The 576,716-nt window shown below is 44.4% G+C and overlaps 7 protein-coding genes, 7 long non-coding RNA genes, 2 other non-coding genes and 1 pseudogene across 64 annotated transcripts; 11 read left to right on the top strand and 6 right to left on the bottom strand.

Moving 5' to 3' along the window:
- Nucleotides 1-16,285: 16,285 nt before the first annotated feature.
- LOC145533109 (uncharacterized) lies at nucleotides 16,286-27,818 on the bottom strand. Of its 2 annotated transcripts, XR_014073852.1 has the most exons (3): nucleotides 27,529-27,818; nucleotides 27,002-27,255; nucleotides 16,286-22,436 (listed from the first exon to the last, which is right to left on the bottom strand). It is a non-coding gene; the product is annotated as an uncharacterized LOC145533109 (long non-coding RNA). The 2 variants fall into 2 exon arrangements; XR_014073854.1 differs by lacking the exon at nucleotides 16,286-22,436 and having other exon boundaries at nucleotides 26,947-27,255.
- A 132-nt stretch (nucleotides 27,819-27,950) lies between these two features.
- On the top strand, nucleotides 27,951-51,333 carry LOC145533076 (histone-lysine N-methyltransferase PRDM9-like). Its single transcript, XM_081559617.1, is given in 15 exon segments — nucleotides 27,951-28,757; nucleotides 35,302-35,400; nucleotides 35,801-35,917; nucleotides 36,225-36,332; nucleotides 40,455-40,504; nucleotides 42,291-42,447; nucleotides 44,537-44,633; nucleotides 44,851-45,124; nucleotides 45,646-45,713; nucleotides 46,839-47,032; nucleotides 48,673-48,998; nucleotides 49,001-49,681; nucleotides 49,932-50,221; nucleotides 50,387-50,705; nucleotides 50,768-51,333. Coding segments are annotated over 15 exon segments (2,916 nt in total). The 5' UTR covers nucleotides 27,951-28,708; the 3' UTR covers nucleotides 50,855-51,333.
- A 29,478-nt stretch (nucleotides 51,334-80,811) lies between these two features.
- On the bottom strand, nucleotides 80,812-94,754 carry LOC145533108 (uncharacterized). Its single transcript, XR_014073851.1, has 2 exons — nucleotides 94,455-94,754; nucleotides 80,812-85,044 (listed from the first exon to the last, which is right to left on the bottom strand). It is a non-coding gene; the product is annotated as an uncharacterized LOC145533108 (long non-coding RNA).
- Nucleotides 94,685-107,725, top strand: ZNF596 (zinc finger protein 596). 16 transcript variants are annotated; one of them, XM_081559645.1, is made up of 9 exons: nucleotides 94,906-95,130; nucleotides 99,112-99,316; nucleotides 99,730-99,860; nucleotides 100,988-101,070; nucleotides 101,587-101,744; nucleotides 102,956-103,082; nucleotides 103,983-104,078; nucleotides 104,851-104,942; nucleotides 105,422-107,725. In XM_081559645.1, exons 5-9 carry the CDS (start codon nucleotides 101,673-101,675, stop codon nucleotides 106,667-106,669), a joined length of 1,635 nt encoding a protein of 544 aa, XP_081415771.1. In that variant the 5' UTR covers nucleotides 94,906-95,130; nucleotides 99,112-99,316; nucleotides 99,730-99,860; nucleotides 100,988-101,070; nucleotides 101,587-101,672; the 3' UTR covers nucleotides 106,670-107,725. The 16 variants fall into 16 exon arrangements, with proteins under 16 accessions (XP_081415801.1, XP_081415890.1, XP_081415793.1 ...); XM_081559627.1 differs by having other exon boundaries at nucleotides 105,419-107,725; XM_081559634.1 differs by lacking the exon at nucleotides 94,906-95,130 and adding an exon at nucleotides 97,343-97,839 and having other exon boundaries at nucleotides 105,419-107,725.
- Nucleotides 107,726-150,432: 42,707 nt separating this feature from the next.
- On the top strand, nucleotides 150,433-151,387 carry LOC145539657 (nuclear receptor subfamily 2 group C member 2 pseudogene; annotated as a pseudogene).
- Nucleotides 151,388-153,005: 1,618 nt separating this feature from the next.
- On the bottom strand, nucleotides 153,006-160,277 carry LOC145533075 (uncharacterized). Its single transcript, XR_014073797.1, has 2 exons — nucleotides 160,150-160,277; nucleotides 153,006-155,293 (listed from the first exon to the last, which is right to left on the bottom strand). It is a non-coding gene; the product is annotated as an uncharacterized LOC145533075 (long non-coding RNA).
- Nucleotides 160,278-160,315: 38 nt separating this feature from the next.
- Nucleotides 160,316-165,835, top strand: LOC145533074 (uncharacterized). Its single transcript, XR_014073796.1, has 2 exons — nucleotides 160,316-160,372; nucleotides 162,065-165,835. It is a non-coding gene; the product is annotated as an uncharacterized LOC145533074 (long non-coding RNA).
- Nucleotides 165,836-170,777: 4,942 nt separating this feature from the next.
- SGO1 (shugoshin 1) lies at nucleotides 170,778-211,085 on the top strand. Of its 10 annotated transcripts, none has more exons than XM_081559552.1 (8): nucleotides 170,778-170,926; nucleotides 172,352-172,504; nucleotides 172,586-172,779; nucleotides 176,907-177,001; nucleotides 178,628-178,683; nucleotides 179,190-179,996; nucleotides 210,068-210,148; nucleotides 210,734-211,085. In XM_081559552.1, exons 2-7 carry the CDS (start codon nucleotides 172,366-172,368, stop codon nucleotides 210,142-210,144), a joined length of 1,368 nt encoding a protein of 455 aa, XP_081415678.1. In that variant the 5' UTR covers nucleotides 170,778-170,926; nucleotides 172,352-172,365; the 3' UTR covers nucleotides 210,145-210,148; nucleotides 210,734-211,085. The 10 variants fall into 10 exon arrangements, with proteins under 10 accessions (XP_081415678.1, XP_081415688.1, XP_081415697.1 ...); XM_081559562.1 differs by having other exon boundaries at nucleotides 210,612-211,085; XM_081559571.1 differs by having other exon boundaries at nucleotides 170,778-171,182; nucleotides 210,612-211,085.
- TRNAS-GCU (transfer RNA serine (anticodon GCU)) lies at nucleotides 203,244-203,316 on the top strand. Its single transcript has one exon. It is a non-coding gene; the product is annotated as a tRNA-Ser (tRNA).
- KAT2B (lysine acetyltransferase 2B) lies at nucleotides 206,628-303,302 on the bottom strand. 9 transcript variants are annotated; one of them, XM_081559437.1, is made up of 18 exons: nucleotides 302,680-303,302; nucleotides 277,283-277,409; nucleotides 260,281-260,426; nucleotides 256,166-256,258; nucleotides 254,714-254,895; nucleotides 247,041-247,232; nucleotides 242,442-242,548; nucleotides 238,272-238,391; nucleotides 235,829-235,965; nucleotides 233,405-233,613; nucleotides 231,932-232,058; nucleotides 223,863-223,973; nucleotides 220,866-221,015; nucleotides 215,287-215,401; nucleotides 213,736-213,772; nucleotides 213,432-213,495; nucleotides 213,250-213,334; nucleotides 206,628-208,676 (listed from the first exon to the last, which is right to left on the bottom strand). In XM_081559437.1, exons 3-18 carry the CDS (start codon nucleotides 260,383-260,385, stop codon nucleotides 208,483-208,485), a joined length of 2,028 nt encoding a protein of 675 aa, XP_081415563.1. In that variant the 5' UTR covers nucleotides 260,386-260,426; nucleotides 277,283-277,409; nucleotides 302,680-303,302; the 3' UTR covers nucleotides 206,628-208,482. The 9 variants fall into 9 exon arrangements, with proteins under 9 accessions (XP_081415563.1, XP_081415541.1, XP_081415585.1 ...); XM_081559415.1 differs by having other exon boundaries at nucleotides 213,736-213,814; nucleotides 220,872-221,015; XM_081559459.1 differs by having other exon boundaries at nucleotides 220,872-221,015.
- Nucleotides 303,303-323,958: 20,656 nt separating this feature from the next.
- Nucleotides 323,959-342,524, top strand: PP2D1 (protein phosphatase 2C like domain containing 1). The gene is made up of 3 exons (XM_081559357.1): nucleotides 323,959-324,131; nucleotides 326,461-327,530; nucleotides 341,316-342,524. The coding sequence occupies exons 1-3, from the start codon at nucleotides 324,109-324,111 to the stop codon at nucleotides 342,200-342,202; spliced, it is 1,980 nt and encodes a 659-aa protein (XP_081415483.1). The 5' UTR covers nucleotides 323,959-324,108; the 3' UTR covers nucleotides 342,203-342,524.
- RAB5A (RAB5A, member RAS oncogene family) lies at nucleotides 342,293-378,206 on the bottom strand. 3 transcript variants are annotated; one of them, XM_081559370.1, is made up of 6 exons: nucleotides 378,080-378,206; nucleotides 374,613-374,868; nucleotides 351,300-351,451; nucleotides 350,879-351,001; nucleotides 348,838-348,931; nucleotides 342,293-343,672 (listed from the first exon to the last, which is right to left on the bottom strand). In XM_081559370.1, the coding sequence occupies exons 2-6, from the start codon at nucleotides 374,773-374,775 to the stop codon at nucleotides 343,557-343,559; spliced, it is 648 nt and encodes a 215-aa protein (XP_081415496.1). In that variant the 5' UTR covers nucleotides 374,776-374,868; nucleotides 378,080-378,206; the 3' UTR covers nucleotides 342,293-343,556. The 3 variants fall into 3 exon arrangements, with proteins under 3 accessions (XP_081415496.1, XP_081415514.1, XP_081415506.1); XM_081559388.1 differs by having other exon boundaries at nucleotides 351,300-351,409; XM_081559380.1 differs by lacking the exon at nucleotides 378,080-378,206 and adding an exon at nucleotides 374,968-375,190.
- Nucleotides 378,207-378,654: 448 nt separating this feature from the next.
- LOC145533035 (uncharacterized) lies at nucleotides 378,655-380,303 on the top strand. Its single transcript, XR_014073774.1, has 2 exons — nucleotides 378,655-378,890; nucleotides 379,111-380,303. It is a non-coding gene; the product is annotated as an uncharacterized LOC145533035 (long non-coding RNA).
- A 686-nt stretch (nucleotides 380,304-380,989) lies between these two features.
- On the top strand, nucleotides 380,990-381,096 carry LOC145540094 (U6 spliceosomal RNA). The gene has a single exon (XR_014078212.1). It is a non-coding gene; the product is annotated as a U6 spliceosomal RNA (small nuclear RNA).
- A 5,309-nt stretch (nucleotides 381,097-386,405) lies between these two features.
- On the top strand, nucleotides 386,406-445,811 carry EFHB (EF-hand domain family member B). Of its 14 annotated transcripts, none has more exons than XR_014073749.1 (14): nucleotides 386,406-387,352; nucleotides 405,652-405,714; nucleotides 406,635-406,778; nucleotides 407,664-407,844; nucleotides 410,066-410,176; nucleotides 414,377-414,506; nucleotides 422,268-422,351; nucleotides 422,941-423,008; nucleotides 427,338-427,492; nucleotides 430,331-430,438; nucleotides 435,506-435,713; nucleotides 438,133-438,341; nucleotides 440,151-440,332; nucleotides 445,478-445,811. XR_014073749.1 is itself a non-coding variant. In XM_081559234.1 (14 exons), the coding sequence occupies exons 1-14, from the start codon at nucleotides 386,438-386,440 to the stop codon at nucleotides 445,649-445,651; spliced, it is 2,736 nt and encodes a 911-aa protein (XP_081415360.1). In that variant the 5' UTR covers nucleotides 386,406-386,437; the 3' UTR covers nucleotides 445,652-445,811. The 14 variants fall into 14 exon arrangements, 11 of the variants coding, with proteins under 11 accessions (XP_081415360.1, XP_081415351.1, XP_081415456.1 ...); XR_014073747.1 differs by having other exon boundaries at nucleotides 407,664-407,847; XM_081559234.1 differs by having other exon boundaries at nucleotides 438,129-438,341.
- A 15,853-nt stretch (nucleotides 445,812-461,664) lies between these two features.
- Nucleotides 461,665-493,702, bottom strand: LOC145533012 (uncharacterized). Its single transcript, XR_014073760.1, has 4 exons — nucleotides 493,387-493,702; nucleotides 492,956-493,050; nucleotides 490,651-490,911; nucleotides 461,665-463,738 (listed from the first exon to the last, which is right to left on the bottom strand). It is a non-coding gene; the product is annotated as an uncharacterized LOC145533012 (long non-coding RNA).
- LOC145533014 (uncharacterized) lies at nucleotides 484,798-530,866 on the top strand. The gene is made up of 11 exons (XR_014073766.1): nucleotides 484,798-488,616; nucleotides 489,757-489,797; nucleotides 492,754-492,806; nucleotides 493,005-493,231; nucleotides 512,449-512,585; nucleotides 513,060-513,148; nucleotides 513,748-513,856; nucleotides 514,614-514,899; nucleotides 527,291-527,481; nucleotides 528,236-528,442; nucleotides 528,801-530,866. It is a non-coding gene; the product is annotated as an uncharacterized LOC145533014 (long non-coding RNA).
- Nucleotides 530,867-576,716: the final 45,850 nt, after the last annotated feature.

Genomic DNA, 576,716 nt, shown 5'->3' with positions numbered 1-576,716 from the left:
TAACCCTAACCCTAACCCTAACCCTAACCCTAACCCTAACCCTAACCCTAACCCTAACCCTAACCCTAACCCTAACCCTAACCCTAACCCTAACCCTAACCCTAACCCTAACCCTAACCCTAACCCTAACCCTAACCCTAACCCTAACCCTAACCCTAACCCTAACCCTAACCCTAACCCTAACCCTAACCCTAACCCTAACCCTAACCCTAACCCTAACCCTAACCCTAACCCTAACCCTAACCCTAACCCTAACCCTAACCCTAACCCTAACCCTAACCCTAACCCTAACCCTAACCCTAACCCTAACCCTAACCCTAACCCTAACCCTAACCCTAACCCTAACCCTAACCCTAACCCTAACCCTAACCCTAACCCTAACCCTAACCCTAACCCTAACCCTAACCCTAACCCTAACCCTAACCCTAACCCTAACCCTAACCCTAACCCTAACCCTAACCCTAACCCTAACCCTAACCCTAACCCTAACCCTAACCCTAACCCTAACCCTAACCCTAACCCTAACCCTAACCCTAACCCTAACCCTAACCCTAACCCTAACCCTAACCCTAACCCTAACCCTAACCCTAACCCTAACCCTAACCCTAACCCTAACCCTAACCCTAACCCTAACCCTAACCCTAACCCTAACCCTAACCCTAACCCTAACCCTAACCCTAACCCTAACCCTAACCCTAACCCTAACCCTAACCCTAACCCTAACCCTAACCCTAACCCTAACCCTAACCCTAACCCTAACCCTAACCCTAACCCTAACCCTAACCCTAACCCTAACCCTAACCCTAACCCTAACCCTAACCCTAACCCTAACCCTAACCCTAACCCTAACCCTAACCCTAACCCTAACCCTAACCCTAACCCTAACCCTAACCCTAACCCTAACCCTAACCCTAACCCTAACCCTAACCCTAACCCTAACCCTAACCCTAACCCTAACCCTAACCCTAACCCTAACCCTAACCCTAACCCTAACCCTAACCCTAACCCTAACCCTAACCCTAACCCTAACCCTAACCCTAACCCTAACCCTAACCCTAACCCTAACCCTAACCCTAACCCTAACCCTAACCCTAACCCTAACCCTAACCCTAACCCTAACCCTAACCCTAACCCTAACCCTAACCCTAACCCTAACCCTAACCCTAACCCTAACCCTAACCCTAACCCTAACCCTAACCCTAACCCTAACCCTAACCCTAACCCTAACCCTAACCCTAACCCTAACCCTAACCCTAACCCTAACCCTAACCCTAACCCTAACCCTAACCCTAACCCTAACCCTAACCCTAACCCTAACCCTAACCCTAACCCTAACCCTAACCCTAACCCTAACCCTAACCCTAACCCTAACCCTAACCCTAACCCTAACCCTAACCCTAACCCTAACCCTAACCCTAACCCTAACCCTAACCCTAACCCTAACCCTAACCCTAACCCTAACCCTAACCCTAACCCTAACCCTAACCCTAACCCTAACCCTAACCCTAACCCTAACCCTAACCCTAACCCTAACCCTAACCCTAACCCTAACCCTAACCCTAACCCTAACCCTAACCCTAACCCTAACCCTAACCCTAACCCTAACCCTAACCCTAACCCTAACCCTAACCCTAACCCTAACCCTAACCCTAACCCTAACCCTAACCCTAACCCTAACCCTAACCCTAACCCTAACCCTAACCCTAACCCTAACCCTAACCCTAACCCTAACCCTAACCCTAACCCTAACCCTAACCCTAACCCTAACCCTAACCCTAACCCTAACCCTAACCCTAACCCTAACCCTAACCCTAACCCTAACCCTAACCCTAACCCTAACCCTAACCCTAACCCTAACCCTAACCCTAACCCTAACCCTAACCCTAACCCTAACCCTAACCCTAACCCTAACCCTAACCCTAACCCTAACCCTAACCCTAACCCTAACCCTAACCCTAACCCTAACCCTAACCCTAACCCTAACCCTAACCCTAACCCTAACCCTAACCCTAACCCTAACCCTAACCCTAACCCTAACCCTACCCCTACCCCTACCCCTACCCCTACCCCTACCCCTACCCCTACCCCTACCCCTACCCCTACCCCTACCCCTACCCCTACCCCTACCCCTACCCCTACCCCTACCCCTACCCCTACCCCTACCCCTACCCCTACCCCTACCCCTACCCCTACCCCTACCCCTACCCCTACCCCTACCCCTACCCCTACCCCTACCCCTACCCCTACCCCTACCCCTACCCCTACCCCTACCCCTACCCCTACCCCTACCCCTACCCCTACCCCTACCCCTACCCCTACCCCTACCCCTAACCCTAACCCTAACCCTAACCCTAACCCTAACCCTAACCCTAACCCTAACCCTAACCCTAACCCTAACCCTAACCCTAACCCTAACCCTAACCCTAACCCTAACCCTAACCCTAACCCTAACCCTAACCCTAACCCTAACCCTAACCCTAACCCTAACCCTAACCCTAACCCTAACCCTAACCCTAACCCTAACCCTAACCCTAACCCTAACCCTAACCCTAACCCTAACCCTAACCCTAACCCTAACCCTAACCCTAACCCTAACCCTAACCCTAACCCTAACCCTAACCCTAACCCTAACCCTAACCCTAACCCTAACCCTAACCCTAACCCTAACCCTAACCCTAACCCTAACCCTAACCCTAACCCTAACCCTAACCCTAACCCTAACCCTAACCCTAACCCTAACCCTAACCCTAACCCTAACCCTAACCCTAACCCTAACCCTAACCCTAACCCTAACCCTAACCCTAACCCTAACCCTAACCCTAACCCTAACCCTAACCCTAACCCTAACCCTAACCCTAACCCTAACCCTAACCCTAACCCTAACCCTAACCCTAACCCTAACCCTAACCCTAACCCTAACCCTAACCCTAACCCTAACCCTAACCCTAACCCTAACCCTAACCCTAACCCTAACCCTAACCCTAACCCTAACCCTAACCCTAACCCTAACCCTAACCCTAACCCTAACCCTAACCCTAACCCTAACCCTAACCCTAACCCTAACCCTAACCCTAACCCTAACCCTAACCCTAACCCTAACCCTAACCCTAACCCTAACCCTAACCCTAACCCTAACCCTAACCCTAACCCTAACCCTAACCCTAACCCTAACCCTAACCCTAACCCTAACCCTAACCCTAACCCTAACCCTAACCCTAACCCTAACCCTAACCCTAACCCTAACCCTAACCCTAACCCTAACCCTAACCCTAACCCTAACCCTAACCCTAACCCTAACCCTAACCCTAACCCTAACCCTAACCCTAACCCTAACCCTAACCCTAACCCTAACCCTAACCCTAACCCTAACCCTAACCCTAACCCTAACCCTAACCCTAACCCTAACCCTAACCCTAACCCTAACCCTAACCCTAACCCTAACCCTAACCCTAACCCTAACCCTAACCCTAACCCTAACCCTAACCCTAACCCTAACCCTAACCCTAACCCTAACCCTAACCCTAACCCTAACCCTAACCCTAACCCTAACCCTAACCCTAACCCTAACCCTAACCCTAACCCTAACCCTAACCCTAACCCTAACCCTAACCCTAACCCTAACCCTAACCCTAACCCTAACCCTAACCCTAACCCTAACCCTAACCCTAACCCTAACCCTAACCCTAACCCTAACCCTAACCCTAACCCTAACCCTAACCCTAACCCTAACCCTAACCCTAACCCTAACCCTAACCCTAACCCTAACCCTAACCCTAACCCTAACCCTAACCCTAACCCTAACCCTAACCCTAACCCTAACCCTAACCCTAACCCTAACCCTAACCCTAACCCTAACCCTAACCCTAACCCTAACCCTAACCCTAACCCTAACCCTAACCCTAACCCTAACCCTAACCCTAACCCTAACCCTAACCCTAACCCTAACCCTAACCCTAACCCTAACCCTAACCCTAACCCTAACCCTAACCCTAACCCTAACCCTAACCCTAACCCTAACCCTAACCCTAACCCTAACCCTAACCCTAACCCTAACCCTAACCCTAACCCTAACCCTAACCCTAACCCTAACCCTAACCCTAACCCTAACCCTAACCCTAACCCTAACCCTAACCCTAACCCTAACCCTAACCCTAACCCTAACCCTAACCCTAACCCTAACCCTAACCCTAACCCTAACCCTAACCCTAACCCTAACCCTAACCCTAACCCTAACCCTAACCCTAACCCTAACCCTAACCCTAACCCTAACCCTAACCCTAACCCTAACCCTAACCCTAACCCTAACCCTAACCCTAACCCTAACCCTAACCCTAACCCTAACCCTAACCCTAACCCTAACCCTAACCCTAACCCTAACCCTAACCCTAACCCTAACCCTAACCCTAACCCTAACCCTAACCCTAACCCTAACCCTAACCCTAACCCTAACCCTAACCCTAACCCTAACCCTAACCCTAACCCTAACCCTAACCCTAACCCTAACCCTAACCCTAACCCTAACCCTAACCCTAACCCTAACCCTAACCCTAACCCTAACCCTAACCCTAACCCTAACCCTAACCCTAACCCTAACCCTAACCCTAACCCTAACCCTAACCCTAACCCTAACCCTAACCCTAACCCTAACCCTAACCCTAACCCTAACCCTAACCCTAACCCTAACCCTAACCCTAACCCTAACCCTAACCCTAACCCTAACCCTAACCCTAACCCTAACCCTAACCCTAACCCTAACCCTAACCCTAACCCTAACCCTAACCCTAACCCTAACCCTAACCCTAACCCTAACCCTAACCCTAACCCTAACCCTAACCCTAACCCTAACCCTAACCCTAACCCTAACCCTAACCCTAACCCTAACCCTAACCCTAACCCTAACCCTAACCCTAACCCTAACCCTAACCCTAACCCTAACCCTAACCCTAACCCTAACCCTAACCCTAACCCTAACCCTAACCCTAACCCTAACCCTAACCCTAACCCTAACCCTAACCCTAACCCTAACCCTAACCCTAACCCTAACCCTAACCCTAACCCTAACCCTAACCCTAACCCTAACCCTAACCCTAACCCTAACCCTAACCCTAACCCTAACCCTAACCCTAACCCTAACCCTAACCCTAACCCTAACCCTAACCCTAACCCTAACCCTAACCCTAACCCTAACCCTAACCCTAACCCTAACCCTAACCCTAACCCTAACCCTAACCCTAACCCTAACCCTAACCCTAACCCTAACCCTAACCCTAACCCTAACCCTAACCCTAACCCTAACCCTAACCCTAACCCTAACCCTAACCCTAACCCTAACCCTAACCCTAACCCTAACCCTAACCCTAACCCTAACCCTAACCCTAACCCTAACCCTAACCCTAACCCTAACCCTAACCCTAACCCTAACCCTAACCCTAACCCTAACCCTAACCCTAACCCTAACCCTAACCCTAACCCTAACCCTAACCCTAACCCTAACCCTAACCCTAACCCTAACCCTAACCCTAACCCTAACCCTAACCCTAACCCTAACCCTAACCCTAACCCTAACCCTAACCCTAACCCTAACCCTAACCCTAACCCTAACCCTAACCCTAACCCTAACCCTAACCCTAACCCTAACCCTAACCCTAACCCTAACCCTAACCCTAACCCTAACCCTAACCCTAACCCTAACCCTAACCCTAACCCTAACCCTAACCCTAACCCTAACCCTAACCCTAACCCTAACCCTAACCCTAACCCTAACCCTAACCCTAACCCTAACCCTAACCCTAACCCTAACCCTAACCCTAACCCTAACCCTAACCCTAACCCTAACCCTAACCCTAACCCTAACCCTAACCCTAACCCTAACCCTAACCCTAACCCTAACCCTAACCCTAACCCTAACCCTAACCCTAACCCTAACCCTAACCCTAACCCTAACCCTAACCCTAACCCTAACCCTAACCCTAACCCTAACCCTAACCCTAACCCTAACCCTAACCCTAACCCTAACCCTAACCCTAACCCTAACCCTAACCCTAACCCTAACCCTAACCCTAACCCTAACCCTAACCCTAACCCTAACCCTAACCCTAACCCTAACCCTAACCCTAACCCTAACCCTAACCCTAACCCTAACCCTAACCCTAACCCTAACCCTAACCCTAACCCTAACCCTAACCCTAACCCTAACCCTAACCCTAACCCTAACCCTAACCCTAACCCTAACCCTAACCCTAACCCTAACCCTAACCCTAACCCTAACCCTAACCCTAACCCTAACCCTAACCCTAACCCTAACCCTAACCCTAACCCTAACCCTAACCCTAACCCTAACCCTAACCCTAACCCTAACCCTAACCCTAACCCTAACCCTAACCCTAACCCTAACCCTAACCCTAACCCTAACCCTAACCCTAACCCTAACCCTAACCCTAACCCTAACCCTAACCCTAACCCTAACCCTAACCCTAACCCTAACCCTAACCCTAACCCTAACCCTAACCCTAACCCTAACCCTAACCCTAACCCTAACCCTAACCCTAACCCTAACCCTAACCCTAACCCTAACCCTAACCCTAACCCTAACCCTAACCCTAACCCTAACCCTAACCCTAACCCTAACCCTAACCCTAACCCTAACCCTAACCCTAACCCTAACCCTAACCCTAACCCTAACCCTAACCCTAACCCTAACCCTAACCCTAACCCTAACCCTAACCCTAACCCTAACCCTAACCCTAACCCTAACCCTAACCCTAACCCTAACCCTAACCCTAACCCTAACCCTAACCCTAACCCTAACCCTAACCCTAACCCTAACCCTAACCCTAACCCTAACCCTAACCCTAACCCTAACCCTAACCCTAACCCTAACCCTAACCCTAACCCTAACCCTAACCCTAACCCTAACCCTAACCCTAACCCTAACCCTAACCCTAACCCTAACCCTAACCCTAACCCTAACCCTAACCCTAACCCTAACCCTAACCCTAACCCTAACCCTAACCCTAACCCTAACCCTACCCCTACCCCTACCCCTACCCCTACCCCTACCCCTACCCCTACCCCTACCCCTACCCCTACCCCTACCCCTACCCCTACCCCTACCCCTACCCCTACCCCTACCCCTACCCCTACCCCTACCCCTACCCCTACCCCTACCCCTACCCCTACCCCTACCCCTACCCCTACCCCTACCCCTAACCCTAACCCTAACCCTAACCCTAACCCTAACCCTAACCCTAACCCTAACCCTAACCCTAACCCTAACCCTAACCCTAACCCTAACCCTAACCCTAACCCTAACCCTAACCCTAACCCTAACCCTAACCCTAACCCTAACCCTAACCCTAACCCTAACCCTAACCCTAACCCTAACCCTAACCCTAACCCTAACCCTAACCCTAACCCTAACCCTAACCCTAACCCTAACCCTAACCCTAACCCTAACCCTAACCCTAACCCTAACCCTAACCCTAACCCTAACCCTAACCCTAACCCTAACCCTAACCCTAACCCTAACCCTAACCCTAACCCTAACCCTAACCCTAACCCTAACCCTAACCCTAACCCTAACCCTAACCCTAACCCTAACCCTAACCCTAACCCTAACCCTAACCCTAACCCTAACCCTAACCCTAACCCTAACCCTAACCCTAACCCTAACCCTAACCCTAACCCTAACCCTAACCCTAACCCTAACCCTAACCCTAACCCTAACCCTAACCCTAACCCTAACCCTAACCCTAACCCTAACCCTAACCCTAACCCTAACCCTAACCCTAACCCTAACCCTAACCCTAACCCTAACCCTAACCCTAACCCTAACCCTAACCCTAACCCTAACCCTAACCCTAACCCTAACCCTAACCCTAACCCTAACCCTAACCCTAACCCTAACCCTAACCCTAACCCTAACCCTAACCCTAACCCTAACCCTAACCCTAACCCTAACCCTAACCCTAACCCTAACCCTAACCCTAACCCTAACCCTAACCCTAACCCTAACCCTAACCCTAACCCTAACCCTAACCCTAACCCTAACCCTAACCCTAACCCTAACCCTAACCCTAACCCTAACCCTAACCCTAACCCTAACCCTAACCCTAACCCTAACCCTAACCCTAACCCTAACCCTAACCCTAACCCTAACCCTAACCCTAACCCTAACCCTAACCCTAACCCTAACCCTAACCCTAACCCTAACCCTAACCCTAACCCTAACCCTAACCCTAACCCTAACCCTAACCCTAACCCTAACCCTAACCCTAACCCTAACCCTAACCCTAACCCTAACCCTAACCCTAACCCTAACCCTAACCCTAACCCTAACCCTAACCCTAACCCTAACCCTAACCCTAACCCTAACCCTAACCCTAACCCTAACCCTAACCCTAACCCTAACCCTAACCCTAACCCTAACCCTAACCCTAACCCTAACCCTAACCCTAACCCTAACCCTAACCCTAACCCTAACCCTAACCCTAACCCTAACCCTAACCCTAACCCTAACCCTAACCCTAACCCTAACCCTAACCCTAACCCTAACCCTAACCCTAACCCTAACCCTAACCCTAACCCTAACCCTAACCCTAACCCTAACCCTAACCCTAACCCTAACCCTAACCCTAACCCTAACCCTAACCCTAACCCTAACCCTAACCCTAACCCTAACCCTAACCCTAACCCTAACCCTAACCCTAACCCTAACCCTAACCCTAACCCTAACCCTAACCCTAACCCTAACCCTAACCCTAACCCTAACCCTAACCCTAACCCTAACCCTAACCCTAACCCTAACCCTAACCCTAACCCTAACCCTAACCCTAACCCTAACCCTAACCCTAACCCTAACCCTAACCCTAACCCTAACCCTAACCCTAACCCTAACCCTAACCCTAACCCTAACCCTAACCCTAACCCTAACCCTAACCCTAACCCTAACCCTAACCCTAACCCTAACCCTAACCCTAACCCTAACCCTAACCCTAACCCTAACCCTAACCCTAACCCTAACCCTAACCCTAACCCTAACCCTAACCCTAACCCTAACCCTAACCCTAACCCTAACCCTAACCCTAACCCTAACCCTAACCCTAACCCTAACCCTAACCCTAACCCTAACCCTAACCCTAACCCTAACCCTAACCCTAACCCTAACCCTAACCCTAACCCTAACCCTAACCCTAACCCTAACCCTAACCCTAACCCTAACCCTAACCCTAACCCTAACCCTAACCCTAACCCTAACCCTAACCCTAACCCTAACCCTAACCCTAACCCTAACCCTAACCCTAACCCTAACCCTAACCCTAACCCTAACCCTAACCCTAACCCTAACCCTAACCCTAACCCTAACCCTAACCCTAACCCTAACCCTAACCCTAACCCTAACCCTAACCCTAACCCTAACCCTAACCCTAACCCTAACCCTAACCCTAACCCTAACCCTAACCCTAACCCTAACCCTAACCCTAACCCTAACCCTAACCCTAACCCTAACCCTAACCCTAACCCTAACCCTAACCCTAACCCTAACCCTAACCCTAACCCTAACCCTAACCCTAACCCTAACCCTAACCCTAACCCTAACCCTAACCCTAACCCTAACCCTAACCCTAACCCTAACCCTAACCCTAACCCTAACCCTAACCCTAACCCTAACCCTAACCCTAACCCTAACCCTAACCCTAACCCTAACCCTAACCCTAACCCTAACCCTAACCCTAACCCTAACCCTAACCCTAACCCTAACCCTAACCCTAACCCTAACCCTAACCCTAACCCTAACCCTAACCCTAACCCTAACCCTAACCCTAACCCTAACCCTAACCCTAACCCTAACCCTAACCCTAACCCTAACCCTAACCCTAACCCTAACCCTAACCCTAACCCTAACCCTAACCCTAACCCTAACCCTAACCCTAACCCTAACCCTAACCCTAACCCTAACCCTAACCCTAACCCTAACCCTAACCCTAACCCTAACCCTAACCCTAACCCTAACCCTAACCCTAACCCTAACCCTAACCCTAACCCTAACCCTAACCCTAACCCTAACCCTAACCCTAACCCTAACCCTAACCCTAACCCTAACCCTAACCCTAACCCTAACCCTAACCCTAACCCTAACCCTAACCCTAACCCTAACCCTAACCCTAACCCTAACCCTAACCCTAACCCTAACCCTAACCCTAACCCTAACCCTAACCCTAACCCTAACCCTAACCCTAACCCTAACCCTAACCCTAACCCTAACCCTAACCCTAACCCTAACCCTAACCCTAACCCTAACCCTAACCCTAACCCTAACCCTAACCCTAACCCTAACCCTAACCCTAACCCTAACCCTAACCCTAACCCTAACCCTAACCCTAACCCTAACCCTAACCCTAACCCTAACCCTAACCCTAACCCTAACCCTAACCCTAACCCTAACCCTAACCCTAACCCTAACCCTAACCCTAACCCTAACCCTAACCCTAACCCTAACCCTAACCCTAACCCTAACCCTAACCCTAACCCTAACCCTAACCCTAACCCTAACCCTAACCCTAACCCTAACCCTAACCCTAACCCTAACCCTAACCCTAACCCTAACCCTAACCCTAACCCTAACCCTAACCCTAACCCTAACCCTAACCCTAACCCTAACCCTAACCCTAACCCTAACCCTAACCCTAACCCTAACCCTAACCCTAACCCTAACCCTAACCCTAACCCTAACCCTAACCCTAACCCTAACCCTAACCCTAACCCTAACCCTAACCCTAACCCTAACCCTAACCCTAACCCTAACCCTAACCCTAACCCTAACCCTAACCCTAACCCTAACCCTAACCCTAACCCTAACCCTAACCCTAACCCTAACCCTAACCCTAACCCTAACCCTAACCCTAACCCTAACCCTAACCCTAACCCTAACCCTAACCCTAACCCTAACCCTAACCCTAACCCTAACCCTAACCCTAACCCTAACCCTAACCCTAACCCTAACCCTAACCCTAACCCTAACCCTAACCCTAACCCTAACCCTAACCCTAACCCTAACCCTAACCCTAACCCTAACCCTAACCCTAACCCTAACCCTAACCCTAACCCTAACCCTAACCCTAACCCTAACCCTAACCCTAACCCTAACCCTAACCCTAACCCTAACCCTAACCCTAACCCTAACCCTAACCCTAACCCTAACCCTAACCCTAACCCTAACCCTAACCCTAACCCTAACCCTAACCCTAACCCTAACCCTAACCCTAACCCTAACCCTAACCCTAACCCTAACCCTAACCCTAACCCTAACCCTAACCCTAACCCTAACCCCTAACCCTAACCCTAACCCTAACCCTAACCCTAACCCTAACCCTAACCCTAACCCTAACCCTAACCCTAACCCTAACCCTAACCCTAACCCTAACCCTAACCCTAACCCTAACCCTAACCCTAACCCTAACCCTAACCCTAACCCTAACCCTAACCCTAACCCTAACCCTAACCCTAACCCTAACCCTAACCCTAACCCTAACCCTAACCCTAACCCTAACCCTAACCCTAACCCTAACCCTAACCCTAACCCTAACCCTAACCCTAACCCTAACCCTAACCCTAACCCTAACCCTAACCCTAACCCTAACCCTAACCCTAACCCTAACCCTAACCCTAACCCTAACCCTAACCCTAAGCCCTAACCCTAACCCTAACCCTAACCCTAACCCTAACCCTAACCCTAACCCTAACCCTAACCCTAACCCTAACCCTAACCCTAACCCTAACCCTAACCCTAACCCTAACCCTAACCCTAACCCTAACCCTAACCCTAACCCTAACCCTAACCCTAACCCTAACCCTAACCCTAACCCTAACCCTAACCCTAACCCTAACCCTAACCCTAACCCTAACCCTAACCCTAACCCTAACCCTAACCCTAACCCTAACCCTAACCCTAACCCTAACCCTAACCCTAACCCTAACCCTAACCCTAACCCTAACCCTAACCCTAACCCTAACCCTAACCCTAACCCTAACCCTAACCCTAACCCTAACCCTAACCCTAACCCTAACCCTAACCCTAACCCTAACCCTAACCCTAACCCTAACCCTAACCCTAACCCTAACCCTAACCCTAACCCTAACCCTAACCCTAACCCTAACCCTAACCCTAACCCTAACCCTAACCCTAACCCTAACCCTAACCCTAACCCTAACCCTAACCCTAACCCTAACCCTAACCCTAACCCTAACCCTAACCCTAACCCTAACCCTAACCCTAACCCTAACCCTAACCCTAACCCTAACCCTAACCCTAACCCTAACCCTAACCCTAACCCTAACCCTAACCCTAACCCTAACCCTAACCCTAACCCTAACCCTAACCCTAACCCTAACCCTAACCCTAACCCTAACCCTAACCCTAACCCTAACCCTAACCCTAACCCTAACCCTAACCCTAACCCTAACCCTAACCCTAACCCTAACCCTAACCCTAACCCTAACCCTAACCCTAACCCTAACCCTAACCCTAACCCTAACCCTAACCCTAACCCTAACCCTAACCCTAACCCTAACCCTAACCCTAACCCTAACCCTAACCCTAACCCTAACCCTAACCCTAACCCTAACCCTAACCCTAACCCTAACCCTAACCCTAACCCTAACCCTAACCCTAACCCTAACCCTAACCCTAACCCTAACCCTAACCCTAACCCTAACCCTAACCCTAACCCTAACCCTAACCCTAACCCTAACCCTAACCCTAACCCTAACCCTAACCCTAACCCTAACCCTAACCCTAACCCTAACCCTAACCCTAACCCTAACCCTAACCCTAACCCTAACCCTAACCCTAACCCTAACCCTAACCCTAACCCTAACCCTAACCCTAACCCTAACCCTAACCCTAAACCCTAACCCTAACCCTAACCCTAACCCTAACCCTAACCCTAACCCTAACCCTAACCCTAACCCTAACCCTAACCCTAACCCTAACCCTAACCCTAACCCTAACCCTAACCCTAACCCTAACCCTAACCCTAACCCTAACCCTAACCCTAACCCTAACCCTAACCCTAACCCTAACCCTAACCCTAACCCTAACCCTAACCCTAACCCTAACCCTAACCCTAACCCTAACCCTAACCCTAACCCTAACCCTAACCCTAACCCTAACCCTAACCCTAACCCTAACCCTAACCCTAACCCTAACCCTAACCCTAACCCTAACCCTAAAACCCTAACCCTAAAACCCTAACCCTAACCCTAACCCTAACCCTAACCCTAACCCTAACCCTAACCCTAACCCTAACCCTAACCCTAACCCTAACCCTAAGCCTAACCCTAACCCTAAGCCTAAGCCTAAGCCTAAGCCTAAGCCTAAGCCTAAGCCTAAGCCTAAGCCTAAGCCTAAGCCTAAGCCTAAGCCTAAGCCTAAACCAAAACTTAAGCCTAACCCCAAACCCTAAATCCTAACCCCTAACCCCCAAAACCCAACCCTAACCCTAAAGCCTAACCCTAAACCTAACCCTAAACCCTAAAGCCTTAGGCCTAAAGCCTTAAGCCTAAACCCTAAGCCTAAGCCTAAACCAAAGCCTAACTGTAACCCCAAACCCTAAATCCTAACCCCTAAAACCCAACCCTAACCATAACCCTAAACCCTAACCCTAAAGCTTAAAGCCTAAACCTAACCCTAAACCCTAAAGCCTTAAGCCTAAACCAAAGCCTAACCCTAACCCTAAATCCTAACCCATAAAACTCAACCCTAACCCTAAACCTAAAGCCTAAGCCTAACCCTACACCCTAAAGCCTTCAGCCTAAAGCCTAAACCCTAAGCCTAAGCCTAAACCATAAGCCTAGCCCTAAGCCTAAACCAAAGCCTTACCCTAACCCCAAACCCTAAATCCTAACCCCTAACCCCTAAAACCCAACCCTAACCCTAACCCTAAAGCCTTAAGCCTAAATCCTAAGCCTAAGCCTAAACCATAAGCCTAACCCTAAGCCTAAACCAAAGCCTAACTCTAACCCCAAACTCTAAATCCTAACCCCTAACCCCTAAAACCCAACTCTAAACCTAAAGCCTAAAACCTAACCTTTAACCTAACCCTAAACCCTAAAGCCTTAGGCCCAAAGCCTTAAGCCTAAAGTCTAAACCCTAAGCCTAAGCCTAAACCCTAAGTCTAAACAGGAAGCATAACCCTAAGCCTAAACCAAAGCCTAACCCTAACCCCAAACCCTAAATCCAAACCCCTAACCCGTAAAACTCAACCCTAACCCTAACCCTAAAGCCTAAGCCTAAACCTAACCCTAAAGCCTTAGGCCTAAAGCCAAAGCCTAAACCATAAGCCTAACCCTAAGCCTAAACCAAAGCCTAACCCTAACCTCAAACCCTAAATCCAAACCCCTAACCCTAAAGCCTAAGCCTAAACCTAACCCTAAACCCTAAAGCCTTAAGCCTAAACCCTAAGCCTAAGCCTAAACCATAAGCCTAACCCTAAGCCTAAACCAAAGCCTAACCCTAACCCCAAACCCTAACTCCTAACCCCTAAAACCCAACCGTAACCCTAAACCCTAAACCTAAAGCCTAAACCTTAACCTAACCCTAAAGCCTTAGGCCTAACACCTTAAGCCTAAACCCTAAGCCTAAGCTTAAACCATAAGCCTAACCCTAAGCCTAAACCAAAGCCTAGATCCTAACCCCTAAAACCCAACCCTAACCCTAACCGTAAACCCTAAACCTAAAGCCTAAGCCTAAACCTAACCCTAAACCCTAAAGCCTTAGGCCTAAAGCCTTAAGCCTAAAGCCTAAACCCTAAGCCTAAGCCTAACACTAAGCCTAAACCAAAGCCTAAACCTAACCCCAAACCCTAAATCCTAACCCCTAAAGCCTAAGCCTAAACCTAACCCTAAACCCTAAAGCCTAAACCCTAAGCCTAAGACTAAGCCTAAACCAAAGCCTAACCCTAACCCATAACCCCTAACCCTCACCCCTAACCCCTAAACCCAACCCTAACCCTAACCCCTAACCCTAAAGTGAAAGTGAAAGTGAAGTCACTCAGTCGTGTCCAACTCTTAGCGACCCCATGGACTACAGCCTACCAGGCTTCTCCGTCGATGGGATTTTCCAGGCAAGAGTACTGGAGTGGGGTGCCAATGCCTTCTCCTAAAGCCTAAGCCTAAACCTAACCCTAAACCCTAAAGCCTTAGGCCTAAAGCCTTAAGACTAAAGCCTAAACCCTAAGCCTAAAACAAAGCCTAACCCTAACCCCAAACCCTAAATCCTAACCTAACACCTAAAACCCAACCCTAACCCTAAACCCTAAAGCCTAAACCAAAACCTAACCCTAACCCATAACCCCTAACCCTCACCCCTAACCCCAATCGTAACCCTACCTCCTAACCCTAAAGCCTCAAGCCTAGGCCTAAGCCTAAGCCTAACCCTAAAGCCTTAAGCCTAAACCCTAACCATAACCCTAAGCCTAAACCAAAGCCTAACCCCTAAACCCAACCCCTAACCCCAATCCTAAGCCTTAACCCTAAAGTCTAAATCCGTAAGCCTAAAGTGTAAACCCTAAGCCTAACCCTAACCCCTAAACCCTAACCCTAAACCCCAATCCTAACCCTAAACCCTAAACCCTAACCCTAAACCCTAACCCTAAGGCTAACCCTAAACCCTAACCCTAACCCTATACCCTAACCCCTAACCCCAAACCCTAACCCTAACCCTACCCCTGAAGGGACTCATCTGGAAGGGCCGTTTGTGAGATGCTGTAGGGGGAAAGGGGGAAAGGAGTGAGACTCAGGCCCTGTCTTCTTTGCTGAGGCACATCCCACTCATTCATTGCCCAGCCTAGGAAGCCATCTGGCCCTAAGGCTCCGCTTGCCCCCAGAATCCAAAGGTGGGCATGGGAAAGTGCTGCCACCTTGTGGCCATTGTCTGTAACAACAACATGACCACAGGCACCTCAGCTCAATCCACAAGGCCTGGGCTTCCCTTCCAGCCAGCTGCCCCCAGGGAATGGCAGCTGATGTTTAGGAAGCCACCTGCCAAAGAGAAATCGCCCTCACACCCTTAAGGGAGAAGAAAGAAAGAAAAAAAGGAAGCACAGACGCACTCAACCTCCCCCACCAAACAAGGCGCTCAGCATCCCTGATTACCGCAGGAATGCCAATCGAAAGGACAATGGGAAGTCACATTGCAACACTCACAAATGCCAACATGGCAAGGCTATAGGCAATCAACGTGGCAGAGAGTCTGGAGGAAGAAGAACCGCCCTGGACTGTGGGTGGGAGCGCCCATTGACAGCAGCCGCTAGAAGGGAGACAGCAGACTCTGAATGCCTGAAAGAAACACTCTCAAGTCAGGCCTTATGTCATTCCCGCACCTTGGCCTGTATCCTGAGAGCTCCATCGATCAAAAGGCACATGCACCCCAACAGACCGCCAGCACTGCTTCCTTCAGGAGCCTAGATGTGCAACCTGCAAAATCCCCAACGTGAGACTGAAGCTTAAAGAAAATGTTGTACACAGTTCCTGTAGACGGTTTCTCACTCACAGAAAAAAATGATACGGAAAGTAGGGAACTCCAAACCTGGGAGACACGGATGGATGGCCCGTGAAGGATCAGTGGCCAAGAGTAGTCAGTCAGGCTGAGGAAGAACTGGGTGTATCAGGTCTAGTCTAGGCCAAGTGAGGACAGACATGGAAGGCAACAAATTGACATCCCAGAAAGAGATGCTGAGAATTCAAAGACAAAAAAAGGGTTTCGGAAAGAAAGAAAGAGCACGGTCTGGAACAAATTAGCAGGTAGGTACCCAAAGCGAAAGCAGATCTGTACCTGTAATGAATCACCCACGTGGACTGTACCCTTTCCTCCTCCCTTCCATCCAGACATACAACTCTGTAGCTCTAAGAGATGATCCGTATCAGTTATCTGTTATCTTCCTGCTTTCCAGTGGCAAAAAAAAAGGGTACATGAGGTACAAAAGGCATGAAGACCTGATGCTCACCACTCTGCTCGACCTCCTAAGGCAGATAGTCCCCCCAACACCATAGAGAAAACCCATAGATGGCTTCATACCTGAATCAGGCGACTGTGCAGTGACAATCGTCACAACAGGTCAATTGGACTATGCTGCGGGTAGTATTGGCAAGATGTTAAAGAAAAGGGAAGGAAAGCAGTGTCTACTGTATGACATTCGACCTCCGAAACTTGGGACACTACCGCATCCCTGGAGGCCAAGCAGGCTTGAGTCCCACTGCTGAACTGGGGTGGGGTCAAAACAGTTCGGCAGTGAACAATTTTTAAAGGTTTAGTGTGTGCTGTGTCAGGCTGAGACAAGATTACATCGTGGGATCGAGGCCGCTAGGAATTTCAAGGCAAAATTAAGCCAGTCTTCACCTCTTCTGTTCCTGAGGAACTTAGCTCAAGCCTCCTTCCTGACAATGCTGCCTCCTGGCATATAGGCACCCTCAGTAGTATACTGTGGACCCTGAAAAGATTAGTCTGGATTGTGTGTTTGTATGATGCTTTATGGGGAAATAGTAGTGAGACTCAAGGCCTTTTCTGTTTGTTCAGGTAGAATCCATATAGATAGTTCAGGTAGAATGCAAAACAGAGAAAACTAATTAAACTTATCACAACAACCACAGCCTTGTCTAATTCAAAAAACTATGAGCCATGCCATGGTAGGGCGACCCGAGACAGAAGCGTCATGGTGGAGAGTTCTGACAAAATGTAGTCCACTGGAGAAGGGAATGGCAAACCACTTCAATATTCTTGCCTTGAGAATCCCATGAACAGTATGAAAAGGCAAAAATATATGACACTGAAAGATAAACTCCCCAGGTCAGTAGGTGCCCAACATGCTGCTGGAGAAGAGGAGAGAAATAGCTCCAGGAAGAATGAAGAGATGGAGCCAAAGTGAAAACAATGCCCAGTTGTGGATGTGACTGGTGATGGAAGTAAAGTCCCATGCTATAAAGAGCAATACTGCATAAGAACCTGGAATGTTAGGTCCATGAATCAAGGTAAATTAGAAGTGGTCAAACAGGGGATGGCAAGAGTGAACATCAACATTTTAGGAATCAGTGAACTAAAATGGACTGGAATGGGCGAATTTAACTCAGATGACCATTATATCTACTACTGTGGGCAAGAATCCCTTAGAAGAAATGGAGTAGCCCTCACAGTCAACAGAAGAGTTGGAAATGCTGGACTTGGGTGTAGTCTCAAAAATGACAGAATGATTTCTGTTCATTTCCAAGACAAACCATTCAATATCACGGTTCCAAGTCTAGGCCCCAAACAGCAATGCTGAAGAAGGTGAAATTGAATTATTCTATGAAGACCTACAAGATGTTCTAGAACTCACACCCCAAAAAAATGTGCTTTTCATCATAGGGGACTGGAATGCAAAAGTAGGAAGTCAAGAGATACCTGGAGGAACAGGCAAAATTGGCCTGGGAATACAAAATTAAGCAGGGCAAAGACTAACAGAGTTTTGCCAAGAGAACGCACTGGTCATAGCAAACACCCTTTTCCAACAACACAAGAGAAGACTCTACACACGGACATCACCAGATGGTCAATACCGAAATCAGACTGATTATAGTCTTTGCAGCCAAAGATGGAGAAGCTCTATACAGTCAGCAAAAAACAAGACCAGGAGCTGACTGTGGCTCCGATCATGAACTCCTTATTGCCAAATTCAGACTTAAATGGAATAAAGTAGGGAAAACCTTTAGACCATTCAGGTATGACCTAAATCAAATCCCTTACGATTCTACAGTGGAAGTGAGAAATAGATTCAAGGGGTTAGATCTGATAGACAGAGTGTCTGAAGAACTATGGATGGAGGTTCGTGACATTGTACAGGAGACAGCGATCAAGACCTTCCCCAAGAAAAAGAAATGCAGAAAAGCAAAATGGTTGTCTAAGGAGGCCTTACAAATAGCTGTGAAAAGAGAAGTGAAAAGAAAAGGAGAAAAGGAAAAATATTCCCATTTGAATGCAGAGTTCCAAAGAAGAGAAAGCAGAGATAAGAAAGCCTTCCTCAGGGATCAGTGCAAAGAAATAGAAGAAAACAATAGAATGGGAAAGACTAGAGATCTCTTCAAGAATATTAGAGATACCAAGGGAACATGTCAGGCAAAATGGGCACAATGAAGGACAGAAATGGTATGGACTTCACAGAAGCAGAAGATATTAAGAAGAGGTGGCAAGAATACACAGAACTATACAAAAAAAGATCTTCATGACCCAGATAACCACGATGGTGTGATCACTCGCCTAGAGACAGACATCCTGGAATGTGAAGTCAAGTGGGCCTTAGGAAGCATTGCTACAAAAAGCTAGTGGAGGTGATAGAATTCCAGTTGAGCTATGTCAAATCCTAAAAGATGATGCTTTGAAAGTGCTGCGCTCAATATGCCAGCAAATTTGGAAAACTCAGCAGTGGCCACAAGACTGGAAAAAGTCAGTTTTCATTCCATTCCCAAATAAGGGCAATGCCAAAGAATGTTCAAACTACCACACAATTGCACTCATCTTGCATGCTAGCAAAATAATACTCAAAATTCTCCAAGCTAGGCTTCAACAGTACATCAACCATCAACTTCCAGATGTTCAAGCTCGATTTAGAGAGGCAGAGGGACCAGAAATGAAATTGCCAACATCCATTGGATCATAGAAAAAGCAAGAGAATTCCAGAAAAAACATCTCCTTTATTGATTACACCAAAGCCTTTGACTGTGCGGATCACAACAAAATGTGGAAAATTCTTCAAGAGATGGGAATCCCAGACCACCTGAACTGCCTCCTGAGAAATCTCTATGCAGGTCAAGAAGCAACAGTTAGAACTAGACATGGAACAATGGACTGGCTCCAAATGGGGAAAGGAGTACATCAAGGCTGTACATTATCACCCTGCTTATTTAACTATATGCAGAGTACATCGTGTGAAATGCTGGGCTGCATGAAGCTCAATCTGGAATCAAGATTGCCAGGAGAAATATCAACAACCTCAAGATACACAGATGACACCACCCTTTTGGCAGACAGTGAAGAGGATCTAAAGAGCCTCCTGAAGAAAGTGAAAGAGGAGAGTGAAAAAGCTGTCTTAAAACTCAACATTCAAAAAACAAATATCATGGCATCTGGTCCCATCACTTCATGGCAAATAGATGGGGAAATAATGGAAAAATAACAGAATTTATTTTTCGGAGCTCCAAAATCACTGCAGATGGTGACTGCAGCCATGAAATTATAAGATGCTTGATCCTGGAAAGAAAAGTTATGACCAACCTAGTCAGCATATTAAAAAGCAGAGACAATATTTTGCCGACAAAGGTCCGTCTAGTCAAAGCTATGGTTTTTCCAGCAGTCGTGTATGGATGTGAGAGTTGGACCATAAAGAAAGCTGAATGCCAAAGAATTGATGTCAGGCTTCACAGCCTGACAAAGATCAAACTATGATTATCAAAAGAAAGTTAGAAAGAAGGGATAATTAAGAGTTTAGGATTAACTATACACACTAATATCTAACAAATTAATAATCAAATAGGACCTAGTGAATAGAACAGGGAACTCTGTTGAACAGACTGTAATAATCTATATGAGGAAAAAAATGGAAAAAGAATAGATAAGCTTCTATGTAAAATCAAATTAAGTTCCTGTACCACTAAAACTAACAAGACAATGGAAATCAACTTGACACCAAAAGAAAATAAGAATTAAATTACCTGAAATCCGTCTAGGGAACCCCAGACAGAGGCGACCCTATGGATTAGATATGTGATATGCTATAACATTAATATGACACCACCAAAGGTTTTCACTCAGCAGAACACAGAGCAGCAACCCATTCAAAGGTGCCTGACCTCATATGAATGTCCCAAGATGAAGAGAAGAAAAAGGACCACAGGTTAATCAGGGCAACACCCTCAGTTCAGATGTTGGGAATCTCCGAGGGGCAAGAGCAGACACAGGGTCTCCAAGAACGGGATCCGGACCCTCGTGGATGGGGTGAGACCCACACAATCGCCGGACCCTGCATCTGGGGTCGCATGATTCTTGGTTAGGACACCAGGTCTCTGCTGGCTGGACCCCTAAGGCGGAAACGAATGGGTTCCTGGAACCTCCTGGGATGGTAGAAAGAAGCGTAGGGTCTCCTCTCCCCACACTTGTCCCAGGGAAGTCCTCCTCTGCCGCCCTTTGGTTCTGTCTGATACTGTTTTTACAGCTGTCATGATAATGTTGAACACACTACCTTGGTTCCAGCAGGCTCGGTCCTTCGTTTTCCCACTGAGATGTTGAGAAAACACACCAGGCGCGGGGCTAGGAGACGAGGGGCAGGTCTGGTCTCTGCTGAGCAGGGACGGCCGACCGGAAGGTGATCACCATAGCAACCTCACCTGCTGCCCGTTGGTTTTCGGCCTCATCCCAGTACCCTGGAATCAATTTACCAGGTGAACCTGCCTTCCTACTCAAACTGAATGTGCTGGAAAATGGGACTAATCACCAGCTAGCCCACCTGAGGTGTCTCCGTGAGCCCCAGGGCAGGTGAACCTGGCAGGAGGAAAGACTAAGAGCCCTACTGCAGCCCTGACCCCTGGGAGGGCCACAGAACCCCACTCAGAAGAGGGCTCGTTACCCAGAGGAGCCCACCTCAGCTCCAGCCCCCAGGCCTCTGAGCACTGACATTCAGACACAGGCACGGAGTTTTCCAGGACAGAGGACAGGCCCAGTCTGCACCCAGGTCTCCACGTCCTAGTGCACGCAGAACATGGTCGGTGTCAATATTCTCACACTGTTTCAATAGGCAAGACATGGAATCATTGTAGAAAGCACACAGTCTTGTCTAAACATAATAAGTGCAGACAGGACTTGGAAAGTCAAGGTGTTCGTCATTCAGACATGTCTGACTGTTTGTGACCACATGGACGGTAGCCCTCCAGCCTCCTCTGTCCATGGGATTCTCCAGGCAAGAATACTGGAGTCGGTTGCCATTCCCTTCTCCAGGGGATCTTCCCGTTCCAGAGATCAATCCCAGGTCTCCTGCACTGCATGCAGATTCTTTACCATCTCAGCCACCAGGGAAGCCCCTAGACAAGACTTAGGGAGGTCTAAATCTACCATGTAGACAGAACGTGGTCAGGTTTAAACTAGCATAAGGTTGCTCTCCCTGGAGGCACAGGTCACACAGATGCAGGGTCTCTCATCATTGGACAGGGGCCTCACCCTCATGTGGGAACTAGCAAGTAAGTTTCTTAAAGAAAAAATCATCACTGGGCTCCACATGTCACCCACACCAGGAAACTGAAAGAATCTTTGTCATTAAACACTTCAACAGGCAAAACCAAATCGTTACCAGTGTCTTTGCGCAAATGGTGGTCAGGATCCAGGGGAGATCCAGGGATTTCTTAGAGTTGAGCCCAGGGTCCTGTACAGACAGACAGAAAGTACCCTGATTCCATCACCCAAGGCTTCCAGCAGGAGGCAGCCACACTGGAAGCCTTCTAGAAAAGGGTATTCTTTATCAGCATAAAAATTGTTGAAATTGAAAGCATATTAGTTATTATTTGTCAACCTAAAATATTCTTAAAAGCCTGGCCCCTAGATCTTTGCAGTTCCCACTGGTTCCTTTGTGTTTGGATTGTCAGGGTAGAAACAATCCATCCTTTCAAATTAGTTTCTTCTAATTCTGTTTATTTGCTATTATATGAAGGAAAGGTCACACTTGAAAAAATACATAAGAAAATTCCTGCAAAAAAAAATTGAGTCAAGGAGCCCACAAGCTGCCTGAACTCTGCCTTCTGACAGTTTCAGTTTCAAAGACTGAGGGCAGAAGAAGAGGAGACGACAGAGGACAAGATGGTTAGATGGCATCACCGACCTAATGGACATGAGTTTGAGCAAACTCTGGGAGATGGTGAAGGACAGGGAAGCCCAGGGTACTGAAATCTATGGGGTTGCAAAGAGTTGGACACGACTGAGTGAACAGCAACAACCTTCAATTTTCTGCCTGGAGAAATCTGATAAAATAGGCATCCTGATTTTTTCACTTCTCTGTTCAAACTCTGCTAAAATGAAATTGATCTTCATATCAACATGTAAGAATTTCCGAGTTTTGAGATGTCACACCAAGGTAAGAGGTGCTGGTGAAAATAGAACGCTACTGGTAGGCAAAACATTCTTAAAGCTTTGTTTCAAATTGGATTTAAATACAATACTACATGGTTACATCAAGTATGAACCAAGAGTCTAAATATAGCAGGCAATATGTAAAAGCAAATTTGATATCCCATATGTGAGAGTAAAAGCTACTGGTTTTTGAAGTAGTCATGTATGGATGTGAGAGTAGGACCACAAAGAAGGCAGAGCACCGAAGAACTGATGCTTTCGAACTGTGGTGCTGGAGAAGACTCTTGAGAGTCCCTTGGACTGCAAGTAGATCCAACCAGTCAACCCTAAAGAAAATCAGTCCTGAATATTCATAGGAAGGACTGATGCTGAAACCAAAGCTCCCATCCTTTGGCCACCTGATGTGAAGAGCCGACCCTCTGGAAAAGACCCTGATGCTGGGAAAGATTGAAGGCAAATGGAGAAGGGGACGACAGAGGAAGAGATGGTTGGATGGCATCACCAACTCAATGGACAGCAGTTTGAGCAATCTCCAGGAGATGGCGAAGGACAGGGATTCCTGGCGTGCTGCAGTCCATGGGGTGACAAAGAGTCAGACACAACTTAGCAACTGAACAGCAACAACCACGTGAGAGTAAATGTTTCTTGTCAGACCTGCAGCTGGTATGCACAAATTGGTTTAGAGCACTCTCCAACACAGATTATCTCCAAGTCTGATTAAGTGTGTCACAAGGGCATGAATCAAAAGGTGATGTATTCATTCCAGGATGGAATAGAATGTTACTTTGAACAGTCTGCAAAACTTACAGAGTCTGTAATCCACTCAAGATTTCAAATAATAAAACATTTACCTGAAATTTAAAGCCTCTTGGAAAGTTGTGTTCTACCTATGAAAACATTTCATAGATTTCTTTTTATAATCATGTTTCACAGTGATAACACTTTAACTCCTCAGTTGCTGGTGTTATTACCAAGATAAACTTGTCGTCATGGGTGTGGGAGATAAAGTTGATCCATTGTGATTGTTCTCTGGTCAAATAACTCTCGCAATTTCTAATTATGTTCTACATCCACAATATTTCTTTTTATATCCATCAAAGTCTACTTCTCAGATCTTCATGTACACCAAATAATAGATACCTGGTGAGTTCAGATTATATTAAACACTCTTTCCATAGCTTTTCTCATATCAATTGAATCAGAACAAGGTGAAGCAGGGAGAAGAGTTGAAATTTTCCATGATTTCTAAGGCCTCTAAAAAAACATTAGACAGAAATCCTAGCCTTTACTGGTCTATACGAAATAATCACAATGTGTCTTTTTCATGAAATTGCAACAACTGACTAACTAGAGTTGCAACAAGTTAGAGTTATGCTTGGAATGATTTGAGTTCAAACAGTTTGGATGTAGGCATGTGAGGATATATATAGGATGACACCTACTTAAGGAGGTATCAACAAGTATGAATCCATAAATTGGTAAGGTATGCTCTGTAAACAAAATGACACATTGAACTTGGTTTCACTATCTGACCTTTCCAGAATTTGCCATCATCTACTGACTCCTCTGCGGACTTGGTTTATTGCCACCAGATTAAAACTAGTTACAGGAATCATGGTTAGCTTTGTTCTCTTTGTTTGAAATTGTTTATGTTTCTCTCTCCTAGGATGCTCTTATAAATGCCACTATCTGTATCACTTATTTTGTCTATAAGGTTGTCTCTTGCATTTTCCACTGTGTAACCATCTTTCATGTATACAGATATTTATATGTCTATGTACATAAATATCTATGTCTATATGTATCTACAATAGATATTTATATCTGTATGTACATAGATATTTATGTCTATATGTACATAGATATTTATATGTCTATGTATATAGATATTTATGTTTTTATGTATCTAGGTATTTATATATCTATGCATATAGACATTTATATATCTATGTACCTAGACATTTATACCACTATCAATCTAGACATTTATGTATCTATGTACCTAGACATTTATAATTATGTACACTTATGTATACACAAATAGATGTTTTACCAGTGTAACAGGGTCTGGCAAAAAGGGAGCACTTCTACAAAAAGAGTCAGACATGACTTGGCAACTGAACAACAACAAAATAGAAAATGCATTCGGTTCACTTGCCATCAACAACACATAGTATATCAGTGTTACTACAATATAAAATAAAGGTTCATTTAAAAAAAGAATGCTCAGCGGGACTTCCCTGCAGTTCAGTGGTTAAGACTCTGTGCTTCCAATGCAGAGGGCGAGGGTTGGATCCTTGGGCAGGGAACTAAAGATCCCACAAGCCGCATGGCATAGCTAATAAATAAATAAAACTATTAAAATAAATAAATAAGAATGTTCAGGAAGAACACACGAGCTTTTGGGTGTTTCTTCAGGTACATTCCATATTAAATTACAGTCCTGAGTTAAAACTCGAAAGCTTTCATTTCCAAGGTAATCACAACTGGGCATGAAAGAACCCTGCCGCCTTGTGGCCATTCCCTGCAATAGCAACCTTAAGAGTTTTGCTTGAGTACCTTTTTGTTGTTCAGTCCCCAAGTCGTGACCCACATTCTGTGACCCCATGGGCCGCAGCACGAAAGGCCTCCCTGTCCCTCACGATCTCCCGGAGTTTGCTCAAACTCATGTCCATTGAGTCGGTGATGCCATCCAACCATCTCGTCCTCTGTCACTCCCTTCTCCTCTTCCCTTTACCACACCTCACCCCACAGTGGAGCTGGGGCTGACCCCACACCTCACCCCACAGTGGGGATGACCCCACACCTCACCCCATGGGGGATCTGGGGCTTACCCCACATCACCAATGGTGGAGCTGGGGCTGATCCCACTACTAACCTCACAATGGAGCTTGGGCTGACCCCGCACCTGACCCCACGGTGGAGCTGGGGCTGACACCACACCTCACCCAATAGTTGAGCTGGTACTGATCCGACACCTGACCCCATGGGGCGGCTGGTTCTAACCCCACACCTCACCACACGGAGGAGCTGGGGTTGACACCACACGTCTCACCATGGATGAGCTGAGGCTCACCTGACACCTCACCTGTCGGTGGAGCTGGGCCCAACCCCACACCCACCTCAAGCCCAGTGGATCTAGGGCTGATTCAACACACCACCCCACGGTGGACCTGGGGCTGACTCCATACCTCACCCTCTGTGTTGAGCTGACCCCACACCTCCACTAAGTTCCACCTAGAGATGATCTTATACATCCTTCAGGTAGAAAAATGGATGAACTTCACAATTAGTCTCAGAGAGCCTGAGTCTGAGCCTACATCTCACCTCAAGTGTAACAGTGCTTGTTCCCACACTTGAGTTCCTTGGCAGCTAGAAGTCATCCTACAACCCATCAGTGTTGGGTGGAGCTGAAGAAGATCCCAGGGTGGATCTAGGGTGGATCACACACATTACCTCGGTTTACACTGGAGTTTTTACCTATCGCCTCAGGTTAACATGCAGTTCATCTCCCATCTCACCTTGTGCAGAACTGCAACTGATCCCACCCCAGTCACCGCAGGACGTCTGTCTCAGCAGCTGACAGGAAATCCAAATGGGTTCATCCCTTTTCATTGTTGTTCAGTCACTAAGTCACGTCTGACTTTCTGCGACCCCATGGACTGCAGCACACCAGGCTTCCCTGTCCTTCACTATCTCTCGGAGTTTGCTAAAACTCATGTCCATTCAGACGGTGATGCCATCCAACCATCTCTTCCTCTATCCCTTATCATTTGCTGGTTTAAGTGACAAATGAGGGAAGACTGACATTTTGTTACCGTGCCTGCCTCCCGAGACAGGCCTGGAGGTACCTGAGCAACACACCTTTTATTTAAGGTTAGTCTGAAGGCACAGCATGGGGGACGAGGGGCGAGGGCCGGGGGGCCAGTGCTGGCGTGCAGGCTCCGCCTCTGCTCCCCACGCCTCCGACTCCGCTTCTGTTCAGCCAGCACGAGGCCCGCGCGCTATGTGAAGAAAAACAGCTGCTCCTCCTTGTCCTTGTCCATCAGCTCGTGCTTGGACTGCTCCTTGGTCTTCAGGGCAGGTGGCTGGGACCGGCACACTAGCCTCCTGCTCCGCTGCGGGGAGAGGACGCCGTGAGCCTGAACCCTGGCCTCAAGGTGGGTACTGAACCCTAACCCTAATCCCAAACCCTAACCCTAAGCCCTAAACCCTAGCCCCTAACCCTAACCCCAATCCCTAACTCTAAACCCTAACTCTAATCCTAACTCTCTAACCGTAACCCTAACCCTCTAACACTAACCCTAACCCTAACCCTCTCTAGGACCTTGACGACACTTCTCACTGTTCCGTGACGCCTTTCCTCTCTAGGACCTGACGACGCTTCTCACCTCTCCGTGACGTCTTTCCTCTCTAGGACCTGACACCACCTCTCACGGCTCCCTGAGGTCGTCCTCTCTAGGACCTGACGCCGCCTCTCACGGCTCCCTGACGTCTTTCCTCTCTAGGACTGAAGCCGCCTGTTAATGCTCCCTGACGCCTTTCCTCTCTAGGACTGACGCCGCCTCTCAATGCTCCCTGACGTCTTTCCTCTCTAGGACCTGACGCCGCCTCTCACGGCTCCCTGACGTCTTTCCTCTCTAGGACCTGACGCTGCCTCTCACGGCTCCCTGACGTCTTTCCTCTCTAGGACTGAAGCCGCCTGTTAATGCTCCCTGACGCCGTTCCTCTCTAGGACTGACGCCGCCTCTCAATGCTCCCTGACGCCTTTCCTCTCTAGGACTGACGCCTCCTCTCAATGCTCCCTGACGTCTTTTCTCTCTAGGACCTGACGCTGCCTGTGACCGGCCCTGACTTCTTTCCTCTCTCTATGCCGTGAGACAGCCCGCCTCATGTCCTCTTCACAGACCCCCGTGCACTGACTCTCGTCCACTTACGACTCCCCACCCCAGGTCTGCTTGACTGCTCCCCTCAGGGTCCTCTCCGCGGACCGCCCCCCCCGGTTCTCTCCGTGGGCGCCCCCCCAGGTCCTCTCATCGGCCGGAATCGGGTCCCCAGCTCCTCTCGACGGCCCGCCTCTGGTCCCCTGTCGTCGCCTGCCAATGGTCCTCTCATTGGTCCACTGCTGGTCCTCACTACTCCCTGACATCGGTCTTCACTATGGCACGTCTCTGGACCTCACTACGACCTGACTCTGGTCCTCGCTATGCCCTTACTCTGGACCTAACTACACTTTGATTCTGGTTCTATGTCCTGACACTTTCCGTTCAATTCCTGACACTGCTTCTCACTTTGCGGGGACTCTGGTCACTACATCCTGACTTGGTTTACTCTACATCCAGACTTGGGCACCACTGCAGCCCTGACTCTTTGCCTCACTTGGACGTGACTCCAGTCCTCACTCAACCCTGTCTCTAGTCCTCACTTGGGCCTAACTCTGAAAGAACTGTTAAAATATGCCATACGATAAACAGAGTGAAGTTATTTCGAACACAGATACAGATCACTTCAAAACAAAGGAATTCAGAAGCACCTTCCAGATGAGATTTCCTGGAATGAACAACCACCAAAATGGGAACCAAGATTATCCTAAGTCTACAGAACCACAGAGCGCATGCTGGTGAGTTATCACACACACTATCTGAGTTCTTGAAACACCTCAAGTGCTACTTTCCTGGTTTCCCAGATTAATTCCTTGGAGTAGGACATTTGAAACAGTCCAGACAGGATGAAGAGAGGATAGTCCTCAAGGCAGAGTTGGCCTTGGCAGCAGCTAAGGCAGACCCTCTTTGCTGTCTGCTCCTGCCCTGGAGTTCCAATTGCCAGATGGGGTATGACTCAGTCTCGGCCTTTCCAGGCAAGAATGCCAGGTGATCTGCCCTCTAATGGAATTCTCCAACCTTCCACTCTCTTGAAAGAGGCTGGCATGGAGAGAATCTTTGAGCATCTGATCAAGTCAGAGGACCCACAAGGGCCATCCCCAAGTCAGCCCAACAATGACCACTAAATCTGATCACAAAACGCCACCTCCGTACACCTGTGCTAAACTGAATCTCAGAGATAGAGTTTCAGGTGAAGTAGAAAAGCATAGCTATGCTGCTTTGCTAGCAAAAAGGGACACAGAAAACTCATGCCCTCAAAAACTGCCCCAAGGCAGAAGGATATGCTTATGAGTTTTATAGCTATGGGCTTCCCTGGTAGCTCAGCTGGTAAATAATCTGCGTGTAATGCAGGAGAGCCTGGTTCAATTCTTGGGGTGGGAAGACTCCCTGGAGAAGGGATAGGCTACCCACTTTAGTATTCTTGGGCTTCCCTGGTGGCTCAGCTGGTACAGAATCCACCTGCAATGCGGGAGACCTGGGTTTGATCTCTGGGTTGGGAAGATGCCCTGAAGAAGGGAATGGCTACCCACTCCTGTATTCTGGTCTGGAGAATTCCATGGACTGTATAGTCCATGGGATCACAAAGAGTCGGACTGAGTGACTTTCACTTTATAGCAATGGTTAAAGGGCAGAATTGTTGTAAGGAATAGGGTGTGTACAGGGCCTGAACTCCCTTCATCTGACCTCAAGTGGTCTCTTGGTGAGCTTCTGTGGAATGAAGAATGCTACAATTTTCCATTTTGCTGGAGAGGATGTTTACTTGGGTAAAAAGTTTAGAGATATTTTTGTGTGTATCCCTTTTGACAGAAACAGGACCCTGATCCAAGACAAAATACTCTTTCTTGAGTGCTCTTTCCTTCTCTCTGCATCCCCTCCCTTCCCTGATTAGCACCTCTTCCAGTCTGCCCTTTCGAGCTCAGGGTAGGTCATGGAGCCGGTAGTCTATTCCCAACAAAGAAACAGGGGACATGGGAAAGGCTTCTGGGCCCAGGAGCCCCACAGGGTCCTGCTCGATTTCACTCCCAGGCCCTGACCCTACACAAACTGTGGCCCTCAGCTGTCCATGATGGCCTGAGCTTTCGCAAACTGTCCTCTTAACTCTCCCTAACTAAAGCTCTGATGCTGGTTGTAACGAACACCCTGACAATATCCCTGGGACAAATGATCTAAAGTGTCTTTTACTAAGGTCTTCAAGTTTTCTCTGAGGCCCTGACACGCTCCCTAATTAAGCCCTTAACACTGTATTTAAGTGACGGCCTGATGCACTCCCTCTCTCAGGCACTGAAGATGCACCCCTGATGCTCTCCCTCACTTCAAGGCACTAAGGCCTTGAAGAAGTCTCTACCTGAGGGGCTGGTACTGTCTGTAACCAATTTTCTGACTCTTTCCCTAACTAACATCCTCATTTTGCCTCTAAATAACACCCTGAGACTCATCCTAATGCCCTGATGGTGTCCCTAACAGCCCTCTATATCCCTACTTTTGCCATGATCCTGTCCATAATTAAGGCCCTGAATATGTACTGAAGTAGGTCTCTGATGCTATCCCTAACTAACACCCTGACACTGGTCACAACTGTGAACCTGATGCTAACCCTGTTAAGGTCCTGAGATGCTGCTAAGTAACAGCCTGAACTTCTTTAAGGCCCTCAAGTTATGTCTAACTGAAGCCTTGAAACTGTCTTTAACTAAGCCCCAGACACTGTCCCTAGCTAAGGCCTGAACTATACTTTATGAAGGCCCTAAGCCTGTCCCTAACTCTGACACTGCCCCTAGTTGAGGCCATGATACTGCCTCTTATAGCCTAAGCTGTCACAAAATAACACCCCGATCCTATTACTAAGGCCCTGACTATGTCCCTAAGAAAGTCACTGAAGTGAATCTAACTAACAGCCGGAATTATCTTTTACTCAGGCCATGAAGTTATCTCTGAAGTCCTAACAAGGTCCCTAATTAAGGCCCTGTTGCTGGCCCTAACTAATGTCCTGCTGCTGAATCTGAGTCCCTGTTGCTCTTCCTGTTACCCTTTGCCCTACCAACAGAGTTTTGCCAAGAGAACACACTGGTCATAGCAAACACCCTCTTCCAACAACACAAGAGAAGACTCTACATAGGGACATTACCAGACGGTCAATACTGAAATCAGATTGATTATATCCTTTGCAGCCAAAGATGGAGAAGCTCTATACAGTCAGCAAAAACAAGACTGGGAGCTCAGATCATAAACTGAGCCATAAGACTGTGGCTCAGATCATAAACTCCTTGTTGCCAAATTCAGACTTAAATTTAAGAAAGTAGGGAAAACCACTAGACCATCCAGGTCAGTAGTGACCACGGGACTAGAAAATGCCAAAGAATGTTCAAGTTCAATTCAGTTCATTTCAGTCGCTCAGTCGTGTCCGACTCCTTGTGGTAGTTTGAGCATTCTTTGGCATTGCCTTTCTTTGGAATCGGAATGAAAACTGACCTTTTCCAGTCCTGTGGCCACTGCTGAGTTTTCCAGATTTGCTGGCATATCTAGTGCAGCACTTTCACAGCATCATCTTTTAGGATTTGAAATAGCTCAACTGGAATTCCATCACAATTGCACTCATCTCACATGCTAGCAAAGTAATGCTCAAAATTCTCTAAGCCAGGCTTCAACAGTACGTGAACCATGAATGTCCAGATGTTCAAGCTGAATTTGGAAAAGGTAGAGGAACCAGAGATCAAGTTGCCAACATCTGTTGGATCATCAAAAAAGCAAGAGAGTTCCAGCAAAATATCTACTTCTGCTTTATTAACTATGCCAAAGCCTTTGACTGTGTGGATCACAACAAACTGGAAAATTCTTAAACAGATGGGGATACCAGACCACCTGAGAAATTTCCTGAGAAATCTGTATGCAGGTCAAGAATCAACAGTTAGAACAGGACATGGAACAACAGACTGGTTCCAAGTGAGGAAAGGAGTATGTCAAGGCTGTATATCATCACCTAGCTTATTTAAATTCTATGCAGAGTACATCATGCAAAATGCCAGACTGGATGAAGCACAAGCTGGAATCAAGATTGCCAGGAGAAATAACAATAACCTCAGATACACAACGACACCAGCCTTATGACAGAAAGCAAAAAAAGAACTAAAGAGCCTCTTGATGAATGTGAAAGAGAAGAGTGAAAAAGTTGGCTTAAAACTCAACATTCAGAAAACTAAGATCATGGCATTTGGTACCATCGCTTCATGGCAAATAAATGGGGAAACAATGGAAACAGTGAGAGACTTTATTTTCTTGGGCTCCAAAATCACTGCACATGGTGACTGCAGCCATGAAATTCAAAGACGCTTGCTGCTTGGAAGAAAAGCTATGAACAAACTAGACAGCATATTAAAAAGCAGAGACATTACTTTGCTGACCACGGTTCATCTAGTCAAAGCGATGGTTTTTCCAGTAGTCATGTACGGATGTGAGAGTTGGACTATAAAGAAAACTGACCGCTGAAAAATTGATGCTTTTGAACAGCAGTGTTGGAGAAGACTCTTGAGAGTCCCTTGGACTGCAAGGAGATCCAACCAGTCCATCCTAAAGGAAATCAGACCTGAACAGTCATTGGAAGGACAGATGCTGAAGCTGAAGCTCCAATACTTTGGCCACCTGTTGCAAAGAACTGACTCATTTGAAAAGACCCTGATGCTGGGAAAGATTGAAGGCAGGAGGAGAAGAGGATGACAGAGGAGAGATGGTTGGATGGCATCACCGATTCAATGGACATGAGTTGAGCACTCTCTGGGAGTTAGTGATGAACAGAGAAGCCTGGTGTAGTGCAGCCCATGGGATCACAAAGAGTCAGACACGAGTGAGCGACTGAACTGAACTGATAAGAGGAAAGAATATGAAGAAGAATAGATATCTGTATCTATACCAGACCAGGTGGAATGTAAGGGATGCTGGTGGTGACTAGTTCTAACTCTCAAGACTTCAATCAACTGAAGCTTGGAGTCGGCCACAGACCAAGACCCTTAGTGAACATGCCTGTAAAGTTAACATGTTAGTCACTTACTCATGTCTGACTCTTTGCAACCCCATGGACCACCAGGCTCCTCTGTCCATGGGATTCTCCAGGCAAGAATACTGGAGTGGACCGCCATGCCCTGCTCTGGGAATCTTCCCCACTTAGGGATTGAACCCGGGTCTTCTGCTATGGGCAGATTGTTTACCGTCTGAGCCACCATGAAAGCCTGAACATACCTGTGCCCATAGATTAAAGCTTCCCCAAGTTTGTGGTTTAGAGAGATACTGCTCTGGAAAGCTCCATGGTGTTCTCCATAGTTCTGCAAGTAATACACTTTTCCTTCCCATGAGCTTTGGCTGGGTTGTATCTTCTGGCTCAACAGCCACCAAGAGGTAAATTCACTTTCCTGGTAACATTTCTCCACCCAGGCTAACAACCACCACTTGATACATATTCTACAGTCAGTTGTCTTGCTTCCAATACATGGAAATCACGTTATTTTTCTGCGAGCAAAGCTAGCTAAGGGCCAGAAACAGCGTCCCTATTTTATCTTGTGAAGCCAGTAAGTATCAAGCAAACTCAGCTCTGTGGATCCTTTGTCCTCCAGTTCAATGCCTCCTTTTACAGAAAACACTTTCAAGGCTTTGAGGTTTTATTTATACCTCATTTCTGAAAGCTTTTAATACCTACATTAAATATACAGATGACTCATCAGTGCCACTTCTACTTTGAGGTTTAAAATCCTCCAAGTTTTTTCTAACATACTTATTCCATGCCTTGCATTTAAATCTTTGACCATATGTTGTTTATCTTGTGTCTCATCAGAATTTAGTTAATTACACCCTTTTCCACTGAATAATGCAGTACTCATCACATAGAGTTCTTGCCAAAACTGGATTTGACAAGGTAGGGCACAGGTGGGCCTAGGAGAAAGTCCAGGAGCACGACTACAGTCTGGGGGAGCCGAGATTCCAGTTGAGGGCACTGGAAGGAAACATCGAGCCTGAGGACAACCCGCCCACTTGAGGATCCAGGCCTAAGAGGCCTTGCCTGAAAACAAGCAAAGAAAACGGCCAAGATGCTCCTGCAAGCTGGAGGCTTCGTGACAGACACGCCCCCAGAGCAGCCAATCCCCGAGCGATTGGGCGGGGCCTCCATCGCGCTCCGCACCTTCATGGTGCCTATTGGCCAGACTGCCTCGGTCGCAACTGCGATTGATGGCTCATGCCTGACAGGGTACAGGCTGGCTGCTCGCCCTTCACTTCTTCTCAGCGCGGGAGGACTGGACGTCGCCGAGCTACTAGCGCGCCCCAGGCCAGGTTGGGCAGCACCGCAGGACAGCGGGGAGACTGACGGGAACACGCCCTGCACAACCCTCATAAACCCTTAGCCTAACGGCTTCAAATTCCAGGGTGAGAGGCCCCAAATCCCATCAGCTTTGAGGAATCTGAGTCCTAATCTGAAGGAAGCTTGCGTCTCGTCAGCTTCAGGGACTACATGTCCCTTCACCCGCAGAAACACCGAATCCCCTAGTGCTGCGACCCTCAAATACCTAGAGTAACCCCAGTTCCCCTCAGCCTGAGGCACCCTAAAAATATCACCCGCAGAGAGACCAAATTTCCTTAACCTCGGAAACCCTGAATACCTCAGCCTGGGAGCTCTTAAAACTCTTCGTCGTCAAGACCCCAACTGTCCTGCCTGTCGGAGACCTGAAGCGCCTTAATAAGAAACCCCCGATTTCCTCAGCCTCAAAGATCCCAAGTTCTCTCACCTTGCACATTCTACATCAGCCAAAAGATCCCCAGTTCCCTCTGTCTGAAGACCCCAGTTCCTTCAGCCCGTGTGACCCAGATCTCCTCAGGCCAAGTGACCTGTCGCTTAGACGTAGAACTCACGTTATGCCCAGATTTTTCTGAGTCCCCAGGCGGAGAGCCTTAAAACCCTTCTTGGAGAAATATTCCCTCTCCTGCACTGGAACAGAGCCCTGATTTCAGCCTGAACCCAGTCCAGCAGTTAGGGGCTTCCAGGTCTCCTCAGGACTCCCTCCGTCACCCACAGACACGTCCCTCCCAGTGCCTTTCCTGGGAGGGGCTGAACTGTAGCGGAACCAAAGAAACCAAATCTAGTTCACATCAGGCTGGTCTGTCATAGCTGGTCAGGGTCCGTCCATCCCACCAATACCCTCACCCCGACTTTCCCCTCACCTTCCTGCCCTGGACACTCCACTCAAGGAAGACAGACCAGGCTCTGGACAGTGATCTGGGCTATCTCAGCACCTTCTTCTTCCACAGGCACCTTGAGCACTCCAATGGCCATGAGGCCGAACAGGTCTCCAGAGGAGAGCACTGAGGGAGATGCCGGGAGAACAGAGTGGAAGCCCACAGTGAGAGGTGGAGGCGGCAAAGCTGGGCTCTAAGCCAGCTCTATAGGAAGGACACGGCGCTGGTCCCTGAAGGACCACAGACTGCTTGCCTGGGCAGCTGAGTGAACTTCTCTGTGAGCGTACACAGGATGGGAATGGCTGGTCCTGTATGAGATGGTGGGGTGGAGTGGGACAAAACAGGACACTAGTATCGTCAACTGCTTTGTGTCCAGGGAGAGTTAGGAAAATGCTCAGTGTTTGTTCAGTTAAGCAAGACACAGTCTGGAAGGAAAGTGTTCATCCCTGTCTCACAGAGACCATCCAGTAGCTTCAGGCTACTCCCTGCACAAAAGGTGGAGGAGAAGGCCCAGCTCTAAGGTCTGACTTATTAATCACTGATGAAATCTATTATTTTCCTTAGGACAAAGATGCTTTCAAAGACATCTCTGTATACTTCTCCAAGGAAGAATGGGAAGAGATGAGAGAATGGGAAAAAATCCAATATAGGAATGTGAAAAAGAACTATGAAGTGCTGATTGCTATAGGTAACAGGAAGTCTTGGGTGCCTGTGAGCCTGGGAAACATGAACCAGGTCTTCACCCTCAGTGTTCACTTGGCCCTCTCTTAGATGGCTTCATTTGCTCACAGTTGCCTTTTGTGTGGAGACTAACCTGAAGGAAATTTTTATTGTTTTGTACCAAAGGGAAGTTGACCCTGCAGTGCAGAGCTCACTTCTTGCCTTGTTCTAGATTCTCCCAGCCCATCCTACTGATTTCCCTGACTTTGTGACACTTTCCATTGCTTCTGTGCTTTGTTCCTCCTTCTTAGAACAAATATTTCGCTTCTTTCTAGGTTTCAGAGCCACTCGACCAGCTTTCATGCATCACCGCAGGCAGGTCATCAAACCCCAGGTAGATGACACTGAGGATTCTGATGAAGAATGGACACCAAGGCAGCAAGGTGAGGGGCCAGGAGGATTTAGCGGTGTCTTCCTGAAACCAGCCTGGGCTGAGGTCTCAACTATATCTCAGCCATTAGCAAAGAAAACATAATTTTCAGCATTCCGAAGTGGTTGTGGCTGAATATTGACATAAGCCTGAATGAAGATGAATGTATAGATTTTCCAGTGTAATTCTCAAAAGTTTAATGTTTAAAATCTATCATTCTTTTTAAAAAGAATTATTTTTGCTAAACATTCTTAATGAAAGGCAGTTAAAGAAACCTAGAAATAAATTCACCAAAGAGATTTAATACTAATCTCATAATTGGTTATTGGATTAAATCTCTTAAGAAAGGAAATGATTAACATATTATGTCAAGATACATTATTTATGTATGTATATAAAACAACAACACATGATCTTCTTACCCTAAGGTGAAACTAATTCTTTGTTTTAATTCTGAGAAAGGGTTTGAGAGAACTGTTTCTTCTCCCTGATCTTTCCCACATTTCACTGACCAGAGACAGCATCAGGGAAATAAAATGAAGCGCACTCATTATAAAATAGAAGCGAGCAGCTCGCTTCCTCTTCTGCTGCTCAGACAGTTTAGAAGAGTTAATCTTGCTAGACTGGAGAAAACAATTTGGATAGTTCTATAATTCTCCATCTTTGAATTTCTGTTCTCCCAGATTTTTAAAAATTATTTATTTAGTTTTGGCTGCACTGGATCTTCATGGCTGTGCACAGGCTTTCTGTGGTTGCGGTGAGTGGCTTCTCGTTGCAGAGCACATGCAGGCTCAGTAGTTTGTGACACTGTGCCCTCTGCATCGGCAGGCAGATTCTCATCCACTGTGCCACCAGGGAAGTCCCTCTGTTCCCTTAGTTTATTAAAACTAATGAAAGGGACATGAAAACCAAACATTTGGTTGTCTGCAAAGGTTTTGACATGAAGAGAGATTCTTCATAGGGACTACATACACCACAGTTCACCATACCTCTGCACATCTTTATTTACCTTCTTAACAATTTCTGAGTGTATGGTACACTCTTGCTAACTATGTACACATTAGTGTTAGTGGCCATAGTGTTCATCGCTCTGTCATGTCCAACTCTTTGCTTACCCATGGACTGTAGCCTGCCAGGCTCCTCTGTCCATGGGATTCTCCAGGCAAGAATACTGGAGTGGGTTGCCATTTCCTGCTCTGGGTGATCTTCCCAACTCAGGGATCGAACCTGCGTCCGTTGCATCTCCTGCATTGCAGGCGGATTCTTTACCGCTGAGCCGCTGGGGATATATATACACATTATCGTACAACAAATCTGTAGAACTTTTCCATCTTGCGTGACTAAAGCCCTAACCCACTGAGGAACAATTCTCCAATCCTTCCTCCTCATACCCATTGGCAACCATGATTATATTTTCTGTTTCCATGGATTTGATTAATTTAGATACCTCATAGAAGTGGAATCAGGCAATATTTGTCTTTTTGGGATTGGTTCATTTCACTTAGCATATCATCAAGGCCCATCCTTGATGTAGCATATGACAGAATTCTTTTTTAAGGCTTAAAAACATTCCATTGTGTCCATGTGTATATAACAGATATAAGATATATCTTATATATAATCTTTGTTTATCCACCAATGAACATTTAGATTGCTTCCACATCTCGCCAACTGGGAATAATGCTGCAATGACCATAGTTGTGCACACTGTTTATTCAAGATCTTGCTTTCAATTTTTTATGGGAATATACTCTTGAGTTCGATTGCTAGATCATATAGCAGTTCTAATTTTCTGAGGAAACTCCATGCTGTTTTCTATGAAGGTTGCAACATTTTACATTTCCAACAATAGTGTATAAGGGTTTCAATTTCTCCATATCCTTACCAAACTTGCTATTGTCTTCTTATTCATATTGCCCATCACAGAAGGTTTCAATTTGTATTTCCCTATTGATTAGTAATATTGAGCATCTTTTCATATGTTTCTTGGCCATTTGTGTATCTTCTTTGGAGAAATGTCTATTGAATTCCTTCTCCCACTGTGTTAGTCAGCTCAGACTGCCATAATAAAACAGACTGCATGCCTTAAACAAAAGAAATTTGTTTTCTTACAATGCTGGAGCATGGAAGTTTGATATCAGGGTTCCATCGTGGTCAATCAGGTTCTCTTCCTGACTTATAGGTAGGCTTCATATTGGTGTATGCTCATTAACCCCTTATCAGATACATATTTTACAAATATTTTCTACCATCCTGTAGGTGGCCTTTTCACTCTGTTCACTGTGTCCTTTGCTGCACATAGTTTTTAAGATTAATGTAATCTCCTTTGTCTATTTTTACTTTGTTAACAATACTTGTGCACTTGGTACCATATCTAAGAAATCATCGCTGATTCAGTGTCATGAAGCTTCATCCTTGTTTTCCTCTAAGAGTCTTATCAAGTCTCGCATTTAGGTCTTTAATCCATTCTGAGTTGATTTTTCTTCATGATGTAAGATCTTCGTTATTTTGCATATGGATATTTTGTTCTCCCAGCACCATTCGTTATAGGGATTAAACTTTTCCTGTTGTCTTGACACCCTTGATGAAGATCATTAGACCATGTATCCAAGAGTGTATTTCTGTTTATTTCTGGCTGTCTATTCTGTTCCATTGATTGACGTGTCTGTCTTTATGCCAACGGGCTTCCTCAGTGGCTCAGCAGGTGAAGAATCTGCCTTCAATGCAGGAGACACAGGAGATGCAGGTTCAAGCCATGGGTTAAGAAGAGCCCCTGGAGAACGAAATGGCAACCCTGTCCAGTATTCTTGCCTGAGAAATCCCCTGGACAGAGGAGCCTGGTGGACTACAGTCCAAAAGGTCACAAAGAGTCAACACGACTGAGCGACTAAGCACACACTTTATGCCAAAACTACACTCTTTTGGTTCCTGTACTTTTGTAATATGTTCTGAAATCAGAGGCCTCCAGCTTTGCTGTTCTTTCTAAGATTGTTTTGCCTATTCGGGGTCCTCTGAGATTTCGCTATTAACTGTAGGATGGATTTTCTATATCAGAAAAAAATTCCATTGGGATTTTAATAGGAATTGCACTGAATCTTTAAATTGCTTTTGGTAGTATGAACAGCTTAATAATATTAAGTCTCCAAATCCATAAACATGAGACGCCTTTCTATTTACTTGTGTCAGATTCCTTTCAGCAATACTTTGTAGTTTTCAATGTATAAGTCTTAAGTTTACTCCCAATTATTTCATTCTTTTTGATGCTATTATTATTGGGACTTCTCTGGTGGTCCAGAGGCTAAGACGCCACACTCCCAATGCAGAGAATTTGGGTTCAGTCCCTGGTCAGGGAACTAGATCCCACATGCCGCAACAAAGACCTGGCACAAATAAATAAAAATAAATATTTTTTAAAATTTAAATTTAGATCTTGAATATAGTTTAAAAAAAAATAAATAGGATTGTTTTCTTATTTTCCTTTTTGGGATGGTCATTGTTCATGCATGGAAAGATATTTGAATGTTGATTTTGTACCGTGCAACTTTCTGTGCAGGTTTTTTTTGTGTGTGGAATTTTAAAGATTTTTCTGTACATAAAATCATGTCCTCAGTGAACGGACATAATTTTACTTCTTTCTTTCCAAATGGAAGCCTTTTGTTTTCTTTTCTAACCTAATGCCCTGGCTAGGACTTCTAACATTATGGTGAATAGAAATGTTGAGAATGGGCCTCCTTGCCTTTTTTTCTGGATCTTAGAGAAGTTTTCAGCTTTTCACTTATGACTATGATGTTAGAGTTAGACTTTTCATATATGACCTTTATTACATTGCAGTCACTTCCTTCTATTTCTACTTTGTTGAGTACTTTTGTCATGAAAGGCCAGTAAATTTATTAGATACTTTATGGACATCAGATGAGGCACAGATAAAGTTTCATATTTTTTTTTAATTTTAAGAAAATTATGTAATGCTCCCAGTGGAAGCATAGGAATTGATGACACAGAAATCATTTTCCATTCCTCGTTTGGTAATCCTTGTCCTTGTCACTCTCTGGCTCAAAATTATGTGTCCTTAATTAGAATGCCCAGACTTTGGAAACATTTACCAACCAAAACACTGATTCTCATCATTTTTTAGGTAAACCTTCTAGGATGGCCTTCAGAGTGGGGCACAGTAAACACCAGAAGGTGAGTATTTCCCAAATCCTGTTGCCAAAATATCCTCCTCATGAACTCAGTCACAGGTGAGAATAGGAGAGAACACAGAGATCCTGGAGGCTGCTGCCTTCCTGTCCTGAGTCTTTAGCACCGTGTCTGATATCATCATCATCTTTGCAGTTAGTAAGAACAGCAACAACAGTAGACTGTTCTATTGTTACATTATTTTCCCAATATTTCAGACTTTAAGCATTTTATGTGAATAAACTTACTTAAACCTTAAAACAATCCTACAGTACCTATAAGTAGGTATATAGCTACTACCATTATAGATCACAAAACTGAGGTAAAAAAATGATTGATTATATGCCTGAGATCACAGTATCACTGGTAGTGCAATCTAATCCAAAGCACTTTTTCTAAACTCCTTACAAAATGATTAAAACTTCCACAGTTTTATGAAGTTTATTCATACATCTTTATATCATTCATCTGAGAGATGTTTTCAACCTCACTTCTTTTGTGCTGTGCTAGGGAGGGATATGCTAAGAATTCTGACTAAGGGAAGCTTAAGGACATGCTGGGCAGTTTGTAGAGTGGACAGTCCAGGATGAAGAAGCTTAAGGACATGCTGAGCAGTGTGTAGAGTGGACAGTCCGGGATGATGAAGGATCCCTACCTCAGAGCCTCCCACTCCAATAAGAGGAAGCAACTCGCAACCCTGACAAGCCTCAGGTTTATGACTGAAAAGCAACAAATAAGAAAATAACTGAAGGACTTCACATAGGTTACCCGCTTTTGAGTAGAAACTCATCATCTGGGCATCATTTCAAATGCTCATTCTTGCAGGAGGAAGTAACAAGTCCTTCCCCTGAGCTCTGATTAGGCAACTCTCATGTTTGGAATCATTTGTTTAACCTGCCCTGTGTTGTGAGCTTTGAGAGCCTAGCCCATACCCGTTAATTCTCAGAAGTCCAGGCCCAGCTCAAAGCCCCCGAGGGCCCCCTGAATGTTTTGTGAAGGAGTGACTCCACATTTAAACATTCATCTAGGAGTAAGAAGGTCAAAGAATGCTAAAGATAGTATATGTGAGCTAGACTTCAAATATAGAGGCAGTTGAAGGGATAAATTGATGGCAGGGATGTACACTCACATTCATACTGTATTAAATAGCTCACACAATTTGTTGAAATGTTATTAAATTTCATGTCCACTGTAACATTAAGAATTAGCATGTATACCAATTTATGGATCAGGAAACTGAGGAGAACCAGCTAGTCATACAGCCTTGTTCAAGCAGAATTGATGAGGCCAGCTACTTTAATTCCAAACATTGTCTCTAGGACACGGCAACCTGCAACTTTCAGCTCATTTTCTTTATTCTAAATGTGTTTCTGCCGATCATCTTTTCTCTTCTCAATCTCACTGCTTTGTCACCTTATTTTCCAGATGTGTTTTGTCCCCTCTGTAATTTTCCATACTTCCTCGTCCATCAAAGGTCCACTAATTAATAGAACCCCACCCCTGGATTTCTCTATGAGCCCTTACCCTGTTCTTTCCCTGACCTCCAGCTAGTCTCCCTGCCTTGCTCTCACTTTTATGCAGAAAGTTGAAGGGAAAGAACCTTAAGATATGAATTCCAGTTTTGATTCACTACTCACTTAGGTCCTTATTTTACACTCCAGTGTTCAGACCCCCCCTCCACCAGGTATTTCCAAGAACTGTCAAAGTATTAACTAAAGTCATGCATGTGACAACACTTCATAAAGTCCTAAAGAACTAAAGAAATGCATGTTGTCTTTTACTCACCTGGAAGGGAATGTCCAGGGCACCATTAATTACGGAATCTAGTTTGAAAGAACTGCCAGGAGCAGCAAAATTGCTGAAGACAAGTGGCTCCAAGCAGGCTCAGAAACCGGTGCCCCCTCCCAGAAAAGCAAGGACCCCTGCACAGCACCCCAGACAAAAAGTCAGTAAGAGAAAATTTGGGGAGTTCCTCTAATTCTCTAATCCCTGTAGAAAAGCTAATAAGTATGGCCTGGGTGTGTGGCGTGGACTTTGGGTAGGCTTGGGTTTAATCTGGACTGATCTGAGACATGAAGTTAGCAATGGGGCCTTGGGAAAATCTTTCACATTTTCTGAGGTCCTGATTGCTCCTCTGTAAATTGAAGATAAGTATACATAACTCATACAGTGTTTGAAAGCCTTACATTAAATGCAAAAGTGCTGACACCTATATGGAATTCTGAGGGAGAAGGTGAGGGTGGGACGTTCTGGGAGAATAGCATTGAAACATGTATATTATCATATGTGAAACAGAACACCATTCCATGTTCGATGCATGAGACAAGGGCTCAGGGCCGGGGCAATGGGATGATCCAGAGGGATGGGATGGGGAGGGAGGTGGGTGGGGGGTCCAGGAGGGGGAACACATGTAAACCCATGGCTGATTCATGTCAATGTATGGCAAAAACTATTGCAATGTTGTGAAGTGATTGGCCCCCAACTAAAATAAATAAATTTATAAAAAAAAAAAAAAGTGCTGACACCTTTTGGAACTAAAAGTAGTTCAGGAAATCCAGCTGTGATGATAGGGACCATGCTTTGTTAGTGTTTATGCCCAGACCTCTGCTCAATGCCTTAGGTGTCATGTGCCCTTAACATACATTTTCTGAGTAGATGTGTCAGTGAACTATCTCCTAAGTAAGAAGTTTGTGAAGTTAAACCTACTAACAGGAAGTGCAGGAAGCTTACAATGAACTGGGCATCTGTGGTCAGTGTGGAGCCTCAGTCTCCTGAACCAGTAGTTAAAGGGAGAGGAAACAAAGTATAGAGAAGGGACTTCCTGGTGGTTAAGTGGTTCAGACTCCACGCTTCCACTGCAGGAGGTGGGGGTTCCATTCCTGGTCAGGGAACTAAGATCCCAGAAGCCATGCAGCATGGCCAAGAAATAAATAATGTAACATTAAAACATAAAATTACAAAAGTAAAAGTTTGAAAAATACATGTAAACAAGTTTTAACAAAGTGTATAGATGGACAGGTAGGAGATCTCACACTTTCTGATAAAACAGGGACTAACTCTCCAGAGTACGTCAAAGCTGTATATTGCCACCCTGCTTATTTAACTTATATGCAGAGTACATCATGAGAAACGCTGGGCTGGAAGAAACACAAGCTGGAATCAAGATTGCCGGGAGAAATATCAATAACCTCCGATATGCAGATGACACCACTCTTATGGCAGAAAGTGAAGAAGAACTAAAGAGCCTCTTGATGAAAGTGAAAGAGGAGAGTGAAAAAGTTGGCTTAAAGCTCAACGTTCAGAAAACTAAGATCGTGGCATCTGGTCCCATCACTTCATGGGAAATAGATGGGGAATCAGTGGAAACAGTGTCAGACTTTATTTTTGGGGGTTCCAAAATCACTGCTGATGGTGATTTCAGCCATGAAATTAAAAGACGCTTACTCCTTGGAAGGAAGGTTATGACCAACCTAGACAGCATATTAAAAAGCAGAGACATTACTTTGCCAACAAAGCTCCGTGTAGTCAAGGCTATGGTTTTTCCAGTGGTCATGTATGGATGTGAGAGTTGGACACTGAAGAAAGCTGAGCTCCGAAGAATTGATGCTTTTGAACTGTGGTGCTGGAGAAGACTCTTGAGAGTCCCTTGGACTGCAAGGAGATCCAACCAGTCCATCCTAAAGGAGATCAGTCCTGGGTGTTCATTGGAAGGACTGATGTTGAAGCTGAAACTCCAATACTTCGGCCACCTCATGCGAAGAGTTGACTCATTGGAAAAGACCCTAATGCTGGGAAGGATTGAGGGCAGGAGGAGAAGGGGACAACAGAGGATGAGATGGTTGGATGGCATCACTGACTCGATGGACATGGGTTTGGGTAAACTCCAGGAGTTGGTGATGGACAGGGAGGCCTGGCGTGCTGCGATTCATGGGGTCACAAAGAGTCGGACATGACTGAGCGACTGAAATGAATTGAACTGAACTGAACTGAACTCTCCAGACCCCACCAGCCTTACTTAGCTTCTGTTCTCCATCTTAGAACTCAGAAGAAAGGAGACTGGAGTGAAGAGGTACAATCTACAAGAAAGAAAGGGCCATGTGTACCAAGAGGTCAGAGAGCCCCAGGATGATGACTAACCTCTGTGAGTGACCCTGCTGGCCCACTCACGGAGAAGGGGCTATGAGGCCTTGGTCTAATAACCTCATTTCACCATTTGGTCCCCCAGTCATCCCCTTCCTCTATGACTTGGGCTATAGGATCGAGGCCAAATGCCGTGAGTGCCCCAGTTCTTTCTGAAGGTCTTTACGACCAGCAACATCACTATACCTCCCCTCATCCCTGTTGCTCTCATCTCCAAATTGTGAGTGTCAGAACTTCTTCATCGACAGCTGTGCTGCCCACGGGCCCCCAACCTTTCTAAAGGACTGTGCGGTGGAAAAGGGACATGCCAACCGCTCAGCCCTCACTCTGCTCCCTGGGTTAAGTATCAGACTGTCGGGCACCCCTGAGGCTGGTCTTGGAGTGTGGAACGAGGTGTCCGATCTGCCGCTGGGCCTGCACTTTGGCCCCTACGAGGGCCAGATGACAGACGATGAAAAGGCCGCCAACAGTGGATACTCCTGGCTGGTGAGAAATACCCCTGTTTCCCTGTCCTCGTTTGTGTGTGGTAGGGCAGTACTTCATGTCTACATGGGAGGATGCAGATGGTGATGACACAGTCAGCAATGACACAGTCAGCCCTTGTACTGTGTGCACTGGCCATGAACACGAGACTTCCATCTAAAGGTCAGAGGAGAGATGGGACCACAGTGTACAGACACTCAGGACTTCCATCTAAAGGGCAGAGGAGAGGTGGGAGACAGTGTACAGGCACACAGGACTTCTATCTAAAGGTCAGAGGAGAGTTGGGAGACAGTGTACAGACGCACAGAGGTGACTCCTCCCTTGTGGAGCCCTTGCTTTCAATGAACCAAGAGACTCAGACTTGGAATGATGAGTAACAAGTTTACCGTGTGATCTGACTGGCAGTTGAATCCATGCAGGCTGAAGAGCACCAATGACTGCAGAGGGAAATAGTTCTTCTATTACTTCCTATCAAAAAAAATAAAAGAGAGAGGAAAGCTTGTAACTCTTTTTCTGACACTCAGATCACCAAAGGGAGAAACTGCTATGAGTATGTGGATGGAAAGGACACGTCTTTGGCCAACTGGATGAGGTGAGTGCAGTGAGTCTGCAGTTTGTAGAGGTTGATCCTCCATCAAGCCCACACCCCTTTCCTTCTTAACCCCTCTCCCTCAATAGCTTTCACATCTTCTTTCCTCTTTTCCTCCATATCATGCTCTTTCATTTCAAAAGACATTAGAAAGAAGGAAATAACAATATAGCATGTGCCCTCAAAATACAAGTCTATATGCTTGCACAAAACTGGGGGATTTGAGAACAATTTGAGGAGTCTAGATTCCCCAGGGACACTTTAACTCACTTAACTGACACTTACCAAGCACTTTATGTTTCAGTTTAGACAGTGAACTTCATTACTGAAGCAGATCACACAACCCATGTCCTTTTGGAGAACATACTGCAGACAGACATTAGCCAATTGATTTTAGGAACAGTAACCTTAATTTTTCTGTCTTTGAGTAACTGCACAGTGCCAGGATAACCTAACACAGGAGACCTTGAGTCCATGTGGTCAACAACCTCCCCAGGCTCGGTTCCAGTGAGAAGTGAGCCCTGAGGCCTGGGAAGGAATGGGGGGCAGGAAGGCCGTGAGCATGGCCATTCTCTGAGGGCCTCTCCTTTCATCAGGGCAGGCAGAAAGTGAATAAACTATTACTGTTCTGGGTCTCAAGCTATGTCAAAGCACTCTCCAAGTTTCCGTGGGAGGGAGTGGGCAAGTGAATAAGACCCTGGATACACATGGGGAGATTGAAGAAAAGCCTCGGGAGAGAAGGCAGGCTGAGGTGAGTGCTGAGGGCTGCGTGCTAGCCGAGGAGCACCAAGTCCTGTGGAATGAAAGAGAACTCAATTCAGAGTTTGGAGGAGCTGGAGGTCACCAGCCTCAGGGACAGTCCAGGTGGAGATGAGTCTGGAACTGGGCTCTGGAAAATGGCTAATTAGGTAAGGAGAGAAAAGCATTCCAGCCAGGAAGAGGACTGGAAACAGAATCTGGAAATAGGAATTCACACGGCCTGGTCGAAAGTGTGAACAAAAGGTCTCCATGAGGGGCGGTGGGAGCCACAGCGGCCTCAGAGCCTGAAGGCAAGGAGCTGGGCATGGTCCAACCGTGGAGGACACTCATCACCTGAGTTTTGTTTCCCTTTCCCGGCCTCGACCCCAGGTATGTGAGCTGTGCCCGGGACAACAAGGAGCAGAACCTGGTGGCCTTCCAGTATCACAGGCAGATCTTCTACCGAACCTGCCAGGTGGTCAGTCCGGGCTGTGAGCTGCTGGTCTGGTACGGGGACGAGTATGGCGAGGACCTCGGCATCAAGCGGGACAGCAAGGGGAAGAGTGAGCTCGCGGCCGGAAGAGGTGAGCGCCACCCCTCTTCCAGCGCCCCAGCCCATCCTGGGGAGCCTCCCTGGCCCAATCCCGAAGCAGAGTACAATCCAGTCTAAAGTCAGTCAAGTCGTCATTAAAATGCCTCAGAATTTGATTCATTTCATATGACTGGTAGGAAAGATTTTTATTTAAAAATGTTAGTTCTAATTTTCAAAATTTCACGCAAAAACTTTGTAACATCACCTTCTGCTGAAAGGCTCAGAGACAAACAAGTTTCCCAGCACCTACCCGCTCCCTCACCTTTCCCTCTTTCTTCCTCATTTCCTCCCATTTCTAAGCGACAGGTGTACAGTGATTTGCATTCAGTCACTGTTTCAGTTTGTTGTCATGTGAGCTCATACTCTGTGCCAGACAGGGCTCCACCCACCGAAACAGACAGAACCACTGCCCTGGGGCAGCACAGGCTTCATACCAGACAGAGGCTGGTGCTCTGAGGAAAACAGTGCAGGAAAAGTGCCTCGGATCAGCGTGAGCAGAGGGTGGGGTCTCTGCAGAGATAACACCCCTGGAAAAGGATTCCAGGCAGGGGAGCAGCCAGTGCCGCAGCCCCAAGGCCATGCCAGTGGTCACAGGAGGAAGCACAGAGGGAGAGGAAGGAGGCTGGACGGGACAAGGAAGCCTCAGGGCCCGTGTCCACGTGCAGGCCTCAGGGGTCTTCCTGGGTGACACAGAACAACCGTGAGGCTTTCAGCTGCAAGCTGCATGTTCTCTGTTCTGTGACGATGCTTTGGTTCATTTTTGGGAAGAGACAGCAGCGAGGAGTCCCCTCAGAGGTCAGTTCATTGCCAGACACGAGAGGAGAGTGGGCTGGCTGAAGATGCATGGGAGTAAGGGTATGACGAGTCTGGCTGGAGATATATTTTTAAACTAGACTTCCTAGTGCGTGTTAAATGGACTCAGACTGAATGAAATAAATGAGGTATGAATACTGGTGAGGCTTGAGAAAGGACATGCCTTTATTTTCTAATTTATGGAAAACTGAGAGAGGATCGATTTGTGAACCAGTTCGGGCAGCAGGAGCCAGAGACTTGTAGTCAGTGGGACCTGGGCTGCTCGGTCTCATCCAGTCTGAAACCCACTTCCTGCAGAGATCAGCACAAAGGCTGCTCTTTGAACAAAGAGCTATAAATTCAGCTTTACTCACACCTGCTCTAACTACCCCCTGTGCTCCCTCCCATATGCAGAGAGCTCCAGGCCAGGCACCCCTAACTTAATAGACCCTTTCCCCTCACAGGGAGCCGCTCAGGAAGATTCCATCTAAGTCATCAAGTCTTATCTCTCAGTAGGGTAAAATACCTGTGGCCACCGTGACATGACTTTTCAGATACATACACGCAGGGAAAGGTCCCTGCAGATCCACCTCTTATCAGGAGAGACACTGCCTCTGATGCTGCTGGAGGGTACCTAGTCTGGGTGATATGTAGAAAAGGCCCTTGACACAGGCTTCCTGGATTTCTGTAGATGTAGCGAATAAGAATGGAATGGAAAAGTGGACTGTAAACACACACTTCATGGGAGACAAATCATGCGCTGTCAACACTTAGATGATTAGTGGGAAGGCCTTACCATGGCAAACCAGCTACCTGACCAAAAGCTTCCTCTTTCACCAGAACCGAAGCCCAAGATCCACCCATGTGCCTCCTGCTCTCTGGCCTTCTCCAGTCATAAATTCCTCAGTGAACATGTCCAACGCAGTCACCCCTCTCAGACCCTCCTGAAACCATCTGCAAGAGACCACCTCCAAGCAGAGGATCACTGCCCCGGCAATCAAAATCAGCAGGAGAGATATTCCGATCCACACAGCCCGAGTGACAAACCGGAGGGTCACGAGGCCAAGGAAAGGCCCCAACCTTTGCTGAAAAGCATAAGGCTGAAGAGGATTTCAAGGGCCTCTTCCTACTCACCCAGAGGACAAATGGGGGGGGGGGTTCTGGGGTGCATGAGAGAAAGACAGAAGAACCCAGAACTAGCCAGAAACTGAATCCAGAGGACACAGGCAAATTAATCATGGAGGCAAGGATCTCAGGGATTATAAAAGCCAAGTACGAAGAGTGTCGGCAAGTCTCCAAGGATAGGTGAAGTCTCATCACACATGAGAGGACACACACAGGGGAGAAGCCCTATGTTTGCTGAGAGTGTGGGCAAAGCTTCAGTGTGAAGTCGAATCTCATCTCACACCAGAGGACACACACAGGGGAGAAACCCAATGTTTGCGGGGACTGTGGGCGAAGCTTCAGTGTGAAGTCCAATCTCATCATGCACCAGAGGACGCACACAGGGGAGAAGCCCTATGTTTGCGGGGACTGTGGACGAAGCTTCAGTGTGAAGTCGAATCTCATCCGACACCAGAAGACACACACAGGGGAGGAGCCCTATGTTTGCGGGGAGTGTGGGCAAAGCTTCAGTGTCAAGTCCCATCTCATCATGCACCAGAGGACACACACAGGGGAGACGCCCTATGTTTGCTGGGAGTGTGGGCGAAGCTTCACAGTGAAGTCGAATCTCATCATGCACCAGAGGACACACACAGGGGAGAAGCCCTATGTTTGCGGGGACTGTGGGCGAAACTTCAGTGTGAAGTCCCATCTCATCATGCACCAGAGGACACACACGGGAGAAGCCCTATATTTGCGGGGACTGTGGGCGAAGCTTCAGTGTGAAGTCCAATCTCATCATGCAGCAGAGGACACACACAGGCCAGAAGCCCTGTGTTTGCGGGGACTGTGGGTGAAGCTTCAGTCGGAAGTCCAATCTCATCCGACACCAGAAGGCACACACACGGGAGGAGCCCTATGTTTGCGGGGAGTGTGGGCAAAGCTTCAGTGTGAAGTCCCATCTCATCATGCACCAGAGGACACACACAGGGGAGAAGCCCTATGATTGCGGGGACTGTGGGCGAAGCTTTAGTGTGAAGTCCCGTCTCATCATGCACCAGAGGACACACACAGGGGAGAAGCCCTATGTTTGCGGGGACTGTGGGCGAAGCTTTAGTGTGAAGTCCAATCTCGTCAGGCACCAGAGGATGCACACAGGGGAGAAGCCCTGTGTTTGCAGGGACTGCGGGCGAAGCTTCAGTGTGAAGTCCCATCTCATCATGCACCAGAGGACACACACAGGGAAGAAGCCCTATATTTGCGGGGACTGTGGCGAAACTTCAGTGTGAAGTGGGATCTCATCATGCACCAGAGGACACACACGGGAAAAGCCCTATGTTTGCGGGGACTGTAGACGTAGCTCCAGTGTGAAGTCCAATCTCATCATGCACCAGAGGAGACACACAGGCCAGAAGCCCTGTGTTTGCGGGGACTGTGGGTGAAGCTTCAGTCGGAAGTACGATCTCATCCGACACCAGAAGGCACACACAGGGGAGGAGCCCTATGTTTGCGGGGAGTGTGGGCAAAGCTTCAGTGTGAAGTCCCGTCTCATCATGCACCAGAGGACACACACAGGGGAGGAGCCCTATGTTTGCGGGGAGTGTGGGCAAAGCTTCAGTGTGAAGTTCCATCTCATCATGCACCAGAGGACACACACAGGGGAGGAGCCCTATGTTTGCGGGGAGTGTGGGCAAAGCTTCAGTGTGAAGTCCCATCTCATCATGCACCAGAGGACACACACAGGGGAGACGCCCTATGTTTGCGGGAGTGTGGGCGAAGCTTCAGTCAGTAGTCCTGTCTCATCATGCACCAGAGGACACACACAGTCGAGAGGCCCTATGTTTTCGTGGAATGTGGGCAAAGCTTCAGTCAGAAGTCCCATCTCAACAGACACCAGAGGACACACACAGGGGAGTAGCCCTATGTGTGCAGGGAGTGTGAGTGAGTTATGACCAACAAACCACATCTTAGCCACAGGAGGATTACTGCAGCCACCCCATTCCGCAGCTCTAAGGGAGCCTCAGAGGAGGTCTCTGACCCGTTACTGTCCCCAAGATTATGAGGAGAGACTTCCCAGGTGGTCTAGTGGCCAAGACTCCAATGCAGAGATCCATGTTCAATTCCTGATTGGGGAACTAGCTCCCACATGCTGCAACTAAGACACAGCGCGCCTGAATAAATAAATACATAAATAAATATTTTAAAGAAAGGGAGTGATAAGCACAGAATTAGTTGATTAAATAGACCTTTATGACACTTTCACTTTATGACACTTTAATGACAGGAGAGGAGGTAGATAAACAGCAGAGGGTTTCTTAAGTGTTCTGGAGATGTTCATGCCAATTGCCTTCGTGGTTTTTTGTACTCCTCTTCTAATAAATTTTGTCTCCAAACAAATCTGAAGCCCAGACTACGTACTTATCCCCCGCTTATTGCTGAGAGCAGTGAGGTCCAGCGGTAGCTGAACCCCTGGGAAGGCATAATTCTGGAGCCAACTCAGACACTGGACAGTCAGTTCCTGGGTCCAGGGAGAGGAATCTAGGGTTTGAGACAGACTCACCAGGGAAGAGAATTCCCTGGCCTCCTGGGAATTGTGGCCTCTCCTCCTTATAGACCTCGACCCCACTTTGGCCTCTCCTCGTTGCCCTCTGGTTTCCTCTGACTTCTGTGGCCTCAAAGGTGAAGGCCTCGTGCACATGTGTGTGTGCCTTGCTCATCCTGGGCCATCTGGTTTTGCTGCTCCCTCAGGGTCATCACAGCATCTGGACTCCAGATTCAACCACAGGGATCCAGTTCTCTACCCTGCCCTCAGCAGCTGTGTGACCTGGGGCAAGATGCTCAACCTCTCTGTGTCTCTATTCTCATCTGTGATACAGGGTGGGAGCACCAACATTTTGGTCTTTGCATAAGCACAGGCAGAATCTGGCAGAGGCTGGCTGAGAATGCAAGCCCCACCTTTGCTGTTCTTTGTGTTTTTTTCTTTAATCTCTTTTTATTTTTTAATTGAAGGATAACTGCTTTACAGAATTTTGTTTTTTGTGTATCCTTCAGCCCCCACACTTCCAGGTTCAGAGCCAGACAAGGAAGGGGCCGTTTAGGCACTCGGCTGCCCTGATGAGTTGGTGTGAGGTCAGGGATGCTAAGGGAGGGCGACCTCCCTTCCCACCACTGCTGTTCCTGCTGAGCGGGACAGCCCCAGAGCCCCTCCACAGACAGGCAGTGCCGACAGTCATCCACCCTGCCGAGAATAGAGCCTGGAGCCGCGTGTGCAGGAAGTCCCTGTCCGGCCCTCACCCCACCCCCACACGGAGGGTCCTCAAAGCCCACACAGCGGCTTCTCTAAGCACGGGCCTCGTACCTGTGTCCACGTGCTCTGGTCAACGCTGTCGCGACCTTGAAAATCTTAACTATGGAATAGTTCATCCTTACACATCCTTTTTGAGTGAAGTCTGATGGACCCCGGGGTGTGCTGTGAGCAGAGCAGATACGCACAGCACAGGTCCCAGGGGTGACCAGGCTGCACGAGGGGACAAGGTGGACACAAAGTCCCCCCGGTGAGTGAAGGTGGTGACCGCATCAGGAAGCCACGCTTGCTTAGACCCAGAACTGAGCTCCAACACAGAGTGGAGGCAATGGCGTTCTAAAGAGTCGACCACACCCTCCCTCTGTGAATGACCTCTGCCCTGGCCTGATCCTTCCGGGATGTGTTTAGGAGGCTGAAGTCCACCCGGTCACCAGAAGACACCAAGGGGAGAGTGGGCCACGGGACGGGGGGCGGAGGGTGCAAACCCCAGGACTGGGGGCAACGGCCCTCAGTTCCCTCCCTGTGCCAGCCTTCTGAAGCGTCTCTACATGAACCGTGTCAGTAATAACCAACGACTAGTATTTTCTCGTTTCTTTCATGCTTTCTTAAAGGAAAACGTTTGTCTGTGGCTTGGTTTCCCTACAGGAAGGGAAGCCGTATAGAGTCCCCATCGTCTGTGGCTTTAGACAGAGGCCACAAGAGGGAGAGTTAGGGGTGGTGCAGGCAGAGGGGCTTCAACTGAAATACAGTGGGGACCCAGAAACTTGCAGGGGCTTCTCACCTGCACCTCCCACCGGAGCTGGGCCTGGAATCCCCTGGAGGCCTGAGCAATCAAATCTTCTCCCTCCCCTCTGCTCCCCTCTCTTCCACTCAAAAAGCTGGCTCCTGGGCCAGCCCACAACACCCCCAAATCCTCCATCACCCACAGCCCCGCACAGGCCCTCCCTCACAGAAGTGGGATGACCTGCATGGTGGCAGGGACGGTGTGTGACCCCAGAGCTTGGGGTCTCAACTCAACTTGAGCAAGGGGGCTGGTGCTTTACCCAGCCTCCCAGCCCAGGGAGCTGCCAGCAGCCACAAGCCACGATCCGAAGCGTGGGTGGGGTGGGGTGGGGTGGGGTGGGGATGTGAGCTGTCTGAGGTCCCATCCTGTCCCCACGACAGCGGCCAGGCCTCACCTGACACCGTGACTGCCCTGCACGGGCACACAGGACAGCAGCAGTCACGGGGACGGACAGCCAGCTGCCTCCTCCGCACGCTCCACCCTGACTGCAGCAGCCCCACAGCTGTACCAGCCCCGCCTGCGCATGGCTCTGCTTGGCTGCTGGGGCTCTGGACCCTGGGTGAGTCAGTGAGGGCAGAGCTCCAGAGGCCAAGCCTGTCTTCAGCCGCCAGACCTGCCCTGGTCTCCAGACTCATGAGCCCAGCCAGTATCTGAAGCCAAGATGCCTTTGGGAGAATGACACCACAGACGCTGACCTCAGAGCTCAGAGTCCTGAAAACTTATTAAACAGGTTGTTTCTATTCTTTTTAAAGGGGGATGTTGGCAGGAAGTGGGGAGGGGAATGACTTCCTTGGTGGTGCAGTGGTTAAGAATCCACCTGCCAATGCAGGAGACACGGGTTCAATCCTTGATCTGGGAAGACCCCACGTGCAGTGGAGCAACTAAGCCCGGGCACAGCTACTGCGGCCCAAATGCCTGGAGCCCGTGCTTCCCAACCAGAGCAGCCACCACAGTGAGAAGTTCAGCACAGAAATGAGAGAGCAGCCCCCACTCCCTACAAGCAGAGAGAAGCCTGCACAGCAGCGAAGACCCAACACAGCCAAAAGTAAATAAATAATCTTTTTTAATAGATTTAAGGGACTAGATCTAACAGACAGAGTGCCTGATGAACTATGGACAGAGGTTCGTGACACTGTACAGGAGACAGGAATCAAGGCCATCCCCAAGAAAAAGAAATGCAAAAAAGCAAAATGGCTGTCTGAGGAGGCCTTACAAATAGCTGGGAAAAGAAGAGAAGCGAAAAGCAAAAGAGAAAAGGAAAGATATTCCCATCTGAATGTAGAGTTCCAAAGAATAGCAAGGAGAGATAAGAAAGACTTCCTCAGAGATCAATGCAAAGAAATAGAGGAAAACAACAGAATGGGAAAGACTACAGATCTCTTCAACAAAATTAGAGATACCAAGGGAAGATTTCATGCAAAGATGGGCTTGATAAAGGACAGAAATGGTATGGACCTAACAGAAGCAGAAGATATTAAGAAGAGGTGGCAAGAATATACAGAAGAACTGTACAAGGGCTCAGGGCCGGGGCAATGGGATGACCCAGAGGGATGGGATGGGGAGGAAGGTGGGTGGGGGGTCCAGGAAGGGGAACACATGTAAACCCATGGCTGATTCATGTCAATGTATGGCAAAAACTATTACAATATTGTAAAGTAATTAGCCGCCAACTAAAATAAATAAATTTATTTAAAAAAAAAAGAATATACAGAAGAACTGTACAGAAAAGATCCTCACGACCCAGATAATCACGATGGTGTGATCACTTACCTAGGGCCAGACATCCTGGAATGTGAAGTCTAGTGGGCCTTAGGAAGCATCACTACAAACAAAGCTAGTGGAGGTGATGGAAATCCAGTTGAGCAATTTCAAATCCTCAAAGATGATACTGTGAAAGTGCTGCACTCGATATGCCAGCAAATCTGGAAAACTCAGCAGTGGTCACAGGACTGGAAAAGGTCAGTTTTCATTCCAATCCCAAAGAAAGGCAATGCCAAAGAATGCTCAAACTACCGCACAATTGCACTCATCTCACACACTAGTAAAGTAATGCTTAAAATTCTCCAAGTCAGGCTTCAGCAATATGTGAACCGTGAACTTGCAGATATTCAAGCTGATTTTAGAAAAGGCAGAGGAACCAGAGATCAAATGGCCAACATCCACGGGATCATCGAAAAAGCAAGAGAGTTCCAGAAAAATATCTATTTCTGCTTTATTGACTATGCCAAAGCCTTTGACTGTGTGGATCACAATAAACTGTGGGAAATTCTGAAAGAGATGGGAATACCAGACCATTTGACCTGTCTCTTGAGAAACCTGTATGCAGGTCAGGAAGCAACAGTTAGAACTGGACATGGAGCAACAGACTGGTTCCAAATAGGAAAAGGAGTACGCCAAGGCTGTATATTGTCACCCTGCTTATTTAACTTATGTGCAGAGTACATCATGAGAAACGCTGGGCTGGATGAAGCACAAGCTGGAATCAAGATTGCTGAGAGAAATATCAATAACCTCAGATATGCAGATGACACCACCCTTATGGCAGAAAGTGAAGAAGAACTAAAGAGACTCTTGATGAAAGTGAAAGAGGAGAGTGAAAAAGTTGGCTTAAAGCTCAACGTTCAGAAAACTAAGATCATGGCATCTGGTCCCATCATTTCATGGGAAATAGATGGAGAAACAGTGGAAACAGTGTCAGACGTTATTTTTGTGCGCTCCAAAATCACTGCAGATGGTGATTGCAGCCATGAAATTAAAAGACGCTTACTCCTTGGAAGGAAAGTTATGGCCAACATAGACAGCATATTTAAAAGCAGAGACATTACTTTGCCAACAAAGCTCCGTGTAGTCAAGGCTATGGTTTTTCCAATGGTCATGTATGGATGCGCGAGTTGGACGGTGAAGAAAGCTGAGCGCCACAGAATTGATGCTTTTGAACTGTGGTGTTGGAGAAGACTCTTGAGAGTCCCTTGGACTGCAAGGAGATCCAACCAGTCCATCCTAAAGGAGATCAGTCCTGGGTGTTGATTGGAAGGACTGATGTTGAAGCTGAAACTCCAATACTTTGGCCACCTCATGCGAAGGGTTGACTCATTGGAAAAGACTAACGCTGGGAAGGATTGGGGGCAGGAGGAGAAGGGGATGACAGAGGATGAGATGGTTGGATGGCATCACCGACTCGATGGACATGGGTTTGGGTAAACTCCGGGAGTTGGTGATGGACAGGGAGGCCTGGCGTGCTGCAATTCATGGGGTCGCAAAGAGTCGGACACGACTGAGTGACTGAACTGAACTGAACTGAACTGTAGCATTCCCTGCTGGTCCAGAGGCTAAGACTCTGAGCTCGCAACACAGAGGGGCTGCGTTCAATCCCCGGTCAGGGCGCTAGATCCCACATGCTGCAACTAAAGACCCTGCAGCAAAAAAAAAACAAAGATCTTATTTTGCAAATTCTCATCGTTGATTGGAAAAAATTTCTCATAATTCGCAGCTGTTTAAAAAAAATTAGAAAATATAGAAACTAAAACCCACCCATAAATGTGTAGGGAACACCAGTGACTGCAGCATCGGACACCACACACGGGAATGCACGTGCGTGTTTTTCTTCTACAAAAGCTTTCAGCCTCCAGCCCCCTTCCCATCGGCCTCTGCTCTGCTCACCAAGAAGCCTGCGCTTTGGCCTCGTGACAGGGGGGTTTCTGTTGAACTCAGAGAGGCAGGGGAGCGGGGCTGTGAAGTTGGGGGCACCGTCTGGCCTGCAGTGGGGAGAGAAGCGTGAGTGCACCCCCTCTGGATCCAGTAACTCCAGGGGCCTCAGGGGAGCCGCCCAGGAAGAAGCCTCTCAAACACGTTCCCTGCGGTTTCTACAGTTACAGCATGTCCCACGTCTTGGGGTTCGGTTGTGGGTTAAATCCTCTCTTGCTGGACATGAAATGTGTTTCCACAGAGAACTTGCCTGGACCTCAGCCTCAGTTTGGTTCTCTTGTTGGACGTAAAAAATGTTTCCACAGAGAAAATGCCCAGATCTTGGCCTCAGGTGGTCCTCTTGTTGGACATGGAAAGTGTTTCCACAGAGAAACTGTCTGGATCTCGGCCTCGGTTGGTACAGATGTAACAGGCAGTACATTCAGGGCTCAGGGAAGTTAGTTCTCAAGCTTCCTTTAGGGCTACAGCGCCTCCTCACCCCCACCCCTTCCACGGTCATGGAGCCTTCTCTTCCAGAGGAAGGTGTTTGGCAACATCAGCCACAAAGACACATACTGAAGAGGAGAAAGGCCACGGCAGGTGGGGCCAGGTTTTCCTCGGGGAGCAGAGGGGCCTTGGACACTCCATGCTGGGCCCCTGCCCCTCCTTCTTGCTGGGCATGCAGCTTTCATCTCCTGGGTGCCTGCCAGAGAGGGGCTCCCAAGACACCAAGCTGGGGTTGGCGATGGGCGAGCTGAATGCCAGGGAACCCGAGACCCTGCCGCAGGTCAGTGCACTGTGGCCAACGGCCGGCCTCACTGAACGGTCAGGCCCTGTGCATCCAGGACACCCTCTCTGGACCCCAGGTGGAGGCGCTGCTGCCCCCGGTGCCCACTTGGGTCTCAGGAGGAGGAAGAGAGACCAGGTTGTCCTTCCCACCTCCTGCCCAGAGAATGACAAAGGCCAGCTCCCAAAAGTCGGAGCAGGGTGGGCAGAGTGAGTCTTGGGTCTCACACGGTCCCTGTGAAGAGGGCTTTACGCTGACTGGATCCCTCTTGACTGGTTCTCCTTCTGTGTTGTCTTCACATCAAATCTCACAAGGATGAGGCAGTCCCGGTGCCCAGACATCACTCGCCCAGGTGCCGACAGCCCTCCTTATTTATTACGGGAAGGGAGACAGGGTGGCTGGTGTGACGCTGCCCTGGACCAGAGAAGAGAGCCCCTAGGCTGTGTCTCTTCCGCCTTCTGAGACCCAGGTGGGCACTGGGGGCAGAGCACCTCCACCTGGGTCTGGAGAGGGTGTCCTGAATGGACGGGCCTCACTGCCCAGTGTGGCTTCAGGGCGGACGGGCGAGAGGGGCACTAACTCCCTTTTAAATATTTCAGACACCACTGAGCTCCTTTTGGTTTTTAGTTTCAGATCTTTTTGAGATGGTCCATTTTCAGAGTCTTTATTGAATTTGTTACAATATTGCTTCCATTTTATGTTTTGATTTTTTGACTGCAAGGCATGTGGGATTGTTACCAAGTCCAAGCTCACTCTGCTTGCTTCACAACAGGCCAATAAATCAGAGGCGAGGTGATGAGACAAGGAATATGACTTTACTTGGGAAGCCGGCAGACTGAGAAGATAGCAGACTAATATCTCGAAGAAACCATCTTGTCAGGGTCTGGATGCCAGCGTCTTTTATAGAACACAGAGCTGGGAGGAGAGGAAATAAAGTGAAAAAGCCATTAATCTGGCGAATGTCTCCTGGATTGGCCAGCCTCGGGAGACGTGTTACTTTCTCTCTGCTGTAGCCATCCAGAGGTGGTCAGGTCCTGAACAAAGGCAGAGGGGCAGGGTTTCCTGAGGCAGGCCATTATGTATGGACAGAATCCCTGTAGTAAACAAACCAACAGGAAGCAAAGGTTAAAGTAAAACATTCAACATGGAGTCAGACTTTGTTCTTCCCTCTAACAATCCCCCACTCTCAGTGTCCACTCCACACTCTTATGGAAAAGGGGTGATGACTGTGCTAATGGCTCCACGAGCTGCATCTTTTGGGGAGTGTCCACTGCTGGTGCCAGTGTTCTGAATATTGAGATTTGTCTTTTGTTTTTCTTTGGAAAGTCTCTACTTCATATGTGTAGACATAAAAATATTTATAATCTAGGTGTTGAGAGTTATGTTTTATTCAGTAAGAATCTTTTAGGATTTCAAAACCAGGAGGCAGCATCTAAAGTTAAGGAATTTAGCACTTTTCTGTGTGGGGGAGGATGCACCAGCCATCTCACTGTAATCATCCCCTTTGATACATGCCTCACCACCTGGGACCAGTATCCTGTCTTCTCCTTCAAGCTTTCCTCAGGGATCACCGTGGGGAGTGGCTGCAGCCTGATGGCTCCTAGAGGGAATGTATTCTCCTTCAAGCGTTTCCTTGGGGATCACCGTGGGGAGTGGCTGCAGCCTGATGGCTCCTAGAGGGAATGTATTCTCCTTCAAGCGTTTCCTCGGGGATCACCGTGGGGAGTGGCTGCACTTTGATGGCTGCTGGAAAGCAAGCATACTTTTCCTTCCTGAGTTTCCTCAGGGTTCACCATGAGAAGTGGCTTCAGTTTGATGGCTTCTAGAGAGTAGGAGGGGGAACCTGGGTCCCCATTGAGATCATCTCAGCAGAGACAGCAAGCACGTCCTGTGACTCCAGACAATCTTCCAATGTTCAGGGTTCAGCCTGCAGGATCCATAGCCATCAGCTCGGCCACCATGCTCTGCACTTAGTTGCTATGTAGCCCTGAAACCTGTACTGCAGGAGGCCCTCTAAATGTGGCGTCCTGTCCAGCAAACTCTCAGTCACATCCTCCAAGCCCAACCCAGGCCCAGCTTCGCTGAGAGGGTCTCACTGGGGACCCAGGTTCCCCCTCCTGCTCTCCCACATTCCATACCTGAATGGGGAGAAGGCAGGGGCTGGGGGCACAGTGCCTACAGGCAGGTAGGGCAGAAGTTCTCCCATTACCCCTTATGGTCCATCCCTGGGAGCACAGTCTAATGTCACTTTAGTAGCAGAGGACATGTGTCCCCAGATCTGGCCCACTCTCTAGGGGGTGTGAGCTGTGAGCACTAACACAGGAAACCCCAGTGACCTGCTTAGGCTAATTAAGACTAGTTTCTGAGATGTCAGCTGAAGTCTGAAAGTAGCTTCTCATTGGGATTAGCCTTCTCCAGACCTAGCTTAGGGGCAGCAAGAGTGCAGTAAGTGGCCCCCAGCTGGGGCAGCCACACAGTGCCTCTCGACAGCCCCATGGAGACTGTGCACCAGAGTGACCACAAGCCCACATTCACCCAGCAGATGGCTTCTGAGAGGTCTGTGACAGACCAAAGCAACCATGAGCCTGTACTCACACAGCAGACAACCTCTGAGAGGTCTGTGACAGACCAGAGTGACCACGAGCCTGCATTCACCCAGCAGATGGCCTCTGAGAGGTCTGTGACAGGCCAGAGTGACTATAAGCCTGCATTCACCCAGCAGATGGCCTCTGAAAGGTCTGTGACAGACCAGAGTGACCACGAGTGTGCTATTAACCCAGTGGACAGCCTCTGAGAGGTCGGTGACAGGCCAGAGTGACCACAAGCGTGCACTCACACAGCAGTGAATTCTTGCCTGGAGAATCCCATGGACAGAAGAGCCTGGTGGGCTACAGCCCATGGGGTCGCAGAGTCAGACACAACTGAGCGCCGGAGCACATACACATGAAGCAGAAACAGACTCAGGGCAGAGAGAACAGGCTGCTGCTCTCCGAGGAGGAGGGGGTGTTGGAGAGGGAGGGGGAGGCTGGGGTCAGCAGATATAGCTTTTATAAGTAGAGTGGATCAACAAGGCCCTGCTGTACAGCAGAGAACAATATTCAGTATCCAATGATAAACTATTAAAGAATATTTTTTTAAAAAGAATGTATATATGTGTATAAGTGTATCCCTGAGCTGTGCAGCAGAAATTAACACATTGTAAACCAACTGTACTTCAAAAAAAAAAAAAATACTGATTAAAAAAAAAAAAAAAAGAACAGACCCTAGCCAATTACAACAGATACTCAACCCAGGAGCACCGAGTGCCGAGCAGTCAGAACACGGACCAACCAGTCAGAAGAGGAGCCGACAGGGGACGGGGCCCCACAGCGGCCCACAGGCTGGCTGCGACCCCTGGGTGCCGTAAGCCACGAGCGTCGCTGGAGGAAATGAGAACTCTACCCACACGACTCCTCCTCAAGCTCAAGATGAAGTGGCTCTGCTTCCCCTGACCTCTTAACTGAAGGGGCCCCGGGACGCCCTGGCTTGGTGCTGAGACCAGGAATGTACTGGTCAGATCCCAATGCAGGGGAGGTCTGTGAGGGCAGCCCTGGAGCGTGGTGGGCCAGGATGAGCGCAGCAGCTCAGCCTGTTCCTCGAAGGTGGGACAAAACAGAGCCCAGGAGGCCGGAAAGCGTTCTAATGGAGGGCAGGCCTCCACATTCGGTGCCTCCGCTCTCTGGCTGCGGCCCAGCTCTGACCCCCCTGTGCCGGTCTGCAGCGTGTTCTGCACACATCCTGACGGCTCTGCTGCTGAGCCCAAAGTGAAGGCTTGTGATGGCAGCCATGCCCACAGGCACCAACAGCACCGACCATCTAGCTCCTGGCCCAACTGCGAGGTCCAGCTGAGACCAGCGGACACGTTGTGAGCTGTGCTCTAGGGTGGCCCCCGTGTCACCAGTAAATGGCAGTGTCACGATGCAGGCCAGCAGGACTTAGCCTGGCGGATTGCTAGAATCAGCGGAGACACACTGACCCATGAACACTTCCGGCCCTGGGTCAGGCAGAGACCCGAACAGGCAGACAACTGCAGAGAGCAGAGTCCACGGCACAGACCAGGTGCCGCCTCCCCGGGCTGGGAAGGGGCGCTGTCTCGGGGGGCGCCCTCGGGATCCCCCAGCTTAAGCATAAAGAGGCTTCAGGCACAAGTGGTGGGAACAAACTCTGAGCTGCTTTTTAAGTCATGCAGGACAGGACACACAGGTGAGTGAAGGCCAGAGGGAATTTACCGTAAAAAACAGTGTCTGGGGAACAGACGGGCTTCGGTGGAGCTGAGCCCAAGGGACTGAGAGTTCGGGCTTAGAAACCCTGTATGCCTCTCTCCCGTCTCTGCCTCCTAATCTACTTAACCCCCACTCTGCAGCCTGACGCCGCCTGTCCTGTGCATCTCCACACTCAGACCGTCCATTCAGTGACAGATATTTGCTTAGCACCTGCCTCTGGCCAGGTCGTGTTCCAGGCATGGGACAGGTGTGAGGAGACAGACAATAACCCCAGTCCTTGGGGAGCAGAAACTCTACCAGAGGCCAGATGCACCCCTCCTGTGGCCGAGCCCCGGCCTCGCCCTCCTCAGCCACCGGCCGGCCCTGCTGGAGCTCCGGCCCCGGACGCAGTTCCGTCTGAGCATCCCCACTCCTCCAAGAAGGCGCCTCCCTGGACTTGCCGCCAGTCAGCCCCTGCCACCCCCTGCCCTGTGTCCTTCTCAGCACGTACCACCCTCTGAAAAGGCCTCCCCGCTACCTGCATCACCTCAGTGTACCTGCCATGTCACATCCTCGGTGAAGGAAGGGCTCAACTGCCCTCACGCCCTTTCTGCTGAGTTCCCACCACAGATTCCCATCACAGCAGCCTAGACGGACTCTCCAAACGGGAGGAGTGGGAGCTCAGCGGGGCCCGAGAGGGTGGGCCCACTGGGCCGCTCAGTGGTAAGGATAGGCAGGGACCCCCCAGCACTGGCTCGGACCAGCTTCCTTCTCCCTGGGACCACGAGGGGGCGAGGCTCTCGTCGCTGCTCAGGGTCGGGGCTGCCCAGAAGGACTGTCAGTTCCACTGTCCTGAGCGCCCTGTGTGCTGCTACACGTTTCACCTGTGTGATCTCAACTCCCCCAGGCAGAAAGCTTTGGGCTACACGCTTGGAAGAATCAACAGGAGTAGTTTAAGGTCACTCAGTGTAACACAATCCAGAGACAAAAGGCCCCACCACCTGCCAGGAGGCCCAGGGACAACACCCAGAAGGGAGCTGCTTGTCTCCTGTTCAGCATCTCATGTCTTCCTTGGCATGAGTCGTGCCCTCCTGGTGCCCAGGGTCTGCTGTGCCTCCAGCATCACATCACACAGTCAGAAGGGAGTGGGAGGAGGAGGGCAGGCCCACCAGCAGAGCTGCACTTTGCTCCCAGGAGCCTGAAGGTGCTGTGTGCCAGCTACCATTCAGGGGTCACATGGTGAGCATGGCAAGGCTGGTCCTGGCCCTATTAGGCTGGACCCCCTGCCTGCTCTTAGTCAGCCCACTGCCCTCTCAGGTTCCAGGTGAAGCCCGCAGGATGGGCAGGAGCCCTGGTGAGGCCACAGAAGCACCTGTGGTGATGCCCTGCCCTGCCCTGCGCTCTCCCAGGACTAGGTTCCGCTTGGGGTTGGGAAGCCGTCAGGGCTCTAGACAGAGGGGGTGACAGGCAGCCACCAAAAAAGGTTTGATTCTTGTTTTTGGTAGCTTGCTTCTGAGATTTGAGACTGTAATACTGGAGTGGGTTGCCATGTCCTCCTCCAGGGGATCTTCCCAACCAAAGCATTGAACCCAGGTCTCCTGCATTGCAGGTGGAGTCTTTACTACCTGAGCCACCAGAGAAGCCCAAGAATACTGGAGTGGGTAGCTTATCTCTTCTCCAGGGGATCTTCCCGACCCAGGGATCGAACCAGGGTCTCCTGCATTGCAGGCGGACTCTTTACCAGCTGAGTGACCAGAGAAGCCCGGAAGGGAAGGCTGCAGAGTGAAAATGATCAGTTGACACTGCTCGCCCCAGACGTGGTCCTGACATCACTCCTCTGTGTCCCACACCAGAAGGTGTTCCAGCACACATCCCCTCTGTGCCTCAGCTTCGGCCCCTGGGACACGGGGACTCTGACAGCCACCCCTTGAGCCTGTGCTGGTGATGAGGTTAGCAAACCCTTGTAATGGATTGAAAGCTGCTGCAGATTCAAACCACAAAGCTATACTGCCGCTCCCCCTGGTTACCAACTGGAACTCACCGCTCACCTCACACACACAGGCTCCCTCTCTGCACTCAGCTGCACAGCTGCCAGTGTGTGGGAGTGCAATTTATCTAACTGTCCCTCGTGGCGGCAGTATGCTTGTTTATGGTCCTGTCCCCATGTTGCTGTTCAGTTGCTCAGTTGTGTCCGACTCTTTGGAACCCCATAAACCGCAGCACGTCAGGCCTCCCTGTCCATCACCAACTCCTGGAGCTTACTCAAACTCATGTCCATTGAGTCGGTGAGGCCCTCCAGCCATCTCAACCTCTGTCGTCCCCTTCTCTCCCTGCCTTCAATCTTTCCCAGGATCAGGGTCTTTTCAAATGAGTCAGCTCTTCGCGTCAGGTGGTCAAAGTATTGGAGTTTGAGCTTCAGCATCAGTCCTTCCAATGAACATTCAGGATTGAATTCCTTTAGGATGGACTGGTTGGATCTCTTTGCAGTCCAAGGGACTCTCAAGAGTCTTCTCCAACACCACAGTTCAAAAGCATCAATTTTTTGGCCCTCAGCTTTCTTTAGAGTCCAACTCTCACATCCATACATGACCACTGGAAAAACCATAGCTTTGACTAGATGGACCTTTGTTGGCAAAGTAATGCCTCTGCTTTTTAACATGCCGTCTAGGTTGGTCGTAACTTTTCTTCCAAGGAGTAAGTGTCTTTTTATTTCATGGCTGCAGTCACCATCTGCAGTGATTTTGGAGCTCCCCAAAATAAAGTCTGCCATTGTTTCCACTGTTTATCAGAATATAATCAATCTGATTTCGGCATTGACCATCTGGTGATGTCCATGTGTAGAGTCTTCTCTTGTGTTGTTGGAAGAGGGTGTTTGCTATGACCAGTGCATTCTCTTGGCAGAACTCTATTAGACTTTACCCTGCTTCATTCTGTACTCCAAGGCCAAATTTGCCTGTTACTCCAGGTGTTTCTTGACTTCCTACTTTTTCATTCCAATCCCCTATAATGAAAAGGACATCTTTTGGGGGTGTTAATTCTAGAAGGTCTTGTAAGTCTTCATAGAACAGTTCAACTTCAGCTTTCTTTAGCATTCCTGGTCGGGGCATAGACTTGGATTACCATGATATTGATTGGTTTGCCTTGGAAATGAACAGACATCATTCTGTCGTTTTTGAGATTGCATCCAAGTACTGCATATCGGACTCTTTTGTTGACCATGATGGCTACTCCATTTCTTCTAAGGGATCCTTGCCCACAGTAGTAGATATAATGGTCATTTGAGTTAAATTCACCCATTTCAGTCCATTTTAGTTCGCTGATTCCTAAAATGTTGACGTTCACTCTTGCCATCTCCTGTTTGACCACTTCCAATTTGCCTTGATTCACGGACCTAACATTCCAGGTTCCTATGCAACATTGCTCTTTACAGCATAGGACCTTGCTTCCATCACCAGTCACATTCACAGCTGGGTGTTGTTTTTGCTTTGGCTCCATGTCTTCATTCTTTCTGGAGTTATTTCTCCAGTGATCTCCAGTAGCACATTGGGCACCTACCAATCTGGGGAATTCATCTTCCAGTGTCCTATCTCTTTGCCTTTTCATACTGTTCATGGGGTTCTCAAGGCAGGGATACTGAAGTGGTTTGCCATTCCCTTCTCCAAGGAATCAACTCTACTACAGTATAAAATATAAATCAAATCACACAAAAAAAGAAAGCGATCTGCCTGAAGAAATGTTTCAGTCTCGTGGCCACTTCTCATGACAGCAACTTTAAAATGATGCTGATGGGCTCTTACTATTCACATGTCTGTTGTCATGAAACCTCCTGGGATAAAACATCAGAAAAAATTCAAGCCAGAGTTAACTTTCAAGAAGCCAATTTGAAGAGGTAAATGGTACTCACAGTGTGTAAAATACAAAACACATGAAAAGATTTTCCACATCACTTTATAAAAGAAATGCAAATCAAAACTACAGTGAGTTATCACCTCATACCAGTCAGAATGGCATCATCAAAAAAATCTACTAACAATAAATACTGCAGAGGTCGTGGGTTAACCGGAACCCTCCCACACTACTGGTGGGGATGTAAATGGTGTAGCCACTATTGATAAGTATATGGAGGTTCTTTAAAAACTAAACAGAGAATTACCATATGATCTGGCAATCATACCCCCTCCCGTTAGTTCTGGAGAAATCGTAACTTGAAATGTCACGTGCAACCCTATTTTCAGGGCAGCCCTATTTGCAACAGACAAGACGCAGAATCATCAAAATGTCCATCGATTGAAAAATGAAGACTAAGTGGTACAACTTCGGAATAGAAAACCACTCACAGCCGCTAAAGGGAGCCTCCCACACTGACGCTGAGGATGCAGACTGGGGAGAGCCGCTCCGGAAGACAATGTGGAGGTTCCTTAGACTATGGATATGAGAATGAAATTATGATCCTTCCTAACACCACATGCAAAAATAAACCCTGAATACATTAAAGATCAAAATGGAAGGGCAGATACTGTGAAATTCTTGAGGAAAATATAGGCAGAACATGCTTTAACATAAATTGCAGCAAGTTCTTTTTTGACCCACCTCTTAGAATCATAAAAAATAAACAAATGGAACCTAACAAACTTTAAAAGTATTTTCACAGCAAATGAAACTATAAATGAAAGAAAATGACAACTCTCAGAATAGGAAAAAATTTTTTGCAAATGAAGATATCCATAGGGGATTTGTCTGCAAAACGTACAAACAGCTCATACAGCTCAATAAACAAACAACCCAATTTAAAAAATGGGCCAAAGGTGTAAATGGATATTTCTCCAAAGAAACCATACAGGTGGCCATAAAGCACATAAAAAAATGCTCAGCATCTCTAATTCTTTGTTGTTGGTTCCTTAGTCATTAAGTCTTTTCCTACTGAAAGGATTAGGTGGGCCTCCATAGGGGGGTCAGGGTCCCCAAGAGGAAATAAACTGCAAATGGCAGGCTTTTTTTTTTTTTTCTCTTTACAAGATTAAAGGAGGCTCCTTTAATCCTGTGTTGCCATGACAACATTTGGTTTGGCCTGAAACTAACTTTGAGCTGCTAATGGCTCAGCAAAACCATACATCTGACTCAAGGAAATGCTTTTCTTAAGCTACATTAATGACACTATGTATTTCCTTGGGAATCTATCTTTCTTCAAATTGGTTCTTCCTGAAACCAACTTTTTCTCAAACCTTGAGAAAAAGGTTGAGCTGCTAATGGCTCAACAAGCCAATATGTTTGTCTTACTCATGGAAATGTTTTTCTTAAGCGATGTTAATGATACTATGTATTTGCTTGGGGATCTGCCTTTCTTTAAGACTCATGTAAATTGCTTTGTGCTGATGCTATATCAAAATGCTTATTAGGAGAGGAGCCTTGTGCAACCCTCAGCCTTGAGGTGTTTCTTTTATCTATGATTAGCAGCTTGCTAACAAGTATGAAATGCCTTGCTAAAAAATTAGCAAGGAGGCACTCTTTCTGTCCCCTTCTGATGTCTATGTCAGAAACTTTCTCTATCCCTTTTACACTTTAATAAAATTTTGCTACACAAAAGCTCTGAGTGATCAAGCCTCGTCTCTAGCCCCAAATCAAAATCCTCTCCTCAGGAGGTCACAAATACCAGATCCGTTCACAGCTCACTGCCCAAAGCTTTCACTACTCTTTACCACCTCATGGACTGTAGCCCGCCAGGCTCCTCTCTCCATGGGATTTTCCAGGCAAGAATACTGGAGTGGGTTGCCATTTCCTTCCGGAATCTTCCTGACCCAGGTTGGAACCAGCATCTCCTGCATTGGCAGGTGTGTTCTTTACCACTGAGCCACCTGGGAAGTGGAAAAGAAAGTGTCTTAGAGAAAGGTAAACCAAAAGGTGAACGAGGTGTCACCTCACACCAGTCAGAATGGCCATCTCAAAACATTTAAAACAATAAATGCCACAGGGGGTGTTGAAAGCAGTGAGCCCTCCCACTGTGGTGGGAACGTAAACTGGTGCATTTGCTATGGAGAGCGGTGGGGGGTTCTTTTAAAAACTAAACACAGAAGCGTCAAGTGACTCAGCAACCCTACACCTGGGCACAGATAGGGAGGCGACCAGAAGTTTAAAAGACAACTGCTCCCCAGGGATCATGACAGCACCAACTGACAGGGACAGAAAGGACAAAATAGTTGATTAAATAGTTAATCCCACTAAAGGATTATAAGTAAAAAAAATATGGGAAACTCCTTTAAGTTAATGATTACTCAAGAAACCAGGCTTCCTTAGCAACAAAACCTGGCAATAGAAGCATGGGAGATGCCCCTAAACAATAAAATAATGGTGGCATGAGACCCACATCCTGCCCAGTGAGCTCAATAAATTAATGACCCCAAAAGAGGCGCTGTGCACTCACACCAAAAAAATCACTTATGGGGAGGTGAATTTTCAAAATGAAAAACCTTCCTTATACTGAGACCTGAAAATATTTTTCCATCTCATCCTCTGTCGTCCCCTTCTCCTCCCACCTTCAATCCTTCCCAGCATCAGTGCCTTTTCCAATGAGTCAGCTCTTCGCATCACATGGCCAAAGTACTGGAGTTTCAGCTTCAGCATCAGTCCTTCCAATGAATATTCAGGACTGATTTCCTTTAGGGTGGACTTGTTGGATCTCTTTGCAGTCCAAGGGACTCTCAAGAGTCTTCTCCAACACCACAGTTCAAAAGCATCAATTCTTCAGTGCTCAGCCTTCTTGACCATATACGGAGGGACAAGTAAACTTCCTGCCCTATTTGGGGAAGGAACTGAGATGGAAATGTGACATCTACTCAAGAAAGACAAAGAAGGTCTTCCCCTGCCCACTTTTCCTTTGATTATAAACTGTAGCCTAGTTAAGTTCTCAGGGGGCAGTATTTCTCACCTGCCTGCTTGTAAACCTCGCAAATGTCCTAGTTTAATAAATCACTTCCTATCTACCACTTTGCTCTTGCTGAATTATTCTCCATGCTAATATAAAGGACTATGGTACCAGAGCTCTTCGGAGCTCCCCTGAAATGACACCAGTCAGTTTCGTGGGTACAATAGCTAAGACATGGTAGCAACCTAAGTCCAGAAGCACAGATGAATGGATAAAGAGGAAGGGGTACATATACACAAGGCAGTATCACTCAGTCATAAAGAAGAATGAAATAATGCCATGTCCAACCACAAGGGAGAAAGTAAGGATGATCATATTAAGTGAAGGGAGACAAGGCAGGACGAGTATCATATGATATCACTTCTCGTTAAATCTAAAAATTGATACAGATGAACTTCTTTACAAAAGAGAAACGGCCTCACAGACTGGAAAAGAAACTTAGGGTTATCAAAAGAAAGGTAGGGAGCAGGGAGTACTTAGCTGCTCCGGATTAACATGTGCGCCTTAAAACCAGTGCCGAAGGGCTCTCGATGTTCACAGGGTCTGTGGGGCTCTAAATGCTACCAGCCCTGAAGAAACGCCCTGGGGTGAAATCCCCGGACGAGGTTTCAGAACAGGACTGACTTTCAAGAAGCCAGAGTCAAGAGGTGAATTGTACTCACACTGAATAAAATATAACCACATGGAAAGATATTCAACATCACTAAGTATTTTTTATAAGGCTTCCGTGGTGGCTCAGATGGTAAAGTGTCTGCTGCAATGCAGGAGATCCACGTTCGATCCTTGGGTCAGGAAGATTCCATGGAGAAAGAAATGGCACCTCATGCCAATATTCTTGCCTGGGAAATTCCATGGATGGAGGAGCCTGGTAGGCTACAGTCCATGGGGTTGCAAAGAGTTGGACACGACTGAGTGACTTCACCAATTATTTTAAAACGCTGATAAAAATTACAGTGAAGTATCCCTTCCACTGATCAGAACGCCCATTGCCAACAAAAATCTACAAAGAATAAGTACTGGACAGTGTGTGGAAGAAAGGGAATCCTCCTCACCGCGGTGGGGATGCAATTTGGCGCAGCCACCATGGAGAACAGTATAAAGGTTTTTTTTAAAATCTAAGCATAGAGCTACCCTATGATCAGACAATGTCAATCCTAGGATTAGATATGAAGAACATTAAAATTTGAAACAACTTGCCCACTCTGATTTTCATGGCAGCACTGTTTACAATAGCCAAGACAGAGAATCCACCAAAATGTCCATCAGCAGAAAAATGTAGACTATAAGGTATAAATATACCAAGGGATACTCTTCAGCTGGAAAAAAAAACTAATGCCATTTGCAGTAACGTGGACTGACAGATTATCAGAGAAAGTGAAGACCGAGAGAGAAAGACAAATGCCGTACGCGACCACTCACAGGTGAATCTGCGTATTCACACCAATGAACTATTTTTTTTAAGAGACTAACAGACTTAGAAAACAAAGGTATGAATATTAAAAAGGAAACTTAGTGGGGAGGGATATATTACAAGGTTTGGATTAACATATACAAACTAACATATGTCAAATATATTATCAAAAAGGAAGGATCTACTGAATAGCATAGGGAACACTACTGAATACACTCTAACACACTCTAGTAATCTATTCAGGATAAGAATCTGAAAAAGAAGATACACGTTTATGAACAACTGAATCAATGTCTTGTACATCTAAAACAAACACAACACTAGACATCAATTCTACTTTAATATAAAATAAAAATTATATTTAAAGATAAAAAAGGTGTCATGATAAATGCTGCCACCTTGCGGCTCTATCCGCTAAAGGAAAACGTAAAACCTGTGCTTATAGGCGATTTATATTTACAAGGCCTCCAGGGCAGTCAAGAAAAAGCACCTGCTTTCAAGACATGCCCTGGGGTATGTTATCAAAAAAGAATTCAAAACAGAGCAGACGTTCAAGAAGCAAATCTCAAGAGCTAAGTTTTACTCACTCTGTTTAAAAAAAAAACATGAAAATATGTCAACATTGCTAAATATTAGAGAAATACAAATCAAACTACAATGAAGTATTTCCTCACACCGTTAACTATGGCCATTGTCCAAAAGTCAACAAACAATAAATCCAGGAGAGGGCGTGGTGAAAAGGGAACTCTCCTACACTGTTGGTGGGAGTGTAAATTGGTAACAGCCTCTATGGAGGACAGTGTGGAGGCTCCTAAAACAATGAAAGTGAGAATGGGACTAGACCGCTCCCTAACATCACACACGAAAATAAAGCCCAAATCACATAAACACCTAAACGTAAGGATGGATACTATGAAATTCTTGAGGAAAATATAGGAAGGACATGCTGTGACATAAATCATAGAAAGATCTTTAGGATCCACCTCTTAGAATACTGACAAATAAAATAAAAATAAACAAATGGGATCTTATTCAACTTAAAGGCATCGGCACAGCAGAGGAAATCATAAATACAACAAAAAGAGAAACCCCAGAATGCAACTAATATTTGTGAACAGAGACACCCCTGAGGAATTCATTTCTGAAACATACAAACAGCCCATACACCTCATTACAAACAAACAACCCAATCAAATAGGGGCAAAAGATTTAAATGAAAGTTTCCCCAAAGAAGACATAGAGATGCCCTTGAAGGACGTGAAAAGATGCTCACCAGCTTAACTATATTTTTGTTGTTGTTAACAATAAATTTATTCATTTATGTATTTATTTTTAATTAAATTTAAAAATAATAATAAAAGACAGCTGCACCCCAATGTTCAGGGCAATACTATGTACAATAGCCAAGGCATGGAAGCAATCTAAGTGGACAAGGACAGATGAATGGGTAAACAAGATGGGGTACATACACACAGAGAAATATTACTCAGCCATAAAAAGGACAACATCACGTCATGCCCAGCAACAAGAAAGGAAGTATAGATGATCATACTAACTGAAGTTAAGTGAGACAAGGAAAGACAAATATCATAGGATATCACTTAGAGGTGGATTCTAAAAAGGATACAAGCAAACTTCTTTAGCAAACAGAAATGGCCTTGCAGACATAGGAAAAGCACCTTATGGTTACCAAAAGGGAAAGATGGTAGGCCGTGAGAAATGAGCAGGTGAATATGAACATATACGCACTACTAGGATGAGGACCCCTGCTCAATGCTGTATAATAAATTATATGGGAAGATAACCTGAAAAAGAACACACATACTGATGCAATGAACATGAACTTGGGCAAACTTTGGGAGATGGTGAGGGACAGGGAGGCCTGGCCTGCACGGTCACTGGGGTTGCGAAGAGTTGGACACAACTGGGTGACTGAGCAACAACATACGTTTATGCATAAGTGAATCACATTGCTGTACACTTCAAAAAAGAAAAACAAACAAACATGCCATACAACATTGTAAGTCACCTCTGTGCTGTGCTGTGCTGTGCTGTGCTGTGCTGTGCTTAGATGCTCAGTCGTGTCCAACTGTTTGTGACCCATGGACTGTAGGCCTCCAGGCTCCTCTGTCCATGGGGGTTCTCCAGGCAAGAATACTGTAGTGGGTTGCCATGCCCTCTTCCAGGGGATGTTTCCAACCCAGGGATAGAACCCATATCTCCTGCATGCAGGCAGATTCTTTACCAGCTGAGCTACCAGGGAAATCCAAGTCATCTCTACACCAATATAAAATAAAAATGAAAAAAAAGAAAATGCTGACTCCTATTTCCCTCAGGCCATTGTGACCTGGAGCCTGGGCAGGCCTGGGTCCCACAGATGGACTGTCTTGGCCTGATGGAGCTGGGGAGGGTGCACCAGCCAACAAAACCTCCTTTGGGACCTGAAATGCCCATTCCCCTCTGCATGGACCCACAACCTCCAGAGGCAAGTGGGCCCTTCTAAAGCAAGTGCAAGCCTACTGCACCCAAAGGACAGTGGAGCCTCTAGGCTGAAAGAGATTTGAAAAGTCCCCTGGTCTCTATGTCCTCGGGGCTGGGGTTCCCACCTTCAGCCTCCTCCTTAGGGTCACCACACCTACAGATGACAGCACCCTCTGCAGAGTGCTGTTGCAAGACCTGGGATGTGTCCAGCGGATGGGGTAAGGAAGGAAGAAGGGACGGGACACAGACCCTGGGTGTTTCTTCTAGCACATTCCACTCTAGCTGACAATCCAGGAACAGGACTTTCCCTAAGGTTCTGGTTGCTCCTCTACACATGGACATCACCAGATGGTCAATACTGAAATCAGACTGATTATAATTTTTGCAGCCAAAAATGGAGAGGCTCTATACAGTCAGCAAAAACATGACAGGAAGCTGATTGTGGCGCAGATCACGAACTCCTTATTGCAAAACTGAACTAAAAATGAAGAAAGTATGGAAAACCCCAAGAGAAACTCGAGCCCTTTCCTCTTTGCTCAGGTACATTCCACTCTATTTCTCAGCCCAAGAAGCCAACTTGCCCTAAGGCTCTGGTTGACCCCAGGAACCAAAGGTGGGCATGAAAAAGTGCTGCTGCCTGCTGGACGTTTCCTGTAACTGCAACGGGACCACCACAGCTTACTGAAGTGAAGTGAAATGAAGGTGCTCAGTCTTGTCCGATTCTTTGTGACCCTGTGGACTGTAGCCTACCAGGTTCCTCCATCCATGGGATTTTCCAAGCAAGATACTGGAGTGGGTTGCCATTTCCTTCTCCAGGGTATCTTCCCTACCCAGGGATCGAACCCAGGTCTCCTGCATTGTAGGCTGACGCTTTACCGTCTGAGCTACTATTCACAAGTGGCTTCTCCCGTGGCTCAGCTGGTAAAGAATCTGGCTGCAATGCAGGAGACCTGGGTTCCATCCTTGAGTTGGGAAGATCGCCTGGAGAAGGGATAGGCTACCCACTCCAGTATTCTGGCCTGGAGAACTCCATGGATTGTATAGTCCATAGGGTCACAAAGAGTCGGACACGACTGAGAGACTTTCACTTTCACAAGTCCTGGGTATCTGTTAATGACAGCTGCCCTCGGGAAATGTCCTGGGGCAGGGATTGCAAAATAAATTACAAACACAACTATCTAAAAGCCATTTGCCACTTGTGTATTTTCCTCACACTCTTTTTTTTTTTTTTTTAATTTTTTTTTATAAATTTATTTATTTTAGTTGGGGGCCAATCACTTCACAACATTGCAATAGTTTTTGCCATACATTGACATGAATCAGCCATCCTCACACTCTTAAAAAGAAAAAAAAACAAACAAACTGAAACCACTGCTGCAGGACAAGATGCACAGTATTCCTAATTCCTGCAGAAATGCTGATTCAAACGACATGGAGAAATCAAATCCCACCAGTGAGAATGGCCGTCCTCACAAGTTCACAAACAACAAACTCAGCAGAGAGCCTGAGGAAAGGGAACACCTCTGCACTGTCGGTGGGAATATTCACTGGCAACAGCCTCTGTGCAGTCTCCGTATGCCAGAAAAAATCTGTCCAGAGAGCTAAAGGAAAAATCTAACATGCCCACACCTGTGACTATATCCCAAGAAACCATCACTCAGAACGACACAGGCACCCCAACATGCACTGCCCCATCCCTCACAACAGACTAGACGGAACCAGCAAAATCTCCACTGGCCTATGGGACCGTCAACAAGATGTAACGAACACATACAATGGATATGTATTCAGCCAAAAAAAAAAAAAAAACAATGAAATTACAAAATTATGTCACGGGTAACCACAAGGATGGACCTTGAAGGATCATACTTAAAGGGAAATCAGCCAGTCAGCAGAAGACAAGAGCATATGATATCCTTTATAGATAAATTTTAAAAAGAGAAAATAAAATAAATAAAAAATAAAAAAGAGATGCAAAGGAAATACTTTACACCACAATGAAAGACTGAGAATTCAAACACAAACAAAGGGCTCACATAATAAAAGTAGCACTAACAACGAATTTGGAAGCTGGGGCTAACATATGCATAGAAATCTGTATCTGTAATAGATAATCCAGAAGGATTATCCTCTTCCTTCCATATATGAAAACATGAATATTTATCCATACATGTATATTCAGATATGAAATAGAGAGAAAATTCTATTTAATATGTGAAATGCACACCTCTATATGCATAGAAAATGTGTCTTCATATATGAAATATGCACCCATATTTTCATAAATGAAACAGAAAAATCCTAATTTCATATATGAAATATGTATCAATATTTTCATATAGGTGCTGCTGCTGCTAAGTCACCTTAGTCGTGTCCAACTCTGTGCGACCCCATAGACGGCAGCCCACCAGGCTCCTTCATCCCTGGGATTCTCCAGGCAAGAACATTGGAGTGGGTTGCCATTTCCTTCTCCAGTGCATGAAAGTGAAAAGTGAAAGTGAAGTCACTCAGTCCTGTCTGACTCTTCGCAACCCCATGGGCTGTAGCCTACCAGGCTCCTCCGTCCATGGGGTTTCCCAGGCAAGAGTACTGGAGTGGGGTGCCATTGCCTTCTCCGTTTCATATAGGAGATACTGAATATTCTATTTCCATATTTGAAATAGGCACCCATATTTTCATATATGAAATATAGAAAATTCCATTTTCACATATGAAATATGTACCTGTATTTTCATATGTCAAATATAGAAAATTCTATTATTTTTCATATATGAATATGCTATATTTTCCTTTACGAAATGCAGGAATTTCTATTTTCTTATATGAATATACTTACCCATATTTTGATATACACAACATAAAAAGATTAAAATAATGTCATTTTCTGCAACATAAACTTAGAGATTACATTAGTAAGTGAGGTCAGAAAGACAGAGACAAATACAATGATTTCACTTATACTGGAATCTAAAATATGACACCAGTGAATTTATCTATGCAACAGAAAGACTCACAGATTAAGAAACCTAATGGTTACCAATGGGGAGTGGGAGGTGGAGGGGCAAGACAGGGGTAGGGGATTAAGAGACAAAAAACACTATGTATAAAATAAATAAGCTACAAGGACATAGTATACAGTAGAGGGAAATATAGCCATTATTCCTGGAGAAGGGAATGTCAATCCACTCCAGTATTCCTGCCTGGAGAATTTCATGGACAAAGGAGCCTGGTGGGCTTCAGTCCACAGGGTTGCAAAGTGTTGTACAAAACTGAGCAATTAGCACTTTCACTTTGTAATACCTTTAAATGGAGTATAGTCCATAAAAATGTTGAATTACTATGTTGTACAGACTGGTTCCAAATAGGAAAAGGAGTACATCAAGGCTGTATACTGTCACCCTGCTTATTTAACTTATATGCAGAGTACATCATGAGAAACACTGGGCTGGAAGAAACACAAGCTGGAATCAAGATTGCCGGGAGAAATATCAATAACCTCAGATATGCGGATGACACCACCCTTATGGCAGAAAGTGAAGAAGAACTAAAGAGCCTCTTGATGAAGGTGAAGGAGGAGAGTGAAAAAGTTGGCTTAAAGCTCAACGTTCAGAAAACTAAGATCATGGCATCTGGTCCCATCACTCCATGGGAAATAGATGGGGAAACAGTGGAAACAGTGTCAGACTTTACTTTTTTGGGCTCCAGAATCACTGCTGATGGTGACTGCAGCCATGAAATTAAAAGACGCTTACTCCTTGGAAGGAAGGTTATGGCCAACCTAGATAGCATGTTTAAAAGCAGAGACATTACTTTGCCAACAAAAGTCCGTCTAGTCAAGGCTATGGTTTTTCCAGTGGTCATGTATGGATGTGAGAGTTGGACGGTGAAGAAAGCTGAGCGCCGCAGAATTGATGCTTTTGAACTGTGGTGTTGGAGAAGACTCTTGAGAGTCCCTTGGACTGCAAGGAGATCCAATCAATCCATCCTAAAAGAGATCAATCCTGGGTGTTCATTGGAAGGTTTGATGTTGAAGCTGAAGCTCCGATACTTTGGCCACCTCATGTGAAGGGTTGACTCATTGGAAAAGACCCTAATGCTGGGTAGGATTGGGAGCGGGAGGAGAAGGGGACGACAGAGGATGAGATGGTTGGATGGCATCACCGACTCGATGAACATGGGTTTGGGTGGACTCCGGGAGTTGGTGATGGACAGAGAGTCCTGGCGTGCTGCAATTCATGGGGTCGCAGAGAGTCGGACACGACTGAGCGACTGAACTGAACTGAACATGCAAATCAAATATAGTAATGTACTTCAACCATATTTCATCTTAAAAACAAAAATAGCTGATGGCTAACTATGAAACCGTTTACCACAGATTGGGACTTGAACCCATGTGCTGGGACTCAAACCCAGCCAAAACCCTGCTTGAGACTTGAACCCACACGGCTGGGACTCAAGAACCAGCAAAAACTCACAGTACCTGGTTTCAGGGCCTAATAAAGCTCAGGTTCTTCATGTTTCATCCCAGAAAGAATTCAGCGAGAGACAAAGTGATAGCTAAGAAATGGATTTATTCAGATTCAGAGAGAAGCACACTCCACAGAGTTGGGGCCATTGCAGAGGGCGAGGGGAGCCTGGAAATGTGGGGTGGTTAGTTTTTATAGGCTGTGTAATTTCATATGCCAATGAGTGGGAGGATTATTCCAAGTATTTTTGGGAAAGTGAAAGTCGCTCAGTTATGTCCAACTCTTTGAAACCCCATGGACTATACAGTCCATGGAATTTTCCAGGCCAGAATACTAGAGTGGGTAGCCTTTCCCTTCTCCAGGGGAATCTTCCCAACCCAGGGATTGAACCCACATCTCCTGCATTGCAGGTGGATTCTTTACGAGCTGAGCCACACAAGGGAAGCACATTTTGGGGAAGGGGCAGAGATTTCCAGGATGTGGGCCACAGCCCCCTCCTTGGTCTTTTGGCAGGGCCTGGGAACTGTCATGGCGCCTCTGGGTGTGTCATCACACTTGCTGACTGAAGATCAAGGTCTAGGCTTGTCTGCCATCTTAGTCCCATTTGATCCTAATCGGTTTATGCTGTGTCCTTGGGCCATGTCATCCTTTCAAAAGTTGTGCCCTGCCCCTTTCCCTCCTGTTACAGCTACAAACACGAGAAATAATCAACAGAAAAATAATTACCAAAATAAACACATGAAATTTTTAAAAAAGATTCCATCAAGAAACAAATTTAGATAAGATTTTTAAAAACTACATAAAGTAGATTTAATTTTGCTTCACAAAAAACTAATAGTCAAGTTTATTAGTCTAACTACAGGATAAATTTGGTTTTTTAAAAGTTATGTTGCTTAAGTGTAAATAGATCTATTATGTGCAAAAAAAATAATAGTTATGTTGCTTTTGTCTGTGTTCTCTGACAAAACACTTTATTTACTGTTATTTTTGATGCTTACATTTTTATTTCAGTTCACAACACCCTAATACAGAAGTCACTTAGCAATCTCCTTGTTTCACATTAAGACTTGTTTATGTATTAAGATGTATTATCTTAACTCTTTACAAGTGTTACCCAAATGGCACGATTTTCATCATGGTCCCTGGACTGATGTGTGAAAATCTACTAAATCAGAAGCTCTGGAACTGCAGTCTGACAACTATAGTTAATAAATCATCCAGCTCTATACAGCCAGCAAAAACAAGATCAGGAGCTGGCTGTGGCTCAGATTGAAAGGTTTCTGCTATGAGCCATGAACGATGCTGGGATTCTTGGCCTCTGGAGGAGAGGAATTCAATCTGGGGCCAGTGGTGGGGCTTGATCGCTCAGAGCTTTTGTGTAACAAAGTTTTATTAAAGTATAAAGAGATAGAGAAAGCTGACACAGACATCAGAAGGGGGCAGAAAGACTGCCCCCTTGCTAGTTGTTAGCAAGAAGTTATATACCTATAAGCAAGCTGCTAATCAGAGAAAAGAAATGCCAAAAACCGAGACGGTGGCACCAGGTCCGTCACCCACAACATGTACTTTGGGAAAGCATTGGCACAAGGTGAGTCATCCTGGGCCATAAAGCAATTAACATGAATCTTGAAGAAAGGCAGATTTACAAACAAATACACGGTTTCATTAATAGAGCTGCGAGAACACTTTCATGAAGAAAACATACCGGTTTGCTGAGCCATTATCAGTTCTGAGTCTTAGGTGGAACCAACCTGAAGAAAGGCAGATGCTAAGGTAAATACACAGTTCATTAACGTAGCTTAAGAAAAACATTTAATAAGAAAAACGCATTGGTTAGCTCAAGGTTCAGGTGGAACCAGGTGTCATCATGGCAACACAGAATTTTAAAGGAACCCTTGTTTTAACTGTGTACAGGGAAGGACAAAACAGTCTGACGCTTGTAGTTTGTTTCCTCCTGCTGCTTAAGAGAAAGAAAAAAATGTCTGACACTTGCAGGCTATTTCCTCCTCTTGGGGACCCCTAGCCTTCCTGCCTGTTACCCCCTCATTCCCAAATTTTCTTTTAGGAGAATTATGTTGCCTAGGGAAAGGGTCATCGTTCTAATTCCATAACTGCTTTTGAGCTGATAAGCGGTGTCGTCCCTAAATTGGTGAGGCAACATAGACTCTTAACCCTCATATTGAGGATCTCTGATCAGGGGCCCCAAGTAGTAGTTGGAGGAAGTTGCCGCAGTTGCAGGAGTTTGAGCAACCATTTGCAGCTTAAAAGCCTTCATGCGGCTAGAAACAAAGCCAGCTACACAGTTACAGATGTAGGGAGCAAACAGCAAAAACAGAACAATCAGCAAAGTTGAAAGTCACGTTATGTCCATAGTTAAGGTACAAAGTGTTGCAACAGTCCATATTAGGATTGTTAGATGTCATCAGATTAAGAAGAATCATGACATATGATTGTTGTCGAAGGTATTTGTAGACTTGGAGAAAGTCCTTTCCCTGAAGTGGAGATGCCTACCAGAGGAAGCCTTCCACTGATGAAAAGGGGAGTGCTCCGCAGACTTAGCCATTAGACTGATTATGGAATGTGGAGTAGGAGTGAGCCCAGGACACGAAGGGATTATCTTGAGGGTCAAATAGCAGACTCAGGATTTTTGGAGCCAGCAGAAGCAGGCTCACATGGTTTATCAGGCCCATCTGGAAAGTAAAAAGTAAAAGCATAAAAACATAAAATGACATCACTAGTTCTGGTCAGGGTGTCACCTCTTAACTCGAGTGTGGTGCATCCACGAATCAGTTCCTGCCACTTTGACAGCTGTGGGAGAAGAAAGAATAACCTGGGAAGAGCCTTCCCAGAGAGGCTTGAGAGATTGCTCCCCAGATCCCAACATCTTTATTAGGAACTCGGTTCCTGGTTCAAACAGTGGCTTGTTTGACTCAGAGGCTGTGTTAGAAGTCACCTCCTGAAGTTTCTTTAATGCCTGTTGAAAAGCTGAGAGCTGAATTACATAATTAGTTAATTTCAAGGCTTCAGGGTCTATAACAACGTCTGCGCGTAAGAAGGGTCTTCTATAAATACATTCAAGGAGGGACAATCCATTCTTTTAGGGGGCAGTTCAAGCCCTCATTAAAGCTATGGGTAGAACTTTAAGCCAATTGTCCTGCATCTCTTGAGTTAATTTACGCAGATGTCTCTTAATAATGTCATTAGCTTTTTCAACCTTTTCTGAGGATTGGGGTATCCACGAACAGTGTAAATAGTATTCTATTCCTAGAGCTTTTGCCACCTCCCTGAGTTACAGCAGATTTAAAGGTGGAGCCATTGTAGCTCTGAAGGCTCCGCGGCAGCCCAAACCTGGGGATAATTTCATGAATTAAAATTTTTAAAACATCCTTAGCCTGTTCCCTATGGCAGGGAAAAGCCTCAATCCATCCAGTAAAGGTATCCACCCAAACTTGTAAGCAAGAATATCCATTTGCTTTTGGCATGTGAGTAAAATCAATTTCCCAGTCCTCTCCAGATATTTTTCACTTCATTGTAACCCAGATTTTGCTAGTTTTTCAGTCTTTGGGCTATTTTTCTGACAAACCTTACATCTTTTGATAATGTTCATTGAAGTTTTCATCACATTTTTACCTTTAAACAAATGAGAAGCCATCTGGTAAGTGCTCTCAACATCTAAATGAAAACGCTGGTGTAAATCCTTAAGAATTTTTCATCGAGCATTTTCAGGAATTATTAACCGTCCATCTTCAGACTGTAACCATCCTTTATCAATAATCTTTGCTCCTCTTTTCTCATATCTTTTGAATTCTTCCTCAGTATATTGGGGTTTTTCCTGTTCAACAGGACCTGTTCAGATCAAAGGCGTCTGCAGTGAAGGGGTTTCATAAAGTGCCACCTTTCTGGCTTGACAGTCAGCCAGCTGATTACCCTCAGCTACTTTACTCCCGTCCCTGCTGTGTCCTTTGCAATGCATGACAGCTACTTCTTTAGGACAACATACAGCAGTTAAAAGTCTCTCGATCTCTTTGAAATGCTTCATAGGTTCTCCTGTTGCCATTTTAAATTGTCTTTATTTCCATATTGCAGCATGAGCATGTAAAGTCAAATAAGCACAATTAGAATCAGTGTAGATATTTACTCGCTGCCCTTTGCTTAACTCTAGAGCTCGGGTCAGAGCCACAAGCTCCGCTAACTGAGCACTGGTTCCCCGGGGGAGAGATTTTGCTTCTAAAACCTGTTCAGCAGTCACCATGGCACAACCTGTTTTACGCTTCCCATCCTGAACAAACGAACTGCCATCTGTAAATATTGCCATGTCAGGATTGTCTAATGGGGTATCCATCAGATGTTTACGAGCTGCATAGTTTAAAATTAGAAATTGGGAACAATCGTGATCAGATGTTTCATTTTCCTTCTCAGGAAGGAAAGCGGCAGGATTTAAGTTTCCGCAAACTTTAAGTTTAGTTATTGGTCCTTCTAACAACAATGACTGATATTTAAGAAGCTGACTGTCTGTCATCCAAACATTAACTTTAGAGTTTAAGATTCCACTCACATCATGAGAAGTGAATACAGAAAGATTTTGCCCATTAATAAGTATAAGAGCTTCAGGCGCTAACACAGCAATTTCAGAAATTACTCTTGGACAGTGTGGCCACTCATGTGCCACTACATCTAATTCTCTGCTCAGGTACCCTATAGGCTGCTGGTGAGGCCCTTGGGGTTGGTTCAAAACTCCCAAGGCCATACCTTTTATTTCAGTGACAAATTAAATTCTGACCCTGTGAGCAAGCTCAAAGCAGAGCTTGCAGGAGAGCAGTTTGAAGAGCCTTGAAAGCCTTTTGAGTATCTGAACACCAAACCAGCTTGTCAGTTTGGCCTTGTTGAGCTTCAGTTATAAGTTTATATAAAGGCCAAGCAAGTTCCCCATAACCTGGAATCCAAATGCAGCAGTAGCCTGTGATGCCCCCAAATCCTCTCAATTGTCTCCGTCATAGGTAGGGGATGATTTAGCACAGGTTTAATTTTCTCAGGGCCTATGGCCCTAGTCCCTTCTCATATGATTAGGCCCAGATATTTAACAGATTGTTGACAAAGATGAGCCTTTTCCCTTGATGCCTTACAACCACAGCCAGCCAAAAAGTTTAAGAAGTCTTCTGAGGCTTATGAGAAAGCTTCCTCTGTCTCAGCACAGAGCAGAATATTATTTACATATTGTAGCACCACTGTCTCAGAGCTATTAAAGTTTTGTAGATCCCGTGACAAACTTTGCCCAAATAGGTAGGGGTTGTCACAAAATCCCTGGGGCAAAGCTGGCTGGGTGGGGTCTTCAAAGGCAAATAAAAATTGGCTTTCCTCCTCCAACAGTATAGAATAGAAGGCATCTTTTAAATTAATTAGGCTTCCCTCATAGCTCAGTTGGCAAAGAATTCACCTGCAATGCAGGAGAGACATGGGTTCGATCCCTGGGTTGGGAAGATCCGCTGGAGAAGGGAAAGGCTACCCATTCCAGTATTCTGGCCTGGAGAATTCCATGGACTGTATATAGTCCATGGGGTTGCAAAGAATCGGACACGACTGAGTGACTTTCACTTTCACTTCTTTTAAATCAATTACTGAAAAATATTTGGCTCATTCAGGAATTTCAGACAATAGAGCATAAGGATTAGGCACCACTGGGTGTAAATGAACTACATACAGCCTCATTTATTATTCATAAATCTTGAACTAGTCTTCATTTATCATTTGACTTCTTTACAACCAAAATAGGAGTGTTGCCTAGACTGTTACAGGGAATTAATAGCCCCTGCTCCTTTAAACTCTCGATGATGGGTTTTAACCCTTCCTTAACCTCGAGTTTCAGTGGATACTGCTTTTGATGTGGAAATAAGTGCAGGTCTTTGAGCTTGACAACTGCAGGAATAGTATTTTTCGCTCAACCCACAGTTTTTCCATTAGGCCACACCCTAGGATTTATATTTTGTTAAATTAATGGAGGAGAAAGGAAGGGCTCCATATCATGAAAACAGAGGCATGGACCTTTCTCAGTACATCCCTCCCCAAAAGGGGTGAGGGAGACTCTGGCACAATCAGAAACTTGTGTGAAAACAGCACAGAGTCCCAGCTGCAGCTTAGAGGACAACTGAAATAACAACGTTTGGGTTGTCCAGACAGTCCCATCATGGAAGGGGATTGGAGAGAAAGTGGGCCAGGGGCTTTAGTAAGCAAAGATTAAGTTGCCCCAGTGTCCAAAAGGAAATCGATGGATTGGCTCCCCACAGTTATTAATACCCGAGGTTCCTCAGGTGTAATTAGGACAGGAGCTTGTGTGGGGACCCCCGAGCATCTTCAGTCCTGATTGTCTTGAGAATCCGACCCCTGGGACCTACGCCTCTGGGGGCAGTCTCTCCTCCAGTGTGGTCCCAGTAGGCTGGACATGGAGCCAGGGGCAGCCTAGAGGCCTGAGGGCAATCCCACTTGAGGTGCCCCTCCTTTCCACAGTAATGGCAAGCCCATCCTTTTTCACCCAGGTCCCTCTGGGCATTTTTCTCAGGCTGTTTAAGAACAGTTCTGACAGCCATAACAAGGGCTTCTGCCTGTTCCTTGGTCTTCCTCTTCCTTTCTTTCTTCTCACATTCCCTGCCATAATAGACTGTCTGAGCCAGTTGCAACAGATTATCTAAACACTGATTTGGTCCATACACCTGTTTTAGTAGCTTACGGTGGATATCTGGAGCCAACTGAATAAGAAATTGATCTTTTAAGATCACTCCTCCCTCTTCACTTTCAGGACCAATCCCAGTTTATCTGTGAGGGGCTTCCCTCTGTCTATCTAGGAATTTACCAGGAGCTTCCTTCTCCTTCTGTTCTATGTTTGCCAATTTGGCATAGTTTAAAGTCTTAGCACGCACTCGCCTGAGTCCTTCAAGAACACATCTGACAAAATGACTCTGATCCCATCTTCCTTTAGCCATGTTCCCAGTCTGGTTCTATAGTTGGAACCGTCTGATTCCCAGTGGGGAGCGGCTATCTCATCCTCCCTCTTCTCTAGTGATTCATCACCAAGCCATTCATCTCCACAGGCAACAGCTTTACCCAAAACTCGAGTTTTTGATTCAGGGGTTAGCGTCTGTCCCAGGATATACATCACACCCTTCCAAGTAAGGTCATAAAGCAGAGTAACACCCTTAAAGGCTCTAATATATTTTTCTGGGTCCTCCAAATAGTCTCTCAGATTCTCCTTTATTCTTTGTATTTCTTGATAAGAAAAGGGCTTATTAACTCTCATAAATTGATTATTTCTCCCAGTGGGTGGTTCATGAAGAGGCCACAGCTTGTGCGGTTGTTCCTCAGCCTCTCTGGCTGCCCTTCGCATATGATCCCAGGGAGAGATTGGAGAAGTCTATTTTTCTTTATCTCTTTGTCTCCTGTCCTCCATCTCATCCTGTATTTCACCCTTAGTTTCAGTTATCTAAGTGTCTCTTACTTCGATTGTCTGAGTTTCTATTGAAACCAGAGTAGTCTGAGGTCATATTGAGACAGGGGTCGTTTGGACCTCTACTTGGGCAGTTTGAATCTCAATTTGGATTTTTATTGAGACCAAGGCAACTTGAATTTTGGTTTGAATTTCTACCGAGACCAAAGTAACCCTTTCTGGAGGGGTTCCCTGACTTTGAGTTTGTTTAGTTTGGAGCCCCGGGTATGGGGGTAAAGTAGAAGGACAGGAGGCAGCTTAAGATTTCATACCCAAATCTATGCCCTTAGAAATCTATGTCATGTCTAGCAGAGAAAAAAAAAGGCAATATGCTACTTCTACCCATTTCCCTTGTTTCCTACAGAACCTGTCTAATTGTAAAACAGTACTATAATTAAGTGACTCTCCAACCAGCCACTGTTTGCTGTCGTCCAAGGGATACCACGGCCATGCAGCATCACACAGGAAGAGTAGATGTGTCTGCTTTAAGCTCTGGGGATCAGATCTATCCCAGTTTTCCAGTTCAAAGGAGTGAGGCTGGAATTGTTAGCTCCCATCTGTAAGAGAGAAAAGCAGCAACCAGTGCCGTTTTTCTACCGAGGCACCCTTCCCTGTTCTAGATGGGAGTGGATACATCTAGCTTCTACCTAAGCTGCCTTCCCTGGCAGGAGTCAACCTGTCTCTTACCAACACAGGTATCCCACTACCGTCCCTCCCCATTCTACCATCGGGGTGGGGTGGAGATGCCTCAGGGGTAGACCTAATGGCATCCCAGACTAATGTCCAGTTCCTCAGCATTAAAAACCTTTGCCTGCCTCTAATGCTACCTGAAGTGCCATCAGAATAATCTTCCAGAATGCCTCCCAAGCTAAGACCACTAGGGGAAACATTTGTCTCCTGGGTGCCTGTGCACAACCCTGAGTATATTCCTGACCACAATAAGACCAGTAAATCATAAAGGGACAAACATAAAACCAAGATGGTCCTTCCAAGCATCACCACACCAGTATAAGTGATAGCAAAAGAGATGATGCAGGGCTGGCCAGTGAGGAAAAAGTGATTTTTGTCCTTGAGTTATTAGGGCCAGTTCTTCCAGTTCATTCCCACAGATTCCACAGAAAGAATATCTAAGGAGTTGGGATAAAAGCCACTGGAGAGCCTACTCTTGTCCATTAAGACCTAGCATTACCAAAGGAAGAAACCAGCTGTACTTCCTATCTGAGTAACATTTAACCTGAGAGATGCTCTTGAAACTAGAGCTCTACCTAGCTTCTGAATATGCTCCTGTTGTAACTTTTGACTCCTAGCAAGGCTAGGCACTTCCTGACTACCAATCCAAGTTTGGGACCTAAGTAACAGTACACAGTAACAGCACAGAACACAAGTCTCTTGAAAGTCTATGATCTTGAAAGTCAGATTAGGTGAGTAGTTCTCATTCACAGGAAGTTATGAAATGGTCAAAGAGATAGGAGAGTTTTGACCAAGAAAGGAGAGTTCAGATTGCACGCTTGGTCCATCTCTGGCCACTCCCCCAAAGGAGACACTGGGTGCCTCTTGACATTAGCAGGTCAGTATAATTCCCCGACAGGGTTTCTTCCATAAGCTATATGAGGTCACCACGGAACTGCGATGAGGACAGAGCTCTTGTTTCACACGTGTGCATCTCTTTCAGGCAGTCACAAACACAAGCGCACAGCAGAGTTAGTAAAGTACAGCAGGACACAAGTTTGCCAGGAGAGCAGAGAACTAGAGCGCCAAGTGTCCCTCCCTTGCCCTGAAGCCCCCTGGACAAGTTCCCAAGATGAAAGGTTGCTGCTACCAGCCGTGAACAACGCCCGGATTCTAGGTCATAAATGAAATTTATTCAAGCAAGCCAGAGCTGATGGACACTCCCCTCCAGAACCCAGAACTGGAGCAGTTTCATCCAGGATGGACAATGCAAGGCAGGCTATGCAACAACGACAACAGATGAGACTGTTACACAAGGGTGGTCAGCACAACAGGCTGAGCTGTGGGCACTCATCCAGGTGCTAAGGGACACCGAAGGAAAGCGAATCAACATCTACACTGACTCAAGGCACACCTTTGCTACTTTACATGGTCATGGAGCCATTCATAAAGAAAGGGGACCACTGACAGCAGGGGGGAAGAAGATCAAAAACAAAGAAGAAATCCTTCAGCTGTTAGAGGCAGTCTGGAAGCCTTCCAAAATGGCAGTCATACGTTGCGAAGGCCATCAAAGAGAAACTGATCCAGTCAGCAGAGGGAATCAGTTTGCCAACCAGGCAGTGAAGGAGATTGCAACCCAACTGAGTCCCACAGTGGGCCCTGAGCCAATCTCTAAGGTCCTCTTGGCATCAGAATTGCCTCCATCCCTGAGATGTACCAAGGAAGATCAATGGGCTTTAGATGAGGGCTTTTAATTCCTCTTGGCATCAGAATTGCCTCCACCCCTGAGTTGTACCAAGGAAGAAGTTCAATGGGCTTTAGATGAGGGAGGAACAAAAGGAAAACAGGGCTGGTGGAAGCTTCCAGACCAAAGACTCTTTGTCTCCAGCAACATAGCAGTCCAGCTGGTGAAACAGCACCATGAGACAACTCACTTAGCAAAAACTGCACTGGAAAGTTTACTGAGCCATTACTATTTCATTCCTAAGCTTCCCAACCCTGTGTGACCAGATCAGTGCTAGATGTGTGACTTGTGCACAAAACAATGCCAGCCAAAGACCAAGACCCAGCCCAGGGGTGCAGACAGCTGGGACACTGCCCTCTCAAGATTTAGAAGTGGACTTTATTGAAGTCAAGCCCTACAGGGGCTATAAGTATTTCCTTGTGGTGGTCTGCACCTACTCGGGAGGGGCTGAGGCCTACCCCACATGCACTGAACAGGCACGAGAGGTGGCCAAGGCCCTGCTAAGGGACATGGTGCCAAGATATGGGCTGCCTGTCTCCATAGGGTCTGACAAGGGCCAGACTTTGTATCAGAGATAATGCAGACTTTGTCCAAGACACTGGGAGTCAAATGGAAGCTCCACACTGCTCACAGGACACAAAGCTCTGGGCAAGCTGAGCACAGGAATAGGACCCTCAAGACCGCGTTAGCTAAGCTCTGTCAGGAGACCCGGTTACCTTGGGTCGACATGCTACTCCTAGCCTTGCTCCAAGTCTGATGCACCCAGAGGCATTCTCCCTTTGAGAGCTTATACGGGAGACCAAGCTTGACCAACAACTAGCTGACCTGGAGATGTCCCGATACTTGTAGGCCCTGGGAGAAGTATAACCCAAGAAACCTTAAAAAGGACTCTCATTCCTTTGGGCAGTTGGGTTCATCCCTATCAGCCAGGAGATGCAGTATGGGTTAAAGACTGGAAAAAGGAACCACTTCAGCCAGTTTGGACAGGCCCCCATACGGTCATCCTTGCAACCCCTACTGCTGTTAAAGTTACAGGTGTCACCCCCTGTATCCACAACACCAGAATCAAGACAGCAGCGGCTCCCCTCAACAAGGACATCTGGAAAGCAGTTTGAGACCCTGAGAACCCACTCAAGGTCCAGATCCAAAAGTGACAGCCCTCACCCACAAAGGACACCGAGCCCTGCTCTAGTCACTCTGGGAGCTGACTAGTCAACGCACAGCAGAAGCTTCAGGATTCTTCAGCCCTGTCCAGCCACATCCTGGCAGCTGGTTGGTCAACACATGGCGGAAGCTTGAGAATTCAGTTATTGGGATATAAATGGGCTTCCGTTGTCATCCCTGGCCCCTTTCCCTGATCAGCATTACTACCATGCTCTTTGCTATAGGATTATCTTCAGCTGCACCCCAGGACTGAAATTTGGGTCAAAGCTGCTATTAGCTGTCTGCTATCTCATCATAGTGGGGAGTATCATCCTTATTAGGTACCTCTTGTAATCACTCCCCAGTCAGACACCCCCCTTTCTTCAACTAGGGACATCAGAGAGTAAGGGTTATGATGACACCCTGCTGAATGGGGACTGGTTACTCCACTGGCCTTGATGCTCTCTGTGGTTCAGATACAAGAGTATCTTGACTACAATCTACCTAAAGGTAGTGGGATTGTTAAGCAGAATCAAATGTTTTGGGTAATAGTGGTTTATACCCTGCTGAGCTGCAGTGTATTAGAAAGGTAAACAGACCCCACATGTGTTTCATGCATTCACAAGACGAGATCAGATCAGACGGTCACTAGGACCTTGCTTTACCACACTCACTTCTCTTGCCAAAGAGAGGTCAAGGAAACTTGTGTACATAACAAAACAACCTATTCTATTTGTCAAGAATGATGCCAGTACATCAGGTTTGACCCCCAGTTCCCCTCCCAGTGAAGATTGGTTAGAGGTTCGCCACTTAGAAGGCAGGCTCCTGATTCAACAGACACAAATCACAAATTTAGAGAGCCCCATGTGGGTGCACTTTGATGAGCGTGCTGCCCACAGAAACCCCAGTAACCCCAGTATTCTGAATTGTGGAGGCTTGTCATGGGAACAGGAATACACGTTCAATGACAAATACACATGTAACCCAGTATCCCATAACATCGGGTGTTATGAAGGCCCCTTTCTTCACAGATTGACCTGGGCCTGTGTCAGATGAGCAACCTGGGAAAATATAGAGGTGACCTGGGAGAATATGGACAAAGCAACACTCCTCCAAAAGGGAACTGTTGATCCCAAATGTAAGCTGGGGACGTGTAACCCAGTCAATTTCACTGTCTTCAACCCTAGGGACTCAAGATGGGAAAAGGGTTACCAGATCAGCATCTATATTAACGAGAGAGGTCTTGACCCAGGAACCGTATTGATATTCCAGAGCATTTCTGTTCCTCTCTGGGTTTCTGCACACAGACTCTTCCATTCCTTTTATGAAGAGATTGAAAGTGGTCCTCCTCCTATTCCAGCCAAAACTAAAAATCTGTTTTAGCCCTGGCAGACACCATAGTCCAGATATTAATGGTTACTTCTTGCTATGTGTGGGGAGAAACTAACATGGGAGACCAATGGCCCTGGGAAGCTAAAGAATTAGATCACTAGAGACCCTTCAACAACTCAGGGGAATTCAAGAAGACCAGGGTTGGAATTTGGCATTTAAAGACTTCCTTAATGGACAAAAACTGTCTGGCATGGTGGGGCCCATTATTCAATGTTCCAGTAGGAAAACTCACTTGTCTTGGCCAAAAGTATTATAATACTCATACTTCTGTTTGGTGGGGAAGCTCAAACTATACAGAGCCTAATCCTCACCCTCTAGCAAGCTTCCTCCATTTAAAGACCCGATGGGATGACACTTGTCCACTGAAGACCACTGGCCTGCTCCAGAAGGATTATATTGGATTTGTGGGACTAACGCATATTCAATTTTGCCAGCCAACTGGTCAGGGGCATGTGTATTGGGGACTATCTCTCCCTCCTTTTCCCTACTCTCCCTAGCCTAAGGTGAATCATTGGGAATCCTAGTTTATAAAGACAAAGGCCCCACCAAAAAACACAGGTCTCTACAGATTGGAGACTGGAAAGATGACGAGTGGTCTCCTGAATGCATAATCCAATACTGCAGGCCAGCCACATAGGCAGCAGATGGGTCCTGGGCTACCAAACCCCAAATTGCATGCTTTTTAGAATTATCCAGCTCCAGGCAGTGTTTGAAATCATTACTAATAAAATGGCCAAGGGTCTTAATTTATTGCCAGAACAACAAATCAGGATGCGTAATGCTATTTATCAAAATTGCCTGGCCCTGGATTACTTACTGGCTGCAGAGAGGGGCGTCTGTGGAAAGTTCAATCTTAGCAACTGTTGCCTACAGATAGATGATAATGGCTATAGATGATAAAGGTTATAAAAGAAATGACCAGAAAGATGACTAACATAGCTCATGTCCCAGTCCAGACTTGGAAGGGATGGAATCCTGGAGAGCTATTGGGGGGATGGTTTTCTTATCTAGGAGAATTCAAAACTGTAGTGGAAATAGTCCTACTCCTCCTTGGGACTTGCCTCCTCTTACCTTGCCTCTTGCGATTATTCGTGAGGACAATTTCCAGCCTAGCTGAGGCCATCGCAGACAGAAGGGCCACCACACACCTTCTAGCCCTGAAAGGTTATCAGCCCCTGAGCCAAGAAGATCAAGAGGTTGATGCCATGTAAGATTTGAGGAACATCAAGAGGGGGGATTGAAGAGGAAAATTTAAAACTTAAACCCAGCTAGAAATAACTTCATGCTAGGTCTGCCTCTGTAACTCAGCTTGCTCCTTGCAAAATCACATAAGTTACATAGTTGGGGGTGGGGGGGCAGGAAATGGAAACTTACAACAATGCTAGGAGCTGAAACTTAGCTCACTCACCCTTGTCAATTACCCAGCCCCTGTAATCCTGCTCAACCATGTTTGTATAAAGGTCAGGCATCCCCCTTGCTGTGTCCTAATGGCTGATCCCCCATGTGCAAAACCCTAGCTTAAACTAGCCTATTAATAGTCAGCACTGCCCACTAAAGTCTGGTGTCATGCACTGCCTATAAAAACTTTGTAACCCCATTGTTCGGGCTCAGAGCTGGAAGTGTGAACTCCTGTGGACCCACCAGTAATAAACCTGAGTTCTCCAACTCTCTGAGTGTGGTGCTTGGTTTCTCGATGGTCCAAATTCTGCAACACTTGCAGCCGGCACCAGAGAAATGAATTCCAAACACAGTCAACTTACAGAAAGCCAACTGCCATAGGTAAATGGTCCTCACATGCTTCAAAGAAAAAAAAGAATAAACATACCCAAACCTCCACCACAATATGCTCAAAATCTCTAATTACTGCACAAATGCCAATCAAAAGGACAATGGGAAATCAAATCGCAACACTCACACTTGCTAACATCATCAGTCTAAGGCAATAAGTGTGGGAGAAAATCTGGAGGGAAAAGATTCCCTCTAGGCTGTCAGTGGGAACACACATTGGAAGGACAGTCTCCAAATGCCTGAAAACAATTGTCAAATCGGGCTAAGCCTAGGATCTGACATTCCCGCACATGGGCCTATATCCTGAGAACACCATCAATCAAAAGGCACAGGCACCCCCAACAAACCTCCAGTACTTTTCCTTCTAGGACCCAAGACACACAGCTTGCAAAGACCCCAACGAGAGAGTAAAGCTTAAACAAGATGTGGCACATATATCCGGCAGACTATTTCTCACTCATAAAAACAGACACTGAAGTTAGGGAACTATAACACTGGCAGACACTGGGATGTACCTTGAAGGATGATTGGTACAGTGAAGTCAGTCAGGCAGAGGAAAATCCTGATATATGAGGTCTCTTCGATTCCTGGGTCAGGAAGATCTGCTGGAGAAGGGATAAGCTACCTGCTCCAGTATTCTTGGACTTCCTTTGTGGCTCGGCTGGTAAAGAATCTGCCTGTAATGCGGGAAACCTGGGTTCTATTCCTGGGTTGGGAAGATTCCTGGAGAAGGGAAAGGCTACCCACTCCAGTATTCTGGTCTGGAGAATTCCATCGACTGTATAGTCCATGGGGTTGCAAAGAATTGGACATGACTGAGCGACTTTCACTTTTTTTTTCACTAGGTCAATGAGAACAGATGTAAAAAACAAATTCACATCCCAGAGATTCTGAGAATCCAAAGTCAAACCATTTCAGAATAAATAAATAAGGTGAAAGGCCTGGAAAAATTAAAAATTAAGGAGGCCTTACAAATAGCTGTGAAAAGAAGAGAAGCAAAAGGCAAAGGAGAAAAGGAAAGATATACCCATTTGAATGCAGAGTTCCAAAGAATAGCAAGGAGAGATAAGAAAGCCTTCCTCAGTGATCAATGCAAAGAAATAGAGGAAAACAATAGAATGGGATAGATTATAGGTCTCTTCAGGAAAATTAGAGATACCAAGGGAACATTTTATGCAAAGATGGGCTCAATAAAGGACAGAAATGGTAGGGACCTAACAGAAGCAGAAGATTTGAAGACGAGGTGGCAAGAATACACAGAAGAACTGTACAAAAAAGATCTTCACGACTCAGATAATCATGATGGGATGATCATTCACCTAAAGCCAGACATCCTGGATGCGAAGTCAAGTGGGCCTTAGAAAGCATCAATATGAACAAAGCTAGTGGAGGTGATGGAATTCCAGTTGAGCTATTTCAAATCCTCAAAGGTGATGCTGTGAAAGTGCTGCACTCAATATGCCAGCAAATTTGGAAAACTCAGCAGTGGCCACAGGACTGGAAAAGGTCAATTTTCATTCTAATCTCAAAGAAAGGCAATGCCAAAGAATGCTCAAACTACCGCACAATTGCACTCATCTCACATGCTAGTAAAGTAATGCTTAAAATTCTCCAAGCCAGGCTTCAGCAATACATGAACTGTGAACTTCCAGATGTTCAAGCTGGTTTTAGAAAAGGCAGCGGAACCAGAGATCAAATTGCCAACATCCGCTGGATCATCGAAAAAGCAAGAGAGTTCCAGAAAAACATCTATTTCTGCTTTATTGACTATGCCAAAGCCTTTGACTGTGTGGATCACAATAAACTGTGGAAAATTCTGAAAGAGATGGGAATACCAGACCACCTGACCTGCCTCTTGAGAAATCTGTATGCAGGTCAGGAAGCAACAGTTAGAACTGGACATGGAACAACAGACTGGTTCCAAATAGGAAAAGGAGTACGTCAAGGCTGTATATTGTCACCCTGCTTATTTAACTTATATGCAGAGTACATCATGAGAAACACTGGGCTGGGGGAAGCACAAGCTGGAATCAAGATTGCTGGGAGAAATACCAATAACCTCAGATATGCAGAATGACACCACCCTTATGGCAGAAAGTGAAGAAGAACTAAAGAGCCTCTTGATGAAAGTGAAAGAGGAGAGTGAAGAAGTTGGCTTAAAGCTCAACATTCAGAAAACAAAGATCATGGCATCCGGTCCCATCCCTTCATGGCAAATAGATGGAAAAACAGTGGAAACAGTGGCTGACTTTATTTTTTTGGGCTCCAAAATCACTGCAGATGGTGATTGCAGCCATGAAATTAAAAGACGCTTACTCCTTGGAAGGAAAGTTATGACCAACCTAGACAGCATATTAAAAAGCAGAGACATTATTTTGCCAACAAAGGTCTGTCTAGTCAAGGCTATGGTTTTTCCAGTGGTCATGTATGGATGTGAGAGTTGGACTATAAAGAAAGCTGAGCACAGAAGAATTGATGCTTTTGAACTGTGGTGTTGGAGAAGACTCCTGAGAGCCCCTTGGACTGCAAGGAGATCTAACCAGTCCATCCTAAAGGAGATCAGTCCTTGGTGTTCATTGGAAGGACTGATGAAGCTGAAACTCCAATACTTTGGCCACCTGATGTGAACAGCTGACTCACTGGAAAAGACTTTGATGCTGGGAAGGACTGAGGGCAGGAGAAGGGGATGACAGAGGATGAGATGGTTGGATGGCATCACCAACTCAACGGACATGGGTTTGGGTAGACTCCGGGAGTTGGTGATGGACAGGGAGGCCTGGCATGCTGCGGTTCATGGGGTTGCAAAGAGTCCGACATGACTGAGCCACTGGACTGAACTGAACTGAATGTGAAAATACAATATATTTAGAAATTAATGACTTGAATTAGGAGATGGTCCACACTATCATGAACATGACATGAAGTCCCCGGTGGGGAGCTCAGGGCTCGTGCTGCCTCCCTGGTGAATGGGGACAGAAAGGGAAACCCTGTTTCTTTTCGTTTCCATCGCCAGCGCAGACCATTTCCAGCGCAGGGCGGGCAGGAACCACCGGGCCCAGTTGGGTCCAGCCAGGTCCCCGCTGGAGGCCGAGTCCTGACAGGAGTCTCCAGGAGAGAGAGGTAATTTCAACTTAACCCGTTTTCCACACGGTAACAGGGAAACATCCCAGCATTCACTAGGAAAGGCCTCACAACCTTCAGCTCCGACCTGGAGTTGCTTGAAACACTTACCCTGAAGCCAGGAGGAAGGCTGAGACGGAGGTGTGTCAGCCCGCACAAGCCAAGCGGGAACAGGCGGAGGGCGGGGCGGGAGGGCTCCGGCCGCGCCCACAATGTCTACCGCCCCGGACACGCCCCACACCGCTCCAGCCGCCCTCCGCGCTCAGGACACGCATCCTGGGCGAGGCCTTCCGAGGCTCCGCCCCAGGCCGGCCCCACCGCCCCCTGACGTAAGTGCCCGCGGACCCGGAAGCGGATGTCGGGAGCGCAGGGCCCCTCGGGTGAGTGTGGTCCTGGGCACTTCTCATGCTCCTCGGCTCCGCCCCACCCCTTCCTTCACACCAGGGCGCGAGTCCCTGCCGACGTCACAGACCCGCTCTTTCGCCGCTGGCCCGGGGCGCCCTGAGACTAGCGATGCCAGGAGCTCCGCTGCCGGGTTCGAGTCGCATCCGTTTCCGGATCCGAGGCCATCCCGGTCCGGCCTTCCGGCTTACGGTCTCTTCACGGGGTCCCGCTCCGACCCGCGCCGTGTCAGGTCCCCACTCGCAACGTGCGCTCTCAGCCTCTGCGCCCCTCGGGGCCGCCCGGGACTCCGCGCCCTCCCGCGGCCCCGGGAATCCGCAGACCCTCGCCTTCTCCAGAAGCGGCCCGGCCCCGCCGCTCGCTCCCCTCCGCAGTCACCGCCTCAGTAAGGCCCCTGAGCCCCGTGGGGGAGGGCATCGTCCCAGTCCAGTGACGCTCCGTGACCTTCTGTCCCAAGTCCTATCCTCTGCCGGCAGCGGTACCGCTCCCTCACGGGACAGTGTCCTCCTGGGCAGAGCATCTTTGCTCCATTCCATGGGTGTCGAGTGGGGCGGGGAGGCCGAGACCGAACCAGGAGACAGGAGTAAAGAGAGGGAGGACTTGAAAAGTAAACTAGAGAAGGGAGGGAGGTGGATGCAGTGGAACTGGAGAGACAAAGTACCTGTAAAAAAGGAAAGTGACTGGATAAGAAGCATTGTGTGTGAAGTGTGAAAGTCACTCAGTCGTGTCCGACTCTTTGCGACCCCACGGACTGTACGGTCCATGGGATTCTCCAGGCCAGAATACTGGAGTAGGTAACCTTTCCCTTCTCAAGGGGATCTGCCCAACCCAGGGATCGAATCCAGGTCTCCCGCATTGCAAGCGGATTCTTTACCAGCTAAGCCACCAGGGAAGCCGTAAGAGGCATTATGGTACATGAAAACAGACAAAAAGGAGATCAATACGGAGATGGCCAAGGACAGAATGGAGGAGGGGACTTTCAACAGCAGTAGCAGTTGGGGAAAGTAGAAGGATAGATTCGAAATTCATTCGGTTCAGTTCAATTCAGCTCAGTCGTCTCCGACTCTTTGCGACCCCATGGACTGCAGCACGCCAGGCCTCCCTGTCCGTCACCAACTCCCGGAGTTTACTCAGACTCATGTCCATTGAGTCGGTGATGCCATCCAACCATCTCATGCGCTAAAATTTTCCAAATTACTTTAAGTGTATTGTGTCAGATTCAGATCATGAGACCTCGGTCCTTTTCTTGTCATTATTGCATACTAAAAGTATTCTCTGGTGCTTAGTAAATAATTTGTACATTATTTCGGTGTGCAGTTGGTAGGGATATTAATGATTTTTGTCTTAAAAGTCAATACCAGGTAGTTTAAACAAGTGGTCCAGTGTTCGACAGCATTCTTTCTTCTGTATGTGAGTTTTTAATTTATTGGTCTGTGAGCTACAGTTTTCAACTAAGTATATGCTCTTTTCAAATTTCCTTAATTTTTTTGTTTGTTTGTTTTGCAAATATTGAACGGTATGCTGGATGACTCTAGAACTTTGTTCTCACAGATCTCATTTGTTCATGATGAGTACATTACTCAGAGCTATTTCCATACCTGAACTTTTGTGTTTCCCAATGCCGTTATTTAAAAGTGTTCTTAATGCTATACTTTTTATAATATTCATAGAATTGTATATTTTGATATCGATTGTGGAAAATAAAAATTAAATGGTTTTAATCAAGATGATTACATCCATGAAAGACAACTTGCCCTTGCTCAGGAAAGTGAACTGAGATGTGGAGTCTTCAGGGGCAGGGCTGAGGGTCCCGGGCCACCCTGTGCCTGTGAGGCAGGGACGGGCCCCTCTCCTGTCCGTGTGCCTTCCCGTGTGCCCCAGGGCACGTTCTCGCACAGTCACAAGGCAACTGGTAGGGAAAGATGAAGATGTTTAAAGTTAAGCACAGAACAGAGGTGTTTCTCCAAGAGGAGGTGGCACTTGGTTCAGGAGAGGGAACTTGGAGGAGAAAGGGTGATATACTTTGGATGTTAGAGAGAGAGAAAGAGCCTGGGAAGCTCAGCAACAGGAGAGAAGGCGACCTCTGCCCATCCTTACTGGTGATGCTGTGCTCAGCAGGTGCTGGAAGACACTGTGAGGATTGACTTGAAAGGGAGGGTTGCACCAACTTGCCTTCCCATATCTGCTGTGTGATGTGTGGGCTTTACAGCATAGAGGGGCAGAGAAACTTAGCTGTGGATGCCCATGTAGGAGTTCATTGGCCCTGTTCCCTAATAGTTCAGCAGACACAGAGGACCATTGTTTCCAAATGTTGAATTTCTCCCCTACATGTGTGGTTGTGGCCAGAAAAGGGAGAAGTTATTTGAAGACATGAATGGCACATTCCCAACACTGAGGAGTGACTTCTGGCCTGAGCAAGACACTCAGAGGAGGAAAAAGATAAGGAGTCAGGAGTAAATCTTTATCTGGGAAAGCTCATATTATCTGTTGATTGATCTGCTCTCTGTTTCCTGTAATGCTGTTCTTAGGACATGCTAAAATCTGACTGTCACATGTCCTGCCTAAGACGTTTCCTCACTCATCTATGGCCTCTCCCATCTCCAGACCAATTCTATCTCACTGTTAGCCAGTGACATGGGACTTGGGACATGGTTCCATTTGGGGGGTCATCATGAGCAATGCTGTGTGCCCAGACATTGACTAGAGACAGGAACTGGACACGATGCAGTCAGTAAGATTGCCAGTGGGGACTACATAGGCACAAGAGGTGGATGTAGACCAAGATGAAAGAAAATTGTAGAGAGGGGAAAAGTATTCTACCTGGTTGTACAATGCAGCTGAAGCTTAACAACATAAATCTTTGTATTTGGCCTGTAATTAGAGACTTAGCCATGACAAATTAAGGTGGCATTTCATCCACATCATCTAGTATATTTTATTCTGTAATTGTTTAAAAACAGAATCAACCCAAAATGTCTAATAGTAAGAGGATTTTAACATTGTTCACAGCACACCTGTCCCAGGGAGATGTTGGTGTTCATGAATTTGTAAAGAATTGACTTGTCTGCAGATACTGAGTGTTCCTCCTCTTTGGGTAAACTTGATTTACAATGTTGTTTTAGATGTACAGCTAATTGGTTCAGTTATACATACATATACGTATATATGTTCTTTTTCAGATTCTGCATATGACTTTTAAATTTGAGTTGCACCAAATTTCTGCAATCACAGATTTTTTTTGTCACCATGTCCACTAGTCTAAGAATTTGGTTTGGCAGACTTTGTTCTTGTCACATTTATGTCCTCAAAAAGTTTTAAAATTTCTTTGCATGGGTTTGCAAATTTATTTGAAATTAGAGTCATAATATTTTGCTGTTATACATAGAGACTGGCTTTCGTGTGTTTCCTTAGTTTTTAAACTATTGTTACTAAATAGGAAACTGATTTCAGTACATTAAGGTTGGATTTGTCCACTTTAAAAAGTATTATTAGGTATGATAGTTAAAATGGATTCTTATATGTTGTTTTTTTTTTTCTTGAGTTTGATATCATAGCTTCCAAAAATCATTACAATTTCAGCTCTTTGATACCATTTTTGAATTTCATCTTTTTTCCTCTCTTTTCTGGGTTCTGACCTACACTGATTTCTAGGATACTTCCTACTTCTATTTTGGCACAGCCAAAAAAAACAAAGTCCTATTTAGAGACAGAAAGTAGAATGGTGGTTTCCAGGCATTGGGAGGGGAGGGGAATGGGGAGTGGTTGTTTAGTGGGTGCAGAGTTTCAGTTTTACAAGATGAAGAGTGTTGAAGATGGTTGCACAACACTATGAATGGATTTGACACCACTGAACTATACACTTAAAAATGGCTAAAATGATAAAGGTTATGTGTATGTTTTATTTTACAATTAAAAAATGATTCTGTGTACAATAAAAATCAGTCCTGAAACTAATCATTTATTCTGGAAATCCTTTAAATTTTGTGGATTGCAGAGTTTTTCAATTATTAGGATAACAACTAGATCTGATTTGAAGAGACGTACACTGGATGAGCTTTTTCTTGCTTGGTAGTGAAAATGAAAGATATTTTCTTTTGATAGATATTTACTCAGCATAAATATTTACACTTATGTAGAGTCACCACTCTTCTGTCCACAGTCTGTGAATATTGTTGTTAGATTACAGATCCTCTTACAAATTAAAGAGGAGGAAGGATTCATTTGGCTGCAGATTCTCAGTGTTGCCCAGAACAACCAAAATCATAAAACACTGAAGTCTGAGAAAAGGCATGAAGTTTGCTTTTGAGACTTTTAGAGGAAGCAGGAACTAAAGAATATAATTTGTTGTCCTTAATTTCATCTACAGGGTCTGGCTAATTTCCTGATTTTATCTTGATTGGGACCCACGTTAGTCAGATACTGTCCTTTGGGTTAAAACACTGATGAGATTATCAACAGCATCAAAATGATGCATTTTCTGGAAAGAGAAAGATGCTCTGAACTCTGGAATGTTGTGGCAGTGTCCTCAGTGGATATTTGTCTTCACTAGGTTTTCCGTCTGTTTGGTTCTGGTGAGTATTGGAGACCATGTTCACCAAGAGTGAAGTATTCATTTTGGTGGGAATTCAATGAAGGGATCTCTGAGGAACTGACACTCAAACAGATTGAAGAAAATAAGTATGGGGTAGCAAGTTGTGTTTATGGATTTGAGTGAAAATGAAGGATGCTAGTGAACAGTGTAGAAGTAATAGCAATGCTAAACTGTATTTGTGATGTTCTGAGAAAGCATCTAAAATGTCAACCCTTGGATGTCTGGTGGAGACGTTGAAAAGATTAGAGACTAAGTAAAGAGTAGTATTTGGGGAGAGTGGGAAATGATGTCCTGAGATATATTTCATTTCTAGTATATGTTAGTTTTGGGGGAAAAAAAAGAGGCAAGGTCAGAAATGGAATTCAAACATGAGTTTTGTCACTTTCAATTTAGAAAAAGTAATGGAAGAAATCGAAGCAACTGTGTAAATATGTGGGCATACATGGGCAATGCACATAGAGAAAGATGAAGAAGGTAGGATGGAGTCTTGAGATCTTCCAACAGTATCATTTGAGAAGTCCTTGGTAAGTGATACGGAGTTAGAGTGACAAGATTACTTTGAAGACTGTAGACTAAGATGTTAGAGAAAGTTAGGGGAAGTATTTTCCCCAAAAGAGCTTGGCTTCCCATGTGGCGCAGTGGTAAAGAACCCGCCTGCCAAGGCAGAAGACAGAAAAGATTTGGGTTAAATCCCTGGGTCAGGAAGCTCCCATGGAAAAGGAAGTGGTAACCCACTCCAATATTGCCTGGAGAATCCCATGGACAGAGGAGCCTGGCAGGCTTCAGTCCATGGAGTCACAAAGAGGTGGACATGACTGAACACACACACACATTGCAAGTAGGTGCCATTGATTCCTCCAAATGAAATAAGTACCTGAAATAATTAACCCTATCATAAAATATATTCTTATTTCTCTTAGTTCACAACTAAGTGCAGAAGAAATCTAAAAGTGAGTGTTGCAGTAGTGATATTGCTGGAAATTCTTGGAAGAGACAGAGTGATTCAGGATGAGTGTATGAGGGGCTGAGAAAAGTAGGGATGTTTCAAGGTACTAGAGGGCTGGAATGGAGCTGGAGAAACTGCTAGTACACAAAGTAAGAATAGTTAAACCTGAGAAGTTCATGGTTGGTGGAGACACACGTGGCATGAGTCATTGATCCCTGTGATTTGGAATTAGGAGGGAACTGGACACTTCTGAACATCCTGAGTGAGTTAGCATGCCAAACTCAGTGGTTGGCCACAGTCTACTCTAAACTGAAGGTGTTTACACCTTCTTTGGGCTTCCCTGATAACTCAGTTGGTAAAGAATCTTGGTAAAGAATCCGCCTGTAATGCAGGAGACTCCAGTTTGATTCCTGGGTCAGGTAGATCTGCTGGAGAAGGGCTAGGCTACCCACTCCAGTATTCTGGCCTGGAGAATTCCATGGAGTCGCAAAGAGTCGGACACGACTGAGCAGCTTTCACTTTTGTGCCTTCTTACTTTTGATCCTGGTAGAGGAGAGCTCTACCCGTATTTCTCGGGGGGCACACTGCATGTTTGTTTTGGTTGTCCTGGGAGCTACTTCCAGGTGAAGGGTTGGGGCTTCATGACAAGTGAATATGGAGATTGTAGACACCTGAGAGTCTCATGACTTTTTTCTTCTTCCTCAGCTCTGCTTCCTATTGCATGGACTGTGTATAAGTGAAAACCCAGAAGACAGTTGGCAGCTGAACTAGTTACAATGGAATCTCGGGTGGGTAGGAAATTACTCTTTCTACTGAAATTGGCAGTAGAAATTGCTTTCTAATCTCTATTGCCAGTGCTGGTGGTGGGGTATATGCTCAGTTGTGTCCGGCTCTTTGGAACCCCATAGACTGTAGCCCACCAGGCTCTTCCATCCATGGGATTTCCCAGGCTAGAATTCTGGAGTGGGTTGCCATTTCCTTCTCCAGAGGATCCTCCTGACCCAGGGGTCCAACCCAAGTCTCCTGCATTAGCAAACAGATTCTTCACCACTGAGCCTTCTGGGAAGCCCTCTTGCCAGTGTATGGACATAATTCTTCTCCAGGCACACATGTTCTAAGTGCACTTGAGAGGTTGTTCAAGGATCTGAGCTTCAGTTAAGTTCCTCAGAATTCTGGAATGGTCATGTTGGGTTAAGGACTCATCAAATGGTCATTCCTTCCCAACATTATAGTAAGATATTCCAGTCTTTATTAATGCCATGTATTCAAGAAGAGATAAGAGAGGTTTTCTTTTCTTCATGCAGCCCATGGCCCACTTGGCAAAAAAAAAAAAAAGTCATTAACCATTTTATTAACTGTGATGGGCTTAGGATTGAGGTGAATACAGGTGATGGAGATGAGTAAGGAGGAAAACATTGCAACGCACCCACTGGAGAGGCAGATGTTTCCACAGATGACATTGGTGAGTCCAGTGTTACAGGTGCTGAGAGAGTGCTGACTAGTGCTGAGAGAAAACAAATGATTATGCAGGAGAAGGCAATGAGGAGTCATTCACTTACATTTTTTCAAATTTAAACTTCTTAAAATTTTGATAAAATATATTTGTGCTTTTCAAAATTCTTCTAAAAAAGAAAACTAAATTTTCAGTATTACCAATGTCCCAAGTCATAAACTTTTCCTTCTTTGTAATTTCTCCTTTTTCACATTGCATAACTGGAAACAGTGTATAGGGAGTAGTGTTTTCTTAATTTGAGCTGTGATTCAGAAGAAAGAATGTAGGAGGTAGAGTATGACTTTAAGCCCTGAGGAAGTTTTCCATGAATGAAAGAGGCCAGAGCAATCAGGTAGCTTCAGATGTGCCTGAGGAGAGAGACAAGACAAACAAAAGGGACAATAATAACTGATACTTGGAGGTCCTGGGATAATTGAGAAAGGGAGGCCTCAGATATAGGAAGGGTCAGGATAAGACTGTCCTTCTGTGCAGAAGTCTCAGACCTGTGGTGTGAGCTGCTGACTCAGTTACCCTTTATAGCAAACGCCTCAGCTTTTTAAGATGACAGGTTGTACCTGCTGATCCCAAGACCTGTATGAATGCTAGTCAGTTAGGCAGAATTCTGGATGTTGCCCTAAAAGTTATATTTAAGAAATGGCTGCTAGATAGTTAGCACTTCACATATTAAGTCATTAGATCTTTCAGAACTCATGAAAGATTATTAAAAACCATTTCACTGATGAAGAAACTGAGGCCATATAGAGGAATAATCTAACCACAGTCGTGTTTTAAAAGGTGCATATCATGGATACATCATCCCTTGTGATGAGTCTTAGATTTACGTGAAATTGAATTGAAGACAGTTCAGTTTTCAAGTGGAAATTTTATAATCATGATTTGGACATTGTAATTACAAATCTGTTGGGAAATCTCCACAGTTTGTTACACCACACCTTGTATTGTCTTTTTATAATGAAGTTTTCTGTATTTAGAGTGTGTGTGTCTTCGTAGGTTTATCTGAAAGTCAGAGGTTCATGTCAACAATGAGAATGATTTGATTGGACCTAAAATACAGTTTGAGATTCTGTGCACTCAGCTGCCACTTCCTTAGTGCCTTATACCTGTACTGTCCTCCCCTGGCAGAGATGGTCGTGTCTAAAACAATGTCTGTGATGTTTTAGGAGTCAGTGACCTACGAAGATGTAGCTGTGAACTTCACCCAGGAAGAGTGGGCCCTCCTGGACACCTCCCAGAGAAAGCTGTTCAGAGATGTGATGCTGGAGAACATCAGTCACCTGGTCTCAGTTGGTTAGTCTGTTCCTCTTTAATGATGTGTGTATGTATTCATTCCACAAGGATGGAGGAAAACTTGCCCATTTCTGACTCCAGATTCTGTTTTGACTCTTTATCATAACTCTCACAACTACCTTATCAAAATTTTCTTTAGTTCTTATATTTTTGGGGGCTTCCCTGGTGGCTCCCCTGATAAAGAATCCACCTGCAATGCAGGAGACCTGGGTTTGATCCCTGAGTTGGGAAGATCCCCTGGAGAGGGGAAAGGCTACCCACTCCAGTATTCTGGCCTGGAGAATTGCATGGACTGTATAGTCCATGGGGTCGCAAAGAGTCAGACATGACTGAGTGACTTTCAGTCATTTCACTGCTTATATTTAGTTTGTCAATCCCACTACAGTGTAATCTCCTTACACAATTTTGAGTCTTTGTTGCTACTCAGTCTCTGATGCTCAAGCAGTGGTGGGAGCTCACTATTTTTGTATAGGTAAATAAATGTATTGATTTCTTAAAATTTATTTTACAGGCAGGACTGCAGTTTGATCAGATCACAGTGTTAACAGATATATTGTTTTCCACATAGAACTTAGGTTTTTCTGGTGGAAGTTGTATGTATTGGATTCTTTTGGGATATAGTATTAAAGCACTGTGAAATGAAAATATTGAGATTCCATAGTCTGTCTTTGAACTTGGACATGGGTATTAGCAGCAATAGGTCCTTAATGTCTTTGGGAACAAGTTGAAGAGTTATCATTTTGCTAGTCAAAGACTGTATGTGTTGTTTTCAACATACTCTTCTCTGTGCTGACCTTTAGAGGTTATTGTATTCTTCCTCATTAGTCTGCTCTGTACTGATGATCATGCACTATTAGGAGCATGGAACTCAAAATCCACATATCTTTCTCCTATAAACAGGCAATCTGCTTTACAAATCAGATGTGATTTCCCATTTGGAGCAAGGAGAGCAACTTTCAAGAGAAGGGTTAGGCTTCCTGCAAGGTCAGAGTCCAGGTGAGCTCCAAGAACCTGTACTTTAATAGGAGGAGGAGCCTGGTCAGTGAGTGAATAGGCTCTAAGAAATCAAGTGAAAGTTGCTAAGTCATGTCTGACTCTTTGTGGCCCCATGGACTGTAGCCTGCCAAGCTCCTTTGTCCATGGAATTCACCAGGCAAGAATACTGGAGTGGGTAGCTGATCCCTTCTCCAGGGAATCTTCCCAACCCAGGGATCGAACCCAGGTCTCCCACATTGCAAGTGGATTCTTTACCATCTGAGCCACCAGGGAAGCCCAAGAAAACTAGTGGGTAGCCTATGCCTTCTCCAGGGGATCTTTCTGACCCAGGGATAGAACTGGGGTCTCCTGCATTGTAGGCTGTTTTTAAAATTTAGACAGTGTCATGGGGAACCATTTTTCAGATGTTGTCATACCTTGATGGTATCAATTTTCTATATACAAGGCTTTCTGCCATTGTCCTTGGCTTTAAACAAGGTGAAATTTGTGTATCCACTGGAATTAATAAACGTTCACAAAGCGTCCCTTTTCCTGTTCTATGAATAGGATCTTCTCTTTTCTTCCCCAACTTGCCATATTCATTTTATCTTCCTCATAATTCAGTCCTGAGAATGACAGTTGTAATATGTGTTTCTTCTCTCTTTAGAGTATTGCTTAATTTGACATTCTTTCCCATCTGTGTGTCAATATTTGAAACCGACACAAATGACCATTGAGTCACTTCAACATTTTACTTCCACTGATACCACTATAGTAATTTATTTTTTTCTAGTCATTTCAGATAGAGAAGATGATCTGAAAAAACAGGAAATGTTATCTGTGCAGCATATCTGCAAGAAGGACACACCTTTAATTAGTGCAATGGTGAGCTTCACGAGTATAAACATGTTCCTCCAGACGAAGACCTGGGACTGGAATAAGTTGGGAATTTGGCATACATACCTGATTTAATTAAAGTTGGGATCATGGACTTCCACAGGAGAAAATTTTAGTTAGTTTGGTTTTAAGGAAGAAAAGACTAACCCATAGTCAAAACTATAAACAGACAGTTAATAGTTTTATAAACAGACAGTTATATAATTGTGGATTATATTCCTAAACACTGAAACATAATGATGTCTTTAAAATTAAATAGGTATCTCTGCAGTTGGGATATTACAAAAGGTAAATCTATGCTTGCAAGAGAGTAATACCTCATGTTTATGTAAATATTAAAAATATAGAAGCAATTTTAACTGGAGTCCATCACTGAATGATTACCCTAGAATTTATATGTAGAGAAAGGAAGGAATGAATAAATTGGACAAACTTGTAACAATCTCTCATTTTATTTCAAAAAGCAGAGGTCTCACACTCAAGAGGATCCTTTGGAATGCAACAATTTCAGAGAAAAATTTACTGAAATCTTACCATTGACTCAGTATGTAATACCTCAAGTGGGAAAGAAACCCTTTATTAGCCAAGATGTTGGAAAAGCCATCAGTTACTTGCCATCCTTTAATATACAGAAGCAGATTTGTTCTAGAAGTAAATCATATGAATGTCATCAACGAAGGAATGCCTTTATTCAAAGTTCTGCCCATAGACAACACAATAATACTCAGACTGGAGAGAAAACATTTGAATGTCATGTATGTAGGAAAGCCTTCGGTAAAAGTTCTAACCTTAGACGGCATGAGATGATTCACACTGGAGTGAAACCACATGGATGTCATCTTTGTGGAAAATCCTTCACTCATTGTTCTGACCTTAGAAAACATGAAAGGATTCACACTGGAGAGAAATTATATGGATGTCATCTATGTGGCAAAGCCTTCAGTAAAAGTTATAATCTTAGGCGACATGAGGTGATTCACACCAGAGAGAAACCAAATGAATGTCATCTGTGTGGGAAAGCCTTTGCTCATTGTTCTGACCTTAGAAAACATGAGAGAACTCACTTTGGGGAGAAGCCATATGGATGTCACCTGTGTGGGAAGACTTTCAGTAAAACTTCTTACCTTAGACAGCATGAGAGAACTCACAATGGAGAGAAGCCATATGGGTGTCACCGATGCGGGAAGGCCTTCACTCATTGTTCTCACCTTAGAAAGCACGAGAGAACTCACACTGGAGAGAAGCCATATGAATGCCATCTGTGTGGGAAAGCCTTCACTGAGTCTTCTGTCCTTAGACGACATGAGAGAACTCACACTGGAGAGAAGCCATATGCATGTCACCTGTGTTGGAAAGCCTTCACTGATTCTTCTGTCCTTAAGCGACATGAAAGAACTCACACTGGAGAGAAACCATATGAATGTCACCTATGTGGGAAAGCCTTCAATCACTCTTCTGTCCTTAGACGACATGAAAGAACTCACACAGGTGAGAAACCATATGAATGCAATATATGTGGTAAAGCCTTCAATAGGAGTTATAACTTTAGATTGCATAAGAGAATTCACACTGGAGAGAAACCATATAAATGTTACCTATGTGGAAAAGCCTTCAGTAAATATTTTAACCTCAGACAACATGAGAGAACTCATGCTGTAAAGGTAATAAATGTGCAAGATTCACCACCCATACCTTCAAAGTATAAACACTCTTGAGAACTCACACAATGAAGAAATACCGTGTTCATTTTCAATGTATAAGAGCCTTTATTCATCCTTATTAATTAACTTAATTCACAGTAGACGGAATCCATATGTATGTCACCTGTGTAACAAAACCGTTAGCAGTGGACTCATGGGAGAACAAACTGTAAATGGAATGAATGTGGAGAAATCTTCATCCTCAGCTATAACTGTTAAATTAAGCAGATAAATCACATGTCAGAGAAATTCCAATAATGTATCTGTAATTAGTGTAGAAATACCTTCGGTTATAAGTTATCCTTTAAATAAGTAAACCACAGAGGAGAGAAATTCTAGACCTGTAATCACTGTGCATTTGTTTAACTTAGCACCACTCTTGTCACGCATGAGAAGATTCAGTATCCAGTAACTGCTAGTGGAAACAAACTAGGACATGAAGAAGATGGAAGGCATTTGGAGTATCCCCGTCTGGAATGCCTGACGTGCATACACTCATTTATGTCATGACAAAAGTGCTGCCCCTCCTAGTTGCATAAAACACCCAGAAAGCAGGAAAGCAGAAGCAGCCATGGTCCCTTGATCTTGTCCATATTGCCCTGCCAACAGCCATGAATCCACAAATCCCCAACTAGGAGTGAGACCCAGGAGTCCCAGCCCCTGCCATATGCAAATACAGAAGGCTCAGAGAGGGGACGGTGGAGCTTCCTTCTGCCAGGGTAACAAGAAGGCCTGGGCCTTGGTACCCATTTGAACATGACTAGTACCCATGTTTCACAGGTGGCAAAACTGAGAACACAGATGTTTGTAATTGATTTATCCTATGTTTTTCTGGGATATACATATGCACTCAAAGGGATGGAAAACATACTCCACATAAATGGAAATCATAAGAGCAGAGATAGCCATGTTTATATCAGACAGGGACTAATTCAAAACTGAATTCATCAAGAGGATATGTAACATTTGTAAATATGTCATACAATATAACACCCAGACTAAAGTGCAGAAAATACCTTATAGTGATCAAATAGAGGAAGCATTCCAAAATAAAAGGAGAAAAGATGAAAAGATTTGTGTTTTATTTTATTGCATAAAAAATATAACTAAAATGAATCAGAGTGCACATGTTCATGTATGTGTGTGTGTGTACAGTAAAACTACAGAATAAAATAATATATGAAGTTACATGAAAAATTGGTCAAGTAGGAAAGTTACATGTACATGTCATAAAATGCATTAATAAATTTTATTCAGTCATCAGTGACATGGGGAGAGGAAAACCATATTCATCTTTGTTGGGGGTCCTTTAAATGAACCAGAGCTTGGGGGTACAGAGTTGACCGATAAGAAAGTGAAAGAAGGAAGAAAAGAGGCTGAGCCGCCTGAAGGGGACAGTGAGAGAGAGAAATGAAGAAAGACACGGGGATCAGTGCTCTGGTGGAACAAAGGCATTTATTCAACATATTGTGGGCATATATATACTCTCTTACAAGATAGCCCTTTTTAGCAGTTCACTTCAGTCACTCAGTTGTGTCCGACTCTTTGCGACTCCATGAATCGCAGCACGCCAGGCCTCCCTGTCCATCACCAACTCCCGGAGTTTACCCAAACCCATGTCCATCAAGTCAGTGATGCCATCCAACCATCTCATCCTCTGTCGTCCCCTTCTCCTCCTGCCCCCAATCCTACCCAGCATTAGGGTCTTTTCCAATGAGTCAACTCTTCGCATGAGGTGGCCGAAGTATTGGAGTTTCAGCTTCAACATCAGTCCTTCCAATCAACACCCAGGACTGATCTCCTTTAGGATGGGTTGATTGGATCTCCTTGCAGTCCAAGGGACTCTCAAGAGTCTTCTCCAACACCACAGTTTAAAAGCATCAATTCTGCGGCACTCAGCTTTCTTCACTGTCCAACTCTCACATTCATACATGACCACTGGAAAAACCATAGCCTTGACTAGACGGACTTTTGTTGGCAAAGTAATGTCTCTGCTTTTAAATATGCTATCTAGGTTGGCCATAACCTTCCTTCCAAGGAGTAAGCGTCTTTTAATTTCGTGGCTGCAATCACCATCTGCAGTGATTTTGGAGCCCCAAAAAATAAAGTCTGACACAGTTTCCACTGTTTCCGCATCTATTTCCCATGAAGTGATGGGACCAGATGCCACGATCTTAGTTTTCTGAACGTTGAGCTTTAAACCAACTTTTTCACTCTCCTCTTTCACTTTCATCAAGAGGCTCTTTAGTTCTTCTTCACCTTCTGCCATAAGGGTGGTGTCATCTGCATATCTGAGGTTATTGATATTTCTCCCGGCAATCTTGATTCCAGCTTGTGTTTCTTCCAGCCCAGCGTTTCTCATGATGTACTCTGCATATAAGTTAAATAAGCAGGGTGACAATATACAGCCTTGACGTACTCCTTTTCCTATTTGGAACCAGTCTGTTTTTAGCAGAGACAGGGATAAAAAATCTTACAAGTTATCCAGAAAGCCAGAGGCTAGAATCATTCTCAAGAGAGAGGGTTGTAAAAGTTACTTTACATATCAGAAGGGAAGAGAGTTGTAAATGGCTGCTGTTCACCGTGTGGAAAAGCTATTTTCCATACGAATGATACACATGAATTTCTATTACCCCCAAAAGCTGGCTTGCCAGCCCTCTGGCACCTGTATTCAGGTGCTGTTAAGGAACATAGAATTCATGCAAGACTGAAAACAGCATACAGGAAGCCTCCTGTTAAATGTATCCTGACACATCTTTTCACATGCATAAAAAGTAATGTAGTGTAAAGTCCTGTCTAAAGCTGAGTGAAAAGCCCACCTCCTGGTTGTGGGTGAGAATAACTTCAGGCAGGGGGTAGCTTACCGATTCAATGGGCGTGAACTTGGGCCAACTCCAGGAGATGGTGAGGGACAGGGAAACCTGGCATGCTGCAGTCCATGAGGTCCCAAAGAGTCTTGACACAACTTGGCAACTCACAACAAAGCTTGCCAAACTCTATCAAAACACGAATACATCCTAGTTTGAATCAGCAAATGAACTTCAACTTGCCCAAAGCAGAGGAAAACTTGGACATCTGCAGATAAATCATTGTGCTCAGAAATGGCCACTAAGAATTCCTTACAAATCCAGGAACATCAAGGCCTCCTTTGGATGGATGTAGTGTGAGCTATTTAAGATATTTAGGTTGATTGACTTTTTAAAAAGCAACTAAGAAATGAAACCCACCCCATCATGTGTATAAAATGCAGTCTTAATTTTCACTGTTACCAGTTTCTGAATCCTGCACTTAATAATAAGCAAGTTCTCTGTGCAGTTTCTTTAATACATTATCCATAAAGAATTGATGGTGCATCCATATGAGACCCTGCTGTGCGGTCTCATTTAAACTACAATGCATGTTCCCCTAAACCTGTTCGTGTCTGAATCTGAAGTCCTGCCCAGGATTACCCCCCACGTGGAGCCAGTTCACAAGTCACAGAAAGGTAAGAGTGTATCTTGAGATGGAAGAGGGCTCAGGGAAGGCCATGAGTGACAGAGCAGATGTGGTAGGCAAGATACAGGAGAGAGATCAGCAGGCCTTGGGGAATAAAAGGACACTTTAGGAAGAGAACACACCAACCAACAGAATATGCTTCCTAAAAAGCACTCCTGACTCCTGCTCTTCTCATCTGAGCTCTTTAAGGCAAGATAGTCTTAACTAGTCACTCTTGGGAATTGAAAATATATCTTTCAGCATACCTCCTTCCTGTGACACAACCATATACATAAGGACAAATTCACCATGTGGGTGTGACGGTCATCTGCTGTCCAGTAAAATACTGGGAACTCAACGTCTTACAAGCATGGAACCCATAGATTGGTTTTTCTGTCCTTCAGAGTTCTCCCTTGCTGATGAAATGCACATGTTGCTTGGCAGCAGTGAGTATGAGGGAGGGACTGACCTACCCGTGAAGTAGAGACACAAGATGCTTCTAGTCCCTGATGAACAGCATATCCAAGAAAGGAAGGGCAAATTTTTCATTTGCCCTAATTCTCCCCCCATCTCCCCCTACTCCTGCTTCCTTAATGCTCTACAGTGTTCTGTTCATTCTCCAAGCCCAGTTCACACAGCCACGCGGCCCCTCCAAATAGGAAAGGTAGTTTTGTTCTATGCTTAGTTTTAAAAGTCTTGGTCCAGATGACACCCACACTGAGCACACGCCTTGAAGCAGCTGAGGCATATTCTAGATAAAAGCAGTTCATCCAGAGGCAGCACCCTTTAATAACTAAACGGTGTCTCCCTTTGCAGGCACACTGTAAGTGAGAGTGCTCGTTCCTAAGTGAGTAGGGGGATAAGGGAGAACCCAGACCCCGAGTCAGAACCCAGATCCACACCCTGGGCATCGCTCTCGCAGTATGAAACTTTGCTAGTTTGGACTCTTCCTCTGAGGTCACATTGGCAGGACAGAGAAACGTTGGTACTTCATGGGAGGTTGTCATGGGGAATTATGTTGCTGTGCCACCAGGCAGTTGTTTCATAAATAAAGACCTTCCCTTCTGGACAGGCCAAGCTCTGCCTTCTCATCTGCCGTGGTGATGTCACCGAGCCTCCGCTGTGAGCGAGCTGCTGCCGCGGACGTTCTGCCTCCTCTCACTCTGACTGTCCTGGCCCCATTCTCCCTGGGCACGCCAACCTCCCAGCTCCTCGTTAGCTGTCTCCCTGACTTTTTGGGCTCCTGTTGTTGCCACATAATTAAACTATGATTTCCTTTTCCACTTCCATCTGTTCAAGTTTGCTCCCCTACATCTCTGACCTGTGCGTCAGAGCGAGCTTGGCCTGGGAAACAGGGCTATGGGCTCGGCGGTCTGACCCAGGCCCCAGGCCTGTGAGGGGTTTCTGGTCAGCCTTTTGTGCTCCGGTAGTGTGCTCTGTCTCTCCTCTCATCACAGCAGAGATGGGCACCTAGGAGTGTCCCAGCTCCACACGTTCTGAGGCTCTGGGTGGGAGAGAAAGGGCCTCAGCCTTCAACCCCTGCCGGGGTTGCCTCAGACCCCAAAGGGCCCTACAGCCAGAGGAGGCCGCTTATTGAAGCCTGAATGGGACGCGGTGGAGAAGGGGCTGGGTGTGCCCCTGTGGTTGGCGGGGTGCAGGGGGTGTTCCTGACGCTTAAAGAGCAGGCAGCCTGGTCCTGTTTACATTGTGTGTTTCCTGGGGATGGGACACGACCAGGCTGCAAGCCCCTCCCAGCCCCCCTCGAGTCTGGCTGCGTGGGGTCAGTACAAGTCTCTCTGGCCAGTTTTCTGAGGGGCAGAGAAGACCGACAACGACAGTGGTGTGGGGGTGCTTGAACTCTAAGCAGTCCCCAACCCCCAAACTCTGGAGGATTAAAGGCAGGTAGAAGAATTTCTAGAAGGATTGGCGGGAGTGGGGAGGACTGGGTCTAGGGAGTGGAGGAGGAGGGAGATGGGGGGAGGAGCTTGAGGGCCGCAGGGAGGATGGGAACTTGATGGGCCCTGTTTGTAATCGATCACCTGAATGGACACAGGCCACGAGGTCAACAAGAGGACTTGGCCCCTTGGTCCTCCAGCCGGTGGCCTCAGCAGTCACCAAAGTCAGGGCAGCAGCCCTGGTGCAGACACACCTCCCCTGGGGAGGAGGCTCCCCCCAGGTCCCCCCCCCAACCCAGCACTGCTCTAACCAGGCAGTGATGTGCTCCAGGTAACACTTCCCCAGACAGGCTTCGCTATGCTGGCCCGAACCATAACCAGAGGAATAACTTAGTTCTCTTTGAAAATGTTGTACTTTAGGCTTACATAATAATGTAATTTGTAGTTTAATGGCAATATATTTAGATTTTAAATACACCAAAGGTTAAAAACTACAACTTTTCCACCACTGCATATCCAGCACCCACCCCAATGCATGGCACTGCCTCATTCATGGTCAGTAACATCAGAAAAAAAAAATCGCTTTGTTGGTTCTACTTTCCTCTTTATCATCCATCCATTTCCTCCCTAATATTGTCTGTCATATGTTTCCCAAAATTCAATAATACCCTGTTGAATTAATTCACAATGAATTGCACTCATCTCACACACTAGCAAAGTAACGCTCAAAATTCTCCAAGCGAGGCTTCAACAGTATGTGAACCAAGAACTTCCAGATTTAGCTGGATTTAGAATTGAAGCTGGATTTAGAAAAAGCAGAGGAACCAGAGGTCAAATTGCCAACATCTGTTGGATCATCGAAAAAGCAAGAGAGATCCAGAAAAAATCTGCTTTATTGACTACACCAAAGCCTTTGACTGTGTGGATCACAACAAACTGTGGAAAATTCTTCAAGAGATGGGAATACCAGACCACCTGAGCTGCCTCCTGAGAAATCTGTAGGCAGGTCAGGAAGCAACAGTTAGAACTGGACATGAAACAATGGACTGGTTCCAAATTGGGAAAGGAGTACGTCAAGGCTGTATATTGCCACCCTGTTTATTTAACTTATATGCAGAGTACATCATGAGAAACGCTGGGCTGGATGAAGCACAAGCTGGAATCAAGATTGCCAGGAGAAATACCAATAACCTCAGATATGCAGATGACACCACCCTTATGGCAGAAAGTGAAGAACTAAAGAGCCTCTTGAAAAAAGTGAAAGAGGAGAGTGAAAAAGCTGACTTAAAACTCACCATTCAAAAAACGAAGATCATGGCATCCAGACCCATCACTTCATGGCAAATAGATGGGGAAACAATGGAAACAGTGAGAGACTATTTTCTTGGGCTCCAAAATCACTGCAGATGGTGACTACAACCATGAAATTAAAAGACGCTTGCTCCTTGGAAGAACACGACTGAGCGACTTCACTTTCACTTTTCACTTTCATGCATCGGAGAAGGAAATGACAACCCACTCCAGTGTTCTTGCCTGGAGAATCCCAGGGACGGTGGAGCCTGGTGGGCTGCCGTCTATGGGGTCGCACAGAGTCAGACATGACTGATGCAACTTAGCAGCAGCTCCTTGGAAGAAAAGTTATGACCAACTTAGACAGCATATTAAAAAGCAGAGACATTACTCTACCAACAAAGGTCCATATAGTCAAAGCTATGGTTTTTCCAGTAGTCATGTATGGATGTGAGAGTTGGACTATAAAGAAAGCTGAGTGCCGAAGAACTGATGCTTTTGAACTGTGATGTTGGAAAAGACTCTTGAGAGTCCCTTGGACTGCAAGGAGATCCAACCAGTCAATCCCAAAGCAAACAGTCCTGATGTTCATTGGAAGGACTGACGTTGAAGCTGAAACTCCAATATTTTGGCCACCTGATGTGAAGAACTGACTCATTGGAAAAGACTCTGATGCTGGGAAAGATTGAAGGCAGGAGGAGAAGGGGACAACAAAGGATGAGATGGTTGGATGCCATCACTGACTCAATGGACAGGAGTTTGAGCAAGATCAGGGAGTGTGGTGATGGACAGAGAGGCCTGGCGTGCTGCAGTCCATGGGGTCACAAAGAGTCAGACATGACTGAGCGACTGAACTGAACTGAACTGAAATAATTCACTCCATTCCAAAGGGAAAATCTCATTCACAAAACCAAATTCAGTTATATCATTAATGCATTCAGTGGTTTCCACATGCCTTTGACGGAGAACCTTCATGACTCTGGGACCCGGAATCCAGTCCTGCTCCCTGCTGGGGCCAGCACTCCCACCCCCCACCCCCAGCTTTGCCCTCAGCTCCCAGGCACAGCGGTTCTGTTCACCTCCGCCGTTTTACACAAGTTCTGACACCATGGGGGGAAAAAACTGTAAAACTGTAAAACTTTAGTTCTATTTCCAACTACTGAAATAAAATTTTACTAATTTTACTACTATGTGTTTATTATATTTTCCCAGCTCTACGAATGTTTTCCTTCAGAATCATGTCTAGAGGGTATTTTTGTTTCCTTAAATTGTCTCTTTTAAACTAGCCTTTAAACCCCAAAGTAATTGAAAATCTGTCCTTCCTATATTTCAGGCTAATTCTCCCTAAACAGCATGGTCCTTGTTCAGAGTCTTCTGGCTTATATATTAATTTCTGGAAAAAAAAAATCATTTGCCTCTCGAATGCTACAGCTTAAGTTAGGCTATAAAGACACAGGAACATAAAAGCAAACCGTGTTTGTTGAACACAGATGACATAAAATGGTTGCTATGAAGACAACACACCCTACAGAGTTTTATAAAATGATCTGCTTGGAATCAAATATCTGTGCCTAAAATGAAAAGATCTAGCTTGACTTTTCTTCAAAGGTAATTTATGATTTTATTATTTAAGCTGTGTCCTATGATTTCCAAATTTTTTAGTATTATTGGAAAATAAAAGAGTTGAAAAATGACATTGCAGGAAGATCAGTTATACAACTAGATAATCTATTCCAGGATTCTGCAGCATTTTGAAGCTTGGAGAATATTCTGGTCCTTAGGACAGCAGCTAAATGTGACCTGAAGAGTCCCATGCTGGATGGTTTTCTCTGGCTTGAGAGTACAACACGGGGTCCTCCAGAGCCCTGAATACTGTATCTTTTTTCAGTGCCAGCATTTCGCCTTTCGCCATCTTGTCTTGAGAGGATGCTGGTAGCTTAGGTGTTGTCTTGGGAATGAGGAGTAGGATGGTTCCTCTGCTAGGAACTAGTAACAGTCTCTAGTTTCATCCAGGATGACGACACAAACTCACAAAGCAGTGAGGCCACTGGCCACTCACAAAACAGAGATGGCCAGTCCATCTGGCAGACTGAAGGAGCAGAATTCCAGGAAATGCCAGTTGTCTGTAATTGTATCATTGCCATGTTCCGTGCCAGGGGGAAATACTTTGTTAAAGAGGTGGGGTCGATTAGATTTGTTCTGACTGGTATCCAGATGGGTTACTCAGGTGGCTGCCTTGGATTACCTGCGTGATGAGATTATGTGACCCAAGGGGTTCCACACCTGATGAGGTTGTATCAATGATGGGGTTATTAACTGCACATAAGGAGAGCTCACCGTCCGAAAGGAGCTTAGTTTCCAGAGAGACACTCCGTGGTGACTGCGACCCCAGCAGAGAGCTGGCTTTGTCGTCTTCTCTATAGATTTGGATCCTGGTAAGCATTCAAGACTCCCTGGTAGCTCAGCTGGTAAAGAATCTGCCTGCAATGCGGGAAACTTGGTTTGATCCCTGGGTGGGGAAGATCCTCTGGAAGGGGGCATGACAACCCACTCCAGCATTCTTTCCTGCAGAACCCCAAGGACAGAGGAGCCTGTGGGCTAAAGTTCATGGGGTTGCAGAGTAGGAAGACTGAGCCACTAAAACAACAGAATGGACCTGATAGCTCATCGGTCTAGCTAGAGCCCGACGACAGTACTTCCACTGTCAGTTCAGAGACATCGGTGGGAGAAACTGAACTAACTGGAGTCCTTCTTCTTCTTCTCTAGACCTGGGAGCCAGGAGGCGTCGTGCGGAGCCGGCTGTCAGCAGCGGGCAGGGACCTCACCCCCGGGCCTGAAAGATGGGGAACTGCATCACCTCCAGCACTTGGGACGACCGCCTGGTCCCTGGGTCTCAGGCCCCCTTCCGCGAGCGGAGACGCGGCGACGGCCCGGGGACAGGGGGACCACGGGGCCCGGAGCGGCGCTGGGCGGGGGCGGCCCCGCCGGGGGCGGCCCCGCCGCCGCGGGCGCCGCTGACCCGTCGGAGGATGCTCCTCATTCAGAGACCGCCTCGAGACATGTACGGAAGGGATGGATGCGAAGCGAAGACCCCCGAGTGCGCGGTCTGTCTGATGGACTTGGTGCGCGGGGACCCCATCCGGTCTCTGCCCTGCAAACACGTCTACCACCTGGACTGCATCGACGAGTGGCTGACCCGGTCCTTCACCTGCCCCCTCTGCCGGGGGCCCGCAGATGCCGCGAAGCCTTCCTTCGAGGATGCACTCGAGCCCGGATCTCTGGTGTGATTGCAAGGGACCCATCATTTTTACTGATTTCCATGTTTTGTACTGTGCCCAGACACCCAGGGATTAGGAATTAAAGTCATGCACAAAGGTTTATTCAAGTTCCTGGAATGTTGCAAATGTCCATGAACAGTTTCTAATGTTTTAGAAAGATAGGGAGAAATAGCAGGTAAACTTTGACCAGGTGTTGAGAGGCATAATGATGTCCTAGCGTTCTTCTCTTGCTAGGAACTGTGTACCCTGTTTTCGCAGCTCTAGGTGTTGTATTGCACCTATTGAACATCAGGGAAAGACAGTGGTTACTCTTCCTAAATTAAATCAGATTCTTCTCCCCCATCCAACTTTAAAGTTGCTAGCATTTAGGCCACAGTTTTATGAAGAGTTACAGTTTATACAACTGAACTAAAATGAAATCAAAGTATGTATGAGTAAATACATGAAGAATGTTATTCTCAAATGAGCCGTCTAAATGGTCTTATCTTTTTGTTCTCCATCATTTTGAGACACTTAACCATTTACTCTTGTAAATCCAATTCAGGTGAACAAAGTGTTCCAGGGAAGAACAGTCCTGAGTAGGTTTATTATCTGTGTAATCAGGGTGTGTCCAGGCAATTCAGCTGTGTTTAGGTTTCCCTGTATAAAATGATGATAGTTTTCCATTAAACTGGAAGTCAGCCAGCTTCACTCTGTTTCCATTTTACAAGCCTTATCAATTTACATTTTCCTACCAAAGCAAATACTTAAATTTTGAACTTTCATCATTTTCTACTTTTTATTTGTCTTTAACTTTATCTCTTATGGTTGCGAAGAGCTGACTCATTGGAGAAGACCCTGATGCTGGGAAAGAATGAGGGCAGGAGGAGGGGGGGGGCAACAGAGGATGAGATGGTTGGGTGGCATCACTGACTCAATGGACATGAGTGTGAGCAAGCTCCAGGAGTTGGTTATGGACAGGAAGGCCTGGCGTGCTGCAGTCCATGGGGTCGCAGAGAGTCAGACATGACTTAGTGACTAAACAACTCATGGTTGTAGCATCACAACTCACATCCATGTTACATTTTTATGCAGGGGATTTTTTCTTTTCTTTGTGGCTGAGCTGGGTCTTTGTTGCTGCTGAAGGGCTCTCTCTAGTTGTGGCAAGTGCGGCTTACTCTCTTGTTTTGGTGCACAAGCTTCCTAATGTTCTCTTGTTGCAGCTGGCTCATGGCCTTGGTTGCCCCGAGGTATGTGGGATCTTAGTTCCCGGATCAGGGATCAAACCAATGTTTCCTGCATTGGCAGGCAGGTTCTTAACCACTAGATAACCAGGGAAATCTCTGATGCAGTGGATTTTAAGAGGTAAATTTGCAGGTGGGTGCTGTTGATCCCACTTAAGTCACTGAATGTTGAATAAGTCATTGAAATAATTATATGTCATAGATTCTGGTGACATTTGGTTGCTAACGGAATCTATAAAAAAAACAAGCTAAAAGAGATGAGGGAGTGATACCGCTGGAGGCCCCAATGCAGGAGGGAGTCAAGACTATTCAGAATGACCCCTGCAGAGGTTTGCCTTGGATTTGCAATGATGATTTGGAACCATGGAGCAAACTGATAGCTGTGAGCTAGTGAGTATATACACCTCCATATTTTCCTCATTTTTATCTCACATGAAGGTGTTCCTACATCATTCATTGGCAGTAATAGTCATATTAAACAGTTTGCCTTGGAAACAAACAGAGATCATTCTGTTGTTTTTGAGATTGCACCCAAATACTGCATTTCAGACTCTTGTTGATTGAGGGTTACTCCATTTCTTCTAAAGGAGTCTTGCCCACAGTAGTAGATACAATGGTCATCTGAGTTAAATTCACCCATTCCAGTCCATTTTAGTTCGCTGATTCCTCAAATGTTGATGTTCACTCTTGCCATCTCCTGTTCGACCACTTCCAATTTGCCTTAATTCATTCCATGTTCCTGTGCAATATTGTTCTTTACAGCATCGGATTTTACTTCCATCACCAGACACATCCACAGCTGTTAGTTTTCCTCACTAGGGTCTGACTCCTCTAGTCCTCACCAGGCCCTGACACTGGTCCTCACTACAGCCTGACTATTGTCTTTCTATGACCTGACACTGCTCCTCACTATGGCCTAACACTTGTCTTCTCTGCATCCTGACACTCATCTTCTCTAGATGCTGACTCTTGTCCTCTCTGTGCCTTGAGTCCTCTCCTCACTGGGCCCTGGCTCTGGTCCTCACTGGGGCCTGACCCTCGTCCTCACTGGGGCCTGACCGTTGTCATCACCATGGACTGACTCTGGTCCTCACTATGGATCATTCTTTGCTCACTAAGGATCACTCTGGTCCTCCCTAAGGATCACTCTGTGTTCACTATGGATCACTCTGTCCTCACTATGGATCACTCTGGTCCTCACTAAGGATCACTCTGTCCTCACTGTGGATCACTCTGTCTTCCCTATGGCCTCACTCTTGTCCTGTCTACTACCTGACACTGCTTCTCGATATGCTCTGACAGGCTTCTCATTATTCACTGCCTCTAGTCATCCTGGGCCCTGAGTCTGGTCTGCACTGAGCTCTCACACTGGCTCTCTCTCCTGCAACAGTGCTCCTCTCCTGCTGACTCATCCTCACTGCGCCTGACTCTGCCTTAGTGGGCCCCGAGTCTGGTCCTCACTGGGTCCTGGCTCTCGTCCTCACTAGGGCCTGACTCTCATCCTCACTAGGGCCTGACTCTGTCCTCACCAGGGCCTGACTCTGTCCTCACTAGGGCCTGCCTCTCATCCTCACCAGGGCCTGACTCTGTCCTCACCAGGGCCTGACTCTGTCCTCACTAGGGCCTGACTCTCATCCTCACGAGGGCCTGACTCTCATCCTCACGAGGGCCTGACTCTGTCCTCACTAGGCCCTGACTCTGGTCCTCACGTGGACCTGACTCTGGTCCTCATGGGCCCTGATGCCGGTCCTCACCGTGGCCCTGACGCTGGTCCTCACTAGGGCCTGACTCTGTCCTCACTCGGCCCTGACTCTGGTCCTCACCGTGGACCTGACTCTGGTCCTCACCGTGGACCTGAGGCTGATCCTCACTGTGGCCCTGAGGCCGGTCCTCACCATGGCCCTGACTCTGGTCCTCATGGGCCCTGAGGCCGGTCCTCACTGTGCCCTGATGCAGGTGCTCACTCTGGCCCTGACACTGGTCCTCACTGTGGCCCTGACGCCGGTCCTCACCGTGGCCCTGACACCGGTCCTCATGGGCCCTGACACCGGTCCTCACCGTGGCCCTGACGCTGGTCCTCACTATGCCCTGATGCAGGTGCTCACTATGGCCCTGACGCTGGTCCTGGTCGGGCCCTGATTCTGGTCCTCACTGGTCCCTCATTCTGGTCCTTGCTATGCCCTGATTCTGGTCCTCACTGTGCCTTGATTCTGGCCCTCATTATGCCCTGACACTGCTTCTAACTGTTCCCTGATGCCTTTCCTTTATGTTCGGACACTGCCGCTCACTACATCAAGATGCTTTTCCTTCTCTATGCCCTGACAATGCCTCTCATTCAGCCCTTACGCCTTACCTCTCTCTATGCTCAGACACTTCCTCTCACTATTCACTAACGCTTTAACTCTCTTTAGCCCCCAGCATCCAGCTTTTTGAATCCAGCATTCAAAAAACTAAGATCATGGCATCCAGTTCCATCACTTCATGGAAAATAGATGGGCTCCAAACGCACTGCAGATGGTGACTGCAGCCATGAAATTAAAAGACCTTTGCTCCTTTGTCAGTTGTTTCATTTGCTATTATTTTCTCCCATTCTGAGGTTGTCTTTTCACCTTGCTTATAGTTTCCTTTGCTGTGCAAAAGCTTTTAAATTTAATTAGGTCCTGCTTGTTTATTTTTATTTTCATTACTCTAGGAGGTGGGTCAGAGAGTAAAGCATTTGCCTGCAATGCAGGAGACCTGGGTTCAAGCCCTGGGTCAAGAAGATCCCCTGGAGAAGGGAATGGCAACCCACTCCAGTATTCTGGCCTGGAGAATCCCATGGACGGAGGAGCCTGGTAGGCTACAGTCCATGGGGTCGCAAAGAGTCGGACATGACTGAGCAACTTCACTTTTCATCTTTTTTTACAGGAGGTGGGTCATAGAGGATCTTGTTGTGATTTATGTCATAGAGTGTTCTGCCTATGTTTTCCTCTAAGAGTTTTATAGTTTCTGATCTTACACTTAGGTCTTTAATCCATTTTGATTATGTGTATGGTGTTACCAAGTGTTCTAATTTCATGTAGCTGTCTAGTTTTCCCATTACCACTTATTGAAGAGACCATCTTTTCCCCATTGTATATACTTGCCTTCTTTGTCAAGAATAAGGTGCCCACAAGTATGTGGGTTAATCTCTGGGCTTTTGAGCTTGTCCCATTGGTCTATATTTCTGTTTCTGTGCCAGTACCATACTGTATTGATGACTGTGGCTTTGTAGTATATTCTGAAGTCAGGAGAGTTGATTCCTCCAGTTCCATTCTTCTTTCTCAAGATTGCTTTGGCTATTTGGGGTCTTTTGCGTTTCCATACGAATTGCGAAAATTTTTGTTCTAGTTCTGTGAAAAATGTCTTTGATAATTTGATACGGATTGTCTTGAATCTGTAGATTGCATTTGGTAGTATACTCATTTTCACAATATTGATTCTTCCAACCCAGGAACATGGAATATCTCTCCATCTGTTTATGTTTTCTTTGATTTCTTTTATCAGTGTCTTATAGTTTCTGAACACAGCTTTTTTATCTCCTCATTTTTTAAAGATATAATGTGAATTGTAATATACATGTGATATGAGGGCATCCCTGGAGGCTCAGTGGTAAGAATCTGTTTGCAAAGCCAGGAGACGTGGGTTTGAACCCAGGACAGGAAGACCCCCTAAAGAAAGAAATGACCACCCACTCCACTATTCTTGCCTGGGAAATTCCATGGACAGAGGAACCTGGTGGGCTACATTCCATGGGGTCGCAAGAGTCACACATCGCTTAGTGAGAAAACCACCACCACATGCTGTGGGTTTTTCCCCCTGTCATACACCAAATATGGGGCTTCCCAAGTGGCGCTAGTGGTAAAGAACCCACCTGCCAACACAGGAAACATAAGAGATCCAGGTTCGATCCCTGGGTTGGGAAGATCCCCTGCAGGAGGGCATGGATACCCACTCCAGCATTCTTGCCTAGAGAATCCCACGGACAGAGGAGCCTGGTGGGCTACAGTCTGTGGGGTTGTAAAGAGTCGGACATGACTGAAGCGACTTGGCCAGCTAGTCATACAGCAAGTAGATTCACTTATGCATTGACATTTATGTTCTTTTTGGGGTTATTTTCCTGTATAAGTTATACACAGTGTTGGGTGGGGTGCCCTGTGCCGCACAGTGGGTCCTTGTGGATTGTTTTATAAACAGTGTATGTGTGTTAATTTCTCCCTGCCCCCAGTTTCTTTTCTTGGTAACCATAAATTTTTTTTTTCTAAATCTGTGAGGCTGTTTCTCTTTGGAAAACAGCTTCATCTGTATCCATTTTCAGATTCTTCCTAGAAGTGATACCATATGATACTTAGTCTTTCCTTGTCTTTCTTCTTCACTTAGCATGATCATCTCTGCTTTGCTCTCTGCGGCTGCCAATGGCATTATTGCATCCTTCTTGATGGCTGAGTGATATTGCCCTGTGCATACGCACCCCGTATTCTTTACCGTCCATCTGTCTGTCTACACGTAGGCTGCTTTCACGTCTTGGCCGCTGTATCTAGTGTGGCTGTGACTGTAGGGGTGCAAGGGTCTTTTAAAAGCTTGGTCTTCAGATCTACACGCAGGCATGAGATTGCAGGCTCCCATGGTTCTTGTGGGTTTGGGCTGTGGTGATGGGGAAGACTCTTGAGAGTCCCTTGAACTGCAAGGAGATCCAACCAATCAATCTTAAAGGAAATCAACTCTGAATATTCATCAGAAGGACTGAAGCTGAAGCTGAAACTCCAATACTTTGACCACCTGATGCGAAGAGCTGACTCATTTGAAGAGACCCTGATGCTGGGAAAGATTGAGGGCAGGAGGAGAAGGGGACGACAGAGGATGAGATGGTTGGATGGCATCACAGACTCGATGGACATGAGTTTGTGCAAACTCTGGGAGATGAGGAAGACCAGCAAAGCCTGGTGTGCTGCAGTCCATGGGGTGGCAGAGAGTTGGACACTGAGTGACTAAAGAACATGGTACTTGTATGTTTAGTTCTTTAAGGAACCTTCATGCAATTCCCAACGACAAAGTAGGTGAGCCCTCTTCTCTGCAACCTGCTCCAGCATTTGTCATTGGAGATTTTCTGAATGGCCATACTGACTGGTGTGAGGCAATATTTCATTGCATTTTTTATTTGTCTTTCTCTAATAATTAGTGATGCTGAGGATCGTTTCATATGTTTAATGGCCTTTTTTGGTTGTTGTATATGCTCACTCATGTCCAACTCTTTGCGACCCCATGGACTTTAGCCTACCAGTTTCCTCTGTCCTTGGAATTTTCCAGGCAAGAATACTGGAGTGGCTTGCCCTTCCCTACTCCAGGAGATCTTCCCAACTCAGGGATTGAACCTGTGTCCCTTGCATCTCCTGCATTGGCAGGCAGATTCTTTACCAACTGAGCCACCTAGGAATTAACCTTAATGGCCATGTGTATGCCTTATTTAGAAAAATGTCCATCTAGGTCTTCGGTTCATTATTTTAATTGAGTCGTTTGTGTTGCTTTTATGATTTTGATAGTCAGTTGTTCGAGCTCTTTGTATGTTTTGGAGATGAAATCTTGATCCCCAAATGAAGATCCTTGTACTGAAGAGGAAAACTTAAAACTTATAGCTCGGGATAGCCTCATGCTCATTCTGCTTCGGTGAGATGCGCTTGTTGTGCCGAGAAAGGAACAAGCTGACACAGCGATCAATTAGAACCATAAATTGTTCTGAGGTGTATGGAATGTTCTGTTTCTGCTTCTATGGGTTTCTGTTTAGAAATTCCCTGCATGTAAGCCGTAGCAACTCCCGAGCTCCGTGACTGCCCGTAGCCCATAGTAACCAGGTAAACGACTGATCCGTGTGGAGAGTAACTGTGTGCGCTGACCCTGTGAAAGTGAAGCTCACCCTGAGCTCGGGCCCCAGAACTTCGGAGCCTTAGCTCATCTGGGACGGCCGCTCACTGACCCAAGTTCGCCAGCGCTCCGAGTGCGGTGCCTGGTTTCTGACGGTTTGACTTCTGCAACAGTATCTTCATTGGCAAATAATTTTTCCCATTCTGGGGGTTGCCTTTTTCTTTTGTTTAGGGTTTCCTTTGCTGTACAAATGTTGTTAAGGTTAATTAGGTCTAATTTCTTTTCTTTTTTTATCATTACTGTAAATGGTGGATGAAAAACAGCTTGCTACGATTTATGTCAAAGCATGGTCTGCCTCAGAATTCTATAGTACCTGTTCTCTAGTTCACATGTTTAAACTGGAGTTTATTTTTGAGTATGGTATTAGAGATTATTCTAATTTCATAGTCATTTTCATCATTTAAGAAAGCTCCACCCTGTCCTTATCAGGGAAATTACATAAACAGTCCTGTCTAGGCTTCAGAGACAAAGCAGGGCAGGCCTCTGACCTGGCTTCCAACCTGCCTGGATGCTGCCCTGACCGTGTGCCCTGAACGCCTGCTCTGAGTGCCAGGCTTGCAGCGCCACAGATCAGTTCAGCTCCGCTCAGTCACTCAGTCGTGTCTTTGAACTCTCACCCAGAGAGCGGACCTACTACTGCCTGAGATCTTTTCCCAGCTGGGACTCCAGATATGCTGTGATGTGGGACTTCCCTGCACTGTTTGAGTCTGGACGTTGGTCAAAATCCAATTTGGTGATGTATCCTCTGCTGTTTTTATTTCTCTTTTCTTTTAATGATAGTATATTGAAAGTCAGCTAGATAATTCTCTAATAAATATTGGTATTATTTATTTGTATAGAACAAGTGGCTTATTTTTTAACAAATCCTTTGAACCTGAAACAAAAGTGAAAACTTTCAGCAGAACAATAGCCCTTCACCTCCCCGCCCACTACCACGGGGAGGTTGTTTGTATTTTTGATGGAGCCGCATGAGCTATTTGTGTGTACTGCAGACCGATTCATTGTGCGTATCTCTGTCTGCCAATATTTTTCCTATTCTGAGGGTTGTCTTTGTCTTTCCTTTAGGGTTTCCTTTGCTGTGAAAATGCTGTTGAGATTAACTAGGTCCTGTTTTCTCATTTCTGGTTTACTTTCCATTATTCTAAGAAGTGCTTGTAAAAAGTACTTGATGCAATTGATGGCAAAGTGAGTCCTTCTGAAATATTCCTCCATAATTTCCTAGGCTCTGTGCTTACACTTGGAACCTTATATTACTTGAAGTTTCTTTTGGTGTATGGTGTTAGCAAGTCTCAAACCTCATCCTGTTTTCCATGGTGGAGGAACCTCCACACTGTCGTCCGTGGTGGCTCTTAGCAAGCTCCCTCCTCAGCCTCAGTGGAGGTTGGTTCCCTTTTGTCCACACCCTCTCCACAATTCTCTGTCTGTGCAGTTTTTGACAATGGCCATTCTGACTGGTGTGAGGTGAGACCTTGTGGTACTTTGGATTTCCATTTCTCGAACACTTAGTGAGGTTGACAGCTTTTCATGGGACTTGTTTAGAACGGTGTGATTGAAACTTACCTGTTGAAACTGGCCTCTTGAAGGTCTGCCCACGTTGACTTCCTTTCCGCTGACCAGCCCTAGTGAGGGGAGGTGTTTCTTACTGGCTGCCCGCGGGCCTTGCGGATGTGGAGTGCCCATCTGCACACCTTTGCAAGCGGTTTTAGGCCAGGAAACCAGCAGGCGACCGCACGTCTTCAGGCCTCATGCTGATTTTTTTTTCTGCTGTGATTTCATTGTTATTGTGTATTGGAGTAGAGTTCATTTGTGTTGTCCTGTTTGTTTCCGGTGTACAAGAGCTTGATTCGGTTCCACTTAGACGTTCATCTGTTCTCTTTTGGGTTCTTTTCTCCTGTGAGGTGTTCTCTAGGCTTTCCTGTGGTATTCAGTAGGTCCTTTTGGCTTCTCCATTTGATATCTATTAAAGTGAAGAGGTTCATTCCAACCTCTTAATTGCTTCCTCTGCCTCAACATTTTCTTTTTGAGAATCGTAAGTTGGTTTCGTAAGTTTGTGAGACTGTTTCTCTTGTGTAAATGAGTTCGTTTGTATGAATTTTTAGATTCCACCAGTAAGGGTTATCTTATGTTATTTTTCTGACTCACTTCCCTTAGTATCCTAGTCTCTGGGTCCATCCATGCTGTGGCCACTGGCATCACTTTGTGCTGCTTTATGACTTAGCAGGATTCGGGCGGAGAGGTGTACCTCTGAGACTTCTGTTTCTGTTTTTAGACAACTGGTTTGATTCCGACATCTTGGCTCATGTAAATCATGCTGCCCTGAAAACAAAATAGGAGTGTGCCTATCATCTCAAATTCGGACTTTCTCTGGATGTCAGCACAAGAGTGGGAGAGTAGGATAGCCCGGTCAGAAGTGTCGACTAAAATTTATCTTCACAACCTGGAAGGAGAGATTATTTTATTTGGTGGGAATGTTTAGGACTCCGAGCCCAGGAGATAGCATCTCAGTAGCTCTGAGAAAACTGCTGCAAGGAGGCAGGAGGGGAAGTCAGGCTACATGCAAATTTGCAACAAAAGCAGCAGGCACTCTGAATATCAAAGATCAGGTATCAAATCAAGGAATTTGGCGTGTTCTGTGTATGGGAAGATGCAAGCCTCTGGGCTCACCGAATTCATATGCATCTCAGCTATCTGGGGTGAGTCCTGTTTCCTTGCTCACCTTGCTTCTTGCATTCCCCAGCTCCTCAGCAATCACCCTGAGGGGTGGCAGCAGCTGCAGGATCACAGTCTGGGGAGCCCTCACTCACATTTGGAGGCCGGAAATCGCGGATGGCTGTGATATTTCTTCTTTATGAATATGGCCAGAGGTATTTTCATTTCACAGGAGGTTCTCCTATGCTTAGTTTTTTTTGTTTTTTTTTTAAAGAAATTGCTTTGCTGCTTCCCCTGGTAGCTCAGACAGTAAAGTGTCTGCCTACAATGCAGGAGACCCGGGTTCGATCCCTGGGTCGGTAAGATCCCCTGGAGAAGGAAATGGCAACCCACTCCAGTATTTTTGCCTGGAAAATCCCATGGACTGAGGATCCTGGTAGGCTACAGTCCATGGGGTCGCAAAGAGTCGGACACGACTGAGCGACTTCACTCACTTCACTTCACTTCACTTTGCTGCTTTGCATATTCCCTGTACCCAATTACATCCCAGCGAAGAGGGAAGGATTCCCTTTTCTCTAAGCTCCCTATGGGACTTAGTTTCAATAGATCTTTTTGATACTGGTGTTTCTGAGCAGTATGAGGTGATTCCTCATGGTGGGTTTGATTGGCCTTGTTTTAGGAGGTAGTCATGTGGGGTATGTTTCCAAATGCTTTTCGACTTTAGACAGTGTGAGTGCAATGTACCTCTTGAAATTGGGCCTTGCTTTGAATTCTTTTTTGATGATTTTCCCAGGGACATTACTTGAAGGGCAGGTGCGATTTACAGCGTCTCAGGCCTTTCGAATAAAATTAGGCTTCCCTGGTGGCTCAGTCAGTAAAGAATCCTCCTGGTATGCAGGAGACCTAGGTTCTATCCCTGGGTCGGGAAGATCCCCTGGAGAAGGAAATGGCCACCCACTCCAGTATTCTCGCCTGGAAAATCCCATGGACAGAGGATCCTGGCTGGCTACAGTCCATGGGGTCACAAAGAGTCTGACAGGACCGAGCCACCAAACCACCACAGCCCTTTTGAATAGTAAGACTCCTTGAGAACTGGTTTTAAAGTTGTTCTACTGGATGTAGCCACAAGGTGGCAGCAGTTCTTAATGCTCAACTCCGGTTCCTGGGGCAAGCAGAGCCTCAGGGAGAATCCTGTGCATGGATTGTCAGTTACAGTGGAATACTTTGGTCACCTGATGTGAAGAGCTCACTCATTGGAAAAGACCCTGATGCTGGGAAAGATTGAAGGCTGGAGGAGAAGGGGATGACAGAGGATGAGATGGATGGATGGCATCACTGACTGGATGGACATGAGTTTGAGTAAACTCCGGGAGTTGGTGATGGACAGGGAGGCCTGGTGTGCTGCGGTCCATGGGGTCTCAAAGAGTCAGACATGACTGAGCGACTGAACTGAACTGGACTGAACTGGGCTGAACTGGACTGAACTGGGCCAGGAGAAGCACCAAACGCCCAAAGGTTTGTGTTTCATTACTTCTTCCCCCTTACCCTTGATCCACAGAACACATCCTAAGTCCTCTTCCCTGAGCTGGCAATATCGCCTGGAGGAGAAAATGGCAACCCACTCCAGTATGCTTGCCTGGGAAACCCCACTGACAGGGCAGCCTGTCCATGGGGTCACAAAGAGTCAAACATGAGCACGCATGTACTATGGGGAACGCAAACCTGCTTCGGTAACACGTATAACTCAGAGAATTGAAAGTCGCAATATCTGTGAATTCCTAATACCCAGCCTACTGTGTGTTAAATGCAGAGAAAATGCCCCTATTTCTCACTCAGCTCGGGGGAGCTCACTGAAAAGTTTTACTGCCCACAGCAAGGGGCAGTTCAGATGCCCACATCGGTGTGTAAATAAATAAAGTTCAGATGAATCAGGTAAATGTTACAGTGTAGAGGTATTAAGTTTTATTATTTACTTTGTGGTTCCAGTAACTATTTGCTCCAGGAAAAACATAAACAATTCTGAATAATGAAAATTGGGTTTCTGATTAGATAACTTCTGAAACTCGCGGTTTCTCTGATGGCTTCCTGTGGCTTCTGAAGGGAGTAAATTGTGAGCAAAAAACAGCTTTGACTCACATTCTAGTAAACAGGCAAAGCTAATGAAAAGTATTAAAAAGAAAAAAAAACAGACCATTGCAGGTCCTGGAGATTGGCCAGCCCTTCTCCCATCCCCAGCATCATGTTAAAGGGCACAATTCAAAGGCGAGGTTAAGGGTTCCATCTCCTGTCTGTCTCCTTGGAGGCAGGAAATCAATCTCTCCTGTGAAAGGCACACTCTGGGAGCTGAGGCCTGATGGTGGAGGGCTGCGGGCCCAAACATCAAGGTGATTAAGTCAATGCAATGATTTTCAGCACTTGAGTTGGGTATTTCGAGTATGTCATCTATCTCCTGGGTGGTATAATGTTGATTGTTCTCTATTTGATCATGGTCAACTTCAACAGGTCTACCCGAATGCGGAGCATCCTCCAGCGAGAAATCTCCAGCATAAAACTTCACAAACCACTTTGGACACATTGAAACAGTGTGGGCTCCGGGGATGCCTGGAGCCCAAAAAACTGGAAGAGGCAGGAAGGACCTTCCCCTGGAGCCTCTGGAGGGAGCGCGACGCTGGGACACCCTGACCTCAGATGTCTGGGCTCCAGGACTGAGAGAGGACAGGCTTCTGTTGTTCAGAGCGTCTGTGTGGTCGTTTGTCACCGCTGCCCAGGAAGCTCCTGAAGCTGGTGGGCACCTCCCTGCCCTGATCTAAAGCCTCCCTCCCATTAGGGGCAGCCCCCTGCATCTATCCCTCTGCACCAACGGTGAGGTTTAGGCTGAGCACCGGCTCTCCTGCTCAGCACTGGCATTTTGGAGGGTGAGGGCAGACACCACCACGTGACCAGCCAGATGCCAAGTCTCTAGTGCGCTCCACCGGGGGACGGGTAAGGGATCTGCCCTTGGTTGCTGGGGGAAGACACCCTAGACGCCCTCGAGAGAGGAGGGGCAGGAAGGTGGTGAGTGACCGGCTCAGGGCCCCGCCCATCCTGGCAGCCCCACTGCGCCCTGAGACGCGTCTGGGCAGTGAGCACCCAGCCTGTGCTGAGCCCAGGAGCCTCTCAGCAGGTCCCCAGGTGGCCCTGAGACCCCGCCCCTTCGTCCGGGTCTAGTAGGGGGTCACCCCTTCCTGTCACTCCAGGAGCGGTTCTGGAGCCGATCTGTCAGTGGTTCTGGGGTTTGCAGGTGGAGCCCCTGTTCCTGTGCCCCTCTCCTGACACGAGCATCCAGAGCGAGCTGTCTGCCCTGCTGCCCACCCACCCCGTATTCTCAGGAGAGGATCAGGGGTTCTCTAGCAGCACCTGAAACCTCCTTTAGTAGGGGCGCCCTGGTTCACAACTCCCCAACCCCGACCTTCAGTAGGAGTTAACAGAAGTCGTTAAAGTCACAGGGTCCAGAGAGACGAGGGGAGGCTGGGAACAAAACCGGACGGAGCCAACTAGTGAAAGGGGAATCCGGGTTCAGGCTGCGCAGTCAATGGATGGTCTTCCACAGACACGTAGAGACACATGGGGCAGAGCTTCACTTCAGAGAACAGAAGCAGCACGGGGCTCCCAGCAAAGACACTGGGAGGGGAAAGAGTCCCCTAAGATGGCGGTGATCAGAACGACTTATACCTTTACCAATATTGACCTGCCTATTCATTTTCGGTTGGCTTAGGGTCCTGATGTACCTAATCCCTGGCCAATCAGTTTAAGAATCATCCTGCCAGGCTGTCAATTTTATGGCCCTTGTTTGGATCTCTCAGTTCTTGAAGTTTCTTACAACATTGAGTCTCCATCCCCTGATCTTTTTTTGTGACCTCAGACCATTATCTCAGGACCAGACGTTTGTTCTAAACTTAATGGACCACCTGGTGTTTCTCTCCTTGATCAGCTTCTGACTGTCCTGTCATGGGTTTGGGTGTCTGATGGCCTTCACCTCAAGGGGGCACGGAGGCATTCTCTGTGAATGTCAAGAAACCGGAACAGCCAGCATGGCTATAGATTCCCAGAGCGAAACGCTTCTGTGAAACGTAAGTAGAGATTGGAATTAGATTTTTAGAAGAAGAAACTGAGGCTTTTTTTTCCTTTTGACCCTATACCAACCCTGACCCCTATATTTGACCCTGACTACCTAATACTTTTCTACCTCACTAGGACCAAGATGGCAGTGAATCTGCCCTCCAGCAGACCCCAAGTTTCAGTGTGTGTTGGTTTTTACTATATTATTGATGTAGGAGATAGATGCACTCCAGATCAGACATTTATAACTGGTCTCCTGTTTGCATTTCACGGGACATGAAGAAGTGGGCTTCAGGCTGGATACTTCCAACTGTTAGCATTTCTGAGAGAAGAGACAGGTGGGCTCCAGTCTAGGTATTTACAGTCGGGCTCCTGTTTGCCCTCTGAAACGGAAGTCACAACAGAGGGTAAATAGCCAGTGTTTGTCTCTTGTAAACACCTTGTGGTAATAGTCACGGCAAGGACGAAGAGAGGGCAGAAGCCTGTGTGAGGAAAGGATTAAGGGATCTCTGCTCCCAGACGTTTGGGACAAGGGAGACACTACACATGCGCAGAAAGGCTTCTTGTGGGTCAGAACTCAAGAGAGAATGCCAGGCCATGAGTCTTGCTCCTCCCGGAAGCCTTCACTTCGAGATCCATCCTGCCTGCAGGGTGAGTGTGCACCCAGGGGAGGGTCCCAGGGTCGGTCAGGTGTGGGACAAGAAACCAGATAACTGGCCTGAATGAAGACAAACACCCGGAAGAACTGCCCTGTGTAAATGACTTAAGTGCCTCTTTGCTGCGCTCCCCCTCGCTGGGGGTGGTGCCCACACCCTTCTCTGCCTTGCTTCTCTCCTATCACACCATTTCTCCATGGGCTCTCCCACATGTTGTTATGCTGTGTCTCTAATAATAAACTTCATACCTGCATTTACAGTTTCTGCCTCCATGGTAAATAAATTTTTCACTGGGGGCAAAAATCCAGGGAAAAATAGCTTCTAGCCTCTAGCCCTTGTTGGTCTGGTGACTAGGATTCCTGGTTCTCACCTAGGATTCCCAGGTTCAATTCCTGGGCAGGAAATTAAGATCTCACTTCACACCACCATTCACTGTTAACGTGATTGTTACATTAAAAGTGACACACCTGCCTGTGGCCATGACCCAACATGAAGAACCAAAAAGTAAAAAGGAGGTTCAGTGGAGTTCAGTCGCTCAGTCACGTCCAACTCTTTGGAACCCCGTGGACTGCAGCACACCAGCCTTCCCTGTCCATCACCAACTCCCAGAGTTTACTCAAACTCATGTCCATAGAGTCAGTGATGCCATCCAAACATCTCATCCTCTGTCGTCCCCTTCTCCTGCCACCTTCAGTCTTTCCCAGCATCAGGGTCTTTTCCAGTGAGGCAGTTCTTCGCATCAAGTGGCCAAAGTATTGGAGTTTCAGTTTCAGCATTAGTCCTTCCAATGAATATTCAGGACTGACTTCCTTTAGGATGGACTGGTTGGATCTCCTTGCAGTCCAAGGGACTCTCAAGAGTCTTCTCCAACACCACAGTTCAAAAGCATCAATTCTTCAGCACTTAGCTTTCTTTATAGGCCAACTCTCACATCCATACATGACCACTGGAAAAACCATCGCTTTGACTAGATGGACCTTTGTTGGCAAAGTAATGTCTTTGCTTTTTAATATGCTGTCTAGGTTGGTCATAGCTTTTCTTCCAAGGAGCAAGAGTCTTTTAATTTCATGGCTGCAGTCACCATCTGCAGTGATTTTGGAGTCCAAAAAAATAAAGTCTGTCACTGCTTCCACTGTTTCCCCATCTATTTGCCATGAAGTGATGGGACCAGATGCCATGATCTTAGTTTTCTGAATGTTGAGCTTTAAGCCAACTTTTTCACTCTCCTCTTTCACTTTCATCAAGAGGCTCTTTAGTTCCTCTTCACTTTCTGCCATAAGGGTGGTGTCATCTGGATGTCTGAGGTTACTGATATTTCTCCCAGCAATCTTGATTCCAGCTTGTGCTTCTTCCAGCCCAGCGTTTCTCATGATGTACTCTGCATATAAGTTAGATAAGCAGGGTGACGATATACAGCCTGGACGTACTCCTTTTCCTATTTGGAACCAGTCTGTTGTTCCGTGTCTGGTTCTCACTGTTGCTTCTTGACCTGAAGACAGATCAAGGAGGTGGCACCCCACTAACTCAGAGAAACCCTGCCCTTCCCCTCAACGGACCTTCCTCCCCAGCATTAGCCTCACTCCTCCTCCCTTTGTCTTTACTTTTAAAATCAAACCACTCTCTCCTGGTGGGTGAGAAGTTGAGCTGTGAACTTTGTTCCCACTTCTCTATTCTTTGGCCTCTGAATAAAGCCTGTGCTGTGTCGGCCTCAGCTTTGGTTTCATAATCACGTACTTGAACCTGAGTGGAAAAAGGGAGCCTTCCTTGCTGAGGTAGAGAGCCTTGGCCAGGCTAGGGCCCAAGCAGGGTCCACAGGACCGACTGGTGACAGTCTGTAGGGGGACGGTGGACTCTGCCTGGGGGCGGGCACACCTACAGCCGCAGCACTGGCCGTGGTCAGCGCGGGCCCCGGGCCTGGACTGTGCTCTCATCCCCACACCCCGACACCACCTGCCAGCCTGACGCGGTGATGCGGGCTGCCGGGCGTGCGGTCAGGAGGGGCCCAAAGCAGCACCCGGAGCCAGATCAGACGGGCCTTTTCACGGCAGTGGGTGCACTGGGTGTTAGGACTTTGCTTGTAGGAAAAAAAACTGAGCCGCCAGAAGCTCATGTGCGCTGTGCGCTTGAAACCCACGTGCAAGGCAAGAGCTCCCACCGGACCCTGGCTCGTAAGTGTCTGCACAGGTGACGGCCACAGTAGTGCTTCCTCACCAAGTCCTCCAGGCCTTCCTGGTGGGCCCAGTGGGACCCACACCCCACGGGGTCCCCGACCTGGAGCCTGAAGGGCCAATGCTGGCAGGGCCTGGGGATGGGAGCGGTCACTGCACCCACACTGCTCCGCGCCTCCTCCCCAGGGGCCAGGAGAGGCAAGGCCAGGGGCACGGGCCAAACCCGGCGCACTTCTCCATGGGAACCCCAGGCCCTGCCCTGCTTACACAGGCCCACCATCTGCCCCTGCTGGTGCCCGAGTCCCGAAGATGTGCATTCCTGGTGTGGATGTCCGTGTCCCCAGGCTGCCCCATGTCCCATTCCCACCCCCGCTCCTCCCTAACGACGGCCTGGACCATGCTTGTTCTGGTCTGTCCTGCCTGCCTCCTGAGGCCCAGACACAGGACTTGGCGGGGTGCTGGGCCAGGTGTGGGGTGCGCCAGCCACGGCCCTCTGGAGCCTGTTCCCTCCGAGACTCAGAAAACCAGAGGACCCACCAACCAGGCCCCTCCCCGGCCCTGCTGCAAGTCTGCTCACATTGGCTCCCTGGACCTTGGACTGAGACCTGTGGAAAACAGGGGCCGTGAGCCCCATCCTGATGGTGTTCCGTAGACTTTCCTCGAGACCCCTTTCTGTCCTGTTCTGAGCAAATGACTCATCAGTGCACACTACCATCACCCCACCAGCAGACTAGGGGGCCAAGGGTCCGAGAAGCCAAGTGACCCCCCCAGAGGGACAGCCTGGGCCATGGAGGGGGTCCATGCCTGCCACCCACCCGAGTGACGGCCTGCCCTTAGCAGGCCCCACACCAGCCCCTCCACAGAGCCTCCTCTCCGGGGATTCACTCACCTTTCACCAGGGATCGTCCCACATCTCATCTCTGAGATTGCCTGTAAGGCTTGTCACCCAGAAGCAGGGTCAGTCTTGCTGGGTCCTGCGCCGAGGTCCCATGTGGGAGGCCTCACACCAAGTCCACAGAAGTGGAGCCCAGAACCAATTCGCCCCTGAAGCTGACTGAGCCCCTCTCACAGCATAGGACTGCCGGTAAATGAACTCCGCAGTCACTCTGCAGCGTCCTTGGGGGTGAACTGGTGACAGGCATGGTTCCCCCATTTTTCATAAAGAGGAAGTGAAGCCCCGAAAGTGTCAGGGGCAGACTTCCAGAAAGCTTTCCAAAAAATAAGAAGCAACCCTTCCAAAGCCATACTCCTCTCTTGAGGTGAAAATTCCTGTATCAAGAGCAAGTATTTCTTGTGAGACTTGCTGAAAATTCTTTTGAGATTTGTTGATGAAACATTATTCAGGTCTCATGAGGGGGAAAAGTTACAATTTATAACTGTGACATTTTGCAAATGCTTCAACCTCTGCATAGCTAATTATGTCTCCTAGGACCTTTCCTAGATTTCTCTTGACTCTTTGAATTAGTGATGAATTACTTAGACTATTTCTTCTCATTACATAGAACATTAAATCTTACTTCTAGTGGGTCCCCCACACACACTTCTTTTTCTAATTATCTGGACTACTCAGAAAGAATACTGATAATCTACTCTCATTTCACACAAACGTATTATACACTTTTTATGCATACATGTCAGACTTGCCAAGTTCATCCTCCAACTCTAGACACGATGACCCTACAGGCTATTTTCTGTTCAAGTTACCCTGAGAGAGATGTGTGCGCTCAGTTGTTCGGTCGTGTCTGACTCTCTGCAACCCCATGGACTGTAGCCCACCAGGCTAGTCTGACCATGGAATTTTCCAGACAAGAATACTGGAGTGAGGGGCCATTTCCTACTCCAGGGGATCTTCCCAACCCAGGGATTGAAGCCACAGCTCTTGAGGCTCCTGCACTGGCAGGCAGATTGCCACTAGCGTCGCCTGGGAAGCCCTCACTATGAGCGCACATGCATCTTATTTGTGATTTCTGTTTACCGGCTCCCTGGGCTTTGTCTCTATTCTTTCCTCCTTACGTGTATCTCTCAAAACAGGACTTCTCAGAAATTCAGGGCAGGCTGAAAGATGTAATACAGTTTCCAAAACAATGATGACAACACAACACAGAAAAGATAAAGAGAAAAATGGACATGACAGTGACAATAGACACCTCTTCAGTTACTTCATCTGTAAGAAAGTCTTGCTACACTTTCATCTGGCCTCTCAGTTGAAGTCCATTCAGCATGCAAGGCTTCTAGAAACTTCTCCTCAATGTAGTAACCTGGCTTGAGGAAAACGTAACCTGTTGCTCATTATGCTCTCAATACAATAAAATTAGCCAGAGTGTTTGCAGGACTTCCCTGGTGGTAGCGGATAAGATCCACCTACCAACGCGGGGGACGTGGGTTCAGTCCCTGCTCTGGGAAGATTCCACAGGCCGTGCAGCAACTGGCCCGAGGGCCACAACTACTGAAGCCCACACGCCTACAGCCTACGCTCTGCGACGAGAAAAGCCACTGCAGCAGAAGCCAGGGCACGGCCACCAAGAGTAGCCTCTGCTCGCTGCACCTAGACAACACCCCCGAGCAGCAAGGAGGACCCGGTGCAGCCAAAGAAGAACACTTTTTTTTTAAAACTCAGCCTTGCAGAGAAATTCCCATCATGCACCACTGCCATGACACTTCTGCTCGAGGCTAAAGGACAAAATCCCCTCAGGAAGGTGGAGCCGGCATGAAAATCAGCAGATAAGGCCCCTCAAATCCCTGCCTTCCCAATGAACATCAGCTCCTTCATTTCTGCTGTGTGCATAACCCACTTGCTAAAGAAACAGCCCAGCTACTCACCTGAGCCTCCAGCTCTCCCCTTGAGAGCATCAGTTCAGTTCAGTCGCTCAGTCGTGTCCGACTCTTTGAGACCCCATGAACCGCAGCACACCAGGCCTCTCTGCCCATCACCAACTCCCGGAGTCTACCCAAACCCATGTCCATCGAGTCGGTGATGCCATCCAGCCATCTCATCCTCTGTCGTCCCCTTCTCCTCCCGCCCCCAATCCTACCCAGCATTAGGGTCTTTTCCAATGAGTCAGAGCATACTATCCCTTAAATAAATAAATCCTCATTTTGCTTTCTTGACCTCCTTGACCCGGAATACTTTCTGCATTGAGACGGGAACCTTCCGTTGGGAACGTCTTTGGTGGATCCAGCCAGGAGAATTCGGTGAGCCTGACCTCCCTTGTGTAAGACAGGAGCTCACCACCTGACTCCCAACTTCTTGAGGGGATGTTACAGCAGGATATGAGCAGAGAAGGGGACAAGGTCACATGGCAGGAAGCCACACATCTAAAAACAGTGGGGGTCCTTGGGCAGAGAAAGAAAAGCAGGAACCTCCAGACTGACAGAAAACCACACATTTGGGGCTTAAGTGTCCTAGAGGCAGACAAAGAAAAGTGGAGAAAGGCAGGAATCTCCAATGCCTGAATGTAACTTTTTGCTCAGTCTGCCCTCATTACCATAAAATCAGCCTTGCAGATAAGAAGTTCCCATCATGCACCACTGCTATGACACTTCCGATCAAGGCTAAATAAGGACAGAAATCTCTCTTGCCCTCAGAAGGTGGAGCGAGCTGACAAGAAAACGAGGGAAGACAATCCCCAAACCCTTCCCTCCCCAATGAATATTTCACACATTCATTTCTAACCCCCACATAACCAGCTTGCTAAAGAAACTCAGCCAGCTACTCACTCGAGCCTTCCCCCTCTCCCCTTGAGAGCACCCTATAGCTATCATCAGTAAGAAGACTGAGAGGCGTTTGGGGCCCCACGGCGAGCTTTTGAAGCTTTCAACCATGTCACCATGATAATGAACAAGAAAGAGTAATGAAAAACAATGCAAATACCGAAGAACAATATGAAAGGCTAGCCATTTCCCCAATCTGAGTTATAGTTTCTTATGTCTCTGCTGGCATTTGCAGTGTGTGAACCAAGCTGAAAAATAGATGAAAAAGCCATAGGTTGTCACACAATCACAACAGCCAGCAGCAGAACAATGGAGAAGGGAGAAGAAGCCCCACCAAGGAACAAAGGGAGGGACCAGAAGCAAAAGGAGTTCCTTCCACTAATCAAAGGACTCTTTGCTTCCTTCTTCCCCGTGACACACAACTTCCCCCGAAATCTGAAAATGATACCTAAGAATAAAGTGTGCGTTTCAGTCTGCAGTCATTTGCCCCGTCACCAGAGGGCCCGTCACCTGTGGGAGCAGGGGCAGAGGCGGGAGAAGGGGAGCTGCTGGTTTCGGGCAGAGGCACAGCGGCTGACGCGGACGCCTCCACGGCGAGCGGCAGCCACTCTGAGGGTGGTGACCCCAGCCAGAGCTAGAGAGGACTTCTCCCCAGCGACCGGGGAGAAAGAGTTAAGTCACATATGGCTTCTGCCTGCAAGAATGTCATTTCAGGACACAACTTGAATTTTTATTCCCTCAGCTTCTCCACCACCATTTTTTCATAAGATATTACTAGTATATATATACATATATATATACACACACTTATACACACACACACACACACGTAGGTATCAGAGGATGCAATGATTAGATAGCATCACCAACTCAATGGACATGAATCTGAGCAAACTCCAGGAGATAGTGAAGGATAGAAAAGCCTGGTGTGCTGCAGTCCCTGGAGTCTCAAAGAGTCAGACACAACTTAGCGACTGAACAACAACAACATAGGCATAAGGTGAGTGATAGTTAATATAAAATTAATAATGTATTAGTTTTCTTACTGTTTTATAACTTCACTTTCAAAGAACTACATTACCATACAGTATGCCTCTCTCTCGTACTGGAGAAACTGTATTATCAGCCTATCATTACAGGTAAGTGGTTTTGGTTCTTTTTTTTCAAATGTAACAATGTTTCAATACTATATTATGAATATGACTGTAGAACTATGTGCCATAAAAATTTTATAATGACTCTTTCCTTAGTGTGCAGGTGAGGCTACCATGAAACAACTGATTACACTAGGCTACCATAAAAAGATATGCAGATGATACCACCCTTATGGCAGAAAGTGAAGAACTAAAACCTCTTGATGAAAGTGAAAGAGGAGAGTGAAAAAGCTGGCTTAAAGCTCAACATTCAAGAAACTAAGATCATGGCATCCAGTCCCATCACCTCATGGCAAATAGATGGGGAAACAATGGAAACAGTGCCTGACTTTATTTTCCAGGCTCCAAAATCACTGCAGATGGTGAATGCAGCCATGAAATTAAAAGACGCTTGCTCCTTGGAAGAAAAGCTATGACCAACCTAGACAGCATATTAAAAACCAGAGACATTACTTTGCTGACAAAGGTCTATCTAGTCAAAGCAATGGTTTTTCCAGTAGTCATGTATGGATGTGAGAGTTGGACCATAAAGAAAGCTGAGCACCAAAGAACTGATGCTTTTGAACTGTGGCATTGAAGAAGACTCTTAAAAAGTCCCTTGGATAGCAAGGAGATCAAACCAGTCCATCCTAAAGGAAATCAGTCCTGACTATTCATTGGAAGGACTGATGCTGAAGCTGAAACTCCAATAATTTGGCCACTCGATGCGAAGAACAGATTCACTGGAAAATACCCTGATGGTGGGAAGGATTGAAGGCAGGAGGAGAGGGGGATGACAAAGGATGAGATGGTTGGATGGCATCACCAGCTCGATGGACATGAGTGTGAGCAAGCTCCAGGAGTTGGTGATGGACAGGGAGGCCTGGCATGCTGCAGTCCATGGGGTCACAAATAGTCAGACATGACTGAGTGACTGAACTGAACTGATGATTTTCTTACTAACATTTTCTTTTCTCTAACTTACCTTATTGTAAGAATACAGGATATAATAAGTACAACATACAAAATATGTGTTTATCAACTGTTTATGTTATTGGTCAAGCTTCTGGTGAACAGTAGGCTACTAGTAAAATTTGTAAGGAGTCAAAGGTTACACTTAGATTCTCCACATGAGGAGCGTGGGTAGGCACCCCTAACCCTGCATTATCCAAAGGGTCAACTATGTATCACACAGCACTGTCAACCATAGTCATCATCAGAGGACACCCTAGTGCTTATTTGTCTTGTAACTGGAAGTTTGTACCTTTTGACCACCTTCCTCCAATTGTGCTTCTTTGTGTACTGGTTTTACAATTAGGAAAATAAACTTATCATGGAAATAATTTTAATAAGATCATAGAAGAAACCCAAGCTATCCTCACCCCTCATTCTCTGCCATGTTACCAGGGAGGGCGATACCTACAGAATTCAGATTCCTCCTCTAGCTATGAGAACACACCTTGCAAGCCACAGTCTCCTTCACCACAGCAAAGAAGATAAAAGAGAATCAATAGCCTCTTGCAGCCTGTGGTCAGAGCTCACCACATCAGGTACTACTGCTGTTAGAGCCAGAATCCTCAGGAGTTTGACCTCACAGACCTAGATCCTTGCTGTGTACACCTATGAGTCCCACCTGGCTGACATCCGCCTTAGCCACTCAATTCAACAAACACTGAGCAACTACTATCAGCAATGCTACCCCTCCCACTGTGGGTCCAAAATCAAGAAGACTGGCGGCTGAGCCAAAAATCACAGCAAGGGCCTCCCTCAAAGCCCAGCCTGCGTATGTAGTGGGAAGGATGAAGAAGGTTCCAGGACAGGGGTACCTGAGGGCAATCAAGGATGGGTGGGAATGAGCCAGCAGGATGGGGATGGCGGTGTGTGTGCAGGAGTGATGGAGAAGACGGTTTCTGCAGAGACAGACACGGTGCTGCTCAGACATGAATATGAACATAAATCCCTGGAAGATCTGGTTAAAATCCGGGATCTGATTCAAGAGGGCGAGGTGGCTGCTGAGATCTGCCTCTCCAACAAGGTCTCAGGTAATGCCAATGCTGCTGCTGGAAGGACCACATTTGCTGGATGAGAACTGCACTTAAAGCAGCCAGGGGCTTCAGCAGTCTGTTTCCAAATTTTGCTGCACATTGGAATTACATGGAGATTTAAAAAGTACTGAAGCCTGAAGGGACCAAACAACCTACAGAATGGGAAAAAAGTGTTTGCAAACTCTATTGTTCATATGGTATGTATCAGATATATATCTGATAAGGAGTTGATATCTAAAATATATAAAGAAGACATACAGCTCAATAATAAAAAAGCAAATAACCCAATTAAAAATGGGCAAAGGACCTAAATAAACAATTTTCCAAAGAATGTATATAAAAGGCCAATAGGTACATAAAAAGATGTTCAACATCACTAGGCATTTGGGAGATGCAAATTAAAACCACAGCGAGATATCACCTCACTTCTGTTAGAATAGCCATCATCAATAAGAGAAGAAATAACAAATGCTAGCATAGATGTGGAGAAAATGGAACCCCTGTGCAATGTTGGTGGGAGTGCAAATTGGTACAGCAACTATGGAAAACAGTATGGAGGAACCCACAAGTTTCCTCAAAAATTAAAGTAGAACTACAACAGATCTTGCAATTTTATTTCTGGGAATATATCCAAAGAAAATGAAACCACTAACTCAAAAACTTATCTGTACCCCCATAGTCATAGCAGCAGTATTTAAAATAGGCAAAGCGTGCAAGGAAGCTTTGTGTCCATTAGCAGGTGAACGGATAAGGAAGTTGTGCATGTATGTATGTATATACACATATTTATATACAAAGATGCATATGAAATGAAGTTTTATTCAGCCTTTAAAAGTAAGGAAATCCTACCATTTGTGACAACATGGATGAAACTTGAAGGCATTATATTAAGGGAAATAAGTCAGACAGAGAAAGACAAACACTGTATAATCTCACATGCAGACTCTGAAAAAACAAAACAAACCAAAAAAACTCACAGAAAAAAGATCAGACGTGGTTACCTGAGGCAGAGGGTAAAACAAGAGGGAATTGGAAGAAGGTGGCGAAAAGGGACAAATTACAAATTTCTAGGGACTTCCTGGTGGTCCAGTAGTTAAGAACCTGCCTGCCAATGCAGGGCACGAGTTCGATCCCTGGTCCAGGAAGACCCCACGTGCCGTGGGGCAGCTAAGCCCGTCCTCTGCACTCCAGAACCTGGGGGCCCCAGCCGCCAGCCCATGTGCCACCACCGCTGAAGCCGGGGCACAGGAGCCTGTGCTCTGCAGCCAGAGAAGCCCCGCGGGAAGAGAAGGCACTCCCCTCGCTTGCCGCAACTAGAGGAAGCCCATGCACAGCAACAAAGACCCAGGAGCAGCCATATTAAATAAATAAATATACCCGTGTCTAGGAGAAGGCAACGGCACCCCACTCCAGTCCTCTTGCCTGGAAAATCCCATGGATGGAGGAGCCTGGTAGGCTGCAGTCCATGGGGTCGCTAGGAGTCGGACACGACTGAGCGACTTCACTTTCACTTTTCACTTTCACGCATTGGAGAAGGAAATGGCAACCCACTCCAGTGTTCTTGCCTGGAGAATCCCAGTGACAGGGGAGCCTGATGGGCTCCCGTCTATGGGGTCGCACAGAGTCGGACACGACTGAAGCGACTTAGCAGCAGCAGCAGCTATATGCTAAACAAGTACTGGAATGTGACGTACAACATGATGACCACGGCAAATATTGCTCTATGATAGGAAAGTTGTGAAGAGAGTACATCCTAAGTGTTCTCACCAAGGAGAAAATTACTTTCCTCCTTTCTCTTCTTTCTTTTTATACTGTATCTATGTGAGATGATAGACGTTAACTGAATGTACTGCAATAAATATTTTAAAATATATGTAAATCAAACCATCATCCTCTATGCCTTAAACTCATACAGCGATGTGTGTCTATTATTTCTCAATAAAACTGGGGAAAAAATGTTTAAGGTACTGATGCCTGGCTCCACCCCCAAACAGGCTGATATAACAGGATGCAACCCACGCACCCAGGCATTGAGATTTTTAAAATCTCCCCCAGGTAGTTCCAGATGCAACAATATTCAAGAGTCCTTGGCATTCAAAAGGCCAAAGGGGAGCCCTATGCCTGTGGGGAGCTGGAGGGAAATGTCATGGGAGAAGTCAGCAGAGGCCAACCACAGGCCAAATTTCCATACTCAGAAGTCTGGATGTATATACAGAAAAGAGAGATTATGACCAACCTAGATAGCATATTTAAAAGCAGAGACATTACTTTGCCAACAAAAGTCCGTCTAAGTCAAGGCTATGGTTTTTCCAGTGGTCATGTATGGATGTGAGAGTTGGACGATGAAGAAAGCTGAGCGCCGAAGAATTGATGCTTTTGAACTGTGGTGTTGGAGAAGACTCTTGAGAGTCCCTTGGACTGCAAGGAGATCCAACCAGTCCATCCTAGAGGATATCAGTCCTGGGTGTTCATTGGAAGGACTGATGTTGAAGATGAAACTCCAATACTTTGGGCACCTCATGCGAAGAGTTGACTCATTGGAAAAGACCCTAATGCTGGGAAGGATTGGGGGCAGGAGGAGAAGGGGACGACAGAGGATGAGATGGTTGGATGGCATCACTAACTCAATGGACATGGGTTTGGCTAGACTCCGAGAGTTGGTGATGGACAGGGAGGCCTGGCGTGCTGTGATTCATGGGGTCGCAAAGAGTTGGACACGACTGAGCGACTGAACTGAACTGATAGGTAAATGGATAGATAGATGGATGGATGGATGGACAGATAGATGGGTCAGGCTGCCTGTAAAGGTCTAATTTCTTGAATAGCTAGTAGATATCTCAAAATTATGATGTAAAAATCCAAACTCCTGATTTATGCCCCCCCAAAACGTTCTTTTCCTGCTTTAGTCTTTCCCTTCTCAGTGAGTCTCAGCACTACCCTTCTGAAAGCTCTAGGAGTCATCCTTGAATCTCACTGATCTAGGCATCCGCATTTAATTTTTACTCCTCTAACCTGAAGCTCTTGAGTGGATTACTTCAGCTCACTGAGGACACTGACTCAAAGGGTGTTAAGTCTTTCCTCACATGCTTTGTAATTTCGTACTGTGAGCTCTCCAGCACTCTCAGAACCCTTGGAGGGCACTCCTGCTGAGAAGTTTACATTTACTTTGCCAAAAGTCCAGGATTTTCACAGGAGGCTTGGATCTCTTTTATGTTAGTTTATTGAGTTGGAGTTTCCTAGAACCATACTGACAGAAAGATTTCAATCCCAACTCTGGGTGAAGATAGTGATACAGTTATGGATTTTCAGGAAAAATTTTTTTCTATCTAAAATCTAAATAAAGACATACAAATGTCCTTCAGACACTATTCTGCACCAGTGGGTAAGTTTTCTAGTGTGAATCTTCAAAGGCCCCAGCTTTCTATGGGAGTCTCAAATGCAGCCTTTAAACTCGTAAGAGTCCCAAGGCATTACCCCCTATTCTTGTGTAGGTCCTGAGGTCTAACCCTCTATGCAACTGAGACAAGGATTCCATGCAGCCCTCTCCTGATTCCACGCCCCAGGCTGTCAAAGCGCCTTCCAGTGTGGTTTGGGCTCTGGTTTTCAGTTCATACTTCATTTTTAGTCCACTGGAGATGTTTTTACGTGCTTTCTGCCTCAGTTACACATTTTAAAATGATACTTTTTTATATTTTCACTAATATATGAGAGCATTTTATAACGGGAAGCTTTTTGGGTAATCTAGTTTACCATATTGCCAGAAACAGACATAGCAAATGGTAGCATGATGCCATAAAGATTAATAGGATAGGTTAAAACGAAGCATCTCAGACCTGAAGAAAAACCCTTACAGTTTTTCAGGGATTTCTACAATCATGCAACACTACACATGGACTTCTACAGTGTCATGAAATGTGGTAATATATATATTTAGAAGCTTCTTTTGAGGTTTCTCATTTTAAAGCAAAGGTATTTTGCTATTTGCAAAAGCACAGCCACATCCATTGAAGAAACACTTGTTCTGTCACAGTTAAATTGGCTGAAATAACACCAAAAAAAAGCATATGGTGAAACCTAAAATGTGTATCTTTGTTAGTCAAATATTGTTGCATGATATGTGGAAAGCATTATAGAAGAGTAAAGAAACAAGTGTTGGAACAAATTATATAGTGTTGAAAGTTTGCTATATATTTGGATGAAGCACTGATGTTTCTAACACATTTCAGCTTATGGTATTTTCTGGATTCTGTTTCCAATAACAAAATACATGAAGAACTATTTTTTATGAACCACAAAAAAAAAAAAGGACCAAATAATATTTTCCCTCAGCTAAAGATAACATCTTTTAGAAAACCTATAATTTATAGAAAAGTTCAGAAAACTACTTCAACTGAATTTTAGCAATTTCCAAGCAAAGGTACAGATAAAGTATTGATACCCTACATGGAATGTATTCCCTCTGTCATTCACAGGCAAGCTATTGGTAGCAAAGACGATGAAGCCATAAGACAGCAATGGATGTTCTAGATGATGTTAGATTTAGAAAAACAAGACATTTTAAAACATAGGGGACTCTTTGCACTCTTTTTTAGAGGGTAACTTTCTTAAATCAGGTTCCCTGGGAAGCAGATTCTGAGAAGAGTCACATGTAGAAATGCTACTGGAGAGCACTCTTAAGGTCAACTGCAGGGAAGTGACAGAGGCAGGAGGAGGATCTGAATTGAGACGCAGTTCCCACAAGGTCATTAAACAATGCCCTGCACAGCTCTGGGCCTGTGACGGCCGTTCAGTGCAGTCTCAGCAAGTCAGCCCACCTTTAATCCAGCACCAACCAGTTGTTGACAGAGAGCTGCCCTGGGAGGGGATGCACCTCGGGTGAGGTGCCCTTCTTCCACGGAGCGCTGTACCTAGAATGGCCTGCCAGCCACCAGCATGGCGTAAAGGACTGGGAGAAGCGTGCCAGCGTCCACTGTGGAAAAGTGCCCGAAAGAACAGACTGACTGAAAGATGAAGTCTTCACTTTTCTCTTACAAAGAAATTAAGTGATCCAAAATGTGTTGACTTTGGCTATAGTGACAATTAGTGGACGGTTCAGTTCAGTCGCTCAGTCGTGTCCAACTCTCTGTGACCCCATGAATCGCAGCACGCCAGGCCTCCCTGTCCTTCACCAACTCCCGGAGCTTGCTCAAACTCATGTCCATCGCATTGGTGATGCCATCCGACCATCTCATCCTCTGTCGTCCCCTTCTCCTCCTGCCAGAGTTCAGCTCCAGCAGCCAGGGAATCGCCCTGAAGGGATGAGCGGTGTCAGCGGAGAATGATGCAGCCTCTGACTCAAAGTGCAGGACTGCATGTTTATTTCAAGCATCAGGTTTTCTTTTATACTTTTACAAAAGCATTAGGTCAGAGGTTTGACATCTTCAGTTCCCGCTCACCCAGATTTACTGTCTTCATAAATCATTGTTGCCCTTCAGAGTTCCCTCTTAAGTGTCCTTGTGATTACATTGTAACTCATGTTTGTCTCTGGGCTGCATACCACATTCCTCAGTTTATTTCTTATCTTTCTAAGTCCTGCTAGCCCCTAGTATCCTAAGCTCATTATCTCCTAAAAAGGCTTCTAGCTATTAGTATCTCTAAAATTCCTAGTCTCTATAAGCTATAGTAAAATATGCCAACACTACAACATTTCTTAAACTTTTAGCTTCTAACTATTCTTAATTATTCCTAACCCCTAAACTCAGCAAACTTCTTTTGCCATAAACATTTCCTTCACAAGCAGGTCTCAGATAACAATCTTTCCCATGGCCTCAAGCTGCGGCCTATATGCTCATCCTGGAATATTCTTTGTAAAGATCCTTGAACAAATGTCAATAGTTAACTTTATGGATTATTTCCTGGGCATAACTGCAGAAGACTTTGTGCTTTCTCATGTTCCTTGCAAGAACAATAACCACCTTAACATTCTTTCCAGCCAACTCAACCGAAGGAAGGAAAGGACAAGTCAGAATCACAGACCTAACTCCTTCATCCCGGGACCGTGCCTGCGGGATGAGGAGAGGGGGTTGGGGCCTCCATTTTTTCAGTAATGCCTAACACGGCCCCCGACATCCTCCTACCTTCAGTCTTTCCCAGCATCAGGTTCTTTTCCAATGAGTCAGTTCTTTGCATCAGGTGGCCAAAGTATTGGAGTTTCAGTTTCAGCATCAGTCCTTCCAATGAATATTCAGGACTGATTTCCTTTAGGGTGGACTGGTTGGATCTCCTTGCAGTCCAAGGGACTCTCGAGAGTCTTCTCCAACACCACAGTTCAAAAGCATCAATTCTGCGGTGCTCAGCTTTCTTCACCATCCAACTCTCACATCCATACATGACCACTGGAAAAACCATAGCCTTGACTAGACGGACCTTTGTTGGCAAAGTAATGTCTCTGCTTTTTAATATGCTATCTAGGTTGGTCATAGCTTTTCTTCCAAGGAGCAAGCGACTTTTAATTTCATGGCTACAGTCACCATCTGCAGTGATTTTGGAGCCCAAGAAAATAAAGTTTGTCACTGTTTCCATTGTTTCCCCATCTATTTGCCGTGAAGTGATGGGACCAGATGCCATGATCTTCGTTTTTTGAATGTTGAGTTTTAAGCCAGCTTTTTCACTCTCCTCTTTCATCAACAGGCTTTAGTTCCTCTTTGCTTTCTGCCATAAGGGTGGTGTCATCTGCATATCTGAGGTTATTGATATTTCTCCTGGCAATCTTGATTCCAACTTGAGCTTCATCCAGCCTGGCATTTTGCATGACGTACTCTGCATATAAGTTAAATAAGCAGGGTGACAAATAAGCAGGCCATTGATGTGCTCCTTTCCCGATTTGGAACCAGTCCATTGTTCCATGTCCAGTTCTAACTGTTGCTTCTTGACCTGCATACAGATTTCTCAGGAGGCAGGTAAGGTGGTCTGGTATTCCCACCTCTTGAAGAATGTTCCACAGTTTGTTGTGATCTACACAGTCAAAGGCTTTAGCATAGTCAATAAAGCAGAAGTAGATATTTTCCTGTAATTCTCTTGCTTTTTCTATGATCCAGTGGATGTTGGCAATTTGATCTCTGATTCCTCTGCCTTTCCTAAATCCAGCTTGAACATCTGTAAGTTCTCGGTTCACATACTATTGAAGCCTAGCTTGGAGAATTTTGAGCATTACTTTGCTAGTGTGTGAGATGAGTGCAATTGTGCGGTAGTTTGAGCATTCTTTGACATTGCCTTTCTTTGGGATTGGAATGAAAACTGACCTTTTCCAGTCCTGTGGCCACTGCTGAGTTTTCCAAATTTGCTGGCATATTGAGTGCAGCACTTTCACAGCATCATCTTTCAGGATTTGAAATCACGCAACTGGAATTCCATTACCTCCACTAGCTTTGTTGGTAGAGATGCTTCCTAAGGCCCACTTGACTTTGCACTCCAGGATGTCTGACTTTAAACAATGATAATTTTGAAAGCACAGTGAAAGATGTACTTTTTCCGCTTGGGTTAGCACATTGTTGGAAGAACTTTTTCAGCCATGACAGCCAAAAAAATCAAGTATCTAAATAAATTGAAAACATACGCTTTTGAATTTCTACATCACCAAATGCTAAACCAAGTTTTTTCATTATAGTAAAGCATCTTATCACATAATGATGCAAGACAAATCGTGTGCTTACCCAGAGCCAGAATAATTCAGCTCAAAGCTCCTGGGCTCCCACAGTAATTTCCCAGTTGAAATGCTCCAGCTTCTTTCTAGGCTCTAGCTCCTAGACTGTGGCTGGTTATCCTCCTTACCTCTTAGTAAAGCAGCCTCTAAGTCTTTATCTCCATGTATCACCATCAGTTAAAAAAGGGTCTTTCCTGGTGGTCCAGTGGTTAAGACTCCGTGCTCCCAATGCAAGGGATGTGGATCTGATCCCTGGTCAGGGAACTAAGATCCTGCGTGATGTGGGTGTGGCCAAAAATACAGAAATGAATGAATAAATAAATTGTATGGAAAAATGTTTAAGCATGTAGCTCCTTTTATTTGTTTATAAATCATACACATGTGTTATACTACTGACAAATTACCTATTCTATAACATATACAAAAATAGACATTTAAACAGATAAGACAATTGTTGCTCATAATACATAAATTATGAAGAAACATAAGGCAATACCAAATGAAGAGAGACTCTACAATGCGGCATTTACTCTTCAAAACATCACAGTCATGAAAGACAAAGATTTAGGGGCTGCTCCAAGCTAGAGTGACAACTAAATGCTGCATGGTCCAGAGTTAGATCTTAAACTCATAATGGAAAGTCTGGAGAAAATAGGCAAATTTTGAGCAGAATCTATGGATTAGATGGTCAAGTTAGATGAATGTCAATTTCTTAATTTTGATTTTTGCCTTGTAAATACACTCTGAATATGAAAGGTTACAGGGCATCATGTATGCAACTTATTTTCAAGTAAGTTCAGGAAAAAATAAAATCCACGGTGAATGTATGTTTGTGTGTGTGTGTATGTGTGTGTGGAGAGAGAAAAAAAGAATGCAAATATGGACATTGTTAAGAAATGGAAAATCTGACTGAAGGATATATAGAACCCAATGGATCTTTGCACTACTTTTGCAACTTTTCTGTAAATCTGAAATTCTTTCAAAAAAAGAAAGGTTAACAGCATAAACTAAACAGAACAAAAATTCCTTTGAAAAGATGACACAAAAAATGGAAACTAGTTTAAAGCATTCCAATTATTATTGGTACAAAACAATGTATTGATTTTATTAACATACTAATAACCTTTTCAACATTAGAATATTAAAAGTTATAGATATTTGTCCTCTCCTCTTTATGAAACTATTCCAGAGGAAAATCTTCAGTGAACTTTTTATTCATAAAAAGTTAAGCTTTCAGATTGTATTATAAAACCAACCCCTCTTTTAAAACATTAGATTTAGTCACTTAAGGTAACTTTTATGGGGTAATATTTAACATTTGAGAATTAATGAATCATAACCAATTTATCAAATATATTTAATATCTTATTTCCAACTGCTTGCAAGGTTTACATTAGTTTAAGATAATGTTTATATTTTCTCATGAAATAAAATAGAAATGATTTCCTCTAAGACACTTAAAGTCTTAAAGACACTTTAAGAAAACTTAAAGTTTTCCACATTCCTGGTTCTCTCTTCCCTGTTACTATCAAAACAGACTGACATCCTCAGAGTAGTCAAGATTTGTAATATTATGTAGGAGAAAGTGGTCATAGTTTTAACTGCAAAAAGTTACTCTTCCTGAGACTTCCCCTCTATGCCCTCCTCTTTCAGATCCCCAAAGAGTAAAATGACACAGCTGAGTCAATGTCACAGAATGATCCTCCACTGTCTCCATACTTCAGCACTTCTGACCAATCCTGACTTCCTGACTGACTGATGAAGAGGAGAGCCTACCATCCCCAAAATTTAGAGGGGTCAGGGGACTGTGTGTTGATTTCAGAAAAGCATATGAGAAATACCTAACTGCTTTAATTATATAAACAGACCACAAAATGCATATCAACAAAGATTATGCTTTGAGTGTATGTATATGCCAGCCTATCAAGCTACAGCAAGGGCTTGTGTAATTTTGAAATAAGGTTCTTTTTAATGAAATTAACTTACTTAACAAATAAAATTAACCAGGCTGTGGGTGGCCTTTCTCTAGTTACGGCGCAGCAAGCGGGGGCCACTCTTGGTGTGGCGCCCGGGCTTCAGGAGGCGGAGCCAGGGCTTCAGAGGGGCAGAGTGCAAGGGCTCAACAGCCGTGGCTCACGGGCTTAGTTGTTCTGTGGCACGTGGGATCTTTCCAGACCAGGGATTGAACCCATGTCCCCTGCACTGGCAGGCAGGTTCCTAACTGTGGGCCACCAGGGAAACCCCCGAAATAAGGTTCTAGAATACCACTGTGGCATGTCTCCCCACAGCAACAGCCCTCCGACACTGACAGCCATTTAATGAAATACCTGTCAACAGTCAAAGTGCCCCTAAACTCTGCCACAGATCTCCTGTGTACAAGACCTTGCTGAGTACTCTGCTCTACGCATAGAATCTGATGACTAACAAGGCCATGTGCAAGAAATCACACTTTGCCCACAAACAGGGGATGAACCACAAGCATCACCCATGAACGCCGCTCTGTAGATGTTCGAGATCAAAGTTCCCAGACTCACAAACTAATGGTGACCGAAAGGGGAGGGATAAATCAAGAGTTTGGGACTGGTGAACAGAAGCCCTTTGAGGTGCAAAGGGAGAAACCAAGCAACTGTGCTGCTGCAACTGAGAAAACCCTTTATCCAGAAGGATCTGAGAAATCGTCTGATAGCCACTCCCACACTCGTGGCAGATATTGGGAAACAAGACAAACAGGTCTTGATCCAGGATGCTTGTGAACTGGGTGCAACTCTTCATACACGAGGATGGTACCCTTCTCCTAACCGTGGATTCCAAGGCTGAAACAAGCCAGATCTGAGGACACTGGCAAATGAAGTAACCTCCTTTGTCAACTGAAGTGAATCCCTTATCAGTGGTGATGCTTCAGAAATACCCCAGGAGCATCAATCAGCAAGTGAGATTACTCAGGCATGTGATACTTTAGCTAAAACACTGAAAACCTCAAGACAGCTCCTCGCCTCCAAGACTGGCAGGTGAGACAGATGCCAGCAGAGGAGGGAACGTCTATGTCATCATTAGAGACCAGTCCACACTCATCACTGGGGCCCAAGCCCTCCTTCTTTTAAGCATTCACATCATGTGACCAGCCCAATCCCAGAGTACCTCAACGTGCATCACCTCTCAAGTCTACTTCTGCCTGTTCTTTCTCTCCACGCACTAAGCCAGGTTAATCTTAGCTCTTCAGGCACTTGGGCAGGATTACCGAAGCAGCCTGGTGCAAGCCTGTTCAAATGAGCTCTTCAACCTTGGCCTGGCCCAGAACGTAAGCCTCCCACTACACTGTGGCCATAGTCAATCAGCTGTAGAACAATACCCAGGATGATAAACCTTCTGGCAAGTGGATAAAGTCAGTCATGGAGCACGCCTGGAAGTTTCAGGAGCTGTAACAGAAGAGCAAAGCTGAGGACAGACAGCTATGAGTATGCATATCTTAAAGCTATAGCTCTCCTTAGTCCCTAGCATCTAGGTTTTTGAATCCAGCATTCAAAAAACTAAGATCATGGCATCCGGTCCCATCAATTCATGGCAAATAGATGGGGAAACAATGTAAACAGTGACAGACTTTATTTTTGGGCTCCAAAATCACTGCAGATGGTGACTGTAGCCATGAAATTAAAAGTCGCTTGCTCCTTGGAAGAAAAGCTTTGACCAAACTAGACAGCATATTAAAAAGCATAGACATCACTTTACCAACAAAGGTCTGTCTCGTCAAAGCTATGGTTTTCCCAGTAGTCATGTATGGATGTGAGAGTCAGACTATAATGAAAGCTGAGCACCGCAGAATTGATGCTTTTGAACTGTGGTGTTGGAGAAGACTCTTGAGAGTCCCTTGGACTGCAAGGAGATCCAACCAGTCCATCCTAAAGGAAATCAGTCCTGAATATTCATTGAAAGAACTGATGCTGAAGCTGAAACTCCATACTTTAGCCACCTGATGCAAAGAACAGACTCTTTGGAAAATACTCTGATGGTGGGAAAGATTGAAGGCAGGAGAAGGGGACGTCAGAGGATGAGATGGTTGGATGGCATCACTGACCCAATGGACATGAGTTTGAGAAGCTCCGGGAGATGGTGATGGACAGGGAGGCCTGGTGTGCTGCAGTCCATGGGGTCTCAAAGAGTCAGATATGACTAAGCGACTGAATTGAACTAATCCAGATTTGCCCATCACAAGCCAGATTTTAAAATTTGAAGACAGGCGTAGACGGAGTTGCAGGATTATGTTCAGAAAACCTACTTGGAAGACACCTACTGACTGGCCCAGATCCTCAACCACCTGTGGGCACTCAGGCTGATGAGCGCTAACATAACCAAAGAACGCTTTTTACTGGTCACATGGGCAATGCTTCCAGAGAGAGTATAATCCCCTACATCCTTAAGCAGATGGCCGAGCATAATGGCTGGATCACTGATGCCAACCTACAGAGCACACCACACACCTGCTGAGAAGGGGAAGCACAGGGATCCTCCCGGGGCTGCTCAGATAGAGAAAATGAAGTAGTGGTATTTTTGTGCATGCAAATATTTCCAGTATGTTAGTCATTTTCCACCTGGTTTTTTTCTTACCTGTTATGATTCATACATTAGCAGCTAAAAGATTAATAGGGTTCTTTCCTGCTGTAGGAAATGTTCTAAAGCCTTCTGATGAAGCAGAGATTTTTGGAACAATCTTCTAACTCAGTTTGTATTTAGAAATTGTCGAAGCACAAAAACAAACCCTTATCATGTCAGAGGCTAGTATTAAAGAAAACTTTCAAGATAAGGCTCTTGAAAAACAAAGAAGCCTTATTTGTTGTTATTGCTGTTTAGTCGCTAAGTTGTGTCCGACTCTTTTGGGACCCTGTGGACTGTAGCCCACCAGGCTCCTCTGTCCGTGGGATTCCAGGCAAGAATACTGGAGTGGGTTGCCATTTCCTTCTCCAGGGAATCTTCCTGACCCAGAGATAGAACCCATGTCTTCGTTACCACTGAAGCACCAGTGAAGCCCAAAGAATCCTTATATTCCATGGTAAATTCCAATTCATTTTTTAAACACCTTAAGATAGACATTTGCAAATAATTTGCCATTAACATTTCATTGAATGCTCAACTTGTCACCTAAGAAGTTTTATGAATAGTGTTTTCAAGAACACAGTAAAGTAAGTAGATAAGGATGACAGAATTCCAGCCAATATTCTCCTGACCTCTTCCAAAGAAGAATAAAGCCAAAGGATTATAAGCCCTTTTGCCTCATACTTATTATAATAATTTGTGTTAATATTGTTTGTGATGGTGATGGTTTTCTCATATTTAAAAAAGCAGTTATTGCCTATTAAGAACAGCTGTTCTTTAGCAAAAATATTGTTTAGACAAGATTTGATTTTAACATTTCAAGTCGTTAGATAACCTATGCTTTTTACTATATGTTAATTAGACTATATTCAAACATGTAGATAAGTTTTTTAAAGTACTCCCCCTAAAATTATTCCTATTTACCAAATTCTCACTTACCCTTGCCATTATGATTAAGTATTTAGTGGAAATAAAAATCAATACTACAAGTTGAAATAAGGAAAGTATGTAAAATACACTAAAACTCTTGCATGCTTTGGTTCAGTCGCTCAGTCATGTCTGAATCTTTGCGACCCCATGGACTGCAACACGCCAGGCCTCCCTGTCCATCACCAACTCCTGGAGCTTGCTCAAACTCATGTCCATCGACTCAGTGATGCCATCCAAACATCTCATCCTCTGTTGTCCCCTTCTCTTCATGCCTTCAGTCTTTTCCACCATCAGGGTATTTTCCAGTGAATCTGTTCTTCGCATCAGGTGGCCAAAGTATTGGAACTTCAGCATCAGTCCTTCCAATGAATATTCAGGACTGACTTCCTTTAGGATGGACTGGTTGGATCTCCTTGCAGTCCAAGGGACTCTCAAGAGTCTTCTCCAATACCACAGTTCAAAAGCATCAATTCTTCGGTGCTCAGCTTTCATTATAGTCTGACTCTCACATCCATACATGACTACTGGGAAAACCATAGCTTTGATGAGACGGACCTTTGTTGGTAAAGTGATGTCTATGCTTTTTAATATGCTGTCTAGTTTGGTCAAAGCTTTTCTTCCAAGGAGCAAGCGACTTTTAATTTCATGGCTGCACTCACCATCTGCAGTGCGTTTGGAGCCCAAGTAAATAAAGTCTGTCACTGTTTCCCCATCTATTTGCTATGAAGTGATGGGACTGGATGCCATGATTCTTGGTTTTTGAATGTTGAGTTTTAAGCCAGCTTTTTCACTTTCCTCTTTCACTTTCATCAAGAGGCTTTAGTTTTTCACTTTCTGCCATAAGGGTGGTGTCATCTGCATATTTGAGGTTATTGATATTTCTCCTGGCAATCTTTATTCTAGCTTATGCTTCATCCAGCCTGGCATTTCACATGATGTACTCTGCATTATCAGTTAAATAAGCAAGGTGACAATATACAGCCTTGATGTACTCCTTTCCCGATTTGGAACCAGTCTGTTGTTCCATGTCTGGTTCTAACTGTTGCTTCTTGACCTGCATACAGGTTTCTTAGGAGGCAGGTAAGGTGGTCTGGCATTCCTACCTCTTGAAGAATGTTCCAAAGTTTGTTGTGATCTACACAGTCAAAGGCTTTGGTATAATCAATAAAGCAGAAGTCGATGTTTTTCTGGAATTCTCTTGCTTTTTAATGATCTAGCGGATGTTGGCAATTTGATCTCTAGTTCTTCTGCCTTTTCTCAATCCAGCTTGAACATCTGGAAGTTCATGGTTCTCATACTGTTGAATCCTAGCTTGGAGAATTTTGAGCATTACTTCACTAGTGTGTGAGATGAGTGCAATTGTATGGTAGTTTGAACATTCTTTGGCATTGCTCTTCTTTGTGATTGGAATGAAAACTGACCTTTTCCAGTCCTGTGGCCACTGCTGAGTTTTCCAAATTTGTTGGCGTATTTAACGCAGCACTTTCACAGCATCATCTTTGAGGATTTGAAATAGCTCAACTGGAATTCCATCACCTCCACTAGCTTTGTTGGTGGAGATGCTTCCTAAGGCCCACTTGACTTCACATTCCAGGATGTCTGGCTCTAGGTGAGTGATCATACCATCGTAGCTATCTGGGTCATTTAAGATCTTTATTGTATAGTTCTTCTGATGTATTCTTGCCACCTTGCATGCTTACTACTTATCTTTATCTATTTTGTTGTGTTGGGTCTTAGTTGTGGCACACAAGATCTTTGTTGCATCACGTGGAATCTTTCGTTGTGGCACAGATTCCCTAGTTGTGGCACACAGGCTCAGTAGTTGCAGCCCAGGCTCCAGAGTGCACAGGTTTAGTTGCCCTGCACCTGTGGGATCATAGTTTCCTAATACACAGAAACAGCAAATTTATTAGTGTTTGCCTATGACCATGGGCGGGGTGGCTGGAAAATAGGGAATGACTTTTAGTAGTTATCAGGGTTTATTTTCAGAATGACAAAAATGTTCTAAAATTGATTATAAGAATCACTGCATATACTTGCGAATATCTTAAAAAACACTGATTTGTATACATTTTAAATGGGCGAATTGCAAGGAATGTGAATTATAACTTGATAAAGTTGTTATTTTTTAAGGGAAAAAAAGGTAAATCATGAGGACCCTTCATGTTGTGCTTTTATGATCATACCCGCCTTCTTCCCACCCCTCCCAATCTTCTTTTCTATTTAGTGGCAATGGCTACTTTGCCTTCTATTTCAAAATCCTGCTATTTAAAAAATGTTACATAAGTTAAGGTCATACACAAGGTAACCTTTTGGGATTAACTTTTTTCACCCGACATAATTTCTTGGAGATTCATCCAAGTTGTTACATGTATCAGTAGTACATGCAGTACATGTACTACTACATATAGTAGTCTGTTTATACCAATCCCAAACTCCCAATTTATCCCTCACTCTCAATTTATCCCTCGCTCTTCCCTCCTAATAACCATAAATTTGTTTCCTATATCTGTAACTCTTTCTATTTTGTAAATAAATTCATTTGTACCAATTTTTGTTTCAATTTGCATTTCCTTGATGGATAGTCTTGTTAAACACCCTTTTCTGTGCTTTTTTGCCATCTGTTTATCCTTGTCAGTGAAATGTCTGTATATGTTTTTGCTCATTCTAATCAGACTGCGTTTTACCGTTGAGTTTGTGATGCTCTTTCATTGTTTAAAATACTAGTCCTTCTACTGTACAGCACAGGAACTCTACTCAATATTCTGTAATAACCTATATGGGAAAAGAATGTGAAAAAGAGGGGATATATCTATAACTGATTCACTTTGTTGTACACCTGAAACTAACACAGCATTGTTAATCAACAAGCCAATGAAAATTTTAAAAATTAAAAAATAAAACACTAGTCCTTTGTTGGATAGGTGTTGTATTAGCGCCAGGGCTGCTGGAGCAAATCACCACCAACGGTGTGTCTTAAAACAATGGAAATACTGCCTGGCAGCTCTAGATACATGAAGCTCAAAGGGAAGCTGTCAGCAGGGTTGCTCTCCCTCTGGAAGAAAGGCTGTCTTCTGCCTCCTCCAGCTTCTGGTGGCTGCGGGCGTCCCGCGCTCGTGGCCCCTGCCCTCTCTCTGCTCTGTCCTCCCCTGGTCTTCTCCTCTGGGTGTTTCCCTGGCGGCTGCGTCACTCCAGTCTCTGCCTCCGTCTTCACGCCGGCGTCTCTTCTCTGTACGTATTTGTCAAAGTTCCCTCAGCTTTTTTCTTACAAGGAAAATTGGGTGCATTTAGGGCCCACCTGGATGACCTAAATAATCTCCTTATCTCAAAAGCCTTAGTTTAATTACATCGACAAAGACCCTTTTCCCAAATAAAATAACATTTACAAGTTCCAGGCATCAGGATTTGTTATTTTTAAGTAGCCATTATTCAATCAATCATGAGTGGTTTGTAAACATATTTCTCCCAGTCAGTAGCTTTTTTAAATCTTTTTAACAGAGATTTTAAATCTTTTTAACAGAGACCCATCTATTTTGGCACCAACTGAAGAGTCCTATATGCAAACACAGTCATTACAGGAGGAAATGTAGGCTGGAACAGAAGTGGAAGAAAATTTATTTGTGGCCTCTTTAATGTGTGAAGCCCTTGACAGCAAGTGGGCAAAATAGCACAGATAAAGCTATATTTTAAAAGGCAAAAAACCCTATTAACTTTGTCTTTTGTGACTTTGGGAAGTGATGACAGCCATCTTGCTCTGGCTTTAAAATAGCAAAGGAGTTAAAATCAAACTGAATCTTGAGGAACAAACTAACAGTACTTCTAGATGGATTATGAACTGGAGAAAATCTATAGTTATAAAAAATGTTAATGCAATAATCAATGAAATTTGCATACAGGTTGTAGATTAGGTAACAGTATTGTATCAGTGTAAAATTTTCTGATTTTGATCATTGTGCTGAAGCATGTAAGAGGTCATTTTTTCCCTAGAAAATACATAAGGTTTTTTAAAGTTTTATTGAAGTACAGCTGATTTACAATGTTGTGTTAATTTCTGCTCTACTTGGTGGCTCAGATGGTAAAGAATCTGCCTGCAATGTGGGAGACCTGTGTTCGATCCCTCGGTTGGGAAGATCCCGTGGAGAAGAGAATGGCAACCCACTCCACTATTCTTGTCTGGAGAACACCATGGACAGAGGAGTCAGGTGGGCTACAGTTCATGGAGTTGCAAAGAGTTGAACACGACTGAGCGACTTTCACTTTCACTTTTTATAGTTGATTTACAATGTTGTGTTAATTTCTGCTGTATAGCAAAGTGACTCAGCTATACATTATATATATACACATCCTTTTTCATATCCTTTTCTATTAAGGTTTACCACAGGATACTGAACATAGTGTCCTGTGCTATGCAGTAGGACCTTGTTGTTTATTCACTCTATATAAAATAGTTGAAAGTGAAAGTGAAGTTGCTCTTCACTTTCCCAACCCAGGGATTGATTCCGGGTCTCCTGCATTGTAGGCAGACGCTTTACCGTCTGAGCCACCAGGGAAGTCATAAAATACTTGAGGGCTTCTCAGATGGTGCTAGTGGTAAAGAACCTTCTTGCCAATGCAGGAGACATGAGTTTGTTACCTGGGTTTGGAAGATCCCCTGGATGAGGGCATTGCAACCCACTCCAGTACTCTTGCCTGGAGAATCCCATGGCCAGAGGAGCCTGGTAGCTACAGTCCATAGGGCTGCAAAGAGTCTGACACGACTGAGTGACTTAGCACAGCATACATATAATAGTTTGCATCTGCTAACCCCAAACTCCCAATCCAACCCTCCCCCACCACCCCTTCCCCTTTGAAACCACAAGTCTGTTCTCTTCCTCTGTGAGCCTGTTTCTGCTTTGTAAATAAATTCCTTTGCATCGTATCTTGGTGGTTTGACCTGAAGCAACCTTGCCCTGGAGTCTGCAGGCTCTATGGTAGGGCTAATGGCATCCTCCAGTAGGGTTCCCCCCAGTGAGCAACTCCCAGGACTGCAGCTGCCAGTATCTCCATCCGTGTGGTGAACCACTGCCAACCCACGCCTCTTCAGGAGACTCTCCAACACTAGGAGGTATGTTGGGTTCAGTCTCCTGTGGGGTTACTACTCCTTCCCCCCCGGGTCCTAGTGAGCCCAGGATTTTGTGTGTGCCCTCCAAGAGTGGAGTCTCATTTCCCCCAGTCCTGTAATCCAACCCCACTGGCCTTCAACATCAGATTTCCTGGGGGCTCCTAGTCCCTTTGCTGTATCCCCAGGCTAGAAAACCTGACGTGGGTCTCAGAACCTTCACAACAGTGGAAGAACTTCTTTGGTATTATTGTTCTTTATTTTGTAGATCACCCACTTGCCGGGTGTGGGATTTGACCTTATTATGATTGTGCCCCTCCTGCCATCTGGTTGCAGCTTCTCCTTTGCCTCTGGATGAGAGGCATCCCAGCATCCTCCTGTCCATGGTTGTTCAACAGCTAGTTGTGATTTGGGTGCTCTCTCAGGAAGAGATGAGCACACGCTCTTCTACTCCGGCATCTTGAACCAATCAGCTCTAGGGCACTTTTATAGTATTTTAGATTCCACATAGAAGGGATATCCTATGGTATTTGCCTTTCTCTGCCTGACTTAGTAGGATCATCTCTAGGTTCATCCATGTTGCTGCAAATTTTCATTCTTTTTATGACTGAGTAATATTCCATTGTATATATGTACCACATCTTGTTTATTCAATCCTCTGTTGATGGACACTTAGGTAGCTTCCATGTCTTGGCTATTATAAATAGTGTTTCTATGAACATTGAGGTACATGAGGTATCTTTTCTAATTATAGTTTTGTCTGAGTATATGCCCAGGAGTGGGATTTAAGTGGTAGGAGAACCATGCCTCTAATCTACTTTTAAATGGAGTAAATCTGTTTCCAGGTGGAGGCAGGAAGGTAGATCACTCTCCAAAAAGGGTTTAAAACCCAAGCGGTCAAGAGGGTGAGTAGCCGAAGCCACTAAGTGCCCTAGAATCGGTGGCTTATCTCAGTGGTTCTAAGATTTGACTGAATCACTTGGAAGCTTTTAAAAATCCCTAGTGTCTTAGCATCACTGCATCTCTCTACTCACCTAATCAAGATATCCGGGGATGGCCCTAGAAGGTAATATCCCCAGGTGATCCCAACGCAGTGTTTGCCGATGAATGTCTTAGAGTTTTGCTCCTCAAAGTGTGCTCCGTAGATCAGCGACAAATAAGCAACATCTGGGAACTTGTTAAAACTACAGAATCTGGGACCTAACCTCAAATATACTGAGCCAGAAGCTGCATTTCAACAAGACCCACTGGTGGTATATGTGCACTTGCTTCCCTGGTGGCTCAGCGGTCAAAGAATTCGCCTGCAATTCAAGACGCCTGCAGAATTCCATCCCTGGGTGGGGAAGATCCCCTGAAAGAAATGGCAACCCACTCCAGGATTCTTGCCTGGGCAACGTCATGGACGGAGGAGCCTGGCAGGCTTCACTCCATGGGGTCACAAGGAGATGGACTCAACTTAGCCACTAAACAACAACAAAGAATCTGATGAATATCAGAACTACTCAGAGAACTAACAAACACGAGGAAGAAGGTGAGTCATGGAGACACAGTAAGGTCCGTGCCTGTTTTTGCCATGTTCCCCAGTGAAAGAGTTTCAGTATCCAACAGTCTCAATCAATCTCTTAGGTTAGACAGAACTTACCTTCCCTCTGGGCACAGGTCCATTCTTCCAATCTGACAGGGTCTGCTAACCACCGTCAAAAGGCACACACGCGCAGCTACGGCTATAGGGCTGGCTGGGCGGCTGCGTCCTTCCCTGGGGCCGACTTCCGCTCTTTATACCCCTCTCTCGCGGTCACGTGACTATCACAGATCGGAACCGGAAGGGCCCGCAAAGGTTGCCGGGAGACGACTTTGCTGTTTCGGTGAGATGAAAAGATGAACAAATCTCCCAAACCCAGGGGTCAGTCCAAAGGCAGGTCTCTTGGCGTCATAACCTCAGCGTCCTCATCTACCTTCACACTCTTCCTAGGATTCCGAGAAACGGACTTGTCGGGAGGGTTGGGGTGTGAGAACCTCGAGGAAGAGCCAGAGACTGGGGGAGGGTGCATAAGAAGTGCTTACAGGAGATGGAGCCAATTTCAGGGCCTCTTCAGTTCAATTCAGTTGCTCAGTCGTGTCCGACTCTTTGCGACCCCATGAATCGCAGCACTCCAGGCCCCCCATTACTGTGAAAAGTGAAAGTGTTGGTCGCTCAGTCTGTCCCACTCTGCAGCCCGCCAGGCTTCTCTGTCCGTGGAATTCTCTGGGCAAGAATACTGGAGTGGACCATTCCCTTCTCAGGGGGATCTTCCCAACCCAGGGATCAAACTCAGGCTCAAATCCAAGTTTCTGGAACATTAGTGTGCTCAAACCCAAGTTTCTAGAACATTAGTGTTCTCAAACTTGGGAGGTGGTAAACAGATTACACCTGTGAAAGGACAAGGTATGAGCACGAGGTGTTAACACCTAGGGCCCTGAGAGTCAACTTTAGAATTTAAAAGAAGGCTCTAATACACCTTGGCAAAGAACCGAATTCCTAAATCTCTGGAAGGAAGAAAAAAATGGTTTTTACAGGCAACAGTTGTTACATAACTCAAATGACATTGTAAGAAAAACTTGAGAGTTCAAAATGAGAATTGCTGTTAAACATTGAGCCCTCGAATCGATTTCGTAGATTTGGGGCCACACTTACTTGCCTACTTCTGAGTTCCTTAGGTGAAGGTTGTGGACCAGGTACTACCTAAGAACCCTTCCAATTCACAGTTCCAGTTCTGTGACCCTTTATGGCTGGAATTCGATTTAGTATGCCCCAAGATACTACTGGGCCTCCCCAATGGCTCAGCGGTAAAGAATCCGCCTGCAGTGCAGGTAACATGGATTCTATCGATGGATCTAGAAGATCCCCTGGAAAAGGAAATGACAACCGACTGCAGTATGTTTGCCTGGAAAACCCCGTGGACAGAGAGTCTGGTGGGCTACAGTCCATAGGGTTGCAAATAGTCGGGCACGACTGAGCAAGTAAGCATGTGAGCACCTTAAAAGGAATAATATACTATTTAATGTCCTGCCACTGAGGCAATTTGATAGGATAATCTACAAGTGTCCTGAGTCAACCATATTTTATTTTTATTTTATAACTTTATACTAAATCATGACCAAAGTCTGAAATTATTAAGAAACACTGCATTTCTCTTTAAATTTTTAAAGAGAAACAATATTTAAAACACAAAACTGCTGGAAAATAATGTCAGCATTTTTTCCTGTTATTTCACATTGCACATGAGGCCAGTATACTTTACGGTGTAGCTAACCATGCTCATATAATAACACTCCCATACATGATCTAAAAAATAGTGTGGGGTTTCACAAGTGCGTGGGTATATCTTGCCTATTCTAAATACCATATTCTGGTTGTCATACCTGCTTTGCTGTTTGCCTCTTTCTCATTGTCAGCCCCTCCCTTATTCTGACACATGGTACCAACTTAGTCAAAACTGACCTTTTCTTGGGGTGGGAACAGAGGGATAAATTAGCAGTTTGGGATTAACATATTCTCTCTCTCTCTCTCTCTTCAGTTGCTTGGTCATGTCCAACTCTTGGCAACCCCATGAACCGCAGCACGCCAGGCCTCCTTGTCCATCACCAACTCCCGGAGTCCACTCAAAACCATGTCCATTGAGTCGGTGATGCCATCCAACCATTGCATCCTCTATTGTCCCCATCTTCTCCTGCCCTCAATCTTTCCCAACATCAGGGTCTTTTCAAATGAGTCGGCTCTTCACATCACGTGGCCAAAGTATTGGAGCTTCAGCTTCAACATCAGTCCTTCCAATGAATACCCAGGACTGATCTCCTTTTGGATGGACTGGTTGGATCTCCTTTCAGTCCAAGGGACTCTCAAGAGTCTTCTCTAACACCATAGTTTAAAAGCATCAGTTCTTCAGCGCTCAGCTTTCTTTATAGTCCAACTCTCACATCCATACATGACCACTGGAAAAACCATAGCCTTGACTAGACAGACCTTCGTTGGCAAAGTAATGTCTCTGCTTTTTAATATGCTGTCTAGGTTGGTCATAACTTTCCTTCCAAGGAGTAACCGTCTTTTAATTTCATGGCTGCAATCACCATCTGCAGTGATTTTGGAGCCCCCAAAAATAGTCAGCCACTGTTTCCACTGTTTCCCCATCTATCTGCCATGAAGGGATGGGACCGGATGCCATGATCTTAGTTTTCTGAATGTTGAGCTTTAAGCCAACTTCTTCACTCTCCTCTTTCACCTTCATCAACAGGCTCTTTAGTTCTTCTTCATTTTCTGCCATAAGGGTGGTGTCATCTGCATATCTGAAGTTATTGATATTTCTCCCGGCAATCTTGATTCCAGCCTGTGCTTCCTCCAGCCCAGGGTTTCTCATGATGTACTCTGCATATAAGTTAAATAAGCAGGGTGACAATATACAGCCTTGACGTACTCCTTTTCCTATTTGGAACCAGTCTGTTGTTCCATGTCCAGTTCTAACTGTTGCTTCCTGACCCGCATACAAGTTTTTCAAGAGGGAGGTCAGGTGGTCTGGTATTCCAATCTCTTTCAGAATTTTCCACAGTTTATTGTGATCCACACAGTCGAAGGCTTTGGCATAGTCAATAAAACAGAAATAGATCTTTTTCTGGAACTCTCTTGCTTTTTCAATGATCCAACAGATGTTGGCAATTTGATCTCTGGTTCCTCTGCCTTTTCTAAAACCAGCTTGAACATCTGGAAGTTCACGGTTTACATAGTGCTGAAGCCTGGCTTGGAGAATTTTAAGCGTTACTTTACTAGCATGTGAAATGAGTGCAATTGTGTGGTAGTTTGAGCATTCTTTGGCATTGCCTTTCTTTGGGATTGGAATGAAAACTGACCTTTTCCAGTCCTGTGGCCACTGCTGAGTCTTACAAATTTGCTGGCATATTGAGTGCAGCACTTTCACAGCATCACCTTTGAGGATTTGAAATAGCTCGACTGGAATTCCATCACCTCCACTAGCTTTGTTCATAGTGATGCTTCCTAAGGCCCACTTGACTTTACATTCCAGGATGTTTGGCTTTAGGTGAGTGATCATACCATCGTGATTATCTGGGTCATGAAGATATTTTTTGTATAGTTCTTCTGTGTATTCTTGCCACCTCTTCTTCATATCTTCTGCTTCTGTTAGGTCCCTTTGTTAGGTCTGTTTCTGTCCTTTATTGAGCCCATCTTTGCATAAAGTGTTCCCTTGGTATCTCTAATTTTCTTGAAGAGATCTCTAGTCTTTCCATTCTATTGTTTTCCTCTATTTCTTTGCATTGATCACTGAGGAAGGCTTTCTTATCTCTCCTTGCTGTTCTTTGGAACTCTGCATTCAAATGGGTATATCTTTCCTTTTCTCCTTTGCTTTTTGCTTCCCTTCTTTTCACAGATATTTATAAGGCCTCCTCAGACAGCCATTTTGCTTTTTTGCATTTCTTTTTCTTGGGGAAGGTCTTGATTCCTGTCTCCTGTACAATGTCATGAACCTCCATCCATAGTTCATCGGGCATTCTGTCTATCAGATCTAGTCCCTTAAATCTATTTCTCACTTCCACTGTATAGTCATAAGGGATTTGATTTAGGTCATACCTGAATGGTCTAGTGGTTTTCTCCACTTTCTTCAATTTCAGTCTGAATTTGGCAATAAGGAGTTCATGATCTGAGCCACAGTCAGCTCCCAGTCTTGTTTTTGCTGACTCTATAGAGCTTCTCCATCTTTGACTGCAAAGAATAGAATCAATCTGATTTCAGTGTTGACCATCTGGTGATGTCCATTGTAGAGTCTTCTCTTGGGTTGTCGGAAGAGGGTGTTTGCTATGACTAGTGCGTTCTCTTGGCAGAACTCGATTAACCTTTGCCCTGCTTCATTCTGTTCTCCAAGGCCAAATTTGCCTGTTACTCCAGGTGTTTCTTGACTTCCTACTTTTGCGTTCCAGTCCCCTATAATGAAAAGGACATCTTTTTTGGGTGTTAGTTCTAGAAGATCTTATAGGTCTTCATAGAACTGTTCAACTTCAGCTTCTTCAGCGTTACTGGTAGGGGCATAGACTTGGATTCCCATTATATTGAATGGTTTCCCTTGGAAACGAACAGAGATCATTCTGTCATTTTTGAGATTGCATCCAAGTACTGCATTTCAGACTCTTTTTTTGACTATGATGGCTACTCCATTTCTTCTAAGGGATTCCTGCCCACAGTAGTAGATATAATGGTCATCTGACTTAAATTCACCCATTCCAGTCTATCTTAGTTCACTGATTCCTAGAATCTCAATGTTCACTCTTGTCATCTCCTGTTTGACCACTTCCAATTTGCCTTGATTCATGGACCTAACATTCCAGGTTCCTATGCAATATCGCTGTTTACAGCATCGAACCTTGCTGTACACTCACAACTATACATATCATATAACCAACAGGACCTACTGTATAGCACAGGGAACTATACTCAATACTTAGTGATAAGCTACAATGGAAAAGAATTTTAAAAAGTATATATGTATAACTGAATCACTTTGCTGGACAGCTGACATGAACACATTGTCAATCAACTATACTTACTTCAATTTAAAAAAAAGAAAAAACTGACCTTTTCTCAGTCCACAGTTCTATAGTCTTTCAGCGGTTTGTAGGGCAAAAAAGATCGTATTTATTGGATGAAAGGTTTCCCAAAAGAAATTATAAAGTAGCAACATTAATTGAAATTAAAATTTCTAAGGATAAGCCAAAATGTAAATACTGTATAATATTTTGTGTAACAGAAACAAAAGTTGAATAACCATGCTTCTCATCAAAAATGGATAGAATTGAATGTATGTGATTCAGAAAGTTAAAAAAGTGAAAAGAAAAACTAATCAATAGTAAGTTGTGCACTTACTATTAGTTTTACTTTACAAAAATTGGAGTGAGCGGGTATTGGAAAAGGAGAGGAACTGAAACTTCAGAGTTTCAGAGTTTCAGGACTTTTCATGTAATTTCAAAATAATCTCTGACATTGTTTTCTCTCTCTCTCCCTTGTGCTGGAATAACTGCCATATGACTCTAACTGGTAGTTAAATTAGGGAGATGAAGGGGTTAATAAGGTGAGGCAGCAACATGTGGGAGAAAAAATACAAGAAATCACTTCAAGAAGCTGTGAGACTTTCAATAAAGCACTTAATTTCCCAGATCTACAATTTGAAGGAGATTGAACTAAACAAACCAGTTTTATTTCAACTTTAATGTTTTTATTATTCTTTTAATGGTTATTACATCAACACTTAACACAAAATCAAACTTTGAAATAAAATAGCATAATGTTAGTGACTTGTGTTTACAACATAAAGCCCTAATGACAATGACAGCCTATGACAGTCCTAACAAATGGGTAATGACATTATTTCCCCTAAGTAAAATAATAACTCTGAATCCTTCTCAACACAAAATTCAGATAGTCATCGCTTCATTCATTCGTTCGTTCATTTATTAATTCATTTGTTCATTCATTTATTCATCCAACAAATATTTATTCTCTGCCTCTTCTGAGTTCCACTGTAAAACAAGCTATAGTCAGCCCCTGTCCTCAGAGAGTGTACACATTTTAGAAAAGACAGACATTGATACAAGTAATTACAGCAAGATGAAATGCGGTATGAGAGATGAAACCCTTTTTGCTGTACCTGGTTTAAAATTTAGACTCTTAAGACAGAAGTTTAAGAAAACAGGTTACAGAATTTACATAGTTTCCCAAATAAGGAAACTCACTCACATTAGGTATTTCTGTGACAGGGAGATTATAAATGCTCTTTATAGCTGAGCATATTGTTATCTCAACAATGGAAAAGTTCAATAGGGCTTCCCTGGTGGCTCAGATAGTAAAGAATCCGTCTGCAATGAAGGAGACCTGGGTTCGATCCTTGGGTTGGGAAGATCCCCTGGAGCAGGGCATGGCAACCCACACCACTGTTCTTGCCTGGAGAATCTCATGGACAGAGAAGCCTAGCAGGCTACAGTCCACAGGGTCACAAAGAGTCTGACACAACTGAGCTACTAAGCCCAGCACAGCCGCTGCCGCTGCTGAGTCACTTCAGTCGTGTCCAACTCTGTGTGACCCCGTAGACGGCAGCCCACCAGGCTCCTCGTCCCTGGGATTCTCCAGGCAAGAATACTGGAGTGGGTTGCCATTTCCTTCTCCAATGCATTAAAGTGAAAAGTGAAAGTGAAGTCGTTTAGTCGTGTCCGACTCTTCGCGACCCCATGGACTGCAGCCTACCAGGCTCCTCCATCCATGGGATTTTCCAGGCAAGAGTACTGGAGTGGGGTGCCATTGCCTTCTCCGCCCAGCACAGCACCAAGGTTCAATCATTAAGAGAGAAGGAGTATCAGGTGGGCAAGAGCAGTCTCTGCCTTTTAACAGTTTCCTCATGTTTACTAGCTTCCTCAACTGCTGCTGCTGCTGCTGCTGCTAAGTCGCGTCAGTCGTGTCCGACTCTGTGCGACCCCATAGACGGCAGCCCACCAGGCTCCCCCGTCCCTGGGATTCTCCAGGCAAGAGTACTGGAGTGGGTTGCCATTTCCTTCTCCAGGGCATGAAAGTGAAAAGTGAAAGTGGAGTCGCTCAGTCGTGTCCGACTCAGTGACCCCATGGACTGCAGCCTACTAGGCTCCTCCATCCATGGGATTTTCCAGGCAAGAGTACTGGAGTGGGGTGCCATTGCCTTCTCCAGCTTCCTCAACTAGTAACACTCATTTTCTAATTCTCACTTGGCAATATTCATTTCCATATAATCTTATAAATTGTCCACAGCCCCATGTATACCTTTTCCTCTTTGTTTATAGACTACTATCAGTGTACTATAAATTATTTCACTTGAGTGTGTTAGTCCAGTCAAACTGCCATAATGAAACAGTACATTCTTGGGGGGCTTATAAACAACAGAAGTTTATTTTTCATAGTTCCGGAGGCTGGGAAGCCCAGGATCATGGCAGAGTCTATGTTTAGTGAGAGCTTCCGGGTTCACAGCCGGGCTTATTGCTGTGTCCTCACATGGTGGCGAGGGCCAGGGAGCTCTGTGGGGTCTCTCTTGTGAGCACGTTAATCCTACTCATACGGGCTCTGTCTTCTCCCAGAGACCCCCATTTCCCAATACCATCACATTAAGCATTAGGATTTCAACTATGAATTGGGGAGAACACAAACATTCAAACCATAGCAATAAGTAATTCCTGAGATTTGCAGGAATAATGTACTTTACAAAAGAGATAAGGGGAATAACCACTTTCTATTATGATTAATTACTGCAGAACTTAAATTGTTTTGTGTATGTTCCTACTATGGATTTTTTTAAAGTATCATAATTGGAGAGGGTGTGGAGAAAAGGGAACCTTCTTACACTGTTGGGGGGAATGTAAATTGCTGCAGTCACTATGGAGAGCAGTATAGAGTTTCCTCAAAAAACTAAAAATAGAGTTGCCATATGATCCAGCAATCCCACTCCTGGGCATATATTCAGATAAAATTCTAATCTGAAAAGACACATGTGCCCGTATGTTCATAGCAGTACTATTTACAATAGTACTTCCACGCCAAGACATGGAAACAACCTAAATACCCATCAAGAGATGAACGGATAAAGAAAATGAGGTACATGTATAAAATGGAATATTCCTCAGTCATCAAAAAGAATGAAATAATGCCATTTGCAACAACATGGATGGACCTAGAGGTTATAAAACTAAGTGAAGTAAGTCAGAGAAAAAAACAAATATCATGATATCTTATACATGGAATCGTAAAATATGATACAAATCAACCTATCTACAAAACAAAAACAAACTCACAGATACTGAGAAGAGACTTGTGGTTGCCAAGGGGGCAGGATGGATTGGGAGTTTGGGATTAGCAGATACAAACTATTATATATAGAATGGATAAACAAGGTCCTACTATACAGCATAGGAAACTAGATTCAATATATCTTGTGACAAACCATAATGGAGAAGAATATGAAGAAGAATATATGTATATGTATAACTAAGTTACTTTGCTGAACAGGACAAATTAATACATTTGAAATCAACTATACGTCAATCAATTTTCTTAATTAGCATTTCATAGATATGTTAAAAACCTAAAAGAAAGTATATCAGCATTAGTGAAAAGAATCAGGAAGCTCTAGATAAGTCTAGCCAATCATAATTCCATTAAACATATTTTAAGAAGGTGAAATTTGAATACATGACAAATTAAAGGGGTAGAAAAAGATATTCCATGCAAATGAAAGCCACATGAAGGTGAGGCTAGCTATACTTACATCAGACAAAATATACTTTAAGCAAAAATTGCAAAAATAGACAAAGAGGACTTTTTCATACTATATACAAAAATAAATGGAAACTGGATTAAAGACTTAAAATGTTAAGATCTGAAACTCCGAGAAGGAAACATAGGAGGTGCACTCTTTGACATCAGTCTTAGTAAGATTTTTTTAAATGTATCTCCTTCAGGCAAGAAAAAGAAAAGCAAAAATAACAGCAAAGGAAACTAAATGAAAATGTACCCTACTGAATGGGAGGACTGGTGCTGAAGCTCCAATCCTTTGGCCACCGGATGTGAAGAGACGACTCACTGGAAAAGACCCTGATGCTGGGAAAGATTGAGGGCAGGAGGAAAAGGGGACGACAGAGGATGAGATGGCTGGATGGCATCACCGACTCAATGGACGTGAGTTTGAGCAAACTCCAGGAGACAGTGAAGGACAGGGAGGCCTGGAGTGCTGCAGCCCATGAGGTAGCAAAGAGTTGGACACGACTTAGCGACTGAACAACAACTGAATGGAAGAAGATATTTGCAAAGGATGTATCTGATTAGGAGTGAATACCCAAAACATACAAAGAACCCAGACAACTCACTACTCAAAAAATAGTAATCCAATTAAAAAATGGGCAGAAGAACGAATAGACATTTTCCTAAAGAAGACATACAGATGTCCAACAGACATATGACAAGATGATCAACACTACTAATCATCAGGGAAATAATAGATTAAATAGATTTGTACTGTACAATGCTAGTTTTAAATGCAAATATAAGATCATTTAACTTGCTTTTGCAGAGTCACCAAAATCACACAATTCATATTTCACAGCTCTTACATGCGTATGCATTTCATTCTTACCAGAAGAGTAGAAATGCCAGACAAGCCTGACCAAACTGTTTATATTTCTTTATATGTGCGCATTTTACCAACACTTTCTTACCTTCAGCTTACTAATGAATAGAGATGGACTGAAAGAAAATTATGAGTTGCCCTACCTCTTTCATTTTCCTTCTGTGACATCATTTTTAGAGTGGGTAGAAAACACTGTTAGAAAACACAAACGCTCCTCGGTCACTCATATCCTGTAGAGCACCATTGCCCTTCTATGTCCATACTCTATAGAGCACCATTGCCCTTCTATGTCCAAAGCAAGCTCTGTCCCAAAGGAGCCAGAAAGGCCTCTCAGCGCTGTCAGTACCCCCTGGGGCCCCAGGTTCACAGGGACTGATATAGAACCTGCACACAGAAGTATTCTCAAAAGAAAATGCAGACAGCATTACTTGATATGAATATTTCATTAAGAAACAAACTGGGAATTCAGTTCAGTCGCTCAGTCGTCTCCAACTCTGCGACCCCAAGAACCGCAGCACGCCAGGCCTCCCTGTCCATCACGAACTGCCAGAGTCCACTCAAACCCATGTCCGTTGAGTCGGTGATGCCATCCACCCATCTCATCCTCTGTCGTCCCCTTCTCCGCCTGCAATGCGGGAGCCCTGGGTCCGATCCTGGGTCGGGAAGACCCCCGGAGAAAGGAATGACCTACCCACTCCAGTACTCTGGCCTGGAGAACCCCACCCCTTTAACGGCCTCCAGGCAGTGGGCCGACTGCTTGGGCGGCAAACCATCAAGAAGACTCTTCTCGCCAGAGGGAGCCCTTGCGCACGACCTCGAAGATGGGCAGCAGGCCCAGTAAACCGGAAGCTTTTCACTCCCTAAAGTCCCCGCCCCTGAAGGTGTCATGGTGGCCCCGCCCCTAAATCCCACAGCGGGAGGCCGAAAAGCGCCAGATCACCGACTCCGCCCCGCGGGAAACGGCCGCGGCCGCGCGAAGGCGCAGTCCCGGCGAGATCGCGTCAGGCGACACCGCCCGGGGGGGCGGGGCTCCGCCTACGCCGGGGGGTGTGTGTGTGTGAGAGATCGCGGGGTCACGTGACCTCTAGCCAATGGGCGCGCGCGGCGGAGAGTTTGAACGCGGACGGCGGCGCGAGCCGGAATCTGAGGCTGGGGTCCCGTAGGTCTCGGCGCGCGTGGCCGGGCCTTCCCGCGGAGCCTGGTGTGAGCAGAGCGACAGCTGCGGCGGAAGCCGTGGCCCAGGTACCGTTCCGGGCGCCCAGCGAGAGGCGAGTCTGCGGGCCTCACGCCCGCCCGCCCCGGCTCGCCTTCTCGGGGGAAGGGGCCGCGGCTTTCCGGGCCCAGGGGCGTCGTGCCGCGCCCCCCGCCGCGGGGTCTCCCGGTCCTTCTAGTTCGGCGGACAGAAGCTCGGGCCTGGAGCCGGCCCGCCCGACGCCCCTCTCCGACTTCCTCCTCTGTTCGGTGGGGACTGACCCTCCGGCCTCGCGGAGACCGGGAGGTGAAGCGTTCGCGGGGCTTAAAGCTCGGGCTCGAGCGGAAGGGCTCGCAGGCCGGCAGCCTGAGCAGGTGGCGTCCTGCGCTTTGGCTGCTCCTCTCCTCTGGAGAAGCCGCACCGGCCGGTCCTGGCCGCCCAGCGGCAGGGGCGACGCGGGAGTGAGGGAGGAGCGCTCGCGCCCTGGTTCTTTGGAACCCAGCTCCCTCACCCGAGGGGTCCCTGCGTGCGTCCCTGTCGTCCCGAGCTCTCCGTCACTGCCGGCCGCCACGCCCCCTCCTAAGACCGTCGGCCCAGGCGGGGAGGAACCTTCTGACGGGGCTCATTTCCTTTTTAATTTTAAGTTGATTTAAATGTACGAACGAAAGTTTTTAAGATAGACTGTGTTTTTAAAATAACTAAGTCAGCTTGCTTAGTTACCTAATTAGTCTGGCTCGCAAACAACTCCAGGTTTGAACTAAAGAAACTTGTGGTGGTAGGGTGTTTTATACATCCCACTTAATGTTAGCGCTTTAAAAACAGTAGTTGTCCTCGCTGTCCTGGAAACACCCCAGTATATATTGTACCTGTATTGGCAGAAAGAAAATATTTAAATGAAATCTACAGTATCTGTGTTTAAGAGCCCAGAGGAAAATAAAGAAGGCCTGGAGAAAATACTCAAGAAAATGTAAGGTTCAGGAAAACATTTGACAAACTCAGAGGAGAGGAAGATTGCTTTGTAGTGAAAACTTATGTATATATATTGTCGTAGGAAACTAGAATTTTTTTTGTAATTTTAAGATCTGCAAAGTACAATGTAGGGCAAAAGGTGTTCATGCAAAGTAGTCTGTATTTAGTAGCAAAATACTGGTGCCATCATAGTGCCTAGTGTATAGTAAGCCCCCAGTATTTGTTAAATAATTAATAAGTGGCATATTACAGAGTCTTTGGGTTGGAAATCTTACTGATTAAACCTTTGCTATGAAGTACCTGAGGAGGATAAAATTATGCCACAAATATTAATGTAATTTAAAAGCTGCAAAATGTAGGTTACTACCAGATTAGCTATCTACTTTGGGCTGCTTCTGCAGTTACAAAGCCTCTAATCATTTTTTATGGACAACCTATGTTTTCAATTTTGTTTTATATTTGATACCACCCCTTCAAAAATTAAATGATTTTTATTATTTTTAAAGTCCTAGGGAAGAAGATGGCCAAGGAAAGATGCCTCAAAAAGTCTTTTCAAGATAGTCTTGAAGACATAAAGAAACAAATAAAAGAGAAAAGGAGTAAAAATTTAACAGAGATTAAACGAAAGTCTTTGATCATTGCGCCATGCCAAACAATCAGTAAGACATTTTCATGTTTCCTGTACATCACTTTTTAAGGTTAGATTTAATTACTGATAAAAAAAATTTATTTTCTTTTAGCCAACACTTCCAAAGTGCTGAACTATGAAGACAACAACAGAATGTTAGCCTTAGCTTTGGAAAATGAAAAGTCGAAATTGAAAGAAGCCCAGGATGTCATCTTAAAGCTGAGGAGAGAATGTTACTTCCTCAGCTATCAACTATACACACTGAAAAATAAACTTACATCACAACAGACAGAAGAACCTGCTCAGGTATTTTCACCTGGAAGGCTGGATTTCTTAGGAAGAGAATGTTAATGCTGTAAATTAGCAATTTAGATCAATTGTGTTTTTTAAATTAATTATACTGATAGCTCTGTTATTAGTGAATTGGTCGGAACATCTTATCTCAGTGCTCTAGCCCCGTAGTTGTGTGTGTCCAGTTAAGAATGCTTCAGGCATACTGGTGATACTCCTATAACTTGCTTCTGAAAGAGTGTAGCAAGACAAGGTATAAAAGAAATAGTTTAGCCTCTTGCATGGCCAGACCCTTTGGTCAGCAAAGTGAGTCAAAGGGAGGGCAAAAAAGCTGAAGGTCTGGAAGTGGTAGTGGAAGTAGAGTAGTCCAGAAGTTTTAATCAGTGCTGTTAATCTTAGCTTTTCTATGTAGTTTTGCTACACCAGTGGGGTTATGTAAGGACTGACTTAATTGGGGAGATGAGAAGTACTTAAGTGCTTTATGGAGAATCATTTTTACCTACTAGTTGGCTAAATTCAGAGAAGGCAATGGCAACCCACTCCAGTACTCTTGCCTGGAAAATCTCATGGACGGAGGAGGCTGGTAGGCTACAGCCCATGGGGTCACGAAGAGTCGGACACGACTGAGCGACTTCACTTTTCACTTTCATGCATTGGAGAAGGAAATGGCAACCCACTCCAGTGTTCTTGCCTGGAGAATCCCAGGGACAGGGGAGCCTGGTGGGCTGCCGTCTATGGGGTCTCACAGAGTTAGACACGACTGAAGCGACTTAGCAGCAGCAGCAGTTGGCTAAATTAGGACAGTTCAGTTCAGTCACTCACTTGTGTCCGACTCTGTGACCCCATGGACTGCAGCATAGCAGGCCTTCCTGTCCATCACCAACTCCCGGAGTTTACTCAAACTCATGTCCATTGAGTCAGTGATGCCATCCACCCATCTCATCCTCTGTCATCCGCTTCTCCCACCTTCAATCTTTCCCAGCATCAGGGTCTTTTCAAATGAGTCAGCTCTTTGCATCAGGTGGCCAGATTATGGGAGTTTCAGCTTCAGCATCAGTCCCTCCAATGAATATTTAGGACTGATTTCCTTCAGGACAACTATGCGTTAACTGCCAAACAAGAAATATCCTGAACCTTTTGCTGTCAGCTTTTTAATCTGATTCTCTTTGTGTCCAGGGGTATATAGAAAGGCCGGCCAAAACAACACATGGAGAAAGTTTGGTTTAGGATCTTCTCTGGGTCTCCTCACAGGTTAATCCCTAGAAGAGTAGTAATGAGCTAGTCTCTCCTCTCATTTTCCCAAAGGCCACTGCCCGGGAAACTCCATGGGGCAGAGAAAGAAGTCAGGTGGTAACACTTAGGTGTCCATCTGTTTGCCATACCAGTGAAGACAGCTGTGTTGGCACCTAGGGCAGCAGCAGAAGCCAGAGCATAGTGCTTAGGGTAGGGGGATGGACTCGAGAAAGGAATTAAGTCCTCTCTCCATCTAGAGGAGGAGTCAGTGAAAGAGTTCTTGCTTCCCTGCAACTAAGGTGATTCCATATCTCTTCTGTGTATAATACATAGAATGTATGTGTGTATACGCACACATGCAATATATGCATTGTAGTGTGATAGAGAATTACCTATAAAGATTAGATATTTTTTTCTTTTTAACCTTCGTGTAAGGGTTAGATTATTTTTTAAAAAAACTTTTTTCCCTCAAAATGTAATCTTTCCTGATTTTTTTTCTTATTTGGTCAACTAGTGAGGAAAAACATTTCTCCAAAGACATTTGAATCTTCCTCTTCCCTTTTCAGATTTTTGCTGAAATCACAGAATAGTGTCAAGTGAATATTCAATAAGATAATCACAAAAACTGATGAAAAAATTCTTTTATTATAGACCTTTTGACATTTATCAGTGATTTTTTTTAGTATTAAAAGCGTCAGTTGCTAGATGAAAGTATTCTTAGCCTTGAAAACATCGGAGTTTTCTGCCACACATTTTTGTGTCACTTGCTCTCAACCATCATTGTGTACTTGTGCGTCCTTGTTTATCAAGTCAATTTTAGTGATAAAGAAGCTTAAAATGCTTTAATAAGAATGTTTTTATTTCTTGCCTGCCAATAATTATCTTGCCTTTTAAGGATTAATCAGAAAGTACTAATAGAGTTTCTTAAGTTTTATTATGGTTCTTGTAAAATTTTATATCCCTCTGTAGTTAAATATCCTCCTTTATTTACCTTCAGTAATACTAGCTTTAGAACATTAGCTGTATTGATAATCAAAACTTTTATTAACAGGATTAAATTTCCAGTTTTATTTCTGATGAACAGTTTCAACCTATTCATTATCATGTCTGTATATTATTTGTCCATCACATTTCATAAAACAACTGCACTGAATTGGAATGACTTTTAAGGAATCAGACTGGGCCTCTTATTTCCCTAACACACATCTATTTATACACATCTCCCTGTATCTACACTATCTTCTCCTTTTCCTTCTGGTGCCATTGGCTGAAGTATCTCTGCTCCTATCCAAGGCCAGTTCCTCCCCTTGTGGTCCGATTCTCTTCTTTTCTTCTCCTCTAGGACTTTGCTTCTGAAAGTTTGCACTCTCATCCAGCATTTATCTCCCTCTACCCAGTTGTTCCAGTTATGTACAAATGTGGTTTAGTATCTCTCTCACCTTAAGAGGAAAAGAAAATAAATGGAACCTCTCTTGATCTCATTCTGCTGTCTCCTCATTTCTTTGCTTCCATTCACAGCAGAACTTTTCCAAAGAGAACCGAGCACTTACTGTCTTCCCTTCCTCAGCTTCCATTCACATTTGAACTCTGTGTCAGACTTTCATCCCCACCATTCTATTGTCACTGTACGTCTGGGTCACCAAAACCTCTGTGTTACCAAAGTCAGTAGTTTTGGTCACTTTTCTTTCTTGTTGCCTTGAAGTACTACTATGGTACAGGGATGACTTTGCTGGAAGTACTTTGATCTCAGCTTTCTTACCATCATAATCTCCTTGTTTACCTTTCTGACTATTCCATGTACGTCTCTTTTGCTGGCTTCTTCTTTACTCCTAAACATCAGTTGTCCTAGACCCATCATATCCCTTCCCAAAGCTTTAAATATTGTCTGCCTGCTGGTGACTTCCAAGTTTGTAGCTCAAGATCTACACACACACACACACACACACACACACACAGTTATTACTTGATATATTCACTTAAATACTTATAAAGGATCTCAAACAAACTTTGTACAAAGTATAATCTCTACTTTTTCCCCCTCTCAAAGATACTGTGGACTTCTGCCTCCCTCTGTAAGTCTTGCTCAGCTCAATAAGGCAGCCTAGCTGCTTGCTCAAGTCAGAACCACAAGCAGCTTCCCTCTCGCTCATTGTCCCTACCTCCACCCCTATTCAATGTGAACACACTTGGTTACCCCAAAACCTTCTAGGCTTCACCTTCACAGCTGTAGGGTTCAGTCCAAGTGGACATGTCTTGCTTGATTGACATGATGACTTCCTAGCGCCTGTGCTTTTGGCTCTTTTCAGTCCATGTTTCACATAGTGGTCTGTTTGATCTTTTTAAAACTTAGATCATTTTACTTCCCGGCTTAATATTTAAATGACTTCTCATCACACTTAGACTAAATGCCAAACTCATGGCCCTCAAGGCCCTACATCATCTGGCCTCTGTGTGCCCACCTCCTCCTGGTCTTTCCTGTGACTCTGTTCCAGTCCCAGTGGCCTTCTTGCCTAAACACAGCAAGGGTTTTCCTACATCATGACTTTTGTATTTTCTGTTCCCAGTGCTTCTCCTTCAAGTGGCTGGCTCTTTGCATTTCTTCAGATTTCAGATGAAAGTCATCCCATCTAAAAGAGCCCTCCAGACATCAGCTACTCTGCCATTTCACCCTGAGTATTTCCTCCCCTGCATTTATGACTATTAGCTTTTTTACATTTTCTTTCCCTATGCAAGACTGTAAGCTTTAAGAGGGTAGTACGTATTTTGTTTTCTAGTTATGGATTCAGTTCCTAGAACAGTCCCTGGCACCATAGCAGACTGTCAGTAAGTAGCGGTTGTTGAATAAATGAATGCTTTGTTATGAATGTTTTGGTTGTACCAGTGTTTTCTTTGTTTTAATACATCAACAGAACCTAGAAGTATGTCCCTCTGGAATGGACTCCAGAAGTGGAATGGACTCTAATAGTGACAACAACTCCAGAGATTTATTTGTGAAGCATTTACCGTTAGTATCAAATTCATTATCATTAAGACTAATAAATATTTAACTGTGATCCATTTGTGAAAGGAAATTAGCATCATACTGACTCATGTATTTGAAGTCTGATACTCTCTCAAGAATGTATTTAAGAAAATTTGATATGTTGAAATTCTGTCCTGTATAGCCACACCAAAGCTTTCTTCTATTTAGTTACTTTTTGATGTCTAGGGATAAGAAGCTTTTCTTGAAACTCCATTTGTATTTTTCTTGTATCATGTTTTTATTCTAAGGATTGGATATTCCAATGTTGGTTATTTTGCCAGTAACACAAATAGTCTGGTTTAGAAAAGAAATCTAATAAACTACCATATTTGACAAATTGTCACACTGACTCGCTTATCCAGTTCATTCTGAAATACCATCAGACCTCATATACCCCTTCTCTTGAATTAAGGGTACTTTATCTGTTTGCTTATGAATTACTGAAATAAAATTAGATTAGTCAAATGCACAGATCTTAATTACAGAGTGCAGTGAGTTGGACTAATATATACACCTGTGAACGGAAACCTGGGTTAAAGTGCAGAACACTGCCGTTGCTCTGGCCAGGATTTCTCAGCTGAGCACTGCTGGCAGTTTGGATCATTCTTTGTTGTGGGCATGGTCCTAAGCACTGTGGGGCGTTTAGCAGCATCCTCAGCCTCTACCCACTAAATGCCAATAGCAACCCCCTTCTAATAGTTGTAAGAACCAAAGGTGTGTCTAGACATTGCCAGATATTCTGGGGACCCAGGGGAGAGTGGGCAGGCTAACTGTCCCCAGGCGACAGCTCTTGTCATAAACCATTCCTTCACGTCCCTTTTGAGTTTGTGCCCCTCTCCTTGCGGAAGTAATCACTAATATGATTTCTGTCCCCATATTAATTTTAATCATGAATAGTTTTTAAACTGTTGAATATTAAGATCTGATGCAATATTTATGTGATGGCCAAAAAGTAAGATGAGGTAATTGAGTTTTTATGAGATTTCTAAAATTGTTATTGATTGATTGCTATTACTCTGTTTCCAAAACTTGTACTTAAGTTTTGATGTCTAGAGGGGTAAATTCTCTATAGAAAAAAAAATAAAATAAAGTTAGAATGAAACGGCCATATTAAAGCATAAAACTGGAAATTTTTTATTCCATGAACCAAAGGGACAAAATTTTTTAAAGAATGTGAACAGTGTTAATTCAGAGGAGTCAGTAGGTAAATGCCACAAAAGTATGTTGTACCAAAAAAATCACAGCTTGGCTAATGATACAGCAGGCTCTGGAAGAGGAATCTATCTGAATTTCTTTTAATGTAGTTTATACATCAATCTGATTGGCTGTTTCTCCAGTTAAATAAAATGATGAGTTAGGGAAAGTGTTCAGGAGGAACTGTTCAATTTGATGTGTTCCTCCCAGGCGGAGTTGAACATCAGTCATAACAAATCTGCTTCCATGTCATCATCATAAGTGTTTTTTGGTTTCCCTTGATACAGAACAGATATACTGATTTAGAATGGAATTATGAAATGGTACTAAAAGAAAAAAACTTTGTAGAAAATCTGAAATGCTTTTATTGCATAATTGTTAAAAGTTTTTTATTTTTTATTGGTACTTTCTAAGGCAAGTTCTTGAGGATGCTGACTGTCCAGGACAAGAAGAATCATTCCAAGTAGAAGGTAATTCAAATGAAAATCTAAAAATACTGTTAAGGCACGATGAAATCTTTGAGAATAAGTAGCAATTAAATTTCTCTAATTTTTGTTTTTTTACCTTTTAAAATCTGCTCATCTGGTATTCTGCTCAAAGCAAATGTCTGTTTATTTTACACAGAATAACAGAGTTTTAAAATCCATCCATTTTTATTTTTCCAAATCTGTAGTCAGAAACCTTGGTTACAACTGTGGCTGCAGTTCACTGAGCCTACTGTGTGTTACACTCTGTTAGGCACTTAACATACATTATCTTACTTAAGCCTTGTAACAACCTTGGAATATACAGGTACAGACAGTCAGAAGGAAGTAAATAGTAAGCTCCCCAGATTTTTATTTATTTAGAGTAAATGGAAAACTACAGAAAGAATTTTCATTAGTTCCATTTTTAACTTTGAATTCTAAAAGTCTTAATTTAAATTTCCATAAAGTGAACCTGCTTTTCTCATTTATTTTATTTTTTTAATTCTCAGAGCCAATACCTACTCTTTCTCAAGACAGACTGGGATTTGATTTGGATTCAAGTGAAGATAAGTCAACCGATATTGTCTTACCTAGAACTATATCTCTCCGTCGTGGTTTAAAGAAATACATTAACAGTCCATGTCAGATTAGTGCTGTGGATGATTTTGGAATCAGTCATCTGTCAGAGGACTCTCTGGAACTAGAAAGGATTAGATCCGTAGACCCACCAATAAGCACACGGATACCTGACAATACAGAACAAAGTGTTTGTCAGTACAACAGGAGTCAAGTCTACTTATCACCAAGGCTAATTCACCCAGGACGATCTACTAAGACAAAGAAAGACATTTATGACTATAAGTCACAACAGACTAAAAGTAACCACAGAGGAGCCAAAGAAAGAAAAGGAAAAGAGAAAGCTAACAAACGGGGAAAATCACAATCTGTATCAGAGTATAAAGGGGGCAAAAGTGAAAATAAAACTGTTTCCAAAAAAAAGTTGAATGGAGTTGTCACCTCCTGTGATGCTTACAATTTTAATTTGGAAGAAGGTGTTCACCTTACTCCTTTCCGGCAAAAAGTGTGCAATGATGCTAAAAGAGAAGAAACCAACAATGAATCTGAAGTGAGCGTCTGTGAATCAAGCTGTTCAGGAGATGATTCTGATGACCTCTATGTTCCCACATGCAAGTCCAGTCCAGGTCGCGGCAGTGAATCCACCGGGAGTTCTGTCCCCAGGCCTCGACCTAAGCGAGCACTGAGACATAGGAACGAGAAGGAGACAGAGGGCTCTGAGACAATGGAAACGCCTCCTGGTAAGGGATGTTCTTGTTTGCCTGCATTCTCAATGTTTATGATAAATGATCTCTCCTGGTACTTAAATACTAGCATTTACCATATGCTTCTCTGGAGGAGGTTATAGACTTACCATCTGTCTCTTTGGGGAAAATTAAATAGTGGGGGACTGGAGGTGGAAATCACAGTGTGTTGCTTTGACATACTTTAAGCTAGTTTAAATCCTCTTTAAGAACAAACAGTACTTGTCATGGAGAGAGTGTTTTTACTTTCAGTAAATGAAACCTTCCAAAGCGAGGAAAAAACTTGTGGAGTTAAGTTAAATTAAAATGCCTATTATGCACTCCCCCAAAACATCCCCCTGAAAATGAAATCAAACTTAAATCCAGCGACCTGTAATTTTAATGACTTTGCTTTATCGTCAACTTGACAGGATCCAGAATTTAAAATAATTTTCTATTTAGTGAAGGTGGCCTAATAAGACCAAGAAAACCTTTTCCTTGATTCCTTAGTAGCATTTTATAAGACGTGTAAAACATCTAAAAACTTTGGCTTAGAAAATCTTGCTTTTATTGGTTAGATGAGAAAGTAGCCCAAATATTGACAGTACAGCCTGCTGCTGCCCACAGAGATCCTCATCTGGGAATTGTATTAATAGTTAGTGTGCGAACATAAACAGGCAAGTTTTATCATTCTCAAAATGCTGTTGTGCTGGCTCATGTGATCCCCATAACAGCAATGTATGGTTGTTATGATGGTGTTAGTCAATTATATCTGACTCTTTGTGACTCTGTGGACTGTAGCCCACCAGACTCCTCTGTCCAAGGGATTCTCCAGGCAAGAATACTGGAGTGGGTTGCCATTCTCTTCTCCAAGGGATCTTCCCTATGGAGGGATTGAACCCGAGTCTCCTGCATTGCAGGCGGATTCTTTACCAGCTCAGCCACCAGGGAAGCCCAGTTAGGTTGTTCAGTTCAGTTCAGTCACTCAGTCGTGTCCGACTCTTTGTGACCCCATGGACTGCACCACACCAGGCCTACCTGTCCATCACCAACTCCTGGAGTTTACACGAACTCATGTCCATTGAGTCGGTGATGCCATCCAATCATCTCATCCTATGTCCTACCCTTCTCCTCCCGCCATCAATCTTTCCCAGCATCAGGGTCTTTTCAAATGAGTCAGCCCTTCGCATCAGGTGGCCAAAGGATTGGAGTTGCAGCTTCAGCATCAGTCCTTCCAATGAACACTCAGGACTGATCTCCTTTAGGATGGACTGGTTGGATCTCCTTGCAGTCCAAGGGACTCTCAAGAGTCTCCTCTAGGACTACATTTCGAAAGCATCAATTCTTCGGCACTTAGCTTTCTTTATAGTCCAACTCTCACATCCATACATGACTACTGGAAAAAAACATAGCCTTGACTATCCGGACCTTTGTTGGCAAAGAATGTCTCTGCTTTTTAATATGCTGTCTAGGTTGGTCATAACTTTCCTTCCAAGGAGTAAGCGACTTTTAATTTCATGGCTGCAGTCACCATCTGCAGTGATTTTGGAGCCCAAAAGAGTAAAGTCAGCCACTGTTTCCATTGTTTCCCCATTGGTAGCATGCAAATATCTCTTTTAAGAAGTATGCTGTAATGATTTTAGAGTAAAAAGTTTTTAAAGGAAAAAAACACTACTGTTACTCAGAGTTTGGTCCCCAGACCTTCAGCATCACCTGGAAACTTCTTAGAAAAGCAGAATCTCATGCCACACCCCACATCCTTGAATCATAATCTCTTATCTTTTTAACAAATTTCCTGGAAGATTGGTATATGGGTAAAAGTTTTAGAACCTTTGTTCCAGAATATAGCAACTGATCTGATGTTGTTTAACCATAGTTTCCAAACCAAAAGTTGGAATAATTAGTACAATTTGTTTATGTAGGGACAAGAAAGTCAGAATATCTGAAACCCAGGTAGCCCTGAACAATGGTTATTAAACATAAAATCATTTTACAGTTAAAGTTTAGTTTTTCCTGGGAAAGGGTTTGCTTTTTAAAGCAATTTTAAGAGATTATTTTTCTTGTAGTGTTCTTACTCTGTGCTGGGTGCCTGTCTCCCAATATAGACGTAGCTCCAGGTAGAATAACTTGGATGTTTCTGGTAGAAAAAACTTTGGGTAGCTTTTTAATCTACCAGCTTTATTAGCACACGTGCATGCTCAGTCGTGTTCGACTCTGTGACCCCATGGACTGTAGCCTGCCAGTCTCCCCTGTCCTTGGGATTCTCCAGGCAGGAATACTGGAGTGGGTTGCCATTTCCTCCTCCAGGGGATACCCAGGGATCGAACCCACATCTCCTACCTTGGCAGGTGGATTCTTTACTACTGGGAAGCTTTACTAGAGAGAACCCCGTTTCTCCTGGTTTTCACAGAGACTATGACTTAGAATTCTCTTTTATTTAATATTTAGTCGGCCAAAACGTTCACTTGGGTTTTTCCGTTCACACTGTGTGGAGAATCGAGTGCGCTTAAGCGGCTTTCTGAGACTGAGCAGTCACTGGATGACAGCCTTTGGAGTTGACAGGGATGGAGACCTGGATAACCCTAAAGAACAAGGTGTGACTAGGTGAAGTTGTGTAGTTGGAACTAATTCATTGTGCCCCAGCTATCATGGAAGAATTTTCATTTTTTTCTTTAAATTTTTAAGAATTTTAAGTTTTAGTAAGCTATTGTTTCAGTCAGTTCTTCACAGCCACAATAATTATTTCAGTGTTACACTGAGAGGAAAAGATGAGCAAGTTTTTAAAAACCTATATTATAAAATTCTGGATTTTGTATACTTAAAATTTTTTGATTGAAAGATACTTGCTTTACAGTATTGTACTGGTTTCTGCCACACATCAGCATGCATCACGCACAGGTGTACCCGTGTCCCTCCTCTTGAACCACGGTCGTATCTCTCGCCCCATCCCACCCCCTAGGCTGTTCAGAGCGCTGGGTCGAGCCCCCTGTGTTGCACAGCAGGTCCCCACTGGCTGTCTGTCTGCGTGTGGTGATGCATGTTTCCATGCTGCGCTCTCACCTCCTCCCACTCCATCCACAAGTCTGTCCTCTAGGTCTGTGTCTCCATCGCTGCCCCACAGATAGGTTCAGCAGTACCACCTTTCTAGATTCCGTACACATGTGTTAATATACAATATTTGTCTTTCTTCCTTCACTCTGTACAGTAGGCTCTAAGTTCAACCACTTCATTAGAACTGACTCAAATGTGTCCTTTTTTAAGGCTTAATAACTTTCAATGGTATATATGTACCACAATTTCTATATCCATTCATCCGTTGATGAACATCTAGGCTACTTCCATGTCCCAGCTATTGTAAAAAGTGCTGCAGTGAACATTGGAGTACATGCATCTCTTTCCCAATTATGGTTTTCTCAGGGTATAGCCCAGTAGTGGGATTGCCGAATCATATGGTAGTTCTGTTCCTAGTTTTTTAAGCAAACTCCATACTGTTCTTTGTATGTGGCTGTATCAATTTACATTCCCAACAGTGCAAGAGTGTTCGCTTTTCTCCACATGCGTCTTTTCATGTGTTTGTTGGCCATCTGTTTACGTCGTCTTTAGAGAAAAGTCTGTTTAGGTCTTCTGTTTGTTTTTCTGGTATTGAGCTGTGTGAGCTGCTTGTATATTTTGCAGATTAACCCTTTGTCAGTTGTTTTGTTTGCAATTATTTTTTCTCATTCTGAGGGTTGTCTTTTAATCTTGTTTATCATTTCCATTGCTATGCCCTTTGGAGGGCTTCCCTGGTAGCTCAGCTGGTAAAGATTCCACCTGCAATGCAGGTGACCCTGGTTCGATTCTTGGGTTGGGAAGATCTGCTGGGGAAGGGGTAGGTTACCCACTCCAGTATTCTGGCCTGGAGAACTCCATGGGGTCACAAAGAGTCGGACACAACTGAGTGACTCACTTTGCTGTGCAAAAGCTTTTAAGTTTTATTAAGTCCCATTTGTTTACTTTTGTTTTTATTTCCATTATTCTAGGAGGTGGGTCAAAGAGGATCTTGCTGTGATGTATGTCAATGAGTGTACAGCCTATATTTTCCTCTAAGAGCTGTATAGTTTCTGGCCTTATATTTAAATCTTTAATTTATTTTGAGTTTATTTTTTGTGTATGGTATTAGAAGGGCTTCCCTGGTGGCTCAGACAAAAGAATCTGCCTGCAAGGCGAGAGACCCGGATTTGATCCCTGTGTCAGGGAGATCCCCTGAAGGAAATGGCAAGCCACTCCAGTATTCTTGCCTGGAGAATTGGACAGATGGTATTAGAAAGTGTTCTAGTTTCATTCTTTTACACGTAGCTGTCCAGTTTTCCCAGCACCACTTATTGAAAAGAGGCTATCTTTTCTCTATTGTGTATTCTTGCCTCCGTTGTCAAAAAAAGATACCCATAGGTGCGTAGGTTTGTCTGTGGGCTTTCTATCTTGTTCCATTGATATATATTTCTTTTTTTGTGCCAGTACCATATTGGCTTGATGACTAGTTTTGTAGTATAGTCTGAAGTCAGGAAGGTTGATTCTTCCAGCTCCATTCTTCTTTCTCAAGATCACTTTGGCTATTTGGTGACTTTTGTGTTTCCATAAAAATTGTGAGATTTTCTGTTCTCATTCTGTGAAAAATACCATTGGTAGTTTGATTAGGGATTGCATTGAATCTGTAGATTACTTTGGGTAGTATAGTCATTTTTCACAATATTGTTCTTCTAATCCAAGAACGTGGTATATCTCTCCATCTGTTTGTGTCATCTTTGATTTCATCAGTGTTTTATAGTTTTTTGCATACATGTCTTTTGTCTCCTTCAGTTCAGTTCAGTCGCTCAGTCGTGTCCGACTCTTTGTGACCCCATGAATTGCAGCACGCCAGGCCTCCCTGTCCATCACCAACTCCCAGAGTCCACCCAAACCCATGTCCATCGAGTCGGTGATGCCATCCAACCATCTCATCCTCTGTCGTCCCCTTCTCCTCCCGCCCCCAATCCTACCCAGCATTAGGGTCTTTTCCAATGAGTCAACCCTTCGCATGAGTATTGGAGTTTCAGCTTCAACATCAGACCTTCCAATGAACACCCAGGATTGATCTCTTTTAGGATGGATTGATTGGATCTCCTTGCAGTCCAAGGGACTCTCAAGAGTCTTCTCCAACACCACAGTTCAAAAGCATCAATTCTTCGGCGCTCAGCTTTCTTCACCGTCCAACTCTCACATCCATACATGACCACTGGAAAAACCATAACCTTGACTAGATGGACTTTTGTTAGCAAAGTAATGTCTCTGCTTTTAAATATGCTATCTAGGTTGGCCATAACCTTCCTTCCAAGGAGTAAGCGTCTTTTAATTTCATGGCTGCAGTCACCATTAGCAGTGATTCTGGAGCCCCAAAAAATAAAGTCTGACACTGTTTCCCTATCTATTCCCCATGAAGTGATGGGACCAGATGCCATGATCTTAGTTTTCTGAACGTTGAGCTTTAAGCCAACTTTTTCACTCTCCTCTTTCACCTTTATCAAGAGGCTCTTTAGTTCTTCTTCACTTTCTGCCATAAGGGTGGTATCATCCGCGTATCTGAGGTTATTGATATTTCTCCCGGCAATCTTAATTCCAGCTTGTGTTTCTTCCAGCCCAGCGTTTCTCATGATGTACTCTGCATATAAGTTAAATAAGCAGGGTGACAATATACAGCCTTGACATACTCCTTTTCCTATTTGGAACCAGTCTGTTGTTCCATGTCCAGTTCTACCTGTTGCTTCCTGACCTGCATACAGGTTTCTCAAGAGACAGGTCAGATGGTCTGGTATTCCCATCTCTTTCAGAATTTTCCATAGTTTATTGTGATCCACACAGTCAAAGGCTTTGGCATAGTCAATAAAGCAGAAATAGATGTTTTTCTGGAACTCTCTTGCTTTGTCTCCTCAGGTAGGTTTATTCCTCGGTATTCTTGTTGCAGTGGTGAATGGAATTGTTTCCTTAATTTCTCTTTCTGATTTTTCATTGTTAGTGTGTATGAATGCAAGGGATTTCTGTGCTAGTTTTTTATCCTGCAACTTTCTGTATTCATTGATTAGCTGTAGTAATTTTCTGGTGGAATCTTTAGGGTTTTCTATGTATAGTATCATCTCACTGCAAATAGTTTTCCTTCTTTTCTGATTTGGATTTATTTCTTTTTCCTCTGTGATTACTATGGCCAGGACTTCCAAAAGTATGTTGAATAATCATGGTAAGAATGAGCAGCCTGTCTCATTCCTGATATTAGAGGAGACAATAATGTTTGCTGTATATGGCCTTTATTATGTTGAGGTATGTTCCTTCTAAGCCTACTTTCTAGAGAGCTTTTTTATCATAAATGGGTTGCCATTCCCTCCTCCAGGGGCTCTTCCCACCCAGGGATTGAACCTGCGTCTCCTGCATTACAGGAGCCACCGGGGAAGCCCTGATCCTTTAATGCATTGTTGGATTCTGTTTGCTAGAATTTTGTTGAGGATTTTTGCATCTATGTTCATCAGTGATATTGGCCTGTTATTTTTTTTTATGGTATCTTTGTCTGATTTTGGTGTCAGGGTAAGGATGACCTTGTAGAATGAGTTTGGGAGTTTTCCTTCCTCTGCAGATTTTGGATACATTTAAGATGTGTAATTGCATAGTTTTAGTCCCCGTGTGTTTGTCTTTTTTGGAACTGTATTCAATAAAACTTGTTTTTGTAGGTACACTACCTGAAACTCACCAGTCACCTCATTTTAGCCTGAAGGATATCACGAATGTCCCTTTGTATCCTGTGGTGAAAACCAGAAAGCTTTCTCTTTCTCCAAAAAAGAATGTAGAAAGCTCGCCAGTGTCTTTACGTAAACGTAGGTGCACAGCTGCCGTTGTGAACTATAAGGAACCCACGCTTGCTTCGTAAGTATTTGGCTTGTGGGAACTCACTTTTAATGAATGACACACCTGGGAGAGTGAGGTCATAGAACATCATTAAAGGGTGAGCCTTATGTGAAATACACAATTTTGATGAAAAACTGAGGTGAGAATACTAACGATGGCATGCTCTACCATAAACTTACACTGAAGAGTGAGTTAGTATTGGGATGCTTATAATCATGTTTAAGAGTTCTCTTTACTCTTACAGGAAACTGAGAAGAGGGGACCCTTTTACAGATTTGTGTTTCTTGAATTCGCCTATTTTCAAGCAGAAAAAAGATACCAGACACTGTTCTAAAAAAAAAATAAGTGTGAAGCAAGTACAATGAAGCCTGTGTTAGATGCTATTGAAATTCATCCTACACCCGCTTCTGTGGAACCAAGAGGGAATCAGTAAAGTAGTATTCAAATGGTTGAACTATTGCCGTAGAATACTTTCTTGACAAGACTGTAGTTCATGAACATGTCTTCAAAACTGTACTTCAAAAGTGATGTGTATTCTTAAACCTTTGATACATTTGGCTTATTTTTCTTCTAGCTATAAATAATTGGACTGAAGCACTGTCATAGTTTACATTTTTTACACTGCCTAAAACTTATTTTTAACTGATGTATCTTATACCAACATTGGGAAATTAATCATGTTTCTTCAAATTAAGATGTTTTCATTATAAGGCATCTTTATTTTTCCCTTAAGTGGGTAATACTATGATTGAATGAATTTTTGAAGACAGACTGAAGATCTTTTGAAACTCTTTGTACAATGTTTGAATAAAATGAATCCTTGTCATTCACAGTAGAGTATACGCTAAGCTGTTTGTGGGTTCCTTATACCATCGTTGTATTTGATTTTTTCAGACAAAATGTGTATGAGATTGTGATTAGAGGACTGATGGTTGCTTAGGCTCAGGGACTGGGTCAGTGACTAGCTCTGAACCCACAGCGGCAGACGCCAGTTGTACTTTGATCACTTTGAGATATGTTAGCAAAATCACAAATTATTGTGTCACGGCCTCTCAGAATACTTCCTTGTTTAGTCAAAAATGCCAAATGTTAAATATGTGAAAACCAAGGACTTTTTTTGTACATTTGATCCAGTCCCTAAGTCCACGGCCGAGGGACACTGCAGAAGTGAGGGGCGCTCAAACCTGAAGCCACGCATTCACTCAAGTTAGGTCCTCAGGTGATGTGAAGCCAGTTTGCGACCCAGCCAACCTGGGACCCCGAAGTGGAGAGTAGACGGCGGCCCGAGCTGGAGTGGGTCTGGCCTGGTTTAAACTGCTCCAGCCTGACGGGGGAGGACCAGCGGGTTTGGGGTCTCTGCCTCTGCCTTTACATCCTGGTGTGACTTCGTTTCCTCAAGGTTCCTAATTAAAGAATAGAATCTACCTTTCTAAGAAAAAAGTAAATTCAATGAGAGTTCAGTTCTGAGAGTTTGAAGCCTATACTTTTATATACTTCTGTAAATTTTGATTCGGGTTTAGAGAGCAATAAAGTCTGTGTAAGTGCGTGTGTATTTTCCCGGTCCTTAAGTCTAGACGTGTCCTCCCCCTCTGGTCGTCTGTCTCCAGCCGCCGCCACCCACACCCTCCCTGGACGTTCCCCCCCCAGACCGTGGCTTTCCCCGTGGTCGTCGCCTCTGTCGCAATACCGTCCTCGCGCGCTCTTCTCTTTCCTCTCCTCATTGGAGCCTCCCTGTCCCAGTCAGCAGTTTTTGGGTTACCAGGTGCCTCTTCTAACCCTGCCCTCACGTTCTCTTTACTGCATCTCCACACCTGCCTGCGTCCTGTGCCAGTCATACCCAAAATCCTTTCCGTCACCCAGACTTTCCTGCCCCCGATGGACTCGCGGGTTCATACGCCCTGCTCTCCCATCACAGTCTTATTTTTCCAGTTTGTTTCTTCAGCTAATGCCCTTCCACTGCTATTTGAATTCATTCAGACTCTAGGATGGCTGTCTTAATTAGGGTTCAATACAATTTTTAAAGCTTAACTTCTCAGTCACAGCTGCTGCACTGCCAGTGCTTAAGAGCCACAGGTGACCAGTGGTTACCACACTGGGGACAGCGCAGATACAGTCCATTCCTGTCCCTCCAGAAAGTCCTGTTGGACTAATGGCTGCTCCAGGCTAGCAATGTGAACCCCGCAGGTAGAAGTATAACTTGTTTCTGTCTTAGTAATAAAAAATGCATTCTGTGAAAAAGAATCTGTTTTATAAAGTATAGTTTTCTTTAAATCAAAAATTACTGGTGTTAACAATCTGCTTCTGCATGGTCTGCAAAGTAAAGATGCTTTTTTGTGTTTAAATCAAAAACTAGCTATTGATTTATTTTGTCTCTTAAGCTTGCAAAGTCTGAAATATTTACTCTCAAGACCTTTAACCCAAAAGCTTCCCAACTCTTGCTCTATGCCATTGACTGCTTTTACTGTTTATTACTTATGGATCTTTCTCTTCTGACATTTTTTGATCTACCTTTATCCTCACCTTCCCTTCATCTCCAAAATAGATTATTCTGAATTTGGTGGTTGTATACTTTTTTTAAAATTTACTTTTGGCTGTGCTGGGTATCCATGGCCGCACGCGGACTTTCTCTGTACTTTCTCAGCTCTTTGGTACGGGGCTCGGCCTGTTCATTGCAGTGGCTCCTCTTCCTGCCGAGCACAGGCTCGATGTGTGGACCTCAGTAGGTGCGGCGCACGGGCTCCGTGTTTGTTGGTGGCGCACGGGCTCTAGGGCCCGCTGGCTCAGCAGTCGTGCACACCCTTAGTTGTTGTGCAGCATGTAGCATCTTCCTGGACTGGGGATTGAACCTCCAACCCCCTCATTGGCAGGAGGGTTCTTATCCACTGGACCGCCAGGGAAACCCTATATTTCTATAGTTTCTGTATTTTACTATTTCTTTATTGTTGTAGTGTTTCAGTTCAGTTCAGTCGCTCCGTCGTGTCCGACTCTTTGCGACCCCATGGACCGCAGCACGCCAGGTCTCCCTGTCCATCCAACTCCCAGAGTCCACCCAAACCCATGTCCATCGAGTCAGTGATGCCATCCAGCCATCTCATCCTCTGTCCTCCCCTTCTCCTCCTGCCCTCAATGTTTCCCAACAATCCATAAACTATTAAGATTGCTTTGTATTTTAACATTTTACATGAGTGTTATGTTGTATACATCTTTTTACAACTACTTTTTACTCAACATTGTTTTTAGATTTGTCCATGTTGGCAGATGTAGCTTATTTTCCTTGGTGTACAAAATTTTCATTATATAAACCACTTACTCTTCTTTTTAGAAACAGTTGGATTCCACTTTGTCATTATTATAAATTAGTGCTGCACGGAATATTCTGTGTTCTTGTATGTATAAATAAGTTTCCAGGGAGTTAGTACCTAGAAGTAGGGTTGCTGTCTAAGTGGTTATACCATTCTCCTGATAAAACGAGTATACCATTTTCCAAAAAACAATTTTTTAAAATTTAAATATGTATTTACTTTTTGTAGTATACTTGATTTACAATCTTGTGTTAGTTTCTGGTACATATACAGCAAAGTCATTCACTTATATATAACCTATAATGGAGATTCTTCTTAAAGGTTATTGTAAAATACTGAGTAGATTTCCCTGTGCTATACAGCAGGTCTTTCTTGTTTATCTATATATAGTGTGTATCTGTTAATCTGAAACTCTTAATCCTCCATCCCCTTTCCTTTGGGTAACCGTAAGTTAGTTTTCTTTGAGCCTATTTCTGCTTTGTAAATAAGTTCATTTGTATTATTTTTAAATATTTATATTTATCTATTTATTTGGCTGTTCCAGGTCTCAGCTGCAGTATGCAGGACCTCCTCCTAACAAACTTTTTAGTTGCAGCACATGGGATCCAGTTCCTTGACCAGAGATCAAACCCAGGCCGCCTGCCTTGGGAGCATGGAGTCTTAGCCACTGGATCACAAGGGAAGTCCCTGTATCACTTTTTAGATTCCACATACAAGTGATGTCATATGATGTTTGTATTTCTCTGTCTGACTTCCCTGAGTATGATCATCTCTAGGTCCATCCATGTTGCTACAAATGGCATTATTTTGTTCTTTTTTATGGCTGAGTAAAAACTATAAGATGCTATTTTTGAAGTACAAGTTGTTTTCTTAGGTTTATTCCTAGGTATGTTATTTTTTATATAATTATAAATTAGATTGTTCCCTTAATTTCTCTTTCTGATAATTTGTTGTTAGTTTATAGAAATAGAACAGATTTCTATATGTTAATTTTTGTATCCTGCAACTTTACCAAATCCATTGATGAGCTATAGTAGTTTTCTCGTGGCATGATAGGATTTCTTTGTATAATATCATGTCATCTGCAAGCAGTGACAGTGTTACTTCTTTTTGCAGTTGGATCCTTTTTCTTTTTTCCTCTGGTTGCTTCACCTCGGGCTTCCAAAACTGTTCAATACAAGTGGCAAGAGGACTTCCCTGATGGTCCAGTGGTTAAGACTGTTTCCAGTGTAGGGGGCAAACCCTGGTCAGTGAAGTTCCACATGCCAGGTGGTGCAGCTAAAAAAAAGTGGCAGGAGTGGGCATCCTTGTCTCTGATCTTAGAGAGAATGCTTTCAGCTCTTCACTGTTTGAGTCTGTAATTGTCTGTGACTGTCATATTTGGCCTCTGTTATGTTGAGGTAGGTTCCCTCCATGCCCACTTTCTGGAGAGAGTTTATCATAAATGGGTGTTGGATTTTATCAAATGCTTTTTCTGCGTTTTTTGTTTGTGAGTGAAACAGCAGCTGATCATGTTCTGGGGATTCTTTTGTGTGTAATTCATTGTTTTTCCCTTGCTGCTTTTAGGACTTTATTTTTAACTCTTATCGTTTTGATTACCATTTGTTTTGGTGTGTCCCCTTTGGTTCGTCCTGTATCAGACTCAGCACTCCTGGATTTCGTTGACTGTTGCCTTTTCCAGATTAGGGAAGTTTGCATTTTTCGGTTACTATCTTTTCAAATATTTTCTTGACCTTTTGATAAATTTTTGACGTACTCCTTTCCCAATTTGGAGCCCGTTTGTTGTTCCATGTCTGGTTCTAACTGTGCTTCCTGACCTGCATACAGGTTTCACAGGAGGCAGGTAAGCTGGCCTGGTATTCCCATCTCTTGAAGAATTTTCCACAGTTTGTTGTGATCTACACAGTCAAAGGCTTTGACGTAATAAATAAAGCAGATATAGATGTTTTCTGGAATTCTTGCTTTTTCGATGATGCAACGGATGTTGACAATTTGATCTCCTGTAGGTCCTCCAAGAATAGTCTGTTTCCCCTAGCCTTGTGGAGCTCTTGCAATCAAGTCCTGCTGCTCTTCAAAACCAAATGCTCTGGGGGCTCGTCTTCCTAGTGCCAGACCCCCAGACTGGGAACCTGACATGGGGCTCAGAGCTCTCAGTCCTGTGGGAGAGCTTCTGTGATAGGATTATTCTCTAGTCTGTGGGTCACCCACCCAGGGCGTGTTAGATTTGAGTATATCACGAGACAGGCATGCCTTGTTGTGGTTCCTTCTTTATGTCTTTAGCTGTCAGAGCTGCTATCTTGAGGTCCCAGTCTTTTTCTTGGATGGTTCTGCAGACACTTGTGATCTTGGCCTGCTTGTGGCAGGTGAGCTCATGGCCTTTCTCCCCCACCATCTTGGCTACTGTCCCTAATAGCGATTTGTAAGTTCCAGGTTGCCCAACACGTGATCATTTGGTATTACTGAACATTTAAATTAGCCAAGCCAGTGAGTGTGACACAATTTCTTTTTAATAAATTATGAGATTTTCTCTCACTGAGTTCATTACTTGTGACAACTCAAGTGTCAGTGGTCATTCTCATCCCTTCTGTGTGTTGCTTATGCAACTAAAAGTTGCCTACTATTCTACTGGAATGTCTTTTCCTTGATAAATAGTATGGGCTCTTTAATATTCTAGGTTCTGTTCCTTGTCTTTATTTACAAGGGTTATAACTGTCTTTCCTCAGTTTTTAATGTTTTTTTTTAACTTAATAAAGAGATTTTTAGGTTTTAATTTCTTCTTCAGTTTTGCTACTTTGTGTAACACAAAGTATTTGTTCATTTCATCTAAGTTAGCAAATACCTGGGAATGATGTTTATAATAATCTCCTTATCCTTTTAACTTCTTGCATGAAAGAGCTCTAATTTTGTCCTCTTTCATTCCTGATATTGGTAATAATTCTGTAATTTTTCGTTTAAGCACTGCATTAGCTACATCTTTGAAATGTTATAGTTTCACTTTCATTTAGTTCAAGATATACTCTAATTTTGTTTGTGTTTATTTTTGATTTTTTCCTTTGTGCTTCATTTTGTGTATCTTCTATTGCTGCATCTTTAAGATTACTTGTATTTTCTGCTATGTCAAATCTTCTATTGATCCCATCCAGTGAATAGGAAATGATTGATACTGTATTTTTTTCACCTTTAGAAACTCCATATGGGTCTTGTTTATATATATTCTATTTTATTCCTCAGTATATTCATGGCTTCTTTATATCCTTAAGCATATTTATGTTTATAAAAGCCATGTTAACATCCTTTTCTGCTAATTATCTCATTTCTGGATCAGTTTTATTTATTTACTTATTGATTTAGTTTTCTCTTTTAGTTATGTACCACAGTTTCCAGCTTCATATATCTTAATTTTTTTATTGGACATTGTACATTGGGAATTTAACATCCGTATAAGCTATATGTTATTATACGTCTTCAAACAGAGTTTTGAACTTTGTTGGGCAATTAAATTTCTTGGAAATCAGCTTGATCCTTCATGAGCTTGGTTTTAGGCTTTGGGGGCAGGTTTAGGATACCTTTTCCTCTAGGCTCCTTTAGCCCCAGTAGTAAATTGTGAAGCATCTAAGGTCTCCACTGCACGTCGCATGTATCTGTTAGTGGTCAGGTCTGTCCCCTCTGGCTGCTGAGTGCACGGATGGCTCCCAGACCCGTGTAAACTCCTACAGTGATTTGGCTCACAGGATTGTTCTTTGCCCTACAGACGTTCTTTCCCTGACTTCATGAAGTTTCATCCCATCCACGTGCAGATTAGTATTCAACCAAGATTCAGGGACCCTTGAGCAGAATTGTGGAACCTTTCCCCTGCATGGCTTCTTCCTCTCCAACACTTTGTTCGCAAGTTCTTGCTTCCTTGAAACTTCAGTCTCTATCTCCTTAACCCAGTGATCATACGGGACTCTGGACTCCCTCTCCTTTACTAGGGAAACTCTCTGGGGAAGAAATATGGGATGAAAATAGGGCTCACTCTCCTTACTTTCCTTCTGTCTAGGGTCATAAACCTGTAATATCTATTGCCGACTTTATAATCGTGGTTATTAAGTCCAGTTTTCTCATTTACAGTGGGTAAAGAAGTCCTGCAGTCAATATGCATTCATAGGGACAAGTGAAGCTTAATTCATCATGCTTGGGATTCAACTGATTATAAACATTCATGCCTTTTATTGTAAGAAAAATTCTTAGTTCGTTAAAAATTACCTTTTCCTCATTCTCCCCTTACTTCTGATAATTATTGTGCTTTAATATTCAGCATCAACTGTGCCAGCAGCATCAGGCATGGTTCTTGGTATTTGGCATTCACCGAATACGTCAGTGAGCAAATACTCGGCTCTGATGCAGTTCACGTTGTTGGGTCTGTCCTGTCCCTCTTTCCTGTTGCCCTCTCTTTAGCTGGGCTCTTTCTGTAATATTTCGCCGGCCCTGTATTCTGGTTCACTCTTCCGGGCTGGACCATAGTCTATGCAGCCAGCCCCTTGTCTCCTTCTCCTTCCACAACCATGAACGTGTGTTTTCTTCCAGGGAATTGGTGTTTTCTCACATTAGGTAGCTGAACCTGATATTTGATCATCTGACTTTTGAATATGATTGGGTCGTGCATGTTTCCCAACTTTTTGTGAGCTCATCTTTCAGTGGAATTATTTTTTTGTTTTGAGGAAAATTTTTGGACTTAGGTTGTCAAAATTTTGGTTGTCTACAGTGTACATCCCTACAGACTGATTTTATGTTTTATCAGAAGCCCTGCAGGTATCATCTAAGAACCAGTTTTTATTTTGTTACACTGGGGGATTTGGTTCACAATTCCTAGATCAGGTAGGAAAAGTAAACTTGAAGCCCAAGCCTGGGTGAAGTCCTCAGGCTTCAGAGTCTTAGGAAACTTGTCTGCCATGCTTTCACTAATCTGTACAGACCTTTATAGATCCTGGCTTTATGTGTCAGGGGATGGGAGGGGGTCATAGCTTGTTTTGATCAATTTCACAGATATATTAAAACCTAAGCCCCTTAATTATGGAGGTATCACCTTTCCCAGAGTGACCAAGAACTACTACCAGTGTTGGTGACTGTTTTAAATTTCCTTTTATGTCACTTCAAGGTTGCCTATTCTTCCTTGTAAATCCAGATATATCCTTAAATATAGTGCATTTTTATCCAGCATTTTCATGTATTTTTAGGGGCAGGAGTTTTTTTTTTTTATTGAAGTATAGTTGATTTCTCCCAGAAGAAAGAAGCAGTGAACCCACAAGAAACTGACCCAGAGTAGCCTGTGAGTGTCCAGGAGTCTCTGGCAGAGGCGTGGGTCGGCAGTGGCCTGCTGCAGGGTCAGGAGCACAAGACCTTTTGAAGAAAGTCACCATTATCTTCCTTACCTCCACCATAATTTGGTCTCAGGGAAGGAACAGAGCCCCACCCATCAACAGAAAATTGGATTAAAGATTTACTAAGCTTGGCCCCGCCCACCACAAGACCTAGCTTTCCCCAGTCTGTCCCATCAGAAAGCTTCCATCAGCTTCTCACCCTTCGCTATCAGAGGGCCGACAGAATGAAAACCACAATCACAGAAAACTAATCAAAACGATCACAAGGACCACAGCCTTGTCCAACTCAGTGAAACTATGAGCCATGCCATGTAGGGACACCCAAGGTGGACGGGTCATGGTGGAGAGTTCTGACAGAATGTGGTCCACTGGAGGAGGGAGTGGCAAAACAGTATTCTTACCTTGAGAACCCCATTAAAAGTGTGAAAAGGCAAAAAGATATGACACTGAAAGATGAACTCCCCAGGTCAGTAGGTGCCCAATATGCTACTGGAGAGGAGTGGAGAAACAACTCCAGAGAGAATGAAGGGACAGAGTCAAAGCAAAAACAACGCCCAGGTGTGGATGTGACTGGTGATAGAAGTAAAATCCGATGCTGTAAAGAACAATACTGCATAGGAACCTGGAATGTTAGGTTCACGAATCAAGGTAAATGGGAAGAGGGCAAACCAGAGATGGCAAGAGTGAACATTGACATTTAAGGAATCAGTGAGCTAAAATGGACTGGAATGGGAGAATTTAATTCAGATGACTGTTATATCTACAACTGTGGACAAGAATCCCTTAGAAGAGATGGAGTAGTTCTCATAGACAACAAAAGAGTCCGAAATGCAGTACCTGGATGCAATCTCAAAAACGACTGAATGATCTCTGTTTGTTTCCAAGGCAAAGCATTCAATACCATGGTAATTCAAGTCTATGCCCCAACCAGTAATGCTGAAGAAGCAGAAGTTAAATGGTTCTATGAAGACCTACAAGACCTTCTAGAACTAACACCCAAAAAAGATGTCCTTTTCCTCACAGGGGACTGGAACAAGCAAGTTTGGCCTGGAGACAGAATGAAGCAGGGCAGAGGCTAACAGAGCTCTGCCAAGAGAACGCACCGGTCACAGCAAACACCTTCTTCCAACGACACAAGAGAAGACTCTACACATGGACATTACCAGATGGCCAACACCAAAATCATTGATTATATTCTTTGCAGCCAAAGATGGAGAAGCTCTTATATAGTCAGCAAAAACAAGACCAGGAGCTGACTATGGCTCAGATCACAAACTCTTTATTGCAAAATTGAGACTTAAATTGAAGAAAGTAGGGAAAACCACTAGACCACTCAGGTATGACTTAAATCCCTTATGATTATACAGGGGAAGTGAGAAATAGATTCAAGGGATTACATCTGATAGAGTGCCTGAAGAACTATGGAGGCAGTGATCAAGACCATCCCCAAGAAAAATAAATGCAAAAAGGTAAAATGGTTGTCTGAGGAGGCCTTACAAATAGCTGAGAAAAGAAGAGAAGTGAAAGGCAAAGGAGAAAAGGAAAGATATACTCATTTGAATGCAGAGTTCCAAAGAATAGCAAGGAGAGATAAGAAAGCCTTCTTCAGTGATCAATGCAAAGAAATAGAGGAAAACAATAGAATGGGAAGACTAGCGATCTCTTCAAGAAAAGTAGAGATACCAAGGGAACATTTCATTAAAGATGGGCACAATAAAGGACAGAAATGGTATGGACCTAACAGAAGCAGAAGATACTAAGAAGAGGTGGCAAGAATACACAGAAGAACTATACAAAAAAGATCTTCATGACCCAGATAACCACGATGGTGTGATCACTCACCTAGAGCCAGACATCCTGGAATGTGAAGTCAAGTGGGCCTTAGAAAGCATCACTACGCACAAAGCTAGTGGAGGTGATGGAATTCCAGTTGAGCTATTTCAAATCCCAAAAGATAATGCTGTGAAAGTGCTGCACTCAATATACTAGCAAATTTGTAAGACTCAGCATTGGCCACAGGACTGGAAAAGGTCAGTTTTCATTCCAATCCCAAAGAAAAGCAATGCCAAAGAAGTTCAAACTACCGCACAATTGCACTCATCTCACACATTAGCAAAGTAATGTTCAAAATTCTCCAAGCCAGGCTTAAACAGTACGTAAACCAAGAACTTCCAGATGTTCAAGCTGGATTTAGAAAAGGCAGAGGAACCAAAGATCAAATTCCCAACATCCGCTGGATCATCAAAAGAGCAAGAGAGTTCCAGAAAAACATCTGTTTTATTGACTACATCAAAGCCTTTGACTGTGAATCCCAACAAACTGTGGAAAATTCTTCAAGAGATGGGAATACCAGACCACCTGACCTGCCTCCTGAGAAAGCTGTATGCAGGTCAAGAAATAACAGTTAGAACTGGACATGAAACAACAAGACTGGTTCCAAATTGGGAAAGGAGTACATCAAGGCTGTGTATTGTCACCTTGCTTATTTAACTTATATGCAGAGTACATCATGCGAAATTCTGGGCTGGATGAAGCACAAGCTGGAATCAAGATTGCTGGGAGAAATATCAATAATCTCAGATATGCAGATGACACCACCCTTATGGCAGAAAGTGAAGAACTAAAGAGCCTCTTGATGAAAGTAATAGAGGAGAGTGAAAAAGTTGGCTTAAAGCTCAACATTTAGGAAACTAAGATCATGGCATCCAGTCCCATCACTTCATGGCAAATAGATGGGGAAACAGTGACAGACTTTATTTTCTTGGGCTCCAAAATCACTTCAGGTGGTGACTGCAGCCATGAAATTATTGCTCCTTGGAAGAAAAGCTATGATCAACCTAGAGAGCATATTAAAAAGCAGAGACATTATTTGCCAAAAAAGGTCAGTCTAGTCAAAGCTGTTTTTTCCAGTAGTCATGTATGGATGTGAGAGTTGGACAATAAAGAAAGCTGAGCACCGAAGAATTGATGCTTTTGAAACGTGGTGTTGGAGAAGACTCTTGAGAGTCCCTTGGACTGCAAGGAGACCCAACCAGTCCATCCTAAAGGAGATCAACGCTGAATATTCACTGGAAGAGCTGATGCTGAAGCTGAAACTCCAATACTCTGGCCACCTGTAGGGAAGAACTGCCTCATTGGAGAAGACCCTGATGGTGGGAAAGATTGAAGGCAGGAGCAGAAGGGGACGACAGAAGATGAGATGGTTGGATGGCATCACCAACTCGATGGGCATGTGTTTGAGCAAGCTCCGGGAGTTGGTGATGAACAGGGAAGCCTGGTGTGCTGCAGTCCATGGGGTCACAGAGTCGGATAGGACTGAGAGACTGAACTGATCAGAGGAGACTGCTCCAAAAAGATATTGCTATGATTTATGTCAATGATTATTCTATATTTTGCTCTAGGAGTTTTATAGTATCCAGTCTTACATTTAGGTCTTTAATCCATTTTATTTTTCTGTATGGTGTTAGAGAATGTTCTAGTTTTTTTTTTTTTTGACAAGTAGAGATCCAATTTTCACAGCACTACTTATCAAAGATATTGTCTTTTCTCCAATGTGTATTCTTACCTACCCTGTTGTAGATTAGTTGAGCACAGAGTAATGGGTTTATTTCTGGCTTTCTATCCTGTTCCATGTATCCGTATTTCTGTTTTTGTGCCAGTACCCTACTGTTTTGATTTCTGTTTTTGTTGCTTAGTCACTAAGTCATGTGTGACTCTTTTGCAACCCCATGGACTGTTGCCTACCAGGCCCCTCTGTCCATGGGTTTCTCCAGGCAAGAATACTGGAGTGGGATGCCATTTCCTACTCCAGGGGGTCTTCCTGACCCATTGATCAAACCCACGTGTACTGTGTCTCCTGCACTGGCAGAGAGATTCCTTACCACTGCACCACCTTGGGGCTTCTGTGTGTGTGTGTGTGTGTGTGTGTGTGTGTGTGTGTGTGTGTATGATTTTCAGATTCGTTCTCATTATAGATTATCACAAGTTATTGAACATTGTCCTGTGTTACACACTAGGTCCGTGTTTATTTTATACGGATCAGTGTGTGTCTGCTAATCCCAAACTCCTAATTTATCTCTCCTCATCCTTTCCCCTTTAGTAACCATGTGTGTTTTCTATGCGTGCTTCTGTTTTGTAAATAAGTTCACTTTTTTTTTAGATTCCACATAGAAGCAATATCATATACTTGTCTTTTTCTATCAACTTGTGTGTTGAAGCCCCACTTTGAGCCACCTCTGCAAGCTGCATCTCTCACTGCGGCCCTTTGTAGTGACTTGTTCAATGTCTGGTCTCTGTGAAGTGTACTTCCAGCTTTGGTCATCTGGTACCCACACAGTTTCAGCAGTTCTTGTGAGCCTATTAGTAAAGCCCAGGCTCCTTAGAGAGGTGGCTGATGACCCGTCCAGAACACATTATCAGCCTCCACCCCAACCTCACAATCTTACCTCTGAATTCACAGATGTTATACCCTGTCACGTGGCTTACATTTCGTCTCTAGTAATAGATTTTAGTCTCAAAAGCTGGCAACTCACCTTTGTATCCTTGTCACTTTATGCATAAAAAATGTTTAATGTGGAATATAGTAAGAATTCATAGTATAAAAGGAATTGGAACTACAGTTAATATGTAGATACTTAGTATTTAGAGACTTCATGCAACGCACAAGGACTGTCACTCTTTAGCTGTAGACATGGCTGGTGCTGCACTGAGTTTAATAATCCTGACTCTGGATCAAGAATCCCAGCGTGTGACTTCTTTAGCAAAACTGCTTCTCTGAATCTCAGTGTTTTTATTAAACTGTTGCCAGGATTCAGTGACTTAATATGCTTAAGTAAAATGCTAAGAAGAGTGCCTGACACCTAGTCAGTGCTTGATAAGTGGTTCCCAGGAAAGAAAATTACTTGTATGAATCCAAGGGCAACTAAGGCCACAAGCTGCAACCACTGAGCCTGTGCACTCTGGACGCCACGTGCCATAACTTGAGAGAAGCCAGCGGGCTGCAACAAAGACCCAAACAGCCAAACATAAAAATTTTAAAAATTAAAAGACCACAAAGAACTCCTAAAATCTGTGTATAATACTGCACTGTTAATTATACTTCAATTTTTTTTATGTTAGAAAGATACTGGGGTGGACAATCAAGATGGCAGGGCAGACGTATGTAGAGCTCACTGCTGCTGCTACTGCTGCTAAGTCGCTTCAGTCGTGTCCGACTCTGTGCGACCCCATAGATGTCAGCCCACCAGGCTCTGCCGTCCCTAGGATTCTTCAGGCAAGAATACTGGAATGGGTTCCCATTTCCTTCTCCAGTGCATGAAAGGGAAAAGTGAAAGTGAAGTCGCTCAGTCGTGTCCAACTCTTAGCGACCCCATGGACTGTAGCCCACCAGTCTCCTCCGTCCATGGGATTTTCCAGGCAAGAGTACTGGAGTGGGGTGCCATTGCCTTCTCCATGTAGAGCTCACATCCTTCCACAAATACAGCAAAAACACATCTGCATGTGGGACAATGCTCATAGGAAGCCCAGTGAGCCCCAGCAGAAGACTTCATACTTCTGAAAGGGCGAGAAGTCTCCATGTACCTGGGTAGGGCAAGAGAAAACACCAGAGCGAGAAAAGTCTGGAAAGGCCCCTCATTGGCTGGGAAGTCGGCCAGGGCGGAGGGGCACTTCCGTGCCTCTGGGGAGAGAGCCGCTCTCGCTCTGTCTCCGGCACATGGACAGAGGCCCGCACCCCCGGGGCAGCCCCGCACCTCCAGCCGGAGTCGTGCGTCTGCCCGGGGTGGGTGCTGGGGGCTGGAGCTCGGGCTTTGGAGGAGCGGGGGTGGCTGTGCGGACAGCCGGCTGGGCTCCAGAAGCTGCTTTCTTCCCGGTCGCTCTCAGCAGCAGGCACCCCTTCCACGGGCTGCAGGCGTGCCTGCCAGGCACGGCCTCCGGGGCTCCGGGGCAGGCACCGGCCGCCGCGTCCACAGGCCAGCACCTACCGGGGGAGAAGAGCAGGCGTCCACGCTCAGCGGCCCTCACACCAGAAACCTTAACCCTACAAGGGGCACTCCCACAGCAACAGCCCTTGAAGGCACAGGAGGTGATTTTTTCTCCCAAACTCATAGAGCAAGGGAGAAGGCAATGGCACCCACTCCAGTACTGTTGCCTGGAAAATCCCATGGCCGGAGGAGCCTGGTGGGCTGCAGTCCATGGGGTCGCTAAGAGTCGGACACGACTGAGCGACTTCACTTTCGCAGAGCAAGAGAAATACAAGTAAAATTAAGGGGCAAAGGAACCATCCCCAGTTACAAGACCAAGAAAACCCCTGGAAGAACAGTGAAAAAGACTTCTTCAGTCTAGATATACAGTTCAAAAAGGAGATAATAAAAATACCGAAGAGGTTAAGCAAAGCTATTGACAGAAATGCAGATTATTATGAGAACGAACTAGAAAGAGGAGCCAAGAAAACTTAGAAAACACATTCACTAAGATGAAAAGCTGGGCCACCGGCACCGAAGAGCAGGATGGGAACGCGGAGACACGCCAGGGCCCCGGAAAACGGAATAATGGAGGTCACCCAGCCAGAACAGCAGACAGAAAAGGAAAGAAAATAAAAGAGACTTACGGGATTATGCGCCAACCTACACATGATAGAAATTCTAGAAGAGAGGCGATCAAAAATGTATTGGGAGGAATTATGCATATATGCCCAGGTGACAAAGACAACCTATGGAACAGGAGAAAATATTTGCAAACATTTGTGACCTCCAAAGGTTTAGTTTCCAAAATATGCAAACAGCTCATACAACTCAACAACAGCAAAACAACCCAATCAAAAAGTGCCTGAAGACCTAAACAGACATTTCTCCATAGAAGACAGGAGGCCAACAGGCACATGAAAAGCCATCCAACATCCCTAATTATTAGAGAAATGCAAATCAAAACAACGAGGCACCACCTCACAATGGTCAAAATGGCTTTCATCCAAGTCTACAAATGACAAATGCAGGAGAGGGTGTGGAGAAAAGGGAGCCTCCTGCACTGTGGGTGGGAATGCAAATTGGTGCGGGCACTGTAGAAAACAGCAGGGAGGGTCCTCAGAAAACTAAAACCAGAGCTGCCTCCTGCAAGCCTACTGCTGGACACATATCCAGACAAAACTGTTGGTTCAAAAAGATAATGCACGCCAATGTTCACTGCAGCATTATTTACGATAGCCAAGACAAAGAAGCAACAATGAACCTCCACTGATGGATGAGTGGATAAAGATGTAGTGTGTGTGTATGTATGTATGTGTCTGTGGTGGTGGTGGTGTTCAGTCGCTAAGTCGTGTCTGACTCTTTGGCCACCCCATGGACTGAAGCCCGCCAGGTTCCCCTGTCCATGGGATTCCCCAGGCAAGATGCTGGAGTGGGTTGCCATTTCCTTCTTCCATGTGTTTGTGTGTGTATATATATAGATGGAATATTACTCAGCCATAAAAAGAATGAAATAATGCCATTTGTAGCAACATGGATAGAACTAGAAAAGTAAAGCAGAGAAAGACAAATACCATATATCATTTATATGAGGGTATGACACAAATGCGCCTTCCCATGAAGCAGGAAGAATCACAGGCACAGGACAGACTTGTGCTTGCCGAGGGGGAGAGGAGGGGTGGCGGGAGAGGGAGGTGAGCAGAGGCCAACTCTTCCATGCAGAATGGACATGGGACGTCCCTGGTGGTTCAGCGGCTAAGACTCCGCACTGCTAATGCAGTGGGCCCAGGTTCAATCCCTGGCCAGGGAGCTAGACACCACATGTGGCAACCAAGAGTCTGCATGTCACAACTAAAGAGCCCTCAGGCTGCAAGAGAGACTGAAGACCCCACATGCCAAGATGAAGACCCAGCACAGCCAAATAAATAAATATTTTTTAAAAAAGAAAGAACAGATAAACAAGGTCCTACTTTATAGCAAAGGGAACAATATTAGATATCCTGTGATAACCATAATGGAAAAATGGAAAAGAATATAAAGAATGTGTGTGTGTGTGAATATATATATATATAACTAAATCACTTTGCTATACAGCAAAGAAATTAACACAACATTGTACATCAACTATACTTCAACTGAAAATGTATATAGGCTTCCCTGGTGGCTCAGATGGTAAAGAATCCACCTGCAATGTGGGAGACCTGGGTTAGATCCCTGAGTTGGGAAGATCCCCTGGAGGAGGACATGGCAACCCACTGCATATTCTTGCCTGGAGAATCCCACAGACAGAGGAGCCTGGGGGGCTACAGTCCACGGGGTTGCAAAGAGTGGAACACGACTGAGCGACTAAGCAGGGCCTGTATTTAACAGCCACACAAGTACTTTTGGGTGCGTTGAGGAGCAGCAGTGCTGAGGCAATGACTGAACAGCACCCTGAAGGGCAAAGATGAGAATCGGAGCTTGATCAGACTCTGCAGGAACCACGAGGGTTCTACTCAACTCTTTAAAAAGGCAGATTCTCTGTTCTTAGATATTTTAAAGTGTGAATCAGATATCCATCTTTTACCGTCAAAACTGTGAGGTTAACAGAGTGAAGCACAGAGGTCAGTGAATTTTAGGGAGCGTGCAAGAGCCAAGGGGGCAGGGATGCAGACAGTTTGTGAACATGTGCGTTACTTTGAGAAGGTCCTTTAGTCCACCATTCTCCAGGGGATTTCTTAAAACAAAAACTTCAAACTTAGACAAACAAAAACTGGTAACCTTCAGTTCAGCTCAGAAAATTACACACACACACAAATAACATGTGTTGTTTCTCATTTTTAAGCTAACTGCCAAGGTGGTGCCAGACTTCCCAGTAACAAGAGGGCGGAGGAAGGTTAGCTTGTGTTTTCCTGGCTTTTCTCTGCTTTGTTGAAATTATATTGCTTTTCTAATAAACCCAAAGAAAATCTCTAGCTTTGACATTGTTAGCTTCCTTATTCTATTTAAAAAAAAAAAAAAACCACAAAGATGCTACCACGAAGAAACCAAGGCATGAATATACATGAATTACATTTGAAAACTTATGATATTTATGGGGGTTCTCTCACCCCCAAAGTCTTCTGTGTGCTTTGTTGAAACCCCTCCTCTAAAGGCCCCTGAAAGCCGCCTTCCACTCTCTTTTTCTGTTTCTCTTTTTTTTAGCTTCATCTCTTTCCCGAACTGGAACATTACTGACCCTATTTTCCCCTGTCAGCCTCCATCTAATACACTAACCGCACTGATGCACCCAAAGGAGAAGCATCAGTCTCTCATCACTGGAGACTCAGATAAAGGCACTGCTTGCCTTCCCTGCCACCCTCCTCCCCGCCCAAACCACCACCTCTGCAAACACATTCCTCTTCTCCTGCCAGGGATAAATGCAGTCAACAAATCTAAACATATATTTCATGATGATAAAAAAAGTTACCTTAATTTGATGCTTTTGAACTGGGGTGTTGGAGAAGACTCTTGGGAGTCCCTTGGACTGAAAGGAGATCCAACCAGTCCACCCTAAAGGAGATCAGTCCTGGGTGTTCATTGGAAGGACTGATGTTGAAGCTGCAACTCCAGTACTTTGGCCACGTGATGTGAAGAGCTGACTCATTGGAAAAGACCCTGATGCTGGGAAAGATTGAGGGCAGGAGGAGAAGGGGACGACAGAGGATGAGATGGTTGGAGGGCATCACCGACTCGATGGACATGGGTTTGGGTGGACTTCGGGAGTTGGTGATGGACAGGGAGGCCTGGCGTGCTGCGGTTCATGGGGTTGCAAAGAGTCGGACACGACTGAGCAACTGGACTGAGTTGCAAACGTGCAGCCATCGTGCCTTTTGAGATTCCAGAGTGGCTTTGGTCTTCTCTTCGGGTTTTCTACTTTGTTAAGAAAGCTAAGTGCCAAAGCAGAGCAGCTCAGAAGACTACAGAACAGGCCGAGGGCTGCGGCCAGTAGCCCTTCCTCGCGCCGCTTTAGCGTCTCTTACATAAAAACAGGAGGGTCGGTCTGAAGAATGCCAGCTTAGAGGGGTGACACGTTATTAAGCTGACCATGATACCTCAGTCTGATCCTGTTTCTACTTCTTAGGTTCCATAATTATAAATTTTACTTCCAGGTAACATGAAAACCACAATGCTTTCTTCTATTGAATACAACCTGAGTTGAACCATCAAAACAACATCTTTACGGAAACTGTTGGCCATGGATGTACTGGCTGGGGTGGGAGGGCGAGTTGCGTTCCATGTGCTCACTGCCCCCGAGGAGGACACCATCAGCCCCCGGCTCCCCTTGCGCCCCACAGCGTCCCCCCGGGGAGCAGCTCACCTCAGATTCGCTTACAAGAGGACCTGGCCTGGGCTGGCTCGCTCCTTCCTCTCCTGTGCGTCCCCAAGAGCAGGCCCGCTGTGGAGGGCATCACTGCCCTGGGCCAAGCACGGAGCTTAGGGGGAAAGGTCCTGCTCTGGGGGGGGAGGTGGGCGGCGGGACACGACGGGGTGCAGAGCCGCTGGCCACTGGTGAGTCAGATACGTGAGTCACCATCTCCGAGACGCATTCTAGTATTAATAGAGATATTCTGGCCATTGTGCGCCTCATTCCTTCGACTGCTGAGCTGGTTCAGAAGTCAGAAAGGAAGAAAGATGCTCTTTGGTGGGTGCTCACAGCCCAGTAGGATAGTTTTTTCAGCACCGTGAGTAACATTAGAGACATACATATGGAAGATGTCTGAAAATCAGTTTGTTTGTTTTGGGGTCTCCTTATTCATCTATCTCACAGATGCAAAGCAGGAAAAACTAGGGCATGGGGTGGCTGCTTCTAAAACCACGAACACTTCTTTAGCTGGATATTTATCTTTTTTGATAAATGACAACGGGCAAGATGCCATGGATCAGTCAAGAGAAACAGTTAAGTGTCTCTCCTCTTGAAAATCTCTCAGTGATGGGCTGTGAATTTTTATGAAACTTCCCACAAATGCAACAATTCTGCACACTTCTCTCAAAATACTTACGTCCTAAGAACTAAGGATGTAGTCAGTCATCAACCAGATCATATATTTGCCCCATTAAACACAAATCTATCAGAAGAAGAAAACACACCAGCAGACTGACAGCTTTTTAAAATATAATTTAAAACTATTTTGTACCAGTACAATATATTAATTTTACAAATGTAAAATTTTATCCGCTGTTAAAGCATTTGCAAAAACCACACATCCTACTTCAGCTTTATTGCACAATATCTATAAGAAAATATTAATTTTTAAATTAGAAAACATAAAAATGCTTTCAATATAGAAGAGACAATCTGATTTTAAAGACAATACTCTATAAGAATGTCTACCCAGAAAATAACAAACGTTTCACAGGATACCAAGCTGGCCAGGTGCTTCAGCAGATCCAGGACAAAGCACTGTTTAAAACCAGTCCAAGATACTTAACCCAAACTGTATCATTCTTCTTCATTAGAAATCTAGACACCACTCAGGGTGGTTTCTTTAAAAGTTGAGGCATTTCTCAGTTGTGAGCATTCTGAGTGTATCTTACACATTAAAAACCATCCTTCCAACTCCACAGCCATCTGCAGGGTTTTCTCCTTCACACAGATTCTCTGGCAACTGTGTCTAATGTCTATCAAATGATCATTTCAATTAGTTTATGCTGACAGAAAACATTGAGTTAGAGACACTTTTAAAACCTAGTCCTTTACAAAAATCAGTTTATAAATTTGTATCATAAAAATTAGTGTCGAGACCATCAAGATGGCCACCGTTTGTTTTATGAGTTGGTTCTCCCAGAGCTGGGGTGGCAGACGTCCCACTTTTCAGTGTAGTGTTAATCAGGAAATACACCCCAGCACGAAGCCGGAATCCCAAGACAGGTTAACAAGGTTGTATGATGGATTTTAGTGGGATATTATTACCCTATACCAAAGCAGGTGTTAAAATACTGATAGAAGATCTTGGTGGTAACTGAATTCCTCTCCAAAAATGAATATAATCTGGAGATGCTAAAGGACAAGTGTTCATAAATACGTTATCAGTTGGGCTGAGTGTACTGTAGAAAAGGGGGAAAATCTTCATATGTTAAAAAAAGCGAAGGATTCACTGAATTTGCTCCATAATATAGATTATACATCTTTTTAAATTAAAGCATGTTGATTCAATCTCAAGTGTTTTCAAATGGATGCCTTTGTGGCCCAAGAAATTGCCTTTTGGAACTTATGGCCTGCATAAGCAAAGTCAAATATAGTATTACAGACTCGTGTAGAGAAAATAATTATTAAAATAGTGGTTATGCACTCACAAGTTTGTTGTAGGTAGACAGAATTATCAAAAACCCAGACACTTATATAAAAAAGTCTGCATTATTTAGAATTTCTTCTTTAGAAATCAAAGCAGTTGCTTTTCTGGAACTGCATTTTTCAGAACTGCTCAAAGCACCTCATCTAGATGAGTGTTTTTTAAAAATATATATAAAAAGTCTACCATGAGACTTCAAACATCACGTTTCACCTTTTACAGGCTTTTTATCATGTATCCCTTCCTTTAAAGTCCTTCAGAATAAAATAAAAATAAACTCTCACATTCCATTAGAAAAAAATGGAAACATTCACGGTCTGAAAATTTTCTGCATTCCCCCAGATCTTGGTACTATGTGCAATTTCCTCATATACAAGTTGTGAGGAAACCCCTGATCATCTAGTACTGAATATTCAGCTAGTGGACATGCCATAGAAAATTGACATTAATAGTAGTAAATAGATTAAAATCTATTCCATAAAATAAAATTGTTCTATGACTTCAATTTAAATACATATCTGAAAAGCTAAGAGGAGGTTTTTTGTTTTTCAAAAGTGCTAATTGTTACAAGTATCTTCAATACATTATGTCCAATTCTTTGTAAAACTAAACCATGCTTTAGGCACACTGTTTGATGAGTTTCTAAGAAGCACAGGAAAAAAATATCACTTGTCAATTAATCCAGCTTCCTTAATTTTACTGAAGAAGAATTTCTCCAGGATATTGGCACATTTGTAGTATTCACTCTCAGGGGGGTTGTACTCTTTGCAATTGGTAAAGACTCGTTGTAAGTCTGCCATGAACAATTTCTTAGACACGTAGTACCTATTCTTGAGGCGTTCGCTCATGGTTTTCAGATCTACACAGGAAAAAAAAATATTAGCAAGTTTTGACTCCTTTCAAACACTCGCTGACAAAAGTGAGTCTGGGAAAGAAATGTGTCATCAGCCTGCCCACACTTTCACCACCTCGATGGTTTGTTTAAGAGAAATTCATATGATCGAGGAAACCAGTTCTTGAGCTTGTGCTCTTCCTTTTGTGAGGGTTTCCTGTGCAGAATCAGTGTTTCAACATTGCAGGGGCCACTAATGGTCATCTGGCGCAATCCCCTATTCAGCGCGAGGGAGCTCAGTGGATCAGCAGCGATAAGAATGATAAGCAAGTATTGTCAGCTATTCACTCAGAAGTATACAGAAGAGGCTCTACGGACATGGAGTACAGCGGGTGGAACATTTGTATCAAATTATTTCATTAAACAATCGGGATGAGTTTGTTTCTCTAAACTCCCAGTTGTTTTTTGGTGTTGTAGAGACAGAACTAAAAGTAGGGAAACAGATCATAAATACATCTGCAAGCACACCAGTGACCCTGCAGGTAAAATGTTTCCAGTGAATTTAGTTTCATGCTCCATGGAAGAAATAAGAATGACAAACTTTAATTAATAAAATATTTTCTAAAGCAAGTAAACCTTGCAAGATAATTGTAAAAAGAATATTTCTCCAATGTATCTACTTGCTTTAAATAATATTACTTTACAAATGAAAACAGTGCTTCATCTAAACTTGTAAGAATATAATGGGGCTTCTTTAATTCTCACTCTCAGAACCAATTTAAAGAATTCCATGCAGATTAGAAGATGCTAACTTTTGTCTGTTTATAGGTCCCTAGTTGTCTCTAAGTCTGGTTCTATCATTAAAAATTATATCAACTGTTAAACTGGATTAGCAGATATACACTACTGGATATAAAACAGATAAACAATAAGGCCCTTCTGTGTAGCACAGGGAATTATATTCAATATCTTGTAATAAACCATAATGGAAAAGAATATGAGAAAAATTACATAAAGTAAGCATGAAAAAGAAAAAAAATATATATATATATATATAAATTAAGCATGAGTCAAAACCACTCAAGAAATGCTTCTGATTACCAACGACCCAAATTCCCACTCTATTATCAAATTTTCCAGAGGGAAAGACACTTACAATCAAATACACTGGGATTATCATTTAATAAGATAAATAAATTTATGTGCAACATCCCAAATGGGCAGAAACTGATTTGCATCAAGGTCCTTCCTAAACCTCCCACAAAACTCAAGAGGAGACATGGGAAATAGCTGCTTTCCCGTTTCCTTTGATTAAAGCCTATCTTTTTTCTTTTTTTGATCGAAGCCTAGCTTGGTTAGAAATAAGTCACACATGTGTGAGTTCAACTTCCACTTTCTTTCTTTTCTAACTGAAACAGTTCGGAGGAAGACAAAAACTGAAAAGTGTGTGAAGGCTCCACAGACGCCCCAAGAACCGTCTCCCAGGTGTGAGTGAGCAGGTGAGGATGCTGCTAAGTCGCTTCAGTCGTGTCCAGCTCTGTGCGACCCCATAGACGGCAGCCCGCCAGGCTCCGCCGTCCCTGGGACTCTCCAGGCAAGAACACTGGAGTGGGCTGCCATTTCCTTCTCCAGTGCATGAAAGGGAAAAGTGAAAGTGCAGTCGCACAGTCGTGTCCGACTCTTGGAGACGCCATGGGCTGCAGCCCACCAGGCCCCTCCGTCCATGGGACTCTCCAGGCAAGAGTACTGTGGTCGCATTTCATAAAGAGCCGCCGCCTTCCTGGGTGAGACTGGCTGCCTAACCTTCCCTCCAGCTAAATGCCCGCTGCTGGCAGCTGAGAACGGGTTACAATGTTTAGAAGGAAGACGGGGGCGAGCAAAAACGGGTGGGGTGGGGGTGGGGGGGGTGACACTTGACAAAGCAGCTTAGCCTAAAGCTTTTCAAACTATTCTTTGGAACAGAGGCGGAAAGGACAGCTGGGGACGGCAGGAGGAGAGTCAGGAAAGTGTCTGGATCTTTCTCAAGAGTGACAATCAATGCTGCATGCTTCCTTCTCCATTTCCTTTCTCCTCTAAACTCACAGATGGCATCTTCCTTCCTCTGACCTTCTCAGAATTTTTCAGTTGACCAAATGGCCTAGGTCACAGAAGAAGGTGATCGAACACCAGTGGAAACAATCATGGAGACACCATTGAATTATTCTAATTTCATCCCTCCCCCCAAAGTTGGGGATTCCGGGTAAAGAGGAATTCTGCCTAGCTCCCCTCACGTGGGAAACATGGGTCAGACTCCTCAGATGCTGCTCTGAACGTTGTTCCTTAAAGAAACAGATGGAGTTTCACTCATACGGGAGAAAAGAGGTTTTGGGGGCATGGGGGGAAGAGAAGAAGTTTGTCAAAAAAGTGTTTCTCTTTAATAAAATAACACAAAAAGCATGAACTTGTACTAATCCTATATAATAGGTTGGTCAGGCACCTTATCCACAGAAGATTGGAAAACCATGACCAATCGTTTACAAAAAAGAAAGGCTAAAAAGCAAATTTAAAATGGGAACTCTTCAGGTTAATAAATAAAAGGCAATAAAGGCAACGAAGGGAAAAGTCACATTACTGGCTTTTCAGTCCAGTCTTCAAAGACATGACCATCTTAGAAGCAGGATCGCACATCTCACCCAGGGCCTAAAGGAATCCCAAGAAAAAAACCGCTGCGCCACCAGAGCGCCCTTCGCTGCTCCCATCCGCTCTGCTCACACCCCTCTCCGCGCACTGCCGCCACTCGGGGCATCAGCCCTCCCCACACGAGCATCCAGCCGTGCGCACAGCGGAGTCCAGATGTGTGCACAGTGGTGTCCAGATGTGTGCACAGTGGAGCCCAGCCGTGCACACAGTGGAGCCCAGCTGCTGAGGTTCCCACCGTGTCCTGACTGCACCAAGAAAACAGCTTCCAAAGAACAGGCCACCAGACAAAGAACAGGCCACCAGACCAAGGGTCCTGGGCCTGCCGGCACAGGGCCCCCGAGCCCACAAGGACAGAGCTGAGGACGGTCTCCCCCGGAGCATGAACCTCCCTGGCGGATTCACAGGAGGGCCCGAGGCAGCCCCGGTGACAAGGCTGCAAAGGCCAGTGAGGTTTGGAAATGGGCTTCAAGGGTTCCAGCATATCTTTCACATCATGCGTGTATGCTAAGTCACTTCAGTCGTGTCCCACTCTTTGTCACCCCGTGGACTGTAGCCCTACAGGCTCCTCTGTCCACGGGATTCTCAGGGCAAACACCGGAGCGGGTTGCCAGGCCCTCCTCCAGGGGATCTTCCTGACCCGGGCGGGATCCAACCTCTCTTACGCCTCCTGCACTGGCAGGCGGGTTCTCTCCCACCAGTGCCACCTGGGAACCCTTTCCACATCATGGGAATTACTAAGGCCCAGGTCAGCCTTCCATCTCGAATTCTCCACCCTCTCCACCCTCACTCGGACTTTCACACGGAAACCAGGCTGAGGGAAAAGGAAAGAGAACGGCAAGCACGTGTGTTCACTGGAAGGGCTGGGGAGCACTGGCGCCGTCACTCCACTGTGGGAACACTCCCGTGAGAACGAAGGCTCCAGAGACACCCACCAACGCTGCTCCAGGCGAGCCGAGGGATCCCTCTCCCCCCCTTTCACCAGGAGACTGCAGGCAGAAAAGGGACAGAAGATACAGGCTCTCCCCCAAAAAGCTGGCCCCACAACTGACTGGGGAAAAAAAAGAAATCCAGCTAGTGGTCTTCAATCTGCACCATGCCACATTAGTCTAATTTGGGGATTCTCAACTGACTCCATTAATCATTCATTTCAGGCTGGTGCGGACTCGGCAGCAAATTCCACAGCCCTACATTTCTAAAGGCATGTTTTGTGTGTTCTGGATGTGGGACAAGGCTTAAACAGGAGTATAATTAGGGAACCTCCCAGTCTCAATCGAGAGCCTGGGAGACCCAAAGCAGCGGTAACGATCACTTCTCTGTCTACAAGGACAGCGGGCAAGCGGCTTCACCTAACTCCATCTGTTTACCTTCGAAATCTCTCAGGCTCTCAAAGCTACCAAGGGGACGAGCTGATGTTTTTGCACTTGCAGCCCAACAGGTTATAAGCAAGGCTGTGTTGAAACAGCACTTTCATCTCTGGTGCCGGCTGAGCTCATGCTGACGGAGCGGCCTTGACAGGGCAGTGGAGAGTTGGCGCCTATCGACACGGCCACCCCGGCGCCCTCTCCCTGCTCTGACCCCCTGCCCGCCCCGGCGCCCTCTCCCTGCTCTGACCCCCTGCCCGCCCCGGTGCCCTCTCCCTGCTCTGACCCCCTGCCCGCCCCGGCGCCCTGTCTCTGCTCTGACCCCCTGCCCGCCCCGGTGCCCTCTCCCTGCTCTGACCCCCTGCCCGCCCCGGCGCCCTGTCTCTGCTCTGACCCCCTGCCCGCCCCGGTGCCCTCTCCCTGCTCTGACCCCCTGCCCTCCACTGCCCGGCACACATGCCCAACCCTATGACAGAGAAGTACACCCTCGGCAACCGTCTGTCCCCCACACCGCCGTCCAGAGCTTTAAGTCTGTACTTAGAAAATGTTAATGGCATTACCCATGGGGAACCTTATAACTTCATAATATCCCGGAGCTTCTGTTCTCTTCACGGGTTCCATGAAGGGCCAAGCGCTTTGATGGCTCTTGGGTAAAGAAAAAAGTAAGGTATCTAATATGGAAATTCCATGTGGGAAATCATTTCAAAATATTTGCATGAAGTGAAGGAAAGCCGACACCCACCTTCACCTGCTGCAGGATGCTCCTGAGCGTGCTGTACAGCTGGTCGGGGTCTCTGGCCTCTTTACTTGAAAAGAAAGGCACAGAGAAGGGACAAGGATTAGCATCCTGCCCCCTCGCCAGGAGACGACCATCCAGCTCCTCTGTGCAGAAGCCTAAGACTGGAACTGCTTCAGCATGTTTTACGAAAAGTGAAACCTAACAAGTGTTGTGGCGGTGACTACCATCAATTTGTCTGTTTTCTCTAAGTTGCTGGGAGGGGAAATAAAAGCCCTTCCCTCGATACCCTCTGACCCATCACACCTACCTTTTCTCTCTCCCACTCGGCTTCCAGCCCGTCTCCCCTATACACACCAACGAGATGAGACACAGAATGAGAACTGCTTCTGGTCAAGAGAGTCACATAGTGAATACTTAGCAAAAACGCAAACCTTACATCCACGGCCCAAGAAAAGACTATTTCGGAAAAGAGACTGAGATTAATTGCGATTAATTCTTTACTCTCTTACACACTTGAATACATAAACCATTCCCAAGATTGGCACTGCTCCACCTGCTAGCATTTTTTAAAGCAGGAACTCCAACCTTTCAGAGGAAAGCATAATAAACAAGCATGTCTGGTCCTGTGGGCACATGTATTTTTAAAACTCTAAGTCACATTTTCTGCTAATCACCATGTGAAAGTCTTAAGCTGTTATTTTAGGTTGGAACAAACTCTGTCCTGCGCCCTATTTTATTTGGCACAGAACCTGCTTGTAATGCAAGATGGTCTCGGGCAGCAGAAAGAAGACAGAGACTGGAGTCCAACAGACCTGGATTTCATCTCTTATTCTCCTTAAAAGCTAACCTACCCTCCATAAGTCAGTCACCTTCGCCTCTGTTTATCAATGTATAAGACAGACTCCAGAACTGAGCTGATTCCTTTTGAGATTAGTTGATGTACGTATAAAAAATTAAAAAAACAAACAAACAGAAGAATGCTTGGCACACGTACACACTCAGTGTAGGGTAGCGGTTTCGCCTTTAGTAAGGATAATGTACAGAAGTAAACTTCTAGGGCTGGCAAGGAAACGAAGGTCTCCTGTACGGTATACTTCATAACGAAGACGTCTATCTTGCCCAAATAATGTCTTATTTCCTTCTGGAGAATTTTAGTTTGCTTTATTAAATCTTTACTAGAAGCCCTGGATTTGAACTGAATGAAAGTGCCAATATTTATAGCTTTTGATCTACAAAAACAGCTATTTTATATGTTTTAACCCAATATAATTCACTTCTAATATACTCACAGAGAAGAACCCTTGGAATACCACTCTAAAACAGGGAACCTGAAACCAACCTTACGCTTTCCGGTCACCTGGTTTAGAAGTCGGGGGTGCTGAGCTCAGCCGCGCACAGCTCTGCACGGGCTGCGCCCGGGACAACGCGGAGAAGGGCGTGGACGGGAAGCCGCCTGGAGGAGGCAGGGCGGGCTGCTCTGCCCACGGTCACTGGCCACGTACTGCTCACGGTTACAGGGCTGAGCCAGCCTGGGACTCAACCTCCCAGCCCTGTGAGCAGAATTTCCTGCCTTTAAGGTCACCTGTGGGAGTGTCCTACACTGTGCCACAAATAACAGGCTCTCAAAGTGATGCACATTAACAGCCAAAGCAGGAGATGGACCCGGCTCTCTGTGACCTTTCTGGCCCGGGAAGCAGAGGGGACGCAAAGGAAAGCGCTGCCCTCTCCTAAGCCTGCAGTATCACAACCAGAGGCGGCAGGCGTGCAGCCTCCCGAACCACTGCGCTCTGGCGGAGCTGCTTCCGGGGTGTCTCAGGGCATGACCAGAAGCTTCTGCCTTTAGAAGATCAATACATACGAATTCCAGGAATGCTTTCTATCGGGATCTGCCGAACTCCATCTTTAAAACAGGAAAGTCCAGGGTAGACTTTCCGAATCTGGGCTTGTTTTCTTTCTATCAGCTTTTTAATGATCTGCAAAGCACAAGAAGAAACTAAGTTTAGGGACCGAAGTTTGTGGCTCCAGCTTAAGTCAGTCAATATAAGAAGTTATGTTCCCCACAAAATTAAATCTTTAGGAAACAAAAGGGTGAATGATATTAACGGTAAGACATGAAAACATTCTACAAGACCATGCACATTTAGTGTCACTGACAGAGCCATCTTTGAATGCTTGTCCCCTGCCATTGAAAAAACAGCCAAGATTAAGAGCCTACACTGCCCCAAGAGCCCACTGCCCTCTTTAGCATAAGTGTCACTTATCTTGCCCCTCCCCTGGGAGCCTCAGCCACAGTGACGAGAAACCGCCCTGCAGTCAGGCACCGTCAGCATCTCTCGACGTCTCAGGACCAGGCGCTGTCCCCTTGCACCTGAGAGGCAGGCGGACTCACCAAGTCCCCAGAGCCCAGGAGGATGGACTTCCTAGTGCTCACGTTTTTCAAGGTGTGAGCCCCAACCTATGCATCCAAAAAGCAGCTCTGAAGACTGAAGGCAACGCAATCAGGACAGGGGCCACGAGAATTATTCAGGGAATTTTGAGAGGAGTCTGTTTGTCTGATAAAATAATTCTCTTCTCCAGTAGATCTTCCCAACCCACGAATCACAGCCAGGTCTCCTGCACTGCAGCTGGATTCTGTACCGTCTGAGATCCCCGGGAAGCCCAATGGTCTGATGTAACTACTTCCAGGGCAGTCTTCCCTTTAAAGAAGGAAAGGGACTAGTGTTCCAGTGGTTAGGACTCCACGCTCCCAATGCAGGGGCACAGGTTCGATCCCTGGTCAGAGAACTGAGACCCCACCTGCCATGTGGAAGCCCCCCCACCCAAAGGAGGGATTTCTGGAAACACGTGTACAATGGAGCATTATCAGCCATAAAAAAGGATGAAATCACGCCATTCGCAGCAGCAAGGATGGACCTAAAGATCATCATACTGACTGAAGTGAGCCAGACAGAGAAAGGTGAGCACCATGCGATATCACTTATATGTGGAATCTAAAAAAGTTGACACAAATGAACTATTTACAAAGCAGAAACAGACTCGCAGATAGAAAACAAACTTATGATTACCAACAGAGAGGAGGGAGAGGAATAAACTGGGAGTGTGGGATTAACAGATGCACACTGCTATATAAAAAACAGACAGTAACCAAGGACCTACTGCATAGCACAGGGAACTCTGCTCAATATTTCATACTAACCTACATGGGAAAAAATCTAAAAAAAAAAAATTATATATATATATATATATAAAACTCAATCACTTTGCTGTACACCTGAAACTAACACCAACATTCTCAATCAACTATATTTCAATTAAAATTTTTTTCAAAGAATAGCTATGGCAGTTTCTTCAATGAAGGCTTTCAGAAACCCTAATTTCAAATACAGCTTTAAAGGTTTTTTCCTCTTCACCAAGGATGCTCTCAGATGTGACACCCATCCCCCTCACGCAGCTCCTGGGGGTGACCGGTAACGGGGGTGGGGGCTTCCCAACCTCTCTGACCCGGAGGATCACTTTAGAGAAAGGAGACTTTTCAATCCCATTCTAGCCTCCTATCTTCGCCTCCCTAGAAACTTTCTTCAGTTCATTACCATGTCTTCATCTCCCTCTCCTCAAATCCATCTTTCATTCCACTTTTGTTATTTTTCGTCTTCCCAAACAGAAAATCAGGGGGATATCACCCATTTTTAATATTTCACCGAGTATCAGGATGTCTTCCTACAAAATGCCCATTGCTTTTCTTCACTCTTGGCTCCTCCAAGCCGCAGGTCACAGTCTCACGTGCGAACCGAGATTAAAGCCGACCCTCCTCCAGCCCCCCACACAGCCCCGCTCCATCCTGCCGGCCACGGCCGGCCACCCTTTCTCAGAGGCTCTCATCACGCACACGCTCGGGCTCCAGGCGCTCCGGTACTGGGAACCTCCTCTTGCTGGACAGTGTCTGCTTGTGCTAACGGCCTTCCGGGTCCCCCGTCCTACACACGGGCCCCTGACCCCTCCAGTGACGCAGGTGATGCCGGGCCCTCTGCACCCTGGGTCCACACTCAGCCCTGCGCTCAGCTCCCCCAGCCGTGGTCCTGGTCCCTCTCTGCAGCCCGCTCACGGCAACCACGCGGACTCTGCTCCTGCATCCTTCAGGGAGGAAGGCCATCCATCTGCCTGTCTGCTCCTGACCACTGTCCGTCCTTCCCTCCTCAGTTCAGTTCAGTTCAGTTGTTCAGTCGTCTCCGACTCTTTGCGCCCCATGAACCGCAGCATATCAGGTCTTCCTGTCCATCACCAACTCCAGGAGCTTGTTCAAACTCATGTCCATTGAGTCGGTGATGCCATCCAACCGTCTCATCCTCTGTTGTCCCCTTCTCCTCCTGCCCTCAATCTTTCCCAGCATCAGAGTCTTTTCAAATGAGTCAGCTCTTCACATCAGATGGCCAAAGTATTGGAGTTTCAGCTTCAGCATCAGTCCTTCCAATGAATATTTAGGACTGATCTCCTTTAGGATGGACTGGTTGGATCTCCTTGCAGTCCAAGGGACTCTCAAGAGTCTTCTCCAACACCACAGTTCAAAAGCATCAATTCTTCAGCACTCAACTTTCTTTATAGTCCAACTCTCACATCCATACATGACCACTGGAAAAACCATAACCTTGACTAGACGGACCTTTGTTGGCAAAGTAATGTCTCTGCTTTTTAATATGCTGTCTAGGTTGGTTATGACTTTCCTTCCAAGGAGTAAGCATCTTTTAATTTCATGGCTGCAGTCACCATCAGCAGTGATTTTCGAGCTCAGAAAAATAAAGTCTGACACTGTTTCCACCGTTTCCCCATCTATTTCCCATGAAGTGATGGGACTGGATACCATGATCTTAGTTTTCTGAACGTTGAGCTTTAAGCCAACTTTTTCACTCTCCTCTTTCACCTTCATCAAGAGGCTCTTTAGTTCTTCTTCGCTTTCTGCCATAAGGGTGGTGTCATCTGCACGTCTGAGGTTATTGATGTTTCTCCCGGCAATCTTGATTCCAGCTTGTGCTTCATCCAGCCCAGCGTTTCTCATGATGTACTCTGCATATAAGTTAAATAAGCAGGGTGACAATATACAGCCTTGATGTACTCCTTTCCCTATTTGGAACCAGTCTGTTGTTCCATGTCCAGTTCTAACTGTTGCTTCCTGACCTGCAGACAGGTTTCTCAAGAGACAGGTCAGGGCCTTCCAAAGCTGGACTGAAGAGACTTGTGACGTCACCTGAATCCTGCAGCAGTCACCAGGTGAATCCAAGAAGCTTACTGAGCTGACTTCCCAGCTCTTTTAAAAGAAGGAGGTGAACAGCTGCATTCAGAGATGCTGAAAGCCAAGGTGGGGGACCCAAGGGACGGAGGGGAAGGGGCGGCACCGTCTCCTCCAACGCTGGGCTCCGCTGGATCTGAAGCAGCCCGGACAGAGGGTCCCCTGCTCATCGGTCAGGACTCGGAGTCTGCGGACACCGTGACGTCCTGCTCTGGCCTCCACAGCGGAGACGAGGGGAGAGGGGATGCGGGGCCGCAGGAGAGGGCCTGAGGGGCCGGGGACGCGGGGCACGGGGAGCGGGGTGCTGGGAGCGCCATCTCATGCTGGAACCTCTGCCTAAGAAACAACTGAGGCTGTTCCTATTTTCTAGTGTAATAAAAAGCCTTTGGCTCACTTCCGTGGGAAGTGTACAGAGAAGTCTGAGCTACTTTAACTAAAAGGGAGGAAGTCACCGAGCACCCGTTCTTAAGACACGCCCTGAGAAGGCGGCTTCATCTCTGCGCTGTCAGAGACGTCGACAAGTAACTAAGAACTGGGATCAAGGCATATGAGCAGAAACCAGAAAACAAAGACAGGCTTGAGGCAGATGTCTTTTTTGTTACTCACTAGAGAAAAGCACCTTTGAATGAGGGATGGAGTATAAAGTGGGACCAGGGCCCCCAGGTGGCTCAGTGGGTGAAGGGTCCGCCCACAGTGCGGGAGACACAGGAGAGGCGAGTTAGATCCCCGGCTCGGGAAGATCCCCTGAAGGAGGGCCTGGCGACCCACTCCAGGGTTCTTGCCTGGAGAACCCCACGAACGGAGGAGCCTGGGGGCTACAGTACATATGGTCACAGAGACCCAGACTCGACGGAAGCAAACCAACAGGACAGGTACAAAGCGGGATTGATGTGCGGTGCAATTTCCGTTTTTGAGCTCCAAGAACTAGGGGACCAAGAGGGTGGTCCTGGGTTTACTATGTAAAGTTCATCCATTTAATAAATGGCCTGTGTTGCACTCGCCTAATTATGCCTTGTATGTTTCTTTTTCCTTAGGGAAATGTAAAACTTGTTATGTGATGGAATCCATCAACCTTCCCTTTACACCTTCTCTTTTAGTTCCTACACATAAAAGCTGCTGCTGCTAAGTCGCGTCAGTCGTGTCCGACTCTGTGCGACCCCATAGACGGCAGCCTACCAGGCTCCCCCGTCCCTGGGACTCTCCAGGCAAGAATACTGGAGTGGGTTGCCATTTCCTTCTCCAGGGCATGAAAGTGAAAAGTGAAAGTGGAGTCGCTCAGTCGTGTCCAACTCAGTGACCCCATGGACTGCAGCCCGCCAGGCTCCTCCGTCCATGGGACTTTCCAGGCAAGAGTACTGGAGTGGGGTGCCATTGCCTTCTCCATAAGACCTGACCCCAATATCAGAGGACAAATCACCTGGGACTTTCCTGGGGGCCCCGCGGTTAAGACTCCGCACATCCACTGCAGGGGGTGTGGGTTCAACCCCTGGTCAGGGAGCTAAGACTCTGCAGGCTGTGTGGTGTGGCCAAAAAAAAGTTCTCTGCAGATCACACATCACTTAATATCTGGAAGCATGCACTTTCAGAACTTGCAATGGAAAAGAGAGGTGAATACTCACCAAGATAAACACGGAAGATGATGAGTAACTGAAGTTCAAATGAGTGGATCAAACCAGTGCTTGAGAAGTTCAAAGAGGAATGGAACACAGGCAGAAGTGGGTGTGTGTGTGTATGTGAGTGTGTGTGCGAGTGTGTGTGTGTGCACACCTGTACTGGGAGAGGAAGAGGATGAAGGGTGACGACACCACATAAAAGGGTTAGAGCATCGGTAACAGCCTTGGAGAGCAGTTCAGAAAAGGAAATAAAGAGATGAGTCTGGCAGGAAGGCATGGGGCCGGCATTTAAGAGGCCTTGAAGGTAAAACCACTGTATTGTACAAGTTCTGCATTTTATACACCAATTTAATACGTATTGACCTCCCCCTTCAAAGTGGTGATTTAGACAGGTGATAAAGGATACCTTCAAAGAAGAAATCCAGACAAACCAGAGCAAACTGAGGCCCTGCTGTCCAGCAGACGCTCGCACACAGAGCCCAGGGGTGCGCACTTCACCCCAAAGGAACCTGTCTGTGCAGAAGGAACCCGAGTCGGCCACACGCTTACCTCCTTCTGCTTCTTAATGATGACAGAGAACTCCGTGTATGGGATCCGTGGATTTAGCTCACATCCCATTAAAGTGGCGCCTTCATAATCCTTGATGTAGCCAACATATTTGGTTTTAGGGATTTTAATTTCTTTGGAGAAACCCTGCAAAGCCAATAACTTCATTTATACAGGCACTGAGCATCAAACACCCTGTCTGAGTGCGAACTACGTGAGAGGCCAGGCTTGGAGCCGGCAGAGGTCCGTGCTCCTTTCCAACTACCCTGGGGGATCAGCATGAAACGCTTCAAACAAGTTCATCCAAAATCAAACTGTGCAGACAGGAAGCAAGCTAACATAAAATAATAATAATAATCCTGGTTAAACACAGTATTAAAAACTCATTAACAGAAATGGCTAAGTAAAAATAAGACTTTATTTTGCATTAAGCTGCATGATTTCTCCCAAAGTAGAGGGGGGGGCCTCTAGGATGTTCCAGAAATCAATAACTGACATCGATCCCAATTTTGAAAGCAAAATTTCTCCAAAAATATAACAAGAAGAACCCTGATGTTGAAGAAATGACACACTTAATAGGCAAAAAACTTCCAGGCCATCACAAGTGTGGTCGTTTCAGTGACATTAATGCTTTGCAATATATTCATTTACATACTTTAAGCTGCAATAACATAGTTATACAGGGAATATAGTTATATTATTTATAACAATTTTCCTTAAGACGTCTGTTTCAAATTTTTGCAGAAAATTATTTGGGACTTCAGTTTCTTGCCTCTTTCAGTAAAAACTTATTTTCCAAGCAATTACTGCCATGAGCCTCAGAGAGGACCACAGACGCAGACAAGTCAATGAAAACAGAATGGAGAGAGTGACATGGAAGCATACACACCACCACGTGTAAAATAATAACCAGTGGGAGTTTTCTGTGTGACTCAGGGAACTGGAACTGGGGTGGGGAGGGGTGGGCGGTGGGAGGGAGACCACGTGAACTTGCGCTGATCCACGGGATGTGTGGCGGAGGCCAACACAGGAATGGGAAGCAACCTTCCTTCAAGTAAACATAAATCAGTGGGGGGGGCGGGGGAGCATGGCTGAGGGCTTCCCTGGTGGCTCAGCTCTACAGAATCTGCCCGCCGATGCAGAAACACAGGTTTGCGCCCTGGTCCAGGAAGGTCCCACTGCGCCTGCGCCCCGTGCCCAGCGCGGACCCCCCCGGAGCCGGGGCCGCGGGAAGGGCGCCTGCTCGCGGCTGCTGAGAGGCAGCACAGCCAGAGGCAAAGTAATGAAAAATTCCTAATCTTTCCTAAAAAAAAAAAAAATCCTGGCTGAGTTATTATCTCTGCAATGTAGTTACAGCCTAGGAAAGCTGACACTCAAGTCCCAGTAATATAATGCCACTGAGTTCTCTCTAACGAGTTTTACTATAAAAGTTACAAATGCATCCCAAAGAATGAAAAGAAAATAAAAAGGTTAATTATCTGACATTGGAGGGAAAGCTTTCTAGTCATATGTATAAGGACTTATTTTTTCAAAGAGGTTAATAGATTTTGTGTAACAAAATCTCTAAAATTCTGTGCATTGAAAAAAAGGCCATAAGTAATGTTGAAACAGTCAAACGGGAGAAAAATCATAAAATAAAAGGTTACTACTCTCATATCCTTATAAATAAGAGTTCTCATAAATCAATAGAAAAATAAATATTTTAATAGAAAAAGAGGCAAAATACAATGAAGTGGCAATTCAACAAAAGAAGAAATACAAAGGTTCAATGAGCAAGGAAAAACAGGTCAAATCTCACAATAATCAAATAAATGCAAACATGGGCAATTTGTTACCTAGGAAAGGTGTAAAAAAATTTCTTTTTCAATCAACTCCTTTCCTGAGCCCCTTTACATACTGCTGACAAGAGGAGAAATTGTTACAGTATTTGTTACACTGCATAACAAAATGTTAGCTATGTCTGGAAGCCCACACTCACACATGGACACTTATTTACAAAAAATACATCAATGTTCCCTAAATGTGGGATTGTTTGAGAAATTAGTTTCTGTTCCTATAACAACAATTCAGAGAACCATCAAAAATCATAATTAAAAAATCAGACTATATTAAGTAAAAAAGGTAATTAATTAAACAGCATATAGTATGAGCCAATTTTGTGTTTATATACACACAAACACACAGAGAAAAAACATCAGAAGGGTATCTGTCAAAACATGAACAGTAAATTTCTCTGGGTGGTGGAATCACATGCAATTTTTCTGTGTTTTTGGAGATTTATTTCATTTTCCAGTTATTATATTTCTATAAAAACTACACATTACTTTTGTCATCAAAAAAGTAGACGGACAATGTTTAGGAATCTAGAATTATAAAGCACTATTAAAAAAATATGTAGCGGGGACCACTACATATGTAGTGGTTCAGACAACACTCTTCCACTGCAGGGACTTTACACCTGGTCAGGGAAGGAGGGCCCCACATACCGAGCCACAAGGGCAAAGAAGCAGAAGAATCCTCAGCTCTCTGAGATGAAACTTCTGGTAGAAAGAACTAAGATGCAGCCAAGTGCTCAGCCGCCTATGTGCTGACGGAACAGGACTGTCTGGAGCCCTCTGCAAACATCAGAACTTCCTCTCTGCCGTCAGAAATGCACTCTGCCTTCCAGAGATTAAGTCTATTTCTCTCACTCAAGGCGAACTCCAGTCCCTCCTCAGCCTGGGGAGACCACGTTTTAGAAGGTCAGGATGCAACAGGACACTTCTCTCACAGACGGCGTTCCTTCATTCACTCATTTATTTAGTACTGACAGTGTGCTGGTCACACCTTCTAATCCAGACTGAAGCTTACCTCTGGCTTAAGGCTTGCTAAACAAATGCATGTCCTTACAAGGAGAAGACACTGCTGGGGGGGGGACTTATTTGCATGAGAGCTACTTGAGTGCATACCAAGAAAAGGAAGGACAGAACAGGTTTGCACAGCCAAAAAACCCACCTGCTTCTTGAAATATCCAATTGCATATTCATCTGCATAGGTGAGGAAGTTCAGGATGTCATGTTTTATGTGGTATTCCTTCAAGTGGTTCATCAGGTGTGTTCCATAGCCCTATGGGCAAATCAGTATGCAGACAAATATATTAGGTTCTGGACAAAACAAAGTCCCACATTTTCACTGAGAAATACTGGCAAATTTAGGCGTATGTATTACCAATACAACACCAACACCCTTCTTGAGTTTCTGAACTTTGAGCTACAAAGCCAAAAAATTCAAAATCTTTGAATCAAGATACAATCATCATTTGAAAACACAAGTTTCTGGCTCTTAGAAAAGAATATACCAAAGCTACAAGCTGCTCATTCACACCTAGAGGTTACAGGCTGAATATTAATATTAAGAGATGTCTGGAGTAAATACTGATCATGAATTTCTGCTTATGCTTAGAGTATTTGAGAACCTGAGATCAAAAGGGCAATGTAAATGAGAAGGGCTGACCTTTTCTAGAATATTAACTACTCCAAGTGTTCCCTATACACAACAAATCAGCAATCATTCCAAAGAACTGTATCATCACACACAAAGGATTTTCAACTTGATCTTTTCAGACCTTTCCAAGCCAAGTCTGAGGAGCCCTGAAGCTCTGAGTGAGCCAGAAGACATTAGGAAGTAACTAACAACAGCGACAGAGGATGAGATGGTTGGATGGCATCACCAATTCCATGGACATGAATTTGAGCAAACTCTGGGGGATCGTGAGGGTCAGGGAAGCCTGGCGTGCTGCCAGGCTATGGGGTCATGAAGAGTTGGCAAAAATAGTGAACAATGTTGAATAAATTAATGATTGAAATATGAAAATAAAAGTAAACACCAAGTATTTTAGTGATGGATAAAGCTTAAAGAAAATGTATAGATTTAAAGGGATGGTTTGAGAATTTCATAAAAAGATGAAAGTAAACCCAGACACAAATACCTTTACGTCAACATTTCAGAATTTGATGACACATTTTCTAAAGAACTCAAAGAGGCTCACAGGTATGAAGTCATGGAACTACAGCACCACAGGGGAGAAGGGTCCCTGGAAGTCATTTGGTCTAATTCTTCCCCATGTGAAGTTAGGAGTCTTCTGCCATCTACCTCAGGGAGGTCAGCTGCTAGAGATCCTCCAGTTTAGGGTGCTCACTGAGTCCTTAGACCAGTTTGTTTTCAGCCACTGTTTTGGTTGAGAAGTTCTTTCTAATTTTCACCTGCAATCTGATCCCTTGTTCTTTCTACCTATTGACCTTAGTTCTGCTCCTAGAGTAACAGTGACTCTTCCTTGCTCTTCATAACTCCCCAAGCCCTTGAAAATCACCCATGTCCATCCCTACCTCCCAGGTCCCAGGTCCAGCCTCATCGAGGCTTCAGCCCTTCCTCGTATGCATGACTGGAAGACCCCATCTCAAGTTAATCATATCCTTCAAGGCTTGCTCCTATATAACAATATACTTCTAAAGCACGGATCCCAAGACCAAGCATAATATCCAGGGGATGATCTGTCCAGTACATAGGAAAAGAGTACAACTGTCTCCCTATTCTGGAAATTATTCTTCTATTGGTATTAACCACAGACATGTTAGCTTTTCCCAAACATATCACAATACTGACACACCGCAAGTGTGAATATAACTCAGATTAAGGGATGAAGGAAACCTCTCTTAAGGAGAAAATAGTAAAATGGGGAAAATAAACATATAAAACTCATAATTACAGTATACAACTAGCTGTTCAATATGGCAGCCACTAGCCACGTGTAGCTTTTGAGCAATGGAAATGTGATAAGTCCAAACTGAGGTGTACAAGTGTAAAATACACACCACGAAAAAATCCCTCTTACTAACAAAGTTTATTACCTATTGAAATGACAGTATTTTGGACACATTCAGTTAAATAGAAAATATCTGCAAAACAAACGGAGACACGGACACAGAGAACGGGTGTACGGACGCCAAGCGGGGAAAGGGCGACAGGACGGGTGGGAGCCTGCGGGTGGGGTTTGTTTTCTACGGAACCGTCTTTGTACATGACCCTCAACATCAAATACTATTTTTAAAGAAAAGTGTGTGTGGGGGGGAAACTGGAGAAAAGGGAAGGATTTGCTACTGTATGTGCAGAGGAATAGTAATGTCTAGGGATCAGTAAGAAACGAGTCTTCTGATGAAACCCAGGTGAGGCTAAGGGAAGAGAGATAGGCTTTTGCTGTATATGCCATGTTGTAAGGAGCTAATACAACTATTAGAATCCCACGGGCTCCTCTGTCCAGGGGATTCTCCATGCAGGAATGCTGGAGTGGGTTTTCATGCCCTTCTCCAGGGGGTCTTCCTGATCCAGGGATCAAACTTGGGCCTCCTGCGCCTCCTGTGTTGCAGGCAGATTCTTTACCTCTGAACCTCCAGGGGGTTCCTCTTTGTTGTATTTCCAGCATGTAAATCAATTCCAGGTTCCTGGTATATACTCAATAACTATCAGATGATAGTTTTCCCCTAGGAACTTCTAGAACCAATATTCTGCATTTTTTCATCTTAATATATCACTGACATTGTTAATAATGGATTTATCAGAGGATGAGATGGTTGGATGGCATTACCAACTCAATGGACATGAGTTTGAGTCAACTCCAGCAGTTGGTGATGCACAGGGAGGCCTGGCATGCTGCAGTCCATGGGGTGGCAAAGAGTCGGACACGACTGAGTGACTGAACTGAACTGAATAGAACTATACATTTTCTCCCCTTCATCCACAATCCAAGGATTTTACTCAAAAAGAACAATAATGGTTCTGTTGTTAGTAGCGTCTCAAAATCTGCACGAGGTAAGTCTTTATCGCTGGCCACTGATCTATCACCTCTCCAAAGAATTTGCCGATTCCAGCTGCTTGTGAGTAGGGGCCGTGTCTTTCATCTTGAATCCTGTGGGTCTAGTATGTGACCAGCAGCAGTAGAAGCTCATATATCAGCTTGTTTAAAGAAGCAGTGACAGAGTTAAGCTATTACATGCAAAAACGCTTCGATCCTTCACCCCAGCACTCTTTATTTTCAACTGTCATGGGCTTTCCTGATAGCTCAGCTGGTAAAGAATCTGCCTGCAATGCAGGAGACCCCAGTTCGATTCCTGGGTCGGGAAGATCAGCTGGAGAAGGGATAGGCTACCCACTCCAGTATTCTTGGTTTTCCCTGGTGGCTCAGCTGGTAAAGAATCCTCCTGCAATGTGGGAGACCCGGGTTCAATCCCTGTGCTGGGAAGATCCCCTGGAGAAGGGAAAGGCTACTCACTCCAGGATTCTGGCCTGGAGAATTCCACTGACTGTATAGTCCATGGGGCACAGAGCCGGACATGACTGAGCAACGTTCACTTCACTTCACTTCAACTGTCACCAAAAGGATTCCTTTCCAAATCTACCTGGTAACTTCAGTGTTTATTTAAATACTTATTATGGTTAAATAAGTATTAGCCCCATAACTTTAAAGTTGCATATAATGTCAAAATCAAACAGTAAGTAAATTCTCAAACGTTATCTTGTATGTGTTCTGAGCAAGATAAATTCACAGAAAAATCTTATTTGAAGCATTACAGGAATTTACATATAAGCTTAAGCCTCCAAAATGAGTGGATGCAAATTTTAAAGTACCATTTAGCCCAGATTTTTAATACCTTAAATCAAAATTGTAAACCTCCACTTGTGATCTTGCTGTTTTCACAAATAAATGCTAGCAGCATTGGCTTCCACCAGATTCATCCATTCTATTCAGTTTTTTTTGGAGAAAGCAATGGCACCCCACTCCAGTACTCTTGCCTGGACAATCCCATGGACGGAGGAGCCTGGTAGGCTGCAATCCATGGGGTTGCTAAGAGTCGGACACGACTGAGCGACTTCACTTTCACTTTTCACTTTCATGCATTGGAGAAGGAAATGGCAACCCACTCCAGTATTCTTGCCTGGAGAATCCCAGGGACGGGGGAGCCTGGTGGGCTGCCGTCTATGGGGTCGCACAGAGTCGGACACGACTGAAGCGACTTAGCAGCAGCAGCATTCAGTTTTTAAAGATTAATCTTCATTTGCTAAAACTACTTTCAAGTCACTTACAAAAAATGGCTTTTCTTTTCGTTTTTCCTGCTCAGTTTGTGATATTTGGCCACCTTCCTTCAAGTCTTTAGAAAATTACATGGTTTGGGGAAAAAAAAACATACACTGCCCTTCTGGGAAGTAATAAGACAAAGCATCCAATTCATATTAAACAACTTTAGTTTCCCTCTGGAATCCTAAAAGTGTCCAAGGCAACCTTAACCAACCTTTCTGAACAAGTTGCTTGGTGTAGCTTTCTGTGCAAACAAATATTATGCAATCTTCTTCTGAAATTATAAACCAAGGGCATATTTTCAAGTTCCTCTCCCTACGAAAAGCCCAACCAAATTTTCTTTTTAAGCAAGTTCCTAAATTCTGGACCCTTGGAATTGTTTCTCACCTTGGCTATGGGGAACTGAAACTGTGATAAGCGCAGCGGCCGCACCGTCTGAAGGCACAGCGTCAAAGTGCCCCAACACGGGGCCGAGACCAGTTTCATGCACACGTGTGTCCTCACCTTCCCCAGTCAGGAGGAACGTCACACCGCTGCAGTTTGTTTGCCCTTGGATGCTTCACGTTGTGAGTCACCGTCAAAAGCCCCATTTGTGCTGAGAGGCGACCACAGCTGCTGCCACCGACTCGGTGACTGTGACAGAGCAGAGGTGCTAATGGACCAGAAGCGCCCTCAGCACCGGCCGCAGCCCCCGGGCCGAGCACGGTTCCTCCCCGAGACCGTCCGTTTTTGGTTTTTGTATCTGGCATTGCTTCATGGTCACTGAAGAAGGCAACAGTGTCCTTAGGCCCCGCTGTCCAAACCCAGAGAGCCCTAGTCCAGAGCGAGACAGGTGGATTTCACAGACTCAGTACAAATCAAAGATGTCAACGGTCTCCATAATTCTTGGACACTGAGTGCTTGCTGCAATGACAGCACTCTGGATATACTGAGTAAAATAAAGGATATATTTTTAGAATTATCTTTGCGTATTTTCAATGTAGCTAACAAAAATTTAAACTCACATACGTGGCTGACGTGGGCACATCATGTTACAGGTCATTGGACAGCGCTGCCTTAGACTTTCCAATCATTTATCTCAGTAGCTACTGAATCCTGAGCTACTTATCTTTCCACCAATTGCCATATTTTTGTATGACTTTAGGACTCCCCAAATACCCAATGAACAACACTCTGAAGACACGTTTCTGGTTCCGCTTTCATAGACGCAACTGAGTAGGACACAGCATCATCTAGAGCCTCCTGCCAATTAGGGGTCTGGTCCGTTCCAGGCAGACGGCAAAGCCACCCACACTGTCCACGCCAGTCTGGGTCCTGGGGGAAGGGGCCCGAGCCAGGGACAAGTGGGAAGGCGGGTCAGAAGCACACACATTCACGGATCAGAATCATACACACTTACAGATCAGTCTCTCGCACACTCACAGATCAGAATCACACACACTCACACAAATTAGAATCACACACACTCACAGACCAGTCTTACACACTCACACAAATAAGAATCACATACACTCACACAAATGAGAATCACACACACTCACAGATCAGTCTCTCACACACTCACAGATGAGAATCACACACACTCACAGATCAGTCTCTCACACACACTCACAGATCAGAATCACACACACTCACAGATCAGAATCACACACACTCACAGATCAGTCTCCCACACACTCACGGATTAGAATCACACACACTCACAGATCAGTCTCTCACACTCACACAAATTAGAATCACATACACTCACACAAATGAGAATCACACACACTCACAGATCAGTCTCTCACACACACTCACAGATCAGTCTCTCACACACACTCACAGATCAGAATCACACACACTCACAGATCAGTCTCTCTCACACTCACAGATCAGAATCACACACACTCACAGACCAGTCTCACACACACAAATGAGAATCACACACACTCACAGATCAGTCTCTCACACACTCACAGATCAGAATCACACACACACTCACAGATCAGAATCACACACACACTCACAGATCAGTCTCCCACACACTTACACAAATGAGAATCACACACACTCACAGATCAGAATCACACACACTCACAGATCAGTCTCCCATACACACTCACAGATCAGTCTCCCACACACTCACGGATTAGAATCACACACACTCACAGATCAGTCTCTCACTCACACTCACAGATCAGTCTCTCACACACTCACACAAATTAGAATCACACACACTCACAGATCAGTCTCCCACACACACTCACAGATCAGTCTCTCACACACTCACACAAATTAGAATCACACACACTCACAGACCAGTCTTACACACTCACACAAATAAGAATCACATACACTCACACAAATGAGAATCACACACACTCACAGATCAGTCTCCCACACACACTCACAGATCAGTCTCCCACACACACTCACAGATCAGTCTCTCACACACACTCACAGATCAGTCTCTCACACACACTCACAGATCAGTCTCTCACACACTCACAGATCAGAATCACACACACTCACAGACCAGTCTCACACACTCACACAAATGAGAATCACACACACTCACAGATCAGTCTCTCACACACACTCACAGATCAGAATCACACACACACACTCACAGATCAAAATCACACACACTCACAGATCAGTCTCTCACACACACTCACAGATCAGAATCACACACACTCACACAGATCAGTCTCTCACACTCACACAAATGAGAATCACACACACTCACAGACCAGTCTCACACACTCACAGATCAGTCTCTCACACACTCAGATCAGAATCACACACACACTCACAGATCAGTCTCTCACACTCACACAAATGAGAATCACACACACTCACAGATCAGTCTCACACACTCACACAAATGAGAATCACACACACTCACAGACCAGTCTCACACACTCACACAAATGAGAATCACACACACTCACAGATCAGTCTCTCACACACTCACAGATCAGTCTCACACACACACTCACAGATCAGAATCACACACACACTCACAGATCAGTCTCCCACACACTTACACAAATGAGAATCATACACACTCACAGATCAGAATCACACACACTCACAGATCAGAATCACACACACACTCACACAAATTAGAATCACACATACACTCACAGATCAGTCTCTCACACACACTCACAGATCAGAATCACACACACTCACAGATCAGGCTCTCACACTCACACAGATCAGTCTCCCACACTCACACAGATCCGTCTCTCACACTCACACAGATCAGTCTCTCACACTCACACAGATCAGTCTCCCACACTCACACAGATCCGTCTCTCACACTCACACAGATCAGTCTCTCACACTCACACAGATCAGTCTCCCACACTCACACAGATCTGTCTCTCACACCCACACAGATCAGTCACTCACACTCACACTCCCCAAAAGACCCACGTTCCAATCATTGCATGAATATTCCTGAAACTCAGTCATACGTTTACTCAAATTTTTCATGAATGCCCTGACAGGATTTCTTTAGTCCTTGTCCCCCCCACTTCAGACACAAGGTCATAAGGCATCTTTCTGAGCCGCCTCAGTCCTCTCCCTAACCCACATGGCACCACACCCTTTCCGCTGGTGCCGCGTGCCCAGGCATGTGAAGACACTCCTACACATGGAAATCTCAACACCACCGAGAGTGTTTTCAAACACCTCTTCACTTGCCATAAACTAAACCTGAGTTGCACCTGGACCCTGCCCCGAAGTCCACCAAAGCCCGGTAGAGCCTGACCGTGGGTATACGGAAGCGTGTGCCCTCCACACACACACACACACACACACACACACACACACTCTCTCGCAGTGAGAGGATGCTCCTCAGAGAGTCCGGGACTCTCTGGACGTGGAGACCCTGCCAAGCTCTGCGGCTTTTGTGAAAAGCACCACATCCTGCATTTCTTCTGAGACCCTGGGTGAGCCTTACCTTGACTTGTTCGTTAGAGGTTACGGCACAGAAAACAATCTCTGTGAATCCCTGGGACGGGAACATTCGGAAGCAGATACCGCCAATCACACGGCCGTCTTTAATCAAAGCAAGTGTTTTGTGTTTCCTGAAAGAATAAGGTTGCGTCACCGTTTCGCCTCCTGTTTGGGATGTTCCTCATTAACCAGTCAGGAAAACTGGAAGGGAGGGGGTTCTTTCTTGATTTTTCTGTGGAAACTGCCTCTTTCTGGCCACCATCTCACTAGAACATTCTCTAAGTGGATGTCTTAGAGCGAGCTTGCCTCCCGAGACGTCCCTGGAGTGTCTGTCCACAAGGACCCAGCGCCAGCCGCCTGAGGGGGGTTGGAGCCCAGAGACGAAGAACAGAGGCCGCAGACAGGCGCCGACAGGGTCACGTCCAACGCCCACGCACCCAGGATGGGAGCCCGGGGGGAGCAAACGCCAGGGGCGGGGGCACACATTTCTGCAGAGGTTACTCTCACTCAGAAATACCACAGAAGCTGCACGGGAAGGAAAACACAATCCACCTGCGCCGTTTGCCGAAACCTGCCTTCCCGAACCCTATCAGGCCTTCTGCCTAAAACGCCACTCTCAGTGGTCACGGGCATGGGTCACAGCCCACAGGCTACTGGGCTCCACATGGGAAAATGCATTCAATTAAGGAAGCCTGCTTGCCTGTCTTTTCCTTTTTTTTGTTTAATGCAATGGGTGATCAAAGTTAACCTAACACCACAATAATCTTGCCAGGGCTTACAGACTCAGGCAAGAATGGAACCTACTTAAGATGCCAAAATCAGAGTATTTGACCATGAGAAAACTGGGACAGCCTCTTAATGTTTCCGTATTCCTTCACTGATGCAATGAATGAGGCACAGGATGGTCACCGGCAGCTTAAAATATAAAGCCTCCTTAACACACAATTGATCAGCTGCTGGAAAACTAATCTGAACGCCTTTGGCCACGGCCGTGGTTGTGACGTCACTGTCCGCACAGCTGAAGGGAAGCAGCAGGACGTGGCGTGGCTGTGACCGCCTCTCACTACCCGAGCGGCTCCTCGTTCACTTAGAAAGGAAAGTGAGGCCCCTGGTGGGCCAGTGGCTAAGACTTAGCCTTTCAATGCAGAGGGGGGATCAAAGCCCCATTTGATTCCTGACCAGGGAGCAGAGATCACACGTGCCTCAGGGTCAAAAAACCAAAACACAGACAGAAGCAATATTGCAACAAACTCAAAAGAGACTTTAAAAATGGTCCACATCAAAAAAAAAGTCTTCAAGGCTGGTTCATGTTGATGTTTGGCAGAAACCGACACAATTCTGTAAAGCAATTATCCTTCCATTAAAAATGAATAATTTTTAAGTAAAAAAAAAATCTTAAAAAAAAGAATGCATTTTTAAAAAAAGAATCAGGAAAGCAGAAAGCAGAGGGGCAGAGGGAGAGCGGGGCACGACTCACGGGTCGAAGACGAGCCGGGTGATGTACTCCTTGGGCATGCGCGGCAGCTGGTGTGAGAACACGTTCTGCAGCCCCACCAGCCACATGAGCACCTTCTTGTTGGGCTTCTGGCTCAGGGAGTTGCCCACCACGTGGAACTCGATCACACCCCTCCGCTCCTCCAGCCTGGCCGCCTCGTCCCTGGCCGAGTGCGCCGACAGAAAGTTGGTCTGGGAGCAGGAGACAGGAGGTTACACGGAGCCCTTCCCTAAGACGGGAGGGACGCATCACGGCAGCACCTCTCCTCCGTGTGCTAATAAGATACGTATTGGTGGGTTTTGGGGGTCCCAGCCAATAACACACAGGCCATGAAAACAAAACAGACAGCTAGGTAGAGGGTTCTGCCAGACCAGAGCCTCCCACATGTCCACGGAGACTTGGTACAGACCAGGAGTCACCAGACGTCCTCTGAAGGGCCAAACAGCTCATATTTGGATCTGCAAGTCATGAGGCTTCTGCGGCAGCCTGCCGACACTGCGGCGGGGTGAACGCGGCGGAGACCACGCAGACATGTGTGGGCAGGGCAGAGTGCCCAGAGGACTTTATTTAACGGGGGAGGCAGACTGTGTCTGTCCTGTGCACTACAGCCTGCCAGTCCTTGGTTTTGGGAATCCCATCTGGCTGAGCACCCTTGGGATCCCAGACCCCAAATTCTCCCTGCAGGCCCACGAGTGGCAGTCAAGTCTACACTACCAGGACCTCTTTCTCGGAGGATGAGAGTCTTCTTTGCAAAGGAGTCGTGTTGACCACTCTCCACCACAGCTGGCAGCACAACCTCCTACCAGCACCCTGCGCCCCATCCTATTCAACCCACTCAGTGGGGTGCAGGTCAGTGTTCAACAAACAACCCCCAAGGCAGAAGGGCTAGCTGGTGGCACATGCCTGCTTCACTGGTCTATGGTGGACGCCGGAGGCCCAGCTGCCACTGTGGTCAGTTTCAAGCTTCCAACACATTTAACGACCATCTCACAAAATTCCTGAAAATTTAACAGTTGCCTGGGCACACCAGTACAAGTCAACTTCAGGACACTACTAAATCCATGCAACAAATCCTGAACCGTGTGACTACATCCACACCTCACAGCTGAAACAAACTGAGCAAAGCTATTCTGTGAAGCCACTAAACCCTGACAGACATGTGCACAAAAGGTCCTACAGTCCCAGGTTCCAAGGACTGGACACCCAGAAGGAAATGGAAAGAACAATTTTACACGGAGATCACTCTCTTAACAGCATTCCAATTCTGTGAATTATCCTCAACTGCACAAAATAAATCTCTAAGCAAACATGACAAATGCAACATGGATACCTTCAGCCAGTACAGCCACTCTAAAAAAATGTTTACAGACGTTTTGAAAAATCATCTCCTTTCTGCACTTCCTGGAAGCTGTCAGAAACGTCTTAAACTGCTTTGCCCCTGGATATGACACAGAGAGATGACAGCAGTCCTTTTGCCCCTAAGGCTTTACTTGAATCTAATCATGAGTAAACAGATGCATCCAAATACAGGGACTCTGCAACAATGGTGCTGCCACAGAAGGCCAAGAGAGGGCTGGGAAACTGTTCTAGAATGAACTAAATAGACTAAAGAGGTGAAGAGATCAGAATTAAATGCAATGTGTGACCCCAGACTGATCCTCCAACAACAGGAACAGACACTATAAACAGCAGAATTAGGGTACATGGGGAATCTGGGTACGGGCTGCACATTAGGCCAAGAGTCATATAATTCTAAGCAAACTTTTCAACAAAGGGCCAGGTGACAAATATCTTAGGCTTTGTGGCCTTACTTCAATAAAACTTTATTTATAAAACCAGCAAGTGGGCTGGATTTGGTGCCCAGGCTGTAGACTGCCTACCCACACATTAGATAATATTGCAATCCAGCTAAATTTTCTGGTAGTGATCACTACACTGTGGGAATGCAAATGAATAGTCTCAGTCTTCAGAGACACATGCAAAAAACAGTTAGGGGTGAAATGTTACAACATCTGTATCTAATTCTGAAATGGTTCCACATGGACACAGGAGAGGGAGACAGAGGGATAGTGAACGTGGCATGCAAACCATTTGTGAGTCTAAATAAAGAGCCTCTGGATCTTTATCACGGAATTTTTACAACATTTATGAGGGTTTAAATTTTTCAAGATAAAAAGTTGAAGCAGGAGGAATGCCTTCAACGGTGGGGATTACATTTCCCCGCGACGCGGCCGTCATCAGCGGAATTAACCTCTCATCAGCTTGCCCGCCTCTCCACCCTGACCACCAGACAACCTGCAAACAGGGGACAGCTCTCTCTCAGCAACACCTCCCCATTCCCAACAGCGGAGCGGCCGGAGAGCAGACGAGGTCCACCCGCGGGCTGCTCACGTTCCCCCTGCTGACCTCTGGCCCAAGCATCGCGGTGGGGTCTGTGATGGTGGACATGACCTCGTGGATTAATTCCAGTGGAATATCACCCATCACCCGGGGCTTCTTGGTCTCCTCCAAAATATGAGAGTCGTTCATTTTCCTCTTTTCTCCTTGATGATCAAAACAAAAGGGCAAATGATGGGTTATTTTAAACACAAAGCTGATTTTCTAACAACACTGTCAGGTGTGGACATCAACCCTCCGTGTACGAGGGAGAAGGGGTGCAGCAGCAGGTGGGAAAGAGGAGGTCACAGTAACTGCCCACCTTTCTTTTTTTTCTATTCTATTTATTTATTGGCTGGGCAGCACGTGGGATTCCCTTGAGCAGGAACTGAATCTGTACCCCCTGCATTGGAACACAGAGTCTTACCGCTGGACCACCAGGGAATCCCCCGAGTGCCCGCCATTCTGAACAGCATTTTCTCTCCACACTAAGTGTTTTACTTTGACATACGAGTTATTAAGGCACTGCTTCTTCATTTGCATATTGAGGGGTGAGTGTAATTATCACTGGTTACTAATCTCCAAGTTGGAGATAAATTGTCCCTTTGTGGTCAGAAGAATATGGTCCTTATGATACCAAAGGTCAAAATTTCTTGAAACTTGAGTTATGACCTAACCCTTGACCAATCATTTGTAAATGAAGCATCCTCTTGGAAAGAGTGTGTGTTTCCCGATTTTCAGGGCTGTCTACGTGTTGATCGCATTAGTGGGGCTTCTGTCCTTACTGATAGTTTTATGTGTTTGATCTATGAATTAATCAGAGATGTTTCTTCAAGCATTCAACTTCTGCTTGATTTGATGATTTCTCCTTGTAGTTCTGTTAAATCTTTCTTTCATATATGTTTGCATGGATGCATGTATATATACATCTGTGAATGTATGTTATATATGTGTCTGTATGTCTACATATACTGGAAATATACTCATGAACTATTTCACTTTGCTGGTGAATTTAATTTTTGTCATTACAAAATGACGCTCATGAGCTCTCACAATCCTTTTTTGCCTTAAAATGATGCCTCAAATGTGAGCAGGGCCCCTGGCCTTGGAAGTAGGTGCCCATTCCCAGGACGTCGCAGTACGCTACAAGCTGGAAAAGGCCAGGCGAAACCAAGCCCTCTTGCCCACTCTCCTCCTCAGATTACACAGCCGCTTTGTGTCCTACAATCATGTTTGGTTTTTCTTTTTTTTTCCCTTCTGTCATAATGTATTTATTTTTACAATTAAATTTTTAAATGCTCAGATCTAATTTATTCCTCAGGTATGAATTCCAGTAAGCAGGCTCCAAACAGCATTCGCACCATCTTGAGCTAAACGGCAGCAGAGCGATGTCAAGCGTCTTGTCATACAAGATGCTTTTCCAAATATGAGGCTACTTACTAAACAGCTCGTGTTTTTATAACTTTTTAGTTGTTATTATTGGAGGTGAGTGAGAATATTTTCGTTCATTTGACCAACTCTTCAAATCCCACAATTCCACAAGAATAATGGTGTGAACTATTCATTTTGGAGCTGAGGTTTATACCCAATATGCCCCACACTTGATAGCTTGCTGATAGTGTTGCAATAAGAAAGCATCCTGGGCTATACTCGAGTTCAACGGCAGAGCTTCTAGAATGAGCAGTAACGCCTCCCTCGGAAGCTGTCCCAGTGCTACGTGCTTAGTCCCTCACAGAAATCCTGTTCTCTCCCCATTTCGCAACACTTCTCAGTGTCAGACTTTACTCGGGCCAAGATGTGTGTGATGTCATGGCTGTGGACACAAATGCAGTCTTCAGAACATTCTATAACTGTGAAACGCCTCTAGCGTTAAGAGATTTTTTTGCCCACATGGCAGATTACATTCATCACAAAATTCTTTCCCCTCCTATATCCAGCTTCTGCCAAATGATTCTGCGGCTCTTCCTGTAAAAGGCGTCAAGGCCATCTCCCCACCCCTTGACTCTGAGTCTGACCACGCGATTCGCTTCCGATGACAAAATAAGGCAGGCATCGTGGTGTGCCAGTTACGAGCTTAAGCTCCAAGAAACTGCATTTCTTCCTGCTCTCTGGTGCTTCTGCCACCATCATAAGGACATATTCTGCCCAAGGAAAGGAAAAGAAATCCAATGGTCCTCCAAGGAGGGCGAGAATTATGCGAGCATAGCCTGAAGGAGACGAGCCGTATCAGCCACCTCCTAGGCAGCACACCGAGTGAGTGCGCTATGATAATAAAGGATCCCAGTTGAAGACTCTGCATTTCGAGTTGGCTCGTTACACAGCAATAACCAACCAATACAGCTCAGGGGGAGTCCCAGCCATCAAGGTCCTTGACACGCACAGCACGCAGTTGCTTTAAAGCTCCCTTGGCACTCCCCAGACAACGGAGCCTCTCAGGGGAATCGCAGGGCTCGCCGATGCCCTCCCAGCTTACCTGGGTTCGCCTCAGGCCCAGATGCGCCTCGACAGGACGGGCTCCCTCCATTCTGCTGCTCAAGGGAAGCGGGGTTCGAACTGTAGGAAACCGTCCCGGCCACAGGAGGTGGACTGATAACTGCCCCCAGGAGAAGGAAGAGAAGGTATTAACTGACTTCTTTCTTGGGTAGTAAGGAACCAAGTGCACGCGAGACCACTCCATTCCTGTCCAGCACCCCAAAGAAGTCATCTTTAAGACAGAAGCTACGGGGCCAATGTGAGCTTGATAATAAAGACAAGGGTAGTTACAACCCACTGGATAAAATAGAGACATCTGAGTCCAAAGTGATAAAATAAGAAACGAAGAAATAAATAATGGGGAGAAGGTAAAACTCTCGGTACGGGAGAATGCCAACAAATAAGGAAGCAAGGATGGAAGTTGGGGGAGGGGGGAGGAGCAGCCAGGACATGACGACCGATTCAGGGAAGAAGCATCTGCACAGACCAAGCTTGTGACTGTAACTTTGATAAAGATAGAATAGTCTCAAAGTATCTCCCCACAAAAGGACCACTTTTTAAAAATTACCAAAGTGGAAATGTTAACACTGCAGTAGAGAAATCTCAAAAACCCCGCCTTAGTCCAGTGACAGACTTCACACCAGCAGGAAGGGGAGAGGCCAGTGCTGCCTGCCTCCTGCTGCGACACTAAACGGCTGAGATAAGAGGCAGGACGGGACCCAGGAGACAGATTAGGGAGTGACTCTGCATCAAGGTTAAAAGTCCTTACTGGGGCAGCTCTGCTGGGTTAGACAGGAAAACACTCTTGCTCTCAGGAGATCCCCACTGAAGTCAGCAAAAGGGCATGACCTTTGTAACCTTCAGATCATTTAGAAGACAGAGAGGTACATACACACTCGTCGATATATATGGAGAGAGACAGAGAGAGAAGCAGGGGAAATGACGCAACACGGCCAGTGCTAACAACTGGCGAGTCCGGGACGGAAAATACACGGCACAGGACTGCTCAGTCCTGATCTTGTAACTTCTAAGTCCAAGGGTGTCTCCAAACAAAACCATTTGGGTTTGCCTTTAAAAAAAAAAAAGAAAAAGCCAAGGTAGGAAGTAGGACGTTGTTTGCTTGGGTGCGGCTGATGGCAGCACGGACGGCAGTGACACCACGCACAGCCCTCGTCTGGCAGCGCAGACAGAGGCCCCAGAGCACACTCATCTCGGTGTCAGGTCGACCGCAGGGGACGCCCCCGCAGCCAAGAGTGGTGAAAGAAGCAAAACGAGCTACGGAGACAGGCACACAGCAGCTAACTGAACAGCACCCGGTATGTAAAGAATCGGAACACTGTGTGTTAGCCTCAGGTACAGAGCGAGGTGGACCTGTCAGACATTTACATATATCCACTCTTTTTTAGATTCTTTTCTCATACAGGCCATCACAACAAGTGTTACAAATAAACATAGCCATATACAGGGGAGAACCCCTCAGATGCACACACACAAACGAATCAGAAGAGGCTGAAGCGCCAGGCTGCAGGCCTTTCCCTCCAGCAAACAGGCCTCCGGAATTTCAAAGGACGCCGGGGCGCCTCCACACAAAGAGGAAGCTCTGGCGGCTCACAAGACATCTGAGGACCTCGCCAAAGTTCAGAGCCGTCATTGTGACCGTCATTTCTCACAGGCGCATGGATGCGCAGACGTGCCAATTAAGGGGAAGATTATCCTTCTCTTTCCCCCCAGAGAACACACTGCAATTACAGCGGAACAGGAGACAGCCAGCTTCCAACTGCGGCAGGGAACACACGAGTACGATCCAGCTGACACGCTCCGGGCGACAGCGGAGCCACTGGGGTGAACTTGACGTCCCAGGGGCCCAGAGACAGCCGCTGTGCGGGGCCGGCCAGGAGGCATCCTGAGCAGGAGGGTCAGGGAAGTCTCACCCAGAGAGGGACCCCCTCCATCCCTCCAGACCTGCTGTGGAGCCCCAGGCAGGTCTTTCCCTGGAACGGGCCTGCCTGCGTGTCTGCGAGGCACACCGGGGCCGCGCAGGGCAGTGCAGCGGGAATCAGACGCGATGGGAAACCCAGTCCCATCACTTGGGAGGCTCTGCTTTTGGGCAACTGGCTGCTCCTCTCTGAGCTCCCATCTCTCATCCACATACGGGGGGGTTAATCACACCAACTTCTCCTGGTTCTGGCTAAAGCTTACAGACCCGAAGCAAACCTCACCAGCCAGCGCTCACTGGGAATATGGCTGTTCTCATGGCTAACTGGGTCTCTGACCAGGTAGGTGTCACGCTCACGAGCAGAGAGACGACCCAGCAGAGAAAAGGAGGCTGGGGTAGCGTGGTGAGCAGTGAGGACAGCAGGCCTCAGGCTGATGCCCATCGACCCTCCAGGAGCTTTTCACGTCCTGAAGGCCACGCCCTCGGTCAATTACGTCACAGCCTCTTGGCAGGAGCCTCAGAATCAGTAGGTTTTTAATTTTTACTTTTTTTAATATTTATGCATTTGGATTGTGGGGTCTTTAGCTGCAGCCTGCAAACTCTTCGTGGTGGCACGTGTGATCTAGTTCGCTGGCCGGAGAGGGAACCCGGGTCCCTGACGGGGAGTGAGGACCCTGAAGCACTGGACCACGGGGAAGCCCCAGACATCGGTGGTATTTTAAGTCCCGTGGGTGACGCCACTGAGCAGCCAAGTTAAAGAACCGGCGATGGGATATTATCAAGGTTCCATGAATGTTTGGAAGAAAGGAGACCCAGCTCTTGCTGGATGGCATGGGGAGAATTAGAAAAGGGTTTATGGGAGAGATGTCGTCCGCAAGTCAGGTAAGTTAAAGACAGAGACACGGCGAACAGTGCGCGCCCAGGCGCGCGGGGAGCTCGCCGGGCACGGCCAACACTCAGGTCTGGAGTCCTGTCCACGCACAGAAAGGCCCCGGAGGGCTGCAGACTGTGAACCAGAAAGACGTGAAATTATATTTTATGGCCTGAGGTGAAAACACAGAACACAAAAGGTGTCTTTGACATGGTTTTGGGAACAAGAATCCAAATAAAGAAGGTTTGATACAAACCAAAATACATCATTCCCTAAGTATTCTGCCGGGTAGGATTTAATTATATGCACATCCAAACTCAGGCTCCAGATGAAGTAACGTGCTAATCACCTTCTCCAGTGCAGTATGCTCAGTGACAGAGGCCACGGTCAGACATTACATGCCGTGGGATCCCACTCGTGTGGCGTTCTAGAAGAGCACAACTGCAGGAACAAAGGACGAACCAGAGGGAGGCTGCCAGGCCGCGCTTCGCGCCGAGCACGCGGCCGGGAACTTCCTGCGCCGATGGCCGCGGGGTGCCACCGCGCTGGGGTGCCACCGCGCTGGGCGTTCGCCGGCGTCCCCAGAACCGCACACTAAGGAGGACTAAGGGGGACTTTCGCTGGATATAAAAAGCAAGCCGGGGGGCGGTGTCGAGAACGGCGAGGACAAACGACCTTTGCTGCGGGCGGCACTCGCGAGCCCCCGTGACACACTGAACTGCATCTACTGAAAAGTCGACACCAAGATTCTGCGTCCTGCCTCTCCCCGCGGCCACACGGAAATGCCTGCTCTGGGACCTCCTGACCGCCTTCTCCAAGGCTTCTGAGCATCCAAGGCAGGAATTCAGAGCCTGTCTCCAGTCAGTGTGACTCCAAGTCACACGTCCTCACCAAAGGCCCACTGAGGCCCTGAGCCCACGGGGGACTTCACGCCCTGAGACTCAGCCACACTGTTAGCCCCGAGAGCAGCCTGATGCTCAAAACAGACATCCAGACTCACAAGCCAGACGAGACGAGACTGCAGGGCAGGCCTGGCCGTGACTGACACTGTGTCTTTAAAACAGTCGACGTCTGCCTGCAGACTTGCGCGCTGGGTGTTTAAACCTCCGCACAGCTGAGCAGGGCAGGCTGAGCAAACTCGGAGCAGGCCAGCAGCTGCTGCTGTCTTAGCTGTTTGCCGTGCACCTGCTCTCCTTGCGAACAGAGACGTCGATGCCAGATTTGCCAAAGTGTTTACTTTTCTTTGCTGACTCTAGTCTTCAATTTCTTGATGAAAAATGCAAATAAATGCACAGGGAACTGCAACAAACACTTCCTGGTTATGTTCTGATTAATGCAAAAAAAAAAAAATTCTTCTTTTTTACCTGTTTGGATTCCAAGCTGGCTGGTTCTGGAAGAAGCTGACAGAAAATCCTGATCCCAGATGGGAGAGTTTTGACTATAAACTTCTTCTTCTAACATGGACAGAAACCTAGGCACATGAATAAAGGCAAGTGTGAGATCACAAGTCATGCATTACTAGGGGGACAAGTGCCAGGCACCAGCAATCACACCAACACCAGCATCTCATCCCCAATTCAGAAATATGAAATACTCAGTCAGTTAGGACCCGGGCGATGATTTAATTGGGCAGCCTTGGTATATTCAAACAGAAATGCATTTCTACAGATGTATTCTCTTTGGGCTCCATGTAGATATTAACAGATACAACCCAGGCCACACAGAGAATTACATCAGTGGAAATGCGCTTCACCAAGTCCCCCTGGGAGAATCCTGGAACAAGAGTCCATCTCTCTTCAGCGCTGTCACTGTCATTTCCATCACAAAAGCTGCTCATATTTATTGAGTCCTTGCCATGTGCCTATACTGTTCTGAGAACGTTTTATTGAATCTTCTCATCAACACAATGAGTTACAGATTTTATTTTTATTTATCACACACATATACACATAGCTCTTACTATAGGATGGACACTGTTCTAAGCAGTCAATGTATATTAACTCACACAATCTTCCAAAGAACCCCATGAGATAGGATCCATTGCTGTACTCATTTCACAGATGAAAAAAACTTAGGGCACAGACAGGCTCATCCACTGGTTCAAAGGCCCACAGCCAGTAAATCGCAGGGCCAAGATTAATCACCAGGTTATATCTCCTGTCACGTTATAAAACGAGCAGGTCCCATAGAAATCGCCTGCGTACCCTGGTTGGAGTACAGACACCCAAGCCCCACCCAGGCTTCCTGAACTGGAGTCTTTGAGAATGGTCTGGGCAACTGAATGTTGACAAGTACCTTGGACAGTCCTTATGCTCCCCCCAAATGCAAAGACTAGGGTTAAAATACCAACGCAAATCTATACTTCTGGTATTGGAAAGTCTTCCTGCAAACCTGTTTTCAAGGCACATTCATTCTCATGCAGGAACACAGAATAACGGGTAAGAGCATGGGGTCTAAGCCAGCTCCCAAGCTCACCACTCATTACGTCCGTGCCTCGGGACAAATTCTTAGCTTTCCTCTTCCTCGGTTCCCCTTCTATAAAACGGAAACATCAACAGTAACTTCTGCACGAGGTGGTGGCAAGGAATACACTGTCACACTTCGACTGGTGCTGACCACTGAGAAAGGGCCCCTTCACTCACTCGGCAACGCTGGATGCCCAGCACACGCCAGGTGCCGCCAGGCCCTGGAGGACAGAGTGAGCACAACCTTGCCTTGCCTTCAAGAAGTTTATATCGCAATGATGTAAAAAGTTAGCGATTAAACATCTCTGAAATGTTGAAATCCAAACACCCTTTTAAAAGTATTTTCCCTAATCCATTCGACAACGTCTGACCTGAACATATGCAAGATTATTTACAGTCTTTATAAATATAAGTGGATTTGCTTCGGGGGACCTACTCCCACCCCTAAAGCTATGATATATATTCTGTGTGTTCTGTTACCTTTATAAAGGGGTCAAGTTACCTTAAAACTTGAATTGTGAAACATACCAAGTTTGGATCACTGATTAAGGACTTACATTAAAATTAACATCATCATCATCACAATTAGGGAAAGTACCACTAAATCTCCTCATTAATCAAGCCCTATAAGACTGCAGAAGGGCAGGGAGAGGTTGGGTTTCGACAGTGAAGACAGGTGGGAAAGATCCTGAGGGTCTTCTGACTTGCCACTCACACCCAAAGATTTAAGAATAACGAGCCACTGCGTGAACGTCGACCCGCGCTCAGCCGTGGGGTGCGCGGTTTCCAGAAGCAGCACGAGCCACTTCTGCCAAAGCTGCTCACCATTAACTCACGCTTCCCAACCCTTCAGTACGTTTCTCATCTAACACAGAAAGACTGACAGCAACAGGAGGCAAAATCCTTCCTGAGGCCACAGTCTGCCCCCCGCTGACAAGAGGGGCGGCTCCCGATGCGCTTCCTCCTTTGGCAAAGCAGACCCTGCCCTCACCTCGCCAGCCCTCAGGATTTCCCAACCGCCTTTCATCACAGAAGTAAATTTCCTTTCCTTTCCCAGGCTCCTTCTTTATAAGCAATTACATAATAGGAACTTTTCATGAAGCCCTACAGAGACTTACCAAAGAAGAATGCCATTAATAATTTAGGAAAATAGTTATGTGTGTGTTTTATATATATAATATTATTTCAACACAATAAAAAGACAGTCTCAGCTAATGTCATGGGAAAGTGCTTATTATATATACAGAGGATACAAAACTGTACGTAGAATAAAAGAACACAACACCTGGAGAAAAAAATAGAACTATCTAAAAGCACAAAAAGGGTATCACAACGGTAGGACTATAGTGGTCCTTGGCTGCTTTGTTCTCTCTGAACCAAATCTTCACCAAACGTCCATTTATTACTTTTAGAATGAAATGCAGATACTAAAGTTTTAAAAAACACCTGTGTAACTAGGTGGATGTGGGGACGGCACACACGACAGCCAAGCAGAAGAAAGGGCTGGAGGCCCTGCAGACACAGAGGTGGGGACTGTGCTTCTCCCGCAGGGGCCTGGGTGCAATGCCTGGCGGGGGAACCCGGATCCCGCAGCCCGAGCAGCACAGCCAGAGAAAGAAGGGAGACAGGGCCGCTCAGGAAGGGCAGGAGAGTAAGGCTGCAAGCCCTCCAGGCACCCCAACCACCACGGGGACCCCACGGGCGCGAGAGGCATCTGCAGCCCTGACTTGGGGCCACGCCCCGGGTCCAAACGGCACCTCTGGCTTCAGTACACGAGATTCTGCTACCAAGTCTGCAGGTATAAATCCCTAACAGCCTCCAATGTTGTTATATTCAATGGAAAGGGACTGAAAAGGAGGAGTGGGTGGTAACGTTACCCTACCATTAGTAACAGAGAAGGAAAGAAAGCGGCATTGATTTTCTCAGCTGAACAGCGTAAGCATGCCAGAACTATGGGCTGAAGGAACAAAACACTGCAATTAGCAAATATCTGCACGAAGGAAAATGAGTTTGCTATGGGAAAAAACTGCTCCTATGCAAGATAATTAAAATCTCTCTTTAAGCACCATAAAAGGTGTGATGAGGGAGGGGTCCTCTGTCCCTTGGCTTAGAGGAAGGACAACTATAACCTGAACACATGAAACATGGCTTATGTGGCAGATGTAACAGAGAAACAAGAAAACTCCTTTAATCTCTAAGGAAAGGAGCTTAGACCAGTTAAAAGGCAGCCACGGAAATACACGAGCATCCCAGAGTTCCTAACCTGTTTAGGGACAACACCCGAGCTGCTGTTTCAGTCCTTCTGGACCTTCCTTCCTGCAGGACATCAAGGGTTCAGGCCCTGCCTCATCCTGGGTGCTGGCTCTGCTCAGGAAATGCTGCTATCAGGTCACTAGGACTCATGTACAGCTAAAGCTCGTGAGAATTATCCTCTACCTAACACTGGAGATTCATGCTAAACTGCAAAAAGAAATTGTTCTGTCCGTTTCCATCAGAAAATCATTTTTGCTGTTGTTTTGGACCTAACTTATCTTTAAAAATTAAAATGATCATCTTTCCTGAGACATAAATTGGGTAACCCAGAAATAGTAGCGATCATAAAAATCTAGTTTTTCAGATAAAACAGGGTTTCATCCATCTTTGTTCAAGGATCATAACAGCACCTCTCCTAAACTGCTCTCCACCTCACAGTTGTCCGTGGCAGAACTCTCTCAGACCTAGAAAGCCTGTTCAAATGCCAGCTTCCACCCCTGCCAACCAGCGCAGCTCCAGGCAGAGTGAGCAGAAGAAACCAGCTCTGCCCTGTCTCACGTCACAGCGCTGACACGTCATCACCTGCACCCTCAGCCGCCAGCCGCTTAGGTTAAAATCTGCGTTCTTCACACTGAAAACCCATTCCCAAGCCCAGTGGTGTACACTGTACCTTCCTACCCCCGACCTATTTCCTACATTTGGAAAATATTTAAGTGAGTCTTTACACGCTGGAGGTCTAGCAGGTTCAAGTAGCAAGGGGCCAAGGGCATGCATGTGCCCAGGAAGCTGAGTACAGAGGCGTGAAGATCCTTCTGCCAGAGACCTGTCTATCCCAGGCCAGTTCCCTCTCTCGGAGTTCAGTTCCAGCTGAGACAGGGATGACCCGCCAGCCTCAGAAAGGGCTGGAGAGCTGGGTGCCAGAAACAGCCCTGGGCTCTCCTGCCCCGCTTCTTGGAGACCACTTCTGCAGGGTCTCCCCACTGCCCTGAGCAGCCTGGCAGCTGAAAACCCCACACACAGCCCCAGCCTGTGTTCTGAGACTCGGGTGGGATAAGACAGGCCAAGGGAGCAGTCGACCCAAAGTCAAGCTCATCTCAGACCGGCCAGAAACGCCCACGAGCCTCCCAGGGGGCTGTGAGGATGGGCTCCTGCCCCGCCCTCCCCCAGTTGCCCCTGAGGCTTTGGTGTGCATCTGTCCATCTCAAGCGTGGCACCGAGCAAAGACCCACAGGAGCACTCCCTTACTTTGGGAAGTGGGTGAGGACCAGAGTCCGCTTCTCGAGCGGCAGTTTGTCCTTCTCCTGCCTCGCCTGCTCCAGCAGCTGCCGCCGCATCACAGTGAACACAGAGCGTAGCAGCGTCCTCCCGAACACCTGGGCCGTCTCGTACCGCGGCAGGCTGTCGCAGAACTGGGGCACGTTGCAGTAACACAGCCACCTGCACGAGGAGACCACAGCATCAGCGCCCCGCGAGCCCCGCCACGAGCAACCCAGGACGCCCCTCGACACCGGCCCCCCGCAGACCAGGCCTGCAGGCTCGCCGGGGAAGCGCCATCAGCGGGTCAGAGCACTCTGCCCGGCTCTACTGGACTCATTGCAGGCCGCAGCATCTTTAAACAGGAGGACGGATTCAGGGGAAACCAAAGAAGTCCCTTTTGGAGAAGCAGAACCCCCCATTTAACCCTCTGAATAAAACTTAAGGCGTCTTTAAAATGCCTACACAGCACTCACACCCCCCACAGCTTTGGTGGGAAGATAAAGATCTCCACGACTGCTCAAAGCTCAGTCAAAATGCAGGAAGTAATAAGCTTCCACCATCTGTCGCCTAGGTATGTGTTCGGTGACTCAAAGTCAAAACGGCTTCTCAGTGTCGCGTGGGCTTGGAGGGGTGCCAGCCCGGAGGCAAACCAGGCCTTTCCGATGCCGGAGCCCAGTGCGGGGCACACGGGCTGATGCAGGGCAGATTCGGAAGGCCGCTGCAGCAGAGGAGCTGGAACGCGAACCTTCATCCGCCACAGACCTGCCTGCCGGAGGCGCAAGGCCTGAAATTCCCGGCAGTGGGCGCAGGGGGCCCAGCAGGCAGCGGAGACCAGGGAGGGACCCGGCTTCAGTGCCAAAGTCCTGCTCCTCAGAGGCAGACCCAGCTCCCCCTCCTCAGGGGAGGACCCCTCTCCCCAGATGGAACCCTCTGCCCCACTGGGGACCCCTCTCCCCAGAGAGAACCCTCTGCCCGCCGGGGACCCCTTTCCCCAGATGGGACCCTCTGCCTCGCTGGGCGCCTTTCTGCGTCCTTTCAGGGGGAGGCCGAGTTCCCACGCGCCCCGACAGCAGGAAGAGCCCCGATGACTCTCAGTCCTCAATAAAGAGTGGAGTAATGTCCACTTACTCAGGCTCTGTGACTTATTCTCTATGTTACTCTGTAATTATTTCATAGTTCCCCTGTGTATGGAGTGGGCCGTTTCATCTTTGGGGAAGAAAACCTTTGTTAGCGTTAGTTCATCTACCTAGATTCAAAATTACCCTGAAAACCCTGCTACTATTTCTGTTCCTCTCAACTTTTCTGTCCTAATAATTCACACCCACATGTCATTCTACCACACAATACTCAGATGGGCATCTTAAGTGCTGTCCTGTATCCTTTCGAGTTGGAAACAGTGACCTTGGTAGCAGAAAAAACTAAAGGATGCATTTATTTTGTAATTTATAAGGCACGTCATATAGAAATTCATCACCTTCACAGCTAGTCTTTGCTGGAAGTTAGTCTGTGGCCACTTAATGATGTTAAAATATTTGGAGTTGAAGGCAGGCCAAATGTACTCACAAACCAGAACCATCAGATCAATTTCATGAGACTTAGGCGATCATAAGCCTATAAATCTCAATAAAAGTTATGTCCAATGTGGTACAATGGGAGATACAGGGATTTTAGGATTTAGAAGTACTGTCCAAAAAGGCTTCTGTGATGACAAGATTGTTGTACATCTCTGCTGACAACAGTCAACATAGCTGTGTACAACACTCTGTACAGCTGTGTACAACACTGTGTACAACAATCAGTATAGCAGTGTAGCCACCAGCCACGTGTAACTACTGAGCACTTGTACGAATGAAAAAACTTATTTTTCTTTTTTCTTTTAATTGAACTGTAGCTGGCTCATAATGCTGTGCTAGTTTCAGGGTAGGTGGCAAAGTGACTCGGTTTTGCGTAGAGATTCTTTTTCAGATTCTTTTCCTTCATAGGTTATTATTACAAAATACTGAATATAGTTCCCTGTGCTACAGTCAGTCCTGTTGTTTTGCTGTTTTATACGTAGCAGTTGCGTCTGCGAACCCCAAAGTCCTGATTCATCACTCTCACCCCCTTTCTCTTTGGTAATCGTAAGTTTGTTTTCTTGAAGAGACTGATACCGGGAAAGATTTAAGGCAGGAGGAGAAGGGAACAACAGAGAACAAGGTGCTGGATGGCACCAGTGACTCCATGGACGTGAGTCTGAGCAAACGCCGGGAGATGGTGAAGGGCAGGGGAACCTGGCATGCTGCGGTGCATGGGGTCACAGAGAGTCAGACATGACAGAGCGACTGAACAACAATAAATGTTAATCCATTTAAAATTTGCTTTCAACCAACAAGGGCCTACTGTATAGCACAGGGAACTACCCTATGGTAAAATCATAATGCAAAAGGCTCTGGAAAAGAACAGGGTTACATTCTTTAAATACATATGCATGTGCAGTTGCTTCAGTCGTGTCCGACTCTTTGTGACACCATGGACTGTAGCCCACCAGGCTCCTCTGTCCACGGGATTCCCCAGACAAGAATACTAGAGTGGGTTGCCACTTCCTTCTCCAGGGGATCTTCTTGACCCGGGGATTGAACCCGCATCTCTTACATTTCGTGCATTGGCAGGCAGGTTCTTTACCACACACACACGTGTATGTCTGAATCATTCTCCTGTATGCCTGAAACTAACACCATTGTAAATCAACTATACTGAAATTTTAGGATAAATAGAGGAAAAAATATTAAAAAATTTACTTTCAAATGGAAACCCTGAGAAATACTTTTTCATTAAACACAACTTTACTGTTTTGGTAGAACTCCATTTAGCTTTAACCACTTAAAATGTAACAAATGAATTAAAATATGCTGTAATCGTAAAAACCCCACCCTAGATTGGGAAGATTTAGTACAAAGAAAAGTAAAATACATCATTAATAATTGCTCATATTGATTCCATGTGAACTGATAACATTTTTATACACTGGGTCAAATAACACACTATTAATATTAATGTCTCATTTTATCTTTTTAAATGTAGTTACTAGAAAATGTCAAATTACAGATGTGGCTCACATTTGTGAATCATGTTATATTCTATTTGGCAGTGGTGATTTTGAGTCTGAAGAGCATTCCTATCTATAGAGGTATTTCTGCTACAACAATGACAGTGATAAATATTATAAAATCATAAAATGTTATCCGAAGTGCTTATCTTAACAGGTCATTCACTCTCCACAGGGCAGACAAAGGCAATGTAGATTAATACTATCTAGTCAAAATTTTCAAATGAAAGGTTCCGTTTATTTCCTCTGAAAATCACTTTATAGTACTTAAGTTTATACTTTTTTAGTTTTGTTCTGTCTTTGCTTCCAAAACTAATCTTATAAATTTCTAAGAGTCAACATGTTTTGGGTGTTTTGGGTGTTGGAGTCACTGGCACGGTCCGGGCGTGCGGTGAGACAGAGGGAAACAGGAATGGGTGTGCGTCTTGCTGCCCAGATGTTCCTCTAAAGACTAACCTGGAAAACAAGGCTGCACCTAACCCTCTGGGGTTCCAGGTCTTCTCAAAAGAAGCGAAAGGACGGCTCAGCCACTCGTGCGCCTAACAGAGACGGCACGGTGTGCAATTCACTGTTCAAACGGCTCTCTCAGATTTTTCATAGCACTGTGATTACTGGTAATGACGTTGCTTTCTTTAAAACGTGAGTAGAGCTGGAGGACTTGAGTGAAGAAGGCCATGTCACCTACTTACCCGCTGGACAGAAAGTCCTAAGGCTTTCAGGAATTAAATGACCCCTCCCAGTTTCCCCGCACAAAAGGCTAGTTACTTTTAGAGTCCGGACTAAAAGCTGGGTTCCATCCCACTGTTCTTCCCACAATTCGTGATAAATACCATCCCAGAATGACACACCTAATTATGAATGTTCAGGAAGCCTGGTACTGGTCTATACCTCATAGTGCAACAGTTACAGAAAACTTTCACCAGAATCAATTTAGTTATATCTAATTTGCTTGCATTCTTACAAAACATCTCCCCAAGATAAACGTAACTTCTAATTTTGAGATGTTCTGCACAGCTCAGAATCTAAGGGTAATAATTTGCCACGTTCCTTTAGCATGGGCTTCCCTGGGGGTTCAGATGGTAGAGAAGTGAAGTGAGGTCGCTCAGTCGTGTCCGACTTTTTGCGACCCCATGGACTGTAGCATACCAGGTTCCTCTGTCCATGGGATTTTCCAGGCAAGTGTACTGGAGTGGGTTGCCATTTCCTTCTCCAGAGGATCTTCCCGACTCAGGGATCGAACCTGGGTCTCCCACATTGCAGGCAGACGCTTTACCATCTGAGCCACCAGGGAAGCCTCTGCCTGCAATGCAGAAGACCCGGATTTGATCCCTGGGTCAGGAAGATCCCCAGGAGAAGAAAATGGCAACCCACTTCAATATTCTTGCCTGGGAAATCCCAGGGACAGAGAAGCCTGGTGGGCTACAGTCCATGGGATCACAAAGAATCAGACAGAACTGAGCGATTTACACTTTCACTTTAGCATATTCTGTTGGTCGGATGTATTTTAAGAAGTCATATTCCTGTGACACTTCTCCAGCTATTTTCTCATGGAATTTATATTGGCACACCATCAGAAAATTCAGGAAATTTCAAAATATTTGTCCAGGTCTGTCTCTAAAATCACAGTGACTTCTGGGGGACATATAAAGGCATATTTAATTTATACTTCTATAAATTATTAAGGTTAAGTATATGTTAATATTAATATATCAGATTTTTCAACATATAAAATATTTATATTTTGCCTTACTTCAGAACAGAGAGGTAAGTAACATAAGCAGTTCTACTGTTCTGCAAGCATTTACTCTTTCATGGGATAAGTCCTCACGTGATAAGGAGCACAATCATTTTCTGAGTCTATCCTGTTCCGTGAGGATCCTGTTTCTCCCACCTCCATGCAGATGTGATTCCAGAATCTTCCTGAAGGACTAGACCGCGTGGACATGCTGAGCCAGCAGTCCAGGGCCCCGGGCTCCCACCATCCCCACGGGCCTTGGTGCCCACAGGGTAACAGGACCCGGCGTGAGAAGCGGTATTAGGAAGAAGGGCGGTGTGTGGTTTTCTCGGTTCTCGAGCAGTCAGGACTGTGAGGTCTGACTCAAGCGAGTCGAGCATCTCGCAGCGGTTCACAGGTTGCCCTCTACGCTTCTCCTCTTCAGGGGCAGGCCATCCCCCTTCACTTCCCTATTATCGCCCAGGGAGGCTGCCGGGCTCCGCCCGCCTGGGAGTCAGCAGGTCACCGCCTCCAGCAGGGGCCACTCCCCTCCTCCAGGGACTGCACTCGCCCTGGGGAGCCTGGGCCTGGACCCTGCTGGGCTCTGGGCCAGCACCGCCCTTCCTTCAGCAACCAAAGACCCCTGCGCTCTCCTCCGCCGGCACGCACTCCAGTCGCAGGATGCAGTGACTGAGGCTTGGAGGAAAAGCACCTCCCCGGGGGTGGGGCGGGGGATGGGGCCGTGATTCAAGTGATTCAAGCCCATCACTCGTGCCACAACTGAGCGTCATTTCTACAACTCCCCGAGGGTTTGCAAGTGCTGCCCATTTCTTGGTAATTCCCACGTGCTTGCTACAAAGTATTTTTACCGTTTTCTAAAATATAGCATTAGCTGCTGTGCCGCTTCAGGATGAAGTCTCCTCCTTGATTAAACAATCTTTCCTCTCTTAGAGTGGCGAATATTTCAGAGCTTTGGCTTTGACAAATATTCAGTTTTGTCAACTGTTCACAGACGGAGTTAAAAGATACGGGCCTTCCCAGAGGTTAGGTCCCTGCACCCCCACTGCTGTGCGGCTCAGGTCTGATTCCTGGTCAGGAAATTAAGATCCCACACGCCTTATTGTGCAGACAACAAATAAAGTAAAACTTGTTAAATTATATACATATATATATATAATTCTGTATATATATATATATAGAGAGAGAGAGTTCTACTATTTCAACTCATTATAAACAAGAGTTACAATAATATAGGAACTACTATTAATATAACACTCTGAAATGAAGATGTGAAAATAAAGGTATCACTTTAAAAGTGGATTATGAAGCAACCTGTAAATCCTACTTACACTTATTAAGATAAACTATTTCATAATCCAAATTGTATATATCGTAAAAGGCTGGATGAGAGGGGAAAACTTGGATGTTACTCACAAAATCAGGTCAGTGATTAGAGAGGAAAGTTGAGCTTTAACTCCACCCATTTATACCTATCATCTGTGGTTACATCTGGGTTCAAGTGGTCTTTACAGGTTGTCAAAAAACATTGCTTATTTTAACTCAAGGGGGAAAAAAGGCTAAAAACAAAAAACCCTGAAGCAAGCTTGATATGCCTATAAAATATAAATGGGAAAAGTTATAAAAAAGGTGAATAAAATGGATGATACAAGTCACTCTCTTCCTTAAAGATGAGTATATCACACTATTTTGTATGGTCCACATTTATGACCCTTAAGTCATAAACTCAATTCTATTATTCTGCAAATCATAGGTACTAAAAATAAATTCCCATTTTAGAAAAAATACACATAATCCAAGAATATGTGCAGCGTTTGATGTCCACCAAGAGAGAAAAGATTAGGTAAATCACAGTGCCTCAACAGACAATAATGTAACCAGTAAAACGTTTAAATGGGGCAGGGGAGGGGTGGACAAAGAAGATGCAAATTCTCTATTTTCTTTCATTCTAACAAATGTAAAATATGTATTTAAAGAGACAAAGGCCGTAAGACCATGTATATAACACTATTATATTTACACCACGGTGCTGAGACTATGGTGGTCTTTCCTTCTTTGGACAAGACTCTTGCGAGTCCCTTGGACTGCAAGGAGATCCAACCAGTCCATCCTAAAGGAAATCAATCCTGAATATTCACTGGATGGACTGATGCTGAAGCTGAAACTTCAATATACTTTGGCCACTTAATGTGAAGAACTGACTCACTGGAAAAGACCATGATGCTGGGAAAGACTGAAGGCGGGAGGAGAAGGGTCCGACAGAGGATGAGATGGTTGGATGGCATCACTGACTCGATGGACATGAGTGAATAAACTCCAGGAGTGGGATGGGCAGGGAGGCCTGGTGTGCTGCAGTTCACAGGGTGGAAAAGAGTCCGATACGACTAAGTGACTGAACTGAACTGAACTGATATTCCTGGGCACTGCTTGTTTTTAATGAGTAAGGTCTCTACATAACAATTACAGAGTCCTTGTACAGTTATCTAGATCAGCAGCGCTCAATAGAAATACAATGCAAGCCACATTCGTAATTTTCAATTTCACAGTAGTCACGTTAAAAAAGTGCATAGCAACAGGTGAAATTACCTTTAATATATCATTTAATTCAATATATCCAAAATGCTACCATTTCAACATGTAATCAGTATAAAAAATGATTAATGAAATACTTCACGTTCTTTTTTTGCACAATCCTGGAAACCTCAATTCAGGCCAGCCACACTTGCAGGGCTCAGTGGCCACGTGCGCCGGGCAACTATTGTCCTAAGCAGTTCAGCTGTAAATGATGCGGATCCTTCACACTCAGCATATTAAGGCCGCAGGGGAGGAGCCAGCCCCGCTCACCTGGTGTAGTTCTCCTTATACCCAGAGATGTCATCGTTGGGACAGCGCAGTCTTCGCTGAGATGGTGCCTCCAGATGCCAATAGTTGATGCGGTTCAGGAACATTTTGGCCAGCTCAACGATCGTTTGCCTTTCTTTGGGTGGCAGGTGACTGAATTTGTACTGTACAAAGTTATTCACACCCTTAAAAGGAGGGAAGGCAGTTTATTCATGCAGCTCTGCTATCCTGAACACCCACACAGTCAGCACCAGTGGTGGTCATTAGCAAAAGAACAGACAGTTCTCTATTCACAAAAACCTTTTTTTTTTCTCTATTAGAAAACCAGAATGCCCAGAAGGAATCATGCCTCAGCCCACAGCCTATGAAAAGTGACAAGACACAGGAGCTGGGAGCTGCAATCCTCTGCCTGCTGCAATCATGAGGCGAACACGAAGAGAAAATCAGAACAGTGGACTGAAAAGGTCAAAACCCCCTAAAAACAATAAAATACGGCTATTTTGCAGAATAACTCTTGCTGTACAATCAAAACAGGAACTCACATATAATGAGATTCTTGGATAAATGTTTTTACATTCACAAAATTTTAATCAAAAGTCTGCTAGCAAGGCCTTGCAATGAACTAAACCATGAGAATTTAAAAAATTCTTACTCAAATTTTATGAGCTTTTGAAAAAAATCTGTGGATTAATTTAATCTGTCTTCAGAACACTCTCATCTAATTTAACTTCAAATAAAGTAACAATGAAACCTTACTTTGTAGAGTTTGAAGACAACATTTCTTCTACTAAAAACTGACTGATAAAATACACTTATTTGTATCTCATATCTTCTGTAACTACTCTCATCAGGAAATTCAGTCCACAGTGTCTGACATTTACTTAAGAAAATAATGAGAGGCTAAAAAATTGATACTGATGACAGATCCTGACAACACCTAGCAGGAAAGGTCTGTACATATCGACAGATGCCCCGAGGACAGATGCCCCAAGTGGATCTCGGCTTCTTTGCAGGAATCACAATGTGGCAGGAAGCCAATTTCTGGATACAAAATCTCATTTCTTTTCTGTGCTTTTTGCTTGACTTACAATGTTTTTCACACTGCTCCTGAATTCCCTCACCTCAATAGACTTTTCAACAGTGCCAAACACGGGGACAAAGACTTAATTTTAAAACATCAACACCAAAAAAAAGCCCATTTCATGTGTTCTGACGAACTACATGTTATACTTAATTTTTTTTCCTTTCCCAAACACACAGTGAATTCTGAGCATTCAGCAACCTAAGAGACAAAAGCTAAATCATTTACTATATGGAGTATTCACTTCCAATCCAAAGGGCTTGAGACAATTCCTTCAGACTTGAACGTCTCTAAACCAGCTGTGAAAATGAAGATGAGAGGGTTTGTTCAGCCTTAAAGCAATTTAAAAAAAGGGGTTTCTTTTATTTCTTTACCTGTTCAATACTAGGTTTTTCAAAGGGGGGCTTCTTCTCCAAAGAGCCTTCAACCACAGGTTTTCCTCTTTGTAAAATAGACTTCCTCAAGAGCTGTAAGAAATCATTTTAAAAAATCAGTCTCTCTGTCTCACACACAGACACACAGACACACACATACACGTGTCTAGGGGCAAAAAGGCCAAATGGAGCTGGGCCAGGTCATACCATGCTGTCTCCTAAATACAAAAGGAAAAAAACAAACAAAAAATTCAAGTTGGCAGCAGAAACATTCCAAATCAGTTGCAAAGGCAGTTAAGTGCTGTCTAAGCTCAGAGATGAGAGCTCAGAAATCTGGTACTGAGGGAAGACGTCACAGCACAGAAAGGGTGTACTGAGTGTGGAAGGGGGGACAGGTGTGGGACACAACCAGACGGAAAGGCGTCTGAGGGGGATGAGGGGTGACGCCAGCCTAGAGGAGCTCAAGGGTCCGGCGCCTGTGAGGCTGCCCCGGTAGGCGGTCAGAGGACCCCTGAGACCTTGGTGCTATTTTCTCCCTAAGGCATTTAATCAACCAAGATGTGAATAAAAAGTAATACATAAGAGTACCAAATTTAGTATTCATTTTAAAATCTTCCTTTGAGACATGTAAGCTGAGGCTTTTCTCTAAAACACTCCGTGTCATACACAGAGAGCCTTTGGAAGGGACGTCGCCATATTCCATTTATCTTAGTTACGTTGCTGTTGTCTCCAAGTCACGTCTGACTCTGCAACCCCACGGACGGCAGCACACCAGGCTTGACCGTCCTCTGCGATCTCCCCGAGTTTGCTCAAATTCATATCCACTGAGTCAGTGATGCCATCCAGTTACGTGCCAGGAAATCCTCACATCAACAAACGGGAGACCACCGGGGAGCCAACAGCTCCCCGTCCTGAGCCCACAGAACGCCGCTCTGAATCCCCGCCCCTGGAATTCAAGCTCCTCAAAGAGCAAACACCAGACGGAGAAAAGAACGCAGAACCAGTCATTAAGACTCAACTTGAAAATGCATTTGATACTGAACTTCTTTACCTTCAACCTTTGCTTGAACCTTCCATAACCCTTCACACAGGCCAGTTATGACATATGACCATGCAATCCTTCATTTATTCACTCACCCGTGTATTTATTTATTACACATTTACTTACATCTTTCCCTCATTTCTCCATTGATTGCTTTTTCAACAGAAACAAAACATGGCAAACTTTCTCCCAGGAGTGAGTGGGAACAGATGACGCCTCCCGAGGTGGGAGATCACCCTGTGTCCCCCCGGGGCTGAGTCTGACCAAGACCTCAGTTCTTCTAGAGATGCCGTATCATTTACTCACACTGAGCATTTGCTGATCCTTTTGGGGTATCATACCCATCTTTACAAAAATAAAGGTGCCATAATGATAAGTTGTTATATGTTTCTAAGGAAATGCAAAGACTGATCATCACATTTAGATACAAATAATTCGGGCTGCCTACTTTTTTTGCCCAGTTAAAATCATTTGGAAACTTGATCCATCGGGGGTTTCAATTTGGAAGCAGATGGATGAATAGGGGAGATGCTGACTCTTAGCTTCCTCATCTAAAACAGGATGGAGCTGGGATAAACAGGCAAATATTCAACATAAAAATGTTCACAGCAGCAGCGGCATTTGCCCCCTTACCATTGCCAAGCACTCTCTGTAGATCTCTATCTGTACTATCTCACGAATCCTCCTCACAGCCTTTTGAGGTAAGTGCCATCATATCATGGTCTACACTGTTTAATTTGTTTTTAAGACCGAAAGTGTTTTGTCCTGGGGTACAGCTGATTAACAATGTTGTGGCAGTTTCGGGTGAACAGCAAAGGGACTCAGCTACACACGTATCAGGATCTACACTTTACAGATAAGGAAACGGTGCTGCACGACCTGGCCGAGGTCAAGTCACTAAGGGATGAAGCCAAGCTGGAAGCAGCCAGCTGTTCTGGCACCACGCAGACAGGCTCTAGGGTGAAATCAGCTTCAGGAAGCAGCTTTTCACCAAGTTCATTTTCAACATCTAGGGCAAAAGTTTCCAAAATGCACTAAAATGTGTAATTGCATTTTAATTTAATTTTAGAGACATAGGAGACACAGGAACTGCTTTTCCAAAGCTAAGAAGAAATGGATGATTTATAACACACTTGCCCAAAGAATGACTTTGGGGGAGGGGAGGGGAGATTGCTGAATATTTTGGATTTTGTTCTCAGGAGCAAATATATGTGCACTGTTAAAGATGAAAGAGGTAAGAAAGGTAGAGCCATGTTTTCTGGCCTCTTAGGTGGTTCTAAACAGAACTCAATGGAGGTCAGCAGCATGGCAGCCTCCTCGTCCAGCAGGGCGCGGTGGAACCACCCGCCAGGGAGCTGAGTTCCAAGACAAATGGCAGCTGCAGCCGTGCGGACGCTGGTTTTCTGACCTTCTTCCCAGGACGCTCCAAACAGCACAAAGCTGGTGGGGTTCAGTCCAGATGACTCAGGCCCACGGTCATGTCAACAAGTTGTCACCTGGACGAGCCCGGCGCCTGCTAACAGCTGTGCTCTCTCTCACCCTCTCCACCCATTACTTACCTTTGTAGTGTTAAAATCCCCACAAGAGTCCAATGTTTACAAATATAATCCTCTCTGCCACTCTTGCCCCTATCGACCCCCAATATCCCCAGTACTACGTTCAAAGACAAAAGTTAACGTGAGAAGAAAAGGGACAATTATGTATCAGATAAATTCAGGCACCTCCTTCCCCAACCCAGAGCGACAGAAACTGGGTCCGAAACCTGCCTTGAGATCCCTGGCAGCCAGAGCAAAAGAGGAAACTCCTTGTCACAGAAAATGAACCCCAGACTCTTGAGGAGATGCAAATGCCTCATTGGCTGTCAGCTCCGGGAGAAGGGTTTGGGGTTTTGTTTTTAAGATCCTTATAAGGGCTACACAACACAGCATAGTCTACAGAGCCCAAAATAGTCGGTTGGGTTTTTTTAAATTATTCCTTCTTTCAGCCACCTTAGTGAAACTACTTTTTTGGTGACCAGAATTTCTTCTATCCGGTCCCCCTCACTCCAACCATTTCCCTCCCCCTGTCAGTGCAAACCAACCCACATCTCTGGAAAGGAAGGGCCAGGACCATCTGGAGCTGAGGTCGCAGCCGGAGGTAAGGGGGGTGTGGCGGGGCTGGTGTCACGCCCACCGTGGGGTCTTGATGCTGTGTGACCACGCCCCCCCATGCTGGGCTGGGCTGGGGGCTTCATGCCCATCGGGGGTCTTGATGCTGTGTGACCACACAGTCCTCCATGCTGGGCTGGGGGCTTCACGCCCACCATGGGGTCTCGATGCTGTGTGACCACACGTCCCCCACGCTGGGCTAGGCTGGGCTGGGGGTTTCATGCCCATTGGGGGTCTTGATGCTCTGTGACCACACGCCCCCCCCATGCTGGGCTGGGCTGCTTCACACCCACCGTGGGGTCTCGAGGCCATGTGACCACACCCCACCCAGACGGCGCCTCTGCAGCCCTTTTCAGGGGCAGCCCCTGGGGGCCCCGCTCACATCTCTGATCAGCCATCACCTCATCTCCCTGCGTTGGGAAGTTAGTACCATGTCTTCCCTGGCACCACATCCCCTCCCGCCAGCAGCCTCCCACGCGGACTGCACTCACTCTGCCTGTCCAGTGTTGCACGCTCACCACCGCCGGCCTGCGCACCGCTGACCTGCTGACGGTCTCCGCCTCTCCCACTGAAACCTAAACTCCATGAAGGCAAGGACCCAGCCTTCACGCCCACCTGAGCACCGCACAGCACACTAAGTGCTTGTCAGATGGACAGACAGTTGGACACACACGTAAGTGGATAAATGGACGGATGGAGGGATGCACAGAGGGGCGATGGGAAGAATCTATAAGCATAAAGATACTCGACTCTGCCCACACGTAGGAGGTGCTCACGGAAAGGGATGTGTCCTAAGCACGGTGCCCACGGCAGAGTCCTCCTGGAGAAACGTGCCTCCGCAAACCCAGGGCCAGCCGCCCCACGACCTGGCTGCACTCGGACAGGGAGAGAGAGAAGCGAAGCCTTTCCAAGTGTGGAAGTCTCACCTTGAACAGGTAGAAATAAACTTGCTTGGTGTCGGCATCTTCTTCCCTGTGGACACAGGTAAAGAGATACTCCACATCCAACACAATCCCCAGCAGTCTGTTCATCTCCTCCTCTGACACGTTCTCCAGGTGGGACACGTGAGCAGCTGCAGACAGAAAGGAACACTGTGGGAGTCAGCACAGCTCACCCCCTTCCTTACAGGCAGGCTTCTCCGCCTGTGGGGTCTAGCCCCCCCCACCAGGGTCAAACCCACGCCCCCTGCACTGGAAGCATGGAGTCTAAGCCACGGGACTGCCAGGTAAGTCCCAGTTTGGAACATTCTCTCCCAGGAGCCTTCCAGAATACCAATACATCAGATTGCATTGTAAATAGAGGAAGTTTCTGAACTCCTACAAGACTGAAGTCTGCTCACAAAACTGACTTACCTTAAATTCTGCTATGTCCCTATAGAAGCCAGTTCCCATCAGGCCCAGAGGGTCCTGTGGCCCTGGAGCCTGGATCCAGGATCTGAGGACTGTGTGTTCAGAAGGATCCAGAAACCAGACTCCCTAAGGGTTCAGATCTAAGTCCTGCGATCAGTTCTGGTGGCCACGAACATCACATCTCAGGAAAGACAGAAAAGGATTATCAGTAAAAACTGAATGAAGCCCTTTTCCTCAGCCCTGAGAAACCCTACAGCGAAAGCTTAGGCCCTCGTGTTCAAGAGTCAGCATCCTCCACGGTCACGCCCCACACCGCCTTCCCTACCGCTATTCTGTGCTCTCGCTGTTGTTACGTGACCTATCCATTAGCCCCCCCACCTTCCATGTCCCTGTCCTCTCTTCTGCCCAAATCTGGTCCACTGTTCAAGGTGAACACAGTTTATCCTCAAAACATCTCACGAGGCAGGTCCGAGTAACTCCGTTCTACGGCTGAAAAACTGAGACTCAGAGACTGAACGCTGTTCCCTCCAGTGTCAGCCCACGAGGCGGAGACAGGGTCTGAAGGCCAAGGTCTGACTCCAATTCTGAAGCACGCACACATGTGCTTTTTGGATGATTAGCTGATTCGCTTCAAGTCCTTCTCACTCCTAAGGGTCTCTGGAGGTAAGCCATCCGAGCACTCACCAGGAGCACCTCCAGGAGGCGACCCGGCTCTCAGTCTGTGTCTCCGGGAACCGTCACTACATTCGCTGACAGGCAGAGGCCCTGCAACAGCGATCCTTTCAGGTGGCGCTCTTGGTGTGCTGGCTGAAAATCCTGGGACCTAGAAGTGCTTGAGATGACTTCTAAAGAAAGTCTAAACTATGGAGAGCAGAGGCAGGCCTGTCCTCGCCTTTTCCAAGGGCATGCTAAGTAGCTTCAGTGGCGTTCGACCCTCTGCGACCCTATGGACTGTAGCCCACCAGGCTCCTCTGTCCATGGGATTCTCCCGCAAGAATATGGAGTGGGTTGCCCTGCCCTCCTCCAGGGGATCTTCCTGACCCAGGGATCGAACCTGTACCCCAGGTCTCCTGCACTGACAGGAAGGTTCTTCACCACTATCTCCACCTGGGAGGCTTTTTCAAGGGAGATGGAACGAAAGACTCTGGAGGAACAATCCAGATGTCCAGCAAGGCTCAGGCTACTCCCGAAACCGCGGTGCTGCTGTCATTAAACCAAAAGCTCAATCAGAAACCTGAGACCCCACCCGGATCCCATCCTTCTCCCCAGAGGGGACTCTGCAACGGCCAGGCGCTCTGTTTCCTCCTCACTGTATCTGCTCTGCCGCCTCCACGCTCCTCAAGAGCAACCTTCAGACGGAGCGAAGGAGTCGGCGTACAAAGACCGCGGCTCCCTCGCCCTTGGCGAGAACAGCTCCGAGGAAGCGACCCGGGCTCCTCGCGCGTCTCCCCGCGGGCGCCCGCCGCCAGGCAGAACCGGCTGAAACCGGCTGACGGCTGACAGAGGCCTGACGGGCGCCGCCCCTCCTGGTGTCAGCCTCCCCGCCTCCCTCCATCCCCAGTCAACCAGGACCTGCGCTCGAATTCCCGTCTCAGACTCTGCTTCTGTCGGAGCCCAAGCTAAGACAGCATTTTCAGAGAGTCACGAGGATTACATGCCAAGAAGGTGGGCCTTCCGCGTGTCCACAGGGAGCCAGATTCAAGGCGCTCGAGTTAGAGGGGCAGAGGCCACCCCGTCTCACTCTTGTCTAGGGCAGAAAATTAAAGGAAAGGCAGGGGAGGGCCCAAGTCATAGGCCACGGTGGCAAGCACGGGTGTGCACACGCCTACACGGGCTCCAGCGTGGATCCTGGAGAACGACCCTAACAGGGAGAGGGGAGGGAGGAAGTCTGGAGGCTCTGGCCTGGTACTGTGGACACGTCTCAACTTGACACCACCAAGGGTGTGCCACTACACAAGGGGCTTCCCAGGGGGTGCTAGTAGGAAAGAACCCGCCTGGCACTGCAGGAGACGTAAGAGAAGTGGGTTCAATCCCTGGGTCTGGAAGATCCCCTGGAGGAGGGCACGGCAACCCACTCCAGTATCCTTGCCTGGAGAATCCCATGGACAGAGGAGCCTGGTGGGCTACAGTCCATGGGGTCGCAAACAGTTGGACACGACTGAAGCAGCTTAGCAGATGTACACACAAACATTAATATTCAAATCTATTACTTTCTACTCGTCTACACAATCTGTAGCTCCGTCACTTTCCAAAAGACGCTCTTCTAGGTAGAACATTAGCCGGGTCATCTTTTTTTCTTAGGAACACAAAATTTCCCTTGAGGTCAAGTCTGAAGCCTTTGGGAGACAGGCCTTACTCTGGAGAGAACTAGGTCAAAACTTTTACCTCAATTATTTACAGAAACAAGTTTATTGAAGACTATTTTTACCTTGTAATGTTTTACTCTCTTTTCAGTGATAAACTATCAAAGCAGTCATTCTACAATATAATATAAATGCCTTGAGATTCTCCAAAATATAAACAGTCTAATGAAGGCACTAATATGTAGTTGCTCTAACTCATGGAAGTACTGAATGTACACCGTGATTCAGTTTTGAAACCAGTGGTTCACTTTCTTTAAGCCATAAACGCTTTGCCCAGATGAGTTCTAAATTAGAATTCTGAAAGAGTCGCCCGGTGGAAACAGGGTGGAAGCTGCAGTTTTCAGGGTGGGGTGGGGCTGGGGCCCAGCACCCCCCATGTTGGGGCTCCATGGGTTGAAAACCGCTGTTTGGAACCATCTCCTGCACATCATGAAGGGCAGGCTGGATGGAAATTTAAATGCTTAAGACAGGAGACCTGAGGAGGTCTATCTGCCTCTGACTCTGCCCAGAAGGGAATCCATCATCTCTCCTTCAAGCTATGTGTGTGACCCAGGGTGCAGAGGACCAGAGCTGGTGATGCAGGAACACAGACACGAAACAGCAGGTTCCCAGAGGGAGGAAGGAGAGGCTCTGCTGGACAAGGAGGGGGCAACTCTTACAGCCAAAGACAGTAGGGATCTTCCTCGGACAAGAAGGGTGGGCCAGGGGTGGGGAGCTACACGGAGGCAGAAAGATGATGGTGCACGACAAGGGTTAAACTTCTAGAATGAAAAATGGGTGAGGGTGGGGGGGAGATCAGATGAAAACAGGGGCAGTAGACCACCCACCGGAGAAGAAAAAAGCCGCTCTGGACAAGCTGCCAAGAAAGAGAAGCTTCCCCAAGGTGAGAAAGCTAACGGCTGGACCACAGGGCATCAGTACTTAGTAGCCTGGAGGGTTAATTTTGACTCAAGGCTAAGACTTGAACCCTTGTCTTTGCCGTTTTTGTTATTATAATCAAACGTAATGGCCTGCCTCAGAGAAGGCTGCCTCCTCTGCCCAACTCTGAAGCTAAAGAGCTCTGGTTTAGCTCACAGGGAGATCACATGAACCTGCCACCTGTGAATGACCATAAAGAAACTAACGCATCCTCCTGCCTGAGGCTTGGAAGAATTAAACTGTTTTTTTACTTTCTTTCCTTACCCCTGCCCCATCTCGGATCCATAAAAGATGGTTATTTTGAGACATTAGTCTGCTCTCCTCTGGTCAGCCAGCTTTCCTAATAAAAGGATTCCTTGCCTCAAGGCCTCATCTCTGGGATTCACTGACTGACTGGGTAGCAAGCAGAGCGAGCTCGGACTTGGTAACATCCTCAGACTCTCCAGCTTCGGGTGCCTCTCACCAGCGCTCCTTTGCAGTCGCCGAGCACCCTACACTCAGCTCTCTCTCACCGAATCCACATCAGCAGCTAAACCCCACGCCAGCCCAGTCATCCCCACACTCCTCATCGCCTCCCCACCCCAACAACCAGGCACCACCGTCCCCACACACTCGGCCTCGGAATTACAGTCCCCGAGGCCATCCTCAGAACGGCGGCCCCTCCAGCCAAGGAGCCGGCACTCGCTGCCTCACTGCCCTTCCCTGGCACAGTGCCCACACCACTCTTCCCCACGCCCAGTTCTGATCACAGGGACCGCGAGCCTTCAGTACAGAACAGCCCCCAGACCGCTCTGTCGCCACGGGAGGGAGGAGACCGTCCCCATCAGACCCACCTCTACCGAGTCCAGGGACGGCTCCTGATCTTGGGGGCTGATGAGCAGAATTAGGGGCTTCCCAGGGGGCACGAGTGGTGAAGAACTCACCTACCAGTGCAGGAGACGTTAGAGATGTAGCATGATCCCCGGGTCAGTAAGACCCCCTGGAGGAGGGCATGGCACTCCAGTGTTCTTGCCTGGACAATCCCATGGACAGAGGAGCCTGGCGGGCGACAGTCCACGGGGTCGCAAAGAGTCGGACACGCCTGAAGCGACTGAGCACGCAAGCATGCACAAGCAGAATTAAACAGATTCACCGAGGAGCCCAAAGGCAACCCCACGTCATGCAAAATCTAGATACACTTCACTCTAACTGAAAAGCTAAACTACTTACTGAACTCATATTTAACCAAAGACTCACTGTTGAAGAAAAAAAAAACTCAATCTTTTCCAAAGAAAGCTTTTGACTCAAATAAGTTCACTTCGATGAACCAAAAGTATATTTTCTTGAAGAGACACGCCTATACTACTACGCACAAATCTACAGCAGTTAATTCAGCCACAGAACTCATCACACACAGTCAACACTATTTCAAGCTTTGATATCCGTTCCCTAACTTATCCTCCCAGTAAAGTCTGCACCAGTCCACCACATCAGCGCTGAGACAGACCCTCTCCCCCATGCTGGCCAACAGTGGAGAATCTGCTCGTTATCAATCTTCTGAAAATTAATCGAAGTCCGCCACTGTTTTGATCCACATTCACTGGAATGCCCCTAGAACTCTTTTCCATATCACTGGCCACTTGTATTTGTTCTTTTGTGTACTACCTATTCAGGTCCTCTGCCTGCTTTGTTAGGAGGTGGGTCTTTTTCTTATTGCTTGAAAGAGCTTTCTGTCTGTCCTCCTGGCTTTCACTGGATTTTTGTTTGTTGGCTTGTGGTTTGATTATGTAGGAATTTTACATTTTTAAGAAAGTTGAATCTACGTCTGGCATTTCTTCAAGGTCTTGCTTGCAGAGGTCTTTCCCATAGAATCAAAAGATGACAAAAATGTATTTTCTCCCAGCTTTTAACAGGTTTAGTCTTAAAATTGAAAACATTCCTCCACCAAAATATCAGTATCATAAAAGACAAAAAGAGGGAGGGTGGTGGGGAGGAGGGGCTGGTCCACATCAGAGCAGACGGAAGAGGCTGTGACACCGTGATTTATAACAGGAAACACACATTCGGTCTTTGTCCCCTTTCTTAGCAAAGGGCTCCTAAACTCCTAGAATTGCATAAGTGGTGGCAACAATAAAGGTGAAAGCAGTGTCTGCTGTTATTATCAAGACCCTTCCAGCCACACCTGTGAATGGGCTTCTGCAAAGCCCCAAGGACGGGGACTGCAGGCAGGGGAAGCACACAGTGAGGAGAGGGTTGGAACCCCCGCCTCAGGAGGCGAGAGGGTCTGGAGGCTGAGCTAATCACCGCCGGCCAATGATCTGCCCACTGTGCCCAAGTAAGAGGCCTCCTCAAACCCTGAACGGAGAGGCTCCGGGAAGGGAAGCTGGGAGGCAGCTCACTGGGAGACGGCGGAGACGCTCCAAGACCCCCACACCCTGCTCCAGGGATCTCCTCCACCAGCTGTTCCTGACTTGTATCCTTTTATAAAAAACCGGGAATCTAGTAACTGCTTTCCTGAGTTCTGTGAGCCACTCTGCAAAATCATCAAAGTCCAGGAGTAGGAATCTCCAGTTTATAGCTAGCCAGTGAGAACGATGGGTGATGATCTGAACTTGGGATCGGCATCTGCAGGGGGTGCAGACCGAGCCCTGACCTTGTGGCTACTTCTGATGCTAAGTCGCTTCAGCTGTGTCCGACTCTGTGCAACCCCATAGACGGCAGCCCACCAGGCTCCCCCGTCCCTGAGATTCTCCAGGCAAGAATACTGGAGTGGGTTGCCATTTTTTTCTCCAATGCATGAAAGTGAAAAGTAAAAGTGAAGTCGCTCAGTCATGTCTGACTCCTAGCAACCCCATGGACCGCAGCCTACCAGGCTCCTCCATCCATGGGATTTTCCAGGCAAGAGTACTGGAGTGGGTTGCCGTGGGGTCTGCACTAATCACAGGCAGATAGCACTAGAATTAAGTCACCGGACACCCAGGCGGGGTCTGCTGGAGAGCTGAGAGTAGAAAAGCCCACGCGTCTGCTGTCAGAAGCTTCTGGAAGTGCTGAGGAGAGGAGATTCACTGTCTGACTTTCACGTGACGACTAAATACGTATGTGATCCTAGCCTAGGTGCTTAATGGAGAGGAAAAAACGCTCTAAAAGACATTTTTGGGTCAACTCTAAAATTGGAACACAAGCAAGCACTAGATTAAGTATTACATTAATGCTAATATTTACTGAAGTTGGCAACTAAACTGAGGTTATGTAAAAGAATATTCGGGAATCCCCTGGCAGTCCCGGGGTTAGGGCTCTACTTTCACTGCCCAGAGCCTGGGTTCACGGCTGGGCAACGAAGATCCTGCAAGCAGTGCAGCACAGCCAAAAGAAGTAACAAAAAAAATGTTTATAAAAAAGAATATCCTGATTTTTAGAAGATATATACTGAAGTATTTTAAAAGGAAAAAGCCATGATGTAAATGCATCTTATTCTCACATGATCCAGGAAAAAGTATAATACATACAAATACACACGCACACACAGACTCATATGTGTTACACGTGAGTGTGGGCATGTGCACACACATTGAGAGCACAGGACAAAGCAAACAGGGCAAAGTGTTACCGACAGGTAGGTCTGGGCAAAAGATAGGTGGGCTGTTCCTTGTTACTATTCTCACAACTTTTCTGTAAGTTTGAAACCATTTCCAAATAAAAACTAAAAAAAAAAAAAACCTTTCTTCCACCTGGAATTTGATAATCAAATGTAAAGGACCCTGCCTTCATTTCAAATCATCATCCAAGATCCTGGTACAAAGCATCCACGTAATCACCCAAGAATGGCCCACCCCCGACCTGTGGAAGGCCCACTTCCAGCAGTGGTTTCGCTGCAGCGCCCACCGCGCACAGGGCAGGAGGCGCATCAAGGACGGCAGGCTCGACCACAGTGCGTCTCCCGGCGGCGCAGCCCGTCACCGTGCGGTAGGTTAGACCGCAGACGCCAGGGGGCCAGAGCCACCTGCCAGGAACCCCAGCACCGCGCCTCGCTGGGAAGGGATGCGCCCGGTGGGCGACCGCCAACCCTGGCCCCCAGGCAGCGCCTCCTCCTCTCCGGGGCGGCCCAGTCCTCACGCCCTGCCGGGGGGCGCGGCCAGAGCTCACTCCTCTGGACCGGACAGAAAGCACGGCATCTGGGGGATGCGCAAGCTGCTCAAATACGTATTTGTTTCGTGGGAATTTTAGGTCAAGGCTAGAAGAGATCAAAAGAAATCCTTCAATGACAGCTTCCGACCATGCGCAAAAGGCTTGTAGTTTAAAAGTAGTTTCCTATAACGGAAAAGAATCTGCAATACTATAGAGATGGATGGATGGATGGGTAGGTAGGTAGACGGATAACGGAATCACTTTGCTATACACGTAAAACTAACACAACGTGGTAAACCTTCATGGTAAAATACTTCAGAAAAAAAAAAATTAAAAAAAAATAAAAGTGGTTTCATCTTCAGTAATCTCACATCTGGAATGGAGGAAAAGGGTCGTTTAAGAGTAAGAATCCTCTAGAGAGCTCAGTCCAAAGGAATAGGTGAGCCACGTCTGTGTGTGTCTGTGCGTGTCTGTGGGTGTGTGTGTCTGTGTCTGTGTGTGTCAGGCACTCAGTCATCTGCGACTCCATGGACTGTAGCCTGCCAGGCTCCTCTGTCCGTGGGATTCTCCAGGGAAGAATACTGGAGTGGGTTGCCATGCCCTTCTCCAGGGGATCTTCCCCACCCAGGGATTGAACCCGTCTCCTGCATTGCAGGTGGATTCTTTACCATCTGAGCCACCTGGGAAGCCCGAGAACCACATATATACATTTAAATATTCTAGCAACCACTTTAATATGTTTTAACAATAGGTGTTCAAGAAATATTTTAATTAAAAAAAAATCTGGCCACACCACACGGCTTGCAGGATCTTTGCTCCCCGACCAGGGGTTGAACTTGTGCCCCCTGCAGTGGAATCACGCGGTCTGACCTCTGGACCACCGGGGAAGCCCCTAGGAACCACTTCATACAGGTAAAAAGAAATAGGTGAAATTAATTTTAATACATTGTATCTAACCTAATGGATACCAAATTATTTCAATGCGTACTAAATATTAAAATATTTTACATTCTTTTCTCATATTAAGTCTTCAAGATTGGTTTGCATTTTCCACGGGCAGCACGTTTCAACTGGAACTGCCACATTTCAAGTGTGGTCGTCAGTCACACGTGGCTGGCAGCTACCACGCTGCACAGAACAGGTACCGATCATGAACCATGAAAACCCCTCTGTGAATAAACACCACCAGCCATCTTTTTAGTGACCCTGAATACAATGGATATTTTAGCAATGAAGAAACAAATCCAGTGATGCTCAAGGAACTAAACATACCAGGAACTCAAGACAAACTCCCTTTCATGTCAGTCCAGCCCAGAAAAGCAACAAGGGTTAGAGAAGCACAGTTACAGCAGGGGAACGCTGCTGCGGTGCAGCGACGGGGAGGTCTGGATTCTCTGCACCGAGGGCTGGGTCAGCCAGGACGTGCAGGCGGGCCAGGCTCCCCGCAGGGAAGGACGGTAGGGCAAGGCTGGCGCTGTGCGCCCCCACATGCAAGGCAGACAGAGACGCCCGACCCACCTCACACATTCAGCCCAGGGGGCTCTGTCCTAAGAGGAAGAGGCGCCCAGAGGGCTGAAGCAGGAGAACGTGCCCAGATTAGACGGCAAGGACACGACTGAGTGCGCAGACGCGTGCCTGTGTGGGAAGCCAGGTGTGTAAGAACCGAGACTCAGCTCCCGGTGCTGCTGCAGGTGTGAGCACAGGACCGGCAGGCTAGTGCGAGGGGCGCTCAGAGCAATCCCAGGAATTCAGCACCCCAGGACACTCAAAGCAATCCCCCGGGACTTCAGCACCCCAGGGCGCTCAGAGAAATTCCCCAGGATTTCAGGACCCCAGGGGCTCAGAGAAATCCCCCAGAACTTCAGGACCCCAGGGTGCTCAGAGAAATCCCCCAGAACTTCAGGACCCCAGGGGCTCAGAGCAATCCCCCAGGACTTCAGCACCCCAGGGTGCTCAGAGAAATCCCCCAGAACTTCAGGACCCCAGGGGCTCAGAGCAATCCCCCAGGACTTCAGGACCCCAGGGGCTCAGAGCAATCCCCCAGGACTTCAGGACCCCAGGACACTCAAAGCAATCCCCCAGGACTTCAGCACCCCAGGGCGCTCAAAGCAATCCCCCAGGACTTCAGCACCCCAGGGCGCTCAGAGCAATCCCAGGACTTCAGCACTCCAGGACACTCAAAGCAATCCCCCAGGACTTCAGCACCCCAGGGCGCTCAGAGAAATCCCCTAGGACTTCAGGACCCCAGGGGCTCAGAGAAATCCCCTAGGACTTCAGGACCCCAGGGGCTCAGAGAAATCCCCTAGGACTTCAGGACCGAGGGGCTCAGAGAAATCCCCCAGAACTTCAGGACCCCAGGGGCTCAGAGAAATTCCCCAGGACTTCTGGACCCCAGGGGCTCAGAGCAATCCCCCAGGACTTCAGGACCCCAGGGGCTCAGAGCAATCCCCCAGGCTTTCAGCACCCCTGGGGCTCAGAGAAATCCCGTAGGACTTCAGGACCCGAGGGTGCTGGGAAAGTAATAATATACCAAGTGAGCACAAAATGCTACCAGCTTTATCCCTGACTCCTGCCACAGACTCACAGCTCCTGACAACTCTGAAGCCCATGGAGAAAAAGTACGGAGAAACGGGACCCTCACCGAGAGGAATGAGCCGACTTGACCCAGGTGGCTATGTCCATGTGCTGGCTGAGCCCCTGCATCCGCCACGCGGCATCTGCCCAGGACATGTGTACACGGGGACCGTGTGACTCGGTGGTGGGGGCTTCGCAATGTGGTGAGAACACAGAGGAGGGCTCAGTCACCTGTGATTCCAGGCAGGACCTGTGAGCCTCCTGTGCAGGGGAGCCTTCCTGTGTTCCCCACCTCTTGCTTACAGGAAATAGGTCTCATTCTGCCTCTATGACCTTCCAGAAATTCCAAACAGCAGGTCCAAACAGCTGCTAATCAGGGAAGAGAGGGGACTGGAGATGAGAGAGGAGCAGTCAGAAACAAGGGGCCTTGAGGCAGGGTCCCGGGCCCCTCAAGGGGCACACACAGCAGGGTCTCTGAGCGGCTTTCAGCTGCTGAAACCACCACGTGGGAGAAGTTAACTGTTCGCTGCCCAGAAGCACACAGACCCCAGAGCAGCTGGAACCAGGTTTTTGATGCGGACTCCCGATGACCTCACCACCAACCAATCGGAAGAATGCCCTCCAGCTGATGGCTCCCTCTGAACCATTACTGTAAAGCTTCATGCTACCTGCCAGGCGGAAACACACAGTTTTTTAGGGCATTAGCCTGCTGTGTCCCCTTTTGCCTGACAAACCAATAAAACTATTCTCTGTTACTTCACCCAAAACTCTCCAAAATTTCCAAAATCTGCAAATCTCCAAAAGTTTCCAAGATTTAATTTGATGTTGGGGTACAAAGGCCAGATTCAGCTTCAACAGTCCGTGAGAAAAATACTGGTGGTAAGATACTCGGTAAGATGCTTCATACAGTTCAAGAAACAAGTCTGGTGTAACTGTCAATGCTGGTCTTTACTTTGCTTGGAAAGTTTCTACCGTAAATAAGCAGGTAAGCAGAGATAACCATAGGTGAAAGTGAAAGTGAAAGTCACTCAGGCCAACTCTTTGTGACCCCATGGACTACACAGTCCATGGAATTCTCCAGGCCAGAATACTGGAGTGGGCAGCCTTTCCCTTCTCCAGGGGATCTTCCCAGGGATCGAACCCAGGTCGAATCAACACCAATTTCCACTTTTTTGATGTTTAAATATGTGTATCAGGAAAATCTGATGACATTAGAAAACCAATCAGGGGCTTCCCTGACGGCTCCGTGGTCTAGAGGCCAACTGCCAGTGCAGGAGACAAGGTTTCAGTCCCCGATCTGGGAGGACCCCACAGGCCGCAGGGCGACTGCACTCAGGAGCCGCAACTACTGAGCCCTGCTCTAGAGACGGCGCTCGGCAACAGGAGGCGCCACGCCAGTGCAAGGCCCATGCATCACAGCTGGAGAGGAGCCCCCACTAGGGAACTGGAGAAAGGCCCACACAGCAAGGGAGACTCAGCTCAGCCAAAGATAAATAAGTTTAAAAATCAAAACAATAAGAAATCTCCATAAAACTGCAAAACATTATCACTACTCAAATTTAATAAGCAGTATGTCTCCGCACAGTTCAGAACAACGGACAGCAAAATGACAACAAAAATTCCAGTTGTGTTGTTGACCACAATGGGTGTTTCCTCCTGTCCTGGTTATAGAAGGAGGCTGCTATTTAAACAAGCAGTCCCAAAATAAGAAAGTCTGATTATTACTAAAGTAAGGAGATGTGTTTGGGCCAACTGAAGTACTCTGTTAGGACCCTTTGTCAAACTTTGGATAATTATAGCAATCCCAAATATCAAATAATTTCAGAGAACGGGGTAGAATGTTCTAGGCCTACATTATCCAATAGAAATATACTGCTAAGCACACGTGATTTTAAGTTTTACACTAGCAACATTAAAGAAAAAGAAACAGCTGAGATTAATTTGAAGAATATTGATACATTTTATTAACCCAACATATCCAAAATATCATTTCAGCATGTAATCAAAATTAATGAGATATCTAACTTTTTTTCATACAAAACCTTCAACATTTGGCCTGGATTTCACACCTACTGCTGCTGCTAAGTCACTTCAGTCGTGTCCGACTCTGTGCGACCCCATAGATGGCAGCCCACCAGGCTCCCTCGTCCCTGGGATTCTCCAGGCAAGAACACTGGAGTGGGTTGCCATTTCCTTCTCCAATGCATGAAAGTGCAAAGTGAAAGTGAAGTCGCTCAGTCATGTCCGACTCTTAGCGATCCCGTGGACTGCAGCCTACCAGGCTCCTCCATCCATGGGATTTTCCAGGCAAGAGTACTGGAGTGGGGTGCCATTGCCTTCTCTGCCTACAGCTCATCTCAATTTGGAGCAGCTACAATTCAAGTGCTCATTAGCCAAATGTAGCAAGTGGCTATAATATTAGCAAAGACGGAGACAGTTTCATTCTGTGGTGAAGATTCTAAAGAGCAAAGTGGTTAGGGGGTGGGTAAACTGCCAAGCCAGGCCTAGTTTGCTTCTAACTCCCGACCAAACGTTCGTTCTATTTAATCAGACCGTCGGCCCTGCGATTTACACCCAGGAGACACAGACAGTATCAAATTAAGGCAGGCCAAGGACGCCCAGGATGCAAGTCACTGTCAAGAGAGAGTGTGAAACCAGAGCTGACTGTCAAAAGACCATGTCTGGCTGAACCAAAGGACACCCAACAGCAAGTCAACAGAAGAGACCCTATCTCAACTGGTAAGCCTGGATGCTTTGTTTTGACAAGTCTGAGAACATTACACATATTGTAGGATCCAAACTCCCCATGCTCAGAATAGTGACTGTGAAAATAGCCCAGTGTACACAGATGGGAAGCTTTTTGAGAATTCAAGCTGACGTGACACTGGACAGAATTTCCTACACCCTGACCCTCTACACTGTTGGTAAGACTTACGAAGTAATCGGGGGCTTCCCTGGCGGTACAGTGGATAAAAACCTGCCTGCCAATGCAGGGGACACGGGTTTGATCCCTGGCCTGGGAAGATCCTGCATGCTGCAGCAAGTACCGCAGCCCACGAGCCGAGAGCCTGCGCTCTGCAACAGGAGAGGCCCCACGCTCTGCAGAGCAGCCCCGCTCAGCACAACTAGAGACCCTGTGCTCAGCGACAAGATCCGGCCAAAGACAAAGGAACAATGAAGAAACAAGAAGCAATCTGCAGGAATAAGAAAAGATGCCTCGTTTAAAAGAAAATACTCTGGCCCAAAAGAGGAAAGGGAAATTGTCGTATGTTAATTATTGTTAAAGCAGGGTGATGGATACAAGGCTATTTATTATGTTAAATGATTCTTCCTTCCTTTATGTATAGGTGAAAGTTTCCACAATAAAAAGTTTTGTTTTTTTTTTAAAAAGGTGGGAGGAGGGAGGGGGGCATAGTCCTCCTTATAAAAGAGGAAGTTTCCTAGTGTCAGAGCCCTGACACCAGGACAGATGTATCAACTCTGGCATTCTGGTGATAATTCCAAGAGCACTTGAAAATGTGCAGATATTTCAATTTTAAGGAAACGACTAAATGGAGAGCAGAAGGAAGGAAAAGAGGGAAAATATTTTTAAAATGCCCACAACCCCAACGCCTTGAGAAAATTCAACATACACCCTCTGGACCATCCCGGTCTGCATTCATTGAAACGTGTATCACAGCCTCCAGCCTGATGAAGTGAGGTGACAGGCACGGGGCTGCTCTCCAGGCAGCGGGCCTGCCTCGGGAAGGACTGCCTTCCAGGTGGTTCTCAGCGGGAGGGTCAAACTCTGGGCTGGGCAATGATGGATATGGTTCGACAGCCCCTCTGAAGATTTAAATCCCGAACCAGCGCTCCCGGGGACAGGGCAGTGGCTGCTGTTCAGTCCCTGAGTGTGTCCCACTCTTTGCAACCCCAGGGACTGCAGCACACCCAGCTCCTGTCCTTCTTTACCTCGTGGAGTTTGCTCAGATTCCTGTCCGTCGAGTCGGTGATGCCATCCAACCATCTCATCCTCTGCTGCCCCCTCTCCTTTGGCCTTCAGTCTTTCTCAGCATCAGAGTCTTTCCCGATGAGTCGGCTCTTTGCATAGGGTGGCCAAACTACTAAATATTCCAATGAATATTTAGAGTTGATTTCCTTTAGACTTGACCGGTTTGATCTCCCTGCAGTCCAAGGGACTCTCAAGAGACTTCTCTGGCTAGTGGACCTGACTCATCCAGGGTCCTGGACAGAAGGACCTTGAATTCCTGCAGCTGGGATCCCAGGACCCGACTGACTCCTCATTTCTCTTTGTCTCCAGCTTGTGAAAGCAACCAGTACCCTTCTTACAAACACGGTTTTCTCACTTAAGGTGGACAGAGTTCCCATCTGTTGTTTGAAGTAAAGAACTCCGATAAGAGTAATAACAAATTTTCCACCAGGTACTGTGCTAAAATTTTGATTGGCATTAATTCATTTACTCCTCAAACACTCCCATGAGGTAAATACTACCACTGACTCCATTTCAGAACTGAGAAACGGGAGATCCAGGCAGATTAAATAATATATCCCAGTTTACAGCTACTGTTTGTTGAGCTGGGATTTGAACTTAGGCTAGTGGATCTTGCCATTTTGTCGAAAATCATAAAACCTTCATTTAAGCTGCTTTCTGGCCTGCTTTTTTCATTAACAATATGTTAAGAATGTCTTTGCATGTTGGAAAATACATCTTTTGTTAATAGCCACAATGAATTTCATAATTCAACCAAGGGTCTCTTCCGTTGGGATATTTAGATTGTTTTACATTTTCAGTATCATGAATATGGCTCTAATAGCTGCCCTTTTAATCTGAAACCGCATCCAATTTACAGTTAGGTTAACTTTCTGGCATGGGTTTGTCAGGTCAAAGGACGTGTACCCTTTTTCCCATTCTCAATTATGTATAGTACAGTAAGGGTATTTGTTTTCACAGCTTGTTAAGAAATATAAAAGGGAACAAAGTCAGCTTTTCTTTGAGAAAGGCTGTTTCTGCCTTTGGGCATTCCTGTGTGCTCAGAAAGGAGACAATCTGCTCAGCTAAATAAGAAAGAAGACTCTGTTTTTAAATGTTAATTGGTGAAGGATAATAGGATTTCCCAATCAACACCAAGTACAGTTCAAGTCCAGTGTTTGAGGAGCTCTACTGCATCACAATCCCTGAGGCAATTCTAAAGGGCTTCGCTCAGGGATGACTGTGGAAAAGGTGAGTTACAAGCAAAGACGTTCCAGTGACTCTTGGCCTCTTTCCTTTGCACTGGCTGCTTCTAAAGCCAGAAGAGACACCAGTGAAAGCAACACAGTGATGTGACTATCGGTGCGTTTATATCTCCCATGAAATTGAGGGTCTCTAGTTCCTTTTCTCAGGTCACTCCGGTGTGGTAACTTCCTGAGGAGATCGCACTATTTCCTATTTTGCTCTATACGGACTGAAACCCTCTCCAGCTGAATACAAAACCACACTTCAACCTAGACCTAACTGCTGGCTAACGAAGGCTGATGCTCCATCCGAGACGAGCGGGAAGCCTGGGAGAAAGGTGATGGCTGAAAGCATCCACCCCTCAGAAGGGGGCAGGTGGAAAAGACAAAATATATTCGGATGTGTGGCCGGGGCTGCGCCCGTGTGACACTGGGCAGCAAACCGGACACTGAGCGGTCCTTTTGGAGACCGGATAACTGAAGGCAGAAAAGTACGAACACCAGTCCAAGATCCCTTGTGAATCTGAATTTGAATATCTAGGGAAAACTAGTTACTCAGTAACTTTTATCCACTCAGACAGAACATAATTTAAAAAGAAAATGTTTGTCCTAAAACTAGTATCAGGACACAGACTATATTAGCACAGTCCCGGTAACTAACTCAGGCAGAGGCTGGCTAGGCTGACGGTGATTTTCTTGCAGCGACAGATAAGAAAGGGACAAGACAAGCAAGTGTTAACCAAACACAATTCCAGGGAAGAGAGAGACAGCAGGCCCAGGAAAGTAAAGGGTATGAAGGCAAAATGAAGCACGCCCAGAAAGTTCAGGGAATCAGAAAAAGGTAAGAACATAAACATCAGAATGAATCAAGACATGCTACGTATTACTCTAACTAGTTTCGTCCTATTCGGCAACCCCCTGCCCCGCCCCCAGTCAGCAGTCAGCCCAGCTCTTGGGGGAAAGTGAGCGGAGACAGAGGAGGGATGAGAGCGGCTGTGGAGAATGCAAAGAATCCGCCTGCAGGACACACGGGTCCGACCCCTGATCCCAGAAGATCCCACGCGCCAGATGGACTAAGGCCGAGTGTCACAACTCCTGAGCCCAACAGCTGAAGCCCCATACAGAGGAGCCACCAGTGAAGCCCTCACGCCACAGTTAGAGAGCAGGCTCCTTTCGGCACAAGCCGGAGCCGCAGTGAACACCGGGCGCAGCCGATCAGTGAAGAAAAAGAAGAACGAGCGCCAACAGGGCAGGATTCACCTCCCACGTGAAGCCTCCCTGCAGAACCAGGAGGGTAAGGGATCGTGCTTGCCGCCTCCTCAGAGGCGAGGTGTACAAGTCTGGCCGAGCCCAGCAGGGCAGAGTCTCAGGGGACACCGCTGGTCTCCCCGAGGGGCAGGACTCACCGAGGGCGTGGCTGCAGCTCCGGCAGGACTCCGTCAGGCTGACGATGATCTGCTGCAGGTCGGCTCTGGGGGGCGTCGGCGAAGGGTTGGGGTTTTTCCAGCCATTGCATTTACAAGATTCCTCTGCCTAATAAACGAATAAAAAGATAAACAAAATTACATACTAGACAGCAAGGAACTGAATGTTTTACACATAAATAATACACACCAGTCACAGGACAGCAACCTTCCCCACTCCTGACTTAATAATGTTCTCTGTATTAGCAGGAAACAAAAGCAGAAAAAAGGCAAAGAGGGTGTGTGACTCAGGCATTTTGTTTTGTCGTTGCTTTTTGGGTTTTGGTTTCTTTTCTGCTGATCCTGCCTCACAGAGAGAGGACTGTGCCCTCCGCTCTGGTATAACGGCCCCAAGCGAGCATCCACAGAGTCCATCCATCAAGCTTTCCGAAGGGAAAACCCAGACTCCTGAGGTCCCCGCAACACGTGGGGCGCCGGCGACAGCTCTGCCCACGGGACTGACGGGGTCAGGGACCCCGGGGCCACTGGAGGGGCGCAGCACGTGAGGACACCCTAGCCGGCTCCTCCCAGTCCCCGCCGGCTCCTCCCACTCTCCCACCGGCTCCGCCCACACCCTCATGGGCTCCTCCCACTCCCTCGCCGGCTCCGCCCACTCTCCCACCGGCTCCGCCCACACCCTCGTGGGCTCCTCCCACTCCCTCGGAGGCCCCCAGCCGGACACGTGGAGAGGGTTCCTCGTAGAGGCCGCGAGTTCTCCATCCAAGAATCTCCCAGGTTTCCCACACCAGAGCTCTTTTTAGTAACGCTTGACAAAATCTTTCTTAACGTTTCCCACTTACTCTTCATATCTCCCCACCTTCTTAGAAAACAATGAACATGATCAAGTGCTTCTGTGATGACCTCGGTTATGAAGCAGAGGACAAGAGTGGAAAGGTATGATTATTCCCGATTATTCTACCGAGTACCACTCTGGGTCTTCACGGGTCAAAAGGTGTGGAGGGAAATGCGGCAAGCTTGCACTGAATGACACCAACCTTTACTCCACTCACTGACTATCCTTTACCACAACAGCCCTCCCTTATTGAAAGCTTCAAATCTGCTATGGCTGAGAAATAAAAATATGAATTGCTAAAACAACATGAAACACAGGCTGATTCACTCTGGGTTAACAGCCCTCTGTGTACACCGTCCCACACAGGAGTCACAAGTGGCTACTGGGCGCCTGCAATGTGGTCTGTGCACACCGAACACATTGCAGATGCAAGGTACACAACAGAGTTAGAAGACTGGAGTAGAAAGAAGTAATCTCGACAGTTTTCATATTCATTACGTGCTGAAATGTCAATATTTTAGATACACCGAGTTAAGAGATATTAAAATCCATTTGACTCGTTTTTTTCTTTTTTTAATGTGGCTACCAGAACATTTAAAATCACACATGTGGTTCACACTACACTTCTCCTGGACAGCACTGGCTTTAAAATAAACTGCAATAGATTTTTGTGCTTGGGCTTTGTGTTAGATCTTTCGTCCCCTCAGACGTCTTTTCTCCCTGGTTTGGATCTCCCAGCCCTCCAGCCCCTGGTGTACCAGATGGCTGAATTTAACAGAAGTCTGAAAATTTCAGAATGGCTGCTGCCTTGCCCTCACATGGAAAATTCTCCAAGATAGAGTAGTTTCTGAAGTATGTGCATGTAGAGGAGAGTAAGAAAAGAAAGAAGAAATAACTGGCAAGGCAGGAAGGGTCAAGATGCAAGAAGGAAAACCTGCTTTTGATGGCAAGTCCCACCTGACTGCTCCTCACAATGAGGATGGGGAGGATGGGCCGAGGAAGGACCTCCCACCAGCGACCCCAGCAGAGCAGCCCCCAGTGCCTAGCTCCAGGGACCCTCCTTGGTCTGGTCAGGCACCAGGCAGGACCTACTGCTACCCACATGCTCTGATACTAGGCTAACCTGGGACCTGAAATTCTCTGAGGCAAGCCATCTGCGTCTGAGAGACAAGAAGGTCTCCAAGGCCATGTTCCTGAGGTGAGGCTCATGAGAGTTTGCTCTCCAGAAAGCACCCCACAATCTCAAGGGCTGGGGGAGACCCCCCGCATCCAATCCTCTTCTCGTGGTGGGCCAGCGGCCCTCGCCTCCAGCTGTTTTGAGCAGTTGGTCTGATTCAGCTGCCCTTTCCAAAAAAGGCCTTTGGCTGGAGAAAAACAAGTGATGACAGAAGAAGCCAATTCAGGAGAGCGTGCCAAACCTAAAAGGAGACAACAGCGATGGCCAGAAACCTGGAGTCCGGAGAACTCATCCTAAGTCAAGGACTTTCGACACCCGCCGAGGGTCTAATCTGTGCCGGCTATGTTTGCTGGGTACGGAAGGAGCCAGAGGAGACCCTGCCGGTCCCGGGGGAGCAGCCGCGGGGGCAGCAGGGGTGGCAGACGAGCGACACAGGTGAGCACAGTGTACAGGCTGTCAGAGAGGGACGGTGCTGGGAAAGCAAGACGGGCGACGGGTCAAGAAGGTCTGGGAACAGGGAAGTCAAACGCACGGTTTTAACCGGGACTTTTAGAGACGGGGGCATTCAAGCAGAGGTTTGCCGATGAAGCTCGCTGGCAGAAGAGCAGCCGAGGCAGAGGGAGCAAACGCGTGTGTGCTCAGCAGAGCGCAGCGCCCGGGCGGGCGGAGCTCGGGGCAGGAAGGCGAGAGCTGCGGGGGGGGGGGGGGGGGGGCCCACGGAGAAGGCCTCCTGAGAACGCTGACGCCCGGTCGCTCGTCTCTTCCCCTCCTCTCAAACAGGAGTGGAGACAGAACACAAGGACTTGAGGCAGGGTGTCTGCAAGCATTTTCTTTCCCTTTCCCTCTTCCCTTTAGTCATTAGGGTCAAGCATCCCCCCTTTCTTTCTCTTCCTAACTAGCAATCGTTGCAGGGGGTGGCGCATCCCCCCACTTCCCTGTCACTAATCTGCATCAGTAAATCGTCTTACTTCCTTCTGCTTCTAACTTCCAGTCCAGGATAATGAAGCTCCTATCCCATGGACGGAGGAGCCTGGTAGGCTACAGTCCATGAGGTCGCTAAGGGTCGGACACGACTGAGCGACTTCACATTCACTTTTCCCTTTCATGCACAGGAGAAGGCAATGGCAACCCGCTCCAGTATTCTTGCCTGGAGAATCCCAGGGATGGCAGAGCCTGGTGGGCTGCCATCTATGGGGTCACACAGAGTCGGACACGACTGTAGCGACTTAGCAGCAGCAGCAGCATCACACGGGGAAGCACATTAACTACAAATACGACCCAGCACTTACAAATCTCTGAGACCTGGACAGAAAGGAAGGCCGGCACCTTACCCAGGGCCCACCGAGTGACCACAGGATGCTCCCGGAATTGTCGTAAAGGTGTCAAGCTGCCTAGTCAAGGGTTCCTGACTTGGCAAGGCTGAAGGCTTATGTTGGGTGTGGAGTCATGCGGATAATGACCAAAGTTCAGTCCGTCCTCAGTCTGCCCCAGCGACTTCTGCAGCTTTTGACAGACACGACGGATTTTGCATCTGGTCACGGAAGTAACCACAGCCGCGGTCTGCTTCACGGGCAGGCCGGCCTGGGAAGGAAGGACCCTTGGCAGGAACCCTGCCGTATGGACCAGAATTAAACCCACCAAAGGCCGCATCTGTCACTCCAGACGCTTACAGAGACGCTGACCTAGTTAGGCAGGCCAGCAGGCCTTATCAACCCTGTTCGCTCCACAGCTACGAGGAGAGCCATCAGCCCGACAAGACAGCACTTCCTGCGGCAGAAGTCTGAATCCACAGGTAAGAAAGCCCGTGGCCGTGCTCTGGGCGGGACGTCCCCACGGCTCCTCCCACGGCGCGCAGACAGCCCGGCTCGCAGCACGGCTACCGGCGGGCTCTCTGCGTTTGGAGGGCAGGTGGGGGGCGGGGGTGAAGCGCGCAGGGAGGAGAGGGGAAAGGAGACGAGCCCTGAGCCTCTCCTGCTCCGCACGCCCCGTCTACTCCCTCCTCAAACCCTGAGCACCCACCGCGTGTCCCTCCCGAGCCGGGACGCTGAGACACCAGAACCCTCTCTTCACAGGAGATGAAGACGCAGCCCAGTGGCGCTCGGCCTTAGGGGCCCTGGAGTCACTGCAGAACTTCCTCAAAGAAGTAAAGCGGCGTCTGGGAGCGCAGGCAGGGCCAGAGGGAGGCGGGCATCCGTCTTCTCTAAGCGAGTGATTAAATTCTCCCAGACAAGCCGGTGGAAGGAGACTGGATCTTCCTGCAGCAAAGTCCCAGGACCGGGATTTTCCTTCAGGATATGCTGCTTCCTCCTATCCTGGAGGCGCGCAGAAGGCAGGGATGGGGACCTGGAGAGCGGGGAGAAGGCAGCACCGCGCTCCGCCGCAGAGGCTGGCAGGAACCTGGGGGAGGCGGAGGGCGTCCGGGAGGACTCGGCCGCTTCCCCCGCGGCCCCCGGCACCTGCCCCCGAAGCCCACAGCAGCGACGGGGCAAGGAATGTGTTTGCCAGCAAAGTGTTTCATCCTGAGCTGAGGTTGGCAGACAGGCGGCAGGGGACAGCTCACAGTATGAGAGCTACGTTCAGGAGGGTGGGCCTGGCAGCGATGTAAAGGCGATTTCAAATCTTAACTTCAACATCAGCTAACTGTATGAATCTGGGGTAAATCCTTTAACCTTAAGCTTCCTAATCTACAAAAGGAGCACAAACTATCCATCCCACAAGACTGTTAGAGGCACGAAGGAATGAATGTGGCTAGGCACTGAATGGATGGAAGTGGTAATGAAGACGCTGGTGACATGGTAGGAGAGCCCTGTGAGGTGAAAGATTAGCTGAGACCAGAGCTCTGTAAGTCATGATCAACTATGTTAATACTTTAAAGCAAGGACCTGAAGAGGAGGCAACCAACAAAAGTAGCTTGAAGATCCTGGCCCCGAACACTGTGGAATCACAGCACTTACTGAACAAAAGATTGGACAGCTTACAAACGAAAAGTGACGCTCCTAACATACATGATCCAGCAATCCCATTCCTGGGCATGAATCTGGAGAAAACTAATTTAAAAGATACGTGCAAACTAACACAATATTGTAAAGCAATTATCCTCTAATAAAAAAAAAAGTTATTCCTAACTTGAAGTCACTTGCCCACTTAATATTAAACAACAAAAAAGATATATGCATCCCAACATTCACTGCAGCACTATTTACAATAGCCAAGACATGGAAGCAATTTAAATGTCCATCGACAGAGGAATGGGTGAAAAAGATGTGGTACATATGCACAATACATACTGGAAGGGCTGAAGCTGGAGCTGCAGCTCCAATACTTTGGCCACCGGATGCTAAGAGCCGACTCACTGGAAAAGACCTTGATGCTGGGAAAGATTGAAGGCAGGAGGAGAAGGGGACGACAAAGGATGAGATGGTTGGATGGCATCACCGACTCAATGGACATGAGTTTGAGCAAACTCTGGGAGACAGTGAAGGGCAGGGAGGCCTGGTGTGCTGTAGTCCACGGGGTCGCAAAGAGTCAGACACAACTGAGCGAAGGAACAAAAACAACAAGCATACATGATGGAATATTACTCAGCCATAAAAAAGAAAGAAAGAAAGAATACCATTCGCAACAACATGGACAGACATAGAGATTGTCATGCTGAGTGAAGTAAGTCAGAGACAGAAAGATAAGTATCATATGATATCACTTATATGTTGAATCTAAAAAAAAGGTACAAATGAATTTATTTACAAAACAGAAATAGAGTTACAGATGTAGACAAGAAACTTACTGTTACCAGTGGGGGGAGAGATAAACTGGGAGACTGGGATTGACATCTACACACACTACATATAAAACAATAACTCATAGCACTCAGTATGACAATCTCTATGTCTGTCCATGTTGTTGCAAATGGTATTCTTTCTTTCTTTTTTATGGCTGAGTAATATTCCATCATGTATGCTTGTTGTTTTTGTTCCTTCGCTCGGTTGTGTCTGACTCTTTGCGACCCCGTGGACTACAGCACACCAGGCCTCCCTGCCCTTCACTGTCTCCCAGAGTTTGCTCAAACTCATGTCCATTGAGTCGGTGATGCCATCCAACCATCTCATCCTTTGTCGTCCCCTTCTCCTCCTGCCTTCAATCTTTCCCAGCATCAAGGTCTTTTCCAGTGAGTCGGCTCTTAGCATCCGGTGGCCAAAGTATTGGAGCTGCAGCTCCAGCTTCAGCCCTTCCAGTATGTATTGTGCATATGTACCAACACCCTTTAATGACTATATGGGAAAAGAATCTTTTAAAAGTGTGAAGATACACATATGTAACTGATTCACTTTGCTTACACCTAAAACAATATTATTTATCAACTATACTTCAATTTTTTAATGGTTTTAAAAAAATAAGGCTAAATATTTGTGCTGACAAGGAACGTCTCCAGGTCCTGTGAATGGCAGCAAAGATAAACCCACAGAATAATATGGAGCATAATTTGATGTATGTTTGTTAAATGAATAAGCAATTTCAAATATAGGAATGTGGATATACAGAGGAACTAGAAAGATACACACTTATGGGAGGGGCAAAAGTTGGGGAGGGGAAGGGACATTCCCTTTGTATTCTATATTCTTCTCTGGAGTTCATATGCATGGATTGATTGCTAATTTTCTTTAACATTGATTCCTCTGAAGGAAAAAATGTAATGTTTTTACGTTCCAGAGAGATTCCAGCAACAGTCACAGAGGCTGAGCACACACAAGGAGGGTGGAGACCGCATCCTCATCAAGGACCACGTGTGAGGTTTCCGGGGTCCGACACCCGTGTCCCTGCGGCGCGGCTCATAAGCCCCCTCCCCTCACTGAGGTTCAAGCCAAGACAGGAACAAGCTTCCAGTTCTTGGAGAAAAGGATACGGATTTTCAGCGATAAAAATCTTAACCTCATGATTGCAACAGACTTTGAGCCGGGAAGTAAAGTCGATGCCTCTTCTGTCTTAATATGACAGAAGACGGCCGTGTTCTCAGGGGCCTGAGAAGCGGCTCGGTCATGAACCTCACGGCAGGCAGCGTCTCCCCAAGACCCCTGCATCCCCTCTGCTCCATACAGGGAGGGTACAGCCCCACACTGAAGCCACTTGTGACAGGAGAGCTTAATAAATTGCACAACAAGAAACTCCGATGATTTAGAAAGTAACTAAATAAAGGACTTTTCTTTCAAAAGTGGCTAACCCTGCTTCCTCTGCTGAGTCTTGGGAACCCAGTAGCTTTTACAAAGTAGGTTTTTGTTTCTTTTGTTCAGAACAACTGAGACTTTTCCCAAATAAACAGAAAAATTCCATGAAAACTAAGAGAAGGGTGAAGGGAGGGCGAGAAGAGAGGACAGAGAGAGAAACCCTGAAGTGGGAAAGCTCTGTCAGCCGCGGGGCTCCTGACCGCTCTGCGGCCCTCAGACAAGGCCAAGGTAAGCCGCGTCGTCAAATACTCTCTGCATTCAGAGACTGAGTGTCAAAGGCGGGGAAAGAATGCTAAACTATCTAATGAGGAATTCTTTTCTAGTGATTCCATGTTATAATCATATTTTGGAATATTAGGTAAAACATTAAAACCAATGAAACTTTTCTTTCAATTTTTTACGTGGTGAATACTTGTCCCCCAAAGTTTATGACCACGTGGAACCTCACAAAGGGACCTTGTCTGGACACAGGATTACTTAAGGATCTTGAGACAAAATTAACCTAGTTTAGACTGGGCCTTAAAACCAATAACTGGTATTCTTATAAGAGAAGGGAGAGGGAGATCTGGACACCAAGTCACTCACACATATGGACGACGCCCTGCGGAGACAGAGTCTGGAGAGGAGAATCTATAAAACCAAGGAGGGAACTTCGTGGGTGGTTCAGGGGTTAACAACCCACCCTGCAAAGCAGTGAACACGGGTTGGATCCCTGGTGCTGGCCAAGACTGCCAGGAGCCACCAGATGCTAGGAAGACGCCAGGAAGGGTTCCTTCCAGACCCTCCAGAGCCCTGCCCTGCTGACACCTTGCTTTCAGACCTCTGGCCTCCAAAACTGAATTAAAGGAACTTCCTGATAATGTTTGTGATCATTTTTTATGGCATTCCGAGAAAATTAATGCAAGTGGCATAAAATAGATAAGAACCTGCTGTATAACACAGGGAACTCCACTCAATACTGTGTACTGACCTACATAGGAAAAGAATCTAAAACAGAGTGGATATATGTGCAGGCATAACTGATTCACTTTGCTGTACACCTGAAGCTAACACAACATTGTAAATCAACTCTAATAAAAAGTTTAAGAATACTAGTGGCTATTAGGAAATGTTAAGTTACAGACACATGTTCACGTTCTATTTCTGTTGACGTTGCTGCACTAGAGTTTAAAGGAAATTCACCCCCCAAACCCAAGTCTTCACCATGGAGCCTAACTGCTTAGGTATAGAAGAGTCCCCATATTTCTTAAACGCTTCTAAGTGATGAAAGTTATACCCAATTGAAATATCTGGAGGTCTCACTTGTTTCTGGATTTTTCACGTTGGTGGGATAAGAAAAGTACTTCTTACATGTGTACCAACATCACAGGACACAGTGAACCCTAAGTGCACCGTACTTTCAACGTATGCAGGACCTACGGCCCAGTTTACGAGAGAGGACGTACTAAGTCCTGAGAAAACACTCAGCATCACCCCTGATGCCAGCAGCGCATTTTCTGCCAAGCGCCCCAAGCTGCCTGCTACCTGTCCTCCGCCTGGGCCTCCCTATCTCCCTTCCAGATGTTCTGGCCGCCAGTGTTCTCTGAGATAAGAGGGCTCCCTTCAAAACACCTTAATTAGACCAGACGGCTGCTGGCTCAGGGAACTCCCAAGTGGGTTGGCCTTGCAGCTTCAACAAAGTATCAGCTGCAGGACAACCTTGCAGGGAGTGACTGTCAAGCCAATTACTGTGGCAGCTACGACCCGGGCATGGGGGGCGGGGGGAGAGCTCATCCCCCAGGAGCCCGTCTCTGCAGAGCAGCAGCGCCAAGAGAGAAAAGGCCGCCTCAGTGCTTCCGACAAGCTGACAACAAGCTGACGGAATAAAAACAGTCTCTGCCCCAGCAGGATCCAGGGTGAGAGGTCAGAGGATGCAGAAGCCAGGACAGAAGGAAGCAAAACTGGATAAACAAGTAACCGTGACCCAGATGGCAGGCAGACAGGGAGCAGGGTGCTCCAGGCGCGAAGAGTCCTGGTTGGCACCCCAAGGAGCTGCAGCCAGAGCGCCAGGCCCTCCAGCAGGACGCCATCAGGCTTAAAATGCGAGAGAGTCGTGTTTGCCGGGGAAGTTAAACCAGTGACAGGGAATGTCCCACACAGACGGGACGTTCAGGGAGTAAAACTGACTCCAGCGTTACGGCATGGGGTAAACAGCCACTTACTTGGACACACACTCCCGTCTCACCCTGTGTGAGAAAGGGGTTTATCACTCCCGTTCCTCGGGAGAGAAAGCAGAAGCTCTAGACGTTAAGACACCTCCCTGAGTTTGCTCAGTCCACCCCACAGAAGCACCGGCTGTGTTCAGGTCCTGCGGTTGTGTACGTGCATGTGTGTGTCGGTTTTGCTACCTCTCTGTTCCAGGCTGGACAAAAGCAAAACGTTCAAAGGTTCAGAACAAAAACCATAATGGGATACAACTCCCCCCCACCAGGATGACTGCAACCAAAAGAGCAGGTAATACGTCTGGTCGTGAAGACACACGAGTCCTCGGGCACTGTTGACGGGGCCTGTAAGACGGAGCAGCTGCTTTGGAAAACAACTCAGCAGTTTCATAAAAAGTTAAACTAACAGAAAATCCCCAAATAAACCCTCACACAGGTGGTCAAATGATTCTTGACAAGAGGCCAAGACCATTCAATGAGAAAAGGGCAACCTTTTCGACAAATGGAAAAACTGAATATTCACATGCAAAAGAATGAAGTTGCTGGACTCTTAAATCATATAGAAAAATTAACCTCAAATGGATTAAAGACCTAAAACCTAAAACAATGAAACTCTTAGCAGAAAACATAAGGGAAAAGCTTCTTGACATTAGATTTGTCCATGATTTATTGGATAGGACATCAAAAGCATAGACAGCAACAACAAAAACACGACTTAATCAAAATGCAAAATTTCTGTGCATCAAAAGAACACAGAATGAAAAGCAGTCAAATCATAGAGACAAGGGGAGGTTGGCAGGAACCGAGTAAGAGAAGCCGTGCGGAGCTACTGCTCCAGGGGAAGGGCTTCCATCCGCAGGGTGAGATGCGGCAGAGCGACGATGATGGCTGCGCAACAGCGCGAACTTCTCAACGCTGCTGAACTTAAAAATGGTTAAGATGATACATTTTACGTGATGTGTATTCTACCACAACTTAAAAAAAATCATTTTCAGTAACATTATTCATATTAGCCAAAAAGTGAAAAGAACCCAAAGCCCATCAACTGGTGCATTCATAAAATGCGGCAGACCTACCGGGGTTTGACAGGGCAGAAAACAGTGACGTGATGACGGAAGCTGCCACAGGAGGGGCTGCAGAACATTACGCAGGGAGCCAGTCACCAAAAAATCACATATTATACATTTCAGTCTTATAAATGTCCAGAAAAGGCAAACGTATGGAGGTGGAAAGTTGACTGGGCTTCCCTGGTGGCTCACTGGTAAAGCAACTGCCTGCAATGCAGGAGACCCGGGTTCGATCCCTGGGTTGGCAAGATCCACTGGAGGGAGGGATGGCAACCCACTCCAGTATTCACGCCTGGAGCATCCCATGGACAGAGGAGCCTGGGGGGCTAGTCCACGGGGTCACACTGTCCCACACGACTGAGCAGCAGCGGCAGAAAGTCAAAAGGCAGTCTGGGCTGGAAGTGCACGCAGGGCTGACTTCAAAAGGACACAAGGCCCTTTCTGGGGTAATGGAAACCTGGATTTCGGTGATGCCTATACTACTCAGACAGTTTCCTAAAATTATTGAATTGCACACTTAAAGCCAGAGGAATTTATGCCATGCAAATTATACCTCAATGAAGCTGTCATTTAAGAGGGCAAGAACTTGCTATTAAATTCTATTCAAATATGGGTCTTCTACAGTGTGGCCCAAAATTGAGGGTTATTTTCTCAAATACAAATTGAAGAAGCTTAATAAGCTACATTAAAAATCATCATTATAATAAAAAACCAGCCCCTGGGGGGTGGGTCTCCATCACTGTCCTTTTTGATCAAGGAAAAAGCAAAAGAAGGCAGAGCGTCTAGGTGGCCACGCCTGTCAGAATCTACCCCAGCAAAGGAGAAATAACAAACGACAGAAATAAGCCATTAAGTAGGCTGCCCTGTTTTCACAATTAGTGGAGAGGCTGAAACAATTAAAACACGCTAATAATAAAGCCCTCTTGCTGGCGTTCCTCTCAGACACCTTTGACCTACTGCCCTGCAGCTTTCTGGCTTGTTTGCAAATTCATTCTATCGGAATCAGAAATGGGTTTCTGTAAAATGACTGCAGTTCCCCCCTTAAACTATAGTAGAAAATGGAAGATGCAGCCTCAGGAGGGCAGGGGAAGAAGGGAGACCAACAATTTCTGAAAATGATTTCAAGAGAAGAAAGAGTGAGCTGGGGTTGGGAGGACTTGGGTGGGAGCGTCTAAGTTTTCATTTGCCACCATCGCGAGCCGTCTGAATTCTGCTCTTAACTCTGAGCATGTCTTTTTTTTTTGATCATGTATTTCTTTGGGGGAAAAAAAAATTCCTTTCATCCTATTTTAAAACAGCAACAACACCCGGAGTCTGCTGTATGAGCTGTGATTCCAATAATGTTGTCTCTGGAAGTGAACTGCTTTGGAAGCAGTTTGAATAATACTCGTGGGATTCGCAGCCACGTTTCTCAAACTTTCATCTGCCCCCGAATTACCTCAGCAATCCTGTTAAAATGCAGATTCAGAATCAGGAAGGCCAAGGTGAGGCCCCAGAATTTCATTTGTAAGAAGTGAGGTGAGGACCACACTGAGCAGCAAAATGCTAAGGTGGCCTCGGGGATGCGACTGCTAAAACCTCTCTCCTCCCCGATTAACGTGCGCTCTCCACACACGCTGTGAATTTAACCGGCTAAGCCAGCCTTTCTGGGACGCGCACTTTTTTTTTCCTCACTCGGTGATAATCCCTCTGGCTTACACAGCTGCCCATGGACAGCCCACAGACAGCATAAAGCTGTGACTGGATACCGGGATTTGTAAGATTCGGGGGCTCTGAGCAGAGGTAAAGGGAAGTGGGAGTGGGGAGACAGTCTTCCCTCAGGAGATGGACTTTGCCTGGGACGGCAGCGGAAAGTGAAAACTGGGGGTCCCCGGGTGGCCGGCGGTTAAGACTGAGCTTCCCCCGCAGGGCCGAGGGGTTCGGGGACTAAGATCCCGAGTGCAGCAGGGTACAGCCCCCCAAACAGTGGGAAGAGAATTGGAAGGAGGGGACAACCAGTGAGGCGCTCGGAAACACAAGCGTCTCTGGAGACCTGAAGGAAGGGCGCCATTCTGGTCTGGAGAGCCACGGGAGAGGCAGTGAAACGAGGACTGAGGACAGCGGCCAGGGTACAGGGGAGAGAACTCAGCCCTGAGGAAATGACCCCAAGCAAGACGAGCAGGTACAGACAGGGATTCACACAACGCCCTTGAAGACCCAACGCCCTTGCAGACCCTCCGCGAGGCACCAACATCAGATGAACCGGGAAGCTCTGGGAGGAGACCCCTAGCTCTGGAAGACGTCCCTGTGTCCAGGCCGGAGTCCAGTCAAGATCTGACTCGTCACGCTGACTCATCAGATCTGGGCGAACCCAAGGCCCAGGACCCCCGTGACCCTCAGACGCTGTGGGAACGACTCCAGGGCCTCGGCCGGCCCCCTCATCACACCCGAGTCACCCCTCCAGGCCCAAACCCAGCAGCGTCACCCGGAGGGGCTCAGGAGGCTGCGGCCCCAGCGCGCGGAGCCGCAGACGTTCCTGGAGCCTCAGCCTAAGCGCGCGTCCCCACCGTGGGCTTCGCCAGAGACCCCCGAAGCGGCCGGCCTGGCCTCCAGCGAGGGCAGGGGCCCCTCGGGCTGCCGGCGGGCAGAACCGCCCGGGGCCGCCGACAGGACGTCTCGGTCCCGCCTGCTGTCTCGGCACCGACCCGACCAGGACAGGCGGCACAGACCGCGCCGGGCGCCGCTCAGGGGGCCCCCTCGCGGGGTCAGCCTCGCAGCCCACCGGCCGCAGGGCAGGCCCCCCACCCGGCTCCTCGGCCGGGCTCTCGAGGCCGCCCTCAGCCCCAGCACCCAGCCCACCACGCCCTTCCCCACCGGCATCGGCATCGGCGTCCCCAGCTCCCAGGGCGACCACCTGCCTGCAAGGCCCCACCCCAGGTCACCTGGTTCTCCTTTCCAAGGCTCTCCCGGTTCACACTTCTTCTCTCTCACCGCCAGGCCCCGGTCAGACCCCCGCCAGCGGCTGGAAGGAACACCCCGTCCCCACCTGGAGCACAGGGAACACGGGCTCCGCTCACAAATGCCAGGAGAGAAGTCAAGACTTCGGCCTGCCGCTCCCAAGGCGCCTGTCGCCTGCATCGTCCTATCTCCCCCACCCGAAGGCCGGCGGGACCCGCGCTCAGAGAGGCCTGCTTGCTGCGCTCACCCGGCTGGCCGAGGAGCAAGCACCCCACACCAAAACCTCAACCTCCTGGCTCTAAAATATCCCATGTCTCCTCCTTCCTGGCGTAAAGACTCACTATTAGCACGCGGATTCAGTGTGAAGTTTTCTACCTGAAACTCAAGACCTTCCATCAAGGGCTCTCCTCTTTACCCAGGGGACCCTATTTCCCACTATTTCTGTTTACTCACTTTTCCTTTGCCTCCAGGTGGGCAAGTCACTGTATTAAGATCAGTAACTGTTACTTACCACCGTTGTGTTTCTTTTCCAAGTATAGTTGACTTACAATAGTGTGTTCGTTTCAGGTATACAGAAAAGTAATTGTTATCCTGTGTGTATATATATATATATTTCTTTTCCTGTTCTCTTCCATAACAGGTGATCACAAGATACTGAATGTGGTTCCCTGTGCTACACAGCAGGGCCTTGCTGTTCACTTGTTTTGTACACAGCAGCGTGTATACCTCAAGCCCAGACTCCTACTAAAGGGTCCCTCCCCCACTCTGGGGACCATAAGCTTGTTTTCTGTTTCTGAGTCTGTTTCTGTTTTGTAAGCTCACTTGTACTATTTCAGAGTCCACGTGTAAGTGGTATCATATGGTTTTCATCTTACTTCACTTCGTGTGATAATCCCTAGATCCATCCATGTTGCAGCAAGTGACATTATTTCATCCATTTTATGACCAAGTAACAGCCCATTGTATATACACACCACACCTTTATCCATTCATCTGTCGCAGACACTTAGGTTTAATTAGTGCTGCATGTAACTGGAATAGTAGCTACCATTGGCTAACTATTTAGAATGCTCCAGATATTACACACAACTGCTAAATGAATCACCTCACTTTAGCATCACTTGACTCAGAATCACACCATAACACATCGGTAAGAGAATTCTCGACTCTCACCCATCTCAATGGTTCTCCCGCGGTCTCACCATCTTGATAAATGGATCCCTCCTCTCAGCTGCTCAGGCCAACAACCTTCCCATTACACACATTCCCGTCTTTTTTTCACATGCCAGCACGCCCCCCAGCAACTCAAATCCTGTTGCTTCTGAACTCGTGATACAGCCTCAAGCTGTCTCCTCACCCGTCCTCTGCCTTCGTCCAAGCCACCGTCCACTTAGACCTGGACCGTAATAACCTCAAGCGGCCCTCTTTTTCCACTCTTTGTCTTACACACTTTATCCTTCTCAGAGCAGCCAAAGAGGATGCATAAAACAAGCAGGTCTTCTCTGAAAATACTGGAAACAGGCCAGATCGATCAACAAGTAGACAGATAAACTGTAGCACATCCATATAGTGGAGTATTTCTCAACAATAAAAAGAAATAAACTACTGATGTATGTAGCAACATGAATGAACCCCCAAAATCCTAAGCAGAGTGCAAAAAGAACAGTGTGTACTACGTGGGATCATTTATAAGAAATGCAGGAATATCAAAACTAACCTTTGGTGACACAAAGTAGATCAGCGGTTGCTTCTGGGGGGGTCTTTCTACGGTGACAAAAACGTTCTGGGTCTGGCTATGCATTTGTTGAAACTGCTTGTAAGTGGGACATCAGATCATTTCACCGTGAGGATGGTCCTCTGGCAACCCGGCCCCATTGACCCCCCCCACCTCACCCGTGTCACCCCCGCCCCCCAGCCCAGCGGTCCCCGGCTGCCCGTGACCCTGCCAAGCCCCCTGGGTCGGAGTCTCTGCAGCAGCCTCTCCCTGGGTCCCAGGGTCCCCACGCAGAGCTGGCTCCCTGCCATCACTCAGGTACAGGACGGTCCCCTCTTCAGAGAGAACTTTCCGGGCACACGTCCGGTGGAGCCGCCCAGGGAGCCTCATCCACAGCTCTGTTTTCCATTTTCACTCTGTGTGCGGCACTTAGCACTCTCTGCTATTTTCTTGTTTACTGTCTGCTTCTGCCACCAGAAAGCAAGCTCTCCCAGAGCGAGCGGCCATCTGTTGCTGTGTCCTCGCGTCTACGCCAGCGCCCGGCGCGTTCCAGGAGGGTTTGCCGGATGAACAGGGATGGTGGCAGGACCCCTCTCTCCGCTCCTGAGATCCGAGGCTTGTGGAGGGGGCGGGACCCCCCCCCCGCCCCACAGTCTCAGTCCCGCCCCCCCCCCGCCCCACAGTCTCACAGCAAGAAAGCAGCACGTTGGGGACCCCCCCTCCCCGCCCAGGTCACCCAGCCTGCCAGCACTCGTGAACATGTCCCCGGGAGGCAGCGGGGCAGGTGGTCCTGCAGGGACGTGCTGGCTGCCAGGACTCACGTCGCCGTTCCAAAGTGCACTGACCTTGGCTTCCCTGGCCTTCTGCCAGCCAGTTCCAACACCAGCTTGTTAGAGCCGACACAACTGGGGCAGCGGCCAGCGGTCACTCGGATTTAGTCAGGGATCACCCTCCATTTCTGGACTCTCCCGCGAACCACTGACGCCACCCAGGAGGCTGTCCAGGCCCCAAGCTCGATGGTGTGGACTTCATGGAAATAACCCCTCACACCTTGCCCTGAGGTCACTGAAGAGATTATAGGGAACCTCCTCCTAAGGTGAGGTGGTGTGTCACTCCAAGGGAATCGTTAGAGACCTCATTCACACTTTTTTTTCCAAAATAAATGCATTTCACTCCTGATTAAAAACATAGTAAGTCCTGTGTCTGGGCCTCTGGGTACAAACAGAAGAACAAATTAAAGAAAGCCTATTGTGTGGGGAGGAATAAATTGGGAGATTGAAACAGACAATATACACTACCGTGTGTAACAGAGACAACTAACAAGGACACACTGTGGGCTCCCCCGGTGGCTCAGCTGGTGAAGAACCCGCCTGCAGTGCAGGAGACCTGGGCTCGATCCCTGGGTGCGGAAGATCCCCTGGAGAAGGGAAAGGCTCCCCACTCCAGTGTTCTGGCCTGGAGAATTCCATGGGCTGTACAGTCCATGGGGGTCTCAGAGAGTCAGACACGACTGAGAGACTCTCACTTTCACTTTCACTCAAGGACATATCGTGCAGCACAGGAGTCAGTGCTCAGTAATGACCTATATGGGAAAGAATCAAAACAAGGTGGATATATGTGTAACTGATTCACTTTGCTGTACACCTGAAACTAACAAAACATTGTAAATCAACTATACTCCAATAAGAAGTTTTAAAAAAGAAAGCCTACCTGAGTGGTAATCCTCCTAAGTTGCCCATGGAAACAAATGTTAAGTGAATATATAAATGGCATGGGGATAACACCCCTGTGTTATATATACGCACACGCAAGACAAAAAGATGAAAATCCTGGTTGATCCCCTATCAACTACAGAAAAGATCATTTTACGGTCCATATGATTCCATTAAATAGCAAGCTTATCTTGAATATTTAACATGGGTTTTCAAGGATGAGTTGTTTGGGAAAACCAGAGGCTGTACAGTAAACGGGGTGCCGCTCCTGGCGAGGACGGGGCCCTTAGCGGCCTCAGCACACAGTTCTGGAGATCAGGGGTGTGAACCAGGAGGGACCGTCTCTGGGCAGTGTGTCTACCCCTGGGCCAGTAACACGGAGGTGTCAGGGTCCACTGGAGCCTTCTGGACCGGACGCGGCCAAGGGGGTGACAGCAGGACTTGGCATGACATTCACCGGCAAGGGCTCCCCAAGAGGCTGCAGGGAGGAGGAAGGTCACAGGCCGGGCGTGCACAGCCGAGCGGCCACAGGCTGCAGGATCCTCCCTCTCATCGGATCCTTCTCTACATCCGCGCAGCCGGCACGCCTCCTAGATTTCCCATCACATTCTTACCCTCGTGGGTTCTTCCTGGTTCATCTGAAGATCAAATTCCCATCTTTTCTTTCAGAAGCCTAATCAGGGGACTTCCCCAGCAGTCAGGGGTTAGGAGGCCATGGTTTCACTGCTGGGAGCCTGGGTTCAACCCCTGGTCAGGGAACTGAGAGCCCACGAGCCATGCAGTGCAGTGAAGCCACAAAAAAATAAATAAATAAAAGTTCCAAAAGCCTAATTAAAATTCATCCTAGGAAGCTGTCCACGTCCAATGACTTCCATTCTGTAAATGGTTAACCAATTTTAACTTGTTTTCTAGCTTAAACACATGGGCTTTTATGAACTAGGGCTACAGCTGACAACACACACACACACATCCTACGGCCGCCACGTGGATGAACAGAGCCAGAGGCGGGGCGCGCTGTGACTCCACTGATGTGAAGCCTCGGGGAGGCAGAGCTAGTCTCTGGCAAGAAGCATCAGAAAAAAGGGTACCGGCGCTGGGGAGGGCGCGCACTGCCTCTGGGAGGCTGGAAACGCTCCACAGCGTTATCTGGGTGACGGTGGCACAGATGTGCAGATGTGCAGAAGCGCACCCCCAAATCCTCGCACACACTGAAGATCTGAGCGCTGCAGCGGCTGCGCAGCACAAGTGTAAAAAGACTGCTTTCGTCTGGATTGTGCTGAAATTCTGCCGCGTGTGCAGTCTTATCTAGAGCTCTTCCGGGACTCCTACATTCCCAGGACAGGCGAGTCCTCACCTCTCCAGCCCATCTGGCACCTGATGGCCTGAGTCGACAGCCCTTTCATCTCCCTTCCACACGGAACTCTCTGGGGCCAGCTCGGGGGCCGCTCTTGATTGTCAGCTTTAAAACAATCTAGGGCATGCATCTGTCTGCCCTGGGCCAGTCATAAAGAACACTTACCCTGTTCGCTTGCCTGCACGGTCTCCATGAACTAGAGAAAGCCTTTGAACATACCTCTCAATAGGAGCACAGTAACCGTCAAAGGAGAGGAGGAGAGCGCCTGCCAGGAACGCAGGCCCCTGTAAACCCATCTGCAGGAAGGCGCCCTCACGGCCCAGCCCGGAGCTCGTCCCCTGGCCGCGGGCGGGACAAGGCGGCTCCCTCCTCGGGGCTCAGCCTGCGGGGAGATGACCTCCCAGCCTTTCTGTTCCCCCAGGTGGAAGCATCAGATGTCGTTCAGCACAACGCTAGCGACAGAACTGCTGATACCAACGGAAATTGTTAAAAAATAAAACAGTCGTCCGTGGAATGCCTGTGTTCTAAGAGCGCTCGGAGACACTCGACAATCTTGTCTTCGTGGTAAACGGATGAGGCGGCCCCTGCCTCCCGCTCCACCCGCGAGGAGACTGAAAGGCAGGCAGGCGAGGCCCACCGGGGGCACCAGGCAGGGGCAGCTGACCCTCCAGGTTCCCTTCAGGTCGCAGGGGGCCGGCTGGCCTGCAGTCTCGCACAGGCACCGCGGCAGATTCAAAGCCTGGAATCAGGTTCGGAGTAGGAGACTGTCTGGGGCGGAAACCTCTGACAGCTCTTCCCAAATCTTCCTCTCAGGGTGGAACAGACGAACTCCGTCAGAAGCCGCTGAGCCGCGGAAACCCAAGCTTTACTGGCACTGAGCTGAGTATCCAGGTCTCTCATCTGAAAAGCAGATGTTCTGATTGTTCCACGGTACCTGGAATGAAACTGCATATTTCACCCTCAACGTTCCCTATGACCAGTCAGACCCGTGGATTTACAGAATTAAATGGACGCCGGATTAAATCCTGCCAGTGTGGACAGGTAACAAGGTTTAGATCTACTGAATGGTAAACACAAACACACACAAGACCCACCAGCACGGCCTCACAAAACACTATTTTTGCAAGCACAGGCTTCCTAAAACAAAACAGTCCTCAGCAGATTTTTGTGCTGTTTTGCCCTATAAACTACTTTTCTCAGTTACATAAAACTGCAAACTTTAACCCGAAGCTTTTGCAGACTGGCATTTCAATCTTCTCTAAGCGTTTAGGAGGAAATAATTCAATTTGGTCATCTTTCTTACTTCGTGTTTGCTGCCTGCCAAGTGAAACATTCTGCCTATGCGCTTGGTTCCATGGCACCCCCTTTAGAGCAGTGGGGCTAGAGGCGGAGTTGGTTTTTTTGTTTTAAAGATTTTATCTACCCACCTGGGTGTCCTGTGCTTTGCTGCAACAATACTGCTGATCTGAAAAAGTCTCCCAAAAGATACTTTCAGTTGAGTTTCTGTTTGCAAACCAACAATCGCCTGATATAAAACATCACCTTAAAAGGGTGCCCACAGTGGGAGGTGGGGGGATGACCAGACTTTTGGGGTGGTGGGGGGATGGCAGAATGATAACACTGGCCTGCGGTCATGGAAGCACTACTGGACACGTTTACTCAAAAGCATCTGACCACACACAGTTGGTGAGTTTTATGGTCTATAAATTATACCAAAATAAAGCTGTTTAAAAATATGCCCAGGGTTCACAAACAAGATTTTTTTCAGGTTTTGAGTGTTATTCAAATTAACACGAAAAGTATTCATTTTTTCCTCGGCTGCAAATTTATGGTATTTGGGGGCAAATCAGTGTTTTGAGGCGGTTTCTCGAGGCAGGGTCCCTGCGGCGGTTGGGGAGGGGGCGGCTCCTGCACCATGGGACGGTCACCAACACCCCAGGCCTGTTCACCAGCTGCCAGCAGGGCCACCTCCCCACGTTACAACGGCCGAAAACGTCCCCAGACTTTGCCAAACATCCCCTGGGGGGCACAAGAGCTCCTGGGTAAGAGCCGCTGCTCTAGATGCTGGAACAGCAATCTGCTCCCAGGAGGCGGACAGACACAAACAGGGGCTCCCCGCGCTCGCCCCAACTTCAAGGCTGGTTCTCCCCGCTCCCCCTCATTCGCTGGCAGCCCAACGCAGGGAGCTTTCTCTTAGAGCAGTTCCTCTGCCTGCGCTCGCGACGTTTCGCACCCAGGGTCACTTCTAGATGATAAACCGTTACTTTTAAATGGAGACTAATTTTCCAGTCCTGTGCCCATGTTGGTCTCTCAAGTATGGCTCTCAGCCCGGAATCTCATCAACTGCGTCCTCTGTGACTGCTTGGCGGCCCCTGGCTTTTTTTTAGTAATTTTTAGTAGAGTATTGTGGATTTACAGTGTTGCGTTCGTTTCAGGTGTACACTAATGTGAATCAGTTACACATAAACGTATACCCACTCCTTCTTAGATTCTTTTCCTATATAGTAATCACAGATTATTGAGCAGGGTTTCCTGTGCTTATTATCTGATACACAGTAATGTGTACACGTCAACCCCAATCTCCCAATTTATCTCCCCCACCGCTTTCTCTCCTGGTAAGCATAAGTTTGTTTTCTACATCTGAAACTCTTATTTCTGGTTCAGCACCACGAAAGTTCATTTTGCCAGTGTGGACCCAACACTCAGGTTCCAGGAACATTCTGGGACCTTCTGTCTTTGAACTCCAAGGCTGAAGTCATCGTCTCCATCTTAGAGATGAAGCAAGCCAGGTTCAGAGGGAAACTCAGTGCCTGGGGCCCAAGGCCACACATGCAGCAGAGCTGAGACGGCCCCATTTGCAGGGCACCCTACTCTGAGCTGCTCCGAGGATGCGCCATGGGCCACACACACCTGCTGCTGCCTCAGACACAGGGCCGCTCGAAATCCTCGGTGTTACCCTGTGAGGTGGGCCCGCTTGTAGACAAGGAAGTGGAGATTGAGGTAAAGTCATGTCCAAGGTCACACAGTGGGGCCTGAAATGTGAACTCAGGGGACTCTCACCCACCACCCTCTCCAGCCTCCTCTCCTCGAGAAATGGCCTATTTCCCCGGGAAGAGTCAGATAATGGTTTTGGTTTTCCGGTACATAAATTACACTTTCATTCAAACAGATGTGGATTTGGGCTGCTTGTAACTTACTTGGGGCTCCTTCTATAACACTAAAAATCTAGTCCTATGCACATCTGTGAGAGCCCTGGAAATGCCATATGTGAAAAATCACCAATTCCCTCCACCCAGCTGTCAAGAAGTGGTCAGGCTACAATTTCACTACTGGGCTTCTAACAGTTAATCATCTTGGTGTTTTCTAGTTCATTCATCCAGTCAATAATCACATCACTTAGGATCTGTTCAGAGTGACAAACACATTACCAAATAATCACACAATTAAAAGTCAAGATAAAAGCACCAGGAAGAAAAAATAAGTACAGAGGGGCTTCTGAAAATTTAGAATGGGAAGGCTGATAGGGTGGTAAAGGTGATGCAAGGAACCTGAGATCTGCAGGAAGAGCTGGGAGTTCGCTTGAAGGTGAGGGAAGAAGAGCTTTCGGTCCTAGTGAACAAACAGTACGTGCAAAGGCCCTGAGGCAGAAGGGAACCTTGCATGCACGGCCCTGAAAAGGGGCCAGAGATAGCAGTGGCCAGACCACGCAGGGTCTTGCGAACACCCGTAAAGAGAAATTAAGGGTCAGTAGGGACAGAATATGGTCAGATCTACACTCTGGCTGTGTCACCCGAGCAACCTGGGCCAGGACACAGTTCAAAGAACTCTACTCTGGATCCTGCAAAACAAGTTTGTTTCTTTTTTTTTCCTCCCCGGGGTGTGGCGCCCCTTCCCGGCTAGGAGCTAGCTCCCTTCTTTTTCTGTCTGTTTGTGAAGTTTAAAGGCCAGATCTTTTCTCAGGTCTGAGGCCTGTTTCTTATAATAGCTCCAACCCCCCGCCCCTCCCCCCAGGAACGTACTTGTCTCTTTCCAGAGAGATGTCACTTTTGCCAAGTGGCCGATCGGTGAGAGAAGGTAGGGGAACCTGTCCTTCACGGTTTTCTTACATAGTAGGTAGAGGCAAGCTCAGAAAGGAACATAGATGCTGGTCTCCTGCACCTCCTCACACTTCAAGCACAGTTAAAAAGCAAACAAACAAACAAACAAAAAACCTGAGATAATATTAAGATCCCTGGCCTCCCTCTTGGCCACACACACACCTCCTCACCGACCCGGGCCCCAGGTCAGTGGCCTCCAGGTCCCGCTGGCCTGGCTCCAAGCTGTCAGAGCTACTTTCAGTTTCTCCAGTCCAAGAAGCTGCAGCTCACCCCACCCTGCACCGCCGAGTCCTCAGCACCCACTGACAGCTCCTCCAGGAAGCTATTCCTGCCCAACCACGCTCCAGTCCGTGAAGGCCCTGCTCTGAGTGCCAACAGCATTCTAAGAAAGCAGGTTTTCTGAGATTCACTGTAACTGGTTCGCCCACCACATGCATGCAACGGCGTGCACATGCCTGGTCAGTAGCCCTAGAAGGACACATTTCGGCTGTCACTGGCCCAGCGTCTAGCACAATGCCTGGCACCCCGATGGGAATCCCTCTAACACTGGATGAATGAAGGAGCAAATAGATACGGACACTTGCAGCCTCCCAGGAGCAAGAAGAGAGACCTTCGATGACAAGGTTTTCCCTTCCAATAGGTTTGGTTGTTAATGTGAACGTAAAACACTTTTAAGTTATAAACTTTAGAAAAGGTGCTAATTTCACTCATGGACATCTGAAAGGATTAAAAATATGAATGCAGGGCACAGATGCTCAAGGGTTTTAGACAGGACCAAAACTTCAGGCAAGTTAGGGTGGCAGCAGGGTGAGAAGGAACCCGACGAAAACCAGACCAGAAACACGCAGCGGACAGGCGCCGGGCCGAGGCCCTCTGGTTCCGAAGCCCGCGGCCGCTCGGTCCCTGGGCCCGTTCCCTGCCCGGCACAGACCTGCCTTGAGCCCGCGGCTCCCCCGCCTTATTCTCACTCATCTGAGGCGCCTGGCAGCCAACACCAGGGCCCTTCTAAGAAGCACACGCCTCACCTGATCACTCGTACTACCCCTTCAGAGACACCAGCCATGGGGCGCCACTGTCTCCCAGCTTGTTTCTCGGCCCAACCGAGAAGGGGTAATCCGATACCGTCCAGGGGGGGACTAGGGTTTGCCCCTTGGGACGCGGCCTATGACCCGCCCAGCATCACCTCACCTGAGAGCAGCCTCTCAGCCTCGTCCCAGCCCTTCGGATACCGGAGTCCGTCTGGAAGCGGCTCCCGGGAGATGCCTGCGCGCTCAAGTCTGAGTGGACGCTACCCCAGCCGACAAGCCTGTACTGAACCCGGCAGCGTCTACACAGGGCGTGAGCGGCGCGGAGGGGAGCGCATCCAGGGGCCGAGAAGCCCCTACAGACGCTGAAGCCTCCTGGCCGGGGAACGCGCGCGAGGGGTCACCGACCCGGAGAGCCCGGCCTGGACGCGTCTGCGAGGGGCGCAGGGCCGGGACGCCCGCCCCCGCCCCGCCGTCACCCGGTACAAGCCGAGCTGACAGCGGCCCCCCCGGCGGCGCCGCGTCCGGACGGGCAGGGGGGCCGGGGGTGCTGTTTACAGCTGAGGGCCGGGGCGGCGTCCCAGCTGCACAAGTAACAGCACCGGGCGCCCGGCCGCCCGCACGCGCAGCGCCCCCCGCCCCGAGCGCCCCGAGTCCAGGGTCGCGCCCCCGCTTCCACCCAGCTCCGCCCAGCGGGGACGAGAGCCGAAGGGTGCGCGCAGGTCCCCAAGAGGGGTTCCCTGGGACCCGCTCCGCTCCCGGAAGGCGCCTCCGGCGAGCTCCTACAGAGCAGCAGCGCCCCAGGGCAGCGAGGGCGCGGAGCAACGCCTGCGGGGGGGAGGGGGGTCCTCTCCCGGTCGGCGCCCCCAGACGGGGCTCGGCTTGGGGCGCCTCTCCGGCCCGGGGGCGGGTGGGGGCCGGGCGGCGCGCCTACCTTGCAGGCAGAGTACACCCCGAGTTTCTCCAGCTTCTTGGCCCGCGGGGCGGAGCGCAGCTGCGCCTTCTTCACGGCGATCCGGGCCGAGCTGCCGCCTCCCGGGCCCTCGGCCGCGCCCGCCGCCGCCCCCGCCGCGGCCGGCCCGCAGGAGCCCGCGCCCCCGGCCGCCGCGCCCGGGGGCCCCTGCGGGGGCGCGGGGGGCAGCGGGGGCGCCCCGGGCGCGGGCCCGCCCGCCTCCGACATGCCGGCCCGGAGCGCAGCAGGCGCCGCGAGTCGGGGCCGCGGCCGCCGCCAGGGTCTCCGCCCGGCTCTGGGCGCCGGGAGCGCGGGACCCCCGCCCGCCCGCCGCCGCCCGCCGCCGCCCGCCGCCCGCCGCGCGCCGAGGCCGCAGCTGCTCGCGGAGGGAGGGGCCGGCGCCGCCCGCCGCCCGCCCGGGCCTCCTCCCCGCGGGCCTCCCCGCCCGCCCGGGCGCTCCTCCTCCCGGGCCCGCGCTCCTCCCCGCTCCTCCCCGCGCTCCTCCTCCCGGCCCCGCGCTCCTCCCCACTCCTCCCCGCCCTCCCGGGCGCTCCTCCTCTCGGCCCCGCGCTCCACCTCCCGGCCCCGCGCTCCTCCCCGCTCCTCCCCGCGCTCCTCCTCCCGGCCCCGCGCTCCTCCCCTCCGGCCCCTCCCCCTCCCTTCCTTCCCCTCCCCTCCCTCCCTTCCCCTCCCCTCCCTCCCTTCCCCTCCCCTCCCTCCCTTCCCCTCCCCTCCCTCCCTTCCCCTCCCCTCCCTCCCTTCCCCTCCCCCCTTCCCCTCCCCCTTCCCCTCCCCTCCCTCCCTTCCCCTCCTCTCCCCCCGGCCCCTCCCCTCCCCGGCGGCCTGCCCGCTCCCGCGCCCCAGACCTGCGCCCGCTGGGGGCGAGGCCCGCCCCGGGGGGTGGAGGAGATGGAGAGGGAGGGGCGCCCCGGGCACCTGCCGGCCGCCCCCGCTCAAAGCTGTCCCAGCCGGGGCGCAGGCGGGAGAGACGCCCCCCGTCCGTCCGTCGGCTCCAGTCCACCCTCCCTCGGAGCCGGGCAACTTCCTCCACCCTAGCGGGAGCCCGAGGAAAAAAACATTTTTGAAAAGTACCCGTCCACGCTAATCCTTTCCTTTGTTGCTAATTCACCAAAATAAAGGCGTGATGTTTTGCGTGTCTCTTTGCAGTTCCTTTGCCTTCCAAGGTCTCTTTGAATCCAGAACACTTCCAGCCTATAAGCGATCTCTGGATCCCATCCGGCAGAGAAAGGGAAAGACGGTTAATCAGTATTTTCGACATTTTTGTTCGAAAGAGCTGGTTGTTGAAAGAACGGTCGTCCAAGAAACGCCGTGCGTATGAAAACTAAATGCAGGGAGAGAAGTCGGCTGGTCGGGATCATCTCTGCAGGTGGGGGTTAGAACCGTACTCCTTTCCATAGCCTTCTTTCCTGTAATGTTTCACAGTTTTCAAAATTGATATCACCAGCATGCATATTAACCATAAAAACAATTAGGCAGCATCCAAAAGAATGTGTTGATTCTGGCCTCAAACTTAAAAAAACAAAAAAAAGCTCAACTCAGCGCTTTCAACTTTGTTGAGACTGTTGCAGACTACCGTTCTCATTGTTGATGACAAGGAGGGTGGTGGTTAGTAATTCGGAGAATACGTTTCAGTTTTTTTCCGAAGCAGCGTTTGAAAGCCCAGCGCTCTATTTCAATACCCTCCACAAGTGTCCTGCTTTTGTAACGGTCATAATTTTTACATAATACGGTCCATTAATATGCGTGTTATCAAATTCTTTGCATACTTTATAGCTCTCGCTCAACTCCAGCCAGAACGCTTGCAGGAATGTTCTTTTCCCTGGAATTATTCCCTTTCCCATCCCATTTTTTTCCAGTTAATTTTCTCTAGCCTTTTTCTAGGTTCTCTGTGTTCTTTCTACTTTTAATACAGAGTGATATATTAAAATGAACTTTTTTTTTCTAAGTTTGTACATCCAGTGACATTAGACAGCACAAAAGGAAAGGGCCGCTCCCAGCTTGAGCCCCAGCTGCAGGTCTGAAAGGGTAGACTTTAGTTCCATCGGGACAGTCTCAGCAGGATGTCTTAAAGGCTGTGATCCCATGAGCAAATCCAACATCATGATGTCAGCAGATATTGATAGGAGCTTAGGTGCCACGTGGTGGCATTTGTCAAACTGATGGTCCCCTTGAGATCTGTGCGTTTCATTGGATAAAAATATTCTTCATATATTAAAAAAATTATAAATATTTTTAAAAGAAATTTAAAAATCTTAAATATTAAAGTCTAGTTGGTGGTTCTCCTGCTGAAAGTTTAGGGATGCAGTGTCCTGATATACACCGTGTGCTTTAAGAATCATTAAAAAAAAGATGGATTGATCCATCTGTGAATGGACAAGCAAGCAGATGAACAGATGGTTATATATGATCAAAGCAGTAGAGTGGAATGTTGAATCTAGACAGTAGGTATATGAGTGTTCACTGCAATTTTTAAATCTCTGTACGTTTGAAATTTTCATCATAAAATGGTAGGAGGAACCCAGCATCAATATTAGCTTGCCCATCACCTCTCCCTCCCAAGCTGTCCCCAGAATTCAGGAGGCAGGCTATTTCCAAGATGTTTTGGAGCAGAAGAAAATAACCTCATTTCGGCCTACCCTGAAAACCATTACTGCCTGAGTGGTGAATCGCTTGTGACATCCACTGAACATTATTTTTCATTATTTCCCAGCTCAGAGCGCCCAGATGACATTCTGCCTTAGGCTGAAGGCCCACAGCGCCAAGGCCTGCTTCAAAATGTGTTGTGAGCACCAGGCAGGGACAGTTCAAGGGCAAAGGATCCCGGAGGCTTGTTGCATCTACATAACCAGGCGCTGCGAGCATTTAGGAGGCTCCCGGGTGCCATCCTTTTATGAAGCGAGCACCAAGAAAATAAAAGGCAAGGTTTTCAATTAGAAAGAATTCACAACTGTGAAAGGACGACGATCTAAAATGGAAATCTCACACCCCGGGGCCCTGAAAAGAACGAAATGTTGAACTGAAGAACTGAGCCAGGGATTTGCCCGAAAGGCTGGTCCTGCAGACAAGCCCTCGCTTCCTGACCGGCAACAGCCAGAGTCTCAGCCCGCCTCGAGCCGACGACCCCGCTGGACAAACCCCCCCACCCCGCCGCTCCCCTCCCCCCCGCTCCCCTCCCCCATCCCGTCCCCGCCCCCCCGCTCCCCTCCCTCCCCCCCCCGCCCCCCCGCTCCCCTCCCCCCCGCCTCCCCCACCTCAGCTCGCTCGCCTGCAGCTTCCTGGGATCTGCATTTCCTCAAACTGCAATTCCGATTCTATTCCCAAGTAATCTCAGTTTCTGGTAGTTCAAGCTTGCCTCAGTTTACCTCTTTATTTAGTTTGACACGACTTGCTGAAGGAAGAAAATCACACTTAGGAAAGAAAAGGCTTGGAGAACAGGAGTTAAGGGAGCCGGTCGCCCGCTGGAAATTCCTTCTGGCTGATCAATACTGTAGAATAGTATGCAGCTGTCCCAGGTGACTTTACACAAGGACAAGTGGGTGAAAACGTGAAAGTGAAGTGAAGTTGCTCAGTCCTGTCCGACTCTTTGCGACCCCATGGACTGCAGCCCACCAGGCTCCTCCGTCCGTGGGATTGTCCAGGCACGAGTGCTGCAGTGGGTTTCCATTTCCTTCGCATACAAGGTTAAGAACATAGGTAACTCTCCAGAAATACTGCTGAATGAACCCTGTACAGGGTAATACCCTCGATGTTCAAACCAAACTCACACTGAAGCTTCCCTGACTGTCCAGTGCTTAAGACCATGCTTCCACTGCAGGGGGCACAGGTTCCATCCCAGGTTGAGGAACTAAGATTTCACACGTCTCGAGGCATGGCCAAAAACAAACAAAACAAACTCAAACTGGCATGCAAGCACAATTCTGTGTGTGTCCAATCAGTACAGTTAAAAATGCAAAAGCAAAACAAAGAGCTAGAAACATTTGCAGCCAGCTTCTAAATGGAGTTGCCTTTCACTGGACTCCTTTGAGAGTAAAGCTTCTCTTTCTCATTAAAAAAAAAAAAAAAAAAGCTATTTGTTTTTAATCGAAGGATAGTTGCTTTACAATATTGCGTTGGTTTCTGCCATACGTCACCTTCTTCCCATTTTTCTGTTCCTTAAACTCTAGCTCCGGGCTGTTCATCTCTGTCTCCACATGGTTGTTTCATGGCCAAGTCGTGTCCAAGTCCTCTGTGACCCCTTGGACCGACGCCCAGCATGCTTCTCTGTCCATGGGATTTCCCAGGCAAGGATGTTGGAGGGGGCTGCCATTCCCGTCTCCACTCTGTCTGCATGGCTATCACCCATTGCCCAGGCTGCTAACAACTTCCCTTCTGGTCTGTCTGCTTTTGCCCTTGTTCTACTACAATTCCCTCTTCACAGTTGAATTTTCAAACTATAAATGCAAGCCTGACCCCACAACCCCTGCTTGAAACTCCCCCATAGCTTCTCATAACATTACAAACACACTCTCAACCCCATAACCGGATTGGCAAGGGCCACCTCTCTGGGCCCTTCTCCCAAGTGAGTGGTTTAACTAAGAAAGGTTTTTCTGCCTCAAGTCCTTTGCATTTCCGTCTGGCCTGACACCCTCCCCCAAACAGCACAGCTGGCGCCTGTTCATCCAGGACCCTTTGGCTGGAGAGACCTTTCCATCCAAGAAAGGCGGGTTCGGGACCATCAGTCACTGCTCCAACGTCTAGTACCTTTGGGCCATACTTCTTCCTACTCAGCTTCTGTAAAACATCAACCCTGAAGCCACAAGCAGACTGGTGCTGTTTCCACCAAGGGCACAGTCTCCTCTCCAAGGGCCAGGTCTGCACCAGGCGGCAGCCGTCGCGCAGGTGGCCGAGTGTGTGGCCCGTGACTGGCGTCCATCCCTCCCAGCACAGCCACCTGCTTCTGGAGGCATAGGCTGAACAGGAGCATAAAATGAAGACTGGGGAGGCAGATGCCTTAGCGTGTAGATCCTTGGGCCAGCTTCCCGCTAGAGAAAGTGACCATGATCACTGGACATTTATTTTAACAACCGATAAAATAAAGAAGGAGAAGGAAATGGCAACCCACACCAGTATTCTTGCCTGGAAAATTCCACGGACAGAGGAGCCTGGCAGGCTACAGTCCATGGGGTCACAAAGAGTCATACGTGGCTGAGCACATGTATACATGAAATCAAATCTATCCTTCTAAGGAAAAATTATTGAAAAATAATCATCAAATGAGTCCTAGGATGAGGAGACATAAAATCTCCTTCCTTGGTTTTCAAGCATTTTTGCAATTAAATCATGATTTCCAGTGTGAGCCTTAACTATGCCCCAAATACCATTAGTGCTAAATTTTATCCATTTTTATTTTTAGGTGTTCTTAATAGAAATTTTCACATCTAATGTGAATAGGCCTAACTGTGTTTGGCTGAGCATGGCCTTTGAAAAGAGAGAAGGTTTTTCCCTTTGGTTTTTTGTTTATAATTACTAACACATACGCCTGTTTTACCAACATACCTATCATGTACAATAAAGGTGCAAAGTAAATAAAATAAAGTTTCCTTTTTCTGAACTCCGGCTAAATAACTGACCACTTATCTAAAGCAGTATGTGAATATTTATCTCTTTGAGCAACTTCAACATTATATGAGAAAATCAAATTCCAAAGAACCAAACTTTGGTGTGACCTAGATTTTCTGTAAAAATCTGAATATCATGAATTTTACTAATATTAGTGCCAGATCATTGAAAGAGGGAGTCTAATTCTTGAACTCTATAAAAATGTTCATACACATAATTTCACAAATTAAGAAAAAGATTGTATTAGGACAAGTTTCCTAGTTTAGCGTCTCCTTAACGGAAAATCTGTTTCCCTTAATCTTAAGTTCTGGCTGGCTGACCCTCTGGGGCTAAAATCAAAATCCAGAGGGGAGTGTTTCAAAATTTATAAAAGAAGTGCTGTACTTCAGCAAACACTTTGGGTGAAGAAAACAAACAAACAAAAAAACGTGAAGCACGGTGTCAGGATACATTTAACAGGAGGCTTCCTGTGTGCTGTTTTCAGTCTTGCATGAATTCTATGTTCCTTAACAGCACCTGAATACAGGTGCCAGAGAGCTGGCAAGCCGGCTTTCAGGATAATAGAAATTCATGTATCTCATTCGTATGGAAATTCCATGTGGTGAACAGCAGCCATTTACAAGTCTCCTTCTTTCTGATATGTAAAGTTACTTTTACAACCCCCTCTCCAGAGAATAATTCTAGCCTCCGGCTTTCTAGGTGACTTGTTAGATCTTTGATCCCTACCTCTGCTAAAAAGGGCTATCTGGTAAGAGTATATATATGTCCACAATATGTTGAATAAATGTCTTTGTTCCATCAGAGCGCTGGTCCCCGTGTCTTTCCTCATTTTCTCTCTCTCTCTCTCTCTCTCTCTCTCACTGTCTCTCTCGCTCTCTCTCTCTCTCTCTCACTGTCTCTCTCGCTCTCTCTCTCTCTCTCACTGTCTCTCTCGCTCTCTCTGTTTCAGGCTGCTTCCACAGAGCACAGGTGTCCACCGTGTCTACTTATTTGCCCGGGCTTTCAAGACCTCTTCGAGAGGGCGCCCTGAGCCTATGTAGACGGTGCTAGCTCTTTGTCCTAGAGTTATATTGGCATACTGTGTAAACCAGGGAATATCAGCCTCTTTTCTTCCTTCTTTTCTTATCGGTAGACTCTGTACCCCCAAGTTCCGGTCCATTAAAGGACCACAACAGCATGGTAACATGATATCCTCTCAAAGCACAAAGCTATGTACGTTGTTATAAAATGTCTCAAACTTATAGAAAAATATAGGGAGTGATTTAATATCTGTATATTCACCAACCACATTTTCTTAATGGGTTCATTTGCCAGAGAGATGTGTATTACTAGTTTAAGAAATCCGTGGGCCTTGACGGTGGGCCAGTGGCTAAGACTCTGCACTCCCACCTCAGGGAGCCTGGACCCAATCCCTGGTCCGGGAACAGGGTCCCCCGAGCCGCGTGGCTGAAAAGAGGAAAAGAACGAAATCCTCCTTCCTCACTGCTTTTATCTCATTCCCCAAGTGCCTGCCTCCCCAGAAGTAAACACTCTAAGGAAGGCTGCGTCCTTCTTGCTCATGTTTTTCAATGTTTACAGAATGAAGCCTGTAGACAATGGCTAGATGAACCTTTACTCTGCGGGCCTAGATCCAGGTATTTTAGGCTTTGAGGGTCAGTTTCTATCAAAAGTACTCAACTCTGCCAAAGTGTGGTGTTCTGGGAAGGAACACTGCTTTCTCTGACACGTCAGAAACTAAGCAGGATGTAAGCACGTTTTCACTTCTGGCCAAACAGTCACATCTTTCTTCTTGTTGTCTAGAATACTTGATCTACATTTTTTTATGACAAAAAGCAACTTCTTACTTTACCACAAGATACCTGTTTGCTTGTATTTCTTTTTCTTCGGGATGGTTTTGGTCACCACCTCCTGTACAATGTTACGAACCTCCATCCATAGTTCTTGGGCACTCTGTCTACCAGATCTAGTCCCTTGAATCTATTCCTCACCTCCACCGTATAATCATGAGGGATTTGATGTAGGTCATACATGAACGGCCTACTGGTTTTCCCTACTTACTTTAATTTGAGCCTGAATTTTGCAATGAGGAGCTGATGATCTCAGCCACAGTCACCTCCAGGTCTTGTTTTTGCTGACTGTATAGAGGTTCTCCATCTATGGCTGCAAAGAATATAAGCAATCTGATTTTGGTACTGACCATCTGGTGATGTTCATATGTAGAGTCGTCTCTTATGTTGTTGAAAGAGGGTGTTTGCTGTGACCAGTGTGTTCTCTTGGGAAAACTCTGTTAGCCTTTGCCTTGCTTCATTGTGTTCTTCAAAGCAAAAGAGAAGAGAAACAAAAAGAAGAGAAAAGAAAAAAAGAGAGTTGAAAGACAAAAGAGAAAGGGAAGGCTATGCCTATCAGAATGCAGAGTTCCAGAAAATAGCAAGGAGAGATAAGAAAGCCTCCTTAACTGACCAACGCCAAGAAATAGAGGAAAACAATAGAATGGGAAAGACTAGAGATCTCTTTAAGAAAATTGCAGATACCAAGGGAACATGTCATACAAAGATAGGCTCAATAAAGGACAAAACAGCAAGGACCTAACAGAAGCGGAAGAGATTAAGAAAAGGTGGCAAGAATACACAGAACTGTACAAAAAAGCTCTTAATGACCCAAATAATCATGATGATGTGGTCACTCACCTAGAACCAGATATCGTGGAGTGTGAAGTCAAGTGGGCCTTAGGGAACTTTACTACAAACAAAGCTAGTGGAAATGATGAAATTCCAGCTGAGCTATTTCAGATCTTAAAAGATGATGCTGTTAAAGTGCTGCACTCATTATGCCAGCAAATTTGGAAAACTCAGCAGTGGCCACAGGACTAGAAAAGGTCAGTTTTCACTCGAATCCCAAAGGAAGGCAATGCCAAAGAATGTTCCAGTTACCATACAATTGCACTCATTTCGCATGCCTGCAAGATTATGCTCAAAATCTTCAAGCCTAGTTCATCAATACGTGAACCTTTGAAACTGGATTTAGAAAAGGCAGAGGAACCAGATATTAAATTGCCAACATCCGTTGGATCATAGAAAAAGTAAGGGAATTCCAAAATAACATCTACTTATGCTTCATTGACTATGCTAAAACATTCGGCTGTGTGGATCACAACAAACTGTGGAATATTCTTAATAAGATGGGAATACCAGACCACCTTACCTGTCTCCTGAGGAATCTGTAGGCAGGACAAGAAGCAACAGTTAGAACTGGACATGGAACAACATACTGGTTCCAAATTGGGAAAGGAGTACGTCAAGGCTGTATATTATCACTCTGTTTATTTAACTTATATGCAGAGTACATCATGTGAAATGCCAGGCTGGATGAAGCATAAGCTGGAATCAAGATTTCCGGGAGAAATATCAGCAACCTCAGATATGCAGATGATACCACTTTAATGGCAGAAAGTGAAGCAGAACTAAAGAGCCTCTTGATGAAGATGAAAGAGGAGAGTGAAAAAGCTGGCTTAAAATTCAACATTCAAAATACTAAGATCATGGCATCTGGTTCCATCACTTTATGGCAAATAGATGGGGAAAATGAGGAAACAGTGTCAGATTTCATTTTCTTGGGCTCCAAAATCAATACAGACGTTGATTTTAGCCATGAAACTAAAAGACACTTGCTCCATTGAAGAATAGCTGTGACAAACCTAGACAGCATATTAAAAAGCAGAGACATCATTTTACCAACAAAGATCTGTATAGTCAAAAGTATGGGTTTTCCAGTAGTCATGTATGGATGTGAGAGTTGGACCATAAAGAAAGCTGAGCACTGAAGAATTAATGCTTTTGAACTGTGGTGTTGGAGAAGACTCTTGAGAGTCCCTTGGACTGCAAGATCAAACCAGTCCATCCTAAAGGAAATAAGCTCTTAATATTCACTGGAAGGACTGATGGTAAAGTTGAAGCTCCAATACTTTGACCACCTGATGTGAAGAACTGACTCATCAGAAAAGCCCCTGATGCTGGGAAGTATTAGGGGCAGGAGGAGAAGGGGACAACAGAGGATGAGATAGTTGGATGGCATCACTGACTTGATGGATATGAGTTTGAATAAACTCTGGGAGATAGTGAAGGACAGAGAAGTCTGGTGTGCTGTAGTTCATGGGGTTGCAAAGAGTCGGACACGACTGAGCACCTGGACAACACATTTGTTTGCTTGGGCTGCTGTAACAAGGTGTCACAGACTGGTGGCTTCAACAGCAGAAGTCTCTTTCCTCACAGTGCTGAAGGCGGGAAGTCCAAGATCAAGGTTCTGACAGGGGTGGCTTCTCCTGAGGTCTCTCTCCTCGGTGCACAGACGGCTGTGTTCTGCCTGTGTCCTCACACGCTCTTCTGCCTGTGTGTGTCCATGTCCTGATCTCTTCCTATAAGGACACCAGCCGTGGTGGCTGAAGGCCCACCCCAGAGACCTCATGTAGCCTTGTCTCTTAAAAGATCCTGTCTCAAAGGATAATCATATCGGGGGTACTAAGGGTTAGGACTTTAACATATTAAGTTTTTTTGACAGGGGCCCACAATTCAGTCCGTAACATGCAAGACAAAGTTAATTAACATATTTATGCCAACTGTTTAAAAAACTTTTTATTTCATATCGGGGTATAGCTTTGGAGAAGGAAACGGCAACCCACTCCAGTGTTCTTGCCTGGAGAATCCCCGGGACGGCAGAGCCTGGTGGGCTGCCATCTATGGGGTCGCACAGAGTCGGACACGGCTGGGGCGACCTAGCAGCAGCAGCATAGCTGATACAATGTTGTGATAGCTTCAGGTGGACAGCAGAGGGACTCAGCCATACATATACATGTATCCATTCTCCCCTGACACCCCCTCCCATCCAGGCTGCCACATAACATCGAGCAGAGTCCCTGTGCTGTCCAGTAGGTCCTTGTGGGTTATCCGTCTTAAATACAGCAGCGTGTGCAAACTCCCTAGCTATTCCCTCTCTCCTCCCCGGTATGCCAACATATTTTCACAAAGCCCGAGCTCACGGTTTCTCACGCTACACCCCTTCAGTCTAGATTCGCTTTTTTTTTCCTTGCTGAGCGTGTCCTTTAGCGGTTCTTTCAATCTTCTATTGAAGGAAGGCCTTAAATCCAGAGAAGGGGAAACAGCTCCATCCATTTTGCTGCAAATGGCATTATTTCATTCTTTTTTTTAATCACTAATAGTTCATTTTATAAATACATATATATTCCTAGACAGAGAAAGACAGATATCATATGGTATCATATATGCAGGCTTCCCTAGTTGCCAGATGGTAAAGAATCTGCCTATAATGTAGGAGACCCGGGTTCGATTACTGGGTCAGGAAGATCCCTGGAGAAGAGAATGGCAACCCACCCCAGTATTCTTGCCTGGAAAATTCCATGGATGGAGGAGCCTGGTGGGCTACAGTCCTTGGCATCACAAAGAGTCAGACACGACTGAGACACTAACACACATCACACATGCAGAATCCGAACAAATGATACAAATGAACTTATTTACAAACCAGAAACAGACTGCTAGACTTCACGCAGTATGATAATCCCTAGGTCCTCCCATGTGGCTGCAAATGGCATTGTTTCATTCATTTTTATGGTTAATAGCTCATTTTATATCTACATATATATATATTTATATATACGCCACACCTTTATCCATTCATTTGTCAGTGGACATGTAGGGTACTCCCATGTCTTGACAAATAATTGAAAATAATGCTCCTATGAACACTGGGGTAAGCACACTGACATTAGTTGTCCAGCTTAATGAATTTTTATAAATGCATTTACTTGGCCTCTTCAGATTGATACAAAGAATTTTTCCATACCCAAGGAGACTTCTTTTTGCTCCTTTCTAGTCAGGACCCTAAGGCAATCACTATTCTGGCTTCATCATCGTAGATTAGTTTTGTAGGTTCTTGAACTTCATATGTTCAAGCTGGTTTTAGAAAAGGCAGAGGAACCAGAGATCAAATTGCCAACGAAAAAGCAAGAGAGTTCCAGAAAAACATCTATTTCTGCTTTCTTGACTACGCCAAAGCCTTTGACTGTGTGGATCACAATAAACTGTGGAAAATTCTGAAAGAGATGGGAATACCAGACCACCTGACCTTGACAAACCTGTATGCAGGTCAGGAAGCAACAGTTAGAACTGGACATGGAACAACAGACTAGTTCTAAATAGGAAAAGGACTACGTCAAGGCTGTATATTGTCACCCTGCTTATTTAACTTATATGCAGAGTACATCATGAGAAACACTGGGCTGGAGGAAGCACAAGCTGGAATCAAGATGCTGGGAGAAATGTCAATAACCTCAGATATGCGGATGACACCCCCCTTATGGCAGAAAGTGAAGAAGAACTAAAGAACCTCTTGATGAAAGTGAAAGAGGAGAGTGAAAAAGTTGGCTTAAAGCTCAACATTCAGAAAACTAAGATCATGGCATCTGGTCCCATCACTTCATGACAAATAGATGGGGAAACAATGTCAGACTTTATTTTTCTGGGCTCCAAAATCACTGCAGATGGAGACTGCAGCCATGAAATTAAAAGATGTTTACTCCTTGGAAGGAAAGTTATGACCAACATAGACAGCATATGAAAAAGCAGAGACATTACTTTGCCAACAAAGGTCCATCTAGTCAAGGCTATGGTTTTTCCAGTGGTCATGTATGGATGTGAGAGTTGGACTGTAAAGAAAGATGAGCGCCGAAGAATTGATGCATTTGAACTGTGGTGTTGGAGAAGACTCTTGAGAGTCCCTTGGACTGCAAGGAGATCCAACCAGTCCATCCTAAAGGAGATCAATCCTGGGTGTTCATTGGAAGGACTGATGTTGAAGCTGAAACTCCAATACTTTGGCCACCTGATGTGAAGAACTGACTCATTGGAAAAGACCCTGATGCTGGGAAGGATTGAGGGCAAGAGGAGAAGGGGACAACGGAGGATGAGATGGTTGGATGGCATCACCGACTCGATGGACATGGGTTTGGGTGGACTCCAGGAGTTGGAGATGGACAGGGAGGCCTGGCGTGCTGCGGTTCATGGGGTCACAAAGAGTCAGACATGACTGAGCGACTGAACTGAACTGAACTTCATATAAATATGACCATACAGCATGGGCTCTCATTGTCAGGCATTTTTTAGAGTACTAATATTATGGTATCTCTTATGTTGTTCCATGTACCCATATATCACTTTTTATTGTCATTTAGTATTCCATTACCTGACTGTCAGTTCAGTTCAGTCAGGTAATTGTACTGTCTCCCGTACAATGTCATGAACCTCTGTCCATAGTTCATCAGGCACTCTGTCTATCAGATCTAGTCCCTTAAATCTATTTGTCACTTCCACTGTATAATCATAAGGGATTTGATTTAGGTCATACCTGAATGGTCTAGTGGTTTTCCCTACTTTCTTCAATTTAAGTCTGAATTTTGCAGTAAGGAGTTCATGATCAGAGCCACAGTCTGCTCTCGGTCTTGTTTTTGCTGACTGTATAGAGCTTCTCCATCTTTGGCTGCAAAGAATAGAATCAATCTGATTTCGATGTTGACCATCTGGTGATGTCCATGTGTAGAGTCTTCTCTTGTGTTGTTGGAAGAGGGTGTTTGCTATGACCAGTGCATTCTCTTGGCAAAACTCTATTAGGCTTTGACCTGCTTCATTCTGTACTCCAAGGCCAAATTTGTCTGTTATGCCAGGTGTTTCCTGACTTCCTACTTTTGCATTCCAGTCCCCTATAATGAAAAGGACATCTTTTTTGGGTGTTAATTCTAAAAGGTCTTGTAGGTCTTCATAGAACCGTTGAAGTTCAGCTTCTTCAGCATTATACTGGTCGGGGCATAGACTTGGATTACCGTGATATTGAATGGTTTGCCTTGGAAACGAACAGAGATCATTCTGTCGTTTTTGAGATTTCATCCAAGTAGTGCCTTTAGGACTCTTTTGTTGACCATGATGGCTACTCCATTTCTTCTAAGGGATTCCTGCCCACAGTAGTAGATATAATGGTCATCTGAGTTAAATTCACCCATTCCAGTCCATCTTAGTTCGCTGATTCCTAGAATGTCGATGTTCACTCTTGCCATCTCCTGTTTGACCACTTCCAATTTGCCTTGATTCATGGACCTAACATTCCAGGTTCCTATGCAATATTACTCTTTACAGCATCAGTCTTTGCTTCTATCACCAGTCACCTCCACAGCTGGGTATCGTTTTTGCTTTGGCTCCATCCCATCATTCTTTCTGGAGTTATTTCTCCACTGATCTCCAGTAGCATATTGGGCACCTACCGACCTGGGGAGTTCATCTTTCAGTGTCCTATCTTTTTGCCTTTTCATACTGTTCATGGGGTTCTCGAGGCAAGAATACTGAAGTGGTTTGTCATGCCCTTCTCCAGCGGATCACATTCTGTCAGACCTCTCCACCATGACCCGTCCGTCTTGGGTGGCCCCACACGGCATGGCTTAGTTTCACTGAGATAGACAAGGCTGTGGTCCATATGATTACATGACTGTACCATGGGTTTATTCATTCTCTTATTGGTGAACATTTCCAATGAACATTTCCAATTTTTTTTCTATCACTATGAATAAAATTTCTAAGACTATTTTTATAATGGCTGTTTGTAGTCATATCGTTGCAGGAAGGGAGACCCCTTCCAGGGCCCTAGAGCCGGCTCTGGTCTAAGCTCAGAAATGAATTATCCGAGGAGACACGTGTGCTCACAAAGCAGGAGACGGCATTGGGCACGGCTCACGGGCGAGGGCAGCAGGGGGAGGAACCGGGAGGACGGCTCTGCCCGCGGCTCGCGGCCTCGGGTTTACCGTGAGCGGATTCGTTTCCGGGTTGTCGGTGGCCGATCATTCTGACCCAGGGTCCTTCCTGGGGGCGCCCTCACCGCTCAGCCGACATGGATTCCAGCAAGGAGGGTTCTGGGAGGACATACGGACTGGTGTGTCCTCTCTTTTGACCTTTCCCGATTCTTTCGGTTGGTAGTGACTTGTGAGTTCCGTGTTCCTTACCAGGACCTCCTGTTGTTAAACACTTTGTGCAGATGGTCACCGCGGTGCCCAGCCAGGGTGGGCGCTTTCAGTCAGTGTTTCCCTTAACAGTTTATGCTCGTTTCTGCAGGGTACTACCTAGGGGAGCAGTTAGTTGCTAGCTCATAGGGAAAGTGCAGGTCAAACTTTAACAGGTTTCCTGCCAGTTTTCCAAAACGACTGTCCTAATTTATCTGCCCTACTCGTTGGGCTTTGGTACGGTCAGTTTCTTTAATTTTTGGTGTTTGGGTAGTTGTATTTTCTTGTGATTTTCATTAGTGTTTACAACATGTGTAATAGCATTGAGCACATTTTCATTTGTGAATTGGCATTTGGGATATCCTCTTTTGTCAAATAAATGTCTGCTCTAGTCTTTTACCCATTTTAAAATCAGTCTGTCTTTTTGATTATCTGTGGGGGACGTTTACTGTACACCCTGGATTTGAATGCTTCAATGACTACATTGTTGTTTAGTCGCTGGTGTGTGTCTGACTCTTTTGTGACCCCACTGGACTTTGCCCACCAGGCTTCTCTGTCCATGGGATTTCCCGGGCAAGAACACTGGATTGGGTTGCCATTTCCTTCTACAGGGGACCTTCCCAACCCAGGGATCGATCCTGCGTCTCTTTTGTCTCCTGCTTTGGCAGGCAGGTTCTTTACCACTGAGCCACCAGGGAAGCTCTTTGATGGACATATATGTTGTAAATCTCTCCTCTTAGTCTGTGACTTGCCTTTCACTCTTAATGGTGTCCTTTAAAGATCAGAAGCTTTTACTTTTAAGATCTGGTTTGTCAGTGTTTTATGTTTAGTGCTTCTGTGGGCCCCATTTAAAAACTCTTGGCCTAGCCATGTTTGCAAAGGTACCCTCCCCCACGCTCTGTGAGCTTTATCGACCTTATCTTTTACACGTACATCTTTTTTTGTGTCTCAGTTACTGAGGATACTGTGAGGTGTCCATGGTCACGGTCATCATCCTACTAAACTTTCTCTTTGTATTTTATTTCTAAACCATTGTGTGAAATGTTTGGAGCAAAAGGAGTACCTTATTGCATGGCCTTGTAGCTCAGTCTTCACTGAGAGTTCACTGTAATATCGCCTTTTAAGAATAGTCTTCACACCCCTATGAAAGATTGTGTGCTGTTTAATTGCTTTTTAAAGCAGGATCACCCTTAGCCTCAGGCAAAAGGAGCCCTACGCTGGGATCCACAGCTCAGAGAACCCGTGAGTCGTAAACACTCATCTTTTCACTTGTCACTTGGTGTGAGCTCCAGACAGCGCAGTTCCCAGAGAGCCAAGCCCTCACCTTCTATCCGCAGCAGCAAGCCCTCACTCAAGACACTGTTCCCCGCATCTCTCATCCTGGAGCCTGGAAACAGAAGTCGCCCGCATCATAATACTGAGAAGTTTTGCATCTGAAAGAGGCACCGTTTTGGAGTGCAGGAAGGTTTTGAGTGGCAGGAATGCTTGGTAAGAGAAAAGACAAATTAATTAACTTGTCAAATCCTCCTTCTAAGCATGAATGCAAAAGATTCTTGCATAACAAAGTATTGTTTTCCAGAGCACCAGGCAGCTGCTTCCTCGCTTCTCTTTGTGTTCAGTTCACGGTTCTGAAGCTTCTCATCAAGGAGACCCGCATTCACTAATGCCCCACAGTGCCTGGACATTTTGTAATAGTAAAGAAGTTATGTTACCCTTAAAAGTATATGTTTTACATCTAACCCTTACATCTGGGAAGCATGAAGTAGAGTTTCTTTTTCATTAATAGATGAACTTTGAGTGCAAAGAATGTGAACAGTTTTATAAAATTATTTAGGAAGACATCACAGAATTTTCTAAAAAGCTAATAAAACAGCTTATTTTAGTATCTTTGACTAAAAATCTGACAGTGATTAACTATGACTTCACTTTGTTTTTTAGTTTTGAAAGGTCACTTTGCCTATGGTAGAAGAAAAATGGCATTATTTTTTAACGTAAAAAATAGTTTTAATTTAAAAAATTTTTTACATTCATGTCATTTACCTTTTTTATATAAACATGCATTTAAATTTTATAGATTTTAAATATAATTACATTTTGACCATATAGTTAAGTATTCTTTTGAATTAAAAAAAAAAATAAGAAAAAAGAAAGTCCATATGAAAAAGTACTCAAAACATTGCCTGGCAAATGGTGGATATTCAAGAAATATTAGGGCTCCCTTTCTGCCACCCACACCTTTCCTCTCTTGGTTTTAACTTGAAATCAGATTAAACATCCTTTCCCTCCCTCTTTTTTTCCCACTCTCCACTCTCCAAATACAAACATACGTATCCTGTTTGGAACTTGGTTGCCTTATGGAAACAAGTCTAAAATTTGGAAGAAAACAGAGCCAGCAGAATTGACAGGAGACCTTAGAGGGGTCTCGTTGTGGCCGAATTAAGAGCTCAATTGTTTGAGATCGCCAATGCTTTTTGCAGAATTCTGACCTACAGCATAAGTCAGGCGCTCCTTAGCCTGGTGAGCCGTCTTGGGCATCCCAGAGATGCAGGTCTGATTAAAGGAATCAGTTAGATTCTTTAGGGTTAGGATCTTTAGGGTTAGGGTTAGAATCAGTTAGATTCTTACTAACCATTGGATTTTTAAGTTGGGCGGTTAGCCCTCAGGAAACCAAATGAAAGCTTCAGGAAGTTAGCCCTGCCAGCCACATCCACACGGCTTTAGGCACACACCTGGAATGTTTTCACAGCTGGAATCCAATTTCTGAGTTGATCCATGAGAAAATCAAATTTGTTGTAGCACTCAACAATAATAAAGGGAGAATAACTAACAGTTTGGGGCTTCCCTGGTGGCTCAGCTGGTAAAGAATCTGCCTGCAATGTGCGACACCTGGGTTTGATCCCTGGGTTGGGAAGATCCCCTGGAGAAGGGACGGGCTACCCACTCCAGTATTCTGGCCTGGAGAATCCCATGGACAGTCCATGGGTTGCAGAGTCGGAAGTGACTGAGCAATTTTCACTTTCACTTTCAACTAACAGTTTCGGTATACTTACCACGTGGTAGGCACTGCATTAGCCCATTTCTGCAAAATGTCCCATCTAATCCTAACCTGGATGTGAAAGCTACTACAGTATCCCCAGCTTAGGGATGAGGAACCTGGGGCTCAGAGAATTTAAGTAACTTATACCAGTGTCTCTCATTCTTAATCACTTTAACTTTCAGACCATGACAATGGTGGCTACTGCTTTGCTTTTAATTTTTATCGGAGTAGAGTTGATTTACAGTGTCGTGCAAGTTGCAAGTGTATAGCAGAGTAAATCAGTTACACATTCACATGTGTCTGCTCTTTTTAAGAGTCTTTTCCATGCAGGTCATTGCAGAGTATTGAGGAGAGTTCCCATGTGCTGTACGGAAGTTTCCTGTTGGTTATCTCTCTCTATATTATATGTAGTAGTGTTTATATTATTATAAATAGTGTAATATATAGTAGTATATATAGTAGTGTTTATATTATTATAGTGTAATATATAGTAGTGTTTATATTATTATAAATAGTGTAATATATAGTAGTACATATAGTAGTGTTTATATTATTATAGTGTAATATATAGTAGTATATATAGTAGTGTTTATATTATTATAGTGTAATATATAGTAGTGTTTATATTATTATAGTGTAATATATAGTAGTGTTTATATTATTATAGTGTAATATATAGTAGTGTTTATATTATTATAAATAGTGCAATATATGTAGTATATATAGTAGTGTTTATATTATTATAGTGTAATATATAGTAGTGTTTATATTATTATAAATAGTGCAATATATGTAGTATATATAGTAGTGTTTATATTATTATAGTGTAATATATAGTAGTGTTTATATTATTATAAATAGTGTAATATATAGTAGTATATATAGTAGTGTTTATATTATTATAGTGTAATATATAGTAGTGTTTATATTATTATAAATAGTGTAATATATAGTAGTATATATAGTAGTGTTTATATTATTATAGTGTAATATATAGTAGTGTTTATATTATTATAAATAGTGTAATATATAGTAATATATATAGTAGTATTTATATTATTATAAATAGTATAATATATAGTAATATATATAGTAGTGTTTATATTATTATAAATGGTATAATATACAGTAGTGTTTATATGTCAGTCTCAATCTCCTAGTTTATTCCTCATCCCCTTAACCCCTCGGGAACTATAAGTTCATTTTCTACATCTGTGACTTTACTTCTGTTTTGTAAATAAGTTCCTTTGTACCCTTTTTTAAGATTCCACATATAAGTGATATCATATATTTGTCTTGCTTTGTCTGACTTACTTCACTTAGGATGACAGTCTCTAGGTCCATCCATGTTGCTGCAAATGGCATTATTCCATTCTTTTTTATGGCTGAGTAATATTCCAATATGTATATGTGCCACATGTTTTTTATTCATTTCTCTGTCAATGAACATTTAGGTTACTTCCATGTCCTGGCTATGATAAATAGTGCTTAAGTTAAAACCAGCCTGGAACAAGTCACACCTAATTTTTGGCAGTAGTAACTTTGGGGAAAGAGAGACCTCTGCTTTTCTTTTACGTACTTCTGTATCTTATAAAAAGAAGTACATGTTTTTATTTTTCAATAAAAGAAATAACACAGAATAACCAATTGATTATTAGACGCAATGGACATGAGTTTGAACAAACTCCGGGAGATAGTGAAGAACAGGGAAGCCTAGCGTGCTGCAGTTCATGGGGTTGCAGAGAGCTGGACAGGACTTAGTGAACAACAAACACAGAATTAACAGACAACAAATGTATTTCAGAAGAGAACAAGCTACTAAGAATCCACGTAGATGTAGACCCATCTTTTCCCTTGCAGAGTATTTCAGGAATGTTTTCTCTAGTTTTGCCTTTCTGGAAAGAAACTGATCTTAAGTCATTTTTGCAAGGAGGTTTTCCTACCACCCTAATCACCAGCAGGCCTGAGGGCTGCATGTGGAGATATGACCATGGAGCCACCCCGAGAGATACCTGACCCGCCCAGGGGCTGGAGCCCAGGGGAGTCAGAACTTGCTTGAAGGAGCCGCCCCAGTAACCTTCCCACACGGACGCGGCCTGGGAGTGAGCTTGCGGCGTGCCTGCATGCATGGTGCGGATTAAAGACCAACCAAAAGCAAATTAAAAAAAATCCCCCAAAAAACAATTGAAGGGACTTCCCTGGTGGTCCAGTGGTTAAGATTTCTCCTTCCAGTGCAGGGGGCATAGATTCTATCCCTGGCTGGGGAGCTAAAATCTCACGTGCCTTGCAGCCAAAAACCAAAACAGAAACAGTATTGGAACAAATTCAATAAAGACTTCAAAAACGTCCACATCAAAACAAACAAACAACAAACTTAAACCAACCTAATTGAACAGTAGGAAATTCAGATTAAAATAACCAAATACCATTTCTTACCAAACCAGGAAAGAGTTAAGGAGGGGGGTGAGGGCGGCAGTGATGCCAAGGAAGCTAGATGAGTTACCAGAAGCCAAACCTAGACAGCATATTAAAGAGCAGAGACATTACTTTGTCAACAAAGGTCTATGGTTTTTCCAGTGGTCATGTATGGATGTGAGAGTTGGACTGTAAAGAAAGCTGAGCACCAAAGAATTGATGCTTTTGGACTGTGGTGTTGGAGAAGACTCTTGAGAGTCCCTTGGACTGCAAGGAAATCCAACCAGTCCATCCTAAAGGAGATCAGCCCTGGTTGTTCATTGGAAGGACTGATGTTGAAGCTGAAACTCCAATACTTTGGCCACCTGATGCGAAGAGCTGACTCATTGGAAAAGACCCTGATGCTGGGAAAGATTGAAGGCCAGAGGAGAATGGGACGACAGAGGATGAGATGGCTGGATGGCATCGCCGACTCGATGGACATGAGTTTGAGTAAACTCCGGGAGTTGGTGATGGACAGGGAGGCCTGGTGTGCTGCAGTCCATGGGGTCACAAAGAGTCGGACGTGACTGAGCGACTGAACTGAACTGAAAAGAAGTGGAGCTTGAAAGATTTTATCCCAAGAACAAGGGCAAATCGGTCACAACGCTCAGGCAGTAGGGTTAGCTCTGCGCACTCCAAGAGGGTCGTGCTGAGAAGCCGTCAGACTGGAGGGGGAAGAGCGGTCCCACCCAAGGCGGTCCTGCAGGCAGAGTGTTTTGGTGCCGAGGGGGTGTGATCACGGTGGGGAGGGGCCACGTGGGGAGGGGCCACGCGGGGAGGGGCCACGCGGGGAGTCGGGGGTGATGGCCAGTCCTGGACAGGAGGACAGGTGATGATGGCAGCGCCTGTGTCAATCGGCTTCAGTCAGTAACGCTGAAGCCCACGAGTGATGGAGGGAAGATCTTACTGTTGAAATCTGACCTTATGCAGTTTGTGGAAGGAGCCGGGCATCTGAACTTCCGGGACAGGGAAGGGACAGAGGAGTCCCGACAAGCCTGAGAAGCTGAGAAGGCCCAGCCGTGGAGCGGGGACCGCGCGGGGACCCTGGCGGACAAGTCTGCAGGGAGCGTCTGCCTTTGGGGCTCCAGAGGCAGGAGCTGCTGGCGGGTTCGGGGCCATTGTCATCAGTGCTGAGAGAACCAGACAAGGTGGGAGCTGCCAGGCGCCTCTGCACCTGAGGTCACCTCTCTGAGCCATGATGGCCCTTAGAGGCGATGCCCCCCCAGACCCCCTTCTTGGCCAACCCTAATTTGGAACCGCAGGGAAAGGAACCCAGGCCAATGCTGTCTCCAGCCTCAGCAAGTTAACGGTGGGAGGTGATTCTGGAGGAAAGGTGAGTGTGTGAGTGCTCAGTGGGGTCTGACTCTTTGCGACCCCGTGGACTGTAGCCAGCCAGGCTCCTCCGTCCATGGGATTCTCCAGGCAAGAATACTGGAGTGGTTTGCCATTCCCTTCTCCAGGGGATCTTCCCGACCCAGGGATCAAACCTGAGTCTCCTGCATCTACTGCATTGGCACGTGGATTCTTTGCCACCACACCACCTGGGAAGCCTGGAGGAAACGTAGTGAGTTCCATTTTGGATGTATAACTTTGGGTTGACTGGGATATGTGCCCGTAGTGATGTCAAGTAAGTAGCTGGGCTTGTCCAATCTTCAATATGAAAACAAGCTACACTTGGACTCTAGTTCTAATCCATCCCAGGATGAGAAAGTGGAATACAGCTGTGGATTAAGAACCTAGGAACCAGGACTTTCCTGGTGATCAAGCGGTTCCATTGCAGGGAGGGCAGCTTCAAAGAGCCTAGGAACTAAATGTATCAGCCAGGAAGAAGTCAGCCTCAAGAAACAAAAAGTCCAAAAAAAAGGGAGGGGCTATAACTTTCAAGCAAAGATTTGCAGCAGCAGGATGGAGCAGACAGGCTCTCTAGGACAGGGAGGAAGGCAAGTCCTGGAGAGATGGCCCAAGATACCTTTCCCCTGAGTGGGAACACAACTTAATTGACAATTAGTTGACATGAGTTGATAGGCACTCCTTTCATTTTTTGAATCTGATCATGCAGGCATAAGACAGTATATTCAACGAATGATCCTTCTTTCAGAAATTTCAAAGACAAGTTTGTTACTTAGCACAATTTGTGCCCTTATTGCTTCATAGTCCTTCAGAATCAGAGTCAGTTCTGACTGAGGTCCCAGATGATGTAGCAAACATTCCACACGGAGAGGTCCATGACCAAGCCAGGGGACGCTCCCCCTGCCATCAACACAGTCCCCATCACCCCACTCCTACCGCCACCATCGTCAGGCAGGCTGGCGGAATGGGGGCTGGGGAACACTGGTGAAGAGGCGAAGGAAGGAGCATGGAGCTGAACAGTGCTTTCAGGTAATTTTGTTCTATTTGTATCGGATAACAAATGTAGTTAGTAAACAATTATATCAGCAGGCTTCTTTTTCCTCCGCTTTCTCAGTCGTCAAATGAAACCATGACTTCCTGGTAGACTATGTTCATGGAAGAGTGATATATTCATCAACTACCTTATACTAAAAGTGCTTCTGTCTCTCCATTTTTTTTTTTTGTTTTTTTGACCTTGCCACACAGCGTGCGGGACCTTCTCTGACCACTGCTTGAACTTGTGCCCCTGCATTGGAAGCTCAGAGTCTGAACCACTGGACCACCCAGAAATCCCTCTTTGTCTACTCTTATTCTTTTCTTAAAAGTTTATTTATTTATTTTTAATTTATTTTTGGCTGCACGGGATCTCATTTCTGCCTGCAGGCTTTCCCTGCTGCAGTGAGTGGGCTCCTCTCCAGCCGTGAGCGAGGGCTTCTCACCGAGGCGGCTTCTCTCACCGTAGAGCGCGGGCTCCAGGTGCTCTGTAGCTGTGGCTCACGAGCTCAGCTGCCCAGTGGCAGCTGGGGTCTTCCCCGGCTGGGGATCGAACCCCTGTCCACTGCCTTAGCAGGCAGCTGCTTCACCACTGGACCTCTGGGGAAGTCCTCTCTACCCTTATTCTGCTCTGTTTTTCATGCCAGTAGTTCTCTGTCTGATGGTATCAGGTTCCATGTTTCCTTTAGTTATTGTCTGTTTTCATATGAGGCTATAAGCTTAATCACAGACAATGCCTTTGTTCACCTCTCTGTCCCAAGCAAATAAAACAGTCCCTGGCAAATGGCAGGCCCCCTAGTGTTTGTTGAATGAATGAACGAACATGTTACTTTCCCAGAATTGCTCTATGTGAGAGAGGGTTGTGTTATGGCTATCCTCTATAGACGGAAAAATAAAGTGCTGAGACAACTTGATTTTTATTTGAAGACTCTAGGTCTAACTATATAGTATTAGTGTGCACTATATATGGTCCCAGTAATTTGACAAGCCTCAGAAAAACTGTATTCTTTACATAAATAGTAAACAATAATAGCAGTTAAAAGATATTTGATATTTATTTTGGTCAGAAGAGCTGAAAAGTTTTCCCAGCGCCCATTTTCCCACCCTGCTCTGCTTGCCTGTCCAGCTCCTTGGCTGGGCCCTCTTCCCCCTCCTGCCTGCTAACTGGTCACCCCATGGGTTTGCCTTGGAGCCCTTGCTGCTTTTTCTCAACTGAGTGTTTCTTGAGTCAGCTCAGCTGTCGCGGTGCCCATTTCCTACGCAGCTGAAGGGCTGGGCCCTTGGTTGGGCCTTATCACAGGGCTCTGCCCCGGCTCCATCGGACCTGTCTGGTTCTTCGTATGAGCGTGTGGATGAAGCCACAGGCTCCTCCCCTCGTAGCTTCAAGGCCAGGACACCAACTTTATTCCTAAGCTGCACTGTAGCTGCACAGTAGCTGGCCTGTGGCAGATATTGAGGAAGTGAATGCGTGCTGACTAAGTACTGAAGTGATGACTGAGATTGATAGAATTGGAGGATGTGCTTTAAAATACTCCAGTAAAGAAATGAGTAAAATGAAATAATATGTGGTTGAGGACACAGAGGAAACGAGAGTGAAGAAATGTGCGTAATGGCTGAAGCTGGTGATGGGGGCTCATTACATGTTTCCATTCTTGTGTATTGTTTAAATTTTCCATTGAAAAGGAGAAACAAAAATTGGTTGGTGAGGCAAAGCCAGGAAAGTTTGCTAATAGGCTAATAGATCAACGAGCATTTATGAAGTGGAAATTGGTGAATGAAATGTTACTGTAGGGATGAGTGGCTACATCCAATAGAGCTGCGCATAGCGGGGATTTAAACACGCAGGGAAAGCAGCACATGAAACGCACCCAGGTCAAAGACATCTCCCACTCATCTTCTTGAGAATGCTTTAATTAGGACAAAAGTGCTTTTAAAAATTATTATATCTCTTTATATTATATATATTATTATATAATAAAATTATTTTATTATTACGAAAAATTTAAGTATAAAAATAATTATGCTCATACTTGAAATCACATTGCTAAGGCTCAAGCATATACCTTCACTTGCCCAGATAAAGTATTATGCTGATTTCTCTATTTGTTCTTAGAGGTCTGTCTGGCTTTCTAGAGATTTTGCCTAATTTCACTCGGGCCTACACAGGCCAGTCACCAATTCCTTGGGTTGGTACTCTGTATTTTGGAGGAGGAATCACAGAAAGAGGAATCAGAATATTTTAGACCAATATTAAATCTCGAGGAGTCAAAGCAAATTGCAAATTGCCTCATTTCTGGCGTGTAAATATCTTTCATCCTGTTTGCAGAGTGTTTTGGAAATCAAGGCAATTGTACACGAGAAAACCAACTGATTCAGAGTTTGAAGTCCCACTGACATGGAAAAGAAAGCATTTTAAAAGGAAGAAGAAGAGACCATCAAAAGAAGTCTTTGAAAAGCACTTTCCAGCGCAGGACTATAGTGATATGATCACGTTCCCCTGTTCCATCTGCAAGCATGAAATTGGCCTGCCTGGAGTTTTCCTCCACAAAAAGCAGCACGTGGCTCTGAGCACACTGGGCTTGCAGTGGACAGGCGGGGAGAAACCAGGGCTCGCAGCGATCGTAGAGCGGAGACAGTCCGTCATCGCTAAGCTGCTGTCGTCGTTCGCGTTCAACGAAACCGCCTTGCGGAGCGTGAATAACGCGTTTGAGCTGCTGCGGGGCAGACGGGCGCCGGCCGACTATCGGATTATGGAGAGCGTTTGCGAGAGCACCGTGTATCCTCAAAAAGCCGGCCACCTCTTAATTAAAGGAGCAGCTATTTGCAAAGACAGGAATTCCACATGGAGAGTTGACATGAATGATAAATTCATTGTCTTGAATAATTTTGGCAGTAAACCCAATGTGTGTTTTTTGGGTTTGTTTGATGGACATCACGGAGCCTCAGCGGCCGACTTGACCTCAACGGAACTCCCAGTTTTACTTCTCCATCAACTTTCCAGACTTGATCCTTCTTACCAGATGACTCCTGAAGAGCAAAAAGTAATCGATTCTTTCAACACAGTGTTTAGAGAAGACTACAGAGCGATAGAAGACTCCTTCTCCTCAAAAAAGAAATGGACAAAAGGAATGAAAAGTGTATATGAGAACATACACAAAGCCTTTGCCAAAGCATTTTGGAGAATGGACAGGCTTTTACGTCTTGGAAGGAAAGAAGTGTCCAGGGTGCAATGGAGTGGCTGTTCCGCAGTTGCTTGCATCCTGGAAAGCAGTCTGGAGAGTCCCGAAGCCAGGAAGCCTTGGGGAAGAATCGATGACCTTGGTGCTTTGGCAGATAGGCACATTTTCCCAGGAGTGCCAAATGTCACCACTGGAGTGCTACACGTTGCAAATGCTGGTATGTATATTGAATGGTAGCAGATTACATCTTAATATGTTTTATTCCTGGCAGCAAACCTCTCATGCTTCCAGAATTATCTGCCGCTGCTGCTGCTAAGTCGCTTTAGTCGTGTCCGACTCTGTGCGACCCCATGGACTGTAGCCTACCAGGCTCCTCCATCCATGGGATTTTCCAGGCAAGAGTACTGGAGTGGGGTGCCATTGCCTTCTCCCATTCCAGAATTATCTACTGATCTGTTATTTAGTAACTTATTAATGCCTAGAGATTTCATTGACCAGTTTAAGAAATGATCAACAAACAACCACAGTTTAGATTCACATTGCAGGCACAAAATGAATTGTAATTCTCAAAAAGGCACATATTTGAAACAATGTGATCCAAATATGAAGTTTTCTAAATGGGGTAGTCATACAGCAATTGATAAAGGCAAAGCAAATATATTACACTTGCTTAGATTTGAATGGAACCAAAACATTTCCCACACTTCCCTCTTTTGGGAGAAAGGAAAGTTCTTTGAGTGTTGTTAATATAGCTGCTCAAAGTGGTCAGTTACTCTGGTAACTCACACGTTTGCAGGAGGTCATTCTTGTGCTCACTGGCCAAGCCGCATCAGTTTCATCTTGGAGGAAACAGTCATTCACGACTCTGTGTTACAGGTGTGGGTTTTTCTTTTTTCATCTTTTTTGCCGCACCACTTGGCATATGGAGACCTCAGTTGCCCAACCAGGGCTCGAACCTGCGTCTCTTGCATTGGAAGGGGGAGTCTTAACCACTGGAACACCAGGCCAGTCCCTAGGCACATATATGCTGCTCCAAAATATTTGGCTGGAGTCTTTTAATTTTATTTAAAAAGCAATTCTTTTTAAATTTTATTTTAATTTGTATTTATTCATGCATTTATTTGTGGCTGTGCTGGGTCCTCGTTGTGGGCTTTCTCCGGCTGCAGAGAGCAGGGGCTGCCCTCCCCCGGGCTGCGAGGGCGTCTCACGGTGAGGTTTCCCTCGTTGTGGAGCTCAGCCTCAGTAGCTGCGGTGGTCGGCCCTAGCTGCCTCCCAGCATGTGGAATCCTCCCAGACCAGGGATTGAACCTGTGTCCCCTGCATTGGCAGGCGGCTTCCCATCCGTCAGGGAAGTCCAAGAAGCAATTCTTTTGACCTGCACTCTAAAGTTTTAGCTAAGGAGCTTGCCAAAATGGAAAGCCTGGAGGTAAAAAAGTTTCAGCCAAGTTAACCTGAGTTCCATGAGATGCTTAACCAGGGTTCCACCACCCTTTCTTGGGTAGAATTATCATTAATGACAGTGTCCACTTATTGAATATTGAATGTAGAGTGATTTCTCACGTAGTCTTCCAAGAATTCTCATATCGAAGGATATCTAAATACTGCTTTTAAAAAATACATATTCGATATGTAACATTCTGTCAGTTTAAGAGGTACATGTTAATTTGATACATTTTTCTATTGTAACATGTTTGCCATAGTAGCAATAATTACCATTTCTATCACATTACATAATTATCATTTCTTTTCAGTGGCTGGAAGTTCTAGTCTCTTCACAAGTTTGATGATTAAAATATATATCTTCTCTCTTTTCCCGATACTGTGCATTCCATCTCTAGGACTTATTTACTGATCATTTTAAGTCTGGATCCTTAAGCAAAATCTGTTCTATCTCTTTCTCAACCCCTGCCACCATTTCTAAGTGGTGTTGACTCGACTTTCCAGAGGAGAGAATGGAAACTCGAGAGGTGAAATTATCTGTTTAAGGTGTCAGAGGTAATAGGAACTGGAGATGGAAATCAAGCTGCCTCTAAAGGGGATTGTTCTAGAGTCTGAAGAGTCTGGGCCTCAGGGAGGAGGACTTTGACTCCAAAGCAGGGCTAGATAGACCCACCGAGACCATTACAATGTCAAGGTCGTTGGAAGCTGGCCTGTTTCTGATCTAGCTCTGGCTGTGAGCCCAAAATGAAGACTGCAAATTAAGCAAAACCAAGGAGGCAAGTGCAATGCCAGTTTCTTCAGGGTCTTTGCCATTTCTCAGGTTCTACCCTGACGTTCCAAAGTGCTTCAGAGCAGGCCTACCTCAGGGATGGAGGATTTTCAGATTTCAGACTATCCTGGGAACTGACCCATATCCTTGGACTTGGGACCTCTGTTAGAGTGTATCGCTTGATATCAGGGTTTGGAAAATGAAAGGAAAATTTATGAGATATTCAGTAAGGAGATACTATCATCAAATGTTCAGTTTACTCTGATTCATTATTTCCAAGCTCATTCACTGCTGTTTGGCAGGTTCTAATCTCTAGGTCAAACATTTGCTGGATCTTACTTACAGGAATTGTGTTAAATAATTGTGTTAAAATGTGTTGTGTTAAAATGGTTTCATTTAGCCATCCTTCGTTTTAACAGAAACAAATAAGTAGAGGAAAAAAACTCACCGTGTGAAAGGGAGGCCATGATTTATAATATAAAAGTGCTCCTCAAAGAAAGTAATTTAAGTGAGTTACAAAAAAATAAATTTGGACACAAATTTATCAGGAGCATATTTTGTATTTTATAAAATAAGACCTATAAAGCTAGCAAGGAAATTAATTTTTCTTTGTTTGAAATTTATTAAATACCAGTATCACCATAACTCTGAAATTAAAACAAAAAACAAACAAACAAAAAAACAAACCCACCTCACTTTATTATGAAACACAAATATGGTGATAAAGCCATTGAATAAATGTTGAATTTGTGCATGTGGGAAAAGATTCTTCAAAACAGACGTTCTTGGTTTTTTGTTCTTAGCAGTTCTCATTTGCATTGCATTTTATAATTTCTCTTGGTGCTCTTTTACTTCAGTTAATCCTCATAGGGTTAGCACTGGAGAAGGAAATGGCAACCCACTCCAGGGTTCTTGCCTGGAGAATCCCAGGGACGGCGGAGCCTGGTGGGCTGCCGTCTATGGGGTCGCACAGAGTCGGACACGACTGAAGAGACTTAGCAGCAGCAGCAGCAGCATAGGATTAGAACACTAATAAACATATTGATATGGAAACACACACTTCTTTATAATATCAAATAAACCACAAACTTTATGTTTTTAATTAACCACACTAGTCCTTATAAACATTAGGGATTTTCATTTGAGCTCTTAGATCTTTTCCCCAGTACTTCCATTTTTAATAGCTCTACTGACATAACTCACGATGCGCAGAGTCACCAGGGCGCGTGTGCGTCTCCGGGGCCTTCGGTGAACTCACGGCTGCAGTCCTTTCTCACCGGGGTGCGTGCGCGTCTCCACGGCCTTCGGCCTTCGGTGCACTCACGGCTGCAGTCCTTTCTCACCGAGGCGAGTGTGCGTCTCCTCGGCCTTTGGTGCACTCACGGCTGCAGTCCTTTCTCACCAGGGCGAGTGTGCATCTCCTCGGCCTTCGGTGCACTCACGGCTGCAGTCCTTTCTCACCGGGGCGAGTGTGCGTCTCCTCGGCCTTCGGTGCACTCACGGCTGTAGTCCTTTCTCCCCAGCCTTGTACGTTCAGTTTGTTTGTCTTTGAATCAAGTGTCTTCATAGACAGCTATGGTTGGATATTGCTTGTCTTCATTCCCTGTGGTTGCTATTACAAATTTATCATAAACTTGGTGGCTTAAACAACAGAAATTTATTCTCTCACGGTTCAAAACCTTCTGCATCAGCATAACCAGCCCAATATCTTCACGGCAGCACCCTCCGGAGGGGGTGGGAAGGAATCTGTTTCCTGTTTCCAGCTTCTGTCTGGCTGCCAGCATTCCCTGGGTTGTGGCCACATCAGTCAAGTGTGCCTCCACAGGCACATTTCCTTCTTCTGTGTCTATAGCCAAACCTCCTGCCTGTGATTGCATTTAGAGCCCACCCGGACAATCCCGTGTAAGCATCTCAGGGTCAAAGTCACATCTTCAAACTCTTTGCCCTTTAAGGTAACACTTCCAGGCCCCAGAAGTTAGGTTCTGATGCCTCTGGGGGCTTTATTCAGCCTGCCACTGTGCCTGTTGGTTTGCTGTTCCATTTTGCAAATCTTTCCCTTTTGATTCAAGTAAGTAATTCATTTACATTTAATAGGTAGGATATATGTCAGATATTTTGCTGTTAGCTTTCGATCTCTTTTTTCTATCATTACTGCTTTCTTTTGTATTAGATATTGTCTAGTTTTCTATTTTGATTCCTGTGTTTCTCTTCCTATATATTAAAAAAATTTAGTGGCTATCCTGAAGATTATAATAAAATCTTAAAAACAATTTGGCTTGGATTCACACCAATTTAATTTCAAAAAGACATATACAACATCTTTGGTCCAGTATAGCTCTGGTTCCTCCACCTTCTTTGCACTTTATAGAATTACATCTTTACACAGCACAAGCCTAAAAATGTTTTATAATTCTTGTCTCATGCAGGACAGGAGAAGAGTGTTAAAAAGTAGTTTTTACTGTTTTTATATTTACCTATATATAGTTGTGCCTTGAACAACATGAATTTCAACTGTGTGGGTTTACTTATATGCAGAAATTTTTCGATAGTAAATACCTATTACACAATCCATGGTTGGCTGAATCTGTGACTGTGCGGATATGGGGGCGGAGCTGGCTGTTAGACTTGAATACCCACAGATTTTGGTGGATCTTGAATACCCACTGATATCTTTAGGGAGTCCTACAACCACTGCTTCCTGATACTGAAAGACAACAGGAGTGACCTTTCTTTTCTGTGGGTGGGTTCAACTTCCAGTCTAGTGTGTTCATTTTAATCTGACAGACCCCCTTATTATGGCAGATCTGCTAGTGATGAATTCTCTTAGTCTCTGTTTACTTGGGAGCATGTTAATTTCTTCATTGTTAAAAGGATAGTTTGCCTTTTGACTGTCATGCCATTGCCACCTAGCCTCCGTGGTTTCTGATGAGACACAATTGTTGATCTTATTGAATATTCCTCGGCTGTAGGTAATGAGTCACTTTTCTCATGCGGTTTTCAATATTCTTTTTTCCTTTGTTTTTTGACAGTTTGATTATGACGTGTTTAAGTACTGACCTCTAATTTATACTATTTCAAGTTTTTTGAGCTTCTTGGATATTTTTATTCAAATTTGGGGCATTTTTGGCCATTATTTCTTCAAACAGTCTTTTCCCCACTTCTCTCTTCTTTCATTACATGTATGTTGGTGTATTTGGTGGTAACTCATAAGTCTCTGAGATTGTTCACATTACTTCATTCTTTTTATTTTTTCTCTTGTTCAGACTGGATGATCTCAATTTATCAATCAAATTTGCTGATTCTTCCGTCAGCTCAAATCTGATTGAGTTCATTTTAGTGAATTTTTCATTTAAGACATTGTACTTTTCAACTCCCGAATTTTGATGTGCTTGTTACAATTGCCGTCTCTTTATTGATAGTTTCTAATTCGGGGGATTGGTGTTCTCGTGCTTTCACTTTCAGCCGTATTTCCCTTTAAACATATTTATAACTTCTACAGTGTTTGTCTTTTGGGGACGGTAACCCTAATGCCTAGAATTCCTCAGGGACAGTCTCCGTGGCTTCACTTCTCTCCTGTGTGTGGTCTGTACTTTCACGCTTCATCGCCTGCCTCATTATTCTTTTTTGTTGTTGTTGAAAAGTGCACATTTAAAATAATATGGATGTCCTGCCTCTCCAGGCTTTGTTGTTGCTACTGTTTTGTGACTTTCTAGACTTTTGTGACTTTCTAGAACCAATGTTCTAGAGTCTATATGCTGTGTCATGTGTAGACACAAAGCCTCTGCTTGGTTGGTTATCTTAGTGTTCACCTAAGAACTAGATGAAGATCTCCTTAAACACCAAGTACTAACACATATGTCTTCCAGTCTTTGCTGAAGGGGTCTCCTTGAAGCTTGTCTTGTAAAAAATAGCAGGTGGTTTACAACGCTGCCTAAGCTTTTACTTCCTGTTTGGGTCAGTCCTGAAGACCATCCACAGGTGAGTCATCAGGGCTCTTCAGGTCCTGGGCAGGTACACAGTCAGCCAGGTGTGCACCCTTTTCTATTTTCCCAGGAATATATTTGAGCTTTTCAAAACCCTCTACAGAGTCTCATTATTCAGCTGTTTCTTATACATTTTATTGGATGCTGGGATCAGTCTCTTGTCATCACTGCTTCAGGCAACTGTACTCTTAAACAGTTGCCACTGATTGTTGTCAGCATACATACTACTAAGTCCCTCAGTCGTGTCCAACTCTCTGTGACCCTATGAACTGTAGCCCACCAGGCTCCTCTGTCCATGGGATTCTCCAGGCAAGAATACTGGAGTGGGTTACCATGCCCTCCTCCAGAGGATCTTCCCAACCCAGGGATCGAACTTGCATCTCTTATATCTCCTGCATTGGCAGACAGATTTTTTTACCACTAATGTCATTTGGGAAGCCTGGCAAACACACTGAGGGTCAGTTATTTGCACAGACTAAGCTCTGAGTCAGACCAGATGATGACAAGATTTGAAAATGGAGCTTTCTTCAGGTGACTGCAATACAGTCCAAATAGTGACATTTCTCTGAGGGTAGATTTTTAGGGAGGTCCAAAGCCATTCTTTCCCCTGCAGAGGCTTCTAGACCGGACTGTTAGTTTTCATTATAAAACTTTTGGTTTTCAAGGCTACTGCAAAGCTAAAGAGAAAAGGTTTGGAGTAGGTCAAGTTACAAGGCCATAATCACTTCTATTTTTATTAATTCCTACTTTAAGCTGTCTCTCTTCAATAATGCTCAGATTTTTGCAAGGCTTTAGTCAACTTCCAGCATTCTAGAAAAGTCAACTTTAACAGCTTTTCACAGTGCTCTCCCTCCTTTTACTGAGGAGCAGATTTTCAGAGATCCTTACTCTGCAATGGGCTTCCCAGGTGGCACAGTGGTAAAGAATCCACCTGCCATTGCAGGAGATGCAGGAGATCAGGTTTGATCCCTGGGTCGGGAAGATCCCCTGGAGGAGATGACAACCCACCCAGTATTCTTGCCTGGAGAATCTCATGGACAGAGGAGCCTGGTGGGTTATAGTCCATGGGGTCGCAAAGAGTTAGGCGTGACTGAGCAGACATTCACTCACATTACTCTGCAGTAATCTAACCTTTTCTTCTGGGATATAGAGTCTGCTGTTAATCATGTCCAGTGCATCTTCCTTTTTATTCATTTTTGGCTGTGCTGTGTCTTCGCTGCCGCACAGGCATTTCTCAGTGGCGGCTCCTCTGGTGGAGCTCGGGCTCTAGGCACGAAGGTTTCAGTAGCTGTGCTTGCAGACTGTAGAGCTCAAGCTCCAAAGTTCTGGCGCGTGGGCTTAGTTGCTCCATGGCCTGTGGGATCTTCTGGGACCAGGGGTTAAATTCATATCTCCTGCACTGGCAGGCAGATTCTTTACCACTGAGCCACCAGGGAAATCCACATTTCATTTTATATTTTGTATTTTTTATCTTCAGAATTTTGATTTTTAAAATTATCTTCCATGCCTATGGGATTCCCTGGTGGCTCAGACGGTAAAGTCTCCCTGCAACACAGGAGACCTGAGTTTGATCCCTGGGTTGGGAAGATACCCCGAGAAGGGAATGGCTACCCACTCCAGTATTCTTGCCTGGAAATTCCCATGGACAGAGCAGCCTGGCGAAGTACAGTTCATAGGGTCACAAAGAGTCAGACACGACTGAGCGACTTCACTTTCACTTTCTTTCATTTCCACGCCTATATTTAACTTCCTGAACAAATGCACTCCACTTACAACTTTGAGAGTTCTTCCTACTAATTCTACTAATTCCAGTATCTGTGTCATTTCTGCATTGGTTTCAATGGATTTTTTTTTGCTTTATTATGGGTAGTATTTCCCGACTCATTTGCACACTTTGTGTTCTAGTTTTTCAGGGCTGCCATAACAAATTATTTTGAACTTAGCAGCTTAACACAACAAAAATCCCTTCTCTAACAGTTCTGGAGACTAGATGCTCCCGATCAAAGCGTTTCCAAGGCCATGCTCCCCTGATTCTCCAGGGAAGGATTCTCCCTTGCCTCTTTCCGCTTCTAGTGGATCCAGGTACTTCTTGGCCTGTAGTTGCAAAAGTGAAAGTTAGTCGCACAGTCGTGTCCTACTCTGCGACCCCATGGACTGAGCCCACCCGGCTCCTGCATCCACGGGATTCTCCAGGCAAGAGTACTGCAGTGGGCTGCCATTCCCTTCTCCAGGATCTTCCCGACCCAGGGATTGAACCCAGGTCTGCTGCATTGTAGGCAGATTCCTTACTACCTGAGCCAGTAGGGAAGCCCCGTAGTTGCCAAAAACCCTCCCAATATCTTCCTGTTTTTTTGGGGGGTGGGCAGGCACTTGGCATGTGGGATGGAATCCTGGTTCCCCCCCCAGGGAATGAGCCTGCACCCCGGCATCTGGAAGCACAGTCTTAACCACTAGACTCCTGGGGGGATCCCTGTCTTCACTGACTGTCTGCTCCTCTCCCTGTGTCTCTTCTATGACAATACTTTTTGGGTTTAGAATCAACTTGGATAATCCATCTCAAACCCTAACCTAGTTACACTTGTAAAGATTTGTTTCCAAATAAAATCATATTCACGGGTCTTAGAAGGGGGGTAGTATATGGATTTTTAAAATTTTTTTAACTTCTTGAGCTTTGTTCTAGGGTGGAGTTACTTAGAAACATTTGATCCTTTCCGATTTTACTTTTACGGTTTGTCAGATAAATTCAGAGCAGTGTCTGATTCGGGTTGAGCAAGCCCTTCGTAAGTACACTCCTCAGTGACCCACGGGTGAGTTGTTCTAGTCTGGTGTGTCCGCAGCCACGTTCTGCTGATGGATCTGACAGCTCTTTGCCAGTGCTGGGGTCGGGGGGTTCCTCACACACACCGATCAGGACCTGGCTGAACCCCCAGGGACACGTCTCTGCAGACCTTGGCGGTCTCCGAGCACCCTTCCCTCTGCTGCTTTCCCTGGGGAAGTCTGGCTGCCTCGGTCTCCCTGGACTCTCAGTTCTGTCTCCTCAACACAGATCAGAGGGTAAGTCCAGTGACTGTCACTGTATCTTGGCCGGAAGCAGAGAAATTCCCTGTATTAATACTTGGGAGGATTTAGCTGAGGCCTGTGTCAGGCCTGACCACCACCTGATCCCTGCCTGTTTACACTATCAACCTGACTTAAACGATCAATTTGAGATTTTCCAGACTACAGATACACAAAGGTTGTGCTTCCAAATGCTTTGTGGTTCCCTTTCTTTGCTCCACTGTTGAGCATCTATTTTGAAATAGTTCATTTTTCTGGCAGTCTGGATGAGGGGCATCTATTTCTGTTCAGTGAGGGCGTGGTCGTCTGTGGTCCTGGCTTTGCTGGGGAGAACCACCAGTCTCCAACCTAAACAAGTCCTAGACTTCGTTTCCTGTTCCATAGAAAAGTCTAAGGTCACCCACTGAGCTCAATAAACGCTCTCAGCTGAAGGTGGGCTTGTGCTCTTGGCGTACTCTGGGCTTCAGCCGTTACAGATTCTGTTCCTTCGTGATCTTGAAGTGTTTTAGTGTATCTGCTATTCCGGTATCTTTATGTCTGGATGATACATTCTTGTTAATTGCTTCTTTGAACGAGGCCTTGTTTCCTCGTGTCCTGGTGTTTTGTCCCGTGAGCTTGCTCCAGATCCAGAGACCAAGCGTGGCTTGGCCCACTACTCCCCCTTCGCTCACAGTTCCTTAACCAGCAGCTTCCTGTGTCGGAGGTGTCCCTTCACGCCTAGGTCCTCTCCTTTCTCTTTTCATGACTGATGGTGTGTTTGCAGATATTTTCATCTGTTGTGATTCTATCTAGAAATGATTGTTCTTAAAGATGGTTTAATAAGTGCCTTTTAAAATTATTTCCAGCCCCATCTTTTCCCGTAAAACACAATTCAACTCCAGAGTTATCTTAAGCAGGAAAAAAAACCCCGTATTCTTAAAAAACATTCACCTTTTGTAGACGTTTCCGTCCCCACCTTCCTTTTAAGGGGTGGGCTGGGGGTGGACTCATATGTACACAACAAATATTTGACAGACAGTTGAGGATGAAGTGTTAAGTACTCTTCAGACTGCAGATGGAAAATGGTGAAGGTGAGTTTCATGCTTACACATCTTACAAAAACAAAGGGATCTTTTTGAACGTACAGTGAAAACTGTCTACTTAATGATGAAATGTTACTCAGAGAAATAAAGTGCCTTAATGAGAGACGCACCGACAGAATTGGGGCTGATGTCCCGTATGTCAGGTTCTGGTCCACAGTCCTGCTGCTGAACCAAGCCTCTTTTTAGCCCGGGGCCCTCAGGCATACTAGGCATGCTTCCTTTTGTTAGCACCACAGAGCATTTCTCTTCCTCTTCCCTCCAGTCCTTTCCTAAAACTTTCCTGTTATTTTTAACAGTGAACTTGATGGCCTTAGCGGAAGGAAAAAAAACTGACCTCGCCCATTCAGGCCTAGAACTCCCTGTATGGGATTCCAGAGGTCACTCTGAAGTTCCAGGGAGACTTCCTTTTCACAAACTAGAGACAACCCGGCAACTGCAGGGGACAGCTACCTCATTGCCTTTTGCGTAACGAATACACACGCTGTCTTAGAAAGGCTTCCGTGTCCTCTCAAAGCAGTTCTTCTCAATTCCCATTTGACGAATGCCCCTGAACACGTCGCCCTTCTAGTCCCCGTTCCATTTTGTTCTGAAGAGCACCGTCTCTCCAACTACTGAAAGCTGTGTTTATGGCCAGGGATTCGGGTTCTCCGGGTCGCTCAGGTCCGCTGCGTTTCGGGGGAGGGTCCTCATCACAGTTCACCACGTGTCCCTCTCATTTCCTCCACGTTTCACAGGACCCCTCCCTGAAGGGCGACCGCGCTCTCAAACTGCCAACTTTGCTCTTATCTTTTGCCTCAATTCCCCAGGACACGTGGACCTTGACGGTTACTTTTAAACCTCCCTCCAATTTCCTATTTTCCTTGAAGTTTCTGTTCATTATTCCACTCTAGCTCTCAGCAATGTAGTCAGTGGCTTTCAACAACTCTGTCTGCAGCTGACAGCTTAGCTGCCCAGGTTCAGGAGATACACACCAGGCACGCGTCCGCTGTTCACCCTGCGTGCCAGGAAGGCCCTTGCAGGGCCTGAGGGATCTTCCTGATTATCCTGTATCTCCTGAGTGATACATGAATAGTTGAGAAACACCGGGCACCCCTCCTTCCTTCATGCAAATTCCCACAGGTAAGGAGGTGAGTTATTCAGAAGGCAGCATTTATCAGGATGAATAAACTGTCAAAGTAATTAAATAACTCACTCATGCAAGTCAAAGGCAGGACAAAACCTGAAGCTATTACTTAGTGTCCTCAATTTCTGAAAATTCATTTGTGCTGAGCTCAAGGGATGTCCACAATAATAAAATCAACCAAAATGGCATTTCCTACTCTGTAGCACAACAATCAAAAAAAAAAGGCAACAGTAGTACGTATCTTTACCAAGCTCTCTGCACAGGCAACTAAAATCAAAATACCAACTTATTCCCTTCCGCTGTAACTAGATCATTGTATTCAGTTCTTTTCAAACCACACAGAGGAAACAGTGCTTTGTGCTGAGTGAGCTCTGGCGTGCCACATGCAAATAAAACATTCAGGAAGTCAGTGGATTTCACTACTGTGAGCCCCCGTTTTCAGAGCTACGGTCACACTATTGAGATGTGTAGGTGCGCACAGACATTTTCTAATTTAAAAGAGGAACTGAACCATGTGTTCTGCTAACAACAGTTCAGTTTACTCTGTCGGCACAATCATAACTTACAACTAGCAAAAGTCAAGAATTATTTTACTGATTTATCTTCTGCAGTGTCAACAGAATAGCAGAAAAGTTAATAGAAACCGTTAATAACCAAACCACAAATAAATAAAAGAGGTCATGCAGTTTTGAGGACTATCACTTACAGTTATCAAGTTTCCAAAATTGTTCACATAGTCATGTTTTGGTCCCATCCAGTAGCTTTTATTCGGAGAAGGCAATGGCACCCCACTCCAGTACTCTTGCCTGGAAAATCCCATGGATGGAGGAGCCTTGTGGGCTGCAGTCCATGGGGTCGCTCAGAGTCGGACACGACTGAGCGACTTCACTTTCGCTTTTCCCTTTCATGCACTGGAGAAGGAAATGGCAACCCACTCCAGTGTTCTCGCCTGGAGAATCCCAGGGACGGGGGAGCCTGGTGGGCTACCGTCTATGGGGTCGCACAGAGTTGGACATGACTGAAGCGACTTAGCAGCAGCAGCAGTAGCTTTTATTATTATTAGATACTATCTAATATCCAGTAGATATTAGCAATTTCCATTATGTAAATAAGCCAACAGGTTCCATTTATGCCCAAGCTAATGCTTTACCAACTCAGGCTCTATCCAGATTAGGTGTGTGAAACTTACCCTTCTGACACCTAAATCCTTTACCTAAAGTATGAGGGGATTAAGAAATTAAGGGCTACAACAACAAAATTCTGATTCCAGGTACAGTACCAAGGTTGAAATCAGAAAATTCTAATGTAAATTCTAATGTAAATTCCAGGAATATTAATTCTCGTAGGTATTATAAACATACAATTATGTTCCTAAAAACTTTGGGAAGATCACTTTTTCCTAACAAATGAAAAAAAAACATTGTTTTTTTGTATACCAAAGAAAAGTTCGGTAATACAACTATCCTTCAAACTGTTTCAAAGGATGACATTTAAATTTTCTTAGGATTTCAGTAAGGCACACATCACAGGTTTGTCTGAAGCATGAACAAACTCTAAGACCTCCCTCAGTTTTCAATCAAAGGGTTTAATGTTGGCTAAATATTATCCACTTCACACACTAATGCTGCGTTATTTTCTATTCCCAGGGCTGACGGCATTGTAACACACAAAATAAACCCAGTAAGATGGACATTAACAGTGGCATTATAATTGTTTAATCATCCATACCTATAATAAGCTTCTCTGGTAGCTCAGAGGGTAAAGCATCTGCCTGCTATGCAGGAGGCCTGGGTTCGATCCCTGGGTGGGGAAGATGCCCTGGAGAAGGAAATGGCAACCCACTCCAGTATTCCTGCCTGGAGAATCCCACAGACAGAGGAGCCTGGTGGGCTACAGTCCATGGGGTCACACACAGTCAGACACAACTGAGCAACTTCACTTTTCATACCTATAATCGGGTTTTAACTTTAACCAGTTAAAAATATCAAACTCCACTCCTAGCAAACATACGCTTGTGTTTTTAATTGAAAAGTCATTTATCAAAACATTAAAAAAATGTCTGCTCTATGTAATATATGTAGATTAGAAAAAAGTTTAATTCTTAACTCTATACTCAGAAGCTGCTTCATAAAAAGATTATTTTTCATTATCGGTAGTTTGTTGTTTCAATACTAAATATATTTTAAACACTAAGTTTGCTAAGAGGAATAAATGAGCCTTCCAGTTTGAAATCTGAATTACTATAAATCTTCTAATAATGATATGAATATTACATATATTTAAAATATTTTTTAAATGGCCTGCTGTCTGTGCCAGAGAAGGCAATGGCACCCCACTCCAGTACTCTTGCCTGGAGAATCCTGGGGACGGCAGAGCCTGGTGGGCTGCTGTCTATGGGGTCGCACAGAGTCGGACACGACTGAAGCGACTTAGCAGCAGCAGCAGCAGCAGCTGTCTGTGCTCTGGAACAAATTAATGAAGTTAACAGCATGCTTTGATACAACTGGTTATAAATCTCTAGGACCAATTGTTAAAAATAATCTTTTAGGTAACGTGCAAGCAGTCTTATGCAGAAATGGGAGAGGCTTCTGCCTAACCAAAGAGCACACCACCCGGAACCTAGACGAGAGGCGGCGGGTGCTCCGGCAGGGTGCAGGCATCAGCAGCCACGAGCCACACGGCCTCCTCCAGGGGCAAATGAGCACCACGCGAGGCCTCGGCTTCCATGGAAACCGCGAACTGAAAGAGTTCATCCTTCCAGCACCGCAGACCATCTCCGTGCCTGTAGACGACTTGTGTCAGCTCCTCATCCTGGGCACTAACGGCCTCTGGGAGGTTCTGGACCCAAAGGAGGCCACCGCACTCGCCATGTCCGCTTTCGATGCGCACAGAGCAACCCGGCGTCCTGCCGCGGGGCACGGAGTGTCACCATCCGGAGGGTCTCAGTGCCCCATCGGTGCACAAGCCACATCGAAATCAGAAACCAACATCCACATAGTGTTTGAGTGCAAATCTCAAGAACGTGTGTCAACTGTCAATTCAAAAGAAAACCCGTCAGTTTCAAAACATTCTATTTGTGACCCTGAAAGTACAGGAATGTTTCCACCAAGAATGACTCATCGTGATCCCTGCAGTGAGAAAGGAACTGATGGACTGACCAGTGTAGACAGAGCGCCAAACGATTCAAGCGGAGAACAGAGAGAACCGCGCGCTCCGAGCTTCTACGACGGCGCTGCCGCGTACGTCAGCCACGAGCTCGTCACCGCTGCCCTGGCGGCCGGCTCGAGAGACAACATCACGGTCATGGTGGCGCTGCTGCCCGGGGCCGAGCGCCAGCTGCCAGCCCGGAGGCAGGAGCAGCCCGAGAGAAGTACGGAGACAGGTCTTCACAGAACCAGGCACCAGGACCATACATCAGCGCCACGCAACGTGTAAGAATGCAGCGAAGAAAATACAAAAGCAGCCTTCAGGTTACACAATGCCACTTATATGTATGTTCATGTGAAAAAAGAGAGGAACCAGTACTTGCTTTTTAATACCACTTTATTCCAACCTGAGCACCTCAATATAAAACTAAACACTGGTGAACTGTTTTCCTTACTAATTTTGAATTACTGTAAATGTACAAGTTCTGCTAGCAGTTCAACACTTAAATAGATTAAGTCATCTCTGACACATGGTAGATTTCATATAATGAAAATGCCTAAAACAGTTAGTGCAATATACTGATCAAAATAAAATGAACTTTGGAAAACAAGACTGCAAGATTGTTACTAACATATCCAATACTTATGTTACAAATTACTGGTACATTTTTTATTATAGTTCTAGCCAGGTAGGAACAATTGAAGCCCCTTCCTTTCCAAGGGGGAGAAAAGGAAAAAATTAGCTGTTTTAGTAACTGTACATTTTGTATACTTTTAAGCGACTCTTAAATATTACAGAAAAGTAATAAACATATACGGAGACTACAATGCAGTACCCTATTTACAGTACAGCTGAAGATCGAATTTAAGATAATCAAGTTTGAATGTACATAATTGTTAGTGCATTGACTATACTTATGTCCAAAGGGCACAAAGGCCCCCTCCCTACACCCGAACAAAACCTAGGTAATGGCCAGCAGTGATTACACATAAATCACAGACACCTGGTTTGTTTCATTTTTGTTGAACTCACATGTTTGAAGGGAACGCTGTCCTTTAAGCTGCATTTCACCCCAGTTAGACAACAACAGGATCAGCTATGATTCAGATGCCGCTAACGTTCATCTTTTCCCACTGAAGATGTGGGACTGTTTCCTTGCGGCGAATTTGTTAAAATGTGGAATGTATACTTTAAATAAGGACACTAAGAGAAATTACAGGTTGCCTGGATATGGCAGCTAAGCATAAATATCTTTAGAACCTCGTTCCAAAACAAGAAGTTTTTTCTGGAAAGCCCGAATGAGTAAGTTCCACGTTTTTTTCACAGAACTGGCTGGTTAACTGTGGGTTCAGTCATTTGTCTACATCCCTGGAGAAGAGAAATGAGTCCTGCTAACCTTCCAAGGAAACAAGTGGGCGCACAGCTCTCACTTCCCCCTTCTGCTGCTGAAACGTTAGTCAGAGGGTCACATGCATGTTATTAAAAATTAAGTTCAAAACACTTAAAATAATTCTGTATTAGAAACTTGACTATTGTTAAGTCTCTTCTTTTTGGAAGTCATACTGGGCTGGTTAAATGCTCCAATTCCACCGTTACGAACAATCAGGAAGCAGAAGAACATCCCCGAGTCCGCCCTGCAGGGTCAGTTACTGCAGCACTGACCCCTGCTGGGCTGCGCAGGCTCGGTGAGGTCTACCCCTCTTCCTCTGCTGGAATTTGCTCCTGGGTTCTGTGGTTCATTCTTTGGCAACTTTTTAGCTGAGGGATAAATTATCAAAACAAACACAATTAGAATAGCTGTATTTAACTGTTTATATAGATTCACTTCACAATACCAGAAAAGGTTGTGCTTTATTTCGTAATCACTAGTACTCCTATTATTTAAAGGACATCTGAAGTTACTAAAGATAATAGCAGCCAGTATGTTTATAACCAAGAAGCTCAGCCGCAGGACTTCCTTGGGGGTCCAGTGGTTAAGACTCTGAGCTCCCAGTGCAGGGGGCACAGATTCAGTTCCTGGCGGCAAAACTAAGATCCCACATGCTGCCTGACGCAGCCAAAACACAAAACAAGCTCAGCTTCACCCGTCAGCGCTCTGTGGGCTGCCACGAACTTTTTGGAACAAGTCAGGACATAAAATACTGTTCCCTCAGTACAATGTGTCCTCTACTGAGCAAATTATCATCCTAAATCATAACAGACTGAATCTCCTATTTTCTTCCTCGCTTATACACCTCTACCTTCAAACGGTTATCCTATCTTGTGGCTGATAAAGAATCCTAATCTGATTCACCAATAGCTCTGCCTGATGTAAACGGACGATCCTGAAGGTGCTATCTCAGAAAAACGTTCTCCAGTGTTGAGCCAGATAAGCATGGCCGGCCACCTTTGGACAAAGCCCCACAACTGCCATTTACGGCTTCAGCTTTGCTAATTCTCTGGAGTGTGGCTCCCACTAGGAGAAAATTACCTGCTAGATGCAGTCTGCTTGGATCTCAAGGATCCTTGCATGCTGGGGTATATGAAGCATCTCTAAGAGCACCAACCATAAGGTGGCTAGACACGCTGCTTTCTGTCGCCTCAGGGATGGTCCACCTTGGCAAGAATCCAGCTCGGCCTGAGCCATGGCTTGGGTTCAGTTCAGTTCAGTCGCTCAGTCGTGTCTGACTCTTTGCGACCCCATGAATTGCAGCACGCCAGGCCTCTCTGTCCATCACCAACTCCCGGAGTCTACCCAAACCCATGTTCATCGAGTTGGTGATGCCATCCAACCATCTCATCCTCTGTCATCCCCTTCTCCTCCCGCCCCCAATCCTACCCAGCATTAGGGTCTTTTCCAATGAGTCAACCCTTCGCATGAGGTGGCCAAAGTATTGGAGTTTCAGCTTCAGCATCAGACCTTCCAATGAACACCCAGGATTGATCTCTCTTAGGATGGATTGATTGGATCTCCTTGCAGTCCAAGGGACTCTCAAGAGTCTTCTCCAACACCACAGTTCAAAAGCATCAATTCTGCGGCGCTCAGCTTTCTTCACCGTCCAACTCTCACATCCATACGTGACCACTGGAAACACCATAGCCTTGACTAGACGGACTTTTGTTGGCAAAGTAATGTCTCTGCTTTTAAATATGCTATCTAGGTTGGCCATAACCTTCCTTCCAAGGAGTAAGTGTCTTTTAATTTCATGGCTGCAGTCACCATCAGCAGTGATTCTGGAGCCCAAAAAAATAAAGTCTGACACTGTTTCCACTGTTTCCCCATCTATTTCCCATGGAGTGATGGGACCAGATGCCATGATCTTAGTTTTCTGAACGTTGAGTTTTAAGCCAACTTTTTCACTCTCCTCCTTCACCTTCATCAAGAGACTCTTTAGTTCTTCTTCACTTTCTGCCATAAGGGTGGTGTCATCCGCATATCTGAGGTTATTGATATTTCTCCCGGCAATCTTGATTCCAGCTTGTGTTTCTTCCAGCCCAGCGTTTCTCATGATGTACTCTGCATATAAGTTAAATAAGCAGGGTGACAATATACAGCCTTGACGTACTCCTTTTCCTATTTGGAACCAGTCTGTTGTTCCATGTCCAGTTCTAACTGTTGCTTCCTGACCCGCATACAGGTTTCTCAAGAGACAGGTCAGATGGTCTGGTATTCCCATCTCTTTCAGAATTTTCCACAGTTTATTGTGATCCACACAGTCAAAGGCTTTGGCATAGTCAATAAAGCAGAAATAGATGTTTTTCTGGAACTCTCTTGCTTTTTCGATGATCCAGCGGATATTGGCAATTTGATCTCTGGTTCCTCTGCCTTTTCTAAAACCAGCTTGAACATCTGGAAGTTCACGGTTCACGTATTGCTGAAGCCTGGCTTGGAGAATTTTGAGCATTACTTTACTAGCATGTGAGATGAGTGCAATTGTGAGGTAGTTTGAGCATTCTTTGGCATTGCCTTTCTTTGGGATTGGAACGAAAACTGACCTTTTCCAGTCCTGTGGCCACTGCTGAGTTTTCCAGATTTGCTGGCATATCGAGTGCAGCACTTTCACAGCATCACCTTTGAGGATTTGAAATAGCTCAACTGGAATTCCATCACCTCCACTAGCTTTGTTCGTAGTGATGCTTTCCAAGGCCCACTTAACTTCACATTCCAGGATGTCTGGCTCTAGGTGAGTGATCACGCCATCGTGATTATCTGGGTCGTGAAGATCTTTTCTGTACAGTTCTTCTGTGTATTCTTGCCGTCTCTTCTTAATATCTTCTCCTTCTGTTAGGTCCATACCATTTCTGTCCTTTATAGAGCCTATCTTTGCATGAAATATTCCTTTGGTATCTCTAATTTTCTTGAAGAGATCTCTACAAAGCCAAACAGGCTCTCCTTCAAAATGTAAATGCCTAGGTGTGTCCTGGACCTTCTACCCTTTGTTGTAACATTCCACAACAGCTCTGATCATCTTTACAATCCCAGGTGCTGGGCTGGACGCTGGATCTGGGAGCCAGGAGCACCGAGGTTTGGGAAGCAGAGCCTCACCGGGGGCCACTTTTCTAGCACTGGCTCCAGGAGGCGTAGGGTGAATGGTAACAAAAGGCTACATTTCCAGTCAAATCTATTTACAAACAAAGCCCCGTAAGGACAAAGAGTAGGCTAATATTACAAACTTTATTCTAATTAACAACAGGTTGTTTTAGACTGAGTGATCATTTCTCCCTTTAGCATACTTCTGTGAGGGCTTTTTGTAATTAGATCTAAGTGAATGAGGGGCTGAAAGACATAAGCTGGAATGAGGAACGCTTTAACTTATCTTGGTTAATTTTTATTAAGATAATCTAAAACATATCTTTAGGGAGTCTCAAAAGAAGTAGTCTCCTATCTTACTGAGTGCTATGGAAATGAAGCTGGTAGTATCTGTTTTGTATCTAGATAGCTGCAGCTTACCAATCTGACCCTGAATTGATTAGGACTGTAAGAAGCTAAAAATCCTGAATCAAGTTAAGAAAGATGTGTAATGAAAAAAGCCACTGAAGACCTTATCAAATCAAAAGCAGATGATAAATTTATTATAGACGCTCCCACTAAATAAGTGTACTCTACTTGGGAAGTCATCAAAAGTGCAAATATGAGTTCACTTTGTGATTTATTCAAGGTACTAATGGAGAGGTCACAATTCAATTTACACTTGGAGTTTCTTTCAAGGGAAAAAACATTCTAATTTCAGAAATGTAAACAAAAGCTCTAATACACAGACTACTTTCTGACTGAAAAAAAAAAATAGCCTTATTAGCAAGCCTGAATAAAAGGTATAAATTAAATAAAGCCCATCTGGTGGGGTTTTAATAGCGTCAGAAAGAAAGGTTTAAAGTTCAGCCTGATTGGAAGGGCCCATCATCTCTTAATTTCCTGTTATTAACTTTTCAGATATGTTTTTGGGTGTAATTTGTTCCATTTATTAAAAAGAAAAAAGTATCTAGTGTCGCATCAGTTCAGTAATCCCTGCAAGCCTGAGTCTCTCAGGAAAATATTTTACTCAGCAAGCAGGCAAGGTTTTACTAAATGAAGCCACCACTGAACCCCCTCAGCTAGGGAGAGACAGCAGGACAGCAGCAGCAGCTCTTACTGGGTTTCCTTCAGCCTCTCAATCAGCTGTTAACTGGTTAATTTATGACTTCAACAGAAGAGAAAATTTATTAGGGATCCAGGATGTAGACACCCCAGGTAATAATCACTGCTGTGTACAGAGCTGCCATAGGATGAAAAGCCTGCTTGGCACGTGACTGGTGTGGAGCAGCGGGCGGTGCGCGCCCTTCCCAGAGAACCTGCGCCTTCAAACTACCAGGAGGCGGCGGTGGGGCCAGTCCCTCAGGCATGTCCGACTCTCTGTGACCCCATGGACTGCAGCCCGCCAGGCTCCTCCATCCCTGGGATTCTCCAGGCAAGACGACTGGAGTGGGTTGTCATTCCCTTCTCCAGAGGATCTTCCTGACCCAGGGATTGAACCAGGGTCTCCTGCAGTGCAGGCAGATTCTTTACCAGCTGAGCTACCAGGGAAGCCCCACACCAGAAGGCAAGGGTCAATAAAAACATTTTAATCGCTGTTACAAAAAAGGGAAGCTTCCTTACTACCATAAACTTCATTACCTACAGTCAACACCTGTGCCACAGCAACCCTTACTACCGACAGTTCTCGAGGAAAGCTAAGAGCACACTGTAGGGGCAAACGACCCCGAAGAGCGCACTGTAGGGGCAAACGACCCCGAAGAGCGCACTGTAGGGGCAAACGACCGCCCAGGCAACAGAACCTGCGGACACTGTTTTGCTTTCCTTCCTTCCCTCTGTGCCTCAACCTTTGAAATGTTCTCTGTTACCATATTTGCATTAAAACAATTTGTCAATCTGTCTGTACAGTGTACTTATCAGTGTTGCACCTGCCAGTAATCAATCATTTAAAACGAACTTGAAAAATAAGAACAGTGCTCTGTTTAGGGCAAAGCAGAGATGAGTTCATGATCAGTGAGAAAAATCTCAGTTCGATTTTATGTTGACTGAAAAACATTACTGAGCTTGTCCTTCTTTTACATAAAAGCTATAATATAACCTAATACAAAAATGTATTTACCCAAAAAATTTCAGTGAAATCTTCAGAAAATCTACCCGCTTGAACTATTAGCTCAAAGTTCAGGCTTTCAACTCACCTAGAAGGAACTTAACTAAACTGAGAACACTGTAACCTAATGGGTAGTAATTTTTCGAATTTAACAACACGCCTAACAAAGCAACACTTCACGGAAGAAATCTAGGAGAGCAGTATAATCATTAAAAAAAAAAAACAAGATTTTTTTTTTTTTTACAAAAAGAAGACTGTCAAACCAAATATGCCCCCAGTATAACTTGTTTTAACTATATTTACTGTGTGCAAAAAAGCTAATCTTACCTATTGCCATGAATATTTCATTTACATTCATTGATGTTTTAGCTGATGTCTCCATAAATAATAAACTGTTATCATCCGCATAGGACTGTGCCTCCTGTTTGCATAACAAAAAATGAAATAAATGAGATACTTTTACACATACTATTACTATACCTCTCTTATTTTTGTTATTAAAAAAAAAAAAAGAAGCTTCCTCAGTACTATTCCAACTTGATCACCTCTCTATGGTTAGAACAAAGGCAAGGGTACTGCACAGTTATAACTTCCTTTTTGGCCTTAACTTCTCGCACCATCCCAGCCTGCTTCATCTGGTCTCCCATGACATCTGCTTTCAGAGGACGAGTCTGAGAGAGGTGGTGGTGGGGTAGTCACTAAGTGTCTGACTCTTTGGGACTCCATGGACTGTAGCCCGCCAGGCTGTTCCCTCCATGGGACTTTCCAGGAAAGAACACTGGAGCAGTAGCCATTTCCTTCTCTGGGAGAAGGGGGAGGCCATTCTGTTCTAAATACTATAAAACTCTCTTTGGTCTCTATGGCAATTTAATTTTACTTATGCTCATTATTTGCAATGAAGACAAACAGAAATCAAGTATTGAACACGGACTTCCACCACTAAACGATACCCTGTATTTATTTAATCCTGAATGACTTCCACAAGCAGTATTTTGAGTATGTCATGAGTCATTTCTTTGAAAATTTTATTACTGCTTTACAATGTCATGCTTTACAGTTCACTTGTATTATTGTTTTTGAGCCTCACAGCTGTTGTCAAGAACCATCAGTTACCTTTCCAATTTGATAAAACAAAATGAAGTTTCTTTGAAATGTTATGTGACAGGGCCACTTCTGACTGTAATGTAACTGCTCCGCCGGCGCCTCTGTGCTGAGGAGGTAACTGTCTCAGAAGGAGAGGCAGATGACACCACCCCTCACAGCGCTGTTACAGAATTAAAGGAGACCACACGTGCGCAGGCTCAGTTCACTACCTGATGGTCCAAGGAAGACCAGCGCTCCTTCCCCCCTGTGAACACCCCATCACCAAAGGAAAAGCCATCCCACCACTGATGACACACTCAGGGACCACAAGCAGACTGCTCTGGCAGAGGGGCTAAAGAGCGAGAGGATGGGGGATTCTGAAAACGTCTAACTAGAGACGGCTGCTTTGTTTTAAATGACTGTTTTGCAGTAAGGACCAGTCTTAATTAGCTATATTAGAAAACATGCAAACTGGATTTTTAAAAAACTTGTATTTTTGAAGACCCTTTTAAGAACAACTACATAGGTGCATGTGACCATGCGGGCATGCATATGTGTGCTGATATATACAGGTAAATTTTTAAAAAGTTAGGAAGGATACTGAAGTGTATGTGAGGGTTGGAGGGATTAGGGTAGGAGGCAATCACTTTTTGCTTTATATACTTCCATACTGTTTGTGAACAAATTACTACTTTTGTAACTGTTTAGGTCAACAAAATCTTTGAATCAACTTATATATTACAATTAAATAAAGATATTTTAAAATTCTTTATTGTGAGTTTCTTTACACATATATGTGAGATTCTCAGGTGGATATATATAAATTTTCTTTCTCAAAAAATTTTTTAAAAAATTTTATACTGGAATATAGTTGATTAAAAATGCTGTGTTAGTTTCAGGTATACAGCAAAGTGATTCAGCTACATGTATATACATATATCTATTCTTTTTCAGATTCTTTCCCCATTTAAGCTGCTACATTGAGCAGTGTATGCCATACAGAAGTTCCTTGTTGGTTATCCATTTTTAGACACAGCAGTGTGTACACGTCCATCCCAAACTCACCATTTCTCCCCCCACTGACCCATAACTATTAAGTTCATTCTTTAAGTCTGTGAGTCTGAGATCTTATTATCATGAGATTTAATTACATAGTATACCACATGTCTAATTACAAAGCATACACATACCATTTGTCTAAAAATTTTCTATCATTTGTATAGTTTTAAAATTCAAGTGTGGACACAGAAGAAAAATATGCACCCACACGTTAAACTCAACATACCTGGAAGTCGACTGCTCTTTTATTTGCCAGATCGGCCTTGTTTCCCGAGAGCGCTATTACGATGTTAGGACTGGCTTGCCTCTGAAGTTCTTTAACCCAGTTTTTGGCTCTGGCAAAGGACTCCTGGGAACAAAGAAACAGCTATTTGGCACAGGCTCAAAAAATAAGGAGCATCTTTGTGAGATGAGGCTTTAAAGACTGTTCAATGTGACTCTTGGAAAGACATTCTTAGGACTACTGTATTATTTGAGACCCTTTCATGTTTTTTAGGATCAGCTTTTCTATTTCATAAAAGCTTTGGCAGAAATGTCATTCTTGGCTAACAAAACAAGATTTAAAAAAATCTCTTCTGTAACTGAAATTCTGAATACTAGAAACGGATATTCAAACAAGTTTCAGTGTAGAATGCATCTCTACTCACCTCGTTTGTGATATCATACACAACTATGGCTGCCTGGGCTCCTCTGTAGTACATGGGCGCTAGGCTATGGTACCGTTCTTGACCAGCCGTATCCCATATTTCAAACTTCACTGTTGTGTCATCAAGACACACTGTTTGAGTTAGAAAAGCAGCTGAAAGAAGAAAATGTCTGCAGTAAGTTTATCATTTTCCTCCTAATATTTTAATTTTATAGAAAACACCTGGAATCCTTTTTTACTGCACGCTCACGGTTAATAGTGGCTTTAAATACTTGCAAGATCTATGCTTCAAAGCTAGATTAATACATGGTTACATACAAAACCTTTGTAATAAAATCACAGATTGAAAGTGCTTCTTACATTCTTAAAAAGTATAATATTAGACAACTTTAATACAGTTCTTCAGCTGTTTTTACAAACTGTGAATTTAAAAACTTTAATTGTAAAATGATTTAAGAAATACATACATTGATACTGTTGACAAAATGGGGGTGGGGGTGGCTGAGCTGACCTGTAACCCCCACCTACGCTGACAAGGGCACACCAAGCTGCTCTGCTGTCCGGGGTTTACCGGCACGCTCTGGGGGTTCAGGGCCAGTTCACCATCACTGAATCAGTATATTCTTATATGATTCCATCAAAGCATTATGAGACTTTAATTTCTCTAATAGTTCTTACCTCAACGCAGACTTAATTTATTTAACATAGATTCAGTATCAACTCCTAGTTGTCATCCTTTGCCCTATGGGTTTTTTGATTTGTACTTTTTCATCTGTTCTGTTCTCAGATTTTAATAAGAAAGTAATATTTTACAATGATATTTTTGCTCTTAACAAAGATGGCTGTCATATCTCACAAAGAATTACTGTATCACTTATTTTCTCACTTGTTTTCTGAGAATAATATGAAGTAAAATGTCTTTTATAAACAAGATTCTCCTGGCTCTAGAAATAAGCATCAGGAAAGACCACATGTATATTTATGAAAAATAAGAAACTGATTTGTAAGAGGTAAGTTATAAACAAGTGAACTGTACTTTAAAGTATGGTAACCTTTCAGAAGTAGTTAGCGGCACGAGAGATCAAGACCGACACCCAGCCGCTCCCCCGGCACCGGGGCGCACAGTCGCACCCCCATGGCTCCCCTCCTCCATAACCGCAGTAACTAGACCCTGCTGCTGCATCATTCACACTAGCTGGTGTGCGCCCTCCTTTTTCTTTTAGCTCAAGCGTATTCCTTTCCTTCTCTGAAACTGGCACAGATTTAAGTTATAAAGTTTTCAAATACTCTGTCCCCCCATGTAAGAGAATTATTATTCATTCCTATAAATTTTAGCAGTTTATCCAGTGATGTCAATCTTAAGAGATTCACTAGTTAATAGCACTACGCTGAATAAGTCAAGTTTAATTTGATTTACATCGCTTATATTAAACGTAACATCCATTTTTCATGCTATTTTTATTAGGTCAAGTGACTGCTGTGATGGCTTTAGTATCAACAACTATAATCTTCTCAATTTTGCAACCATCATAATAGAAATGTATTTTCAGCTAAATTCTATTAATAGTTCTGTGAGTTCTCACAAGTGGCTAGTCATATTTAAAATATATGCCAATGAAAACTTCTTTTACCATACAAAATTAGCAATAATATTAAAAAAAAAATTCTGTATGTACAATAAAGGATACCAAAAAAGTCCTATGTCACTTTTTCACAGAGATGGAAAGTCCTCATACAGAATGAGTGTTTTTAAACACTTAAAATAAAAAAATTAAGTACTCCTTTTTAAATGAAAGGGATAAAAGGTAAGGAATGGATCACAAAATACAATCCCTTTCTCAAGTATAGTTTGATGCAACTTCAAAAAACTGGGTTATAATTTGCATTCAGACTTTTCTCAAACTAGTTAAAGATACCGCAAAGGGCTACCAATCTTTTTTTATAAATGCATGTACAAAATAACAAAACACAGGAAAGAGAAATTTCAACCAACACATTAAAAGAATAACAACCCCATGACCAAGTAGATTCTTTTGAAAATACAAAGCTATTACACCAGTAGGCCAAAAAAGAAAAATCATATATTATTTAAATAAACTATAAAAGGGCATTTGAGTCACTATTCCTAATATACACACAGATTCTTCCTTAAAACAGATCAAGTGTCAATTTCATCCTTAAGCCTGAAACCAGCATTTTACACAAAGCTCTTAGGCAATTTCTCTAAACCTAGAAACCAGATATGAAAGTCAACATCACAATTATGTAATATCACTTCAGATATTCTTATAAAAATTGAAGTAACAAACTATTAGAAAGAGACATTATTTGGAAGAAGCAAGAAGACTGAAATGAAAGTCCAAAGACACCAGCTAAAATAAAGCAGAGAGCAAGTTCTTTAAATTGGCTGGAAAAGATCAATGTAATTGCCTTACAATACACAAGCAATAACCAGATTTTCAGTGGTATGCTGGGAAAAGACTTGATCCCTACCAAATTAGCAAAGAACAAGGACAACCAGCTCACCCCTCACCTCTCTGGAAGCCTTCCTCTCTGGCACCCCTGCAGTAGGTCCCGTCTTTGTGCTCCCAGAGCTCCCTGTGCAAGGACGTGTTTCACACTTTCTATCATTACTGGTGTACAGTATCTTTTTTCCTCCTAGACTGAGAGCTCCTCAAGAAACTATTCTTGTCCATATCCAGTATCTAATATAAATCTCAGTTCATATAAATATTCAAAAAGCTTGCTGAAGTTCATAACAGATATGTACAATTATTCTGGACTGTTTTGACTAATCACAGTTTCCAAATAGGAAAAAATCGGTATTTCAAAAGGCCTCTCTCAAGTTATTATGTAACTAACAAAACCTCAAACTACCAACAAGATCTTTTTAACTTAGTAACACCATATTGTTAACACCGTACGTTAGAAAGCGCGTGATTTGGGGGGAGGAGAAAACGGCCAATGTTAGAGGCCAGTGGAACGATATGCGTACAATCACAAACGGGAGAACTATTTAAAAGTGCTGTAGTGCCACAAGAGCAGAAATACGGGACTAAAATAGCCCCGTATTATAAACATGATACACTGCATGACCATCAAGATTTCCCCAAATCCTCAAGTTTCCAACGACTACGGAAGGATTTACCTTCTTCCGTCAGTCAGTCAAGTGTAGCTGATATCTTCAAATCCTCAGTGCTTCTAAAAGGACATTACTAGTCATTTATAAAGTTGCAAAAATAAATTCTAGCACTCAAAACATAAACTACTACATCAATACTGTAGCAACATTAACCAACCACCAACTTACCTGAATCTGCAAAACCACTTTAATTTATCCAAAACGTCTATTTTCTCTCTAAGAACCATCACTTTCTTAGACCTCTTCAGTTTTCTCTTCGCTTCCATCACCAGCACTAGCAGTTGGTTTTCTTTTCGGGCCCGTATTTCACAAAGAAACAGCTTTTATCATTTCAAGAGTTACTGAGTGTGTGACGACAGGCAGAGAAACACAAAGCTGTGCTGAGATGTGGGTGCCGGCCTGTCAGACAGGCCCCCTCTGAGCTGACATGGTAAGTTTCTATAGCAAGCTTGGCAGCAGGTAACACTTCAGTCTCAGCCACACTACGGATTACTGAGTAACAGAGCCTGGGGTCAGCTGAGAGTAGCTGAAACTGTGAATGTTAAATCTGCAAAACCCCAAAGCCTGTAATGTGTAAGACCCTGATAAATAATAAGCAAGGAGGGACACTGTGATAAACTGGGTGAGGGAAAGACCATCCCCACCAGCAGCATTAACCAAAGGTTAACAACGAAAAAGAAAGCATTCCAACAACTGACATGAGTCAACATGAACTAAACAGAGGGCAAACAAGAAAACGCAGGGAGCCAGTTACCACCCCAACCCTCAACGTACTACTTTACCAAATTGACAGGAAAGAATTACTTTATTAGAACTGACCAAAAATCCTTAGATCAGATTTGATTATATAAAAATTAAGGTCTTTAGGTCTGTAATTAAAACATGTGTCACACATTCACAACACAGGGGCAAACACATCTAGAAAAATTTCTACAGTGGATGCTATGAGCTTGATCTTTGGTATGTAGAAACCTCACGTAAATCTTAAGAAAACTTATACGTCAAAGATAATCGTATAACAAAATTCACAAAAGCCATATAACATAGAAAAAAATCAACACCAATAGTAATCGGCAAAATCATTCTCAGAGCAAAAATAGTTAAATCTTATCCTCTAACTGAGCAGAACTGCAAAATGAGACTGAAGCCGAGCACAGCAACCTCCTGCTCCGGCGGGGACGCTGTTTCCTGCTTTGGGAGTAACTCTGCCAACGTGTGGTGGAGCCACAGAAACACTCTTATTTGTTATCATAACATCTCATGGAATCTCTAATGATGGTACAGGAGCAAGGATGGTAGGGAGAACATGCCGCTTAAGTTTGAAGTATTTTTGTATTTAACATTAAGAAATAACCTAATGTATAAGATGGCTAGCAAACACATGAAAAGATGCTCAACATCACTCATTATCAGAGAAACGCAAATCAAAACCACAATGAGGACCATCTCACGCTGGTCAGAATGGCCACCATCAAAAAGTCTACAAGCAATAAATGCTGGAGAGGGTGTGGAGAAAAGGGAACCCTCTTACACTGTTGGTGGGAATGCAAACTAGTACAGCCACTATGGAGAACAGTGTGGAGATTCCTCAAAAACTGGAAATAGAACTGCCATATGATCCAGCAATCCCACTGCTGGGCATACAGACTGAGAAAACCAGAATTGAAAGAGACATGTGTACCCCAATGTTCATCGCAGCACTGTTTATAATAGCCAGGATGTGGAAGCAGCCTAGATGCCCATCAGCAGACAAATGGATAAGGAAGCTGTGGTACATATACACAATGGAATATTACTCAGTCATTAAAAAGAATACATTCGAATCAGTTCTAACGAGGTGTATGAAACTGGGGCCCATTATACAGAGTGAAGTAAGTCAGAAAGAAAAACTAAATACAATACCAATACAAAACTAAACACCAATACAGTATATTAATGCACATATATGAAATTTAGAAAGATGGCAACAACCCCCCTATATGCAAGACAGCAAAAGAGACACAGATATAAAGCACAGACTTTAGGACTCTGTGGGAGAAGGGGAGGGTGGGACGATCTGAGAGAACGGCACTGAAACATGTATGTTACCATACGTGAAAGAGACGACCAGTCCAGGCTCGATGCACGAGACGGCGCACTCAAAGCCGGCGCTCTGGGACGACCCAGAGGGACGGGAGGGGAGGGAGGTGGGAGGGGGGTTCAGGATGGGGAACCCACGTGCACCCGTGGCTGACTCAGTCAGTGTACGGCCAAAACCACAACAATACTGTGAAGTAATTCTTCCAATTAAAATAAGTAAATTAATTTAAAAAAATAATGTATAAATGAAAGGCACTGATGGCTTGGTAAGTATTAAGGAATTAAATTTAAAATTTACAAAATGACCTCTTAATTGTCAAAAAGCAAAATTATATAAATGTTATATATATATAAATATACATACATACATATGTAAATGTCCTCCCTTACATAAAACTTTCACAAAAGTGGTGGATTTGATGCCCTATTAAAACTAAAAGGCTATAGTAGTTAGAGATGGGAAGAGCTTTGTTCAGGATCTCAGATGTAGATTAGGGACTTGAGATCGTAAAATCCAAGTTGAAGGTTGTTTGGAAGTGATGTATAGGGAAAGCTCTAAAGATTTTAGAGCCAAGTAAGTCAACGGTTGAGTCTGATAGATCTGGATCAAACTTCAGGGAAAAAGATGGCGGAAACTGACCAAGAACGAGGTATCAAAGTTATCCGTGAAGGCAGACACTGGTTTGCTAAGAAAAAGGGAATCAATGGCCACTAGTATCATAATATTAATAGAATGAATTTTATCAGACAGATGAGCGCTGACTTCAGATGATAAAATTGCACACAGAGAGGAATGTATGGATGGTCTAAAGCCAACAACAGAAAAAATAAAAGCTGAGGCCATTTTTATTCTCCATTAAAATTGCATGTGTGCATAGGAGATTACAGAGCACTCGATTATAGAGCAAAGATGAAGACAAAGCCTTCACAGAAGAGTTACAGTTCAACTAATGCAAGGAAGCACTGAAGAAAGGGGATAAAAACAGACTGGGACAAAGAGGAAAGCATACACTGCGACTAAACTCAAACAGAAAACACCCCAAAAGAATGGCAAGGTAAAAGTTTTACTATATAGAGCATCTATTAATGATACGGCAGGGACCTCCCTGGTGGTCCAGTGGTTAAGACTCCGCCTCCCAACGCAGGGGACCCGAGCCAGACCCCTGTCCAGGGAAGCAGGACTCCAAACGCTGATGCGCAACGAAGGCCCGCAAAACGCACCAGAGACCCAGCACCACCAAGATGGCCACGTTCCCCAAGGAAAGTCCATCTTATGAGAGGCTCTAACACTCACCATACTGAGCTCATTCTTAAACATCTAATAAGGGACTGACCAGGGACTGGGGCTTCCGTGGTGGCTCGGATGTGAAGAATCTGCCTGCGATGCAGGAGACCCGGGTTCGATCCCTGGGTCAGGAAAATCCCCTGGAGAAGGGACTGGCTACCCACTCCAGTACTCTTGCTTGGAGAATTCCATGGACAGAGGAGCCGGGCAGGCTACAGCCCATGGTCACAAAGAGTCGGACACGACTGAGTGACTAAGACTTTCACTTTCAAGGGGTTGGTATCCAGAATATACATAGAACTCCTACAACTTAGCAACACAAAAAAAATCCAAACTACACAGTTAAAAAAATGGACAAAGGACTTTAATAAACATTTCTCCAGAGATATACAAATGGTCAGGAATTTCCTGGCAGTCCAGTGGTTAGAACTCAGCGTTCACTGCTGGGGCCCAGGTTGGATCCCAGGTCAGGGAACTAAGATTCCACAAGCCACGTGGCATGGCCAAAGGGGGCAAAATACAAACACAAATGGCCTAGAAGCACACGAAAAGATGCTCAACATCACTACTAGGAAAATGCAAATCAATACTACAAGATACCACTTCACGCCCATTAGAACAGCTACTATCAAAACAGCAAAAAACAAGAGTTCACAAAGATGTAGAGAAATTGAAACCCTTATGCACAGAAAGTGGTAATGTAAAATGGGGCAGCCACTGTGGAAAATGGTATAGAAATTCTTCAAAAATATTAAACACAGAATTACCATATGATCCAGAAATTCTGCTTCCAGGTATATGCTCAAAAGATATGAAAGGTATTTGTACACTAATATTCACAGCAGTGTTATTTCCAATAGCCAAAAGGTGGAAGAGACCGACAAGCTCATCAAAGGATGAATGAAAAAGCAAAATGTGGTGCATGGAATATTATTTTCCCTTTAAAAATACGGAAAATTTGACACATTCACAAGATGGGTGAACCTCGATCACATGCTAAGTGAACTAAGCCAGTCATAAAAGGACGCTATCATATAATTTCTCATACATGAGTGAGGTTCCTAGAGCAGTCCAATTCACAAACAGCAGGGTGGCATCTGACAGGGGTGGGGTGGGGAAATAGGGAGCTATTGTCTAATGAGCAGGGTTGGACGTGATGTCTGCACAACAATGTGAATGTACCTAAAGCCATAGAACTGGACATTTAAAATGGTTAAAATTATAAAAAATTTATTATGCATATCTTAACACAACAAAAATCATTCAAGCAACATCAGAAGATAATTGTTGCCAAATGAATACAATCTTGGAATACATAATGATACATAGGGAAGAGTCTGCATGAAGTCATGCAGAATGAGATAAAAAACAATAATCACTTTTTCTCTAACATGGTCTAGGAGGAAGATACACTTTTTAAAAGACTAATTCATGTAATTTTTTTCAGAAATAACAAAAGAGTAAAAGAAGCCAACGTGTTTTTTATTTCACAATTACAGCTTGATGGTTGGTTATTCTTAAAGGACACTACTCTTCTAAGGGAATCTACTAGCCAGGACTAAGCCAGTCACATGTCCAGCTGAACATGATCATATTAGTACATCTAATGGTACACTAATGCATATTGTTTTAAAATTAGTCGAAGGAGTTTGAATTTGGTTAGTACTAAGCTAGTACACCAAACCTGATCATCCTAGATAAAACCAATATTTGAACCTTCAAGGCTGACAGTCTGTGGTTACCACACCAAGGGGACTCACCAGATTGGGTTTATGTAACAATGATGTACCAAATACTAAACTAGGAAGCGGCATGAAGGCACCTAATACAAAGAGGAACGGTGAAGAAACGGAAGAAATGTGAGAAAAGGGGAGAGATTGTTATAAGCTGGTAACCAGTGTCAGAGAGATGCTCCCAAACACACAGCAAAAGAAAAAGTTAATAAAATTAACTTAGCTTGAAGGGATATATGTCTACGAAAGACATTTTATTTTATTTTATTTTTTACTTTTTGGCTGCATCGCAAGGCTGTGGGATCTTGGTTTCTCAACCAGGGATGGAACCCACAATTCTTGCAGTGGAAGTGTGGAGTCTTAACTGTTGGACAGCCAGGCAAGTCCCCATGGAGGACATTTTATTTATGGACAACAGATACGTTGTGGAATAGTTTAAGCAGTACTTAAAAAAAAATCCCTGCAGGGACCTCCATGGCCATCCAGTGGTTAAGACCACGTGTCCCCAGTGCAGGGAGCACAGGTTCGATCCCTGGTCAGGGAACTGAGATCCCACAGGCTGCATAAAGCAGCCTGGTTCTGCACATCAGGAACTCAGAATTCATCACACCAACCCAACAAAGGAGAAACTACACAAGCTGAAAAATCAATAATTGTTCTTTGATCTGAAAAAGTGAGGTTACAAGGCAATCTAACGCCCCCAAATTGGAGAAACAAGACAGGCTGGTACAGAAAACCGCAGCATCTGAGAACAATCACCTGAGGAAATCAGTGCTCTGTAGGAAACTGTAACTGGTAAACTTGCTGGAGGTTAGTTACGAACAAGTCTGAGTTAAAAACTCCAGGAGAGCTTCCTTGGTGGCCCAGCGGCTGAGAATACACCTGCTGATGCATGGTACATGGGTTCAATCCCTGGTCTGGGAAGATCCCATATGCCGCAGAGCCTGTATGTCTGGGGCCCGTGTTCTGCAACGAGAAGCCACCGCAGTGAGAAGCCCCCATCACTGAACCTGGAAAAAGCCCACAGGAAGCAACAGAGACGCAGAGCGACCGTCAACAGACAGACTCCAGGAGACGCAGAGCGACCGTCAACAGACAGACTCCAGGAGACGCAGAGCGACCGTCAACAGACAGACTCCAGGAGACGCAGAGCGACCGTCAACAGACAGACTCCAGGAGACGCAGAGCGACCGTCAACAGACAGACTCCAGGAGACGCAGAGCGACCGTCAACAGACAGACTCCAGGAGACGCAGAGCGACCGTCAACAGACAGACTCCAGGAGACGCAGAGTGACCGTCAACAGACAGACTCCAGGAGACGCAGAGTGACCGTCAACAGACAGACTCCAGGAGACGCCAGCAGCCGCGGGGAGGAAGCAAGGCCCCACACTCCTGTGGGTTTGACCACCAGCAACGAGGTTAGGGTCTCACAGTAAATATTAGAGAGAAATCCTCTCCTGCTTCTGGCAAGGTGAGGGGAAAGGAACCATTCTGAAATAAACGAGATCATAATGTTCTTAACAAAGCCCGTCCACGTAAGAAACTAGTTGATCTGAGCATAACCTGTTGGGAGTATCATCAGACTTTTAATGGACCTGGAGAAGGAAATGGCAACCCACTGCAGTATCCTTGCCTGGAAAATCCCATGGACGAATGAGCCTGGCAGGCTATGGTCCATGGGGCTTCAGAGAGTCGGACACGACTGAGCGTCTTTACTTGAACGGACCTGGAGAAAGAAATATCCAACTTAAGCCAGTTCTATCCTTCCACGTGGGAGAAAGGAGATTTCTAATTCCAGCCTATTCTAGCCATCCTGTCTTGTCTAAGGCAAGGGAGAAAAAACCTGATGGCCACTTGTGCAGTGGAGTGTTTAAACAGGCTCACGAAAAGACAGACATAACTACAGGACTATAGAGGCGTCCCCTCCTCAACAACTCTACCACACTACTAAAAGCGCACTCACACCAGTTGCTTTTGCTTACTGTATCATATCCAGATAGCAAGAAAAATTACAAGGCATACTAAAACACAAAAAGCGGTTTAAGAGACAGAAAGAGTATCAGAACCAGATCAGCAGCAGAAACGCTGGAATTAAAAGACTGGGAATTGAAAACGACTAGGATTACTGTGCTAAGAACCGTAATGTAAAGACAGAATGCAAGAATAGACGGGCAATGTCAGCGGAGAGATGGAAAGATTAAGAATCCCCAAAAGTGCTGAGATCAAAAATACTGTAACAGAAATAAAGAATGCCTTTGATGGACTTATAGATGACTGTACACGGCTGAGCCAAGAACCTCAGACCTTGAGGTCTATCAACAGAACCCTCCAAAGCTGAAATATAAAGAGAATCAAGACTGAAAAACATTGAACAAAATATCCAAGAACTTTGGGACAACTACAAAAGGTACTATATTCATAATGGGAATATCACAAGAAAGGGACAGAATATGTGAGGCAATGAAGACAGAATTTCCCCCAGATAATGGCAAACACCAAATCAGATACCCAGGGAGCTCAGAGAACACTAAAAAGCTAAATGCTGAACATTCCACACCCAGACTCACCATTTTCAAACAGCAGAAAATCAAAGGCAACGTGCAGGGCAGTGCCCAGGCTATTTTGCAAAGGAGGCTTCTTCCGGCCTTCTCCTTAGTGATAGTCCTACTCCATACGGTTCAAGAATCTAGCACTTAATAGTTCCCAGGCCTGAAGGAAATCCACCAGACTTTTAAAACATTACTGGCCTTGAAAGTGACCTTTAATGCTTAGCAATAATCCTATCTAAATGAGCTTAAAATTAAAGTTCTAGTATCTGAGAATTTTATAATAGAAGACTGGAAAAGGGCAAGTTAAACAAAGCAAAAAGAGACAGAGAAGACTAAAGCCCAGAGTAAAAGTTCAGAACCCTACAAACCCAGATATAATTATCTATGCTAAGCAAGGCCCAAAGAAGTTGGGACTATCTATCTCTAAGGGAAGAAAAAAGTGATGAAAAGACTGAAACTCCTTTGATACCATAGTCATTAAATAAAATTACTTTGATTCAGTAACCACATCTAGAAATTGATCTTACAGAAATAAGTCCAGAGGGGAAAAATGTCCAAGAATATATTCAATACTAGATGATTACCCAAAACAGCAAACAAAAATGTAAGCACTAAATGTCTAACAATAATGGTATGGTTAAAAAATAGTTACTAATATGAATACAGAGATATAGAGTATTGCCACTAATAAAGGGAACAGAATACAATAGTATGATTACTACAAATGATTCTATATAAAAATACCATGAAGTTATAGTTTACAGAAAATGGAAACATAATGGACTTTAAAATATGAAAAGATGCTTGACCTCATCCCTATTATGGGAAAAATGTACACTAAAAAATGTAGAGATCAACGTATGTAAGAATGGCAAAGATCTACAAGTATGACACTATCTTGAGTTAGTAAAATAGGTAACAGGCATCCTGTGCATTGCTGGGGAGGGCAGTGGGGAAAAATGTATCAGAATTATAAAAGTATGTAACTTTTGACACAGCAATCAACTTCAAGAAATTTGTTACAAAAATACTTGGAATACATAAGAAATGACTATGATATTATTCAGTGCAGCAATATTAATACCCCGAAGTATAAAACTACTGTGCAAATCTGAAACTAGAACTGATAAAAAATATTGACATGATCCATTCAACGGAATGGTGATATAGTCAAGAAAAATGAGGACATTCTTCATAAAATGATACGAAAAAATCAAGTGTATTTTCCAAGATGATCACAAGATTTCACGCATATTCTTGTTGAAACATGACACCGGCATTCTTTCCTCGAATCTGTACAAGCCTGTGACTTGAGCATCACTGATGCTCTCTCTGATCTTCTGGGGGTAGGTCATAAAAAGCCACCCAGCCTCTGCCTGGTATCTTGGGGACACTCATGCTTGAACCGAGCGTCATGCTGTGAGGAAACCCAAACCAGGAGGCAGACTACCTGCAGATATTCCGGCCGACAGCCCCAGCTGAGCTCCCAGACATGCTGAGGGGACGCAAGCCCAGGACTGACCCCCGCCATGACATCAACCTAAGCCCACTCAATCCCCAGAACCAAGGGACAATAATTGTTTTTTAATGACTAAGCCTTGGAGTCACTTGTTTCTGAACAATAGATAACTGGGACAGCAATAAAGAGAAAAATAAAAGGTATATTACAGCGAGTCTGGTATGTTTTAAATTGCCTAAAATGGAGAAAGCATATAGATGTGAATGTAACAGTAACTCCAAGGACACATAACACGGGCCTGCCCTGGGTGTGGTCGGTCAGTCTGTCTGACTCTCTGACCCTCTGGACTGTGGTCCACCAGGCTACCGTGTCCATGAGATGCTCCAGGCAAGGACACTGGGGCAGTCTGCCGCTTTACTCCTCAAGGGGGTCTTCCCAAACCAGGGGTCGGACCCACTTCTGCGTCTCCTGCATTGCAGGTGGGTTCTTCTCCTGCTGAGCAAACTGGGAATCTCTGGAAAAAAAGAACTAAGTAGGCAGAAGATAGGAAGGAAACTTTTCAACAGAAACCATTTGAATTTTGACTCACAAGAACAAATTAATGAAATAAAAATGTGACACATGTGGATGACATAAAGATGAACACCGTGGCACTAACTCTGGAACATGAGTGATCTGAACTTTCATTTAAAATACTTTCACATTATTTTCCTTATAAATCGCTACATACGGGGGGTCTGTATCTGTCAACTACCACACGTTCAATTATAACAGAACGCTCACATCATGCACACCCTGACCCTAAACTTCATGACTTCCAGAATACAGACTGCACTGAAGAAAGATCTGTCTCTAATCCCAGCTGTCACTTAGTTGCAAAACCTCAGGCAAATCACTTTTGTTGCCTTAGTTTCTCCATCAATAAAATTAGAATTTCCTCATAAAGCCACAGTAAGGTCCAGATGACACTATGAGAATGCCAATTCGATGAGTGCATCATGTAACATGTAACCAACTTTAAAACTGCCTTACAAGCTATCCTAAAAATCACGCTGTATTTCATACAAGTCATTTTTCTAAAATTTACAAATTACTTATGAATACAATAGATTAAAAAGTTAGGATTCTCTAGGTTCTAATAATACAAGGATAAATAACTTAAAAATACTTTTTTAAATTTCTTGCCCGCACCATGTGGGATATGGGATCTTAGTTCCCTGACCAGGGATTGAACCTGTGCCCCTGCAGTGGCGGCACGAAATCTTAACCACTGAACCACCAGGAAGTCCCTGAATAACTATTTTTTTTGACTGAAAAATGCTGACGATGTCTGATAATTACAGAGTGACTGAAGTTCTGTATCATCACATAACTCTCTTCTTTTTGAATCCAAAGAGTGCCTGCTAGTAATACCTTCAACTTTGCAAACAGAATAAAGAACCATGAATAACTGGTTCCTCATTCTGTTGTTACCCTTCCTCATCTATATTACAAAAAAAAAAAAAGGGTGAACGCTGTTTACCAACACTTACTTCAAATATTGTTTTGCAACACTTGCAAAACATTAAGGATTCTTTCTTATTTTCAAAATCCAGTATGTGACTTCATTCTCATCCTGAGAGATTTAGTAATTTGGTAGCCCGAGTTCATGTTTAAATCAAAACAGCCAATGATCAAACTCTAAAAGCCTCTGGAATAACTCCTGTTCTTTTCTCACTCTAATACATCCCTATTTGCCACTAACAGGCCTGTTAACAAAAGGCTCTTGTGATGACTCCAAATGATGCTGTCGTAAGGTGAACTGGTTCAGCATGTATCATAAGGAAGAGTACATAAAAGTAACATCGGATTATTACAGTGAAAGACCCAAAAGGGGGGAATGGTTCACTTCGATTTCTAGTATTTAACAGAGTACTAGGAACTTGGTAAGTTTGTTGAATAAATGAATTTTCGAGAAGCTTGACAATCTTATCTCCCTGTATGTAACAGAATAAAAGCAGTAAATTAGTGAATCAACAGAGGTGCTTCACCATAGTTAGAGCTAACTGGCAAAATCATTCTGCCAAACAGCTCTTAACATTTCAGCAGCACCAAAGGGAATCAATGAATGAACTAAAACAGGGCAAAAACAGATATTCATGATTGCAAAATGTGAAACAAATTTTAAGAGGAAGAAAAAGTTTAGCTGTACTGCTTGCATTGTTTAATGTGGAGAAAGCACATTCTTTAAAAAAAAAAAAGAGCCTGTTCTAGAAGAATCCTTATCTAGCTCAATTCTCTCTCATTTTATAGTGTGTGAGCAGCACTGCTGTAAAACAAGGCCAGGACTGAAGCTAAGCTTATTGGCTCCTAATTCACAGCAATGTCTAAGTAGCCACATACGGTAACATTTAAAACCAGGACACTGGAGAATAACTGAAGTTAAGATTATTAAAATATTTTTGGTCAGAACTGGTACAAACATATAAAATACCAAATCTTTACTAACTTCTTCAAGTCATACAACCTGTCTCAAATGCTGAATATGTACTTTCTTATAAGGAAACATTATTACACATAAAGACAATATTTTTTCACTTGAAGCCAAAAGATTAATTTCAAAAAATTTCAACTCTCACTGCAACAGAAAGAATAACGTGTATTTCAAAAATCATTTTTCTCATGAATTGAAAACGATACGCTGGTGCTTTGTCCCCAAGTCTTCTATCCTTTCTCAAAAGTACTTGTAATTAAAAACAATATGCAGATTTAACTGCATGGATAACCATGATGATGTGGTCACTCACCAAGAGCCACATCCTGAAGTGGGAAGTCAGGTGGGCCTTAGGAAGCTTTACTATGAACAAAGCTAGTGGAGGTGGCGGAATTTTAGTCAAGCAATTTTAAATACTAAAAGATGATGCTGGTAAAGTGCTGCACTCAATATGTCAGCACATTTGGGAAACTCAGCAGTGGCCACAGGACTGGAAGAGGTCAGTTTTCATTCCAATCCCAAAGAAAGACAATGCCAAAGAATTTTCAAACTACTGCACAATTGCACTCATCTCACACACTAGCAAAGTAATGCTCAAAATTCTCCAAGCTAGGCTTCAACAGTACATGAACCGTTAACTTCCAGATGTGCAAGCTGGATTCAGAAAAGGCAGAGGAACCAGAGATCAAATTGCCAACATCCACTGGATCATAGAAAAAGCAAGAGAATTCCAGAAAAACATCTACTTCTGCTTCAATGATTATGCTAAATTTAGCCTCTGAATGTGAATGTGTGGATCACAACAAACTGTGTTAGAACTGGACGTGGAACAGCAGACTGATTTCAAATCCGGAAAGGAGTACGTCAAGGCTGTATATTGTCACCCTGCTTATTTAACTTATATGCAGAGTACATCATGCAAAATGCTGGGCTGGAAGAAGCACAAGCTGGAATCAAGATTGCCAGGAGAAATATCAATAACCTCAGATATGCAGATGACACCACCCTTATGGCAGAAAGCAAAGAAGAACTAAAGAGCCTCTTGATGAGGGTAAAAGACGAGAGTGAAAAGGCTGGCTAAAAACTCAATATTCAAAAAACTAAGACCATGGCATCTCGTCCTATCACTTCATGGCAAACAGATGGGTAAAAAGTGGAAACTGTGACAGATCTTATTTTCTTGTGGAAAAATCCCTGTGGACAGTGACTGCAACCACAAAATTAAGATATTTGCTCCTTGGAAGAAAAGTTATGACAAACCTAGACAGCGTATTAAAAAGCAAAGACATCACTTTGCCGACAAAGGTCCATATGGTCAAGGCTATGGTTTTTCCAGTAGTCATGTATGGATGTGAGAGTTAGACCATAAAGAAGTCTGACTGCCAAAGAATTGATGCTTTTGAACTGTGGTGTTGGAGAAGACTCTTATGAATCCCTTGGACTGCAGGGAGATCAAACCAGTCAATTTTAAAGGAAATCAACCCTGAATATTCATTGGAAGGATTGATCCTGAAGCCTCAATACTCTGGCCACCTGATGTGAAGAGCAGACTCACTGGAAAAGACCCTGGTGCTGGGAAAGATTGAAGGCAGGAGGAGAAGGGGATGACAGAGGATGAGATGGTTGGATGGCATCACCGACTCGATGACATTAGTTTAAGCAAACTCTAGGAGACCGTAAAGGACAGGAAAGCCTGGTGTGCTGCAGTCCATGGAGTCACATGACCTGGCAACTAAATTTAATGCAGATACAAAAAGATAAAGGAACTAAAAAAATGTAAAGATTACAATTACAAAACAAGTCTTTCTTAAGGCTCACAAGTGAAGGGCGATAGTAGAAATCTTACTACAGGAAAAACACGAGTTATTCCGATTTACATTTTCTAGCTGGCTTTTATTTCTCAGTTTAGGAAGCAACTTCAGTATCTACATACATGTCGTATTCTATTTAACTGTGTAATTTCTCCCTCTGAGAAAATGTCCATAAATAACTTAGTTGACATGGGGAGCAGGCATTTAATGTAATGTACATGACTAACCACTTGTGTGAAAACCAGCAAATGGTGGGGTAGTTAAGCAAGAATTTGCTATATAGAATTTAAAGAAACATAGTTGTATTAATAAATGCTATCTACTTGAAGTCCATTTTTAGGAAGGCTCAAATTTAGGAAGTAGTTGCTCATAAAGGTTTTTTACATTTGCTCTTAAAATCTTTAATAAGAAATCTCCAAGAGAAGAAAATCTGGACATAAAATTCTTTAACACTGTCAAATGCTAAAATGCTATGCACTTGGTAGAACAGTCACAATTCTAAAATAATGCCATGTCATGACAATACCAGAAAAATAGCAACAGTAATAAAAATGACTCAGCAAAAAGTAATGGCAGTGACAATAAAGGTAATAGCTAACATTTAATAAGCATTTTACGCTGTGCTAGGCATTGTGCCAAGAAATGTATATGTACTTTCATTTAATAATAATAAAAAAAAACTTGTCAGTTTAGGTACTATTATTTTCATTCCATATTAAGAGTAAATAAAGCTGGTATGACTTGTGTATGATGATGTAGCTGGTATGTGCTGGAGCTAGAATTTTAAATCAAACAATGTGGATACAGAGTCCGTCCCCAGGCCACACCCCTTTCTTAACCACAATGCTTGACTCTTAAGAAAGTCCTGGCTATAAACTGTTGTTCAGTTCAGTTCAGTCGCTCAGTCGTGTCCAACTCTGCGACCCCATGAATCGCAGCACGCCAGGCCTCTCTGTCCATCACCAACTCCCGGAGTCTACCCAAACCCATGTCCATCGAGTCGGTGATGCCATCCAACCATCTCATCCTCTGTTGTCCCCTTCTCCTTCCGCCCCCAATCCTACCCAGCATCAGGGTCCTTTCCAATGAGTCAACCCTTTGCATGAGGTGCCCAAAGTATTGGGAGTTTCAGCTTCAACATCAGACCTTCCAATGAACACCCAGGATTGATCTCTTTTAGGATGGATTGATTGGATCTCCTTGCAGTTCAAGGGACTCTCAAGAGTCTTCTCCAACACCACAGTTCAAAAGCATCAATTCTTCGGTGCTCAGCTTTCTTCACCGTCCAACTCTCACATCCATACATGACCACTGGAAAAACCATAGCCTTGACTAGACGGACTTTTGTTGGCAAAGTAATGTCTCTGCTTTTAAATATGCTATCTAGGTTGGCCATAACCTTCCTTCCAAGGAGTTAGTGTCTTTTAATTTCATGGCTGCAATTACCATCAGCAGTGATTTTGGAGCCCAAAAAAATAAAGTCTGACACTGTTTCCACATCTATTTCCCATGGAGTGATGGGACCAGATGCCATGATCTTAGTTTTCTGAACGTTGAGTTTTAAGCCAACTTTTTCACTCTCCTCCTTCACCTTCATCAAGAGGCTCTTTAGTTCTTCTTCACTTTCTGCCATAAGGGTGGTGTCATCCGCATATCTGAGGTTATTGATATTTCTCCCGGCAATCTTGATTCCAGCTTGTTTCTTCCAGCCCAGCGTTTCTCATGATGTACTCTGCATATAAGTTAAATAAGCAGGATGACAATATACAGCCTTGACGTACTCCTTTTCCTATTTGGAACCAGTCTGTTGTTCCATGTCCAGTTCTAACTGTTGCTTCCTGACCCGCATACAGGTTTCTCAAGAGACAGGTCAGATGGTCTGGTATTCCCATCTCTTTCAGAATTTTCCACAGTTTATTGTGATCCACACAGTCAAAGGCTTTGGCATAGTCAATAAAGCAGAAATAGATGTTTTTCTGGAACTCTCTTGCTTTTTCGATGATCCAGCGGATATTGGCAATTTGATCTCTGGTTCCTCTGCCTTTTCTAAAACCAGCTTGAACATCTGGAAGTTCACGGTTCACGTATTGCTGAAGCCTGGCTTGGAGAATTTTGAGCATTACTTTACTAGCATGTGAGATGAGTGCAATTGTGAGGTAGTTTGAGCATTCTTTGGCATTGCCTTTCTTTGGGATTGGAACGAAGACTAATCTCTTCCAGTCCTGTGGCCACTGCTGAGTTTTCCAGATTTGCTGGCATATCGAGTGCAGCACTTTCACAGCATCACCTTTGAGGATTTGAAATAGCTCAACTGGAATTCCATCACCTCCACTAGCTTTGTTCGTAGTGATGCTTTCTAAGGCCCACTCGACTTCACATTCCAGGATATCTGGCTCTAGGTGAGTGATCACACCATCGTGATTATCTGGGTCGTGAAGATCTTTTTTGTACAGTTCTCCTGTGTATTCTTGCCACCTCTTCTTAATATCTTCTGCTTCTGTTAGGTCCATAGCATTTCTGTCCTTTATCGAGCCCATCTTTGCATGAAATGTTCCTTTGGTATCTCTAATTTTCTTGAAGAGATCTCTAGTCTTTCCCAATCTGTTGTTTTCCTCTATTTCTTTGCACTGATCGCTGAGGAAGGCTTTCTTATCTCTCCTTGCTATTCTTTGAAACTCTGCATTCAGATGGGAATATCTTTCCTTTTCTCCTTTGCTTTTCACTTCTCTTCTCTTCCAAGCTATCTGTAAGGCCTCCTCAGACAGCCATTTTGCTTTTTTGCATTTCTTTTCCATGGGGATTTTCTTGATCCCTGTCTCCTGTACAATGTCATGAACCTCTGTCCATAGTTCATTAGGCACTCTGTCTATCAGGTCTAGACCCTTAAATCTATTTGTCACTTCCACGGTATATACCGTGTCACTTCCACGGTATATAAACTGTTGTAAGGTAAGGTAAAACCAGTAACAGTATCTTTGAAACTAACTTTGTTTTTCTTAACTTTAATAATAACTTTTGCCCCATTAGATGTTTTGAATCTGAAAAGAAAAACAAGTCTGGGCAGCCCCATAGAGGAAACTGGACAGATGTTAAATAAAGTATAAACTTGGTCCTTCTAGTAAAAAAAAGTCCTGAAATAATTATGTAAACATTCTTCTTAGGGTTAATAACTGCTTCAAATAGCTTTAAATAGAGGGCACTAATTTCGTCAATTCGCGTATCACCTGTCCCTGATTACTGATGGCAGCGGAGGGGAGCAGCCTCGCACGGAGGACTGAAAACACTGCTCACTTAGCTCCTTTAGGTGAAGACAAGGCCGAGTACCCTTGACGGAACAGAGGAGGACTATGGTTTTTGAAAGAGGCCTAGCAGATTAATGTAACCAGCACGCAACACTTGTAATTCTCAAACTGGAGTAGCTGACGAACAGCATGTTTTTTTTTAAATCCTACAAAAATCACAGTTAAAAAAAAAGCAAATTATTCCATTTAATGATTGTGATATCAAACATTTCTCTCTCAAAGAGAAGAGTTGAAAGACTGCATGCTTTTTCATTGTACATTATAAACTTGCTCCCATTTACCCTGAGGATCCACTTACTTATAAATATCATGTAAAACTCTTCTTAAAAACAAGTATTTTTTTGACACGAAGAATTACCTAGAAATCTCTGAAATTCAAGTTGTTAAGTGCAAAATGGCCAGCCCTATCACCCAACAAGTATTTACTGAAGAGCTTCGGAGCCTCCAGATGAGATAACAAGAAGGCAGGCAACCACCTGAGCCTAATGCTGCCTGCAAACCTTATGGGCTGGTCTCAGACAAACAGCAGGCACACAAATGTCACGCACACTTTAACTCTTACCGTAAGCCAGAACTCCCCAAAGCACTACACCCAGCACCTAACTACCCATCTCATTATGACAGCTATAGAATCAAGGGGCAGGAGCGTGGGATATAGGGAGACAACATGGATTCTTGTTTTCTTAAATCAAGCCATCATGTTTAAGAAGAACCACAAAAACTGAAGACATCTTAATGTTCTTGATCACTATAAGGTTCTAGAATACACAAATTCGACAGTCAGTATATGATTTCCACCTTACAATGAAATCAGAGATGGAAATTTTAAGTGAGCTCTTCAGACCATAACTAACGTTACTAAACATAAATAGGTTAAGTCTAAAATAAAGAATAGATGAAACATAAAACATCTGGCCAGGTTCATTTTTAGATAACTCCTCCCACACATCAGCCAAACAAAAATACACATTCCCTACAAGTTATAGATCTTAAACAACTCAAACCTTGAAATCCTTAAATGCTTAGAATCTACTCTAGCCCTTAAAAGTGAAGAGCTGTTTAGCAAAGAGCATAAAAGAAGAGTGCTCACTCTGTAAACAAGTTAATACATCTTATGCCTTAAACACATATTATATGTTAATTATCTTTCACAAACAAAACAAAAAACCAGGATAATATATGGTCAACATATTGAAAAGGTATTCAATAACCATTAAGACAGAAACTTGGATGTAAATTTCTTCTAAAGGTGGTTAAAAAAGCCAGACGCAATCTGTACAAGTACAAAGTATTAGAAGTTTTACGTGTTAGAATGAAGACCTTTTGACAATTTCATTAATGCAATCTAATTGGTATTAAATGGAAATGGAGATTATATACACACACTCATACACACATATCAGAGGATATGTATATTTACGATGCATTGACACGGGGTTAAACTTTTCTTTTAAATGTCCTTCTTGAGATGTCATTAGGAAAAAATACTCTTAGAAGATAATTGGGGGGAAAAAAAAAAAAGAAGAAGATAATTGGGAGCATCCATAACAAAAACAAACATTCTAGTCTTGGGCTACATTTCCCAGGAATTAAGTTCTTCACTACAGCATCCACTGCTTCTGTTATCTCCCTGTGCGCTGTGCAGGCAGGGAGGGGGAGGGTGCAGCAGCTCCCGCTCACACCCGGCCCAGGTGCTCAGCCGACAGCGCGTATGTTGGGGAACGATGCAAGCGACAGTCGCGCCCCAAGAAGCCGCTACAGTGACTCACGTCTCACACCGGGTTAGGAGGCATAACCTCAAACAAAAGGCTTTAAAACGTTTCCTACCACATGGGCTGGGCTTCCCTGGTAGCTCAGTTGGTAAAGAATCTGCCAAAAATTCAGGAGACCTGGGTTCAATGCCTGGTTCAGGAAGATCCCCTGAAGAAAGGAATGGCTACCCACTCTTGATTCCTGCCTGGAGAATTCCACTGACCGAGCTGCCTGGTGGGCTACCATCCACGCGAACGCCAAGAGCCAGACACAACTGAGTGACTCACATACTATGTGGACTAGTCAGCTTTGGTCCAATTTGTTTTCTGGGGGAGGCCAAAGCTTGAGAGGTAATATTTCATTACTAAACCACATAGACACAGACATATTAACAAAGAAACAACAAAGAATGTGTGATACACTGTTCATCACAATTTCTAAAGATACCAAGATTTCTAAGTCAAAATAAAAAATATAAAGGACTGTATTTTTGACGCTCATCCATTATAAAAAACATAAAACATTAACACTAAAATGGGATCACACTGTAACATGATATACAAACACTGGAGGTTGGCTGTCACTTGTTATTAATTAAATAGGAATTATCACTTATCTACTATATCTCCTATAGAAAAGTCAGGAGATAGCCAAGTTCTGTAATTTATGTTAAAGGGACAATCTGAAATCATAAATATAATTCTCAGTGTACTTACTTGAGATCATATACTCAATGCATAGCGTAAGTTATGCTTCAGAAAGATGGACTCCCAAGAAGTTGCTACATGCCAAAGAGTATCTGCCTTACGTATTTCAAAAGTAAAAAAAAAGTATTTGACTTTTTAAAACATGAGGTTAAAAAAATATATTCGTGAATAGCTGAAAAAATATGGTCCTGCTTCATTACACACTTCTTGCAAAGCGGTGTGAATCTTAAAGCTGTGTGGTTCCTCTGCCGTTACCTAACTCAAAAGCTTCATTTGACACATTAAGCAGGACCAAAGAGGGCTGGTTTGCCCCCCTACTAGATGCAGCTGCAGATCTAAGTTCAGGGATCTCACTTCTCATCTTCTCTTCCCAACACGGCGCTGCTGGCTGTCGTCTCTTGGTCCCTCACCTTCCTTCCCCCCAGTCTGACCCCGTCCCCGTCCTGTCAGCAGTCTTGACGCCACCTCTTTCCCCTTCTCTTTCACTTTCTCTTTAGGTCCCATTTCCCTTTCATGTCCCTCTTCATTAATCACTCACTTCTTCTCTTCCCTCACCCTAGGAGCAGTCTGAAACATGTTTAATAAAATGTAACTAATTTTGCAAATCAGTGTAATTTGTAAATAGTCCAGTTGTTTAGAATTTTAATGGTAACTCTTTTCCTCTTTACTTTTACTATTTTCACCATTCATTCTAAAGCCAACACAATTCAGCACAGACATGTGATCATCTGAAAACGCTTTTAAACATTATCAAGAAAGATACCAATCAAATCTGAGACTTGGGACACTGATTCTATTCATGTTTGCATCTGTATTTTATCATCTTGGAGATAACCAGGAAATCAAAATATTAAAACACATTATCTTATCAAAAATCAAGCTATCAAGCTTGAGTCTGCAGCTCAGCTCTTTCATTCACTGTGACCTATTTAGGTACCATCATCATACAACCAGAACTGCAAAATCTCATTTGTCAATGTGTGAGCAAATTAAATGAAGAAAGGGCAAAAGAAAGCCTCACCCCCGATGGTGCTCTCTTGAAATTCATGAAACTGGCCCTTCACAAAACGAAGCACAAGGCTCGATTTGCCAACAGCAGACTCTCCCAGAAGTACTAGTTTGAACTGGCATATTTTATTTCCAGTATTTGGCCCGTTGGGTCTTGTTGCTCCTCGATTAGCCATGTCCAAATTTGAAAGAAGTCCCTAATTTCAGTTTCTTAAATGAACTTCCAGGATGCAAGGTGTCAATTTTTTTCTTTCTGGAGGTAAAGAAACCTGTAAAAAAAAAAACAAATATGAAGTAATTAAGAATACAAATCAGCAAAACAAACCTCACATTAGCACTTGAAAATTTTGCCTATAACACATTAATACCTGACAATTATAACCTCTATTGGACACTGTCATTTACTTTTAATTCACTGCCTTGATTAATAGTAAAGGCATGAGCTTTGAGCCTAAAATCATAGTGTAATTTTTAAGGCTCTGTAAACATTTTAAACCTAACCTTTACTAAAGACTCAATTTTGTGCCAGATGGTTTTATTTACTTAACATAGCCACTCAACAATCCTATAAAGTTGCCTATTCCAGTCCTTAAAAAATAAGGAAACAGGCACAGAAAGGTTAGGTCACTTGACTGAGGTCACACAGCTACTGTGACAGAGCTTCAACAGAGCTGAGTTTCAACATGCAACCTGAAAGGTGACTAGTTCTGGTTCTGGAACTAGATTACTTAGGTTAAAACGGTTTTGAGTAAAATTAAGTCAATTAATGGAAAAATCTTAGAACAGAGCTTAAAACAGTAAGTTCAATAAAAGTTGGCCACTATTATTTGAAGGCTCCTTTTAAATGGCACATGCTTTTTATTTAATGGTAATTTTGGAGCAACAAATATTTTAAGTAGATCTATGTCTGGTGGCTAAAGGATTTAATACTGTATTCTCATGTGCTCAAATACATCATTTGTGGAAGTGTTAACAGCGGTTCTCCAGATGGTGAGTGAATCAAGTGTCTTATTTACTTATACTCTTCTGTAGTTTTGGGGCTAACAATTAAACGTGTCATTATTTTCTATTTGGTTGGCTTCCCTGGTAGCTCAGACAGTAAAGTGTCTGCCTGCAATGCGGGAGACCTGGGTTCGATCCCTGGGTTGGGAAGATCCACTGAAGAAGGAAATGGCAACCCACTCCAGTATTCATGCCTGGAAAATCCCATGGACCGAGGAGCCTGGTAGGCTACAGTCCATGGGGTCGCAAAGCGTCAGATACAACTGAGAGACTTCACTCTCTATTTCCTATTTAACACACTTAGAAAAAACTAGCCTAAAGCGCAACTTCTAAGTCTTTTATCATTTAATGATAATTCTCAATCTCAAAGAAATTAGCGAACTTTTAAAGAACTGTTTTCCAAGCTACTCACAAATCAATCGTAATAGCTTTCTTCTACTTTTAATGAAAATCTGACCATGTGCTAATAACATTAAATCTGATGATTCTCCTTCTCAAGTCACTGTTGGATTTCACTTAGTACCAGATAAGAAATTTGTCTTGCCCATGAAATGAGTTTATACAATAATCTCTCTTAACAATGAACTCATTAATAAACATATCCATGAGACCATACATCCAAGACAATAAAATCACCTCTACTTTATCTAAACGGCAGTGATGAAGACCTCTTATCTTTCAGTAATATATACTGTACCTAAAACATTTACAAATGAAATAATAGATCTGAGTTGCTCCCAAACAATGTGGGTATAAATAAAGCAAGATAACTGAAGCTAGTTGATGGGTTCATTATACTATTCTTCCTACTTTTGCATAAAGAATTCTCTGTGATTAAAAAAATGCTCCAGTCTCACATCTATCTTCCCACCACTCCCAAACATACTAGATTTGGGGATCTAATTCGACATAGCTATGCTAATTTCTGTTGGAGCAAGTGCTTTCATTTCAAACTCTCTATTCCAGAATATCCAACTTTCATAACTGCTGTGAGAATTAAATAAGAGAATATATACGTAAAATACTTCTGATACAGTGGTCAACACATAGCGATTGAAAACAAGCAATTAAAGTGTCCCTTTGATGAAATAATGACCAAATATCAATAGAATGTCATGTAAACTGAAAATGTACCAACAAACCTTCACATATTACACACAACAGCAACTGAAACACTTCCCAACTATTACCTACAGAACAGCAAACTGAATTACTCATCAAGGACAACATGCTCTGAATTCCTATAGTCCTCCCAAAATTTCAGGGAAAACATCAGATGTTCATTAAAGGGAAGAAAAAAGATTTAGCTTTGGTTATAGTTCCCTCCAAGGACCTCAAACAAAAATATTAACTAAATCTAATTATGAATCTAGTTAGCATTACATTAAGGTTAAAAGTTATATTTTTTAATATTCATTTGTATTCATTACAAACTTTTGTTTTCCAAAACCAAAGATTTTGCAGAAAATGCATTTTAAATCTTTTGAAAACAACTGCTATTCTGTAGTTAAAGTCCTTCTGGGTGCTCTTTGATCAAAATTGAATTCATAACAGCAGCTAACATTCACTAGGCATTTATTTTATGCCAACCACCATTCCATGAATTAGGCTTACAGCAAACCTAAGATGCTCTTATTATGATCCCCATTTTAAATTAAGAATCAAGTTTCTGAACTATCCTGAATTATCGCAGTGGTGTCCATGTGTTTTTTTTTTCCCCCACTAGTTATGTGAAAGGCAACTGACTGGACTCTTAAGCTCCACTTCAGCAAAAGACAAAAATCAAGTATGTGAATTATGACGTTCAGAGGTTAAAAAGTCTGAAAGTCTTCAGAGAGTAGCCAGTTTGCAGGGAGGCAAACAGCAGAGCACGTTCAAAGGGCTCTACCGTCTGAAGGGTTCGGCGGCCTAGCAGTGTCGGGCTGTTTTCAGGCCGCGGTTCACCACCTTCCCGAGCTGAGACAAGAGTCCCGAGACAGCCGGGCTCCCCGGGCCGCCGCCTCCCTCCATTACCCGGCTCGGGGCGCCGCGGTGGGCGGAGCTCCCCGAATTCACACCTGCCAGAGGCCCAGGTTCCTCCTCGGGGAACACCTGAGCCACTGGCAGCAGCCCCCACCGGCCAGCAGGCAGGCTCGCCGGCCCGCGTGCATCCCTCCCTCCTCCTCCCCGAACTCGGCCCGACTCCGGCCGCGGACCCTCCACCCGGCTGCCGGGACGGGGCAGCGGCGCCGCGGCCTCCGGACGGCTCTCGCGGCGCCATCTTGAGAAGGGAACAGGGTGACACCCGCCGCTCCCTCGGCCGGCCCCCAAACCCTGGCCTCCGGGGCCACCGGGGCCGCCAGGCCGAGACGCCGCGTCCGGCGGCTCTCCGGTCCCGGGCCCCGGCGCGAGCAGGAAGGCTGGGGGCCCTGTGACGGCGGGGCCGGCGGACCACCATGGCTCTGACCCGCTTCGCGGACGGAAGGCCGGCTGGGATACCTGGGCTCACAGCGCGCGGAGCCGCGGCGCCGAAGCTCCGACTGCAGGGTCCAGGCGCAGCCCAGGCGGGGCCTGAAGCGGCGGCGGCGGCGGCGCGTCCTCCAGTCGCGCCGCTCCCCTCAGACTGGACAGTGCGGGGATCGCGCCGCGGTGCCGCCCCCGTCGGGCTCCGTCCCCGCCTCTCTCCGCTCCGCCTTCCTCTTTCCTTTCTCCTCCTCCTCCTCCTCCTCGGCCGCCGCCGCCCGGCGCTCGAGCTCCCAATGCTTCTTCCTCCTCCTCCCTCCTCCCCTCAGGCCCGCCGCCGGCTCCTCCGCGAACCAAAACACAAACACTCCAGTCCCAGCGCGAGAGCCACTTCCGCCGCCGGGCGCCGGCCTCACCGCCACGTCGCCGCACGTAGCGAGGCGCGCCCCTCCGTCACTTCCGCCGTTGCCCGCCCGCCCGCTCTCAGAGCCCTCCCTGGCGGGGCGGGGCCGCTGGCTCACGTGACCCGCCCGCCGCGGGGCGGGTCCAGCCGCGGGCCGCCTCCCACCCCCGGCGGCCTCTGCGCGCGCAGCGCAGCCCCGCCCTCTCCCGCGCCATTGTTGTCCGGCTGGCTGCTGGGGGCTCCCTCAGGCCGAGGGCTGGGAACGGCGGCGAGAGGCTCTTTAGCTGCCTTGCTTTCGGGGGCACTCTGGAGAGCTGGGGCCGACGTAGCGCTGTGACTGTTGGCGCGGTGTCCCCCGTCCCTTACCCTGCAGCACCGACTCTGCTGGCTCGGCGGACTTCTGGCAGAGAGAGCCTCCTGACGCGCGTCCTTGGGGGTGGATGGGTGGGTGAAGGCTGGTGAGGGGCGTTTACTCCAGGGAGGAGGGTGTGACCCAGAGGTGTCTTCAGGCGGGGAGGGCTTCCATAATGACCTGCTTCCCAGTTTGGGGTGGAGAGCGCACGTTATGAAATAATAGGTAGCTTTTACAGAGAATTTCCTGTCATGGGTTACTGTTTGTACTAAATTCTTAACAGGAATTAATCCATTTTTCTTCCTACGCTAGGAGGCTTTCACTCTGAGACTAGCATGGTTGTCCGACTTCCTCCGTTGGAATATGACCTCCACAGAGTGGTCTCGCTGTCTAGCACAGTGACTGACAGCCTGGAAGTCTTCAGTCATGTTTGTGGAATTCATGAATGTGCCCTGCCTGTTTAACTGGTGAAGAATTCGAGGCCCGGAGATTGTGTAACTTGTCCAGAATCACTGCGGCGTAGGTGCTGAAATCGTCTTTAAATTGCAGACTGGCTCAGAACCTGAGTTCTTAAGCACAGTTCCATTAAAGAACCCAAGACATTCATTAGCTTCCTTTGCAGGAAGTTAGTTAGAAAACTAACATGTTTGCCAGGAGGGAAGGGATAGGAAGTTTGGCATGGACGTGTACACACTGCTATATTTTAAACGCATAACCAACAAGCACCTACTGTGTAGTGCCGGGAGCTCTGCTCAATGTTAAATGGCAGCCCCGCTGGGAGGGGAGTTTGGAGGAGAATGCGTGTTTGCCGTTGAGGACTGTCAGGCTTTTTGAAATGCCAGGGACTGTAACCTGCCAGGCTTCTCTGTCCACGGAATGGTCCAGGCAAGGATACCGGAGTAGGTTGCCATTTCCTACTCCAGGGCCTCTTCCGAACCCAGGGATCAAATACGAGTTTCTTGCATCTCCTGCATTGGCAGGTGGATTCTTCACCACTGTGACACCTGAGAAGCCACTCTGGGGAGAATGGATACACATATACGTATGGCTGAATCCCACTTGAAACGATCACAAACATTAATTGCCTGTACTCCAATATAAAATAAAAAGTTAAAAAAAAATCGTTTCACTACAATCTCAGACAACAGGCAGTCTGGGCATCTGAAACCAAACCAAACAAAAATCCTTTTGGAATTTGGTAGAGTGTTAAATCGATTTTTTCTCAGGATGAGGGCTGTTTTTTTCAGTTTGCTGTTTATTATTTATAGCCCTGTTGTGAGGACATCAGTATTGATTGCCTGACAGCTGCGTTTAAGGACAAATCTTTCTTCAGTGCCACCTGTATTCTGGAATTGGTAGTTTAGGGTCGGGATATGCATGATGTAAGCATTATGTTATAAAATGTGTGGTACTTGACAGATACAGAACTCCCTTATGTATTGATTTATAAGGAAAATAAGATGAAAGTATTTTCAAATAAAAGTTCAAGTCACTCATGTTCCAAAGTTAGCACCACTGTGTTCATTTTTATGCCATCCACACGTATCTCATTTTTGTTTTGTCATTAGTTTGCTCTTGTGAATCAAACTTCAAATGATTTATGTTGAAAAGCCTCACTCCTATCTTCTGACTACTTAGTTCTTTTTCCCAGAGGTAGTGTTAACTTTGTTTTTGCAAAGTTACTGTTACATTCAGCTCTGTATATTTTCTCCATTTTATGCAATCTAAAACATATCAGACTCTGTAATATACTTTTTATTTTTCTCTTTATTACTGTCCCAGTTATCTATTGTTCAGAAACAAATGACACCAAAGCTTAGTCATTTAAAACAATTATTGTCTCTTGGTTCTGGGGGTTGAGTGGGCTTAGGTGATCTCTGATGTCATGGCGGGGGTCAGTCCTGGGCTTGCGTCCTCTCAGCATGTCTGGGAGCTCAGCTGGGGCTGTCTGCATGCGGCCTGCCTCCTGGTTTGGGTTTCCTCACAGCGTGACCTGCCTCCTGGTTTGGGTTTCCTCATAGCATGACGCTAGGTTCAGGCATGAGTGTCCCCAAGATACCAGGCAGAGGCTGGGTGGCTTTTTATGACCTACCCCCAGAATTTCATAGAGATAGTATTAGTGATGCTCAAGTCACAGGCTTGTACAGATTTGAGGAAAGAATGCCAATGTCATGTTTTAAAAAGAATATGCGTGCTCGCTTCGGCAGCACATATACTAAAATTGGAACGATACAGAGAAGATTAGCATGGCCCCTGCGCAAGGATGACACGCAAATTCGTGAAGCGTTCCATATTTTTTTTAAAAAAAAGAATATGCGTGAAATCTTGTGGCCATCTTGGAAAATACACTGATTTTTCGAATCATTTTATGAAAAGTGTCCTCATTTTTCTTGGCTATATCACCATTCTATTGAATGAAACATATCAATAGTTTTATCAATTCTAGTTTCAGATTTGCACAGTTTTATATTTTGGGGTGTTAGTGCTGCAGTGCTGGATGAAGCAGAAATTGGAATCAAGATTGCCAGGAGAAGTATCAATGACCTCAGATAAGCAGATGACTCCACCCGTACGGCAGAAAGCGAAGAGGAACTAAAGAGCCTCTTGATCAAAATGAAAGAGGAGAGTGAAAAAACTGGCTTAAAGCTCAACGTTCAAAAAACTAAGATCATAGCATCCGGTCCCATCACTTCATGGCAAATAGATGGGGAAACAATGGAAACAGTGACAGATTTTATTTTCTTGGGCTCCAAAATCACCAAGGATGGTGACAGCAGCCATGAAACCAAAAGACACTTGCTTCTTGGAAGCTCCTTGGAAGAACCTAATACATAGACAGTGTATTAAAAAGCAGAGACATCGCTTTGCTGACAGGTCCGTATAGTCAAAGCTATGGTTTTTCCAGCAGTCATGTACGGATGTGAGAGTTGGACCACAAAGAAGGCTGAGTGCTGAAGAATTGATGCTTTTAAACTGTGGTGTTGGAGAAGACTCTTGAGAGTCCCTTGGACTGCAAGGAGATCAAACCAGTCCATCCTAAAGAAAATCAACCCTGAATGTTCATTGGAAGGACTGATGCTGAAGCTGAAGCTCCAATACTCTGGCCACCTGATGTGAAGAGGCAACTCATTGGAAAAGACGCTGATGCTGGGAAAGATTGAAGGCAGGAGGAGAAAGGGCCGACAGAGGATGAGGTGGTTGGATGGTATCACTGACTCAATGGACATGAGCTTGAGTGAGTTCCAGGGGTTGGTGACGGACAGGGTAGCCTGGGTCGCTGCAGTCCATGGGGTTGCAAAGAGTAGGACACGACTGAATAACTGAACAACAACAGAGTGCTGCAGCGAATAATGTAATATATAGTCATTTCTCATGTATTTCTGTAACAAATTTCTCCAAGATGATTGCTGTTAAAAGTTACCTACTTTGTAATTCTGATCCATTTTTCCACACTGCCCTACAACCAGCAATGCACAAAATGTCTGTTACCCTATTTAACTAACTCAAGGTAGTGTCATACTTGTAGATCTTTGCCATTCTTACATACATTTATCTCTGCATTTTTTGGCGTACATTTTTCACATAATAGAGGTGAGGTCAATCATTGTTTCCATTTCCTTTGAACTATAACTTCATGGTATTTTTATATAGAATCATTTGCAGTAATCATACTATTGTATTTGTTTCATTTATTGATGATAATATCTCTGTATTGTGTTCATATTTATTTTAGAGATCCCCTGGAGTAGGAAATGGTGACTCACTCCAATATTCTTGCCTAGAAAATTCCATGAACAGAGGAGCCTGGTGGGCTACAGTCCATGAGGTCGCAAAGAGTCGGAAACGACTGAGTGACTAAGCATGCACATAAGCATGCATGTACTTGGGCTAAGGTACCCTGTGGGTGCTCAGGCAACATTTTGCAATGAAGGTAATTTGAATACTTGAGCAGCCAGTCTTTCAGATCAGGTCCCCAGTTACTAACTCCGAGAACATCATGTGTCGTGTGTAAATGGGGTCTGTGGCACTTTATCCCCAGGGGTGGTTCCAATATGGTGTGTTAGTCATGGTGATACCTGTTGAACAATCCCGGGAAGAATCAGGAAATAGGATATGTCATATTAATTTTGGCAAGTCAACAGTACGTCCGAAACGAGAGCTATGCATCCCAAACCTGCTTCTGCTTGGTGACTGGTATTCATGGTCTCTCAGTCACCTAGACCTGAAAAAGCAGGATCATTTTCAGCTCTTCATCGTCCATTCTATCACCCAAATTTCTCTAATCCCCAAATTTGAGCTATATTCCCAAAGCCTGGGCCATGATAGTATTCATATAAACTGGAATTAATGCATACTCCTGCCTTCTCGATCCATTCTTTACCCCTTGGCAAGTCACCCCTACTCGAAACATTCAGTTGCTAAACAGAGTTTAGCAAAGTTCTTCAACTCTGGTCCCAACCCATGTTTCTTTCATTCTATTTCTAAGTACCCCCCCCCAAATACTTGCCTTGTGCCCTAATCATACCAATCTACCCTGTGATCCCACAGTGTCGCCATTTTCATTTTGTCATCTTTGATCACTTTTTCCTCTAAGTCTGGAACACCATGACCTCCCATCACTGCAGGTCTCACCTTGGCCAGGCTCCTCTGGATGGCATCTGAGGATTCTTCTACTGGAGTGATCTTGTTCCTGTAATTTCATGATACTTTACTCTCTATAATAGTTCTGATATCTGTCTGCCTTATTTTACAGTTAGAAAGTGTCTGCCTAGACTTTCTTCCTTACGCTTTCATTCCCATTAGGATTTTAAGGTTCTCAAGGGCCAGGACCATAATTTATTCATGATTTCAATTCCTCCCAGAGGAACTTTGATTGATGTAATAGGGACCACAAATATATTTGTGAACTTAATTACTTTTTTTTGGCAGTGGCATGTGGCTTGTGAGATCTTAGTTCCCCAACCAGAAATCAAACTTGGCCCTCAGCAGTGAAAGCACGAAATCCTAACCACTGGCTGCCAAGGAGCCCCTGAGTTTAATCATATTTAGAATGGTGAGCATTCGACTTAAGACCTCGAAGGTAATACATGCATGCCGAAATTCATTCATTGTTAAGGAACTCCCCATCATTGTTCTAGGCTATTGCTTCCTTATTCATTTCTTTTTACCGATTTTGTCTATTAACTCACCTCCTTCATGAGGGAATTTCCTGGCAGTCCAGTCATTAGAATGCCTCATTTTCACTACTGGGGCCCACGTTCAATGGTCTGGGAACTAAGACAAGCAAGCCACAGGCCACGGCCAAAAAAACCCCAAAAGCACCTCACTTCATTCACGAATACATTCCATAGTATTTTATAGTTTAGCCATAATGTTTGCCTGGGGAAGTGCTGCTCAGTGGCTGGTATTTCTAAGATACAGTGGTAATTTTGGAGAGTTGGCAATGCCACAGTGAAGCTTTGCCCTTGTACTACCACTCACGATATGCTGTGTCCTTTTTTTCCTAACCCAGGATACCTGAGGAGGACAGATAATTTGATACATTTTTGTATCAAATGTAAGATCCTACCATTTGATAAAATAACTTAAGGAAGCTACAAAATGGATAGAGCCTAAATACAGTCATACAGAACTCAGCACAGCATTCAAGGTCTGCCTTTGCCCCCAAATCTCTAAATGCTGCTGCTGCTGCTGCTAAGTCGCGTCAGTCGTGTCCGACTCTGTGCGACCCCATAGACGGCAGCCCACCAGGCTCCCCCGTCCCTGGGATTCTCCAGGCAAGAGTACTGGAGTGGGTTGCCATTTCCTTCTCCAGGGCATGAAAGTGAAAAGTGAAAGTGGAGTCGCTCAGTCGTGTCCGACTCAGTGACCCCATGGACTGCAGCCCGCCAGGCTCCTCCGTTCATGGGATTTTCCAGGCAAGAGTACTGGAGTGGGGTAATCTCTAAATAGGGGCTGGAGAATTCCCAGTACCTGTGTCTCTCAACCACCCGCAACACTCCATGTCTTCTTCCTTCTCTTCCAGGAAATCTGTCTTCCCTTGATTGTGTAACTGAAGAATGACTCTTTTCATAGATAGTGACGAATGGTAACATTTGCTTTTAACTGGGACAGTTTGGAGAAAAAACGAAAGGTAATTCTGACAGAAGGAATTGTAGGCCTGGTGGCAAGGCAGTGAGAAAAAGTGGGACCCTGAGCTGGTCAGGTTTCAAAGCTCGTGTGTTTGCAGGGCATCCTGCAGCCTCAGCTCAGCGTTACCCGCCAAAGGGGTTGCTAACCCTGCTGATTCTAAAGGAGCTTCCCTCCATATCACAGTGTTCCATTTTCTTCACAACACTCTTCACTCATCTTGTGAAATGACCTTATTCATCGGTTTACTTGGTGGTTATCTATCCCTTATTGTGGTTGTTTAGTTGAAAAGTCGTGTTCGACTCCTTTGGGACCCCGTGGACTGTAGCACACCAGGCTCCTCTGTCCATGGGATTTCCCAGGCAAGAGTACTGGAGTAGGTTGCCATTTCCTTCTCCAGAGGATCTTCCCGACCCAAGGATCGAACCCAGGTCTCTTGAGTTGCAGGCAGATTCTTACCAGCAGAGCCACCAGGGAAGCTCCCAATATATGTAGAACATGACAAATATTCAAATACACATCATTAAAACTTGAAAGAGTTTAAAGAAAATCCCACATGTAAGTTTGAGTTTGCCACATTATTTTAAAAATCCAGTATTCGGGGCTTCTCTGGTGGCCTAGTGGTTGGGAGTCTGTCTGCCACTGCAGATGACACCAGGTTCGATCGCTGGTCTGGGAAGATCCTACATGTCCCCAGGAGACTGAGCCTGAGCCACAACTACTGAGCCCTGGAGCCCGTGCTCTGCAACAAGAGAAGCCCTGGCAATGAGACACCCTCGCGTCGCCACTGCAGAGTAGACCCCACTCACTGCACCCGGAGAAAGGCCACGCGCGACGGAGACCCAGCGCAGCCAAAGATCGCTAAATAAATTAAAAAATCCATCACGCATTATTGTTTAACTCATTCCAAGCTTTAAAATATTTACTTGAAATGCTCTTTAAAGTATAGTTATTGAAGTGTAAGTCACACTTTTAGGATGGTCCTTACCACAGCTGCCAAACATAACTTCCCAGATTTTTTTAAAGGAGTTCTTAAGCACTGAAAGAACTACATGCAGTTTGCAGGTACTGTCACAAGCCAGGACGTAAAACTGGTCCTCACCACCAGTCCTTGAACACCAGTGAAGTTAACAGGCCCGCAGCGGGGAGGAGGCCCCTGGCTGAACCCACCCTGAGGGGACCGCCTCGTTTGGGAAACCGAAGAGAAGTTGGCATCATTTACTCTAGAGCCCAGAACCACATATTTCAAGTAATTTTATTGCCCTCCAGTCGACTAACGAGGGGTGGAAAGAGAAGGTAAGAGAGGAGGAAAGGATAAGGGAGTGAGAAAGAGAGGAGATGGGGGGAGACAGAGAGAGGGAGAGAAAGGAGGGAAGAGATGGGCGTGGCTCGCGCACAGAGCTGCGCTCCAGGCCCCGCCCCCGTTTCCCAGGTAACCGGGTAAACAGACCTGTCTCCTCTTCCCTGTGAACCCCGCTAGGTGTTGAAGGGGCAGGGACTCAGGGTGGAGATGTGCTCTTTTCTGAGAGTGCCGTCCCCCAAAGGGTTGGGGCCCTCCAAGGGGTTAGGAGCTCCCCTCCAGCCCGGTACAGCTTACCCCTCAGAGATGAGTGCCCTTGGACCGGGAATGATGGTGTCTGGGAGGAAATCTCCCCTGAGCATGGAGGTGGGACTCGCCCCGGAAGGAAAGGATGACTTAGAAGAGAGGAGAGTCTTCACGGGAACATCTCCCACGGAGCTGGGGCTCAGAGTGGGCTTAGGAAAAGATTTCCCATGTAGTAAGACATATGAGGAGAGGATGGCATCACCAGAAATAAGATCTCCTTCCAGCAAGGGGCTTGAACTGAGATTGAAAAGACAGAATATGTCTAGGACCTTCATGGATGGGAGTAATTTAGGAGTCAACAGGGTCTCAGCCTCACGGGAAACAAAACCTCCTCTGAGTGTTTTGCCTGGAAGAGTGGGTTTAGAAAAGGAGCGTTTTCTGGCAGGGTGTTGTCCAGGAAGGGTAACACAGCCTCTGCTGGGCCTGGTGTGTGGAAGTCCACAGGCTTCAGGGGGCAGATGTCCTGTGACTGGTGACCCTGAAGGGTTAGGGGCGTCAGTGTGCAAGCTACCTGCTTTGGGGATGGAGCGTAGAGGGGAACTGGGAGGAGAGTCCACCTGTGTGGTGATGAAGCCCAGCGCAGAGACGGAGCCTCCTGTGGAGGTGGACATGGGGCTCACCCACCCAGAGGAGCCAGCTGAAGTGGAGCCTCCAGAGCCCCAAATGGGCTTGGTGATAGAACCTTCGGAGTGCCAGTTGGCCCAACAACCCGAGAAGCAAAGGGAAGCTGAGGACGCTGAACCAGGAGTAGAACCTTCAGGTCGCATCAGACCCATATACTCTGGGAAATTTTTTGATCGGACGCCTTGCTGGCCAAGTGTGAGTTTTTTCCTGATACTTTCCCCCTTTCTCCTTTGACGTACATTCCATCCCTCAGTCTGCATCTTCAATCTTCTTTCTGTAGGACATGTTGTATCCTAGTGTTCCTGTAGCTTTTTTCAGAAACCTTTTTCTTTTTCCATTCATTATTCTGTGAGTTATTTATTCTTTCAGTTAAGACTTGTGGTGACCATTATGCTGAGTCCAGGGCACTAGCAAATGAAAAGCACGTGGTCCCTACCCTATGGGTTTAGGTTGTCACTCCAATGTTGAAGATGATAACTAAACAAATATTATATAGACGTCTAGATGAATAGAAAACCAGTGTGATTCTTCCTTAATAGAGGTACACTGTACACACGGAGCTCAATGGAAAATTTAGACAGTTTGGTTTGGAGGAGATGGGGAAGTCTTTACAGAGCCAGTAGTACTTGAGCTAATTTAGAAAGGTGTCAGGGGACTTCCTTGGCAGTCCAGTGGTTAAGACTCTGCAATCCCAGTGCAGGGGGCATGGGTTCAATCCCAGGTTGGGGAATTAACATACTGCATGGACTGCAAGGAGATCCAACCAGTCCATCCTAAGGGAAATCAGTCCTGAATATTCATTGGAGGGACTGATGCTGAAGCTGAAGCTCCAATACTTTGGCCACCTGATGGGAATACTGACTCATTTGAAAAGACCGTGATGCTGGGAAAGATAGGAGGTGGGAGGAGAAGGGGACAACAGAGGATAAGATGGGTGGATGGCATCACCAACTCAATGGACATGAGTTTGAGCAAGCTCCAGGAGTTGGTGATGAACAGGGGAGCCTGGCGTGCGGCAGACCATGGGGTCACAGTTGGACATGACTGAGCGGCTGAACTGATTCCTTAAAAAATGTGTCAGTATTTGTTAGATGGGAAAAAGGGTTGAGGCATCTTGAGCCCAGAATGGCATACAGCATGACCAAAACTTCTTGAGTTGGGAAAAGAAAGAAAGTGAAGTCACTCAATCGTGTCCGATTCTTTCTGATCCCATGGACTGTAACCTACCAAGCTCCTCGGTCCATGGGATTTTCCAGGCAGGAATACTGGAGTGGGTTGCCATTTCCTTCTCTTAAGTTGGGAGGTATAAGCAATTCTGTTTAGCCGGCAGAGCAGTAGGAGATGAAGAAGAAATCCAAAGGTCCACAGTGTGGGAGTAAAATGTATGGGTAGAGAGCAAAGGTGGATCTTCATGAGGGAGGAAATAAATACAATTTGCCTTTTGAAGAGATATTTATGTTATCAATAGTAACGGTGGACTGGAAGGGAAAGATATTGGATAGTTAGAAGGCTATTTCAAGGTAATGATGGCCTGAAATTAATGCAGAGTTAGAAAGAACTGATAGGAGAAGCTTTTAGGAGATGGTATTGTTAAGAGTTGCCATCCAGTTGTGGATCTATGTGGTGAAAGCCAGGGAAGCTGATGGACAACTTAGGAGTTTCTCGGTTGATAATGAGACATCTTCCGGTTTGGTGGCCCGTGAATATCTGATGAACACCCGCACTTGCCATCCTGAGTTTGAGACGTCTGCAGGGTACCAGATGAAACAGCCAGGGAGACAGCTGGAGCCGTGGGTGGGGTGGGACAAGAAGGTCTGGGCAGAAACCTTGGGGAACACGTGAGACAGTCAGAAAAAGGAAGGTCAGCTAGGTAATTATTGTATTTTTTTATTTTTTAAACATTTTTGCCTTGCTATGTGGCATGTGGGATCTTAGTTCCCCTACCAGGGATCGAACCTGCTCCTCCTGCAGTGGAATCACCAGAGACGTCCCAACTACGTGAGTTCTTGAGGGCAAGGATTTTCTCCTATTTATCGCATAGCTTCATGGCATATCACAACGCCCAGCTTATAGTTGCCATTCAGTAAACATATGTTTGATAAATAGAAGGAGGGCTGGATGAGTGAGTGGGATAGAAGAAAAAAGTGAGTTGAAGAGGGTGGTATTGAGGAACAGAAAGGGAGCATCCTTAAAATGTTCCGGGAATGAAGGAGAGATTGGAGAACACAGTTTAGCTGAACTGGTCACAGGGATTCTGCAGAATTTTCTCTGTGCGTCTTCGGACTTCTGTTCCCCTTGGGACTCAGGGCGTTCTTTTGCCTCTGACCCCCTTTAGTCTGGTTCCCTCGTTGGATTTCCCCAGCCACTCTCTTCTCACTTGACCGTGCCTGCTTCTCCTTTCTGGATGGATTCTGCAGTCTATGGCTTCAGACCTGACCTCACGCAGGAGCGGAGACCAGCTTCCAGTTTCTGATACAGGCAATTCTCAAACCCCTGCTTCCTCCTACCTTTCACATCCTCCTTTCTAAATGTGAAAGGATAGGGAAGAGAGCTTCAAGGAGAAAGTGACCAGTAGTGTTAAAAACGTCCTCCTTAGGGGAAATAGAATAAAGATAAACCAGCTTTGGACATTAAGGGAACTAACATTGTTAGAATTGTTAGAATTCAGATTCCAACATACTGAAGAGTGAAATTAGAATTAGAGAAAAGTATTGTGAATTTTTTTTCCCCTGAAGAAGTGTGACAGTGAAGAGAATGGAGTAAAGATTCGTTTAGGGATATGTTTACTTAGTGAATCAGGAGGGGAGGTTGAGATAACTCCAATGAGGTGACGAGCGGAACCAGACCCTAGGTAGGCAGGAAGGAGTGGAAATGGGATCACAGGCAAGAGGAGACATGAGCTAAGATTAGAAATGAGGCTCCTTTTAAAATACATGTGTAAATATTAAAATATCTGGGCCTTCCTTGGTGGTCCAGTGGTTAAGACTTTGCCTTCCAATATAGGGGCTGTGGGTTCCATCCCTGCTCAGGGAGCTGAGACCTCACATGCCTTGTGGCCAAAAATCCAAAACATAAAACAGAAGCAGTATTGTAACAAATTCAATAAAGACTTAAAAAATGGTACACAACAAAAAAATCTGAAAAAAAAAAATTGAAATATCTACTTTCACTATAAAACAAAGATAATAACATGGAAAAGTGAGAAAACAGGAATGAAAACACATGTAATCTCATTACCCTAACACTATGCCTACTGGGGCACTTCATTGCATTCACATCAATTAACAGTTATTGGTAGTAACATTGCTACCCATGTTACTTTAGAGGGATTAACTCTTTACAGGTGATGAAAATGAGGCAAATTAGATAATGTGGCCAAAGTCTTACAGCTAAGAAGTGGTAACCCCAGGATTTGAAGTCACAAATTCCAATTTAAGAGTACAAGTTTTTGTGGCTTCCCTGGCAGTCCAGTGGTTAAGACTCTACCTTTCCAATGTAGGGGATGAAGGTTCGATTCCTGGTCAGGGAACTAAGTTCCCACATGCCACATGGCATGGCTAGAAAAAAAGAATCTGAGTTCTTGACTGTACTATACTTCCTGTGACATTTTTCTCCAAATTCATTTTCATGTAGTTGTTATAGCAAGCATTAAAACTGTCTTTATTTTCACTTATTACTATTTAATACATTTTCAGAGTTGTTACAAAGAACTCAAAAAAATTTTTAGTGATAAAAACAACATTTCTTTAAGTTGATATGTGATTCTTTAGCTAATTCCTTCCCTCCCTTTTTGGACAAAAGATTATTTCCCCACTATTTTTCTGTAAAAATAGTCTATGAACTTCTTTAGGTATTATATGTCTTAGAATATTTCCTTAGGATAGAGTCTCAGGAGAAGTCAAAGGATGAATCTTTTTCTAGTTCTTATTGCCAAATCACTTCCTGTAAGATTGTACCATTGAATTTTAAAAATTAATAATGATTTGTAAGGCATTGTTTTAATTCACATTTATTTGATTTATAATGAGACTAAAAGCTGTTTCATATGGTTGTTTTCATTTTTTTAAAAAAATTCTTATATCTGGTCATCTTGCTGAACTCTGATTAGTCTTTATTGCTTACTGTTTCTTTTGGATTTACCAGGTAGACAATCATATTGATACTATGGTCTTTCCTTCTTTGATGTTTACCATTCTCACTTTAATTTCCTATCTCACTGCATTGCCTATGGTCAATGATACAATATAGAAAGGCTCTTTTCAGACCTTAATGGGAATGATTCTAACGGTTCACCATTAAGTATTATATTTGTAATACCCATTCCCAGTTTGCTAAGTATGTTTAAAAATCAGGAATAGAACTTGAGCTATGAAGAGCTTTCTCTGCGTTTGTTGAAATACATCTTTTCTGAATTAGCATGGTTAATTTTCTAATAGTGAACCATCTTCATGTATTTGGGGTAAGCCCTACTTGGTTGTGATATATTATTATTATAATATACTCCTGGATTTTATTTCCCAGATATTTATAGGATTTTTGTATCAATTGTTGTTGTTCAGTTGCTAAGTCATGTCTGACTTTGTGACCCCATGGACTGCAGCACGCCAGGCCTCCCTGTCCATCACCATCTCCTGGAGCTTACTCAAACTCACGTCCATTGAGTTGATGATGCCATCCAACCATCTCATCCTCTGTCGTCCCCCTCTCCTCCCACCTTCAATCTTTCCCAGCATCAGGGTCTTTTCTAATGAGTCAGTTGTTCACATCAGTATTGGGCCAAAGTATTGGAGCTTCAGCTTCAGCATCAGTCCTTCCAATGAAAATTCAAGGTTGATTTCCTTTAGGATGGACTGGTTTGATCTCCTTGCTGTCCAATTGGACAAAGTTTTCCTTTTTGTGTTATCTTTCTCTAAGTTTGGTGTTAGGGTAATGCTAATATGTGAAAAGGATTGGGAAGCCTTCCATATTTTCATTTTCTTTATACTTGCAACAGTTTAGATATTATGTGTATTGCCTACTTCTTGTAGACTTCGTAGAATTCATGTAGCTGAATATGCCAATAAAATGGACAACTTGGAAGAAATGGACAAATTCTTAGGAAAGTATAACTTTCCAAAACTGAACCAGGAAGAAATAGAAGATCTTAACAAACCCATCACAAGCACGGAAATCGAAACTGTAATCAGAAATCTTCCAGCAAACAAAAGCCCAGAACCAGATGGCTTCACAGCAGAATTCTACCAAAAATTTAGAGAAGAGCTAACACCTATCTTACTCAAACTCTTCCAGAAAATTGCAGAAGAAGGTAAACTTCCAAACTCATTCTATGAGACCATCATCGCCCTAATTCCAAAGCCACACAAAGATGCCACAAAAAAAGAAAACTACAGGCCAATATCACTGATGAACATAGATGTAAAAATCCTTAATAAACTTCTAAAGCAAACAGAATCCAACAACATATTAAAAAGATCATACATCATGACCAAGTGGGCTTTATCCCAGGAATGCAAGGATTCTTTAATATCCTCAAATCAATCAATGTAATATACCACATTAACAAATTGAAAGATAAAAACCATATGATTATCTCAATAGATGCAGAAAAAGCCTGTGACAAAATTCAATATCCATTTATGATAAAAACCCTCCAGAAAGCCGGACTAGAAGGAACATACCTCAACATAATAAAAGATATATATGACAAACCCACAGCAAACATTATCCTCAATGGTGAAAAATTGAAAGCATTTTCCCTAATGTCAGGAACAAGACAAGGGTGCCCACTCTCACCACTACTATTCAACATAGTTTTGGAAGTTTTGGCCACAGCAATCAGAGCAGAAAAAGAAACAAAAAGAATCCAGATAGGAAAAGAAGAAGTAAAACTCTCACTGTTTGCAGATGACATGATCCTCTACATAGAAAACCTTAAAGATTCTACCAGAAAATTGCTAGAGCTAATCAATGAATATAGTAAAGTTGCAGGATATAAAATTAACACACAGAAATCTCTTGCATTCCTATACACTAACAATGAGAAAACAGAAAGAGAAATTAAGGAAACAATACCATTCACCACTGCAATGAAAAGAAAAAAATACTTAGGAATATATCTACCTAAAGAAACAAAAGACCTATATATAGAAAACTATAAAACACAGGTGAAAGAAATCAAAGAGGACACAAACAGATGGAGAAATATACCGTGTTCATGGATTGGAAGAATTAATATAGTGAAAATGAGTATACTACCCAAAGCAATCTATAGATCAATGCAATCCCTATCAAGCTACCAACAGTATTTTTCACAGAACTAGAACAAATCATCTCACAATTTGTATAGAAATATAAAAAACCTTGAATAGCCAAAGCAATCTTGAGAAAGAAGAATGGAACTGGAGAAATCAACCTGCAAGACTTCAGGCTCTACTACAAAGCCACAGTCATCAAGACAGTATGGTACTGGCACAAAGACAGAAATATAGATCAATGGAACAAAATAGAAAGCCGAAAGATAAATCCACGCACCTATGGACACCTTATCTTCGACAAAGGAGGCAAGAATATACAATGGAGAGAAGACAATCTCTTTAACAAGTGGTGCTGGGAAAACTGGTCAACCACTTGTAAAAGAATGAAACTAGAACACTTTCTAACATCATACACAAAAATAAACTCAAAATGGATTAAAGATCTAAACGTAAGACCAGAAACTATAAAACTCCTGGAGGAAAACATAGGCAAAACACTCTCCAACATACATCACAGCAGGATCCTCTATGACCCACCTCCCAGAATACTGGAAATAAAAGCAAAAATAAACAAATGGGACCTAATAAACTTAAAAGCTTTTGCACAACAAAGGAAACTATAAGCAAGGTGAAAAGACAGCCTTCAGAATGGGAGAAAATAACAGCAAACGAAGCAATGTACAAAGAATTAATCTCAAAAATATACAAGCAGCTCCTGCAGCTCAATTCCAGAAAAATAAATGACCCAATCAAAAAATGGGCCAAAGAACTTAACAGATATTTCTCCAAAGAAGACATACAGATGGCTAACAAACACATGAAAAGATGCTCAACATCACTCATTATTAGAGAAATGCAAATCAAAACCACAATGCAGAATGGCTGCTATCCAAAAGTCTACAAGCAATAAATGCTGGAGAGGGTGTGGAGAAAAGGGAACCCTCTTACACTGTTGGTGGGAATGCAAACTGGTACAGCCACTATGGAGAACAGTGTGGAGATTCCTTAAAAAACTGGGAATAGAACTGCCATATGACCCAGCAATCCCACTGCTGGGCATACACACCGAGGAAACCAGAATTGAAAGAGACGCGTGTACCCCAATGTTCATCGCAGCACTGTTTACAATAGCCAGGACATGGAAGCAACCTAGATGTCCATCAGCAGACGAATGGATAAGGAAGCTATGGTACATATACACAATGGAATATTACTCAGCCATTAAAAAAAATACATTTGAATCAGTTCTACTGAGATGGATGAAACTGGAGCCCATTATACAGAGTGAAGTAAGCCAGAAAGAAAAACAACAATACAGTATACTAATGCATATATATGGAATTTGAAAGATGGTAACGATAACCCTATATGCGAGACAGAATAAGAGACACAGATGCATGGAACAATTTTATGGACTCTGAGGGAGAAGGTGAGGGTGGGACGTTCTGGGAGAATAGCATTGAAACATGTATATTATCATATGTGAAACAGAACACCATTCCATGTTCGATGCATGTGACAAGGGCTCAGGGCCGGGGCAATGGGATGACCCAGAGGGATGGGATGGGGAGGGAGGTGGGTGGGGGGTACAGGAAGGGGAACACATGTAAACCCATGGCTGATTCATGTCAATGTATGGCAAAAACTATTACAATATTGTAAAGTAATTAGCCCCCAACTAAAATAAATAAATTTATAAAATAAAATTAAAAAAAAAGAATACATATGAATCAGTTCTATTGAGATGGATGAAACTGGAGCCCATTATACAGAGTGAAGTAAGCCAGAAAGAAAAACACCAATACCGTATACTAATGCATATATATGGAATTTGAAAGATGGTAACAATAACCGTATATGCGAGACAGAAAGAGAGACACAGATGCATAGAACAGTCGTATGGACTCTGTGGGAGAAGGTGAGGGTGGGACTATCTGAGAGAATAGCATCGAAACATGTATATTATCATGTGTTAAACAGAACGCCAGTCCAGGTTTGAAGCATGAGACAAGGGCTCAGGGCTGGGGCAATGGGATGACCCAGAGGGATGGGATGGGGAGGGAGGTGAGAGGGGGGTTCACGAGGGGGAACCCATGTAAACCCATGGCTGATTCATGTCAATGTATGGCAAAAACCACTACAATATTGTAAAGTAATTAGCCCCCAACTAAAATAAATAAATTAAAAAAAAAAAAGAGCTCATGTAGCTGAAAGGCAAAGAACAGGCGCTCACCGAGGGCTGGCATGGTGAAGCCTTTGATGCCCTTGGGGTCATCCAGTCTCAGAGGAGCGAGGACGTGCATGTGGGTGGGGTCAAAACCCATGCTCATGTTTGGCAGTGAGGACAGCTCAGATGGAAATATCTAGCTGCCGAGCCTGCTGAAACCAACCCCCGAGGACACCTGCTTTCCACCAGGCCATTCCAGTGTCTGGGAGAGGGGTTGGACGCATCTCTGTAAGGACTCCCGTCCTGTGGCTGCAGGCGAAGGTCTGCCCTGACGGGTTACGAGACCCCGCGGCGCCTTCTTGTCCTGAGCAGCTAGTGCACTGAGCCCCGAAGTACAAAGAGGAGAAAGGAAGGAACGTTTCAAAGAAAAGTTTAAAAACCTTCTGTTGTCTACAATCACTAGACAGTATGTTAGGTGCTAGGGCTATACAAAGATGAGAAATGATTCAGTACCCGCTTTCAAAAAACTCTTACAATCCAGAGATTTGTGACCAACAGACTAATGATTTTACACTGTGGTAAATGTCATGCAAAGAGATGCCTTTTTTTTTCCCTTGTTCTACACTAAGAGAAAGTGGAAGTGAAAGTGTTACTTGCTTAGTCATGTCTGACTCTTTCCAATCCCATGGATTGTAGCCTGCCAGGCTCCTCTGTCCATGGAACTCTTCAGGCAAGAATACTGGAGGGGATAGCCATGCCCTTCTCCAGGGGATCTTCCTGACCCAGAGATTGAACCTGGGTCTCACGCATTGTAGGCAGATTCTTTACCGTCTGAGCCACAAGGGGAGCCCCTGATGGCTATTCAGGGAGTGGGTAGAGGCAAAGGGTTCACCCATTTGTAAATCTTATGAGAACCTGATAATCGTGGAAACCCTGGTATTCAAAAAAAAGTCACAGAGCTTCTCTGGTGGCTCAGTGGTAAAAGAGTCTGCCTGCCAATGCAGGAGACACAGGTTAGATCTCTTGTCTGGGAGGATCCCATATGCCAAGGAGCAACAAAGCCCATGAGCCACAACTATTGGGCCTGTGCTCTGGAGCCCGGGAACTGCAGCTACTGAGCTCACGTGCTGCACCCACTGAAGGCCCCCAGCCCAGAGGCCGTGCACTGCAAAAGAGAAGCCACTGCAGTGACAAGTCTGCACCGCAGCTAGAGAGTAACCCCTGCTCACTGCACCTAGAGGAAAGCCCATGCGGCAGCGAAGACCCACACAGCCGAAAATAAATACATAAATAAAATTTTTTTAAAAACTCCCAATTTTTGTCTGAATTTGCAAAGAGCCAGTTTGGGCAGAATTCTCAGAAGTGGATGGTTTCATGTGCATAATGGGTTCAGGGTCTAATGTGCAGAAAGGTTGATGCTATCACTCCTCTTTTTTGATGAGATATTCCGAGTTAGGGATATCTATGAGTAAAACAGTGATCTTGACCAAGGAGGAGATGGAACCTTTATGTTAGCCTACCCTGCATTCGGAGAGTGGACGATTATGGGCTGGTGGATCTTTCACAGCTGAAAATGGTCTTCTATCAACCTTCCTGAGGTGACTTGAATCTTGGGAACCAATGACGTGAAGTGAGAGAGGGACTTGGTCCCTGAAACCTGTGTTTTGAGGGCTGACTGATGAGGTGGCCAAGTGAGGCGGTCCTGGTGTGGCGAAGAAGGCGTGTGGAGCTGGTCAGCGGGCTGGGAGTTTGCTTGCGCACAGAGGGCCCGAGTGGGCAGGTAAAGACAGGACAGGAGGGGCCAGGCTTCTTACTGGCAGAGAAAAAAGTCACAAATACAGAGAGGAGGAGGTGGAAGGAATCCTGTTGTGTGAATTGTAATTGGAGGTATCAGTGGAAACTCATGGTATATCTGCATATCTATATCTAGATAGCTCTACGTTTGTAGAGCTTTATTTATTTATAGGGCTTCCCTGGTAGCTCAGCTGGTAAAGACTCTGCCTGCAATGTGGAAAATTTGGGTTTGATCCCTGGGTGGGGAAGATCCCCTGGAGGAGGGCATGACAACCCACTCCAGTATTCTTGCCTGGAGAATCCCATGGACAGAGGAGCCTGGCGGCTACGGTTCATGGGGTCGCAGAGTCGGACACGACTGAGCGACTAAGCACAGACTACGGTTATATCTACATCTATGTCTATATCCTTGTCAATATCTAAGCTATAACTAAATAGAATATTATAGAACTGATACAGCTGCAAGTGTGTGGGGGTGTGTATATGTCACACATTTCCTAACGTCATCCTCTTAGAGGATCTAGAAGTAGGGTTTATCTTGTAGCAATGAGCACACCAGAACCTGGATCTTGATTTCTAAACATCATTCTCTGTTAAAGGGAATCAGGACTCCGGGGGAGTCAGGACTCTAGGGCTGGTGTATTATAATAGGAACTTGGAACACTTCTGAGAGCCAAAAAGGAAGAAAATGCTCAAAGAATATTGCAGATATGTCAAAGTGGTGCAGAAACAAGCCTGAAAGGGCTCCTGGAGGGGTTCCACCAAACTATTACACTTTGAACATTCAATACCATTGCCACTGAATAAAAGGAAAAGGGGGGAGGGATAAATTAGAGTATGGAATGAACCGATACACACAGTGCCATATATAAAACAGATAAACAGGGACCTACTGATAGCACAGGGAACTATAGTCAATACCCTGTAATAACCTATTATGGAAAATAATGAAATGCAATTTATATATAAAAATAATTTATTGAAAATTCCTTTATGAATTGAAAATTCATAAACATTTTATGAATTTAAAAGAATACATACATATATATAAATCAAATCACTTTGCTGCATACCTGAGACACAGTATTGTAAATCAACTACTTCAATTAAAAATTGCCATTGACTAAAATAGAAATCCATGCACTTAATACTGATATAAAAACATGAATGATTAAATAAATAGTAAGGAAAGAGAGTTTCCTTTCAGTTTAATTCCAGTTAATATATGTAGATGAAATAGTGGAATGAAAAAATCACAAGTTGACAACCATCACAGTAGTAATGGTTTAGACAAGAATCATCAGCGGATGTTAGAACAGTAGGTAAAGGTTTAGGGACTTCCCTGGCGATCCGGTGGTTAAGAAGCTGCCCTTCCACTGCAGAGGTGGTGGTGGGGGGCGGCTGGAGAGGGTGCAGGTTCGATCCCTGGTTGGGGAACTGAGATCCTGTGTGCCGTGTGGCATGGCCAAGTTTACTGAGGGACTGGATATTTACATGGAATATTTTCTTTTTATTTGTGGTGTAGTTCATTCACAGTGTGTTAATTTCTGCTTTATCGCGAAGTTATTCAGTTACAAATATGTATGCAATCTTCTTTATATTCTCTTCCATTGTAGTTTATCACAGGATATTGAATACAGTTCCCTGTGCTATGCAGTAGGGCCTTGTTGCTTATCCATTCTATAGGATAATTATTGATTACAAACTTAACCGAGGAGAAACCTAGCAGGCTTCACTTTCTTTAGGGAGCAAAGTTGACCCCACCAGTAAGCGGACAAATTGATCGTGTTTGCTCCCTGACGAAAAACACAGCGTTGCTTCCGCGATGTCCCTGAGAAACATGCATAACTTTAATCATGAGGGAACACTAGTCAAACCCAAACTGAGGCGCAAGGAGCAAAATAACTGGCCCATACTCAAAAAATGTCAAGGTCACAAAATACAAGAGAGCATTAGGAACCGTTGCCAACCAAAGAATACAGAGGAGACCTGAGAAGTAAAGGCCGCACATGAGCTGGTCACCGCGCCCCCGGGCCCGACCCCGAGGGGCCTGCGGGCCTGGGCGCAGGGACGGGGCGGCCGGTGGCGTTCCTTCTGCAGGCTGCGCTCCCGGTGACACCGCGCGGCAGGGACCCTAGCTCTGGGCCAGTTTGCCCAACGCAGACCCCTGGCACCGTCTCAGGGACCGTGCCCTGGCCTTGCCCGAGTGTTCCCAGAACCGCGCTGTGATCCGAGGCTCTTCCTTCCCAACGCCTGCCCCTGCCCTCCCTTCAGAGGGGACAGTCTGACACCTCCCTGCCCACGCCGCGTCTCCCCCTCCGTCTGTCACAGACGTTCCCCTTCAGAAACCTCTCGCGGCCACCGGGGCGTCTGCGTCTCAGAGCAACCAACCGATCATCACTGTGCGACCCCGGGTTTGCTCCCTTTGCTGGGAAGGACAGGACTGGGGCCACTGGTGATGTTTGAATGAGGTCTTTACAGTGAATAATCTCCTGAGTTTTGTGGCCTGTAGTAGTTGTTTTTTTAAAAGATAATAAACCACGAAGAAAAGAAAATAAAAGAAGAGACAGCAGTTTTAAAATTATCAACACGTTTTGGAAAATAGGAAGATGGCGATATGGCCACTGATTTTGCATGTGGAGTTGAAATCTGAGGGAAATCGGGTAGTCATTTCTACCTGAAATGATCATATTTGCCCAGAAAAATCCCAGAGAAGCTCAGCCCGCGGAATCAGATGTAGTAAAGCTTGGGTCTGAACACCGAAGGAGGACTGGTTGGAAGCCCGAACTCAGTGTGGCTGGGACTCTGGTCCCCTCCTCCGCCCCAGTCTACCCCAAGTCCCACCTCTCCACACCAGCTCGTGCTCCCTTCTACCAGAACCGTGGATTTATTTTCCCAAAGTGGCTTTTGGAATCAAAAGACGCCAAGCTGAAGATAAGGCAGGGGCTGGAAAGGGAATGTGCGCCTTCTGTGGTGCGGTTTCCCCGGCGCACCCGGAGGGCCAGAGGCAGGGTCTCAGCGGCAGGCAGGATGGAGAGACGGGCACTGCGGATCGGAGCAGAGACTGGGAAGCCAGCCTGCTTGGGTTCAGATACCTGCCGGTATGTGAGCCACGTGACCCTGTCGCTCAGCCTCTGTGCGCCTCCGTTTGCTCACGACGGGGAGGATAATAGCACCTACCTCCTGGAAATCATCCTGATGTGAACTAACGCACAGAAAGCCCTGAGGACAGCGTCCAGCATGGATGCTGCGCTTTACAATCGGATTACCGCTGTGACTATTCTCGGGAAATTCTGAGCAACCCAGAGGGAAAAACAGACGCTGGGGACGCTACTGAGATCAAGGCAGCCTCATCATCTGACCGCTTCGCGGGCAAGTCCAAGACTCAGCAAGCCCTGTGACACAAGCACCGCTGGGGAGCCGTAGACTGGGTGAGGGTCAGAGGCCAGCCGGAAGGGAGGGGCCAGAGCAAGCAACCCGGAAACCCGGACAGAGCAGGGAAAGGAGGGCCCGTAGGAAAGTTACTGGAGAGGTAGAAGAGGCTGCATTTGACAGACAAGATTGGAACTCTTAGAAGAACAGCCAAGGAGGAAGGAAGAGCACTTTAGAACATAAACATAAGGTATTTGGATAGTCTAAATAAAAATTCAGCAGAGGATTGGGGGATGAAATCAAAGACATCTCCTAGACATGAGAACAAATGCCCGTGAGGCAAAAGGGAAAGTCTCAAAGTGGGTCACTGTTCCATTTCTCAGGTTAGGGGGTCACTAGGACCAGCTGAGGCCCCCCGTTTAGAGCTGAGGAGGAGAACTTAAGGTGGCCATCACAGCTGCTCCTGTGTTTTGAGTCTGTTTCTGGCTGCACGTGGCTTTCTCTGCTTGCAGTGAGCAGGGCTGCTCTCTCGCCGCTTTGCAGCTCCTCTCGCCCGGAGCACAGGCCCTGGGTGTGCGGCTGCACAGTTGAGGTGCCCGGCTCAGCTGCCCCGAGGCGCGTGGGATCTTCCTGAGCCAGGGCTCCAACCCGTGTCCCTGGCATTGGCACGTGGGTTCGCAAACACGAACCACCAGGGAAGTCCCCGCTCCTGAGTACTGTCCTGGTTCTGCACACGCCTGATGCTCATTTTATTTCTAGTGCTCTTGCAGCTCTTTCCCTTCTATTTGATATTGTTTACAGACTTGTATCTATTGTTTATAGATAATGCTTCATTGCTTTCTTTTTCTTAATAAAGCAATACGTAGTAAAATGTTGAGAAAACAACACAGAAGAAAATAAAAGCACGTATAAGTTCACCACTGCAGCCGTAAAATGAAGACACTTGCTCCTTGGAAGGAAAGCTACGACAACTCTAGACAGCGTATTAAAAAACAGAGACCTCACTTTGCTGACAAAGGTCTGTATAGTCAAAGCTATGGTTTTCCCAGTAGTCATGTATGGATGTGAGAGCTGGACCATAAAGAAGGCTGAGCACTGATGAATTGATACTTTCAAATTGTGGTGTTGGAGAAGACTCTTGAGAATCTCTTGGACAGCAAGGAGATTGAGTTAGTTAGTCCTAAAGGAAATCAACCCTGAATAATCATTGGGAAGAACTGATGCTGAAGCTGAAACTCCAATATTTTGGCCACTGATGAGAAGAACTGACCCACTGGAAACGACCCTGATGCTGGGAAAGACTGAAGGCAAAAGGAGAAGGGGGTGACAGAGGATGAGATGGTTAGATAGCATCACTGACTCAATGGACATGAAGTGGAGCACCGGGAGATGGTGAAGGACACAGGAGCCTGGTGTGCTGCAGTGCACAGGGTTGCAAAGAGTCAGACACAACTTAGTGACTGAACAACAACAACAACAAATGTCACCACTTAGAAATGGCAGTCACAGCTGACAACTCTTTGTTTCTGTTCTGTGCGTATTGCCAGCAGAGATGCGAGTCTGTGAATTTCTACAATACAAATGTGTATCTCTGTTTTAAATTCATGTAGTTTCATGAACATTTAAAATGGTTTATATTCATGATGTTAAACAATTCCATGATAGCGTATCATTTGAAGGTAACATATTTTATTTAACCATTTGCCTATTGTTGCATATTTAGCAGTTTATACAATTAAGACAAAAGTTCGTTTTGTTTGTCTCTTCAGTTCAGTTCAGTCACTCAGTCGTGTCCGACTCTTGGTGACCCCATGAACTGCAGCACGCCAGGCCTCCCTGTCCATCACCAACTCATGGAGTTTACCCAAACTCATGTCCATTGAGTCGGTGATGCCATCTAACCATCTCACCCTCTGTACCACATGAAAAAATAAAACAACAGATTTTCACCAAACTTGGGGAGTATGTTTGGGATTTGTTCAAATACACAGATTCAAAGTGTAGGCTATGAGGAAAAGAGTATATTCATGTCTTGGAACTTGACAGAGAAACCATAGGGAAGGGAAAATAATTTTCCTTCTACCTTTCTGAGTTGTAGGCTGAGGCCTTCTGTGACAAAAGACATTAACAAGAGAAAAACAAACATATTTATTAACATGTATACCTCATATGTACAAGGAAAAAACCCAGGAAAACTGAGTAACCCCAAGATGGCTCAAGCCACCACTTTAAGTACCACTTAGCTAAAGACAAAGATGTTAACAGAGAACTATATTCACTATCCTATGATAAAGCATAATGGAAAGAATATTTTAATATATATGTATAACTCAATCACTTGGCTGCACAGCAGAAATTAACACAACATTGTAAATCAACTATACTTCAATTAAAAAAAAGCTCATGTAACTATGGAAAAAAAAACAGAATTGGTGCAAAAAGAAGGCCACCTATGGCAGGTTACCAGGGAAAGTGTGGTAAGCAAGGGTAAGGTTTATTATACAGTTTAAATTGGTATCTTCTCCATTGAAAAGAGTTTCTGGACATTTAGATCCAAACTTCTCTTCCTCACACAGAGAAGGAGACATGTTTACAAGTGATTTCTTTTGTAAAATGAATGCAACCCTTACAAAAGGGCAACTTCTACTCCGTTTTCAGAGCTTCTCTCATGTCTGCTATTTATTAAAGTAATTGGTTCGATATAAGCCTTATGCCAAAGAGGCATATTTGGGGGTGGCAAGTTCTGCCATCCTTCATACCTCAAGCTGATGAGCAGGCATCCTTGAGAACAACTGAAATAAGCAGAGCTCCGAGCCCGGAGTCGCGTGTATCATGATGACTCCGCAGGCGTGAATCAGAGAGAACGGCTTCCATCTTTGTGCCCGGATCAGATGGCCTGAGGACATCAGCCTGATTATAGCTACTGACTCGGAGTCAAACTGCTGTCCAAGTGAGCACTCTGGGAGGAATATCGAGGGCATTTCTGTCCAATAAAAGGTTCACATGATGGAAACCTGGAATATCTACTGTCAGACACTCGAAGGGGAGCGGATGAGGGACAAGTAGACTCAGGCCGCGGACGACTGCTCTGCCAGCCCGCCCGTCCTCCCTTCTCTCTCACCGTCTGTCACCTGGAGAGTGGCTGCCCGGGGTATCCCCAGCTTTATGAAGTAATCTTTCCATTAAATATTTAAAAGAAATGTTGGCACATATGTAACATGTATAGTAAGAGAAACTTTATGTTCCCTGATACCTCGGAGATTCCTTATAGGTTCCAGCTGAATTAAAAAATTACTTGTATCTCAAAATTAAAGGACATGGAAAAGGTCACATATCTCTCCTCTCTTTTCCCCACCCTCTTCAGCTCAGGTTAGAACACAGTCCCTTCCTTTTTACACGAGATTCTTCTCCCTTTGTGTGGTTAGAAGTAGAATTTACTCAAGGCTTGGCGTTAAGGTTGGGCTGCGTGCTACGGGCCAGTTTCTCATCCTGGGTCCCTGGCCTCTGACCTTATTGTTCCATCTTTCCCTCCCCTCACTTTTCACTCAGTTTTTCTTTTCTTTCTTTCTATTTTTTGTTTTTGCGACTCCATGCAGCATGAAGGGTCTGTGTCCCAACAAGGGATCACACTGTGCCCCTGCATTGGGAGCACGGAGCCCTGGCCAGGGGGCCACCAGGCACGTCCCCTCTCAATCTTGCTAATCGTCTCCCTCGGCCCTTCCCTACTCTGCCCCACCGAGAGCTCCTGTTTTCTTCCATTTGTTGTTGCTGTTGTTTTAGTCGCTCAGTTGTGTCCGACCCTTTTTCAAGCCCATGGACTATAGCCCACCAGGCAAGAATACTGGAGTGGGTTGCCATTTCCTTCTCCAGGGGATCTTCCTGACCCAGGGATCGAATCTGAGTCTCCTGCATTGGCAGGCAAATTCTTAACCACTGAGCCAGGAGGGAAGCCCCATTCTTTGGCAAAGCAATTAAATTCCCTGTCTGAGCATGTCTGTGGGCATCCTCTTTTGTACTCAGATGTCATCAAGACATTCTCTTAATCCTTGTTGGTTCTCCCTCTAAGAGGAATTCTGCAGTTAATGTTCATCATAATAAAAAACTTCCACCTATTCATCTATGTCCATCTGTCTATGTTGTCATCCAGCCATCCCTCATTTATCTAATCCATCTACCCCCTGCCAACGCCTATACATTCATCCCTCCACCCAACTCTTAGCCTCTCTGCTTTTCACCGATTCTCCCCAGCCCTCTCCAGAGACCTAGAACACTCTTACGGGAAGTTTCTTTCTCTTGGTTTTTTTAAAGGGAAACTTATGCTTTGCAAAAATAGCTATCAGCTGCCTTGAAATGATAAAGGGCTGGGAATGAGCAGTTATAATCTTTGCTTGGGCAAGAGAAGGACAGATAAGACCCATATTAGAAATAAGTGAACAAACCAAGTGAGGTTTGGACCATTCGTAGAAGGAGCTTGGCCACGGGGGACATGTTCACATATATCAAAAGCTAGGGTGTCAGCGGAAATACACCCATAATGCAAACACACGCACGCACACTCAAAGATACTTATACTTTGTATTTAGCTTGAATTCGGTCACAGTCCTACTGTACTGATGATAACAGGATAGCTGATAATTAACCTGTGAGCTATGACAAGATATTGCTGAAAGTGGAATCCCTTAGCAAGTTGCAGAGTTCCTAAACTGTAAAAAAAAAAAAAAAAAGGTAAACTTAAAATATATGTAGCATCTAATATTTGTATTATACATCAGGATGGTTTTAGATTTGCTATTTGTTTTTCCTGTTTTTTCTTGTGTTAAGTAGTTGAAGTGATAGAAGCATAGGCCAAATTGGAAATACATTTCCTGTTCCCTCAGAATGACCAATTACTGCTTTTCTCTCCTTAGGCAGGGAAAGTTCTTCCAATTGGATACAGAGTTGCAACCTGCTTGACTGAAAAATTTCCCAGGGTGAGTGTTTTCAGCATGCATTTGTCTGAACCTAAGATAAACAACATTCAACATTCCTTATGAGAATTGCATAACTTTAATGTGGTCCTTTTTTTTTTTACTATATTTGAAGACCTTCTGTAGAGTTTGAATGAGGAAGTGAAAATCCCAGGCTTACGATTTCCAGCTCTACGAAAACTACTGGAGATTTCCATTTATTTAGATAGGAAATAGTCTTTTATGGTATGCTTCCTAGCCTAAATACTTCCTGGTTGTTTTCTAAATATAACTTATAAAAATAAGTATTGGCGTATAGTTGATTTATGATGTTCTGTTAGTTTCAGAAATACAGCAAAGTAAATCATTCATATATACATACCTATATCCACTCTTTTTTAGGTTCTTTTTCCATGAAGGTAGAGTTCCGTGTGCCATACAGTAGGTTCTTAGTAGTTATCTATTTTATATATAGTAGTATGTATAGGTTAATCCCAAACTCCTAATTTATCCCGCCACCTCTTTTCCCCTTTGGTAACCATAATTCTACATCTGTGACTCTGTTTCTGCTTTGTAGATAAGTTCATTTGTATCATTTTTCTAGATTTCAGATATAAGGCATATCATGACCTCTGTCTTTCTCTGTCTGACTTAGTGTGATATTTTCTAGATATAAGGCATATCATGATATCTGTCTTTCTCTGACTTACTCAGTGTGATAATTTCTAGGTCTATCCATGCTGCTGCAGCTAAATATAACTTTAAAAATATGTTGCTCATCTCCATTAAAAAACTTTCAAGATGTTTTATTATTGGGTGCTGGAGTTCCCCAGGTACTTGTTATACTCATGTAATGAAGGATGTTCATTGATTGGTATAGATCAGTCTTGCTGATATCAACAACTATACTTGATGATTCTATTTTCTTCTCTCACTGTTGGCAGCTAATGACCCCACCTGAGGCAAAAAAGTTTTTCAACTTCAGATATCCACCAGCTGGAGCCGAAAGAGTATTTTATGGCAGAGCAAATGATCCCCAAATCGCACCTTCCTTGACACACGGAATACGATCGAAAATTTCCATACCGGTAACTTCTTTTCTGTTTTTCCCAGTATGTTATTCACTTCCAAGGTTAACATGCACAAATGAAGTGTTAGTGAAATCATCAGTCCCAACCTCCTTCCCACTGTTAATGAAAAAATCCAAGCAGCAGTAGGCAAGAGTGAGTGTGGGAAAATCAATGGCATAAGCCACAGACTGCGTATTGTTCCCTTGGATAATAAAAGCTGAGCTGCATTTCATTTTCTCACGGTACAAAGAGGTAGGCTTCCCTGATAGCTCAGCTGGTAAAGAATCCGCCTGCAATGCAGGAGACCCCAGTTCCATCCCTGGGTCGGGAAGATCCCCTGGAGAAGGGAAAGGCTACCCACTCCAGTTTCTGGCCTGGAGTCTATACAGTCCATGGGGTCGCAAAGAGTCGGACACGACTGAGCGCCTTTCACTCAGTCACAGAGAGAGGTGCTGTCCAGGTTTGCTCGAGCGTGGCGAGGACAGAGGCTGGGTGCCGCTGCTGGAGACGTCAGTGCTGCGCTGTGTGCGCGCGGGGTCTCCGTGCCACCTGCTCCCGACCGAATGTCCAGGGTCAGCAGGCCGGCTCTCGCACCTGCTGGGAGCCTGTGGGGCCCTTGTGGCTCTTGTGCTCGGCATTCCCACTCCTCTGGAATATTCGAGCTGCGGAACCAGGGAGCTGCCCTCGTAAACACTTAAGCCCCAGTGAAAAGTCACGTTTTGACACGTCTAAGCTGCACAGTCCCAATCCGATGGTGAGCTTGAAGGTGAGCCCAGGCACCGATCATGAAATGTTTTTCCACTGTCATTTTCTCTTCTCCCTGGCTGCTGAGTTTCAATGTTCAGAGTTCTTTCTTTCTTCCGTTTTTGGTTGTTACATCTTTGCTTTGTATGACTTCTTTAGGCAAATGTATTGATCAACCCACCGTCTATAACAACGTTTCAACAGAAAATGAAAGATAAAAAGGAATCAGTATATTTTAGCAATCAACGGGCACCGTTAGGAAAATCTCATGATCAGACGCCAGGATTGCCTAAAGGCCTGGACATACTCAATACGACATCTGGGACGGCAATCGTCAGAGGTAGTGAAAATACGGGGTGGGAGGGAGTGATAAAATGTTTTCTTAGAAAATGGGATTCAGTATCCTGTTGGGATTTATTTAGTGCTGGTGCAGATGGTGTCAAGAATGAAAGACAGGATCATAGCAAGAAAGTTACTCTCAGGCCCAGAAGCCTTAGAGCTGATGTGTGTCAAGGCCGTGAGTTCAGGGTTTGGAGAGGAGATTCAGGGTGCAGAGCAGAGATGGTGCAGAGAGAGGAAAGGGACTCAGGAATGCTGATGCTGGGACCAGCTGTGAGGGCTGCCATCCCTTCCCCCTGGGCATCTACTGATGTGTTTTATTTCCACCAAGGCCTCCGATGTGCTCGTAACTCTGAACTCTTTTTAAAAAATTTCTTTTTAAATTGAAGAACAGTTGATGTACAAATGTTCTGTTGATTCCTGCTGTACAGCAAAGTGATTCAGTTATGCATATATATAGTCTTTTTTGTATTCTTCTCCATTGTGGTTTCTCCCAGGAGATTGGATGTAGTTGCCTGTTTCATGCCAAGGACTTTGTTCCTTATCTATCCTGTATGTAACAGCTCGCATCTGCTAATCTGAAACTCCCAATGCTTCCCTCCCCCAGACCCCTCGCCCTTGTCTGTTCCCTAGGTCTGTGTGTAACTCTTAACTCTTTATGAAACTCAGTTTCATACAGTAGACCACGGAACAGATAAGTTTGGTAAATGCTGTGTACAACACTCATTCTTACCTGTCCACGATGTGTACCTGCTTATTAACTGAACAGGCAGTGTTAGGGCAGACTCCTCTCTCATCTGGAGAGGGGGTGGAGCATATTTTTCAACATGTGACTCACCATCAGTCACAGGCCATCTCTCCTCTGCCCCCCTGCCTCCAGCCCCCTTGGGTGCTTTCCTTTAAAATACCTTCTCACTTTCTGCCTTTTTAGGTCCCTTACCCTCCCCTTCCAGCGATATCATTACAGGGGACCTCAAATTCCGTCTTTTTATCATCCTGCTGAGAAATGTGCTTCTCTCTTTGTCTTTCTGCACCCACTGAGGCTTTGCTCCAGGAACCTTATCTTTCTTACCAAAAGGTCCATTAGGGTGTTTTTTCGTTCACATAGTAGTTTCTGTTCTGGAGATAAACTGTGCCTTTGCCTTGCAAGGCAAAATCTGCAGTTGTACTTTATTGTATCACATATAAAATTAAAATTTGTTAATATTTGAAATATGAAACATGTATTTAGAAGAGGTAAAATATCTTTTTTCCTTTTAAATAGGATTAAAAAATTGTATTTAAGCAGACAGAACATTACAGAATTACCGTAGTTATATCATAACTGCTATCTAGGATTAGTTCATTTAATATGAAAAGTACTCATTTATATATGTAATAAAAGGAATGCTCCATTAATAGGTGTAATGGTTCCTGCATCAAAAGAGAAGCACTGCTTTACAGGATTATTCTGTGCAGGACCACCTTCCAGGATTCTTAACGGTTTGTTTACAGACCCCAATTCTGGGCAGATAGCCCCAAAGAAAGAAAACACCTCAGTGTATGTTGTTAGGTACAAAGAGAAAACTGCAAATGGAATTATATTTAAAAATCATTACAGAAAACAATAAAGACAAAATAATTCGCTGTATATATAGCCAGGAACTACCAGTCCTGGGAAAGCAGCTATGCAACAAAGACCTTCTAGCTCTAGGTTTGGGGCCAGAAGGAAGAAGAGTTTCTTCCTGATGCCAGTGATTACCCTGGCACCTCGGGCCAGTTCAAAGATGGGTATTCTCGCATCTACAGATTCAGGATGTGCACTGTAGTCTATAGCTGCCAAAATTTGCATCAAGGCATCCCCACAGGGCACCAGGGCTTCTGAAGCTGATTTGTGATTCAAATTTGCCTAGATCATCTTGGAAGTCTGGAGCAAACCGAAATAAAAATTATCCTGAGATTCTCAAAATTGGGAAATTAATTCGGCTTGGCATGTGGCTCAGGAGACCAAAGCGGTTAACATTCTTCAGAACTCTAGGGAGTGAGCCTGTTCAAATGGGGGTCCCTGAGACCCCAGCACCTGGGCTATTCCTGTCTCTGCTGGTCAGTCTCTGTGTGTGCTGGCTTTGTGCCCCTGTGGCTTATGCAGTCAGCTACCTCGTTTGTCATTTGCTCTAGTCAATCTAAATGTTACAAAGAGACGAAAAGTATCTTAAAACTGATTTCATTCATTCTTTCTTCAGAAATGTCCGCTAGAGATGTGGTGAATCCACCAAAACCCTGTAAAGAGGTATCTGAAGAAGCACAGGCAGGCCACGGTCTGTATATTGTATCTCACAACGATTATTTTGCGGGTAAGTTTCCTCCAGTGTAAAACAGGCCTGAGAATATGACACTCAGACTTGTGAAGACGGATAGGGAGATGATGAGCTTAAAGATGAAATGCCTGGTTGTGCTCATGCTAAGTCACTTCAGTCCTGTCCAACTCTGTGTGACCCTATGGACTGGGGCTTGCCAAGCTCCTCTGTCCATGCAGATTCTCCAGGCAAGAATACCGTAGTGAGATGCCATGCCCTCCTCCGGGGAATCTTCCGACCCGGGGATTGAACCCGAGTCTCATCATGTCTCCTGCATTGGCAGGTGGGTTCTTTACCACTAGCAACATCTGGGAAGCCCAACTTACAAGGTTACAAACCCTGATAGCTGGGAACACATACCCTTATAAAATGTATGAAAGTATATATCATTAAAACAACAAAAAGAAGCAGTTAAGATTAAATGTTAGGTAGTCTAATCTTGTGTAAGTGGATGTAGGCTTAAAAAATACCATCCTTAATGAAATATCAAGATTATTCTAAGTGCTTCACTTTATATAAGGAATATTAGTTACTCGTCAAGTGCAGAAATTTTCAGATCATAAAGTTTAAGGCATTGCTTACCATTGATTATTTTTCAGACCTTGAATATTTTACTTATCATCATCTATTTTAAATTTCTTAAATAGGTAGGGATAATAATGTTGTGAGGATGAAGTGAGTGCCTGCAAAATGCCAAGCATGGAGTCTGGAACATAGTTAGGGCTCAGTAACTATTATCATTAGTAGTAATAGTAGTGTTAGTACTAAGTATTGTGACTAAAAGTAGCTTATTATTAGAATTGGGGCTTCCCAGGTGGCGATAGTGGTAAAGAACCTGCCTGCCAATGCTGGAGACATAAGAGACGTGGGTTTGATCCCTGGGTGGGGAAGATCCCTTGGAGGAAGGCATGGCAACCCACTCCAGTATTCTTGCCTGGAGAATACCTTGGACAGAGGAGCCTGGCGGGCCCCAGTCCATATGGTCACAAAGAGTCAGACAGGACTGAAGCGACGTAGCTTGCGTCACTAGAATTATCCTATAGCGTAACCAAAAGGCATTGGAGTTTAAGTGAGCTAAGTGGAATTTTGATCTAACAGAGGGTTGAGAATTAGACTCTAATACGTGTCCTGAGAATGGAGAAGGGCATGGCAACCACTGCAGTACTCCTGCCTGGGAAATCCCAGGGACAGAGGAGCCTGGTGGGCTCCAGTCCAGGGGGCTGCAAAGAGAGGGACACGGCTGAGTGGCTGGGCACACCCTCGGGTCCTGAGAGAGCGGATGGGTTGTGCCCGATTCATCAGCTCGTCAGCCTTAGTTAGAAGCGAGACTCGCCCTCAGGACGGCAGGGCCCCCGCTCTGTGTCACTGTTCTCTCCACGGCCCCTGCGGTCCTCTTCCTCCTGAACCTCGCCGACAGCGGGGGCTGTCTCCCAGGCCCTCCGCTCCACGCGCGGCTTGTCTTGGTCTCTGCGGGTCGTTACACAGACCCTGGGCCCTGAGTGACTGGGCTGCACCGTCACGCGCCCCGGACCCGGGCCCTGGGTGGGCTCCACCGTCAGACGCCCCGGACCCCAGGCCCTGAGTGAGTGGGCTGCACCGTCAGACGCCCCGGACCCGGGCCCTGGGTGGGCTCCACCGTCACGCGCCCCGGACCCTGGGCCCTGAGTGAGTGGGCTGCACCGTCACGCGCCCCGGACCCGGGCCCTGGGTGGATGGGCTCCACAGTCAGACGCCCCGGACCCCGGGCCCTGAGTGGGTGGGCTCCACCGTCTCGCACCCCGGACCCGGGCCCTGGGTGGATGGGCTGCACCGTCTCGCGCTCCGGACCCGGGCCCTGGGTGGGTGGGCTCCACCCTCCCTCCCCGCCCCGTCTCCTGGCCTCCGAAGGCTTCTCTCCCGCCTGCTGCTCCCCCGCTTCCCCGGCCCTCTCTCCTTTTCCTCCCGCTAGTCTTTTTGTCTTTATTCCTCCTTCCCTCTGTCCATTTCTTGTGAAAATATTTTATTCCTTTTTGGAAAAAGCTTAGCATCGATAGTACAGTCTAATCCAATGCCGTTTAACTGTTTTAAAAAGAACCGTATCAATGAATCTACATAGAGACGACCTTTTAGGAGACATCTAAAATGAGTTTAGCAGTTGGAGGAAAATTAGTCTAGTTTTAAAAAATATTAAATTATTTATATTGAAGTGTAGTTTACTTACAATGTTGTGTTAGTTTCTGGTGTACAGCAAAGTGATTCAGTTATACATACCTATGCTCTTTTCCATTATGTCTTATTATAGGATAGAGCATTTTTCCCAGTGCTGTACAGTAGGACCTTGTTGTTTATCCATAATATATACAATATATAATTTTCATCTGCTAGTCTCAAACTCTCAATCCAATTTTTTTTTTATATTTAGAAAAGCTCTCACGGACTACAACATGGCTGAAATTATTTTCACTTTTTTATTTTTATAAAAGTTTCACTAGCCTCTTGAAAAGAAATAGAATCCAATCCTTTAAATATCTGTTTTTACTTTTTCCCATTAATGAAAGCATTTTATTTTTTATTATAAACTATATAATAATTGTCGAGAATGTAAATATCATGGAAAAATGGAGAAAAAGTAAATGTAACCCTGAAATCCCATTAGCCAGAGGTCACCACACTTGATATACTGAACATGTTTCTAAGCTCATCCACTGAGCTGTTGTCTCAGTTAAATGTGACAATAATCTCCATTCTTTTGGGGAAGCTGCTATATGCATTTAAATGTTTTTATTTAAAGTAATGTGTCAAGGACACCATTCAATGACAACCTCTTTAAATATACTTAATTTAAATTATTACTAAAGTTATATTTTCTTTTATAAAATGCAGGCTGCATAGGGACTTCCTTGGCATTCCAGTGGTTGAGATTCCGAGCTTCCACTGCAAGGGGTGTGGGTTTGATCCCATCTTAGGGGGCTAAGATCCCACATGCCTCGCAGAGTGGCCAAAAAATTGAAAAATTAAAAAAAATACAGGCTACATAGAAATATATAAAATACTAAGAAAATCTTCTAAAATCCCCAGTCACAGATGCTACTTTCATTTATGTTTTTCTTTGCCCATTCAGAGAGGAGTTTATGTGTTTATGCTTGTCTTTGCAGGTTAGTTACCAATACTGTATTTTTCAGTGTTATAGAAAGGTATTGTTTGTCTATCTTTGTGAGCACAGTTCCCTTCTCTAGGACTGAGCCCTGGATTTCTGAAGCTCTCCCTCTTAGAGCCGGGCCGCCCCCTGAATCGCGCCCAGCCTGCCCTCGTGTGCAACTCCCATCCCCGGCACCCCCAGTGACGAGCTTTGCCCATCTTTAGTTTTTGCTCAATTGTGACTGCATGCTATTGCTTTTGCTTACATCATTTGGGTTACTAGTGAGACTGAACAGCTTTTTCCTTATCATTTCATAACCTTTTGTGTGCATGCATGCTCAGGCATGTCTGACTCTTTGCAAAGCCATGGACTGTAGCCTGCCAGGCTCCTCTGTCCAGTAACCTTTTAGCTCACCTCTAGTTTCAGTCTTACTTTCTTATCTATAAATAGAGAACTAATACCACATCATACTTGAAAAAAAATACAGTATTAGATCTTAAAGACCTCCCTGCTGGGTTCTCAGCCCTCAATCACCCTTTGAATGTCTCCGCGATAAGTGATTATAATGAAATGTGAGGGTTGTAATGCAAATCTCAGTGAGAGCAACTCTAAAACACCAGCCTCTCAGGGCTTCCTGGGTGGTCCAGGCTAAGACCCGGAGTTCCCTCTGCGGGAGGTGGGGGGGGAAACAGTAAAACTAAAAGACCAACAACCTCTCAGATCTTAGCCGAGTGCAAAGCAGCACTGGAGCCAAAAGCCCGCAGCACTTCCCCTGATCTTCAGAATCTCTAACATTGATGGGGCCTGAATTTTTCATTTGTATGTCTTTCTCTACATCCTTTTTCTACTTCCGAACTATCTACACAAGGAGCTCTTGCGCCGCCGTCTCCCAGGTCTTGTGGGAGGGTGCCTCTGTCATCTGTAGCCCAATCTGGAGTTTCCTGCGCTGTTCCAGTTTTCTGCGCTTTACAGTTATACTCTTTCTCCCACTGGCATATTCCTTGTCACTGAGAACGTCATGTGCCTCTTGCATAAAGCTGTGTTGCTTAAGTCAGAAGTCTTCCCTTTTCTTTTCTTAGGAGAGGCAAAGAACCGGAAGTATAACCCATCAAGTTTTCATAGATTTAACTTGTATGGGATTCCAACACCACATTTTAACGATGGACGAAACGTGGCAAAGACTTTACATTGGCTTCATGAGCTACAAATGTAAGTATGTTGTGTCTTGGAACAAGTGTTAGATAAATGGCATATAGACCTAAAAGGTAATTAAATTTGTTTTTTTAAGAGGTAATGCACTGACATGGTTCAAACATAAAAATAATATAAAAAGATACACAGCGATATGTCTTCTAAACTATCCCGTTCCCCTAGAGATCACCACGGTACTGGTTTTCTGTTTGTCTGTTTCTGACCATGTGGCTTGCAGGATCTTATTCCCCCACCAGGGATCGAGCCCAGGCCCCTTGCTGTGGAAGCACAGAGTCAGGGAATTCCTTGTGTGTGATTCTGAAGTTATTTCATGCCTCTTGAGCAGATCAGAAGACTTACATGAATGTTTTTTATCTATGGGACCCACCCTACTACGTTCCTTAAAGATAGTGGACTTTCGGGAAGATTGTCTCTACAAAGACAACGTATAATTGATGTGTAATTTGTCATTCAACTTTCTGTAGTAGTTATTTGGGCACCTGAGCACCTGACTTAACTCTTACAAACTGGGACCTGTTTACACCTGCATTCTACACTTGACTACTTTCCTAAGATATTAAAATAAGTTTCCTTAGTTTTTCATTCCCTGTCTTATATCTAAGGCAACAAACAAAGTAAAATCCTCTATTTCCTACTATGCTGAAAAATCAGAGGATTGCAAATGCTGGTGTAGTGGGTTGACTAGCGGCCTTCAAAGATGTCCATGTTCTAATTCCAAGAACCTATGACGCTTATGTTATATGGGAAAAGGGTCCTTGTAAATGCAACTCAGTGAAAGGTCTTGAGATGAGAGATCGTTTTGGATGATCTGTGCACGTGTGCGAAGTCGTTTCAGTCGTGTCCAACTCTCTGCGTACTGCAGCCCTCCAGGCGCCTGTGTCTGTGGGATTCTTCAGGCAAGAACATTGCAGTGGGTTGCTGTGCCCTCCTCCAGGAGATCTTCCCCACCCAGGGACAGAACCCACATCTCTTACGTCTCCTGCGTTGGCAGGCAGGTTCTTTACCAGTAGCGCCACCTGAGGAGCCCTTGGATGATCTGGGTGGGGCCAAAATCCAGTAGCAAATGTCCTAATAAGGGAAAGGCTGAGGGAGATTTAAGACAGAAGAGAAGACACATGGAGGAGGACGTGGAGGAGGACGTGATGTGAAGATGAAAGAGACTGGAATGATGTGGTGTCAAGCCAAAACGCCAAGGTCAAAACACGCCAGCAGCCTCCAGATGTTGGAGGAAGCGATGAACAGGTTCTCCCTGGAGGCTTCAGGGGGAATGTGGCCTCACTGTCGCCCTGATCTCAGACTTCTGGTCTCTAGACCTGTGGGAGAATACATTTCTACTGTTTTAAGCCACAAGCTTGTGGTAATTTGTTCTCGCAACCCCAGGAATTGAATATACTGGACCTGCATTTCTATGCATTCAGTGGTGGGAGTGGATTTGGTTTGCCCACTGTCCTCTGTTTTTTTTAAAAAAAATTTTAGTTTATAATTTTTTAAGATTAATTTTTAGTGGAGTATTGTTGACTTACAGTGTTACACTTTCAGGTGTACAGCAAAGTGAATCAGTTATACACACACCCACGTGTAGATTCTTTCTTTGAGACCCGTTTCCCGTAAGGGTCGTTAGAGAGGGCTGAGGAGAGGCCCCGTGCTCACGGTAGGCCCTTCTTGGTCATCCGTTTTGTATACGGCGGTGTGCGTATCTCAGTCCCGAGTTTCCAGTTTATCCCCCGCTTCCCCCCCCCCGTGATGTCCAGTTTCTTTTCTCCATCTGCTTCCCAGGTGGCGCTAGTGGTGAAGAAAGTGAAAATGAAAGTCGTTCAGTCGTGTCCGACTCTTTGCAACCCCATGGACTATACAGTCCATGGAATTCTCCAGGCCAGAGTACTGGAGTGGGTATAGAACCTGCCTACAAATGCAGGAGACGTAAGAAATGTGGGTTCGATCCCTGGATCGGGAAGATCCCCTGGAGGAGGGAATGGCAACCCACTCCAGTATTCTTGCCTGGAGAATCCCATGGACACAGGAACCTGCCGGCTACCGTCCATGGGGTTGCAAAGAGCCAGACATGACTGACTCGACCTAGCACGCAAGCTACATCTGTGACTCTACTTCTCTTTTGTGAGTAAGTTCATTTGTACCATTTTTCGAGCCTCTCTGCCCTCTTTAAAGAATATGCTGCCCTCCTCCAAGTTTCCACGGGCCCCGGCGTGCACACACAGTTTGCTTCCCCCAGGCACCCGGTCTGCCTCGCTCACTTGCTTGTCTGATAGCGGAGATGACAGCCTCTAGTTACGGAGGCAAAGTGCTAAGTACTTGATATGTGATTAATTTCATCCTACCCGCAACTCCAGGAGGTAGCTGTACTATAATTTAAAGCCTTTCCACTTTGTAGATGAAGCAACTGAGGTACAGAGAAGTTAAATCCTGTGCCTGAGGTCATGCAGGTGGGTGCTAGGGGTAGGGCTGAAACCCCACAGCGTCTCTCCAGAGGCTGCCCTTACCACTGCACCAGGGCTGTAGGCACTGACTCTGTGATCACATGCCTGAACCTGTGATTTCCATTCTTCTTCCACTCCCTTATTATTTAAGGAATAATGTGAATTTCTGATATTTGAATTATTCGAAGCAATAATGGTAAAGCACAAAGAGAAGAAATTCTGTCCTGGGTAGCCTTTCCCTTCTCCAGGGGATCTTCCTGAGCCACGGATCGAGCCCTGGTCTCCCTCATGGCAGGCCTTCTTTACCATCTGAACCACCAGGGAAGCCCTTCCATATTTTAGAAAAACCATATGAGACAGTGTTGTTTTTTTTTTTTAGGATATAGAAGAGCTCCTATAACAAACATTCATTAATTTATCACTATTAAAGTGGTTAGTTCAGTTCAGTTCAGTCGCTCAGTCGTGTCCGACTCTTTGCGACCCCATGAATTGCAGCACGCCAGGCCTCTCTGTCCATCACCCGGAGTCTATCCAAACACATGTCCATCGAGTTGGTGATGTGATCCAACCATCTCATCCTCTGTCATCCCCTTCTCCTCCTGCCCCCAATCCTTCCCAGTATCAGGGTCTTTTCCAATGAGTCAACTCTTCGCATCAGGTGGCCAAAGTATTGGAGTTTCAGCTTCAACATCAGTCCTTCCAATGAACACCCAGGACTGATCTTCTTTAGGATGGACTGGTTGGATCTCTTTGCAGTCCAAGGGACTCTCAAGAGTCTTCTCCAACACCACAGTTCAAAAGCATCAATTCTTCGGTGCTCAGCTCTCTTTATGGTCCAACTCTCACATCCATACATGACTACTGGAAAAACCATAACTTTGGCTATATGGACCTTTGTCTGTAATGTCTCTGCTTTTTAATATGCTGTCTAGGTTAGTCATAGCTTTTCTTCCAAGGATCATGCGTCTTTTAATTTCATGGCTGCAGTCACCATCAGCAGTGATTTTGGAGCCCAAGAAAATAAAGTCTATCACTGTTCCCACTGTTTCCCCATCTATTTGCCATGAAGTGATGGGACTGGATGTCATCATCTTAGTTTTTTGAATGTTGAGTTTTAAGGCAGCTTTTTCACTCTTCTCTTTCACTTTCATCAAGAGAATCTTTAGTTCTTTGCTTTCTGCCATAGGGTGGTATCATTTGCATATCTGAGGTTATTGCTATTTCTCCCGGCAATCTTGATTCCAGCTTGTGCTTGGAGTTAAGCATATTCATTTACAGCACATTTTTTTGTTTCTGTTTTCTTCTTTTTTTGTCTTATTCATTTTTAATTGAAGTATAAAAAGAAAGAAAGTGAAGTCGCTCAGTCGTGTCCGACTCTTTGCGACCCCATGGACTGTAGCCTGCCAGGCTCCTCCGTCCATGGGATTTTCCAGGCAAGAATGCTGGAGTGGGTTGCCATTTCCTTCTCCAGGGCATCTTCCTGACCCAGGGATCGAACCTGGGTCTCCCGCACTGCAGGCAGAATCTTTACCATCTGAGCCACCAGGGAAGCCCAACTGAAGTATGGTTGGTTTATAAGGTTGTGTTAGTTTCAGGTACTCAACAAAGGGGTTCAGTTATACATAAATATATGTATATATATAAAATATATATATTTTCAGATTCTTTTCCATTGTAAGTTATTAGAAGATATGGAACATAGTTCCTTGTGCTAAACAGGGCCTACTGTATAGCAAAGGGACTATATTACCTGTTATATATACTGGTCATCTAGTTTACATACAGTGTGTAGTATGTATGTGTCAATCCCAAATTCCTAATTTATACCCCCGTCCCCTTTGGCAACTGTTAAGCTTGTCTTGTATGTCTGTGAGTCTATTTCTGTTTTGCTTACATCTTAATGTGATATGCATGATTCAGTGTAAATTTGCCTTACTCTGCACTTTTAAGAGTTATTGGGGATATAAACTTTAAAGGAATGTATTTCCTTCATAAACTTACCTGTATCTATATTCTGCTTATGACCTCTGGTCAGAAGAATCAGTTAGAATCTAGAAATGATAGACTCCGTGTGTGTGTGTGTGACTGGCATGCAGAAGACTTGATTGGTGAGTGAATGCAGTGAGGCGTGTAATGATGTTAGAGCTGTTGACACTCTGACATACACGGCTGCTCACAAATAGTTCCCGGTTCTCCCGGCAACACGTTCTAGGCGATGTCAGGCTGAGCAGCGAGGGCTCCGTGGCTTAGAATTCACCTTTTTGCCATCCGGACAGGCTGCTAATAAAGCCCCTTGGAGCTGGTTTCAGTCTGTCAACTTTATATGTTCAAATTATGGCCTTCAAACTGCCTTTGATTCATTCTGACATCCTTTTTCTCTCTTTTTGAACCAATGGGAAGTGAATAGAGAAATAAGAGACAAATCACCTTCTGTTTCATCTTTTGTTTCTGCGCAGAGTGTCGCTCTTCTCCAGAAATTTATCCAGCTCTGTGCTTCTCCAGAACACGAGATAGTTTTAAAGGCAAAAGGAGTTTAAGAATTTTAAATTCATTGTTTTCAGTCTTAGCAAAACAATAGAGGTTTATTAATTTTAATGTTATGAAATAGTAGTGTTGTAATTTTACAGTTCTCAAGAGAAATTCTTACTTATTAAATCACAGTGGTGGAAGTAATGAAATTATATTACAGAAAACTGGCAAAATAAAATCAAATCACTCATAATCCTGTCACCTTAATTCAACCTTTATTATCCTTTTCATTTATTTCTTTCTACTGTGGCTTCCTGTGTTGATTTTTGCATAACTTTTGTTTTGTTTATGCATAACTTTAATCAGAGTGCAATTCCATTTTATCTCCTGTTTTGGCACTTAACATAAAATAATTTTATATGGCTGTGTATTCTTAATAACCAACATTTAGAATGCACCCAGAGTGTGTTCTTGCTAATGTGACGTGATTAATCACCCTCCAGGATTGAACATTTAGATTCTTTTCTTTTTTTTCCATTATAGTCAGTGAGACTACAAGCATTTTTATAAATATAATATTTTCAGACCTTTAATTATGTGGATTATCTCCTTATGATTTGTTTTCAGATGTGGATAAAAGGGTGAATATTTTTATGCTTTTTGAATCATATTGCCAAATTATTTCTAGAAGAATTATCATCGTTTGCACTAGCAATCTGCAAGTGTTTTACCATACTATTTGCCAATGTTAGATATTCTTTCTTTCTCTCTCTCTCTCTATAGATATGTATTTAAATATGTACTCTGTTAAAAATGATATTTTGTTGTTCTTTTATATTTCCTTTGTTACTGTAGAGTGTTATAATTTCTCCATGTATTTGCTTACTAGTTGTAGGTTGTTTATATCCTTTGGTTATTTATTTCTTTAATGCTTACTTTTCTGTTAGAAATCTTAAGAGTTATATGAATGATATTAACACTTTGGTTTTGTTTACTGAAAAATTTTTGTCTTTTTGCCTTACTTTTAAATCAAAATTTTGTATTCTGTTACTTATCTTTATAAAGGAATATACATGCCAGAAGAATGAACACATAAAGCTTTCTTTTTAGCATATAATTTCTTTTGAAACTGGATTTAGTTTTTGATGACCCAAATGATCATGGTATTTCACATGATGTACTCTGCATATGAGTTAAAGAAGCAGGGTGACAATATACAGCCTTAACAATATATAGTACTCCTTTCCCAGTTTGGAACCAGTCTGTTGTTCCATGTCCAGTTATAACTGTTGCTTGTTGACCTGCATACAGATTTCTCAGGTGGCATTTCAGGTGGTCTTGTATTCCCATCTCTTTTAGAATTTTCCACAGTTTGTTGTGATCCATATAGTCAAAGGCTTTGGCATAGTAAATAAAGCAGAAGCAAATGTTTTTCTGGAACTATCGTGCTTTTTCGATGATCCTATGTTGGCAATTTGATTTCTGGTTCCTCTGCCTTTTCTAAATCCAATTTGAACATCTGGAACTTCACAGTTCATGAACTGTGAACCGTGAACTTCCAGATGTTCAACCTGGTTTTAGAAAAGGCAGAGAAACCAGAGATCAAATTGCCAACATCTGATGGATCATTGAAAAAGCAAGAGAGTTCCAGAAAAACATCTATTTCTGCTTTATTGACTATGCCACAGCCTTTGACTGTGTGGATCACAATAAACTGGAAATTTCTGAAAGAGATGGGAATACAAGACCACCTGACCTGCCACCTGAGAAATCTGTATGCAAGTCAGGAAGCAACAGTTAGAACTGGACATGGAACAACAGACTGGTTCCAAATAGGAAAAGGAGTACGTCAAGGTTGTATATTGTCACCCTACTTATTTAACTTATATGCAGAGTACATCATGAGAAACGCTGGGCTGGAAGAAACACAAGCTGGAATCAAGATTGCTGGGAGAAATATCAATAACCTCAGATATGCAGATGACACCACCCTTATGGCAGAAAGTGAAGAAGAACTAAAGAGCCTCTTGATGAAAGTGAAAGAGGAGAGTGAAAAAGTTGGCTTAAGACTCAACATTCAGAAAACTAAGATCATGGCATCCAATCCCATCACTTCATGGCAAATAGATGGGGAAACAGTGGAAACAGTGGCTGACTTTATTTTTCTGGGCTCCAAAATCACTGCAGATAGTGATTGCAGCCATGAAATTAAAAGACGCTTACTCACTGGAAGAAAAGCTATGACCAACCTAGACAGCATATTAAAAAGCAGGTACATTACTTTGCCAACAAAGGTCCGTCTAGTCAAAGCTATGGTTTTTCCAGTAGTCGTGTATGGATGTGAGAGTTGGACCATAAAGAAAGCTGAATGCTGAAGAATTGATGCTTTTGAACTGTGGTGTTGGAGAAGACTCTTGAGAGCCCCTTGGACTGCAAGGAGATCCAACCAGTCCATCCTAGAGAAGATCAGTCCTGAATATTGTTGGAAGGACTGATGCTGAAGCTGAAACTCCAATACTTTGGCCACCTGATGCGAAGAGCTGACTCATTGGAAAAGACCCTGATGCTGGGAAGGATTAGGAGCAGGAGGAGAAAGGGACAACAGAGGATGAGATGGTTGGATGGCATCACCAACTCGATGGACATGGGTTTGGGTAGACTCCAGGAGTTGGTGATGGACAGGGAAGCCTGGCATGCTGGAGTCCATGGGGTCACAAAGAGTTGGACACGACTAAGCGACTGAAATGAACTGAACTGACCCAAATGATACTATGGTATTCTTCACTATATGTATATTTGGTAGACAAGAATACTTTGGGTAATACAAACACCTGACAGTTTTCTAATTTTATAGGAAAAGAGGAGCTAAGATTGTATCCAAGCGAGTTGATGATTTCAAAGAAAATTTTCAACATAGACTTGGAAGAGTTTTAGATCCGTAAGTTCATGATTAACTTAAAATTGATAATGTTTTTGGATCAAATTTACAAAGTACTCCTGTCATAAATTTTCTTTTGTGTTCTATTAGAATCTATCTGTTAAGTAAGAATCATCCTTTTGTGTTAATCAGGGACCCTGTTAGCCACCTAAGAGCTTGGGGTTCCTGGACTGAGTCTCTAAAAGGGAGAGGGCATTTGGAAAAGAAAGAGGAAGAATTTTACATAAAGCTTTATTTCTGGGATCTCAGAAATTTAACTTATTGTGCTACACTCTCCTCCCCTCTCTCTCAGTGGACAGAGAGGGTGTGTTTGCACGCGTGCACACTTGCAGAATTCTACTTTGGGACCCTGGTCTGTTTTTTCTTTTTCTATCTGGGCTTTTTCACTGAAAGCCAGTGAAAGCATTCAGCTGTTGCTAATGTGAGTTGGAGATTAGAGAAAAGATCTGTTGGAGAACTTCTGTTTGATCTTTATAGTTTGGTTATAGGAGAAAATATAGGTGATTGAAAATGTATGGAAAACATATTTTAAATTCCAGGGATGCCATGTGGTGGGAATTTTCACTAAAGGAAATTTTTTCTTTGATAGCATTGCAGAAACAATGAATGTTCCCCCAGACCACACATTTGGGACTTGTCTCCGCCCTGAGGACTATGGTAAATATAGTTTCTTTTTAAAAAGCAAGCAAAGACAAAATTCTGCCCCCCCACCTCCACTCAAATTATGCAGTGACGTTCACCATCTCCTTCTCTCAAAGCTTCCAATTTTAAAGGCTTAAAATATTATATTAACATTAATGAGAACAATTTGTAGCACAAGAAAGAAGCAACATTTTCATATTATATTTGAAACAGGTACAGTTTAAAGCCCTGGTAATGAATTCCCTAAGTGTAGTGAAGGCTTAGAATTTTATTTAGAATATAAATAAGGCCCATATTAAACAAGCAGAAGTGAACTGAGGCAACTTTTTCATGAACTCAATATTGTACTGGGTCCTTGCACTCAAATGTGGTTGCAGACAGGCAGTGTCCGTGTCCCCTGCAAGGCTCTTAGAGATGCAGACTCACGGGCTCTACCCTCAGACCTCCCAAATCAGAAACGGCATTTTCACAACATTCCCAGATGCACTGTAGGGGCATTCAGGTTCCAGAAAGCACTGTACAACCACACACTGAAGAACCACTCTTCCCACCAGCCCATCAATGAATCAGTCTTTAGTGCTAAGTGATATAAGTAGCAACCTTCCCCAGGGAAAACTATTTGAAAGCTTATTAGGATTGAGCTGTATATTAGTGGTTTTCAAAATATAGTCTGCAGTCTACCTGCATTAAAATCACCCATAGAGTTATACAGTTTATTAGATATGGGTTCCTGGGACCCATGCCCAGATAATTCTGATTCAGTAGGCTCTCATGTACACTAAACTTTAGGAACCTTCCAGGTGGCCCTAGCGGTAAAGAACCCACATGCCAATGCAGGAGACGGAAGAGACATGGGTTCAATCCCTGGAGGAGGGCACGGCAATCCACTCCAATATTCTTGCCTGGAGAATCGCATGGACAGAGGAGCCTGGCGGGCTATACAGCCCATAGGGTTGCAAAGAATCAGACACAACTGAAACGACTTAGAACACACACTGGAAGGGTGTTAGCTAAAGTCTACTCACTAACAAATACAATAAATACTTATTTGCTAATGCAACATGGCGTTCTGGAGCATCGTGAGTCACCGCATTAGGAGATCACATTTGTTTTTTAGATCAACTGTTATGTGTTTAATGCATATCTGCCCATCTTAGAGGCTCTTCATACTCTTAGGAGTGGGTAAGGAGTGATTTAGGAAATCCATCAGTTAGTCTAAAAAACAAGTAGATAATCATGGTCAACTGCCTACTTGAGGGCAGTGTCATACCTGTCGGTGCCCCAACTTGCTGTCTGTTGAATTCTTGGGGTCTTGTGCACAGTACATTGTTTTCCAGGTATTTATAGCATGTATCAATGAATCCAACACATAGTTCATCATGTTGATAGTGAAACACAGACAAATTTTCTAGTGCCCTCCTCCAGGGATCAAACCCACGTCTCTTCCGTCTCCTGCATTGGCACGTGGGCTCTTTACCACTAGGGCCACCTGGGAGGTTCCTAAAATTTAGTATACATGAGAGCCTACTGAATTAGAATTATCTGGGCATGGGTCCCAGGAACTGGCATATTTAATAAACTCTATGGGTAATTTTAAAGGAGTTGAGTTACATTATCCTTATAAACTGAGTGACAAGACAGTGTTATAAAATGAAAAGGAAGAACACTGCCATTAATAGTTTACAAAGTATGTGTGTGTCAGCAGCAGCCTTGGCAGTGTACGGTGTAACAGGGAAAGGGGACTCTCAGTCCTCTCTAGACTTTTCACGGAGCTCACGGATGCAGAGACTAACCCTAACTGTCCTTTGTGACTACTGTTAGGGTTAATTCACAGTGTCTGTTCTGTGGAAAGCTCCAGGGTCTGCCTGCTTCTGAGAACATTGGTTTTTCTACTGGACCTGGGTTACTCCCTTCCTCTTGCTTGGGGAAATAAAGGCAAGGACACAAAGCAGGCCTCATCCCCGGGCCTGGGGCTGTTGGTTCTGTTAATGTTCCTCTGGAAGAGGGCCCGGGCTGTGTCCAGCTCCCAGAATGCACCCGGGCAGGGGTGACTGAGGGGGCACCCAGGGCAGGCGGGCAGCGGGGCATCACGGGAGCTGGTGGCGGGCAGCGGGGCATCACGGGAGCTGGTCGCGGGCAGCGGGGCATCACGGGAGCTGGTCGCGGGCAGCGGGGCATCACGGGAGCTGGTCGCGGGCAGCGGGGCATCACGGGAGCTGGTCGCAGGCAGGGGGCCTCAGCAGAGTTGGCCTCGCTTTTCTCACGTCCTTGGTGTGGTGGTGAGGGCGTGAGTTTCTCTGAGGTTGTACTCCCGATTTCAGCTCTTCAGTGATGGGTCTTGAGTAGTCGTTAGTGATTTGCCATGAGCTTCATAAATATTCTCCCAGGGCCGGGCTGGAAGAGGGTGTCGGCCTGCATCTCACCCACAGGCTGACCATTCAAATAGTTATTTTTGGATGTTAATGGAGTTGGAAGCCCTCTCGAGAAAAACAAAACCCAAAACCGACTCAACCAAGGGCCGTCTTTTGGAAGAGCGCGGGGGGTGGGGGTGGGGAGAGCTTTCTTATGCAGAACAGCCCCCAGGGGGTTGCCGTCAAGGGAAGAAATGTGGAGGGGAAGAGCAGCCATGCTTATTTGTCAGAAATCACCCCTCACCAACCACTTCGATTGCCTCTCAAAGAGCCTTACTCGGGTTTTGCCCACTTTAGGATGGTCTGATGGGAGCTGACTCCATTTCAGATTATCTTAGTCTGAGCACTTGCCTTGTTCCTGGAACCAGCACTGGTTGTAGGCTTTTCACGCATAAGAGTAAGGGTCTACCCTTAGAAGGAAGGCTTTTATCAGAATATGCAGGATTAACTCCTGACTTTATAATAAATTTAGAGGTGCTACTAATACCTATTAAAAGAGACCCTCAAGAGACCCTAATAATATAGAGCCTTGCACAAAGTAGGTGTAAATATTAGTTGCTTTGAAGTGCAGCCAAATTAGCAATTTTTTCTTTTCAGTTTTTAAAAATTGAAGTCTAGTTGATTTCAAATGTTGTATTAATTTCTGCTGTATAGCACAGTGATACAATTTTATATATATATACATACATTATATATATATATATATATATATATTTAGAATTCTCCATTATGGTTTATCATAGTGTATTGACCATACTCTCATGTGCTGTATAGTAGGCCCTTGTTTTTTATCCATCCTATGTATAATAGTTTGCATCTGCTAATCCCAATCCATCCCTCCCCACCTCCCCCACTGGCAACGGCCAGTCTGTTCTCTATGTTTGTGATTCTGTTTCTGTTTCACGGATAGGTTCTTTTGTGTCATATTTTAGATTCCTCATACAAATGATATCAGATGGGGTGTGTCTTTCTCCTTCTGACTTACTTCACTTAGTATGATAATCTCTGGTTGCATCCATCAGTGTTGCAATTTAAATTAACCTACCCAGGATATCACAGCCAGTAGCCAGTAAAAGCAGGAAGAGTGGGGTATAGGCCATGGGGAAAAGAGCAGAGGGAGAGGTTTCTTCTGGTGACATCCACAAAACCATCACATCTGAAGCGACATGGTCATCTCTGGTCTGATCTCTGTCACCATAAACATCCAAGGAATGGGGTTTAGAGGCAGTGTGCATATACTTTGTGTCATAATTCAACAAAGTTCCTTTAATGAAAGAAAAGTGGAAGATAGGGTGGGGTCTGGGGGGTTGTTGCTTGTGGATTGTAGGGGTTGCTACTGGGGGTTGTGGGTCAGGACTCAGTTAATGGACTGTGAATGGAGGCAGGTCTCCTGTGCTGGTCACAGTGTAGGGGAAGCAGGACAGAGAAATGGAGACTTGATGTGCAGAGTGAAGGCAGAATGGAAACTCGCCCTAGGAAGCAGTGGGGAACTCGTGTCCAGTTTTTACAAGGTTTCCCAGAGGTCTAGTGGCCCTAAGGCACACAGAATGACCCCTGCATGGAATCAGCCCCAGCTTTCAGATCCTCAGCTTTGTAGACAAATGTCTGCCTGTCTCTTTAGATAGGCAAGAGCTTTGCTGTCTTAGGAGAGGACTTGATAGCTGAGTGGGCTCATGATTCTCTCATAAAATTCATTTATTCAGACTTTTTTCATTGAATGGGGAAGTTGCATATAGCAGAAGTATTCATTTTCATCAATTACTGTGTACACTTTTTTTTGAAATCCAAAGGGTTTTCTTTCATGCTGCTTAATAGTCTTGGCATTAGGTTTTTTTATTCACAGAAGTTGCTAGGTCTCTCTCTCTTTTAGGATGTGAATAATAGTGACAGACTTTAAATTCAGATAAAAGACTTTTCTTTCTCTCTTCAATAGGAGCTGGTGATCTCATCCACAGAAGGCTTCCAGGGGAGTATCTCCGAGGCAAGGACAGACAGCGAGCCCTGGTAGCAGCAGTGCGGCATCACTTGAAGAAAGTTAACCACCAAAACTTTGACACTCTGCTGGCAGCCTTCAGGCACTATGACAAGGCCAGTAGTGAAGGGGAGATTTTTGGTCTATGCATGGGCTTACAGGTCCAGCGAGCTGGTGTAGATCAGGATCAGATTTGCTGTACACCAGAAACTTACACAACATCGTGAATCAACTATTTACATGGGCGTGTAAAACTGTTTACTGAAACAGGTGGTGCTGGACTGGATTTGATCCTGGCTTCCCTGGTGGCTCAGAAGGCAAAGAATCTGCCTGCAGTGTAGGAGACCCAGGTTCGATGCCTAGATCAGGAAGATCCCCTGGAGAAAGGAATGGCTACCCACTTCAGTATTCTTGCCGGGAGAATTCTATGGACAGAGGAGACTGGTAGACTACAGTCCATGAGATTGCAAAGAGTTGGACATGACTGAGTGACACACACACACACACACACACACACACACACACATATGTAAAGAACATAGTTCCCTGTGCTGTACAATAGGTCCTTGTTGTTTATCTACTTCCTATGTAGTAGTTTGTTAATCCCAAACTCCTAACTTATCCCTCCCCAACCTCCTCTCCCCTCTGGTAGCCATAAGTTTGTTCTCTTTGTCTGTGAGTCTGTTTCTCTTGGTGGATAAGCTCATCTGTGTCATGTTTTAGATTTGCACGTACAAGTGATACCATATTGTATTTGTCTTTCTCTGCCTGCCTGACTTTAGTTGGTATGATCATCTCTAGGTCCATCCGTGTTGCTGCACATGGCACTATCTCACCCTTTTTTTATGGCTGAGTGATATTGCACTGTATATATGCAACACATCTTCTTTATCCATTCGTCTGTTGATGAACATTTAGGTTGTTTCCACGTCCTGGGTATTGTGAACAGTGCTGTAGTGAGCATTGGGGTACATGTATCTTTTTGGATTGGAGTTTTCTCTGGTATATGCTCAGGAGTGGGATTGCTGGAGTATATGCATGTGCCCATGTGTTTTAAGTATTGTCTGTGGCTGATTTTGCAACTACACATTCAGAGTAGTGCATCAGACACTGAATGGACTTTTTGGCCCTTGTCAGAAAGTTTGCTGACCCCTGGAGTTGATCTGTGTTGTCAAAATATGGTTCTTTAACCACTAGCACTGTTACTTGGGGAGATATTAGACCTGCACTTTCTAAGGCCCACCCCACACCTACTGAATTAGGAACTTGGGATTGGGGTCTACGATTGAGTTCTGACAAGCTCCTTAGTGATTCTGCTGTGTTCAGGTTTGAGAACCACTCTTGCAGATCACTGAACTGGAGTGTGCTGGGAACCTGGGGATGGACAGTCTCCGCCTCTCTCTGAACTTGCACACACGGGACCGTCAGTCTGGTCTAAGCCAAGCTTAGAACACTTCTCCCCACGGACGATCAGGTGTGGTTTCAGTTTTTGAGAGAGCAAGGTCATTCCATTTTCAAGCTACTCTAAAAATTTTATGCTTTGATCAAATCAGATCACCGTGGGGCTGTGTAATGACCTGAGATCATTTTAGGCCATTTACCAAGCTGCACTGCCTTTGGCTTGCACTTAGGAGTCCTACTACCCAAATGTGACATGTGGCAGACTTTTTATTAGTACGCCCATGCTGCTGTTATTTTCGTCACATACGTCCTCTTTATAAGGAAACCCAGTCTTTCTAGATCAAATAACCATGGTTCGTCTAAGTATCTGGTTCGTTCTTACCTCTTGTGCAGCATGAATTTTGTGCCAATTGTACATAACTTTTTGACTTGGCCACCAGCAAGCGTGGAGCCGACCCAGGGAAACATGTCTAGTTCGTGAACATGACCTGACAGCATGCGTTCCGTGCACTCTTTTTGCTTCAGGTTTCAGCTTATTTCATCCCAACTTTATTTTTCTCTTTGCCCTCATTTCCTCACTTTTTTTTTTTTTGGCTCTTTGTACTTACTTTTCTAGGCAGCCTTAAAACCATTTTAGAATGAGTCTAAAACACATAAATAAAAGCTCATAAAGAAGCCTGTGATGATGTAACACATCATCATCTTGACAGAAGAAAAGAAAGAACCGAAAGATTTTAGTTTATCTCAAAGGGAAAAGATGATATTCTTATCTCCCTCCTGATGTTTCGTGCAGTTTTAAAAAAGTGACACTTCACACTTTTTATCTTATAAAAAATCTTGATCACTCATTGGCTAATTCATTTTAAGCCTGTTCATTTTATTTTAAATTAGGGGGTCTGTGTGTCTGTGATGTACTGATGAATAAAACATGGGTTAATATCTAAGTTTATACTAATTATTTTGGGACAAATGCCAGTCATCAACAACATTTCTCACAAAGTTGTGTTTAAAGAAAGTATTCAACTGTTTCTCTGATTTTTAATAAAGTCTGATTGATATTTACAGGTAATTAAAAAACTATTCTTTAGAATTAAATACATAAGTGAAAATAAGTATTTTATATTTTATTTATTTTTAATTTTTATTGAAGTATAGTTGTTTTGCAATGTTGTGTTAGTTTCTGCTGTACAGCAAAGTGAGTCAGCTATTACTATAATATAGTATTGTCTATATACCTTTCCCTTCTTGTTTGGGTTTCTCTCCCGTTTAGGCCGCCACAAAGCCCTGAGCAGAGCTGCCTGCGCTGTGCAGTCGGTCCTCACGAGCTCTCTGTCTCATACGCGGCACCAGTAGTGTACGTGTGTCCGTCTTAACCTCCCAGTTCACCCTCCCGCCCCTCCTGGTATCGCTATGTTTGTCCTCTGTGTCTGTGTCTATGTCTGCTTTGCAAATAAGTTCATCTACACCATTTTTCTAGATTCCACATAAAAGCGGTATTATACAGTATTCGTTTTTCTCTTTCTGACTTACTTCACTCGGTATGAAATCTCTAGGTCCATCCACATCTTTGCAAATGGCGCTGTTTCATTTCTGAACAAGTATATTTTCATCAACTCCGAGTATCTACAAAGATGACACTGGAGAATTCACATGGTCGTGATGTGAGTAAGGGACACTAGCAGGATGACAGTGCTCTGCTTTCTGAAAGTTCTTCATTTTAGATGTAATTATAGGCAAGATGATCATCTTAATAGCTGTTGATTATCTTAGTGAACCACCAGGCACATTCCTTAGGATAAAATTAAATTAAGCAGGGAGAAAAGTACTGAGAATTATTTAATGCTGATATACCTTTTAAATGGTTAACTGTTAATGCATACAACATAGTGCTCAGGGTCCTTGAGGAGCTTTTTTCTGCAAGGATAATACGACGGGGGTCTTCCTAGAACAGCTGTAGGATGGTTTTTGATTGTTTGAATCTTATACTGTTGAGTGCCCAGATTTAATTTAATTGAAAAGCAAAACAAAACAGAACAAATAAACTGTGATTTCCTAAATGAATCTTCTTGGCTTAGAGGATTAATTCTGTTATTTGCTGAACACTCATAGTACATCAAATATTATTCCAGATAATGTGCAGGCTTTTTACTCAGGGAATGTAAAATCTAGAAGGGGAAAAAAAAGAAAAAAAGACTCATCGTGTCCAAGAATGGTCATACCAGAGTCTTAGATTTTCAAAATTCGTATGTGTAATTCCAACTCCTTTTATTCTAATTGTTATCCAGGAAGTAGCTGAGATGGGAAGATTCCTTTTAGGGGACAGTTCCGGCCCGTGACAACACTGGTCTACTCAGATGTGTGAGCCAGGAGCTGGGGAGGAAGGGAGGTGGCTTTGAGAAGGCGGTCCCAGAGCTCAGTAACCCCAGGCAGCTGTGGGTGCCTGGGGGCAGGGATGGCTCGTTGAGTGCCTTGACTGACAGCTCGTTGCTGAGGAGCCTCGGTGCTGGAAGTCATGCCACCGCCAGGCTGAAAATGGTCCAGAAGGCAGAGCGCATGACTCAGACGCACTTCATGGGCCGCGCTTCTGTGACGAGCTGGCTCACCGGCCTGAAATGTGACAGGCGCCGCCAGCAGCTCTGGGAGGGGACAGAGGTTCGCGTGGTCAGTATGGCCGGAGAGTCTCTCTCACCGAGAGACAAACGGGTCAGCTGGCGGCAGGAGTCGCGAGTTCGGCATGTGGCGGCGGCCTCTGCTCAGGTCGGTGGCTTTACTTGGCGCCGGGTCTGATGGTAACTGTGCTGCCGTGTCTGGTGCACGGACAGATCCGGGCAGTGACGGTGGAAGCCCCTGGCGGCTCAGGCTCCATCTGAAGCTTGATCCCAGCCATCCTTATTGGAGGATGGACCCTTATCGGGGGCAGCTGTATGAATTACTTGGATGGTTCACTCAGCAGCTGTGATTTGTTTCCATGGTTTTCTTTTTAAAAATTTTTTATTGGAGTATAGTTGATTTATAATGTGTTAGTTTCAGGCGTACAGCAAAGTGAATCAGTTATACATACACGCATATCCACTCGTTTTTAGATTCTTTTCCACACAGGCCATTACAGAGGACTGAGTAGAGTTCCCTGTGCTCTACAGTAGGTCTTTATTAGTTATCTGTTTTATACATAGCGGTAAATGCAGCTTCGATCCCTGGGTCAGGAAGACCCCTGCAGGAGGGCATGGCAACCCACTCCAGTCTTCTTGCCTGGAGAATCCCATGGACAGTGGAGCCTGGCGGGCTGCAGTCCATGGGGTCACAAAGGGTCAGACAGGACTGAAGTGACTTAGCACACGCAGAGTGTGTATATGTCATTCTCAGCCCCTCGTTTATCTCTTGGCCTCCATCCCCTGGTAACCATAAGTTTGTTTTCTACATCCATGACTCTACTTCTGTTTTGTAAATAAGTTCATTTGGACCTCCTCCTTTTTTTTAGATTCCACATATAAATGATATCATATGATATTTGTCTTTCTGTGTCTGATTCACTTCAGTCAGTATGACAATCTCTAGGTCCATCCATGTTGCTACAAATATGGCATTATTTTGTTCTTTTTTGTTCCATATATTCCATTGAATATATGTACCATAGCTTTTTTATCCATTCCTCTGTTGATCCATAGCTCTCTGACTCGAAAAGAGGTGTCTTTAATCTTCCAATCTGTAATTTTCCATGTGGCAATGGAACAGGCCACTTTCTTTTTTTTTTTTTAATAAATTTATTTATTTTAGTTGGGGGCTAATTACTTTATAATATTGTAGTAGTTTTTGCCATACATTGACGTGAATCAGCAATGGGTTTACATGTGTTCCCCATCCTGAACCCCCCTCCCACCTCCCTCCCCATCCCATCCCTCTGGGTCATCCCATTGTCCCAGCCCTGAGCATTTGTCTCATGCATCAAACATGGAATGGTGTTCTGTTTCACATATGATAATATACATGTTTCAATGCTATTGTCCCAGAACGTCCCACCCTCACCTTCTCCCACAGAGTCCATAAGACTGTTCTATGCATCTGTGTCTCTTATTCTGTCTCGCATATAGGATTATCGTTACCATCTTTCAAATTCCATATATATGCATTAGTATACTGTATTGGTGTTTTTCTTTCTGGCTTACTTCACTCTGTATAATGGGCTCCAGTTTCATCCATCTCAATAGAACCGATTCAAATGTATTTTTTTTAATGGCTGAGTAATATTCCATTGTGTATATGTACCACGGCTTCCTTATCCATTCGTCTGCTGATGGACATCTAGGTTGCTTCCATGTCCTGGCTATTGTAAACAGTGCTGCGATGAACATTGGGGTACACGCGTCTCTTTCAATTCTGGTTTCCTCGGTGTGTATGCCCAGCAGTGGGATTGCTGGGTCATATGGCAGTTCTATTCCCAGTTTTTTAAGGAATCTCCACACTGTTCTCCATAGTGGCTGTACTAGTTTGCATTCCCACCAACAGTGTAAGAGGGTTCCCTTTTCTCTACACCCTCTCCAGCATTTATTGCTTGTAGACTTTTGGATAGCAGCCATTCTGACTGGTGTGAAATGGTACCTCATTGTGGTATTGATTTGCATTTCTCTAATAATGAGTGATGTTGAGCATCTTTTCATGTGTTTATTAGCCATCTGTATGTCTTCTTTGGAGAAATGTCGAAACAGGCCACTTTCAACAATCCAAGAGTCAGTTAAAATATACTGGTTCATCAAGGGGAGGGCTGGCTGGAACCATGAAAATAAACTTGAGTTCCACCCACTGAGTAGAGTGACTGCTTGTTTTTGGTCCCTTATAGCTCTCACTGAGGTTGAAAGCCACAGCAGACCAGTGAGGACCCTGGGTTTCAGGCTTGTGAAACCATTATTCATAGAGACTTGCAGTTCAAAGGGGTCTTGTGAGGCCCCAAAGGTCCTAGCATTGTCTCCATATTGGCTTCTGGGTCAGAAGCGCCTGAACACTCACCAGACAGGTATGGAGAGCAGCAACACAATTATACATCCATCTGTGGAAGCCACAGAAATAATACACCGTGAACCTTCCTTCTCCACTTTGAACAAACCCTGCCTAAGCCCCACCAGCAGATTCCTGACTTCTCTGCTTGCTACAGACTGAGTGAGATGACAGCTTTGGCACCCACAGCCTATGAAGCCATAGCAGTTTGAGTCCCTGCCCCATGAAGTTGCACAGATACTTGTGGCCTGTAGTCCCCCTTGGGGACCAGGAGACTCTGGCTCACACCTAGTCAACGTCCTCAATAGAACAGCTGGGTTTGGGGTGTGGGGGAGGGAGAAATAAAGGATGCAGAGGCAGAAGTGGCTCTATACCTGGTGAATAAGAAGCATTTATTTTCATTATTGCCACCATCTATTTTAGTTTTGGGGACCCTTGATTCAACAGCCATCCCCCTCGTCCCCCATTGCTTTTCTGTTAGGACTGTGGGGTCTGCATTTTTTGTTGACTTGGGCATGCAGCAGAGAATTTCATAAAGCAGTCTGCTTTATCCATGACATTGCAGCTCCCTGCCAAGATAATGTATTTTACATCCTAATTCTGTTTCAACAGGAGGGTTAGGAACAGTCTCCAGGCCTGTGGGTCTGCTGCAGGAATTTATCTAGAATTCATCTGGAATTCACTGGGTCAGTTTCTCATTTTCCAGGGGATTGCCTTCATCAGCGTTGTGACTCCAACTCTGGGCCTAGGAGCCAAATGCTAGTCAGTGAGTCATTCATGGTTTCCCTTGGGAATTTATCTGTCTCAGGGAAGTCTCTCTAGAGGGCCAAGCTCCCTTGTGGCAGCTGGCAGGGACTCTTAGACCTTTCACAGTCGGCTCGTGTGGATTTAAGGTGGGCTTGACAGGCTGCAGCAGGGCTGAGTGGTAAGACGCCCCGCTCTGGCCATTCCTCCTTAACAAGCATTCTGCATTCCAGGTCCTCACCCCTCCAAGTGAATCAGCCAGTTCTGCCCACTGCCTTTCTAAATTTCCCTTTCATGCTTTGCAGCTCACCTTTAGTGCTTCCGTCTTTAACTGTTGTTTGAAAGGGGTGGAAACTTCCCCTCTTGCCCAGGGGATTGTTAATAGCTAGAGTGAGGCGGGATCTTAGATCCTTGACCATGAATCTAACCCATGTTCCCTTCAGTGGAAGAAGCGTGGGGTCTTAACTGCTCACTGTACCACCTGGGAGTTCCCCGGAGGCAGCTGTCTCTGAACCCACCTCCCTGTGCTTGGCCTGCAGCCACTTCCCACTTTCTCCTCTTTATCAGGCGGTGGCAGGGAGGACCATGGACTGCCCAGCTGGAACACCAGAGGTTTTCAAAGCTTTGGAAGCATGGAAAGTTGTAGGAAGTTGTGGGAAGTATACAATGCTGGTCAAATGAAATGTCAAGCATGGATCATGCTTGGGCCTGTTCCACCAGAGTGTAGGCAGCACGATTTAAAGACAAAGATGCTAAAACGAACAAAGGTTGACACCCTACTCCAATCAGGGTTGAAATTACTGGGCATGTATCAGATGGACACAATGAGGACCAATCTCACTTAAAGTTTGACTCTTCTTATGTGAAAAATAAGACATATTCTCGGAATTTATGTGATAGACTTTTTATTTTTTCTCAAGGGAAATAACAGACGTTGCCCACTCTGCTCTTGAAGACAATGCTCACGTCACCTTTTCTTGCTTTATGTCTAACAGAAGGGAGATGGGGTGATAGATAAAGCTGAGCTTCAGGAAGCGTGTGACCAGGCCAGTTTGCACTTTGACGAGAAGCTTCTGGACCAGCTATTTGAATACTGTGATGTGGATAATGATGGGCTGATTAACTACCTCGAATTTGCGAATTTTCTTACCTGGAAAGATAAAACCCCTCTTAAAGAGTATGAAAAGAGGGTCCTTATTAAAGGTATTTAATTTTTGAAGGTTTGCTAAATTCTTAAATGTACTTTCATGTTTTCTTTGTCCTGGGAGTTCAACTCTTGTCAACTTTAATATTATGTATTTAAAAATATGCACATATATACATATTTATTTTCTTTTTCATGCATAGAATATCTGTGGAAGGACGGGAAAGAATTTGATAACATTTATTATTTCTGGGGAGGTGAGGTAGGGATAGGTTGCTAAGGGACAGTCTATGTTTTGGTATCTCTTGAGTTTGGAACAATGTATTACTTACTCAAAAGAAAATAATTATGAGCAAAGCAATTTACACAGAAGCCCAAAATATGAAAGAGAGTTCCTAAGAAAGATGTTTGAAAACCATATTCTTAGAGAAATTAGCTTCCTTTCCCTGGAAAAGTCAATTGTAAAACAGAATTTGATCTTTTATATTTTTTCAGAAAAGGACAACCATAATTTTGACTTTTATTCAAACATTTTCACGTTTACACATTATCTTCCTGCATCACTAACCACATATAGATATACATATATACATATGTAGAAATACATTTGTGCATGCGTGTACGGAAATATTTTAAAATAGCTAAAATCACAGCGAATGTACCATTTTTATTTGGCTTAAAAAAAACTTAGGTCTCAAATTTCTATGGAACGAAGAGATACTGTCACAGTTTCTGTAAACTTCATTTTCAGTTCCTTTACACTGATGTATTGTAAATTACTAAACCATTTCCTCCTCTCTAAAACTTAGGTTATTTCCAGATATTTCAAGAGTAATATGAGTGACCGTATAACGATTATCATCTTTCAGAAAGCTTTCTGTTTCTAATTATATCTCATTTCTTAAGAATGTCATTTTCATCTCAGAAGTAACTGTTTTCATTTTGCCTTTTTCAATGATTGTACCAATTTGCAATTTTATCAGTCAAGACTGTGAGAAGGTTTTACTCCAATCTAGCTACCATTGAGTGTTATTTCAAACATTCTGGTAATTTAGTTGTGATATAATGATACCTCATTTGCTTTAATTTTCAAGTCTTGATTATTAGAGATGATTACCTTTTAAAAGGTTGTGTGCATTTTTATCTCCTCTTGGAATATCTCTTCCTCTAAAAAGTTTTCACTTTTATTCCTGCAAAGCCAATGCCACATTTTGGGCTTTATTGAGGATGGGCGCCCTTACCAGTTTCTGGGACAGCTTTTCTACTCTAGCCACTAGAAGGAGAGCAGGAAGATCTTTTCTACCTAATGAAGCTTCTTACAGAAAACAGCTCTACCCTAGTCCTCTCAGAAGTAAGCAGAGGGTGACAGTATTCTCCTCCTTGGCACAACTCATCAAGTAGTGGGGAAAGCAGAAGCCTGTTTTCAAACCAGATGGTTCTTCAAATTGTTCCTGGTTTTCGGGTCCTCACTTCAGCAGCCCTTTGTAGTGGAGGTTTTAGGGTTTTTCCTCTTTCCTTTTCTTCTAAGGTGGGTCAGTCAGCAGGGGCTCAGGAATGGTCTGTCCCAGTATTGTCGGCTCGAGAAAAGGGGCTGAGTTCACGGAGATGGCTTTCTGGAAGTTTTCTAAAAACTTTTTCATACTTGTTCCGGATTTCTGCCTTTAGGAGGAGGGGCGCGAGGAGGGGATCGGAGGATCTGGAACTCTGGGCCTGACGCTTTCGGGGCCACGGGCCGCAGGAGCTGAGGGAGGGCCGGGCCTCAGGTGTCTTCCGGTCCCGAGCGGACGCCGGGCGCCGCCCCTCGGGCTCCCCGCGCGGGCGGCCGCGCGCCCCCTGGCGCTGGCGGCGCACTTCCGGTCCGGGAGACGCTGCGCGGGGACCGCTGCCTCAGCGGAGCGCGGCGGCGGAAGAGCGCCGAGTGTTAGCGGGGCAGCCCCACCTCAGGGTTTTCTTTGGTACGCTGATTTGGGGGAGCTATTTATGAACCGGGCGCGCACAGCGAGTTCTCCTCACTTCTCCAAATGTCGCGGTGCGTGGCGCCCCCCCGCCGCGATCCAGGGTTTGTGTGGCCTTTGCAACTCCAAATACATCTTCTTTTCCCTTTCCCAGGGCATAGTCCTGGGAACAGCTCTGGTAATCCTGCGTTCAAGTCAAATATGAAAATGAGCTCTAATTGTAAAAGAGAGGAAAGAAAAAAGTTTTCTGTTTTCTTTTGGTGTTTCAGACTTAAAAGCTTTATTCTAGAGTGAAGTGAGCGGAGCGGTGAACAGAAATGCTAGACGTTGTCCACAGTTCCTGGTGTATGAACTTGTGCTTCCACAGCGTGTTCTGGTGTCAGTGAAGTGACTGCACCAGCTCAGCCTCCCTTTCCACCAGCAAGAAGAGACTAAATGCGAAAACTCACCGTGCTACAGGGCGAGCTCTGGGTTGTAACTTTGTCCTGTACTTTTTCCCGTTTTCCTCCTTGCTTGAAGGTAGAAAACCGGATTGTGCAAACCCTGCTGAGGCTAATGTAGAAGAATCTGAACCAGCTCTCCTGTTAAAGCCTGAAGATATTGTCTTAAAAGAACCAGGGAGCTCAGAAAAGACTCTGCGGACACTTCTGAGGCCAGGGGATCAAGTTTCTGATCACTACAAGACGACTTCTTCCGAGATCAGTGCGGTTGTAGGCGCTGTTCCTTCTACTTGTGAGTTTGTCACCTTGTGTGCTGAGTTTAAAAAGAAGCAGCAAACGCAGAAGGGGAGTGCCCTTGTGTCTGTCCTTGCTTGTCCCCAGCCTCCGTTAGACTCTTAACTTTCTCAAAGCCTAGGACCTTTCATTCAACTCTGTGGTCTAAGCACCCAGGGGGGCTTACTAGATGGAGGCTGAATTGAGCTAGTGTTGATGGTGACCCAAGTGAAATGATTCTCTCGGTGTTAATGAAATTGAAACCATTATAGCTCAGAACCCCGAATGTTAGGTATTGTCATAATTCAGAATTCACCAAGTGGTAGCAGACTCGTTTTTTGGCTGCACCATGAAGCATGTGGGATCTTAGTTTCCCGACCGGGGATCAAACTGATGCCCCCTGCATTGAGAGCCTGGAGTCTTAACCTCTGGACCACCAGGGAAGTCCCAAGTGGTAGGAGACTTACATCAAGTGATTCTTAGCTAAAAACAGATTTTCCTTCAAATATTTGAGGAGCTGTTAGAGAACGGTTCCTTCATTTTCATTCTCCATCTGTAAGTCTGCTAGGGCTGTCGCAACAAATACCACAAACTGAATGGTTAAATAGCAGAAATTGATTATCTGTTTTTTGGATTTCCTTCCTATTTAGGTCACCACTCAGATTCATTTTGCTGTTATAGTAGAAACTAACACAGTGTTGTAAAGCAACTGTATTGCAATAAAAATTAAAATAAATAAAATTTAAAAACAAGAAAAAAAGAAATTGATGATTCCACGGTGGCCAGAAGTCCGAGGTCAGGATGCTCTCAGGCTGGCTTCCTTCTGAGGCTGTGAGGGGGCCTTGTCCCCAGGCCCTGCCCTGGCTCCTGGGTGATTGTTGGCACTCTTTGGTGCTGCTCACTTCCTGCTGCATCACCCTGATCGCTGCCTTCACTTTCATGTGGTTTCCCCTGCATGAGCGTATGTGCCCCCGCGTCCCCTTTTTATAAGAACTCCAGGCGTATTGGACTAAGGGTCCATCCTTCTCCAGTAGGACCACATTTTAATTATTCCTGCAATGACCCTATTTCCAAATAAGGTCACCTCTTGAGGTACTAGGGTTAGGACTTTAATATAATACAGTCTGGGGAGGATACAATTCAACTCATAGACCCCGAAATCTCAGTACCAGACGATGAATGCTGCTTATTTAGAAAGGCTCTTTTATGTTGGTCAAGATCCCTTTTTTGGAGTAAGGCCATGATTAAGGATTTACATGTTTTTCTTTAGTGGATTTCATAGACACACTTTACATTCTGTTGTGATGAGATCTTGCTGTTCTCTGTGGAATAGTCCTGCCCAACAGAAATACAATCATTGTCATATGTATTTAAAATTTTTTAGTAGCCACATTAAGAAAAAGAAACAAGTGCAATTAACTTTAATAGTGTATTGGGAATTCCCTGGCCGTCCAGTGGCTAGGACTCAGTGCTTTCACAGCTGTGGCCCAGATTCACTACCTGGTTAGGGAACTAAGATCCTGAGAGCCACATGGAGCAGCCAAAAATTTTCTTTTAACTAGCACATGTTTATACTATTGTATGTATCTATGATACACAATATGTGTCTTCCAAAGCATTGTCATCTCAACAAGGAATCAATATAAGGTGGTTAATTAAATGTTCCACATTCTTTCTTTGGGTACTAACTAAATCTTTGAAATTGTGTATTTTACACTCACAGCACATCTCAGTTTGGACTGGCCACATTTCCAGTGCTCAGTGTGGCCCTGTGGCTGGCAGCTGCTATATTTAGAATGTCTGTTTTCCCCCTCAATTGATGTCCTAGGTTACCCCACGTATGGTGTTCCAACCATTCGGTCCGATATTCCCGCCCCCCGAATTCGCCGAGTCAGTGACAGGACCAGTTACGGTGAGGAGGGAAATGCCTACTCACTGCTGCATCCTACCATTTTTGCCCAGAAAGGGGTGTTTGAAAGGGACTTCTTCAAGACCAGATCCAAACAAGAGGTACTGCATGGGATTTCAGAAAGGTTGAAAGAAAGGGCAACTTCACATTGGCACACAAAGATGGAAAGGTTTATTTGCTTGAGCTCTTATATTACAAAAGTCATCAGAGCCCCTCAGATTACGATTCCTGAGGATCATGTGCAATTTTGTTGTGATATTTGGTACAATTCTTGAAGTAGAACTCACTCTGATAAGAGGCATTTCACTCATGTCACATATTCACCATGATCTATGTATAAGAAGAAAAATGTTTTCCTAACATTCAACACTCTGTTGAGTAAAAGCAAAGAGGCTCAGGACTTCCCAGGTGGTCCAGTGGTTAAGAATCTGCCCGCCAATGCAGGGGACATGGGTTCGATCCCTGGTGGGGAGATCCCACACGCCAAGAGGCATCTAAGCCTGCTCACCGCAGCTACCAAGCCCACGCTCTCAAGCGGATGCCTCATAAGGAGAGCAGCCCCTGCAGTCAGAAGCCCCTGCACTGCAACTAGAGAGAAGACCTGCTCACCACACCTGCAGAGAGCCCACGTGCAGCAGCGAAGACCCAGCACAGGCAGAGACAATTTTTTTAAAAAAGCAAGGATGCTCAGTCCCTTCCTCGTGTGAGTCTCCCTGTGGTCGTGGGTCTCCAGAAACCAAAGACTTCAGTGTGAGGAGGGCCCCTCTGCCTTCTTTGTGAGCTGTTACCTCAGCTGTCTCTTGAGAAACCTGTATGCAGGTCAGGAAGCAACAGGTAGAACTGGACATGGAACAACAGACGGGTTCCAAATAGGAAAAGGAGTACGTCAAGGCTGTATATTGTCATCCTGCTTATTTAACTTACATGCAGAGTACATCATGAGAAACGCTGGGCTGGAAGAAACACAAGCTGGAATCAAGATTGCTGGGAGAAATATCAATAACCTCAGATATGCAGATGACACCACCCTTATGGCAGAAAGTGAAGAAGAACTAAAGAGCCTCTTGAAAGTGAAAGAGGAGAGTGAAAAAGTTGGCTTAAAGCTCAACGTTCAGAAAACTAAGATCATGGCATCTGGTCCCATCACTCCATGGGAAATAGATGGGGAAACAGTGGAAACAGTGTCAGACTTTATTTTGGGGGGCTCCAAAATCACTGCTGATGGTGATTGCAGCCATGAAATTAAAAGATGCTTACTCCTTGGAAGGAAGGTTATGACCAACTTAGATAGCATATTTAAAAGCAGAGACATTATTTTGCCAACAAAGGTCTGTCTAGTCAAGGCTATGGTTTTTCCAGTGGTCATGTATGGATGTGAGAGTTGGACAGTGAAGAAAGCTGAGCGCGGAAGAATTGATACTTTTGAACTGTGGTGTTGGAGAAGACTCTTGAGAGTCCCTTGGACTACAAGAAGATCCAACCAGTCCATCCTAAAGGAGATCAGTCCTGGGTGTTCATTGGAAGGATTGATGTTGAAGCTGAAACTCCAATACTTTGTCCACCTCATGCGAAGAGTTGACTCATTGGAAAAGACCCTGATGCTGGGAAGGATTGGGGGCAGGAGGAGAAGGGGATGACAGAGGATGAGATGGTTGGATGGCATCACTGACTTGATGGACATGGCTTTGGGTAAGCTCCGGGAGTTGGTGATGGACAGGGAGGCCTGGCATGCTGCGATTGATGGGGTCGCAAAGAGTCGGACACGACTGAGTGACTGAACTGAACCGAACTGAACTGAACCTCAGGTGATCGCAACAAGCCCTGATTTAAAATGTTCTGCCCTGTTCTCAGGTGTCAGCCCCACATGTATCTCATTTTTTCACTTGGAAAACCTAGTCGTCACGCCCCAGGTGATTTTCTTCCTATGCTGGGTTTAAAGCAGGTGCAACCGGCTAGGCCAGAATAGCTGCTGGGGTTCTGAGGGTAGAGAAGTAATAGCAGGTCTGGGTCAGAGCAGCCTGTCTGGATCTGCCATTGTGGAAAGCAAGTTGTGATCGAGGGAGCAACTCCTTCTTTGAACTCTCAGATCCAGAACAGGGAATGATGTGAACAGACCTACGATGCTTTCCAAGACTTCAAGTGAAGGGTCCCTCACTTACAAACTCGCAGACTTAGTAACAGATTCATTGCAGCGATTCATCCCCACTGAATGGGGGTGGGCAGAAAGACAGAGGACGATGCTTGCTGGCTGGTCCCAAAGAAGGGACCCTCGATCCATCACAGAGCGGGTGGAGAGGAGACCCCCAGAGACTGTATTTTCTCTTCCCTCAGTCACTCCGAAGGGCCTATGAAATAGGCTGTCAGGGATGACAAGAGATGAAAATCTGCTGTTTCCTGATGCTTAAAATTCTTTTAACTAAAAAAAAAAAGAAAAATTCTTTTAACCAGTAAGTCATTGTTTATCTCATAATTCTAGGTAGAAAGTAAGAACCCAGAGGCTTGCACATACAGTATTCCAACGAAATGATATTTTAGAAAAGGCAAAGCCATGGAGACAGTAAGAAGACCAGTGTGCTAGAGGCTTGGCGGGAAGATGGGGGATAAGCAGCTGTAGCACAGAGGATCTTTAAGGCAGTGAAACTGTCCTGTATGATACCATAATGGTGTGTGCTAAATTGCTTCAACCATGTCCGACTCTGTGATTCTGTGCACTGTTGTTCGCCAGACTCCTCTGTCCATGGGATTCTGCAAGCAAGATACCGGAGTGGGTTGCCATTCCCTTCTCCAGGGGATCTTCAGGACCCAGGGATTGAACTCTCGCCTCCTATGTCTCCTGCATCGGCTGGCGAGTTCTTTACACTGCTGCCACCTAATGGTGGATATACGTCATTATACATTTGTCAAAATCCATAGGTTATGCAACACAGAGAGTGAACCTTTCTGTGGACTGTGGGCTTCAGTTAATAAAACTATATCAACACTGGCTCATCGTTGTGACAGATAGACTACACTTCATGCAGGGTTTCTGGTGGTCCAGTGGTTAAGACTCTGCACTTTCAATGCACCAGGGGTTTGGTCTCTGGGAAATTAAATCCCACATACCGTGTGGCACAGCCAAAAAAAGAAAAAGATATTAATAGGGGCTTCCCTGGTGTTCCAGTGGTTAAGAATCCATCTGCCAATGCAGGGGACGCAGGTTCGATTCCTGGTTCAGGAAGACCTCACATGTGGCGAGCAGCTAAGCCCGAGGGCCACGATTGCTGAGTCTGTGCTCCCGAGCCTGGGGCTGCACCTGCCGGACTCACGTGTCACAGCTACCAAAGCCCTGCAGCCCCAGCTCCACCACAAGAGAAACCCCCTCCCTGAGAAGCCAGCACACTGCAAGCAGAGAAAGCCCCTTGCACAGCAACGAAGACCCAGCACGGCCGCAAATACATAAACTGTTAAAAAGAATTAGTAATAAGGGAAATGGGGGTGCAAGTGATAGAGCATATGGGAGCTCTCTGTAATTTCTGCTCAGTTTTTCTAGAAACCTAAAACTGCTCTAAGAAAAGTTTATTAAAAAAAAAAGAACCTCGAGGCCTGGTTGGAGAACATCACCCTGAGAATAGATGTGTGTGCTCAGTCACTCAGCTAAGTCGGGTCCGACTCTGCGACCCCATGGACTGTAGCTCACCAGACTCCTGTGTCCATGGGATTCTCCAGGCAAGAATACTGGAGCCGGTTGCCATTTCCTTCTCCAGGGGATCTTCCCAACCCAGGGATTAAACCTGTGTCTCCTGCATTGGCATGCAGATTCTTTACTACTAGCGCCACCTGGGAAGCCCTTACAATAGATGGGTTTCTGCTTCTGTTACCTCATCAATACACAGGATGGAGTAGAAATGCCTCCCAAGGAGCAGGGGAGGAAGCCGGGGAGACGGTCTGGGATGCCCAAGACCCCCTCCTGGGTGCACTCTGCAGGGACATCCTCTCCCCGCCGCCGCTGGGTGGGAACAAGCCATGCCGGGCCTTGAGTCACCTCTGCTGTAGCTGCCGCTGCTGGCAGCCCTGCTTTTCTGAATCTCAAGTGTGGTTGATTTTACTGCTAATTTCCCACAAGACACATCACATCCAGGGGACCTTTGGGTTGTTAGGGTTCCGTTCAGGAGGTGTGTTCAGCCGCTGTGCCATTTCTTTGGCGTTCCTGTTCACCGTCTAACCATTCTTTCTGTTTCCTTCTTTGCTTCCCTCCTGTTTGCTTTATAGTAAATGTTTTTCCTCTTTTAGTTTCATTTTCCCCCCAATCTTGTCTCCTCTCTGCTCGTTCTAATATTTCTTCCCACTACTTGTTCTTATCTCTCCCTTCTGTCTTTTCCCTGGGACATATGAACCATGTTTCTCCCGCCCCCTCCTCTCCTACTATTTATCGCTGCAGAGAGATGACTAATAATCAAAGTTTGCTGGTTTTCAGTATACTCAGATTTTTTTTTTTTTTGGCCTTGCTCCGTGGTTTGTGGGATCTTAGTCCCCAGACCAGGGATGGAACCCAGGCCTGAGTCCTAACCACTGGACAGCCAGGGAATCCCAGCATGCACAGGTTTCAGCCTGCTCACTTGCTCAAGCTTGCACTCGCTCTGACATTTGCATACCCACAAGTATGGTTAAAGTTTGCAACAGGCCAGTTAGAGTTGTTTCATGAATGTCCTTATTTTAAAGAAGAGAAACTAATATGCTAGAGGTTTAGATAACACACATAAGGGGTCACCAGGATAGAAGTCAAATCTAGCGAGGCTGCCATCTTTAACTCTTTTATTCTTTCTCCTTGAATTTGGCTGTCTCTCTTTATTTAAATTTTTTTAAATTTATTTTTTATTTATCTATTTTTCCCTGTGGATCGAACCCACACCCCCTGCATTGGAAGCTCAGAGTCTTAACCACTGGGATGCCAGAGAAGTCCCTTGCTGCCTCCCTTTAACATAATCAGAAACACTTAAGAGTTGAAAGGAGCTTTGTATATTGGCTAGTACAGCTGAACACCCTCACATTCATTCACGTGTACAAAATGATTCCTGAACTGAGAAGCCTGGAATTTTGGTATGTGCTTATTATATGCAATAAGTGCACACACACATATCCACACACACACATCCACACACTTTTTAAGGGATAAATGTCCATAGTCTTAGATATTACAAAGATATTTTAAAAATACAGACTAAAATACCCATAAATCTTGGTCTGACTTCAATGTTTTTCCCCCCTAGATTTCAGAGATATTAAGTAACATTGGTGTCAAGCTTTCTGAGGATGAATTTGAAAATGTGTGGAATCTTGCATCAAAAAAACACCACAGAGGAGAAGTTTGTGTTGAGAGCATCAGAAATGTTCTGGATGAGTTACAACATGCAGGCCGAACCAAGTGCAAAACGGCCCCCTGATCTTTGTGGAGTTCATTCATTTAGATCGAAGAACTGCTAAATCTGTGTTCACCTAATATGTTCAGTCCATTCCGGTTTTAGATACTGTAATTCAGCAATCACTGTGGTAGGGCTCATATGCCTGGATGCATTGCTAATAAATTAGATTTTGAATTTTAAAGTTTATTTTCTTGTTTCCTATAAAGCACCAAAGAACTTGACATGCCCTGGGAGTTAACCTTTAACTTCACCAAAGGCATAGCTCAGAATATATTAGAAGTTTGTCCATGTTTAGTATGCTTAAGAATTTTCAGCATTTTAGTGGGTGGTCTGAGATTCAAAGTCTGATTTGTGATACCAGGTTCACAAAATTTTGCCTTCAACATTTTGATGTTTTTCTCTGTAGGCGTCACTGACACAGCTGAAGTTTGATGGGCTTTTGAGTCTCTGTCAGCATCTGAGGAAAACAGATTTAATTACAAGAAGCTGATTTAGGGAGAAAAAACTTGACTTTAACAAAGACAATGGCTGGTGGCTCTTCACTTCTGTGTCCATAAAAGCACATTGTCCTTGAATTATCTGAAGAGGACACAGCTGACCACAGCGTGAGATATGTCGCTTTAGAGAACTGTTAGTAGCAAACTGCGCAGAATCATCTCCCTTGTGCCTCATCCCTCGTTTACATTTTAATCGATTAATTAGTTTTTGCCTGTGCTCTGCTCGGGCCTTCTCCGGGTGTGACCGTGGGCTGCCGTCCAGTTGCGTGCGGCCTCTTTGCAGTGAGAGGGATCTAGGGTGCGCTCAGGGGCTCTGTCGTTGCAGCTGTGGGCCCCAGAGTGCGTGCTGGGTGGTGGTGGCCCAGGGGCTTAGCTGCTGCTGGTGTATGCAGTCTTCCTGGGCCAGGTGTTGAACCCGCGTCCCCTGCGCCGGCAGCCGGATTCTCTGATGTGCAGATGTGACGCGGGGCCTGGAGAGCTCCAGGTGGTGGTGGGAGTGCGGCCCAGGCTGGTGGTGCTCCCTGTGCAGGAGGGCACAGGTGGGTTGGACCCGTGACAGAGGCTTTCTCAGTAATCTCACTTGATGAGTGATCAATAACATGTATTCTACCTTGACCTTTTGCTGCTTGCTTTTTTGTCTGTTAGTCTAAACCATTACTCTTTAACTTAGATATTGTGGTTATGCGGCAGTCTGTTGTTGCTGTTCAGTCGCCCCGTCGTGTCGGACTCTTTGCAACCCCATGGACTGTGCACGCCAGGCTTCCCTGTCCTCCACTATCTCCTGGAGTTTGCTCAAATTCTTGTCCATTGAGTTGGTGACGCTACCTGACCATCTCATCCTCTGTCACCCTCTTTTCCTTCTGCCTTCAATCTTTCCCAGCATCAGGGTCTTTTCCAATGAGTCTGCTCTTTGCACCAGGTGACCAAAGTAGTGGAGCTTCAGCTTCAGTCCTTCCAGTGAATATTCAGGACTGATTTCCTTTAGGATGGACTGGTTTGATCTCCTTGCAGTCCAAGGGACTCTTAAGAGTCTTCTCCAGTTCGAAAGCATCAGTTCTTCAGCACTCACCCTTCTTTATTGTCCAGCTGTCACATCCGTATGTGACTCCTGGAAAAAGCATAGCTTTGACTATACAGACCTTTGTCAGCAAAGTGATGTCTTTGCTTTTTAACACCCTGTCTACGTTTGTTCATAGCTTTCCTGCCAAGAAACAATTGTCTTCTAATTTCATGGCTGCAGTCACCATGCACAGTGATGGTAAGTTACATTTCTTACCTTTGGCTATAATAATAAAGTATGAAGACCTGTAACCTCAATCAAGTTTCATGCCTTCCTGATTTCTAATTCATTGTTAATGTCTTTTTTGCCTTTTGCTACAGTGACACCCTTTTCCTAAATTGTATTGCATCAGGTATTGAGAGCTGATTTCTTGATTTCTATTTGCAGAGATCATGGTCCCTAGTATGACATACTCTTACGTCCTCATGCTTCTCTGATTTATTCTTTATATGTTTGTTTATTTTTGTCTGTGCTGGGTCTCCGTTACTGTGGGGGCCAAGCGGGGGCCACTCTTCATCGGGGTGAGCGGGCTTCTCCTCGCGGTGGCGTCTCGTTGTGGAGCGCGGGCTCTAGGTCCTGGGCCTCGGTAGTTGCAGCCCCTGGGCTCTAGGTCCTGGGCCTCAGTAGTTGCAGCCCCTGGGCCCTAGGTCCTGGGCCCTGGAGTGCAGGCTTCAGTATTGGTGGTGCATAGGCTTTGTTGCTCCGCAGCACGTGGGATCTTCCTGGACGAGGGATCAAACCTGGATCTCCTACCTTGGCAGGCAGATTCTTTACCACTGAGCCACCCAGGAAGCCCCTGAAAAGTGTTTTAAAGCGTAGCAATTTTGATTCGTCAATCAGTCCCCTTCTGAGGAGCAAATTGGGAGCATTAGACATGATTGGTGTGAATAATAAGTCTGTCACACTGCATCTGTGACTGGGAAAGATACCTATGCTTACAAAGCTGTGGTGTTCTTACTTACACAAGGGAAATAACCAGGGCTTCCCTATCAGCTTGTAAGGTGGTTTCGATGGTTATGGAGATATTATGAAAATCCTCTGTCCATGTGATTTTCCAGGCAAGAATACTAGAGTGGGTTGCCATTTCCTTCTCCAGGGGATCTTCCTGCTCCAGGGATTGAACACTGGTCTCCTGCATTGCAGGCAGACACTTTACCCTCTGAGCCACCAGGGAAGCCCTATGGAGATATTAGGCACCGTTTTAGCTCAGGAAATATCATCAAAAGGCCTGCGTTTAGGTTATAGCTCATCTCACCCGCTGGTAGGCAGCCCTCTGTTCCCGACCTGTTCACGAGACCCTTATGACGGCCTCTTGGCTTTGTGCTCATCCTCGTGATTCTCATTTTCCTTAACTAGGCGTCTGTGGTTGATTTTGATTTTGGCAGATTCGACAGTTCCCCTTGGCTTACTGCCCTGGGTGATTCAGAGTACTTCTCATGGCCAGTCTATCACTTTTCTGTATGCTCTGAGCAGAGCTCCTCATTCTAGTTTTTTTTTTTAAATATGCACACTCATACAGTCTACTGGGATTTTTTGTTGTGATCATATTGACTCTAAAGATTAATTGGGGGAACTGACATTTTGATAATGTTGTGACTTCCAAACAATAAATATGGTATATCCATGCATTTACTTAGCTTTTCTTTATCTCAGTAAACACTTTTTAGTTTTTCATATATATATTTTGAGGGGACACACCTTGAAATCTGTGGGATCTTATTTCCCCAACCAGGAATTGAACCCAGACCCTGGCAGTGAAAGCAACAAATTCCAGACTTCCATGTTGACATATTTTACACCTTCTGTCAGATTTGTTTCTGTGTTTTTTGTTTTAATACTGTGATAAATTCATCGACTTTTAAATAGATTTCTCGACATATATTTTCATACATTAAAATCTACTCTTTTCAAGTCTGCAAGTCTATGAGTGCTGACAGATGCATGGCGGTGTGTAACACCATCACAAACAGAGCATCAGAACGTTGTGCCGTTTCCGAGAATTCTGTCCCTTCCCCTCCCTACTCTGGCCCCTACAACAGCTGATCTGTTTTCTGTCCTGTAGTTCCGCCTTTTTCAAAATGTCCTATCGGTGAAATCACGGAGATTGTAGCTAGCCCTTTGAGACCAGCTTGCTTCACTTAGTACAATGCTTCTGAGATCCATCCGCGTCGCTGCGTGGATCAGCACTGCATTCTTAGTCCTGAGTGGTTTTCCACCGTGTGGATAGACTACAATTTGTCTATCCATTCAGCAGTTAAAGACATGTCTTGAGTTGTTTCCAGTTTTTGGCAAGTCTGAAAAAAGCTGCCATGGATAATCATGCATAGGTTTTGCACAAAGATAAGTTTTCATTTCTCTTGGAGAAATTCCTGTGGGTAAGGTTGCTGGGCCATATGGTAACTATATGTTTAATTTTATGAGAAACTGAAAATCTGTTTTCCAGAATGGCTGTATCATTTTGTGTTATCACCAGCAGTTTAAAGAGTTTTAGTGCATCCTAGTATTGTCCGTTTCTTTCTTTGTAGATTTTAGTCATTCTATTTGGTGCACAGTAATAGCACATTGTGGTTTTAGTTTGCATTTCTGTGATAACTAATGATATTAAGCATCTTTCATCCCAATACCTTCTTTGGTGAAGTGTCTATTCTAATATGTTGCCTTTTTTTTCTTTAGAAATTGATGTATTTTCTTATTAACTTTTGAGAGTTTTTAAAATGTATTCTGGATACAAGTTCCTTACCAGCTTTGTGTTTTGAAGATATTTTTAAATTTAAAAGGAAGTTTTAAATTCTGATGAAGTCCAGTTTTATCAATAATATACTAAAGTTGCCAGCCTTCTTGAAATGGGAGATTACAAATGTAGGGTGAGATTGATCACTCAGTTTTGTGTTTATGTTCAGTTAGTTTCTTCATCTGCAACCGCTGAACTTCAGGTCTGGAGTAAGTGGAGCTCTGGGTTTAGCGAGCGTAGGAATTTCACCTGGTGAATAAGATGGTGGGAAGATAAAGGAGCTGAGTGCATGCAAGGATGTGATTGTAGTGACTACCACAGAAACTAAGATGGGTAAAGAGGATGCTCAGAAATGAAAGGGTAGTGAAAAATGGCAGAGTCAATGGATTGGACCATTCTAGTGGGTCAAAGAATTGCGGAGCAGTATCACCAAAAAAAAAAAAAAAAAAAAATTTAGAAAAATAGGAGGTGGGGATCAGAGAGTGGAACGCTTGGATCTGAGGTCCTGGAGATGGTGTTGGTAATTAATGTTTGGGATGTGACAGTGGGCATGGGTGACTGAAGTTGGTGGAGAATAAGATTGTTGAAGGAGAGGAGCTCAAAATGTGAGAAGTCTGAAATTAAGTGGGAGGACCGCCTTCAGGAATGTTGATGTTACCAAAAAAGGAACAAGGAAGGGGGTGGACAGAGAGTGACACTGGTTACATGTACCTTTGAAATCATGATGAAAGCTACACACTCTCATTTTATCTTTAAAAACCTTTTTATTTTGTATTAGAGTATAGCCAGTTAAAAATGTGATAATTTCAGGTGGACAGCAAAGGGACCCAGGCATACATACACATGTATCCATTCTCCCCACAAACCCCCTTCCATCCAGGCTGGCACATAACGTTGAGAAGAGTTCCATGTGGTATACAATAGGTCCTTGTTGGTTATCCGTTTTTCCAACCCTAACCCTAACTTGACTTTCCCAAAGTCCCGAACTGTCACTTCCCCCCAACAACCATAAGCTCGCTTTCTAAGCCCGTGAGCCTCTGAGTTCATTTGTCTTATTTCTTTTTAGAATTTGCATATAAGAGATGCCATATGATATTTCTCTTTCTCTGTCTGGCTTACTTCACTCAGTATGAATCTGTAGGTCCATCCATGTTGCTGCAAATGAAGTTATTTCATTCGTTTTAATGGCTAATATTCCATTATATATATATATATATATGCGCCACATCTTTTTCCATTCATCTGTCGACTGTCATTTAGGTTGCTTCCATGTCTTGGCTATTGTAAATAGTGCTGCAGTGAACACTGGGTACACAGCATTTTAGAAAAGTGCAGACAAACGTATACTTTTGGTTGTGTAATATTCAACCCCCTCGTGGATGGATACCAGACCAGGTTGAAGATTAAAGTAGCTCTGCTCCAAAATCTTAAACTTATCCTTAGGGTGATTATCTCTCCCTCCCTCCATCTTGTCTTCCTTTGTCCCTTCGTTCCTTCCTTCTGCGTGACTGACCACCGCTCCTCTGCACTTCGGTTAAGTCCCTTTGAGAGTCCTGTCCTCCGAACGGAAGAGCGAAGACACGTACTTCCGCCTCTGCAGCGGTAGGGGGAGCCCTAGCATTTCCAAACCTGGCGCCGAGGCTCAGCCTGCAGCTCAGCTACGCTTGCAGAAAAAAGAAGGTTACGCTGGAGGGAGCCGACTGTGGCTTCTGTACTTTCTGAAACCCAGGGTGATCCGTCGAATGTCTCCTTTTCTTTTTTAGTGGCAGCAATTAGACTGAAAAGGAACATTTTCAATAGTAAGCTAGAGGGGAGGTCTGTTTGGATTATGAGTGCCATCTCTCAGTGAAACAAGTACAGCAGGGTGAAATACTCAGGTGAGATATAAATAAATATCCAAATATATCACCATGTTCTCACCCAAATCACTTTTCTACAGAGTTCAGGATGCTCGTGTTAATAGTACAATATGTTTAACTCATAAAAGCTTTAAAAAGCCAATTTCGTAGCTCAAATAAACTCAATAGATTTTCCTCACAAAATAGCTGTTACCAACACACGGAGAAACTTGTTGAAAATATTGTGTGGACCAATAAAAGGTGATTTTGTTTTATGTAATAACCATTGATGAAAACTCACTGTGGCTTGATGTGAAGAGCTGGGCTGCTTGGAGGTTAACACCCTGATCGTAAACCAACAATGAGGGTAAACCTGAAGGACGTTCTTCTATTATGAAACATTTACAATAATAACCTTGTAAAAAATAATGGGATCTTTTTAAAGCTCATTTATTTCCTGGCTAAGTGGCAATTTCCCATCACTCAAAATGCTAATACTTACTCCTGAAACACTAGGGATAATCCAGTTCATGTATGTTTGGAAAAAAAAAAATCTGGTTAAGCAGGTGATTCTGTTTTAATAATATCTGTCCTGCCAGCAATAAGACAGTCTCAGGTGCAAATAAATATATCAACAAACAGATTTTCTTTAAAGCACATGAGGTCTCATATCATTTCCAAATTAGCCAATTAGCATGATGCTATTGGAAGAGCTAATTAAAAAGTGCATTTAGACTCAGAAAATGTTTCCTGAGAGTAATCTAGAGCTTACAGTCCTTATTTCACTTGTAATTACCTGATTTTCCACTCTGTAGATAGAGGTGAATACACCTTCATCTGGGCAGTGGGAAAGTTTTTTTCTTTCTCTACTGGCTTTATTTGTTTTAGCCGCTAAGTCATTTCAGACTCTTTGTGACCCTGTGGACTGTAGCCCACCAGGCTCCTCTGTCCATGGGATTTCCTAGCGAAGAACACTTGAATGGGTTGCCATTTCCTTCTCCAGGGGATCTTCCAGACCCAGGGATCGAACCTGCGTCTCCTGCATTAGCAGGTGGATTCTTTACCATTGCGCCATCAAGGGAGTAAGTTTACATTAATTAATACCAATACTTCAAAGTGATCAATAAACACTTCAGTTCAGTGGCTCAGTCATGTCCGACTCTTTGCGACCCCATGAATCACAGCACGCCAGGCCTCCCTGTCCATCACCAACTCCTGGAGTTTACCCAAACCCATGTTCATTGAGTCAGTGATGACATCCAACCATCTCATCCTCTGTCGTCCCCTTCTCCTCCTGCCCCCAATCCTTCTCAGCATTAGGGTCTTTTCCAATGAGTCAACTCTTCACATGAGGTGGCCAAAGTATTGGAGTTTCAGCTTCAACATCAGTCCTTCCAATGAATATTCAGGACTGATTTCCTTTAGGATGGACTGGTTTGACTCCTTGCAGTCCATGGGACTCTCAAGAGCCTTCTCCAACACCACAGTTCAAAAGCATCAATTTTTGGCACTCAGCTTTCTTCACCGTCCAACTCTCACATCCATACATGACCACTGGAAAAACCATAGCCTTGACTAGATGGACCTTTGTTGGCAAAGTAATGTCTCTGCTTTTAAATATGCTATCTAGGTTGGTCATAACCTTCCTTCCAAGGAGTAAGCATCTTTTAATTTCATGGCTGCAATCACCATCAGCAGTGATTTTGGAGCCCCAAAAAATAAAGTCTGACACTGTTTCCATTGTTTCCCCATCTATTTCCCATGAAGTGATGGGACCTGATGCCATGATCTTAGTTTTCTGAACGTTGAGCTTTAAGCCAACTTTTTCACTCTCTTCTTTCACTTTCATCAAGAGGCTCTTTAGTTCTTCTTCACTTTCTGCCATAAGGGTGGTGTCATCTGCATATCTGAGGTTATTCATATTTCTCCCAGCAATCTTGATTCCAGCTTGTGTTTCTTCCAGCCCAGCGTTTCTCATGATGTACTCTGCATATAAGTTAAACAAGCAGGGTAACAATATACAGTCTTGACGTACTCCTTTTCCTATTTGGAACCAGTCTGTTGTTCCATGTCCAGTTCTACCTGTTGCTTCCTGACCTGCATACAGGTTTCTCAAGAGACAGGTCAGATGGTCTGGTATTCCCATCTCTTTCAGAATTTTCCACAGTTTATTGTGAGCCACACAGTCAAAGGCTTTGGCATAGTCAATAAAGCAGAAATAGATGTTTTTCTGAAACTCTCTTGCTTTTTCGATGATCCAGCGGATATTGGCAATTTGATCTCTAGTTCCTCTGTCTTTTCTAAAACCAGCTTGAACATCTGGAGGTTCACGGTTCATGTATTGCTGAAGCCTGTCTTGGAGAATTTTGAGCATTACTTTACTAGCGTGTGAGATGAGTGCAATTGTGTGGTAGTTTGAGCATTCTTTGACATTGCCTTTCTTTGGGATTGGAATGAAAACTGACCTTTTCCAGTCCTGTGGCCACTGCTGAGTCCTCCAGATTTGCTGGCATATTGAGTGCAGCACTTTCACAGCATCATCTTTTAGGATTTGAAATAGCTCAACTGGAATTCCATCACCTCCACTAGCTTTGTTCGTAGTGATGCTTTCTAAGGCCCACTTGACGTCACATTCCAGGATGTCTGGCTCTAGGTGAGTGATCACACCATCGTGATTATCTGGGTCGTGAAGATCTTTTTTGTACAGTTCTTCTGTGTATTCTTGCCACCTCTTCTTAATATCTTCTGCTTCTGTTAGGTCCATACCATTTCTGTCCTTTATCGAGCCCATCTTTGCATGAAATGTTCCCTTGATATCTCTAATTTTCTTGAAGAGATCTCTAGTCTTTCCCAATCTGTTGTTTTCCTCTATTTCTTTGCACTGATTGCTGAGGAAGGCTTTCTTAGCTCTCCTTGCTATTCTTTGGAACTCTGCGTTCAGATGGGAATATCTTTCCTTTTCTCCTTTGCTTTTCACTTCTCTTCTTTTCCCAGCTATTTGTAAGGCCTCCTCAGACAGCCATTTTGCTTTTTTGCATTTCTTTTCCATGGGGATTGTCTTAATCCCTGTCTCCTGTACAATGTCACGAACCTCTGTCCATAGTTCAGCAGACACTCTGTCTATCAGATCTAGTCCCTTAAATCTATTTGTCACTTCCACTGTATAATCATAAGGGATTTGATTTAGGTCATACCTGAATGGTCTAGTGGTTTTCCCTACTTTCTTCAATTTAAGTCTGAATTTGGCAATAAGGAGTTCATGATCTGAGCCACAGTCCACTCCCAGTCTTGTTTTTGCTGAGTGTATAGAGCTTCTCCATCTTTGGCTGCAAAGAATATAATCAATCTGATTTCGGTGTTGACCATCTGGTGATGTCCATGTGTAGAGTCTTCTCTTGTGTTGTTGGAAGAGGGTGTTTGCTATGACCAGTGCGTTCTCTTGGCAAAACTGTATTAGCCTTTTCCCTGCTTCATTCTGTACTCCAAGGCCAAACTTGCCTGTTACGCCAGGTGTTTCCTGACTTCCTACTTTTGCATTCCAGTCCCCTATAATGAAAAGGACATCTTTTTTGGGTGTTAGTTCTAAAAGGTCTTGTAGGTCTTCATAGAACCGTTCAACTTTAGCTTCTTCAGCATTACTGGTCGGGGCATAGACTTGGATTACCATGATATTGAATGGTTTGCCTTGGAAACGAACAGAGATCATTCTGTCGTTTTTGAGATTGCATCTAAGTACTGCATTTCGGACTCTCGAGAGGAGCTAGCCCGGGCCGGAGGCCGGGGGCGGTGGCCGAGAGGAGCTAAGCTGGGCCGGAGGCCGGGGGCGGCGGCTGAGAGGAGCTACCTTGGGCTGGAGGCTGGGGGCGGCAGTGAGAGGAGCTACCCTGCGCCCGAGGCCGGGGGCAGCAGCCGAGAGGAGTTACCCCAGGTCCAAGGAGTGGCAGCTGCATGGGCACAGGTGGGCCGAGAGGGGTTACTCCACATTCAAGGTCAGGAGGAGCCATTGTGAGTAGATACCCCTTGTCCAAGGTAAGGAGCAATGGCTGCACTTTGCTGGAGCAGCCGTGAAGACATACCCCACGTCCAAGGTAAGAGAAACCCAAGTAAGATGGTAGGTGTTGCAAGAGGGCATCAGAGGGCAGACACACTGAAACTATAACTACAGAAAACTAGCTAATCTGATCACACGCACCACAGCCTTGTCTATCTCAATGAAACTAAGCCATGCCATGTGGGGCCACCCAAGACGGATGTGTCATGATGTAGAGGTCTGAGAGAATGTGGTCCACTGGAGAAGGGCATGGCAAACCACTGCAGTATTCTTGCCTTGAGAACCCCATGAACAGTATGAAAAGGCGAAAAGATAGGACACTGAAAGATGAACTCCCCAAGTCGGTAGGTGCCCAATATGCTAATGGGGATCAGTGGAGAAATAACTCCAGAAAGAATGATGGGATGGAGCCAAAGCAAAAACTATACCCAGCTGTGGATGCGACTGGTGACAGACGCAAAGTCCGATGCTGTAAAGAGCAATATTGCATAGGAACCTGGAATGTTAGGTCCATGAATCAAGGCAAATTGGAAGTGGTCAAACAGGAGATGGTAAGAGTGAACGTCGACATTCTAGGAATCAGCGAAGTAAGATGGACTGGAATGGGTGAATTTAACTCAGATGACCAATAAACACTTATGTTTAAAAAAAAGAGCTCCCCACACTAACTCTCCCAACTGTTTGAGGGATAGTTAACTAGTACAAAATTTAAATTAAGACTAAAAGCGCTGTCTGGAAATCCAGCCTGTAATTTGTTCTGTTAGAAATATTTTCACAATTAGAAACGCTGGTAAGTGCATCAGGATTTTTTTAAAAAATTATTTTTAACTGGAGGATACTTGCTTTACAGTATTGTGTTGGTTTCTGCCGCACACCAACATGAATCAGCCATGGGGTCCACATGTCCCCTCCCTCTTGAAAGCTCACCTCCCACCCACCTCATCTCTAGTTTGTCACACAGCACTGGTGTGAGCTCCTCGAGAGTTCATCAGCTTTTGTAGTTAAGTGATGTCTATCAGAAAAACTGAATTATTGAGCTGTATGAGAGCACTTATACGTAGAATCTAAAAAAGACCACAAACTAGTGAATGTAACAAGAAAGAAACAGACTCGTATACGTAGAGAACAAACTAGTGGTTACCAGTGTGTGGGCGTTGCAGGAAGGGGACCCCTTCCAGGGCCCGAAACCGGGCTCTTGTCTAACACTTGGAAATGAATTGTCCGAGGGGACACATGTGCTGACAAAGCAAAGACTTTATTGGGAAAGGGCACCTGGGTGGAGAGCAGGAGGGTAAGGGAACCCAGGAGAACAGCTCTGCCCTGTGGCTCACAGTCTCGGGTTTTATGGCGATGGGATTAGTTTCCGGGTTGCCTTCAGCCAGTTATTCTGATCAGAGTCCTTCCTGGTGGTGCACGCCTTGTTCAGCCAAGATGGAGGCCAGAGAGAAGGATTCTGGGAGGTGGTCAGACAGGTGGTGTCTCCTTTTGACCTTTCCCAAACTCTTCTGATTGGTGGAGCCTTATTAGTTCCGTGTTCCTTACCAGGACCTCCTGTCCTAAAACAACTCATGCAAATGGCTACTATGGTGCCTGGCCAGGGTGGGTGGTTTCAGTCAGTGTGCCTCCCCTAACACGGGGGCAATATCAGAGTGGGGGGAGTGGGCGTGCAAACTCTTGGGTGTAAGTCAGGCTTTATACAACATGGGGAATGTAATCAATATTTTGTAATAACAGTAAATGAGAAGTAGTCTTTAAAAATTGTATAGCAAATGTATTTTATTTTTAATTGATTAATTAATTTATGGCCACCCTGGGTCTTTGCTGCCGCACGGGCTCTCTCTAGTTGCAGGGAGCATAGTAGCAGGGAGCAGGGCTGTTCTCCGGTTGAGGTGGTTTCCCTTGTGGTGGTGTGCAGGCGCCAGGCTCTTGGGCTCCGCAGTTGCGGTGCACAGGCTTAGTTGCCCTGGGGTATGTGGGATCTCCTCAGACTAGGGATCGAACCTGTGTCCCCTGCATTGGCAGGTAGATTCTTCACCGCTGGACCACCAGGGAAATCCCTAAAATTCTTGACAAAGTTAAAAAGATAAAAAGAAAAAAAGAAAAACTGAGTTATTGAGATTTATAGGTAGAAGAATTTTGCTGGGGTGGAGTTTGGGGAGGACAGAAGATGATAGGCAATCCATATTTGATAGTCAGTGAACTAGTGCCTTTTAAATTTTAATGCGCATATGAATCACCTATATAGAGCTTTTTAAAATGCAAATTCTTTTTGCAGGTAGGTTGGGGTGGGCTTGAGACTCTGCATTTCTAATGTTTCCAGGTGATACCATTTTGCTGGTTAGCGATCACTCTTGGAATGACAAAGCTTTAAGCTTTCCGGTCACCTGTGGCTCGTGGCTCGATGCAGACCAGTCCTTCCGTTAGTCACCCTCCCGGTTGGTATCGCTCTGACTATTCACCCACCTGCTCTCTTATCAGGCGGGCACACATTCCCTCTCTTTGGGTAGCATTCACTTCAGTTTTAAAAATGAAAAATTAGTTTTATAACTGTTTTAGGTTTACAGAAAAATTGTGAAGATAATCCCTCCACACCGTTTCCCTTATTATTAACTTCTTAAAAATTAAGAACCATTACAAGAAATTACAAGGTCTGACAAACCTAGACAGCATATTAAAGAAGCAGAGACATCAGTTTGCCGACAAAGGTCCATATAGTCAAAGCCATGGTTTTTCTGGTAGTCGTTTACCAATGTAAAAGTTGAAGCATAAAGAAGGCCAAAGAATTGATGCTTCGAATTGTGGTGCTGGAGTAGATTCTTGAGAGTCCTTTGGACAGCCAGGAGATCAAACCAGTCAATCCTAAAGGAAATCAACCCTGAATATTCCTTGGAAGGACTGGTGCTGAAGCTGAAGCTCCAATTCAATGGACATGAATCTGAGTAAACTCTAGGAGATATGAAGGACAGAGAAGCCTGGTGTGCTGCAGTTCACGGGGTCAGAAAGAGTCGGACACGACTTAGCACCTGAACAACAGCAACAAGGAATGAACCAATACTGATACATTATTATTATTATTATTAACAAAAGTCCCCACTTTGTTCAGATCTCCTTGTTGTTTCTCAGTTGCTCAATTGTGTCCTGCTTTTTGTGACCCCGTATCTCCTTAGTCTTCACCTAATGCCCTTTCTCTGCCCCAGGACGCCATCCAGGACACCACGTTCCATTTAGCTGTCATGTATCCTTAGGGTCTACTTGGCTAAGATAATCTCCCAGACAGGACCTTGTTTCTGATAATGATAGTTTTGAGGAGTGCTGGTCAGGTATTTTGTAGACTCTCCCTCAACTGAGAATTGTCTGATTTTTTTTCCCTTGTGATTAAATGTTATGGGAGTTATGTGTTCTGGGGGGGAAGACCACAGGAGGTAAAGGTTTATCCTTACCACATCTAAGGACCATATTGTTAAGATATTTATCACTGTTGTTGTTGGCCTGGATTAATTGGCTAAGGCAGTGTTTGCAAATCTCTCTTCCGCCAAGGTCCCGTCTTCCCACCTTCTTCACAGGGCAGGCAGTAGCCATGTGTAGCCCACACTTGGAAGTCACATTCCACCTCTCTGAGGGTGGGGTGTCTACATAGATTATTTGCAGTTCTGCCTGGGGATTTGCGTATTTCCCCCATTTATATGTTTATTTAATCATTTATTTATATCATATTTATTTTATACTCTGGGTTATAACCTCGTACGACTTAATTCTGTCATTCAAGTTTTCCAAGTGTTTTGTTTATTTTTTTTAGCACTTTTAAGTTTTCTGGCGCTATAAGATGCTCCAGGCTCATCTTGTATGTTTTCTTTTTTTAAAAAAAAGTCGTTCATTTTTGGATGCCCTGAGTCTTCGCTGTTGGGCGCGGGCTTTCTCTAGTTGCCGGGGGTAGGGGCTCCTTTCTGGTTGTGGTGAGTGGATTCCCACTGCGGCGGCTTCTCTTGCGGAGCGTGGGCTCCGGGCTTACCGGCTTCAGTCGCTGTGGCTCGCAGGCTGCACTGCAGGGGCTGAGTAGTTGTGGTGCCCGGGCTCAGGTGCTCCTCAGCACGTGGGATCTTCCCCAACCGGGGCGCAAACCCACGTCCCCTCCAATGGCAGGCGGATTCTTAACCACCGGACCACCAAGGAAGTCCCTCATCTCGTCTATTTTCTGCCCCCGTCATAGAATAAGCCGTTTCTCCAAAGAGCCCTAACGAGCCCTCTTAATAGAGAACGCTACCAGAAACCAACTTCTGGGTGCTAATTATGCTAGCTGCTGGGGGTACCTTTGCTTCTGTGCCCTCTTAGCTGATGGAGCAAGCATGTATGTTAACCTGTGTATATATATACACACATCTACAAGTATTTCTGTGTGTAAATATTTATGTCTATGTTAAGCTAAACTTGAGTTTGTATTGATGTCTCTGATGCTAATCCATTACTGTATGGATCATTCTAGACTTTGTTCCTTGCTTCTTTGTAACCACCCATGCCACAGTGAAAACCGTGGCTCCAGTCTTCTGCCGTCCACCGAGGTCCTGCCCCGTGTCGTGTCTGAGGGCCTGTTGGTGGGTGGGCCAGGCTTCTGTGAGGCTGTCTGCATGTCCCAGAGGGGCGTGACGCTAGTGCTGGTTTGCTGGTGGGCGAGTATGCCCCTGACACTAATAGGCTGGGTGAAAGTGAAAGTGAAGTTGCTCAGTCGTGTCCGACTCTTTGCGACCCCATGGACTATAGCCCGCCAGGCTCCTCTGGATGGAGCCGTCCAAGATGACATGTGCGATGCTGCTGTCGTCGCAGTAGAAGGAGGTCCCCGATGTGCCTGCCACCAGCGTCGTTGTCCCCAGGGCAGGCCCCGGTTGCCTCCCGTCTCTCCAGCAGGATCTCCGAGATCAGCAGGTGGGCCTGACCCAGGCCCCTTCCCAGTCACTGTCTCCACCTGGGGACTCGGAGCGTGTGAGGTTTTGCACGTGGATCCTGTAGCCCTCAGCTCCCAAACATGACCCCTGCTAGTTTGCAAAAGTAGATGTTTTTCTTTTTTTGGCTGCTCAAGCATGTTGGATCTTTTATTTTAAATATATATTTTTTGCCGAGCGGGATGTGGGATCTTAGTTCCCTGACCAGGAATTGAACGCTTGCAGTGAAATGTAGGTCTTAACCACTGGACAACCAGGGAATTCCTTAAGCCCACTAGCTTTCAAAGCCATACTTTCTGGGGGCTTGTCTTCCTGGTGTAGGCCCAGCCAAGGAGCCCAATGCGAGGCTGTGGCTCCTTGCTCCTCGGGGAGCGCCTCCACACTTGTGCTGTTCCTCTTGTTTTGGGGTTACCTGCTCAGGGGTGTGTGTCCTAACTATACTGTGTCTCTGCGTCAGCCCCCCGCCACCTCACTGTGGTTCCTCCGTTATATCTTTACTTCTGGAGAGTCTTTTCTGCTAGTACTCAGGTTGTTCTCATAGACAGTTGCTCTGGAAGTTGTAATTTTGGTGTACTAGTGGGAGGAAATGAGTTCAGGGTCTTCCTACTCTGACGTCTTGGGCATATCCTCAATCACATTTTATTTTCAGTCACATGTTTTAGTTGGATGTGGAAGTTTTCTTGACAATTTGATAATCATTGTCACTCAGCACGTGGGCAGTATTCACTGCACTTTAGTTTACATTGTTACTTTAGAAACAACTGCCTTCTGACTAATTATTGTTTATGTGTATGCCATATGTCTTTTCTCTCTGCTTGCTTTCAAGACTTTTTCGTAGTTTTTGTGACTCTATTTTGCTCAAAACTTATCTATTCTTTATATTTGGACTCACTTTTGACAATTGAACTATAAAGAAAACCCAAGAGTTTCATACGTTTTATTCTCTCAAGTTACAAAATTAAGAACAAACTGACTTAAATTTTGGTGGAGATTTTTGCCAAATGAGACTGAAGCTTCAGAGATAAGGAACAGGGTTGAAATCCGGTGTGGGGCATGAAGAATGGACTGACACTATTTTTCATTGCACTTCGAACACATAGGCCTGAAGGATGAAATACGAGAACAACAACAAAACTAAATCAGCTTAGAGAGATCCATGGGTGCTTCACATAAAGGTAATGTGAAGTCAGAGATACATGTTTGCAGCATGCTATCCTGATAACCTGGGCCTGTGTAGGGTACACGTCAGAAATGAAGCTCATATATCCAGCCAGGGCCCTGTGAGGGTTGCTGTGACAGATTGCATTTTGCAAAGATGGCCAAAAACTGTTTCCCCATAGAGAATAGGCTTGTGGACACAGGGGCTGGAGGTGGGGGTGGGGGAAGGAGAGGGTAGGATGCATGGAGAGGGTCACGTGGAGACACGCACGACCATGTGTGAAATAGGGAGCCAGGGGAAGTTTGCTGTAGGCCACAGGGAGCTCGAACTGGGGCTTGGTGAGAGCCTAGCGGGTGGGATGAGCTGGGAGGTGAGAGGGAGGTTCAGGAAGCGGGGGACGTGTGTATCCCTATGGCTGATTCCCGTGGATGTGTGGCAGAGACCAACACAACGTTGTCAAGCAATTATTCTTCAGTTAAAAAAAAAGACTACTTCTCCATCTGCATGGCTTTGTGGACGTGCCCCCTCCTTCATCACAGGCAGAGTCTGATTCCTCTTCCCTTGAGCCTCTTCTGTCTCACTTGTAACCGACAGGATTGGCCAGTGGAAGCGATGCTGCATGCTGTCCATGTCTTGGTCAGAAAATGGGATGCGTTTTTACCCGTTTGTTGGGGCACTCTCGCTGGGGGCCTGTTGCCACAGAAGCCACAGGCCCTGAGGCCACCATGCTCCGAAGTGGCCCAGGTATCCCAGGTGGAGAGACCACAGGCAGCAGCCCTGGAGCCGCACTGAGGGAGACCCTGGCCCCCACCGGCTCCTCCTCCACCCCCGCCCCGTTCCGGCTCCGGTCACCTGCACCGCGGCCTCTTGAGACCTCCTGAGTCAGAACCGCCCGACAGGGCCAGCCTCACGTTTCTGACCCACAGAAGCCATGATACAATAAAATGATCATTTATGTTATTTTAAGCCACTTAAAATTTAGCAATTTGTTATGCAGCGTTAATGACATTGAACAGCTGTTCTCTTAGTGAAAAAGGGACTAAAACGATCCTTCCCACAGAGCCACAGATGTGTCAGGAAACCTCCTCCCTGTCTGGAGACTCTGGGCAAATAGTCTCTTTTGGGAAATTAAAGTCATAAGAGAGCTCTAACCTTTTGAGTTTGTAAGGTGTGAAGACAATTTAAATATGTATTGTTGGTGATTTTTTTCAGTACATAGTAATTGCCTTTTAGGAAATAAAGCTAACATGGAATCAAATAGAGCCAAGAGTTAGAGAGAGAGTCCTGAATACAATATTTGAGCACCTACCTAACTATGCCTGATTACAATCACAGGAGTCAACTTGTTTTGCTTTTGCTTTAGTTTCTCTGAGTCAAGTTTTTGTTATGTCTAATTAAAAGTATCCTGACTATTACAACAACAGTCTTTTGGACTAGTTCATATTCAAAGGGATAAGAAGGGGAAGCCAGTTACCATCATCACTGAGATGATGCACAGTGGCTTAAACGAAGCTCAGCTCCTGGATTCATGTTGTCTATTTCCCTCCCACAGCGAGTCTGGGTTTGACTGTATGGCTACCATAAGTGTTTGCGTTTGGGGGCTGGTCCTCTTGGATTTCTCTCTTCTGAAACCCAACTGCCAAGATGAATGTCCAGGATACACTGCTGCATTTGAGAGTCCATTTGGAGAATGCCCAGAGGAGGAGATACATCACTGAGAGATCAAGTTTGTGCAGGAACGTCAAGGCAGCCCAGCCCAGCTCCTAGCTGAAAGCAGTCTGAGTGATCCAGCTGAGAGCACGTGAAGCAGAAAAACCTCCCAGCCGAGCTTAGACAACCTACAGAATCATGAGAAAAAATCCACTGTTAATATTTTTTTTACCAACCAAGTTTTTGAGTAACTTATTAGGTAGCAAAAGAGAACTGAAATAGGAACAAGATGGCGGAGGAGTAGGTGGACGTGGAGTACATCTCTCTCCATGGATATATGAGGAATACATCTTCAGACACAGAAGTGCATGCAGAACACCAGCTGAGAGGAGTCAGGAGTACCTGACCAGTGGAAAAGAATATATAGCATCACGAAAAACTGTAGGACGAAGGAGCTAGGGGGAAAAAAACAGGAGTGTTGGTAGGACTGCACCTGTCTTCAGCAGGTGGGGGAACTGAAGCAGGGGTCCAATCCCCACATCGGGGCAATTGTCTGAGTCAGAGGAGAAACATTTAAGGCTGAGAGTGAAACATCTGATCTGTGGAAGCCTTAATGGAATGAGAATGAGACAGTCCTTGCCACAGCCATACACACGATGGGCAGGAACACGGGTCTCCTGGAAGGGGCAGCGGCTGGAAGCTGGAGTTCAGCGATTGTGGAGCAGTCCCAGGGCGAGGGCTGCTCTTGACTGTGGAGAGACGGATTGAGGGGATGTGAGGGAGGAGATTGTGGTGGGAAATGCCGGTGGAGAAAAGCCAGGCAGCCATGGACGCAAAGCGGTACTGCTGAGTCACGCGTAGGGGGTGGGGCCATCACCATAGTCTCTCTCGACCCACACGCCAGCATCAGCAGCTGAACAACAGAGAGGGTGGCCCTTCAAACGCCTGACGGACTGAACCACAGAGCAGGACCCCACCCAGGGGGCCCCTTCAGTGACTGATGCACCGATCTACAGAGTAGGACTCCAGCTGGGGGGCCCTCTATGTGCCTGGCACGCAGAACGACAGAAAAGGACCCCAGGCAGGGAGCCTCTAAGTGCCTGGATGGGCAGAGCTACAGAGAAACTGGCCAAAGAGGCCTTCTGATCGCCAGCTACAAGAGGCTCAAAAAAAGACTCTGATAGGGCCATAACTCCTGCGACGGAGGCAGTCTGTGTCCCTGCACACTTGGTGCCGCCAGGGTCCCCGCAAGCCAAGCATCTGCACCACCTTCACGCTCAACCCTCACAGGGGCAGAGCTGCCACAGGCAAAAGAAGTCTTGCGTTTGGGCGGGCAGGGTCCCTTCAGTCGTGTCCAACTCTTTGTGACCCTGTGGCCTGTGGGCTGGCAATCTTCTCTGTCAGGGAAGGGGGTTTTCCAGGCAAGAACACTGGAGTGTATTGGCCAATACTGGTTGCATTACCCTTCTAGAACACTATATTTCCTGCTGCCCTATCTGCCAACTCCCCTGAGTACCTGGTGCTGCCAGAACCCCTGGGACCCAAGCAGCTGCACCACCTTCACACCTGGCCCTCACTGGGGCAGACCCAAGTCCTCCAGGGCAGCCTCAGGAGCAAACCTCAGTGGACGACCCACACACAGAGGTGGAAATAAAACCAGAATTGAAACCCAGGGGCAGTGTGGCTAAGGAAGAAGACCCAAAACCTTCCCACCAGCTGTATAAGCTGCAGATTAAATCCACACGATCAACTAGGCAGACTCTGTGTCTATGGAATATATAAAAGAACAATCAGAGCTCCCACAAAAGAAAACGCACCAGTTCTGATGGCTGTGGACATTGGAGGCAAGAACACACAGGAGCAGGACCAGATTAGACTCTGAGCTGCCCCCACAGCAGGTCCAGAGATGAGCAGTGTTGCAGGGCATCCTAGGGAGGTGAGGTGGACTGTGACTCCCAGTGAAGGAAAGGAGTCTGACAGCCGTGACTCAAGAAAAACCTTTATTATTCTTATTATATTAATATTCTTATTATTCTTAATAATAAGAATTCTTATTATTCTTAATAATAAGAATTCTTATTATTTTTGTTCTGTAGATTCTTTTCGATTTTTTTTTTACTTTTCTCCTTTTCTTTTTTTTTCCTCCCCCACCCCCACCCCCTGCCATTGTAGTTGTTATAGATTTTATTGGCACTATGAAATCTAATTAAGCTTTTGAGCTTTTTTCCCCTCAGTCACATTTTTTATTGTTGTTATAAACCTCTGCCTCTACATTGGGCTTTTGCAATTCTGTGGAGTTTTCCTTTTTTTTTTCTTTTCTTTTTTTAGTTTTAATTTTTTAAACAATTATTATTTTTTCCACATTTATTCCTTTGTTTGCTTTTCCTGCTGTTCTTTTCCCCTTGCAGTTAATCTTTAAGGTATATAAATCTGCTTTATCTACCTCTATTTAACTTTGTATATCTATTCTTTCTTTCCTTTCCTCTCAACATATTTGTTAGTTTTGTTTTCATTGCTTTATTCCACACTTGGCAACTTGCTTTATTTTCTAGTTTGTGCTTTAGTTAGTTTTGTTCTTAACTTGTAGATATAATTTTTGGTTTCCTTTGTTCACTGCGTCTGTTGTACTTTATTTTTGTTGGTCTGTTTTGATTTTGCTTATGGGTGGATATGTATATGTGTATATTCCATTATTTTGATGATTATTATTTGCCTGATTTTGTAACTGCCATTTGTCTGGGGTTCATCTTTGGTTTCTTGTTTTCAGGTATTTGTTTTAATCTCACTTAATGCCATAACAAACCACCTGTGGAATTTTCATTACTGACCAGAGATCAAGCCCTGAGCCTTTGGTGTGGGAGCACTGACTCCAAGACTCTAGACCACCAGAGAACTAACCCTAGGGAGTATCAAACAGTGAGAACTCACACCAAGGAAACCACTTGAATACAAGACCTGGCATCACACCAGCAGTAGCATCCTGTGCAGGATGCCTCATCTAAACAACAAACAAAGCAAAAATACAAACCCAATCATCAGCAGACAGGATCACCACCTCACTCAACCTTGCCCATCAGAGGAAAAACAAACAAAAAAACTCAGCACAAATCTCACCCTATAGGAAGCTTACACAAACCGCTGGACCAACCTTAGGAGGGCAGAAACCAAAAGGAAGAAAGAATTCAACCTTGCAACCTGGGAAAAGGAGACCTCAAACACAGTAAGTTTAAAAAAGATAATGAAAAGGCAGAGAAATACTGCAAAAATGAAAGAACAAACTAGAAATACAGAGTCCAAATAAATGAAGAGGAAATAGGCAAACTACCTGAAAAAGAATTCATAATAATAAAGAGATCAAAAACCTTGAAAACAGAATGGAGAAAATGCAAGAATCAATTAACAAAGACTTAGAAGAATTAAAGAATAAACATACAGAGACAAACAACACAATTGCTGAAATTAAAAATACTCTAGAAGGAATCAATAGCAGAATATCTGAAGCAGAAGAACGAATCAGTGAGCTGGAAGATAAACTGGTAGGAATAACTTCTGAAGAGCAGAATAAAGCAAAAAGAATGAAAAGAACTGAGGAAAGTCTCAGAGACCTCTGGGATAATATCAAACACACCAACATTCGAATTATAAGGGTCCCAGAAGAAAAAGAGAAAAAGAAAGGGTATGAGAAAATTTTTGCAGAGATTGTAGTTGAAAATTTCCCCAATGTGGAAAAGGAAATAATCAAGTCCAAGAGGCGCAGAGTCCCCTGCAGGATAAACCCAAGGAGAAACATGCCAAGACACATACTAATCAATCTAACAAAGACTAAACACAAAGAAAGAATATTAAAAGCAACAAGGGAGAAGCAGCAAGTAACATACAAGGGAAACCCCATCAGCTTAACAGCTGATCTTTCAGCAGAAACTGTGCAGGCCAGAAGGGAAGGGCAGGGTATATTTAGAGTAGTGAAAGGGAAAAATCTACGACCAAGATTACTGTATCTGGCAAGGATCACATTCAAAATTGATGGAGAAATCAAAAGCTTTTCAGACAAGCAAAAGTTAAGAGAATTCACCACCACCAAACCAGCTTTACAACAAATGTTAAAGGGACTTATATAGTCAAGAAATACGAGAGAAGAAAAAGATCTACAAAATCCCAAACAGTTAAGAAAATGGCAATAGGAACATATATATCAATAATTACTTTAAATGTAAATGGATTAAATGCTCCAACCAAAAGACATAGACTGGCTGAATGGATACAAAAACAAGACCCATATATATGCTATGTACAAGAAACCAGTTTCAGACCTAAAGACATATATAGAGTGAAAGTGAGAAGATGGAAAAATATATTCCATGCAAATGGGAAGCAAAAGAAAGCTGGAGTAGCAATCTTCATATCAGACAAAATAGACCTTAAAATAAAGAATACTACTAGAGATAAGGAAGGACACTACATAATGATCAAGGGATCAATCCAAGAGGAAAAGATAAGAATTGTAAATATCTATGCACCCAACATAGAAGTACCTCAATACATAAGACAAACACTAACAGACATAAAAGGAAAAATCGACAGTAACACAATAATAGTAGCAGAGTTTAACACCCCACTCACACCAGTGGACAGATCATCAAATCAGAAAATTAATAAGGAAGCACAAGTCTTAAATGATACATTAGATGAGATGGATCTCACTGATATCTTCAGGACATTCCATCCAAATGCAGAAGTATACACCTTCTTCTCAAGAGCACATGGAACATTCTCCAGAATAGAACACATCTTGGGTCACAAATCAAACCTCAGAAAATTGAAATCATATCAAGCATCTTCTCCAACCACAGTGCTATGAGACTATTATGAATTACAAGAAAAAAACTGTAAAAAACACAAACACATGGAGATTAAACAATACATTTCTAAATAACCAGCAGGTTACTGAAGAAATCAAAAAGGAAATTAAAAAATTTCTAGAAACAAATTACAATGAAAACATGACAACTCAAAACCTACAGGATGCAGCAAAAGCAGTTCTAAGAGAGGGACATTTATAACAACACAGTCCTACCTCAAGAAACAGGAAAAACATCAAATAGATAACCTGACTTTACACCTAAAATAACTGGAAAAAGAAGAACAAAACCCCCCAAAATTAGCAGAATGAAAGAAATCATAAAGATCAGAAGAGAAATAAATGAAAAAGAAATGAAAGAAACATAGTAAAGATTAATAAAACTAAAAGCTGGTTCTTTGAGGAGATAAACAAAATTGACAAACCTTTAGCGAAACTCATCAAGAAAAAAAGAGAGAAGAATCAAATTGACAAAATTAGAAATGAAAAAGGAGAGGTTACAACAGACAGTGCAGAAATGCAAAGGATTATAAGAGACCATTATGAACAACTATAAGGCAATAAAATGGACCTGGAAGAAATGGACAGATTAGAAAAGTTCTATCTTCCAAGACTGAACCAGGAAGAAATGGAAATTATGAACAACCCAATTACAAGTACTGAAGTTGAAGCTGTGATAAAAAATCTTCCCCAAAACAAAAGCTCAGGACCAGATTGCTTCACAGAAGAATTCTATCAAACATTTAGAGAAGAGCTAATGCTTATCCTTCTAAAACTCTCAAAAAATTGCAGAGGAAGGAACACTTACAAACTCATTCTACAAGGCCACCATCACCCTGATATCAAAACCAGACAAAGACAACACAAAATAAGATAACTACAGACTAGTATCACTGATGAACATAGATGCAAAAATCCTCACAAAATTTTAGCAAACAGAATTCAGCAACCCATCAAAAAGCTCATACACCATGATCAAGATTTATTGGGTTTATTTCGGGGATGCAAGTATTCTTCAGTATACGCAAATCAACCAATGTGATACACCATATCAACAAATTGAAAGATAAAACCATATGATAAACTCAATAGATGAAGAAAAAGCCTTTGACAAAATTCAGCACCCGTTTATGATTAAAACTCTTCAAAAAATGGGCATAGAAGGAACCTACCTCAACATAGTAAAGGCCATCTATGATAAGCCTACAGCAAATGTTATTCTCAATGGTGAAAAACTGAAAGCATCCCCCCTAAGATCAGGAAAAAGTCAGGGGTGTCCACTTTCACCACTATTATTCAACATAGTTTTGGAAGTCCTATCTACAGCAATCAGAGAAGAAAAGAAATAAAAGGAGTCCAGATCAGAAAAGAAGAAGTAAAGCCCTCATGTTTGCCAATGACATGATACTGTACATAGAAAACCATAAAGATAGTATCAGAAAATTACTAGAGCTAATCAGTGAATTTAGCAAAGTTGCAGGATACAAAATCAATACAGAGAAATCACTTGCATTTCTATATACTAACAGTGAAAATATGGAATTTTCACTTACAATAAAAAACAACAGAAATATAGACCAATGAAACAAGATAGAAAGCCCAGAAATAAACCCATGAATCTATGGGTACCTTGTTTTTGACAAAGGAGGCAAGAATATACAATGGGGCAAAGATAAACTCAAAATGGATTAGAGACCTAAATGTAAGACCAGAAACTATAAAATTCTTAGAGGAAAACATAAGCAGAACACTCTCTGACATGCTGTTGCTGCTAAGTCGCTTCAGTCGTGTCCGACTCTGTGCGACCCCATAGATGGTAGCCCACCAGGCTCCTCTGTCCCTGGGATTCTCCAGGCAAGAATACTGGAGTGCGTTGCCATTTCCTGCTCCAATGCATGAAAGTGCAAAGTGAAAGTGAAGTCGCTCAGTCGTGTCCGACTCTTTGCGATCCCATGGTCTGTAGCCTACCAGGCCCCTCCGTCCATGGGATTTTCCAGGCAAGAGTATGGAGCGGATTGCCATATCCTTCTCCAACTCTGACATAAATCACAGCATGATCCTCAATGACCCACCTCCTAGAGTAATGGAAATAAAAACAAAAGTAAATAAGTGGGACCGATTAAACTTAAAGGCTTTTGCACAGCAAAGGAAACTATAAGCAAAGTGAAAAGACAACCCTCAGAATAGGAGAAAGTAATAGCAAATGAAACAACTGACGAAGGATTAATTTCCAAAATATACAAGCAGCTCGTACAACACAATACCAGGAAAACAAACAACCCAATCAAAAAGCGGGAAAAAGACATTTCTCCAAAGAAGACATACAGATGGCTAACAAACATATGAAAAGATGCTCAACATCACTCATTATTAGAGAAATGCAAATCAAAACTACAATGAGCTATCATCTCACACTGGTCAGAATGGCCATCATCAAAAAGTCTACAAACAATAAATGCTGGAGAGGGTGTGGAGAAAAGGCAATGTTCTTGCACTGTTGGTGGGAATGTAAATTGATACAGCCACTATGGAAGATGGTATGGAGACTCCTTAAAAAACTAGGAATAAAGCCAGTATATGGCCCAGCAATCCCACTCCTAGGCATGTACCCTGAGGAAACCAAACTTGAAAAAGACACATGTATCCCCCTGTTCATTGAAGCATTATTTACAATAGCTAGAACATGGAAGCAACCTGGATGTCCATCGACAGATGAATGGATAAAGAAGTAGTGGTACATATACACAATGGAATATTACTCAGCCATAAAAAGGAATGTATTTGAGTCAGTCCTAATGAGGTGGATGAACCTAGAGCCTGTTATACAGAGTGAAGTGAGTCAGAGAGAGAAAGATAAATATCATGTACTAATGCATATATGGAGAAGGTGATGGCACCCCACTCCAGTACTCTTGCCTGGAAAATCCCATGGACAGAGGAGCCTGATAGGCTGCAGTCCATGGGGTCACTAAGAGTTGGATACAACTGAGTGACTTCACTTTCACTTTTCCCTTTCATGCATTGGAGAAGGAAATGGCAACCCACTCCATTGTTCTTGCCTGGAGAATCCCAGGGACGGGGGAGCCTGGTGGGCTGCCGTCACTGGGGTCGCACAGAGTCAGACACGACTGAAGTGACTTAGCAGCAGCAATGCATATATATGGAATCCAGAAAAATAGTACTGAAGAATTTATTTTCAGGGCAGCAATGGAGAAACAGACATAGAGAATAGACTTATGGACACGGGGAGAGGGGAGGAGAGGCTGAGATGTATGTTAAGAGTAATATGGATGACTGTGGCTTTGTAGAGCCTGAAGTCTTGCAGGTTGATTCCTCCAGTTCCATTCTTCTTTCTCAAGATTGCTTTGGCTGTTTGAGGTTTCTTATATTTCCATACAAATTGTAAAATGATTTGTTCTAGTTCTGTGAAAAATACCGTTGGTAGCTTGATAGGGATTGCATTGAATCTATAGATTGCTTTGGGTAGTATACTCATTTTCACTATATTAATTCTTCCAATCCATGAACACGGTATATTTATCCATCTGTTTGTGTCCTCTTTGATTTCTTTCATCAGTGTTTTACAGTTTTCTATATATAAGTCTTTTGTTTCTTTAGGTAGATATATTCCTAAGTATTTTATTCTTTTTGTTGCAATGGTGAATGGTATTGTTTCCTTAATTTCTCTTTCTGTTTTCTCATTATTGATGTATAGGAATGCAAGGTATTTCTGTGTGTTAATTTTATATCCTGCAACTTTACTATATTAATTGATTAGCTCTAGTAATTTTCTGATAGAATCTTTAGGGTTTTCTATGTAGAGGAGTGGGTTGCCATTTCCTTCTCCAACGTAGAGGATCATGTCATCTGCAAACAGTGAGAGTTTTACTTCTTCTTTTCCTATCTGTATTCCATTTATTTCTTTTTCAGCTCTGATTGCTCTGGCCAAAACTTCCAAAACTATGTTGAATAGTAGCCCATTATACAGAGTGAAGTAAGCCAGAAAGAAAAACACCAATACAGTATACTAATGTATATATATGGAATTTGAAAGATGATAACGATAACCCTATATGCGAGACAGAATAAGAGACACAGATGCATAGAACAGTCTTAAGGACTCTGAGGGAGAAGGTGAGGGTGGGACGTTCTGGGAGAATAGCATTGAAACATGTATATTATCATATGTGAAACAGAACACCATTCCAGGTTCAATGCATGAGACAAATGCTCAGGGCTGGGGCTGGAAAATCCCATGGACGGAGGAGCCTGGTAGGCTACAGTCCATGGGGTCGCTAAGAGTCGGACACGACTGAGTGACTTCACTTTCACTTTTCCCTTTCATGTACTGGAGAAGGAAATGGCAACCCACTCCAGTATTCTTGCCTGGGGAATCCTAGGGACGGCGGAGCCTGGTGAGCTGCCCTCTATGGGGTCGCACAGAGTCGGACACGACTGAAGCGACTTAGCAGCAGCAGCATCAGGGGCAATGGGATGACCCAGAGGAATGGGATGGGGAGGGAGGTGGGAGGGGGTTCAGGATGGGGAACACATGTAAACCCATAGCTGATTCATGTCAATGTATGGCAAAAACCACTAAAATATTGTAAAGTAATTAGCCCCCAACTAAAATAAATAAATTTATTTAAAAAAAAAAAAAGAGAGTAACATGGAAACTTACATTACCATATGTAAAATAGATACCAATGGGAATTTGCTCTACGTCTCAGGAAACTCAAACAGGGGCTCTGTATTAACCTAGAGGGGTGGGATGGGGAGGGAGATGGGAGGGAGGTTCAAAAGGGAGGGGATATATGTATACCTGTGGTTGATTCATGTTGAGGTTTGACAGAAAACAACAAAATTTGGTAAAGCAATTATCCTTCAATAAAAAATAAATTAATTAAAAAAAAAGAGAGAACTGAAATAGCCAAGGATCAAAAGACCCAGTCAGGGTAGATCTTACTCAATTGCCCAAGACAGAGAATCCATGATATCCATTCATCTACTCATCTATCTATCCATCCACCCACCCATCCATCCACCCATCATCCATTCATCCATCCATCATCTCTCTCTATCCATCCAATCAACGCAGCATTTAGTATATAGCAGCATCTACTATATATTGGCTAATAAAAAATGATAAAAAGCTCAACAAATGACAAGTAAATGTATATAATCACAATGTCAATAAGGGACTTTAGAACTGGATGTTTATGTTTTTCAGATTTCAAATGATCTTGATTGTGAAGGAAATGACTTCTGACTAATCAATACTGACAACTAAATTTTCCAGCATATAAATGGAGGTAGAGACCACATCCTCCCAAGGTGTATCACAATTACCCACATTTATGAGTTCAGTTCAGTCACTCAGTTGTGTCCAACTCTTTGCTACCCCATGAACTGCAGCATGCCAGGCCTCCCTGTCCATCACCAACTCCCGGAGTTTACTCAAACTCATGTCCATCGAGTTGGTGGTGCCATCCAACCATCTCATCCTCTGTCATCCCCTTCTTCTCCTGCCTTCAATCTTTCCCAGCATCAGGGACTTTTCAAATGAGTCAGCTCTTTGCATCAGGTGGCCAAATTATTGGAGTTTCAGCTTCAACATCAGTCCTTCCAATGAATATTCAGAACTGGTTTCCTTTAGGATGGACTGGCTGGATCTCCTTGCAGTCCAAGGGACCCCCAAGAGTCTTCTCCAACACTGCATGCAGTTCAAAAGCATCAGTTCTTCAGGGCTCAGCTTTCTTTATAGTCCAAGTCTCACATCCATACATGACTACTGGAAAAACCATAGCCTTGACTAGATGGAACTTTGTTGGCAAAGTAATGTCTCTGCTTTTTTAATATTCTGTCTAGGTTGGTCATAACTTTTCTTCTGCATCTTTTAATTTCATGGCTGGAGTCACCATCTGCAGATCTTGGAGCCCCCCAAAATAAAGTCAGCCACTGTTTCCCCATCTATTTGCCATGAAGTGATGGGACCAGATGTATGATCTTAGTTTTCTGAATGTTGAACTTTAAGCCAACTTTTTCACTCTCTTCTTTCACTTTCATCAAGAGGCTCTTTAGTTCTTCTTTACTTTCTGCCATACAGGTGGTGTCATCTGCATGTCTGAGGTTATTGATCTTTCTCCTGGAAATCTTGATTCCACCTTGTGCTTCATCCAGCCCAGCGTTTCTCATGATGTACTCTGCATATAAGACAATATACAGCCTTGACATACTCCTTTCCCGATTTGGAACTAGTCTGTTTTTCCATGTCCAGTTCTAACTGTTGCTTCCTGACCTGCATACAGATTTCTTAGGAGGCAGGTGAGGTGGTCTGGTTTTCCCATCTCTTGAAGAATTTTCCACAGTTTGTTGTGATCCACACAGTCAAAGGCTTTGGCATAGTCAATAAAGTAAAAATACATGTTTTTCTGTAACTCTCTTGCTTTTTTGATAATCCAATGGATGTTCGCAATTTGATCTCTGGTTCCTCTGCCTTTTCTAAAACCAGCTTGAACATCTGGAAGTTCACAGTTCACATACTGTTGAAGCCTGGGTTGGAGAATTTTGAGCATTACTTTACTAGCGTGTGAGATGAGTGCAATTGTGTGGTAGTTTGAGTATTCTTTGGCATTGCCTTTCTTTGGGATTGGAATGAAAACTGACCTTTTCCAGTCCTGTGGCCGCTGCTGAGTTTTCCAAATTTGCTGGCGTATCGAGTGCAGCACTTTCACAGCATCATCTTTCAGGATTTGAAATAGCTCAACTGACATTCCATCACTTCCACTAGCTTTGTTTGTAGTGATGCTTCCTAAGACCCACTTGACTTCACATTCCAGGATGTCTGGCTCTAGGTGGGTGATCACACCATCGTGATTATCTGGGTTGTGAAGATCTTTTTTGTACAGTTCTTCTGTGTATTCTTGCTACCTCTTCTTAATATTTTCTGCTTCTGTTAGGTCCATACCAATTCTGTCCTTTATCGAGCCTATCTTTTCATGAAATGTTCCCTTGGTATCTATAATTTTCTTGAAGAGATCTCTAGTCTTTTCAATTCTACTGTTTTCCTCTGTTTCTTTGCACTACTCACTGAAGAAGGTTTTCTTATCTCTCCTTGATATTCTTTGGAACTCTGCATTTAAAATGGGTATATCTTTCCTTTTCTCCTTTTGCTTCTCTTCTTTTCACAGCTATTTGAAACACATTTTTGAGTAGATACACATTTATGATACACATTTATGAGTAGATGACTTATTTCAAGGTTTAAAGGGAGTATGTTTTTGCTGCAATAAGAAATGCCACCATTTTCTGTTTTGAAATTCATTCCTTCACTAGAAGCATCTGACTACCTGAATTCAAGTCTTATGTCCATCAGTTTGTAGATTTATGACCTTTCAGTCAAGTATTAACCTTTCCAAGCTACCATTTCCGCATTTGTTAAAAGGCACAATAGTAGTGTATACTGTATGTGTAAGCCCCAAGCAAATCATAATTATTATTATTATCCTAGATGATTTGTGGAAGATAAACTCTGCACTAAGAAACGCATTTGCTTTTCTTTATTTGAAAGGAAATCGTAGTCATCTTTACTTCCTAAGAGGAACAACTAGTAAGTAAATCCTTATTAGTTTTAACTAACTTCATCCTTCCTTTTCAGTCCATACTTTGGGTATTAACGAGTTTAGTAAATACTGTTAACATGCAAATATGCATTAATGTATTAAATGATTTTTATACCCATAGGCGTTACCTTACTATAAGATGCCTGAGGCGTTGTTACGATATCTGATGGTGGGGTGAAGGGCAGTAACGGCTCTGGGGCGAACGCAGTGCTCCACAGAGGGAAGTTAAGGACAGTGTAAGGACCCATGCGGGATGGAGGCTAAAATGTTGTGTGTGTGTGTGTGTGGGGGGTACTTCCCTGGTGTCCAGTGGTTACGACTGTGGTCCCAATGCAGGGGACCTGGGTTTGATCCCTATTCAGGGAACCAGATTCACATGCCACAACTAAGACCCAGCACAGCCAATATGTATATAAATGTTGTGGGGAAATGATAGTCTTCCTTGACTTTGGAAATGGGGCCTGAAGACAGCTTTGGTTGAGGCCATGGTTTGTATTTTGTTTGGACTTCCCTGAAAGTTCAGCTGGTAAAGAATCCGCCTGCATTGCAGGAGACTCCGGTTCGATTCCTGGGTTGAGAAGATCCACTGGAGAAGGGACAGGCTACCCACTCCAGTATTCTGGCCTGGAGAATTCCATGGACAAAAGAGTTGGACACAATTGAGCGAGTTTCGCTTTCACTTCATGCCTTTTAAATCAGAAATGGTGTTCTTGGTGATAGAAGTTTGGTCCTGAAGGTTGTAGGACTGGCTATCTAGGTAGGGCTGAGTCATGGGAACTAAAGAGTCAAAGGGGAAAGAGCGATGCTTATGAGCTGCCAGCTAAGCAGGTGGGATATCAGAGAAGAGTGGTGGGCTTCATGAGAATCCTGTTAGGCATGAACTGTGAGGGTGGAGGCAGGAGGGTACAGCAGATAATGGGGATGTTTGAGAGCTGGTGATACCTGGACACGAGGGAGGCGATAAACAACAGTGCAAAGTGTTGTATTGAGTTGCAGGTAACATTGTCTCCACTGAGGCCTCCAGACCTAGAGTCTAAGGTGCAAAGTAGGCACTGGAACTCAGAACAAGTCAGAAACACAGTAAAAAAACAAAACAAAACAAAACCCAAAGAAACAGGGGCTCAGAGCCAGAGGCTATTGACCTCAAAGTCAGTGTTGTCGGGAGTCTGCTTTGCCTAACGCTTATACACCATGAGGTAGCTGTCACCTTTATTTATCAATGTGGAAACGGACTCAGGGAGATTAAAGACTTTGCCCAAGAGCACACAGTGGCAGAGCAAGAATTCCAACGCACTTTATCTGGTTCCAAACCCAAGGCTCTCAGCCACAATGCCTTGTTTGCGGTCCCTGGGCACAGAGAGCTTAGAGCATGGAGAAAAATATTCTCACAACTGAAAAAGGACAGCGGGATTTGTTTGCTTGCTAAGCGATGGTGGGACTGGGGACCCCAGAGACTGAGAAACCTGGATCTCGCTCTGGACTTGGATGGGGAGGAGACTGCTGCTGTTTGGGTGTTCAGCACAGGGCTCTTGACTGCTCCCCTCTCCTTACCCCAAATCAATCAATGGCATCCTGATAGGGAAGACCAGAGAATGTGGCTGCTGAGCTGAGTCTTGGCAGATCAGTACTGATGCATGTCTGTTGTTCACAGCAGGTGGGAGCAGGGCATTCCAGCTAAATGGTTGGGGTAGAGAATTAGGGAAGGGGCAGGTGGGGAAAGGCAGAAAGTGGCCTGAGAGGTAAAAGAGGAATGATGCAGACATCTGAAGGATGTGGATGGCCTGGGAGGTGTGTGCTGCTTCTCAAGAATGGATTTCTTAGTTCTGTGGCACTAAATATGGAAGAGCACAGGTCTGGTTGATTCAGAAAGGTAATGAGCCAAGAGGGCCACGATCTTGACAGCATGTCCATTAGTTATGCTGCAAAGGAACTATCTCATTCATTCATCCATCCTTCCATCAACCTATGAGTTAATTCATTTAGTTAATATTAATTTGGCACCTAGTATTCAATCAAGCTCTATGCAAAGCTCTAGAATTGCAATGATGTTAAAAAAAAAAAAAGTCTCATGTCCCAGTCTTTATAGTCTAGTGAGGGAGACAGATTTAATCACACATAGAGACAAAGCTGAAACTACACTGTGGCCAGTGGGTAAGCTGGAGCTGTATAGAATGCTAGGAAAGTCTCTGTATTCATCAAAACGTAGAGGCAGTTTATATACAATGCATTGCTATTCTAGTGTTTCCCTGCTGGCTCAGTGGTAAAGAATCCGCCTGCCAATGCAGGAGACACGGGTTTAATCCCTGGGTTGGGAAGATCCCCTGTAGAAGGAAATGGCAACCCACTCCACTGCTCTTGCCTGGAAAATTCCATGGACAGAGGAGCCTGGAGGGCCACAGTCCGTGGGGTTGCAAAGAGGTGGACGCGACTGAGCGACTGAGCACCCGTGCACAGGCAGCCTAAATGCTTTTGGAGGGAGAGTCTGAGAGAATCACACTTGGGTTTTAGAAACAACGATTTTGGCTGCAGTAAGAAAAATGGGTGCAGGGTGTATGGGAGCTTAGTGGATGGTGCCTGCAGTCTAACCTATGACTTTATTTCTTTGCAGGAAGGATAACCTGGAAAGACTGAGGCCCACTCTGGACTTAGCTGATGAAAGGGGATAGTCCTCAGACCTGGTGAATTCAGAGAGCAGCACCCATGCTGAGAGGTCTGTGGGTGATGGAGGATCCCGGGAAAGACCCTGGTGGACTCTGAAGGTGTGGTCTGGCTTTCTCTATCTTATAATATATTACTTGCCACTTTTTGTTTTTATTGTTCTCAAGTGAGCTGCCAAGAAGCTGTAACTTTTTTGAAAGAGATTTTCACAGCGCAGATGATAATGTTTTCCTTAAATTCTCACCTGTCTTATTTTTTCTTTTTTTTAATGAAAATTTCCTGCAATTCAGTAACTTGGGACTGGTTTTATGCTCAGAGAAAGGCAGAATGTATAGTCTCAGTGGGTAAATTTACTGTGGTTGGTCTTTCTGCAGATGCCCTAGCTATGGCTTTTTATTAAGAGTATTTTATTTTTAAACTCTCAAGATAGTGTTAGGAGAGAGTGATTTCCAACACTTTTAAGAGATTTAAAATTTGTTACTGTTTCACAATTTCACTTTATAAATAAGCATATGATTATATAAACAGGCATTAGTGGGATCATATCACACATCCTGGGATTTTATTTAGTGAAATTATATTTTTCCTGTTTTCTTTTTCATTTGCTTTTCTGCACTACCTGGGCTTCCTGGTCCATAACTCTGTAACCACCTGCTGCCCAGTAACCCATGAAATTTACTTTTATTTGTTTAATGAAAACTTATGTATTGCTAAGAGGATGTCGGCATGTTTTAAGCACTCGACAAACTTTAGGAATGTGGTGAACCCTGTGAATTTCTTTTCAGAATAATGTTTTTAAATACATAAAACAAAATGTATAGGAATACAAAGTAAATCAATTCTACTGAAATAGAGTTATCAAATCTTAAAGAAAACGCTGTGATATGAAATATCATTTATTTAATAACATTAAAAAGATTCAGTGTCAGGTCAAATAGCTGGTATGTTTCTAAAATAGTGATGAGCATAAATAACATTTTGAGATACCAGCAACACCTCTGATGTGATATGAAAATATTTGTAATTGTATTTTTAACACAGTCACAGGTACTGTGAATAATGCTGCAGTTTGTTGTCTACATTCATAGTTGGAGGAAGTGCTAAACTTCAGTTGGGTGTTGTGAAACTAATTCTAATTTGTGCACCTACCACAGGTCAGAATGACACCTTTTGGTGAGGGAATTCAAGGTATCTTGTACTCTGTCTTCGGAGCTCATAAGAAGGTAGTGTGGTATCCAGAGAAATCAAAGTTTATGTTACCATGTTGGTGGAGGAACACATGGGAATTGCTTTTGTACTGAATCTTAAAAAATGATATAAATGAAATCATTCACAAAACAGAAATAGACTCATAGACATAGAAAGCAATTTATGGTTACCAAAGGGGAAAGGGGATGGGGAGGAATGAAATAGGAATTTGGGATGAATAGATGCTCACTACTTTAAAATTTTTTTGTAAAAATTAATTTATTTTAATTGGAGAGTAATTACTTTACGATGTTGTGGTGGTTTCTGCCATACATCGACAAGAATCAGCCATGGTGCACATGTGTCCCAGTCCTGAACCCCACTCCCACCTCCCTCCCCACTCCATCCCTCTGGGTTGTCCCAGAGCACCAGCTTTGCGTGCCCTGTTTCATGCATCGAACTTGGACTGGTCATCTCTTTCACGTATGGTAATATACATGTTTCAATGCTATTCTCTCAAAGCATCCCACCCTTGCCTTCTCCCACAGAGTACGAAAGTATGTTTTTAAATCTGTGTCTCTTTTGGTGTCTCGCATATAGGGTCTTCATTAACATCTTTCTAAATTCCATATATATGTGTTAATATACTATACTGGTGTTTTTCTTTATGACTTACTTCACTCCGTATAATGGGCTCCAGTTTCATCCACCTCATTAGAACTGACTCAAATGTGTTCTTTTAAAAGCTGAGTAATTTTGCATTGTGTATATGTACCACAACTTTCTTATCCATTCATCTGCCAATGGACATCTAGGTTACTTCCATGTCCCAGCTATTGTAAACAGTGCTGCAATGAACATTGGGGTACATGTGTCTCTTTCAATTCTGGTTTCCTTGGTGTGTATGCCCAGCAGTGGGATTGGTGAGTTGTATGGCAGTTCTATTTCCAGTTTTTAAAGGAATCTCCACACTGTTCTCCATAGTGGCTGTACCAGTTTGCATTCCCACCAACAGTGTAAGAGGGTTCCCTTTTCTCCACACCCTCTCCAGCATTTATTGTTTGTAGATTTTTTTGATAGCAGCCATTCTGACTGGCGTGAGATGGTCCTCACGGTGGTTTTGATTTGCATTTCTCTGATAATGAGTGATGTTGAGCATCTTTTCATGTGTTTGTTAGCCATCTGTATGTCTTCTTTGGAGAAATGTCTGTTTAGTTCTTTGGCCCATTTTTTGATTGGGTCGTTTATTTTTCTGATATTGAGTTGTATGAGCTGCTTGTATATTTTTGATTAATTCTTTGTCTGTTGCTTCATTTGCTATTATTTTCTCCCATTCTGAAGGCTGTCTTTTTACCTTGCTTATAGTTTCCTTCGTTGTGCAAAAGCTTTTAAGTTTAATTAGGTCCCATTTGTTTATTTTTGCTTTTGTTTCCATTACTCTGGGAGGGGGGTCATAGAGGATCCTGCTGTGATTTATGTCAGTGTTCTGCCTGTTTTCCTCTAGGAGTTTTATAGTTTCTGTTCTTACATTTAGATCTTTAATCCATTTTGAATTTATTTTTGTGTATGGTGTTAGAGCGTGTTCTAGTTTCATTCTTTTACAGGTGGTTGACCAGTTTTCCCAGCACCACTTGTTAAAGAGATTGTCTTTTCTCCATTGTATATTTTTGCCTACTTTGTCAAAGATAAGGTGTCCATAGATGCGTGGACTTATCTCTAGGCTTTCTATTTTGTTCCATTGATCTATATTTCTGTCTTTGTGCCAGTACCATACTGTCTTGATGACTGTAGCTTTGTAGTATAGTCTGAAGTCAGGCAGGTTGATTCCTCCAGTTCCATTCTTTCTCAAGATTGCTTTGACTATTCGAGGTTTTTTGTATTTCCATACAAATTGTGAAATTATTTGTTCTAGTTCTGTGAAAAATACTGTTGGTAGCTTGATAGGGATTGCATTGAATCTTTGATTGCTTTGGGTAGTATACTCATTTTCACTATATTGATTCTTCCGATCCATGAACATGGTATATTTCTCCATCTATTTTTGTCCCCTTTGATTTCTTTCATCAGTGTTTTATAGTTTTCTATATATAAGTCTTTTGTTTCTTTAGATAGATTTATTCCTAAGTATTTTATGCTTTTCATTGCAGTGGTGAATGGAATTGTTTCCTTAATTTCTCTTTCTGTTTTCCCATTGTTAGTGTATTGGAATGCAAGGGATTTCTATGTATTAATTTTATATCCTGCAACTTTACTATGTTCATTGATTAGCCCTAGTAATTTTCTGGTGGAGCCTTTAGGGTTTTCTGTGTAGAGGATCATGTCATCTGCAAACAGTGAGAGTTTTACTTCTTTTCCAACCTGGATTCCTTTTATTTCTTTTTCTTCTCTGATTGCTGTGGCTAAAACTTCCAAAACTATGTTGAATGGTAGTGGTGAGAGTGGGCACCCTTGTCTTGTTTCTGACTTTAGGGGAAATGCTTTCAGTTTTTCACCATTGAGGATAATGTTTGCTGTGTGTTTATCATATATGGCTTTTATTATGTTGAGGTATGTTCCTTCTATGCTTGCTTTCTGGAGAGTTGTTATCATAAATGGGTGTTGAATTTTGTCAAAGACTTTCTCTGCATCTATTGAGATAATCATATGGCTTTTATCTTTCAATTTGTTAATGTAGTGTATCACATTGATTGATTTGCAAATATTGAAGAATCCTTGCATCCCTTGGTTAAAGCCCACTTGGTCATGATGTATGATCTTTTTAATATGTTGTTGGATTCTATTTGCTAGAATCTTGTTGAGGATTTTTGCATCTATGTTCATCAGTGATATTGGCCTGTAGTTTTCTTTTTTGTGGCATCTTTGTCTGGTTTTGGTATTAGGGTGATGGTGACCTCATAGAATGAGTTTGGCAGTTTGCCTTCCTCTGCAATTTTCTGTAAGAGTTTGAGTAGAATAGGTGTTAATTCTTCTCTAAATTTTTGGTAGAATTCACCTGTGAAGCCATCTGGTCCTGGGCTTTTGTTTGTTGGAAGATTTTTGGTTACAGTTTTGATTTTTTTGCTTATGATGAGTCTGTTAAGATTTTCTATTTCTTCCTGGTTCATAATTTTATAATTATAATTTTCTAAGATTGTAATTTTCTAAGAATTCGTCCCTTTCTTCCAAGTTGTCCATTTTATTGGCATATAGTTGCTGATAGTAGTCTCTTATGATCCTTTGTATTTCTGTGTTGTCTGTTGTGATTTCTCCATTTTCATTTCTGATTTTGTTGATTTGATTCTTCCTTTTTTTTCTTGTTGAGTCTGGCTAAGGGTCTGTCTATTTTATTTATCTTCTCAAAGAATCAGCTTTTACATTTTTGCTATCGTCTCCTTTTTTCTTTTTCATTATTTTTGCTCTGATTTTTATGATTTCTTTCCTTCTACTAACTTTGGGGTTCTTCATTTCTTCTTTTTCTAGTTGCTTTAGGTGTAAAATTAGGTTATTAATTGGCTCAGATGGTAAAGAATCTGCCTGCAATGCAGGAGACCCAGGTTCAATCCCTGGGTCTGGAAGATCCCCTGGAGAAGGGAATGGCAACCCGCTCTAGTATTCTTGCCTAGAGAATTCCATGGACAGAGGAGCCTGGTGGGCGACAATCCATGGAACTGCAAAGAGTCGGACATGACTAAGCAACTAATACTTGTTTCTTGAGGTAAGCTTGTATTACTATGAACCTTCCTCTTAGCACTGCTTTTACTGAATCCCATAGGTTTTGGGTTGCTGTGTTTTCATTTTCATTTGTTTCTATGTATATTTTGATTTCCTTTTTGATTTCTTCCATGATTTGTTGGTTATTCAGAAGCATGTTGTTTAGCCTCCATATGTTTGTATTTTTAATAGTTTTTTCCTGTTCAGTTCAGTGTAGTTGACATCTAATCTTACCTCATTGTGATCAGAAAAGATGCTTGAAATGGTTTCAATTTTTTTGAGTTTACCAAGACTAGATTTATGGCCCCAGGATGTGATCTATCCTGGAGAATGTTCCGTGTGCACTTGAGAAAAAGGTGAAATTCATTGTTTTGGGGTGAAATGTCCTATAGATATCAATTAGGTGTAACTGGTCCTTTGTATCATTTAAAGGTTGTGTTTCCTTGCTAATTTTCTGATTGGTTGATCTATCCATAGGTGTGAGTGGGGGTAGTAAAGTCCCTCACTATTACTGTGTTACTGTTAATTTCCCCTTTTATGCTTGTTAGCATTTGCCTTACGTGTTGAGGTGCTTTTATGTTGGGTGCTTATATATTTATAATTGTTATATCTTCTTCTTGGACTGATCCTTTGATCATTATGTTGTGTCCTTCTTTGTCTATTTTCTCAGTCTTTATTTCAAAATCTATTTTATCTGATATGAATATTGCTACTCTTAACTTTCTTTTGGTCTCCATTTGCATGAAATATCTTTTTCCAGCCCTTCACTTTCAGTCTGTATGTGTCCCTTGGTTTGAGGTGGGTCTCTTGTAGACAGCATACATAAGGGTCTTATTTTTGTATCCATTCAGCCAGTCTTTGTCTATTGGTTGGGACATTCAACCCATTTATATTTAAGGTAATTATTGATAAGTATGATCCCATTACCATTTACTTTGCCATTTTGGGTTCAATTTTATAAACCTTTTCTGTGTTTCCTGTCTAGAGCATATCTTTTAGCATTTGTTGAAGAGCTGGTTGCGTGGTGCTGAATTCTCTCAGGCTTTTCTTGTCTGTAAAACTTTTGATTTCTTCATATCTGATTGAGATACTCACTATTGTATAGATGAACAATGAGGCCCAACTGTATAACACAGGGAACTATATTCAGTATCATGTAATAATCTATAATGGAAAAGAATCTGAAAAATAATATGTGTATATATTTGTATACTATATATGTATATATGATAACTGAATCACTTTGCGGTCCATTTGAAACTAACACAACATTGTAAATCAACTATAGTTCAATAAAAAAAGAATCCCAGGTTTGAAGACAGACGCCTGCACATGGCATCTGAAAGGGCAGCTGGATGCATTTGAAGGAGTTCTGTGGTTTCTCATCTCCTGTTCTTTTCTCCAATGAATTCCTTCCCCAACTCAGTAAGGACCATCTAATTATAAAATCCACTCACTCAACTGTAGAAACCTTTTACCCAACTGTGAAAATGATTCACCCAACTGTAAAAATGAGAAACCAGGAATCACCTTTAGCTTCCTCCTTTCCCTCACCCTCATATCCAGCCCATCACCAGGGACCACCAGCTTTCCCTCTGAAAGTTCTCTCTGTCTCCACTGCCATCTCCCAATCCAATCCCCATAATCTCTGACTTAGTCTCTTGGATTCCACTTTTCTTTCTCTGTAACTTGTTCTACATAATGATTTTATAACCCATTCAGTTAATTATGGTCAATTAATCTATGACAAAAGAGGCAAGAACATACAATGGGCAAAAGGCAGTCTCTTCAATAAGTGATGCTGGGACAACTAGACAGATACATGGAAAAGAATGAAATTAGAACATTCTTTAACACCATACACAAAATAAACTCAAAATGGAATAACAACCTGTATGTAAGACCTGAAGCCATACAACTCCTGGAAGAAAGCATAGGCAGAATACTTTTTGACATATATGGTAGCAATGATTTTTTGTCTTCCAAGGCAAAGGTAACAAAAGCAAAAAGAAACAAATGGGACCTAATTAGACTTAAAAGTTTTTTTATAGCAAAGGAAACCATCAGCAATATGAAATGACAACCTACTAAATGAGAGGAAATATTTGCAAATAATATGATTGATAAGGGGCTAATATCTAAAATCTGTAGACAGTTCATACAACTCAACATCAAAAAACCAAACAACCCCATTTAAAAATGGGCAGAAGAACTAAATAGACTTTTTTTTCTAAAGAAGACATACAGTTATCCAACAGGCATGTGAAGAGATGCTAATGATCAGATAAATGCAAGAGAAGTACAAATACTGTATGATATTACTTATATGTGGAATCTAAAAAATGAAACAAATTAATGAATATCAGCAAAAAAGAAACAGGCTCACAGATATAGAGAACAAACTAGTCCAGTGGGGACAGGGAAGGAGAAGGGGCAAGATGGGGAATTAAGAAGTATGAACTACTATGTACAAAATAAACGAGCTACAAGATATATTGTACAACACAGGGAATACAACCAATATTTTATAATAACTTTAAATGGAGTATAACCTTTAAAAATTGTGACTCAGTATGTTGTACACCTGAAATGTACATAATATTGTAAATCAACTATATGTCAATAAAACAAACAAACAAAACCCACTTTAAACAAAAAGCACCTTCATGGATCACTGCCTTGTCGTGACAAAGGGGCTTGTGTAACTCAATGAAACTATGAGCCATGCCGTGCAGGGCCACCCAAGATGGACGGGTCATAGCAGAGAGTTCTAACAAAACGTGATCCACTGGAGGAGGGATTGGCAAACCACCCCAGTATACTTGCTGTGAGACCCTCACGAACTGTATAAAAGGCCAGAAAGATATGACACCAAAAGACGAGTCCCCCAGGTCTGAAGTGGCCCAGTATGCTCCTGGGGAAGAGTGGAGGAGAAGTACCAACTGTCCCGAGCGAATGAAGTGGCTGGGCCAGAGGGGACAGGTCAGTCCTCATCCCAGCTCCCGAGGAGGGTAGTGCCAAAGAATGTGCTAACCGTCGGACGATCGCACTCATCTCCCATGCTAGTACGGTCATGCTTAAAATCTTGCATGCTAGGCTTCAGCATTTTGTGAACCAAGAACTTCCAGATGTCAAAGCTGGGTTTAGAAAAGGAAGAGGAACTAGAGATCAAATTGCCAACATTTGCTGAATTATAGAAAAAGCAAGGGAATTTCAGAAAAACATCTATCTCTGTTTTATTGACTACGCTAAAGCCTTTGACTGTGTAGATCACGACAAACTATGGAAATCTCTTAGAAAGATGTGAATACCAGACCATTTTACCTGTCTCCTGAGAAACCTGTATGTGGGTCAAGAGCAACAGTCAGATCCCTGTTTGGAACACCTGATTTGTTGAAGATTGAGAAAAGAGTACAATACGGCTGTCTGCTGTCACCCTGTTTGTTTTAACTAATATGCTGAGCACATCATGAGAAATGCTGGGCTGGATGAGCTACAAGCCAGAATCAAGATAGGAGGGAGAAACATCAACAACCTCAGATATGTGGATGATACCACTCTAATGGCAGAAAGCGAAGAGCCTCTTGATGAGCGTGAAGGAGGAGAGTGAAAGAGACAGCTTAAGACTAAATACTAAAAAAACTAAGACCATGGCATCTGGCCCCAACACTACATGACAAATACAAGGGGGAAAGCTGGAAGTAATGACAGATTTCCTCTTCTTGGGCTCCAAAATCACTGTGGATGGTGATCGCAGCCATGAAATCAGAAGACAATTGCTTCTTGGCAGGAAAGCGATGACAAACCTAGGCAGTGTGTTGAAAAGCAGACATTACTCTGCTGACAAAGGTCCATGTAGTCAAGGCTATGGTCTTCAAAGTGGTCACATATGGTTGCCAGAGCTGGACTGTAAAGAAGGAAGAATACCAAAGAATTGATGCCTTCAAACTGTGGTGCTGGAGAAGACTCCTGAACATCCCTTGGACAGCAAGGAGATCAAAACAGTCAATCTCAAGGGAGATCAATCCTGAATATTCACTGGAAGTACTGATGCTGAAGCTGAAGCTCCAGTATTTTGGTCACCTGATGCCAACAGCTGACTCACTGGAAAAGACCCTGATGCTGGGAAAGATTGAGGGCAGAAGGAGAAGAGGGCATCAGAAGATGAGATGGCTGGACAGCATCACCAGTGCAATGAACGTGAACTTGGGCAAACTTTGGGAGATGATGAGGGACGGGAAGGCCTGGAGTGCTGCTGTCCATGGGGTCGCAAAGAGTCAGACATGACTGGGTGACTGAACAACAACAGCTATGTTGTATATCTGAAATGTATATAACATGGTAAATCAACTAAATGTCAGTAAAACAAACAAAAACCCACTTCAGGGTCATCCTCAACATTGCTCATTATTAAAGAAATGCAAATCAAAACTACAATGAGCTATCATCACACCCTGGTCAGAAAGGCCATCATCAAGAAAACCTACAAACAATAAAAGCTGGTTAGGGTGTGGAGAAAAGGGAACTTGCCCTATTGGTGGGAATGTAAGTTGATGCAGCCTCTATGGAGAACAATATGGAGAGTCCTTAAAAAACTAGGAATAAACCCCCATATGACCCAACAATCTCACTACTGGGTATATACCCTGAGGAAACTGTAACTGAAAAAGACACGTGTACCCCAATGTTCATTGCAGCACTGTATTTACAATAGCTAGGACATGTAAGCAACCTAGATGTCCACTGACAGCTGAATGGATAAAGAAACTGTGGTACGTATGCACAGTGGAATATTACTCAGCCATAAAAAGGAACACGTTTGACTCAGTTCTGATAAGGTGGATGGAACCTAGAGCCTATATTACAGAGTGAAGTGAGTCAAAGAGAAAAACAGACATCATCTATTAACACATGTATATGGAATCTGTTCATAGAAAGGTGATACTGATGAACCTATTTGCAGGGCAGCAGTGGAGATGCAGACACAGAGGACAGACTTGTGGACACCATTGGGGAAGTGGGATGAGCTGAGAGAGCAGCACTGAAACAGGTACATTACCGTATATAAAATTAGATAGCCGGTGGGACTTCACTCTGTGATGCAGGGAGCTGAAATCCGGTGCTCTGCGATAACCTAGGGGGTGGGATGGGGTGGGAAGGAGGGGACGTGCACCCACCTACAGCTGACGCGTGCTGATATGTGGCGGAAACCAGCACAATATCGTGAAGCAATTATCCTCCAACTAAACGTAAATAAATGTTAAAAAATAGAATAAAATCTAAACTTTTTTGTTTAAAAAACTTTGTTTACTTATTTATGGTTGCTCTGGGTTGTCATTGCTGTGCATAGGCTTTCTCTAGTTGCAGCCGGTGGGCTTGTCACCGTGGTGGCTTCTTTTACTGCAGGGCACAGGCTCCAGAGCATGGGGTCAGTAGCTGTGGTGCATGGGCTTAGTTGCTTCCTGGCACTTGGGATATTCCCAGACCAGCGATTAAACCCATGTCCCCTGCATTGGCAGGCGTATTCTTAACCACTGGACCACTACAGAAGTCTCAAACCCTTTAACATTGTGTAAATGCCTCACATGGTCTGACTCTTTCCTACCTTTCAGATCCAAGTGCTTCTTTCTCACTCTTGGCTTCTTCAGCTATACTGGCTTCCTTTTTGGTTCTCAAACATGCCAATCCTTTTGATGCCCCAGACCTTTCACATGCTATTTCCTCTGCCTAAATAAAATATGCTTTCCCTAGATCTTTGCATCACAAGATCCTTCTCAACCTTTGGGTCTTAGCTCAGATATTACCTTCTGATGATGGCTTTACCAAACTGCTCTGATGTGGTCTCCACTTTTTCAGTTTTCAACCATGATTCCTCTTAGACTTTAACATGCACACTTAAATGCATTGTTCTGATATGTAGAGTTAAGTAGTATTTCTATAGCCTTCCTTTAAATAATGTGAAAAATATAGTATGTTTTTTCTCTTTTTCTTTCTTCCTTTTCTCTGTCTCCAATCTTGATTTCAACTAGAATTTTAGTTTCAGATCATTTTGAATATTTTAACAAACAAAAAAATTTTTAAAGTTTACTTTATTTAGACTTAAGAATATTTTCTATAATATTTATACAAGTATCTATTCCTTTGGGTTTCATTTTCTTTTTTCTGAAGTTCATTTTTTTAATTCTTTCAGCATGGATCTGTGGGTAATAAATTGAGTTCTTGGATAGAAAGGTGGGTATATACATTTGCTAAAACTCATCAAACTCTATACATTTGGACTTTTCACTGTTAAGTTAGAGATATGGTATTGGGAAAATTTAATAGGTGAGGCAGTGGATACTGGTGAGAACTCAAGCTAAAGAAATTTGTCTTAGAATACAGCACAAAGAAATAAAGAAATGGAAAGCATGAATATGAACTCAGGAGAGAAAAAGAGAAGAGGGAGACAGAGTACATATTTAGAAGGTGTAACACTAAAGTAGTGGCAGTTTTGGGAGGAAAGGTAGCCTCTTGGAATTTCACTAAGTCATGTCTGACTCTTGTGACCCCACGGACTGTAGCCTGCCAGGCTCCTCTGTCCATGGGATTTCCCGGACAAGGATACCGGAGTGAGTTGCCGTTTCCTCCTCCAGAGGATCTTTCTGATCCAGGGATTGAACCTCCCTGCATCTGCTGTGTTGCAGGCAGATTCTTTACAGCTGAGTCACCTGGGAAGGATATACTCAGAAAAATAAAGGAAATTACCTGGAACAGAAGATAGATAGAAAAAGCCAACTGAGCAATATAATAATATTCATATTTGGGGGTTTTCCTGGTGTCTCAGATGGTAAAGAATCTACCTGCATTGCAGGAGACCCGGGTCCGACCCCTGTTTCAGGAAGAACCCCTGGAGTAGGAAATGGCAGCTCAGTCCAGTATTCTTGCCTGGAGAGCGCCATGGACAGAGCGCGTGGCATACAGTCCATGGGGTTGCAGTGTCTGACACGACTGAGCGGCTGACGCACACACCATGTCCGCGTTTAGGCGCATAGCGCTTGCTGAAGTAGGGAGAACAAAGGTTAGGTGTCAGAGCCGGGTTACCCACCGGGCAGTGTGTGCTGTGGGCCGTGTGCTCCACACACGCTTCTGAGCGCTTTCCGTGCAGCAGGCGTTGTGTCAGATGCCTCGTAATTTAGAGACATGCGCGCGAGAGAAACTGTCTAGAAGGAGCAGCAGACAGGCCGGTGGGTAACTGCCACTAAAGGCTGGTAGACGGAACGATGGAGCGCGCGCTCGCGGCTCGGCACCGGGGCTTCATCAGCCTGCTCACGGGAGGCCAGTGTTCCGTCCGACTGAGGTGAGAAACCTCGAAAGGAAAAATAACAGGCAGAGGAGTTTTCTTTTCAGAATACAGTCTTTAAATTGCTTTAGTAATAAGGTGTGGGCGTGAAAGTCTGGCAGCGGGGAAAACACAGGTGTGAGGTGCGTGGGCTGCGGTCTAGTTCCTCAGGTTGATGTGAGGCCCAAGTGGGCTTAGAAAGCTTTCAGTCACGGGCAACCATGAGAGGAACCACAGACCAAGGCAACACATCTGAGTCTCGCTGGTTTTCAGCTATACTTGTGAGGAAAAAAAGGGAAGGACCAAAGAACTGATACAGAATTTTCAGGGAAGAATACTTTCATTTTTATTTTAAAATTGAAGTACACTTGATTTACAATGTTGTATTAGTTTCTGGTATACAACAAAATGACTCAATTTATATATATATATTTTTTATATATATATACTTTGGTCACTTGATGCAAAGCACCGATTCATGGGAAAAGACCCTGATTCTGGGAAAGATGGAGGGCAGGAGAAGAAGCGGGTGACAGAGGATGAGATGGGTGGATGGAGTCACAGACTCGATGGGCATCAGTTTGAGCAAGCTCCAGGAGACAGTGAAGGACAGGGAAGCCTGGTGTGTTGCAGTCCATGGGGTCGCAAGAGTCAGACATGACTGAGCGGCTGAACAACAACAACAATAATATATACACTGCTCATATATACATATAAGCATTCAGATTCTTTTCCATTGTATGTTATTACATGATACTGAATAGCTCCTGTGCCATACAGTAGGTGCATGTTGTTTATCTATTTTAATAAATATTTATAAATAAATAAATAAATAAATATATATATATATATATATATATGGTAGTGTGTATCTGTTAATCCCCAACTCCTAATTTATCCCTCCCCCTCTTCTTCCTCCTATGGTAAAAGTAAATTTGTTTTATGTGTCTGTGAGTTATTTGTATAGAATACATTATTTCATAGTAGAATTCTTGGACTTAATGTTTTATGGCTTCTGCCTTCAAACGGGATAGAGAACAGGTGGGTTGGGTTGGTAATATACATGGAAAATCCTTTTGTGGCTGAAATCCGTAAGTAAGATGATGTTTAGCTAGACTTTGTTATTCAGCAGTTGATTTCTCAAAAAAAGATAACACTGGTACTGAAGGTAATTTCAAGTTTCATAAAGTAATTTAGCTGGAGACTAATATCCCTAAATCTATTTATGCAAGGAGCCCGAGACAATAGCTGAGTATACAGCAGAATCTGGATGAAGTGGAAACAAGACTACGCTCTTGGCTGCAGCTTCTCACACAGACCCTAGAGACACGGGCTGTGTCAGGCCTCCCAGGTGCTGCTGGTGGTCAAAGAATCCGCCTGCAATGCAGGAGACCTGGGTTCGATTCCTGGGTCGGGAAGATCCCCTGGAGAAGGGAATGGCCACCCACTCCAGCATTCCTGCAGGGAAAATCCCATGGACAGAGATGCCTGGCAGGTTACAATCCATAGGGTTGCAAAGAGTCGGACACGACTGAGTGACTAACACATCACTCCTTAGGCTTGTGAGAAAATGCTGAATGGAATTGGATGTCTTAAATTCTACCTTCTAAACATGGGTTCCGGTGGTGGTTCCATAGTGACAGGGTGACGTGGTGGAATGAGGGGGTATAATAAGCTGGTGAAGGGTTGTACCTTCATGGTCCAATCTGATTTCAGAAAGAAAATGCACAGGTAATTTTTATTAGCGTAAATAAACTTCTAGCATTTCATCTTGTGGCATTTAGGACTGAAATAGAGGACTGCTTGTTTTCCATCTTAGGCCGTTTGATGCTAAGGTCTGTGTTTTATCTCCATGCTCTGTTTTCCTAGGAGGCTCACATCTTGAGATGTGTACTGTGTCAGCCATTTCCACCTTCTCAAGGGTAAGTTGGTCATATTATTTAGTTTAGAAAACACAAAGGTGGCCATCATGTGACAGCGGACAGGTAAGTTTGTTAAGAAGTAGGAGTGCAGGATACAAACATGGGATGATTCTTTGGGAAATATTATGGAGCAAAATCATGAAATTTACCTTTCAGTCTGACCTCCTGTTTCTGAACACACAATCCTTCTTCCCACAGTCGGCACACTCTGGAATCGCTTGCTGCTGGATTTCTGATCTGTTAACTTATACAAATGAGTAGCAATGTGCTTTCCTTCCTAAAAGCATATTTGCCTTTAGAAACAAGCTATTTTGTTTAACTCAAGAAATGCATTCCTAAGAGGGCCATTCAAGGCTACAGGGAAAGAGTCATTTGAAGGACATTTGCGGAAGACCAGCCCTAGAAACGTCAGCTGGAGTCCCCAGGTTGGTAGAAGGAAGTTCAAAAGGAAAGGGAAGCTGTGTGTGGTGGGGGGAGGGATTGATAAGTAGGAACGGAAAAGACAAAAATGAGGGACGACACCAATGGATGCAAGTGGGGAAAAGGCAAACCAGGGGAATGATGTTGGAAAAATAATTACCTTTAGCTCTGGAGACTGTTCAATAACTCGTATCTTCAAACTTCTGAAGGGCAGGGTCACCCTTTTCCAGATTTGTGATGTTTGGCATAGATTTCAGAGAGGACTCATCCCAGGGCTGGAGAGATGTTGACGTTAATTTTTTGGCCACGTGTTTAAAATATTAATATTTAATTAGTGTTAAAATACTTTTCTTAGTGGAGTTGACCTTTGTTACAGTCTAGAATAACAGTAGGGACAGAAAGAAGATCTTTGGTTCCCTGGAGTTGGTGGTGGGAATGGGGATGAGCACAAATAGCAAGGGATTTGTTTTTGGAATGAGGGGAATGTTCTGAATTCTGGAGATGGTTGTATAATTCTGTGATTTAATAAAGATTATTGAGCTGTACATATACAGTGAGGGGAGTCTGTGATGCATAAATTACCCCTCATTAAAGCTGTTTTGGGGCTTCCCTGATACCTCAGTTGGTAAAGAATCCACCTGCAATGCAGGAGACCCTGGTTCGATTCTTGGGTCTGGACGATCCTCTGGAGAAGGGAGAGGCTACCCAGTCCAGTATTCTGGGGCTTCCCTGGTGGCTCAGCTGGTAAAGAATCTGCCTGCAGCGCGGGAGACCTGGATTCGATTCCTGGTTTGGGAAGATACCCTGGAGAAGCGAAAGGCTACCCACGCCATATTCTGGCCTAGAGAACTACATGGACTGTATAGTCCATGAGGTCACAAACAATGACAGAGTGACTTTCACTTTCAAAGCGATTTTACAAAAGAAAAAAGTCATGGCCATTTTAATAATCAAATATGTAGAAGAGAGAATAAAATGGATTATTATAGTTTACATGTATTAACTTCTGTGTGCAGAATTCTATATTAAGCATTCTGTATTGTGTAATGTCATCCTTTCATCATCTAATCATCTAGGCATAACTGTTCTCACTTTTCTGATGGGGAAATTGAAGCTCCAAGATGAATAGTAAATTGCCGAAGATCACAGAACTAGGAAGTGATGTAACTAAGATTCAATTTTTTTTTCTACCTATTCTGGATCTTGTATTCTTAACCACTCTGTACAAATGCCTCACCTCTACAACACACTTGACTTTGGAAAATAGACCCACCCTTGTGCATGTGAAATGACTGTTTTGCATAAGACTGTGTATTTTGCTGTCTGTCCCGTGTTGTGCTCAGTCGCTCAGTCGTGTCCGACTCTTTGCGGCCCCGTGGACTGTAGCCCACCAGGCTCTTCTTGTCCATGGAATTTCCCAGGCAAGAACACTGGAGTGGGTTGCCACTTCCTACTCCAGGGGATTCTGTCATTTAGTGCCCTTAAATAAATTCCTTGTTGACTGAGAATCTGGGGGTGGAAGGAGTATTGGCTTCGAAGTCATACAGCTTTAGGCTAGTTAGGCATACTGTTCCGTCACTCTCTGGCATGAGACTCTGGTTGAGACTCCAGCTCTGAGTCTCCATGTTCTCATTGGTCCTGTGAAGATTACGTGAGACACTTGAGAGCCTGCAGCAGCTCGCTGTATGGAGGCTGGAGCCCAGTATATGTTAGCGCTCTGCCTCCCCTATCTCTCCTTCCTCCTCCTCCATCTCACCATGAGTGTGCTTTCTCCTCCCCCACCATCTCTTCTCCATGCTATACTGTTTAGTCGCTAAGTCACGTCTGACTCTTTGGGACCCCATGGACTATTACCCACCAGGCTCCTCTCTCCATGGGACTTTGAGGGCAAGAATCCTGGAATGGGTTGCCATTTCCTTGTCCAGGGGATCTTCCTCACCCAGGGATCAAAAATGCATCTCCTGCACTGCAGGCAGATTCTTTACCACTGAGCCGTCAGGGAAGCTCCCATGTAGCCTACCAGGCTCCTCCGTCCATGGGATTTTCCAGGCAAGAGTACTGGAGTGGGGTGCCATTGCCTTCTCCATGCTACTCAGTCAAGGTTATATTTATATCCGTATACCCTAGGTTTTCCCACTTAGGGTTTTTGGGGATTTAATTTCTTCTACTTTACCTTCTCCTATATACATTTATATGGTGACTCAGATGGTAAAGAATCTGCCTGCAGTGAAGGAGACCTGGGTTTGATTCCTGGGTCAGGAAGATCCCCTGGAGAAGGTACTGGCAACCCACTCCAGGATTCTTGCCGGTGAAATCCTATGGACCCAGGAGCCTGGTTGGCTACAGTCCATGGCGTTGCAAAGAGTCGGACACAACTGAGTGACTAACGCTTTCTGTCATATACATTTAATAATGCTCAAGTTTGGCTATCACATTGTTTTAATTCTCAGTGCATTGTTTAAGGTAGATTGCCTTTTTTAGATGGTTGGATGGCATCACTGACTCAATGGACAGGGATTTGAGCAATCTCCAGGAGATGGTGAAGGACAGGGACGCCTGACATGCTGCAGTCCATGGGGTCACAAAGAGTTGGATAGGACTGAGCAACTGATCAACAACCATCTGTTTTAGGTGGCCTTTCAGAAACTTGGAAGGTCGACAAACGACCTGTCCCATCATTCAGTGTCGCATTCTCTCCGGATTGTGAAGCGGTGTTTACTGCATGAGCCATGACACATTTTTGTCATCATTGTGTTGTCAATTTCAATTAAGGCTGAGATCACCCGATGAATAGATGGGGGTGGTCAGGAGAGGGTCAGATAGGCTGATGGTCGCTTTGGCAGCCTGACGTATTCTTCAGACCAATTTACAAGGCTGTTTTAATTACCTTGGCAACTCTCCTTGAAACCCTCTCCAAGTTCTTCACATGAAAGTCTTCTCATCAGCAACAACCCAAATTATCAGTGATTAAAATGCCATAAACCTCCCAGTTCTATGCTGAGCTCATCATATGGATGAACTCTAAGGTTTTCATAGTCTGAGATGTCAAGTTGATTCTCTGGTTGCCATTGGAAACACTTTGGATCTTTTAAAAACACCAAATCAACTCTCCAGGTCAGTTCATATTCATATTGTGACTACTGAATAAATAAAATTGGATTAAAGAATCTTTTATGCAGAATTAAAAGGGGCTTTTTGTCAGAAATTGGTACATTATTAGTTGGCTCTGAGAGATTTATCATAAGAGGTAGACATCTAGGTTGTATTACTCAAGTAAATATAGAATTAAATGTCATTTTGACTTGATTGAGACCTAGGGGATATAAATAAAAATAAGTATGTCCTTAGTTCAGTTCAGTTCAGTCGCTCAGTCGTGTCCGACTCTTTGTGACCCCATGAATTGCAGCATGCCAGGCCTCCCTGTCCATCACCAACTCCCGGAGTTTACCCAAACCCATGTCCATTGAGTCAGTGATGCCATCCAACCATCTCATCCTCTGTCGTCCCCTTCTCCTCCCGCCCCCAATCCTACCCAGCATTAGGGTCTTTTACAATGAGTCAACCCTTCGCATGAGGTGGCCAAAGTATTGGAGTTTCAGCTTCAACATCAGACCTTCCAGTGAACAGCCAGGATTGATCTCTTTTAGGATGGATTGATTGGATCTCCTTGCAATCCAAGGGACTCTCAAGAGTCTTCTCCAACACCACAGTTCAAAAGCATCAATTCTTCGGCACTCAGCTTTCTTCACCGTCCAACTCTCACATCCATACATGACCACTGGAAAAACCATAGCCTTGACTAGACGGACTTTTGTTGGCAAAGTAATGTCTCTGCTTTTAAATATGCTATCTAGGTTGACCATAACCTTCCTTCCAAGGAGTAAGCGTCTTTTAATTTCATGGCTGCAGTCACCATCAGCAGTGATTCTGGAGTCCAAAAAAATAAAGTCTGACACTGTTTCCACTGTTTCCCCATCTATTTCCCATGAAGTGATGGGACCAGATGCCATGATCTTAGTTTTCTGAACGTTGAGCTTTAAGCCAACTTTTTCACTCTCCTCTTTCACCTTCATCAAGATGCTCTTTAGTTCTTCTTCCCTTTCTGCCATAAGGGTGGTGTCATCCGCATATCTGAGGTTATTGATATTTCTCCCGGAGATATTACTCTGATTTATATCAGAGTATTCTGCCTATTCTTCTAGGAGTTTTATGGCTTCCAGTTTATTATGTAGTCAACTTGGGTGGGTTGATGGTGGGCCACTGACTTAGAGATTGGCATGGTTAGTCATGCCTCAGGAAATATGGTGTGCTGAGGGCCTGAAGCTTAAATAATTATGGGGTGCTCCTCAAGAAAGAATTTGACATTAGGTACAGGACATTGGAAGGGGCTCACGTGAATGCTGGGTCCTGAAATCTAAGTTTTACTAGCCTCCTCAAACGTCTCCCTGTGCAGAGGATATTAAATGCAGTGGCTGCAACACTAATCTTGGTAGGAGATAACAAGAACTAGAGGTAGAAATGGCAGAGGAAATTGGGAAGATGGAACAAACATCAGACTCTATTGAGAGAAAAGTTCAGGGCTTGACAACTGGGAAGCTAAAATTACACAGTTTACAGCATCTGATGGAGGCAAAGAAGAGGAAGAGACAAAGATAGATCTGAGATTTACAGTTTATAAGTGAGAAAAGGAGGTGAAGACATAAACAGAAAAAGAAAACACAAGGGCAGGTGCAGGTTTTCCAAGGAAGAGGATGCAATCAATTTTGAACAGGGTGAGTTTAGGATGGTCTAGGTGAAGATATCCAGCTGGTCACCGAAAATGAGAATAAGAGATTAGGAAAGAAGTCTGAATTTGGGGGTCACCTACATCAACATGAGTATTGTGAGAGAATTAGATTATCAAGAGAGATGATGCTGAGAGATCTGAAGTCTCTCTGGAGTTGCCTCCTTATTTGGTAGAGGTTAAAGTGAAAAAATTCTCCCCATTGAATGGGTGTTCTTATTTGTTTTCTGACTGCCAAATCTGTTTATGAATATCCCTTAACTTTAGCAGATTATTTGGCGTGAAACTTTTTTTTTTTAAGATTCCTCATCCTATTAGTTTATGGTATTTTGAATAATGGGTAATAATCAATGGGGTGACTATTTACTCAAGAATACAAAGGAGGGCCACACATAACTGCATTGACAAGAGTACCAGAGTTTGGGAAAGAGTCCCTGAGTAACTCTTTTAGAGGGGCTTCCCTGTAGCTCAGACGGTAAAGAATCGGCCTGCAATGCAAGGAAAGATCCCCTGGAGAAGGGAACGGCTACCCACTGCAGTATTCTTGTCTGGAGAATCCCATGGACAGAGGAACCTGGTGGGCTACAGTCCATGGGGTCGCAAAGAGTCAGACACAACTGAGCAACTAACACAACACACTCCATTTACAGTCATTATAAAATATTGGCTATATTACCTGCTTTGTTTTGTTTTTTGCTTATTATATATATAATATAATATAATATAATAAATATAATATAATATAATAGTTTGCACTTCTTAATCCCCTACCTGCAGCCATGAAATTAAGATGCTTGCTTCTTGGAAGAAAAGCTATGGACAACCTAGACAGCATATTAAAAAGTAGAGGCATTACTTTGCCGACAAAGGTCCGTCTAGTCAAGGCTATAGTTTTTCCAGTAGTCATGTATGGATGTGAGAGTTGGACTATAAAGAAAGCTCAGCACTGAAAAACTGATGCTTTTGAACTGTGATGTTGGAGAAGACTCTTGAGAGGCCCTTGGATAGCAAGGGGATCCAACCAGTCCATCCTAAAGAAAATAAGTCCTGAGTGTTCATTGGAAGGACTGATGCTGAAACTCCCAATATTTTGGCCACCTGATGCAAAGAACTGACTCATCTGAAAAGACCCTGATGCTGGCAAAGATTGAGGGCAGGAGGAGAAGGGGATGACAGAGGATGAGATGGTTGGATGGCATCACCAAGTTGATGAACATGAGTTTGGGCAAGCTCCGGGAGTTGGTTATGGACAAGGAAGCCTGGAGCACTGCAGTCCATGGGGTTGCAGAGCGTCGGACACAACTAAGCAACTGAACTGAAGACTTTTTTTTTTTTTTGCTTATTATACACACAATATAATAGTTTGTACTTCTTAATCCCCTACCTCCATATTGCCCTTTCCCACTCCCCTCTCCTCACAGGTAACCACTGGTTTGTTCTCCATATATGTGAGTCTGCTTCTTTTTTGTTACATTCACTAGTTTGTTGTATTTTTTAGATTCCACATATAAGTGATATCATACAGTATTTGTCTTCCTTTGACTTATTTCACTTAACATAATTCCCTCCAAGTCTATGTTGCTGCAAATGGCAAAATTTCATTCTTTTTTATTGAGTAAAACTACTTTTTATGCTTCTTTATTATCCATTAAATGTTACAGCTATCACCCTAAAATTTAATATTTAAATAAATTATTCATATTCATTCTGACTTAGGGCACCTGTTTCTTAAGATGACATTTACTGTGTTTTTCAGTCTCCTTTCATGAAGCTACGGAAGTTTGTGAAGTATATGCCTCCACCTCCTGACAGATAACCTTTAAATCTGTCTTACTTCCCTAGTATTTACAAGTACTCTACCTCAGAAGGGGTGAAACCTCTAGAACTGGAAGGAAAGAACTCTTGAGAGGCATATAATTATAAATAATAGTTATTCTCTTTTACTGTAATTACTGTTCCATTTTAGAGTTTCCATCTGCCCCTTCATGATTCCTTCTGACACTAACAGGATCTAGGAGGTTTGGTTCAAGCTTTGGGGAGAAATACATATACTTTTTGAGAACGTTTAATTATCTAGTCTCAAATGGTTGGTAGAAGAAAACAGGATATTTGTTCAGTCCAGTATGTTGATATCTACCCAATTAGTCAACTCTTTGTAAGAAGCTTAGTTACAAAACACACATTTTAGTGTGTATTTTATTATGCACATTTATTATATAATATTTCATTATGTACATTATATTATTGTATTTCTCTATTGCCTTAATGATTTTTTTCATGAGTTCTCTCAGTAATTATTTTTGCTGAGTATTTTGAGAGGCATATGCCCCTTCTCAACATCTGTGGAATTATTTGAACCATGGGAGAAGTAACTTTGTCAGAAAGTTTATTCAAAAAAATACTATAAAGTGGTGGTTTCCTGCCTGGTTCATTAGCAGAATCACCTGGGAGACTCAAAATACATGAGTTTACATATCTGCAACCATCAACATTTTATACTTTTTCTTAGGTTGACATGCAATTCCTTCTTTCCCTCTTTATGTTTTACTGAGATATGCCATCTATTCTTATGGCTCAAGTTATTGCCTGTATTCTGAAGATCCACAGATTTATGTCCCGAGTCTAGTTATTTTACTTGACTCCAACCACACGTTTAGCATTTCCCTTTGTATGATTCATTATGTCTCAGATTTAATGTGTCCTGAACTCATGGTTCTCCACTTCACCCAACCTGTTTATCTTCACCTTTGTTCAGGGAGCAGCCACCATTTATGATATCTGTGATATCACCCTTGATTCTTCTTTCTTCCACACCCAACCCCTGCTCTATGCCAATCCAATACCAATTCCTGTAGATTCTTTTTTAACAAATATTTCATACCTGTTCATGGTGACATCTCAATTTTCCAACACTATATAGAAATGACATAGTTAAGGCGGTTAAGTTTCCACATAAGCAAATATTAAAACTTTTAAACTCCAACCTTAAGTAGTTAAACACAATTTGACAGATATCATTCCAACATCCACTGTATATTTGTAGGTACTCTTGAGTGAACATATTTAATGATTTACTAAAGAGCTACAGTCATTGTTATGTACAACATATTTTGATATTGCTGTAATAGATTCGTATGCCACTGCTACTACTAATAACAATAGTGGTGGCAACAATAGTATTTGTTGACTGTTGTAAGATAAGCCAGATGCTATTCCAAGCACTTTACACTTAATAATTCATTTAGATTTCACAACAACCATAGGCAGAGTAAGCCCCACTTTACGGATGAACTGAGGCACAGATGTGTTAAGCAGCTTACCCAAGATCGCGATGGGAGGGCGCCCGACTTAAACCCGAGTGCAAGGGCAAAAGACAAATGCATGGCCATAGAGTATAATACGACAAAGCCCAGAAATCTCTGTTTATATAGGACACTGGTTATTTCCTGGTAAATCACACGCGCGCGCACACACACACACACACACACACACACACACACACACGAGTTCACCTGTTAGGTCACTGACATGCATTTCTCTTGGCATCGGGCTGTCTTTACAAGCCAGCCTTGCACCCACTTGCGCCGAGCCCCTCACAGTCTCCCGCATCTCCTGTGAGAACGTCCGCGGCTCTCCTACCGCAGTACCGCTGTTCCCCTCTGCTGTTGCCCCTGGGCCCCCGAGCACCTCTATGCAGAGCTTGCTGTCTACTCTATTCTATTCTCCCTTCCCTCTGCCTGTCTCACTTCTAAAAAATCTCGTTTGAAGGCTGTGCTTCCCCTGCATTTCTTAGGTTTTTCACCAAATATCTTTGGGTCAATACTACTAACCAATAAGGCCACTACTGTGTTGACACTGCCAACCTAGGGGCACTTACTTGAGAAAACAAGAAAGGCACCTGGTGCACACATTCTAGACCCCTTGCTTGTCTCATGCCAGTTCTGGCCTGGGCACCTAATGTTTCTTTTACTGCCAGTATGAAAAGGGATGGTCCCTGATTCTAATTTCTGATATTTATTTCATAATGAACCATCTCCATTTCCTCTCTTTGAGGTTCTAGTCTATGCAATTCTTGACCCTATCATGTTGCAGTCCCCTTTGGAAGACTATAGATCTGTAATGGTTACAAGAGGATGGTTCACATAATTCATCTGATTGTTAGATTCTGGGAACTCCTTCATTGGGTTACATTAAAAGAGCTGCAACAGAACAGATACTACCACTGGGTTGGTAAGGGTGTAGAATTACACGTGGGATCACTGGGATGAGCCCTGCGTACCCCCATTTCCAGCGAGCTGCTGTATTCTCTTCACTCCCATGGTATATGCTGAGCACATATTCGGTGGTTCCTACTTAACCCTCCAGGCCCTCTGCGGGATCTGGGTAGGACCTTGTCCAAAGAGTCAGCCCACTTGATTGAGATTTTCCGGGTTCCGGACCGCCCCTCCTCCCTTGCGCCCACTACATGCAGCCCATGGCTCTCTGGAAGTCTGTTACAAATGGACGAGTCATCTAGACTTGTCACACTGATGGAGCGTCATACTGACTATTCCATTTCTTGAGATACCGGATGTCACCGTCACTGCCATTCCACAGAATCCTCTCCTCCTGGAAGACTCCAGAACAGCGCATGCTGCACCTCTGGCTACTCCCTTCCTCTCTGCCCCTGCCCCAAGTTCCCTCAGTCTCAGCTTCCTGTCGTTCATTGAATGCTCATGATCACCTTCTAGCTGAGCTCATCAAAGTTAAAGCGCTAAGCATCCTAGATTTGAGTACATCCTAATTTGAGTACAGTTTGGAGCCATAAAAGGACTGTGAATGGAGAAAGTTTTGCTCAAGCACAAAATCATTAATTTGAGAAGCAATGTAAACTAAGGGTTAGTCTGGGTCCTTCAGAGAAACAGAACTCAAATACATTAAAGAGATTATATGAATTATCAGGTCACATGATTATGGAAGCTGAGAAGCCCCAAGAGCTGTACTTGGCAATCTGGGGACCCAGGAAGGAGCCTAAGTATAGTTCCAGTCCGAGTTTGAAGATCTAGAAGAAAGGGATTCGGCCTGGAGCCACAGGAAAAGCTTCACAGAACAGCTTGCACAGTGGTCTTTTCCTGCCATTGGACTCCGACTTGGACTGGAACTTATACCATCCGGTCTGCTGGTTCTCAGGTCTTCAAACTCGAGCTGAATCTATACTTAGGGACCTTCCTGGGCCCAGCAGGAAGAACCGGCAGACCTCACCCCGCCCCGCCCCCTACCCCACCCCGCCCCGCCCCCTACCCCACCCCAGCTCCACCCCTACCCCACCCCAGCTCCACCCCTACCCCACCCCTGCTCCACCCCTACCCCACCCCCGCTCCACCCCTACCAGCGCCCGCCCTGTGCCCCGCCCCCTACCCCTACCAGCGCCCCGCCCCCACCCCACCCCACCCCGCCCCCCTACCCCACCCCCCCCGCCCCCCTACCCCACCCCACCCCGCCCCCCTACCCCACTCAGCGCCCCGCCCTTCGCCCCGCCCCCTACCCCTACCAGCGCCCCGCCCCCCACCCCTACCAGCGCCCCGCCCAGCGCCCGCCCTGCGCCCCTCCCCCTCCCCCTACCAGCGCCCCGCCCTGCGCCCCGCCTCGCCCAGCCATTCTTCTTCCCCTATTTCTACTTCCATTTTATGGTTGGGAATGTGACCTAGGATTTGCTTTTCAGAATGTTCCATCAGGACTAATAATGTCTTTTCTTATAGTTTTTGGCTGGAGGCATCAGGGGTTGTGAGTTGTAAACCTGCTGCCAGCTCCCTTGGCTATGTGCAGAGAGTCATCTCCAGTGGGAGGGAAAGGGGCCGATGTGTGAAGGGAAGCGTGTAGATGCAGGGCCCTTCATTTGTATGATCTCATTTAATCCTCACAATATTCCATTAGATTGTCCATTGCTATCCTCATTTTGCTGATGAGAAAAATGAATTCCAGACAAATTAAGTAATATACTTACATATTACTGTTTGAGTTAGATTCCCATTTTAGGTGTAAGAAATATTGGCTTATAAAAACCAATTTCTGAAGTATATTTATAATGTTAATTCTCTCAACCCAAGAATAAGTTTGCCATGAACATTCCACATCAATATGTGAAAGCCAGTTTTTTAAGAATGTCCAGTTATTAACATTGGTGAAGAAACAAGACATATTTTGTGTAAAATGTTAGTGGTGGTGGTAGTTGGAAGATTCATTAAATGGTTCTGAATGCTGTTGGCACTGATGGATTGTCGTTAAAACAATGCTTTTCAAAATGTAATGTAATGGGTGTCACCTGGAACCTTGCTTAAATGCAGCTGGTGATTCTCTCGGACTGAGATGTGGTCAGAATTTCTGCATTTTTAACAAGCTCTTGAGGGATGTTCCTTCTGCTGAGTCCTGCACCACTCTTTGAGAAGCAAGGGGTTAGAATATCAGTGATGCAAGTTATATTTATTGCACCAGTATCCCTGTAGCCTTCTGAAAAATTACAGCCTGAATAGTAATCATACCCAAAAGAATACCTCACAAAATTCATTGACATTTAAGGAAAAACCTACATCAGAGGTGGTGCTCATATAATTAAGCATTAGATACTGTTGTTGTTTAGTCGCTAAGTCATGTCTGACTCTTTGCCACCCCATGGACCACAGCATGCCAGGCTTCCTTGTCCTTCACTCTCTCCCTGAGTTTGCTCAAACTCATGTCCATTGACTCAGTGATGCCATCCAACCATCTCATCCTCTGTCGCCCCCTTCTCCTCCTGCCTTAAATCTTTCCCAGCATTAGGGTCTTTTCCAGTGAGTTGACTCTTCTCATCAAGTGGCCAAAGTGGAGCTTCAGCTTCAGCATCAGTCCTTTCAACGAATATTCAGGGTTGATTTCCTTTAGGATTTATTGATTTGATCTCCTTGCAGTCCAAGGGACTCTCAGGAGTCTTCTCCAACACCACAGTTTGGAAGCATCAGTTCTTCAGTGCTCAGCCTTCTTTCTGGTCTAACTCTCACATCTGTACATGACTACTGGAAAAACCATAGCTTTGACTAGATGGACATTTGTTGGCAAAGTGATGTCTCTGCTTTTTAATACACTGTCTAGGTTTGTCATAGTTCTTCTTCTAAGGAGCAGGCATCTTTTAATTTTGTAACTGACTGTACTGTTAATATGGAGACAGATTGGGGAAAATTTCTATAACTCTTCTGGAGTTCTGGGTTAGAAATAAGTTCTTACAGAATAGTGAATTGAAGCTCTGGCAATGGGGAGATTCCAGGAAGAATAGAAATGACAGCAATGGAAGAATCTGTAGAAAGGAGATATTCTTACTTAAGGTGTAATTTCTTTATCAATGTCAAACATGATACACAAGCTTCAGAAATTAATGACTCTTGATATTCAAGTGTAGAATCATCCTTGGTAAATAGAAGCCTTAATACATTTTTAAACATGGTTTGTCTTTCTCCCTATATTTCAAGCTGGCTTCTTAGGAAAAACAATTCATTTTGTAAATTAACTACAGGGCTGTTCAGAAGAACTGAAACTTCTGAAAATTTGAATACCCTGGAGTACTTCTGCCAAATATGAGAAATGAATTCAGTGCCAGTAGGTACATAACAAAATCAATGAAGTTTAATGCTTCATGAGAATTTACAAAATCAAAGTTCTGAAATAGCTTTCTGTTGGTAAAGGTCACACTCCTAAAGCTGGTTATTTTCTCCTTGCAACTGGGCCCATGGAACAGTGGTATTTCTTTTGTCTTCTGGGCAGCATGATCAGTATGAAGTCTTGGAGAGGAGGAAGAGTGATCAGTAGAGAGTAATTATTTCATCATCTTTTGTGAAATGGGAAGATAAGTATTTTTGTACAAATGGGATTGAGGGTAGGTTTAGAGGCTGTAGCAGAGGGAAGCAAAAGGGTTTGAGTTGAGCAGAAAGAAGGAACTTGCTGGGCAGTCCTGAGTTATTTTCAAGATTTAAAACAGCCTAAAGGAAATTCTTTGGTGGTTAGGCAACAGAGGCTTGTTAAAACATCATGGCTTCTTAATTTTGGCTGCTATTATAGCATTTGAGGAGATAACACTGGTTATCTGGACAAATTGAAATTATTGATTGGGATTTATATGCCCTCATTTAAAAATGAGGTAAATAATTATAATGTGATAGAGTAAGTATAGGAAATATTGGATAGATGTGGGCTTGGAATAATGAAAAAAACTCCTTGAAAAGTTTGGAGGCTATTATTAAAAATCGTATATATTACCTCTTGGGGGATAAACCTTGACCCAGTGAACTTATTTGTAGTCAGTCAGTCAGTTAGAAAATATTTAATGAAGATCTTCTTGTTGTGGATACTGGACTGGGAATTCTGAAGATACAGTAATGAAAAAAGTTATGGTCATTACCCTTAAGAAACTTATGGAAGAAAAGGGAAACAAAGAAATAGCTAGCAGCATGTCATGTTAAAATAAGTTATTAGAGAAGACTCTACACGTGGACATCACCAGATAGTCAACACCGAAATCAGATTGATTATATTCTTTGCAGCCAAAGATGGAGAAGCTCTATACACTCAGCAAAAACAAGACCGGGAGCAGACTGTGGCTCAGATCATGAACTGCTTATTGCCAAATTTAGATTAAATTGAAGAAAGTAGGGAAAACCACTAGTCCATTCAGGTATGACCTAGATCAAATTCCTTATGAGTATACAGTAGAAGTGACAAATAGATTTAAGGGACTAGATCTGATAGACAGAGTGCCTGATGAACTATGGACAGAGGTTCGTGACATTGTACAGGAGACAGGGATCAAGACAATCCCCATGGAAAAGAAATGCAAAAAAGCAAAATGGCTGTCTGAGGAGGCCTTACAAATATCTGTGAAAAGAAGAGAAGTGAAAAGCAAAGGAGAAAAGGAAAGATATTCCCATCTGAATGCAGAGTTCCAAAGAATAGCAAGGAGAGATACGAAAGCCTTCCTCAGCGATCAATGCAAAGAAATAGAGGAAAACAACAGAATGGAAAAGCCTAGAGATCTCTTCAAGAAAATTAGAGATACCAAGGGAATATTTCATGCAAAGATGGGCTCAATAAAGGACAGAAATGGTATGCCTAACAGAAGCAGAAGATATTAAGAAGAGGTGGCAAGAATACACAGAAGAACTGTACAAAAAAGATCTTCACGACCCAGATGATCACGATGATGTGATCACTCACCTAGAGCCAGACATCCTGGAATGTGAAGTCAAGTGGGCCTTAGAAAGCATCACTACGAACAAAGCTAGTGGAGGTGATGGAATTCCAGTTGAGCTATTTCAAATACTCAAAGATGATGCTGTGAAAGTGCTGTACTCGATATGCAAGCAAATCTGGAAAACTGAGCAGTGGCCACAGGACTGGAAAAGGTCAGTTTTCGTTCCAATCCCAAAGAAAGGCAATGCCAAAGAATGCTTAAACTACTGCACAATTGCACTCGTCTCAGATGCTAGTAAAGTAATGCTCAAAATTCTCCAAGCCAGGCTTCAGCAATATGTGAACCATGAACTTCCAGATGTTCAAGATGGTTTTAGAAAAGGCAGAGGAACCAGAGATCAAATTGCCAATATCCACTGGATCATCGAAAAAGCAAGCGAGTTCCAGAAAAACATCTATTTCTGCTTTATTGACTATGCCAAAGCCTTTGACTGTGTGGATCACAATAAACTGTGGAAAATTCTGAAAGAGATGGGAATACCAGACCATCTGACCTGTCTCTTGAGAAATCTGTATGCAGGTCAGGAAGCAGCAGTTAGAACTGGACATGGAACAACAGACTGGTTCCAGTTCGGGAAAGGAGTACGTCAAGGCTGTATGTTGTCACCCTGCTTATTTAACTTATATGCAGAGTACATCATGAGAAACGCTGGACTGGAAGAAACACAAGCTGGAATCAAGATTGCCGGGAGAAATATCAGTAACCTCAGATATGCAGATGACACCACCCTTATGGCAGAAAGTGAAGAAGAACTAAAGAGCCTCTTGATGAAAGTGAAAGAGGAGAGTGAAAAAGTTGGCTTAAATCTCAAAGTTCAGAAAACTAAGATCATGGCATACGGTCCCATCGCTTCATGGGAAATAGATGGAGAAACAGTGGAAACAGTGTCAGACTTTATTTTTTTGGGCTCCAAAATCACTGCTGATGGTGATGGCAGCCATGAAATTAAAAGATGCTTACTCCTTGGAAAGAAGGTTATGGCCAACCTAGATAGCATATGAAAAAGCAGAGACATTGCTTTGCCAACAAAAGTCCGTCTAGCCAAGGCTATGGTTTTTCCAGTGGTCATGTATGGATGCGAGAGTTGGACGGTGAAGAAAGTTGAGCACCGCAGAATTGATGCTTTTGAACTGTGGTGTTGGAGAAGACTCTTGAGAGTCCCTTGGACTGCAAGGAGATCCAGTCAATCCATCCTAAAGGAGATCAGTCCTGGGTGTTCATTGAAAGGACTGATGTTGAAGCTGAAACTCCAATACTTTGGCCACCTCATGCAAAGAGTTGACTCATTGTAAAAGACCCTAATGCTGGGTAGGATTGGGGGCAGGAGGAGATGGGAACGACAGAGGATGAGATGGTTGGATGGCATCACCGACTCGATGGACATGGGTTTGAGTAGACTCCGGGAGTTGGCGATGGACAGAGAGGCCTGGCGTGCTGCAGTTCTTGGGGTTGCAAAGAGTCGCACACGACTGAGCAACTGAACTGAACTGAGAATCTCTTAATGCTAAAAGAAATATTAATGCATTTAATTAGTTACATATTTAATTTAAAATTCGGAAGCAAAATCAACAGTTATTCATGACTAATACAGGCAGTGAATGACCCTTGGTTCTTGTCTGATGGATATCCCCTCGCTTGTTGTTTTCCTACACACAAATCCCTTATAATTTTTTCTTCAGCTGTATTTCTTGGAAGAAACTCTCATAAAAAAGTTGGAGTCTCAAAGAATAGGTGAAATGAGTCATTTTCACCAAAAAAGCATTTGTTGTATTTAAGTTTTGAATTTTTGACCCAGATATTTTCCATCTTAGGGCTCAAACTCATGCTCTTCCACCATGACCAGCTGTTGACTGTGAATTCCATTTTGGCTTACTGTTTCATCATTTATTCATCTTGGTTGTCATAGACAGTTTTAAGTGATCTGTTTACTCTATATACCCTTTCTTCCTTTTCCAGCTCACTCATTTGTGCATTCTTTAAGTGCTTGAATAATGATTGCATAATTAAATTCCAGAAACACTCAAGTTATTTGGTCAAGTAAACTAGTGATCATAAAAAAAGTCACATCTGCTAAATTCATTCATATATAGTATTTTTTAAAATTGAAGTTTAGTTGATTTGCAATATTGTGATAGTTTTCAGTGTACAGCAAAGTGATTCAGTTATAGGAAAAGAATATATGTATATATGTATATACATATATTCTTTTTCAAATTATTTCCATTATAGATTATTACAAGATGTTGACTACAGTTCCCTGTGCTAAACAGTAGATCCTTGTTTATTTTATGTATAGCAGTGTGTATCTGTTAACTCAAACTCCTCACTTTTCCCTCCCCCCTTCTCCTTTGGTGACCATAAGTTTGTTTTTTATGTCTCTGAATCTGTTTCTGTTTTGTAAATAAGTTCATTTGTATCATTTTTTTCTAGATTCTAGTTGGAAGTGATAGCATATGGTATTTGTCTTTGAAGTAAGCATATAGCGTACTTCACTTAGTATGATAATCTCTAGGTCCGTCCATGTTGCTGTAAATGGCATTACTTCATTCTTTTTTTGATGACTAATATTCCATTGTACATATGTGCCACATCTTCTTATCCATTCATATATCGATGGACATTTAGATTTTTTCCATGTCTTGGCTATTGTGAATAGTGCTGCAATGTACATTGGGTGCAATATCTTTTCAAATTAAAGTTTTCTCTGGATATATGCCCAGGAGTGGAATTGCTGGATTATATGGTAACTCTATTTTTAGTTTTTAAAGGAAACTTCATACTGTCTCCATAGTGGCTGCCAATTTTATATGTAGTATTTTAATGTCAGAATTGGTGACGCATGTTTGGAGGTTAATCAGAAATGTTCTTTTCTTAAGTTGAAGCATGAGTTTATGGGTACGGGTATTGTTATTCTTTGTGCCTTACACATTTTATAATTATTCCTTTACATCTATTCAATATTTAATAATAAACATAAAATTGAAATTTAGAGGTTATTATTTTCAATAATGGAAACCTGAAGAGAACTATGGGCCTTGAGTTTTTGAGAATTTGAAAGCCACAATTAAGCATTACATTTTGTTTGCATTGACCACACACAAAAATGAATAATAGTTCAATAGTATTTACCATGATACTAGAGTTATTTCAAATTTATTTTGCTGAATTTGTGTCTGTTTCCTAAAATGTTGAGATTTGCTATGAAGTTGATAATTTTGTTATAATTCAAGGGCTCCAACATTTAAAACTAATTTCACAAGTAAATAAATAACAGTATAACTTAAAAACATATGTGGAACCTTGATTTTCTGAGAAGCTATCAACATATATAAAGTAAGGTGAAGTTTTCCTGTGATGATTGAATACTCGGATATTCTTTGGCTGAACATAAATATTACTCTCGGCTGGACTTAGGAAATATTGCTTAGACTCTTTTTTTTTTTTATGTATGAGGCTAAATACACACAGGTGTTACAGACAAAAATTAAAACATGCAGAAAGTGTGTCACTTGGGACTTACTAGTCTGAGTGCATCAAAATGAAGCGCTTTGTTAGAGAACAGGGTGCTTAGGCACTGAAACAGAAGCTAAAATTTAATTGGGAAACAGGTTGTGGAAAGCAGGCTGAGGCAGGAAGCCAGGATGGGAGCACCTGGGCTGTGAAAATGAAAAAGGATAGTGGGGAACACTCTGAGGTTAAATTGGCTGCTTTGCAGTCCAGCCCAAGATATTGTCTCTACTTGGAACATTGTTATTCCTCTTGCTACTCTCCTCCGTTCTCTTTCCCTGTACAGGTGATCATTTTATCCTTTAGGTATCAGGTCTAACACTTTTTCATTAGAAATGCTCTTACTTTAAGTAGTCACCATTTCCACCAAATAACTCTCAGAACCTGTTGGTTTCTATGGAAGCACTTCCCACCACTTTTAATCATTTATTTGTTTGCTTGCATTGTGATTGCCTGTCTTCCCTCCCCACTGCCCATTTCCATTTAATTTCCAGTCTCAACTCCATGAAGAGCTCGTCCATCCTGCTAGAGCGCCTGATATACAGTAGGTGCTCATTGGAGGTCTGGTCCCTCTTGATGCTTTCAGGTAGCAGTACAAGTACATCATCTCTGACACAGGGGATTCAAGCAGACTTTAGGACATTTTTATACAGGAAGGTCTGTAGACCCTTTGATCTCTCTTCTCACTACTCCCTGTCCCATTCAGGCTCTTTTAAAAATTTAATACAAGACTTTTTTTTTTTTAGGAGGTGTACATATTTACTGTTAAAGAGCTTTCATAAGTCACTGGAATTGTGCTTCATAGTTACAAAAAGAATTCTCTCTTTCCTTAGTGATGATATAATGACTAGAAGACAAACTTTTTATCTCTGTAGAGTTTTGTCAAAACATAGAGCTCTCCCATTCTACCATTGTAGTCTTGTTTAGCCTGGAGCAGTTTGTTGGCTTATTTCAGTGTTAGTTCAGTGTCCCCTGGGGATTTAATCCATTCATTTTATAGGGGTGTATGTTTATTATCCAGAAAACAGTCACTGAGTGCAGATGAGTATAGAATTTTGTATAGGGGGATTACTCTCAAGACATAAAAATTGAAGACATTATCCTTGTATTTGAGTTGATAGAGGGATGGGATGGGGAGGGAGGTGGGAGGGGGGTTCAGGATGGCAAACACATGTAAACCCATGGCTGATTCATATCAATGTATGACAAAAACCACTACAATATTGTAAAGTAATTAGCCTCCAACTAAAATAAATAAATTAAAAAAAAAAACTAGCTAGAAGACCATATATTCATATGGTGTATGCTTAGTCGTGTCTGACTCTTTGCAACTCCGTGGACTACAGTCTGCTAGGCTCCTCTATCCATGGAATTTTCCAGCAAGAATACTGGAGTGGGTTGCCATTTCCTCCTCCAGGGGATCTTCCTGACCCAGGGATCAAACCTGTGTCTTCTGTGTCTCCTGCCCTGACAGACAAATTCTTTTACCACTGAGCCATCTAGGAAGCCAGATATATTCATATATGGAATAATAAAAGACAATTGCAAATTATTTAAAATGGTGAAAAGTTAGAAATAATGTAAATGTTTAATAATGTGTGAAAAGTTGAGTAAACTGTGATATAGCTACAAGTTGAAACTTGACTTTAAATTATGTTGATAATTTTATTGTTTTTCAGTTGCTCAGTTGTGTCCAATTCTTTGTGACCCCGTGGACTGCAGCACACCAGGCTTCACTGTCCTTCACCATCTCCTGGAGTTTCCTCAAACTCAATGTCCATTGAGTCGATGATGCCATCCAACTTTCTCATCCTCTGTAATCCCCTTCTTCTCATGCCCTTAATCTTTCCAGCATCAGAGTCTTTTCTGATGAGTCAGCTCTTCGCATCAGGTGGCCAGAGTATTGGAGCTTCAGCTTCAGCATCAGTCTTTTTAATGAATATTCAGGGTTTGTTCATGTTGATAATATAGATATATTATCAAATATGAAAAAAGTCAGGATTTGAAATATGAAAATATAAACTGCAGGTTTCTCTTTCCTGTTTTATTTTTCTCTGTAGCAATGAATATCATCTAACATACTATGTGATTTGTTTATTGATTAACTGATTGAAATATAGTTGATGTACAATATTGTTGGTTTCAGGTGTAAAACATAATGATTTGATGATCGAATACAATACAAAATGATCATGAGTCTAGTAACCATCTGTCACTATACAGAATTATTACAGTGTTATTGATTATATTCCTAATGCACATTATATCCCCATGAATTATTTTATAACAGGAATTTTGTATTGATTAATTCCCTTCATTTATTTTGCCGAACTCCCATCCACCGCCTCTGTGGCAACCACCAGTTTGTTCTCCGCATCTGTAAGTCTGTTTCTGTTTTGTTTGTATTGGGTTGCACCCTCCAGGGTTATAAGGCCTGTGCTTGCCCAGTTTCAAGACTAAAGAAATATCCCAGAGTCAATGACAAAGACATCAGTGATTTGGTGGGTGGGTGGGTGGGTGGGGAGCTTGCAGGTCTGAAGCAAGATCCTGGAGTGACACCCCGCCATGAGCAGTGGGTGGTGGGGCAGGACATGGTGGCAGTCCCTGCTTCTGGGGGCAGGGGACGTTTACCAGTTACAGGGAGAACTGACATCAGGTTGGCCTATCAGGTTACCAGGGAAAGCAGCAGAGGTGAGGGTGTGTATCTAAAATAACACGGGTTTTTTTTTTTCCTTTTTTGCAGTTCTTTTAGAATTTTTTCTTTTTAAAAATTTATTTATTTTTAATTGAAGGATAATTGCTCCACAGTATTGTGTTGGTTTCTGCCGTACATCACTTTCAGATGTTAATTTTAGGTTTTTCTTATTTCCTGAGGTAGACCTTTACTGCTATGAACTTTCCCTCTTTAACTACCTTTTCTGGGGGCGGTCCTAAGATGCTGGAGGAATAGGACGGGGAGACTACTTTCTCCCCCACAGATTCATCAAAAGATCATTTGAACGCTGAGCTACTTCCACAAAACAACTTCTGGACACTGGCGGAGGACACCAGGCACCCTGAAAGGCAGCCCATTCTCTTTGAAAGGAGGTAGGGCAAAATATAAAACACAAAGAAGAGACAAAAGAGTTGGGGACGGAGACCTGTCTTGGGGAGGGAGTCGTGAAGGAGGAGAAGCTTCCAAACAGCAGGAAACTGTCTCACTGGTGGGTCTGTGGAGAGTTTTGGAATCTCAGAGGGCAACATAACCAGGAGGAAAAAAAAAACCCCACAGACTATGAGCCTAACCACAGCTCCCAGCAGAGAAGTAGCCCAGACGCTCGGTCCGCCACCAGCGAGCAGGGGCTGGACAGGGAGGCACGGGCTTCATGCTCAGGGTAACAACCGGGCCTCAATGCCCTGAGGGCAATCTGAGGGAGCTGATGTGAGAGAGCAACCCAAACTGTGGGATAGCCAGAGAGAAAAAAGAGAGAGAGAGAGAGAACTTCCCCACGAAAAGCTCTAAGGCAAAACCTGGCCAGCTCACAGAACAAAAGACTGAGCGAATGCCAGAGGAGAGCTAGCCGGCTGCGGACTGGCTCATCCCCCGCCCAAGGCAGAGGGGCAGGCAGCAGCCAGAGCTGGAAGGTGAGGTGCAATCTGGGCCCCAGAGACAGCAGTTCAATTCAGCTCAGTCGCTCAGTCGTGTCCAACTCCTTGCGACCCCATGGACTGCAGCACACCAGGCCTCCCTGTCCATCACCAACTCCTTGAGTCCACCCAAACCCACGTCCATCGAGTTGATGATGCCATCCAGCCATCTCATCCTCTGTCGTCCCCTTCTCCTCCTGCCCCCAATCCTTCCCAGCATTAGGGTCTTTTCCAGTGAGTCAGCTCTTCGCATCAGGTGACCAAAGTATTGGAGTTTCAGCTTTAACATCAGTCCTTCCAATGAACACCCAGGACTGGTCTCCTTTAGGATGGACTGGTTGGATCTCCTTGCAGTCCAAGGGACTCTCAAGAGTCTTCTCCAACACCACAGTTCAAAAGCATCAATTCTTCGGCACTCAGCTTTCTTCACCGTCCAACTCTCGCATCCATACATGACCACTGGAAAAACCATAGCCTTGACTAGACGGACCTTTGTTGGCAAGGTAATGTCTCTGCTTTTTAATATGCTGTCTAGGTTCATCATAACTTCCTTCCAAGGAGTAAGCATCTTTTAATTTCATGGCTGCAGTCACCATCTGCAGTGATTTTGGAGCCCAGAAAAATAAAGTCAGCCACTGTTTCCACTGTTTCCCCATTTATCTGCCATGAGGGATGGGGCCGTATGCCATGATCTTAGTTTTCTGAATGTTGGGCTTTAAGCCAACTTGTTCACTCTCCTCTTTCACTTTCATCAAGAGGCTTTTTAGTTCTTCTTCACTTTCTGCCATAAGGGTGGTGTCATCTGCATATCTGGAGATGTATTACCTTTGAGTGTAAACCCTGACTCTCTCATTTACTACTTATCATACCTTAAGTATGTGATTTCAGCTCTCTGAATCTGTTTTGTCATCAGTAAATTGGTGGAGTTAATGCCTAACTTTCAGGGTGGTTTTGAAAATTAAAGGAAAGAATACATGTAAAGCATCTAGTCCAGGGTTTAGAATATAGCAGGCACAGAATAAATGCTAGGGTTTTATTTTTTTTACTTCTACCATTCTTTGATGTGAATCAGAGGAGTAAAACTTGCAGGTTTGAAAGTCACAGTCAAATAGAGAAATAATAAAATCAGAAGAAGGTGCATACCTCTGTGATTAGCCTCTCTATTTAAGATCTAAACTTACCTTTTATATTTTGAAAAGGAAAGATATATCACGTAAGATGATTTTCATCATAACATTAGTATAGTTGGTGTTTTGTATTAGAAAAGCTAAGCTTATTTAAAGGAAATCACTGTTAATTGGACTAAAAAAATTCAACACATTTTTTGGTTAAAATTGGAGCTAAAATTTACTTTGGTTTGTGAAGTATGGCAGAGGTAAATCTTGCAATTTCTGAAAATCAAGCTGTATTAGTTTATTTGCTGCTTAACAACATTATTACAAATGTAGTGGCTTATATAGTACACATTATTTTGTAGTTTCTATGGATCCGGAGTCTTTTCATAGCTCAGCTGATTTTTAGCAAGGTTGCACTAAAGATGTCAGACAGGCCTGAATTCTCATCTAAAGACTTGCTTCCAAGGTCACATCATTCTTGGCAGAATTCAGTTCCTTGGGGTTGTGGGGTGGAGGGCTCCCATTTCTTTCTGGCTGTTGTCTGGAGGCCACCCTCAGTCCCTGGAAGCTGTCCTTTGTTTTTTGCCACAGGGTCCTCCCAACATGGCCACTTGGTTTGTTCAGACCCTGCAAGGGAGAGAAGTTTTCTGCAAGATATAGGTCTATCATATGTAACACAATCACGCAAATGACACTCTGTCGCTATTGGCTAAAAGGAAGAACTAGGTCCTGCCCACACTCAAGGGGGGATTGATTATACAAGGGCATAGATACAAAGAGATGGGGATCATGAGCGGGGACTGTAGAGCCTGCTGCCACACAAGCATGTGTCTGAAGATAAAGTGAATATTAACATATCAGTAAAAGAAGGCTAATATGACCATATATACATGTATCAAATCATTATGTGGTACACTTTCAATTTATACAATGTCATGTGTCAATTCTACCTCAATAAAGCTGGGAAAAATAAATTCAAAAAACAAAAAGTGCTAATGTTTCTTTCAACTTCTTATTCCCTTAGATGTTAATCATCATGTACAGAGTCTCTACATTCACTGAATAAACTAGTAAGACATAGGAAAAAAATGTCCTGAAACTCGTTGGATATAAATCTGTGACTCGGAACTTGGTTTAATCAGTCTAATTTTATGAATAACTTTATTATAAATTTCTGCTTTGATGCTTTCACGATGTTCACATAGTATAGTAAACAAAAATTTTATCCATATACAGGCATCAATTTCTCTTTTAGAAGCTGGGGTATTTTTAACAATGGCAAAATTCTGGAATGTTTTTAAAGGTGATAACTTGTGCCAGGTAGTTTTTTAAGCTGCAGGCAGGAGTGGAGTGGCTTTGTTACCGTAGTTTGATGGAGAGACTTGGAAACCCTTGGGTCTCCTTTCCTTAGCTCCAAACCAGAAACTTCTCTGCCTCTGTAGCTCTTGGTGGTATTTGCCCCAATCAACCAATAGAAAAGTACCTTAATTTTCAACTTAGTCAATTCCTCACATAGTAGGCTTTCTGACTCTCAAAACCAAAGTACATAAACCAGAATTAATTTATCAGCTTATCATTATTTCTATTTCTTAACAAGGACTACCCTGGTGACTCATTGGTAAAGAGTCTGCCTGCCAATGCAGGAGACATGGGTTTGATGCCTGGGTCGGGAAGATTCCCTGGAGAAGGAAATGGCAACCCACTCCACTATTCTTGCCTGGGAAATCCTTTAGACAGAGGAGCCTGGCAGGCTACAGTCCATGGGGTCACAAAGAGCCCACAACTGACCACCTAAACAACAACAGCAATTTCTTAATAAAACTGCTTTAGTTAATTTCTTCTGGAGTTGAAATCGGAAATGTTACTAGATGAAAAATATTTATGCTTAGTTTCTTATCTGAAGTAGCCATCATGACACACAGTTCTAGTTTAAAATCCTTTCTTAATGTGTGTTTTTTAAAATTTTTATGTATTTGTTTGTTTTGTTTTTCGCTGTGCTGGGCCTTGGTTGCTGTGCAAGCTTGTCCCTAGTCGTGGTGTGAGGGCTTCTCGTTGGGGCGGCTCCTCTTGCTGCGCAGCATGGGCTCCAGAGCCCAGAGGCTTCTGCAGCGCAGCACAGGCTCCACAGCTGTGAGTCCCGGGCTCCAGAGCACGGGCTCAGTAGTTAGGGCATACAGGCTTAGTTGCCCTGCAGAATGTGAAGTCTTCGCAGACCAGGGATTGAACCTGTGTCTTCTGCGTTGGCAGGCAGATTCTTTACCACTGAGCCACCAGGGAAGCCCTTAATGTATTTTAGAGACAGCTGGAAGCACTGTACGCAGTATAGCAATGTGTGTGTATGTATACATATGTACATATTCCTATACTAAAACCGTTAATCTAAAATTTCTGCTTTTGAAAAGGAAACATTTACATGTATAAAGACAAAGATGCCTGATAATACATTCCTTCAGTGTCTGTCTTTTTAACACTCCACTCTTGAAATTATTCTTCATGATTTTAAGTGTTTCTTTTTCCTTTTCAATATCTGCAAATGAATGTGTGATATACCACATTAACAACTGAAGAATTAAAAACCATATGATCATCACAATAGATGCAGAAAAAGCTTTTGATAAAATTCAATGTCCATTTATGATAAAATCTCTGCAGCAAGAGGGCATTAAGGGAACCTACCTCAACATAATAAAAGGCCTTATATAACAAACCCACAGCTGACGTCATACTCAGTGGTGAAAAACTGAAAACATTTCTTCTCAGATCAAGAACAAGACAAGAATGTCCACTCTCAACACTTGTATTCAACATAGTTTTAGAAGTCCTAGCCACAGTAATCAGATTAAAAAAGAAATGAAATGAATCCATATTGGAGAAGAAGAAGTGAAACTGTCACTGTTTGCATGCCACTTGATACTGTACATAGAATATCCTAAAGACACTACCAGAAAACTACTAGGATGAATGAATTTGATAGTTTCAAGATACAAAATTAATACAGAGGAATCTGTTGTATTTCTATATATTAAGAATAAAAGATTAGAGAAGTTAAGGAAACAATCCCACTTACCATCACATCAAAAAGGATAAAATACCTTAGAATAAACCTACCTAAGGAGACAAACGACCTGTATGCAGAAAAGTGTAAGAAAACTGATGAAAGAAGCTGAAGATGACACAAAGAAATGGAAAGATAATATTGTATTCTTGACTGGAAGAAACAATATTGTCAAAATAACTCTACTACCCAAAGCAATCTACAGATTCAGTGCAATTCCTATCAAGTTACCAATGACATTTTTCACAGAACTACAACAAAAAATTTTACAATTTGTATGGAAACACAAGAGATCTTGAATAACCAAAGTGATTTTGAAAAGGAAAAATGGAGCTGCAGGAATCAGGTTCCGTGACTTCCACACTATACTACAAAGCTACAGTCATCAAAACAGTATGGTAGTGTGCACAAAAACAGATCAATGGAACTGGAAGAAAAGCCCAGACATAGACGTAAGTGCCTATGGTCAGTTAATCTATGACAAAGAAGGGAAGAATATACAATGGAGAAAAGACAGCCCTTTAGTAAGTGGTGCTGGGAAAACTGGACAGCTACATGTAAAAAAATGAAATTAGAACATTTCCTAACACCATACACAAAAAAAAACCTCAAAATGGATTAAAGACCTATATGTAAGACTCAGTTCAGTTCAGTCGCTCAGTCGTGTGCGACTCTTTGCAACCCCATGAACTGCAGCACGCCAGGCCTCTCTGTCCATCACCAACTCCCAGAGTCTACTCAAACCCATGTCCATCGAGTCAGTGATGCCATCCAACCATCTCATCCTCTGTCGTCCCCTTCTCCTCCTGCCCTCAATCCTACCCAGCATTAGGGTCTTTTCCAATGAGTCAACTCTTTGCATGAGGTGGCCAAAGTATTGGAGTTTCAGCTTCAACATCAGTCCTTCCAATGAACACCCAGGATTGATCTCCTTTAGGATGGACTGGTTGGATCTCCTTGCAGTCCAAGGGACTCTCAAGAGTCTTCTCCAACACCACAGTTCAAAAGCATCAATTCTTCGGCGCTCAGCTTTCTTCACCGTCCAACTGTCACATCCATACATGACCACTGGAAAAACCATAGCCTTGACTAGATGGACTTTTGTTGGCAAAGTAATGTCTCTGCTTTTAAATATGCTATCTAGGCTGGCCATAACCTTCCTTCCAAGGAGTAAGTGTATTTTAATTTCATGGCTGCAATCACCATCAGCAGTGATTTTGGAGCCCCCCAAAACAAAGTCTGACACTGTTTCCACTGTTTCCCCATCTATTTCCCATGAAGTGATGGGACCAGATGCCATGATCTTAGTTTTCTGAACGTTGAGCTTTAAGCCAACTTGTTCACTCTCCTCTTTCACTTTCATCAAGAGGCTCTTTAGTTCTTCTTCACTTTCTGCCATAAGGGTGGTGTCATCTGCATATCTGAGGTTATTGATATTTCTCCCGGCAATCTTGATTCCAGCTTGTGTTCCTCCAGCCCAGCGTTTCTCATGATGTACTCTGCATATAAGTTAAATAAGCAGGGTGACAATATACAGCCTTGACATACTCCTTTTCCTATTTGGAACCAGTCTGTTGTTCCATGTCCACTTCTAACTGTTGTTTCCGGACCTACATACAGATTTCTCAAGAGGCAGGTCAGGTGGTGTGGTATGCCCATCTCTTTCAGAATTTTCCACAGTTTACTGTGATCCACACAGTCAAAGGCTTTGGCATAGTCAATAAAGCAGAAGTGGATGTTTTTCTGGAACTCTGTTGCTTTTTCGATGATCCATCGGATGTTGACAATTTGATCTCTGGTTCCTCTGCCTTTTCTAAAACCAGCTTGAACATCTGGAAGTTCACGGTTCACGTATTGCTGAAGCTGGCTTGGAGAATTTTGAGCATTACTTTACTAGCGTGTGAGATGAGTGCAATTGTGCGGTAGTTTGAGCATTCTTTGGCATTGCCTTTCTTTGGGATTGGAACGAAAACTGACCTTTTCCAGTCCTGTGGCCACTGCTGAGTTTTCCAGATTTGCTGGCATAATGAGTGCAGCACTTTCACAGCGTCATCTTTCAGGATTTGAAATAGCTCAACTGAAATTCCATCACTTCCACTAGCTTTGTTCATAGTGATGCTTCCTAAGGCCCACTTGACTTCACATTCCAGGATGTCTGGCTCTAGGTGAGTGATCACACCATCATGATTATTGGAAATTAAAACAAAAAGAAACAAATAAGACCTAATTAAACTTAAAAGTTATCCACAGCAATGGAAACTGTAAACAAAAGACAACATACAGAATGGGGGAGAAAATATTTGCAAATGTTGCAACGGACAAGGGATTAATCTCTAAAATATACAAGCAGCTCATACAGCTCAATATCAAAAACAAGCAATCCTATAAGAAAATGGACAGAAGACATTTCTCCAAAGAAGATATACAGATGATCAAAAGGAACATGAAAAGATCCTCAACATTGATAATTATGCTGCTGCTAAGTCACTTCAGTTGTGTCCGACTCTGCAACCCCATAGATGGCAGTCCACCAGGCTCCTCTGTCCACGAGATTCTCTAGGCAAAAATACTGTAGTGGTTGCCATTTCTTTCTCCATGATAATTATGAGATAAATGCAAATCAGAGCTACAATGAGGAATCACCTCACACTGGTCAAAATGGCCAACATCAGAAAGTCTACAGATAATAAATGCTGGAGAGGGTGTGGAGAGAAAGAAACCCTCCTACACCGCTGCTGGGAATATAAGTTAACACAGTCACTATGGGATAACAGTATGGAGATTCCTCATAAAACTGAAAATAGAGCTACTGTATGATCTGGTAGTCCCATTCCTGGGTGTATATCTGGAGGAAAACATAATTCAAAAAGATACATGCATCCTGATATTCATAGCAACACTATTAACAACAGGCAATACACGGAATCAATGTAAATGTTGATCAACAGATGAATGGATAAAGATATGGTGTGTGTATACATATGTATACATATAAAGGAATATTACTCAGCCATAGAAAGGAAATAATGTCATTTGCAGCAACATGGGTGGACCTGGAGATTAACAAACTAAATGAAGTAAGCCAAATATCCTATGATATTGCTTATATGTGGAATCTAAGAAATGATGCAAATTAACTTATTTACAAACAGAAATAGAGTCACAGGTACAGAAAACAAATTTATGGTTACTAAGAGAGAGGTGGGGAGGGATAAATTAGGAGTTTGGGATTAAAATTACATACTATTATATATAAAATAAACAACAAGGACCTACTGTAATCACAAGAAACTATACTTAGTATCTTGTAATGACCTATAATAGAAGAGAATGTAAAAAAGGAATATAAATAAATTTGTATATACCTATATTACTTTGTTGTATACCTAAAATTTATACATTATATATCAATTATATTTCATTTAAAATTAAAAAATAAAAATAAATTTAAAAAAGATTTATTTTTCCTTATTACAGAACAAGAACAAAATAATCACCTGGAATATCAGAACCAAGAGATTATCAGTAATATTTTGGTCTATTTATTTCTGGTTCTATTTTTGTGTATATGCATGCATATATATATTTATATTTATATATGATGCTTATACTTAATAGAAGAATATAACATATAGTATATTATTAAGTATGCATTTCATTATATATATTATGTGTGTGTATTTAAGTATGTATGTGTTTTGAAAACCTCTGCTTTTATCCCTATGCAAAATATTGACAAAACCTTATCAAACAATAATTTTGGAGATTTATAATCATGTTTTGAATTGATTTTCTCCAATATATCCATACATAATTCTGCATAACATGCATTTGCTAATGTACTGTGCATTTTAATTTTAAATGGTCATGAAAACATCTCCTCAAATCCCAGTTATTTATAGAACAGCTGTCTTCTTACCGTTTCCCTCACAAAGAAGGCAAGAGTGTTTGGTTAGAGCTCAGAAAGAACATGGCATCACTGCTTTCCCAGTGGAGAAAGCAGCTTCCCATTTTCTGAGCTTCACAACCTCTTCTTTGCTTCTGACAAATTCCAGCCAAAAAACACTGCCTTTTGGGAAGAGCCCCTACAGTTGTGCTGTCATGAATAGCTTAGTCAGCTTAGTCTGAATACTTGTCCCTATAAACCATCTTATTCAGAGTCTAATAGTACAGATTCTGTGTCTTTGCTTGTTTTAAAGATCCCACCACAATTTTACTGATAGGGGTACGTGATGTAAAGGTATCTTTTTGCTGCATGTGTATTGCTCACTTGGTTTAAAACAGTGTTATTTCTGTATTAAAAATTCCTCTAAAATTGAGCAGCTTAAACCAACTAGTTTTATTTTGCTCTTGTATTCTCTAGTTAGAAATTCAGGCAGGGCTTAGTTGAGATGGATTGCCTCTGGTCCATGATGTTTGGGGCCTCAGCTGGGAAGAATTAAAGGCTTAAGGTGGCTGGACAGATGGTGGTTGGGATGCTCTGAAGTCTTCTTTCCTCATCTGCCTGGTGCCTAGGCTGGAGTGACTCAAAGTGAGGATTGCAGCGGGAGTGTCTGCACAAGGTTCTGGGTGGCCTGGCTTCCTCACGTGGCAACAGCAGGATAGTTGTACCCACAGACGGTGGGGGTTCGGGGATAAACACTCGAGTGTCCTGGCCTAGATTTTCAGGTATCACATAGTTGTGAGGAGGCCATTCTCCTCAGATGGTAAAGGCAGGTGCAACCATCTGTGTGAATCACTTTGCTCTCCAGAGGGAGAGTGGGGTTTGGTTATTGTGTAGGCAGAGCAGACTGCCTCTCCTCCAGAAACCTTGTGTTTGCTTTCAAAGAGAAGAAGTAAATATAGACATTAAAAATTCATCAGTGGTCCACCATAATTTATTGGTCAAAGCAATCAAAGCCCGTGCAGATTTGGGAGCAGGAAACATAAATACGTAATACTCTCATTTTGAAGGGTGCATGTATGTGCTCAGTCGTGTCCAACTCTGCAACCCCATGGACTGTAGCCTGCCAGGTTCCTCTGTTCATGGGATTCTCCAGGCAAGAATATTGGGGTGGGTTGCCATGCTCTCCTCCAGGGGAGCTTCCAGGCCCAGGGATCAAACCAGGGTCTCCTGCATTGGGAGGCGGATTCTTTACCACTAGCACCACCTGGAAGCCCCAAGTGGCTTCTCTTTGGGAGGAGAAGTACCAAAAAATTGGGGCCACATTTTAGTATTGTCACAGTTTTCATACATAAAATTGTGTTTTTATTTTTCTTTTTTAGTCTTAAAGAGATACTCTGTCATACAGAGTGAAGTCAGAAAGAGAAAAACAAATTATTGTATATTAACATATTTATGTGGAATCTAGAAAAATAGTACAGGCGATCTTATTTGCAAAGCAGAAAAAGGGACATAGATGTAGAGAACAAACATTTGGGTACCAAAGGGGAAAATGTGGGGTTAATTGGGGGACTGGGATTGACATGTATACCCGACTATGTATTAAACAGATAACTAGTAAGAACCTACTGTATAGTACAGGGAGCTCCATTTAACACTCTGTGCTGATCTAATAGGAGGGAGATCCAAAAACCAAGGGAATATATATACATATAGACATAGAATGAATTCCCTCTGCTATACATCAGAAACTAACACAGCATTGTAAAACAATTGCAACAAAAATTTTTTTAAAAAAGATATTCTGGTTAATCAAATATGTTGTTTAGCAAATAGTTCTCATATATAATATCCATGATATTATATTATAGGAAAAATCATCACCTCTTTGACTTGCAGATGTGCAAAATGTTGAAAGTAAAATATTAAAGCTATATCGAACAGAACATTTAATTTAGCTCTGAAGATGTGTAAGAAGGTTTGCAGTACTTTAGGATCAAAATTATGAACACTAGTCTTATTGAAGATAAGTAATATAATGGCCTGAGTACCATTAACAGAACACTGGACAGTTGAACCTGCTGTCTTTTCATTAGCATGAAAAGGATGACATCAATCATAGCTCACAACTTCTACACACGTCGGATTGCCACGAGACTTTTATTGCGTCCTGACAGATGATAATTTCACACTGGGGAGACTGGTTTCATGAACGAGAACCCAGGGCCTCAAATGTGCTTTGAAATATTTTCCATTATATGCGTCTCCCTAAGAGGATTTTAAGTGAAAGAAGGAAGACTCAGAACTGTGTATACAGCGTCATTTGTGCAGAAAGGAAACAAGAATGACAAGTGCATAGCTCACATGTGCGTAAAACACCTCAGGAAGCAGAGCTGGGCGTACCTCGTGTCAGGAGGGAGATTTCCCTGCAAGCTCTGTTTTGCCCGTGCCTTTAGTGTTACGTTCACACAGTTCCTAGTCAAAACTTAAAGACAGAAAAGAATTTTGTGTGTTGCCTTTGCTTTCTCACCTTCCATTCATTCCTCTCTACAATGAAGCTGACTTCCTAATATGCCATTAAAGACGTACTTAAGAACTGAAAAATCATCCATATTGCCACCAGCAGTGGTTACTTTTCAGGTCTCAGTTTATCAAACTTCTGAGTAGTATTAGGATCAGTCCATTATTTTTTCCGTCTTGAAAATTCTCTACTCTTGGGGCAACACCCTCTCTTGGTTTTCTTTGACCTCTTTCTTCCTCTTCACTCTGTTGTACATGTTACAATCCCTTGGTATTGGTCCCACGTCCTCCACCCTCTTCTGTCCATATTCTCTGTCTAAGTAAAGCCATCTGTTTCCATTTGTTTAAATATTATCTGTAATAGTCTTGCTTTCACAAAACAAACTGGATTTTCTCCTAGCATTTCCCATCACTTTAAACTTCCGCATGTCTTTGTTATTGAGTCAGAACCTGAGGGGTCGCTATTGCTTCTCTGGACTACCCCTGCCTCCCATCTTATCTGCTAACAAGTTGTGCTGTTTCTTTTCCAACGTGCATCTCACGCTCATCCACTTTTCCCATCTGCATTGCCGCCATTATGGTTCATCAACCCTCCCCTGCACTCTTCCCACAGTTTCCCCCATATGTGCTCTTGCCACCCCACCGTCCCAACATCTATTTCCCATACGGCAGCCAGAAGACTTTTTCTTCCAAAACCTCAAAGTGGGAAATGCTCTGCCTCTCAGCTGTGGCTTCGGCTGTTCTTGCAGCACACCTTAGCGCAGCCTGCAGTGCGTTGGGTGAACCAGCCTCCGCTGACTCTCCACGTCTGTTCTGTACCCTTCTCTACTGGTTTTCTCTGAGTCCCTGGGCTATAGCAATCTCTCTCCCATCTAAGGACCTTTGTACATGCTGTTTCTTTCTCCTGGAAATTTTTTCCTTGCTTTTCTCATGTCTAATTCCATATCCAACACATCTTAACTCAAATTTCTCTTCTTCAAAGAAGCCTTTCCTGGCCAGCCCATATGGAAATGCCATCTACCAGGCATTTACCATTATTGCATTTGTGACATTCCATCTAATCGCTGCGTTTTCGAGTTCTTTTGAGATCCTGTGGTGTTTTCAAACAGGTTAAGGGTGATGTCCTTTTGACTGTAGAGATGGTGAGAGGACAGAGAATAATGTGTGCCTTCATATCAACAAGGGAGAGGAGACTGTACATCATTTTCAAATTATTTGTGCAATAAAAGAGACAAGAATAAATTCAGGAAAGGACTAATGATTATTATCTTGGTTCAAGGGAATTGACAGATGGAGGAATAATATCCCTGGAGAGAAACAGGCATCCATTTACCATCTTGCAATCCTCCAAAGATATCTAATTACCTCCAAAAGCAACATTCATTACAGCTTAAATATAGCTTATTGTATTGGATTTTGAGCACAGTTAGAACTGTAAGACGTCTTTAGAGTGTATCCAGTTTATTTTCCTTTTATAAATGTGAATCAAGAGTTGGAGAAGTTAAATGATCTGCCCAAGGTCATCCCATCACTGGATGGACTTGTTGGAGTTTAGAATCTAAATAGTCCTCTCTCTGCTCCCGGAGGGTTTCCACCACATTTGATTGATGCCCGAGCTTTTAATTCCTAAAGGTAAGGGAGCCTGAGAACGATATGAACCCTTGAAGCCTTAACACTTCTGTCCCTCAGCTATTGCTGAAGGTATAGCAGCATATCAGATTTCTTTTTGTTTATTTTTTTACATGTAGGCTTTGACTTTCCTTTCTTATAAAACAACATAGAAAATATGTTAATATATAAGACAGTCATTTAAAAATAGAAAACAGAGATCAGTAAAGATGATAAAGTTAAAAATTGTCCCCAAACTTCTCCCCATCCCTTGGATAATAGTATTTTGATGTCATATTTCATCTTTAATGGGTGGTTCAAAGTAAGACAATTGCCTTCTTTAATCTTGATTCTACCACCCTGCTACCAAGAAATGTCAAAGAGAAAAGTGGGGGTTAAGTTTCTATTAAATTTAATTTCCACAGGTTTTTCTGGAAGCTAAGGCAGGTTATGACAACAAAGTAGGTACATATTTTGGGCCTAAATACTTTTCCAGCTGTTTTAAGACATCTTCAATGAGACCGCAAATGTTTTCATTGGAGTATAAAAGTCAACGAATATCTGTATATATATTTTAAAAGCTCTAGGTCTCAATATATGAAGCCCATTCTCTGTTACTCACCTCATTTGATTTTAGCCCTTAGAAATGGATGTGTGGGTTGGCTGCTGTGTTTTTTTTCCATTGTTGTTGCTGTTGTTATTTTCCCCTTAAGCACAGGATCTTTGCCTGGGATCCGCTCAGGAGCTTGGAGGGAGGAGCCCCACTGAGGAGTGACGCTGTGTGGGCGCTGTCCCAGGAGGCTACTGATGAATTAGACTCTCAAGGAAGGAAAAGAGACAAAAGTAATTTCAACTCCACTTCTGCAGGCTCAAACCACCAACACATTTTGTTATGTAGTCCCTGGTGAGTAAATTAAAATTGTATTGTTTTTCCAATACCCCTTGGAGCCAACAATAAGATAATAATAACTTGGAGTGTTTGATGTACCAGGTTTTTCCTCCTTAAGTTTCTTACATTCAAATCTGCAAACATTTGAATTTAAAATAAATGATTCTCTCTGCTTATGGTCAAGCAGAAAACTTTCGGCTGTCAACTTTCTAGTCAGACAGATCTGATCTAGTCGGATCAGACCTATCTGCAAGTTATATCTGCCTGAGCCTGACTTTTCCCTCCTAGTGTAATTATGAAAATTAAAGAGACATTTAGGCAGATGGTTTTGCACAGGGTCTCAAGCTCAACACCTCCTGGCAGTTGAGAGGGAGGCCGTGAAGGAGCAGGGCAGGGAGCGGTTTGGGGCTGGCTTATGAACTAGGGTTGGAGACTTGCGGTGCTACTGGGAGACGGTTAACTCAGGTTTTAAGCACAAGCATACTAATTACATCAAATGATGCTTTTCTACTGTGACTTTTTACAGTTTCTATTGTTAAACGTTTAAATTTCAAGGTATAGTGATTAAATGAATTACTGGCGATGGTCGCAAATGTGAACAATAGCTCTGGAATGTTAAAAACTATTAATGTGTCTTTAAAACCCTGTAGACTTTGAGCATCAGCCAGCACCACCCTGTGTCCTAAAGGGCTTGTAATTTGCAGTGACCTTGGAGCCTTTGGCGTTTCCCCTCTCCTACACCCCCTGAGGTGTTTCTTTGCTTAATCAGGAATGAAGTTGAACTTTTCTGCCACCCACTGCTTCTCAATGTGTATGGAAGGCTTTCTTTGAGTTGTGCTCAAAATAACATCTGATCTGAAAGCAGCACCAGGAAATTCAATCATCTATGAAAAGAAGAGTGGGGAAAAAAAAAAAGCCAAGGCAAGCCCCTGGGAAGTTCAGATTCAGCTCCGGAAAATACACAAAGGGGATTCGGGTGAGTCTATTTCTGGAGATCCGACTGCTCGGGCACAAAGCGCTGAGCAGCGTGGGGGATTCTTGCGTGGCTAGCGGGCACCGAGAGCCTTGCTCAACTCTTCCACCTTTCAGCCTGCCAGAGGGCAGAGCCAGTCCCAGCTGCCTGCCCGACACGGGGCTAATTCGGCTGGTGAGCGGTTCCCCCAGTGGAATATACTAGAACACCTACTCTGGTTTTCTAGATTCAGTGTGCCTGGGCCGAGAGGCGATATTTAGAATCCTAGGCAACACGTCTAAGCATTCAGGAGTTTCTTTCTTGCTGTTTCGCTTACTTCTGCACTTCACTAACTAGTCTAACGAATACACTTTCCCCTCAGGGACACCTTCCTGCATCAGGCCATCCATATGCACGTTTTCCACCGTCTAATGAGGCTTTCTCTTCGGGCTACCGTGAGAGAAACAGGAGCGGCCCTGCCAGCAGAGCCTGCCGGGGCTGCTGCCTCCAGCGTACCCCATCCTGTGCGCGGGGCTGCCGCGTGTCCGGGAATTGCAGCTTCCTCCCTCCCTGCTCTCTCTTCCTTAACCCAGGGTGGACACCTGGGTATGAAGCATCATTGAAAATGTCTTGGGAAAACAGCAAACATAGATATCTCTTCTTACATTCCCAGGGCTTCTGGGTTCATGTCTACTGCATTCTTTTCTGTTTTCCTCTCTGACCTTGGTTTAGTTCCCCGAGACAGAGGGATTCCATCATTTCCATCACAGGCAGACTCCAGCTCCTAAGAGGTCTGTCTGCACTTTTCTCATCTATAGCTATGCTGAAGGGCACATTGAGAAAAATCAACCCTGGCAATTATCAGCTTAACTCAATGGAACACAACAACCAAAAAAAAACAAACAAACAAAAAACCAGTCCTTTCGTTGGAATTATCTTGCTGTTTCCAGCTGAGAGATGTCATTTTGCCTTGGACTACCAGGGTAATTGCCTCATTGTTTCCACTTTGCTTTGCGAGTGGCCTAAATGTTACCCTGAGCTTTGAATCCTTCGCCTGGTCTCTTGCTCCAGGAACTTGTGGTTCAGATGCTTTTCTGCCCTGCTCCCTTTTCTCTGTTACCTGTAACCAGGGAGACCGATGCTGGAAGCTTTCTGGTAAATGCACCTTCCATCATTTTTTTCTTCATTGCTGGCTTAAAATATTCCATTTTTCTGTGGATTTTATAGAAAACAATCCATTGAAAGGAAGAAACCACTAGTTCAGATAAACCCAAAGTAAGGATATGCAAAAAGGAATAAAACTTTAGCAGCTCATGAAGTTGCCCTGGAATTACATCACAGGGGAAGACTGTATTTTGACACTGTTTTGTTTTATACTTTGGGGTGGGTAGCTTGTGTAAAGTAATCTTAATATGTTAACTGAGCTTGGATGATGTCACTGAAAGTAACAGGGAAAAATCATGATTGGTCTTCCCCGAGTTCTTTAGGCATATGCCATACAATATGATAACCACTGTCCTCAACATTTAAATTCTTTAAACTGATTGAAATGAGATAAGTTGAAATTTCGTCCTCAGTCACACTGACTGCATGTCAAGTGTGCCATAGCAGCGTGTGGCCAGGGTCTAGTGCATTGGTTGGCACAGACATAGAATATTCCCACCGAGGCAGAAAGTTCTATCGACATACTGCTCTCGTTATCACTCTGCTGAAGACTTTTTCCCATCAGCTTCCCTGATCACATCGCCTCTGCAAAACTTACTAGTCCTACTGAAGCCTGACTCATTTTCACCTCTGCCATGCACTGGAGGACTACTCCACACTGCATTTTCCAGTTTTTATATTTCTTGGGCAGCATTAGTGGAGTTTAGAATATAATAAAGTAGTCAGTATTCTTGCTGTATGTTTATGTGTTAGCCCTAGATCTTACAGTAGATTGAAATCATACTGAGGGCTTCCCGGGTGGAGCAGTGGATAGGACTCCACCTGCCAATGCAGGGAGACACAGGTTTGCTTCCTGGTCTGGGAAGATTCCACATGCTGCAGGGCAGCTAAGCCCATGACTACGGAAGCCACTGCCCCGGGAGCCTGCTCCGCGACAAGGGAAACCACGGCAGTGAGAAGCGTGTGCGCTGCCACAGAGGGCAGCCCCTGCTCTTTGCAGCTGGAGCGAGCCCCCACACAGCAACAGGGCCCGGTGCAGCTGTAAATAAATGAATGAATTAAAAAACCATATTGAAGGCAGGACTTATGCCTCATAGACCATCAGCATCCGATAGACCATATTTATTATTATCAATTTTTTTCAAAGCATTCTCTGGGACAAAGCTCAGCGATTATATATGCATCTTCTAGAATGAGGGCTCTTGTAAGGCAGTATTCATAATTTATTATTGTATCCTCAGTGTCTGACACGTAATAAATGTTCAATAAACCTTAGAAAAGAAAGCATGTTTCACTGACTTTCAAGGGTCCTTGAAGGAGGAAGAGGTCTGAGATGTTCAAGAACCCACTTCCTCATCATTCAATTGGTCAAAGCAATAGAACACCCAGTGAAGAGTCGTGGGGCGATGATGTTAGCTCTGCCTTTCCTGAGGGAGTGGGGCGTGCAAACAGCGGGGGGAGAGACTGCCGGGAGTATCTCTGGAGACTAGTGACCACCTAGAGTCACCATCTCTCAGAGTCCGAGTTTCCGAGCACTATGGTCCCTTCTGTAATAATTCTCCCGCCTCAGAACATCTTTCTGTGAGATCTGAAAGGCATGGAAAGCAAAACTGTAGGCTGCTGGCACCTTCCCATTCAAAGAAGTGACCTGGGTTTGAATTTTACAAATAAGCAGACTTCTAAACATCTTAAAATGGCCTCTTATTCCAGAAAGAGGCAACAATGGTTGTCACCAGGCCTCACAGAACTGGTGCTCTTGTCTTGTTTGGGAATGTTTCTGTCTCCCACGGAGAGGCTGTGGATTAGCGCTCCTGTCCTGGGATTCTGACAGCTGGAATTCTTGCTCCAAGGTGAAGTCCCTCAAACTGAAGTTGAGACACTTCCCTCTTCCTTCCAAAGTGAGAACAAACAGTTTCTGGAAAATATGAAAAGACATTTCCCCTCAAAGGATTCATTGGCTCCCTTCCATAAGCCACTCAGGAACTCAGAATTTTACAATCAAATGTCTTCTTAGCATGTAATCATCTTTTATGGGGAGCTGGGCTTTTATAGTTGTGCGAATTACTCAGGATGGAAGTACGATCACTTTAAAGCAAGTCTTCTGAATTGACTGGGGTGATATTCTAAGGAGCTCCTTTGAAATTGGGAATGTAACAGGAAGGCTTGTGCGTATTTTTCCTCCATTACAGTCAGAGAAGAAAGTTGGGAGAATAAATGCTACTTTAGGGACCAAAAAGGAGCAGCCCTCATGAGAACGTGGAAGACCGTGGAGGATTTGGGTTCAGTCCAGCTTCTGTCGGCTAAACTGTGTTTCGGGGAATAGTTGATTATTCAACACAGTGGGTGGTTTCAACAGTTTCTCCCTCCCCCCATGAGTGTTTCTTTCTCTAGTTGTCCTAGTTAAAACAGAATATTACAAAAGCAGCTGAGCAAAGCATCCTTTCAGAAAACACAAAATAAAGCTAAAGCAATAGAACCAGGCTCAGTTTGAAATCTGGCTGTGTCGGTTCCCCAGAGACGCAGTGGGCATGGCGCCTGTCGGCCCCCTTGGTCCTGTACTCAGAACTACCTGGCAAGGACTTATGACCTTTTCATGGGAAAATAGAGACCCCCCAAACACCTAGCCCCAAGCAGGCAGGAACTGATTCAGGATTACGCATCATTTCAAGAGCAAACGAATCTTCTCAATTTCAAGGAAGTAGGCTGGGATTTAGATGCTAGCATTCTCCATAGCTTTGCCCTGACATGGTTCACTTTGCAGTGAAGTTAGAAATAAGGCTCTCGGTTCCCAGTTGCTGAAGGTCTCAGGAGGATTTGGCTAACTCCCTGGCCCATTTGGTGGCTCAGCGGTAAAGAATCCGTCTGCCAGTGCGGAGATGCAGGTTTCATTGCTGGGATCATCCCCTGGAGAAGGAAATGACAACCCACTCCAGCATTCTTGCCTGGGAAATCCCAAGGACAGAGGAGCCTGGTGGGCTACGGTCCACATGATTGCAGAGAGTCAGGCACGACTCAGCAGCAACTAAACAAGAACAACAACAGCAACTGTTCCACTTGCTGTGTAGGGATCCATCCCCAAATAATTTAAAATATCAAACATGTTTATGCCCCTAAATCCTTTGGGCTGGCAGTTCAATAAGGGCATGGAGGTGACTGATTTGTGCTTCGCTTTGTGGTAGCTGGGACTTCAGCTGGGAAAACGCAAAGGGCTGAGAGGGAGAGTCTGTTTCCAAAGATGGCTTCTCTACTTGCAGGTTTGGATGCTGGTGCTAGCTGTTGGCTGGAACTTTGGCTGGGTTTGTCAGGGGGATTACCTGTGTGTGGTCTTTCCATGCGCCTTGGCTTCCTCACAGCACGGAGGCTTTGGGGTGGTTGGGTTGCTTACAGGGTGGCTCAGAGCTCTCAGTGTGAAAATAACCCCCGTGAGCCCGGCAGAAGCTGCAGCACCTTTTACGATCCAGCCTCAGAAGTCACGGGGTTGTCGCTGCCATTTTCCATTCACCAAAGCGGTCATAACTCTGCCCGGGCTCGACGGGAGGGGACGTAAGTGCCTCTTCTTGACGAGTTAGTCGGCAGGTCACCCCTTAGAGGCGCCTTTTGGGGAGATGTGAGTGTGGCCGTTTTGGGAAATGCGATCTTCTGTGTCCGCCATTCACGTAGCCTGGGGCCGAGGACTGAGTGTCATGACTTGCTCTGAGGATTAAGTCCTCCCACCAATTCCTCAGATTTATACCCTGTACAAGATAATGGACCAAAAAGCTCATATCTCATGGACATGAAAGATTGTATATATCTTCTCTTCTCCCAAAAGAGGCACAGGAACACAGCCAGTGAGCTTTGGGGTGGTTTGTTACACATCTATGACTGGATGATACAGGTTGTTGTAAAATCAGTGTACATTGTCCAATTTAATTTTCATGTATGCATCAAATAACCACTTAGAATATATAATTTTTAAATTACATTACCTAAATATTGACACAGTTGTGTGTACATGTGTATAGAAAAATCTAGAAGTAAATCTAATAGAAGCATGCAATATCTTTATGAGAAAAATATAAAAAAATTCATTGAAACATATATAATCTTGTAATGAAGAAAGAACAAATTTTTATAGCTTAGAGTGTCAATGTCAATAAATTAGGTATCCTCAAACTGGTCTATAATTGTATTCCAGTCAAAGTCCCAATAGAGATATTTGTTTATTTTTGTTTTGGTAGCTTAATTCCTCCTTGCTTAAGTTGGCCCCTGGGTTTCTGACTTGCCGCCAAAGAAGCCGAGCTCATAAAAAGAGGTAATGTATCATCCAGTCTCCTTTTCCCCAACTCTGCCCCACTGATTGGGACGATAATCCAATACAGGCACAAGTAGCATTTGAGAATTAAATAGACATGATTTTTTACCATTCCCTTTGACAAGATGTTCACAAAGAGTCGGACACGACTGAGCAACTGAGTTGAACTGAACATCTTATCAATGTGATCAAAAGTTAAAAACCAAGGTTTTAATGACTCCAACAGTTTTGTCGGTATCTCTCAGGTTGCTAGCAGTGTAACTAAAATCCTCCAAAATGACTTTTTTTCTGCTCACAATTGTTCATCAATCATTCATTCTTGTTCTCCAATTAGGAGAGATGCTGTATTAGGTGCTAGAGATAAAATGCAGGGCAGCAGCAACAACAAACATGATTCCAGGCCTATGGAGTTGGTATTCTAAGCAGGTAGTGAGATAGATATAGAAACAAGTGCACAAAGTACTTTTAGATCATAGCAACCGCTATGATGGCGACTGAAATGAATGCTGTTTGTCTCATTAGATGCAACCACATGGATAGGATGCTGGAAAATGTCAGTGTAAGCCTGTATACTACACAGTTTTTGAAGGATATATGGTTATTTTGTAAATATTTACCTCCAACAGAATTCACAGTATTTGAAATTAGACTATTACATCAATTTTTATTGCTCTAATGTCACAATAAAGCCTTGCCTTCACTCCCCTATCATATTTCTTCTGCTTATTAATAGACTTTTTTTTTTTTTTTGCATTAAATGACAATTAAGGAAGAAAGTATCTGAGCCTGATGTGCTGAAAAGATAACTCAATCTCTGGGAGTAGATTAGATTTAGAAGGAGTAACTCAGGAAACATTAATTTAATAATTCTAATGGGAAATTATTCTTTGTAAAATGAAATCAAAATTAAAAGGCAACTAATGTGATTTGTAAATAAATGTCATTATCAACTTGAAAGAAAGTTTAAGACATTTTGATGCTATATATTAAAAACCTAATTTCTCCGTCTATTATAACTCAGCCCTGTCTGACCCCACCTCATTCCCCACCACTTTCTGTGGTGAATTTCAGGCAGCTTGAACTTCTTATTGCTGACTGACCATGAAGAATGCTTATTTTTTACTTTCTTTCTGGTTCGTCCTTCACTAACATCTTTCTTACTAGAATGTCCTTTGCTTCTTTTGCAATTTAAGAATAGAATATTTTAGTTAATTTGCCAGTAATTTTTCAGAAACGCTAGTTACCTCGGTCAGAATTTGGTTCCTTCAGCCTGGCTGGGTGTCCCTGCATGATTAAATCAGCCTCGAGGAGCTACTGGTCGAGGTTGCAGTGACGTGCAGAAGATTGGAGCAGGTGGGTCAGTTTGTGTAACTCCGGAACTACATGTGCTCAGGCTTCTGGAGATCATCTGAAGGATTCGAAGCTGCTGACTGGTGGTCCCTCAGCTTTGTTGCCCTCTTGCTGCAGTGTTTCTGGACTATGGAAGTCTTCACCATCTCTGTCTCACATTTAATAAGCCGAGGGTTTGCTGCACCCCAGCGTAGGCCCTGTGCTAAGGGTTGGGGGGACAAGGGTGTTTCAGGTTAGGTTTCCTGGGAAACAGACTCTGAGACAGGTATCAGGATGCAAGAGGCTTCCCGGGAGTGTTCTTAGAGTCAGCATCTGTGGAAGGGGAGGGGAAGAACTGGAGGGGACAGATGGGGAGCTTCCCTGCGAGGCAGGCCAGTGGAGACCACACAAGGAGGTCTGAAGAGGGACCCTTCCCAGCCGCCGTCTGCTGGGCAGGAGGGCTGGGGCTTCAGACACCTGTATCACTGCTGCTCAGCCCACAGGGGCTGCGACTCTGGGCCTGGGGCTCTTCTTGCTGTTTGTTTCCTATATTCCCCAAAGCGGCTGGCGGCACGCGGCTCTCTACCAGCAGCCTTCCCACTAACAGCAGGACTGAGGGGAAGTCTGGGCAGGACCTCGCAGCATCCACCCAAATGGCAGTCAGAGTCAAGTGTCCACTAGGGGTGGCAGTTAAACAAACAACTCTGATGTGGTGTGATAAAGACTCCTAAGAGTATCTCAGAGATTGCCGTTGTTCAGTCGCTCAGTTGTGCCCAACTCTTTGCGACCCCATGGACTGCAGCACACCAGGCCTCCCTGTCCTTCACCATCTCCCAGAGTTTGCTCAAACTCATGTCCATTGAGTCGGAGATGCCATCCAACCATCTCATCCTCTGTCATCCCCTTCTCCTCCTGCCCTCAATCTTTCCCAGCATCAGGGTCTTTTCCAATGAGTCAGCTCTTCGCATCAGGTGGCCAAAGTATTGGAGTTTCAGCTTCAGCATCAGTCCTTCCAGTGAACACCCAGGACTGATCTCCTTCAGGATGGGCTGGTTGATAAAGCCTTGAGAAAGAACATCAAGAAAAAAAGAAGAGATGGAGAAACTGGAAAACATAAACTAAATGAAATGGGAGCACTGAATATGAAATGGAAAAAGTGAAACAAACTAGATAAAAGTAAAAGAAGGTCATATAGTATGGTTAAACATGACTGCTCATTAGAAACATATCTGGAGCTTTGGAGAAAAAAGGCAATACCTGGGCATTTGTAATTTTAAAAAATACTGAGAAAATGCTGATATGCATCTGGATTTTAGAAAGTGATTACAAGTTTTTTTATTAAATGGTAGTTTTGGTGATATAGAATTCTAGTATTCCTCTGTTGACCAATCATGATACAATGTTATTGAGTAATAATGTTATCACTCATAATAATGTTATTGAGTTACATAATCACAAAAGATGTTTGCTTTCACAATTATAGCCAGGCAAAACATAAAAGATAATTACAATTGCAAGCCTGAACGGGAACATGATTAACTTAACAATGTAAAATAATCGCATGCTATTTGGGGGGCCAAGGAGAGTGGTGTGGTGAGTGGGAGTGCCTATGTGCGCATGTCTTCACCCACTCAGCTAGTCTGTGCCTTTTGGTTGGTGCGTTTAATCCACTTACATTTGAGATAGTTATTGATATGTATGGTCCTATTACCATTTTCTTAATTGTTTTGGGTTTATTTTCTGTAGATCTTTTTCTTCTCTTGTGTTTTCCTGCCTAGAGAAGTTCCTTTAGCATTTGTTGTAAAGCTGCTTTCGTGGTGCTGAACTCTCCTAACTTTTGCTTGTCTGGAAATCTTTTGATTTCTCCATCAAATCTGAAGGAGAGTCTTTTTCTTTTTTTCATTTTCTTTTTAAAAATTTATTTATTTTAATTGGAGGCTAATTACTTTACAATACTGTAGTGGTTTTTGCCATATGTTGACATGAATCGGCCATGGGTGTACATCCGTTCCCCATCCTGAACCCCCCTCCCGCCTCCCTCCCCATCCCATCCCTCAGGGTCGTCCCAGTGCACCAGCCCTGAACACCCTGTCTCATGCATTGAACCTGGACTGGCGTTCTGTTTCACATATGGTAATATACATGTTTCAACGCTACTCTCTAAAATCATCCCACCCTCACCTTCTCCCACAGAGTCCAAAAGTCTGTTCTTTACATCTGTGTCTCTTTTGCTGTCTCACATATAGGGGCATCGTTACCATCTTTCTAAATTCCATATATGCTTTAGTATACTGTATTGGTGTTTTTCTTTCTGACTTACTTCACTCTGTATAATAGGCTCCAATTTCATCCACCTCATTAGAACTGATTCAAATGCATTCTTTTTAACAGCTGAGTAATATTCCATTGTGTATATGTACTACAGCTTTCTTATCCATTCGTCTGCCCATGGACATCTAGGTTGCTTCTATGTCCTGGCTATTGTAAACAGTGCTGTGATGAACGTTGGGGTACACGTGTCTCTTTCAATTCTGGTTTCCTCAGTATGTATGGCCAGCAGTGGGATTGCTGGGTCATATGGCAGTTCTCTTTCTAGTTTTTTAATGAATCAGAAGGAGAGTCTTCCTGGGTAGAGTATTCTTGGTTGTAGGTTCTTCCCTTTATCACTTAAATATATCATTCCATTTGCTTCTGGCTTGTAGAATTTCTGTTGGGAAATCAGCCGATAGCCTAATGGGAGTTCCCTTGTATGTTATTTGTCATTTTCCCCTTGTTGCTTTCAGTATTTCATCTCTGTCTTTAATTTCTGTAGGTTTGATTCCTATGAGTCCCGATGTGTTCCTCCTTGGGTTTATCCTTCCTGGGACTCTCTGTGCTTCCTGGACTTGGTTGACTATTTCCTCTCCCATCTTTGGGAAGTTTTCAGCTATTATCTTTTAAAATATTTTCTCAGGTCCTTTCTCTCTCTTTTCTCCCTCTGGGACCTCTGTAATGAGAATGTTGGTATGTTTAATGTTGTCCCAGAGGTCTCTTAGGCTGTCTTCATTTCTTTTCATTCTTTTTTCCATGTTCTGTTCTGTAGCAGTGATTTCCAGCATTCTGCCTCCAGGTCACTTATCCGTTCTCTGCCTCAGCTATTCTGCTATCGATTCCTTCTAGTGCATTGTTCATCTCTGTTTGTTCTTTAATTCTTGCAGGTCTTTGGTAAACATTTCTTGCATTTTCTCCATTGTTTTCTTGAGATCCTGGATCAGCTTCATTATCATTATTCTGAATTCTTTTTCTGAAAGTTTGCCTATCTCCACTTCATTTAGTTGTTTTTCTGGAGTTTTATCTTGTCCCCTCATATGGGACATAACTTTCTGCTTTTTCATTCTGATTAACTTTCTGCAATGTGATTTTTGTTCTAGCTGTTGTGGGGTTGTGGTGCTTCTTGCTTCATCTGTCTGCTCTCTGGTGGAGGAAGCTAAGAGGCTTGTGTATGCTTCCTGGTGGGAGGGACCAGGTGGGAAAACTGAGTCTTGCTCTGGTGGACAGGACCTTGCTCAGTAAGGCTTTAATCCAATTATCTGCTGTTGGGTGGGGTTGCACACCCTCCCTCTTAGTTGTTTGGTCTGTGCAGACCCAGCCCTGGGTTCTATGGGCTCTATGGTAGGGATAGTGGTGGCCTTCAAGAGGGCTTACACTAAGGGGGCTTTCCAGGACTGCTGCTGCCAAGGCACAATCCCTGTGCTGAGCCCCTGCCAGGCCGGGCCTCCAAAGGAGACCCTCCAGTGCCCGGCCCTGTGCTGAGCCCCTGCCAGTCCAGGCCTCCTCGGGAGACCCTCCAGTGCCCGGCCCTGTGCTGAGCCCCTGCCAGTCCGGGCCTCCTCGGGAGACCCTCCAGTGCTGGCAGATAGTTTTGGTTCGGTCTCCTGTGGGGTCAGTGCCCCTTTCCTCCAGGTCTTGGTGCACACAAGATTTTATTTGTGCCCCCCAAGACTGGAGTCTCTATTTACCCCAGTCCTGTGGAAGTCCTGTAATCAAATCCCGGTGGCTTCAAGGTCAGATTCCCTGGGGATTCCCAGGGTCTTTGTTGGATCCCCAGGCTGGGAAGCCTGATGTGGGGTTCAGGACCGTAACAACAGCAGGAGAGCTTCTTTGGGATTATTGTTCTCCAGTCTGTGCATCATCCACCGGGCGGGTATGGGATTTGATTTTATTGCGATTGCACCCCTTCCCCGGTCTCACTGCAGCTTCTTTGTTTTTAGATATGGGGTATCTTCTCTTGGTGGGTTCTGGCATTCTCCTGTTGGTGGTTGTTCAACAGCCAGTCGTGACTTCGGTGCTCTCACAGGAGATGAGCGGGTGTCCTTCTCCACCGTCTTGATCTGGAAGCCTGATTCAAGTCCATCTTTTAAAAAGGTTTTTTATTTTATATTGAAGTATAATTGTTTAACAATGCTGTGTTAGCTTCAGGTGTACAGCCAAGTGCTTCGGTTATATATATATGTATCTATTCTTCTTCAAATTCTTTTCCCATTTAGGTTATTACGGGATTCAGTCTTCATTATATGTTTCTAAGAATCCATCTATTTCTTCTAGGTTGTCCATTTTCTAATAATCTCTTACAGTACTTTGTATTTCTTTGGTGTCAGTTTTAACTTATCCTTTTTCATTTCTGCCTTTGTCTATTTGTCCCCCCTCTTTTTTTTTTTTTCTTGATGAGTCTGGCCTAAAGATTTGTAGATTTTTATCTTTTGAAAGACATAGCTCTTTTTTTTTAAATTGAAGGATAGTTGATTTACTTTGTTGTGCCAATCTCTGCTGTATAGCAGAGTAGCTCAGCTTACACACATATATATTCTTTTTAAATATTCTTTTCCATTATGACTTATTGCATGATACTGAGTATATTAATAATTCCATATGTTATCCGTTAGGACTTGTTGTTTACTCCATTCTAAACGTAGCCATTTGCATCTACCAACTCCAGTCTCTCTTTCTTTCCCTCCCTCCCTGTTGGCAACTACAAAATCTGTTCTCTATGTGTATGAGTCTGTCTCTGTTTTGTAGGTAGGTTCGTTTGTGCCGTATTCCAGATTCTACATGTAAGTGATATCATGGTATTTGTTGAAAGACCCAGTTCTTAGTCTCATTAATCTTTTCTGTTGTTCCAGTCTCTGTTTCATTTATTTCCACTCTTACCTTCATTGTTTCCTTCCTTCTGCTAATTTGAGTCTTTGTTCTTCTTTTTCTAGCTTCTTTAGGTGTCAAGTAAGATTGCGATTCTTGTTTCTTGAGGTAGGCCTATATCACTAAAAACTTCCCTCTTAGAGCTACTTTTGCCATGTTCCATAGATTTCGGTACATTTTGTCTCCACTTTCACTTATCTGAAGACATTTTTTGTTTTCCTCTTTGGTTTCTTTGTTGACCATTGATTACCCAGTAGCATGTTTAGTCTTTGTTCATTTGAGTTTTTTCCGGTTATCCTCTTGTAGTCAATTTCTAATTTCATACCATTGTGGTCTGAAAAGATTCTTGGTTTAATTTCAGTCTTTTTAAATTTATTGAGGCTTATTTTGTGGTCTGACATGCTTTATCTTGGACTGTGTTCCATGTGCACTTGAAAAGAATGTGTATTTTGCTGCTTGGGATGGGATATTCTATTAAGACTATCCAGCCTAATGTATTCTTTAAGGCCAGTGTTTCCTTATTGATTTTCTGTCTGGCTTATCTAGCCTGTGGTATAAGTAGCATATTAAAGTCCCCTACAACTATCGTGTTACTGTCAATTTTTCTTTATATGTATGTTAATATTTGCTTTATGTATTCAGATGCTCCTATTTTGCTTGCATAAATATTTAGAAGCATTATATCTTCTTGTTGGATTGATCCCTTTATTAGTATACAGTGGCTTTGTCTCTTGTTACAGCCTTGGCTTTATAGTCTATTTTGTCTGATATAAGTATTGCTACTATAATTTCTTTTGTTTCCATTTTCACGGAATATCTTTTTCCCAGCTTTTCACTTTCAGTCTGCTGAGAAGTGGTGTACAATACTGCAGCTCCTTTGACCTCAACTGGAAGAAATCTGAGGCACACAATTTTGTACAGTTTTCTAGTGGTTTCTTGTAGAGTTAAACTCTAGTTACCCACAGTGTTAACTCACCTGATACACACCACCTACTGACTGCTTTCCCTTCCCTCATCTTCTTCCCTTTTCCTATATAAGTGCTTCTTGCACTTTAAAAATAAACTGCTTTGACATGAATCTTCGTCTCAGAATCTGTAGGAATTTCTGCAGGAAACTGAACTAAGAAAAATGGGAAGCTTATGGACTTGAGATGAAGAAAGCAGAACCTAGGGTAACAAGTAGAGAGAAGGAGCTAGAAGGAGAAGTGGGTCTGGAAAAGGGAACTGGACGCATGGGAAGTAAGTAAGGTGGAGAAACTCCCGAGCTGGTAGGGACAAAGAGGAAGTAAGTTGTTAACCTAACCGGAGAATACAGCCTTCTTACACAAACGACATCTTTTACTGCATAAATAATGCCTGTGATTTAATTGCACCACCTCTATGTTGTCTGAGGGTCAGAAAACATACCAACCAGTTGTAACCTTTAAAGGCCTTGAGTCCATTTTGAAGCAAAACTTGAAAGGTTTTCATGAAATCTTCTATAAGAAAAGTCTAATTTCATAAACATATCACATAATCCTCTTGGGTTTGACTTTTTCTTCTTTCCCTCTTTCCATTTGCCTATGAAGAGTCAAGAAGGCTTTTTTTCCCCTTTATAGTTCATTTTTCCCTTTTGGACTTTGAAAAAGTCAAACTGAGAGCCACATTTGTTATTCTCAGCTCTGATAACAGGACTTGACATTTTCTGAAGTAGAATAAAAATTCGGGCTGAATGCATTGATAGGTAATTGCCTGTTGAATTTCTGTATTGAGTGTCTCAGGACATAATTAGTGGACATTTAAAGTCTGATTTAGTTAGTGAATAAACCTTTAGTTTCATACGATAACCTCTCCTGCCAGAAGGCTCTCCTGGGGAAGTATCTGGGTTTCCTTCAGCTTTCACTTTTCAAACAGTGGACCCCTAGTTGTTTCCTCACCAGGCACTATATTCTTCTGATTTATTTGTCCTCTCATTTCCTTATTGGATTGGGGTTGCTGCCTGTGGAAGGAATCGTGTCATTGTAGGAATGCATTAAAGACAGACCGCCCGTCTAGAATGTTTCAGAAGACATTTCCATGTTGCATCTTCTTGGAAAACGGTGGTGCGAACTGGACAATGACTTTTCAGGCAACCATCGTATATTTTCGGGAAGCTGACCTGAGCAGGTTGAAACATTTCTGTTGTTTTGATAACAATAATATGCAGAAGAATGACAGGCTTCAGGAGAAGTGTTTTGTGACTGCCTGGAACCATAGTGCTACCAACGCCAAGATGACTGCTGTTTACAATCATGGTCAATAAAAGGAACACAAATCTCACTACTCATAGTAGTGGGATAGTTAATAGCCAACATTAGCCTATCTAATGAGATCATTTATTTAAACAGTAGGTTCACTTATTTAAGCAGTAAGAAATACAGATTTTTATTTTGAATATATGTTTAAGTTTTAATAACATATAATTACATGCAGTAAAAGGCACATAGTTAAAATATACACTTTGATAAGTTCGACATTTATATAAATCCATGAAACCATTATCACATCCATAAAAAAAACCTATCTACCTTCATTTTTACCTTGTTTCCTTTATTGATGTCACTCTGACCTCTAATCAACCACTGATTTGTTTTAAAGCTCAACATTCAAAAAAACTAAGATCATGGCATCTGGTCCCATCACTTCATGGCAGATAGATGTGGAAACAATGGAAACAGTGACAGACTTTATTTTGGGGGGCTGCAAAATCACTGCAGATGGTGACTGCAGCCGTGAAATTAAAAGACACTTGCTCTTTGGAAGAAAAGTTATGACCAACCTAGACAGCATATTAGAAAACAAAGACATTACTTTGCCAACAATGGTCCATCCATTCAAAGCTATGGTTTTTCCAGTAGTCATGTATGGATGTGAGAGTTGGACTATAAAGAAAGCTGAGCACCGAAGAATTAATGCTTTTGAACTGTGGTGTTGGATAAGACTCTTGAGAGTCCCTTGGACTGCAAGGAGATCCAACCAGTCCATCCTAAAGGAGTTCAGTCCTGAATATTTATTGGAAGGACTGATGCTGAAGCTGAAACTTCAATACTCTGGCCACCTCATGCGAAGAGTTGACTCATTGGAAAAGACCCTGATGCTGGGTAGGATTGGGGGCAGGAGGAGAAGGGGACGACAGAGGATGAGATGGTTGGATGACATCACTGACTCAATGGACATGAGTTTGGGTAAACTCCGGGAGTTGCTGATGGACAGGGAGGCCTGGCGTGCTGCGATTCATGGGATCGCAAAGAGTCAGACACGACTGAGCAACTGAACTGAACTGAACTAAGTTTTAATTGTCTAAAATTTTATATGATTAAAGTCATGAAGTGTTTCTACTTTTCCTCTCAGGTACCCTTATGTGAAATATTTATCAGTGAGTAGTTCGTTGTTTTATATTGATGAGAAATATGTTCTGTAGATATACCACTATTTGTCTATTCATCTGTTTATCCGTATTTGCATTCCCAGTTTTTGACAGTTGCAAGTAAAACTGCTGCAGACATTTGAATATATTAAAAGTTCCTCACATGGTTATGTTTCACTTTTCCTGTATTAATACTTTGCAATGCCTGAGTTACAGGCTTAGTGAATGTATGCCTTTTTAAAGGACATTATACCATGTTAGGTAGGAGAGGTTACACAAGAAAAAGATGAAAACCCAGCAGTCTTCTTGAGCCAGGTGGTAAGAGGCATTAAGGAATTACACCTGTACAGACCCTGAGTCCACAGAGGGGAGGACACTATTGGCCATGCATTTAATCACACAGGCTACTCCTGATATCCATAGAAAACCACAAAAGCTTGAGCTGGGATGCAAATCCGATCGTCAGCCTTGGTAGAAGAGGCCTTCAGGATCTGTAACAAGACTTGATGGAGGAGGCCAATAAGGATAAGTGGCTAATAAAGAAAATGCAGTTCTTGGCTGTTCTGATTCACCCACCACCTCAAGGGGACCCTGAAGGACTGGACAGACCCTCAAGAAGCCACCTGGGCCTGAACCAATGTGCTTTTGTCAGAAAGGGGGGCGCTGGAAGGGGAGTGCCCTGAGTGCCCTCCTGGGGGACTCCAAAGGGGCAACCCCGACCTGCCCCAGTTCTTTGTGAATGAGTCGGATGAGACAGCCCACGCGCTGGTGGATGGGGCCCGAGTGCCTGCCTGGCTAAAGATTCCACTTGATCGATATTCATTACCCCAGCAGAGCCTTGGGTCATCCTTGGTGTAGCAGGTGAAACTGGACTTCTTGTGGACACTGGAGCTGCCCGCTCCGCTCTGACTGGGCCAGCTGGCCCCTCTCCACCTTCGGGCTCTGCTGGGATGGGAGCTGGTGGTCAGCCAAATGCAGGGCGGTTTACATCTCTCCTTGGCTTCCCAGGTGGCATGGTGGTAAAGGACCTGCCTGCAACGCAGGAGACTTGGGTTCAAACCCTGGGTCGGGAAGATCCCCTGGAGGAAGGAATGGTAACACACTCCAGTATTCTTGCCTGGAAAATTCCATGACAGAGGAACGCAGCGGGTTCCAGTCCATGGGGTCGCAAAGAGTCGGACAGGACTGAGCACATTAGCACAATGAGATCATTTAAGCAGCCTAGGGCACAACCTATTTTAAAATTGGATTAAAATAGTGAGCATTGAGTAGAGACTAAGTTATAGCTTTGGTCCAAATCTTATGATAATTTTCTTTACTTGGCAGCATCAGTGACTCCTCTAGCACGTCCAACTAAAACTTCAATATCAATAACTCCGGGATTATTTTCACCTTAATGATATTTTCATCAGCTATACTCATATGTACTTAGTATTTTTTATTATAGACAATGTTTTAAACTATATAAAATATAAATTGTAGCTCATAATTTCTTAAATGTGTTTTGGTTTTGAAATTTAATTTTTATTTTATATTGGGGTAGAGTTGATTTACAATGTTGTGTTGTTTTCAGGTGCATAACAAAGTTATTCAGTTATACATATATATATACAACCATTCTTTTTCAGATTCTTTACCTATGTAGGTTATTATAGAATATTGAGTAGAGTTCTCATTGCTATACAGTAGGTCCTTGTTGATTGTATATTTTATATACAGTAGTGTGTAATATTAATCACAAACTCCTAATTTATCCCTCTCCCTCATCCTTTCCCAAGTCTGAGTCTGTTTCTGTCTTATAAATAAGTTCCTTTGTATCATCTTTTTACATTTTGTATGTAAGCCATATCATATGGTATTTGTCTTTGTCTGACTTTGTACTTAACATTTTTAATGGAAACATTTTTAAAGCTCAAAATATTTCTGTAGAAAGAAAATTAAATCACTGCCTTTAATAGAAAACTTTGTTTTCTAATTCATATTAAAATGGATGCGTAAATATTAAAAGATAACTTGTTTTATGAATCACCTAAATTCATTTCATAGAAATTAGAACATAGAAATTAATAACAAAAGAAACACTGGAAAATTTACAAACACATGGAGATTAAATAACACACTCTTGGATAGATAGTTGGTCAAAGAGGAAATACAAGGGAGGGTAGAAAATATCTTGAGATGAGTGATGGCAAAACCACACCGACGGCGTGCGGTGAAATGGACAGACCCAGAGATCCGATGGTGTGCGGTGAGATGGACAGGCCCGGAGAGTATCACACGAAGTGCGGTAAGTCAGACAGGCAGAGGCAAACATTCATAGGATACCGCTTATAAACTCAAACAGGGGCTCTGTGTCAACCTAGAGGGGTGGGAGGGAGATGGGAGGGAGCTTCAAAAGGGAGGGGATACGTGTACACCTATGGCTGATTTATGTCGAGGTTTGACAGAAAACAGCAAAATTCTGTACAGCAAATATCCTTCAATAAAAAATAAAATAATTTTAAAAATATAAATAAACTTATTTATAAAACAGAAATACGGACTTAGAGAATGAGTTTACGGTTACCAAGAGCAAAGTGTGGGGGAGAGGAGGGGTAGATTGGGGGTTTAGGACTGACACGTACACACTGCTATATTTAAAGTAGATAACCACTGAGGACCTAGTGTTTAGCATCAGAAACTGGATTTAATATTCTGCAGTAACTTAAATTTGAAAAGATTTTGAAAAAGAATGAATATTTATATGGGTATAACTGAATCACTTTGCTGTACACCTGTAACTAACACATTATTGTTAATTAAATATACAGAGGATGAGATGGCTGGATGGCATCACTGACTCGATGGACATGGGTTTGGGTAGACTCCGGGAGTTGGTGATGGACAGAGAGGCCTGGCGTGCTACAATTCATGGGGTCGCAAAGAGTCGGACACGACTGAGCGACTGAACTGAACTGATAAAATAAAAACTAAAAATAAAACCAAACCTATGGGATACAGCAAAAGAAGTACTAAGAAAGTTAAAATCTAACTAAACTAAAATTAAAATCTTCCCTTTTTTGGTTAAGCTCATTTAAATATTTTAACAACAAAGCTAATAGTAATGTATGTATTCTTGTTATAAAAATGTACATCTGTGGCCGATTCATGTTGATGTATGGCAAAAACCACCACCATATTGTATAGTAATTAGCCTCCAATTAAAATAAATAAATAAATAAAAAAAAATTCTAACACAGATAAGTCACAGTCTCCCCACTTGTAACATTGCTCCAAATTTCAGCCCCCTTTTCAAAAGTAACCACACTTAACAATCTGGTGTGTATCATTCTTATAATTTTCATTGTCTCAAAAAAGCAAATCATAACAAACCAATTCAAACTAACTCAAAAGCCAACCAACCAGTTAATAAACAAGCAGAACAAATAACTCAGTTTTCACACCTTTTTCTCACCTCTCAGTTCAGCCCTCCAGAGTCATGTAGGAGAAACGGGGTTTAGTCACCAGGTTCAATTAGAACAGTAGGTTTGGGGATGCAATCTCTCTGTATAATTTGATGGGGAATGCTAGTTGACCTCTGGGAGGAGGAACAGAGAACAGATGCCATCATTTCGGTATTTTTCTGGGTAGTTCTTAGTTATAGGTGCACAGCCAAAGGCTAAAAGATTGTGCAGTCCTTGGCACCGTAATGAAATGTTGTTTTCTCTTTGATTCTGACCTGTCCATGTGATTTTTCTTCAGTAAATATTTTTCTGAGTTCCTACTGCATCAAGGCCTGCATCTCATCCTTGAGGACCTTGTACTGGGGTGGGTCCCCCTGGCACGTTTTAGGTAACAGTTTTATTGAGATATAATTCACATACCATACAATTCATCCTTTTAAAGTGACAGTTCAGTGGTTTTCAGTATATTCACAGAGTTGGGCAGCCGTCACCACAATCAATTTTAGCACGTTTTCATTATTAAAGAGAAACTATTAGCAGTCACTCCTTATTTCTCCTCAGCTTCCCAGCTCTATGAAACCACCCAAATACTTACTGTCTCAATGGGTTTGCTTATTTTAAACAGGTCATGCAAAAAAGCCATACAATATATAGTTCTCTGTGCCTGGTTTCTTTTGCTTAGCATAATGATTCAAGCTTCATTCACCTGTAGCATTGGTACTTCATTTCTTTTAGATTGTTACAGTATTTCACTGTATGGCTCTACCATATTTTATTTCTCCATTCATCAGTTAATAGACATCTGGACTAATTCCACATTTTTTCTATTATGAATAATGCTGCTCTGAGGATTCTTATATACTGTTTTGGTAAACATGTGTTTTCATTTTCCTGGGCATATAGCTAGGAATTGCTGGGTCATATTGTACCTGTATTTAATCTTTTGAGATCCCACCAGACTGTCTTTCAAAGCAGTTACACCATTGTGCATTCCTACTAGCCTTGTGTGTTAGCACTTTTGTTGTATTTTCTTCCTATGCAAGTCAGCAGCTTTACTCTGTCTCTTAAATACTACATCTAACCACTTTTAAGCCCTGACAACATAGGTTTGTGTGTGTGTGTTAAAAATGCCTTTCCGGGGGAGTTCCCCGGCAATCCAGTGGTTTGACTCGGCGCTTTCCCTGCCGTGGCCCGCGTTCAACCCATGGTTGGGGAGTGAAGTCAGATCCCGCAAGCCGCGCGGCATGGCCAAAAAGGGGGGTTTTCATTGTCACCATCGCTCATCACTACACAACTTCACACTACCTTCTTTGCATCCTCTGTCGTTACTCGAGAGTACAAAACTTCTTGTTTTCTTTCTTCCTTAGGATCCCTCAATGCCCATTCTGCCCTCCCTAGTCTCTGTCCACCATAAACCAAGCCTCCTGGTTCCAGCCTAGCTTGCTAAGCTCACTTCCGGCAGCCCCACGGCTGGCACGCTCCGCTCCATCTACCGCAAGGCCCTTGCTGTTTCATGGGACCACCTGCTGTTGCAACCCTCTAGGTCTTTTCCCAAATTTTCTCTTGCCTGGCTTGCCTCTCCCACTTTTGTCATTCTAGTCGACTCCTATTTGTCTTTCAGGACCTCAGCTAAAGAACCATTTCTTTCCTGTTGAAGACTTTCTTCCCCAAGACCTCCCGGGGGCGGTAGTTTAATTTCCCCTCAGTTTTATTGTTGTACACATCACACTGTATGACAGTTTTTTTTTGTTTTTTTTTTAATGCTTACTTTTCTCTTTAAACTGTGAGATATTTTTCCAAGAGCAAGAGACTTTAATGATCACTTGGTTGACCCTTCTCATTTGAAAGACGGGGCAACTAAGGCAGAGAAGTCAAGGTCAGCCAAGGTCATAAGATAAGTGTTTGCTCAACTCACAGGAACTCTGAAAAGTTTTTGCTTGCCTTTTTCCTAGTTTAAAAATACCATTCCTTCAGTGATATTGATACAGATCCAGAGCAATGGATGGGAATGAGGGTCTATTACATATCCTTGACGTTTTGTTTGTGTGGTTTTTTAGAAATATATTTAGCCATAGAAACTCAAAGCCCCCAAATGATTTTAAAACAGCTTATCAACAAATTTTTAGTTTGTTGTGCCTTTTTCTTCAAATGTCACAACGGTATGTTCACTGAGTGGTCAGTGCCCGCGGTTATATGTGCTGTGCTTCGTCTCTCAGTCGTGTCTGACTCTGTGTGACCCCCTGGACCGTAGCCCGCCAGGCTCCTCTGTCCACGGGATTCTCCAGGCAAGAACACTGGAGTGGGTTGCCACGCTCTCCTCCAGGGGATCTTCCCAACCCAGGGATTGAACCCAGGTCTCCCGCACTGCAGGTGGATTCTTTACCAGCTGAGTCACCAGGGAAGCCATGGTTATAAAGACCCCCATCAAAAAATATTCCTGTAAGAAACGAACTTTCAAAAGTAGACATGAAACAATAGCAATACTGAATGGTACTGTGGGGTTTATTTTACTTTACTAGATGTTTCTTTTTAGTTTCACTTACATCAAATATAATATAGGAAATAATGTGGTTCTAAAGGGACAAGTTTCTCTCTCGAGGTAGATTAAAAAGCCTTTTGCAAACTTCTCTGGGCAATTTTCTAAGGCAGTGAAAAGAGGCTTTTAGGCAGTTGTTACAGATTGAATAGTTTTGTGAAGTCCTGAAATGTAGGCTGCATTTTCAGGTCTCTTTCTCAGGGGGAATGGTGGGGGCTTTAGAATCATGAAACGCTGGTCAAGTAAAACTCACTTCTCGGTAGTCCCAGTGTGGGCAACACTTCTGTTCCATCCCATGTCTTTATGCAAAGATGCTCTGTGTGAGCTTTCATTTTAGTTCAGGATATTAGGGTTTAGTTCAGGATATTAAGATACTCTGTGTGAGCTTTCATTTTGGTTCAGGATGTTAGGATGGACATGAGTGTCCACTCTTTCCAGCTCTCTCTTGTTCTGTGTATGTCATTCAGGCCTGGCCCTCATCTAATTTGGAAATAGCGTTCTGAATATGGTCCCTGGACTGTCTAGGACAACCTCCGGCCTGACATCGGAAGGATCCTGAACAGCTCGGTTCACGCTCCTCCTCTTGACTCGGGTCTTTGTTGAGCAGCTGCTGTTTGCCAGGCGTTGTCCACTGATGCGGAAGGTCGCGGTTGCTGTTGTGCAGTCTTCCTGGGAGGAAGGATATTGCATCAAACATTACGCACCTGATGCACAAGGGATAGTGTCAGTCACATTGGTGGGGGAAGGGGACGGGGGGTCTTCAAGAAGAGGGAGTGCCTGTGAGCAGAGTCAGACTGTAGCGCGGTAATCAAAGGGGAAGTGGCAGCAAATGAAGATGCAGGTGACTGTGGTCCAAAGTGTTCAGGGCCTTGCAAGCCCTCGTAAGCAGTTGGAATTTTGCTCCGGATACAATAGAGCCATTGAGGGATTTGGAACGGGAGTAATGAACTCAGACTGACAATTCAACTAGATCACTCTTGTTTCTCTGTGGAGAATAAATTGAGGAGGGAGAAAAGCAGAATGGAGGAGTGGTCAGGAGCCTTTTACATTCATCCAGGGGAAAGACAACATTGCCCTGGCAAGGGTTGATTCTAGAAAATTTTATGACTGGATATAGATGATAAGAGGGAAGGAAAGGTCAAGGATGTATCTCAAATATTGAGTTTGAAGAACTGGATGGATAATAGTAGTTAACTGGACTTGAGGAAATATTGGGGCAGACGACAAGGTTAATTTTACATTGTTAGCTGAAATGTGTCTGTGATATTTCCACATGGAGCTGTCCTTAAGCAGCTGCATGATGTGAACTTACAGGTGTGAACTCAGGGAAGAGGTCTGGACTGAAAAGGTAAATTCAGGTCACACAAGGCTGTTACAATGACATGGGCGAAGAGGAGATCATCTAGAAAAGACTGTAGAAGCCACAAGTGGTGCCAGATTCCTTCAGTGGTGTTCACCAGCTTGTACCCCAGAACTCAAACACTTACTGTAGGGTTAAAGCTGTCCCTTTTCTTGTCCTCACCTGCTTGTTTGTGTTTTTCAGCCGCCCGTCTCACTGTCGTTTTGCTCCGTCCTCCGGCTCCTCTGTGTCCCCCAGGTCAGACACGAGCGCCCCGTCCCTCCAGTCACCTGTGTGGAGGCCTCCCCGTCCGCCTGCCCTGCCTGTGCCCGCACGTGAGCTGTCACCCCTGCCTCCCCGGGTCTGGCATGGAGCGAGGTCCACATCACAATAAATGCTTTTGAACAAATGCATGAATCCAGGCATGTCTGTCTGAGTCAGGGGTGTTTGTTTTTGCTATTTTGGCTGCTGTAACCCGAGTTCGATCCCTCGGTCAGGAAGATCTCCTGGAGAAGGAAATGGCACCCCACTGCAGTATTCTTGCCTGGAGAATCCCATGGACAGAGGAGCCTGGTGGGCTACAGTCCAAGGGATTGCAAAGAGTCAGACACGACCGAGTGACTTCACTATCACTATTTATCAAATTCTATTCCTATTCTCCAGTTTACCTTGTGTTCTAAATACACCCAACTCTGTGATGTTGTCCATGTTTTTCTCAACTTGAATTCACTTTTTTTTTCTCCCAACTATTGACCTCATGGGCTTCCCAGGTGGCGCTAGTGGTAAAGAACCCACCAGCCAATGCAGTAGACATAGGAGACGTGGGTTCGATACCCAGGTCGAGAAGATCCCCTGGAGGAGGGCATGGCAACCCACTCCAATATTCCTACATGAGAATCCCATGGACAGAGGAGCCCGGCTGGCTACGGTCCATAGCGTTGCAGAGTCAGACATGACTGAAGTGACTTGGCACATCAACCTCATATTCTAATGCACTTCTTTTTTTAAGGATTTTTCAAAACATTATTATATGTATTTTTTTATTCTGCTGAATTACCTTTCTTTTCCTCTATTTGTTGAAATTTTCTTTGTCCTTCAGGGCTTGAAATAAGTGCCATTTGTCCTTCAAAGCTTTCTTGGTTCCGTAGCAGATCTCCACTAAAAGTGGAATGAGTAAATGAATGAATGGGGTATAGTAAATGCCTTTGATTTACTCAGTGAAGAGGAAGGAAATGAAGACTTATTTAGTGCCTAATACATGTCAAGAGCTGTGTTGAGCCCTTTGCCTATAGAATCTTGTTTGATCTTCATACCACTCTGCACAAGTCGTGGTACCCTTACTCCTATTTATGCAGAAAGGAAAATACCTATGACATTTCCACATCACACATTTTTATATTATATATTTATTTTATTGACATATAGATGATTTACAATGTTGTCTTAATTTCTGCAGTACAGCAATGTGATTTAGTTATATATATATGTATACATTTTAAAATATTTTTTTATGCTGTATTTTAAAGAAGGGAGCTTGTCTTATTTACATAACACATCTGAGTCAAGAAATAACCCTGAGCTCACTAAGTCACCAATGTTAACGTCCCATCCTTTTGTTTTCCCTTGGAAAGATTTCACCCTCTTAGATTTCAGTGACAGTAATCACTCTGTTCCCACCGATGCTTCTCCATCCTGTGTAACGTGATGACAGGTTCAACTATGCTTTCAGATGCAATCTCCTAATTTGGCAAATGGCCTGTTGGTTTTTATGCCTAGTGACCAAATCAGTTCAACTTAATAAATATTCATGAAGTACTTACTACATGTAAGGCACACTGCCAGATGTTAGAAGGAGAAGCAAAGATGGGTAAGACAAGACATCTACTTCACAGGATTACACAATCTGAAAAAGGTATTAATTCAGAAAAATAAATATATGCAAGGTAATACAGTCACTCCTTCATTGAGCAAATATTAATGTCACCTCCATGATTCAGATGTTATGACAGCCTCTAAGGCTGCAAATATGAATAGAATACATTCCTTGCCTTGAACAAAGGCATTGTCTGTGAGGAAAAGTAAGACCAGAGTGCAGAATAACAACATTCTGAATAGTATCCTTGACTCAATAGAATTCTCAAGCTGGACAGAAGTTAAGATATAGACAGTATGATAAAGGTGATTTTGTTTTGTGTTATTGGATTTTTTTCCCCCAGTTATACAGAGAAATGTATGAAATATATTGTAATGAATTGAAGGGATTAGTAGGCATAAAAACATATTTTGTAAGGATAAGAACGTGCAAAATATTTCAGAAGTTCAGTAAAGAGTGGTTGCCTCCTACTGCAGTGTTCTCAAACTTTAATATGCAAAAACCCACTTAGGGTTCTTGCTAAAATGAAGGTTCTGATTCCATGTTTGGGTAGGGCTCAAGAATCTACATTCCAACAAACTCTTGGTCTGGAGTTTATACTTGGTATAACAAAGACCTGGTATATACATATTTTATGGTTGACTTAGTTTTTGAGAATTATTACTGATTCTTTGGAAGTGAGGGATAAAATCTGGAGAGGGTCAAGGAAAATGCTAATGAGTTTCTGCTCACCTGAACATTCTCAAAGGAAACTAAATGATTCTGGGTGGCTGGGGTCCTTCCCTGGAAGTGTTTGCAGACTGCATTCAGGATGAGAGAGGTGGTGACTTCTGGGTCCCTGGGCTCAACACAGGCCCCAGTCTAGGTCTGTGCTGTGGCACCTGGTATAGCCAGCGGACTGGCCATGGGGTTTCAGAATCAGCAAAGAAGAGGCACTCTGGAACCAGGTTATTAACTCAAAGTTGGGAGCAACGTGAAATGCATGAGTCCAGATGGCAAGTCAGTGTCTACCTTGGCCGAGAGCAGAAGAAAGGAAGGCAAGATCTGGAGAACCTTCCTGAGCCCAGAACCGCCGCGAGTGACTTCCTGTTACATTTTCCATGACCTCAAAATGGAACAAGCCCTGAGAACCTGAAGTCTACAAACTGACAGAGGATATGTTTTCTTATTGTTCTTTGTGCCTCTTCTAGATAAAGAGGAAATAGAACGTTTCATATGGTCCCCAGAGAACACTGTCCTTAACACTAATGCTTGCAATAGAGGGTAAGAACAGAGTTAAAATGCCCAAGTTTGAATCTAGACCATTTCCTATTCATGATCACTGAACAAATAATTTACCTCTTGGAATCTGTTTCCTCATCTGCAAAATGAGGGAAATAATAGTACCAACCCCATGAAGGTGAGATGAGGATTCAAGAAAATGGTGCATATAAAGTGCTTAATGCATTCTTGAAACTGGTAGTACCATTAATTATAATCATCAGTCATTGAGTAGGGCCTTAACAGCTCATGATTTCTATTTGCAGTTGCTTCTTTTCACTTAATAGCCTCTGTTCAGAAGCCAGGCACCACTCTAGGCACTGTGGATACAATTATAAATGTAAGAAATTTCTCCTCTAAAATTACTCTCAGTTTTGTGGTGGAAATAGAAACACATACAATCAATTTTGATGTGATGTAATTGGTTGTGTTCTAAGATATGACCTAAGAGTGTGGGGGTACTGTAATACTTTCTTTCCTACTAAATCTCTGGGCCAGGCGGAGGAAGTGTCCAAAGTTGGAACTTGCCTACATGAGAAAAGTCTATAGGTATCAGTTTTCTTAGGACAGAAAGGCAGATTTGGAGTTATATATGCACTTCTCTCAACCTCAATGCAGAAAGAAATCTGTTATAAGAAGCTTTAATTTGGGGGTTGAAAGGCTTATTTATAAAACCAAAAGCCAGGGTGTGTAATTGGTTTGATGTATGCGTGTCATTGAAATCCAAGCAAAAGTTGGAGATAGAAGCAGAGTCGTGGGTCCTGTTAATTCAGTTCACTCATTAAATGAATTCTAATTCTAAAATGACATTAAAAAATAATTTAGACAAAATTCCTTACATAATAATAAATCACATTATTTATTATTCAGATTTTTTTTCAGTCCAAAAGAGAGGGGAGAGTTCAGAGTAGATTTAAAACCATATGGAAAAAAGTTTATGTATTGAAGGAACATTGTAATAAAGAAATAATACTGCAAATATAAATGAAATAGACACTTCAACAATTGATCTTCATAGTTTCCACAGTTTCAATCAATTTTTGTCCATTACACGAAGAGCTATTTACATAGTTTAAGTTATAGCAGAGAATACAATTTTATTTTCCTTCCAAGTAATACTTTAAATGACCTCATATCATATAGATAAAATGTATGAATTTGTCAGAGGCTTTGATTTTGTAGAACGATCTAGCCATATCCACAGAGTTCAACAAAGAGTGTGATTGGACTGAATTTGGTGGACAAGGTATGTTCCACTTGTTAACTATTCAGCAAGCACAGCTCCCAAAAGAAACAGCAGCTTCCCTGGCATTTAACAGACGTTGATTTCTGCTTGTCAAGTGTATGTTTGAAATTCACATCAATCAGAAAGGAAAGTGGTAGATGATCTACGTGTTTTACTCTTTTGCTGTTTTCTTAGGCTGTCGTTTATGTAACAATAGAAGAAAAACTGTTGGTAACTTAAGTCTAGCTTCAATCCTATGCTCTTGGAGAAGGGCATTGGGTGAACTGAATGTGCAGAGGAATCATTACTGCATCAGCTGCAGTGTGGTCGGGATAAGAATGCTGGAGTTTGAAAGATCGGGCTTCAAATTGTGACTCAGCCTTTTGCAGATTGCATGAATCTTAGGCAAATTGGGTAAATCCTCTGAGCCTGTCCTTTCATTTGTGAAAATGAGTGATTTTTCACATTAAATTATTAAAGACTGAAAAGTGGGCATTTGACATTCTTAAGTCACAGTGTGGTATCAAGATTCAGAGCGTGGGTTCTGGAGTTGTACCACCTCAATTGCTGTGTGAGTTTGCACAGATTTCTTGTTATCCACCTCAATTTCTATATCACCAAAATAGAGATAACAATGTTATGCACTTAATTTCATTCTTATGAGTTTTAAGTGAATTAGTTCATGTAAGAGTTTAAAAATAATACTTGATTCCTCATAAGCACTACCATTAGTAGATGTAAGGTAATTTTTAACCCCTGAATCTTTCTTGAAAATCTCTACTCATTTGGCTTCCTTAACAGCAAATCCTCCTGTACCTCCTTCAACCCCTGTGATCAATTCTTTTCTATTTTCCTTTAGGAACATCACCCTGTTCTTAGGGGTCTGTCTTGACCTACTTCTCTTATCACTAAAAGCACTACCTACAATTTTCTCCTCTTACTTTGATCACCAGCTGTACTCTGAGGAAATAAAAATCTGTAACTGTAACCCTGATTTTCCTTCAAGTTTTTACCTTATACACACCTAACTGCCTTCCCCAAACCATTACCTAGATATTTGAACCAACATATTATTGGCTCAAAATTTTCACCCTTGCTCACATCCACTCCCTTACTGTCGCTGATTTGTAGATACAGGTATGTGCCCACACCCTTTGATTTTGGACTCGGCCATATGCCCTGTCTTCCTTTGCCACTGGCACACGCATGGAAGGGACAGCCTGCCATTCCTGAGCACAAGTCTTAAGAGGCATAGTGTGTTTCTACCTGCACTCTTCCACCTCTGCAGGAAAAACCTCATGGAAAATCCCTTAGCTAGCCCGTTAATCGAAGGAGGATGAATGAAACCTTTAGCAGAGCCTCCCCATCCAACCCAAGACTGGTGGTGGGAAGCAGACCCCCCTCAAAGCAGCAAGCCAAGCGCCCTGCTGCATCCAGTCTGGATTAGTCAAAGCCCAGTCCGTCACAAGACACACAAGTGACAATTAAGTAATTACTTTTTAAAACTATGGAGTTTTGAGGTTGTTTTTCATAAATAGCTAGCTAACAGAAATGTTTTATAGGCATCTCAAATTCAGCTTGCCTAAAACTAACCTCCTTTTCTCCCATTTACCATAAACCTGCTCGTTTGGCCTGTATTTCCTTTGTTGGCTGGTGACCTCATCACTCATTTTCATCACTCAGTGGCACATCACTATATCATTCTTGACTAATCTTTCCCTTACTTTCCACATCCCTTGAGTCTCCAAATTCTGTCAATTTCATTTCCTAACTAGTTCCAATACCTTTTCTTTTTCATCTCCATCCGCACTGTTGCTGCCTGTCATTGGCCTGATACTTTTTCAATTAAGTTATTGCAATGGAGCCATAATGGGTCTCTACACCCCTGTGCTCACGGGTCTCTGATCCTCCGTGTGGTACCCAGAGTGATATAACATTGGCCTTGCCACTGTGCTATTTCAGGTCTCTCACTGGCCCTCGCCACTCCCAGGAGAAGCCCAAGTCCCTTAGATGGCTCCAGATTTCATCATCTGGTCATCATCTGCCTATCCAAAGTCCTTTCACACTTCCTCCCCTTTACGCTTTTCATGTATCATTTTAAAACTATCTTAATCCCCCCAAACATATCATGGAGCTTCCTACCTGTGTGCTCTTGTATGTGATATGGCCTTTGGAACTTTCTTGCATCCTTTTTCCATGCAATGAACTCACTTTCTCCCTTTAAAATACATTTTAGTCATCAGCTCATCTTGGAAGCCTTGCTGGCTGCCTCAGATAGAGTCAATCATTTCTTCTGTTACTTGAAAGTGTTTATGTTACTAAACCTACCATTGTGAACTATAATATATTTGTCTGTCTCTTCTATAAAACTGTGAGTACCGAGTGGGCATGGATGGTGCCTATAATTTCTGGTTCTTCGCACAGAGCTTGATGTATAATACAGAGTCAATATGTTTTCTTGGATGAACAATGTGAAAGTGATGTAATTTTATTTGAAGTGTCCTAGTGGAGATGGGGAAGTCTGGTAAGTCGGTCCAGGCAGCCCTCAGTGACAGCCAGCACCAGGAAGCTGCCCTCACCCCTCCCCCTTCTGAGCGACCGTGTGTGGTCAGATGGTCCTGTGCCCCAAGCAGGCTTTTGGAAGGCGGGGGCAGGATATGAGGGATTCAGGGAGAAGGCAGGAGGCTGGATGGTGATGGATGTGATCTCTTTCAGTTATTCCTCAATCGTGAGTGCGACTGGATTTTTTGGGGTGTTCACAGCCAAAGAGCTGAGTTCTGTCTGGCCTACAAGAAAGGACCTTACTGAGATGTCTCTCAGATAAAGGGGCAGCGTTAGAGGAGACCCTGAAGTGAAGCTGGGGGTCACAGGAATTTGGGGGAGTATGTTTGATTTGTACATGTTATGAAAGGGCCCTGAGCCTATTAAACTGAAACCTCTGAGGTGCCGTGAGGCCTTGGCTATATCTGGATTGCAATGCTTTTTTTGTTGAGTTTATGGATTAAAATATTCCACAGGGCATAGTGTTTAGTGCAGTAAAAGTAAGTTTATTTCTTTCTAAATCTTCTTTCAGAGGAAAGAGAAGGAAAACTACTTTTCCCATTTAACTATCTTAATGTAAACCTAATTAACACACCTTTACTTTTTATGGCTTATTTTCTGTTAAAATAGAAACACCGTATTTATAGGGTTACATGTTAAATATCACAACAATGGTGGTTTAGTCGCTAAGCCGTGTCTGATGCTTGTGACCCCTGGACTGTGGCCCGCCAGGCTCTTCTGTCCGTCGGTCTCTCCAGGCAGGAACACCGGAGTGGGTGCCTACCACTTTCTTCTCCAAACGGACAGTTGACAGAAATCTGACTGCTTCTTGAAAGTAAACATAGAGAGAACTCCTACTACTGAAATCTGTTACAGGTGTGAACCCTTCTGCAAGCCCTTTGGGCCACATTTCATCCCTGCCGGCCCCTCACCGCCAGCTTTGCGCGGGGGTGACCGCCCCTCAGTCACACTGCACATCTTCAGAGTTTCTCCTCAGGGTTTTCTGACCCCAAGGCCGGGGCAGCTGGTGCAGATCACTCAAGAGTTTACATGCGGGCGATCTGGAAGGACCTGGAAGTGCGAGGGCGTCTGCAGCACGGTCAGCTCCTGACCGACAGAGACGGGGACCCGGGAAGAGAGGCCCCTCTTCTGCGCCTGGGCTGTTCACCTCTGGGTCGCGCCCTCAGGAGGCCCCAGCAGGATGGAGGCCCCGGTGCCTGCGGCCGCGACCAACAGGAAGGAACGGTTCTGCCTGCTTGCTCCCTTCTTCTGTTCCCATCTCCCCACAAGGGGCTGCCCTGGTGGCTCCGCCGTGAAGAACCCGCCTGCGGTGCGGGAGACCTGGGCTCCATCCCCGGGTCGGGAAGCTCCCCTGGAGGAGGGAAGGGCCACCCACTCCGGTGTTCCGGCCTGGAGTCTAGACAGTCCATGGGGTCCCAAGAGTCCGCACGGCTGAGCGACTCTCACTTTCTCTTTCTCCTCAGCTCTCCATCCGTGTTGCCCAGAATCACATCCCCAGGTAGCTACCGGTCGATGGGCTCTGTTTCAGGCTCTGCTCTTCTGGAGAAAGCGCAGCTAGGATAATAAGCTTCATGGATACATCTTAAGCTCTAGCTGAGATTCTCTCCGTGAGTCTACGGCCTTCGGCCTCCTGCTCACGGGAAGCCAGTGCCAACTCCGCCACGGCCACTGCGGGGCTGCTCCACGCCCCCGGCGTGGGGCGAGCTCAGCCTGGGCCTCTGAGCGCCCTTCGCTCCCACCGAACCGACTCCCGGCCGCAGGGCAGCGCCTGGCTTCGGCCACCTCCTGCCGACTGCAGGGGACAGGAGCCGCTTCTCCGGGGGGCGCTCCGGCCACAAGGGGGACGGGGCGCGGGGACGGCCAGCTAGCCTCCCGCTGCTGAGGCTCGGGGTGCGCGGCCCGGGTGGGGTGTCGGCACAGCTGAGCGAGCAGCCGGGTCTCCGTGCAGCGGCTGATGGTGACTGACCGCCTTCTGGGTACTTGCCCTGCCTCGCCGTCTCGCTCACCGTTCGGCGATTGTGGCTGTCAGTAAACCAGCTTAAAGCTTGTCTCAGGCTTGTCTTCCAGGTCATGGAGGGCTTTTGCGAGGGGATACAGCATAACTGTGGGCAAGTAGAAACCGACTTTGAGAAAGGTCAGAAGCAGGAAGCAGGCCTCGGAACGGTCTCAGGGTTACACTTCCTGCTCACAGCTCAGCAGACAAGGGATTGGCCCCTTTGCCGTGAGGTCTGCAGTAGCTGAGCTGACGCCACGCTGGCCTCACCTCTGGGCGGAGAGCGGGTGACCCGCGCGTGTCCACTCCAGTGCTGCCGCCTTCCTTCCCGGAACAGGGCAGGAGGAATCCTGCTTTGTCTGGTCTTCGTTTCGGCCTTCCTCGTTTCTTACTAGCGGCTGTAAAATGCTTTGACAATGAAAACGTATTTTCTGATTATGAAGAAAAACGTGCACTTGTCAAGAACTTGGAAAGTTCAAAAATTTATCAAGAAGTAAACAAAAAGTCTCTGTAGTTCCAAACCCATAAACAAGTCAGTTTTTTTTGTAGATGCGTGCACATTTAAGTGCAGGCTCACATGCAAAATTTCCCTTCTCCTGGAAACCTCTCTCCACTGTCTGCTCCCTGAAACTCTCATCAGCCCTTAAGATAAACTTACATGGAATCTCTTTACATGAAGGCTTCTCTGATTTTCCATATCAGAGACCTTAAGACACATTATATTTTTCCTGATATATTATAGTTATTTTTGTTTATAGGTACATATTTTTCCCAAGTAGATTATAAGCTTCAAGACTAGAACACAGGGTCCATACCTGATTCATCTTTGAAATTCCACATTACCTGACAAGTGTTGAATTAATATTTGATAAATGAACAAATATATAATTCAACCTATAGTTATGTATCAACACTTTCATCACAGTATTATTTCCTACACACGATTACCATTTTTACTACATGCTTTTCTCATTTATGAATCATTTCATATGAATGTATGTCATTTTACCAATTAGATTGTGAAATTTCCAAACGTAAGGATCTTTGCTTGTATTTCTTTGGTGTTCCTCATAGCATTTATGACACTGCTGAATATAGAGCCTGTATCCAGCAAGGCTTTGTTGAGTTTTTCCAGTAATAGAGTCCAGCTGTCAGATGCCACATGTTTTTTAACCCCCTAACAAGACCAAAAGCAAATTAACTCTAGGATTGGAAGGCACCTGGACTCTGTATCTGTGATGTTCCTTGGCAGTTACAAAGGGCTCGCCCATGCACGGCTGAGAATGGTTATGGCTTACTCCTAGAGATCAGTCCCTCTCATTGAGAAAAAGGGCCAAATGCATTATAGACAATAACCCCAGAGAAGTCAGTTTTTGAGAAAATGTAGTTCCCACTGTTTAAAGTTAGACTCTTGCAACATGAAACTATTGTTTGTTGATTTCATAGGGTTGAAATTCACTGAATTTCAAGAAAATACTTAACAAACTCAAAATTTGAAGAACAACACAAAGATCAATTACACTGGCTTTATCTAGAATGAGAGATGTCCTGGGTAGGTAAATTCTGGAGTTGGTACCATTCCCCTTCATCTGAGTGGAGTGAGCATTTTTTAGGATATTCCCATGAGAGTTTTAAATTAACCCAGGTTTAATCACTACTTGTTCACTTGCTTCACATGTAATCTTAGACAAGTCACTAAATCTCTTTAAGCCTCAGTTTTTTTCTCTTTGCTGGTGATAACAAAGCAACCTATTTTATAAAATTATTAGAAGATTAAGACTAAGATTAAGGTTGTTGTTTAGTTGCTAAATTGTGTCAGACTCTTTGCGATCCCATGGACTGTAGCCTGCCAGGCTCCTCTGTCCATGGGATTTCCCAGGCAAGAATATTGGAGTGGGTTGCCATTTCCTTTTCCTGGGGGTCTTCCCAACCCAGGGGTCAAACCCATGTCTCCCGCATTAGCAGATGGATTCTTTATTGCTGAGCCACTGGAGAAGCCCCAAGGTTAAGGTAGCCCATGGAAAAGATTTAGCAAAATACCAGCCTGTCACCCTGAATATTCATTGGAGGGACTAATGCTGAAGCTGAAACTCCAATACTTTGGCCACCTGATGCGAAGAACTGACTCAATGAAGAAGACCCTGATGCTGGCAAAGATTGAAGGCAAAAGGAGAAGGAGGTGGCAGAGGGTGAGTTGGTTAGATGGCATCACTGACTCAATGGATGTGGATTTGAGCAAACTCCGGGAGATAGTGGAGGACAGGAGAGCCTGGTGTGCTGCAGCCTATGGGGTCACAAAGAGTCAGAGATGACTTAGCGACTACACAGCAATCACCACTGCTCAGTAAAGATTACCATTTATTACGTTTATTACTTTTTTCTCAGACTTAAAAATAAGAAATCAGCATTCATTAGTATTAAATTGAGTGATTTTTTTTCACATCAAAGTCAGTATCAGAGTCTTTTCCTCCTTCCTCCTGTTTGTCCTGCTTATGCCTTTGCAACAGCAGAGCGATGATCACCGCTAGCACCAGGGTCCTTAGGGTTGGAGAGGCTGCTGTCCCCTCCTCGAGACAAATCCTCCTGAAGTGTGGCAAACATTAATTACTGACATCAGAAATTGAAGGGCTGTGAAGTAGGTAGAAGTGTGTGTGAGGGCCGTTAGCCAGAAAGCTCTTCTGAGAAAAGACGTGCAAGTGACAAGCGCCAGACCATCCTTAATCGTTCTAATGTGGGACAGGCTCACAGCTTCTGAGCACAAGACTGTCTCAAAACTGGCAAAGCAGCTTGATGAAGTGGTACTGCAGAAATACATGTGAGAGTTAAATTTCATTACTGACTATTATACGTCATAATGAGAGCAATGCAACACACCCCAACTAATTTTCTATGAGAAAAAAGAGAAATCGAGAACAAACAATATAAAAATGAACTAATTTTTAAGCCTGTGTACCCTTCTATCTAGTTAATAACAGTAAAGTAGATAAGCCAATAAGCGTAGTATTATAAAGGCGAGAGAAGGCATACTGACTTTGATAAGAGAACACTCAATGTGATACTAATGAACGTTGGCGTCTTTCTCTCTTTTGACAGTTTGAGAAACTCTTGTCTCTGTGCTGCAATGAAGCTCATTGATTTTGTTCTTCAAAGGCTTTGGAAAAACCTGTAAAAATCTTTTGCCTTGTGGAGAAGACAATGCAGATGACTATTAGGATATTTTTTTTACCTTCTTGATTCATGTCCTTTTAAAAAAGAAATACATGACAACTTCTGCCTCCCACTCCCTTAACTAATAATTGACTGACCCTATTTTTCTTCTCTTTAATGTGCTTACTTTTGCAGAGTGTTCCAGAGTTTGTTTGATTGGAAAGATCCTTTCACTCAGGGGATTTAATTAAAGAAAGAACTGTGCTCACAGTCAGTGATCCAGGAGCAGGTGATTTGTAATATAGCCTCAGTGTGATAAGACAGCCCACTCCCTGTAGGACTTGGGGGTCCTTCTTACCCCCTGCCTGAGAGCAGATGCAGATAAGTCAAGCTGATGACCCACTGTTAGATTTGTAGAAGAAGTTGGATGAGTGGCCTCATCTCTTGATGTGTTTCCTAGGAAACAAGTCACAGACCTGGGGAGATATGCACGTCGCTTCCCTGAATGAAGAGATGCTTCCAATCATTCGTCTCGGGTACCTCCATCTTCATTCTTGCATGGTCTCTCTCTGGCAGTGACAGTCTCATATCTCATGATGAAAGACAGGGAGAGTTCTTTTCACATCTCCGACCCTGCATTTCAGTGATGTTGAGTATTTGCCAGAATTCACTATCCCTTCTCTAAAAGTGCGATGCTCAAACTTCGGCATCTGGCAGAGCCCTCTCATGGGCTTTTTCCAAGAACATGTGTAGGGGTCCTTCCTGCCCACCGACTCAGGAGTTGAAACTAGACCTGTGGTTTCTGAGTCAAAAAGACTCCAGGTGATTCCATGTATACAACAGATAAAGAATCGCAGTTGTCAACCTTGGACGATGTTCATATTCAAGCTGAAGAGTTTTCAGATGTGGGTGCACATTGAAATCACACAGAGAATTAAAGGTACCTTGACTCGGTTTCACTTCTGCTTTAATTGGGAACTAGGCTTTGAGGTTTTAAAAACTCCCACGTGACTGCAGTATTCAGCTAGAGTTGCAGACCTCTGCTCTAGCTACTTACCCAGCTAGGTGAGAAGCACTTTGAGCATTAAAGTGCCATGTTTATCAGCAAACCTTCTCAGTCAGCTCAGTTCAGTCCCTCAGCTGTGTCTGACTCTTTGTGACCCCCTGGACTGCAGCACGCCAGGCTTTCCTGTCCATCACCAACTTCCGAAGATTGCTCAAACTCATGTCCATTGAGTTGGTGATGCCATCCAACCATCTCATCCTCTGTCATCCCCTTCTCCTCCTGCCTTCAATCTTTCCCAGCATCAGGGTCTTTTCCAATGAGTCAGCTCTTTGCATCAGGTGGCCAAAGTATTTGAGCTTTAGCTTCATATTCGAGCTTCAGCTTCAGCATCAGTCCTTCCAATGAATATTCAGGAATGATTTCCTTTAGGATGGACTGGTTTGATCTCCTTGCAGTCCAAGGAAGGGACTCTCAAGAGTCTTCTCCAACACCACAGTTCAAAAGCATCAATTCTCCACCACTCAGCTTTCTTTATGGCCCAACTCTCACATCCATATATGACTACAAGAAAAACCATAGCTTTGAATAGACAGAACTTTGTGGGCAAAGTAATGTCTCTGCTTTTTAATATGTTGTCTAGGTTGGTCATAGCTTTTCTTCCAAGGAGTAAGTGTCTTTTAATTTCATGGCTGCAGTCACCATCTGCAGTGATTTTGGAGCCCAGAAAAATAAAGTCAGCCACTGTTTCCACCTTTTCCCCATCTATTTGCCATGAAGTGATGGGACCAGATGCCATGATTTTAGTCTTTTGGATGTTGAGTTTTAAGCCGGCTTTTTCACTCTCCTCTTTCACTTTCTGCTGTAAGGGTGGTGTCATCTGCATATCTGAGGTTATTGATATTTATTTCTCCTGGCAATCTTCATTCCAGCTTGTTCTTCATCCAGTCTGACATTTCGCATGATGTACTCTGCATATAAGTTAAATAAGCAAGGTGACGATATACGGCCTTGACACATTCCTATCCCAATTTGGAACAAATTCCATGTCTGGTTCTAACTGTTGCTTCTTGACCTGCATTTAGATTTTTCAGGAGGTGGATAGGGTGGTTTGATATTCCCATCTCTTTAAGAATTTTCCAGTTTGTTGTGATCCACACAGTCAAGGCTTAAGCATAGTCAATGAAGTAGAAGTAGATGTCATTGTCTGGAATTTTCTTGCTTTTTCTGTGATCCAGTGGATGGTGGCAGTTTGATCTCTGATTCCTCTACCTTTTCTAAATCCAGCTTGAACATCTGGAAGTTCTCAGTTCACATACTGTTTAAGCCTAGCTTGGAGAATTTTGAGCATTACTTTGCTAGCGTGTGAGATGAGTGCAATTGTGCGGTAGTTTGAATATTCTCTGGTATTGCCTTTCTTTGGGATTGGAAGGAAAAGTGACCTTTTCCAGTCCTGTGGCCATTGCTGAGTGCAGCACTTTAACAGCATCATATTTTAGGATTTGAGATAGCTCAGCTGGAAATCCATCACCTCATTAGCTTTGTTCGTAGTGATGCTCCCTAAAACACACTTGACTTCCCACTCCAGGATGTCTGGCTCTAGGTGAGAGATCCCTCGAGTATCTTTCTTTGGTGGGATCCAACATTCTCCCATGGAGAATGTTAGTTGCAACATTAGTTAGTTAGTTCAGCAGTTAGTTGCAATTTTGGAGTTCTCACAGGAGAAGATGGGTGCATGCTCTTCTACTCTGCCATCTTGTTATTTGTGCATACCTTCTAACACTAATTTTTTCTTAACGTTAATTAATAGCTCCCTTGATAGGGCTGCTATACTGAGAGTGCTACATGTAACATTGTTATACGTAAAGGATAACATATATTTATTTGTCCACTCATTCATTCATTTATTTGTTCACACATTCATTGAATATAGTTCCTACCATGTGCCATATGCTGTTCCAGGGGTTGGAGCAGTGGACAAGAAACGCTCAGTCACTGCCTTTGTGGTGATTCATAGAAACAGCTGAAGCCAGTGTTTCACGTTCTCTCTGTCAGTTGGCTACAGGGTTTGTTTATGCCCTCTTCTTTTGCCTTTCTCTGAGATGTCCCAGATGCTCTGTTTTTAAAAACATGTTCTTCCTTGAAGGAATCGCATTTTCCCACTTTTCTGGATCCTGTCCCTGTTGCTGGATGTCCCTTCCTCTTCTTCCCTGATGAGATAGCTTCCATCCACCCTTCCATACCCATCTTAGCTGGGATCTCTTTTGGACTGGAGTAGGTGTCTCCTTTTCATGTTTCGCCATCCCTTAAATTGGATAAGAATGGTCGAAAAGGAAATCTCCTTCAGGAGAGGAAAATATATTTGGTGTCAAAATTGAATATTTTAAATCAGTAAATTCTTGGTAGACGTTTGGAAAACAAAGATGATGAGAGTAGGATGACTGTGTGCTTACAGTTTGTGGCAATGATGTGAGAGCTCAGGGCAGCCCTGGGCTCACCCTACAGGAGCAGAGAGTCTAATGAGGGATGAAATGTACTGGTTTCTCTCCTAGTTGGTCTGGCCCCTCCTCTTCCTAATGATGTTATATGGAGAAAAAACAAATCAAACCGTTCTAATGAGAGACGTCAATAAAAGCAATCATTGAACTGACTTTAACCAAAGGAGTAGTTCTGGAGGGTTCTGTGAGGTTCACAAATAATGAATCAAAGAGAGTTTTGGGGTGTTAAGTAAATGGTTGAATGGAGCATGTGAGCTGGGAACTTATAAGAATATTGTAGGTCTGTTGTCGTTTCTGCTGATGTTGTTATAACCAAGGTAAATAAATTGTTCGTGAATTTGCATTGTCTCTGTTGTTCCAAATGCTTTCATGACCAGGTGGGTGAAAGCCCAGGGACGGGAAAGGAATGGGGATAACTGTTTTGACTACATTCTTCACCTCCTGCTATTGCTGAGGAGGACCGAGTCCCTCCCAAGGGGTTAATTAGGCATTTGCTTTTCAGATTGCTTTTCATCCTCTGTTCCAGTTCTTGGTTTGTTTCTTCTGTCTCCTACCCTGGATGTAAATTCCGTGAGAGCTACGACCATGACCTTAACTTGATCCTGTTCACGGGCCACAAGAACCGGCATATAGTTTGTGCTCTGAAATGTACATTAGATAATATGCTCATATGCTCTTACTTCCATGGGGTTCATTTAAAGTTTTGCTATTTTGAAATATCCTGAGCAAAATAAGGAGAGCACTTGGAAAATTCAAAAACCGAATCTGAGTACCTTTATCACTACTTCTTAAAACTTTATTTTTAACCTCTGGAGACCAACTTCTAGGTCTTTACGATGTATGTCTTGCTGTTACTCAGAGACTTTGTGACTTTTCTGGAAAGTCTATCCTTACGTGGCTGTTCAGTGCCTGAGGGAGGTCCCTCAGGGTTTTGAAAGGACAAGTGTTGGTGAGTTTCCATCATGGAGAGGAAATAGATGGTGGGGTAGTAGGCAAGCTGACACCTCCTTTTTTGAGCATACTTATTTGGGTGTGTGATGGAGTCAGGACTGTGAGGTGCCTCTCAGATGACTTAGAAATAGGGTGGATAATGTAGAGATCCTGGAGAGCGAAATAAAACCTGGACTGTAGCACAGTCGGTCCCTTCAGAATAGGTGAAGTCAGTTTAACAAGATTGAATGGCCTCTAACTGAAGGCATCTACATATACAAGAAAAGAAGAGGACAGAGAAGAGGCTGGTCAGTGTGATTAACGTAGCAGGAAAGGTCAGAGAAACAGGGACTCTATTTATGTAAACAATCTCTAGGGTAAAAAAGCCCCTTATCTTAGCAACTAGCATGAGCACTTGATACCAAATGCAGGTATGTCTCTTGTGAAAATGGATATTCGGGGCTACCATTTGGTAATAACCAAAGGAAGAATCACACAATTTTCCTACTTTATTCCCATGCTCACCATGAACTCTTCTATCTATAACTTGCCTTTGCATGGAGGTCTGCATACTGGAAAAAAATGTGCTTGATAGAATGGATACTCTATGCTGAATGAAAGTAACGTGGCTTATTATAAATATAATAATTGATATCCTTTGGGTCCATATTTTTCTTCATTAATGCAAGGTAGGTTCTCCAAGTGGTCTCTCTACTTTTGATATTTACCTTCCTTCACATTCTAGTTTCTGTATCATGTACCAAAAAAAACCTACCTAACAAGATTGTTCATGAAAAGGAACTAAAATATTGCTGCAAAAACTATTGCATGATTGCCATATATCTAGTCCAGATTTCTAGAGCTGTTCATCCTGTGCCTTTTAAGAAGGCTGTGTACCTTGTCATAGGTCTCCATATTTTAAAAAATGTCTCCTAGCTTATAAAACTTTTATGCACTTATTATTTTATCTGATCATCACACCACCAAGTAATGTATTGGCACTGATTTCTAAATTGAGAGCAAATTTCTCTAAGACCAATAAAATGTCCATATCTCAAATGACATGTCAGACTGGGGAAAGGCATGGAAATTTCTCCTCCTCATCTGAATGAAGGGTCCTACTGAATATTCTTTGTGATCACTTTTCTAACCTTTGAAGAATAATTCCTCCTCTACAATATACTCTATTCCTGGCTTTATTTTATTTATTTGGCTCCTTTCCCAGTTACCTCCTTAAGTACTTCCATAACAAGGAGGAATCACTATTCAAGATTTTTTAGGAGACCAGATCCTGGTAAAGAACACCTTAGTTTTCTACTGGTCTTCTGTGTGGCCAGGACAAAAGACTGGCCCCTTGTTACGTTAACAAACGATCAGCTGGGATTCACCCAACATAAAGTAGATCTGGCACTGAATTCAGAAGCAGTAGCCAGAGAGAACCGGGTACACCATTAAAGAGCGAGAACAGTTGTTAGCTTTTTCAGGGCATTTCAAGATGGAGCAGGGACGAGAACTAGGGGAAGGGACGTAGGTACGCGCGGTTAATCCAGGCTGATGTATGGCAGGAATCAAACCAGTATTGTAAAGCAATCATAAATCAATTAAAAATAAATAAATATAAATTAAAAGAAAAGAAATTGGCTAGAATCTGGGATGGAAGCTGGAGCGCAGCAGCTGCTGTGGCAGAGTCAACAAAGGGACTTGGGGAAGATTTGTCTCAGAATCAGCTGTAGCTCTTTTTTTTCGTGGTTGTGCTGGTTGACCACCTCCTTTCCTTCCTTGCTCTCCAAACCTTCAGCAAAGTCAGCTCTGCACATAAATGCTGTTTGCAAGGAGTCTGTCTTTATAGAAATCAAAAGAAAAAGGTCAAGTTTCAAGTTTGGGTCAGTACAACGTTGGGAAAAGTTGGGGAAAAGAAGATCATGGTGAAATTATTCATATATTGAGTAATTTATCTTTAGAAGAAGCTGATAATTGGAGGCCAGGTGACCATAAGAACCAAAGCTCTCAGTCCATTTGCAGGAATCTTGAAGAGAGCACTGGGTTTCCCACTGCTGAGGCCCGGGGTCTACACCAGTTTTATGCTCATTTAAGATGCAGGGTCATCCTAGCTGGCTTCTGGATTACTAAAAAAATTCTTCTAATGATTGGTTTATTTCACCCATAATTTTATTTGATTCACATTTTATTACCTTCTGGCCCAAACCTGTGAATTAAAATTTTATTAAGTTAGGACATAAAGGATTAATTTGTTCAGGGTTGCTTCCCATTATGAAGTAAAGGCAATAGAAGGAAGTAATTGATTTAATAAATGAAGTTCAGAGACTTTCTCAGAAGTAGTCCATGTTAAACATTCATTGTCAATAAAATAGGCAGATTTGGAATTTCTTTAAAGATATAAACTCTCAGTTAAATTATATGTCCTTACCTGAAAACTGAAGCTGGTACATATTTTCATATAGGTGATTCCTCTCCCATTTACAAAGAAGTAGGCATGTATGAAAATAAGCCAAGAATTACCTAAATTCGCTTATAAGAAATAACAAATCCATGTTATGGTCCTAATAATAGCTACTTTAATTAAACATTTTACTTTGTGTTAGGGGCAGGGCTAAAAATCTTATCATATATCTCATTTACTTTTCAAAACTTTACACAGATAAGTATTATTATTCTTATTGTATAAATGAAGAAACAAAGGCTCAGAAATGGTAATAATTTGCCTAAAGTCACATGGGTGGAAAATGTTAGAGTTTAGATTTGATCTCAGGTCCATTTCATCCCCAAACTTGTATATACTTCTAGTGAGTCCTGACAAGACCATGGTCCACATAAGGCTATTTTAACAAAACAATATCACTTCATACATATCAAAGTAGGATTATTGCATGCTGCCAACTTCCATTGTTTGAAATATAAATCTAAATGAAAAATAAATCTAAATGTAAGCCATCCACAACAACTTAGCTTTGGGAAACCTGCTTATTTTATAAGAAAATTGGTTTCCTCCCTCCATATCAAATGTTTTATGAAACTTAATTTATATACCAGTATTCCCAATGTACATTCCTAGAAACCTGATTGGGTTGGATAATCCTCTGGCCACCTCACTTCCTGAACCCTCCCTAATCTTCCTCCTAGTTGCTCACTCACCTTGGTTTCCGGCTCCTTGTTCTCTAAACTTTTCTTATGAATCAACACATAGATGTTGAGAGGCTGCTACACGCACTGAAGGTGATGATAGAGATGTACAACATTATGGAGGTGGGTCCAGAAGTTTGAGTAGAACAAGAGGAAAAAGGAAGGAATGAGATAGAATGATGAAATTGGGAGAATGATTTAACAGTGGTTCCTAACGTAGAGCAGGAATTTAACAGCTGTTTGTTGAATGAATAAATGGATAAGTGAATAAGAAGTCAAGGGGATGGATAGATTGATGGATGTCTAATAAGTTAATGGGTGGATGAATGAATATGTGAATGGTTGGAATACAGTGATTTGGAAAAGATGAGCACAGCAAAAACATATCTTGCCTATAAGGAGTGGATCCTTTAATAGAGAGTCTGTTAAAAAAAAATTGGCAATGTTTCCAATCATCTTAAAAGGGTACAAAGCAGTTGATAGACTTAGCACAATCCCTATCAATGTACCCGTAGTATTTTTCAGATAACTAGAAAAATAATCCTAAAATTCATATGGAATCATTTGTTGTTGTTCAGTCCCTCAGTTGTGTCCAACTCTTTGCAACCCCATGGACTACAGCATGCCAGGGTTCTCCCAGAGCTTGCTCAAACTCATGTCCATTGAGTCAGTGATGCCATCCAACCATCTCATCCTCTGTCGTCCCCTTCTCCTCCTGCCCTCAATCTTTCCCAGCATCAGGGTCTTTTCCAATGAGTCAGTTCTTCACATCAGGTGGCCAAAGTATTGGAGCTTCAGCTTCAACATCAGTCCTTCCAATGAACATTCAGGACTGATTTCCTTTAGGGTTAACTGGTTTGATCTTCTTGCAGTCCAAGGGACTTCAGGAGTCTTCTTCAGCACTACAGTTCAAAAGCATCAATTCTGCAGCATTCAGCCTTCTTTATGGTCCAACTCTCACATCCATATATGACCACTGGAAAAACCATAGCCTTGACTAGACAGACCTTTGTTGGCAAAGTAATGTCTCTGCTTTTTAATACAATGTTCAGGTTTGTCATAGCTTTTCTTCCAAGGAGTAAGCATCTTTTAATTTCATGGCTAAAGTCACCATCTGCAGTGATTTTGGAGCCCAAGAAAATAAAATCTGTCACTGTTTCCATTGTTTCCCCATCTATTTGCCATGATGTGATGGGACCAGATGCCATGATCTTAGTTTTTTGAATGTTGAGTTTTAAGCTAGCTTTTTCACTCTCCTCTTTCACCTTCAAGAGGCTGTTTAGTTCCTCTTCATTTACTTCCATAAGAGTGGTGTCATCTGCATATATGGGGTTATTGATATTTTTCCCAGCAATCCTGATTCCAGCTTGTGCTTCATCCAGTCTGGCATTTGGCATGATGTACTATGCATATAAGTTAAATAAGCAGGATTATAACATACAGCCTTAATATACTTCTTTCTCAATTTTGTACAAGTCTGCTGTTCCATGTCCAGTTCTAACCGTTGCCCCTTGACCTGCATACAGATTTTTCAGGAGACAGGTGAGGTGGTCTGTTATTGCCATCTCTTTAAGAATTTTCCACAGTTTGTTGTGATCCACACAGTCAAAGGCTTTGGCCTAGACAATAAAGCAGAAGTAGATGTTTTTCTGGAACTCTCTTACTTTTTTGATGATCCAATGGATGTTGGCAATTTGATCTTTGGTTCCTCTGCTTTTTCCAAATCCAGCTAGAACATATGGGAGTTCTTGGTTCATGAACTGTTGATACCTAACTTGGAGAATTTTGAGCATTACTTTACTAGTGTGTGAGATGAGTGCAATTGTGTGGTAGTTTGATCATTCTTTTGCATTGCCTTTCTTTGAGATTGGAATGAAAACTGACATTTTCCAGTCCTGTGGCCACTGCTGAGTTTTCCAAATTTGCTGGCATATTGAGTACACCACTTTCACAGCATCATCTTTAAGGATTTGAAATAGTTCAGCTGGAATTCCCTCATCTCTGCTAGCTTTGTTCGTAGTGATGCTTCCTAAGGCCCACTTGACTTCGTACTCCAAGATGTCTGGCTCTAAGTGTGTGATCACACGATCGTGGTTATCTGGGTCATGAAGATCTTTTTTATATAGTTTTTCCGTGAATTCTTGCCACCTCTTCTTAAACTCTTCTGCTTCTGTTAGGTCCATACAGTTTTTGTCCTTTATTGTGCCCATCTTTTCATGAAATATTCCCTTGGTATCTCTAATTTTCTTGAAAAGATCCCTAGTCTTTCCCACTCTGTTGTTTTCCTCTATTTCTTTGCATTGGAATCATTAAAGACCCCAAACTGCCAAAACACTTTTGAGGAAAAAAGGACAAAGCTGGAGGTATAACTCTCCCAGACTTCAGACTATAATGCAAGACTACATCAATCAAAACAGTGTCATACTGCCACAGAACAGACACATAAATCAATGAAAAAGAATAGAGACAAGAAATAAGTCCATGTACTTATGGTCAGTTAATCTATGACAAAGGAGGCAAAAATGTACAATGGAGAAAATTTAGTCTCCTCAATAAGTTGTGCTGGGAAAGTTGGACAGCTACATGAAAACCAGTGGAATTAGAACATTTCCTTACACCATATATAAAAATTAACTTAAAATGGTTTAAAGACCTAAGTGTAAGAACAAAAACCATGTGACTTCTAGCAGAGAGCATGGGCAGAACACTCTTTGACAAAAATTGTAGCAATGTATTTTTTTGGATTAGTTTCTTAAGGCAGAAGAAATAGGAGCAAAGAGTAAACAAATGGGACCTAATCAAACGTACAAGCTTTTGCTCAGCAAAGAAAATCATCAAAAAAAATTAAAAGACAACCTATGGACTGGGATGAAATATTTGCAAATGATTTTACTGAGAAAGGATTAATATCCAATATATATTTGATACATACAACTCAATAGCAAAATGCCAAACAACCCAATCAAAAATGGGCAGAAGACCTGAGTAGACATTTTCCCAAAGAAGACATACAGATGGCTAAGAGGCACATGAAAACATACTCAACATTGCTAATTATTAGAGAAATGCAAATAAAAACCATAATGAGGTATCTGCTCACACCAGTCAGAATGTCTATCATCATAAAGTCTACAAATAACAAATATTGGCAAGGATGTGGAAAAAGGGAAATCCTCCTACACTGTTGGTAGAAATGCAAATTAGTGCAGCCACTATGAAGAACAGTTTGGAGTTTCCTGCAAAAAAACCGAAAAATAGAGCTACCATATGATCCATCAATTCCACTCCTGTGTATCTATCTGGAAAAAAGTGAAAATAGTAATTCAAAAAGATAAATGCACTCCAGTTCACAGCAGCACTCTTTGCAATAGCCAAGTCATGGAAACAAACCAAGTGCCCAGCAACAGACTACTGGATTAGAATATACAGTATATGCAAGTAGGCATGTATGGATGTGAGAGCTGGACTGGGAAGAAAGCTGAGCACTGAAGAATTGATGCTTTTGAACTGTGGTGTTGGAGAAGACTCTGGAGAGTCTCTTGGACTGCAAGGAGATCCAACCAGTCCATCCTAAAGGAGATAAGTCCTGGGTGTTCATTGGAAGGACTGATGTTGAAGCTGGAATTCCAATGCTTTGGCCACCTGATGTGAAGAGCAGACTCATTTGAAAAGACCCTGATGCTGAGAAGTCTTTCTTCTTGAAGGAAAGGTTGAAGGTGGGAGGAGAAGGGGATGACAGAGGATGGGATGGTTGGATGGCATCACCAACTCAATGGACATGAGTTTGAGTAAACTCCAGGAGTTGGTGATAGACAGGGAGGCATGCTGCAGTTCATGGGGTTGCAAAGAGTTGGACACGACTGAGCGACTGAACTGAACTGAACATACTGTGAACTATCAGTCATAAAAATGAATGAAAGTTTGCCATTTGCAGAAATGTGGATGGACCTGGAGATTATTATGCCTAGTGAATAAGTCAGACAGAGAAATAAAAATACTATAAGATATTACTTATATATGCAATCTAAAAAATACACAAATGAATGCACATGCAGAACAGAAACAGACTCACAGATCTAGAAAACAAACTGATGGTTATCAAAGGAGAGAGAGAAGGAGGGAGGGACAAGTTATGGGTATGGTATAGACAGATACAAACTACTATGTATAAAATAGATTAGCAACAAGGATATACTATACAGCACAGAGAATTATAGTCATTAGTTTGTGATAATCTACAATGGAGTATAATCTGCAAAAATACTGAATCAACATGCTGTACACCTGAAACTAATACAATATTGTAAATCAATTGTGTGCTTTGCTTAGTCACTCAGGCGTGACCAGCGCTTAGCGACCCCATGGACTGCAGGCCACCAGGCTCCTCTGTCCATGGGATTCTCCAGGCAAGAACACTGGAGTGGGTTGCCATGCCCTTCTCCAGGGAATCTTCCCAACCTAGGGATCAAACCCAGGTCTCCCACATTGCAGGCGGCTTCTCTACCATCTGAGCCACTAGGGAAATCCTCATTCCAATGAAAAACAAAAGCACAAAATGACAGATCCTAACTTACGTTCCTCCCTACTGTTTAGGCTTGAACAAATCAGGAGACACCTGGGGACTAGGCAGTGGAATAAACAAGAGCTCTTCAGTGTTGGTACCGCAGGAAAAGGTATAGAGACAAGCAAACGAATTAGTTTTCAATTTGATATAGAAAACCTGAATGTTTAGTTAAATCCTAAATATCACATATACTCTGATATTTAAAAAAAATAGTGCTGAGTAGTAAAAAGAAAGATGTTTATACAAAAGCGCTGATGACACCAAATGAGAGACTGGGGTGAGGACAGATAAACAGCTCAGCAAGGAAGAAGCTTATGGTTTTGGAGCCAAAAGCAGAACAGTGCCAAGCTGTGTCTTGCCTCTGCAGCACCAGCACTTTGCATCTCCATCAGTAACAGGAGATTACCCCCTGGGGCGGCCTGCCAATCTCCTGGACCCAGAAAAATATGTGGAGTTTTACTCTTTATGTTTTTCTTCCCTTGATTCTGAAGGACTGCTGCACCAATTTGAATGCAGAATGAATATTGCCTATAGTCAGATCCATGCAGATTTTTAAAATATGTTTTTCTTTTTTCTTGTCATTGTGTGACCTTGGACAGCCATTGCTAATTTGAATATTGATTAAATACCATATGTTGTAATAGAAAGAGAGTTTTATGTCCCTTGGCAAGTTTCTCAGTTTGACTGGTAGAATGAGGATGTTGAGGCTAACTGGTAACATTCCTTTAAGGATTATATCAGGTGCCCTTTGTAAAAATTTTCTTGACTTATTGTGACCTGTTCCATGAAATCCTATAATCATATTATATTATTCTTTGTGTTAAATCCTATATCCTGGAGGCTGGGCTTATCAGATAGAGTTGCCTGCTATTTCATTATATAGATGGAAATGGTATATCATTTTAGAAAAGTGTCTTTGCTTTGAGAAGGAGGTAGTGTTTCTGTTTTCAAGAGAAGACTATTGAGAGTCCCTTGGATAGTAGGGAGATCAAACTCATCAGTCCTAAAGGAAATCAACCCTGAATATTCACTGGAAGGACTGATGCTGAAGCTACAATACTTTGGCCACCTGATGTGAAGAGCCGACTCATTGGAAAAGACCCTGATGCTGGGAAAGTTGAGGGCATGAGGAGAAGGGGACGACAGAGGATGAGATTGTTGACTGACATCATTGACTCAATGGACATGAGTCTGAGCAAACTCCTGGAGATGGTGAATGGCAGGGAAGCTTGGCGTGCTACAGTCCATGGGGTTACAAAGAGTCGGGCATGACTGGGCAACAAGTGTTTCTCTTAGATATATAACAGTAAGGACAGTGGATCCCCTTTGTAACAGGCCAAAGGCTGGAGGAGCTCATAGTATTGAGATCATGGGGACTTTATGAGCTAGAGGTTCAAGGCTAAGATGCATCATTTAATGAGGAGGGCTCTAAGGGAT

This window comes from Giraffa tippelskirchi, chromosome 2 (genome assembly GCF_054371585.1).
Source record: "Giraffa tippelskirchi isolate mGirTip1 chromosome 2, T2T-mGirTip1v1.2.pri, whole genome shotgun sequence".
In the NCBI taxonomy this organism is placed as follows: domain Eukaryota; kingdom Metazoa; phylum Chordata; class Mammalia; order Artiodactyla; family Giraffidae; genus Giraffa; species Giraffa tippelskirchi.
The sequence above is the reverse complement of the archived record's forward strand: the minus strand, read 5'-3'. Positions and strand labels throughout refer to the sequence as shown.

What these genes read in the sequence shown, in the direction of transcription:
- ZNF596 (XM_081559627.1), top strand. Translation starts at nt 101,673, where the DNA reads ATGGAGATGAGTAAGGAGGAAAACATTGCAACGCACCCACTGGAGAGG. An exon ending in CAGTCACCTGGTCTCAGTTG is followed by an intron (nt 103,083 to 103,982) that starts GTTAGTCTGTTC and finishes TCCTATAAACAG; the next exon opens with GCAATCTGCTTTACAAATCA. An exon ending in CACCTTTAATTAGTGCAATG is followed by an intron (nt 104,943 to 105,418) that starts GTGAGCTTCACG and finishes TATTTCAAAAAG; the next exon opens with CAGAGGTCTCACACTCAAGA.
- PP2D1 (XM_081559357.1), top strand. Translation starts at nt 324,109, where the DNA reads ATGGAGCTGAACAGTGCTTTCAG. An exon ending in GAGCTGAACAGTGCTTTCAG is followed by an intron (nt 324,132 to 326,460) that starts GTAATTTTGTTC and finishes TCCTGTTTGCAG; the next exon opens with AGTGTTTTGGAAATCAAGGC. An exon ending in GCTACACGTTGCAAATGCTG is followed by an intron (nt 327,531 to 341,315) that starts GTATGTATATTG and finishes ATAATCTTTTAG; the next exon opens with GTAACGTGCAAGCAGTCTTA.
- EFHB (XM_081559225.1), top strand. Translation starts at nt 386,438, where the DNA reads ATGTGCTCTTTTCTGAGAGTGCCGTCCCCCAAAGGGTTGGGGCCCTCC. An exon ending in CTTGGAAGAGTTTTAGATCC is followed by an intron (nt 422,352 to 422,940) that starts GTAAGTTCATGA and finishes TTTCTTTGATAG; the next exon opens with CATTGCAGAAACAATGAATG. An exon ending in AGAATTCACATGGTCGTGAT is followed by an intron (nt 430,439 to 435,505) that starts GTGAGTAAGGGA and finishes TATGTCTAACAG; the next exon opens with AAGGGAGATGGGGTGATAGA.
- KAT2B (XM_081559407.1), bottom strand. Translation starts at nt 301,815, where the DNA reads ATGTCGGAGGCGGGCGGGCCCGCGCCCGGGGCGCCCCCGCTGCCCCCC. An exon ending in CCAGCTTGGAATCCAAACAG is followed by an intron (nt 238,392 to 242,441) that starts GTAAAAAAGAAG and finishes TCCTGGGGGCAG; the next exon opens with TTATCAGTCCACCTCCTGTG. An exon ending in CCTCTAACGAACAAGTCAAG is followed by an intron (nt 223,974 to 231,931) that starts GTAAGGCTCACC and finishes ATTTGCCCATAG; the next exon opens with GGCTATGGAACACACCTGAT.
- RAB5A (XM_081559370.1), bottom strand. Translation starts at nt 374,775, where the DNA reads ATGGCTAATCGAGGAGCAACAAGACCCAACGGGCCAAATACTGGAAAT. An exon ending in TCAAGAGAGCACCATCGGGG is followed by an intron (nt 351,452 to 374,612) that starts GTGAGGCTTTCT and finishes TTCTTCTTTCAG; the next exon opens with CTGCTTTTCTAACTCAAACA. An exon ending in TGAAATATTCATGGCAATAG is followed by an intron (nt 343,673 to 348,837) that starts GTAAGATTAGCT and finishes TTTATCCCTCAG; the next exon opens with CTAAAAAGTTGCCAAAGAAT.
- SGO1 (XM_081559501.1), top strand. Translation starts at nt 172,366, where the DNA reads ATGGCCAAGGAAAGATGCCTCAAAAAGTCTTTTCAAGATAGTCTTGAA. An exon ending in AGACAGAAGAACCTGCTCAG is followed by an intron (nt 172,780 to 176,906) that starts GTATTTTCACCT and finishes ATACATCAACAG; the next exon opens with AACCTAGAAGTATGTCCCTC. An exon ending in AAGGAACCCACGCTTGCTTC is followed by an intron (nt 186,903 to 187,128) that starts GTAAGTATTTGG and finishes TTACTCTTACAG; the next exon opens with GAAACTGAGAAGAGGGGACC.